Source organism: Mesoplodon mirus (genome assembly GCF_964341445.2).
Source record: "Mesoplodon mirus genome assembly, chromosome: 10".
NCBI lineage: Eukaryota > Metazoa > Chordata > Mammalia > Artiodactyla > Ziphiidae > Mesoplodon > Mesoplodon mirus.
In genome coordinates, this window is record NC_138986.1 from 10,105,884 (window position 1) to 10,682,599 (window position 576,716).

Genomic DNA, 576,716 nt, shown 5'->3' on the forward strand with positions numbered 1-576,716 from the left:
GGGCGGTGGTGACGGTGGTGGCAGTGTAAATGGAGGTGAAGACGGTGCTGCTGACGGAGTTGGAGGTGATGTCGGTGTCCGTGGCAGTGGAGGTGTGGGTGGTGCAGCTTACATACCAGCCTCTCAGATCCTATTACCTGCCTCCCCGACTCCTCACCCCAAAAGTCTGCCCTGCAGGTGCCGTGGCGCGCCCCATGGTGCGTGTGCTTGGACTTGTGTGAGCATGTGTCTGGCCACTTTGGCTTTAGAGCCTCCAAAGTTTACAAAACCCCTAAAGCTTTTAAAATAAAAACGGGGCTTAAACCATTTGGATCCTCCAAATTAGAAAGAATAAAAGAACCACCCAGCTGCAGTCATAGGCAATTACTGTGATTCTGAGAGGGCTTCGGGGCAAGATAATGGAAGAGCTGATTATAGACAAGCCGGGAGTAAGGAGGGAGGTCAGAGCAGTCCCTGAGCTCTGGGGGAACGGCCAGCACTCCGCCCCGTCCCACGCGGGCTGCTTGCAGGCGCAGACCTCCTTCCACCCTGGCCTCCAAACCCGGCTGGGGCCGAGGCGCCCGGCCTATTTGTGCAGCTCCAGCAGCTTCAGAAAGAGAAGGCGGCTGTAAATAAACCCAGAGAAGGGCAAGGAATCGAGGGCGGGAAGGGAGAGAGCAGGAGGGAGGCTCCCCGGGAGGGCAGACCGGAATCAGGACTTCTGACCGGGAAAGACGGAGGGCGGAAGGAAGCAGGGAGCCTGCAAAGCACGTGGCCATCAGGAGGCAGGTCAGTGCCTCTTCCCACTCCACCCTCAGGAATCTCGCGGCCGCATCTGCGGATCCACTGCGGTCCTTAAGCAGGCCCCCGGCTTGCCCATTCGCATTCTAATTTTATCCTTGTCTTTTTTTTTTTTTTTTTGCGGTACGAGGGCCTCTCACCGCTGCGGCCTCTCCCGTTGTGGAGCACAGGCTCCGGATGCGCAGGCTCAGCGGCCATGGCTCACGGGCCCAGCCGCTCCGCGGCATGTGGGATCCTCCCGGACCGGGGCATGAACCTGTGTCCCCTGCATCGGCAGGCGGACTCTCAACCACTGCGCCACCAGGGAAGCCCTTGATTTTTTAAAAATCATTTTTCTGGGTCTTTTAAAGATATATATGAAATTTTTATGTTTGCTTTCTTATACCCTACTGCAATTCTTTTCTAAAAACAAGTCCGAGTGTGAATGAACAGACGAACACACAAGCCTGCAGCACTTTACACCCTGAGCTCCTGTCGCGAGCTGACCAAGTTCACTAGGCAAGCTGGGGTTTGGGTTGACCTAGAACAGTCTTCAACCACAGGTTTTTTTTTTTTTTCCCCCAGAACCTGCAGTTTTGGTTGTGCCCTCTCTGGACACTTGCCCTGTGGCTAAAAGGGCCTTGCACTTTCTGTCGAGCCTATGGGCCTCTGGGCTGTTGAGTCAGAAGCTCTCCAAGGAGCTTTCTGTCCGCACAGTGTCTGCAGTTTCGCAGACATGTGGGGGGTTCACGCTCTTCCTCAGACAGTCTGGCTGCAAGGAGCCCTACCTCCTCCCAGTGCCTGGGGTGGGGGACTTCTGGGCTCCCTAGCAGTACCCCAACCTCTGGAGGACAACTGTTTCCCCTACAAACCTAGTCTTGTCATGCTGGACTTGAGAACGATTCACTGGCCGTCACGGCCTGTATCTGGTGGCCTATGTGGCTGGGTTGGGAGTGAGTCTGTGGGAATTCACGTCACGGCTTGTAAAGTGACAGCTCCATGTGGTGGCGCAGGGCCTGGGACCTGGGTCCTGGCTGCCTGGGGTCAAGTCTGGGCTCCTCCTGCACTAGCTGAGTGGCTGACTTGGCCTCTCTTCCTCAACATCCTCACCTGCGGGACAGTAATAAACCTCCCTCATGGGGTAACTATATTTAGAGATAAAAGACTTCAAGTGGGGCTTCCCTGGTGCCGCAGTGGTTGGGAGTCCGCCTGCCAATGCAGGAGACATGGGTTCGTGCCCCGGTCCGGGAAGATCCCACATGCCGTGGAGCGGCTGGGCCCGTGAGCCATGGCCGCTGAGCCTGCACGTCCGGAGCCTGTGCTCCGCAACGGGAGAGGCCACAACAGTGAGAGGCCCGTGTACCGCAAAAAAAAAAAAAAAAAAAAGACTTCAAGTGCTTGGTTCAGCGCCAGGCACAATGCAAATTACAACAACGATCATTTATTATTATCTCCCCTGGGCAGCAGTTAGGCACTGGCCTAACAGACCATTGCGGAAGTTGCACCACTGGAATAATTAGATCGGGGTTCGAAGTGGGGCTGTTAGAAGCTGAAGTCCGGTTCCAGGGCATCTGTCCTGGATGACCCCACCCCAGACCTCAAGGTCCACAGACTGTCCAGCTGCAGCTATCCCTGGTTTCACACACGCCCCGTAATCTGCACCCACAGCCCGCCACTCTCTCTCCCTGTGGAGCACCACGTTACCACCATCACAAAGACTGATGCCAGACGGGCCTTGGACAGAGAAACCAAGGCCTTGGCTTAGGTGAGGAATTTTTCGAGGCTTCCATTTATTTATTTACTCATTCATTCATTCCTGTGCCAGGGCGCCCTGCTGTGTACAGCTTTCCCATCTGTAACTACCCCTCGTCTTCCAGCTAACCTATGTTGAGGAAAGCCCATGCTGCGAGTCTTGACTGCTCCACACAGAAGTCAGGACTCAGTTCCCAGCGCCCCTTGCAGCTGGGATGCAGGATCCATCAATCACACAGGGCCATGCAAGGCCTCAGTTCAGAGGTGAGTGATGTGCAGAACAGGCTCAGAGGGCGGGGACGGGTTCCGTTTGGCTGGCACTTGGGAGGCAAATGCACCTGGTCTCAGGTGATGTCCGCGGGGTCGGGGGGGGCGACCAGGTCCAACTCCCAGGGCAGGAGGGCCATCAGTGGAGAGAGCGGTGCTCCCCATGTCAGGGCGTGGTGTGATCTGAGGCACTGATCCTGGAAGGTCAGCCTTGCTCTGTTTCTCCAGCCACTCCATGTTTCTGTGTGTTCACACCTAATCCACACCCACAGTTCCCTTTCGGCCTAAACTAGTTGGGTGCATTCTGTCGTTCACAACCAGGACAGCTGAGGGGCAGCCACTGTTCACCGATGCAAGTTTACGGAGCGCCCACCTCATGCCAGGACTGCATTTTCCAGCCTACTTGGCAGTTCACTGTGTCGCCTCACTTAATCCTCGCAGCAGCCTGAGGACGGGCAACGGGCTGAAGAGTAACACTGCCCTGGCTCACTCGCAGGTCAGCTTGCTTGGGGCCAGCAATAGGCCTCCTCAGAGGAGACAGCAATTTTTTGATCTCACATCTACAATCTGCTCCAGACCTTTTCTAGAAGAGACTAGAGCACTGAGATGGGTGGTGCAGCTCACCCAGGATCTCAAGGTGCTTCTCAGGCCACCTGGAGCAAGCGGGGAGTCCTGGGCCATCTGGATCCGGCTTCCTCCCTCTCAGTCCAGAGACTGCGGGTCTGAGGGCAGAGCCTGGGGTCTGGGGAAGAGTGCGCACCATGTCCAGGCCCGCCCACCACTGCCCTGGGAGCCCATCTGAACCTGGGGCTGAGTCCATCTCCCAGCTCCCCAAAAGAGATGGACACTGCCTTAGACTGTGTGTATGTGCATATGTGTGTGTGTGTAGGTGTGTGTATATGCATATGTGTATGTATATGTACACATGGGTGTGTGTATATATATGTGTGTGTGTATGTATATGTATATAGGGCTGTGTATATTTATATATGGGTGTGTGTATGTGTATGGGTGTGTATGTGTATGTGTGTATGTGTAGGTGTGTGTGTGTGTATAGACAGGTATGTGTATGTGTATAGATGTGTGTGTATGGCATGTATGTGTATGGGTGTATGTGTATGTGTGTATATGTAGGTGTGTGTATGTGTACAGGTGTGTGTAGGTGTGTATAGGTGTATGTGTATCTGTGTATGCATGTGTGTATGTAGGTTTGTGTATGTGTATAGGTGTGTGGGGGGCATGTAGGCATGTATATGGGTGTATGTGTATGGGTGTATATGTGTAGGTGTGTGTGTGAATGTGTATATGTATAGGTGTATGTATGGCATGTATGTGTATGGGTGTATATGTGTGTGTATGTGTGTATGGGTAGGTGTGTGTGTCTGTGTATAGACAGGTACGTGTATGTGTATAGGTGTGTGTATGGCATGTATGTGTATGGGTGTATGTGTATGTGTGTATATGTAGGTGTGTATGTGTATAAGTGTGTGTAGGTGTGTATAGGTGTATGAGTACCTGTGTATGCATGTGTATACATGTGTGTATGTGTATAGGTGTGTGGGGGGCATGTATATGGGTGTATGGGTATATATGTGTAGGTGTGTGTGTGAATATATGTTTGTGTATATGTATAGGTGTGTGTGTATGGCATGTATGTGTATGGGTGTGTATGTGTGTATGTAGGTGTGTGTGTGTGTATAGGTGTATGTGTGTGTGTAGATGTGTACAGGTGTCTATATGTATATCTGTGTATGCATGTGTATAGATGTGTGCATGTAGGTGTGTGTATGTGTACAGGTGTGTATAGGTGTGTGTATGTATCTGTGTATGCATATGTGTATACATGTGTGCATGTAGGTGTATGTGTATAGGTGTGTGTGGCATGTATATGGGTGTGTATCTGTGTATGCATGTGTATATGTAGGTGTATGTGTATAGGTGTATGTGTATCTGTATGCATGTGTATACATGTGTGCATGTAGGTGTGTGTATGTGTATAGGTGTGTGTGTGGCACGTATATGGGTGTGTATGTGTATCTGTGTATGCATATGTGTGTATACGTGTATATGTGTAGGTGTGTGTCGGTGTGTGTGTAGATGTGTGTATGGGTAGGTGTATAGATGTGTGTGTGCACACGTGTGTAAGGTGCTCTTCTTCCAGGCATTGTCCTTTACTTCAGTTCCTAATTTTATTAAATCATCACTGAGGGCCTCCCTGGTGGCGCAAGTGGTTGAGAGTCCGCCTGCCGATGCAGGGGATACGGGTTCGTGCCCCGGTCTGGGAGGATCCCATATGCCGCGGAGCGGCTGGGCCCGTGAGCCATGGCCGCTGGGCCTGCGCATCCGGAGCCTGTGCTCCGCAACGGGGGAGGCCACAACAGTGAGAGGCCCGCATACCGCAAAAAGAAAAAAAAAAAAATCATCACTGAATGTTCAGAATATTCAGTCAATCGCATCTCTGCAGAAGGCAGTGCTGGTCCCACCAAAGGGGCGGCTGCACTCCTTCTCTCTCCTTCAGGTGACCCCTGTCCCAAATCAAAGTCACAGAGCAGTTAACTCTGTGAGCAACACTTTTTAACTCCCCCAGTTACTACCTTCAGGCCAGAAACAGAGCCTAAGTTCTGGAACTGACAGCTGCTTTATGTTCTTCACTCACGCAGCACATGTGTATCGAGTACTCGCTCTGTGCTGGGCGCTGTCTGAAGTGTGAGGACCCTGGTGTGACAGGGACAGGGTGAGCCTGGAGTGTAGCGGTGGGTGGATAATGGGCAGGCAGGCGGGAGTGTGGGCGCGAGTCCCCTGTGAGGCCGCCCACTGAAAAGGCAGGGGCCCTGCAAAGAGCCAGGGAAACAGCCAAGGCCCCAGAGGAGGAGAAGCCTGGGTGTTCCAGGGACCAGGAGAGCTGGAGCATGGCCAACGGCAGGAGGATGCGAGGACAGGACATAACCTGCAGGGCCCAGTGCAAAATGAAAACGCGGGCCCTCGTTCACAAATTATTCAGGATTTCCAGACGGCGACAGCAGAGGAAGAAGGAAGCGTGGGACCGGTGGGACGGCAGATGTGGTGCCTGTGAAGCCGGCCCTGTGTGAGGAAGGGGCTGAGAGGTGGACGGGGCCGGATCACGAGGCCTTGGGCCGAGCAAAGAGCTGGATTTTATTCTACAGGTCCTCCTCGACTTATGATGGTGTCACATCTGATAAACCCATTGTAAATTGAAAATACTGTAAAAGTTGAAATGCACGTAATACACCAAACCTACCGGACATCATAGCTTAGCCTCACCCACCCTAAACATGCTCACGACACCTACATTAGCCTACACTGGGGCAAAATCGTCTAGCACAAAGCCTGTCTTACAATAAAGTGTTGCGTATCTCTTGGGATTTTCTGAATACTGCACTGAAAGTGAAAAACAGTGTCCGGGTACAGAGTGGTCGCAGGTGTATTGGCTGTTGACCCTCGTGATCGTGGGGCTGCCTGGGGGCTGCTGGCGCCGCCCAGCATCGCGAGAGAGATGGTCCCGCACATCCCTAACCTGGGAAGAGATCTAAATTCAACGTTCAAAGTATAGTTTCTACCGAGTGTGTACACCATCATAAACTTGAAAAATCTTAAGTCCAACCACCACAAGTAGGGGACGGTCTGTACCTGTGATGGAGGCTACAGGAAGGGCCCAGGCCTGGGGGGATCTGCGTGGGGTCTGTCTTTGAAGCACCACTTGGCGCTGCGTGGGGAACCCAGGAGGCCAGCCTGGCCTGGGGCTGTACAAAAGGAGATGGTGGGAAGACGGTGGGCTTCAGGGAGGGCTGATGGGCCAGCTGTACGCAGCGGGGGAACAGAAGCCCTGGAGTTCTGCCTCATGTTTGCGTTTGGAGAGGCCCATCAGCCAGCCCTGTGGGAACGTGGACGACGGGGCCTCCCCCGGGGCGGCCGCACCTCTCTGAACAGATGCCCTCCTCTCCCTTCACAGAAGTCCGATCCCAGCTCACAGCCGGTGACAGCGCTTGCTCGAGACTCCTCGCAGTCGGAGGCCATGCTGCCAGATGCTAAATCTCCCCACTAAGAAATCCGAAGACAAAATGTGCAGCCACTGTCCAAAACTAATATGTACAAAACAGCACAGAGCCCGTTCGAGCAGCAGGTGTCACAGCAGTAAACACCGGAGCCAAACGTGTTGGCTCTGGCAATGCTCGTGCATGTCTTGTCCTGGAAATGGAGTTTATCGAAATTGGGAACTGGGAATAGACAGCTCAGCAAAGCTGCCCCAACCGGCTGTCATCCAAAGCGTTGCTAGGAAGGGCAAGGGTACCACTGCTTGAGTGCCTGGCACGTGCAGGGGACGGTCAAATGTTCTGGGGCCATTCCCCACACTGTTTGACTCAGTCCCTCCCACAGCCTGTTAAGTCAGTAGGCTTATCCCTAATTTTCAGATATTAAAAATGGGGCTCAGAGAAGCTGAGTGATTTGTTCAGGCTCACACAATTAAATGAAGCCCAAATTTAAAACCGGGGGTGGGGGCAGATCCTATGAGCGAATGCCCCCTTTTCTGTGCTAATGGCACCGGATTTTTATGGAAACTGGCTGGCCCCAAGAGATGCATTCTGATTGGTCTTGGCCGGTCACAAGAATCCTGTCCTCCTTTGCCACCGTTAGTATGGGGTGAGCATGGGACACCTTCTGGCCAACGAGATGGGAGAGAAAGCGGCGGGAACAGAAACTTCTGGCAAAGATTTCCTCCCTGATAGAAAGGAGAGAACATTTCAAGGACAGGCCCCCTTGGCATCCTCTGCCTCTCCTTCCTGCTGGCGGATGTGTTGTGGGAGGGTAAGGGGTCTGCCTGTGGCAGCCTTTTTAGATCCATGAGGCGATAAGGATAATGCCAACCAGCTGAAGATGCAGTGGAAGCTGGGCACGTGCCCAGGGCCCGGAGGACACGGCTGGGCTGTCCAGCCAATCTCAGGACCTCCTACCTCCAGACTCCTGGAGTGAGCAGCAAATGTCCAGATGGTCGAAGCCACTGTCAGTCAGGAACTTATTAGTTATTTTCAGTTAAACACCTCCTAATGTAAACCCTGGGTTGGTCTAACTTCAAAGCCCATGATCTTTTTCCTGTTACCCTCTGATGTTTACACGGGGTCCAGTTGTCACCCAAGGTCCAGTCAAACTACTGCACAATAATTACAGAAATGATCAGACTTAGAAACTGAAGAGAAAGCTGCCAGTTTAAAGAAGGACAGGGGGTCAGTTCAGCAAGGTCAGAAATCTGGCTTCTTGGCTGTTCTTGGCGTGAATCCTAGCATCATGGGACTTCCAAGCTGGAAGAGAACGAAACGATCACCTGGTCCAACCCTGTGCTCCAGAGGACGAAGCTGAGGCTGTGAGAAGCTAAGTGACTCATGCCGAGGCCTGAGGGCAGCATCGGCTCTGGGACGGGAGTCAGCACCCCGCCGGCCCCCGTTCACACGACCTCTCCTCGCTCCCCACACAAACGCTTCATCAACTTTGCCCCAAACTCTCATTGGCCAGTCACCTCAAATCCAGAAAAGACTATCAATTTAATCATATTCTCGTGACAGGATAAACCCTGGTTTCTTTTGCACATATTTCCTTGTTGAGTCAAGTTACCAGCCTGTTCCAACGCGCTCAGCAGCACACCATGCCCAGAAAATGGAAAGAACCCACAGACCCTGGGGGGCAGAGGGGTCAAGTTTTTGGCTTTTCAGATTAAAATCGTTTCTTGAATCCCATCACAGAGATAACTGTCTTGAAAGCAAGTGCTGGGCATTCAGCAGTCAAAAGACTAAGCGCTCAAGGGATCCAGTCAGAAGCGTTGCCATAAACAACGCACTGCGAGTCAGAGGACCACACGCCACGTGAAGACGGCTCAGGCTCAGGGGGAAGGGGCTTGGGTGCAGGGACGCCCTTAGAAGGGGACTGATGTCCAGGGAGAAGGGGCGGGGAGGACAACAGGGACACGAGACAGGCTTGAGGAGACCAGACCCTTCTCAAGGGGAGTGGGGGGCCGGCACCAGGTCACTAAGACAGGATTTTGGAATCCGAGGACAGAGGGCTTGGGCCTCCTAGCTGTCTGGAGCTCTGGGAGGGCCGCCCGGCGCACAGACAGAACCCACGCCACCGAGGACTGGGCCAGGAGAGTCGAGGTGTTTTCCTGGGGCAGCGGAAGAGAGGCTGGTTGATAGTCCTGAGTCTCTCTCAGCCCCAGGGAGGTGGTGGAGGTCGGCAACCCACCCAGTGCCCTGGAAGGCAAGGCCACGGGCATCGCCATGACCAATGCGAGCCTGAGGCCATGTGGAACTGTGGCCACCTTGGTGGACACCGATAACGGACAGTCTGGCCAGGGAATCTCATTAGGAATGGACGTCGATAGTGAAACACGAGAGGAAGACGTCATACCTCCGTGAATGCTAGAGCAAGCAGGGCAGACACTTCCACTAGGTACCACCACCTCATGTGGTCATTCATTTACTACCACTAAAATGCTACATAACAAACCACCACAAGCCTGGGTGGTGTACATCTCAGGAGCCCGTGGGGTACAGCTCACCTGAAACGTGCCTCTCACGTGCCTGCAGCAGCCGTGCCCGACGGATCTAGGATGGCCTAGGTCACACCTGGGGTGAGCCAGCTCTGTTCCAAGAGTCTCATTCTTCTCCTGGGTCAGCAAACTAGGGTAGGCATTCCTAGAATTAATGGCAGAGGAAAAGAGCAACAAAGTCTAATCAATGCAAGTGCTTCTGGAGCCTCTAATTGCTTCTCATTTGCTAAGATCCCATTGGTCAAAGCAAGTCACACATTCAAGGCCAGAGTCAGAGTGGGTGGGCACTCCTGACGGGGTGGGGGAGGAATTGGGCCACTCTTGCAATCTACCAACTGATTTACCTGATCTGAAGCACAAAATGGCTGCTAGATCATGAAACTGTCCACAGTTAACCTGTAATTTATCTAAATTAGGTTTTCTGCCATTAGACAGAAATGGGATTCAGGATAAAAATTAAGTTTAATTGTAGAAAGATAGAGTTACACTTTTTGCTCCTGTGATTTGTGACTGCGATTTTTTCACACTACATTCTTTAAGCCAACGATTCAAAAGCACCAAAACAATCAGTACGTTAGCCTTAAATACTATAGAAGCCAGTTTTCTGAAGACTCCAACCAAACCAGGAAATGATATCCAAAGTTGATGTTACTTCCAAAAAGCAAACAGAGAGGCAAGGGGACTCATTAAAAATTCCAATTTGGGACTTCCCTGGTGGCACAGTGGTTAAGAATCTGCCTGCCAACGCAGGAAACACAGGTTCAAGCCATGGTCCAGGAAGATCCCACATGCCGTGGAGCAACTAAGCCCGTGTGCCACAACTACTGAGCCTGTGCTCTAGATCCCACGAGCCATAACTACTGAGCCTATGTGCCACAACTACTGAGGCCCAAGCGCCTAGAGCCCATGCTCAAGAGAAGTCACTGCAATGAGAAGCCCATGCACTGCAACGAAGAGTGGCCCTTGTTCGCCGCAACTAGAGAAAGCCTGCGTGCAGCAATGAAGACCCAACACAGCCATAAATGAATGAATGAATGAATGAATGAATGAATAAATAAATAAATAAATTTATTTAAAAAATTCCGATTTGGCTTACAACTGTGGATTCTGGAACAAAGTGTCCAGGAGCCTCTGACACTCTTCCTAGAATACCACCTTTCTAATGGCAGCCATCTCTGTAATTACAACGATAATTGCTTCAAATGTAAAATACCGCTTATCAGGCTAGAAGATCTGTCTGGGTCAAGGCAAAAGATTAACACTCAATTGCTTGTTGCCAAATGAATAATGTTTTCAACATTAAACCAGTCCTGGGGTATCATCTCACGTGTTATGGGTGGCTCAATTTAGGACCGACTGGAACACCAAACCCTAAAGACAACGTTCCATGTTGCCCCTCGTACCAGAGGTTCTTTCTCTGAACCTCTTTTTCGCTGAGCTATCCAGAGTAAAGGAAGGGCCATGGCCTCGGCGGGCAGGGAGTAAAACCAGAAGGGACTCAAATGCCACGGGATGAAGGACGGGATTCCATAGGTCTGACCAATTTACCTCAAAACAAGTATTTCACAAGGTTCTGTCTGATAGGAGAGGGGGTCCCCTCCATTTTCATAATAAGCTTGCTGCATTTGTCAGTGTCTCTGCCATGTCCTGTCAGTTTCCTGTGTGTGTTTGCGCATGCACATACTGTTCTGTTCCAGTGCTTCAAAAATGTTTTCAGAAACGTTTGTGTCCTTTAATTCAAAAAGCTTTATTTTTATTTAAGTATCATGTGTGCATTATATTTCTACTTCTTATACCCTTCAGCATACTCAGCACCAGAAATTTAGTTTCCATTCATCACCATCCTCTTTACCCATTTTGCCCTCCCCCCACTTCCCTTCTGGTAACCACCACTCTGTTCTCTGTATCTCTGTTTTTGTTTGTTCATTCATTTTGCTTTTTGTACTCCACATAGAAGAGAAACCATATGGTATCTGTCTTTTTCCATCTGACTTATTTCACTTAGCATAATATTTTCAAGTTCCATCCATGTTGCTGCGAATAGCAACATTTCATCTTTTTTTATGGCTGAATGATAGTCCATGTATATATATATATATATATATACACACACACGATCTTCTTTTTTCTTTCTTTCTGACACAGCAAGAGACTTTATTGGGAAGGGGTGCCCAGGTGGAGAGCAGTAGGGTAAGGGAACCCAAGAAGACTGCCCTGCCACGTGGCTTGCAGTCTCGGGTTTTATGATAATGGGGTTAGTTTCCCGGATGTCTCTGGACAATCGTTCTGACTCAGGGTCCTTCCTGGTGGCGTGGGCACATTGCTCGGCCAAGATGGGTTCTAGCGAGAAGGATTCTGGGAGGTTGGTAGGTCATATGGACTGACATCTCCTCTCTCCTTTTGACCTTTCCTGAATTCTTCCGGTTGGTAGTAGTTTGTTAGTTCCTCCTTCCTTACCAGGACCTCCTGTTGTAAGATAATTCATTCAAGTGGCTACTATCTTGCCTGGTCAGGGCAGACGGTTTCAGTCAGTGGGTCCCCTAACAACTCCCCCGCTGAGACTTCATACTTAAGATACTTCTAGGGAATTGGGGTAGAGATCTCTTTCTTCTGTAACTACTTCCTTATACCAGATCTTCTTTATCCATTCATCTGTTGATGGGCACGTAGATTGCTTCCGTATCTTGGCTCTTGTAAGTAATGCTGCTATGAACATTGGGGTGCCTATGTTTTCATATTCTTTGGATAAATATCCAGAAATGGGTAGCTGGATGATACAGTAGTTCTAGCCTTAATTTTTTGAGGGACCTCCATACTGTTTGCCATAGTGGCTACACCAATCTACTTACCACCAACAGTGTATGTAGGTTCCCTTTTCTCCACATCCTTGCCAACATTTGTTATTTCTACCCTTTTGATGACAGCCATTCTAACCAGAGTGAGGTGATAACTCAGTCGTTTTGATTTGCATTTCCCTGATGATTAGTGATGTTGAGCATCTTTCATGTGCCTGTTGGCCATCTGTATGTCTTCCTAGGAAAAATGTCTATTCAGCTCCTCTGACCATTTTTAAATTGGGTGGTTTATTATGCCCTTTTTATAATCCTGGGATGCAGGGTAGAGGAGAGGGGAGATGACTTGCTTGGTTGTTTTTGTCCTATTTCCTGGTGACTTAAGATCACAGGGATCCTGTGGGCTTCTTGGTCAGGGGCTTCACCACAAAGTCGGATTCTTTGAAGGGCAAGGACTGACCACACCACCCCAACAGAAGAAATGAAGTCAAAAGAGGGTCTGCAATAAATTGCATACGTATGATGGGTGAATTGTATGGTATATGAATCATACCTCAATTTTAAAAAAAATTTAAAGGACCGTCTGGAGTACCCAGGCCTGAGGTCTCTGGGGGCCTTGGACAGTCTTTCATAGTGTCCTGAAAACCCCAGCCTGAGATCCAGGGCCTTTCTTCTGTTAAGAAGACCCCAGGGATCACCCTCATCAAGAGCTGCTGGAAATGGTGTGGAAAGTTCAGAGCAAACACGCTGAGAATGGTGCAGGGAAAAGTCACCTGCACCTGAGCACACCTGCTGACCCCAGCATTTCTGGGGGATTGCACATCCCTACAGGTGACCACGGCGGGTGGCCGGGCAATGGCACACACTGGGGTTGTCCTAGTCGGTTTACAGATGAACAGAACCACCAGGATTTTGGCGTCAGCTGGGCCGCTGGAGCCGTGCGGTCTGGGGTCCGCCCTTCTTGGCCTCCACCTCTGATGCCCAAGCTCTCCATCACCAACCTCCGCACCCCGCCCCACGCCCCGGACAACGCCCATTGGGGACGGAGGGCCGCAGCTCCGGGATCGGGGTATTGGGGCCCTCCGTCTCCCTCCCGACTTCCGACTTCACATCCTGAAAGATACCCCAGGAGCTGGAAACCCAATCGCAAGCATGGCCCCGGGAGCTGTGACTTGAACCCGCGGGGCCGGTGACCGCACGTGCAGAACTTCCCCTCGCCCTCCAGCCTCGGGAAGATGCTGTCAAGGAAACCCAGCTCTCCCGCGGGCCTCCTTTCTAAAGCTGACGTTAGAACCGGTGTGGGGAGGCGCAAAACACCTGAGTTCCCAGCTCCGCCGCGCTTCCAGGGGCACATGCTGGACGCCTCGCGGTACACCTGGCGTGGGAACTCAGGGTCCCAAGACCTCCCTCCACCGAGTCCCGCCCCCAAGCAGGCTATCCGCCGCCTGTACCCCCTCCCCGTGCCCCCCGCCCATCTCACCCGCGCCCGGGGCTGGGCTCCACACGGATCCAGTGAAAGGGAGGCATCTTCAGTTCTGGACCCTTTTGAAGGACTCCTGTTGGGCCTGCAGTCCTTGTGGGCCCGGGGCGCCCCTCTGGCTGCCACCACAAACTACTCCGGACGGACGCCCGCAGCGCTGGGCCGCACCCTGATTGGCCCAAGGCCAAGCTGATCTCCGTGGCAGTGATTGGTTAGGAGTGGGCACGTGATCCAGCCTGGGCCGGTTTCCTGGCTCCCAATGCACAGACCCTGAGCGAGAAGCCCGTCCTCCGGAGACTGTGATTGGACGTGCAGCTGAGGGGGATGCAGAGACACACCTGGTGCCACCCCACCTGCAAACGCCCGGTGTGAAGTAACACGTTGCCTCACCGACTCCGCCCGTTTCCGTCCTGCCCTTCTGTTCCCTCTTCTGGAAGCATCCAGATTCCCTACACAAATGCCGAAAACACCTGGGCGTTTCCAGGAATCGAGTCCTGTTTGGCTTCTGCCTCTTCCCACCTGGGGCATTGCCCTCCTTCCTCACTCGCATGCTCTTTGCTTGACCTTCTGTAGAGACCAGCTCTTTAGGGAGAATCACAGCTGTTTACTCTTCCACCCAAATCCCCCCACCACTGAGGGAGGAGCCAGAAGCATCAAGAGGCTGCCATTTCCTGAGACCCTGCCCTGTGTCAGGCTGCGGGCTAGGGCTTAGACACGCTAACCCTTGTCTTCTTCTCCAGGACTGTTATTATCCTGATTTTACAGACTTGGCACTGAAGCTTGGAGAGGTTAAGTGGCTTGTCCAAGGTCACAAAGCTGGCAGTTGACAGAAATAGAAATTGAGCCCTTAGTAGCCAGGGCTGTTGCACACGGGCTGCTCCACATGGCTGCCTGCCTACCCGCCACTCCCCAAAAGCCGTCACCCTGACCTGGCTTCACAGCAGAGGAGCGGGAGTTCGGGGGCTTCCACCGTGTGGAAGGGAGGGGAAGGCGTGTCAGGTACATTGCCACACTCACTGTGTCACAAACCACCAGGTGTCCTCGATGACGTGACAATGATCGCTGTCTCTTTGGCTCTAGGCTTGCCCATGTGGCTCGCTTCAGCTATAGGCACCTGGGGAGAGTGACATGATGGTTCCTAGGAGACCCTGTCCGTTCCCACTTGATTTCTTGCACTTTTGCCATCACTGTGAGAAAAGGCTTCCCTGGAGCAGCTGCCGCCCCTTGAGCCTGGGCCTGGCGTGCACACCTGGAGTAGGGGCATCCGGCTGACCCCAGGCTCTGGAGGGAGAAGCTGAGGCTCCCAGCCACGCCCGGCCTAGAGCAGCAACTTCCCGTCAGGTGCAGACACCGCCCCAGCTAAATCTTAGCACATGTCACTGAAGTTCTTGGTTGTTGGCTATCTGCGTGGGGGTGAGGGTCCCATGCGCTCTGTTTGCACCTATATTTTCATAACTTGTGCTGGTTTGCCACATCTTCTATGAAGGTGTTTTGGCCTCAGAGTGCTACTTCTAGAAGACCTTGTGGGTAAGGCACCTACTAGCGCAGGGGTCCCCAACCCCTGGGCCATGGATGGTGCCAGTCTGTGGCCTGATGGGAACCGGGCCGCACGACAGGAGGTGAACGACTGGGAAGCAAGCGAAGGACCATCTGTATTCCCAGCCGCTCCCCGTCACTCCCATTACCACCTGAGCCCCGCCTCCTGTCAGATCAGCACCGCATTAGATTCTCACAGGAGCGCGATCCTACTGTGAACCGTGCGTAGGAGGGGCCTAGGCTGCGCTCCTATGAGAATCTCATGGCTGACGATCTGGGGCGGCAATGCTAGCGCTGGGGGCGGCTGCGGATACAGATGATCATTAGCCGAGAGGCCTGACTGCAGAGACCATAATAGATCAGTTACTTTGTATAATTATTTCATTACATATCACAATGTAATAATAATAGAAACAAAGTGCACAATAAATGTAACGCGCGTGAATCATCCCGAAACCGCTCCCCGTGGAAAAACTGTCTTCCACGAAACCAGTCCCTGGTGCCAAAAAGGTTGGGGACCGCTGTACTAGAGGACCTGGTATAGAGCAGACACTTGGTAAATGCAGAGACGACGATGACCGTGTTGGCAGTGACGGCCGTATTGCGGGTGATGGTAATTCTGTGACGCACTGGGTAGAACCCTGGCTGCTCAGGGCCACCCCTGAGCTCCCCACTCCCCTCCACAGAAGGAGAGCGTCTTTCCAGAAAGAACTTGGTGCTACAAGGAGCCTCAGGCTTTCAACCCAAGTAGCACCTCCTTATCCCAGTCCAGTTACACAGCAGCTGGCCCAGGCCTGAGTGGCTCTCTCTAACGGTATTTGCCTGCTCCTGGCATTTGGCTGATAAACACAAAAGACACTTTTTCAAAAAAAAATTCATGAGATTATTATAGAAAATAAATAATCATCAATTAAGGAAACTCAGAGAAACGTGGACTAAAAGGAACTGATATGATGGACTTTTTCATCTTGTTATTTCTGGCAGGCGGCCAGGACCTGACAAATACTGAGGTGACATCAAGGAGAAAGAAAAGCTGTCACCCCTCTGTGACCTCCTAGGCCTTCTGGGGGTGGGCTCAGGCCTCTCCCTTCTGTCCCCACTGGGTTTCCCGGTGAGTTTTAGGCCTGGGTTCCGGGTGCTGCCACTGTCACTAGAAGGGGGTGTGGGCCACCAAGAGGCACAGGTGAGAACCAGATTCACTCACTCACTCACATGAGTGCCAGGCCCCCAGGGGAGAGGGTTCCCCTGTCCTCAGGAAGGTTACATTCAAGTGGGAAAGACAGACCCCAATCAAATAAAGGAAATGATTGCAGGTACTAACGAAAATGGGCACCGTGTTCCTGCGAGGGGGTCAGCCCCCTCCAGTGGTGATGCTGAAAGAGGGTGGGGACCGGGAGGGCGAGGCGTGTGGGGACCAGGGCTGGAGGTGGCCACATGCCTTCGGCTCACATTCTAGAACCCCCATGGCCACACCTACCTGCCAAAGAGGCTGGGAAGTGCAGTCTGGTCGTTCGGCCAGAAGAGACCCGCTCTGTGATCAGCCGGTGGCCTCTGCCACGCTGCGTGACGCGAGGAAGGTCCACGAAACTGAGGACGTTGAGCCTGAGAGGATTTGGGAGGGTCCAAGGTGTGCCTTCAAGCATTGGAAGGGTCTTCGTGTGACAGGGAGGAGGATCGTCTTTGTTCTGCATCACTCTAAAGAGCAGAAGCAGGGCCTGTGGGTGAGCAGACGTTCTAGGGAGGTGGGAAGGGTGAACAGCCATCCCGGACTGCCTGCCGGGGTTCGGCGCTGAAAGCCCCGCCCAGCCCAGCCCCGCCCCAGGAAGCCTGTCGTTGGGCAGACACAGGTGTCCTCTCAGGCAACACTCCCTTCCCCATCCCCCCGCTCTTTCAGATTTGAGTTATTGTACTGTTGACCATGAGCTCAATGTTAATGAGTCAACAATATATATCAAATAAGGTGTCTTTAAACAGAAATACTGCAAAACGAGGTGATGTATTGATTCATTGATGAAAATGTTGTGGCCAGAGGCTCACAGAAACCCAACCCTGTATTTGCCCAGGAACAATGGTGCAGTATTTGTTAGTTCAATGTTCACGGTGACTTTATAGAAAGCAACTACCAAAAATAACAAGAATTGACTGTATAGCCACACACTGGAGTATTTTGGGGCCATAAAAAGAAATGAGTGCTGAAACAGTGTGCATGAACTTTGAAAACATTATGCGAAGTGAAAGAAGCCACTCACAAAAGAGCATGTATTAAACGATTCAATTTTGTGAAACGTCCAGAAGAGGGAAATCTATAGACAGAAAGATTAGTGGTTGCTTGGGACTGGGGGAGGGAGGGGAGATGGTGAGTACAGGAGCGATAACTAAAGGGTACAGGGTTTCCTTTTGGGTGACGAAAATTACCTAAAATGGATTCTGGTGCTGGCTGCACATATCTGTGAATACACTTTGGACTGTACACTTTACATGGGTGAATTGTTATATGAATTATATCTCAATAAAACTGTTTACAAAATAATCCTCAAGAGTAACTCTCAGGCTCTCAGGAGGGAGCAAGGCTGGGGCAGGAGGGCACACCTCAGCGGCTTCCCTCTCAGCGTCTCCTGCAGCCGGCCCCTGGCCTTCACAGCTGGGCTCAGCCCCAGCCCCAGGTCTCCAGGTCACACGCCAGCAAACTGAACGCCCTCCTCACACCAGGAAGACTGTCCAGCGGAAGTGCTCCGCGGCAGCCTGCGGGCTCCAGAAGGAAGCAACTCCTCCTCCTCTGATCATTGAAACAGTTTGGAAGATCAGTTCGTGGAAATGACAGAGCAGGGGTGCAAGCAGCCTAGAGCAGCGATTCTAGACGACACAGCTGTAAGGTCTCTTCCCACCCAGAGAGCCTTGCATCAGTCAGGAATGCTTCTGACCACAAGCAACAAAATGCCTGACAAACAGCAGCTGAGAATAAAGAGAGGTGACCATCTCCCATGGCTGGAAGTCTGGAGGTCGGCAGGTCCGAGATGGGTGTGGGTGCAGGTGCTGGACGGCTTCCTAGGTGCCCCTCCACTATCCTCAGCACCGGGCTGTCCACCCTCGTCCTGCCGCTTACGGTCACAGGATACTGCCAAGCCACAGGCAACACAAGAGCACACGAAAGCATTCTTTGGGGCAGAAAAAAAGAAGGTACAAAAAGACTTTTTCCTTAATTGACGTTGTCTTTTTTACTGGGAAAAAAAAAGTCTTTGCCAGGAGCCCCGTCAGCAGACTTGCCCTGTGCCTCACTGGCCACAACTGGGTGGCATGCCCAGTCCTGCAGCAGTTGTGGAGCTGCGGTGATGCGCTTTGAGCTGCATAGTGTACCTTGTGAGGTTCACGTTACTGGACCCCGATCCCTCTCCTCAACCAAACCCAGCTGCTCCTGGCAGGGAAAAATGGGGAAGGAGAATGGCTGTTGGGTGGGCCATGAAGAGCACGGGGCACGTATAATGGAAGGTGGAAGAAAAACCTACCACGTCCTCTTGCAGGACTACTATTGTGACAAGTGGAGAACCACCAGAAAAGAAAGACTTTGATGCCTGCGATTATGAGCTCTAAACCTCACCAAATTCCACCAGTGGGGCCTGCAGCTGTAGTGCCTGAGTCCCCAGGGCTTAGGACATCGGGCCCTCGCCTGGACGATGGCCAGAAGGACACCGCCTGCCGGAAGAACACCCGTGCAGGCACCTGCCTCCCCACAGGGCATTTCCTCGTCCCGAGAAGTTGAAACTTCATTGTATTGCCTTCTTGCCTCTGTTCGGGTGCTTCTGAAGTGGAAGCATTTTGAAAGTGATCTGCGTGCATGGACACGGTGGGGTGACGGCTCATGCCTGGAGACGGGACGCGTCTGTGACGGGCAGTGCCTTCCACATGTGGGTGTGCGTTCGCAGACACACCCTAAATATGCCCACCATGTCTTGTGAATACAGCAAAACAGCTGCAACCTTCTAAAAAGTAATTGGTTTCTGGATCATTTGCATTTTTTAATAGTTTGCCAACAAAAAATAGCGAGAGGGGAGGGAATGTATTAATGTTTGAAGAAATTCTCCAAAAGGAGAAGAAATGAGCATTCTCAGCGAGACCCGGACATGCTCATCTAAATCTTAGACTGCGTTGCTTTCCGCCTTTCCCGGGCAAGGCCGTGCGAGGGGGAAATTGATACGCAGCTCTAAAAAGAGACAGCTGCTGCGGACGCCCAGGAAGCGCCTGGGGCTTACAGTATCTCATTCGGGGTCTGCAGTACGTGTGGTAACGGCCATTTTCAAGAAACAACCAACTTCAGGGTCTGTTGTCACAACAGGCGCACTAAAGTCAGCATAAATAGATTAAGAAGTTGACAGAATAACGAGGCATAAAGAATTAGAAGGAGCGCACGCGCTCCAGATGACAGCACAGGGCGCTGTGCAGACAGAGGGCGAGGGGAGGGTGACGGCCGAGCTGCTGACTCGGGGCTTTGCACGTCTCCTGACCGCGGGAGAGCTCGGTCCACGGGGCAGCGGCGCTTAATCTCTTTGCACGTTAGTGGCAGCGAAGGCTCTAAACTAAGGGAGGAAGCCACTGTTGTAGCGATTCCATTGTTTCGTAGCTGACGCGCCTCCTAAGAGACAGATTGGAAGTGTTGGAAAAAATGAATTTCTTCGGAAAACTGGCATGACAGGAAAGGAAAAAAACAGATGTGCTAGATAGCAACTTACTTTGCTAATTCAGGGAGGTGGACTTCTGACCTAGGGGCTCCCGAGCAGTCTTAATTAATCACCTGGCTAATCACAAAGCTCTGGTTGGGGCTTCTGCCCGCAACCCCCCGCCCCGTGTGCCTGGAAACCTCATTGTTTCCTTCTACATCCCAAGCTGGAAATGTCAGGAAGCCCGGGAAAACCCCCGATTCCTCATTATTCCACCACTCACTAATTCTAAGAGGTTAGTTGAATAGAACAGAACAACAGACACTGCTTTCGTGGGAATATCTTACGGAATTTTTTGGAACATCACTTCCCAACTGAGTTCCCTGGTGTTAATAGGTATTAGGTTTTAAGAAGAAGGTGTTCTTAGCTTAAGTTTGGGGAAATTGCAGGTGAATTTAGCTCAGCAAGTGAATTTGCTGCATCAGGACTTGCCAGAGTCTTTAATATGATAAAGTGTGTTGTTGAATCTTACAGGAGGGATAAAGTAGACAGGTTTCTCAAATGAATTTTACCATTAAAACTCCCCCCCTTTGGGGGCTTCCCTGGTGGTGCAGTGGTTAAAAATCCACCTGCTAATGCAGGGGACATGGTTCGAGCCCTGGTCCGGGAAGATCCAACATGCAACTAAGCCCGTGCGCCACAACTACACAGCCTGTGCTCTAGAGTCCGCGAGCCACAACTAGTGAGCCCATGTGCCTACAGCCCGTGCTCTGCAACAAGAGAAGCCACCACAAGGAGAAGCCTGCGCACTACAATGAAGAGCAGTCCCTGCTCACCGCAACTACAGAAAGCCCGCAAGCAGCAACGAAGACCCAACGCAGCCAAACAAAATTAAAATGAATAAAATAAATAAATTTATAAAAAAATTTTTAAAAACCTCCCCCCTTTAAAAATATTTTTTTTGTGGAACACCTTGGTAGAACTCTCTGGCCCTGTGTTTTGTCCTAGATACAAACCACATGGTTTTCAGTCAGTTGAATGTCCTAAAGCCAGTAGCACCTCATCCTTAAGATAGAGGTGGAAACGTTGAGGAAGGAACACAGCCCCCTGCATTTCTTCCTAGCCAAGACCAGTTTTATTTGAAAATTGTTAGTTTTCCAGTTCAGTACCAATTAGGTTATCTACAGGGGGTGTGCCTTAAAGAGAGGAGATGATGGCTGTGGGTTCTCCGGCTTGGGGAAGGAGGAGGAAACTACAAGGTCAGGTTAAACCTTGCCTGCTAGCAGACACTTCGCTTGTGCCTTTCCATGCTGTGCTAGTGTTTTGGCAGACATTCATCAGAGGTCAATAAAAGTTAAGTAAATGAAATGGGGCTCCGCCGTGGAGACATTTAATCGTTTCATTAGCATACTATTGTGTCCAGGTGCTTTGCCAAGTGTAGAGCCAGTTCTGGATTCATCTAATTCCTAACTGCTGGGAAAATAAGCGAGAGATTCTTCCAATGTTCCCTTCTCTCTGTGCGGCCCTCCACAGGCAGCTGGAGGAGGAGAAGCAGCCAAGATGGCTGCCGGAGGGGCTAACCTTCCATGTTTTCAAGAAACAGATGGGATCTTCTAATTGATCTTTCTCTTGAAGGTTCTCCAGCCTGACTGGAGTTAAGGGGAGGTGAGAATGGGAGGTGGGGTACTGGGGTGCAGGTGGGGGGGAAGCGAGGGAGCTCTGGGTTCTCCAGCTTGGCCAGGGTTTCAGAGTCTCTTGGGCATCTGGATCTATGGTCCAGAGTTGGGAGTGTGCTTTTGTATAACAGGCTTCTTGGAAAACATGGTTTGGGGACCAGCCACCTCTGGGAGATCTGTGGATTCACCTATAGCCAAGCCCCACTAGGACAAGGCTTAAGGAGCTTCAAGAATGTAGAAAAGGGGCTTCCCTGGTGGCGCAGTGGTTGAGAGTCCGCCTGCCAACGCAGGGGACATGGGTTCGTGCCCCGGTCCGGGAAGATCCCACATGCCACGGAGCGGCTAGGCCCGTGAGCCATGGCCGCTGAGCCTGTGCATCCGGAGCCTGTGCTCCACAGCGGGAGAGGCCACAACAGTGAGAGGCCCGCGTACCGCAAAAAAAAAAAAAAAAAAAAAAAGAATGTAGAAAAGCAGTCCATGCTGGTTGTGCTGGGGACCCAGCCAGCGGTGTCCGTGGGGAGGGAGAGGGGCCTGTCTGGGTATCATGGGGAAGAGTTTCAGGGGCTGAAGGCCGGAAGCAGAGAATTTCAGTACAGGATTATACAATGAAAATCAAGACTCTCTCCAGAATAGATCCATACATAGATGGCCAATTAATTTTCAACAAAGGTGCAAAGGCAATTTAATGGGGAAAGGATAATCTTTTCACTGATGATGCTGGAACAAATAGACATTCATAGTAAAAAAAAATGAACCTCCAATCAAATCTCACACCATATACAAAAATTAATTAAAAATGGATCATGGACCTCAATGTAAAGCCTAAAGCTATAGCACTTCCATAAGACGACGTAGGAAAAATTTTTGTGACCTAGGTTTAGGCAAAGATTTCTTAGCTACAACACCAAACACATGACTTATAAGAGAAAAAAAGTGATAAATTGGACTTTATGAAGATTTTTTTTAGGTCATGGCTGAATTTTATTTATTATTATTTAAATTTTTATTGGAACATAGTTGATTTACAATATAGACTTTATCAAGATTAAAAATTTCACCTCTTCAAAAGATGATGCTAAGAGAATGAAAAGACATGCAATAGACTGGGAGAAAATATTTGCAAAATACCTACTTGATAAAGGCCTTGTACCAAGAAAAAATTTTTGAAAACTCTCAAAAAGAAAATAAACAACACAACTAAAAACTAGATAGAAGATTTGAACAGATAATTTGCCAAATTGTCAGTTAATGCCAAAGAAGACATACAAATGGCAAATCATCACATGAAAGATACTCAAAAACTTCATTACTAGGGAAATGCAAATTAAAACCACTGTGAGATACCACTACACCCCTATTAGAATGGCTAAATTAAAAAGACTGACCATATCACATTCTGGCAAGGATGCAGACAGCAGTGAGATATCAAATCTGAGAAATAATTTGGTTACTTTCTAGAAAAAATTATTTCTGAAGAGTGCAATATTGCAAAATAATGGTTAATTTGATGTCAGGAACCTAAAGCTCAGTGTCCGGGGTCAAGAGTCCCGGGAGGAAGGGACGATTCTTCTAATCTCCATTTAACAGACAAGTGTACTGAGACCTGGAGAACCTGGATCACAAAATGAGTTAGTGTTGCGACTTCCCTGGTGAAGTGTTGCGACTTCAGTGGTGAAGAATCTGCCTTACAACGCAGGGGACGCAGGTTTGATCCCTGGTCAGGGAACTAAGATCCCACATGCTGCGGGGCAACTAAGCCCACACGCCACAACTTCTGAGCTCACAGGCCTCGACAAGAGAGCCCACGTTCCACAAACTACAGAGCCCACACGCCCTGGAGCCTGCACGCCACGACTAGAGAAGAGAAAACCCGCACGCTGCAACTAGAGAGAAGCCCACATGCCGCAGAGAAATATCCCACATGCCTCAACAAAGATCCCGCGTGCCGCAACTAAGACCCGATGTGGCCAAAAATATATAAAATAAATAAATCTTTAAAAAAAAGTGAGTTAATGTGAAAGGTTCCAGGCAGACGGGTCAATTCCCCAGCCCACAGCTTAACGCCTGCATCACCCCAGCTCCCACTCACTTAGCAGCAATGCCATAAAGACCACACAAAAAGAAACGCCACAACAGCAAGAATGGAGAGGAAGACACTCCCCACCTCCACGTACAACCAGCATCTCACTGGGTCACTGTACAGAAATCTGGGTTAAAAAGGAAACCTTGGGAAGTTTGGAAACATAAGAAGTATCTCTAGGAAGAAAAGTGGGATTTGTCAGTGAATCTTTTTCTGTGCATAACTTAACTTCTTTGCTACCCTGAACCAGAAAAGGAAAAAGTTAAATATAGACTCTTGAGACACTTCCAGACATGTGCAAACAGACATTAGGAAGATCGTTGAAAGCTGCAGAAAACTACAAAGTATAATTAAAATTTTGTCCTTCGATGGCTATTTGCCAGGTACTCTTATACAAGTTTCATGTGTGACAATTTTATTCAATCTCTAAAGGAAGGTATTATTCGCCAGATCATAGAGATGAGGGCCTTCCGAGAGATTACGTAACTTGCCTCAAGTCACACAGCTGGAAAGCGGCAGAGCCAGGACTGAAACCCCGCTGTGTCTGGCATCAGTGCCTGTCTATTCCAATCTACTGCTGCTGCTACCAGGGGACTGGCCTCTTGGACAGACATATACACAGGCCTCCTTGGGCAGGTATGGGTCCTGCCTCTATCCTATTTGTCTTTCATGCTTTCTGTTTATGAGATGCTAAGAAGTATGTGTGTACGGTTTGCTCTGTAATTTCAAACGGCTGCCTTGTCTTTCCCCTATGCCCCATCCAGCTGGCAGTTAATAAATACTACTTCCCAGGCAGGAATTACAAGTGCAGAATCATCCTCTCTCCTCCCACCCTCTTCAGCAGGTTGGCCAGTGTCACTAACCCTAGACAGAAACTTAAAACACCGTGACAACTCCAGCTCCAGACGAGGAAAGGCGCCCTGGCCCCAGCCCCCTCAAGGCTCAAGTGTTTATTAATATCACCTCGGGAAACCTCACACCTTCCAGCATTGGGGGGTGTTTCAAAACTCTGATCAGTGGTGGAAATGAGGCCACGTTTAACAAACAGCATTGTTTTCTGCCAGCGGCAAATACGCTTGGCAAGAATGAAGACTTGGAACACGCGGGTGATGATTTTCAACTGGATGGGCCTCGTTGCTGTCACAAAGATCAATGTATTTCTGACGCGGCTGCAGATGCACGGATCCGTCCGGCCTCGCGATGTGCCTGCGCCTGCGGAGAGGCGCCCCGCGGGCTGTGCGGGCCTGGGGAGCAGATTCTGCGTGGGCTCCCCCTACCGGATCAGATGGACTTGGGGGTGGGGTATGGGTGAGTGCAGGTGGGTGCAGGGCGTGGGGACCAAGGGGCTGAGTGGAGCAGCCAGCCCACACTCTCTGCTTGGAGGGTCTGCTGTTTCATGCACAGAACAGACCCTGCCGAGGATCTGCCACTTTAAATCAGGGGTGGCAAGCATCACACACACCCGACAGGGCTGAGCAGGAGGTGATGAGACAAGGAGCCTTTCAATGCTTTTGTTACTGGCTGGAATCACCATTGTGAGATATTAAAACTAAAACAACAAAACCACCTCCTGGGCGTGCGTGAAAAGCGCATCTCTTCTCCCAGCTGGCCAAGGTCTTTGGGAAGACGGCACTGTTCATTGTTTTTCGTTTGTTTTTGTGTTTTTGTTTTTGCTGGGGAGGGTGACTGTCTATGAGCAAAGCAGATGAGACAAGGGTTCTATGGAGCCTTAAACTTTGTTTTTTCATTCAAAATGATGCATTGAGAAAAGAGAAAAGTAATTGAGTACTCATACCATGAGGGGACCCTTGACCTAGTTTGAAGATTTTTCTCAAGAAAGACAATGGCGGACTTCCCTGGTGGCGCAGTGGTTAAGAATCCGCCTGCCAACGCAGGGGACATGGGTTCGAGCCCTGATCCGGGAAGATCTCACGCCGCGGAGCAACTAAGTCCATGCGCCACAACTACTGAGCCTGGGCTCTAGAGCCCGTGAGCCACAACTACTGAAGCCCGTGCACCTAGAGCCCGTGTTCTGCAACAAGAGAAGCCACGGCAATGAGAAGCCCACACACCACAACAAAGAGTAGCCCCTGCTCACTGCAACTAGAGAAAGCCTGCGAGAAGCAACAAAGAACACAGAAAGAAAGAAAGGAAGGAATGAAGACAGACAATGGCATGGCCTCTCTTGGTGTCCGGTTAAGGTAGGCAGAGTGTTCCCTCCTGTGTGTGAGCCTGGAGGGGACCTGAGCCTGGAAAGCAGGTCTGGGAGCCTTGTGAGGCCCACTCTCAGGTGCCTGGCCCCAGAGCTGGGAACAGCAGCGGGCAGATCCTGACCGAGGGCTACAGTCAGAAAAGGCCAGACCTCCGTGCTCACAGCTCCAAGTGCTAGGCACCCAAGAGCCCAGTGAGGGAGTAGCCACCACTACACGAGATGTGTCTTCTGAGGACTTTTGGAAGCTGCTTCTAGATCACAGCACAGCCTTACAGGAAGGAAGAGGAGAAAGTCTCTGTAGCATCTGGGGGGGTCGCTGCAATTCCGTGAATGGCGTCAAGCGGCCATTCCGCTCTTCCTCACTGAAGAAGTCCCCCTTTCACATTTGATAACATCAAAAATAATTCAAAATATTTTATGGCCAGCCCAATTAGTTTCTAATCTTTGTCCCGGGTGGGTGTTTAACACACATACACACACACACACGTCTGAAGAAGAAATCTCAGACTTTGAACACCCCTAAACCCACCTGAGCCAGGTTCCCTGGAAAATACCCTTGACATATACATTACAAGCCCGAAGAAGCTTTGCTTGTAGGCTGGGCTGCATATGCTTCAAAGCCTCTGGTTTTCACAGCCACATATGCTATTCTCTCTTAGGGCATTGCTTTTGTGTAGAAATTTATCATATGTTTTTCATCAGTCCAGAAGTGAATTATTATTTTTTTTAATTGAAGAAAATCCTTTAAGCTGTGACTTATTCAAGCATGTAAAAAGGGTATTTTCCAACCGTAGTTCAGATGCTTAGTACGTTTTCAGATAGCCTGAATCATCTGAATTTAAAACTTTGAATTGGGCCTCTTAGCCCAATAGCTAAGCATCTTTAAAAAGGTGCCATTTATGGAGAAAAATATGGTCATGAAATAAAAGATACGGGGAGTTAGTGACCCTGCTGCTTACAGTAATAGATTGAAACTCATAAACCTTAGTTTCTATTCTTGGCTCCGGAAAGACTCTGTGTTCACTGAATTTGGCACATGGACACAACAGGGAGAGAGACTCAAGAACTTGGATATGAAGGAAATAAAATCTTCCTGTAAAAGTTAAATTATGAAATCCACACATAAGGCCAGAGCAAACATGTGCAAAGCCACCTTCAAGAAACACAACAGTCTACAAGCCGGACACGGGTCAGCCAGGGTTGCACAGGACAGTCACAGAAGCAGCTGTGGCAGCTCATGTTCAAGCAAAGGGAAGACTGGAGGCGGAGGCGTCAGGGTACCTCTGGGCCCAGCCCTGGGGCATTCTGCTAGGTGGGAAGCAGTAGAGCGTGCACGGCGACTGGGGTTTCAAACCCCTTCTCTGCCATTTACTAGCTATGTGATCTTGAGCCAGTTACTTAACCTCTCTGAACCACCATAGCTTCATTTGGGAAAATGTAGATAACTGTACTTACCCCACTGCGTTGAAGAAGGATAAACTAGTAAATGTATCTAAATCCCTCAGCAGAGGGGTGGTGGGTACTGCTGAGGTAATGGTGGACTTGATTACCACGGTGGGGTAATGGTCGGGGTGATGATGGTGACGGGAGAGCAGTGAGCCCGCCTCAATGCGGAGACGCCAGGATGGGCTGGCAGAGCCTGATGCTGTTAGCACCGCCCACTAGCGAAACACACCAGGAACATATGGGCAGTTGAACAAAGTTGGGTTTCTTGGTACTTGTTGCCACAAGGGAGACGGCTCACCATGGAGAACCTCGGAGAATCTGAGTGAGGGGGGCTGGGGGGGGACCTACGTTAGGATTTGGGCTTGTGTTAGATGATGTTCGGGGCGGTCGCTCTGGATTGGAAACCAGAACGTTGAAACTGGGTATGACTGGGCATCACATTTTACATAAGACTGTAATTGGTAGAGAAATGGCCGTCACATGCCAGGTGGGAGGGAGGAACATGCGGTTGGTGGTTTAAACAGTGTGCTTATTTTTTTGTCTGTGTTCAAACATGAATATGGAGTGGCCTTGTTTTCTCTCCATCCTGGTCACAGAGTGACCTTGTTCGATGTTGGTGTTCAGTGAAATTGTGTTTGTTCAACAAAGGAACACCACGGCCGAGCTACGAGGGCCAGGCCAGCTCCCAGCTGACAGCTGCCAGGGCCTGCGTTTTTGCTTCTCACCATCCAGCCCCAGAATCCTTGCTCCAGTTCATCGTTCACCAAGTACCTCTTTGATTATAATTGGGTTTCCCACATATGGGACCTGCAGGGGACAACTGTGGCCACATGGACCTGAGTATTCCAGATCCGTGCAGTAATGTTACTGTTAAACCACATGAAATTGCCACTCTTCTAGGTAGAAAGCATTCAAATATTGGCAATTTCACACAGTTGAGCCTAACTATTTCTCACTGTAGTTTAATAAATTGTCATTCTGGAGCCCTTGTCTCCTGTGAGCCCGTTCTGAGAGGAAGGACTCTGGGTGTGAACGATCTGGGGTCTCTGATTCTTTAAGGCAGCGAGCTTGACCTTAAACCACACTCAGAATTATCAAGGTCATATAAGGCTCTGGAAAGAGGACCAGATTTTCCCCCATGGCACCTGCTTTAATTTATCAGAGGGAATCTGCCTCCATATAAACTTTCGCTGTGTCGGTTGGGCAGCGAACTCACTAACGTGCAGGATGACTGAATCATGACTACACAAGCTTGGGTACTGCCCACTCCTCAGGGGAGGGGGGGTCAGCAGTGGTGGGCGCTTGCGGGAAACAAGTGAGAAACATCAAGACACACTATCTGGGCGGGGAGCCGAGAATCAGCATTGAGCTTGAGATGGCCGTGGACCAGGAAGGGCGACGTAAGCTGCCGGATGGAAACCACACGCCCGTATCATAGGTTCCTGTTACACGTCCCCAAGCCCGAATGTGACCTCAGTGAAATTCCAGTGGCAACTGCTGCTTTAATTGATACTTTTACCCAGCAGGAGTCGTGGAGCGCACGAGCAGGTTAACAAATTGAGGTGTACAAAGCCACCTGCGCTTTGAATGGTTCTATTATAAGGGCACTTGCTGAGGCCAAGAGAAGGAAAGCAGGGATGCTGCGTTCTTCCAGTGTTCCGCCAGGCTGAGCTGTCCCCACCAGTTTGAGCACTTCCGGCCAGAATCAGTTACCTCCAGAATGTAGGAGCAGTTGCTAGAAGGCCCAATGGTGAGCACCTACTTTTCTGAGCCCAAGTTTGGGGAAGAGAAGCATATTGGTCTCTGTGGTTGCTGTTACTAATTACCACAACCCTGGTGGCTTAAGACAACAGAAATGTATTCTCTTCTGGTTTGGAGGCCCGAGTCTGGAGTTAAGGTTGGGGGCCGCCGGTGGGGCGGGAACCCTAGGTGTTGCCTGGCTTGTAGCCACATCACGCCACTCTCTGCCTCTGTGGTCACAGGGCCTCCTCCTGTCCTCTGTGCCCTCCTTCTTCGGTCTCAAATCTCCCTCTGCCTCTCTCTTATGAGGACACTTGTTGGGAATCAGGGCCCACCCAGATAATGCAGAATGATCTCACTTCAAGACCCTTAACTGCATCTGCAAAGACCCCTCTTCCCAAATAAAGTCATATTCACAGGTTCTGGAGATCAGGGCATGGACGTATCTTTTGGGGTCCACCACTCAGCACACTACAGGAGCCTGGGGAGCAGCCTGGGCGAGCTTCCAAGTGCCCTCCTGCCCCAGCCCTTCATTAGTGGCCTGACGGATGTCTCTCAACTGGGCTGGTACTGCATGAACACTGCAGCCTTCTCAATGGCAGGTGTCTTTATCCCCATCCCCCCCTAGTATGTGGAACGCCCTCCACTGCAGAATCCACCCCCGTAAACACTTGCATGACCACCTTTTGAAACCTGGCTGCCTGGCCTCCTTCCCTCCTGCCCTTTTCCTCCAGCTTTTGCCCTGAATGGGCCTGATGCCAGGTGCTGGGGATCCGGAGCAGAGGGACCCAGACCACCGTCAGGACCCAGAGTCTGTAGACAGACCCCCCCCCCACCTCCTCCTTCCACACCCCGGCGGGTCTCGGGTAGCTCAGCTCACAGGTGAGGATGCCCTGCAGCATCCCAGGTGCTCACGCCCATCATCCTGACACAGATGTGCACTAAGGAGGCTCCTCATCCTCTGCAAGGGCCCCGAATTCCTCAGGCAGTGACTAAGCACCTTTCAGTCACTGTTCCGGCCATTAATTTAAGTGCCGGCGCAGCCTGGATGTCCTGTTCTCCTGGAGCACCAAGGCTGTCTGCACAACCATTGATTTAAGAGACAATATCACTTGCTTCCAAGTTTATGAGGCAATAAACAGCCCCCGCATATTGATGACGGCCGAGGTGTTTGCTCAGCACATTTGCCGTGCACGTTTATTACGAGGGCTGCGCTTTAAAGCAAATGAAACTGCAACTATTTTCATTTCCTTTGGCGGGGCCGTGCCCCTCCCCCAAAAGCTGTCTGAATCTATTTGATCCCTGATCCCTCTTCCTGCGGCACAGGGATGCAATGTGACTGGCTGAGACCTGAGCTTGGTCGCTGTAAACTCCCCATCCCCACTCCCTTGGGTCTTGGGGAGGCCTGAAGGGCTCACACTGCTGGCAGGGCCTTGGAACAAGAGGGGTAACGGGGGAGGCTCATTTCTCTGAGGGCCCCACCCATGAGGCCCGCTCTCCGGCCTTGTCTCTCCTCCCCGGAGAAGAGCATGCGCGGTAATAACAGAGCCTAGCAAGCCGCCAGCATCCACTCCCCGCGTAGCACGAACACACCAAATAAAATTCCTTTTCATCTTGAGAAGCTGGGACGCTACAAGGCTGGGCTGCTAGTCCATAAAGATGAATCTTCAGAGCATTTACTAGCTGGAATGCCCCGTGAATCCAAACTGGTTTATGTATAAAATATCAGGAAGGTTCGGAGGAGGTGGCGAGGCCGGGTGGGGAGCAGGCAGGAGAGATTGATTGCAAACTTTGTGCCAACTGAGCAGTTCTGTGCATGCCAGACAGCGAGAACAACGCTTGAAAAATGTATTAGATTATCCAGAACACAACGCTGATTTATGGACGCAGTAATCCCCATCTTGCCATCCATTTTCATAACAGAGAGAGATTAGGACGATGGTCGAGCTTTGCTGGGATTGCTGGCTCGATCCCCACCCCTAGAGCCCCCAAGTCCACAGGGTAAGATCCAGAGTTCGCACTTTTCACGGGACATCCTGATGTGGAGGGTTTTGAGATTTGAAGTATTTCTGAATTTGCAATGAAAACTGACCGCATGAGGAATTCGTTTTTTAAAAATCTGATAATACTGATGGTTTAACATCTAACATCACAAAGGGTTTCCTAGTGAGCGGGGGGAGGCAAGTCCCCCAGGAGCTCTCAGGCTGGGTTTAAAACGTGACGTGCGCGTTGGGAGTGGCCAGGTGACTCACCTCCAGAGGCACCTCATGTAGTAGCTTAGCTGCCAGTGGTCCCAGCTGGACATGACTATGGCCCCGAGCACATGGCATTTAGAGCCATCTGTGTTGGGAAGGACAAGCAAGGATGGTGCCTGCCTGGAGAAGATGACAGGCACCCTCACCTCTGTCAACGCCTGTCTTTCAGTAGACATTAACCAACACCCAGGATGAGCAAAGCATGGTGCTAGATTCATGGGTGATGCGAAATATGGGGGCCCCCTCTGCTGTCTACTAAGGGCTTTGTGAGACATTTGAGGAAGCAAGTCCAGCATCCTGCCCTCCAGAGCCTTACAATCCCAGCTGAACTGGGGCACAGGAACCAGATGAATGAGCAAATATGGAGCAAGTTCCCAAACCAAGTAGGTAAGGAACTAGCATCTTGTCAAGTCAGGGGTGGGTGAGAGAGGGACTGAGAACTCCTGGGGCAGGGGGTGAAGTGTGCTCAACGGGACTTTTCTTTCTGTGCAAAGGGCTCCAGGGAAGCACTGGTCATTGGAAGTTGTCTGGGTGGACCTGGCCCATCCCCAGAGCCTGCTCACCAATATTTTCTGCCTCTGCGGAAGAACCATGACCCCTTAATCTGTCTTCCAAAACCCCTCTCTTCTAGAGAAATCTCATTCCCACGTTTATTGTTCTGAGAAATAGTTTATCTTTTTATCTTTTCTTCCATCTCTTGCTCATGCCCAAGGCCAAGACTGTTCAGGGACTCCTGGGCAGCTCTAGAAACTCTCCAGCAAAGTCCACTGTGCCCAAGCAGGGTGGGAGAGCCTGCCTCTCTGCATATCCACTTCATTAGCAGGTGAATCTCTTAGGCCCCTAGAGGGGATGCTCTTGGGGTTGGGGGGATGGTGTTTATTCCACTACCCTGCAAGACTACCAGCTTCCATAGCTGGCTGGGTGAGGGTTGGCTCCTGCCCATTGGGCTGACCACGAGTGAGGAACAGGATGCCTGCCCTGGGGATGGACCAACAATACAGGATGAGATGACGAGATGAGACGGGCTATGCACCGAAGCTCATGGCACAGACAACAGGCACAGTCACCAGAAGAGTTGGGTGATAACACTGAGACCCAACTGCTAACAGAGAGCTTGGGGGATGTCTGCCGTCACCACCATCAGTACCATCATTATCCCCATATGCTCCATCACTACCATCACTATCACCAACATCACCACTATCACCATTCGTTCTTTTTTTGGGCCGTGCTGTGTGGCTTGTGGGGTTGTAGCTCCCCGACCAGGGAGCAAACCCGCACCCTTGGCAGTGAAAGTGCAGAGTCCTAACTACTGGACCGCCAAGGAATTCCCGCCACTTATTCTTCAAGTTGCCTGTGGGCCAGGCCTTTGCTAAGGGCTTTACATATATCTAGATTAATCCTCACAACAACCCAGTAACTAAGGGACCACTATGATCCCATTTTTATAGATGAGGGCACTGAAGATTAAAGAGATCACCCAAATAATAAGTGTCAGAGCAGCAATTCAAGTCCATGTGGCCTGACTCCAAAGCCTGAGTCACCCCATATCAAACTGTCTCCCTTCCCAGGTTAGAGCATCTGGTTGATGCTGGTATCCTGAAGGTCTGACCTGGGGAAACTGAAAAGATGAATCAGTTTAGGTCGTGGGCAAGCTGCAGGTGTAGCAAGAGTGGAGATGTGATAGCTACATGTGTTCTTTGTATGATTCATTCATTCATTCACCACTGATCTGGGTGGAGAAGGCATGATGAGGTCAAGGCTTTCCCTGGAGGAGCTCACCTGTGGCCCTTCAGGAGCCTCATACGGCCACGTCACTGCCCTTGCCTAGGAGGAACACGAAGGGCCCAGTGGGTGTGTCACGTCTCTGCTCTGAGAGCCACTGGGGGGCCAGGTGGCAGGAACTCTCAGCATCCTTCACCTGATGCCTCCTTTCTCTTCTCTTCCCACCAACAACCTGAATACACACGTTACACACGCTTAAAAAAAGAATATCCACACAAGACAAAACCCCAATCCATCTTGCCATTTCCCCTTAGATTTAAAACCCTGTGTAATTTAAGAGATATGTAATTCATGTGTTTGCATTTAAACCATCAAAATGCTTTTTAAAAAGCTATTTGAAATCTTTGGAGCTTTATGAACCTTTAAAGTTCTTTCTTTGAAACATGGAAATCACACACTGCCAAGGCTAGAGACAGTCAAATACCAAAGGCTAGGGGGTGGGTTCGAAACTCTAAATCTGTGACATTTCACTTTACAAAACCGAATTTCTCATCTTTAACATCCACTTCCAATTAGGACCGCACGCCGCCGACAAGGACCGCTCACACCTTTGCGCGCCCCTCCTCACCGGCCTGCCAAGCGCCCCCGCGGGACCCCGTCGTCTTTACTCCGCCGGCAGCGCGCGGAGGCGGCGCCCAGGGCTCGGCGAACCCCGCATGCGCGGGCGCAGGCCACCCCGGGGTGGGGGTGGGGGTGGGGGTGGGGGGCACGCCTCGCAGGGGGCGCCTTTTCTAACGCCACCAAAGCGCCCGGGAGAGTGCACGAGTGTGCGGAACAGCGGCCGCCGAATTTCACGCCCGAGGCTGGTTTAAAACGCGGTTTCCTGGGTCGCTCGCCCTGAGGCGCCGAAAGGTTGGCCCGGGCGGCCTGGAATCTGCGCGTGGGCAGCGGCGGCCCCCCGCCCTGACTCCGGCACAGGTGGTGCCTGGGCTCCCACCAGGCTCCGTGCCCGCCTTCCGCTGCCGCCCCGACCAGGTCCTTACAGAGCTGACCGCTCGGGAGGAGGAAGGGCGGGCGCGGGGGCGCCCGTTGTTGACCTTGGCGGGAGGTGCCCGCGGTCCGCCCCGCGCTCCGGAGGCGCGGCTGCGGGGAAGCAGGCCCTGCACCGCTGTCTAGGTTTGCGTGATTTAGGGCGGTGGAACCATCCCGCGCTTCAGTCTGGGGGCAGCCGTCTGAGTCGTGGGTGGGCCCCAGGGGAGGCGACCTCGCGGGGCCGAGCCCGTGGGTGTGTTTCTCCCTCCACCGCCGCCTTGCCCGCAGGCGACTCGGAGGCGCGCCCTGGACCGCGGGCCGCTGTCGCGCTGCGGCGATGGACCGGCCCCAGGCCTGCAACGGGGCACTGGGATGGGGCCGCGACGTGCATCTGTCGTCCCAACCCCGCCGACCGCAGGGGCAGGGGAGCTGCGCTCCGAGGATGTGCCCAGCCCCCTCAGGGACCCCCGCCCGCATCCCGCCCCCCTGCCCGCTCCCCTCTGGACCCCGCACGCCGCCGAGGCCACCGCCCCCACCCCATTTCGCCACAGTGGGAGGAGGCACCAGTGCTTCCCAAGGGCCTCCGCGCTCCTGACGCTCCGCCTTCCGCCTCCCCCTCCTCTCTGGCCCTGGGAAGCCCCCATCGCTTCCCAGTGCGTTACTGTACCTCTGCACAGGGCCGTTTTACTTCTCTCCCGCCTTCTGCCCTGCTCAGGACCGGCCTGTAACCCGCCCCCCCACCCCGCCCCAAGGAAGCCAGGACTCCAGGTTAGAGACGATCTGAGGAAGCCGTGCGGCCCGCAGGGTGGACGGGGCCTCAGGCAGAGGAGGGCAGCAGCCCAGGGACACATAACCGTCCTTGGCCTCAGTCCTCGGCAGAATCCTATTTTCTTCCGGCAGCTGAAGGCGGGGGCAGCGCAGCACCTCCCCGAAGCTGCCGGTCCGGCTTGGCTCTGTCCGTCCCAGCTCTGCTGCTGGACTCCACCCCAAACCATCAGCTAGCAAACTCCAAGTGCCCAGGAATGCTTTTTAAAAATTGTTCTATTTGAGCAGCGGCTTAAGACTTTAAATGCTGGGCCTTTGGGTTCCCTTCCAGAGCAGTGAAGAAAGCCAAGGTTGATGTGACCAGGTTAAAACTGCCAGGCGAGAGGGGCCTGATCCCTGCCCACCTGGCCTGCTTTGGCGTCCCACACCCACCCTCAACCTGATTTCCCCATCCTGTGTGTTTCCCCCCTCCGTCCCAGGTCTGGCCACCAGCAACCTGAGTTACTTCCAGGTCACCACACCCAGGCCTGAGTCCTCACAGAGTCCTCTCTCTGGGTGGGTCCAGGTGGTCTTCCATGACCATAACTGTATCACTCACAGGGGAACTTCACCTATCCGAAAGGAAGGAGAGCATCTCTGCCTTCACAGACCCACCCCCCTCCAGTTTCCCCACTACTTCCAATAGCCTCAACCCCCAATTACTCCAGCATCAAATACATGTGACCTAGGTTGACATCTTCCCCTCCCTTGCTCTTTTCAGCACAAATCCAATCTGACCCAAATCCTCCCAATCCTCTCCTTGAAGTGTCACTCAGATCCACATGATGTTCAATGAAGGCGGAGTCTCAAAGGCCACGAGCGAGAGGAAGGGTGTTCCAGACAAGGGAACAGCACATGTGAAGGCGAGCGGCAGCAGGAGCACCCCAGGCTGGGCGCTGGCCAGCGGCTTGGGGTTCCCTGCTGGATGGCTCACCAGGCCGCCTGACCTTTGTCTCCGTGGTCTGGAAGCCAGCACATCCCTTTTAGTCCCCTGCCCTTCCAAAACCTCCTCTCTTCTCGGTTCTTAAGTCTGCCCAAGGGCCCTTGGCGTCCAGTTCCATTTCCTGTCTCCACCACTTCTCAAGGCGCAAAGAGCTTCTCAAGTGCCCTCCCCAGGGGTGAGGACTTCCTGTGCACACACCAGAACGCCCGTGTCCCCTCAGCCTTTGAAGGCTGGGATCAGCCCGCTGCCTCTCACAACAGAAGAGGCCCAACCAACCTTTTCCACCTTGACCTCTCCTCAACATCTCCTCAAACGGGCAGGTTTCCCAACCCCTCCACCACCAACCCCATGTGACCCCCATCTCTGAACCGTGATTCCTTGGAGATTGTGCTCATGGAGCAACAGGGTGTTGCTCACTGTTGCTGAACCAAAGGCGGTATGATCCCGGCAGAGAGGAGAGCTCGCTCGCCTGTTTGTGGAGACCATTCGTGTTAGCGTCACGGCCAGCAGCAGCCCCAGCCGGTACATCAACACTGCCCACCACACACGGCAAGGCCTCTTCCTAGAGCCAGCCTGGGAAAAAGGCCTGGCCGGCACTTTACTCTCACCTAGGCTTGTGTTTGTGGGAAATGACAGTATCTTCCAACGCAATAGGCCACGTATGACAACTTGAGATCTAAGGGTTCCCATGGCCCAGAACTCTTTACCATGTGCCTGTTAATACGCTTCCAGTTATATACAGAGATTTTGGTAGCAGCCACCAGCCTTCTGGTACATCACCCAGAGAGGGAGAGGTTTGACCTGGGGCCTTGGGTCCTCCCATCACCAGGGAGATGCAGTCACCACTGCATGGAAGTAGAGCCTGTTGCTGACCTGGTCCAAGTGTTTGGAGGGGACGGTCCTGATTGGGCTCCCTCTGCCATCAGTGCCCACCCCACCGGGCTCACTTTCTTCTTCCCCAGCCTGTGAAGTTCTGCAAGTTCTGTAGAGCTTTCTGAGGTTCCCCACGGGAGCTCCTCTCCCAGCCCCAGGGTGGAGGGCCAAATGGTTCAAAGGCTGAAACTCAGACCAGAACGTGCATCCCACCCTTTAGAGGCTGTGTGATGCAGGGCAAGTCCAGACCCTCTGAGCCTGTCTCCTCCGAGAAGGGAGGAATAATAACCCAGCACCTTGCCTACATCATCACACGTTTAAAGGAGATAAGGTCTATGAAAGTCATGGGTAAATTATGAAGCGCTATACAAATGTCAGTTCTTAGTGTGGTCCTTCACTTCCTAACGGTCCCCAGGGACTGGAATATGAGCCCGTAACTTACAGAATAACAAGAATAAAGAACAGTCATGAAATACTTACTGCTCTGAGGAACAACGCTTCATGTGAAGTACTGAATTCAATCCTCACACGGATCCTGTGGGGAGAATACTACTGGTGTCTCCACGTACAGGTAAGGAACAGAGGGATTAACCACTTGCCCCTCATGGGAGCTCTAGGTCACCAGTTGGCCAGCACAGACACGGTCACCGTTTGCAGAGTCCATCTTTCCCAGGCTGCATCCTCACACTACACACACACACCCCACCACTTCACTCGCCACTTGGGCCCTGTCACCCCTCGAGGCCTCACTGGGCCGGGAGGTATTTCCCCGCAAGTATAGAGGCCCATCCTGTCCCAGAGGGCCGTGTTAAGAAGTCCGGCTCCACGGCCTGGAAGCAAGGCCCGTTCCCAGATGGCTGAGGGGGACACGTGGACGGATGAGAGGTCTCTCGGTCAGTCAGGCGGCCTGGCCTCTGAGCTATCTTTTGCCACTGACCAAAATCGTCACCAGGGAGTCACTGTCCTCCCCAACCCCCTTTCTCACCCCAGCCTTGGAGTACAGACTCTTGGGGCCCCCGCTGGGTTTCCAGGGCACCCGAGTTCACTGCCGTCAAAGGGTGGAGGTGAGGGTCACGGCAAATGCCGCATCTACTCCCCGCCCTCAATCCAGGGGTGGGACCACAGTGCTCGGCCACACGGCCACCCTCCTCACCCCCGTCTCCCCACCATCCCCTAGCCGCCCTCAGGTTCCTGTACCTGGACGCCAACGTGGGCGGTCCAGGCCCCTCCAGTCAGCGCTCCTCTCCGTTAGAGGGAGCCCGCTGCTTCCCAGCTCCAGCCCCGCCCTCCCAGGCAGAGGCCACGGACCGTAGGCCAAGGGCATTCTCCTCAGAGGACATCCAGTTCTCGGAAGCCTTCCAAGGCGCACAGAAAACTCTCTGACCAAAAGGCAGCCCCGTGAGGCGCGCCGCTGTGTAGGGGGTGATATTTTTAAAGCAAAACTCCCCTGACACCTCATGCAGGTGTTAAATCGGAGACATCTCAGGGAAGAGGATGGGCTGTGTTAGTAACGACCACGCAGTCACAGTGCACTTTTCGATATGAATTAATTTTTTTAGCGGATTCTGGCCGCTGAATGTCTTCGTTTAAAACATACATATACATGTATTCTGTTCAGTGTTTTAATTAGGCCCAAAGGAATATACTTTCAAATTTTGGTACACTTCATTTGTTATATTAATGAAAAGCCACTTTAAATCAAGTTTCATGTTGATGTTTCATTATGTATGCTGTTCTCACACATCTCTAAAGGAGATTCATGTTACAGTAGTGACCACAAATACTGGCAGCGGACATGCTGTTAATTTCACACGTAAAGTTTTCTTTTGAGGTGCAGCAAAAATAAAAGGTTGTGCTCTCCTCCCGTGTGGCTCACTTCCCTATGAAGTGGCTGCACCTCCACTGGCAACCAGCAGCCAGCAGTGCCCCCAGCCCTCACCCCCTCCAGAGGCCCAGCCCATATTCAGGGACCTGATGTTCACACCAAGATACACAGGGCTGAAGACAGAATTCAGTGCAGGGTCAGAGCCCAAACAGAGGGGACGGGCAGCTGATGCTGCCTGCCAGGCGTCAGCAACGGGGAAGGACACGATTTGGGGACCTCTGGGACCTGCCCTGCTGTGGTGTAGCTGAGCTGCACTAGCCTGATTAGGGCTCAGGCCATCTGCACACACGACCACACACTCACGCTCAGCAACGGTGATACTGTGCATGGCGCCTCCCCCAACAACCTGGGTGACCTCAAAGGTGGCGCTGGCTTTGCCCTTGGCTATTGCTGAATGTTTCCAGGTTCCAGGCGCTGTGCCAAGCATGTTAGCCACATGCCACCGCGTTGAACCCACACCACCTCCCTGTGACGTAGATGGCACCGCCCCAGCCCCCAGTGGCAGAGGAGAAAACTGAGCCTCACAGGGCCAATGGGTCATGGAGTTAAGATCTGAGGCCAGGCCTGGGGCCCCTGACCACCGTGTCCCACCGAGAGCAGGTTCTGCCTGAGAAAGACCTCCAGTCCCTACTGTTGGTGGGATTTTGTGACATAAACCTGGCTTAGCAGCTAAAGGCGGCGGCTACTGCTGGGGCCTTCGATCATGGTTGCATGCGAGGAGGGTCAGCACTGTCCACTGACATCGAACCTTCAGAGGTTAAGCTCCATTCTAGACATGTGTCCCTGCACTAAATCTTACCTCAGTGCTCACAAGCAGTTTGTTCAATTATCTCTCCCCACATCAGCAGGCTGAAAGTAACCTGCACAGAAAAATGGAGCAGGAAGATGACTTTTCTGGACTGCTTGGAATCCTTGGGCATGTGATTTAACCCTGACTGCCTCTCCTTCTCTTTTAGGTGAGGGAGGTGATACTTGGGACGACTATGGTATAAACAGCAGTCAGGCCACGCTTCTCTGTGGCCTTCAATGCCTTACAAACTGACTCACATTATTTCCTGGACCCTCACGATGACCCTCTGCGTCAAGGTGTTATCCTTATTCCTGTTTTACAGATGAGCAGTTCTCGGAGAGGTCAAGTGACAAGCCCCAGGTCACACACCAGATGTGGGCTGTCAGGGGAGTACAAAGGGGCCAGCAGAAGCCCCAGGTCTCTGCTGACTGACACCTGTGATTTACAACTTACCTAGTGTCACTGGTGGTGGGGGGGCAGTGTCCTGGTTGACTTTTTAATGTCTTATGATGGAAAAAGGGATTTCAGACAATATTCTGCAGCTTAATGTTTTAAGAGAACTTTTAAAGGTAAGGCAAATATATTATGCCTGGCTGGATGGCATTCAGTACCATATGCACTAAAATGGCCTCTTTATAGAAAGTTAAGTATGGCAGTTAGGTGACTGAAAGAGTATTCCACACAATGTTTGCAATTCATATTTGACTGACTTTAAAAATCGTAATTATTAAAACTCATGATATAATTTGTTGAGTACTTACTCAATGTGGCCCGGCTGATCATGTCATCAAGTTGTACACGCCTGCCTACCAGCCCCTCCATCCAGTCACACTGGCCTGTTGACAGAGGATCATGTCAAACTCTTTCCCACCTCAGGGCCTTTGCATTTGCTATTCCATCTGCCTGGAACGCTCACCCCTGGGCTTTGCAAATAGAAGCTCCTTCCCAGGCTGCCAAACTCCTGGAGCCCATCTCTCACCATCCAGTTGGCCCCTTGGGATGCTCTCACAGAGCACTGGCTTCTTCTTCCCAGTTATGCACCAGAATCCTGGAATTATGTTATTTCTGTATTTACTTATTTGTTTTCTTTCCACCTCACTCAGGGTTGTCAGATGTGCAGTTAAATTTGAACTTCAGATAAACAACAAATATTGAATTTTACACTAAAGAGAAATTCATTATTTTTGTCTGAAACTCAAATTTAACTGGCCATTTTGTATATTTATTGATAAATGTGGTGACCCTATTGCCACCAGCCCAAAGGCTACAAGAAGACAGAGACTATATGATCCAAGAATGTACTCCCAGGACCTGGATCACAGTAGGCGCTTCGGAATTGTTTACTGAACACACCTAACAAGTGGCTGCTTGGAGATTCCAACCCGACTAAGCCGCCACTGCAGCCCACGCCCTTCCTGATGGTGCACAGAGCAGCCTTGCCCTCCAGTCAGGTCATCACACCCGCATCTCCCGCACAGCGTAGCCACACCCCTGGCCATCCTTAATCCCCAATCCCCACTGTCAAGAGACCAGGGTCCAGAGCAGATCAGGAAAGGTTCTAGTAAACCATCTTAGGGATACTTAAGACTGGGCAGAAAACAAGAGAACAGAAGGGAAAGGAATTTTAGGAGATGAAACTAGACCATCGATGTATGTGGGTGATTTGGGGGAAGAGGAGGCTGCCAGTGAGATGGGGGTGTGTGCAGGCAGGGAGGTGACAGCAGGCAGGGGTCTGACCCCACAGGAACTGCACATCCATTGGAGGTGCCCTTCGCCGTGGAGGCCAGACAAATGGGCAGTAGGCCCAGGGAGGCAGGAAAAAAGGGTTGTAGGGACGGATGTTCAAGGCCAGCCAGAGAGCTGCAGATAACTGGCCACACACCCAAAGCAGAGGCGCACGGGGGAAGGAGAGGGCTTGCGAACCAGGAGGCCGGCAGCTGTGAAGCCCAAGAGTAGGCGGAGTTAAGGGAAGGAGGACGAGGAGGAGATCCTTGTCAGGTGGCATCTGAGCGACATCTTCCGGACGGTGGCATCTCCTGGCCCAGCAGCCTGGGGGCCTCCAGCTCCGAAGGGCATGGCGGCAGCACCCGCCTGGTGGTGACGTGGGGCAAACGCAGTACCATGTATCTGCTCTTGCAGTGGCCCTGGATGAAAGAGCAGCTACAGATAAAAACAGCGAACGAGTGAGCATTCCCTGGTGCAGACCTCTGACCCCTTTGCCCTAAGACTTCTGTCTGGATCCCCCAAGGCTTGCAGGTTCCTGAGGGGGATGATGCTCTTCTCAGGCCCATGGCCTCTCCAGCCTCGTTCCTGGCCCCTGGCCAGCTCTTGCCCTGTGGTCTCTGACTGGTGAACTGCTTCCCACACGCTTGGGGCTGCTCCCCACTTGTCCCACGGTGCCCTCTGGGCTTGACTATGTCACCTCCTCAGAGAAGCCCTCTCTGATACACCGACATGGGAACCTCCTGTCTATCCTCTGATGTGTCACCTCAGTATTTTCCCTTTACAGTATGGGCTCCCATGTGTAATTGTTTTTTCACTTACCTCCCTGTTCATTGTCTCCCCCACTTCGCTGAGCAGCCCTGAGGGCAGAGTATTTAAGTTGCTTTGTTCACAATATGAACACAGCTCCTGGTTCACAACAGACATCTTTCATCTGTCTCTCTATCATCTATCGTATTCCAGGCATATATGTATGTAACATGCAATATATAATACATATATCACAAATGCATAAATAATAAATGACTGACTCTCCTTCCCTGGACTCCCAGATCACCTTGCCTGTTAGTCTCTAATTTTGTCATGATTGTCATTATTCGACTAACTGCCCTATTTCTCACTGAACACACTCCCGCTAGACCAGGGGCGGATCTCCACTCTGTCACCGCCCAGGGCTGCCCTGGCAGGTGCTCAGTCCTGCCCTGTCCACCTGACCTCGACACTGGACGCCCCTGGGTTTTCCCTGGTTCTGATTCCCAGGCAACAGGAGGACAGAGTGACTGTTTACTGAGCTCCTGCCATTCCAGGCACTGAGCAAAGCACCCACAAGCATCACCCCATCTAATCTGAGACCCAATGAGAGTTCCATTCACAAACAAGCACACTGGAGGTGAAAGTTTAATTTGCTCAAGGTCTTTCTGACTCCAACACCCGCCCCCCGCAATTTATCCGCGTGGTACTGGAAAACTGGGTTTTCTTAAATTTAAAGATTTTAAAGGGCTTTAAAAAAAAAAAAGGCTTTCTCTGAGCCATCACAAGAATCCCAGGTGTTAACAGTTCTGAACCTTGACAGTGACGTGTTTGTAAAATTACCCGTCACTCTCTTCCCTGGAGGCCCGAGCTCTCCCTGCTCCCCCAGCCCCGGCCTGCAGCTCTCTTCCCACACTCTGAATTTGGGGAGCTGCCTCTTGGTGTCTGGAAGGGGCATTTTGTCTGCTATGACCCTGAGCCTGAGCTGAGGCATCCCACCCCAGGTCCTGCATTCAGGAGGCTTGTCTGGGAACCGAGGCCACAGGGCAGTGGCCACCAGCCAGCGGCGGCCAGCCCTGAGCAGACCTGCACTTGTGAGCCCTGACTCACGTACTTACAAAGGTGCTTGATCCCCACGTCTTCAGCTGAAGGCAGCCTAAAGCTAATGCGTGTTTGCCAGTCCACTCCACTTCTGGGCATGCAGGAGGATGGACAGCATTGCAGGAGTGCCTAGATTTTTTTCTTTCACTAGCAGCGCTCCCTCCTCGACCCAGCTGCAGCCTTGACTTCACCTGTCACAACAAAACAGCTGTTTTAGGTCCTTGGGAAACCAGCCTGGGAGAGCCAGCAAGAGACCCCAGGCCTGAGAGGTTGCGTGAGTCTGCCTAGAAAAGCGTGCATGTGCACACGTGTGTGCGAGGGGGTGGGGAGAGTATGCCAGGCAGGTAAGTGGTACATTCCCGGACCATGTTTTCCTGCTGGCCCAGGAGTGCAGGCTGAAGAGCAGGGCACTGAATTCTGCTCCCATGCCCCCGAGGACCCCCTATTTTAGGGGGCTGTGGCCCCAGGCCCAGAGAGCCACAAAAGGCCAGTGGGAGAACATTCTTCCTGAAGAAACCCCAGTCCATGTACAGGAGTGGGGCCTCTGCGGGCCAGCTTTCCGGGGCCGACAAGGCCTGACAGGACCTGGCAGACAGTGTAATGAGGTTCCACCCAGAGCTGCCTGAAGCTGATGACACACTGGCGCTGGGGACGTGACTTCAGTGGGCAGCTGCCTCAGCGTCCACTTTAGGCAACATGTGAAAGGAAAAGAGAGAGAGAGGAGTGGCCTTGCTCACTGAACGCTATTCACATTTGTGTCGAAAAGTACAAATTAAAAGAACCAAGTAAAAACTGGTAGCCCCGGGGCTTCCCTGGTGGCGCAGTGGTTGGGAGTCCGCCTGCCGATGCAGAGAACACGGGTTCGTGCCCCGGTCCGGGGGGATCCCGCATGCCACGGAGCGGCTGGGCCCGTGGGCCATGGCCGCTGAGCCTGTGCGTCCGGAGTCTGTGCTCCGCAATGGGAGAGGCCACGACAGTGAGAGGCCCGCGTACCACAAAAAAGCAACAAAAAAAACTGGTAGCCCCACCTCCTAGTGATGAAAATTGTTAATATACTGCAGAATATGCTTCCAGATCACGTTCTCTGAGTGTGCACGCGAGCACGTATGAAAGGGCTTTCATTCTTCTGGAATCTTATTTAAAAATAAATTCTTCCATGTCACAAAATTTACATCTACATCTAAGTCCCTTGCATGGATATATCATCATTTCCTCAACCAGTAGGTGGGGGAGGTTGGCCCCCATTAGGCATTTCTGCACAAGTTAGAACTGCCCACACCTGGCTTCCTGGTGTGAAAGGCAGAGACTTCAGCCTGGTCTTTTCCTCAGGGAGGGACTGGCTCCCACTCACACCTGTGGGTCTGATTAGCCACCGGACTCGATTATTCAACTGTGAAACTCAACCCAGGCAGACATTTGAAGTTCAAGTTTTCCTGGAGCTATGCTAACAGGTTGAGAGACCTGGGCAGGCTGCTGACGAGGGGAGGATGACAGCAGAGAGGAAGGTCGGAGCTCTTTGAAATGACCTTGGGGTCAAGAGGTCATTGGGTCCAAGTGATTCTTTTTGCAGATAAGGAGACTGAAGTCAGAAACAATGTTATAAAAGATTAATAATCTTGTGGAGAAACTGACAAAGGATACAAATAGAAATTTTCCAAAGGACAAAATGAGAGTTAAGAACATATTTTAAAATAGTCAATCTTGTTGACAAAGAAATGAAAACAAAACAATAAAAGGTCTTTTTTGTCTATCAAATTTTTGGGGAAAAAAGATAGTTCTGGCTGGGTTCAAGGAACTGGACCCTTTGTACATGTCGATTGGGATTTTCAAAGATGTGAGTTCCCCGGAGTGTACCTTGGTGATGTGTCCAAATAGCTTTAAATAGCATCATCCCACTTGATACACTGTTTTTACAGGAATTTATTCTAGGAATTTATCTTAATGAATTAATTAGAGATAGTCAAAAAGATTTATCTTCTAGGATGTTCACTGCAGTATTTTTTATGGTGGTGAAAATTTGGAAAAAGACATAAATGTCCAACAACAGGGGATTGGTGAAATAAATGGAGCCCTAGGCAGCCACTAAGATTCAAATTTTAGAAAAATTACTGACATGAAAAGGCTCATGATATAATAAATTTTAAAATTTGCTTATAAAATTCAATACTTTATTCAAGTAGATATTTCTGAGTGCCAGAATTAGAGGTAATTTTTTTTTTTTTTTTTTTGCGGTACGCGGGCCTCTCACTGTTGTGGCCTCTCCCGTTGTGTAGCACAGGCTCCGGATGCGCAGGCTCAGCGGCCATGGCGCACGGGCCCAGCCGCTCCGTGGCATGTGGGATCCTACCGGACCGGGGCACGAACCCGTGTGCCCTGCATTGGCAGGCAGATTCTTAACCACTGCGCCACCAGGGAAGCCCTAGAGGTAATTTTTATTTAAAATTTTTATCTGTGCTCCCATACTTTTAAAATTTCTACAATGGACACATTCTTTAACCTCTTATTTTAAGAAAAGGGCACGGAAGGAAGACTGGATTATGGAAGGGAGGCTGCAGAGCGTGACGGAAATCAGTATTTGTGAGGTTATGTGCGAACGCTGCTGCTCCCCGTTACCAGTAGCTGCGGCGTCAGGGGCTCAGTCAAGGCGGTCCTTCATGCCCAGAGCCCCACCATGCCCAGCACCCACACAGTGGCTCTGGGTCCTGCACTCAGGAGTTCGGCCTGTCGGCAGACACTGCAGAATAAGACGACGGTGTTCAAGGCCAAAGGCAGCCTGCAGGCCTCAGTTTGTACCTGGTTCAAGTAATAAACAGACCCTAAATGGATTTTGGTTCATTCGGGTGGTTTCTGGCACCCGGTGCCTCTGCCTTGTTTCCACACCTTCTTGTTCCTGGGACTATCTAGAATTTCACTTTTCCAACATCCCAATTCCCTGCGCCCCAGATTCAGACGAGGGAGAAGCGGGTGGGAAGTACTTTCCACTTGGTTTCCTCCTCCCCCTGCTGGGTAAGACGTGCCCTCCCTTCCTGACACTGAAGGGCCAGCTCCCAGTTCCCAGGGCCTCCCCACCAGTCTAGGTGGAAAATCCGAGCAGGAGCCCTGAGCCGGGAGCAAGGGCGGAGGATGGGCTCGTGGGGCACTGGATGGGGACATGGGGCAAAGGCGGCAGCACAGAGGACCCGGGAGCCCTGCGATGGCGTTACACAGCCCCAGGCGAACCGGGGCCACCCCTCTCCGAGCGGTAGGGCAGGTGGCACCGGTCCGAGGACAGGTGCAGACCAGGCGCGTTTGAGGTAAAGAAGCGGCAGGGGTTGGCGCTTCCACGTGACTCCAAGTGGTGCAGACCCCCGGCAGGTGGAGGAAGACCACACCGAGAAGAGTTAGAGAAGGAACATTCAGGGACCAAATTCTTCCTAAATGTAAACCACGTTAAAAACAGGAGGCGAGAAACCCGTCTGCCCTATTAGAAGCATGTTCCTCAAAGGAACTCCCCCCGGTTAGTCCAGCGGGGACAAAACCTGTACCATCGCCCCCTGGAGCTGCGCGTGTTCCCTGCCAGGCGCCGCCAGGCCCTGAAGTTCACAGTGAGGGGACCGTCCCCACCCTGGCCCCCCTCCGGAGACGGTCACTGACACAAACGCACACCTGGACTAAGTGGCGAAGCCTGAGGGGTGCTGTCAGAGAGAGAGGGCAGCTGGAAGGGGAGGAAAGCCGCCTGGGAGGGAGAGGCAGGCTGTCCGGCCCCCGAGGGGAGCCACCGCCTCCCCTGCTTTTGCCCACGTCTAGCGGCGTCCACGTGAAGCCACCTAAGGGCTCCGTTGCTAACCAAGTTCCAGCAGAGGGCCCTGATTGCCCTCTGGAAGGCTAATTCGTCCCCGGATTGGAGCGTCTGCGGGGCCTGCGGGACAAAGGTGCCGGCAGTGCACACAGGGCGGCCGGCACGGGGCTGCCTGCTGCCGGCTCTTTGAAGGTCGCTCTGCGTTTGATTGACAAGTGCCATATGTCCCAGTGCGCAGGGCCCTGGCCTCCCCTCTGAGCTCTGTCTTTTTCACATCTTTTAAAAACAGGTTCCTCTTTGCTTTGATTTCATACATGAGATTTTATCAGTCCCTGTTCTGCAGTGGGAGGAAGTGCACGAGTCCTAACCCCTCGGCGGTACAAGGGCTGAAGGCCAGCGCCACCTGCCCCCTCACCCACCTAGCCCAGCGCCCACGGAGGCCCCCGCCCTCCAAAGGCGCTGCTCCCCTCAGGCAGCGGGGGTGAGAGGCCTTGCGAACGCTGTAAAGGGGCCTGGAAATCCCAAGGCCTCCCCAGACTCAGCCAGCTGCAGGCCCCGATGGGACGCTGCTTTGGCCTTTTAACTTGAATAGCCAAGCCCCCCGGGCGGCTCCTGAGCAGCGGGCCCCCTCCCGGGACGCCCGTGGGAGGGCCTTTCCCCGCCTCCCCCACCCTTGCGGCTGGGATCGCTGCCCTTGCTTCCTCGTCCCTCACAGCCACCACAGACTGCACCCTCGGCACCTCTGTCCCCATCCTCACCTGGCTGGCCTTCTCTTCTCCAGGCAATTCTGGAAACTTCTAATTGCTCTGATGAGTCTTAGAGGCACGTTGAACATCGTGGCTCTCGTTTCCTCACTTAGTCTGCTGGCTGGGAAGGCTCGGATGGAGGACCAGCTTGCTCCCGAGGGGTAACTGCAGGGGCAGGATGATTAGAAGCCGTCAAAGCTGTCAGGGAACGCAAGTGACGGGCCCGTCACCGCGCTCTAACGACTGCCTGCTTGCTTCACTTTGTCAAAAACATCCTCATCCGCATGACACTCCAACACCTGTCTGTCCGCACGAGTCCTTCAGACCACGTCTTCACCCGCTGTCAGAGTTCTATTCTTTAGGACTCCCTGAGTCTTCCCCAAATAACTTGCTTTCTCCCCCTTATCAGGGGGCCCCATCTGTTCTGTCATCCACGCACTCTGCACCCACCTCGAGTCCTGAGCCCCATCCAGGAGCGCCCGAGAGCCCCCATTACCACCCATGCTGCCCTCCCAGTGAAGCACTCGTGCCCGCAGAAGCCTCGTTAACCCGAGGAGCTGTCTGAAGCGTCGGCAGAGAAAGAATTCCTTCTGGCCACACTTCACCTGGAGCACAGTGTGTCCCTCCCCATCCGCCGAACCGCGTGAGCCCCGTGGGCAGAGAGCCACACGGAGGGGCACACAGCTTTCACAGTCCACTCTGCCACGACGCAGCCCGTCCCCTTGCCCGTGTCCCTCCACTGCCTCGGCACGATTCCGGCAGGAAGGTCTGAGTGGGCACTGGTCCAGGGCATGGCTGGTGTGTTCTCAGCTGCCACCCTACTGTGCTCTCTGCCCTTTTGCTGAGCCTGGTTTTCTTTCTGTTGATTCTGTGAGCCACTTGATATCCTTCTAATAAATCGCATCTCTGCTTGAATTAGCCCATGTCGGTTTCTGCCACTGGCAACCAAGGGCCCTGGCTGGGCCCACAGCTCCCTCCCAGGGCTGCTGGAGGCATCGATGGCCTGGTGGGGGAAGCACGGAACGCTGGCAAGAGTATCCAAGGGTTAGGTGTCCCCTCTCTACCCTCTCCAGTGCTGGGGCAGACTTCCCAGTTCCAGGTTCACAACTGAGGTTTTCCTGCTACTGGTATTATTAACATTTCTGGTTCCTTTGGGTTACTGTGGACTCATGAGTCATGGAATGCTGATGAGACTGTTTACTGCAGAGGTGCACCCCTCACCTCCCTCCACATAGCAGTGAGCGTTATTCACAGGGGGCTCCTTGGGAAGGCTTGGAGCTGTTCATTACCTGTGGCCACTCCAGACCATCCCTCTCAAAAGAAACCTCGTTGCATCATCATTGCCCTCCACGATGTCCTCCCCTGGTGACACGTCTGCATTCCTGCCGTCTCTGAGCAGGGCCTGGCCATAGTGGCCACCACATCCTCGGGCTGGGCCCAGAGACTGGTCCTTCTCGAGAAGACAGATCCTCCTCACTTCCAGGCACTGGAAGGAGGGCTCTTTGTTCTGGGGAAAGCCAGGGAAACCCCAGCTTACCAATGGCCACAGACCACCTTTTAAGAAAGAGGAAATGTTGCTTTTTTCCCTCTGTAACAGTAAACTCAAGAAACGAACAATAAGCTCATGAGAAAACACACAGCTATGAACTGGGGTCTTCCCACTCTCTTAACTATACTCCTTTTGCAGGATTTCCTTGGAGGACCTTCCTGTTTCCTCTGAGAGCTTACCTTTGATCCCCAGGGACCAGGCCTTGTGTGGAATGGCTCTCAGCTCCCGCCCCTGGGACTCAGGTCTGGAGACAGGTGCCAGTATGGTGCTGGGAGGCCGTGGGCACACTCAGGATCCGGCGTCCACTGAGGGGAGGATGAGAAAGTGGGGCCCCGGGGGCTCAGGAGAGAGAGGCCTGGGCGAGCCGGAGGAAAGCCAGGACCCAGGCCACTTAGGTTTCCTATTACTAAACACCTCTAACGGACCGAGGTCATTTGGGAGGGAGGACCATGGGGGGGCCACTGTGAGGGAGTGAGGGCTGGTGCCCTGCGCTGGCTGGGGCTCCAGACACCAAGCCCGGCCCTGGAGTGTGAGCACGTGTGGTGAAGCGAAGGTAAAGAGCTGTGAGGACAGGGGGCTGGGCCGGCTTTCAGGCTCACCATCTAGTGACACAGGAGGCAACCTGGAGTCCGGGGAGGGTTCAGAGGCCCAGCACCCTCAGTCACTGAGGGCGCTGCGGACTGACTAAGGGGGAGGCACCTGGGGGTGAAAGGGATATTTTCATTACCTTTGAATATTTAAAAGTATGGCGTATACACACACATTGTACCAACGTCCAGTTCCTGGTTTTGATACTGAATATGGTTATCTAAGATGTAACCACTGGGCAAACTGGTGAAGGGTACACGGGACCTCTCCGTACTGTCTGTGAAACTTCCTGTAAATCTGTAATTACTTAGAAACAAAAAGCCATTTAAAAAGATATGGGATAACATTTTTCTTAATAAAAACCTGGCCATGTCAGGTCACAGAAGTGAGCTTCCACAAATTCCAAAAGGGAAAAATAAGAGCCGGGACATAATTTTCTACCTGAGGCTGCTGGAGTGGAACCACTAGTTTCCCAGGAACTGGCCAGGGCTGGGCATGGGGGCCGACGGAAAGGCTCTAGGAAACGCTGGTGGAGAGCCCCGAGTTGGCACCCATCCCCAGGGCCGATCTGCAAGGGACACTATGATGAGGAAAACGGGGATATTTGTGTAAGGGCCTCTCACGGAGGCGGCGTCAGCAGTTGGAGACAGGTCGCAGCACTGCGGCCAGTACACACAGACACACGTGCAGACACACCCAGGCACCCAGACACACACTGCCACACTGCCCGGCCACCTCCACGGAGCTCCCGTCCTGTTTCTTGGGACCCCCGTACCCCCCACCCCCTCACCCTAGTGTAGGGTGGCAGGACAAGCCCTGAAGTTACTGGCAAAAGGCCCATGTCCGCCAACGGCCTCCAGAAGCGCCCTGAGTGCCGCCCTCGGAGCACAGCAGACTGTTACGGCTGTGGTCTTTCCAGCATGGCTTCAGCCCTCTCCTTTATGGCGCACGGAGCCTCCAGTGAAACAAAATTCAATTACAGAAAACATAAAGTTTCCTCTTCACTCCTCTGTGTGAGACTGAAATCTTTTAATACAGTTTCTAACAAAATCCACCTCAAATCCAATAAAGTATGGAGAAAAATAGTTGAACTTATAAAAAGATTCAGAAACCTACAATAAGGGGGCTTACGAGAACAAGCATTTTCCTGTGAAACGGATCTTCTCCCAGAAAGAAGAAAACTTTATATTCTCAAAGACACTAGGGAGGGGGCTTCCCTGGTGGCGCAGTGGTTGAGAGTCCGCCTGCCGATGCAGGGGACGCGGGTTCGTGCCCCGGTCCGGGAAGATCCCACATGCCGCGGAGCGGCTGGGCCCGTGAGCCATGGCCGCTGAGCCTGCGCGTCCGGAGCCTGTGCTCTGCAACGGGAGAGGCCACAACAGTGAGAAGCCCGCGTACCGCAAAAAAAAAAAAAAAAAAAAAAAGACATTAGGGAGGAAATTGCATCTATGAAAAGAGAACCATCTGAAATGTTTAAAATACTGTTTCTAGAAGTAAAACATTAATTACTCATTGTTTCTTAGCTCCACAGAAGCAGTGAACAGTGTACTGGATGTTACAGAAAGCCAAACTAATACCTCGAGAAATTCTCTGAGCCCTCAGAAGAAAATATAAAGAGGTGAAAACGACGCATAACAAGGAAGATAAAAAGGAAGATCACAGAGTACCTGTTGGGGAGATCTGCACAACAGGTTTTCCAGAAGGAAATAATGGAGCAAAGAAGAAATAATAGAAGAAAAATGCTCCGATATAGAAATTTACGTAAGCCATAGTCCCTGACAGTAATGCAAGAAAACGAAAGATCACTAGCAAAGAGAAGAACAGGGGGGTAAAAATGAAAGCACTTTCAAACGAAAAGAGAGCTCCCCTCGCCCCAGAGCATCCGCGGGGAGGCAGGAAAAGACACAATCCTCACCACGCAGCCGTCAGGGCTGAAGGAATATTCCCGCGAGAAAATGGGTAACTTGAATGTGCCCTACAAAATCAAACAGAAATGAAGATAACTATTCCAACGAAAAGGTAGGAAAATAACAAAACAACCCAGAGGGACGAAGGGATGAGAAGCTGAGACTCACAGCGGAGCGAGCAGCCCGGGAAGGAGGGCAGGACGGCGCCCACGCGGTAAGGCAGGGGCGGGGGCTGCAGGTCCCGAGGCCAGGCGGGGCAGGAGGCGAGCAGCCCGGGGAACGGGAGGCCCTCGCGGGCTGGGAGGAGACGCGCGGGGAGAGACGCGAAGGGCGGCCCCATCTCCTGCCGTCGCGGGGCTTCCGGCGCGGAAGTGAACGCTCGCGGGGCCGAGCCGGCGGTGCGAGGCTCTCCCGGGGCCCTGACGGGGGACGCCAGGCCGCGCACCGGGCCGGGCCCGCTGAGCAGCGTCCGCAGGCCGTTCTGGAGCGCCCTCCCCAGGTGGCTGCGCCGCACGCGGAGGAAGCGGGGGCTGTAAGCCTAGGCGCTCACCTCAGAATGTTCCGGTGGCTTCGAAAGGCTGGTCCTGAGGCGCTGGTGGCCGGGACTGGGGACTTGGCGAGGACCAGGGCCGGCGGGAGAAGGCGGGCCGTGGGGGGGGGGGAGCGCCGTGTGGCGCCTCCTCGCTTGCGTCAGATCCCAGCCGTCGTCGGGGCCGCCTGAGGGGACTCCCGGACCCCAGGACGCAGGCCACTGTGGATCCAGCTCAAGTGGCCCAGCTTCTAGATCTATCCCCTGACTCAAGACCGATGTGCCAGAGCCTGCAGGGTCCGGTTTCCACCGCCGCTGGGCCGGCGACCGTGCGGAGTGGGCGGTGCTCCGGGGTGCGTGCGTCCCCTCGTGCGTCCCCCACGCAGGCTCCACTGCGCAGGACGCAGACGCCAGAGGCCACCTCCCACGGCGAGAACACTGCTCATTGGCCAGTGGGTCTCCTTGATCTGAGCGTTTTAGCAGAGAGGAGTAGAATTATTTCTGCCTGCCCGCCAAGAGGCCCGACTGCTGGTCAGGCAGGACTTCCCTGGTCGACAGTGACGAGCTGCGGCCTCACCAGTCTTCTGAGGAGCATCTTAAACGGGGGTCCGGGCCCAGCCTTGGGGGGCTGGGGGAGGTCTGAAGGGGTGCAGCACATCCCCCTGCCGGACGGCGAAACACCCTCCCCATGCCCGTGACCTCCCCCTCGCTGGAGCACGTGGACACGGAGCATCTCCTACTGGCGGGTGGTCCGCAGCCGGGACTCTGCCCTTGGCCCTCACACCGCCCTCCCGGTGTCCTCCACCTCGGGATTCTGCTTCTCCCGGGCTTCTCCTCTTCCTCCCCAGTTTCTCCCTTCAACGCTCTCGTTCTGAATCCTGAGCCCAGACCTCACGTCTTCCCAGTCAGTACACTCGCCCCTTCTATGCAGATGATGCCCACACACCTTCACTCCAGCCTCTACTCAAGCGCTGGCTTCCAGACCCCATGTGCAACTGCCCAGTAACTAGCTACCCTAGGATGCTCCATAAGCACCACAAACTCAAGAAGCCCCTGCATTCGTTTCCTGGAGCTGCTCTCACCCAGCCCTCAGCACTCCTTGCTGGAATTCTGCAAAACCCCTCATGGTCTTCACCTGCCGGGCTCACTCCTCACATTCTAAGCTGAGGCTCTCATTACACTGTTCGCGAGTTTTAAGTCTTTCCGCAGCCCAGTAAGGCCAGCTTTACTCCGGGGGATGCAGGGCTCTCGTGGTCCTGTACTCACTTACCTCTCCAGTCTCATCCTCGGCACTCCCACCCCTCCTCTCCCTCAGGTCTCTTCAAAACCTGCAGTTGAACAATTTTGGATTTCTTTTAGGTCCCAGAATGCCCAGGGGTCTTTCATGACTCTTTCCTATATGATGAGCCCTCCGCCTGGAAAAGAACACCTCCTTTTCTTAGCCCTGCTCCAACTCAGGCAGTTTCCTACAGGAAGCCTTCTCAGGTTGCTGGCTCCAAGCCCGGCTGGGTTCCTCCGCTGTATCCTCTGCCCATGACTCTGCAACACACATCACACTGAATGGTTCTTACTTGCTAACTTGTGGCCCCCTTTAGGCACGTGATGCAATGAGAAAGCGCTATGATTTTCAAATGCCTCATACGTGCTAGATGGCAGGCTCCGGCTTTGCCCACTACGTTATGCTGAAGGGCATGGCAGAGGCGTGGAGGTAGGCAAATTCCGACCGGGCTGTGGCAGAACCCAAGGAACCCTGCTCTTTGGGAAGCCCCGCCGGGCGTGAGGCGGCACATGGCTGGCTCTGTCAGCCCCGTGGCAAGTACTGGGCTGGGTTGTGTCCACCCCCGTGCCCTTGCAGGGTGGGAGGGTCAGAAGCCCTCCGTCCTGGAGGTGAAGAGGGATGGAGGGCATGGGGAGCTCGTCAGCAGCCGAGCTGGGAAGGCAGGCCTCTCCCGAGGATGATGGGAGCCCTGTGAAATCCCCTGGCAGGGCTGCACCAAAGCTCGGTTCCCTATATGCTTTTGAGAACAGAGTAAACAGACTTCTCACCTCCACCTCCATAAAGGAAGCCAGGCAGGAGGCTTTGAGAGTGTTCTCCAAAAACGTTAAGTTCAGTTCCCTGGACAAGCACGAGAACTCGACAACGATCTACGGGCACTTAGGAATCTCACTATTTAACGTCGGCCCTTAAAGACAGATTCTGGGTGGGTGGCGGATGCCAGTTTGTATCAAGATTTGATTGCTCAGTACTCGGAGCCCCCAAACGAATATCGAATTTAATTTCCAAAAACAAGGCCCACCAAGATGCAATTCCACTGATTAACAAACCCCTTCTTTTTCCAGATGCATTCTGATCTGTTACCCACCAAAGCAGACATCAAATGTTAAATGTGGGCAGAGGGGATTGCACATCAAGAGTTGGCTGAGAGAGGCCTTCACTCCAAGCTCCCCTTTGGAACTGAAACTCATCTCGATAAATCACCATGGCTCCTTGCCACCAGGAGTCTTCTCCCTTCAGATCTTATGGCCAAGAGAAGTACTGGCCATATGTTCACACCATTTGGTGAAAAATACACTGAACCAACAAAACAAGCATTGCAGTTATGGGTAAATTTTTTATCATGCTAAGAGTGTATTCATCTTAAATGTGCAGAAGATGTCATGTGATTTTTCCTCCCCTTGGGAACAAATAACTGCTTGTATTAGACCAGCATTTTTAAAGCTATGATCCAAACATAAGCAACTGGTGTCCTCCCCATATGTCCCTTGTCACTTTTCATTCCTCAGGTGTCCTCTTTTGAGTCACAACGGGTGACTGAAAAGTCAAACAGGAAAGAAAAATATATTATGAAATTAAAACCCTCAATGTTGTCTGCCAGGGGCACCAAAAAGGTCACTGATTGGTAGAAAACTCCAACAGCCCCCAAGCCAAGCTAAGAAACCACAAAGCTGAATGTTGTGCCAGTTCCTACTGGACAGGCCCATTCCCTGGATGACTGTGGATTTCGATTTAAAGCCACCTGGGGTTTGGTTCATTCTAGTTTCTCATAAAGTATCATCTATGAAAAGCCCATGGGCCCAACAGTACTTTTGAGGAAATTTACATTCCAAGTGTTATGATGTATTTGAAAATCTGACATGTCTTGGGAATATGTCCTTGGCAGAGTATCTTGTGTCCAGTAGGGACGTAATCCTGAGTTTCTCACAGTTCACACAACCCTGGAGGTGAGAAGGGAGGCCCAAGGCAGGCTTGGAGGACTGACACCTGTAACATGGGTAGCTTAACACCAGGGAGTGGATGATAATTATGTTTGTATCTCAACACAAAACATACAGATGAAGCTCTTGAGGACTATCAAGATGACAGCAGAGAGAGACTGTTGGAAGGACCTGTCATACAAGGACAGAGCATTGCCCAGAAGTTGCTGATTTTGGTTTGAATTTAGACTGTGTTCCCTTGAACAGAGGCACAGATGTAAAGTGAGCATACGACATTGTGTCTTGGTCATGACTTTACAAAAGACACCCCCATCCCCCTGCTTCAATCTGTGGCTAACATACTTCATGGCTTCTGTTTTAAAAGTCCGTGTCTCCTCTGGATTTGGCATAAAGCTGAAAACATTTTTGAGGCAAATATACATTCTTGGAACGGTTTTGTTCCAACTACTTTGTGTGTCAGCCTCTGATTCTGTTCTGCGAGAACGGATGTTATAATGTTCTATACTAAGGCTTCTATAAAGAACAACTAATAGCTACGAAATTCTTTCAAGTGCAAAAAACATCCAAATGTGAAGTAATTACCACTTACCAGTAAGCAGTGTTATAAATGCTGCTGGTTCTTGCCTGAAGGAATCGCTTTTGTTTGGACAAGGATATCTTCAAGGAGCTGAATCCAAGTTTAGGTTCCATAAGTCTTTGGAAAAATCTAGTTTGTTGAACATACAGATCCAGGGCCAGCTAAATACCAAATTTATGCAGAAGATCAAAGCCCAGGCTTCATTTATTTACCTGACCTTAAGCTTACACGGAAATGAAGAACATCCTTAATTCTACTTCTATATCCCACAGATATATGGCCCATCTCCAGCTAAGTGTGAAGACTGCAGTCCTTTTTCTCTAGGGAAGCTCTCTGCTGTGCACATCAGATGAAAAGGAATAGCAAAGAAAACACTGTGATCGGCCACCCGTGATATTTGACCCCTGAAATATGTTATGAGCCACTTTTTTTTTTTTAGAAGGACAGGACAGGACAAGTTTACTGCACGACTGCACTGTATTCCAGAGATGTGCTTCTTCCCCCAGGCCTGCAGAATGAAAGGTGAGGTCTCCTACCACCTCTGGATATCTGACAGCCAAAACTGACATTCAGTAGAGAAATTATGCAGAATCACCCTTGGCACTAAACACAGCCAATCAATAGACTAAGCTTTTATGGCTTTTACTAGAAAACCGAAAACAAACAAACAAGTCACACAAACTGTGTGACTATGAAAATGGAAAGATTCTCTCTTAGACCAGATTTTTAAATTACGTGAAATACGCTTTCGGGCACTCACCAAACGGAAAGTGTTTATGTACGTTTGGGATTAATATACAGTAATCGCTTAGGTTACAAGACCTTTATACAATTATCTAATTTAACCCTCACCAATCTTGAGGTAGGTGTTACACCCACATTACAGGTGAGGAAGTGAGTTTCACTCACAAGGTAAGTGACCTTACCTTGCTGAAGGTCACGGAGATAGCAAGAGAAGATCCCGTGACGTCTCCTTCAACGAGGACATCTCAATTTCAGTTTAAGAAATAAGAATACACGGAGGATAAGCAAGGAACATGGATGTTTAGAAGCCAAGCATGATCCTCGGCTAATGCAGTTATTTCCCAAAGCTCTGCAGCACGTTTATATGGATTAAAAAAAAATTTCGAAGGTTGATTAAGTCAGGAAATACTCAGTACTTGGGATAAACAGATTTCTTTTTTGTAGGATTTCTCAGTCTTTAATGTGATACTATGGATTATAGATGCCCAAGAGGGGAACATGTGAGGAGTGGTTTTTTTTTTTTTTTTTTAGATCTCCTCTGTTTCTTAGACCATACTTTAGAAAAAGCTGGAGTAAAACTTGAAAAAGTCCTTGAAATCAGATTCAGGAAGAAAAATGAGTCTCATACTTTGGGACACATTTGATGTTCCTTCCCCACTTTCCCCTCAGGGTTTAATATATTTAAATCCCAAGTGAATTAACTTGACTTTGGCATTTGAGGGGATTGCACGACATGGATCATCATAAAACAAATGTAGGACTGGAAATCAGCAGATAGAAGCATGAAACACAGTGACTGCAGATGGGCATGGGCGCGTGTGGCGGTCTGTGGAATTTAAGAACAAAAAAGCCCTTAAATAAGATAAGGTCTTCTTGTATAGTTTCAGTCAATTCCTGAACTTCCAAGGGCTGATCACGTAAGCTGGGATCACTGGGTGCCAGGCTACTGACTCTGGCTTTTTCCCCTCCACTCGGGAACGTACAAGCACCCTTGCGTGCAGAGAATCAGGAAGGGAACCGGACGCTTTAGAGTCACACTGTAGGGCTGGAAGGGGCCTCAGAGACCGGCTGTCCCACTGCGTTTTCTAGAGCTCACAAGTATGTGGGTCAGGCCCCAGCTGAGAGTTGACTGAGTTCTGATTTTAGTCCAGAACTCTTCTTATACCAGACCCCAATTCCCACAGCTAGATCCTCACTTCACTTCTTAAGTCAACAAAATGTACTCAGTGTTCTCAATGCATAAAAGCTGTATTTGGAAGATGAGTTTATTTCTGTAATTGTCTGACAAGAACGACCTGGACATAACTGCATCAGGGTCTTGGCTCATGAACGCCCCTTCAGCACCTAGAACAGAGCTTGGCACGCAGCATGTGGTCAGTGCATTGCTGCTGAATTAATGAATAACGTGACGTCTTAGCAGGTTATATACTATCACCAAAAATACGTATTGGCATTTTTAAAAGCTCATTGACTCTGAGGTTCTCCAAGGGAGCTGACGGGATGGTGGAGTGCGGGCCTATCAGGCAGCTGCGCTCAGCTCCCCAGATAAAGAAGTGAAACAGAACTCAGCAAGAAGAAAATGGGCTGTTTGAATTGTCACTTTGGCTCATTTATAATACTTTCTTTGCTTCCTTGCAGGTGAACAGATATGGAATCTGTACATGGTGTTTGATAAAAAATGAAATATTTCCAGCAGGTTTTAAATGGATGATTTCAGGGCTAAAGCCATTTTCTTTTCGTAAAAGAGGTAGTTAATAGCTTACATTCTTTATCACCAAACTGCTCATACCCCCTTTAAACAATTGTTCTCCATTATAACTTTAAAAAAACTGCCTAACTAGTTTTTGAATAGGCCACATTCACCAATAAAAACTGATTCTATATCATTCTCAATCTCAAACAAAACATTTGAATAGTTATTTCTGCACACATGCCACCCAGTAATATCTTGTGACATTAAAAAATTCACTCAAATACCAACAGATTCAACTTTATAGCACCATTCCAAAATACTAAACTTTCTTTGCACCTTTATTTTAATCTTTTTTTTTTTTTTTTTTGGTACACACTTAAAGTATGGGCATCCTGTAAATTTCTGAAAAGCCTCATAGGAAAAAAAAAAACAACTCATTTTTAGGACAAAGCAGTAACTCAGTTTGTAGGCAAGATGATCTCAGGCAGGCTGTAAGTTCTTCAAGGGCTTCTGTAGTCTTCATTCTGGGGTGAAAATGTAGAAAGGATGCTAAACTCTTCCTGGGTTATTATAGAGATTATGCTGTGTATCGGATGTAAAATCTTGTTGCTCAGACTCTAGGTATCGATAACAACCATGACAACAGTCTTTTGTAATGATTTTACTCTTTTGATTGACAAACTTCAAAGTTTGTGTAAACCTTTTATTCATACTCTGTAAGAGAGAAATTAGAATAATATTGAATTCCCTCTTACAAATCTCCGTATTTGAAGGTTGGAGCACTAGAATCTGTTCTTAGCAAGCAGATGTATTTAAAGGAGAATTATAAATGGGTTTTAAATTCAACATATATTTGGCTGCCTTGTTGTATAAGACGACTAAGTAATGTGGGAGTTGCCAGATGATGAGAATGCTTGCAGACAAAATGTTTTCTTGTAACACTGGAGTCCTGTTTCACACTCTGATGATAACTGAGTGCTCTCGTCTAACTCTTCCGTGTATTACCATGAGAAATGTGCGCCCGGGTAACAGGTCTGGCGAATGGACTTGGAATTTCTGAGTCTGCTGAGATTGTAAGGTGGTGCAAAGAGGTAGAGTCAGAAGGGTGTCCGCTAACAGCCGGACTCTGCAGCCGTTTCAAAGAAATTGATCGTTACATAACAGCAGTCAACGACCCAGGAAGAAAAACTTTAAATTAGAAGTGACAAGTATTAAAAAGCTGCTGTGCACCGGGTAGGAAGGAATAGGAGGATATTAATATGCCCTGAAATAGAAATAATCACTTTGCACTATGTACACCACATACAATATAACATATTCTTTTTAACATTGCACAATATAAATATTATACACGGTGGAGTAAACTAATGCAAAATAACTTTGAGGCACACGAGAGAAACATGGAATAGATTGAACTCTGATCGAAATTAAGATGGGGATAGAAAAAGGCAGGGTGTTAAAACCTGGCAGGCCAGTGAGCTCCTGGGATCTCACCTCAAGGGCCAGCAGCCACCTCCCATGCACACTGAAAATTCTCATACCTCAATGTTGTTAGAGTTGATTGCTTCAAACAAAGACTAATTAGCTAAATACTTTGAGAAAATCAAACTGCTGCTCCCCACTCTCAAGTAGGTAACCCTTAAAGGTCCCTCCCGACCTCAGGGTTTCTTAACGAGGGGCTATGTTAGTACAGGGCTGTTTTTCCTCTATTTCTTGTTACTTGGTTACTATGAAACCACTTTAAGGAAACTAGAACAGTATTCAAGAACACCCATCACAGTGCTTAACAAGATTTAATGTACATTTATTCTTAACATGTGGAACATATAAAGATTTTATACTGAATAAATGATATTCATTAAGCCAGAGGAAAAGGAGGAATTTACATCAAGTTGTTTTCTTTTTTTTTAAACTACATTATCTTGAAATACAAATGTGGATTCTCTTCACTGAAAAATCTTTGAAGTTGTGTTTCTTCCTTTTAGCTGTATTTTTTTCTTTTTGTCTGTACTGGTAACCATTGTCTAAATCAATCCATATGCAACCATTTCCACACCTTGATTCATGAAGCAAATTGTGATCAGCTGCTCTCCCGAAATAGAGCATGACTTTATACATACAGAAACTTGTACATTACCCTCTTTTTTTTGTTTTTTTTTGTTTGTTTTTGTTTTTTGTATTTTTTCTTTTTTTTGGAGATATGGCCCTAATGAAAAAATATATAAAATAAAAATAAAAAATTATTTAAATCTACCATCACTTCGTAGTTACCACATCATGAAAAAGAAACTAAAAACTCTGTACTAAAAAAAAAAAAAAAAAAGGAAAAAAGAAAAGAAAAAATGAGGGTATGTTTAATGTACAACTTCTATATACATCACAGCCCATAGGCAGTAAAAAAAATATTTAAAAAATGATTAAAGGAATTGTGAAGAACTGTCATGTGGAAGGTCAAACAACAGACAGCAGACATGACGGTAGTGGTGAGGAAGCAATTTCTGTTGATCGTTGTCAGGTATGTGTTTTCAATCTTAACTTAAAGAAACATTGTTTTTGCTCCTAGCCTAATGTAACCATTTTCCTGTGGAGAAACCAGTATCATTTCATACTTTGACAGCTGACTGACACACCTCCGTGAGCCCCTATACCTACATCTCTAGAAGTTTCTATTGCACAGAGCTTTGGGCGATGGGATATAGTTTTTTTCATTATTTGAAGAATAACACAGCTAGGAAATTGATAATTTTTCACCTTTTTGCCTCAGTGTGGTGACATTTTCCCATCTTAGCATCTTTTACCGTAACTTTTTTCTTTAAAGTCAATTCGCTTCCCAAAAAATGCAGTAAGACATGGAAAAAGCACATTAAAAAGAAAACCGGTGAAAAACAAAAAGTGACCTTTGAATGCACTAGACAGCAACTTTGGTTAAAAAAAAACAACAACAAAATAAAAAAAAACCCCAAAAGGATGTACTTATACACACAGATGGCAAATATGAATTTCATAACTGTTTGAATTAATTCTCTCTTTAATTCCCAATTGGTAAATAGTGGCTGGGGCAGAGGAGAAAAGATTTTCTTTCCATCTTCCTACACTGGAGAAACAAGAACAGAAAACAGCCAGTTATACGGGAGCCTCTAGTCTTCACTCACACATGCTGCCTTCTCACTGATGTCATAACTGCCCAATCTGAAACAGTACATCACAGATGACAGACGCAACCAGAGAGTTCAGGACGGCTGATATCGAGATATCCAGCAATCGACCCTCGTGCAGAAGGAACTCTGAGCGGTTCTCGTCCACTCTGGCCATGGCCAGCAGAGCCTTGGCCGCCCTGCACATCATGTCCACGCTAGGGGGCTCTAGAGGCGGGGGCTGCATGTGCATGAGGTTATGCTGGCTCTGCTGATACTGGGCCATCGTGACCCCATCCTCTAGGAAGCTTATCAAGTTCCCGATGCTTCCTTTCTGCACAGCTATTGCCCTTGCAGCCAGCGCGTCCCCTTGGGCAAGGTTCGATAAAAGCGCCATGGACATTTCTCGACAGACTGGGTTTTTGCGATCCCCAACGTACCTAACTAACGTGGCATAGAATTTCTCCTGACGACTAAATGGAGGCGTAGCCAAGATCAGGTCCACATTGTTGTCCTGGATGCTGAGTTTACAGAGCGTCTCCAGCACAAGTCTCTGAGGCGACAGGACAGAGTTGGGTCCCACAGTGGGAAAGGGGTCTTGTGCCTCTGCCGACGGGCACACCATCCAGTGCAGCAAGCCATCCAATATTGGCAAGCAGATGCTTTCCGTGTAAGCAGACAAGTCTAGCTGCCCAGAAATGTTGGCCAAGGTGACCAACGTGTTGTCCCTCAAGACCTCGAGGCAGTCCCACCACCACTCCTCTTTGCTGCAGGCCACCCCTTTGTCCTCGTCTTCCTCCTTCTCGTAGGTCTGCGGCGCTCGTTTTCTCTCGGGATGCTCGTGGTGAAGAAGTATCAGCTTCCCCAGGATCAGCACCAAGCCCGGATGTTTGGACATTTCAGCGTCATTCCCAGGCACAAAAGACAAGCTCCGGACGATATTCGACACGCAGATGCAGCGCTTAGCCAGCGAGTCCTGCCAGTGCGCGACGGTGCACAGCGGAGCCTCGTCCCGGCTCCTCGGCTCGTCCTCCAGCAGCTTGATATTGCGGTGACTTTTGGCTTGATGGATCCCAAAGGGAAACTTACTGCTCTCGGTCTGGGTGCCAGGGTGTGTGTCTTCAGGAAGAGCCCCCGGCCGAGCAGACAGGACATCATCGATGGTTGCAATGATGCTTTTCTCTTGCTGCTCTTCAGAATCCCCTTTGCCTTCTTGCTCTTTCTTTCTACCTGTGGAGCTTAAAGGGGGAGGTGGACGCCTGCGAGGAGGAATTTCCATCTTACTCTCAAAGTGAGTCTGGATGTGCTCGGTGGTGTCCCCACCACCGAGCTGCCAGTGCAGAAGTCCACTGCTGAACTCCTGAACACGACCCAGCTTGTCAGACCGGTCGACGACAAACAGGTTGTTCTTTTTGACTATCTTTATTGGCAGCTTGTCGAACTTACTGGCTTGCCTGGGCTTCTCCTTTGGATCCGCGGTGGCATCGGGGGAGGCCAAAGCCGTGCTGCTCCTGTCCTCAATCTCCGCCTTCCCACCGTCTTCCTCCTCCTCTTCCTCCTCGTCCTCCTCGTCATCAATACATTCGGCATCTTCTTCCTCTTTCCCAGAATCGTCGGCCAAGGACTGGCTGTCATCTCTCTTTACCACATTGTGATCAAGTGCTTTTTGGCTGGGGTCTCCCACTTCATATTCCATAAGAATCCCAAAAATGTCAATCAGGCATTTCCTAAAGTACTCTACTAAAAGTTCGAGAAATCCGGACAACTAGAGAGACGAGAAAGAGAAGAGGTACCATGTCATAACCTCAGGTGCGACTGAGTGGGTGAAAATGCTGATAGCTGGCAATGCATTTGCTATGATTATTTCATGTTTTAATTCCTTTTTGGCTAGGCCAGGAAAGAGAAACCATATGTCACCTAGAACTATCTTCCTGAATTTTTCATTATTGATCAAACCAACATTTACCATCTTTCTTATTTGCTGTTTACTTTCTTACAGTGTCAACGTGAAAACTTGTTATTTTCACATTTCTGATATTATCAGTGAGGGAGAGCTCTGCTGTTCTGTACCTTTGTTTCTGATTTAGACACAATGCAATCATGACTAGAAGAGTGGGAACGTGGATTTTCTAGACTCATTTACCCAAACTGAGTCTGTCCTCTTATTTATCTGAAACTTTGCTTGCCTGGATTTTTATGGTTATTATTCTTAGGATTTTATGGTTATTTTTGTCTCAGGTGCCATAGGCTATTCTAATTTACATTCTCCATATATTTGGGGGAGAAGATAATTTCAGCAATGTAGTAGCTCATAAACACAAATCAATTTAGTCCCTGATAAATGAATGAGAATGTTTCACAGAATGCACTTTTATATTTCAGCTATTCACAACTCCAGGTGAAAGACAAAAGCCACTATGAGAACCATCTCTGTTTCCTTTAAGCAAATGTTTATATCAAGAAAACCAACATACTCCATGGTTAGCAACTGGCCTGATCCCCTCCCTCAACCCCATGCCGCTGCATTTAGGGATGATAAAGGGTAAGTAAGTGAACAAGGATTTCTTAAGGACAGATGTTATGGAAATCAACCATAATTTCATATCCTGCTGTAAGTTTCCTGAAAGTGGGTTTGAAACAATTATTAAGAAGTAAGAGGAAACCCAAGGACCAACCAGGTAGTACTTGCCTTTAGGGGATGAAGGCACAATTTTTCAGGTGGAGGTTTGGATGTCACCCCCCCCTTCCACCCCGCCCCCAACTTAAAGCTTAGTTTCTTCCCAGGGCAAGGGAAGAGGGAAAATTGCTGACACAATTCTGGTTATGAAAAAGTGTCCTCAAGGGCAGTTAGTTCACCTAGCATAAGGACGAGAATTTATTCCTCTAGCAAAGGTAGTATATATTCTTTTAATACTTATTTTCTGTTAAAATGTATTTCATGCAGTGTTTATGACCTTATTAATATACTTGCTATCAACTGAAGAATTGCCTTTCAGGGCTCTAATGAGGACTTAAATGAGAGAAGAAGGAGGAAGTGGAAGATTCTGGTCCTAGTTCAGTAGAAGCAATGCAATTAGACGTTTTGGCTTTTTTCGGCGAAAGCAGAGTTGTTCATACACAGAACGGAAAGTAACCTTTTCTGATTTTTGTTTCTAGATAGTTCTTTAGAAGTCTGTCGTCCAGCTGGCTCTTGGGCCTTTGTCCTAATCCTGTGCTCCCTTGCTGTCTTCTAGCTATTACGCTGGAAGCTACTTGAAGACTAGAACAGAACAAAGGAGGTTTTTTTTTTTTTTTTTTTTTTTTTAAGTAGTAGGCTTGTAAATGACTGCTTCAAAATAGCCTTGAGGGAGGCAGAGACAGAGGGAATAGACCAAGAAACAAGTTTGGCCATGACCTCATTACTACTGCAGCAGAACGATGGGTACAAGGGGGTTTCTTAAACTGTTTTCTCGACTTCTCCGTCATATTGGTTTGGCCAAAAAGTTCGTTCGGGTCTCCATAACAGACCAAACCCGAACGAACTTTCTGGCCAACCCAATACTATACATTTCCTATAATATAAAAATTCTTTTTAAATTTCACATTTCTTTTTAATAAAAGAAAGATGTTAGGTCCCCCTGGAAAATAGGGTAATGTCTCACTGCTATCTACTGCATGGTAATGTCTCATCCAACACTGACTACAGCCATAACTTTACGTTACATTTGGATTAATTCCCATTGGCCTGCCAATATTCATTCTAAACAACAATTTAATTTTACCACTATTGTCTATTCCATATACATACACACATGTACACACAAGGTCACTATTTTCTTATGAGAAATATAGGTATGTGTGTAGTTATACTAAAGACTGAAATAAATTATTATTCCAGACAAAATTCTCAGACAACTATACATTGATTGATGTTGGTTTATAACAGCTGCAATGATTAAAAAAAATGTTAGCTGGTGAGTGCTAATTACCTTAGGCATTAGCTTAATAAGCATTATGCACTACTTCACTTTCTTATTCTAATTTGGTCCTCAGTTGGATTGGTGCTGGCTTACCTGGGAGAGATTGAAAGTAGCGACAGTGCTGTCATCGTATAGAAGAATATTAATCGTGTCCAAAGCCCAAGTACTTTCAGCCAGAAGACCTGACTTAAGGGACATCATCACACGCCAGGCCTCAGGAGTAACTAAAAACGGGGGAAAAAACATGGGTATGATTAATACTAACTCTACGCATGAAAGAATAGAAAATAGCAAAAGAATAAGAAAAAGAAGCAGAGTGTTAAGTTAAATACTGATTTTAAACAAATGTTCTGAGGGACAGTTAAACATGGTCATTTCAGATTCTTAGGTGGAGGTGAGAGCTGCACTAAGAAACTGTGGTTGAAGAGCTTTTTGCTTTGCAGGTTAAACAGAGGTGGGAGTGGGTAAGCATGAATGAGCCTTTCTGTATGTCTTCTTTTGCTCCGTTCACAAATGTCTCAAAGTGGCATCTTCCGAAGGCTGGTGAATACGCAGGATATAAGCAGAATTTAATTCCCAAACAGCACCTTCTCAGATACACAGCCTTCATTCTCCCGTGCTGTCTTCTGTCTGAGCTCCTGCCCACACAACATGCTGCTGACAAGTATTAGCACTTTGACGGTTCAGGTTTTTCAGGAGGTTGGCTTGAGCCAGAGCGATAAGAGGAAAGATCTGTACGATCTGTCAAAAGATGGGGCTGGGAGGAGAGGCCCATCATGTGTCTGAAATTTCAAGCGAAGCCATCTCAGGAACCGGCGGCAGCACGTGGTTCCAGCAGTCGGAACTCCCCACAGCAGCAGCCAGGCCAGACGCCAACAGCAAGCTCCTGTGTGGGGCCGTGGGTTTCCACCTTTATTTTAATTTTATCTAGTTTTCAAATTTTCTAAGATAGGCGCATAATACTTTTGCAGTAGAAAAGGCAAGCTTTCATTTTAAAATAAGGAACATAAGCTTCCCTAGGTTGGTATAACATGGACTAAGAAATTTTTTTTAATTTAAATAAATATATATATATATTTATTTAAACATCTATACACACACACATAAACACACAAATACATGCGTATATTTTTACATATATATTTCCATACGTAACACGGTGCTCAGGGTCTATCTCTCTCTCGCCTCCAGTACCCTCTCTATGTAGAACTCCTTACTCCCCACCCCCCCATATACATCCTTAATGTCCAGTGATTGAAAACATCCTTAATGGCTTTAATTTTCTAATCACTGCAAATGATTTCAAGCCAAGCGATTCTGAGGTTTTTGGAAAAAAATTTTTATACAACTGAACTCTATTATTTCCTTTGCTGTGTTAAAGAGTACTTCAAAAATAATGCAGAAAAACTCCGGCTACTCCCAGATACTCCGAATCTCTCCTTAGCATTCAGAACACTCCGAATAGGATGAATAAGTGACATCAGCATTCAACGGAAAGAGATCCTCGGCCGCTGTCAGCAATGCTGCACGGATTACAACAATTCTGTGTATCGTGTCATATGAAGTTCTGTACTGCACATCATGTATCTACCTACATAGCACAGTCAGTTTTCTGTTTAGCTCCTGGGGAAACTCACTGTCTGTATGTTGTTGCCAAAATTACAGAGTGACCTGCCGTCAACTCTTCTCAGGCCGCCCTAGCGTTCCATCAGCCTGGCAGCTGTTCTATTAGGCACACATGGCAGAGATGAAGTGTTTGGTTAAGATCAAATCTTTAAGCCCAAAACACAGTCCACAGTCACCGAGGAATCCCTGGCCTCTCACCTGGAGCTCTACCCTCTCTCACAAATAACACTCACACGTAAAAATGCCATTTTAACCCTCGCTCTCCTCTGGCACTACTGCTTAATTCACATGAGCGGCTTCCAACTGTTGCTCCTGCACAGAAACACGTCCTGATAGTCTGTAGTCACAGGATGGCATCCCTTTGAGATTAAGCAACTACATCCAACCTAAAGTTAAAATTCTAGACCACGACAGGAATTCACTTCAGGAGCAGAGCCTTGGCAGCGCTTACCAATATCTTTTGAGGTAATCTTCCGCCTTTGCTTCAAGACGGGCTGTGACGCTTCCACAGAGCCAGGAGGAAAGGTAATCTCCCTTCTGACTGGGGGCGGTTGGGGGGCCGGCCCCGTGACCTGGGCCGTGGGGACGGTGGGCATGACCTTCTGTATCTTCATGGAGGGCAGGAACGGGGACTTGCTGGGAGACATGCGGCTCTCCAGGGAGCGCTGGAAGGAGGCGGGGCTGGGCGCCCTGGAGATGTGGTTTGGCAGCGACGGTGGCGTCTGGTAGGATGACTGAGGCGGGCGCGTGATGGGCTGCATGGAGGCTGAAGAGGACATGTAAGGCTGACGCTGGCTGACGTGAGAAGGCCACTGGCTCTCGTGGTTTATCCTTTGATCAGGTACCATCATGTCATCCGTGCGGTTCATGCCTGGGTAAGGAGGTGTCTGTGCAGGGCCGCCAGGGCCTTGCCTGCTCTGGTAGGGATAAGGCATATCGTTGCGTGTCGCCCACATACTCTGCTGAGGCCCTTCGCTGGAGGACGACTGCATTGGGCCGCCCATCATCTGAGGGGGGATCCCGTGCGCCTGTATCTGCCCCGGGCCTTGCATCCTCTCTCTGGTGTAGGGGTACGGGTACTGTCCCTGGATGGGCCTCCTGTCGGGTCCGGAGTAGGAACTTCCGTACTGGTTATACATCTCTTGCTGCTGGTTGCTGTACTGCATGTTGTACATGTCTCCCTCATGGCGTTTGGCTGGAGGCCCATACATGCCATCCATATGGCGCTTGTAATTCTGAAAATTCACACAAAGACAAATCATACTGATGTGCTTTTACAGGTATAATCACACACTTAAATTATGCAAAACAGTTATTACCTGGTGGAATGTTCATTTCAAAATGAATATGGGAAGCTCCCACAACATCTACGGACTAACAATTTACGCACTGTATTCAGTATTACATAAACCATGTCACGTACTCTGAAGGAGCTTCCACGGTTTGTTTTCATGTGCTTCAAATTTTCTGCGGGGAAAAAAAAAAAAGGCTTCTCTCCTGGTATTTTCCGGGGCTGCAATTTGGGGAGGGTATGGTTTTGGTGACCACCACAGAGGCACTGCGGAACAGGGGCTTGGGGATGCACCAGGGTGACTTCCGTAGGTAGAGAGAGACCTCATTGGGAGGGACTGAGCACCTTGAGGGCCAGCCCGAAGGGGTCCTGGGTTCAACAGACTCCTTGGGCCTAACTTTACAGAAAAACTTCCACACAGAACCTGGCTCTTCAGACTGGACCTGTGCCCCCTGACACCTGACATTCCATGGCCCCGTCCCGACTTCCAGCTTGTCTGGGTCACATTCTCCATGAAAGCCTATGAGGACAGGGCTGGTGCAGCCCTGCTCCTAACTCTCCTCCCCAGGGACGCCGGGGGTTCCAGCACTTGATCAGGGTGGGAAGCTCCTGATGAGAGGGAAGGAGGGAGATGCTCCTATGTTAATTAGCGTTCTTTCACTTTACTTGAAAACTGTTTAAGATCAGTTGGTTTGGTAATACAATTCACTGTAGAAACATGCTCCAATAAAATTAAATGTTTAAAATCCCTTCTATTTTACAAGAGGTCTTAGACCTGAAAAGTTGTTTAGAAACAGCAAATTCCTGTGTCTGAAAAGCCACAGCATGTTGTGCAATCCTCTGCATTGGCCGTGATAACTGCAAGGTTACCTCACATACTTCACCATCTCTGAGCTGCAGCGCTGTGTAAACAGCATGAACCTAACACCTATCCTATAAAGTGAAAATATGCGGTCATTAATATCTTACTCTTAAACACAAATTAACTTTCACTATTAGTATGTAATATTAAGTTGTTTTCCCTACATATCCTTTTTAAAACATATCGACAAATTTTTGTGCTAAAATGTCATTTGACACAATAGAACACACATGTCTAAACCATACTTGAACTTGGGCTTATTATGTACAAGGATGAATGTCCTTAACTTCCTACGACATGTTATATTTTCAAGAGCTATTTCTAATTTGCTGATTTCAAAATCCTAGGAATATTTTTTAGCATAAACAAACATAACCTGATTGTTCTATGTCATTTTTGTTATACTTCCTAAAACTGTCCAGAAGTAGTATGAGTTTGAATTTTAAACAGAAAGCACAGAGATGCATGCCGCTCACCAACTCACCGTCTGCTGTGGATACAGGCCCGGCTGGTGTCCTCCATATGCTGGCTGTCCTGAGGGAGGGCCTTGGCCTGGGTACTGCTGCCCGTAAGGTTCATGCCTAGAATGAGGCATTCAAAGAAAACTTCACTTACCATGGACCTCAGGCCAAGAGAGGGAGGAAGAGTCCACTTCTGGAAACCCCACTGCACCCTCCCGACAGGCGCTGTGAGCTGCAGCAGCAATTCAGCTCCCAGCAGAAGGGGTGGCAGTACCCACTCTGGGGCCGCTGCCAATCCCTGGCCGGTGGGTGGGAGGAGCCTCGCTGGACGGCCGACACCCTCCTCCTCTGAAGAGAGGCCCCGCCCATCCACTGAGGGACGGGGCGGGCATGGCACACGCTGATGTGAGGTATTAACGAGGGCAAGAAATAACAGGAGGGGCTTCCCTGGTGACGCAGTGGTTGAGAATCTGCCTGCCAATGCAGGGGACACGGGTTTGAGCCCTGGTCTGGGAAGATCCCACATGCCGCGTAGCAACTGGGCCCGTGAGCCACAGCTGCTGAGCCTGCGCGTCTGGAGCCTGTGCTCCGCAACAAGAGAGGCCGCGATAGTGAGAGGTCCGCGCACCGCGATGAAGAGTGGCCCCTGCTTGCCGCAACTACAGAAAGCCCTCGCACAGAAATGAAGACTCAACACAGCCAAAAATAAATAAATTAATTAAAAATCTAAAAAAAAAAAGAAATAACAGGAGAACCAAAGAATCAAAGCAGTATTTCTAGGAGTACCAGAACATTGGCATATAATGGTGGAAAATGTTTATGTCTTACTTTCTCATCATGAATATAAAATGTGCAAGTTTTTAAAGGGATACTTCAAAATCAATCCAAATGATACTAAGTATAGACAAAACTACTCAAAATTTCAAAGTCCTATGACCCTAAAAGGCTACAAAAAAGAATAACAGGGATGATTTACATACTTCTATTAAATCTTAAAATGGGAATGAACAATACATTTATTTCATATTGAGAAATTATAAATACCATAAAAATAGCATGTTAAAAAGAGCAATGAATTGAAAACTTAAAAACTAAGCTGGTGTAGTTAGTATATTGAATCTTGTAAGAAAGAGAATATACCTGGACTGAATATACTCCTAAACTGGTCAAGGAGTGAGAATAAGAAGGAAAATAAATGAATTTTTAGAATATCACATATAAAACAGATACATGGGAAGTTTTTGCTAATGACATGGATATCTAGAAGGTAGCTTACAGTTAGGAGGAAAAAAATATAATTGACGTGGATAAAATTTCAGCTGAGGGCTTCCCTGGTGGCACAGTGGTTGAGAGTCCGCCTGCCGATGCAGGGGACATGGGTTCGTGCCCTGGTCTGGAAAGATCCCACAGGCCGCGGAGCGGCTGGGCCCGTGAGCCATGGCCACTGAGCCTGTGCATCCGGAGCCTGTGCTCCGCGACGGGAGAGGCCACAACAGTGAGAGGCCCGCGTACCGCAAAAGCAAAAAAAAAAAAAAAAAAATTTCAGCTGAACAAGTAACACTTTTAAGAAGAGAAAACTTAATGAGGTAAATCCTAATGTGGTAGAGCCAAAATGACTATTAAACCTAGGCCATGCACTATTCCAGAAAGCATTCTAGAAGAAACAGAAAAGCATATATATATATATATATATATATATATATTTTTTTTTTTTTTTTTTTTTGCTGTACGCGGGCCTCTCACTGTTGTGGTCTTTCCCGTTGCGGAGCACAGGCTCCGGACGCGCAGGCTCAGCGGCCATGGCTCACGGGCCCAGCCGCTCCGCGGCACGTGGGATCTTCCCGGACCGGGGCACGAACCCGTGTCCCCTGCATTGGCAGGCGGACTCTCAACCACTGTGCCACCAGGGAAGCCCTAGAAAAGCATATTTGCTTCGGTTCCTTTATGAATACGTCCCAGGATGACTGTTCTCCATTTAATCTCATCAGTCTACCCCTCACCCCTACCCTCACCAAAAGCTTTTCCTGGGCCCTCAAAAACAAAACAAACCTTAGTTAAACCCTGATCCAGTACACTAGACATCACACAATGGTAACTGACTGAGGCAGATTTCACAAATAAACCTTCACTAGGAGGTCAGAAGAAGAAGTTGGAATTCCTGAGTCACTATTAGAAAGTACCACATGGCTTTGAGCATGTGAGGCTGTGTAACTCAAGAACCAGGCTCATAGAGAATGCTAGAAAGAAATCTTATTTGGGGCTTCCCTGGTGGCTCAGTGGTTGAGAGTCCGTCTGCCGATGCAGGGGACACAGGTTCGTGCCCTGGTCCGGGAGGATCCCATATGCCACGGAGCGGCTGGGCCCGTGAGCCATGGCCGCTGAGCCTGCGCGTCCGGAGCCTGCGCTCCGCAACAGCAGAGGCCACAGCAGTGAGAGGTCCGCGTACCGCACAAAAAAAAAAAAAAAAAAAAAAAAAAAAAAAAAAGAAACCTTATTTGGTAAAACAGTGATTTTTCAAACCTTTTTTCCTTTGTGTTAAACCAGGGACACCTCACTACCTAACCTACAGCATGTGTACTGAGGAAAGGGGAGCAGTGTGGACGGAGGCCTTGCCACATGGGATCCCAAGGCAATGATGGAAACCACTGCCTGTCCTGAGAGCTGCCTGTGCGGCGACAGTTAGAAAAGGAGCCTTCTAGTGCACCTCCACTGGTTTTCTTTAAAAATGTTCAATTGAAGGCTTTGTTTCTGAGCACTTCTCCGTTAGCGAGGTAACGAACATGCCAACCAAGGGAAGGGGCTTCGTGGTAAGGACCAAGGTCAGGGGCCTTCTTCACAAAAAGAAGTCCACCCTAAGCCACTATTTTAGGAAGCAGCTTCCTCTCAGAGACATTTCAATGACTTTCCTTCTATCTTATTAAAATAATCTGGGCCAGTAGTGCAACCTTACTTGCCATTTTAATATCAAGACGCTGTCCTGAAAAAAAAAAAAAAAGAAAAAAAGCTGCCCTGGCTTTTCTCAGAGATGTTTATTAAGGAACAAAGTATTCCCTCCCTGTGTAAAATGTTCACAGTGGAAACAACTGAAAAAACAACACCTGGAAGACCTTACCAAGAGCCACTACCACTGAGCCTGCTGGCAGCCCAGTGTGGCACCACTGCCCAGACCTCGGCCTCTGGGAGAAAGGCAGGCGCTGAGGCCACAGGAGGAGCCAGGTGTGGAAGCTCGAGGCGGCGGCCTCGGTGTGCTGACAGCCCTGGCTCTTGCATCCTGAGGGAGAAGACTCTTGCCCTGGCCAGCCCAGCCCCAGCATATTTCTAATTTGTGCTTTTGGGCACTCGCTAATAAAAATACAGCTGTACTTGGTAGCCTGGGGACAAGGTCCTTCTCCTCAGTCCTGTTACAGTTGTCGACTGAAGGCAGCCATCTGACGCGCACAATCCTTTGAAACTCCATCGGCTCCCCGGGCTCAGAAACGTGTGTGTGAGGAGGGCACAGTTTCTAGTGAGTCATCTCACCTTCACCTTAGGAAACACTCACCTTCGATCGTAACTGGCTCCATAGGGAAACTGCTGCCGCTGCCCCATGCCTAGACTGGACATCGCTCCAGACGGACTCTGGTTATACATGTCCTGTATGCTGCTGGTGGGCATCTGTCCTTGCGTCATAAACGGCTCACTACTTCCAGGCACTGCAATATTTTCAGTAACAGACAAAAAATTAGGCGCTTTCAAAAGCCAAAGGGCCCAAACATCCCTTTCTAGTCATTGCTGTTATCCTTAATATGACAGACAACAATACCGATGAAAGAGCATAAGGTCTGGAGTCAAGATGGGCCCTGACGTCCCCCTTCCCCACCCCCACACACACCTTGTATGAGCCTCTCCCTCTGAGTGTGGGTAGAACCTACCAATGTGATAGGACGTCACTCCCAGGATTATGCTACATCACAGGGCAAAAGGGATTTCACAGATGTAATTAAAGTCACTCATCAGCTGGCTGAGCTAACCAAAAGGGAGAGCACCTACGTGGGCCCTTTAGATCAGCATCTGGAGGTCAGAGACGAGCAAGTCGGAGACGCTCTCCCGCTGGCCTGAGAGGCCCACGTGTTAGGAATGACGGAGGCCTCTGGGAGCAGAGAAGGCCCCAGATGACGGTCAATAAGAAAACGGGACCTCAGTCCGACCACTGCGAGGAAACAAATTCCACCAACAACCTGAACAAGCTCAGAAGAAATGGAGTCCCGGCTGACAGCTTGATTTCTGCTGTGAGCTGAGAACCCATAGAAACTGCGAAGGCACACGTGTATGTTGTTTTAGGCCACAAGTTTGTGTTATGCAGTAATATGGGAAACAAACACAGGCCCAGATCCATACTTATTTGGGTAAGCTGCTGAACTTCTAAGTTTAATTCCTTGTCTATAAAACGTGGTTGGGAATATCACCTCATGGAATGGTTGTAAGGAAGTGATGAAACAGAGAGAGAGAGAGAGTTACTTCCCTTCCCTTCTAGGGGAAAAAAAAAAAAAGTGAAAACCTTAACATAACCACCCATGCGTGCTGACTCACTCTAAAATCAGGATGAAGAAAATCACTAGGGAGTTAGGAACAGCTCAAGAAGGGATGAGATACAACTATTTCTAACAAGGGGTAGAGTGTCAATTAGGTCAAATATGCAAATTAGCATTAGCTCAGAGCCTGAAGGAAATTGAATTGGGTCAAGCCCAGAAACTAGCCTGTAGGCAAATTAAACATTTTAATGCGAATCTTAATTGATATACCGTATTACTACCACCTGAAGGTTACTTTTATGTTCCATGGGATAAAAGCCGATTAAAAGTTTGTGAGCTGATAAAATTTGTTTGGCTGGTAGAGAGGTGCAAATAATGAAGCCTGACACTGGTAGAAGGTGTTTTGCTTTGTAAGGTGCTTTCACATACTTTATATCGGACAAGATCTTAAATCAACCTGCAGTAGAACCAGTTTTGAGGTTACTTTCCATTTTGCAGATGTAAAAACAGAGACAGACAGAAATAAGGGGGATAACTAAAGTCAAATAACTTAATTCCCTAACATAAAGAGTTCTTAAAAATCAGTAAGAAAAAAGACAATCAAATTAAAAAATGGGTGAACACATCGATGGACATTCACAGGAAAAGACAAATAAATGGCTGCTCAATATATGAAAAGATGTATGATCTCATTTATAATTAAGGAAATCCAAGTTAAAACAACTGTGAGGCTTTCCCTCTCTCCCAATCTGATTGGCAAATACTAAAACCGCTGATAATAATCATTCTTAGTATGGGAGACCCACATGCTCACGTTAAGAGTACTAAATTGGTATAACTTGCGAATACCTGTTATGATAGGCTATATTTTGGTGACCCCCCCGAAGAAGCACACCTCTGGGTGTTCCGTTCATAGCTTGTGAAGTCCCACCCACTAGGAGGCTGGGTACCAGCAAATGTGATGCAGCACAGGGTTGTGAGCAGCTGCAAGTGAGGCTGCACTCTTGGAGTGCTCCTTCTGGAACCCGCCTACCATGTCACGAGGCGCCCAAGAAGCTCCATGGAGAGGCCCCGTGGAAAGGCCCCACAGAGGAGGCCCCCGCCAACAGCTCCAGGAGCTCCCAGCGGAGCCTCCAGGTGACACAGCCATTCAAATGACACCCCAGCTCAGCAGAGCTCTCCGTCAGGCTTCAGCGGACAGCGGCCGCCTCAGAGCCCCAGCTGAGCATGTGTGGAGCCCAGGGCCACCCCGCCCATCACAGGACTGTGAGACAGAATCAAGTGTTGTTGCTAAAGCTACTAAGTTTTGGGATAGTTTGTTACAATAGTAGAAGATACTCAGTAAATGAAAAAAGAATTCTTATCCTTTGATGCAGTTATTCTTCTTCTAGGAATCTATTTCACAGAAACACTCTTACAAGTGTGAAAAAACAGCCATACTTCAATAATCACTGCATCATTATTTATAATAGCAAAATATTATGAAACAAACCATCCACTGCTAGAGCATTAAAAAGAATAAGTAGGATTGTATGTGTAGATGCTAATAAATATTCAACATACGCTGTTTGGGCTTCCCTGGTGGCGCAGTGGCTAAGAATCTGCCTGTCAAGGCAGGGGACACAGGTTCGAGCCCTGGTCCGGGAAGATCCCACATGCCGCAGAGTGACTAAGCCCGTGCGCCACAACTACTGAGCCTGCGCTCCAGAGCCCACGAGCCACAACTACTGAGCCTGCGCTCTAGAGCCCACAAGCCACAACTACTGAGCCCACGAGCCACAACTACTGAAGCCCATGCACCTATAGCCCATGCTCTGCAACAAAAGAAGCCACCACCGTGAGAAGCCCGCGCACCACAACGAGAGCAGCCCCCGCTGGCCTCTCTCCGCAACCAGAGAAAGCCCGCCTGCAGCAATGAAGACCCAACGCAGCCAAAAATAAATAAAAATAGAAACACTGTTAAGTTAAACGATATATAAATATTCACTTATTGTTCACTTACAAGCAGTTAATCAATCAATCCCTCAACCAGTGATGAATTCAGTGAGCAGGTGGGGAAGGCAGGCAGGTGGACAGGCGGGGCCGAGGCTACTCAGGGCTGCTGAGTCTCAGACTGGGCTCTTTCATCTACTCCACCACCACACTACAGGGCAGCAGGAGCGACAATACCAACACAACGACAGGGAGCGTGACAGCCACTGACGTTGGTCATTCAACAAAAGATCAAGAGCGCCGCCACGCTCGCCGCCACGCTCGCCGCCACGCTCGCCGCCACAGTATGGTGAACCGAGGAACGGAAAACTTTAGTATACAGGGGGTAGGGCTGTAAGAAAATATGTTTCCTGTGGGTTTTCTGTTTATCTGCTTTAATTTGATACTAAATATACCAGCACCGTAAGGGAGCAGGTGAGCTGAAACAGACTGGGGAACTGCAAGGCAGAGCTTCCCGCTGAGCCACTGTACCATTCACACAGCTGAGGAGAACACATTGTAGAGCTGCCTAGTGTCTAGCCAGGTAATGCACAGGCACCCCCCACTCCCATGTTGATTTTCGTTATAAAAAAATTAGCGGCACACAGAAACAAAAGGAATAGAAATCTTGCTGTCTAACGTAGCATATGGGTAGGATATTGGAATACTTCACAGTCACTTTTGAAACCAGATTCCAAAACTTAATTATTTTTTCCACGTTAGTGTCATAGTTTCAGAGTCTAAGGATGTTATATATCCACCAACAGCACTAACCACATGTGCCTTCTAGCATCTCACACCACCGGGGAAGGCAGCTAGCGCCAACATTCACAAAGCTTTCCACTTTCTGAGCTTATGGATTTACTGCATGTTCTGCAAAATCTTTACTTGGAATAAGCAGCTCGCAAACTGTTTGAAAGGAAAAATTATACATTATCTTGCTTTGTGTAACAGATATCTGAAATACATATGAAATACAATCTCATTTGTTAATTAAATGGTAATATGCCTAACATTTAAAATTTTGAGATTATTCATTTTTATTTTGCATGGCTCTGTAATACGTGTGAAAGCCAAGGCTTTGGGCTTTATGTTTCTCTCTACTCAAGAGAGTATCAAGAAATTCATGTACCCCAAACATCTAAATACAGCAAAAGTACTATCATTTAAGGGATCCCAGAATAAGTACTTCCATAAAAATATTATCCACCATGTTTCTGTACGCTTTTCAAAAAATATTCATATCATGCCTCAATTTCACAGGACTCAACTGCATCTGGAAGAGTGCCAACAACATTTGGCACGTGGATGCCACTGGAGGAGGTAAAACGGGCTTAGATGGCTACAGTCTCGGGGCTACGGGAGGGCTGGGGGCTGATACCCACGAAGGAGAAACCCACTCTGGGTGTTTGCTAATGTCAGTGAGAACTCTCGGTGACCTCGTCCATCCTACAGTTGTCGATACCACTTCTCTGCTTAGTTCTCCAAGATTATACCTAATTCCAACGCTCTGCTCAGCTCCAGACACACCCTCCACTACTTATTGCCCTGACTTATCCACAAGTCAACTCGGGATTTCCTTCTCTAGCTTGTTCATTTCCCAGATGTCCACACCACAGGTAGTAACAGCCAACCTTATTTCCCTCTCTTTCCCAACTGCCCACACTCAGGTGGTAACATCTTCACCTTCTCAGTCACCATCACTTGGTTCTTCTCCCCACGTTCAGTCCATCGGCACATCCTGTTGTTTCTACCCCCCAACGTATATACTGGGTGGTTCCACTTCCCGCTCCCTGCTGGGGTCTGACTCCGACCCATCACCTCTCCCTGGATTAGGACAGTGGTCTCCCCATCTCCACCCTCACCTCTCTCCAATATGTTCTCCATAAACATCCAGTTATTTACTTACTTATTTTGAACAAAAAACCCAGTCACCGCACTTCCTGCATAAAACCCCAAACTCATCAACATGCCTAGGAAGGCACAAAGGCTCTGCCCCGTCGGCCTCGACGTGCTGAGCTGGCCCCCTGCTCTCTGTGCCCCAGGAGCCTTGCACCTCCTCAGACACACCAGCCCCGCTCCTGCCTCAGCGCCCCCAACTCCTGGCTCCTCCCCGACTCACTCCCGCTCCCCAGGTCTCAGCAGATGACTGACAGCTCCTCTGAGCCCTCCCCTCCCCGCCCCCCTCCTTCCATGACCTGCACCCAGCATCATTGCTCTTTGTGTCCTTTCTTGCCTGTTTGTTTCCTTCCTTCCATCAACCACCATCCTTAATCATATATATGTGGTTTAACTTACTTTTTGTTTCTTGTTTGTAGACCATCAGCTCCACAAGGGACTGTCTGGTTTACCAGCATTCTACCTGGCCCTCAGCCCCATGCCCGGGTCATGCCATGACGACCATGACACCAACTCCATCCAGGCTGCACTGGGAGCACGTTTGCTTACAATACATACCAGTCACTCTTCTAAGGGCTGCGTTTACGTGCATTAACTCAATTAATCCTTGGGGCCCATTATTATCCCCATTTCTAGATGAGGAAACAGACGCACAGAGATGCTAAGTACTGTGCCCAAGGCCAGAAATTTAGTAGGCTGGGGAGCTGGGACTCAAATATGTCTCGAATGGATCAGTGAATCAGTCATGGGATGGCAGACAGTAGAACACCCCCTGGACCAACCCTGCACAGAGGCCCCTCAGCATTTACCTTTTCTCATTCCTCCGAAGGGGTCCTTGTTGGGCTCGTAGGGCATCCTGCCCATCACTTCTGGCATGCTCATGCCCTGCTGGTATGGGGCGCTCGGAGTCATGGAGTTGCGTTTTGGGAACGATGAATCACTTGCGTCTGAGAATGGGTCGTGCACACTGACTGTACTGCTTCTGATAAGATGAGAGACATGAAAGCTTAACGACAGAGCATTAGTCACCTCCAAACACTTACTGAGAAAATAAGCCAACCTTGAAATCTGTACCTGCAAAAACCATCCAAAGTAAATCATATGAATAAAACTAGTGGTAGTTAATATTTAAAAACTCACTAGAGAACACCACTGCCTCTCTCTATAAAAAATTTGCTCCAGAAAAATGAGAAGATAGACAAATCTGATTTTGTATGGCTCACAGAGATGTTTCAACATACCTTCCACCTTGCATTGGGGTCATCTGTCCATGAGGGGTGGAGGCCGGAGTAGGTGGCTTCAGGTCACCTGGAACCTCTGCCATGGAATTACTGCCAGTTGACTGGGGAGTCTGTGGACCTTGCAAGGATCCTGAGTTAGCTGATAGTAGTAGTACCAAGAGAAAATGGGGGGAAATCTAGAGGTTATCAAGTAAGCTCATCCTTGATAGTTATTGAAAAAAAAAAAAAAGAAAATAAGACATCATCTGATGTAGAAATAGTAACAATATCCATTGCTGGTAACAATGTAGTAAAATTAATTGCTCTTACATTGTTTACAGTGAAAATTAGTAAAAGCTTTTTTTTTGGTAAACTATTTGGCAACACACTTCAGATGTGAGCCATAAAATATATTTATACCTTTTGACTGGGTAATTGCTTTATCCCAAGAAAATAACCTAATATAAAGAAGGCTTTCAGCAGAAAAATGTTATTTCAGTGTTGTTTATAATGGAGATAATCTGAATATCTGAGAGTAAGGAAAAATGGGATGAAAATTTTGGTATATCAAGTTGATGGACTATTGTGCTGTTATAGAAACAAATTAGAAAAATTATCTGGGTCTTAGGCAATGAGAAGTGTTTACATTGTAAAGCAATGATACAAATTAATACAGAGCTTTGTATCATTTCAATGCCTTCTCAATGTCTGGATATGTCTATGCTGTCATTAATAGTCATCTTTAGAGTTATGAAATTATATTGTTATTTACAGAACACAAGTCATATTGGTTTGGAGTTCTTTAATGTCAGTACCAGAGTTACAAGACTTGGCTTTAACTATAATTGCATTATAATAACAGAGCTCAGAATTGAGCAGATCTTTTAAAAACTTAAGTGGGATTCTTGCAAACAATTAAGCCCACCTGAAAACATAATATTTTAAGGGCTCTTGCTTTATCATTGATCACAGTCTTTAGCATGTTAGATGTTCAATAGATCCTGGTTTCACTTATTAATTAAACAACTAGTAATTGAATGAATAAAGTGCTTGCTATATTGTAGGCTGTTTTCTACAGCTGGATGCACCAAAGACAGAAAAAGACAAGAATTCCTGCCCCCATACAGTTTACAATGACTACTTTCAGAACGGTAACCCTAACAAACAGAATTAATGGCTGCTTGTAAACAATAATACTACATATATTATTATCCATGGCTCCTCTGCTATGAAGTTCCAAAGGCTCACCACAGCTACCACCACCCACACTTTAGAGGAAATGGAGTTGAACAAATCACTGGAGACTACGGAGTGTGCTACAAAGGCGTAAGAAACAGCAATGAGCCTGTTGCTTCTCCTCAGAAAGCCTCAGCTGAGCCCAGACTTCGCTAGCGAGGCCAGGTCTGCCCGGTCCTGGGTCCTGGCCGTGTCGAGAATGAACACTGACGACTACGCTAGCCAATGGGGAGCTTGTTCCGTAACATCTCCCCTGGGTGCCTAGGGCTGGAGTGACTCAGGGATGTTCTCACAGGTGCCAGGAAGACTAACTTCAAAAGTAGGTATCTTCTTAGATGTAGATACCTTAAAATAAAAACTTACCAACTCATGCTTACAAACCAAATTTTGGTAAAACCCTGGAAATGCATATTTAAAAAGGAGATATAATAAAAGAAAAAAGTAGAGTCTTTGACAAATGTGTAAGGATAACCCTACACATATGACTGCGCCATAGGGCTGGAAGGAGAAATAACTGGTTTCTTAAATCAAGAAGCAGATTGTACAGCCGTCTGTACATCTTCCATGGAGCATGGCTCACAAGGCTGTGATCTCAGAATGACCCTTATTTACAAGTATTCACATTTACAGCTAATAAGAAAAAAAAAAAAAAGGAAAAATTCTCCCCTCTTGCTGGTGTGTTTTCCTTTCCTTTTAGGGGGAAAAAAAAAAAAAAAAAAAGAAGGCAGCCAGGAGGCTGGCTCTCCAGGATATCCCTACCTTGTGCCAGAAGTTACAGATGTATACTCGAAAGTAAACAATGCAAAGGTTACTGAAGGTTAAGTGCATCCACACACTTGAGACTGTACAGCCAGACTCCTAGCTGGGAAGATGATTTACACAGCATGAACCCGGTGCCCCAGTTCTGGCTGGGGTTACGGGAAGCAGGGTGGGGAGAAGAGCGATAGCTGATATGCCCCAGGTCTACAGCGACCAGAGGTCATCCAGAGGGCACCTCTGTTTATAACCCGAGCCCCTTTCTCATTTATCTTCCACTGAGGATTCCCTAGTTGGATCCATGACAACCCATGACAAGCTCCGTGACATCACCCGACGGCTAATAATAGAAAGGCAGTCAGCCACCTGCCAGCAAAGATGGATGGGTTTTTGGTTACAGACTTACCAACTGAAAGTGGAGCTTCCTGCCACCTCCCCGCACTCCTCCCAGGCGGGTCCCCTCCCCTCTCCTCCCCGACTCTAGCTTACAGGCGGGCCCAGGCCACCTGGGGAGGCGATTCCTGTGGCTGTTCATTAGAACTCCACAAACTTTTACAGTCTGTTATAGCAAGAGCCCCGCCGGCACCTCCGAGATGCAACCATACCCCCAGTCCTTGCTCAGGTTTCATTCAGGAGCCTTCCTCTGGCTGACTTGCTCTAGTCCCCGGAAGACACAACCTGGATCTCTGGCATGAGAAACCACACAGCCACTCAACAGTGAAGATCGTGGTACAGCCCCCAGGGCTAAGGGGTGATACCCCTCAGGGGCTGACAGGATTGAATTTCAGATCCGTATCAGCTGCATCAAATCAAAACTGGAATACAGAGGGATGACTTAGAATGCTAAGTCATTAGCACTTAGGATTTAAGTTGGCTCAGAATGACCATTTGAAAAAACCATCTAGAATGTTTCTTCGGAATCTTTTAGTTGGTTGCCTGGATGTACTGGTAAGGAATAAACTACAGTTATGTTCTTATGGGAAAAACCGACTTCAAAGAACACAAACGTTGGCTGAAAATTAGTTTAAAAAATTTTTGTAGTGTATGAGGCCCTGACATGGCGAATACCTGGGAATAATTTGTTTCCCTTCTCTGACAATAAAAATGTTTCAGAGGCATTTTCCTCAATGATAGGTCTGGAATCAAAGAGGCCACAATGCACAGATGCTGGAGGAGATGCCCGGCCTTAGGTTGAGAGTCTGATGTTACTCACTGCCCTACTGCCCAGTCCGTGTGTCCGTCTCTCTTGCTGAGCGGTGCGCAGAACACATGAGCCAAGCAGACTGGCCCCGTGCACCCTGCACGATGCCTTCCAGGCCTCGCACTGGCTGAATGGCTAAACTCAGGAAGGCTTCTTCCCCTGCTTCCTGTTTCACAGGACTTGGGCTCCATTTGGACCACTAAGAAGAATGTATTATCAGAAGCGCATCTGCAATCCAAGCTCTTTTGTGCAGTTAAAGCGATAATGTTGCCATAAAAACGGTAGTTTAAAAAAAAAGGGGGGGAAAGGAAAGAGCTGACTGTTAAGAGAACAGGCCCTGTACTTTCTGAACTATCTATACCTCAGCAGGATTTCTTGTACTGAAGCTGATGCACACTGGGAGAGCTATTCTCCATACAGAAGTGCAGACCATTCAGTGACATGAGTTCTTTCCTGGCAAATAAAATATACTTTTAGATCTTTGCAGACATTGCCACTTTGTTCCCTACACCCCACCGGGTTTTTATTTTGGAAAAATAGTTTCGGAGCTGTTCATAGGCAGCTTGTTAATGTTGTGAGATTTTCGAAATTAGATTTCACAGTTTTTAAAGTACACCATAACTGGCAAAGGCTGTGAATCTTTAAGGGTGGGGTTAGAGAGGAGGACTTCTCTATTTGTATTTAGAACCGACAGATCTATATCTAGGTATGCTCATTACAAGTGCACCTCGGGCCTAAAAAGTATTTATTTGAGATCTCTAAGAGGCCTTAGATATTAGCATCGCCATCCAGATATCAGCTAGAGGGAATAATTAAAGGAGAAACAACTTCTTTCTTTGGCTCACAAGATACCACGTCCTATGTGTAAACAGTTTACCTATTACAATGCTACTTTAAAACACAGGTGTAGTAGGTACATCTAACTCTCTGATGCTAGAGCCAGATGTCTGGGATCAAGGCCCGGTTCTTCCACTCACTAGCAATAATGGGCCAGTCTGCTTAGATTATTTATTTATTTATTTATTGAATTTCTGAATTTTATTTAATTTATTTTTTTATACAGCAAGTTCTTATTAGTTATCTATTTCATACAAACTAGTGTATATCAGTCTGCTTAGATTTTATGTGCCTCAGTTTTCTCAGGGATTTTAGAACAGTATCTATCACAGGGCTAACATGAAGATCAAATGATAAAGCACTTAGAAGAGCGTCTGGCACACTGTAAGTGCTCAAGAAATACTGGCAATGAGCTACGATCATTTGACTGCAGAGCAAGCAAGCCTCTGCTGGGGGAAGTGGCAGGTACCATTAGCCTCATCTTGTACGTAGGACAGTGTGACTAAGCGTGGACCGTCCCAGGGCTTGGACATGGCCAGAAACAGACAACAGAATGATCAAATTTAACTTGAGTGAGGTCCCCACCCAGAACTAAGGATGATGCAAGTTTCCTCCCATGTCTAATATCGTATTTATCAGAATATGATGATTCAGTAATATCAAATCTGAAACACTAACAAGCAGAACAAAAGCTAGCGGGAGAGCTGAAAGAATGGCAGGGTCTCCCACAGTTGAGTGAAGAGACAGGAGAGAAGGCAGGTATCATCCATATGATTTTGCTTGTGAGAATTTAAGTGAATCACCATTATTCCTAAGCAGTATTTTAAGATTCCTGACCTTGGGGTCAAAGTTAACTGGACTACCCTTTCTCGGAAATAGGGCTATATTGACCTTTATCATGAGAGTTTGCTGAATTCCCTACAAGCAAAAACTTGCTTGGCGGGGGACATTAAAAACTAAGTCCAAATTCCATTTTGTTAACGTACAAATCGGAGCATCTCTGACAGAGGCGGAGGTGGTAGAAGCTGGCTGTTAAATCTGCAGGGTGGCGTTTCCAGTATTAGCACAGGTTACTGGGGAGACTTATTTTGACGGTCAGATGGAATATTTTAAAATAATTGTATAAGGAAGAAAGGTATAAAACTCAGAATTCCAAAGTCTACTTTGACTAAAAAAGGTAAAGCAAAAGAACAGTGCCTTCAAAGTGCTGACCGGAAATGACAATACCCCAAACTTTATTCTTTCTTCCCTCAGGCACTGCCAACGGGGTCTACTTAAACAGACAAGACAGAACAGAACACCCCTGGCTCTCTAAGATCCCGGTTTGCTCTGCTTGCTTTACTCTGAGCGGCCTCCTTAGAGCCTGGGAGGGGCTCCATGGGGGCGGGGTCCCCGGCTCGCCCGCCGCTATAGCTGCAGCACCACCACTTACCAGGAGAGGGCGGCTGGAGCTTGGGCTGCTTCTTGGTGTCTCCCGTGCTGAAGACTTCCGGCGGGGGCTCCTCCCCTCGCTCAGTCTTGCACTCAAAGGCAAACAGGTACTGAATATACTGCTTTTTCAGGGAGCTCGCTGCACTGCTTGAAGTGCCAACATTGAGGTTGGTTGCCAGCTCACGCCACTTCTTGTTTTTATTAACCTGGGGGAAACAAAACAGGCAGGATCACTGGTTTGCAGCAAAGTGGCTTGTTTAAAGCCAGGAGACAAAAAAAAAGCACTTAATGTCCTGGTTTACTTTTTTTTCCTTCACTTGCCTCTTTTAACTAATGCTCATTATTCCCACTCAGTAGTGCATAGACAGCGTTTACAGTTATAAAACCATTAAGGAACCTGCTGATAGCTACATAAAAAGCATTGCTCGTGGAGATTCTTCTGCCTGGTGCATCTTCTAACACCTCGCCCTCTCCCAGAGCTGGTGCTGTCCGGGCCCAGCAATTGATCTCTGAGCAAATGTACGCTCTCGCTCACACTCATCCCCATACCACCTCTTATCTTAAAAAAAAAAAAAAAAAAAGGGTGTCTAAAAAACTAACATAAGAAGCAATAACAGAACTATTTTGCAAGTTAAGTGTTTGAGCCTTAATGTGAAAAACAATATCTTCTTCCAACAGCCACAAGCTTCCAGAAAGATAAGCCTATAATTTTGGTCCACGCCCAGCCTCTCACGAGGCTTTCTTGTGGTGTTGGGTGAATCAGGCCCCAACCAAATGACCCCAACTTAAAAGCCCGGCCGAAGCCATCAGCCCTGTCTGAGCTGTGGAGCCACCAGGTCGCTGACATGGCAGCACCTGTGGGCTTGGGAAGGGGTGCACAGGACTACCCAGTGTTCCCACTCACACTTCGGATGGAGGGAACACAACTGCAAAAAGAGAAGAGAAAAAAGGAAGGAAATCCTCAAATGTTATAAAAGGACTTGAATTACTTTAACCTTTTGATTCCCACGTGGGAACAGAGTTACATGACGTTGAAACACGAAGGAAACGTGAAGGCCTGCAAACACCTGGGGAATATTTTGCCTTTAGACATTTCCTGTGTTACGTAGCATAGGTTAAGGGGACAGTGAGTTTTAATGAAATGTTCAATTTTTGGATTCAGACTTTCTCACAAAGCTCTTTATGTCCATTTACTTAGTACTAAATGGTGCACGATAAACCATGGAATACTCTTGGGAATGCTCAATGCCATTTTTGTTACCTAATGCCAGGCTGCAACAAGCAGGCTTGCAATTGCTTCCCAAACAGTAAGCAGAGCGCTGCCTGATATACCCTGAATGAGCTGATCTTTCTGTGGCTGCAGCACCTATTCCAACCACATCTGATGGCCACCAGGTAGAGCGCAAGGCAGGGTGTAAGCAACAAGGCTGCCAAAGACTCACCACCACTGTGAATCACTGCTACGTTCCAGCAGCTTCATTAGCTAAGCCAGCAGAGTCCTGCTCACAGACCCAACATGGGAATACACACTACTGACAGAGTGAGGTGTCTAGACAATCCCTACGCTTCTGCGATGGGTGAAACCCAATTGTTTAGCGTCCTGGGGATTCTAAAAAATCTGTCAGGGGGTCTAGGTGTAAAGAAAGAACGGTCAGGGGAGTCTATGCCTATAGGAGAAATGTCAGGGGTGTCTAGGTGCAGAGAGGAAAGGTTGGGTGGGGTCTATGCTCAGAGGGGAAAGGTCAGGGGTGTCCAGGTACAGAGGGGAAAGGTCAGAGGGTTTAAGTGTAAGAGAGAGGTGTGTATCCTGACCTCTCCCTCCACTGAGCACCACTCACACCTGGTCTGCATCCTGTGATTTACCATCTGATCAGGCAGTCTGGAGTCAAGCTCTGATTGCTTCAGTTGTAGGCCTCAGGTCTCGGGTGGGAGGAGGCACCTCAGGGAGGGCTGAGAACAAAGGCCTCTCCTGCATCCCCAAGAGCTGTGTGGCACCGAGACCAGGGTGGGCCCTCAGTGATACCTGTGGATTACATGACCTGCCTTTGGATAGTGAGGCCCTGCACCACCTGAGGCCCGAGCAGCTACTTTCATTGATCTGGGTGGGAGCCTAGGTATTGACAGGTTTTAAATTCTCCCAGGTGATGCTAATGAACAGCTAGGTCTGAGAACTACAGGCAGATGAAAGGGCTTGCGTTTTGCAATCAGACAGACCTGGCCTCACCACCTAGCCTGAGAATCCCTGGGCCACAACATTGTACAGTCGGCCTTCCGTGTCCCTGGGTGATACATTTGTGAATTCAGCCAACTTCAGATTCAAAGTATCAAAAAAAAAAAAAAAATTCCAGAAAGTTCCAAAAATCAAAACTTGCATTTGTACCAGCAACTATTTAGGTAGCATTACATTTTATTGGATATTATAAGTAATCTAGAGATGATTTAAAGTATACGGGAGGTTGTGTGTAGGTTATATAAATAAGGGACTCGAGCTCTGAGGATTTTGGTATTCGTCGGGGTCCTGGAACCAATCTCCCATGGATCCCAAGGGACAACTGTACTTCATCTTGTTACATCTCTTCTTCAGGGCTGATGACCTTGCATTTCATGGGTATTGAGAAAAAAAGTGACAAGAAAAAGCACAGTGCCCAGAACGCAGAGGGCACTCACCCCTTAGGACACTTTCCCCCATTCTACTTCGGGACATGGATACACAAACCAGACCCAATGCTAAAAACTGGGCTGAGACTGGTGAGGAAAGTGTGGCCTCTAGGGTACAAAACTGAAAGGGGAAGTGCAGGGGAGGCATCTGCACAACCCCCAAACGAGCGCCTCCTGGAATTCTGCGCCCATGCCAGTCCCAGCCCTGTGAGAAAGGGACAGCACTGCTCTTCTTGTCGCCCAGGGAGAGTGGACGTGGTCTTAGAAGTATGGCTTAGTTTTCTTGCTAAATTGCTCTGGGTAGAGGGAAACAGTGAATTTGATTTATATCTAATCTAGATAATTTAGTCATTTGCAAAACATTTTTATTTACTATGAAATTCTGATAGATTCAGTAGAATTCTGGAGCTGTCAGGGACCCGAAAGCAAAATCTAGCCCAAATGTCTTATCTTACAGATGAGGATTTGAGATCCATATAAATGACTGAGGTCACTCTGCGAGTGGGCAGCGGATCCAGGTCCCTGGCCCCAGCACTCTCCCCCTGCAGCACATGAACATGGATCCCCGTAAAAGTGACCTTCCCAGGGGCTTCGCTTTTCCTTTGTGAGAAAAAAATTTGAGCCTGTATATTCAAAGAAAGCTGCTGTAAGAGCTTATCTATAGCATCTCCTCATTCATTCATTCATTCTCACCTGTGCCAAACCTCCAATCTCTTTAACGCAGACATAGAGTCGGAACAGGTCCAAGGGCTTCTTGCCCACCGCAGGCAGACTTGAGACCGGGGAGCCTCTCTCCTCCATGAAGGTGAGGTATCGGTCTACCCACAGCTTCCTCTCTGGCTCATTCCCCAATTCATACACCTTTGTGATCTTTTCCCCAGTGGTGGTGGATGAGCTGGACTTCTAGAGCCCAGAAGGAGCATTTGGAGATGGGGCATGGGTGGGCAGAGGGAAAGGGAAGAAGGTGAGAAAAAATCAATGAGCTCCCAAATACAAGAAGAGAAGAAATTTCAAAACTACTGCTATCACACAACAATTAGGAATGAAGGCTACTAGTTCAGGCACAAAGTACACATTGTCTTAATTAAGAATTTACGTTGACTTTAAATAAAGGGCCCAAACTCCCCCTTTTATATACTTGAAAACCAAAAAAAGGAACAAAAACTTTTTTTTACTTTATCGATATAAGCGTTGAATCCCAGAAGGCAAGATTCCAATGACGCCTCGCGTCATTTTTAAAAACGAAAGGGTGCTATAGCTCATTGAATGATCACAGTGAATTTAAAACTTCACACGTAATGTTATAGAGCCCCCCAAAACTACATGGACTCCTACATTTCCTTGTCAAAATGTGGAGGGCCAATGTGTGTCTTCATTAAAACTAAATCATATGGAGGAAGGGCAAACACGTGGTACTTGCTGAAAAATATAAGGTAGGTCACATGTCACAGGACCCAGTGGTGTGTGGGCTCTACACTGGAGAGCTTTGTAAACTAATGGCCAGCTGAAGCTCCGGCATTTGCTAATAACGACCTGCTTTCCCGACTTAAGATTTCTTGAACTTCTCTGCCAAGGTTAAGGGGCTGTTTAGATATTTTAATACATTTCTTAAGCAACCATGTGTTAATCACAAAGACATGTGCTATTTCATACTCCCAGCATATCTATGGATGAATACACACGTTTACTTTCATGTGCCCATTTGGTTTATACTGATGCTCTAATTCTTGGTCTTTTATTTTTCTAACTATGTATTTGATTCTAAAATGTCAAAAGTTGCTGTTTCATAAAGAGCCCAACTGTATATTTTTCCTTTCTTTTACGTCTCTGTATTTGTAACAATATTTGTGCACTTGTAATATCTGCAACTCCAGGATTATTGTGCAAAACCACTTGTAAAGTCTTGATAAAGATTTCCTTGGAATAATAACATACTTCATTTAGTCATGTTTATTTACTAGGTTGTCATTTGCAGTGTATAGCTCTTATTTTAGATGGAGTTTTTCTTAACTCTTTTTCATTATATTTAGCTCAAGATAATTTTAAACATACTGCTGAAATGGGGGCAGTGGTGGTGGTAGAGCCTGAGAAAGGATGCTTGAGAATGAAACTAATCAAGCTGGTGAGTGGCAGAGGTCCCTCCAATTAACACGTAATTTTCCCAAGCTGTTCTCGCTAAAATGTTAAGCCTTCAGTTTTAGAATTATTGAAGCATAGAATCTTTACATAAAATATATAAAACTGGGTAATACAGTTGATGTAAATAAAAAAAGTAGAGTGGTAGGATAAAAAAATAATGTGATCTTTTAGAATTTTATGCTGAAGCTAAAGAGCAAGTCACTTAAAAGTTATTTTAGATAAGAACTTAAAGTATGTATACATGTTACTATATATGTCTATAAGTTCATGTACATACCAGATTATGGAACATACTCCATATCCAAATAAGCTTTTAAAATTTATTTACCGTATTCTCACACCCAAGGAATATCTGACTCAGAAAAGAAACTGTTCTAACACATTTTACACCGCGTTCTCATACTGGGAACGTTTCAGAAACTTTGCCATCATTAATGAGGCGGTTATGAACAGGAGGTTTCCAAATCATAGTTTTGAAACTTTGTCTTTATTGGGAGGTACGCTGAAAACAATGGACCCAATCTTTTTTTTTTTTTAAATAAAAATTTGAAAGAAGAACCAGAGGAAAAAACGATTATCACCTAAAATCCATGAAAACCACCACCATGAACCTCCCCCTTGCAGTTCATCTGTGAAGAACTGAGAGGAAAAGTCTGAGATTCCATTTAAAAATAAGAGATATAAAATCAGTCGTTTCAGTTTACAGTCACTCTAGGTGCTCCGCCAACATCCCGAGTAACAGATCCAGCTGCTGTTCTGGGCCAGGCCCTCTCTAAACCCACACTGTGGAAGGGCTCCAGGAGAGAGTTAATCGTGACCCAAGCAATGAGACTGTGAAGTGTTTGTTTCTGTCTATGAAAGGAGTGGATTCTCGTAACCTGAAACCGGCCTAAAGTAATGATTTACTTAGTTTGACCCTCCATATTTTAACTTTTCTTACCTTTCTTTGTTAAGTGAACTTAAGTTTAATTAACTTCTACGTATCTCAATTTGTTCTCATAAAACCTTAATGAAGGTAACAGTTTTTAATAGAATTGTTTTACTTTTCATAGTTTTTAGGTCTTCAAAAATGCATTTTATGGTGCCATAATGTAAAAAAATGCATGCATCTGTATGAAAAGAAAGTGGTCAAGCCTCAGTTTTATGTTAGGGCCTAGAAGAGGCCTCCCCTGATGCCGGCTCCCTGGTCTGAATCATCATCGCAAGCTTTATGTGTCCTTGGTGGCACCTGGCCTCACAGTGCGTAGAGGCCTATGTTTTGCGTGGGATTAGTTGTCTGCCCTCCGCTCTCCTGACTAGACTTTAAGTTCCACGAGGCAGGAACTGGGTTGATCTTGAATCACCAACAGTGACGGCACACTGAAGGTACTCAGTACGTTATCTGTTCTGAGTGAATACTCAAATGAACAAGAAAGGTCTGAAAAGTCTAGCACCATCCAAGTAAGAATTAACAGCTGATTAAAATATTCTATAAACAGGTTGTCAGTGAGTGAAGTGCTAAGTGAATGTGGACACAATCTAATAAGACTGAAAGCTGAGAAGGGATTGGTGGGCGAGTAACATCTCCATTCCCAGCTTCCAGGGCTGCACACTAGCCCATTCCCTAAGTTAGTATTTGGGTGCCCAAACAGAGAAAAAGGACATTAAGAGAAACAAAAGCCCTAGGAAATAAAGACTGTACACTTTATCACTGATCAGGCTCAAAACACACTTTTTTTGTTCAGAGGCATTAATTATGATGTGACCTTTGGATAAATGTCATTTATACTCTACCCACTGACAATGGGCAAGAAAACTAGCCCTGAAGAAAGCTGGTTAACTTTTTCAGGCCACTAGCACCACCTCATATTGCTTTGGTATTGTAAAAATTGTATCCTACTGCATGAAACAGTCGTGGAGGCAAGAAAAAGAAATGGAGATAGCTGAAAAATTACAGCAAGACATTATTATGGTGCCACAAATGTTTTCCTTGCATATAACTTAATTAAGTCTATAAGTACACTTTTCCTCAAGTCTTTGAAGCAGATTTACATTTCAGCAGTCTTTACCATATGCCTGGTAATATGTGTATATGCATGTGTATGTGCAAATGTTTATTTTTATTTTAGAATGTTTTGTAACAAAACAGTGCTGGTCCATGGCACACTGTCAAAGCATAGAACATCTTTGTCATTTAGTCCATTTCAGGCCTGCTATTAGATAGGCTTTATTAGAAACATTGTTAGGAGCAATTTTAAGTACAAATTAAAGTTGTATCTCAGAAAGAGAAGTTAAATACTCTTCAATATATATCTGCAGTGATTTGATAGCAGAGATAAGCTTAGGCCCTGCATAACAATCTCCTTTAGTTCCTTTCTTGAATGAGCATCTCATTAGAGGGTGGTGCTGTTTTTTCAACACAGAGCAATCTCTAACACCTCCCACTACCTCAAACCGCATCTTCTGCTGGTCCCTTGTTCTAAGACTGGAGCCAGAAGTTTGCTTGTAAATTCTTTTTTTTTTTTTTGCTTGTAAATTCTTAAACAAAAAATGGTTATGGTACAGGGAGAGATAATGTATGTAGAAATATTAATGAGATCAACAGTTCAGTTTTCTTTTTTCTCATATTTAAGTAGAAAGGAGGGTTTTGATAATAGTTTCCTACAGGGCTTATTGGATAGAGATAATGTGACTAGTAACTTAAAATAAATATCTCAATCATTCTTTATAATTCAGGAATCAGCAAGATGGAAATTTTAAACCTATAATATGGTCTATTAGTAGTCTTTAATAAATTATTATTCTTAATTATTATCTTAAGGTTTTAAAGATATTTTCAACCTCTGAAATCTTCCCCTCTGAGCCAATAAATAAATGTTTTTGAAAAGTTATAGCTGGGGTTCTACCTGTTAACTTGAGAGTATCATTGATTCAGAAACACTTTTTCTATGATTAAAACAAAACAAAACACCAAAGTAGATTATGGGACCGCCCCCCCCGCCCCCCAATGTTGGCTGCCTTCTGAGACTCAAAGCAAATAACACAAAGATATCAGAATTAAGGAGCTGCACTCTCTCTTCCATTAGTTCTGCTTAATCCATATTAGAAGCATTTTTCATTTCATCTCAGTTGTTGAAAAAGCGAAACATATGTCTACAAAGGAGGTAACAGCGAATATTGCCCTTTCTTCTTCTGAAAAGGAAAATGCTGGTTATACTAGAGCTCCACATGAATTTTACAAACATTTACTGGAACTACCAAGTCTTCAAACCTTCAGCTCTATCTGTTTAAACCAGCGAATGGATAATTAATAGCAGCCTCCTTTTGGGGTTTTGACTAGATTGCCAGATTCTGCAGTTAGAGTCTTCTTCCCTCCAACTTGCTTTTCCTGAGCTGTGCTCTTCAATACATTGTCTTGCAAAAATTAGCGCATTAATTAAGCCTGCTTGGCAAGTAATTGCATGTTAAGATTTTTTTTTTAAAGGTCTTTTGATTCCTTATATGAATGTAAAATAAAGGTTACTACAGTGCCATTCTTCTTCTTTTTTAATGGCACAGAATTAATTTCTTTAGTAGGAAAATAAAGGCCTAGCTCTACAGACAGAAGAATATTAAGGCTAAAAAAATTCCCTTATATGCACATTTCCATTTTTGTTTTTTTAAATATCGTATGAAATCAACACTTAATATCAAGATTATGAGCAGGCTTGTGCAGGATATAATTTTTCTATCTCAACTGATTCTAATGTAGGCACACATTAATCTAAGAGTAGCATTCCAAATATTCACGTGCACTAACATTTCTACAACTTTTCTGTTCGTTTCTGACAAGTAGACTGAAACAAAGCCTGGCTGATGATATGCTAACCTGTGCCCAGAGTGTAATATTTATATTTTCAAGATAGGCAGTTTTGAAACAAGATGTTTCAGACACAATAGCTGATGACAGATTTAGGCCAAAGGCCAAACTTATCATATACTCCATGGCTGCTATTGGTTCCTATGCAAATGGACAGTTAACTCATTTTAAAGATCTTCTATAAGCGCACAATGGATTAGACATTTAAACAAAGTCATTGCGTGAAGGAGTTTGGACCCAGTAACACAATCACATGCTTCGTATAGAGACGCTTCTTTATATCAGTGGTTTCATTACCAGCAATCAACTTATGTATGATGCATACAAACTTTACTCATTTTGTTACTACTATAAAGAAAACCCTTTCATGGATAAATTATGAAGAAAAAGTCTTATAAAACAAATAAATAAGCAAGCATTAAAATAGAATTAATTATCAAAAAACCCCGAAAAAACAAAAAAAACAAAAAACCAGAGCCACTTACAGGGCTTGATGGAGTCTTTGGCCAGCCTGGGCTGCTAATGCTATCGCTTTCATCTCCATGAAATGAGGAGATGCTAGCAGAGCTGGGGGACATTGGGGAAGGGACTGGCAGGTTGCCGGGGGTTGGGGGCTGAGAAATACCCTGAGAGCTGTAGCTATCCTGTGGTAGAGGAATAAAAAAAAAAAAAAAAAAAGACAAAGGTAGGGCAAACTTTATTTAAAATAACAAAAAGCACATCCAGTTTAACAGACTAATTTTTATATATAATATATATATATATAAAGACATGTACAAACAAACACACAAAACCACACACATATAAAAGTATTAAAACAACATTCTTAATTAGTATAACTTGGTAAGTTTGCTGGATGCTGGATAAGACCACTGAGCCACCATGCTTACTTCAAGCTTACATGGAATGCTAAGCATGGGTTACCCCTTATGAAAGAAAGAAAGGAAAAAAAAAAAAAAGCTGTTCACCTTATTTATCAAATAAGGTAGGAAAGCAAAATATTAAGTATGTTGTTGTTGCTAAGGCGGCCAAAACAGGAAGCTATAAACTGAAGGCAGAGAAAATGGCTTCAAGTACCAACCAGGCAAGATCCCTTCCTTCTCCCCACCCCCGAAGCATTTCTCTGGGTGGGTCCTGTCCCTCCACCCCTCTCCCCCAGCCACGAGTTAAATGCCATAAGAACTAGTAACTTTCAGATCCACACCATGAGGGGGGCGGGGAAAGAAGACTGCAAACATTTCGCACAAGATGGAGGCATGCGGAAGAGAAGAAACCAAATGAAAAAAAGTGAGGAGAGAGCCCCACGGCAGCTGCAGCGAGCAGACCCCACACCGCGTGCAGAGGAGAGAGGAATACCTTCGACTTGCTCTCCGGCTGTGCAGTGCCTTCTTCTTTACCATCTGCTTTGAGAGGCAGGGGCAGTTTGGATTCACCAGGAGACATCATATCTGCAAGACCCATAGATGCTAATCGAAAACAGGAGAAAGAGTTTGGGATTATACATGATGTGTCAGGCTGTGCTCCCACTAACACAAGCTACTGAGTGATGGGGGACCCGAATTTCCCTCCAAGGAAGGAAAGAAAAAAGGAAAAAGAAATTGTAACTCAGAGAATACTCATTTCTGAAATCTAAGTAGCATGACATTCTGGCAATCCTTTTTTATCTTAGGGGGAAAAAAAGCAATCATTTACTCAAGACCTAAGCCACTGAAAGTCAACTTTTATCCATATTATTTTTTTCAAAATTATTACAGCTTTAATAGAGTAGGTGCAAGTAGAAATATGCCCAATGTCTAAATTGCTCATGGGGGATTCAAATGCTGGATATGTCTATTTTCACTGGTTGACTAGAGGATTTATTGCTTTCTTAACTGCCTAAATTCACATAATCCATAGTTTGTAAAATCATTTACCACTTTATATTGTTTCATTTGAAAATCACATCTATTACATATGGCATAGGCTACAATAACGGAAGATGGTTGTAACAGATGGCTTCAAAAACAATCATCAAAAGTAATTTTTGAAGGAGAGGATTTCTAATTATTTTGCAATGGGGCTGGTTTCCTTTCATTCTGGTGCAGTGCACACATGGATCAGTCCTCAGCCTCAGCTCAAATGCCCAGGTTAGACACCCACACCAGCTCAAGTCAACCCTATGATCCCAGGCAAAACTCATTTTCTAGCTCCTGGCTCAGAAATTCAATCAAGTTCATTTAGGCTTTAGAATGAAAGGTTCACCAAAGAACAGCGGATTTACACGCATTTATTGCAAATACTACTAGATATTTTCAAGTCAAAAATATGGATTTAGATTTCCTTTTAAAGGAAGAACAAGGCTACAGTAGGGAATCAGTGTAGATATCCGGGGAGTAACAGCTGAATTTCTGCGGAACCCCACTGTGCAAACCATCTGCACAGCACTGGGCTGTGAGTGTCACACCACACAGCTGTGTGAGGAGGCAGCGCGAAAGAGAGGTGGAAGGAGAAAAGGGAGAGGGGAGAGAGTCACGAGCCTTGTACGTGAGTGAAACACCGAGAACATTCCCATTTCAAAAGAAAAGAAACCTTGAGGTTTTATGAACAGGACCCATTTTACATTCTGCAAATCAACGTGCTGGCCTAACCACGGCCGTGCACATGCAGCATAATGTGCAAAAAAAAAAAAAAAAAAAAGCTTTAAAAAAAGGCTCCACAGATTGCCCACTACAAAATGATTATTGCACATATTCATGTATTACTATGTTTTAGAAAATAATTAGTTTTAATTACAGCAGTGAGAGAGTGAGCAGGGCTCTGGCGAATTAGCTGGCAAGCTTTGTGGTGCTAATTTGCTAATATCGTTAGCATCACTGCAGGTTGAGACCAGAGGTCCTGCCAAAAAAGCCTACCCAGGCACGTGCCTGTGAGTTTACATCAGCACACCCAATGATGCGCTCTGAAATGCCTGTATTTTCCATGGGCACATTGGCTTGTTTTTCAAAGCCCATTTGCAGCTCAGTCAGCCCTTGAAGTCATCACCACACACACAAATCATAATTGGGATGTTTTTCTTTTTTTTTTTTTTTTTCCAAATTACTTTCAATACTTAGACTTTAAGAACTGGAACAAAAAGCTTTTTCAAGTGATGCAGCTGCAGAGAAAAATCTATTGGGATCAGCTAAAAATGCTGTTATTTTTGTGAACGTGTGAAACCTCAAAAAAGCAGCTGAGAGATATTACACCAACAAGACAGCCTCGTGCAAAGTAGTGGATTGCTTTCGTGCAGTTTTACCTCTTGCGCCTAGAGAGAGAGGAATCAGTAAATCTATACATTAAGAAACCCCCTTTGCAGAAGAGGAGAAGGGGAAAGAAAGCAGGATGAGTATGGAAAGAGGGGCTTCTTTATGAAAGTCCACATGTCCTTGCTAGTTATTCCCAGAGTGGGTTCAAAGGGACGATAGCCACACAATTCCAGAGAAACTGGCAAAGCCATGGACACACGGCTTAAGTCCTGCTCCTCCTAACGTTGTAACAGATAGTTTGGTAGCATTTATAATAAATTATGCCTGAATATTATCTTTGAAAAATAGTAATTTCTTTCTAATTCCTTCTTCATGCATTAAATGTGTTAATATACATAAAAGGCGGTCTTTTTAGCATAAAGAACTAGGCCAATATTGTATTATGATAATTAATGACAATTTACAGTGATTTAAAAATCACACTTAGATGAATATAAGCATGTATATTGGTTTGAAATTCCCCAAACTTCTTCATTTCCTATTATATATTTTAAAATGGGCATTCGGGGTATGCAAACATATTTCAAAAATTACATTGCTGGGACTTCCCTGGTGGCGCACTGGTTAAGAATCCGCCTGCCAAAGCAGGGGACACGGGTTCGAGCCCTGGTCCGGGAAGATCCCACATGCTGCGGAGCAACTAAGCCCGTGCACCACAGCTACTGAGCCTGCGCTCTAGAGCCCGTGCACCACAACTATGAGCCTGTGCACCACAACTACTGAAGCGCACGCGCCTAGAGCCTGTGCTCCGCAACAAGAAGCCCGCACACTGCAACGAAGAGTAGCCCCGCTCGCTGCAACTAGAGAAAGCCCGCACGCAGCAACGAAGACCCAACACAGCCAAAAATAAACAAACAAATAAATCAATAAAATTTAAAAATTACAATGCTATATTATTTTGAGAGATAAATAAGTATAGAATATAAAGTAATAGCTTTACTTACGATGTAAGTTTTATTTTACTAAATGGATCATAAGGTCTTTCCTTACTGTGGCTTTTACTATTTCTTTTGTTAAAATGCTTATTTTTGACTTCTTACCAGAATTCTCAATGAACACTGCAAAGAGCCATATGCTTTCCAGGGCACTGTTACTCCAGGGGCACTATTTTTTTCTTCTTCCCCAGAAGAGAAAGACCACCAATATTATATGGATTTGTTAAATCAAGTCACTGTTCTTCCTCCTCTTGACATCAGTAATCCAGCATGTAAAGTTCAGCCATAGAAAGGGGCAGTAAAGAACCTCTGACTGCAGAAAGTGCTGTGTGAGTACTGCAAATACATTTCAAGTAGTAGCCTCTGGCTTTACCATTGGAATTTAAGAGCTAGAATGACTTCTTGGAGTAAGTGTGGGTCAAGGTCCTAAGGCAGTTATTCCACCTGGATTTAATATATTCAAAAAGAACATATGGTGCAAGTAAAACGGACCTTAAACATCCATTCCTGCTCTCCCAGCTTCCTTTACTTAGTCTCCCTGCAAGGCTGCAAAATCATTCCCAGAAGATGGTAAAATAGGACCGGAAACACACAAACAGATCTTTTCTGTTCATGGTAAATAATATACCATACTCCGTAAAATATTTTATTCCTTGTTTTTGAAAACACAAAGGGTCTATCTATGTGTATACATTTGTAGATAGTCACGACTATTTTTTTTATTTTTATTTTTTTATTTATTTTTTATTTTTTTGCTGTACGCGGGCCTCTCACTGCTGTGGCCTCTCCCGTTGCGGAGCACAGGCTCCGGACACACAGGCTCCGCGGCCATGGCTCGCGGGCCCAGCCGCTCCGCGGCATGTGGGATCTTCCGGGATCGGGGCACGAACCCGTGTCCCCTGCATCGGCAGGCGGACTCTCAACCACTGCGCCACCAGGGAAGCCCACGACTATTTTTATATGTGGCAAATATATAAAGAATACTCTTAACACATACAAAGGGTATGAGAAAAGCTCAGGAGAAACTCTTGTCTCTGGCTGGATCAGCAAGGCCTTGAAAGAATCCCCCGAAATTTCCCTATGCTGACATACTCCCAAGGGGACAGTGCATGGCCACAGTGCCACACGGCTGCTCATTTACTATTTGTAAGTTATTCAGATGGAAATGCCCTATACTTTGTACAGTGACTTCTGGTGAGGCAAACTTAGAGTCACAGACAGTAGATATATTTGCTAGCATTTAGATTTCTTCTTGAAGGCGACAGTTTACATGCAGATAATTATACGACTAATGAATATTATAAAATGAAACATAAATAAGTACAATGTAACAACACAAGTATTATATAAGGGTATATTTAACAAGGTTATACATAATTTAGAATTTTTCCCATAGTAATACATAATTCTAATCTTTTAGTCCAACTACATATTTTTAAAAAGCTTCTTTAGAGGGAAACAATCCCCACTGCTCACCATCCCACTTCTCCCCACATCTGAAGTGAAGAAAGAGGTGCCACCTTCACAGTCACACTGACTCCATTTAAATAATTACTTGCTCACTGAGGCTTGTAACAATTTGTCACTACACAGGAGGACTGTTTTTGGCCCTGCACACTGTCTATAGCACAACCGTCTGAACTCAGCAAAGGGGATGCTGGAATGCCGGCTGCACAAAGCTGCTAACTGAGGTTCATAAAACCCCACTGGCCATCATTTGTATTATCTGCACTTTTTCCAAAAGTGTCCTTTGTTGGAGAAAATGCTTTGCTGTTGTCACTGGTAATTTATCTCCATGGGCCCAAACCAAGTAATCTGAGGTGGTGATGATCCAAGCCATTTCTGGCCCATCTCTAGAAAAGTCAAGTGTATACCTTCAGACCAAAACTCCTATCAGGAGCCACACGGTAACATTCTGGGTTCCTTTGTCATTCCTGTTTCCCTCAGAGATTGTAACGCAGTTATAGCAGATTCACATGTATCTATCAATAGAGACACAGTAAATGCTAAATCATCAATATTCCTTGGAGATGCTGGATGATTACTTTCTATCAGGTAGCGTTTGACTTAATAAAGCTGGAATCAAATCATATAAATGGGTAGAGGAAAATTTGGTAAATGTTTAAATTATTAAAAATTCAATACTTCAAAATGCACAATGCAATGAAAAAATATATATATACTAGTAGTAGCCCATACAAAAGACTGTGAGGATAGACGGGCTTTCACTGAACATTTCCTCTGTATGAAATAACAAATAGCTGAATTATCTGAATAATGAAAATAAAAAGAAACCCTCTCTGTGAATCTCCATTAAATTGGTTATTCCTCAGGAATACATAAATCTTCTTAGGCAGGGCATCTATTTGTTGTTGGTTATTTTTTTGTGGCTCTGGGGTCCAAAGGAAAAACGGGAAAAATGAGTATTGCTAATAGTGGGTGAAAATTTATTGTGTAGTTTCAATGCTCCGAAGTAATTTTATTTCAGCAAGCCAGACAAAACACATAATGTCATAACCCCAATACACCATTACCTCGGACAGTGCTGGGAAGGGAAGGGGAAGCTTCTAGCTAATAGTTCAAGCTTTTTATCTTTCATTTCAGATGTAAAAACATCCACCTCGGGGCTTCCCTGGTGGCGCAATGGTTGGGAGTCCATCTGCCAATGCAGGGGACGTGGGTTCGAGCCCTGGTCTGGGAGGATCCCACGTGCTGCAGAGCAACTAAGCCCATGCGCCCCAGCTGCTGAGCCTGCACTCTAGAGCCCGCGAGCTACAACTGCTGGGCCCGTGTGCCTGGAGCCCGTGCTCCGCAACAGGGTTGGGATGGGGGGGACACTGCAGTGGGAAGCCCGCACACCACAGCTGGGAGTGGCCCCTGCTTGTCGCAGCTGGAGAAGCCCTCCCGCAGCAACGAAGACCCAATGCAGCCAAAAATAAACAAAATAAATAAATTTAAAACAACAAAAACAAAAACATCCACCTGCTGGGATGAATGCCTGTTTAACATCAGGAAGGGCTGTTGGATTTATTTATTTAAAAAGCTTCATTTTCACCAGTAGCATCTATTTTTTCCTCTTCCATAAACTTTTAAAGAGAAGTAATCAGGGAATGGCACTATTAAATTAGACCCTAGAAACCAACAACCCTAGAAGCTCAGATGGGATGCAAGCCCAGCCTCTAGCTGTCTCTCGTTCCTGACAAAGAAACAACAGCTCCTGGGGCGTCTTTCAAAGATGGAGAGGTCAGAAAGGCGGCGAAAGGCAGAGGAAATGAAAAAAGGTAATAAGGAAGCCCAGCCTCTGACTCCACAGCGCTTTTCTAACACATCATAAAGCACTGGCAGACGCACAGCTGGCTATGCAAAGCTCTGTAGTAACTAAAGGAGGGAATCCTACCCAAAACGTCGGCGCCAGGAAAAGTTAACAGGTCAGGTGAAATACGTCATCGTTTTCTCATTTAAAGAGCAGTGCTCATCATCACTAGATAGGGGGTTGTAAAGGGTGGTTCAGGACCTTGGGGGCCTAAGAACGTGGAGCATTTGCACAGTTTTAGACATTTTTGTTATTTCCACAAACTGACAGCATACTCTTACTCCACTGATCAGATGGGATTTGGTAAGAATGCAATTGTTGAGATCATAAAGTGTGCTGAAAAAGTTAAACGTCATGAAAAATGTAAAACAATTCATTTAAAAATGTACAATTTCTCAACAGCGACAGTCTATAAATAGCAGCTATAAAAACAACTATTTCATGTGTACATTTAAAGGTGAGTTTTCCTAAATGAAAAAAAAACTATTGCAAACACCCCCTTGTCCTGGCCTTCAATCATTTCCTCTGAAATATGAATTTTAAATGTTTATCTCTGCCACTATCAAATGGAGGTAGACTTTGTCATGGAATCTTCCAATACTCCTAATAATGCCCAAAGGCAAAAAGAGCTTCGTGTATATACTCTGCAAGCAATCTCCAATGACACGTGAAATATGCCCACATATTACACAAACACAGAGTGAATAAAAATAATTTACATAAAACGTAATGTCATCCTCAAGTCTTAATAGATGGAGCAAGTATCCAAGCAGCAGAGAAGTAGTATTTTCCCCCTTTTCACCAAATGATCCGACTGCTTGATTTGCTTTTATACTCTCAGGGGTACCAGCCTAAGAGGAGAAGAGGGAAGCGGGAGGGCGGCCCTCAGAAGCGCAGAGCTGCCAAGGTTACCTGTTGAGCTGTTCACCATATTGGGCGTCATGCTGTAGGGGGGCGCCTGGGTGTTCATCAGCCCAGAGCTGTTGCTCATGGGCTGGCTGTAGGGAGAGCTGGAAGCCATGAGTCCGCTCTGATTCACGCCGGGAAAGCCGCCTTGCCTATATGAAGAGAAAGCACACGCATACGTATCCTGACCACGCACAGTAGCAGCAGTTTACCGCGGCAGTCATTTCTCATAATGGCAGTCATTTATGCGAGGGGTGGGGCCATTATTGTTCTTGTTCCCTTAAAATAATTTATTTCCTGGACCGAGAGGCTGAACTCTACTGCTAAGTAATTATTTAATATACTATGTAAAAATTCCAAACAATGTAAGTTCCACAGATAATCACGTCTGGTGTTCCAGGTTATAATTTATATCGAGGAATATAAGCAGGAAAAGGGGAACTTGAAATAAGAACAGGAATTACAAAAGCAAGCAAAATTAATGTCTAACATTTAAAAAGATCTGACTCTTTATTAACACTACTTAATATCCTCCCATCGAAAACCAAAAATCGAGAAACAGAAAACGAATGGGCAGCGTGCAGGTGTTGTTTAAAAACATTTTTCTTTGACCTAACTTCTCTGATATAATGAATACTGGAGAAAGCATCTCCAAAGCTCCCTTCGACATTCTGCGATGAGGTACTGTTAAAAACACATCAGTTTCCCTATATTAAAATTACACAGTAAACATCAGACTTCCACTTCTGTTGTAGGACGTCTCCTGTGACAGAAGGGAGCTTTTAGACGGGCTCTACGTGTCCCCGTGGGCTCCCAGGCACCCCTCCCCCACTGCTGTGCAGACTCATTTTTCTGGTGACTTAGTTTTGTTAGTTTTGTGCCTACGCTCTGCTCTGGGAAAGACAAACTTCTCTTCACTCTTGCAAAGAGGAAAAGGGTATTCTTTGATCTGAAGGAGACAACTGTCACATAATGTCATGTCTCTAACGGCTGGAATGAGACAGGGAAAGGTGGGGAGAAGAGGTTTAATTGTCCCAGGAAAACTACAATGCCAAAAGAAAGATGCTGGCAATGTGGCAAAATCCTGAAAAGACTCCACTGTTGTAGTCAAGCTTTTCTTATGTAAATAGTATACATTTAAAAACGTATCACAGTTTTGGCGACTAACGTTTACTCTTAGGAGGAGAGCTGAGAGCAGAGGTAAAAATCCCCAGACACGTTGTTTATCTGTTACAAACTAATTGTAATGACAACCCCTCCACCTCCATTAAACTGTCATTTGGTGGTTCTTAATGAATAGTAAAAAAAAATTTTAAGAGATTCTTTAAGAAATTAACACAAGTCATTAAAAAAATACGATTCTTTTTGTGTAGCTATTTTCAGTGGATTTAACTTTCTGCTTGGTAGAAGAAGTTCAAACATGGTCTATCTGAAAATTCAAAGTACCAAAGAGTTGAGTGGTCTTTTCTTTCTTTTAAATATTTTACCAACCATTCAGAGAAGTTCTGTACAAACTAACACTTATGACGGTTTGGAAAGAATGTTCCAGAAGTCTGAGAGGCTACTGTTGTGAGTGAAGCTCTGGGAGGGAGGGAGTCTTACTTCTGCCCTGAACCACAGCTCACCTACCCCCGCTTCAAATAACTAACACTGGTGGGACTAGACAGCAGTTCACTAGGGTGCGCCCAAGATCACCTAGTGGCTTCCGATGAACCCTTAGGTCATCAAATACTTATAATACGCTGCCCGGCAGCTATGAACATATCCCTATATGGTTAGGGTCTTAAACATCAGCAATGTAGACTGTTGGCATTGACTTCACTATCTTAGGTTCTCTTCTGAGGAGTTTCATTCAAAAAGACGATTTAGCATTCGTGTAACTGTCTCAAAGGAAAACAAGTAGCACCTGTTGGGACTGTCCTCTTAATTTCTTTAGCTGATAAATCACATGAAGAGCATCCTTAACTCATGAACAGGCTGTGTTTTGTGGAGACTACTTCCAAGTCAGTGATTGCTTTGACCTGTCCTTCAAGATCCAGTTTTAGGGGCAGCCTCCTCTATGAAGGCCGCCCTTATTCTCCGACCTGGAAGCTCTGTCTTCTCCAGACTCTGTGCCTATATAGCTTTTTATAGCTTTATAGCTTCTGCATTTTCCTTTGTGTATTAAAATAATTTGTGTTCATGTTTTGGCTCTTATAGGCGTATATGCCTCCGGAGAAGTACGAATGAGCACATCACAGCTACTAAAAAGTCTTTGTTAAATGAATGAATTGATAGAGAACATAATCATTGTGAATAGGCATTTTGAAAGATGGCCCCCTTTTCAAACTTCCACCAAATTGTTTCACATGTGGTGAAACTAACGTGTGTATGAAGCTAACAGTTCCTTAAGCACACTTGTTTATAACTAAGGTGGAAAAAGAGAATCAGAGTATAAAATCCATCAGGCAGATGGTTCAATTAAGTAACCTCAAAGGCCCAACTCTAATCTATTATTTCTCCCCCAAGTCTGAACAGTTCATCTTCAATCACCGCAAGATGATGAAAGTGCACATAACAGAGGTTTTAAAAAATATACTTAAAATAACAAAAAGTTAAAGATTTAAAGGTCCATGTGGTGGATGTCAGTTGCTGTTTACAATGGTCCTCAATTAAACTATGCTTATAGTTTTAAGAGTCTGGTTGAAAAGCCAGGGCTCTTGACTCTGTCACTAGTGACACCTTCCACTGTCACTGGGATCCAGGGGGAAAATCACTTTGGCTCTCTTAGCCTCAGTTTTTACATCTGAACATGGAGGAACTGACAATAACATCAACAACTTATCAAGTACTTACAAATATGCGTGGCATGATTCCTAGGTACTTTATACATTTAATTTTTTAAGTTCCTGGAGGAAGGGAGGTGGCATTATGTTCACACACAGAGAAAGAAAATGAGGATCAGAGAGACTAAATAACTTGCCTGAAGACACACAGTAAGTGGCAGAAACAGAAGTTCCCAAGCCTCCTTTCAGCCCAGTATGCTATATACTTCCTCTCTAAGGGCCCTGTAACAACGCTAACTCTCGATGAGACAGAGCAGCCTGTTGTGCTCCTTCCTTTTGTCTACCATACTCCTCTTCTGGTGTAGAAAGTGACAAATCAGAGCGGTGCTTTCCTCTGGGCCTCCTGGAGGGCTCACTCAGCGAGGTGGACACAGTGAGAGGTAGTGGAAGTGGACAGACCAGCCCCCTGGACACCGGCCTTGAGGAGGGAGTTTATCCTGGGTGCTACGGGCCTCTTGGGTAGTATCCAAGCAAGGAAGGAGCTGAGAGGGAAACGGGCCTTCCCAGGAGAGCAGGGCACGTGCGGCCACGAGCATAGCACTTGGCCACCTGTCTAAACGGGGGAGAGAGCCAGTCTGTCATCATCACAGAAGAAATCCTATTCATTACTGCTTTGGAAATGACTGCCAAGACTATTGGTAATTTTGAACAAGCAGAATGGGCTTGATACTAAAAAAGAGCTTTCAATGCCCTCTGTTGAATTTTGGGAATCGAGACGATTTGTTTTCTGGAAGGACACATCAGATGGCTGCCTCTCTGACGAGGCCGGGCGCTCCAGCTCACTGTGGTGTCGCTGACATAAGCGCACTTCCAGGGCTCATGACAGAACGCTGACTTGGTTGGGCCAACGACCATTATTACCAGGACCACAGCAGCCTCAGAGGACGCTGGCCCCTTTCCAGAGGCAGTGCTCACCGACTACCGGCTCTCTTTCTGACCACAGCAGCATTTGGAATGCTCCAAATGGAATTAGGAGAGAAAAGCAACAAGTCACCAGTTTCTTGTTTTCAAAACGAAACAAGAGCGACAAAACAAAAACAGGCAAAAATACGAACTGACGTGAGGGAAATATTTTCAACGTAAAACCCTACCAAGACGTAAGTTGTACCTGGAAGAGCAAAGTGCCCTACCTTGATCTTTGGGTCTGTGAACAGCTGGGATGTTGTTTCTAGCGGGTCTATGGGCTCAGATGGTTTTTGTTACGAATGACCGCTCTCCTGACGGCACGGATTCCTAACCCGCAATGGCTGTGGCAGTGAATGCCCAATAATGGCTGGGGGTAGGGGTGATAAAAACATTGGAAAATAACGTTTTGTTGCTGTTATGCTGCTGAGGCGGCTACTGGACTGCGCCCTGCGGAACCGACCGTGTTGGGCGGCGCCACAAATCACAAGGCGCTTACTACCATGCGGCCCTGCGCTGGCCGGGGGCCAGGGGGCCGGGGCACAGCCCGGCAGGACTCCCCCGGCTCGGGAGTGTCGAGGTGTGACGTAGGCGGTTGCTATGTAAACGTGCGGACTTGCAGAGTAACCAGAGGCACATGAATTGGTCTTCAGTTGGGACTAGACCTAAGTGTTTAAGATCTGTCATTCCATGACAAAAAGCAGGTGATGACAACGAGAATGATTCAGAAGTGGAGCTGGCAAGCGCACTTCCCTCCAGCACTCCTCGGTCTACACACACACAGGTGGTGTCTCATGGCTCGTCCTTTTATTCACTTTGGAGATTTCTGAAACATTACACGTTAATCTGCCAATAAAGGGCTGGCTTTGGGGGAGAAAACCCAGAAGCAAACACCGATTTTAAAGTGACCATTTCCAATGGTTCACCGTGAAAACAGAAAGGAGAATACAGCTTCCCACCACAGTTTGAATTTTAGCAGGTAAAAATGTCAGTACGAAATCCAATACAGAGTAACCACACATTTCTAAATATCGTGTTTTTAAGTCAACTACAATAAAATTTAAAGTAAAATAAAGTCTGTATATGATTTTCGTGCTTTCAAAGAATCTTTAGGCCATATTGTTTTAGCAATCACTACTTTTTCTCAATAGGGATAGACTGGAGAGTGGGATATGTTTATTTTGACAATGAATGGATTTCTGATACAGCTCTTTGGAGGAGGGGAGGGACAGACAGAAGAAACGCTCTGGAAATAGACACGAGGTGAGTGAAGCCACTTTATATAAAGTCTAGTGGCAAAGACACACGGAGAGAAGCTCCACTCTGAAGAATCCTAGCACTGAAAATATCATTACTGAATTATGCTCAAAAGGAACATAAAGCAGTGCATGCTTCATTGGACAACGGCATGACTGCCAAATATATGTATCTTTCTCCCTACGGACTGTCACTATGGATGTAGTTTAAGTTATGAAGCCAGAAAAGACTGCTTATTGACAAAATAAATGAGACTAACACTAAAACTTGGGGTACTTTCCCACTTAAGCCCAGTAGTTATCAGAACCAGGAACTTGAAACTTTGAAAAGCCCAATTCCAGCAGTTCAACCTCGGAGAGCTCCAATCGTTATCCATAACATTACACAGGATGCCCTATTTTAATAAACACAAATAATCGGTTTTATAAACAAATAATTTGCACGTACGTGTCCAGATCACTGGTGAAACAGACTTTCAACCTAAGTTACACAGCAGCTCTTCCAAAGCAGTACCAAGAGGGACACATTCAGTCAAGATTATTTAAAATCTAATATCTGAAGAATGAAAATCGCTAGCTTTGCCCCCAAAACAACACAATCAAAACAGAAGTGAAAGCTGTCCGAACTGCAGCCCATTTTCGGTGTGGCTAATCCATCAGTACACCTGTGACAGCAAATCCAACTGCAGTTCTAGTGGGGAAATCATAATCTCAACGAGCCAGTTGCTTTGGCTAGAAATCAACCCTGTGAAGGTAAAGTGGCGCTTATATCATTAAACCAAAGACAAAGAACAAATGCAGGTGCCAATGAGTTAAAAATCTGTAGATTCCTAGAAAGATGCACAGCCACACACTACTGTTTAAAAAACTGTCGCACCCCTTTCACTCAGGAAGGCGTGCTATAATAACAAAATTAGTCAGAAATACCTTCTTTGTAGCTGACAGTTACAGACACGTGTGCATGATGGGTGTGGGAGGGGCAAGGGAGGAAGGAGCCCACCGGCAGGCCCAGACAAAAGCAAACACGAGTCAAGTAACCAGAGCAGGGAGTGTCCAACTGCAACCACGCCGTGCGGATAAAGGAGAGGTGCACACGCTGGGGGTGTTTATAATGAGGAGGTCAGAGCACGTTCCCTGAGGAAGGGATGCTGGCCCCTCTGACCCCCCTCCTCAGGTGAGATCTGAGGGATGGAAAGGGACTCAGTCAGGTGAGGAGGGGAGGAGAGGAGAGATTAAGAGATGAGAGGGAGAGGGCGGGGCCAGGTCACGTGGGGCTTACGGTTCCCTGGGGTTTCGCCTGTACCCTAAGAGCAGCCGGCAGAGAGGAGGGGTTTAAGCAGGAGAAATGGCAGAAAAGGATGTGCATTTCAAAGGCATGGTCCTCTGGCTGGGGGACGGCGGGGAGGGGACAGGAGAGGCAGGAAGAACGAACGCAGGGCAACAGGTGTGCGGCTGTCACGCGAGTCCAGATGAGACAAGGTGGCGCGCGGAACCGGGGTGGGAGTGACGGGGAGCTGAGCGCTCCCCCAGAGGTAGACCCGCAGCACTCGGTGATGAGTCAGACATTGTGGGGAGAGAAAAGGTGGCCCGACGTCCCCTGGCTGCCCGGCTGCACAAGGGGCAGGTAAGGGGCCGCTGCTGCGAGGGAAGACCCGCGAGAGACGTGAGCTGCGCTCTGGACACGTGGGGTCTGAGCTGCCAGGAGGCCACGTCGCGGGGGCGGCTGGAGACCCAAGGCTGGGAAGCGGAGGGCGAGTCCTTTCCGTCCGCCTTCCTCCCTAGGCAGGAACGCCCTTTACAAGACTTCTTGGTCTGTTTTCTAAGATCTTCCCTGTGTGAACATCACCTCTTTTCAAGGCAGCCTGTTCCCTTAAGGAGAGCCGAAGTGGGTATGATGACAGCAACAAATCAGCTAGAGCAACAATTATCAGTCACTTCCCAGCTATAAATTAATAACTCCCCAAACCCTTTGGTAATTGATACATTTAAGTTTTCTTTTTTTTTCTTCCTTTAAGCATGGGCAAAGAGGAATGTAATAACATTCAACATCTCTATGAAAAAGACCCTTTCAATAGAGGCGAGTAATGACTTTGTTAGCAAATTCTCCAGAACGGTCTTTGGTGAGTGTATATTTGCAGATAACTCTTCAGAGCCTAACTTGTCCCACGCGTGTCTCTGCCACGGGCCTATATAACGTGGCATTGCCCACAGGGCCTCTCTGTGACTTAAGCACTCCTCCTGGTTCTCTCCACCTTTCTCCAGAGAGCTGTATTTTCACCCCTGCATCTCAGTGAAGCCGTTTCCACCAAGCACGGAGGAATCCTGCATATTCCATGCTGAATGTCCCGAAACCCTGTAACGTCAGAGACCTTGCTTCCCTTTTTGTTAGCTATTCCCTGCGGACTTCTCAAAGGGCTCCAACCTGTTCCCAGCTCCGCTCCTGGCACTCACTCTAAAATGGCACCCGTCGCGCAATTTCAAGATTCAGTACTCCCTTTTCGCTTCAGTGTGCAGGTAACCCGTTTTAGTTGTTCCTAAAGCAGCTGACTGATCTTCACCTTCTCTCTCAAAGCAGCCAGGAGAACAAATAGAGCTCTAGGCTTCTGAAGCGAGAGACTTCCTTGTCGGGGTGTGAAGAAAGTGCAAGAACTATCTGGCTCCTTGAATTTTGGTAATTGATAACTAAGACTGTTCTCTTCATCTCAAAGTTGATTTTGGTTTGTTAAACCCATCGTTCTGTTCTTATGAACTGTTTACTGGCAATCATACAAAAATGAACTAAAAAACTCCCTTCTGAAGATGCTACATTCAGAGGTTTTGACATCAGCACTTCCTTCAAGGGCAGGGCGTTACGAAAGCCACAGGGGCAGCACTGGGCCCCAAACCTGTCTTTTCCCTGCTAGAGGGGAGCCCGGCACTTTGTTGGGTGGGTGCTGGCACCCGTGGCTTCCGACTGGCCTCTAAGACGTCACTGGCACAGTTCCCTTGTCTGCTAAAAATGAGATCTGTTGAACCTTGTGAAAGAAAAACTAGTTGCCTCTAACGTCCCCCTTAGAAAGAAAAAAGTGCCCCTTTCTAACTGCATTATATTAAAGATCTTTAAGAAAGTTTATCTTGACATCATAATACCATTAAGACCTCGAATGATTTACAAAGGCTATTCCTTCTCCGCGATAGGAGTTGCCACCTTTACACCAGGACACTGCCTTCCTGGGTACAAGCTGTAAGGGAGAGCGAACTGACACGGGAGTGGGTCTCCTTGGAGGTTTGGGCACCTGGGACGCAGGCAGCAAATGGGCGTGGCAGCTACTGAGGAGCCAGGAAGCAGGCAGCAACGAGCTGACCCCAGTGCTGCTTTAGGAGGGGACAAGTGAGAGGGCACAGGTCTCACGTGCATTCAGACTTCTTGTACCTTAATGGACCAGGCTGTCGGCTAAAAAAAATAAAATGGAATTTGGGTCCTGAGATCCGCATCTCATACACTTTACCACAGCAACATTCTGTCAAACCCTCTAACAAGGAATGCACTTGTCCAGGGCCGCAGTGCCAGGAAATATATCAATATGGTTATTTCCAACTTACAAAAAAATCCTCCTAAAATTCTTACAGATTTTCTGAGCTACGGGTGGCCTTGGGCCACAAAGTTACTTAATTTATTTCAGCAAAACACCGTTCAAAATTAGGGTAAAAAATGTTGCAAGAAAGGCCTGATAGCTGAGCAGAACTATAGTTCTTTACGTCCACACCAGGTGCTCTGGCCCGAGAAGCTGGAGGGGCAGGACCCAGCAAGTTCGTACTGGTAGGTATTTAACAATCAAAGGCAATCAAGTAAGAGTTAACTTTCAAAGCAAGGGACAAAACCTTATGGTTTGGTTTTGTTTTTTAATCTATGTAATGGAAATAGAGTTCAAAGTAAGAATGAAGGTCAAGATTAGGAGAGCCTCAGGGAGTTGCTCCCACAGGCTTAACGCTACCAGCTAAGAGGCCCTCTGGGCAGTCGGACAATGCAGCCCCCCACCTATGATCTTCACACGGTCACCCATGACACCTCCCCAACCCCAGACTGGGAAAGACCAAGACCCGGATCACAGCCTCTTCATCACTTACAAACTGTTCTTGTTGCCTTCAGCCCCAAACCCTGCTAAGGTTATGAGGTTTCAGACTGAGAACAACTTGACACTTCCTGGTTTCAACCTGAAAGCCTCGCAGGTTGGTGCTGAGGCCACTGGTACTACCTGAGACCAATGTGATCTTGGCACTCCTACCCTTAACAACTCTGAAGAGCTGGGATTGGCTGGGCTGGGTTGCTGAATTTTTCCAGTGACGGGTGGACTGTAATGCCGATTCTAGATGTGATATTCCCAGTTTGTCCGGTGTGAGAATGTGGTATGTGGGGGAAGAGATGTTAGTGGGCCTATGAGGTTAGAAAGGAAAACAAGTGGCCTGGATGAGTGAACCTGGGCACACACTCCACTGATGGAGGACTCGCGTGGTTAATCAGAGCCCCAACCCGATACACACATCACTGAGAGCTCTCTTAGACGTAAGGACAGCACCCAGCTGTGAGAGGTGCAGACTGGGATGTGGAGAGAAGACATTCTGAATAAAGAAGGCAGTTCTAGGAATGGAGGGGAACTTGGAATATCTCAGAGTATCAGGAAGATACTGATATCTGAGAGGATGCTCAGAGGTAGAAAGTGAGACAAAAGATCGCCAAAGCCTGAGTCACGGTATCAGGTCTGTTTAAACGTCAGTTCCTTCTGGTTCTATCCAGTGTCCCCAGCTCTAGTCCAGTCTTTTCTTCAGTCAGCGTCTATCAGGTACAGAGCACGGGCTCTCCGAGCTTGGGCTTCCTTGCCTCCTCCCTCTGTGTTTTTCACTAGTGCTCCTCAGCAGCAGGATTCCCTAATGCAATCCCCAGATTTGTGCTGTTCTTCTACACCAGGATCACCCAGTGGGTTTATAAAAAACACAGGCTCACAAGCCTCACCTGGCGTGAGGCTGGGGTGAGGGTGTGTGTGTATATTTAAAAATCTCTCTAGATAACAACCAGTGGTTTAAGGAACTTCACAGACTCGAGTCCATTAAAGGTTTGCTGTACATTTCATACTTTGATTCCTTGGATCTCATTAAACTTAAAAAAAAATCTCTCTTAGTATTTTAAAAATTAGTGTTTTACTACTTTTTGATTTGAAGACTAATAAACGTACTTTATGGCTGCTATAAAAATTCTGGAACTCTGAAAGATTTGATTGAAATCATAATCTTAAAATACCAACACAGCAATATGCATTCAAATTCTAAATTTTGAAGGCAAAAAAGGAGCTAAAAATTAAACCATAGTGTTTAGATGTTAAAACAAAGGCTAACATTTAATTGTAAAAATTAAAACTCTATTTAAGCCTTTGAAATCTTTTCACTTTGTCTTTCAATAACATGACTTTTCAAATCATAGCTATTATTTTAATACCTAATTGTCCCAAATCCAAAGGGCTAAATTCTTAGTTAACACAGATCACTCACAGCTCTTTAAGCCCGTGGACCCACTATGACTGAGGCTGCACACACATGCGTTTTTGCCCCTTCTCTTTGATGTGTTAATGCACTGTCTCCATTACTGTGTTTCCACATCAGTGCCTCCTAGCCCATCAGCAGACTGAGTCATACTGGCTTCAGAGGAAAAAAACAGAGAAAAAGTGCCTTGCTGGCAAATAGCAACAGGGGAAATGAATTATAAATACACTCCACTGAAGAAGAGGTGCTGGAAGCTGTGTGTGTGTGTGTGGGGGAGGATGGTGCACGTAAGACACAGGTATAAGCGTCTACGCAGGCCCAATCCACCAGGGTCTGTACGTGCAGCTACCTGTTCCCAAGCAGAGGAACCACTGCTCAGACTCTCACAAAACATTCAGCTGCGTCAACATCAATTGTTAGGCTGCTACTGATCGAGCTACCTTATGGTTAAGACTTCATGAAATTTATTCACCCTGTTAAAGAGTGGCTAAGATTGGAAAATAATATTAATTAAAACCCCTCATTTCCTACTTTACTAAAACCAAAAATATTTAAAAGCTAATTTCAGTTATCCTAGCTTTTGGTATGACTTAAGAATTAAGATGTAAGTCTCCAGACTCAGGGTTGTGGTATTCAGTATAAAAATTCCCTCCTCAGCAGGAGAAATGAGACTTTTCAAATGGACTCGTTTTTGCTCTTTCTTTCTTTTTAAAAAAACTAAGAAGTCTGAGAGTCTTCCTCTGTCTGCTATTAAGTGGGTTCAATGGGGAGTCTTTGAAGGGACAGCTATTGCTTGTATCAGCATCACGCAGGTGCACGCATTTATCTGGGTAAAAATGCCAACTTCTGGTTCTGCTCCTGCACGACTCAGAATCCTTATTTTAACAGCTACGCTCCGGTCTCAAGAATGCAACATGTTAAAGCGCCACTGGTGGGCGATCGAAGGGGGAAAAGGACAGAAATTCAAACCCAGCTGTGTGCCATCAAGTAAACTGTCGCTTCACTTCATAAGGCGTGTGGTTCCAGAAACAAACCGCTCCTGATGTGCAGGTAGTCTGCGTGGAAAGCAGCAAAGCGCTCCCTTCCTTTCAGACACAACAAAGGCTGAGCTAAAGAAAAACAATCCAGACTTCGATGCAAGAAATAGCATCTCCAATGAGACACTGATTAATGTTTGCTTTCTACTAGCATCAAGAGATTTGCCTTTAGACATGAGGGAGAAGTAAAATTAAGAGATTTTTTTAAAAAAAGAAACTCTACAGAGACAGCACTAAGCAGAAGGAAGAGCCATAGGCGTAGGAGACAGGGCCCTGGGGTCGACTTCGCCCCGCCTGTAACTAACTAAATAACCCGTGGCAGGTAACTTTGTAGATCTCAGTTTCCTTCATCATAAAATTGGGGGGTACAGACTGGATGCCATCTAAAATATTTCCAGCTCTAAAAATCTATTATTGTACAACTGAAATTCTATATCCTCTTGGAAGCTATCCTGGTGAAAATATTATCCTAAAGGTCTGTGCCAGGACTTTGACACAAACCATCTCAAGTCACCGAAGACTTGATTGAAGTTGAGATATAGGAGGTGCTGGGGATGGCTGACTTCAAGGAATCAAAATCTACCATGGCTTAAAGGTCTAGGGCTTGCCAGGCCTTCTGTAAGTTCACTGAAGTCATGCATCATCCTGGGAGCTCATTTCCAAGAAAAAAAAAATCTGGATAATGCTGAAATATCCAAATCCACAGATCAGCTCTATTAGGCAGAGATGTCAATTGTCAGACAGTACCAGGTGGGTGCCACCTAAAATGAAAGAATGAATGCAAAACACACTAAATGACCATGGGAAATTTATCTTACGTGTGTGTGTGTTAAGCATAGAGGTCAATCATTCAAAAAATATGAAGGATTATGATATAGCCTGGGATTCATGGAAATGCTTCTTTAGAAGCAGTAGGCCAAAGTCTTTCCTAAACTTCTGGCCGACCTTGGCTCGTCTGGGCTTTGACAGTGTCTTAGAGTCCCTCCGACATGATGCTGCAGACAGCCGTCAGAACTGCACTGAAGATGAAGGTCATCCGCCAGCCCTGACTAGGCTTTCAGTAAGACAACTAGTATTTCCCACTCTCTGTTTCTCATTACTTCAAAAGAATAGAACATGATCTAGAAATGCTTTAAAACTGAACACAGAAAGGTATCTTCTGAGTAAAAAAGTATATCAAATGTGTATGGGGGAGGTCCTGGACAGATATTACATATAAATTGCTAATTTCAAATTATTGTATAGTATTACTCAGCTAATCTAGTACCTGAACAGTACGATTCATCACATTCTATTGTAAATTGTCTAAAAATCAAAATGAGGGAGTCCTTTACTCAAAAGGTGACAAAGAAAAAACAATTCATCCATATGTTCCTTAACTTATTCACCACAGCAGCTTTACTCTCACAATGTCACTCTTAAAAAAGGAATTAGTAAAACAGCTTCTAACAAGTTTAATCTGTGTGTTTTTTCCTCTATATTATTTTACATCCAACTAGCTGAAAAAGCCTGAAGCATAATTGCCATAATCCTTCATTTCTGCAGTTAGCTTTCTGTCTCTAATTGCGTGCGCGCACGCACACACACGCACGCACACACACACACACACACACACACACTCCCTCCCTTCATCACTAATTTGTCTTTTTCAGATTCTTTCTTAGGCTCTAGGCCCTTTGGGATTCTGACTTGAGAAAGAAGTCATTATAACCAACTCTGTGAATATTGTATTTCTGAAAGGCTTGGGCCACTTCTTCCTGAGAGACTGCCATTTAGTGGACTGGCTTTTCAAGTTGCCAACCTAACTTTACCCTGACAGACCTATCAATGGGGAAAGAAAACAAGAACAAAAGCAAAAACACAAGTTTGCTTCAATGGGCTGTTAAGTAAAGCAAAAACATGTTGAAAATCAAATTTCCTAACCCATAGCACTGAAACATGTACTATACATGTTTTCTCACATTCAAGCTTCTACTTTAAAAAAAAAAAGGGCACAACAGGTTATGTAAGGAAGGAAGATTTAAAATAGAAATAAAACTTTTTCTTTCTTTTTTAGAAAGAATAGTGTAAACGCAAACGGCAAAATTCAGAGCTAACACAGATGGGGCTGCAAAGATGAGCCTTTGCCAACTGTGCTTCATGTGATTTACAAAGAATCACTCCAACATCTTCCTTTTTCTTATTTTTAATTAAGGAGGAGGTGTTGTATTCTAAGGAAGCTATCTGGATGTTGCTGGCTGAAACGCAGATTTGATCTTCCCGTGCTGGTTAGCTAACATTGATTTTCTGCCCCAGTGGAAGACATTTTACTCTGATGCATGCCATTTAAATTCATTTTACACAGCTGCTTAATGTGGCTTGGCAAGGCACAGCCAAACTAGCTTTGTGGGTCTAAATAGGACTCCTGAGTTGGTAAAGGACAGATCCTATGGATTAGCAGCTGATGATAAACGCTTTTCTCCCCCCACTGTTATCTTCCTACTAACTCATGAAGTGACCTTGAAAGTAGCACAAGAAAGGAAAAAAGAGGAAAGACCATTTCTCCAAAATAAGTATGTTTACCTCATTCTATGCTTATTTCACTTTTAGGATTATGTTTACAGAATTCTTTATTTGTTGGTCCACATTGAGGACCATGTTTACAGGATTTAGAACTCTCAATTGCAAAATTATCATTTGTTGTTGTTGCCTAAATAAATGTATATTGAATATAAAGCTACAAAAAAGCTCTCTGTGTCATGCATTCATAACAAGTAGTGAAAACACAGTTCTGTAAGTTTAGTCTTTAAACAAAGCTAGTTGATTGTTTCCGGTTTTATGTTACAAAATTGTTGTATCTTTCTGCTGAAACTAACTTCTTAACACTATTCAATCTACACGAGATGATATTATTACTACATGCTAAATGATATCGGTCAAAATAATAATATACTTTAAGAGTATTTACTAACCTAAAGACAGCCTGATATTATAGTTTTGTAGTGGGAAAGAAGAGATACTTTTTGTTGCTGTATGTAATTCCTGTGTCGAAATTGATAATAATATGGCAACACTGTGTTTAGAAAAAAAATTCTGTGTTGCATTATTTGGTTGTATTCTCCTGGTGACTTTAATATTCTAAACCTCCCTGGGGGAAGGAAATAATAGAAATCATTGGCGCAGATGTCTGCTCAGTGATGATGGCACGAGGCCCCTCGCAAGTCCTCTTAAGAACCTAAGCCCTGCCTCCTGCAGTGGGGCTCCGTGGGGCCACCGCACTCTCAATTCAGGGCGAGAGTGGAAGCAGGTCCCTGTAGTGGCAGGAATGACAATTAACACAGTCATGAGAACGGTGCTACACAAGTCCTAGACGACACAACGACAACAGTGGGGGACATGACGCTGGAGTAAGTGACTTCATTACTTTTACGTAGATAAAAGTTTTTTGTTTCCCTCTCAGGCACGAAGGAAAGAAGCCATGCCGAAGCCATGCAAAGACGGGATCTGGGGGGCGGCATGCAGGTCTCCACCAAACTACCACAGTACTGCTGGTGAGAATGAAAAACGAAACGGAACAAAACAAACAAAAAACCCCAAACAAACAAAAATAAACAAAAGACAGCCCCCTCTGAGATGGATTTCTTTTTAGGTCTTTCACTCTCTTACTTTGGGTGTTCCTTTCGCAGCCAGATGGCATGTTCATTAACAGTTTAAAAAAATGCCCAGGACCCGCAGCAAGTCAGGGCATGTTGCTACCTACCCGTACTGGTCAGGCTGGTTCATCATGGGAGCCTGAGAGTTGCCATAGTTGGGGTGCTGGGAAGAAAACATGGGGCGTCCGCCAGCCCCAGACTGGCTGGGATAAGCAGGCGACCTAATGTATGGTGGCCTAAAGTAGAACAGAAGAACAACTTCTTTGGATTGGTTCTGTAGACAAGTAGGAATCCCCCTGTCCATTATGTTATTTCCACACATAGGTGTGGAGGTTACAGAATGTGGCATAAAATACTCTGTACCATGCAGCTGCCTGGCAGTGAAGCTGGAGAACAATCCTTCAAAAAAAGGGTGGGGGACAGGGCAAAGGAGAGAGAAAAGTAAGATTCTCAGATCCAATCTCAGTGTTACAGTTCTGAAGCATAGCTTTGACTTTGGTAAAAGCCAAAAAATAAACAGTCTCCATTTAAACTCCTGGAGAGCTCTGATGGGTGGAATGTGAAGGTGAGGCTTTGGAATGGTCTACCGATTAGAAATAGAAAATGAAAATGCATGGATATATACTTATACAGTAACTTATATAAAATTATATATAAACTGATTCAGAAAGGGAGCACAGCAAGGCTTTTTAATCAAACAATTATGCCTTAATCTCTACAGTTATCTTCTTCCCAGATCACTATCCAAGGCTTCATGTCAAATGCAATCAAGTACTTTCTCCTTAAAAAGGAAATAACTTGTGCTTTTTGAGTTGTGACAATGGACAATTCATTTAAACCTAAATTAGAACTTCAACTGGACCAGCCAAACCAGTCCTCACGGACAGGTTTATTAAAACATTCTCTCTACAGCCTGCATAGGTTCAGTTCAGAGGTATAGCGCTGGGGTTCAGAAGATCCTAAGTAATTGTAACGCGGAGGAGGTGGGTGGGGTGGGGGGGGAGGGAGAGAGGGGGAGAGAGAATATGACTGACTTTCATTTTATTATGTGGAGCAAACAGTGAGACTGGAAGGGTCCCTAACATTCCCGAATAGCAACTTCAGAGGAAAAGCAACAAAGGGATACATTTAAACACACACACACACACACACACACACACACACAGAGCTCTTATTTCCCTTTGACAAACTCAGAATCTTCTCTCTTTTCTTCTGAAGATACCATATGTTCATACATATCTGTCAGTGTCCTTTGTTTTAAAACATACCTTGACATATGTTAAACATAATTCAAACATTTTTACATGTGAGTCTTTTAAAACATATTCACTTTGCCTCCTAAATTTTTAATCAGTTATTTTTATACAGGTCAAGTATTTACTTCAAGAATTAATTTTAAAATTCAGGATTAAAAACAAGTAAGTAGTTGAGGCTAGAGCCTGTGCTCTATCAACTTAAAGTTTCGGAAATATAATCCTTGTTTTATTAACCACCTTTTGGTTTGGACAGAGAGAGAGCTATGCCCAGAAAAACAAAATACAACATAAGAACATGAAGTAATAAATCTCACACATATACATTTAGACAAACACACACAATACACATATGTACACATACAAAGTTTCTATTTTAATAAAGATCTTTATGGTGAGGTAAAAAAAAAAAAAAGGGAGTAGTTCTTTTTGAATGTTTTAGATTTTAGCCAGTTTTTAGGCTCTAGAATTGCCTGCCTAAACCTCACTGTGTTAAGTGGAACCACAAAGACACTCGCCGTGCCACTGGCTCTAGGTTGCTTGGTGCAGTGACTATTCACAGCCGTTTCAAATAACCTCCCACAGCTGACTTGCCCACCAATGATTCCTTCTTCCATGTCTCATACAACATGACCTGTTATTTACTTCTCTGACCTTTATGGTACAGAATATATTTAATACAAAAGGAATGGCCAAGCCAAGGGACCCTCTGTTGCTCTCCACCCCCATGTGAGCCGGGAATGACGCAGCTCTGGGCTCCGCATGTGTGCACACATCCACACACAGACCGCCCGCCCGACGGCATACCTGCTTTGTGCTGAGTTCGCAGCGGCCTGCATCACTGCGGCAGCTGCCTCCTGTGCCTTACGGTTCACGGTTGGCATTGGTGGCCCCATTCCTGGCCCTCCCTGCTGAGACATGCCAGGAGAACTAGGGGTCATGCTGCTCATATTTCCAGGAAAGGGTCTGTTCTGCATCCCAGCTGATGGCATTCGTCCCAGGGGCATAGCACCACACGGCTGGCTTGGCCCTTGTCCATGCATCTGGCTGTTGGCATTGATGCCCATGCCGGGCCCTGGGCCGCTGTAGCTTGCACTGGGCACCCCACTATATGTTGGGGGTCTGGAGTAGTTACCTAAACAAAAATCAAACACAAATTAAAGCCTTTTACTTAATATTTGAACTTGTGAAAACATTCACTGGAACCACTTTGTGTCCAACAATGTCATCAACACAGAGTATTAGTCATTATCCTCATTAACCCTTTCCCCTATTGGCGCTGATGAGGCTGGCAGTCTCAAAATACACTCTCTCTGCACATTCCCAAGGCAAAGAGCCACACAGGACCCCTGGAACACGGAGGGAAACCCAGGCTGATCACTGAAACCATCTATGAATGGACACAGGATGCTAGTGCTGAGTGGTGCTTTAGCACATCCAGCACCTCGTACTCTTACCAAAATTTAACTGAAATAAGTATTTCAGCCCCCAGTCCGCAGGTGAACACCAATCCGAGACTGCACCACTACCTCACTACCACACTGGACAGTTATGATACAGGGTTCAGAGGTGTAAGAAAACATGCACGTGTGGTCAAAGTTACCCTTCAAAACCCCACAGGAGGTGTCACGTGGAAATGCGACATTAATCCAGCACAGTCGGCTTTTCTCTGGTGTCTGGAAGACTTCTTTTGTTTGAGCGCCGGATAAAGTGGCTGGTTTGCACTTGATGCCACGTCTTATAAAATAAGTTTCAAGCACTGGCATGGCACTCAGCGCAGCGAGATGGTGGCACTATGGGAAGCAGGCAGGGTCCCAGACTGAGATAAGCGTCCACAGTCCCACCTCCCATCTCTGCTCACATGGGGCACGTGCTCACGGAGTAGAATGGCCTGGACTAGTGCAGTATTCTCGTTTTCTCTCTCCTTCCACACCTTTTCTTTTGATTGAGTGCACATAAACTACATTCAAGTCAATTGAAGGCATACATAATGCCACTTCAATAATAATAACTGCTGAACCGTACTATGTGTGAGACATTGGGCTAAGTGCTGCGCATCAATGAGTTCATCCTTTTCTCCAATAATTATAGGAAGTGTAGATACGACCATGACTCCACTTACAAATGAAGAAAGTCAACAGCTAGTAGGTTAGGATTCAAGCTCAAGCAAAATGATGGTGGAACCCATATAATTAACCAATAAACTATGCTGACTGTTGAAATGAAATATATGCAAGAGGATAAGTGTCTGTAGAATATGGATTAGTGTTTCTCCACCTGTCTTTACTACTTTCTGGAAGAGTCTCCTCATCTCTATAACATAACTGTTCTAGGCACAGGGAATGTAAAGTTAAATACAATGCAATTCCTGTACTCAGGAAGCTCACGACCTAAGTGTGAGAGTGTGTGTGTGTGTGTGTGTGTATAAGGTGGAGTACCAGGGGTAAGATGAGAAAAAATACAAACACAAAGACAAAAAGATAACGCACTGTGAAAAGCGTAAGAGAAAGAAGAATAAGTCTGTGTCGGGGGGGGATGCGGGGGGTTGTCCATGGTCGGGCGTTGAGTGAAAGGTTTTGAAAAACCCCCTTGGGTCGCAACCCAGGCGTCCGTGTGGGGCAGGCTTTGGGATCTGGGAGAACTGGGGCTGAGGGAAGACTCCCTACATAGACCGACCATGTGACCTTAGCTAAGTCGTTTTAATCTTTCTTTGTTTCATTCTCTTCTCTGTAAAACAGAGATAAGCCTCTTCAATACTGTCTACTTGAAGAGTAGCTGTTAGGATTAAATGACATAACGTGTAAAGTATCTCAAACGTGAGTGCAAAAATGGTAGGGGGTTACTGGTGGATGGTGATTAAGGCAGAAGAGGGCAGGGAGCACCTATGGAAGAGGCCGTGGACAACGGCACAGACCGCGAAAGGGCAAACTCAAGAGCAAGTCACTGCTGAGCTTCGTGTGGCCGTGAGAAGGGAACAGAGGGAAGAGGCCCCCGTATACCAGGCTTCCAAGCCCGGGACCTATTCCGAAGGTGAGAAGGAGCTTCTCCAGGTTTTCCAGCAGAAATTGGATTGGATTAGTAACAATAATAAAAGCCAGCCATTGATATTTACTGTGTGCTAAGCTCAGTTTCGAGTTCTTTGCATTACCTCCTTTAATGCTTACATCAAGCCTAAGAGGTCCCTGTCATCATCATCCTCACCTTAGGGAGCCTGAGGTGAGGGATGTTGAGTGGCCTGTCCCAAGGTCACGTGGCTAAAATGCTTCGGAGCCACAGTCTGCACCCAGGCTGTCCACTGGCCACACCCGACTGGCCTCTCAAATACTTCAGGAAAACCACACTTACATCACATTATCATCACAGTCGTGCAAGCAGGTTTTCTCAAGTGCAGACCACCTACAAAGCTGTAAGAAGCCCAGACTCCTCAGCACTGACTGGTATTTGCTCTGTTAGGTGCCTCACGTGAGCTCTCTTACGTGGCTGTCTAGGAAGTGTATTACTCACCGGAGACGGTGTGAAGGTCACTGTTCACACAGACCACGGGCCGGGCACACTTTCTGTAAAGGGCTGGAGACTAAATACTTTAGGCTTTCTGGGCTAGATGGTGTCTGTCAAAACTAAACTGCTGGGGGCTTCCCTGGTGGCGCAGTGGTTGGGAGTCCGCCCGCTGATGCAGGGGACAGGGGTTCGTGCCCCGGTCCAGGAAGATCCCACATGCCGCGGAGCGGCTGGGCCTGTGAGCCATGGCCGCTGAGCCTGCACGGCCGGAGCCTGTGCTCCACAACAGGAGGGGCCACGACAGTGAGAGGCCCGCGTACCGCAAACAAACAAGCAAAAACTAAACTGCCACTGCAGCCCTGACGTGGCTGGAATGCAACACACACACAAACAGGAGCCCCTGCGTTACAAACACAACGGCTGGCCAGAGTGGCCATCATCTGCTGGGCCCCACCACAGCCCGGTCTTGGGACAAGCTTCTTAAGAAAGTGCTCCCTCAACACAGAAAAAGTGACTTGTTACAGCCAGCAGCTACCTTCCCCTGAATATCCCTGGAAGCCAAAGAAAGGCTGGAGAGGAACAACAGAGCGAGGCACTGGCCTTCGAGGAGGTGGAATGGATAGGAAAACAAAAGGGAAGGGAAGGGAAGGACAGGAGAGGCTCAACATAAATCACCTCAGGTGCCTTGGAACTGCATCGGTGGAAGTCACTTTTAGTCTTTTATGAGTCAGTCTTTTATGCCAGCACCTCAAATTTAAACTGCCTTTGCATGAAGATACTTTGCAGATGTAATCAAACTGATACTGTTTTTAAGTAAAAGGTAAACATTCACTGTTTATCAAAGTTCTTTATAAAAAGTTCTGAGGTTGCTCTGAATCTCCCGTCCCAAGGGACCACACAGAAGGTCCCCGTCTGTTTTCCCATCACACTGTCTCCGCGGAAAGGGCCCCTTATGCTCATCCTGGTTGGGAGGGATGCAGAACAACGGGCAGGACGCTGTGTGGGAAGCCTTCTCAGGGCACAGTCCTCGGAACTCTTCTCTGCAGCAGGTTGAAGACTCCCCCCGACCCGCCCCACTGACCTCACAGCCCTTCACTTCCAGATTATCTGATCACATCAGTGAGATCCAGCGGTGCCTTTCTGGCTCTTGCTTTTATTAAAAAGAAACAAACTCATTTACACTTTGAACACAAATGAAATCAATTCACATATTCTTGCTATTGCTCTGCAGCTAGTTTCCACCCCCCTCAACACCTGATAAGCGACTCATCTGGTAAGAAACTGTATTCAGTGAAAACATATGTACCCTTTGCTTTTGAAGGAAATGAGATGACACTTTAATCTTGTTTTACAAAACAAGCATTTACCTGGTTGTTGCAGACTATGCCCACAGTGCAGTTTTATATGAGAGTAAGGTCCCTGATTTTGTGGAATTCTGCTTATAGTTGAAGTAGAAAGCCGTTCATACTTGGAACAGAGAAATACTCTGGGTTCCTGCACCTTGGGTTTAACTGGCAGTCAGGGGCTGTATTTTAATGAACACAAAGAAACAACTGAGATGTTCAGTAACCCTCTACTTGACTTCTAGCTTTTTCATTCATCTTATGTACTAAGAAGACAAGAGCTGGGTTTCAATCACTTTGCTCAATTCAGCAGCTGGTCTTCGTTGCACAGCAGGAAGCATTCTGTAATCGGGGGGAGTATGCGTCAGAGCACAGCCACCATGCACACCCATACACGCACGCGTGCACTTGTCCTTAGAAAGGCCCATTGAGCGCTGGGCTCCCAATCTTATTTTTCCTCAATCAGTTAGGCTGATTTCACGAACTGGCACTCAACAGCACATGTCAAGGGAATATGTTCTAATTATAGAGGCCTCTATTTGGTAGAAGAAATACAAAGTCCCCTTTTCTTCTCCTTGAAACTTTCAAGACTTTCCTCATTAAACTCACATGCCTGGATAAAAATGGTTTCTAAAGGCTTTAAATGGCTTAAGAGGCAGCAACGGATAAAGGCTGCTCTAGAAACTGGGTTTGAATACTGGTCTGACACTGCCTAGGGCGTGACCTTGGACAAGGTACTTAACCTCTCGGAACATCAGTTTTGCCAGGTAAAGTAACAATAGTAACGGGGAATAGGTAGAAAGTGACTAGTTCAGGGCCAAGCATAGAACTACCTAAAAAATGACAGCTATCACCGTGACCATCAACAATAATACCATTATTATCAATAAGCATTAATATGATTTTTTCTCCATCATTTTTTGAAAATGTGTGGAAGGAGTGAAAAATGATTCACACACACCCCACTTTGCCTACTCGATAACATATCTTTCTCCCCAAAATAAACAAAAACCAAATATGTAAGCCAAGCAAAATATGAGAGGAAAAGCCAGGAATGAGAAGTGCAATCTTATTTCCATGTTTCTCTAATAGATTAGTAATTTGTTGGCACTAGCTCTGACAGAAAACAGATGGTTCCAGCATTAAGCACAATGAAGGCTGCAGATGCTGGGCCAGCCCACCTCAGCTGGACGGGTCTTGCAGCCAAGTACGAGAGCCCATAGTTTTCAAGTGGGTTCATCTTGGCACACCAGCTTTGGAAAATTGGTCACCAAATGAATTCAGATTTCAACCCACCAGGAGTTGTATTCAAGCACCAGACAGAGGAAGCAGGAGCTAGACTCTATTCAAGTCACCATCATTATTTTAGAGGATCACAAATAATTCTGTACCTGACTCTAAGTTTTCAAATTTGCTAGTTATAATTAATATTCCAAGCTTACTGCTTTTATTGAATCATTAAATGCTTCCGTTTATTTTACTTCTCAGTTTCAACCATACAACAATTACTCATGAACAACTATTACATGCAAAGTCCTATATTATTCCCCTTTGCTGTGGAGGGTAAAATGGTGCACAAATCATAGAATAGACAGCTGACCCTGAGTGGGAAAAAAACAAATGGATAATTAGTTATATACTATGATAAACATATTCGTGAATTAGGGCTAAATTTGGCCAGTAATCATCACTTCACATAGCCATGTACTACATAATATTAAGTCATGTTTATTGAGGTAGAATTTATATGCATTAGCAACCATATATGCCCTATAACCACCAGCACAGTTAAGACAGGGGGTATTTCTATCATGACAAAAAGTTGCCATTTTGTGGTCAATCTCATCCCCACTCCTGGCAACCACTGATCTGATTTCTCTTCCTACAGTTTTGCCTTCCCCAGGATGTCATACAAATAGAGTCATAGTGTACTGTGTCTGGCTCCTTTCACTCAGCACCATGCTTTTCAAATTCACCCATAATGTCGTGCATATCAGCAGTTTGTTCCCTTTTGCTGCTGAGTAGTATTCTATTCTGTGAACATTTGGGCTGTTTCCAGTTTCTGGCAATCACGAACAAAGCTGTTGACATTTGCACACAGGTGTCTGAGTGGATATATGTTTCATCTCTCTTGGTAAACTCCAGGGATGAGAGTGCTAGGTTGTATGATAAGTGTATTTTTAACTTTGTAAGAAACTCCACTACAATACATGAGAGTTCTAATTGCTCTACTGTACATCCTGGATATTGCCGATTTTTCAAAAATATTAGCCATTCCAGTAGGTGTGTAGTGGATACTGTTGTGGCTTTAATTTTCATTTCTCTAATGACAAATGATTTTGAGAGTATTTTTCATGTATGTAAGATCCTTGCTGTGCAAAAAAAGGTTACATTTAAAAAACCTTCTTCCCACGCTACCTTTCTCTCAGACTGATCTCACAATGCTATACTTTCAGCCACTGCTTTAGGAGAGAAACTGACTGAGTAAAGAAGACCACAAATGCAGATTCAAAATGAAAGTGAACCTACCCCAAGTTGCATTAAATCCTACTATTTGTGGGAATAGCGATAATTTATCTTTTGAACTGATATATGACACCATATTTTTCCTAGGTCAACATGCATTTTAAAAAGTCTCCAAAATGTAAAAATAATAATAATATTACATAAAGCTTGTAAAAGAGGAGAAAAGACCCATTACCTTACAGTATGACTTCAGTAGTTTTGGTAGTTTTCTTCCCACATATGTTACTTTTGGTAGTTTTTCCCCATATATATTACAAATTTTAACTCCTTTAAAAATTTAATTATACAGGGATGCAAGTGCAATACAGAAAATATCAAAGCACAGAGAAAACAGACAACCGTGATCCTTAGTGCTATCTCCCAAAGATAATTCTTAAGCATTGAGCAGTCAACCCAATACCCATCAAGCAACAACGCAGGGTCAAGAAGGCATACCAGTGTCTCTGGAACACTCTCTGTCTTCATCCGTTTAGGAAACAGTTCTCAAGAGCCTCTAATATGCCAGCTCTGTGCTAACAGATGGGGATTCAGCAATGAGCAAAGGCAAAGAGCTTACATTCTGGTGGCAGGAGACAGGCTAATAAACAAATCTAGAGCGTGTCGTGTGGTGTCAAGTGCTCTGAAGGAGAACAAAGCAGGGAGAACTTACACAGAGTGGAGAGGGCAGGTCCCTGAGCCAGTGACAGAGGAAAGCCACGCGGGGAAGGGAGCTGTGTGCGTGCAGGCTGCCTCCGTGTAGAAGAGGATCTTTGGAGAAACCACCACCGCCAAGGCTGACGTCACACACAGGCTTGGGGGACATATGGGTAGGTCCGATGCTAGTATCTAACTTCAGAGCAGTGAGTCTTGAGAGCACAGGCCCTCAAGGAGCAGGGGCATAAATGTCTGCGTGTGTGTGGCCTTCAGAAAGGCCACACACATGCAGACATTTCACACACAATGCTCAGTTTCCTCATCTGCAAAAAGGGCGTGGTACAAGATTCTCTATCTCGTGTGATTGCTGTGAGGAAAAAAATATTAACAGTAACTATTGCTGGACACTGACAATGGTTAGAATCTGTCAAGGAATAGACAGAATCTGTTCCAATATTAATGGAAGATAACTTTTCAATCAGTGAAATTCGTTTTATTATATATTGCATCATATGTCTAATTTTACTTTCAAGATGCACAGATATTAAATTTATTTCTCAAACAAAGTATAAGAAAAAGTAAGTACTAACCTAAAAAATGTAAAATTGTATTATCTTAATTCAAGAGCCAAATTTGGCATAAAACAGTAAAATCCCTACGGTAAGGAACGAAGGATTCTCAGTCACTGTTGTCACAGGTGCCTGAGCACCTGCGTCCTCCCTAGGCTCAGAGCTGCTGTGCCCTGTGCACACCCACAGACTGCATGGGAACGGCGCCCCCTGGAGGGAGAGCTCTGATCTGCTTCACCTGACGGCAGGTGCAGGAAGCCTTCTGAAAGGACCCATGGTACCAACTCTTAAAGATTTGAAAACCGGTCATTTCTTTTCAAACAAACATTTGAAAAAAATGGCAGAGCTGTGAGCCTCAGGAAAAGGCACCTTGCTAAGATGTAAAGCAAAGCTGCACGTCCACATCCTGCATTTCTGCACTGCCATCCACAATTGTCATGATCCAGGTCTGCGGTACAAGCCCACCGGATGACCACGCCCCACGAGGTGCTTAGTCATTCAGTGAGGGGAGGGGATGCTGGCACTCTGTGTGCTGTTGATTTTAATAAGCAACGTAAAGTAATTAGCTTCACACTAGTCAAAATCAATGTTGCTTTATGTTTTTTCTTTTTCTTTCTTAAAGTTGATTTGTACTTTGTTTTCCTTACTTCTTCCCTAATTCCCAGGTTTTGATAAAATCACGATGATTATCAGTCTGCTAAGAAAAATTCATGCTTAAACCTTTTAACTTGAAGGCTAAATTTGAGCACCAAAAGAACATGGCATTAACCACCTTTTGCTGTAAAATGATCTACTACAATCTGTTTTTGCTACTGTGAGCAAGATAAAGATTTAGAATTTTTTAACAAAGTCGTATAGAATATGGAATTAATACTTTTGCCTAGCAATGTCCATTTAACCATAAAATAAAGGTAACAGGAAGCAGTGAACATATCAAGTATATTACAAACTGTTTTAAGAAAAAAAAAATGAGTGAAACCGAAGGGGGAGTGATCTGCACAGAAATGAGCCTTTGGAAAGCCAAAGAACAAGATCTCCAATTTGCAGCACTGTCCACGGGGAGAAAAAATGAATCCATGTGGCAGACACATCTCACTTCTGTAGAAGAGAGGCTGAATTTAGTTTAATTTGAGAGTAAGAGCAGAGACTGAAATCTTGGGTCATGGTGACACCAAGGTTGTCATGGGCCTGTAAGGCACTCTTCAAGTAGCCAGTGGGCTGCCAACTGGTGACATTTATATGTTGTTCCTCCGAACTGAAACAGCTGTAAGATTATTAATGTGCAATTCACTATTTTGGAACTGCATTCATTTCAACTAGGTATTATTGAAGTTTGCCTTTGCTGAATCTGTGAGAAACATTTTAATGAATGAAGAAGGAAGAGTTCCTATGGCATCTTATTTATTTTAGAGAAAAACACGGTAAACCCTTCCGAAAAGCCTCTTTGACCAAGTTATTTAGGAATAAAACGTTCTTCAGACTCACCTACTTAGAAATTCCCTGCTTCCTAAGACACACTATACAAATTAAGGCATAAAACCAAGGCTGAGTCATTGTACAACGTGTGTAGCTGTAAGTGGTGGCCCAGACACTAACATACAAGGCAGTGATAACTGGAGGGGAATCTAGGCTCCGAATCCCTGTTAGTTGCCCAAGGTAATACTCCTAATTCCTTGCAAAACTAAGGCTAGACCCTCACTTTTTGCAATTAGTGACAAACATGCCAAAAACACTTGTGGACAGCCTGTGACAGACACTGTTCTAGAGAACACACAAACAAGACAGTGTCTGTCCTTAGGAATAGAAAGACTGTGAAGATGAAATTGATTTCCGCTCCCTTTTTCCCATACAAATGCACTTATTAATAATTAACATGTCAATTACATAACTGCTTTCTATTTATTAGAGCAAGTCTCTATGGCCCTTTCTACTGCAAACAGTTTGTAAGGGTAGTTATTTGACATGTGCTTGCTTGAAGGTAGAAAAGTACTATTTCATCAAGTATACTGCGATTAAACATTTTTACACATTTAGATTGGCTTCATCCCATTAGGGTATTTTGATATTTGTCCGAAACTGACTGGGTGTTTCCTGTTACCGGCGCTCAAGGTCGCCTTTTGTAGGAGGGGAGGGGGCATGGTGGCCTCGATGATGACCTAGCAGCTGTTGGGAGACCGTCGAGGAGCCAGCGCACTTCGGGGCGAGGAAAGCTGCCCCTCTTCGGCGCATCCTTTCGGGAGGTGCTTTGGGGCCTCGGGGATTCTGTGGGTGCCGAGGGGGCCGGCCGGGTGGCGGAGCCGCGGGTAGAAAACGTAGAAAACGCCGGCGGCGGCGCCTTTGTCACCCCGCCGGGCGGAGGAGCTCAAAATAGCAGCGTCGCCTTTGTCACCCCGCCGGGCGGAGGAGCTCAAAATAGCAGCGTCGAGAAAAAGGGGCGCAGAGAGAAACGCGAGCCAAAGGGGGAAGCCCCGTTATACGTTTAATAATTCAGATTCTACAGTATTCATGTACACTTCTAAAAATTTCTTCTTAATAGTTATGTTTTTCCTTAATCTCTAGTATTTTTGTATTCCCCAAAAGTTCCTCGCTCCTTGAAGGCCAGTGGTTTTTGCCTTTTGCTTCCTTCTCTCTCGCCCACCCACCGAAGGAACGGCAGGGAAGGAGTACATCTCAGGCCTGGGAAGCGACGCCCCGGTGGCTCTGCGAGTGGCCTCTGGAGTCTCCCTCGGTGTGAACCCTGGCTCTGCTCTTACCAGCTGTGGGGCTGTGCGTAAATTACTTAACCTGCTCCTTTGCGAAACGGGATCACGTCACGGGCTTCCTGTTAATTAATAAAAATGGGAAAGTGCGTCTGCATTGGAATCCTGGCGTCCCACTGTGTGCCGGGGGCAGAGGCGTGTATGTGGTGCACGCCTCAGTCTCCTGCTCTGTCAAGTGGAGTAATAACAGTACCTATACCACAGCATGTTGTGAGGATTAAATGAGTTAATATATGAAAAACACCGAGACCAGGACCCAGGAGTGTTTAATAAACGTTGCTGGTTGTTACTAGTAATTTTGAAGAAGCTGCTCCTGACAGCAAAAAGGTTATAGCAAAAAGAGACGGTAAAATATTTTCCCCTGAGATCTCTTAAAAACGAAACCAGCCCAGAAGAAAGCCATCTAGTTAGTAACATAGAAGATGTGACTGATGACCCAGTGGGTCGCTGCACAAGCGATTCCTTCCAGACATCAAAACGTGTAACGCGAAGATGTAAGCTGAATAGTTTACTAATAATTTGAGTAGTTAATTAAGAGAAAGAAAAAAAAATACTTCATTTGGGTCTCTGTTTAAAAGGATCAACCAAGAGAAATGTAAAGGTAAGAACATTTACTGAATTGAGTGATACAGGTTACAAGCGTAATTTCCTGTCATTCAGTGTTTGCCGAGGAGAGGAGAATACAAGGAGGAAAGCAAACAGCTCTGATTTGCACACAGAGCACTGGGAGCCAGTCAAGGAACCCAGGAGGGGACACGCCTCAAAGTGGAATGTGCTAGAGATGCCTCTTGGAAGGAGAACATTGCCGAGAGCACAAATGGGCAGGCACTTTTTTTCAAAGTTAGAAAGTGCTGTGTATGGAAATTATCAGCCTTATTTTAAATTATCTCTAATGTCAACCTAAACTCAGCATTTATGCCTTAAAAAAAAACCCAAAACAAAAACCTTCTTGTCTACATAACCAACATGTTACGCAGTGGATCCAGTGGGCCGCATTAACATAAAAGGCCCTGGAGTTGAAGCAAAATTTAGACTCAGAATATTAGAATTAGAAGCAACTTCCAAGGTAACACAATCTAATTTTCCCATTTTCTATAGGAAAAGTAAATCCTAGAGAGTAAGCAACTTTCCAAGGGCACACAAGTTTGGGTGAGAACCCTCACGGGTGCAGTGCTCCTAAATCAAGAATCTTGGGACTTCCCTGGTGGTCCTCTGGTTAAGAATCCACCTCCCTAAAGCAGGGGCGGTGGGTTCGATCCCTGGTTGGGGAACTAAGATCCCACGTGCCGCAGGGCAACTAAGCCAGCACGCTGCAACTACTGAGCCCGTGCTCTAGAGCTCACACGCCACAACTAGAGAGAAGCCTGCGCGGTGCGACGAAGAGCCCGAGTGTGTCACAACGCAGATCCTATGTGCTGCAACTAAGACCCAATGCAGCCAAATAAATAAATTAAAAAAAAAAAGAATCTTAACATTCAATGATTCCAAAAAACTGAGGGTTTTTTTCAGAAAATAAATCCATTCTATAGAAATTACCTTTTGTGTTATTACCTAACTCCTAAAGCATAAGTGCTTTCACAGCTGTTCACAAAAGACTCATCAGATAGTCCAAGGCTCCACTTTCCCTTATTTGAGAGCAGCAGAGGACGAGAATGCAAGAGTGAATTATTTAAGAGTAGAGAAACCAGTTCTGAAGATTACAGGAAGCCCTAGTGAGTGGTAGTGGTTAGATCCCAGGCCTCCCTAATTCCGAGAATAAGGTCCTGACCTCCAGGATTCTCCAGTTATATTCTGAACAAAAGTCCACATTTTCTGTGCATATCACAACTTATAAACTGCCTTTCCAACTTTCACTAAAGTCTTCTTCCTTTCCTGATAGCCAAAGCCCCCCAGTTTTGAAGTTACCCACTGAGCAGGTGCAGCGGGCAAGTAGGCGCTTTCACAGCGGAGTGACACGTCCTGCCTTAGCTCAGCGACAAACTGCCCCATGTCACAACTACCTGGGGCTGATGGGGAACTGGGCAGACGCTTACTGTCAACTGGGACCTTAAATTCCTAGAGCTTACTGGAATTCACAACACAGAAATCCATTTATGACATGGTGGGAAGGGAATCAAGCAAAACCCACGTCTGTATCCACTCTGACTACACGCACATGGACAGAGGCAGGAAGGGGCCATGGAAAAATGTTGCTTTGGGTGTTTTAATATAGTTTTCCCAACAACAGAAATAGCTGTTAAGTAAAATGACAGAGCAACGTAAGGCAAGGCGATGGTGCTACATTGACAGTACTGAAGGTGCTTAAAATCCTTCTGAAAGAGATCTTCAGAAAACAAGACAATTTTCAAACCGTGAAGTAAGGAAAGCTTTTCTGAGAAACACCAGGTAAAAAGCCGAGAAGGTGCCTGGCCTCCTCAAAGAATCGTCTGGCCTGGCAGGCACTTATTTGATGGCCGGAGAAGCCCAAAGGTCCTCAACACAGCACGTTTTCCAGACAGACAGAAAAGCTCTCAGATATATTAAGGCTTTATTAAGTCAGGGGATCCGACTTTGTTGTGGAGGCAGCGAACATTTTACTACAGTTTCCTACTGGGCATTGTCTTCACTCAGAATATTCTGGTATTTTCAGAAATGAGGAAGCTCTGGGAATTGTGCCAGCTTAGCTCATTCTCTCGAAAGTATCCATTAATGTCTAATTTAAAGAAACAAAATATAAAGAAGGTGCTAATTTCAGATGCCTTAGTGCCAAAAGTGACTTAGAAAAAAATATATATATCAGGTTAAAAACCCTGATAAAAGGATTCTGCATGTGTAAGACAAAACAGATGTCAATGTTCAGGAAGGCAGAATGAAAATGGTGTCTTTGGGGCCAAGTTTCACTTATTTTTCTACTCTTTCCTTTTTGAAAGACATGTCCATTTCAGGCTTTGTCCTGCCTTCTAAGAGTAAAACTGGTAATGACTGTGAAAATCAGAACTATTATTTACCTGAGGGAGCACTTTGGAGACAGATTAGATGAAGAGAGATGAGAGATTTCATCTGGAGACACATGAAATCCTTCTGAGTAGTGAGAATATTGTTACAAACAGAATTACAGAGAGGCAGGGGACAAAGTTAGAATACAACATAATGAAACTAGGTTTTAAATCAGAAACTTTTTGAGGACAAGCATTTAGAGCTACACTGCAGAAACAGGCTTTACTCCTTCATTATTAACAGCACACGTATGAAGGGCACTTACCACAGTGTCTGATGCATGAATGCTTAATGAATAGTTGCTATAATTATTCTTCCCATCACTACGGGCAACTGAAGGACTGTGGGTTTGCATTAACCTCACAAATCTGTCAGGTAACAAATAACTGGATCTTAAAAGATGTTTATAACGTTAAGGTCTTGAAGGACTAACATATAAACAACATTTCTACAACCTACTGCAGTGCATTTTGGAGAAACGTTTTTACCTTGTGGTCCATACTGGCTCATCTGTGGACCGTAAGTCCCACTTGAGTTACTCTGTTGGAAGCTACTGATTCCAGGATGCATCTGGCCTCCAGGAGAAGGATGAGGCGACATGGATGGTCCTGTCTGTTGAGGTCCATATTGAGACATCTGAGGGTTTCTTTGTGTGCCTGCCATAAAACCTAAGTGAGAAATAAATGGAAATATATAAATGCAGGTGACAAAAGTGAACATGGAATTGTGTCAAAGGTAGATGGGAGAAGACTGGTGCTGTGGGATTCCCCTAAAGAACAACTAAAGACATCTCAAACCCAGTGTGGAGGATGTGAGAGGGCCCAGGGGCTACCCGAGTCCTCACTCTGAACTCTCACTAGAGTTCCTGGGAACCCGATGGACTGTGGACATGAACTAGGGAAAAGGAGACGAAGGTGAACAGGCCAATAACCTTAACCTCTCCCAACCTCCATTCTTGCCTGGCTGGACGTGTGCACGCCCCTCAGAGCCTCGGCTCACTTCCTGATCTCTGGGCCACGTGTCCCCGCTCACTCAGACATCCCACCCCCCTCTCAAGCCCAGGTCAGCACCCAGCTCTCCCCGGCACATAACCATTTTTCTCCCCTCGGATCTCCTGGGGCCACAATTGTTCACCGTGACTCCTATAGTCCTGCAGACTTACCACCTGATTCATACTACCCATCGGGGGGGGGGAACTGCACACAAGTGGAGGGTCTGAAGTGTACCCTGCTATTCCAAACAGACCCTGACTTCCTCCCGTAAAGTTCTCCCCATTGCCAAAACAGGACCACCACTCACCCCCGTGTGCCACCCACGATTCCTTCCTCCCGCCCCGATGTCCTATGGTGTGATGGACCCACTGGCACGTCTGTTGCCTCTACTTCCAAGATGTATCTTGGGGTCACGCCTCTTCTCCATTTCCTCATCTACAAAAGCCAAGCCGCCCAGCTACCATCTTCTCTCCCATGACCAGACATGGTCATGGTCTGGCTCACCCCTCTCAGCCCTGCCCCGTTTTTGTGCCTTTTGGTTCACTTTCACAAAGCCGCCAGAATGATTTTTCAGGAATAAAAAAAGGAAATCAGAGCGTATCTTCTCTGTATAACCATCCTGCCACCAGGGTTCTCATTAGACCTGGAACAAAATGCCAGCATCTGACTATGGTCTGTGGGCTCTTTTGTGGTCTGGGGTTGCCTTTCTCACTTTAACCCCACTTCCTATAGTTTTCTCTCCTTCTCACTACCCTGAAGTCCACTGGCCTTCTCATGCTTCCTAGAAGATAACGTCAAGCTCCTTCCCTTGATAGAGCCTACTCTCTCCCGTTCCCTCTTCCGAGAGCGTCCTACTGCCGGTTCCTTCCTGTCCCCCAGGTCCACCTTCCCTGACTGCCCTGGTGGCGCCACCCGTTCTCCTCACGTGCTTTTCATAACATGTGATCATCTTACTTTATTTCTGACTCACTTAAGCTCTCTCTTCCCCACTAAAACATAAGCCCCAAGAAGGCAAGGATCATGGACGTGCCCTCTGCTGCATTCTCAGTGCCCAGCAGGGCGTCTGGCGCGTAGTAGGTATCAAAAACTACGTGCTGAAAGAATGAGTATTAAATTCCTCCTGTACTCAGAGTGCTGAGCACAGCGCAGTAGGTGCTTAGCAGGTAGCTGGACAAATGGATAAAGAAAATACATCTTTCAATTGTGCAGGACTATAAAGTCAAGGTACATTGCCATCATCAGTAGTTCAGCCAAATGTAAGCAAGTACATAGAATGAACTGTGAATACGCATTTAGACAAAGAATACCCCAAATCAAGACATGTAACTAAGAAAAAGATAAATCATCAAACCAGAAAACTAACAAAGGGCAGTTTGAAAAAAACCTCCCAGAACCCAGGAGTTAATAGTTGGTGAGAGTTCACGGGTGTCAGCTGAAGGCTTTCGTACAGGGTGAGTGCAGAGAGGGGGCAGGTTTCCACCTACTCCAGAGGAGAACTGAGAGCAGTAGCTTGAGAAGGAGAGTCTCCTGAGGCAGCCGGAGGGGAAGGTGATGCCTGGATCCAAGGCCAGCTTAAATTTAGGGGGTTAAACAGAGTAGGGCCTTTACAAAGGCCATGGTTTACATTTCAGTAAGAAAAAAAAAGAGATTTTCTAACACTGCTTCTGTCTAAAAAGATAGACATAAAATACAAGTAAGTAGAGCTGTTCCTTATTATCCTATTTCATTTATTTATAAAGATAAAGTCATGTGAAATTGGGCTCAATTGGCGGCTCCCAGATATAAATCATCATAGAAAATGTTTGCTTTTTCAAATCTGAAAACAAACAGAAATCAGAGTGCTAAAATTACTATAAATGATTGCATCTTAAGATGTAACATGAAATATTTATCTAAGCCTGACTATAAAATTCTCAAGAGTTTCATATAGAGTCCTGTTTAATAAAAAAGTGTTTAAATTCCATACAGATTGTATACGTTTTTCTTCCTTTCTCTCTTTCGAGAATGGCTGCTTTCTTCTTCATTAGTTAAGGAAAATAATACATGTCCGTTTTTTAGCATTAAATTTCACTTCAACCAAGAAAGTGTCCATGCTGAAGGATTTAGAACTGCTGGTAACACAGCACATCCTTAAGTTATTGCTGCCTCTTGGACACTTACTATAAGCTTGAGGTTTGTTCAAATGACTTCTAAGAATTCTTATCTGGGCAAGTTATTTATTTCTGACTCTTTATTCAATCCTTAAAAAAAAATATATATATGCCATGATCCACTTGAACTGTCTCACTCATCACTGGAATTTTGCAGAAAATCAAGTTCGTCAAAAGGCTCCAAAAGAGGTAGAATGTTAAAGCTAATCCAAATGGAATGTGTAGCAACATCAAATTCCAACAACAAGGTTCTGTGGAGTATGGAATCCACCTCCTTCCATAGAAATTAAAATTGGAAAGCTATCTTTTTTTTCTCTGTATGCTTTTGCAATGGCACCACTTACAAGACGTTTCTGAAACCTTGTTTTATATTTTTGGTGAGACTCATCCCTTTCATGTATTCCCCAAGACAATGAAAGGAGGTGACATAATTTCACTGACTTTTTTCTGAACTACAAGCATCGAGAGGCAGTCAACTGGGAATAGAAGGCCTACGTTACAGCTTTGTTTGTGTCGCTAGCTCAGAATCCGGTAGAGTAGACAGATACGTAAATAAATATACTGCAGTGTGTGAACTGATCAAAACTGGCTCTGTGACCTTAGGTGAATCGTAATTTATCTGAGGCTCAGTTTCCTCACCTTAAAATGCAGATGAGGTTGCTGCGAGAGCAACTGAGCACCTGAAAATGTTCTGTAATCTGACATGTACACACAAAAGGAAGACAGTGTGATGGTAACTTTCTGGTTTATCAACTGCCACGAGTATCTTTTAACTCCCGAATACCCCATGTATTCAGGTGTAGTTTCCAACTAGCATGAACAAGCTGGTTTTTATTTCTACATTTGTGTTTTTATTTAAATATGTGGGATCCACAGTACTCCAGTACTTGTGTAACTGTCTACAAATTCCAAAAGCTTAAAAAATATATACCCCATCTCCTACCATGGAGTTCCCCTGGTCAAAGACAAATGGTTTTCTAATGTATCCTTTCAGGGATATTTTATAATTGGTTTGTGTTAGATTGTGTATTCCTTTTTTTTTTTTTTGCGGTATGCGGGCCTCTCACTGTTGTGGCCTCTCCCGTTGCGGAGCACAGGCTCTGGACGCGCAGGCTCAGCGGCCATGGCTCACGGGCCCAGCTGCTCCGCGGCATATGGGATCCTCCCGGACCGGGGCACGAACCGGTGTCCCCTGCATCGGCAGGCGGACTCTCAACCACTGTGCCACCAGGGAAGCCCATGTGTATTCCTTTTATCATGAGTAAGGCTGAACATTTTGTTTTACAGCAGTTTTGACTCCTTTTCTACAACTATTTATATCATTTGCCCATTTTTCTGTTGGCCCCTCTATGTCTTGACTAGGGAGCATTTCATCTTGCAGATTCAGCTGTTATTACCAAATAGCTGTACAGTTCACCAAAACTCTTGCACCTGCAATCCTATGCACATCTGGTCCTTCAGTGTGACTGACACTGGCAAAGGCCATACACAGTCTTAGCAGGAAAGCAATATGATCTGACTTGCATTCTCAAAAGCTAATTCTGCCATAATATGCAGCAAGAAGGAAGGACAGAAGGAGAGTAAGGCTAAAAGTTAGGAGACCAGTTAGGAGGTAGGTAAAGTGATACATAGTATATAATCACAATGAAATGCCAGCAATAATCCTACTACAAAGGTTTTCATTATGGATATAACCAAATTTTTAAGAGGTTATTGAATACCATCATAATCTAAACAAACTAATGAAAAATTAGAAGACAGAAGTTAATGAAAAAAGAAGTATTTCTACTTTTCATCCTAAAGATAGAGACCCGCATGTGCATTATTTGTTTCCTCATCTATATAATAGGGACAATTGTATCTACCTCATAGGGTTGCTGCGGGGATTAAATGAGATGATACATGTAAAACATTTATAGTAGTGCCTGGCACACAGTGAACTTTCAATACTCACTAGCTATTACTATCATTATATATTCAAAAAAGGAAAGCAAGAGAGGCAGCATGCTGTGACAGCAAGGGAACTGACTAGGATGTCAGTCGTGGGCCTTCCACACTTGCTGTGCAGAATGCAGCAATTAACCTAGCTCTTGGCCCTCAGTTTCCTCACCTGTTAAATGGTGAGAGGGAAGACATACGATATTTGTAGCGGCACTTCTAGCTCTAGTTCTCTATGATTCTGGCTTAAACTTTTTTTGTGTGAAAAATCTAATTCAGGTCTAAAATTCGCATGTATATTTATTTGGGGGATATTCTTCATTTTGTTTTATTTTAACCTTAATTTTGAATGAAATAAATGCTAAAATGTTTCCAAATATCAAATTTCAAACAATAATTTTCTATTTATGGTGACATATTTGATTGTATTTTGCTTCCTTTAGGAAGTTATTATAAAATGGCAGCTTGTAACACAGTTTATGAACAGAAAAACTGACAGCTCAGAGAATGAAGCTGTTTTTTTTTTTTAAAGTTGTGAAATTTTTCTAGTTATAAACCATCTGAGTTTAGAAAACCTAACTATCTAGTAAGGAAAATTTAGAAGGTATAAAGTGAACTTCCCATATATTATAAAAGTATGTTGAATTTCTAGATGTATTATGGAATTATATGCCCTAGGTAAATAATCTAACATGGAAAATTCAAACTTTGGAAAAAAGTACTAATTTAGATAATTATTATTTACACTATATAAAAGAACTTACTGAAAAAAAATCTTAGAAACTATATGAAAATGATTTGTACACTTCATCCATAAAATAAATGCATAGAAGGCTTACATTAATGGATTTACTATTTTTGAGTCCTTCATTACATGTGTATGCAATCACAAACACTCGTACAACCAAACTCCAGATGAAGAGGCGCAAGCTCTATTCTGAGAGAGAAGGTAATGTAGTAATAGGACACACACACCCCCCCCCCCGCATCTGTTTGGAATCACATGTGGGTTAGAGGCTGCCTCCACCATCCACTGTGTGGACTCACAGATTCTCTTGTATGAAATAGTGAATGCACTTCCTGTCCTGGCTTCCAAGATCATTCTGAGAGTCAAATAAGAAAAACGTATGTGACTGTGCTTTTCTAAACTGAAAAACACCATGAAAATGCTGTGCAAAGGACCATTGCCTTGTTAGTGACGCTACGAGCTCTTCATTCACTGTGTGAGTTCTGATCTAAGCTCTCATACTGGTAACTCAATCCACAATAATGATACACAAATCTTCTATCAGCATGCCCCAATTTTACTCTGGCATTCATGGAACTGTGGTAAGAATAAAAGAGCATTAAAAAAAAAAAAGTAAAAGATGTGATCCTTGTCCTTGAAGAATTACAGTTTAGTTGCATAGAAAATAAAACCTGGGGACTTCCCTGGTAGTCCAGTGGTTAAGACTTCGCCTTCTAATGCAGGGGGTGCAGGTTCGATCCCTGGTTGAGAAGCTAAGATCCCACATGCCTCGTGGCCAAAAAACCAAAATATAAAACAGAAGCAATATTGTAACAAATTCAATAAAGACTTAAAAAATGGTCCTCATCAAAAAGAAAAATCTTAAAAAAAAAGAAAGAAAAGAAAACCTATCAAATAGGGAAAAATGATAAACTAAAGTCACAGAGCAACCGAACGAGATTCCAGGCAGCATCCTAGGTGCTGAGGATGTAAACCATGAGCAAAACAGTGTCTGCCCTCGTGGACCTCACATTCTAGTGGCAGAGACAGCCATCTAATAAACAACTAAAAGTTAAGTATGAGTATAAAAAAACAGAAGTACAGGAACTCTGAGGGTATAAGAGGAGGACCCAATTTAGACTAGGGACAATGAAGTTTCCCCAAAGAAGTCCTATTTAAGCTGAGACCTTAGCTGAAGGTAGGATGCAGGTAAATCAAACTAGATCCGAATAAGACTAAGACTATGTCTGACTGGTGAAGTGGATGTCACAACATATAGTCTTGGAAGCCAAAGTTCCTGCATTCAGCTGAATCCTAGTGGTCACTGGGCACCCTTTTGTTTGGTCAGGTCTTGTGAATGGTTAGTTTAGCATTTACAATCCCTTTCTTGAAGCCTTCCCCTAATTCTGCTGCTAAATGTAAAGAAACCACAGGAAAAGGCAGCATCACCCCTCTACAACGGCCTGCCCTCGCACCTACGGACACTGACATCCATGTCCCATCTTTATGGATTTTCCTACTTTCAGAAGGAAATCTCTTGCTTGCATCCAAGGCAGGGCCTCCAATTTATGCTCTGAATTCTGACCTTTCTCATCTCTCCAGGGATGTTCAACAGTGTTTGTTCAAAAAAACTAGGCAATGACTCTTGATTGCTTAACAGAATGAAGCCAAACTTATCAGCCCAGCAATCAAGTCTCTTCAAAATGTGACCTGACCTATTTCTCCAGCCCCATCATGGCTACATGGTCATCATGGCGACCCCACTCTGATTCGACCACTCCCACTTTTACCTCCCTGCAGGCACCAGGTTGCTTTCGACCTGTAAATCTTCACACACTCACTCACTTAACAATTATTTATTGACTACCTCTCATGTCCCTGCTAATGGGCTATTCACTGATCTAATAACAACAGTTGACATTTAATGAGCAGATATTATGTGCTAATGGCTTTGTTCATTACTTGTCCTTTTAAACTTCAAAACAACTATGAAGACACTGAGGCTCACAGAGGTTAATTTGCTGAAACCACTTTGAAACATTTTTAACCACAATCCATAGTAAAGAAATATATTGTATACCATGATTCAATGTGTGTATGTGAGTATGCACGTGTTTATATATTCACATTCAGTATCCACACACACACTGTACTCTTCACAAAACAATTTCTACCCTGATTATGTGCAATGCTCTCTGATATTTTATATATTTTTTTCAGTGAACAAACGCACGACTGAGCGGCGCAGTTTGGAAACAGCATGCTAGATTGCGTCCTCTACCGAACACTGGTTCACAGTGTGCCCAGAGAGCCGTCTGCCTCCACGACACTGACGTGCTCCTACCCTTCCTGGCCCTGTCTCCTGCTGCTTCCACGGCGTTCCCTGGCCTTCCAGAAAAGCAGATACTTTCATATGCTGTACGTTAGCTGAGACAGAACCGTTGTCACACTGCCATCGTTATTTGCTGGGGTGACTATCTCCCCCCAGATTGTGAGCACTGAGGCTTTAAAAAACACACTCTCTTCGTATCTGTCTCCTCAGGACCATGCAAAGTGACTGGCAGAGAACTGGAACCAAATAGTACAGGTTTTTAATGAATAAGAAAACATCTTCATTCAGAAACCATTTACTGTTACTTTGGGAAAACAGCTTAATAACTGTGATGGTCTGGCTCCTTGTTTCAGAGTGAGTATATTCAAGTAATCATTTCTGGGGAAAGGAGGACCGCTATTCAAAAAAAGAACAACTGAGGGCTTCCCTGGTGGCGCAGTGGTTAAGAATCCGCCTGCCAATGCCGGGGACAGGGGTTCGAGCCCTGGTTCGGGAAGATCCCACATGCCGCGGAGCAACTAAGCCCGTGCGCCACAGCTACTGAGCCTGCGCTCTAGAGCCCGTGAGCCACAGCTACTGAGCCTGCGCTCTAGAGCCCATGAGCCACAGCTACTGAGCCCGCGAGCCACAACTACTGAGCCCGCGAGCCACAACTACTGAAGCCCATGCGCCTAGAGCCCGTGCTCCACAACAAGAGAAGCCACCGCAACGAGAAGCCTGCGCACCACAATGAAGAGCAGCCCCCGCTCGCCGCAACTAGACAAAGCCTGCGCGCAGCAACGAAGACCCAATGCAGACAAAAGTAAATAAATAAAATAAATTAATTTAAAAAGCAAAGAAAAGAAGGAGAGAGATCCCCCCTGCCTCAAAACAAGAACCACTGACAGCTAGTGGCCTAGTGGGCCAGAAGCATCATTTTTTCTATCACCTAAATATCTGCCATGTGCATTCGCTCTGTCCGTCTCCACGGTCACTGCAAATTCAAATTTTAGCTTCACCGCTTACGGTTAGGTGACTTCAGGCACGTTAGTTAACAGTGAGGCCTCCGTTTCCTTCTCTGAGAAAGGTGGATGACGACGGAGCCCACCTCATAAGAGTAAATGAGAAAACGCTGTGTAAAGCGTACAGCTCAGTGCCTGCACACAGAGCAGAGGCGCAGTAAGGGACAGGTATTATTATTCGTATTATTTTTAATACAACCCACCATTTATTTCCCATCTGAATGACTCCAAGCTTTCAAACCAGCCTCGCTTGCCAGGCTCCCGTTCAAACCGTTCACTGCGGCAAAGTCAGGAAGCGCCGCACATCCCTGGACCGTGCTGAATTCACCGAGTGATAAATGCCACACCCTGTGGCCTCCTGGCAAAGGGCTTGGTGCCTTTCCCCAGGTAGCACACAGCTCTGTGTCACTTTGCTGGCCTGCCAGCTCTGCACCTCCTCCACCAGAGCCAGTTATAGCTGATGGGTAGCCTTCCTCACTCAGCGGACTATCCAGAAACCAGGGTCCTTTCCCTGACAGCTAGTTCCAGAAATAACTGGCTGCCCATGTTACTTGGCTCAGAGAACTGAAGCTTGTCAGTTTCAGGCCACTTAACCAACAACTCTAGTACTGCTTAGCTCTGAGCGGCCTAAGACTCAGTGCACATCCTTCCCAATCCTGCAGAGTCCCCGGAGTTTGCCTATTAAGAGAGGGAGAGTGGGACTGGGGAGCAGAAGGAGCGGGGAGAAGGAAGAGAAGAAAGGTAGACAGATACACAGAAATAGATATGAGTCCTATCAAGTGCCTAAACAGACTCAGTATAAAGAGCAAGGATCCTGATTTTTGTTTGTTACTGGATCACGAGCACGTATGACGATCACTAGCTTGATAAACATTTATGCAAGGATGAATCAATCCATTAGGGTTTTTTGTGGGGTTTGAAGGGAGACCAGAGTCTGAAATAAGACTATTCTCTTTCTGGTTATAAAGGAAAACCCCCGAGACCTCGCCCAAGCATCAGGGCATACTGCTCTTCTGCTGGGGGCTTGTCAAGGAGCTCTGGAGCTCATGTGATAAAGGCCCCATCTTGGCCAGGCTCGTTTCCACCACCTAGTAAGAGGCTTACAACTTGTCCTAAAGTTTATTCCAAAGGCACATGGGTTCACTTAAGATATTTAATTACAACTTGATAATTTTTTTTTTTTAACTTTCTGGCTGTGCCACAGCATGTGGGATCCTCATTCCCTGACCAGGGATCAAACCCGCGCTCCCTACGCTGGAAGCACGGAGTCTTAACCACTGGACCACCAGGGAAGTCCCCACGGTTTGATAATTTTCTGAATGTCATTCTCCATGTATCCAATAGCTGAAGGCAGGACCTCATCTGGAGTCATTCAGTCTGCAGGTTGAGAATGGTTTTCATTAGGGTCATTCCCCTACAAATATTTATATTATTAATCAATGGAAAAGTCCTAGACAGACAATCTATTCTAAATATTGCATGGTGGTATAAGTCATGTGAAGTCTAGGGAAGATGCTACTTCAATCTTTATACAGAGGCCAGTATTAAAGACTAATTAAGCCAAAGACGCTTTTCTTTTTCTTAATGTGTTTTTAAGAAAACACATTGCTATCTTGAAATCTTAGCAGACTGGCCTAACAGAGAATTGGCATTTCTAAAATGTCTATCTATATTATTATCAGATAAGTGAGTTTTCAAGACCTTTTAAATATTTTCTTCAACACCATACTATTTGTGGTTTATTAAGTGGGTATTTTTCCCCTTAATAGTTTAAAAAAGGCTATATGACTCTCTTATTTGAAAAAAAGAAAATTCTTAGAGAAAAGAAAAATCCACTGTGACTATCTAAACCTTAGCAGATCAAAAAATTTTTTTCAAGCAACTGATTTATGTAGTCATTATAAACAAATCACATTTTCCACATAAGGGATGAAATGAATACAGAATGCTTTTACGCAGTATGAATGAAGAAAAACTCTTCACTGGAAAGACAGAGATACAGCTTATCTTTAGAAGTACTTTAAAAATGCTCAAAAATAGAATGAAATTATAACTCAGGCCTTAAGGCATATCTGGAGGAGATGCTACATGGAAAAATACAGAGGAAAGCTCCATGAATCCAAATAAGCAATGACAGGTTATCACAACTCCAGAAGAGTCACTGATGGGTTAAAGGACCATCCAATGAAAATGCATCCCTAAGTTGAAGGGTGTTACAAAACTGATTTAGAAAGAAGGTCAAATAAATAATGGAGCAAACACAGGGAATTTCAGAAAATTAAACTGGAAGGCATTTTAACATGGACCTGAGCCTCCAACTGTATATCCTTTCCCTCTTCGTGAAAGACAACCAACTCTGCAACGTAATCACTGGAGACCTTAAATCCTGTTAGAAAAAGCAACGTTAAGCACAAGGCCCACACCATGGTTCATGCCACCCACGAAAGACAGCACAGCAAAGAAAGAGCCAGAGTGCTCAGGCTACCGCAGGACAGCAAGCGAGCGCAGTACCAACTGCATGCAAATGTGATGCCTTCGTCAGAGGTGCCTCTTCGGCTGGCAGAGCTCCAGCGCCGTCAGGACACCCACAAAACACCCAGGGTCCCATAAGCCACCACAAAGCAAGGCGCGTTTTTTCCTTTGGCACGTGGACGATTTATTGTCATGTTGGCATCTGTTAAAAATTCACAGAATAACTGCCTTGTTTCTTCAAGGCAGTTCAATAAACGATGTTTCTCCACATGTGTGAAATAATGGTCACACGCTGTACCGCCTTAGCAGGGAGCCTCCGACTATAAACACAGTGATTTCTCATCGCAAATAGGTGTCAGACTCCCATTTGGAGAGAAAAATAGATTTTAAAGAATATTCTTGTTACATTTTAATATCTTCAGTGTTTATTTGCCTGCCTGCTTCTCTTCACAACATGAACCGCTCTGAGGAAGACAGAAACTAATGACCCATTCAAGGCTGTAACCCGGGCCCCCCAGTGCTCTCCCAGCTGTGCTCTCAGGTTAACTGGCAGAATCGCTCCCTCTTCCTTCCCTGCCACCACAGCGCCCTATATTCGGAGGCACAGACGACAGCATCTAAGTTCTCCCCATCCACGCCCACAAAGCCCTCTCGGCTACTGACATCATCCATCCTCAGGAAAATGAGAGTCAGGGGACGGATCAGACTAATTACCCAGATGGTAGATGGGGGCAAAATATCCGGCCTTTCCTTGTACAATTCTTTGGAGTTTTAGCTGCAAAAGTCCGCTTCAGTGCTGAGGGCAAAGCCAATTGTATGTGTCACTATGTGCTGGAAGAAGCAAAGAAACCACCTTTTAAGGCTTTCAACCCAGGTCTCACCTGAGTCACCTGTGCCTGATGCTTATTACAAATATTTGCACAGTGCTTTGCAATATGTAACTTTTGGATACAAGGTTGCATTTGATCCATATAACATATCTACAGGATGCTCTGATCCCCATTTTACAAATGAGGAAGCAGAGATTTAATTAACTGTCCAAGGTCACAAAACCAGTTAGTGCTAAGTCTGCACCTAAACGCAAATGTTTTGGTTCCAAACTGCCTAAAGATTAAGATGAGGAAAAGAAGGTACTGTAAGAGGCACTGGGCCTATGACACTGAACAGGGCCACATGGTCCTGGTCCTCACAGAGCTCTCGCTGGGAGAGAACTCCACTGGTAACCCCAGCAAGGGGTCCCGAGTACCGCCAGCCTGGGTGGGATGGTGCCCGGCCTGTGGGGCAGCACCAGAGCAAGTCATGCTTCCTTCTTTGTTCTCTCAGTAAACACGGACTGGACTCAGGGACCTAACAGGTGCCAGGCTGTTCGGAGGACATGAAGGGTTAGTAAAGATGGGCAAGGGATGGGGTGGGGTGGGGGCTGAGGAGTGGGTGGGTGGCAAAAGGGTCGGAGAGGAGCTTACGTGAAGATCCCAGAAGGGACTCCGTGTAGCCGGAGACTGTGAGGCAGTGGTGTGATGGGAGCGAGACCAGAAAGGGAGGCTGAGAGGGATGAGAAGGGGCCTAGGAACCAAGTGCATCAGCAAAGCCGTTCTCCGAAGGCAAAGGCAAGCTCTTCAAGGCTTTTATGAAGGGAATGACATGATCTCACCAGCCTTCTGGAAAGACCATTCTGGATGCAGTATGGAAGTGAATGGAAGGGAGCAAAGCTGAGACAGGAAGAGTGGTTGGGAGGTGCTGAGGATGCCTCGGTGGCCTGGGCAGGGGTCGTGACAGTGAAAGTCAAGAAAGGGGGACCTGTGACAAACAACCCAGGGGTGGAGGTCACAGAATGGGATGACTAGGGTAGGGCAGATGGGAGAGAAAAAGACATCAAGGATGCCTTCTAGCTTTCTGGCTTGAGAAACGAGGCAGACAGCAGTCTTTCACTGAGGTAACAGACCCAAAAAGCACAGGAGAAAACACGTTCTTAGAAATAAGTGCACGCAATACACAATGCTGAATTTACCTAAGATCCAGATGTTCTCAAATACTTTCACTGAAGAATAATGAGCCAATTACAAATGAGTGTTAACTATTAAAAGCAAGCTTTAACTGGCAATTAAAAAAAATTACTGCACATACAAAAGTAACAAAACTTTGCTTCTTTTAAAATATTCTGAAATGGAGACTGATGATTCTTCAATGAATATAAATCGACTTTTATTGTACGTGATACTTGTTTTCTGAGCACTTTGGTGAACAGATCTCTGGATAGTAGACTTACTAGGAATTCAACACTAACCCTAATACAATTCCTATACTGTTATTCCCTTCATTACTGACTAGTTTGGCTTGGTCCACAATCCAGCCCAGAGGTAGAGTTCTGGGGCTGAAGAAATTAGAAACAGCTTTGTAGATATTCTCTCTTGTATAGTACCTCCCATTTGAGTTTATTTTCATCTGTCACTGATTATAAAAAAGGATCCTCAATTAAGAGCAGAGGCTAAATTAATTGCATCTGGGGGTGGAGGCAGACTATCATTAATGCCTTCACACATTGATCTCCTATGTTTACGCGACGACGCTCGAGGAAAGACATCTATTTTCTCTTTGACAATACCCTTGTCCTGAAAGGCAGCATCTTTTTGTATTTAGTGTGCTCATAATATAAACGATAAGAACACCTTTACATGCATGAGCAATTAGAAAGGTAGATTAGGAGATCATTTTTGGACAACCAGTATACCTACCCTGTGAAACATCTCAGCATCTGCAGATTGACTGTCATACTTAAACCTGAGAATCTCAAAGAAAGAGCAACAAAATAATTTCTGTAGTTTGCAGAAACAGAAAAAAAAAAAAATCCTACTTCCAAGTCCTTAACAATTATCTCGGTGGCCTCCTTCATTTCTATACTTACTGGCTAATCTGTTCTCAACAATTGAGTTAGGTCAATTAAGATGATGAAAAATAATTTTTAAAATTTCAAAACTGGTTTTTGGTGTAGATATCACTAGGAAATAAGCTAGTAGCATTAACATTTTTTCCAAAGTTTTACTTATTTCCATCGAAATATTCCTCGGTTATAAAGAGCATGGCTGGCCCCTGGACAATTCACTTAGTGCAAAGCTCCAGGTGCGAGCACCCCAGCTCAGACTGACATCGGGTCTGTATGGTTGTAGAAATATGCCTGGGAAGAATGGAAGACGGAAGTGGTAGCTTTAATCTGGTGCAAGAGAGAGAAACACTCTACGCTACGGCAAATGACCTATAATGGGAAAACTGAATGAAGACATATCAATATGGTAAGCTTTCTTAATTTCAGAACAAGAAGTCTTTTGTTCTTTGGTTGTTCTGTGCTCTGAAAAGATCTGACACTTCTGAATGGCTGTGAAGGCTGAATTACTTTCTGCTGTCCAGCTCAATCTTTGCTAAACATCTATTATATGGGAGGTGCTGTTGTAGACACAGGGATGCAGAGCATAAACAAGATTCAGTTCTGGCCCTCAAGAGTTCAGTCTAAGCTACAGTAAGACACTGGATTTATTTTAAGAGATCTCTTTCTTGCCCTTGGCATTAAAAAGTAAGAGAGAGATTTGCCCTCAGCAAAAAGAATGTGCCTAGAAATTTAATAAGGAATTCTATTCAGATGCTGAAAAGAAGCTAACATACCTCATTAAAGAGGGAATAAAATTACGCCAAGGCAGTTAACATTTGGGATTAATAACAGGATAAAAATATATAAGAATAATGAAAACATATTCTATTCAATCAATCTAATAAGTTTGAAACCTTATACTTTTGAAGTACACAGATTCTGATTCACCTTCTCATGGTAGCACACAAAAAGAACATCTAAATGCCTGAGCTCACCCCATCTGCTACACACTTTTTCTGGATAATGGCACTGTTTGTATTTATAAAACTGGAGCTACTGATAAAGATCACTGTGGATATCAGATTCCAAAGATGAGAATTTTGTGATTCACTTGACATACAGCTGTCAAGGACTAAGCCTGGCTGGATTAAATACTTGAGATATGTGAAACTGCAAAATTTTGTTATTTTTTCCTTGTCCTGCAACTATAGAGTAAATACACAACTTGTCTAGCTTGTCTAATTTGGGCACCACCGATACAGTAACAGTTGGTTCTCAATTAGCTACAGGAAGCCTGTATACTTTGACTACAACTCTGTTTAAACAGTTGAGAGGAAGAAAAGGTTGTCATGTGGCTGGACAAGAATAAAGGTTGGGGGTTGGGGAACTCAGTAATTCTGGAAGATTTCACCCAGGATGCCCTCCGTACAGATCTGACGGTCACGGAATGGTGCCAAAGAAGTGCCTCCAGTGATAGAATACATTTTCTAGCACATCACAGTCCGGTAGCAGCATCAGTTCTGCTTGCAATCCACGTCCAAAAGGGAAAGTTCTTAGTGGTTCTGCTTTCAGCGTATCTCAAGGACTAATTAAATCCTCATTACTACCTTCTAATTATTCAAATACTATGGGATTACACTAAGGAAATCCCTGCTGGCACACTAGATGAAAAGGGTTAAATAACCTATGTTGATTTTGAGAATCCAGATCTAGTTCAGACCTTCAGAAAACCACTAGCATTCAAATGAATATTTAACTAGACACCACTGTGAAAATTAAAAGGGAATTCAATTAAAAGCTTTTCAAAAAATTAATTCTGAACCTCTCTACATCTGTCCACATAAATAAGCCTTCTGGAAACATTTTCACCTAATTGCTAATCCAATAAACTAGAAGGGCATTTGCTAGTTTCATGAAGCTTAACATCTTACAGGGGTTAAAAATGTGATCATTGGGCTTCCCTGGTGGCGCAGTGGTTGAGAGTCCGCCTGCCGATGCAGGGGACACGGGTTTGTGCCCCGGTCCGGGAAGATCCCGCATGCCGCGGAGCGGCTGGGCCCGTGAGCCGTGGCCGCTGAGCCTGCGCGTCCGGAGCCTGTGCTCCGCAACGGGAGAGGCCACAACAGTGAGAGGCCCGCGTACCGCAAAAAAACAAAACAGAAAATGTGATCATTTTGATGTTAATAATAATTATGCTTATTTATCTACTCAGACGACTATTCCACACTCCCTCCAAGTCCTCCTGGAAAACAGGACAACCCACTATTAAGCCATTTCCTATTGCTCTTTTCAAATTTTAAGATACATATGCTAAAGAATAAGAAGGATAAAGCTAATCTAAACTTGTTAGCTACAATTTTCTTGTAAAATATATTTCAGTATTTTAGGGTTATCTTAACCGTTCCTCCATTGCCTTAGTTCATATAATTCACAGTACTGTATTTGATTTTCTGCATGAGATGCTTTAATAGCAATTCTGTATGTTGTTATATGAGGTCTACAGAGAAAAGATGTGGTTTAAAATAAAAACCAATGGCAAATGTGTTACAGAATACTAAACTGAAGTTTTGACCTTTTAAAAAAAAGCAAACCCAGGGGCTTCCCTGGTGGTGCAGTGGTTGAGAATCTGCCTGCTAATGCAGGGGACACGGGTTCGAGCCCTGGTCTGGGAGGATCCCACATGCCACGGAGCGGCTGGGCCTAGTAAGCCATGGCCGCTGAGCCTGTGCATCCGGAGCCTGTGCTCCACAACAAGAGAGGCCGCAACAGTGAGAGGCCCGTGCGCTGCGATGAAGAGTGGCCCCCACTTGCCACAACTAGAGAAAGCCCTCACACAGAAATGAAGACCCAACACAGCCAAAAATAAATAAATAAATAAATAAAAAGCAAACCCAAACTTATATCAGTAATGAAGAAGTTAAAACCAAAGAATCTGAACTAATTTTCCTTATTCAGTTAGTAAGAAGCACCACATAATATGCAAACAGGAGAGTACTAAATCAAGTTTTGTATGGGAAAGTACACGAAATGTAGTGACAATACTACAGAAGAATAAAGCGGCCAACAAACATCCCAAGTGTCTCCCTCCTTTTTGTAACTTATGATGGCCATATCCACATATACCTCCATAGATGGAGAACAGAAAACTACAGAAACTCAGTTATTTTCACCTACGTACAATGTGGGGAAATGAATCTGTGACTGACGTCCTTTGACATACTCGACACCAGAACCACCAGGTGAAGAGGGTACTGAACTGAAGACGGGGGTGGGCACTGCAGGGCCTGGGATCTGGACAGGGCACGGACTCTGTGCTCAACCTCGGGAAGACGGTATGGCCTTGCTGTTGCCAGTGCTCTTCAGACCCCAGGACAGCCTCAGATTTGCAAAATTCTCCTAAACAGGGTATGTAGTTTATTAATAAATGTTCTTCCTGAATGGGGATACAAAGACCAAACACGAAGGAACCACAGCAGAGCAAGAGATCAGCTTCCTGAGCCTGCAGGAACCTAGCTCCGGGGCCGTTTGTCAGCACTGCTGTCCCCCACGAGGACTTTGGAGACGACCCAGAAAACTGCACCTCCAAGGAAAGTAGGCTGCATCTCCTATTTTGTGCAGTTGTCTCTGGGCAAGTGTGTTTCTAGATTCTCTACCATTAAAGAAAAGCTATCTCCTGTGGGTACATTAGAGAAAATGTGTATAATTGTGGAATCTTACTCTCTTATAATCTTACTTGTTAAAACAAAGTAAGTGTAAAAGGAAGTGTTTAACTTGGTTATTTTAGCACTCAGCAGTGCAGAAGCTATATTCTTATCTTGTCTATCAAGGTCCATGGTTTCTGAGAAAGAATACATTTTTTAAAATAAGATGCTAACTCACCAATGTATTTTTTTTCCCTCTCTGCTTCTTTCATTACTTCCTTAAATAAGGGGGGGCAGATATACAAACTGTAAAGGTATAAATGAAGTTAATTTACTTTTCAATACATGGGAATCAGCACTGGGGAATTTTCTAGCAACGGTTTTCTTAGATTTATTTTGCACTATATATACTGTTGGTACATACCAAATGATGGTAAAACAAGGAAAAGGTTTTCATTATTGTATCAAATCATTAAAATATTCATGTCACTTGCCATCTGATCAAGTGTTATTAGGTAGGAGCTAACGTTCCTTCCTAGATTTTAACAAATAACAAAGCCGTTTTTTAAAAGAGTACTTGCTACCCAATTTTAGAGGAAATTTAACTCACGCATGGGAAAGCATCATCCAACAGTCATTTTAAAATAAGTTTTCCTTCTCAGGGGTTGTCCAACCAACAAAAGGCACACAAGGAATGCACGTGGCGCGTACAGCACAGTCTCAGGGGAGGTTTGAGGAATACGTTCATAAAAATCAATTCAGATTTAGCAAATCATAAAACTCATTTTTGCTACTTGAAGGAAATGGTCATTATATTAGCCAGATTGTTACGTATCCACTACTAGTTACCAAAACCACACTATACATAAGAGGGGGGAAAAACCCCAAACATATCAACATAGTGGTTTCCATACAGTGACACCAGAGGAACGTCCTCAATTTTGCCTTGCAAATGTATGAAGTTAAAAGTTTGATTTAACTACATTTCCTGTCATCTCGTCCTTCATATTTGGTTTTCTACATTTTAAGATTCCTTAAACATTTGTCAGGAGGAAGGGGTTGGGAAGACACTGGAGGATGTGGAGGGGGCCCTCTTTTTAGTTCTTAGCAGTAAAGGTTAGAACTGTAGGACTTCCAAATAAGGTGCCTCTTATCTTTTGATCCTTGCAAAATTAGCAGAATTCTCGCAGCAGGAATGATGTTTCAGGGATATGGTGAAGATTAAATAACAAAAATCTTCATTTTAGCTCTGGGTCTGGCCTGAGTGGGCTTGCAGTGTAGGATAATTTCTTTTACCCTTTTTTCTTCACTTCCTTGACCGAGCCACACAAGGGAGGTATAACCCACGGCCAAGAAAAGGAGTTTGGGGGGAATTCCCCCTGGCTTGGCTTCAGTGCTCTCCCCATGAATGTCTGTAATGTCTTCCAGACAACCAGAGCCATGTGAGGAGTTAACACAGAACAAGCAATTGATAAGAGAGGATGGGAGATGCAAGACTGATTTATAGGAGGCCACAGTGGAAAGTTTAGAGAAACAAATACACACATCACACAACTATTAAAACATATTATAGCGTTGTTATAAGGCAGGGGTCGCCCAAGTACGGTCCTCAGATCAGCTGCATCAGCAATACCTGGGAACTTGTCAGAAATGCAGATCGTGAGCACTCCACACCTCAAACCTACCGCATCAGAAACCTGGGGGTGTGGCCTAAAAATCTAGCGTGACAAATTCTCCAGATGATTCTTGTGCACCCTGAAGTTTAAAAACCATGAACTATTCCATTATTAAGACATACTGTAGTATTTTGATAAGGGAATTAAAGTATTAATTATACATTAAATTATAATAAAAAAGTTAAATATGTAAAGGTATTAGAAATTAACATTTCATTTTATTCTTACTAAACATTCATTTTAACACGAATGATATACAGATAAGGCTAATTCATCTTTTCACTGGTATTACTTTCTAAATAACACATTGCTGAGTTTTTAATATGTAAAATAACTGAAACTTTATACTTATAATTCTAATTAGAAACAAATCATCATCTTTACAACCCATACAGTAATAATTATAAACATTACGGGTCAGGAGCCTTTAAGTATCAGCTACCAAGCCAGCAATGTCTGTTTTCTGGGTGGGAGTGAAGGAAAGTGACGTCTCCACGGGGTGGGGCAGATGGGCCTTGACCCCCAGGCAGTGGGAAGCCACTTGGCAAAGCACTAGATGGTGCAGCAGGCTTGTAAGGCCCAGTCGACACTAATCTGGATTAAAATCACCACCTCCACCATCAACAAAAGTAGCTCTCCTTCTGAAGGGGAGAGAGAACACAGCAGCAAACAAAGGAAGGTCTAAGGCTTCAATCAAGGCAATAACATACGGGGGTCAACACGCAGAACTGAGTGAGAGGTCAAAGAGTTTGCAGATGTGGGACAACCTGATTGTTCAAGGGCTTCAGGAATAGCTCACATTCCTTTCTCTGGCTCTGGCACTAACGTGCTTCTGAGAATGGGAAGGTCATACAGAACCTCTGCGGTCCTCATATCCTTTATTCATAAATTGAGGTGAACAGACTCTATAATCTTTCAGGTCAGCTCCAGTTCTAAGATCCTATAATCCTACAGTACAAGGTGTTACTATGTGTTTAAAATTTTACTGTTAAATATCATGGGACAAGTAACTGATCAAACCAGCTGAACAGACACACATACTTAACAATACTTTTTTACCTCATTAGGACCAATATCCAAATTGAATCATTAACAGTCATTTTTACACAGCTAGATCAAATATCAGACTATAGTCATGTATAAAGTATACTTCATGGTTCTATGTGGACATATATATTCTTTGGGTCTTGAACTGCACTTTGGTAAAACCACCCAATCTGCAAGAAAGCATCCTTCTTTTCAATATTTATTGTTACATGTAGGTTCTTATTTATTACTTTCATCTGATAAGGAAACATAATATCCTTTAAAAAATTATTTATAAGGAGGTGCATAGGTAAGCAAATTCATATAAGCCTTATATACTCAAAACACAAAGGTATGTAAGATATGAATTGAAGACCAACCTCTTTCCTGTGGCATTGGTGACTGGCTCAAGGCAGGATGAGAACTGGATTCTGACTGGCTCCCAGGTGGCTGAGGAGGCATCTGACTGCCTGTAAAACACAGGAGGGGAAGTGGGGATAGGGAACCCTCTGCATTAACGTTGCAATTGTGCAAAACCAAGACACGGTTAAATTTAATCTTCATGTTCACAAAAGTATGGCTTCACAAAGAAAAATATATAGCTCAAAGAGTGATATTTTTAGACATTTTTTGGTAAAACAATGAGGAAACAGGCATAAACATATTTATCGAATTACCTCCTGAAAAGTTCAGTTTCTTACTGTATGAGTTCCTAAATTCACAGACAAGTCAATCTGTAGCTGAAATCTCCTGACACACACTTCGACAATGCATTTAACAAAATCCAAGACTGATGAATTAAACTCATCCTCCTGAGTTTAGACTAGTCTCTAAGTGGGAAGGCATGAATAGAGGCCAACAATGTTTCATTGGTAATATTTATTCAATATAGTAATATCAAGCGACTTCTAAAAAAGCTTTATAATAAGTCAGAGATTTAACAAAAACTTAGAGGAAAATCTCAATAAAAAAACACACTACTATAAAATATAGTGTACATTATCACTAAAGAAGAAATATTATTCTGTATCTCTTTTGATCTTTATTGCTAATACGGCAATATTTACCATCTATTTGATTTCCATTTATTTAATTTTTGCTGTTTGTCTTTTCAAATTATAACGTAAGCTCCTCGAGCCAGGAATCATGTCTTTTACTCCTTTAATCCCTCCAATAGCATAACAAATATTTAATAAATCTTTGTTATTTAATGGCCCTTAATCTGAGAATATGAATTAAAGCAAAAGATATTTACTATTTTATTAATTAAAGAGAGACAGTGAATCATGTGAAGGCTAGAGACAGGATTTTGAAATTTAAGAATCATCAGAGCCACGTGACAATATCAACTCACTTTCTGCCTCAGAAGTTTAGATACATTTCTGAGACTAAAAGTATTATAGAATAAAAATGATGGTTGAATTTAACATAATCCTCAAAGCACTGTTTAACCATTCATTTACTCTTGGACATCTGTAGTAAATTAGTATTAGTACCAAATAAATAAATATAAAGTAAAAAACACCTACATTCTGGGTGACAACTTGAAGGGTAAACACTGCCATCAACATGGCTACAGATACACAAAGTATATGAGGATCATGCTGTTTTTATCTTCTAACCTCCCCCTTTGCTAAAATAAATTGGGAAGACAGAAATACACACACACACAGACACAGACACACACACATATACATACATATCCATATATACCTGCATATATATATCCCTACATAGCCCTCTGATATGGTAGTCTGTGATCATGCTAGATCAAGTGAACTGCTCTGACACCATAGGACCCACTTCTTGCATAGTTCTGTATATTGCTAAGAGGAATCACAGTTATTGAGTAGAGAGGGAAATTAATGTATTGAAGATTACCACCAATTCACCTCAGCAAAGGTCGTGATGCAGAGCCTGGTGTTTTACACAAAAGACAACCCCTTCCTGTGTTTTTACCTGATGGCGTCTCTATTAGGCCAGGCAGCCTGAGTACAGACCAGGAAGAGAATGGTCTCTGAGGACCACCCCTCATTGCTAACTCTAATAACAGCTGTATCTGTGACAGCCAGAGAAGCAGGAAGATGATTTTCTATCTAGATAATAGGTATAAAGAGTTATTAAAATACAACTATAAAAAATTCTCAAGCTGTTTTTGGGACTTTTAGAAAAGAATGTAAAACTTATGAATGTATTTGAATGCTGCTGGGTACAACTGCCACTGTCATTGTCAGATAAAGTGAAAATCAAGAGCTGAACTTATAGACACTGAAAAATGTGCCGTGAAACCAGTAGGAGTTAGAGCCACAACTAGATGATAAAAGACCTAGACAAACAGAAAAGAATTTGTGTAACCATTCATCATTTACTCTTAGACATCTGTAATAAATCAGTATTAGTACCAAATAATTAAATATAAAGCAAAAAACACTTACATTTTGGGTGAAAACAACTTCAAGGGTAAACACTGCCATCAGCTTGACTACAGATACACAAAAGTTGCTGTGTGTCCACTCAAGGGTCATGTGGTTCCTATGAAATACCCTAAGGCCCCCAAGCTCCAGTCCATTTAGAAACTTAAAGCACTCTGCAGCCAAATACTGACTTTCTAAAATGTCACCGGGGAGTCAGCTGCAGTAAGACAGTAAGCGCTTACATTATAATGATTGTTTCTGCATGACAGACTGGATTCATAGACTCATGACAGTGAAAACAAACAGTAATTCTACGTTAATACTGGACGCCACTACTTACACTATGCAGGCCCCAGGCACTGCTCTTGTACACAGTATTTCAAGTAAAAATAAAAAAGGCTGTAAGAACTCTCATGAATTCATAAAGTACGTCCACATCCAAGCTGCCCTACTGGTTATCTGGTGCAATTCTAAGAGAGATATCTCTACGGCAATGAGCTATCTACTCACTTACTAAATCCACCCTTTACGGAGACACACACGAGCCTTTTCATGGTAAAGCCAGCCTTGCCCAAACTGTTTACCGTTCTCCATTTGCCTTCAACCCCAGCTCTCCGTCAGGAGTTGCACAGTTACTAGGAAATAACTTCAGCCACCGTTAGCACAGGCATAAGCACTGTCACAGCAGATAACGAATCAGAAAACATGTCGAGAAACATAATACAGAAGGCTCACTTCGGTCCACTGTCCATATAAAGAAGAAAATGTAGAGCGCTCGGAACCAACTGAATTGACGGAACACCTCCAAAACCATGGATTTTTATACGACACGTTTGATGTAAGTAAAACCTTTTGGTAATTATTTTAAAAGAGAAGGTTGCCATATACAGTAAATAAACCAAATTCACAAGAAGGCTTTAACATTAAAACTGAGTTTTTAAAGAAAGCCCCGGGCTTCCCTGGTAGCACAGTGGTTGACAGTCCGCCTGCCGATGCAGGGGACACGGGTTCGTGCCCCGGTCCGGGAAGATCCCACGTGCTGCGGAGCGGCTGGGCCCGTGAGCCATGGCCGCTGAGCCTGCGCTCCGCAATGGGAGAGGCCACAGCAGTGAGAGGCCCGCGTACCGCAAAAAATAAACAAATAAATAAAATAAAAAATAAAGAAAGCCCCATTTCCCCCTCAGTCTGTGTCTATAATGATGTAAGCACAATGGGGGGAAAAGAACTGGAAAAAAACTATCCTGTGAGATAGAATAAATTCCACCACTTCACACTGATGTATTCATTCTTCAGTGACTATGTACACAATATTGTCCTAAATTTTGGTGCAACAAACTAAGAAATGAAACATCAATAAGTCACCTGAGTTTCTACTTTTGCTGACATAAAACTGTAAGCACAAGTCTATACTATAATTTTTTTTACAAAAGAGCTCTATGTTTAATGAATTATAGACTCAGAGAAAAGTTATAAAGCTATACAAGGAGCTGTCTTATATTCCTTAATCCACCTCCCCTAGTGTTCATATCTTATAGAACCTTTATATAATTATCAAGAGGAACAAGATGGTATAAGATTATTAATTAAAGATATTTGAATTTCACCAACTTTTCCACTTAACGTCTCTTTTTCCATTCTAGGGTCTCATATCGCATTTAGTTGTTATTTCTCCTTAGTCTCCTTTAGTCTAATCAGTCTTTCCTTATATTTTATGACCTTGATGCTTTTGAAGAGTACTGATCAGTCATTTTGTAGAATGTTCTTCAATTTGGCTTAGTCTGTTATTGTGTCATGATTGAAACGAGGTAACACATTTCGGTACCACAAAAGTGTCATGCCCTTCCCAGCTCATTCTACCCAAGGGGTTCATGACATTGATGTTTCATTGTGGTAACCTTTACCTTGATTACTAGGCAAAGCTGTTGTCCACCAAGCTCCAATAAAAAGTTACTATTCTGCCCTTGGTAATTGATAAGTATCTTAGGAGGTATTTGAGACTATGCAAATCCTGTGTCTCCTCAAACTTGCATCCACTAATTTTAGCATCCATTAAAGAATCTTGTCTGCAACATTTATTACAGTGGTGTTTGCTAACTGGTGATTCTTTATTTCCCTCTTTCCTTCCACATTTGTTAATGGGAATCTATTACAAGGAAGAACTATCTCTCCTTCTCTACTTGTTTATGTATTTATTAGACTGTTTGTATCCATGCAGACTCAATGTGGTAGACACACGACAGAATGACTTCCAGTGAGTCACACTCTTCTGTAATCTCCACCTCTTCACTGAGGGCAGAACCTGTGACTTGGCTTCTAGCCAAAGAATATAACAAAAGCAATGGGCTATCATTCCTAAAATTATTTTATATGGCAAAGTTAAAGGGATTTTACAGATGTAATTAAAGTCCCTAAGCAGTTGACTTTGAAAAAATCAAGAGGGAGATAACCCTGCGTAGGCCTCATGTTAAAAGAGGACTTAGGGCTTCTCTGAGCTGAAGGACGCTCCTGACGGCTTTGAAGAAGTGAGCTTCTATGATGGGAACTGAGCCACATGGCCAGGACAGGCAGCCTCTGGAACCTGAGGGCCTCACTTCTACAACCACTGGACATGAATTCTTCTAACAATCTGAATGAGACTGGAAGCAGACTATTCCCTAGTTGAGTCTCCAGATGAAAACGAGACCATCCAACACTCTGACTACAGCCTTGTGACCCTGATAAGAGGACCCAGTGAGGCTGTGACTGGACTCCTGGCGAGAGAAAATGTGAGATAATAAATGTGTGCTGTTTTAAGCTGCAAAATTTGTGATAAGTTGTCATACAGAACAGAAAACTCACACACTTGTGGATTAAAATCCAACCTTGCCATTATTTTGTTGCTCAGATTGTTCCAAATTCTTATTTTATTTTTTTCAAATCCTTATTTTTGGAATCACAAGATGTTCCAGGCTCATCTCTTTTTTATTGGAGGATGGTGTTCAGAGACTAAGATCTGGGCATTGGGTCTGCGCATTATTCCCGGGGACTTATTGCTTCTAGGCCCTCTCAGTGAACAGAGGTAGGAAATATGTATGTACACTAATGCATACATATATACTCTGTATCTTAGTATTTGTGTGTGTATGTAATCATGAGTTTATGCAAATACCTCTAACTCCAATCCAAAACTAGAGGGTACATTTTTTTGGTTTTTTTATTTTTGCGGTACGCGGGCCTCTCACTGCTGTGGCCTCTCCTGTTGCGGAGCACAGGCTCCGGACGCGCAGGCTCAGCGGCCATGGCTCACGGGCCCAGCCGCTCCGCGGCATGTGGGATCTTCCCGGACCGGGGCATGGACCCGTGTCCCCTGCATCGGCAGGCGGACTCTCAACCACTGCGCCACCAGGGAAGCCCTAGAGGGTACATTTTACCCTTCTCCCTGTCCTTATTTATAAGTTCTTTCTCCAACATTAAGAAAAGCAGTTCTCATTATCTAAATCAATTTATATATTGTTCAATTCTGTTATCTACACAAAGTAATTTCAGAATTACTAGACTATATCCTTATGAAAAACACCGAGTCATTTGTTAGGGCTTGTATTTCATTTTGAGTTCCCTTTGCATACTGATTGGTTTTAGCTGTTTTCAAATTTGGGGGGTATGTGAAATACTTCTACGGTTCTAAGCGTCAGAGCTACACAAAAAGACATATGCCCAGGAGTCACTCCCTCCTCATCCCTGCTACCTTCTTCCCATTTCTCCTTCTTCCTACCCCTTTTCCCATCTGCCCTCTATAAATAACCAATCCCTTTAGTTTTTGGTTTATCTTTATCTTTCACATATTTTTTTGCATAAATGAGAAGACAGCTGTATATCCCCTTATATTATCTTCTTCCTTATGTGAAAAGTTGCACATCCTAGGTTATCTTTCAAGCTTTGCTTTTTCACTTAACAGCATGTCCCGAGAATACTTCCTATCAATTTATAGCATTTTCCTTATTTAAAAAATAGGTATATAGCTCTCCTTTTTGTGAGTGTTCCATAGTTTACTCAACCACTTTCCTATGTATAGGCATTTAGGTTGTTTCCAGTCTTTTGCATATGCATTTCTGTACTGTTGGAGGCCTATCTTTAGAGCAAATTCCTTGTAGAGGGATTGCTGGGTCAAGACGTTATGTATTTTCAAATTTCCCTCCATGACGCTTTAATTGTTTTGCTATTTGTTGGTCTGTGAAATATTTCTATGGTTCGAAGAGTCAGTTATATAGAAAGACATATGTACCTATGTACAAAAAGACTTACATTCTCACCAGCAATGTCTGAAGGGCCTGTCTCTCCATAACTTCGCTAACAGAATATGCTGTCATTTAAAAAATATTTGCCAGTCTTTATGTGAGAAATGGTATCTGAGATTTTTGAATCTGCATTTCTCTAATTCTGAGTTTGACCATTTTTTCAGGTTTGGGCGCTATTTTTATATTTTGTGAATCTGTTGTTCCTGTCTTCCCCCCATTTTTCTACCTGGGTTTTTAGTCCTTTGTCCTGAAATTTTTAATAGTTCTTTATATATCAGGGATGTTAGTGTTAGCCCTTTGTCTGTGGTATAAGTTGTGAATATTGTCTCCGAGTCTGTCAGCTGTCTTTTGTTTATGGTATCTTTTATAAAGCAATTTTTAAAAAGGTAATCAAACTCATCCTTTTTTTAAAAAATAATTTATGTCCTTCCTCTTTTTTTTAAAATTAATTTATTTATCTTTGGCTGCACTGGGTCTTCGTTGCCGCATGTGGGCTTTCTTTAGCTGTGGCGAGCAGGGACTACTCTTTGTTGCGGGGTGCGGGCTTCTCACTGCGGCGGCCTCTCTTGTTGTGGAGCACGGGCTCTAGGCACGCGGGCTCAGCAGTTGTGGCTCACGGGCTTAGTTGCTCCGCGGCATGTGGGATCTTCCTGGACCAGGGCTCGAACCCGTGTCCCCTGCATTGGCAGGAGGATTCTTAACCATTGCGCCACCAGGGAAGTGCCTCATCCATTTTTATTTTTATTGTCTTTGGGTTCTAAGTCATAGTGAGAAAGCTTTTCTCTGCACCAAAGTTAAAGAGGAACTCAGTTTTTTTCACGTACACATGTGTTTTCATCTTAATCTACTGGGAATTTTTTTGTTTGTGTGGTAAGAGATATGGATCTAATTTTATCTTTTGTGATGAGAACCTTTTAAAGTCTACTCTTACAGCATGTTTTAATATCTAGTGAGGCTGGTCCTCCCCCAACTCCCATCCCTGCTTTTCCTTTTTCAATGTTTTTTTAGCATGTTCGTTTTTTCTATCTGAAGTTTAGTATCAACCTATCTAACTATATAAAATAACTTGCTGATATGTTTACTGGGATTACACCAATATTATAAATTAACATAAGGAGAACTGATGACTGCTGGGCTCATTGTATTCAAGAACAGGAGACGGCTTTCATTTGTTTAAGTCTTCTTTAGTTTCTTTCAGGTACACAGAAGTTTTGCAGCACATTTTATGTTAAATTTATTCCTGTGCATTTCACCTTCTTTGTTGCTATTACAAATAGGATTTTTTTTTTCCTACCAGTAGGTCTTCTGTTTATTGCTTGTGTATAGGCTACTGCTTTTTGTATGTTAACTTTATATCCTGCTACTGCACTGAATTCTTTAATAGTTTGAGTTAATTTATCATTGATTCTCTGGGGTTTTCTAGGTTTACTATTGTATCATCTATATAGAAGACAGTTTTACTTCTTCTATGCTCATTCTTATGCTTTTGAGTTCTCTTGTCTAACTGCACTGGCTAATGTCTCTAGAACACTGTTGAATAGCTGTGGAGACAGTGGTCATCGTTGCCTTGTTTCTATCTTAGTGGAAATGTCTGTAATGATTCCCCTCACTACATAAGATATTGGCTTTAAAACTAAGGCATGTGCATTTTACCATGTTGAGAAAATGTCCTTCAATTGCTATTTCCTTGAGTGTTTTTTATCATGATTGGGTATTGAATTTTATTAAAAGAAATAATATTTTTCTTTATATTTGTTTATATGGCATATCATATTAATGGAGTTGTTAATATTGACCCAACCTTGCATTCCTGGAACAAATCTCATTTAGTCATGGGGCATTATTTTCCTAATGTACTACTGTATTTTCTTTGCTAATATTTTTTCCTTAGAATTTTAATACTAGGATAGGTTTTGATTTTTCTAATTAAAAATAGCTTTTAAGAACTGAATCAAGATAATCATCAATTAAACAATTTTATGAACAAAACATTACGATTTTAGTATGTAACAAATTGGGAAAACAGGCTAATATGTATACTTTTGGTAAATTAGCACACATCTAGTAATGTGTAAGTTACAGTGGATGGACTGAGACATGAATATATTACAGCTTCATATACTTCATAGACCAAGATGGTGGGGCAGTCAGTACTCACAAGTGCTAAGTCCTGTTTCTTACAGGCAACACAGTCTTGACAATCCCCATAGTTCTTATTTTACTTCTCTGTATTGTTTGTCTCATCTCACCAGAATGTAAATTCCACGAGTATGGAGAGTTCTATCTTTTCCCTACTATATCCCCTGAACCAGATATATAGTAAGCATTCAATAAATATCTGTTGAATAAATAAATGTGTGGTTGATTACTCCAGAAACCAAGTGCAGACTAACAGTTAATTAGATCTTTATAAGCTATCAGTAATCATGTAGTTTTATCTTATTATTCTAGATCAGGAATAGGCAAACTTTTTCCTGTAGATTGCCAGATAGTATAAATTCTAGGTTTTGCAGGCTGTATGTTCTCTGTCTCAGCTATGCAACTCAGCTGTTGTAGTACAAAAGCAGCCATAGACAACATATAAACAGAGGAGCATAAATAAATCTTTACATACAAAAACAGGTGGCGAGCTGGATTTGGCCCAAAGGTGGTAGTTGCTGACCCCTATTCTAAACAGTAATATCATTAAAAAAACATTCAGGAACACCTGCTCAAAAAGTCAGTAAATATCGAATGGTATTTAGTAACAACAGCAATGACTTAAAAGGCTGGTACACTCTCCATACGTAGTAAAGAGGCCTCTATAAATAAATGTCAGGAACAGAATCTGATTTATGTCCTCTTCAAATTAGATCTAGTATAGGATGCACTGGATTCCCCAGCACTTAATGCAAATGCAGGTCTAAGACTTAAATGGCAAGTGCATTTAGCAGATATATTTTTAGAGAAGTGGTTCCTTGTAGTTTTATTCTTCCAACTTTTTTTGGCCAGACCAAAACAAATAAACAAATCAGAACTATTGATCAGATGTAATCATGTTTAAGTTATACTCCACCACTGTTGTGTTGGGGTAGCAGAGAATAAACATGAGATGAGTAGGATTTCTACATTAATCATTTACTTAGACTAAAATTTCCCTAGGTTAATTCCTTTCTAAATTACTACAGCATACAACTATAGAAACTCAATAAGAACAAACACACTAACTTTGAACTACAACAGCCTCTAGCAAACAAATCATTCACTCTTTTAAAAGTAACACTGTGCTATCTCTAAATAATACTAACAGACAAAAATACCCAGAAATCCCATTTTTCAAAAGTTGTACTGGCCAGAGAAAAAGCATTTCTTCCCTTCACACTGTTGTAGCTAAAACAAACAAACAAACAAACAAAAAAAACAACCCACCTAAGATGGATTTAGTTATCCAAGATGGAATAGTGATATAACTAATCAACATGGCAAATCTGGAGTTTTAATGACAGACACTAGTTGATCTCAAATTTATCCCCAGGAATCCATTCTCCCCCTCCAATTTTACTACATTAGCTGACATTGGGCAAAAGTGGATAAAAGAGCAACATCTGGAATGCATATTTATGTGTCTTATCAAGTTCTTGTATAAATTGGGGATGGTTTTACTTGAATGTAAAAAATGACATAAAAAACCACTCTGTACTTCCCATATACAAGGCAATGTCCTAAATGATATTCCTCCATGAGTAGTTCAAGAGGATTGGCTTCTTAAAATTAACGTGAAACGACACATTGAATCATAGAAACCTGAAGGATTATGTTGGCCAATCCTCCTCAGTAAGGGTCTTTAGGGTATGTGGGGATCGTGAGGTGTTCAGTGACAAAAAGTCTTGGATCCTATTCATAAATATCTTGAAACTAACAAGGGTAAGACAGGCTTGTTAGAACACGTAGGGCAGCTGTGGCCATTGTCGAATATTGAGAAGAAACGAGGACTGTTTCCAGTCACTCTGCGAATAATTCTACTGGGACTAAGCTCTTCCCCTGGAACGCTGCTACAGAAATCAATATATATTACATAGTTTTTAGCAATTAGCAACTGAATTATTCTTCTGCTCTTCAGGAATTCTTGGTGGTGTCACTAACTTTAGTGAGGAGTTTAAAAATAAAAAACAACACATTGTCGAAACTACTGCTACCAAATCACCAACACATCACAGCCCTGCCCACCTTTCATTCTGCACTTCCCTCTATTACTCAGTTCTGCGCATCCCAAACTAAGACACTGGGTTGCTTTTTTCTAATATATCCTCATACTTCATGTTATGGAAGTCAGCTCTCTCTCAAGCAGAAGATGAGACTCTCTCCCACAGTCTGACTTTACAGATTTTCTGTATGATATATTTCTTTTCTTTTTTTTTTTTCTAATTCTTATTTATTTTTATTTTCTGCTGCATTGGGTCTTCGTTGCTGTGCGCGGACTTTCTCTAGTTGCGGTGCGCGGGGGCTACTCTTCGTTGTGGTGCGTGGGCTTCTCATTGCGGTGGCTTCTCCTGTTGCCGAGCATGGGCTCTAGGCATGTGGGCTTCAGTAGTTGTGGCACGTGGGCTCAGTAGTTGTGGTGCACGGGCTCAGTAGTTGTGGCACATGGGCTTAGTTGCTCCGCGGCATGTGGGATCTTCCTGGACCAGGGCTTGAACCCGTGTCCCCTGCGTTGGCAGGCAGATTCTTAACCACTGCGCCACCAGGGAAGCCCTGGATGATATATTTCTTATATTCTGCCAGTCCCTGTTAAGAACACTGTAACTTCTTTCCATAGGAGAAGCTATTCCTTTCATTTCTAAAACACAAAGTACTGGTCAGGATCTTTTCTTCTGCCATGGTAAAAGACAAACATGATTTTGTTAAGACATGGCAATGGTGGCTTGCACAGTGGGCTCCATATCTATGGAAATCACTGAACATCTTATCTATGATAGTATCCAAACCAGAGTGTGATTAGATAGTGCAGCTCTGCAATGCAAGCAGCAAGGATTTCACTGGTCATTTCTTTAGTAAACTTAAATACCTGCATAATGCCTAAGAGCAATGGTGTGAGTGAAAAATGAGTTTTCAATAATCCATAAATTCATCGAATGTCTTAGTCTTAGGCATTTATTTAGATAAGTTAGAAAATCCACAAATTATTTTGAGTATAGCACCGCTCTGTCAGTGTCTTCTATTTCATTTGCTTCAATAAAGGGACAAAAATCTTTCTTACTCAGATTCACAAAGCAAGCTGACTGCCATCAACTCCAGCGTGCTCCAAAGCAGACATTAAAAATATGGAATCTGCTCAGGGTGCAGCTTAGTGCTTAGAGTGAAGAGTTTACTGAAGGGCTTGACTGTGGACTCACAGCACTTACTATTGTTTGGTGTGTTTTAAATAGGATCTCGCTCTTATCAGGAGGTGCTGTATCAGGGTACGGAAGGTGGGAAGGCAGCTGTGAACAGGCTGTCAACACAATTCTTTACTGTGAACCAACTCAATCTCAAATTAGAGCAGTATAAACCAGAAAGTAACGTTTTCACCTACCTGTACCCTCCAAATGGAAGCACAGAACCACAGCAACCTGGTCCCCCAACTTTAAAGAGTTAGCATGAACCTTGGATGACAAACCTTTCTATGTCTTATGGCTCAAAAGTTCATTCAAAATAGGGTTAGATTTTCATCAGTCCTTACCCAAGATACTGCAAACTGTTGATGTGTCACTGGGTCCTAAAAATATAAATTAGTACTGCAAAGGCATACTCAACTTGTATACTTCTAAGGCATTAAGGTAATGAGGAAATTCCCAAGATGCCCCGAACATGACAGAACCCTTACAAGAGCCATGTATCTTCACTCTAAGCAAACAAACACCAGCTGGATTAAGTTTCCAGCTATTTCCCCCACTGTAGTCTGAGGGTTATGAGTCTTCCTGTTAACCTTACTGCTGAAGTCCAACTTAGAGTAGCTGCAAAGGCCTATCACTTGACAAGTGAAAAACAAAGGAAATATGATGCATTCTACGTAAGAATTATGCCTTCACAGGGTTGTACTACAAACTCTTTGGGATTTTTGTTCGTTTGTTTGTTTTTATTTTGTAAACTTGTTATAATTATTATCTCACCTAGCCGACTGGATTCAAACCAGAATTTTCCATTTGCCCTCTGTTATTAAGTACTAAAGTTACCTAATGCTTTTCACATGGAAGCCAGTCAGATAGCCTCATTACCTGACACCTGTCTACCTGGGTAGACACTTTTCTACAGAGAACTTGAGGCAAGAAACAACTCTCTCACAAGGTGCACGACAAGTCAAGTCAGGGAATACAAGGCAAAACAGACTTCTAAACTTTACTCTTTGGATCTCTAAAACATTTGATTCAAGATAAACCAGAGCCCTAAAACACTTACCTACAAGAGGATAATTGCAGCATTAAAATATACCATTCTTAGTTTGGACTGTTCCTAAGAGACCTAGAAGGGGTGGGAGAGGTGTGGTGCCTGGTTTTACTGAGGTGTGACTCTCCTGTCCTACAGCTGGCGAGGGCCCGAGCAATGTGGCTTAATCTGGCTGCCCCCCAGTTTCCAGTGCTGTTCAGTTCAGACTTTCTTTACTCCCCTACCAACTCTGGTGAAGCGAATAAACAACCGTTCCTTTGTGAGAAAAGAAAAAAAGCCACTAAATAAAAGACAAAACCTTAGAGAAAGTTTATCAACTTTAGTTAACTTTCAGTGTGAAGACATGTATAGGAAATAGGTAATATGACCAAAGATGTGACTTGGTTGAAAGCAGGAGCCACTTCCATCTTTGGGAAACTTGAGGATCTCAGGAGGTATCCCTTATGAACATCAGAAATGCACGAAAATATATAAACTCCCATACTGAAAATCTGCTCAGTGTCTGTGTTCAGCATCCTCATAAATATACATCCTCTTCAACAGCTTTAAAGCTAAGGTATACAATCCAAAAGTCTTTGGGTACAGAAAAATCTTTGAGGAAAGAGAGGCAGATTTGTGTTCGGATATAACATAGCTGGTCTGTCCTCCACCAGGAAGTCTAGACCCATAGCACTCTGTCATCTGTAAGAAATAGGTAGGTTATGAACTTTACTCATACAGAACACCAGACATAAAATGCAGGATAGCTACCAACCAAATCTGTTCTAATCCTTGCTTTGACGTAAGGTAAGAGGCAGGGGAGGGGAAACCATAGAGCAGGCAGTTTCTATTTCACGAGGACAAATTAATAAAAACAAAACTTAATTTCCCCCTACTCTTACCCATTCTTATGCCTCCTCAATATTTTTCCTCTTTCTAAGACTCCTTTTCTGTTTGAGAGGCTTAATACTTGGCTGCCTTCTGAAGAAATGGGTATAGTGACAGATGAAAGACTTGTATTCATCGTATAATTCAGAATAAGGGAAAAAATCGACTGCTGTGCATTTAAGATTCTAACAACCTGGCAATTTGGTATAGTCGTTTCCCCCACCCGTTCTTTTGAAGAAATCTGCTTTTATTTCGTTAATAACTAACCACAGTTGCAGCAGCATGGATCCGATTAGCAGTTCTTACGGTACAAAGGGGAGAGGGAAAATAAGCTGTGAACGGGGTTGCCAATCTGTCCACCTGGGCCCCCAGGAGAAAGATGAGATGAGGCGCCTGCCTGCTCCCTTTTCTCCACTTGATCGCTGCTCTACACTGCCTGATAGAGACAGGCCTTTTTAAAGCCAAGGCACTTTCCTTCCTTTAATAACAGTTTCACTCATCTCCATCCCCTCCTGTCACAAATTTCTCATCCTGGGTCTCAACAAGTCAGGGCGACTCTCAAGTGTAAACATAAGTAACTGTAGAAAGTACCACACACGGATGCTCACCCGCGCGGAGTTGTTGTGCAGCTACCATAGAGACCCACAGAGGAGTGTCCTTATGCCCTGCAGGGAGGGGGCCCCGCTCGCATTACCGCCTGAACCACCGCCCCCCAACCCCGTCTGTGGAAGAACTGTCTTCCATGAAACCGGTCCCTGGTACCAAAAAGGTTGGGACCGGTTCTAAGAGGCACAGCCAACACTTTACACCACTTTATTATTTTAGTTTAAAGGCACTAGGGGTAGCCAAGTGGGGGAGGCATCAGTGACGTGCTCAGGGCTACGCCTCTTAGGACCAAAGGATGGCCAGGGCTGCCGGCAAAGCAACGCTCGAGGGGTGGCTGCAAAGGGGCCTTGTGGGCGAGCCTAGGGTCACGCAGAGCCTGATACAGGGGCCATTCTGAGAGGGCAGGATGTCGATCGACTGTGGCAACACAGAGACAAAGGAAGACATCCTGGATCATATCCTTATGTATTTTTTTTTTTTTTTTTTTTGCGGTATGTGGGCCTCTCACTGTTGTGGCCTCTCCCGTTGCGGAGCACAGGCTCCGGACGCGCAGGCTCAGCAGCCATGGCTCACGGGCCCAGCCACTCCGCGGCATGTGGGATCTTCCCGGACCGGGGCTCGAACCCGTGTCCCCTGCATTGGCAGGCGGGTTCTTAACCACTGCGCCACCAGGGAAGCCCTCCTCATGTATTTTTTAATCTCTCTTTTATTTCAGATTCTAAGTAAATGTTCAGATATGCTTTAGAAATGTATCTTTTTCACGAATAGACATTTTCTTACATCTTCTACTTGTCACTTTCAAATATCTGGAGCCTATTATTCATGTGTTGCTGAAGGCCAAATTCTAGTCACTAGCTAATATTTCGAACTCCATGTTTATCCAGCCAACGCTGATAATGGCTACTTGGGAAACGGGAATATTATCTGGGTAATGACAAAACTCTCCCCATAGCCAACCTGTTTCTAATTGGCCATTTTCTTGGAAGATATGGTTAGTTATTAATAATAGATGTTTATTAAAAACAATGAGATAATGAAAAAAACTGGATATCAGACAATCCCAGAATTTTGCTACAATACTTATGTGACACAATTTCTGTGTATGATGGATTAGAATCAGGCAGGGTCTACATATGTAGAGGTCTGGTTTAAACTGACAAATCTTGGGACCACTGATTCACATTCTGTTTTTGAGGGGAAAGAAAGTAGAATAATCTTATCATAGTGGAATCTCTTTCCAGAGGGAGGGAAATAGAATGACCCCATAAACTGTGAAACACAGATGCAGAAAGATGGTTCCCAGCCCATAGGAGGAAAGGTTATATAAGTTATAAATTTTAGTACTTTCTTTTCTTGAATTCCTGTTTATTCCAAGACAACTGTGAGCTCTTTAATTTGGCCAACACTTTTGGAGTGCTTCTTACTTGTCAGGCACTGTTCTTGGCATGGAAGATAATAAGGAAGCAATGATCACTGCCCTCAAGAGGCTCTGGGGCTATTTGGAGGACCCTAGACAGTGGGACGGACAGTAAGACTCTCTTTGGCATGGAGGGATAGGTAAGACTTTGCAAAGGGAAAGACAATGAAGTTGGGTCTTGAAGGATAAGGAGGAGTTTGCCAGCTGGTAAGAGGCAGGATGGATATTCCAGGCAAAAGGAATTCAACTCTAGAAACAAAGATCTGACACAAAATCACTCTTAGTAGAATTGAAACAGGGAATACTAAACTAGTTCCCTCTGTCCACTTCTAGCAATGATGCAACATAAAAAAAGTATGCACTAGGGTTCAGCTCTCTAAAAATAGATGTTTTGCCTTTTTTTCAAGTAGAATTTAAATGACATGATTCTTGGATTTTGTGTGAAACAGGATTAGAGGAACAACTGTGAAAATAAGGGATTCTATTCCTAACTGAATTAGGCCTGAGAATATAACAATTATTTTATCACAATAATTTTTTTCCCATGACATTACAATTTCAACTGCATCAGACCCTAGTTATAGAAGAAAAAACAAAAGCAATACGCAGCCCTCAAAAAATGAGCTATTTATCCCTAAGCTTTTCTATGACCAATACATACATGATCATAACTGGGAATACTAGCTTCCTTTTAAAACATACCTTTGGAACACTTCAAGAGAAGTGTTAGGCTGTAATGGACACAGTTGGTCTCTTCCATAATCCAGAAACGTTTTCTCTGCATTGCTTCTAGAGCACCACACTCTCCCTATTTTCCAGTTCCACCACTGGCTGTTCCTTTTCCTCTTCATGGTCTCTACATTTTGGAGTGCCCTAGGAGTCAGTCCTCAGAATTCTTCTCTCAGTATTTCTCAACCTTGGCTACACGTAATAATCACCTGGAGAGCTTTAAAAAAAGTACATGGAGTATTCCAGTTAGAACAATTAAGTTGGCATCTCTGGGGTCTGGCCTACCACCAGCCTCTCCCAGGATGTCCTGTATAGCTCGAGTTGAGAACCACTGACCTCTCCTCATTCCCCAGGTCAGCAGTTCCCAGACTGCAACTTCAGCTTCAGTGAGGAACTTGCTGGAAACGCAAATTCTCCAGCTCTACCCCAAACCCACTGACTCAGAAACTCGGTGGGGAGTCCGGTAATCTGTGCTTTCGCAAGCCCTCCAGGTGACTGTGATGTAGGCCAGGTCTCCTAGGTGATCTCATCTAGAATTCTAATGACTCACCAACTGTTTTCTCCAGCCTAGATCTCTACTCTGAATCCAGAGTCTTCATATAACCAGCTGCCTATTCAAAATCTGCCTTTGGATGCCTAACAGGCATGTCAAATGTAACATCTTCAAAATCAAACTCTAGATTCCCCCTTTCAAACACTTGTTCCTTCCTTTGTCTTCCACCGTACAGAACCACCATTTACCAATCTCTTGGGCCAAAAGCCTTCTGCCTCCGCTACTGCGACCCACACATCCAGCCATGACCAAGCTTCCCTAGGCTACTGCAGTGGCCTCCTAACGAGTCTTGCTGCTTCTACCCGTCGCCTCTACAGGTCACTCAGCAGCCACAATGATCCTTTTACAGCCTGCAATGGATCACGCCATCCTCTGCCTTCTCTACCATCACGCTTAAATTCCTAAATTCCAATCATAACCTACAAAGCCCTATATAAGCTGGTCCTGGGTCACTCTCTAATCTAACTGCCTACCTTTCTGTGTCCCCTGCCCAGCACACCAAACCCATTACTGACTCAGGGCCTTTGTACTTGCTCTTTGCTCTGCCTGGATACCTCACTCCCAGATATTCACATGGCTTGCTTTTCACCTTCATTCACTGAGCCTCTTGTTCGAATATTAATTTTTTTTAATTTATTTATTTTTGGCTGCGTTGGATCTTGGTCGCTGCCCACAGGCTTTCTATAGTTGCGGGAGCAGGGGCTGCTCTTCACTGCGGTGCGCGGGCTTCTCATTGCGGTGGCTTCTCTTGTTGTGGAGCACAGGCTCTAGGCACAAGGGCTTCAGTAGTTGTGGCTCACAGGCTCTAGAGTGCAGGCTCAGTAGTTGTGGCACACGGGCTTAGTTGCTCCGTGGCATGTGGGATCTTCCCAGATCAGGGCTTGAACCCATGTCCCCTGCATTGGCAGGTGGATTCTTAACCACTGTGCCACCAGGGAGGCCCTCGAATATTAATTTCTTAGAGATACATTCCCTAATTATTGTCATCTAAAGAAGCAATATGATTTTTTCCCCCTAACAATAAGCTATATATTGGATTGGCCAAAAAGTGCCTTCGGTTTTTAAGTAAAAATAAAAGACACATTTTTCATTTTTACCAAGAACTTTATTGAACAAAGTATTCACTGTTTCGTTCCACTACCTTCTGCCATTTTTCAGGCAACTTCATAATTCCATCTTCCCCAAACTTTTTATCTTTTTGAGTAAAGAGCTCTTCCAGATGCCTTTTACAGTCTTCCAGGGTATGGAAATTTTTTCTATTAAGAGAATTTTGTAAAGACCGAAATAAATGGAAATCTTGTAGGTATAATGTCTGGTGAATATGGCGGAGGAATCAGAACTTCCCAGCCAAGCTGTAACAGTTTTTGTCTGGTCATCAGAGAAACATGTGGTCTTGCAATATCCTGATGGAAGATTAGGCGTTTTCTGTTGACTAATTCTGGATGCTTTTCATCACGTGCTGCTTTCAGTTGGTTTAACTGGGAGCAGTACTTGTTGGAATTAAACGTTTGGTTTTCCGGAAGGAGCTCATAATAGAGGACTCCCTTCCAATCCCACCATATACACAACATCAACTTCTTTGGATGGAAGACTGGCCTTCAGTATGGTTGGTGGTGGTTCACGTCACCTGCCCCATGATCTCTTCTGTTCCACATTATTGTACAGTATCCACTTTTCATCGCCTGTCACAATTTGTTTTAAAAACGGAACGTTTTCGTTATGATATCCTTTGCTCTTTGTAAGACACTATGCCAGAGAGAATTATGTCCCAACCTCCAACAAAAAATCCCATGCCTAAATCCCCAGGATGATTGTGAATACACTACCTTACATGACAAAGGGAACTTTGCAGTTCCTAAATTAGGTTAACAATCAACAGATCTTAAAATAGGCAGATTATCCTGAATTTCTACATAGACAAAGTGTAGTCACATGAGCCCTTAAAAGCTGAAGAGCAAGGCAGAGGGAAAATAAGAGAAATTTGAAGAGCGAGAATGATTTAATGTTGCTGGCCAGAAGATGGCGGGGGCCATGTATCAAGGAAACAGGGACCTCAGTGCTACAACCACAAGAAACTGAATTCTGACAACCTTAGTGAACTTAGAAGCAGATTCTTCCCCAGAGCTTCTGGAAAGCTACACAGCCCTGTCAACGCTGATGTTGTAAGACCCTCAGTGGAGAATCAAACCACACAGTGCCAGACTTACAACCTACAGATCTGTGAGATAATAAATGGGTGATGTTTCAAGTCAAAAAAAATAAATAAATAAAACGGAACGATTTCATTACGTTTTAGAGAATCGCATGCGGAAATACAGTCAAGAGGTGTTTTTTTGCTTAACTTACACTTAACCCAAACATCAAAGCAATGAACACGACCAAGCTAGTGCAAATGGTTTCCAATGCTTCATTTGTATATTTTGAGTATGTCGGCTATCTCCTGCATGGTATAGCGTTGACTGTTCTCAATTAATGTCTCAATTTGATTGCTATCAACTTCAACTGGTCTACCCGACAGTGGAGCATCGTCCAGCAAGAAATCTCCAGCATGAAACTTTGCAAACCACTTTTGACATGTTTGATCAGTCACAGCATCTTCTCCATACACTGCACAAATCTTTTTTTGCATTTCAGTTGCATTTTTACCTTTCTTGAAATAATAAAGCATAATATGCCAAAAATGTTTTTTCTTCCATCTTCAATATTAAAATGGCTACACAAAAATTCACCAATTTTGATAAGTCTTTTAAAAATTCATGCTGATATGACAGCTGTCACATACAATGTAACAAAACTGTTTCGAATGAAGTTGAAGACAATTGAGTGCTACTAGAGCCATCTTACAGAAAAAAACGAAGGAACCTTTTGGCCAACCCAATACTATTTGTGTATTTCCTGTCTTTCTCATTAGAACTTAAGTTTCATGAGGACAGGTCCCTTTGTCATTTATATTCAGTGTATTTTTTCCAGTTCTAGAAACATGCCTACAGCATAGGATGCATTCAGCACTTTGCTGAATTAATGAATAAAAGAAGAAAACGAGCAGTTGGGCTAATGGGCTTTCCTCAGGATATCACCTGATTACCCAATAGTGAAAGTGCAACATGCTACTTAAAAAAAAAAAAAAATTCAATGAATTAATCCATTTGGCATCCTCAGCAAGGTCACATTCTTGGCATTCAGCTATATACATTTAATGTAGTTTGGAAGTACAAACTCCTATGTCACTTTCTGTTTGGAAGGGAGAGTATCAACATCAACAATCCCTGGTTATATCACTTATAAACATGCAGATGTGGATTATTAAAGATTAATGCACTTTAGGATTGGTGTCAGCATTCTGTTTGTCTCTTGCCGAAACCAATTCTGTTCTTCATTAGTCAATGCCAACCCATATCACCCTGTTATGGAAGAGAAATCAAAGGTGCAAGTGTGTGAACTGAGAATAAGTGATGAAACTGATTAGTAGAAGACATAACGGCTATAATCAATCAACACATCATAATAATCCTGGCTCCAGGATTATCAGAAAATAGGGAAATAAACATGACACTCCTTGTAAAATGGTTTTGTTCCTTTCACAACTACTATTTCTTCCCTTTAGAAAATAGAGTAACACATCAAAAGTTTGTGGAATCAACTTTAGGAACATCTTCCTGACTGTAAGAACTATTTGCGTTATCACCGTTTTCCAAAATGTAGCTAAATGACTTTTGAAACTTTTACTTCTAGGCTAAAATTAGTCCCTAAAAGCTTTTGTGCCCCTCCCTTTCGATTCCTCATTCCCAGTGAAGACAGAAAATGCAGCAGGTCGATGCCAATAGCGTCCCAACAGTGGCAGCACAATGCTGGTTCAAGAAGCAACCATAGGGCTTCCCTGGTGGCGCAGTGGTTGAGAGTCCGCCTGCCGATGCAGGGGACACGGGTTCGTGCCCCGGTCCGGGAAGATCCCACGTGCTGCGGAGCGGCTGGGCCCGTGAGCCATGGCCGCTGAGCCTGCGCGTCCGGAGCCTGTGCTCCGCAACAGGAGAGGCCGCAACAGTGAGAGGCCCGCGTACCGCAAAAAAAAAAAAAAAAAAAAGAAGCAACCATACTCAAGTTAAGCACAAGTCGAGAACAGTGACAGTCCATTTAGCTCAAGAAATGAAAACAAACAGTGAAGAAGGCGTTTGAAGTGCTTCTTCAGTGAATAATGTAAAAAACTAAATCGTGGAGAAGTGGGAGTGGACTGTTGGATCCAGCACGTCAGCACATTCATTACTGCTGATCTTACAGAGCAGGATGAGGCACAAAATATTACCTTGGTGACACAGGCTTTCCTACATTTTCATATGCAGAAGATCGAAGAAAGGGAATGGAAAGTGAGAGGAGAGTTTAAACTGAACTGCCTGACTTAATTTTAACTAAGACGGGGAGCAAAACCAAGTGGGACTGTGGAGCAAAACCAAGTGGGACTGTGTATTTTTTTTTTTTTTTTTTTTTTGCAGTTCACGGGCCTCTCACTGTTGTGGCCTCTCCTGTTGCGGAGCACGGGCTCCGGACGCGCAGGCTCAGCAGCCATGGCTCACGGGCCCAGCCGCTCCGCGGCATGTGGGATCTTCCCGGACCGGGGCACGAACCCGTGTCCCCTGCATCGGCAGGCGGACTCTCAACCACTGCGCCACCAGGGGAGCCCAGGACTGTGTATTTTGAGAAAATCCCCATGCTCTCATTTCTGACGGTGAGAGGAGGATAAAAGGCTTACTTGGAAATTTGTTGGGATGGAAGAACTGGAACGATTTCTACTTTTGGAGAAGAAGGAGACATACTCATTCCCCAGTTATCAGGATACCTGACTTGGGTCAGGAGGACCTCTAAAGGGCAGGGTAGCTAAGAATCCTGGAGCAGCTGCTGCAAATGCAAGGATCTGGCTGCAGGTCAGCAGTGGGGAACCTGCCCTTTAGAAACAGCAGGAGACCAAGGTACAGCCAGGATCCTGGCTGAATTTTAAATTAGTATCTTAAAGGGGGAGGCTCTAATAACCAGTAACCAAGCCACAGAGAGCTGCAATGGCATCTCTCTGAAAGACAAAATATATTGTTGCTTTTTAAAGTATTGCTAAGCATCATTTGGAAAGGATCTCAAATTACTGCTTTGTATAACACACAAATATTTTACTTTGTAAGGGAAAAAAAATACTGGCTGAAGTTCTCTTTGGTTTGTAGAACTGCTGAATCGATGTTTTCTGGGCTGCCACAGATTAAAAACACGAATATATCAATGGCATTTTGTGTTTAAGAATTTTTTTTTTTTCCTGCACAGCTTGCCAATAAGCAGCATGCATCTTCCTTGCAACAAGCTGTTGCAGGATTTCTACTTCGAGAGAAGCCAAAAAAGAACACTTGATAGATGTTTCAAAATAAGATTACCAGGTAGGGTGACTGTGCAGACTTTCAATAAAAAATTTTAGAGATTCTACTGTTATCATGAAAGGAAACTGGTTTAGAACCCCTTACATATAGAAATTAGCTCATAATTTGACCCTGAGTTTTATTAAGCAAGGATAAATTAAAAAGTGAAAAATTTACTTATTTAGGATGGGCTGGGCTTGAGCCCTAAGAGTTCTGAAAATCCCAGGGGAATGGATTAAAAAAGAGAGAGACACTGATTTACACCCTCCGGTGTTCATTTTTTAGGTACTAATCTTGACAAATTAGACCAGGAACTATCATTTCCTCTCACTAAAATCCTTCCTGTTCACTCCAGCCTATGACTAACTCCTAACTGCAATTCATTTTTCTCTTTCCCATTATAGCATCCTTCCAGAATTTGCTTGTCTGAATGTCAAATTAAGCAAGAAAATTAGCTTTTCTGACCAGAATATCTTCTTGTTTGTATCTGCAGCTATATCAGCTCCTACAGAAATCTACTTAGCTCTCACTTTCAAAGCAGAGGGTAAACCAGGTGAGCACTTATACAGAAGAACTCTAAATATACCACAACGCTGTCCAAAGAGTTATTTTCCATGTTTAATCTAATAGGTGCTACCTTTTTTGGAATTCATTCTTTTAGTGTCTTAAGATTTTTCCTGAGGGGCACAAATTCATTATGGTTAGTTGGTACGCTGGATGCATCGCTCACCATCTGGGAACGGACATGATAAAGCTTCAGAGAATCAGGCTTAACCATAAAGTAACTGGTGCTTTATGAAAGTGGAAGGGCTATCTCCGGCAAAGCCATTTCTGCAGGCTCTTAAAACCTGTGGTCCTTTTCAAAGGACAGCAACTTATCTGCCAGGTATGATAAGTAAAGAGGGACGGAGCAGCTCCACCCGGGGAGGCACATGGGCAGAGATGCTCATGGGGGAGGCTCCAGCTGGCTGGAGAGGGAGGGAAAGGAGAGCTTCTGGGGGCGGGAGGCATGAATAGAAAAAGACTGGAGCAAGGAGGGCGGCTCTTAAACGACTGATGAAGGACCACCCTCCCCTGGCCCTTCTCCTTCCTTTACATCTCGCAGCCCTTAGGACACCCTGACCCACGGCCTCGTGCTCTCCTCTGGCCAGCAGTCAATCTGGGGAGGGGCAAGGTGGGAGGTGAGACACCTCCAACAGCAAAGCACATAAAACTTAAAAGGAGGGAGTTTTACTCTCATATTTGATGAAACTTTATTTTATTTCTGTCTACGACAGCTAGGAAAATGTTGACTTTGATTGGTCTTCTCATAATAAACACCTAATACTATGCCAGAAAAAGAATGGTTGGAAAGAAATGTCTCTTCATCATGACGCTAATGTGAATACCTCATTTTCTATCTTTGGTCCTAGTCTACAATAATCAACAGCCCTTCGGCTGTCAGATGAAAGTGACTTAGCTCCACCTAAAACTGGATTTGGCACAAATGCCAAATGCTAAAAAAAAGAGTGGGGAAAAATCTATTCAGGAATTTACAGGTTCTATCCTTACTTAGATCTTTGCTAATAAGATCGATGAACTAACCTCAACAGTCTGAACATTTAAAGTTTTTATAAACAAAACTGTTTATTAGGCTATGAACAGTTAATATCCGCCTGCCTATCAGCATCCCCCACTGGATGTTCACCCTTCTTAATATTTAAACACTGTTGCTGCTTATAGCACATGGAGGAAAAGGCTGACAAAAGCCTTTGGCCAATAAAATAAAAATAAAAACAGTTCAGCTTATTTACATTTTTGCTTTGTTAGTAAACTGCGGTGGTTGGTTCTGGAGGCAAGACAAGTGAAATTAACATCCACTAAATCTTTTGGCAACAGCAATGCATTCTACCGTTGTGCTGTGTCAGCCTCCACTATGTGTTAGGACGAATCAGGCCCAGTGTAAGACCTACACAATACATTCAAGACCCAATAGTTTATTCTCCTTAAATCAAGATCAGTGACTCTAGGCTGTAACCCAGGAAGCAATGCAATGGGATCACTTATTAGAAGGGAAACAAAATGTTTAATATCATACATTTTGGAATCAACTGCGCCCTACATTAGATTTGCTTTATTTAAATGTGTACATACGTGCACACTAACAATTAGAAAGATGGGGATATTTCATTTCTGTTTCTAAATATAAATATATCAACGTGAAGAGGAGAGAGAAATGAAACATTAAGTAAAAACCCGGAAAATGTACAGTGGCACTGAACGTACAACGTATACATTTCTGTTCTCAAATGCTTGTTTAGATTAAACAACCAGGCTGAATCCTTTCCCTTCTAACCACAGACAGCTGCAATGCTGGAGCCCAGTACTGTGCAAACAAAGGGAGAGAATCCATGTGGCTACTTACCACAAAAAATCTCCATCCTGCTTTTCAAAAGAACGCAGGAAGGAAGAGCCCCACTGAGTTAGGGAGGGATGTGCCAGGGCTGATGTTGTGCCGGTGTACCACAGTAGTTGCTCCCATGACTCACAGTGTTTGCGAGGCAGCATTGACAGGAGGGCAAATTTGCAGTGGGTGGAGAAAAGGTTTCACAGGCAAGAAACAGATTCAGCCGTTCGGGATGCTTTAAGTGGGCTTCTGTTCATCCACCTCTGGGATACTTCTCATTAGCTGTCAATTTTATTTACCAGAGTAGAGATGGAGAAAGACGGTTGCACTTTTTCAAAAAACCCTGGGAAAGCGACACCAGGAAGAGGCCGCGCAACATTTTGGCTTTGCCTCACCCCAGCTGTCGGCTACACAACAGCTGCTCATTTTAGCAGTGCCTTGCTGGAGAGACAATGAGTGGAGAGCCAATCTGTGTGACGCATGGAGAGGCACCAGCAAGATATAACAGGAGTTAATGGGAGAGAAGTAAGGGCAGGAAAAACAAGTTAGTGCTGGGAATGAGAGGAAGGAAGGGGGAGAAAAGAAAGCAAAAGGCTGGACTTCCCTGGTGGCGCAGTGGTTAGAATCTGCCTGCCAATGCAGGGGACACGGGTTCGAGCCCTGGTCTGGGAAGATCCCACATGCCGCGGAGCAACTAAGCCCGTGTGCCACAACTACTGAGCCTGCGCTGTAGAACCTGCGAGCCACAACTACTGAGCCCGTGTGCTGCAACTACTGAAGCCCGCACGCCTAGAGCCTGTGCTCCACAACAAGAGAAGCCACTGCAATGAGAAGCCCGCACACCGCAACAAAGAATAGCCCCCGCTCGCCACAACAAAGACCATGTGCAGCAACAAAGACCCAACACAGCCAAAAATAAATAAATAAATTAAAAAAAAAAAAGAAAGCAAAAGGCTACAGACAGAAAAATAAAGGGAAATTCCAAACAGATGTTCCCCCCAAAAAGCAGTCTGAGTATCATGCCCTGGGTGAGAAACCATGTAATCTTTACCGGACGTTTGTATTTCATTGGTTCAGACTCAGAAGCAAACGTAGGTAGATCGGAAATGATCTCAGACTCTAATGTACAGACCACCGAAATTTAACATAAGGGCTAGAGATGGGAAAAGGAGGAGGTGAGACTACTCAATCAGCCTAAGGGCTCATTTATTCTCTAAGGAAGGGTGTCTGCATTTAGTCAAATAACAACCCCCCAAATAATCAACGTTACGATCGTCTCTAAAGTGTGGTTTTGTTATTTATGACAAAGTTCACAAAAATGTATGTAAAAGAACTTTTTAAAAGAAGGGCATATAGGCTAAACGGAGGGGAAGAGAAGACCAAAAATTTTTTCAATAAAACCTGCATGATTTTTAACAAATCCCCGTAAAATAACACCACATAAAATGTTTGATGAGCGTCTACCAAAAATGTATGTTTGAATGTCCCTGAGCTTAGCTGGGGAACAGAGTAGAGAAACAGGTGGTATCTGTACTCAAGCCACGAGGATGACTACCAAGAGGTCCAGGACAAGGGTGCTGATAGCCTGTGGCTCCGCTGTATGAATTACAAAGGGTGCCCCTTCCCCCAGGAGGGCAGCCAGCAATTTCATTGCCATTTACTCCCCCGGCCTGTGTCCTTGGTCCAGTGAGCAATCTGCTCAAGTGCACGTGGCAGTCCTGGCTGGGAACACGGAGTGGGTGGGACTCATGTTGTCTCAATATGTGCAGAAAGTGTGAGAAATAACCCAGGATTCTGAACTGCATCTATTGGTAAATCTTATGCTACGCTGCCTGCCTATCACCTCACGCAGAAGTCTACCTGCCTACGATCTGAGCGAAGCAGGCGTTTCCACGCTTGTCTTCTGTCCCCCCCTTAACCTTCTCAGACCCAGCCTCCCAGAAGAGCGACCGCTGACCTATCTGTTCTTTCAAGTCAGGAGAAAAATGGTTTCAACTTTGTGAAAATACATCGCGCTTCCATGGCTAGCTCTAGCGGTCCTATCGAATAACCTCAGTAAACACAGCAAATCATCACTGGAAACTTTATATACGTGTCTTCTGAATGGTACAAGAACGCTACTGGATTAAGAATCAGAAGACTTGTAGCCAAAACCACCTGTGCTGTTCTGGACAGTAATGATCATGGACAAGTCTCTACATTTCAGTGTGAATAACAGCAATAACCGTAATCACAAAAATCATTAACACGCACTGAATGCTTACCATGTGCCTGCTTCATATATATGAACACATTTAATCTTTACAGTAACCCTATGAGATGTGGTTATTATCTTTACAGAGGCAGAAACTGAGGCATAAGGAGGCTTAGAGGCTTGTTCAAGGCTACACAGCTGGAAAGTGGCAATAAAACGAGGAGGTGGGATCAGACGATTACGAAAGTCCATCCAGCTCAAATGTTATTTGTCGTTCCACACCTGGGAGAAAGGTGAATAAATGCCAAAACTGCTCACCAGATTTTCTAAGAGTTTATTCCTCTTAGAATAACACTGACATTAAAGAAATGTTCTATTTGCCACGTTTTATATAATTCTATTACTCTACAGCTTTACACTCAGCAAAGATAATTCTGGATTTATCTGAGTAGCGTGTCTCTGAACACAAGTGGAACTTTTACTATGTAATTTTATCCCTGTACTAAATTTCATTGAATAGTTTTATCAAGCATCGTGTAGAGTAATATAGGCTGCAATATGATGAAATGAAACGTAGGCCCTGGCCCTGGGCAGTTAGAATTTCTGACACAAGTTTAAAAAACAAACTTTTAGCCTTAAACATCATTTCCAAGACAGCGGAAAGCTTTCTATTAAAAACTCACTTTCCCAAGAAGTCAGCAGAGAAAAATCACATTCAGGTCCTCCCCTGAAGGTACTGTGAAGGACAGGCCTCATTTGTGACTGGGCTAATAGAGGTCATCAGAATCGTAATTCACTGACCAACCTTACCCTGTGCAAAACACAACTAAGCACCAGACTCTTAGACCAATTACATCTACCTCTAATGTGATTATCACGTACCCAAATTGAGCTCTTTTGTTGGGTTTTGTCTGTTCTATACAGCACCAAAATCCAAACAGTGAAATAAAAGTTTCATAATCCCCATCTGGACTGATAAGTATATGTATGAAAATCATCAGACTGTGAACTAGCCATGCTAGGAATTTTAAATGAAAAACTAAAATATCTTGATGCCTCAGAAAAGTTTTCATTTACGTTACTAAGAAAAGTCCTTTTGATGCAATTCAGAAAAATGGAGTGAGTTCTTCGACAAATTTAGTATTTTACATATAACTTTCCAATGTTTAGGTAGGTGATACCTCAAAAACCATCTCAATACCAAAAACTGCCTAAGGAATTCTGAAATACATAGTAGTCATAGCTTTAAAAATATTAAAAGCAGGTAAATCCAGGTTTTATTACAATCATTATGAGGACAAATATTTTTGAAAGAAAGGTAACATCAAGATGCCGTCAATAAAATGTATCAAAATTATAGGTAATTTAAAATATGGATCCTAGGCACATAACATTTAGGCAAAAAAGCTAAGTGGAGAAGGCCACATATTGTATTACTGGGGTGACCATACTTCATGATTTGCCCAGAATCTTCCTGGTTTATACCTGTTCTACTTCAGTTATTAACAGCAACCCTTATATGCGCAAAAGTGTCTCAGCTTGGTTGATAAATTATATAGTCACTTTAATATGATACATTTCTATAAAGCTCAAAACTAAATAAAACTAACAATACGTACTCTATGAATGTTTGTAATAAAATTCTTTAAAAACTCCAAATAATCCATAAAGAATGATTTAAAATACATTCAGAGAATATCTGAGGCTGGGGAGAGTTATAGGGCTGAAGAAAAGGAAGGAACACACAGGTAGAAACAACACTGGCAATACTCCAATTCTTAAATTGGATCGTGAGTCATGAGTACTCATTTGAGTTATGTTTCATAACTAGCATTTTTCATATGTTCGTACATATGTTTATACACATAAAACATGTATTTAAAATATAAAAAGAGCAAAATAGTAAAAAGGGGTAAAACTGCCACCCATGTTTTTAAGATAATAGAACAAACTATCAGGAAATTTATCAGCAATTAAATATCAATTCTGATAGATTAGTAAAAAGTACTTTTCTGGCAGCCACCTGCATCACGCTAGCAAAATTTACACAGAAAAAAAATTACATCTACTTTGCAGATAAAGGAAAGCTCGTTGCTTGGTGGGTTTGAATGAATGATGTTTGATATAAGAAAGACAGCTGGGAAAGGATGAGGCAACTGACAAATAAATAAACAAATACATAACCCCAAGCACATAATAACGGAAGCAAAAGATACAGAAGTAGTATGACTACTGAAATAGCTGAATGCAAGAGGTTAATTGGAACATGCACTTCTTATATCAAAATCAGAAGGCAAGAATTTGTATAAATAACAAGGCCTTGAACGTGTGCTGGCAAATTAAGAAAATAAGTATAAACACTAAAAATATTTTAGAAAATAACTGCCATGGTATAAATTAAATAGAACCCTAAAAACTAAGGCTAGTACTACCAATAATCTCACTTTAGTGGCACTTATCAACAGAGGAGCTTATTTAACAGAATCATTACAAAACATATGCTAAGAGAATAAATAATTTTCTGGCATAAGCGAAGGTAAATGTGCAAACTGAAAATATCAAAGTAATTGCTGATTTTATTAATTAGGTGTTTACAGTCATTAGTCAAGTATATTTAGGAACTGGGATGCTTGTATACTTTGGTGATAATTCATAGCTATGCTCCTAATACGTGGTCCCATCATTAGGTTTTTAAATAGTAAAAAAAATAATGGTGTGCATGTTGTTATTGATGAACACTAGGTCTGTATTTACTACAGAGTAAAATAATAATCATTAAGAAATGAGTACCTGGAATACTTGCAGGAGAAATTGGGCCAGATCGTGACTGGTTGCTTCCTACAGGAGAGCCGACAGGAGAAGGTGATGGGCCCCCGGGGATGCTGGAGAGATGGGGAGATGCGTGTGGAGAGAAAGGCGACTGAGCTGGGTTGCTCTGATCCCCTTGGCTGCTCGTGGACCCGGATGCACTGACTGCTGAGCTCAAAGTTGCTTCCGTTCCCGTGGGGAGGTCATCAATGGAGCCAGACAGGTCCTAAGAAAGAAAGAAATAGCATGCATTTATAGAATAACACATATTTGGACCAATACCTGTTCAAAATACTATTTGAAAATCATAACAATGCCCCCTTCAAAGTTTTTCTAGATAACGCCCAAAATTCAGAGCATGGCCACTTGTTATTAGAAGACTTTAATGAGGTCTCTTGTAAGTTGAACCCGCAGGATCTGATCTACCGCTAAAAAGTGAGTAAAGTTGTACCTCCCTTTCATTAAACTATCCTATAGCTTTCCTTTAAGCTGACAGCATCTAGTCCAACAAACCTGTCAAAGAGTCACAGGAAAAGCAAGCACTTTATGCGGTGATGTACCTACCATCTGAATGGAACACCTGATTCGTAAATGATTACTTCAGTAAGTTGAAAACTATAGGCTTTGGATCCTCCTATTTAGAAATCAACATTGGAGGACTGTCTGAATTTCAAACTACGATCTTCTAATGTAATAGTCAAAATTGTAACCAAACCTTGTGGTGAGAAATTCTTACATTTTAGGTAATTGCAAAAGTGCTCTTATAGTAAAAGAGTGATGTGTATTTTTATCTCATATTGTGACAATAAATCCCTTTGAAGTTATGTTGGCAGAAATGAGTCCTAATGTTATAACTTACTTTTTATACAGTTTTAAGCTAAACAAACAATCTTTAAGGTCCTGTAATTTTATCATAACAACCTCTAGGCAGTTATTAAAATCCCCATTTGACAGACACAGAAACCAAAGATCAGAGAGTCAAGGTTATTGTTACTAGTTACACCACTGAGGACAGGCGACATCTGCTAAAGATTATGAAGGTAGGTTGAGAGAAGAGGAAGGAGGAAACTGTCTTCCACACCCTCATCAGAGTGAGAGGACAGAGCCTTTACTCTGCCTTCCTCATGGCTGTGGCACTAGGGCATGTGCCATGGCCCCCACCAGCAGGAGTCAGTACATCAGGGCAGGCCTGCCGCAATGGCTGGGCTCCCAGATCACTAAGTCTGCAAACCCAGGTGAGACCCGGAGCTAGGTGCTGAATGAGCCCTAAAGACTGAGAGGCAGGATAAAAGATATTTGTCTTGATAATCTAGGACTGAATACTGCAGAATGGGATCAGAAATACCAGGTTACGCTACTGCCTGCAAAGCATATTCAACACTAATTGACACCTTCCACTCATGCAATTTTATTAATGTTTAATTTTACCTCACTGCTTACTACTGGGACTGCTAAAACTAGGGCTTTGGAAACTGGTGGAGGAAGATGCTTAGGATTTGAAGAATGAATCTAGACCAGGAAGTACAAAGGGGGCCAGGTAAAGCAGAGCTGGTTAGAGCTCTTCAGGGTACCCCAAAATGTCACAAAGCAAACTCAGAATCAGGATCCTAGACTCCTGGAAAGTTTATCTATTAACCATCTGTTATATAATCAACTTCTCTTTTATTAACAGCAAAATTGCCAATGATTAAAAAAACGTTCTAAAGAAGAGCTGATGAAAATCTCACAAAAAAATGAATGTTACAGAAAAACAAAAATTTCTTATGCTAAGAAGAATAACATTTAAGTAAAATAGAGTAATCTTCAACGTCATATAACTGAGCTTATAAGTAAGAAACATTAATAGTAGCAGGTGACTGAAAATATCACCTCCTAGAAAAAGTATCATCTCCAAAATAAAATGGGGCAAACAGAACCACATTTTCAGAATTCAGAGAAAAAATATATAAACATCTCTACTTAGGGCACATGAGATGCATGATTTTGCACATGTTCAGCTGGTAAAACATTGTATTCAACTTGATTACTGGGTTCAACAATAGTTTGATTCAGACTTTCAGAATTTTTTGTGAAGCCAGGTAGAAACAGAGGAAGATTATTAAGCAAGTAATATGCTACATACAATGTAGAAAGTATTCACACTTCAGCAATCAGGCAATTACCTGAGTTCCTGGAAACAAAACTTAAGCTAATAGATGTGTGCACATGCACACATGCAGAGGTGCTGAATGCTGAAAGGGACAACAGGACAGGATTCCACCCATTCCTCCCACCCCAGGCTGAATGCTGAGTTGCCTGACGTCTGCCCCCCACCTCACTGTCTCAGAGCCAGGGAGGGCGGGGGGTCTAGAAGAGTGGCTGGGTCCTGGGTAATTCTTAAAGTACCTGCCCCTAAGGCATTCCCTTCCTAACCTGATATAACCAATTCACAGAAGTGCAAAGGGACACACCTGTGGCCTCCAGGACATGGTAAGCTATGGCCTGAGCGCTAAAGTCAGACCCTACCTATTCCGGCTCCACCTGTAAGCCAAACATTTTTAAATGACTGAAAAAAAATCAAGAGTAATATTTTGTGATATACGAAAAATATTTGAAATTCAAATTTCAGTGTACATAACATCTTACCGGAACACAGTCACAGCCATTCCTTTTAAGTATTGTCTATGGCTGCTTTTGGGCCACAGTGGAGACCTTGACAGAGACATTAGCGCTCAAAGCCTAAAATATTTACTATCTGGCCCTTACAGAAAAAGTGTGCCGACCTGCGGTATCTAGTATAGCCTCTAATGCCTTTGCCTCTTCCTTGGGGGAAACAAAAGGACAGGTCTCAGCTGAAATGCATGGTGACCCGTGTGTCAGGAATTATACAAGCTTCACCAAGAACAGGGACCGACTCCACATCTACACCCGCCTGGAAAACCTGAGTGGGAGCCACATAGAATTTTCCTCTTTAATGGTATCAGCCCCTGGTTAAGAGTGGGTGGTGGGCTCCACGTACAGATATGCTAATACCTAACAAATGTGTATCATGCATAAATAAGCGTCTATCACATAAGAATCAGTTGGGAGGAAATATGCTTTTCATGATTTCTTTAAAGAAAAAAAAATTGGTGGATAACTAGATATAAAATCATTATCTTCTATTATACTACAATACAGAATTCAACAGAAAAGACAACATAGATTCAGTTTTTTAAAAAATCACTATTTGAAGTTAAATAATTTTATGCAAATCTTTCTTCATAAAAAAACAAACTGTCACTTTGAAAATCTTAAAATTCTCTGCACTACCTATAAATTCCTTCCCTGTCCTCCCTTAAAATTCCATGTTGTGGTTGAAAAAAGTGACACGGATGGGTGTTAAGAGAGCTTCATTCAAGCTGCAAAGAAGGCATGAAAAACATTTCTGTTATTCAACAAGCTGATCGAAGAAATATCAAGAGAAAAATATAAAAATGGTGGCTTTCTTAGTGTTCACAAGTCATCAGAATTTCAGTGCTGACTATGCCTCAGTGTAACAGAAGAGTAATAAAAAGATATAATTTCTATATTACTGTTATATACACACGTAACTTTTATATGTAAATTATAGAGAAATATTCCCGCCCTGCAGATACTTAGGGTATCCATATGTATAGCTATCTTAAAACGTTAATAAAAGAAGTTCAACAGTGGTTTAAACATTCAGCCTAGTTAACAAAGAAGCTCTGTAACGAATACCCCTCTAGAGGACAATTTAGTCAGCAGGGCACCAACTCTATTCTTCTTTTATAAGTACTGTCAGATCTATGATGCCTGTGAAGAACAGAGAGACCTTACTGCATCTCATTCTAACCAAGCCACCTTCAAGCTACAGTGCTTCCATTTATCTTGCTGGAAAGCTGGCAGGTAAGGTAATTGCAGGGAGGACTCTTTTAAGGGGCTGGAGTTCCCCTGCCCCACTGCATTCCTTACGTCCTTCCTCTTTATTGACGGAAGGACTGGTAAGGCAATGACTTCACGGGCTCACGCATAGTAAATTCAATATTTTGCCATGACAATTTGATTTGGCAAAATCTTGCAATCAAGTTGGGTTTTCAATATCTGACATCACTCAGAATGCTGAATACTTTCCAGCACACCCAAAATAATACAACCCCTACTATCAGTGGTTAGTTTATATTTAGAAAATCAATGCCGTTTTTTGGAAAAGCTTGTTTTACTTTAAAATTTAATTTAAATGCAAGTTCCCTGCAAAGACTTTCCCCTCTGTAACCATCATCCTTCCACCCTCCGCCCATGTAAAATTTTCATTCTAACCCAAGTGACAAGTACAAGAGATTTCACTGTGCTTAGAACGAAATGCCACCGGGGAGCAATGACAATCCTATCAGACTCCGACAAGAGAAACACTTATGAATTAACATAGAGCACAAATATGTTCCTGATTGACATGATGGGATAGGGTGGGGGAGGGCAGTGACAGAGGAATGTATATAAGAACATGCTAGGAAGGAGCATAGGAGAAATTGTTAGAGATCTGCAAATATATAAAATAGACATACAACATTAAGTATAAATATGTCTGCATACTATATATGATCCTCCCTAAAAATACTTTATGTTCGTATATTATGACTTACTACATATAGAGACATCTTTGGTTTTGATGGTAATCAATTTATCTGATAAGTTAGTTTACTAAAGAATAAATTCAGTCAATGCTGGTGATGTCTTACTGTCTTGAACTGGGAATAAGTTAGAAAATTTTACTCCCTTGTTTAATTAAATAAGTGGGTTTTAAAAAAAGCAAATCAACTCCAAAATACTCTCAGCTATGGTTCTCAATACAATTAGTTGACAGTATTAGATCAGTCACTGGTAGAAAACTGCAAAGCATCACACACACTGGGCATCTCTTGCTCAGAAGTGCCCCAAGAGAGGATGAGGATAAACACTGAATTAGAAACAGAGAAGATATTTCAATCAATGAGACGAGTTCAGGTCTCTTGTTTAAGGATTTTAATACGATACAGTTAATGATTTCTCATTGTGACTTCCCATGGGCTTGAAGCGCAGGTTAAAATGCCAGCTCAATGGTCTTTAAAAAAGTCTCTCAGTGATCTGCAAAAGCAGAAATAGTGTCTCTTCTCCTTTTTAGAATATTGAATATCAAATCCTGGCATGCAGCTTTTCTTTTTCTCTCTCCAACTAGACCCTAACTTTCTTAAGGGCAGTGACTCCTCGTGCCAGGTCTGGTGTTAGAGAGGAGGATTTGACTGGTCACTGGTGAATGTCACTGAATTTATAAGCTCTACAGTAAAATACAGCTGCAAATACTGTACAAAGTAAGCCAGCACGTGCAAACATTTCTGAATATTTACCATAAATGCTCTAGTGGAAACGAATGAGATCGCTATTAAAATTTAACAATGAATTCTCGGCCCTCTGTTTCCAATTAGCATCCTGGAGGCCAAGCATCCAGCCTCATGAGATGCTTAGCTCTCTGGAAACACACTGTAAAATCACTTCATACCCTCCAACCTTATTTTAGAACTATCACTTTAGACATGGGATACAAATACACCTTGAAGTTGGTATTAGAATTGAGCCAATAATTTGACTGACATATATACACAAAAGGAAAAACCTCACAGTGACTGTTTAATTTCCATGATGTTTGTAGGCTTCTTTTCAGCACAAACCCATGTAACAGTGTATTTCAAAGACGCCCACCAAAGTTCCTGCTGCTTTCATTTGTCTAGACAGCAAATGAGTTAAAAGCTTAGACTTCCTGTCTAAATGAATTAAAAAATGCAAAGGCACAGAAAGACAGAATCCACAAAGAAAATCCTTCCAAGCACTAATTTTTGGGCCTGCAAAGCATCTTCTTACAAAGTTATATATACCTCACTTTCTTCTTAAACATGTCCAAATAACAAATATTTATCTCTTCGTTATATGTGACAATATATACAATTCTTAGCCTTCATATGTATACGGTCAACTGGAAAAAAAATATTTGATCTTAATTTAAAAATAGTCACAAGCTCAACAAATGACAGATTCATATCCAAAGCCAGGGATAACACAAGGAAAATTAATGAGTCAGAATTCATTTTAAGGGAGGTAGCCAAGAACCATTTTGGGGGGAAATTACTTTCACCTGATTCATTTGCATTCTTTCTCAAGCAAAGATTCTATTATGGGTAACTCTCATTTTAAAGGGACATATATAAGGATAATCAGCTAAACTGATACTTTACAAAAGCAGGACTCAGAGTTAAGCATACTATCATAAGCAAACATTTTTATAATGGTTATATTTCCTTTGATTTTTAAAAAATTCACACCTAAAATAAAAGCTATCCTCAAAGGTCCTTGGGTTAGAACCCCTGATATGAAATGTGCTGCCATTCTATATTTAGAAGTGGTGAACAATGTAAGTATGAAATATGCATCATGTAAGGGAATTTTTCTCCATTGTACAGGCCTCAGGGGGATCCTAAATTATTCTGTTTTTGAACTCTGCCCAGGGAGAGTCTCTGCTCTTCCACTATTAACAGCAGACATTATGTAGACCAGGAATAACAACACATAGACCCGTAACCACAGTATGGGCAGTCTTAAACTTAAAAATAATTTGGTAAGAAAATGTATTTTACAGTTATCTTTTGGTTGTATGGAATTTGGGATCAACACTGTCCTCTTGGTTACGATCCTAGGCTACCCTTTCAGGTGATAATGATGACGCTCGTGATCATGATGATTTGATGTTTAGCCCTAACAATTGTGACTACCATTCTCCATAGCAGAGATATTATGTACATTTTCTTTCACGAGGAGACTACGGCACCTTGTGAGCTCCAGTCCATTGTTCCTACCAGGCAAAATGTTTTTTAACTGATTTCATTGTCCAAAAGAGCCAGGACCCTTGCCGACCTCAAGTCAAGGCCCAAATCCGTGCTGCAAACACTAAAAAAGACTCACATATGAATAACTGCTGGCCCTTTGTTATTCTAAGGGCAATAGCATCTTAAAGAATATACTAATTAATACAAATGACAGACTACTGGGGGAAAATAAAACTATATAATAAAGTGAGAATACTGAATACTGTGGGGAGAGATATTTGTACTGAGTCTTACCCTTAGGCAGGCATGCCCTCTCTAAGGTTAGCAGATGGAGCTGTGGGGTGGGTAGGTGGGAAGCAGTAGGAGAAAAAAGGTGGAAGACAGTTTTTACATGTGGATGACGTTTTATGTTTAAGTTGGCCTGTATAGGTGATCTTGTACACTTAAATGTCCTCCTTTCATGGAGTCTCAATGAAAAGAGACAAACAGCTAAACAGAAATTCTAAGAAAACGCGAACTAACAAGTTGTGGAATAAAGAATGGTACGTCTTCAGCCAGCACACATCTGCCCTGTCTGACACAGGTCCAGACTAGGAGTGAAGGTGTGCCCTGTGGACAAGTGGAGGGCAGAGAGAACAATGTGTGAAGGCAAAAAGAACTAAGGGAGGCCACGCCCCTTGGGAATGGTGAGGAGATGAGGGAGGCTGGAAAAGCAGAGCGAGAGAGGATGAGGCTGAAGAGGCAGTTGTGAATGACTTCCTATGCCCATGCCAAGGAATGTGGGCTTACAGTTTTAGGAACTAGGGGGCCAACAGAGGTCTAAAAGGCGAGTTTTAATATTATCAAACAAACAGACAAAAAAATACAGTGGGTGCCACATGAGAATTGTTAAACGTTTTAAAGCCAAAAAAACCCCCCCCTTGTTTTCAAATGTTTATGAACAAAGAATGCTTTAAACGTGATTAAAATGACAGGTACCATTCAAAAATAAATTTGTAAAACTTTAAAAAAAATCTATATATTTTTAGGGCTTCCCTGGTGGCGCAGTGGTTGAGAGTCCGCCTGCCGATGCAGGGGACACGGGTTCGTGCCCCGGTCTGGGAGGATCCCACATGCCGCGGAGCGGCTGGGCCCGTGAGCCATGGCCGCTGAGCCTGCGCGTCCGGAGCCTGTGCTCCGCAACGGGAGAGGCCACAACAGTGAGAGGCCCGCGTACCACAAAAAAAAAAAAAAAAAAAAAAAATCGATATATTTCTAGCACTATATACAATTTAACAAGTAAATGAACAAAAACAAAAAGTGCCTAAATAACTATAGTCCAGGTTAAATATTAGTGTGCTTTCTAACTGCAATAGTTTCACGAGTCTACAGTCATCCTATTCCTTTCATTTATATGTAAGAATTAACGGATAAAATGAATTGAAGGGTAATAGCCTTTACCCTTAAAACAGCACAACAGTGTCTAAAAACTAATTATGAGTAACATAATTTAACAGATTATGTTCTTTAACTATATATTCTATTCCAAACCGGTGACTCTGAAGACATTTAGTTACAAAGGAGGAAAATCCGCTCATGACATGCAGGGGCAGGGACGTGGGTTTATGGGTTGGTGCTTTACAAATATCAATGCCAGGTATGAAACTGTAAGTATGAATGACCCACGTGCTTTGAAAGCAAATTGACAAACTAACAAGATCCGTAAATATGTAAGATTTAGAGTTTGTCTACTGATATGAGGTCTTATTGCTAAAAGTACATCATAAATCTTTATGGCAGAAAAGCAATCAACACCAACTTTTTTGCATCTCTCATGGTAAAAAACAAAACAAAAAAACCGACTATTGTTTACCTAGAAGTACAATGCTTAGCACATAGAAATTCTGAAAATAAAACTTAAAAAGGCATGAACCCTCAGGAGACATCTATTCCTTCAGTATATAGCAATGAAATACTTTAAAATAGTAAGACGTATAGGAACTGCAAATAAATTAACAACTTAAAAAAAAACAAAAACAGAAAAAAACACAACTCACAAATTGTACCGCGTCTACATGGAATAAAGGGAAGTTCTGTCATAGAATAATACTAAAACTTCATTTTTTGACATTTTCCGCAGTCACGTTGAGCCCTATGAACACATATACTTGTTCTACACCCTTCACTGGAGTTTTAAAACCTTTTGTTTTGAAGTGACTTTAGACTTACCCAAAAGTGGCAAAGACAGTACTGACTGTTCTTTCACTCAGTCTCCCTTAAAGTTAACATTTTACATAGTAACCATGGCATGTTTATCAAAACTATGAACTTGACATCGGTACAATAGTATTAATGAAACACAGACTTAATTTGCATTTTACCAGCCTTGCCAGTAATGTCTGTCTTTTGTTCCAGGACCCAATCCAGGATACATGTCACATTTATTCACCTTGTCTCCTTAGTCTCCTCCAACCTGTGACAATTTCTCAAATCTTTCCTTGTTTTTCACAACCACGACACATTGGAAGAGCATTCCTGAGGTATTTTGTAGAATGTCCTTCAATTTGCGTCTGTTTAGTGCTTTCTCATGGTTAGGCTGGGTTATAGATTTTGGGGAGGAATACCACAGAAGTGAAACCTCCTTCGCAAAGCAACATATAGGGGTATGACATCAACACAACTTAGTACAGGTGATGTTGACTTGGATCACCTGGTTAAGGTGCTGTGTGCCAGGTTCCTCCACTGTCAAGTAGCTCTTTTGTCCTTTCCACGCTCTGTTCATGAGGAGGGAGTCACTGAACCCAGCCACACCCAAGGGAGGCCAATTAAGTTCCACCTCTTGGAGGAGGCTTATCAAAGAATTAGTGCATATGTGTTAAAACCACACAGTAATTAGTACATATTTGGGGGGATATATTTGCAACTATGCACGTATCTGTTTCACCTTCAAGTTTTGCCTGCTAATTTTAGTATTTATCAGTCGATCTTGCCTGCAGCATTACTCTAGCGTTCTAATAGTGTTGATTTTCTACTTCCTTCGTTCCTTTTACATTTATTACCTGGAATTCTTATGTAGGAGGAGATGTCCTGTCTCCATTCATTTTTACATGGTCAAGACAATTGTCTTATACATTTTTCTGGTGCAACTTAAGTTCCTTTATGATGATTGGGTGATACTCTTCTCGACACTAAATGGTAGTAGTACTTCCAATCGAGATTTCATGATCATAAAATACGGGAGAGAGAAAAGTATGCACTCTTTGCTTCTCCAGACACAGCTAGTGGAATATAACTTAGTATAACCACTTCAGACAACAATTCGTAAGCATCTTGTAAAGCCGAAGATGCACCTATCTTATGACCCAGAATGTCCACTCCTAGGTTTATACACTGGCACATGCACATACATATAAGCATAGTAGCATTGTTTCAGTATTGTAATAGCAAAAAAAAAAAAAAAAAAAAAAGAAGACAATCTGATTTTCTAGCAATATAAAATCAAGAGATATATTCAGAAAATGCGATACTATACAGCAATGAAACTGAATGAGCTAGAACTAAAAATGTTAATAGGAAGCTCACAAACAATACTGATAGAAAACTGACCAAAAATCTCAACGTAGCAACACTGAACTAATACAGAAGAGCTGGAACCAAAGAAAGTAGTGGACTGTTAAGCTGGTAGTGGAAATTCAAAGTCTAGAGCAGCAGCAGTTAAGCTCAGAACAGGTAACAAGAGTGGGAGCAGCACTCTCTACGGATTCGAGGGGAGAACAAAACGAACCTCTGCACTGTCCACTCACTTAAGCCCCACTTCCCTCCAAGAGCCGTCCATTACCATCCTGGTGAAGTCTCCCCCGACCTCTACAGCACCAGAATGAGCTACACAGCTCCTTCCTCTATGATCCCACATCGTATTTATCAACTACAGAACTTCCCGTGTTGAGTTTGAATGAATTGTTAGCATCTGCTACAATGCAAACTCTGGAGTAGGAGCACTTACATTCAAACTTCGGCTTTGACACTGACCCTGACCGTGGGTAACATACTTAAACCTTTCTGTGCCTCACTCTCCTCATCTATAAAATGGGGGAAATACTAGTATCTGTGAAAAAGAGTTGTTTTGAGAATTAAATGAGAAGTTACACGTAAAAGAATTAGCCCAGTAGGATCTCCGTAAGTGCGAGCTATTATTATTATTATTATTTTTGTTTGTTTGTTTGTTTGCGGTACGCGAGCCTCTCACTGTTGTGGCCCCTCCCACTGCGGAGCACAGGCTCCGGACGCGCAGGCTCAGCGGCCATGGCTCACGGGCCCAGCTGCTCCGCGGCATGTGGGATCCTCCCGGACCGGGGCACGAACCTGCCTCTCCTGCATCGGCAGACAGACTCCCAACCACTGCGCCATCAGGGAAGCCCTATTATCATTATTAACCATAAGGGAGAGGCAGGAGGTTAGAGAGCCCGAACCGTGTCACTGGGGATACAGTGCAAGACAGCAGTGTTACCGGAAGGAAGTGGCTGAAGAGTGAAGAGGAAGGGAAATGTGCCCTCCCCATCCTTCCTGATCCCAGGGGGTCCCGGTGAAGGCTCTGTAGGCCCTAGGGGAACCAAGTCGAGCAAGAGTTAGGAATCCGGTTATAAAAACGGAAACCCAGACAGTAGCAACCAAAGAGAAGGGAAATTATGTGTAGAAGAGGTAGGTTTTTTTTGTTTTGTTTTTGTTTTTCAGGTGTCCGCTCCATCATTCATAAGCTCTTTAATGAGTAAGACAAAGACCGCCTGCACTGTTTATGAACACAGGTTTTCAACAATAATCCTATCAATGAAGTTATAACAAATATTTGAGTATTGGAAAGTGGTTAAGAAAAACACCCATCATGACTCACTATTTAAGAATCACAAATGCAAAAGTATTACCACAGAGAGACCATTATGCTGTAGAAGAAAGAGTGCTGGCTGTAAGAGGAGTTTAAGGCTTGAGGCCACCACTGATCAGCTGTGAACAAGACGATCTAAACTTTTATTCAGTTGTAAAATGGGGATTATCATGTTTATTATCTCAATGAGTTAATATAATGAATAAAGCAAATGATATGGAAATTGTGAAGAAGAATATCACTTTTAAAACATAAGATATTATTTCCTGAGGCTAATTTATATATTAGATACAAGATTCAAATCACTCGTTTTAAAGAATAAGTCAGAAATATAATAACAATGAAATAAATACTAAGGCCATATCAATTCAAATCACAATCTCCTTCCTTAAATTCATATCACCCTTTGTATTAATGCCAAAAAATGTTGTTTCATTTCTTCAGTATTAAAAATCTGAAGGAAGTTTTAAATTATCTTGTTAAACATAGAAAGAGTCTAATAGCTTCAATAACAGAAAGTGTTTTTATATTTCCATAGGAATCATTTTTAAGATGCCTGCATTTTTTAGAAAAAAGTAGAGAACCCAGAATTTTTTCTTTACATGATTAGCCTGACTAGATTACAGATGGAAATGCTGTGTAAAGGCTATTTTTATTTTTTTTTATTTTTTTTATTTTTATTTTTTTCTTTTTGCGGTATGCGGGCCTCTCACTGTTGTGGCCTCTCCCGTTGCGGAGCACAGGCTCCGGACGCGCAGGCCCAGCGGCCATGGCTCACGGGCCCAGCCGCTCCGCGGCATATGGGATCCTCCCAGACCGGGGCACGAACCCGTATCCCCTGCATCGGCAGGCGGACTCTCAACCACTGCGCCACCAGGGAGGCCCTGTGTAAAGGCTATTTTTATACCTTAAAGTGAAATTCAATACATGCAACACTCCCCCCAAAGTCACTTAAAAGCGTGCATTTTTCTCATTTTCAGTTATGATTTACAGACTCACTCAGATGAGAGGCTGTTTTCAACTTTGTACAGGGGCAGCTGGTCACTCAACACCTCAAGCACTAGCACTAACGGGCAGTTTTACATAACAAATCTTCCTAAGAGCATATAACCATTTTATAATATATTACTTCAAAACTACTTCTCGAAAGGCGGTGGTTACAAACCTATTCAGGGTTTCAGACAGAAACTTCTAATACCAATAATAATAACGATGATGATGATGACAGGAGCAGTAAAAAAGGGCCTGAGTCAGGTCTTGAAGTCCAGCATGTTTCACACTCAACCACACTACCTCCCAACAGAGCCATCTGTATGCTAGGCAAGGGTATGAGGTACTGTACCTCACACGTACAGGTTAATTATCCTGTTGCTTGGAGCATGTTCCCAGGCCAACAAGAAGAATAGAGTTTTCTCTGATGACCACTTTAAGTGGTCTCAAAGCAGGCATAAACAAATTAAGATACAGGATTCTGAAAGGCAGAAGGGTAAAATTCACATTTCCTTAGCCTTCTAAAACCTTTGAACAAGGGAGACACCCAAATAACCTGACTCGCAAGCCCATCACATTGCTGCATTGCTCTTTATCCCAGTAAATCATAAGTTTTGAAATAAAATTGGACTTACACTCACTCTTCATCAACCTAAAAATCCCTGGAAAGTGCCATGAAGCCTCCTTCTGAATCTCTACATCTTATTCCCCTCCTCTAATGACTTGCTTTTAAAATGCATCTATTAGATGTTAGTTTTCTCTTGAGTATTTGTATTGTATTGGGGGTGGGAGCTTGCAGGGAATCAGGCTCTGGAACCACACAGCTGCCCCCAATGCTAGCTGGTCTCTCACTGACTCGGAGGACTCAGGCAAGCGATGGAGTCCCATCAGCCGCCACCTCTCACCCGCACACAGTACAGGGACAACAGAAGTAATGACCTCACAGTGCTTGGGGTTAAATGAGGTAAATGCTCTGCATAAAGCTCTAAGCATGCTGCCTGGCGCCAGATAAGTGCTCATTAAATATTTACTGTAATGTAGGTATACAGTAATAGCGTAGCAGTTAAAAGCATAAATTCTGGAGTAAGAGCAGTTTGAAATCAAGTCCCGGCTCCATCGTTTCTTCACCTAATCCTGGGTAAGTTACTTAACTTCACTGAGCCTCAGATTCACCATCTAAAATAGGGGGGAAGGGGGCTTCCCTGGTGGCGCAGTGGTTGGGAGTCCGCCTGCCGATGCAGGGGACGCGGGTTCGTGCCCCGGTCCGGGAAGATCCCACATGCCGCGGAGCGGCTGGGACCGTGAGCCATGGCCGCTGAGCCTGCGCGTCCGGAGCCTGTGCTCCGCAACGGGAGAGGCCACAGCAGTAAGAGGGCCCGGGTACCGCAAAAAAAAAAAAAATAAATAAATAAAATAAAATAAAATAGGGGGGAAATATTAATAATGCCATGGTGAGGATTAAATATAATTATGAAAAATAAGTATTAAGCATATAGTAAATGTTCAATAAATAGTTGCTATGTATATAAATGCATATATACACATATAACCAGGCACACATTTCAAATATGTACGTTTTTTAAAAAGCCCTGTTTATAATGTAAAATGCATTTTGAATACAGAATAAAGAATTTACAAATGACTTCTGGAAAAATATCTCACTTATAAGATGGATGAGTAAACAGCAGTGGCATGAAGGTATCCTTCTGTTCTTTAACAAATACTTAACAGATAATAATGTGTGTGTTAGGAAAATAGTATAATATTAATTGTTAACATAACTAAGTAAAACAGCCTTTGGCATTTCTATAAAATGTAGTGTCACCAATTATAAACACCGCACAAGAAAGAGGGCACTGACTGGAAAAGGTAATCAGCCCAGGTTGTGAAGTCTTGGTTCAAATCCGCGCCATCAGTTCTTAGTGGTGTGAATTAGGCAAGTGAATTAATATCCTAAAGCCTCAGTTTCTTCACCTATAAAATGCATCTGACTCAAAGAGGCTGAAAGAACTAAATGAGTTTAATCAAGAATCCATTTAATAAATATTAGCCATCATGAGTTTGATTTTTATCACGTCACACTAGTATTCAGATAAATTTAAAACAATATTTCTTGTTCACATCTAGAAAACTAGATGTTAAAATGGCAAAAAACTAGAAACCACCTAAATATAAATTTACTAGTGGGCTATCTAAAAATACATTATAATTATTAGAAATATATTTTAAATAATGTAATTTTTATTTAAAAGACTGTTGAGTGAAAATCAGTAGTAACAGCAGAAAAACAACTACCAGTATCTAATTTATGTAAAACAGTGGAAAATATTTCACGAACATATACACTTATGTATACATGTAAAATATGTGTGTGCGCATATATATTTTTAACCCTTGATGCTCAATAAAATTTTAACAGTGGTTATTTTTATGTGATTGGATCTGGGAGGATTTTCTCTTTCTTCCTTGTACTACCTGAGCAGTTATTTTAATAAATGCTAAAGTTTCTCATGAAAGAAATAAAACAAAAGGCAAACCTACAGATTTCAACAGTCTTTAACAAAAGTCCATTTAAAAGACGGGAAATAGCTGAATAGTAGCAGCATTTAATCATATTAGTATTTTCAGAATAGATGTTAAAACTTAATGCAAAAGTATATGGTAATGAAATAACAAGACAAAGTTGGACAAATAAAAATTATGCTCATATGCATACTTTTCACATTTTATCAGGCTAAGGTATTTTAATAAAATTTTCCTCATGGTCTTCATTAGCAAGTCTGTTTGTACATACTTGAGTGAGATGGCGGAGGAAAACTTTAAAAATCAAATTTTAGGCAAACGGAACAAAGCAAAAATACAAATACTGATTTTAATAGTATGGTCTTAGGATACAGCAGGCCCCAGCCTGACAACACAACTGCTAAAAGTGATGAACACTCAACATACACAGACACAGGCACTCTTAGTTAAATGGGTTCCACAGGGCTGGTTCCCCACAGAAGCTGGCACCTTGAACCCAAGGAGTCTCAGAAGAAACAGAAGTCACATGTCTATCAATATTTTAGACAGAATCTAATACAATTGTAAGTGTAAGTCTGTCATTGTTGGCAACACTGAAGAAGTAGAACCAGTTAACAGGAAACACTGAACACCACTGCTTCAGGCTTCTGTCTTCTATGGTCTAAATAACTCCATACAGAACACTGCCATCAAGGGTCTCGTTGTAAGAGCTGCATGTTCAAAATTATTGATTTCCTTTTACTTCCAAAGAAAACTACAATTTTAAACACAATTCTCTTTGTGAATCGATGCTTTTAAATCTATTTCATTTGGAAATTGTAAAAGAAAGAAAGCAAGCTAAACACAGTCTTAAAGTATCAAAATGGAGTTTAAGTAATAAGCCAAGTATAAGATTATAACCAGAGGTAAATTTGTTCTACTGAGCTCACTTTAACTTCTAGACTGAGTAACCACATGTGACTGTTTAGGAGTGCCACAATGGTCCACCCGTTTGTAGAACGTGATATGACTTTCTATGATTTGTCCTAGTGTTGAATATACCTGTCTCTTCTTGCCTTTCTGTATGCTATTCTCTTCTGAATTTTCTTCAACACTGCCAAGTAGATAAGACATCGTATTAAGGAAAAGATGGATTTTGGCTCTGAGAATAAAAGCAATATATTTTTAAAGCATGTATATAAAGATTGGTGAAAACTACTTATGAATTAAATAAAAGAGGAGTGAAGGAAAAATGTAAAACTACAATAAGCATAGCAATCTGTTATGAGCTGAATGAGTGCCAGTTTGTGGGCCTCGGGGCTCGGTAGGATTTCTCTGTACAGTGCCAAACTCCAACAATATTGTTATGGTTAGAAAGGAATTTCTCACAAGAGCTAACAAAGGCAGAAGGTCATAAATAAACCCAGCAGGATTGCCTTGTCAGTTCTCATTATTAGCGCTGCAGGCACTTGCTTTTCTGTGGGCTTCTTACAGGTTCATTTAAGTGTAAGAGTTCCTCCTTGAAAATTCAGATACTCATAAATAAAATGGTTCTTAATCCAGCAAAGAAAAATTCTTGAAAAGTAAGTACGAAAATAAGTAAGCAAGCAAATAAATATAGAAAGGACAGAAACACGGCCAATGGCAGAGCTTAGCCTGGCATTTCCGAGAGCCGGAGCACCTTCGCTCCTGGCCTTCGCAGCCCAGCAGTGACCAACAGGATGCTCTGCTTTCTCACCACAATAACAGTCTGCAGAATTCTATCTGGGCAGGAAGTGAAGCTGAGCTCCTAAACTGAGGCTGACATGTGTTATAAACTGAGGGAAGCACAGCTGTGTGATCATTACTGCAATTATGAAGTGACATTTAGCGTTAACTTTACTTTACTGAGGATTTTTCACTAGTAACAAAAGAAGGAGGTACAAATCCACTAATGACAGAGATGCTGGTTTTTAGCAATTAAAAAATAGGAATGTATTATTGGGTCTCTAAAGATAAACACTACCTTTTGCATAAGGCAAATCTACATCTTAAGAGCTCTTATCAATGCCTCTTAATAGAACAGAAGATTTAGTTTTGTAATATTTAAAAAATGAGATGTAAACCTCAATTCTTTCTTAATTTTAAGTCCTTGTATTCTAAGAAGGGCTGAGAACATCAAACTTCCAATTATCCCAATACACATATTAATTCAACAGAGAAAAAAATCTGATAAACTTGATTCCATTTACTCACTCAAAATGAAGACATATTTTTCTTCAGCAACAACAACAAAAATATATTTCATGGTGTCATTTATTTTCTTTAAAAGGAAAAATAAGTATCTTTAAGTAATATTAACAAAGGAGAAATATATCAGAAAACAAAATAGAAAATAAAAATCCTCAGTAGTGCCACTATTTAGAGCTAACCAAATTCTAACCTTTTGCCATATTTCTTTCTAGTCTCTTTTCTTAAGAAGAGCAAAACAGCATATCTTTTTTAAAATTTATTTATTTATTTATTTTTGGCTGCATTGGGTCTCCGTTGCTGCCCACAGGCTTTCTCTAGTTGCGGCGAGTGGGGGCTACTCTTCGTTGCAGTGCGTGGGCTTCTCATTGCGGTGGCTTCCCTTGTTGTGGAGCACGGGCTCTAGGTGTGCGGGCTTCAGTAGTTGCAGCACTTGGGCTCAGTAGCTGTGGTTCACAGGTTCTAGAGAGCAGGCTCAGTAGTTGTGGCGCACGGGCTTAGTTGCTCCGCAGCATGTGGGATCTTCCCGGACCAGGGCTCGAACCTGTGTCCCCTGCATTGGCAGGCGGATTCTTAACCACTGTGCCACCAGGGAAGCCCCCAAACAGCGTATCTCTAAGCACAATGTGTATACAAAAATAAATAAGGCACCAACTGACCTGTCATCCTCTATCAAAAAAAATGAACATTTTTTCCCCAGCTGATTTTCAGTTTTATAATTTGTGAAGTTTTTATGTAATTGTAAATTTTAAAAATTCTCAGTGTCCCACATCACCCCCTTTAAGAGAATAATTAAAGTTTCCAAGAGTAGAAAGTTGTTCTCAGAGGCTAGGATGCTGGAATACCAATTTGTGCAGTTACTTAGTCAGTTATAGAAACTCGGCTATTAAGTGCAGGTGTGTTATAAAGAAAGGTATGTTTGCAGAATTACTTTTCACTGGCTTGCAGCCTCTCATTACCTACCACTCATGATTATTAGTGTCAAGCTGATGTTGAATTCTTCACAGAGAAAATTCTCCATGTTTGCTTTAGATACTGGCAATTGGTCTATGTTCTCAGCATTCACAGCGGATTGCCCTTGACTAGCATAACATCACTGGTACAAGGAACATGAATAAATGCTGAAAAGAGAGTAGTTTAAATGTCCAACAGTGGTAAGAAACCAAAACAGGCCTTACTTTACATTGGTGGGGAAAGGTGGGTTTTTCTAGAGAATATTTCTGAAGCAGCTAAGTTACTACATTAACTGTAGCCTGTATAAGAAATCTGTGGTGTTAAACCTGCAGTGGACTGCAAACATCATATTACATTTTTCGATTAGTAGCTTTATAACCACGTAGCCCATGGTGGACAATGTTAGGCCATAAAGAGTTCTCAGGAACTTACTACTGAATATTCTGTCAACAGTAATAAATAGTAAAAACAAGGGTCCCAAATCTGACACACTTAGGACATGAATAGTATATAAAAAAATAAAAGAACCTATTTTTAGACTTCAACAGCTAACTCATGCTAGTATTAACCAAACGAGACTTCACCAATTCTTAAGAGTTGTTAGGGCTCATATCCAGTATTTCAGGTACAAATGTGTTATAAGATAAATAATAAAACGTGGGGAGAGCGAAGTTTGACTCCCTTGGAAGAGAAACACTTAAGATGGATTGTTATGAGCTGCACAGAATTTTCAGAACTAAACAAAGTCATAGTAAACATAGTAAACATTTACTCCTATCCTGCGTTTTTAAAATGTGAAACTGAGGTCCAGAGAGGCTAAATTATTTATATCAAAACTACGCACAGGCTCTATAGACACAGACTACGTTAGAATGCAGGTTTCTAGGTACCTTCGTTAAAACGTTACTGCTGACGCTGTTAACCTCACTCAAGATTTCAAAGGACAGAGTATGCGCGCGCGCACGCGTCACTGCTCACGAGAGCGCGCATATATCTACTTAAGCGTATTTTCTTTTTTTAAAAAAATTAATTAATTAATTTAATTTATATTTGGCTGTGTTGGGTCTCCGTGTCTGTGCGAGGGCTTTCTCTAGTTGTGGCAAGCGGGGGCCACTCTTTTTTTTTTTTTTTTTTTTTTGCGGTACGCGGGCCTCTCACTGCTGTGGCCTCCCCCGTTGCGGAGCACAGGCTCCGGACGCGCAGGCCCAGCGGCCATGGCTCACGGGCCCAGCCGCTCCGCGGCATATGGGATCCTCCCAGACCGGGGCACGAACCCGTATCCCCTGCATCGGCAGGCGGACTCTCAACCACTGCGCCACCAGGGAGGCCCGGGGGCCACTCTTTATCGCGGTGTGCGGGCCTCTCACTATCGCGGCCTCTCGTTGTGGACCACAGGCTCCAGACGCGCAAGCTCAGTAGTTGTGGCTCACGGGCCCAGGTGCTCCGTGCCATGTGGGATCTTCCCAGACCAGGGCTCGAACCCGTGTCCCCTGCATTGGCAGGCAGATTCTCAACAACTGCACCACCAGGGAAGCCCCTACTTAAGCGTATTTTCTAAGTTATTATTTCACACTATGTATCTAGGTACCTGCCTCTATCTCAAAATCTCTTGTTTCACTTAGTGATAAGGATATGACTTTGTCAGTGATAAAAGGAAGAACAACATGCAAAACCATGTAGCAGAGATGTCCCAGGATGCACAATAGTAGGACAGTTTAATAGATCCTTGGGTGATTCAAAACAAATCTTTCATTTTCTAATTTGTACCCTTTGGTGAGCCTCACAGAATGTTTTCTCTCATTCTCTAATTTCTTGTTCACTCCATCTCCTTGTGGGTGAATCACACCAGCTGACACGCACAGGCCTATAAACCAAGAGGCTATAAAGTGGCACCTCGGAGGGCAAGAGCCTCCCATGGCCACAGAAAGACAGAATATACGCATCCTCTTACCTTGTGACCTGACCTGGGCAGGAGGCCCGCCTCCAACACAGCAGAGGAACTCATGACTACATTCAGAGGGGATCCAAACAGTAAGAAGGTAAATGTATTTTATCACTGAAACTGATAAAGCATCCGATTTTTTCATTCTGTCTGGCGACTACACCCACAGGATTCACAAGAGTGAAACAGAAGAGAAGCAAACTGTGAAGACAGACTGTTTTGTGAAATCATAATCCATGAAGTATGCCATCTGTGATCTAGCACAGTTCTCAACCTGCAGTGGATCCCCAGTGCAATCTGATACGGTAAATATTTTATAGAGTTCTCAGTTCTGAAGTATCTATAATTGTTTTAGGTCTTAAACGTGTGGGGTACAGTGCAAATGGAATTTAAATTCCTGAGAACAGTGGAATTAACTGAACTTTTGGAAAAGCTGGCCACATGTGATACACAATTACATCTAGTAGAACAGAAGGACAGGAAGAAAAGGGAGAGACCAGAAGAAAATGGGAGAAAGTAACAAAGGGCAGGAAAATATAAAGCACAGTATAATATGCAGAGTAAGTGTTTAAGTAGTTCCTGGATGAGTGAATGAATAGAATGATGAGTACATGTGCAAAATAAAGCAAACAAAGCAGAGAAAGCTTTGGGCAGACCCGGCTAATAATAAATACTGTTTAAGATTTTAACCTTAAATTGGTAGGCTAAACAGCAGGGAAAACTCTACATATACATTTGGACACGAAGCACCTTTGTGAGAAGCAAAAAAAAAAAAAAAAAAAAAAAAAAAGTAGCCTTCTGGGCAGATGCAGCCCCACGGAACCATGGTGCCTTAGTGGAAGAAAACCGTAGCCCTTTCTCAGGGCTCGGGGGAGCAGGGAAACTCTGTCTTAGCAAAGTGCATCAGCCCGATTTCAACCCAATTATTTCCCTCCAGAAGTGAGTGCTAAGTGCACTACCATGGCGACCTTGCTGGCACCACAGACGGCCACTACTTATCTGGTAAAAGTGGAGCTGGGAAGAACCAGCAGTTAGGAGCTTGGGCTTTGTGGTCTGACCCTGGTTCACTTCTTATTTCTAATTACTAGTCATTCAGCCTTCAACATATTACTTAGACTCTCAAATTGAGGCCTCAATTTCTTCACTGATAAACTGGTAAAAGTGTTAAATGTATCGTTATAATGATACAAAAGAAAGCACACAGAACAGTGCTTGGCATACAGTGAGAATATGATAAACTACAGCTATTTTTATTATATATTTTTATCCAAACCCTTTTGTCATTTAATCCTGACAGCAGTCAAATTAGGCGGGGACAACCAACTGCATTTTACACACGAGGAAACAGGCTCCGAGGGTGAGGTGCCTGAGCCATGAGTCCAGTCCAGCTCTCCGACTTCAAAGCCCAAGCTATGCCCACGTTTCCATGTTTCTCTCCTCATTCCTCCTCCTGGTTATTCCTATTCTGATGTCAAACAAAGGAAAAGAAAAAAGCCAGAGTAGAAGAAAAAATGTACTCTTATCAGTGTTTCTAGGATGAAAATCCTTTAACAATCCAAGTGCATCTTCTCCCTCTCCCAGCAAAAACCTCTTAGTTTTGCTTTGATGGAAAATGAAAATCTTCTCCGCTGAAATTAGCTCCTGGACCCTCTACTGGACTAAGGGAGTGGCAAACACCACCACCAGTGTTCTAACAAGTGGACTAAATGTGATTCATTTTTTGGAATAAAAGATGACCCTGAATCCAGACATAAGCTACCTGTTAAAGACCATAATAACATCATGCAAACAGGATGGTGTTCTGGCCTAAAAACGTCATTAGAATTAAGACTTCCTTCATTTCGATATTTAATAGAAGCTATTTTAAAGCTAATATGCATTATTTGTCAGGGGACAATTTAAAATTCTGAGATTATCTATAGTCCTCAGAAAATGTATATATACAAGAAAATATATAAGGAAGAATAGTAAAAACAAAACTGAAACGAGTTGAACTATAATTTCCCTTTTCTCTGACATTCTTACAGGGTAAGAATACTCTCTTCCATGACACCCATCACTTTTAAAATTTCCTTTAATAGTCATATGAAAAAGTAAAAACTGATGTTGATATAAACTCCTTGAATAAGGTTTGTGTTTTCTTCACACAAAACTTTTAACATTTTAAAGTGGAGAAATAAGATCATTTTCTGTAGCAAAACTAAGTAAAGAATGGATTACCATTAGCGCCACGGACTCTGAGATATCACCGACTTTCATTCAGACAGGGGTCCGCCTTGGTGGGGGCTGAGGGATGGAAGAGCATTTCCAGGGTTCTGGCGGGTTTTTTTTGCACGGGGTATCGATTGTACACGTGCGTTCACTTAGGAAACACATCAAGCTGCACACTTGTAATTTTGTACTTCCTTGTACTTATACTTCCACGACATTTACATAGAAAAAACTGACTTCTAGACAACAACCACGCAGTCATTTGTCATGACACGGGAGAGAAAAGCAACGAACCCAAACCACCCATCTCTGGAGTCCTGTCTCATCCTGATCGGTCAGCACTGACATGTGCTAAGCTTTTTTTTCAGTACTCTCCCTGAATATATGATCTGCTATCAGGAAAGCAAGAGTCCAATTTAAATGGAAGTTCCAATGGGTAGGTAATGGTTTGACCCCGACCCCATCACCACAATTGTTCCACTTCTCTAGTGACTTCCCTGCAGGGTTCATCTACCAGTCCTGGGTCAAGGACCAACATGCCCACAAGTCAAGAACTGACACAAGCAGCGCTCGAAGTACTTGGAAATAACTGCGCCACGAAGACACGTTTCATCAGTTAAAGACGGCTTTTGAGTTTAAGTGAAAGGAAGTATAACCCAAACCACCACAATTTACACTAACCAATTCACAGGTATACAGGCATGGAAGGGTACATCCCAATTCAGGTACAGGATCAGTAACACCCAAAGCCAAAGCAGTTCTGGCTTAAAAGAACTGTTTTATCTTCATTACCTTTAGTAGTAGTATATTTGAGAGCATTTTCCATTTGTCTGAGATTTTCCTTTAAGTTTTAATTAATTTGAATTTCTTTCTTTCTTTTTTTTTCTTTTTGCGGTACACGGGCCTCTCACTTTTGTGGCCTCTCCCGTTGCGGAGCACAGGTTCCGGATGCGCAGGCTCAGCTGCCACGGCTCACGGGCCCAGCCGCTCCGTGGTACGGTGGTATGTGGGATCCTCCTGGACCGGGGCAGGAACCTGCGTCCCCTGCATCGGCAGGCGGACTCTCACCCACTGCGCCACCAGGGAAGCCCTTGAATTTCTTTTAACTTATACTCCTCATGACTTTAACTAGCATGGTTACAATGGATTACATAGTGACTCAGAGACGTAAATTTCCCCAAATATGACAAAATCCTGCTTTAATAATCTTTCTGCTTAAACACTACTTTATACTTTTCACATATGTAAACAGAACTACTTGCAAATAATAATTTCTTTGTTAGTTTAAACAAACCTCCTCAGTCAGTAGAAAATATGTTAAAGTTGGTGCAAAAGCTGTAGTTGGACTTGATGACAGAGTACTTATTCAGTTCTCAATAAAAAAAAAAAAGATATGTAATTCCTTCTAATGTTTATTTGTACAGAACAGGAAGGAAAGGGAGAAAACACCAAAAAAGGGGGGTTGGTGGGAGAGAGAAGGAGAGTGAGACCTCAAGATAAAAGAGGAAGAAGAGGAGAGGGAAGAAGAGAAAGACAAGGTTCTAAAGAAAGATCGGGGATTGCACTCAAAAGGCAGAGACTTGGGCTTCCCTGGTGGCGCAGTGGTTGAGAGTCCGCCTGCCGATGCAGGGGACACGGGTTCGTGCCCCGGTCCGGGAAGATCCCACGTGCCGCGGAGCGGCTGGGCCCGTGAGCCATGGCTGCTGAGCCTGTGCGTCCGGAGCCTGTGCTCCGCAACGGGAGAGGCCACAACAGTGAGAGGCCCACATACTGCAAAAAAAAAAAAAAGGCAGAGACTTGACCTCAGAGGCTGGATTATGCCAGGGTCATATCTCTCAAGTACGTTTCATTGGGACTAGTCAGGTGAGGATGTGGGGACAGTGGGGCATGACACTCTTCAGGCCAACAGTAGCTAAGGAAGCATCTGGAAGACTCTGCTATGATTCCAGCCAGCATTGAACATTTTCCACTTGACTAACTTTGGATTGGGTTACAAGGACTCACGAATGACATGTCTGGAAGAGCAAAAATTAAAACAAAAGGCTCCACTGTGAACAACAACATATTCAAAAGGCAGAAGAAATGCTACAAAGAACATTTCTACATCATTAGAAAAACAATACAGACTCGAAATGTTTTATTTTGCTCTTTAGTATTACAAATGGACACTGCAAACAAGCTTTCTTAAGAAATGGGCTTTAGATTCTCAGTGTTATAAATACAAGAAGAACAGGTAATACTGTCAAGCATATGTATATATAAAGTTACCTTAAAGAGCCAGGTAAACGTCTAGGCTTAGAGATACCTTCCTTTAATCAGACAAGTTAAACGGATCTAACTCAAAAAACACTTCCCTGATCAAATGAGAGGCTGACAAGCAGTAGAAGCCCAGAAAAAGAAAAATCACAGAGGTTCTACAAGAAAAAGCTGACAATGGGAGAAGGAATCCAGGCCAACAGATAATGAAGATTATTATATAATAATGAAGCATGGAAAACAGCATGGAATGCCTATTGTGGGAATGGATGTATCTGGCTATCCTAGTCTGATACTACAAAACCTTCCAAGTATTTAACCATCCCACATTCTGATGCTATACTCACAAAGTGACATCTTTCTGTGTAGATCTGCCACCAGGTAGACCACTGCCTTGCCAACTAGGGTGGTCAGTGTCTTCTCCAGAGAGACAGTTCAACCATCTCTTGGTATCCTCCTGATAAAACTGCTTTCTGAGCCTTGCAGAATAGAGAATCAGACCTGGACTTAAGCACATTTGCTAAAGTAATGTCACCCTGTGGTGAATCATGAAGAACTACAATTCTCTGGTGAACACCCTGGTCATTTGAAAGTTCTACAAGGAATAGATTGTTAGGCCTACCCACTGGCATTAATTCCATACATAAACAACCATTATAAGTTAGGAAATTTGACGTATTAGAAGTACATTTAATGAAGGTTTTACATTTTTTACACATTTTATTTTAACTCACTAACATCTGATAAGTTAATATATTGTTCTTTCACAGACTCAACTCTCACAGTAGTAATACAGAATTAAATCCAGTTTGTATAGACCAATCACCTAAAAAACCTCTGACAGAGAACAAAATGGCCCTGAAGATAAGCATCTTGGTAGCATGGAAAAAGTACTGGCTTTCTATAACATGTCCGCTGGTATCAGCTACCTAACCTCTGAGCCTATTTCTTCATTTGTAAAAGTGGCATTATACCACCTGCCTCTTAAGGTACTGTATTAAAAGAAGAAGTACATGTAAAGCACTTTTCAAAGTATCTCGTATTTGCTTGCTGCTCAGTAAATGGTAGATATTCTGTCTTGGAGCATTTGAGTGTAATCTGTTAATATTGAAAAAAGGAAGAGCTGCCATACGGAAAATTCTCTATATCCTTCAAACCCTAGAGCAACAATGGTCTGGTTGGTCCCATCCATTCTCCTTCTGAAATGAGACTTATTTCTTTAAAATGTATTTTAAAACATTATCAGATTAACAGATGCTTTGTATAAAACCACAAACATCACAGAAGGAACAGGATGAGAGGGTCCTGACCAGACCACTGTTACCAATTTCCTACGGTACCCTCACTTCACATACTTTTTATGAGAAGTTTTAAAAGCTTTAAAACCAAACGCATGTCTACAGTAATTCACAACAATTAGCAGAAGGGAAAACAGAAATGGAGGTAAGCACAATAGCGACGGAAAGCAAAAGCAACCATCTAAGGCTGTAGTGATGTATTTGGAAAAGGAGATTCAGCTTATCACGACTGCTTTGTCAAACCTTTGGATATCTCCAGAAAATGACAGTAAACAGGGACTATCTTTAGCTCCTTTTATATTTACTGTCTTTCTCTCCCCATTGCAAACTCAGTGTTTATTAGCTGCTGGAAAAATTTACTATGGTGTCTCTCTCATGAAAATATTTTTCCACCTACAACATGATGCTGGCTTGGGAAGACTATAGCATAGACACTTCAATTTAATTGTCCTTAACTGGACGGTGTGAAAACCAAATACAAATTTTATATGTTATGAAAAAGTACAGAAAGGGTTTAGTCAACTATCCTTTAAATTTCTAGACTATAATTTAAGGACTGGCACAGAGTTGACACTCTGTATGGATGAATTAGGATCACCAGATAAGATACAGAAACCCAGTTAAATTTGTATTTCAGATAAACAACAAATAATTTGTATTAAGTATGTACCCTGCAATATTTGGGACATACTTATACTAAAATTTTATCCGTTTAACTGGGTGATCTGCATTTTTTTTTCTAAATCTGGAAACCCTCAATAGATGGATGGAAAAAGTCATAATAACTAGGAGATAAAATACATGAGCCCAGTGCCCAGGTCCACCACCAGCTGTGTGATGTTAAGCAGGTGACTTAACCCCTTAGCGCTGTCCTGTTATTCACTACGAAACGGAGACCTGCCACAGCTCCCTTGCAGGGTTGATGTGAGACTCAAATAATAGCAGCAGCAAACACACAGCGCTTATACGTGCCAGGCAGTACTGCGAGTGCCTTTTGTGACTAATTCACTCAATCTTTTGAGGTATTTACTATTATAATTCCCATTTAACATTTTACTATTATATATTCTTATCATTCAAAGAGCTAACAATGTAAATTCAAATGCAGCCGGGCTCCGGAGTCTATGCTCTTAATTTACTGCTGCAAAAGTAAAAATGATAAAATGTATGCAGAAAGATACAAAATAGGAGATGCTCTTAATATTGTTAAATAATTAGAAGGCAGTAAACTATGGTAAAAATAAATACGATGATCTCAGCTGGGGAATAGCCTGAGTAAAGAGCCATGGGAGGAGAGACGCAGCCCACCCCTCTGCTGTCCAGAGGCTGCCACAGCACAGGGGCAGGGGTGCTCCCCCCTGTAACATTGTTTAAGAAGGCTAAGAATGAAAAAGACCAGCAGCTCCATGGGGAAGAAGCTGTGAAAGATCATTTATGAGTTAACTAACCATAGATGGACAAAATTAACCTTGGTGTGGACAAGGGATTTGTTGAGATGGAAAGGAAGGACATAGCTCAGAGAAGCCGAGAAGAGCAAATTAGCAGGGGGTTAAGGACTGAATCAAAAATGTGTACAATAAGCAGTAAGTAGATATTTATTACCATCTCAAGATTGTGAATCTGTGCTAAGGCAGCATGTTGGGGCTACTGAAAGTGATGAGAAAATGAGAGAAATGGAAGAAATAAATATTTCAGATTTTGCTTTAAAGATAATAAAGGGCTTTTACAATAAATTTAAATCTGTGTTTGTAACCAGGTTGAAACTTTTGTGTGTGCAAATTTGTTTTTAATGGAAAGTATTAAGAAAAATTACTATTGAAGCCACTAAATATTGGAAAATGATTTTTTTCTTCCAATGACCACAGACCTTGGGGTTTTACATTTATTAATCAAAGTATGTAACGCCTGTGTTCTTATAGAAATAGAGTATTCGGTAAATAATTCTTTTCCTCCAGATGCTTACTTACCCAGTCTTAAAAGATATACATACACATGCATACTCTACACTAATGTAAAGCAAAAATGGAATATTCTCTGCTTTAACCTCACATTTGTTTCCGAATCCAAAGCTGAGATGTACTATACATAATTTACTTTAAGAACTGTTTTCATCACTGATGGATTGTCTTTACAGATGTGAACTTATCAGTGTTCTGTTTAGTGTTAGTATCTAGACAAGGAGTTGGCAGCAAAGTTCTTGTTTCACTAATTACATTCTTTTCCAAAAGTTCACCCTGCCTGGGTGTCCAGGTAATTGCAATTAAGTCAGGAATCTGGTAATTAGAAATTCAAGTGCCCTGCCAGGAATAATACACATCCTCTTGACGTGCTGCCCACAAGACCTAATTCACTTGGAAAGGACAGACGCTGATGTGAAGTGGCAGTGTAGATGTTGATTAAGCAACAAGCACTGAAATAAATTTCTCCCCTCACTGTTCTCCCTAAAACCAAATGCATTATATCTCATTTAAACCCCTACAAAGCATTTTGTGAATTTGGAAATATGTAGTCAAATTCAGAATCACTAATACTCGAAAGAGGTTGCTCTCTCTCATAAAATCTTTCCAAGATAGGAAGCAGATTTCAAGGCTACCACTTCCAGCCAGGCAGCAGTTGGGGTGGAAGGAAATCAACGGTCACTTGTATCTTGCTCTTCAGTATACGCCAGGCTTTCCACAGGGCCCGGTCCACTGAAAGCAATTCATAAACGTTGAGTAAATGAGCCTCAGAGCCTGCCAACACTCTAATCGCGTAAAACTTTTTGTAAAATTCAAGAATAAAGATTTCTTTCACTTACCAATTGACTAATTTCCATTACATTAATCAGACTCTATCTTCAACAAATCTCACATTTTATAGTACACGAATGAACATTTGCAAACAAATTCACTATGTAATGAAGGTTTTAGGAAGTAAAGCAAAGAACAAATATGTATCTCAAACTATTTCTTTAGAAAGCAATGACTTAGCTGGGCTGATTATTCTATCCAAACCATTTTCTAGCTAATGGAGTAATTTTACCAGTTTCTTTTATTCCTGACACCACGTAAATGTATTATATAACAAGCTGCTATAAATGATAATGTAAAACTTTCATTTATACAGCAATTTACTATTTTCCAAGCACTTTCATATTTTCTTATTTGATTCTAAACTAAAGATATAAAATTAATCAATACATTGTCTCCAAATCCAGTCTTTCTTATGCCAAGAGATACTGTTGACAAATGAACCTCTGTCTCTCTCTCTCTTTTTTTTAAAAAACCCCCCAGGGCTTCCCTGGTGGCGCAGTGGTTGAGAGTCCGCCTGCCGATGCAGGGGACACGGGTTCGTGCCCAAGTCCAGGAAGATCCCACGTGCAGCGGAGCGGCTGGGCCCGTGAGCCATGGCCGCTGAGCCTGCGCGTCTGGAGCCTGTGCTCCACAACGGGAGAGGCCACAACAGTGAGAGGCCCGCGTACCGCACAAAAAAAAAAAAAAAAAAAAAAGTAAAAAACCCCCCAAACCCCATTTCCAAGCTGTAGCATCTTTGGTTATCTCATCATGCTGAAACATGATGAAACATCTAGGCAAGATACTCAACGCCCTCCAACTTCTCTCCTACAAAAGTCATTAGCCCCAGCCAAATCTGTCTATTCATTCCTGCCTGTCTGTGATGCTTCCCCAGTGGCACCAAGTCAAATGTCCTTCAAGGCCATAGCATCCTCAATCACACTGTACTTTCCCACTCACGGAGCCCTGTTGTGTCAAAACCAGTTAGCACTTGTCATGTGCTTTACCGCCCCATTTCTCCAACTGCTCGGGAGAGTCAATGAAGGCTGGAACCAACTCTCACATCCTGGATGCCCACCAAAGAGGGAATGAGACAAGAATCCATGCGCCACAGCTTCTCCTCTCTGATCACAAGGCCTGCTCCTGTTAAATATCATGCCATCAAAATGGGTGGCCTTCAGAGTGGTGGGAAATGAACAGCCTAGCACAGAATCAGCATAAAGTAGTTCAAGGAACAGTTGTTGACAAAACTTTAGAGAAAAGCTTGGTGTCATTCAGGGAGGCATCAAGTGTATCTTAACTCCCTAGCCCTACTGGAGGGGATGTAAAGGGGCTGGTGTACAGGGATCCCTGGGAATAGATGGAACAATGGTTTTGCCACTTTAGCTTATCTTCACATAGTACCTGTCTTGTCATGCTACGCCATTGCTTTTCTTAAGTGCTGTAGAGCTCATCTTGTGGCCACGCATATTCCCAAAAAGGTATGAATCCATAAAATACTCCACTAAAACTCAAAAAGTTCTGCAAAAGAAGCAAAATTAGTAATTTTTACGCCAACAGTAGTAATTCCTCTGTAATATTAGAAAATCATCCTATTCTAGGTATGGAGTATGTTGTTGGCATCATCAACCCCATCTAAAATTAATCCTTCTAAACTTTTATTTGATTCTAGAATTAAGTGCAGTAAATATTTGTTACTTTTTAAAACTAAAGTATCTGTTACATTTTCAAAGTAACTTTAAAACATCATTAGATTTGCTTCACATCTGCCAGTTTAAATTTTTGGCTCAAGGAGATTCCTCTATCAAAAGGACTCTAGGGCTTCCCTGGTGGCACAGTGGTTGGGAGTCCGCCTGCCTATGCAGGGGACACGGGTTTGTGCCCCAGTCCGGGAAGATCCCACATACCACCATACCACGGAGCGGCTGGGCCCGTGAGCCATGGCCGTTGAGCCTGGGCGTCCGGAGCCTGTGCTCTGCAATGGGAGAGGCCACAACAGTGAGAGGCCCGCGTACCGCAAAAAAAAAAAAAAAAGGACTCTAATCAAATGAAAAGAATTCCTATTTAAAATATACTATTTTTCTCTAAAGTAATTCTGAAAGGAGGCACGTATGGCCAAAGATAAATTCAAAATATCTTTATGTGGGTATAGAATTTTAAGAGGATAAGTAAGATGGAATTTTTTTAAAAAGAAAAAAGGTAGTTTGTATTTTTTATATATTATATCTGGGCCTGATCCACAATTTGTAGGAAAAAATACAATAATTCTTTAAAACTTAAAATAAAACTTGATTTTCATAAGCCAAGTTTCTCCTTATATACTCCAAAAATGATTAGTCAAATTTGAATGTCAAAATGTGTTTTTTAGTTTTAGTTTGTTTTTTTTTTTTGCGGTACGCAGGCGTCTCACTGTTGTGGCCTCTCCCGTTGTGGAGCACAGGCTCCGGACGCGCAGGCTCAGCGGCCATGGCTCAAGGGCCCAGCCGCTCTGCGGCATGTGGGATCTTCCCGGACCGGGTCACCAACCCGCGTCCCCTGCATTGGCAGGCAGACTCAACCACTGCGCCACCAGGGAAGCCCCCAAACTGTTTTTTTTTAATAGTAAGAGAAATTTTTTCTTAGCATTGCAAGTCTATAAAACTAACCACAATCACCAGACTTGGTTTTCTGTAACTGGCACACCTGGGAAGATCCCGAAGATCATAACCAAACATATTCAATGGAAGAAGAAATTGAAATAATCAAAACCTTGCAACAGAAGCACTGGAAACAGCAATGCAGAGCATTCTTCACCTGCCCCAGAAGTACATCAACTGCACAGTAAGAGTCCAGAGTAAGAAATTACTTCTCTGGCTATAGAGCAAAGCCTCAGGAGCTAACAATACGAGAAATAAAACTGCTGTTATGATGGATCACTCTGTTAAAGGTGCTTATCATTTATTTTCAATGTTGTCAGTCAAATATGTTCTATTATATCCCACTTTCATTTCCTCATAACTGCATTTTTTGAAATTCAAGGTAAGGAAACTTTGAGTATATGCAGACAAAACCTTTTCATCCCTAAAATCTGACAGCGTATGTGAGTCAGTACCTGTGGCAGGCAGAATTTTAGGATGGCCCCCAAGATTCCTAGCTCCTAGTGTACGTACTCTGCATAATTTCCTCCCTTGGAGTGCAAGTGAGACTGTGAATGTGAAAAATAACACTCCAGTGACTATGTTACTTTATAGGGCAGAAGGGATTTTGCAAATGTAACTAAGGTCCCTAAGCAGTTGACTCTGAATTACTAAAGAAGATTATCCTCGGTGGGCCTGACTTAATCAGGTGGCCCCTTAAGAGAGGTGGGAGAGATTCGAAACTCCTCTGCCAGTAAAATGTTGCAGAGAGGGCCATGTGATGGGGAAATGGCTCATGACTGATGTCCAGCAAGAAACCGGGGACCTCAGAACTAGAGCAACAAGGAAGTGAATTCTGTCAACAACCAGTGGGCCTGGAGGAGGACCTGTACCTCAGATGAGACCTCAGCCCCAACTATACCTCAACCTCCACCTTGTGAGACCCCGAGCGGAGGACCCCAGAACTGGACTGCTGACCCATGATAACTGTGAGATAGTTAATGGGTGTGGTTGTCTTAAACTGCTAAATCTGTGGTAATTTGTTACTCAGCAGTAGAAAAGGAATACGTTAGCAATTTTCCTTTCCTTTCCAATCTAAACAGAGGGCACATGTAATAATTTTTGAATTTTGCCTTTTTTAAAGGTTAGTTTTCTATCCTCATCAAGAGTAGTATAATAAATCTAAGGAAGACAAAAATTGCAAGGAGATATTACATTGAGCACTAAAGGCTTGAAACTTAAGGTAATTATTCACATTTATATTTTCTTTTTAAAGCAAAAATTTTGAACATTTATTCTCAAGGGTACTTTGCGCAAGTTCTGCAGGTGAATTTACACGACAAAGACAGAAACAAAAAAACACTACCTTACTGGCAAGAAAAAAATCAAAACCATAAAATAAGATAGGTAAACTCACGATTATTCTCTAGTAAATTGATTAATGACCTCTATCTTTTCTAGTGGCACATTATCGAGGACCTGGCTGGATGCAGAAGGAAAAGTAATTACTTGTTACTTCTTAAGGAAATGAACTAGGAGTTGTAAAAAAGACAGCAAAGGGGAAGCAGTGTATGGCCTGCAGGTCCACACAGTGGAAACTTGACATACTCGCTGGGTGCACTAACAAAGCCTTCACTGCCTCCTGGCATCTGCTCCAAGTCAGAGAGGAGGACGCTACTCTCTAGAAGGCCCTCCTGCTTCCCTACTCATGGCAGCTGAGGGGCCTGCTTCCCAGCAGTTACCTGTGCTTCCTCCTATAAGCATACTTATGCTACACGCTCCTCTAGTTGTAAAACTTAATGAAAAATGGAACGAAGTAATGGATGAATGTGAAAAGAAGGGAGGTGGAAAAATCCTACTCTACTAAATAAAGCTGAACAAACTGCTAAAAAATCACTGTAGAATTAGGTATGGCTGAGACAACTGTAAGATGTAAGATGGATGGAGAGGGAGGTACATATAAATACATTTTGTGTTAAAATAAAATGTATAACGTATGTGTCATTTTTCAATGATTTGTTTTAACCAACTTGAGCACCCATACCTGAACTGGTAACGTCTAGTAAGTAGGCTTATTTGGTGGTTCTTTTCCCTTGTACAGCTCAGTGTGTACAACTATTTTCCACATACCTTGCTCATTAGGCAGGAACCAACTCCACAGGTATAAAAGAAAAAGCCCCAGATTAGGAGCAAGGAGATACTAGGTCTAGTGGGTCTGTTGTCCTCGCATGAGCTTCACTTGCTACCTTTATAACATGAGAGAAATGAACTATTTAATAATGTCCCCTGTGGCAATAATTTTATAATCATATTTTAAATTTTATAAAATAATATAACCACATTACTTAAAAAAAAACATTATAACTCATCACCATTAAAAAAAAAACCTTCTATTGGGCAGTAAGTGTATTAAAGGATGCTAAGGAAATTTAAGAAAGTTTTATGTTGTCTCATGTTACAATTCTGTTTCAAGATAGAGCATTTCCAAGGGGAAGAACTTAAATCTAAGGTAAAGAATGGTGACATCACAGTTCCCAAACATCCAATTGTGTAAAAAAGAACAATATCGTGCTATCATCAAATTTACAGTGAGACACTTTACATGAAGTAAAGAGCAACAACAAAAGCCACAAACATGATTTGTTTTTTTCTGACCACATTAAACAAAGCAAAACCTTTCAAACTGAGGACCTTAAAGAAAGAATCATTTTCACATTCAAGTGATGATAATTATAGTCAAGATTCAGGCACAATGTCTCAGGATTGAATAATTGCCTACCAGGAAGGAAAAATACTAAACTGCTAGTAATTTTGTTTAAAAGATGTACAAAATTAAATAGGTTTGTATACTACTTTTTATACTATTGCCAAGAAAAAAAACCAAGACACCACGTCTCCAAAGTACTGCTATCATCCTTCACTAGGGAGTCAGCTAAAGGTGATATTAAGTAAAACATGAAATTTTAAATTAGTGTAACTAAAGCTTGTAAAAACTGTCCTTCCCTGCTGTTGTTTGTTCCTAAGTTGCTGTGTTTGTCCTACCTTTGTCCATTTAATTTTAAGTTCTTTGATGCTAACTGCATCTTTTCCTTTATAACTTCCACTTAGCCTTACAAGATGTTTTATAGAAGCAGCCCTAAATATTATATCTGTCTGAAAGAGTTAGGTAGTTACAAGAGTCTACTTGGGAATTCCAAGAAGCACACTGATTAAAAACATCCATAAGGAAACTTCACTGAGTTTCAGAAGGAATGCGCAAAAGAGGTGTCAATTACACTGGGGGAAAGCGATCAGCTCCAACAAAACTTATTGGAGTAGCAGAGTGTAGCATCTCTCTACAGATGACATCCATTCCAATAGGCATGCTTTGTTCTAGACAGATCCATTACCATTCAATAACCTGGCTGAAAGCTATTCCCTGATAAATTCTGCTCTATTAGCCGAGTCACACAGGCTCTGAGAAGCTGGACGGTCTGGAGATAATTCAACAATATATAAGGGTCATTTTCTTCATTTTACAAAAAACACAACTTCTGCGATTCAACCTGTATTCTCATTGCTTCATCTACAAGACAAATAGGACAGCTGGGGACAACAACACTCTCCTACATCATTATCTGGTACAGTAGAATGTGCCTGAAAGCTGACAGTGTGGGCAAGGCCTCAGCCTTCAGCTTCTAACAGTCTGTTTCCACAAACTGCTAGTCTGACTGCATTCTTAAAATAATTACCTACTTATTAAAGGCACAAAAATAAAATAACGCAAAACACGAAATCGTATAAATAACCATGCAGATTACAATGGAGTACTTTAAAATACTTTTGTGAAACACAGATACAAGATTAGACATGGGTGTGACAAAAGGAAACAATACGAAAGGGAAAATACCACCCTTTCATGAATTTATTTTCCATAAAAATACCAATACCTAAGTGTGCAGCATGTAAAAACTGTACCACTGGCGGCCTTCAATCCTGTCACTTAAGAATTAACTATAACACTCTCTCACCAATTATATCATTACATTTTCCTGATATATATATATAAACATTCTTTTTTTTCTTTCTTTCTTGCCTTCCTCTGCCTGCATTTACTGAAAGATACACAGGCACAAGAAATCTAGATACCTCTAAGCTAACATTCAAAAGACACAAAGCATGCAATTCAGAGTAGTTGCATATTACATTTCAGTATAATCTAACATACAGTATGAATTTAAGAGGTTACAAATCACAAGTACTGTCATCTCAAATAAAAACAATTCCTTTAACAATTTTTTTTGCTAAATATGAGAATCTATTGTATATTCGCCTTCCAGTTATTATTTACTGAACTCTAAACATTTTTCATTAAGCAAGCTGCCTGGACCTAGTTTCGTTGTGCTCATTTCTATCTGCTGCTTTAGTTTAAGGCACATTTTCCTTTATTTCACTTTTCCACAAGCCATAAAAAAACTCATTTCTAATTCATCCGTTCGTTCAGCTTAACCTCTCTTCTCAGCAATTAAAGCACTCTGCGCATCCCTCATCTATCACACAGCCAGCTAAATAATGCATTGCGTCCCCCGCTCATCTTTTATCATCCCAAATGACAGGTATTAGCATATCTCCCCAGTCAATTACAGTGCAGCAGAATAATCACAGCATAATTGGGCGAAAGCCACTCTAATCACCAACCCTGCAAACTCGCAGAATAAAAACTGAGTGGCAGTTCAGACAGGCCTTGCTCTTGTCCATGACTCTAGCCAACAAGCCTGGCAGATCTCCATTTCCTTCCTTTTCAAACTTATCCTTTAGGGAGGTCAACTTCTCCATACATTCTATGTAAAAGAAAAGAATGTACACATACATGTGCACAAGCGGGAACTATTTACAACATGCACCTGCATGTCTTTATAATACTTGTGATTCCAGATGTTTGCACATACTATTAAATAGCACAAAATGAAAAATTCCACTGTCAATCAAAAACACAAAGTCATTTCATGAATGATGTCATTAGTTCTACTTCATGACTCATATAAGGTAAAACAAAATATTAAATTTTTAATAATTTTTTTTACTATCAAAATTGAAGCCCTTCAAATGTCTACATGGTGAAGATATCTTCTTCATCCTAAAAATCAGGATTTCCCAGCTTCTTTCCAAAATACTCATTTGTCACAGGAAATACTTTTTAATTGAATATCTGTTGCTATTCTTATACTGCAATTGTATATAATGACTTTTTTAAAACTATGACAATATTAAATACAGGTTAACACATTACCACGAATAAAGAAACTATGCTTACATCTTGATAAGGGGATTAAAAATTAAATGAGACAAAAATAGGAATATAATGTGAGAAACTTAGAAGAACATGATCACAAATTTAAGACACAATAAATAAACATACATATTTAAAAATTCTGACAAATGTTCAGGAAATTTGTTTGAACACTTTCTATAAGCTTATTGATTTTACCATGATATTTAATGTGTAATATCCAATCTAGGCCTATACCCAATTCTCATTTTATTCTCATTTTATTTTATTTATTTACTTATTGGCTGCGTTGGGTCTTCATTGCTACGAGCGGGCTTTCTCTAGTTGCGGCGATTGGGGGCTACTCTTCATTGCGGTGCATGGGCTTCTCACTGCGGTGGCTTCTCTTGTTGCGGAGCACAGGCTCTAGGTGCACAGGCTCAGTAGTCGTGGCGCACGGGCTTAGTTGCTCCGTGGCATGTGGGATCTTCCCGGACCAGGGCTCGAACCTGTGTCCCCTGCATTGGCAGGCGGATTCTTAACCACTGTGTCACCAGGGAAGTCCTGAATTCTCATTTTAAGTAATATGTATTCATTTGCTACTTCATTCTTCACCTCCTCTCCCCCCACCTTCAGTGAGACACAAAAAAGTCATCCTGAAATGAAAATTTAGTTTGGGAAGAGTGGAAGGAAGTTAAGGGGAATTTTTTATAAAAATGTACGTAGCTTCTTAGGAAGCAGCCAATTGAGCGCCTTAAATTGCAATGTGTAGCTAGAAGTAAATGAAATTTTCTGTAGGATTTAATTTACTCTATCTCGATCACATAGAGCATGAGACCTACTATTCCTTGTACTTTTCCCTTCCTCACCTTCACTCCTTTTCACATTTCCATCTAAGACCAAAGGAAATCCACACCTGAGGTATGCTCTGGCCTGGAGAGAAGGCTTCCCCGCTCCTCTGGAGGCCAGTGCCCACTCGCTGGGCAAAGTGGGCAGCGAATCACAGCAGCAAGTCTCGGTGACCTGGCACACAGGGCCATACAATCACTGCACACTGCACGGATGCTTTGGCTGTGCACAAATGAATAAATTATACATGGCAAAGCCCTCTACTTTGTGATTCAATGGTAGCCACGACACCAGCAGAATTCAGGAAGGTATGAAAATAGGCAATTATTGCAATGAAGCAAACAAGATATACTTATTACTTTTATTATTTAGAATTTGTACGATTTTCAACCACAACTCTGTCAGATAATTCAGTCCTTCAGTACACACAAAGACACTAAGGCAATTATACGATATCAAAAAGCCAACTGTCAAAAGACCAGAGTAAAAGGAGAATTTAGACACAACAAATAGTCTCCCAGACTTTTTGTTTCCTAATCCTGTTGTTTTAAAATTATAATACGAAATGTTTTATTTGCATTATTACTTCAAGAACTCTGCATGTATTTTCGTTGGCATATCTTTGCAAATGTACCCACAGGATAGATTACTTCAGTTGTAAAATGGTAATTTTATTGCTTATTGGGGAATATCTGTTACAAGTATGTATCAGTGATACATCTGGTATGCAAGTATTAATTCAACAGGTTTTTTTTCCAAATCTGATTTTTAAAAATCATATCCTAATATATTCTTTAATTCATATAAATGTTCTACTTGGCTTTAAACATCTTCCAACATATTGGCTCTTTCAACACCAGTCACTTTGACATTCTCAACTGACTTGCAAAAATTGACATGGCTTGGGTAAAAGCCAGATTTAAGGGAGGAGGAGGGTTTTCACCATCTGAAGAAACAAAACTGGCTTTAAAATTTGGCATAGGAGAGAACTTAAAACACATGCAATCAAAATCATCCCCCATCTCCCCTAGAATAATTTCTTTGTTTCTTCCCAACAAAATCTTAAGCAGCTTGATGATTATTAATATGGTCACAGTAACTCTATGCTAAGGAATTTTCTAGGCAAGCCCAGAGACATGTCTCTAATTATTTGTACACATCCCAATGAACAGGTGTTTCAGGGTGGGGATAAGGAGAATATATGCACATTTTTATTATTACTAGAAATTAAGTCCTCAAAAAAGAGTGCCAAAATAATGTCCCAGCAGAAAAACAGTCAATCAAATGCCAGAATATGCAAGTAAATAAGCTTTCATTAAAGCATAACTCCTCCCTCCCTTAAAAAGATCACTTTTGAGATCCACAGCACCTGAGGCCATGCTTAATTCCTACCATCCTTACTTAAAAACCAATGTAAGTCTGACAAAAGCAGGCATGAATTCTGCTAGCCTCCACTCACATTCCTTTATTCACCACCATCAGGGCAAACATTTTTGTACAAATATACTTAGTAGATCTAGCGACCCACGCCATACAGTCAGGAAGTCCATCCAAAGAGTCTGCCCTCTACCATCACCTGACAGAGCATTTGGTCTAGAAGAAATGGAGCTCCTACCACACTAAGACCCCACGTGGTCATGATGAATATTTCTGATTTTTTATATACTGTCAGAGCCTATTCTGGAAACACCACACATTCTTCATAGGGCTATGTGGCTTAGAGTCCTTTCATGCCAATTAAATTCCACAAACATCTGTGATCACCTGATATTTCAACTAGTATGCACATACACACTGCAATTGGGATAAACAGCTTTTAAAGAAAAACAGTGTTTTCACCACTGAATGCAGATCTAAAATGATATAGGAGAGCCCTAATACACTGGATTGAGTCATATGAAATTGCCAACACAATTTAAGCTGTAAAAATGTCAATACTGTAAGATTCAATCTAATCTACAGTTCCAGTACTGGGAAGACTAAAAATAAGCATTGCTGTAATTCTGTATAAAGGGCACTGGCCTGGGAGGCAGAAACTTGAATTTTTTTCCTACTTTGTCACTAAATAGGGCTTAAAATCAGTCATGTTACCTCCCTCAGCCTTAGTCACTGTGAAAGTAAATTGAGATTAATATTTTGGAGTACTTTTCCTCTTTGAGAAAATGATGAACAAATAACTGACCCATGAATCTAAGGCTCTAGAATTAGTCAAGGAGGCTCCAAAGGAAGTTAGGACAGGAGATTAAAGATGGCAGAAAATAAAATTCCTATACTTTGTTTCTCTTTTTAAAATCTTTGCCTGGCTTTATTTCATTGGGAATGTTTGTTGATGGACAAAAAATATTTATATTTCCCCCAACACAATGAGAATAGCTTAAACTAGTAAGCACTTGCAGGGAGAAATCAGAAGAAGAATAAATGAGCACAGAATTGAAGGTTTGACCACAGAAGACCTGTGGCACGTTAGGGCTGAAAAGAACTTTAGTGAGAGCAAGGAATCAATTTTCCAACCTTATACTATGACTTAAAGTAAACTCTAGGTCTGCTCACTTCCACTTAAGTAGTCTTAATTACAAAAGAGCAGGGAAGGGCTGCTGTTCCATATTTCATCCAAATTCAGAAATTAGGGAAGACCCTCCTGCCCGCCCCCCCCAACAACTGTCAAGTAACCCCTTCATGGCACTCAAGACCTCAAGACCTTCATAAGTCTGTCTTTATCTCTTAGTGGGATATGCTTTGGCCTACATAATGTTCTGTCTTTTCTAAATTTTATATTCACATAATCCTCTAAAGACAGAGTTGAAAAAGAAGCTAAAATAGCTTTTAAAAATATAATTAAACATGACAAGTAAAACTACACCAAAGTATTTCAGGTGAGTATAAACAGAACATTTCCCCCAAATCTTTCCTAAAGAAGAAAAAAGCAGATTTATTTAAAAATCAAACGTGTAAGTGTTTGAACCACCAGCAGGTGGCAGACTGAGAGGCTGGGAAATTCTCTAACAAAAGAAGGGGACGACTCAACATGGGTTCCCAAATCCAGACTTGAGAATTGCTATGGATTTTGTTTTTCCTCCTCCAGTCTTTCTTCTACGGAGAAACAGAAAATTCTTTTGTTTTACCTATATATATATATATATATATATATATATATATATATATTCTCATTTTAACTTAGATTCAATGGCTGAAACAGTAAAGAATAAGCTTGGTCCTTTATTCCTCTAAGGATTTCTAGTAGATTTTCATTAAATAAAAAATTGTAAATGCAAAAATAAATCCTTTATATTATGAAAACTAATATGAGTTGATATGATTATGAACTTCAAAAAGAAAATGTTTGCTGGTTTCATTTCAACGACATTGTTACCCTAAATATACTTTTACACCTAACTTATATTCACACGCCTCTTAGAGAGTTATAGCCAAGTAAGTTCACTAGAAAACACACCCTGGTAAGAAGATGGAAAGAGTTTAGAAGAACCGAAGTTAACGCGGCTTCACAAGAAGGAAAAAAAACCACAAACATTAATGTATGCTTTCATGCGGTTACATTAATAAAGAAAGGATATTCGAACAGGTAGAATCTCTTATTACGTGAAGTTAAACATTCTAAATCTGAAATACTATGCTCCTAGCCCCCAGGCATAACCCCAGGTAAATCAATGAATTAATGACGCATTACATCAGTCAGAACCAGAAGGATGCCTAACTTCATGACCCAGTTTAAAACCTTTCTATTCTCAAAATCCAATGGGAAATGCCAACTTTATTATATTTTTTATATATATTTTTTACTGAACAGAACATCCCCTCTGCTTTATGCTACTTTACCAAAACAGCAAATTCCTTCTGTTCTCTACTAATCTGCTCTAATCCTCAGGATTTTTTATCAATTAAAAAAATTTCTATCCTAATTGTGAAATGTATTATGTTACAGTGTCTGTGTCTTATGAATACTTGGAACCTTTATCTTCTAGACCATCTCTGGCCAACAGAACTTTCTTTCAAGTTGGAAATGCACTTCAAGTACAGGCACTATGCCAATATGGTAGCTGCTAACAACATGTAGCTATTGAAATGTAGCAAGCTAGTGCAATTGAAGAAATAAATTTTAAATTTAATTAATTTAAATTTAAATAGCCACACATGATAGTAACTACCATTATTAGACAGTACAGTTCTAGATGACCAGAATATGCAGTGAGAATTGATCAGAAAAGAAAAACAGCCAGTGAGCCTCCTCCCACTTTTCCCCAAGGTCACTTTTTTGGTTATTTAGTAAAGGGAGACCATTCAGAGATGCGCTACCAATTTTGTGTTCTATTTCCCTCTTAGACCTTATGACAAGCAGTTAGATACAGACTGCACATAACTTTTACTTTTATATGAAGGAGGAAAGGAGGAAAATACAGATGATTTTCATAATGGTCAGGTGTCAAAATAAAGGAATAAGTCCAAAGGTAACTGAAGTCACTACCAAATACGATCTGCCACCTAGACAATTTTCCACAATTAAAAGTACCTTATTTTTAAAAAGACAAAATAAATTTCACTTATATTTTGAAATTCTGTTTACAGATGACTAATCCCTTTGTCATTTATAAGTTTTATAAGTCAAACTGGAATTCTATTCCATTTTGTAGAATACAACAAATAGATTCAATTAAAGCAATTATACCATAGAGTAGCAAACAATTACATACAAAAGGAGAATATAAATTTGCATCTCTTCTAGAACTTCTGCCTGGAATAAGATCATTCCAAAAGTTGTGTCAAGAATATAAGGTCTGGGACTTCCCTGGTGGCGCAGTGGTTAAGAATCCGCCTGCTGCCAATGCAGGGGACACGGGTTTGAGCCCTGGTCCGGGAAGATCCCACATGCTGCGGAGCAACTAAGCCCGTGCGCCACAACTACTGAGCCTGTGCTCTAGAGCCCGCGAGACACGACTACTGAGTCCACGTGCTACAACTACTGAACTTGTGCTCTAGAGCCCGCGAGCCACAACTACTGAAGCCTGACAGCGCGTTAGAGCCTGTGCTAGGCAACAAGAGAAGACATTGCAATGAGAAGCCCACACAACTCAACGAAGAGTAGTCCCCACTCGCCGCAACTAGAGAAAGCCTGTGCGCAGCAATGAAGACCCAACGCTGCCAAAAAAAAAACAAATTTTATTAAAGAAAAATAAGGATGTAAGGTCCACAGAAGCAAGGTTTATTATTCTTACCACTGCATTCCCAGCACATAAATAATCATGTATGTTTATTCCACAGGTATTTGTTTAAATGAAATGCATTAGAATGACAGAATGAATTCAATGAGTGTAACTGCAGAATTAAGATTAGCAAAGATATTTAATAGTGAAATAAATCTTGCTTCTTTATAACTGTTGACTTAGCTGTATACAACAAATGAAGGGCAAAAGATTTGTGGTCATGAAATTTTTAAGTGATTTATTTAGATTTTGATAAGATCTCTTAAGAAATTTATGGAAAAGTTATGTTTACATAGTTTTTCTTTTTTAACAACCCAGAGATATTTCATTCATTTCTCTTTTACTTCCCTACTATAAATTTCTTTGTAGAACTCATAAGCAACAAAGTCAGATTTTTAGTCTTTTTCGACGTTTAACAATATAATTATATATATGTTTGCTTAGCTGATTTACCGTCTCATTATCACTACCAGCTTTACCTAGTATATTAATGACACAGAAGGCGTACTTCTCTTGTAAAAAGAACCAACCCATGTTGGCTGCCTCGGAGATTCCTGATTTATTATTCTATAGAATTATAAACTTTTTAATATATTCAAGTCCTGATCACAGCTGAAGTCAAGATCAGCAGTCTATAGTTTGCAGAACTTTCCTTTCCAAATATCTTTGCTCGTTTTTAAATTTTCAAACACCTCTTATATTTACTGAAATTCTTGTTTGTGAGAAGTATAATTTTAAATTAATTTAGCATCTTACTAGACCTGTATAGAAACAACCGCCAAAGTTACAAAACTCAGAACCACTAGAAATCAGTTGAAATGTTCAAATTCTAAGTTACCTTTGACTGAGATAAGCCTAATAAAACAATGAATCAGGATTTGTGCAAAATTAAGATTTGTGGAGAAGAAGAAAGAGCGTAGATACTTCCTTCCTATTAGATTAGCTTTAAAAAATTAATGTTAAAACAGCCACAATAGGTATGACAGTTCTGAATGACTGCAAAATTGTTTTCCTGGGTTACAGTTTCACCACACTCATAAACAGAAATAGGTTGTTTGCACCTCTGGGCCCCAACACAGTTAAGTCATTTTCCACTGAGAGTGACAAATTCATGCTTGTAGATATTAAGTAAATATTAAGTTTGTAGATTTTAGTTCGACTTGGGAGAAAACGAAGCATACAAGAAACGAGTAATTAGATAGTGTCCAAAAGAAAAAGTAAAGAAAGATCAAAGGCACATTAAAGATCACTAAAAGGATCAGAGACGTATATGGGATAGACACATACTCCATATCCACCAAGACGATGCCATTAATGTGTTACCAGTGAGTCAGATTTGAGTTATTTTTCCCAGTGTATATAGAAACAGGAAAAAAGATCAATTCCGAATAAGTGTTCAAAAACCTGACCAATACTGAATACCTAGACCTTTTAAGAAACAAGATAAAAATATATTTGCTGACTTACAGATAATAGTTACATGTATGAACACTTTTGAGTAGATATGCAAAAGTGAAAAGCATCTAATTCTTTAAAAATCATTCAATCATGGGGAAAAAATTTCAAATTGTGTTCCTACAAATTGAATTTAAGGCTACAAAAGCAATCTGCTAGTTTAGCCATAAACCAAATGCAAAGCCTTTACACAGTGGGGCAAGCCATGAGAGCTGCTGGTACAATAATCTTCCACAATCCTGCTGCATACTCAGTATAAGTATGAAGGATTGTGGAGATGAGTTCACAAGAGCTGACCCTACAGGTGTATTAAATATGCAGTGAATATTCTGCATGCATGCTGGGTATTTAATAAACAATGAAACATTCAGAAGACGACCATATGTTAAATACTGCAAATACCAAATCAGCTCTATTTATAATTAGTTTTCTTTTAGTAGTTTTTAGTAGACATAGAGGCAAAAAAAAAAAACAAATTAAGGCTATAAAACTTGAGTTAGTTTACCAAATATTTAAATATTTATAAAGTGTTAATGTCTTTTTACTTTTAATTTGTATTTATTTATAATGTAATACCTTGCTAAGCTTATAACCTTTAAACAGTTTTGATTTTGGTAGTATTACAACGTCATTAGTTGCAGCACAACTAATTTGACTGTACTACCAAATGCCAAGCATCTAGGAGGGCAAGCAGGAGTCAAGTAAGAGCACCCGTACCTTACGCTCTCAGGTTTTCACCAACTACCCTCCAAAACTTGTGATTTTCAAACTAATTGATGGCACCTAGGCTGTCCTTCTATACAGCTCTAGGAGAGTAAAGTCAGGCTCCCCTAGTAAGTACTTCTCACCAGTTTAGTTACGTGGTTTAAGAATTACTAGCAAATACATACAAAAGGCAAGTAAATCTAATAAAAAGAACTACAGGTCTGGAAGACTATGATTCTAAAAATCTGTGACTCCTCCGTCTGTGCTCTATATTTCAGGGCAGCCAATCTATTCCTTGATCTCACCCTCAGCTCCTCTGCCTTCCTTACCCTGCGTATCTGTGATCTTCAGGTCCTGCAGACTTACTTCTTAAGGATCTCTTTCCTCTTCCACTATGCCAGCTCTGGCCCACATCACCTTTCACCTGACCTAGTCAACCCCTTCGCTGGTCTCTGGCAAACCCATCCTCCACAAAGTGGCCCAAATCACCTACCTAGGTTGCAAATCTAACCACTACTTGACTTTAAATCTTGTAATAGCTGCGCATTTTCTGTAGGATAAAATTCAAATCTTTAACCTTTTCAACCCTAGAGCTTGCCACAGAAGCAGAATGTAACCGCGTTTAGTTCCCTCTGAGTTTTTTCATGGTTCTCCTCTGACCTGAAAACAGCTCTCATTTCTCCTGTCCTCTCTTGCCTAAATACAAGCCAAGCCCTCAAGCTCTGCCCAGGGATCAACCTCCGAGAATGCCTTCCCACTCAGCTCCACCACACTCCACATCCTTGGCATAACTCAGCATGGGGACAACCGCACCACAGGATAATTTATCTGTTTAGAGGCCTGTACCTACAAACTGACTGAGCAGCTCAAGGGCAGGAGCTGAGATTTAATCTAGTTGTGATTGGAACATAAGGGTCCAATAAATATTTGAAGCAGGGATAAGAAATAAATGAATGAATGAAGTTAGAATTATGAACTAAACACAGCATTCTGATACCATTCAGTGGTTGAATTTCACAGCCCCCAACCTGGGGGCGTGGGAATTTCAGTAAATTCTATTCCATGGCTAATTCAAATTTAAAAGTCATTTACTACTAAATAAAACTCTTGGTCTCCTATACTATTTCTCATATTCTCCACAACAAAGAAAGAAGGAAAAGAAAATACCACCATAATCTAATCTTAATCCCAATAACAGGGAAATCTGAAACTCTGGAAGACTTTAGGACCTCTCCATTTGATTAAAAAAACACAAGTCCTCTCTGTTGAGCCTTCCAATCCACTTAGGGGAGCTGATGAAACCTATACAACAAGCTACATCAGACTACACACCTTGAGTCCAAAGGCAGTATCCTCCGAGGTCAAGACTTCAACCTGAAATCATAAGGAAAAAAATAATTTAGGCACTATCAAAAACCTTCTTTGAGTCTAACCGCAGACACCAGAGGACAGGCATGGCCCAGAACTAAGAATTTTGAGAAAGCTGGCATTCAATTTATGTCAGGTGTCAAGAAAGAGAGATCTGTGAGTCTCTTCATGAGTGGGTATAAATCCAGGTCGCTGCTCTGGCTTCCAGTTTTATAACAGGGTGAGCACCTATCAAATTAATATATTTGCTATCATGTTGAAGTGGTGGTATAAGTTCCTCAAAATGATCTGGGAAGTTAGGAGAATCATGCTTCTCACTTAAATCACAAGATGCTGTGTATACTTTTTGAACTTTTACTGTCAGTGAGGGGAAAGTTATGCTCCATAAAGCAATTTCATCATGCTTGTAAAGCTGCTAGTAATTTCTTGTCTCTTTCACATCAGAGTGGGTAGTCCTGAATCTCGGGAATGCTGCAGAGCAAGACTTCCTGAAAGCAATACTCAGGAAAAGGCAGGCAAAGTCTAAGCAACAAGTTGTGAAATGATGGCAAAACTTCAAAATTGCCTGTCAGTCTCGTGCATTAGAAGACAGAGCTCATTAACATGAATTTTAAAAGCTGTGTGGAACAAGACGTGTATTGATCATTACTGTTTTTTAAACCTAATTATTCAGTCTGGTGTATAAAGCGTTTAAGTTTGACTACTAAAAAGTACCAGTATATGATGGAAAAGAGCAAGGAAAGAAAGCAATAGAACAAACAAAAATATTTTTTAAGTGTCTGGGGAAGACAGTGGAGGTGGGGCAGTAATATCAGACTACCTGGCTTCACTGCTAGTGGTTTTTTGTTTTTTGTTTTTTTAACGTGGACCATTTTCTAAGTCTCTATTGAATTTGTTACAATATTGCCTCTTCTCCACATCTTGGCTTCTTGGCTTCTAGGCATGTGGGAACCCAGCTCCCTGACCAGGGATCGAACCTGCACCCCCTGCATTGGAAGGCGAAGTCCCAATCACTGGACCACCAGGGAAGTCCCTCACTGTTAGTTTTAAACACCTTAAAATCAGGCATTTGTGGTAGACACTGAAGTAGAAAACATACAGGCTATCCAATGTATCTTGCTATAAGAAAAACATTGGATTTTTCCCTTGCGGGGGAGAAAATACAGAAAGGAAGATCACTGCAATAAGACTGTCATCCAGTCTGAAAGTAAAGGGGTCACAGAGGAAATGAGGAAACAAATTGTACTCTCCAACCGCTCTACTGAAAGTGACGCTCACCCACCACCTGGTACCTGACAGAGGTTGGTGCACAAAGCAAGAGAAACGCATGATCGATATTGAGAAGACGAGCAGCCTAGTTTTGATGAAAACCATATGTTGCTGATACCAAATGTGATTTTAGGCTAAAGACTGAAATGTTGGATAACTACAGCACAAGATCATTGTAAGATTCACTGACAGCATTTCTGTTTACACTTAGATTTCCAAAGCTAATTGTTAGATTTAGAAACAAGATCTTCTTATAGTCTTTAAGAAAAAAAACCCAAAACTCAGTTATTTGCAATTTACATATGTTTGAATTTCCTAAGTCCTGCCTTTCACAACACTAGGTTACTAACCTCAAATATTTTTACATTAAAACTTCTAATCAACATTGGAAACTTTAGTTAAGGAAAAGCACAAGCAACAAATTCACCAAATCTTAGCTACTATAAACACAATATGACATTTACTCTTGAATTATACACATACCTCGTATCTGCATACCTCAGTGTTAGGTACATTCACTCTTGATATGATATTTTAATATGTATAGAATTGTTTTTAGAACATATTATATGTTTAAATCTGCAAAGATCATCTCCAGAGTGAGTTCTGCATTTGCTTAACACAGTACGAAAAGTCAAAGTAGTAAGAAAATTCAATGGCAAATAGAAATCTATTTAAAGATATGGCTTTAATATATTGGACAACTTGAGATGATAGCAAACCAAAACTTTCAAGTGGAATTTAGGAACTCTCCATGTGGTATGTCAGCAGACAGAGACGAAGACAGACCTTGGGGAATGGAGTAAGGAGGTGGATCTCAAAAGGTCAGCCTCATCTTCTACCCTAGACTTTATCTCCAGGAGGGCTCAAAGTGATGTTTTGAAATTCCCAAGTATTAACCAGTTTAATTAAAGCAACTTTTAAAAATTTACGGTTTGTTCAAAAGCACTATGGCTTAAATACATGTGCACTCTAGTTCAGTATCCTTTATAATTTCTATTTCTGTAAGATTTTAATTGCAATACCTACAGAAGGACAGCTGATTTTTAAAACATGAGATTAACTTCAATTTAATAAAAAAGAAAGATCAACGTCACACAGAGGTTTTCATGTTGTATCTAATAGCATTTTTACCTAAGTTGGAAGGAATCCCCCTCTAGTGGGAGTAAGGGAGTATTTCAACTGTCACACATGATTTTCAGGTGGTAGTCATTAAACTTAACTAGCAACAGAAATCAGCTAAGCTTTTTTGTTCTTTTATCATAAATTTGAATCTTTTGAAAACAGAAGGAGGATAAGTATTTTCTATTTCATAAGCCCAACATCTATAATTCCTATAAATAAGCTAGAAGTAGATTTGTGCTTATCTGATGGGATTTTAGTTATTAGACAACCATCAGCAAATTGAGGCTACTAAGATGTAGTCTCAATTTTAAGTTAAAACAAGAATTTACAACTGGAAAAAATTAGTACATTCTAAGTGTAAAGATTTAATAATGTAGTGGGGGGATAAAGCGCTGATAGTCTGCATTTACCTGACTCATTAACAAAGACTTTCTGGATATTTACTACATGTAAGACGTGCTCAGTACTGTAGGAGATAAAAAGTGGTGAGTTTCACTAAATTATTATTAATTGGGTAAAATGTATTTAAACATTCATTTAAAAAATAAATTCAATCCAGAAATGAATAGACGAGATTACTCGTGGTGTCATTTTTCTTTTTAATCTTCAGTTTAGGGAGATTTAAAACTGGCAATATTATAAAATCATCCAGAAAAAAGGTCACAGGTTTATCTAAATTAAAATTAGGACATAATACCCAGTGTTCTCCTTCTCCACACAGATGCTGTAACAAATGCAAAGATGACTCTGAATATACTGATGAGAAGCATACCTGACATCACTGGGAGAGAGAACCTGTCAAGGGGTCCTGAGGTATAAGGTGTGAAGGGATTTGTGTGGGCTAACAAAGCAGAGACTTCCTAAGCAGAGGCTTCCTAAGTCCAGGATAAGTCCAGCCCTTACCATTAAACCATGCTTCTTTCAAATGATGCTACAATCAACACTTCACATGCCTAAAAGGATTCCACTTGTAGAGAATTTCTAAAACCACTGTGGAAATTCAATCTGCCAAGTTCAGAAGCAGCTACACCATTCACAGTTCTTTCATTCTAATCAAGCAAAAAACCTTCAATTGGCTTCTCTCTCTCCCAATTACCCTAACAAGCCCTCCCTCTGCCAAAATTAAAATAAAACACTTTAATTTCCAATCATTCTATTAAGAAAATTGGGAAAATGTGAATTCATGAATTTGGAAGTAACAGTGGTTGTACCTTCCCCTTTCTTGAATCACTTTCAAAGCCCTTTTTACTTTCATCTCTAAAGCAGAAAACACAAATATTCAGCAGCATTTTCATGTACACATGGCTATTTTTAAAACAGATAACCAACAAGGACCTACTATATAGCACAGGGAACTCTGCTCAGTATTCTGTAATAACCTAAATGGGAAAAGAATTTGAAAAGGAATAAAAACATACATGTAAAAAAAAATTGACAAAACTATGTCCCATTTTAATAAAGATTCTAAAATCGGGATCACACTGTCACAAAAAGAAATAAAGTAACAAATAATGATGATTTATAATTACATGCAAAGATTCTTACTCATAATTAAAAGAATGCAAGTCAAAACTACCAACATTATTCTATTTTTCTCACCATGGATTACCAAAGATTAAAAACTTAGATAATTATAATATCGACAAAGATGTGGGAAATCACTCAAATCATGGTCTTGCACTGATAAGAACATATATTGGAATAAAATGCAATATGGAAGTATCCACCAAAATGTATATCATGTGATTAGGTGTTAACCCAACAATTCCACTGATATTCAAGTGCAAAAATAAAGATTTACAAAGTTGTTTACCAGAGTTGTTTGCAACACTAAAAAGCTGAAAACAACCACCAACCAAATGTCCATCAACAAGGGGGTGTTTAATAAGTTCTCATACAGCTAAGCAGTAGAATATTATAATACTGTTAAAAAGGAGGTGTGTCTATCTGTGTAGATAAGGGGAAATTTCTATGATATCACATGAAGTGAAAAGAATCAGAATAGTGTACATAGTAAGCTAACATCTGTGTTAAAAATAAAAGTGGGAGTCGGTTAATATGATTGATACACTTAGACTATTTTGTAAAGATATGCAAGAAATACATCAGTGATTGCCTCAAGGGAGAGGCTTATTTTTCATTGTATTTTGTCTCACAATGTAAGAATTTTTTCACCAACGCATGTGTTTTTCTTGTTCAATTAAAAGTAATTAGTTAATAAAATAAGCCAATGATAACATTATAAATTGTTCAATGTCAATAATAATCATAGAAATGTTAAGTAAAAGTCTTATCTTTCAAGTTGGCAAAGCTTAAAAGTAAAGTAGTCAGCGCTTGTGTGTACAACCAGACCCCTCAACACTTGTGATGGGTATGTAAATAAGAACAGAATGGAAAAACAGTTTTCCATTATACATCAATAGCCTCAAACATATTCAGACCCATTTACCCAGCAACCTATTTGTTAGAGAGATCTTTGTGATCTGATTTGTGATCAAATGTTTACATATTAAGTATGAATACTACATCATTATTTGAAATGATGACAAATTAGAAAAAAGTATAAAAATAGGGAATGGTTAAACAAAGTATGATATATGATTGACCATTGCATAATCATGAAAAACTCAGTTTTCAAGAAATATTGTATAAATTAGGGAAATGCTTTTAACACGTTAAAATTTTAAAGTAGGATTAAAAACAGAAAGTTGACATTATAAATAATCAAATCTATCCATTTGTTCCCTCCATGCCTTCCAGAATATGTGCCACGCTGGAAATTGTCTTGTCCACTCCTGGATTTTATAACATTCATTCATTCATTCATTCATGTTTTCTTTTAATACGTTTCACGTTTAATACGTTTTATTTTTTACATTTAAATATCTGATCCATCTATAATTTATTTTGAAATAACAACGGGAGGAGGACACGCAGTTTTAATTTTCCATTTGAATAACTGTGATGCAAAATGATCCCTTATTTTCTCCAGTGATCATACATACCATATCTTCACCATAATAAAACATTAAAATGATATCATGTTTGCCTCTAATTCCAGGTAGGGATGGGAAAAGCAAAATTATCTGTGAGGTATTCAACCCAAAGGCAGATGGGAGTGAGAGGAGGAGAAGAATCTGATGGAATCTGCAATCACAATATTTGTCCACAAGTAAATTACTAAGAATTCAATGCTTTTAGAAAAAATAATTTTTGCCTAGATTGATGTTCAAGGGATAAAGATACTATTCTACTTACAAAGATTGCTGTGTCTCTTTTTTGGCTGGTCCGAAAAGACCAATACACCAACTAGAATGATTATGCATACTTTTACCTATTATACATTAAGGAGAAGCAGACATTAACAAATAAATTGTTCTCCAAAACCGTGTCACAGGGTTTAGGAAATGGGGACTGTAGGAAGAAAAGCTCTCCGTCCCCCACCTCTCTTCCTCTCCCTCTCCCTCTCACGTAAGCACACTGACAGCTCACCTTGGGTTGCAAAGTTTTAATTTTAGCAAGCAAGGAACTTGTTTCGTCTTTTTAATATTATTATTGTTTATTATTACCACTACTATCATTATTATTTACTTTTTTGTAATCGATTTAAAAAACGGACACTTAAAAAAACCATGTAAAACCCTGACAGCATTCTTCTCTTACTTATTATTCTCCTCATTCTTCTTCTTAGCATGTACGGGCCACATGACAGCTCAAGGACACAGCTTGCAGAAACTGCTAGGTGTTTGGTTGGCTGGTAATAGAACACACAGTGATGCCTTCTACTGTTAAGTGCTCTGAGTAGAACATCCATTCTCTGAATGTATTTAAAATTAACTAAAAACTTGTACCTATATAGGGAATGGATAAATACTAATAAGTATTAATTATTATCTATACACCAAACACCATTTCTGTTATTCTTAATACAGTGTAATACAATTTCAAGACAAACAATGGATATGTTATAATTACGCTTTTCACTGCAAGTGTTGTGCCCACCTTATCTTCTATACTAGAATGTTAGCTGTATCTTCATATCCTAGGCTGTTAAATTTAAAACAAAGGTTGTGAGCACTGTGGTCACACTCCTCTTTCTAATTATGTTCTCTAACTGGGTGAGGATACCTTCACTTAAGATTCACAAAGCAATCCCAAACTCATGATATGGCTCAGAGAAAACAGACCTCGAGTATAGAACAGTATGCAAAAATAGCCACCACTATGCAGGTGGAGTCCGTTTCTCTAATCCTTTAATCTGGGCTGGACATACGATTTGCTTGGATGAACAGAATGCAGCAAGAGGAAGCATAGTGTACCACTTCCAAGTCTAAGACTCAAGAGGCAATGCACCCTTTTAACCATAGTCTTGAAAGTCAACCAGCCACCATGTGAACAAGCCCATACTAGTTTGTTGGAGGATAAGAGACGTATGGTTCTGTGACCACATCATCCCAGCCAAGGGCCAGACAACTTCAAGAAGCGGAGCCATTTAGCAGATCAGTACAGCTAACTGAAGATGGGAGAATGAGCCCGGCAGAAACCAGGAAAAATACCCGGGCCAGACTGTCAAACTGAAGGATCATGAGCTATGTTACGTGTTGGTTGCTCTGAGCACTAAGCTACGGGCTGGTCTGTTGCATAGCAAAAGCTAACGAAGGCTCTAAATAAAAGAACTCTAGGTGCCATACATCTACTGGCAGAGTTCCAGGCAAGAACACTACGGCTAGGAAAGGCAGTTCTGAAAGCACTTATACTATCTACACAGGCAAGTCCCTCCTCCATTTCCACTCCTTGTTTGGAGCTTCCCAAGACCGTAACATGCTATCTCAATGCCTCATGGTGGTCCACAAGAAGCTAAACTGAGTGGCTCCTGCCTGCCTCACTGATCCCCAGTCCCACCACTCTCCCTCCATGCATGATGTTTCAGCTACACTGGCTTCCTTTCTGTTGTTGAAAATGGCCCTCCCTTACCTCACAGCCTTTGCACTTGCTGTCCCGTCCTCCTGGAACACTCTGCTACCAGGTCTTTCTATTTACTGGTCCCTTCAAATCACTCACACCTCAGTTCAAAGGTCCCCTCCTCAAAGAGCCCCTCTGCCTTGCTGGTATTACCACCTGAAATTTGCTTATTTATCCCTTTACTAAAATGTAAACTTCACAAGAGTAGGGACCTTGCAAGTGTCATTCACTGTTGTATGTTTCTTACCTAGAAAAACGCCTGACATGGAGTAGAAGCCCAATAAATAATTGTTGAACAAATAAATAAATAGGTAGGAATGAATGTGTTGAGGACTGTAGCACAATGAAAATATGAATACATGTTTATAAACCACAATCTGACACAGCTCCATGTCACAGCTGTAGACCTAACGAGATTTTAAAACATGCTCCACCTAATGTAAATACATTAGTCTTCAAGTTTTCAAGGCAACTAACTGACAGCACACCACTATTCCAGTCTGCCCAGTCTTCCTCTCTCCAAAATAAGCACGTTGTCTAAAAAATACTGTACAAGAAAAAGAGGAAGCCTTCAGAAATGGGTATTAGTTGTATGAAAAAGCTTTGCAACTGAGTTTATTTTAATGCCTTTTTGAGTTCAAAATTGTTCAATATTAATCTTCTGTAATAAAGGGCCATACAGGCCTTGTCTCTAAAGAATCTCTAGTTGTGAACAATCGAAAAATACTGGTAATTCAGGACATGGGCATTTCGGTACAGAAAAATGTCAGGGAGATAATTACAAACCTTCATCTGCTCACTGAAGAGCTGGATGCCTGGGGACACATGAGGCTCACTCAGCTCAGACTGGAAACAACTAACAGAAACCTGAAAAGGCACCTCTTCGGAACAAAGACTGACCCAAAGGAGAAGGAAGGCACCACACATGTTAGTGACACTCACGTTGCTACTTCATGTCAAGGGGCACACCTTGACAGGAAATAATAGTGTCACTTTCTGAAATAGTGCTGATGGATGATTACAGTGCTCCCCTGAAGAGTAAATTATCAAGGAGGAACCCTCTGGTTCCACCACAGACAGCAGTACCATATGGCAAAAGAAAACATGAGTAATTTGTTTAAAAACATGGGATTCAAACACGAGAACTGATTTTTTAAAGTAATCTACTGTGGCAAGATAATAAAATAAAAGTAGCCTTACCACATGATCCAGAAATCTCAGTTCTATGTATTTACTCAAGAGAAATGAAAACATGTTCACCTGAAAACCTGTATGAGAACGTTTATAGAGGCTTTACTCAAAATTGTCAAAAACTGCAAACAATCCAAATGTCTATCAATTGGTGAACGGATACACAAAACAATGGACTACATCCATACAACGGAAAACCACTCACCAATAAAAAAGGAACTGATTACTGATACAAGCAACAACACAAATGCATCTCAAATGTATTGTGCTAACTAAAAGAAGCTAAAGCCAGACTCAAAAGGCTACCGACTGTATGATTCCATTTCTAAGACATTCCAGAAAAGGCAAAACTGTCAGGAAAGACAACAGATCAGTGGTTGCTAGGAGCTGGGTGTGGAGGGAGGAGCTGACTACCAAGGGGCAAAGGAAACTTCTGGGGTGATGGGAAAGTTCTATTAAAAAGGTTCTAAGGTTCTACTGGAGTACTATTCTTTGCATATCATTGGGTTTTGCATTTCACAAAACAGTAATCCATGGTACTCAGCAAATATTACCATTTCCACATATACAGACAAGAACTAAAGTAAAATAATATTCCAGTTTGTCATCCTCAAAACGCCTTTGATTTTCATTGTAGAGTGTGTCTTTTTTCTTTTTTGATAAAGTGTTCTAGATCATAGGACTGAAATTTTCAGATGATAATTTCTAGAGATTTCTGAATGATTTGGGAATTGCTAGATTTTTCTCCTGGTAGGGGGGATTTGAGGTTTCTGAAATTTTTTGGTAACGTAGAAAACAACTTTAGGGTCTTTTTTGAAACTAAAAAGGGATCGTGTCTAATGAAAATCTTTGATATTTAATACAATTGTGCATAAAATTGAATTTCAACATGAAAACCAGCAAAATCAACTTAAAAATCAAAACTACAGCCAACACTAAAGTTAAAAGTAGTATGTACAAGTTCAGACAAGAAAATACAATACAACCTTCAGATATGAAGTATGACACTTAACCTCTTCATAAGCTATAGCTCAGAAATGTTGAAGTTCAGTTTTTAAAATTCAAATCTTAAAAAAAAACCTGTTAAAGGACCACATATTTACATTTATTTGGTAATCCAGCCGTAATAACTCTAAGAGATGTATGAGAAAATTCAGTTACTAAACTTATACCGTGAAACTATTTTCTACATATAAAGTAGCAAAAAGCTTGAAATACAGTCTCAAGGTTGAAAAACTTGGTTTTTAATGTATGAAATATTTACTCTCAGTAGGCCCTTTCAACACTGTTATATTAAGTAGACTCAGTTTTGTTCATACAAAGTCTTTACGGCTTTTTTTTGGCTACATTGGGTCTTCGTTGCTGCCCGTGGGCTTTCTCTAGTTGCAGCAAGCGGGGGCTACTCTTCGTTGAGGTGAGCGGGCTTCTCATTGCAGTGGCTTCCCTTGTTGCGGAGCATGGGCTCTAGGTGTGCGGCCTCAGTAGCTGTGGCTCGTGGGCTCTAGAGCGCAGGCTCAGTAGTTGTGGCACACGGGCTTAGTTGCTCCGCGGCATGTGGGATCTCCCCAGACCAGAAATCGAACCCGCGTCCCCTGCATTGGCAGGTGGATTCTTAACCATTGCGCCACCAGGGAAGTCCCTCTTTACAGCTTTTTAAGCAAAAATGAGTTTTCCGAAATTAAAAATGTACAACCAAACTTAAAATTAAAAAAAACTAGCTACTTGGCAGTAACATTCATGTCATGTTTCACCAAGAGTTTATAAATAATTTTGGCCAAGGATCTCCAATGGATTTAATTTTTGTCTAGACCAGCGATTCTCAACCAGGAGAAGTTTTGTGCCCCTCCCCCCCGCAATAAGTTAGGGGATATTTGACAATGTCTAGTGACATTTTTAGTCATCACAGTTGGGGGTTAGGCTGGGGTTTGCTCCTGGTATCTTGTGGGTACTACAAAGCACAGAGTAGCCTTTTTACAACAATGACTTATCAGGCCCCAAATTGTCAATGGTACCAAGGATAGAAACTCTGGTCTAGACATGGGAAATCCCAGCTACTGATATTCAAAAGCATAAGCACAGGAAGAAAAGCCTTGATTCAAATCTTGATTTTATTAACAGGAAGAAAAACAGTGTTTGGAATGAAAGCTGCCTCAGGTGCTGAAACAGCTACACTGCATTATCATCATGTTCATCGTGGAAAGCTACAGAACCAAGGTTCCACAAAGCAGTGGTTTAGTACTGCTGAAGTAAAATGCTGTAAGACAAATTTTTCTTCCAGAAAGAAGCTCTCAAGTTCAGTGACAACTCTGCACAGGGAGATAAACCTACTCATACAAAGTGTGAGCTCAATGCCATATTTTATTTTATTTTTTAAAAGGGAGAGTTGTTCCCAATTATAATGAATACAAATTCACTTATTTTACAAAATGGGGGAATGGGTAAAAGCCAAAAGTAAACATAACCTCTGAGATAGCTAAAGCCTATTAACATATATAGATGCAGGTGTATGCATGTTCATATGTGTATATCTTAGCCTTATCTATTACCTAATTGCAAGATCAGTCAAATCAGACATTTGATTGAAATCTCACTTAAATCTATTATTTACTTCAAGACTCCCTCTGAAAAATCTGGGGGAGTGTAGGAATCTCATACTCACTAGGACTATTAGGTAGGCAAAGTATAATTTCACAATTTGCTGTAAACCAGGCAAATGCTTGGAGCAAAACAGAAACGGCTCTTGGAGACAGTGGGCATAATGGCATAAATGACTATTCAAATAGGTATGTCTTTTGTGCTGACACTTATTTGGGTTAGGGTTTCTGAATCCAAGACTTTATGATTAACAAGAGAATAGTGACTCCTAAATAAAGTTTGATGTACCCTACCTATAATTTCAGATGTCTTTTCACCAATGGGATTAGGGGGTATTCATGTAACCATGGAATATGCTGCTGGGAGGATGTGAAAGAAGTGAAATTCTTTTTTATTCAATTTATGTTATACTTTTTTCAAATTCCATCAACTTCTGTGAAAAGTTTGTTCTGTTTTCTTTTGCAATTATATATCATTTCTGAGATACACAGAAAATTAAGCCTTTCCATTAATTCAGTACTCACAAAGCTAGAGAGTTAAAAGGCTTGTCAACCCAAAACTCACTTACCAGAACCAACTTAACCACTATTACACAAGACGGTAGCTCAAAATCTAAAAAGAGCTGCTATCCTGGCCCACTGATGATCACCAATGAAGGCTTATCCTAACACTGCATTTGCTCTTCATACTCACTAAAATGTGAGGAGGTGTACAATACCATAAACTGGTACATGACCCTCCCCTTTTAACAAAACACTCAAATAATATTTGATTTGATTTAATTTAAAAGGGAACTGGCAAGTGTCCTACGCAAGCAACTATGATCAAGGTTAGCAACGTCCCTGCTAGAATCTATTATTTTCTACAAAATCTCTTGTTTGTATACACGTCACAAGTGAAAATATTGTGCATATTCATCTGCCACAATAAACATAATAACATTATAACCCATAAAAGCAAATAGAAGAATGTTAATATTCAGAACTCCTATTCAAGGCCATTTCTCTTATATCCTTCACGACACATTTCCTAGATTCTGCCTCTACATCAGTATTGATAAACTAACTCAAAATGACATTCCCATAATAGATCATCAAATTTCCAGAATTCCAAGATTAAGTTGGCTTGAATATGATAGAAGAAACATACCACATAGTAAGCTATTTATGTAAACAGTATCAACGTAAATAAACTTTAGAAATTACATAGTCCATGGAGTAGAATAAAAAATTTAAAAACCAATTGGCCACAGTTGATTACTACTAGTTGGATTAAATGCATATCTTAATTAATCTACTGTACTATAGTTTTATGTGTCGTTTAGCTTACTTGAAAACGTCAAAGATGTCTAAATTGCAACATTCTACTTAAGACTCCTAGAGAAGGTGACCAATGAGAACACTCAATGATCCCTAAGTCTTCACAACAGAGAAAGGCTAAACAGCAGAAAGGGAATATTCCAAAAAGCCTATGAGCAGGAAAACACAGGCAGGAGATAAAACTTTACAAGCTTAGAGTCTTCTCAGCTTTTTCTTTTCTGTTTTGAATTTGATTTTATTTATTTTTTATACAGCAGGTTTTTATTATCTATTTTATACATGTTAGTATATATATATGTCAAGAGTTTCCTCAGCTTTAAAAAAATTTATTTTATTGACGTATATTTGATTTACAAAGTTGTGTTAATTTCTGCTATACAGCAAAGTGACTCAGTTACACACATATGTACATTCATTTTTATATTCTTTTCCATTATGGTTTATCTCAGGATATTGAATATAGTTCCCTGTGCTCTACAGCAGGACCTTGTTGCTTATCCATTCTATACATAAGTCTGCATCCACTAACCCCAAACTCCCAGTCCATCCCTCCCCTACCCCCTCCCAGCTTTTAAATAAATGCTGAGTTGGTTTTCCCGCCAAAGAAGGTGGACGAGCATGTACTTGGCCCCAAATAGCCGTTATTACACAAATGGAAACCAAGTGCAGTCTAAGCAGCCCCAGCCTGGGTCAGCCCGACTCCGGGCAGCAGCTGAGCAGCCAACGGCGGCGGCCGCCCCGCCCCTCACCCGGCCGGCCCAGCTGAGTTCTCATAGGTCTGGGCTTCAGGCTCCACCCCGCGGCTGTCCTCTGGCACGGGCCCCGCCCAACGTTCGGCAGACTGGGCTCCGAGCTCTGACCCCGCCCCTCGCCTGCCAGCCCCGCCCTGTTTTTGTCAAGTGGGTTTTGAGCACCGGCCCCACCCTGCGATTAGAGGCCTGGGCAGTGCTGGGGCCTTCCTCCTCAAAGCCTTCAGTGCTTTTCCACCATCAAGCACTCGTTTTAATCATGCAGAACGAGCTGCAACTCATCCAGTCCTAGAAGTTGGGTAGTGGTGTTCCTTTTGGGGCGGGGGAGGGAAAAGAGTGAAAAGAGAGACGCGCAAAAGTAGGGGAAAAATTAAAGCACACCGATTTTGGCAAGCCGAACTGGAGGAGGAAGAGGAGGTTAGGGAGCAAAGGAAGCAATTTCGTGTGGAACTGTGGCTAGAACTGGAACAGAAAAAACGCTCTTCTGCCTGCATCAGTCCGGCCGGTGCGTTTCGTTTAAATGTTAAGCTGTGTCAGCAGAAACTTTACAGAACTACGTTGGACAGGGCACTAGGCACCTCCTGCCTAGGTGCCAATTTTCCGGCTTGCAGAAAGCTCCACAGGAGGCGCCACGGGCTCCCCCTCCCAGCGCCCCCCAAGAAAGGACCCGGGGCCGTGCAGTCCCGGGCAACATGGCCACAGAGGCAGGGGCCCTGGCTAGTCAAGCTGGAAGACACCCCCCACCCCTCCCCCTCCCAACACACAGGCTCACAGGCTACGTGCGGGGGAGGGGTGGCGGGGAGGGCGGGGCGAAGGCTGCCTGCCGGGAAACCTGGAGTGGTGGGCGGGGCGCGGTGCCTGCTGGGAGCTCGCCTCCGAGAGCTTTGTTGCACAACCTCGCCCCAGCCGCCCTGCCCGCTCCCTCACCGGCTCCTCCGCAGAGCCTCGCCGCAGCGCCTCGGAGCGGAGACTCGGGGTTCCTGGGGCTCCAGGCACCAAGGGAATTTCTGAACTGGCTTAAATCACTCATCTCCCCCGCCCCCTCCTCGCCACCGTTTCGGGTTCCTTTTTACTTTCTTCCTAAACGTCTGTTTTTTTTTTTGTTTTTTTCCCCCTAATTGAGGGCCGAAGCAAACCTCTGGATGTGTCAACTGTTCAACGTATCTTGGTTATGAAAGCGAAAGAAACAAACGCAGAGTTGTTAAATTTTAATGCATAGAAAAATGCAAACAGTAATACTGGGGCTAGTGGCTAGAAAGGGGTTCTCGCTGCTTCAAGTATCTGATACTCTCCAAAGCCGGTCTCTGGCCATGAATAAAAAGAGGTAGATTATTAGAGTGGTGAATGATGAACTCTGAAGCCGACAGGCAAGGCAGGAGGAGCAGCAGGCGGAGGCACACTAGGGCCGGAGCCGGGAGCGCCGCGGTGGGAGCGGGCTCGGGGAAGGGCCGCGCAGGAAGCGGCTCCCGCAGGAAGCGGCTCCGGCTCAGCGGTTGCCAGTGGTCGCCGCGTCTGAAACATCAGCCGTAACACCCATGCCTTTGAGGGCCAATGTTTAAAGTTTTAGTTTTCCGAATGTATATGTGATTTAATTATCAAATTCTGCAAGTACGCAGCATTCTGTCACTCATTAAGGTTATGTATAATTTATAGCCACAAATGCCATATTATTTCTTTTTGGAAAAAAATAAAGGAATCACGTAGATCATTAAAGGAAAATTATACAGCATAAACTCATATACCATTAGTGGGAAGAAAATTCTTGAGCTATAAACGAGTTATGTGGCGGGAGGTAACCAATGGTTTGAGGAAAAAAGAAAACAAAATTAGAGGAACAAGATTAATTTTGAGGAAACTGTTTAAATAGAGTTTTAAATCCCTACTGTGTAGGATTATGAATTTCAATTTGAGTAAGAGAAATGGCTAAAATTAGATTTCATTGTTGTTTATATGAAACCATTTCTCATTTCTACCTAGAAACAGTAACAGAAAAACATGCATGGTGGCACATAGCTAAGACTTAAAGCACTTATAAGCCCTTATTCAAATTTTAAATTTTGGGGTAATAAAAAAAGATGATGCTCATTAAATTTATTTTGGATTCCAAATTTTTTAGGTCTCGATTTACAATTACATGGTTATAACAACATTTTACCAATAAAAGATGTGCCCATGAATGTTTTATTTTTTAACTTTAAATTATATCCCTTATGAAGTGCTGAACTTTTAGCAGGGTGCAAAAGAGTAACATATAAAACACTGCTATCTACAAGGATAAAAGACAAGAATACAGAGAACTATTCAAACCCATTTTAGGTAAATTTCTCATCAGAGAGGGAATGTTCAAAACATTTATATTCATTCCATTTATTTTCTGAATATTATTCATTTTCCTAAAACATACTTTGCTAAATGGTTTTCAATTTTATTTCAAAGTTTTTTAAAACCATATATAGTTGACATTTCCTTAGTTATACATGCACTATTCCCTTCTTCCTGAAATTACTGTCTCTCTCCTCCTGTCCCCCTTTCACAGCTACTTTTTGGTCTTTGGCTGCTTTTTAGTTTTCCAAGTTATGTCAGTTGGTTGGTAGGTAGGAAGGTATTTATGTATATACGTATTTCTGCTTGCCTGCACGCACATCAGAAGAAAAAGGCAGGGAAAAAAAATGCTTAAAGGGACATAATGAGATTTTCAGAGAGTTCTAATGAGATATGATGGTTATGTGTGACGGTAGTCAAGATGACACCCCAGTTTTCAACTTGCTGGGCTGAATGATAGCAGGGCTATGTCATTAACTAGCAACTAATGAGTCTGGTTTGGCGCTGTTTATTTTCACATGCTTGTGGTACACCCCGGGAGGAGACAGCCAGCCAGCCGGCAGCAGGAAGTACAGGTCAGGGTACCTGCACTGAAGACGAAAGAACTTGAAGTCATGGGCAATCAGATGACAGCTGAGTTCACGGAGCAGATGACTGAGCTTATTATATACAGAAAAGCAAAAGCAGAATAAGATGAGAACAGAGCAGCCTAACCAGAACCTTCACGGGCATCGACATGTAAAAGACAAGTTCCTCCCTCCGCTGATGGAAGTATAACAGCCATAGGCTACAAATGTTAGGACTTCAGAGTTGCTTTTTCCTCCACAACCAGGGAGAAATAGAAATGAAAGAGTTTGGGCTCAGGCAAGACTACCCGGGACTGATTTTAATTCCTCCAAGCACTGGCTTTGTATCCTTAGGCATGTTTCTCAGCGTCTCTGTGCCTCAGCTTCCTCCTGTGTAAAGTGAGTATAATAATGACAGCAGATAGTTGTTATGAGAATTAAGTAGCACCTGACTAAAAGTTCGCTTTGATCATCATCCAATCACTCCACACATCCGGATTTTCAAATCCATCCTAGCCTCTATTCCTGTTACCACTGCCTTAGTTGAGTGCCTCGTCTCTCCCTTTAAAACCTAGAATACTGTGAAACTGGTTTCCTTGACACCAGGCTCTTTCCCACCCATCGTCTTTCACAGTGCCCCAGTGGTGTCTTCAGCAAACATAGATTTGAATTATGTCACTCTGCTCAAAACCCTTCAGAATATCAAGAGAATTGGGTCTAGACTCCTTACCTTGGGATAAGGGCCCTGGGTAATCTGTTTCTTATCTGCCATTCAGTTTCATCTCCCTGTACTCGTTCCTTTAATTACCTTTGGTAACTTGCGTGCTGAACCTACCATATTTTTTTTTCCAGGCCTGTATTCATACTGAGCCCTTTACCTTCCCTATAATTTTGCCCTTTTGAAATCGCCATGCTTTCTTCCAATAAGACCTTATTGATCCCCTTCATGAGAATTACTGCACTTTGTACAGTACTGGATTGGAGTGATATAATTTTATATGTAATCATACAAGTCTATTTTTCTCTAGATCTCTGAAGGCAAGGTCCATCCACTGTGCACCTATGTATGTTCTACTACCCATAAAACCCCTAGAAAGTGTGCTACCCATAAAACTCCTAGGAAGTGTGCTACACACATTTAGGTAACTAAATTAAGCAAAAATTTAAAAAGAGAGATAAAAGCTAGAAATCAGACATTCTCATACTCTAGCTATACAAATCCTCAGATTAGTAAACAGGAGTAAGGTTGAGACCTGAAGGTTCTCTTCCTCATATGCAGACAGGCAATGATTAAATAACTGTATTGGGGCAAGTATGTCCAGGAAGTAGACAGTTTTCTTTACCATCATAAAAAGGGGTCATTTTAAAAATTTACAGCTTATTTTTGAACATTTTTTCCCCTACTAAAAAAAGTAAGTTTCCATTTTACAAGTTTAGGCTATAGACATTTGCACCACACAGAAGGAGCTGGGGCTATGTTTACTTTCAGTTTACTTCGGTTCCAAAGCATAATCTGAGAAGGTGAGGCATTCCTAAATGTGAGGTGCTCTTTACCTACGGATTGTCCTCTGTCAGATTGATAGAGCTTTGTTTCCAGATGAATGAGGTCTGGTTTCAGGAGAGAGACCAAAAAAGGAGTAAGAAGCAATCACCTAGAGGAAATTTTTATTTTACTGGAGTTTCGGCTAGCATGAGAAATTCCTGAAATAAATACCATCTTTCTACTGATGGATTCCTAAAATGGTGCTAACCAATTACTTACTTTATAAAGTTGACTAAATCAATTTTAGTCAATTTTGGAACAAAAAAGAAAGTAAAAACATACTTTATAAAATCCAATAGTTATAGAAATTACAGCCCAAACAAACAAAAAACAACTTCCTGTGGTCCCCAATAGACGACTTTTCTGGTTGCAAGTATTATTTTTCAGTAGCTCAATAAATGTACATTATTTCCCCAATTTGCCCTTTGCAAAATTCTCTGTAATCAACAAACGTGGTTTTAAAAATCAACCAGAATTGTTGCTAGATTACCACAGGCTTCCACACTGGGCAGTGACATTAGAAACAAGAGCAATCAATCACTAACAAATCCACAAGCTGGAGCAACTCCTTTGGGGCATGCGCGGGGGTGGGGTGGGGTGGAGGTTGTATTTGGTGTAGATTAGTCTAGAGTCACACTGTCCAGTAGAAATATAATGCAACCACATATGTAATTTAAAATTTTTGAGGAGCCACATTAAGAAGAGAAAAATGGTGAAAGTAATTTAATAATATATTTTGTCTGACTCAAAAAATCCAAAATATTATCATTTCAACATGTACTCAATATAAAAATAAGTGAGATATTTTACCTTTTTAATGTTGTCTTCAAAATTTGATGCATAATTTACTGTTGCAGCACATATCATTTTGGACTAGCCACAGTTCAAGTGCTCAACAGCCATACTGGATAGGTCTAGTTATCTTGGAAAAATAACAACAACGGAACTATTTGGGATTAGATGATGTAGTTTAAATTTATACTGAGGTGGATTTTTTTTTAAACTAAAGACATCACTGCATAAAGCGTATCAGTGATTCCTTTGCTGATGTGGAAATACAGTACAAAACATTAAAAGAGGATCTATAAAGATTAACATTGAAATGTTTCTAATAATGTAAGAACAGCAGCCAAGTGCTCAAGTATATAAATTAGTCAAATGTCTTCTGAGAGACAGAAATGAAGAAACCATTTCTAGTGACCCTTCCCTATACCAAACTGGAAAAATGGTTCCATCTGTGAGAAGTCTCCAGTGAATGTCTCTTACAGCTCTATCAAGAGGCTTGGATTAATCTGAGATCATTTTTGCTGTGTTAAGGGCAATGAAGATGCAGGAATCCTGTCGTAATCTGCCTTTCTTTCTGAGGGGTGGGATGTATGTAGTGGTAGGACGGGGGTAATGCTGTGACTGGCACAGTAAGGACAGTAGAGCATTTCCTACAATTTTACCAACATGCCAGGGATGAAAGTAGGGAAGGGAAGACAGAATGACAGCAAATGCAATGTTAGATAGTCAGCACCTGCTAAATTCTAAATCCAGAGAACCAAATGCTTCCATTAGAAAGAGGCTGTTGAGGCGCTTGGTTCTATCAAGGGTGGGTCCCTTTTAAAATAAATCTAATCAGCTCCAGAAATGTCAGTCTGAAAATACTCTCTTCCTCATACATCTATCACATTCTTATCACCTTCCCTGAGCAATCTCACTCACTCCCATGGCTTCCAATATCAAACATTTTGATGAATCCTAAATCTTTATCTTCATTTTTTCTACTTGAGCTCCAGGACTGACCAGACCTCTCCAACTGCACACTGAACAGTCTCGTGAGGATGTCACTCAAAAACCTTGAATTTAGCCAGTCAAAAGCTAAACTAATTTTCTCTTATCATACCACTGATCTCAAACCAACTTCTGTATTTTCTTTGTTCAGTTAATGACAAACTACCAGTTTGCCTGAGCTCAAAACTTTGGAATTTATCCGTGTCTCCTGAGACTGTTCCAATCGGAAATCATACTGTCATCTTTCTCTTTAATTCAGGCTCTCACCAGCTCTTTATTCTTCAGGGCACAGTTCAAACTTAATTCAACAAACATTTTCTAAGTGCCTCCCATGTGTGTAGCAAGCACTGTGTGAAATATGCTGGATATATAAGAGGTACTTGATATCAAATGTCACCTCTTCTTTCCCAGTCCTATCTATATCTCAGTCAGGTTAGCCAACTCCTTCTCAAAATACTGAATTACAATGATCTGATTGTTTGTTTTCTACAAATTATTTGTTTGTACCTGATTATTTGTTTTCTACGCAGGCTAAAGCCTGTGAAAGTCCCTAGAAGATACAGAAGAATAACATACTTTGCTATTCATCTTTTTATTCCTGGAACAATACAGAGACAGCACAGTATTTAGTATACAGAAGGTAACTGATAAATTCTAATGAATAAAAATAAATGAAATAAACATTTGGTTTATCACCCTTTAGTTTACAAAGGAGACTTAATTGTTGCACTTGTGATACCACCTAGAGGTTCATATTTAACTAAAAGCTAGATGATCGGGCCTCCCTGGTGGCGCAGTGGTTGAGAGTCCGCCTGCCGATGCAGGGGACACGGGTTCGTGCCCCGGTCTGGGAGGATCCCACATGCCGCGGAGCGGCTGGGCCCGTGAGCCATGGCCGCTGAGCCTGTGCGTCCGGAGCCTGTGCTCCGCAACGGGAGAGGCCACGGCAGTGAGAGGCCCGCGTACCGCAAAAAAATAAAAAATAAAAAAAAAAAAATAAAAGCTAGATGATCACCCTTCTATCAAAAAGCTGTTTAATTCAATGGAGTTGATAACATCATCCCACACTGTATTGTTAGAAATCTAGAAGCTCTCATATGAAGTTTTACATCTATGAAGCCCAGTAGCTGTAACTGGTAAGACAAAAAAAAAGCTTATATTCCGTAACAATGCCATTACAAGTAAATTTTAATCCATGTAAGTATAGAAAGACCACCTCTTATCACTTAATCTAGCAGGACCCAAGTTACCAGTGATTCATAGCATACCTCCCCTTAGTTTAAAACTTATATGGTAGCTAGTTTACTAACTATACTAATCAAAGTTCTTAAAAAGAAATGAAACTGAGTTTATCTAATTTATCCCAGGAGGGAATTTCACGAAATAATGTTAGGATAGTTAACAGAATTGATTGTGGAGGACCAGGATTGGAAAAGAGGTAAGAAACGAGGGAGATAGGTCAACAGAAATTACTTTCCCAGAACGTCACCACCAGCATTTACAATAATGGACACACAATGCTTCCAATATTGCTGGACTCTCAACTTCTGTGTGGTTTAATCAAGCAAGCGCTTATGACTGGCCAAGGCTTAGTCACACGTTCTCTCAACAGCTTGTAAGATCTGGTCTCCTTTGGATTCAGTAGTGAAAAAAACAAAGTTGTTTTTTTACCAAGCCTCACCCTTGGGGGAATGACCCCAAAAGAAAGTAGCCTTCAAAAACAAACCAAAACATCCAGCAAATATTCAAATATTCAATATCATCAAAAATATCATGACGCCCATAGGTTTTTTGTACGTGTATTAGCAATGCACGAAGTCAAAGCACTGATCTCAAGCAAGGTGTTGAGTATGAGATTCCTACAGTGCTGGCCATATATACCCATGTGGCTGGCTCCTTTAACTGATTTTCGCTTGTCACTTCTACTCTGTCCAGGTATGCCTCTGAGTTGCCTGTGTGCTGACATCTAATTTTGCTATGGTGCAGTCGGTTCCCAGTAAGCACAGAAGAAAATAAGTTCATGAGATTGTATGCAAGTGCCCCTCAACCTTCGACTCAGTCTCACCCAGAAACTTCACATGGTATTGAATGTGAGTGTTGGACACCAGACTCACTTTGAGCAAAACACACACTGCCATTCTTAGCTCCTGACGGATCCTGTCTTCCGGGTTAGTCACATAATCCGGTAATACCTTCTGTCCAACCAAATGAAGCCGATATAAAGCAGTGACAGTACTCCCAGCATTTATTCCCTGTCATCGGGCTCACCTGAGGCCTCAGCTCAGGGTGCAGCAGTTCTGATATGAATTCGTTTTCTGCCATCATTCCTACGAAGCGGATAATGCTGAGTCAACATACTGCAGAAAGTATGGAATCGAAACATCAGGGACTAGAGTCGCTAGTTCCTGGGATCATCGCAGAAGACAAGTAACTTAAGCTGAGATCAAGCTTTGGAGGCACTGACTACCTCTACAAGGTACAGCATGCTGTAGGCAACGTCAGACCCATGAGATGACTAGCTCCAAAATTTCATGCCCTATTTGAAAACACAATCTTTCTACCGTACATATTACCTGAGCACATTCATTGCGTTCGATGGTATTTTGCAGGAATATTCACAGATCTGAAAGAAATACTAGATACTAAGCGAGTATTTCTTATTTGATAGATGAGGCAAAGTGGAAGCCTGACAGGTTACATGACTTGTCTAAGGCCACAAACATAGTCGTTTGAGAAAATCAGGCTAAAACCCAGGTCTCTTGACCCTGTCAGTGCTCTCTGTACTATACTATACTATGCCATTCCAATAATGCCTCAATATTTGGTGAGAGCCGGCTACAAACTGAAGAATCTTTAGGTTAGAGTCAACCAATGACCCACCAAGGCCAGTTGTGTGTCAGCAGCTTGTCCATACAGGTTGCCCTTAGCCTCCCAAATACCTTTCTATCTACCAAAATGTAGGTGGCATGCCTATCATGTATTCTCTACGTAAGTGACTTTGTTCCCGGTTTCTATTCCACTTGTCTGCTGAAAGTGGAGCCCTCCTAACCTGCTTTACTATGCCACTCCAGTATTCCCATAACTGCCTGTCTACAGTTTTTCAACCTGGACCAACTCCCTCTGGGAATCAAGAATGACCGTGAGCTGCTGACAAGGAAAACCTCTGTCAGGTGGTGCTGGTACACACCACTACCCAACATGGAATGCCCCACATTCTTGAAAGCCTACTTCTTGAAAAGTTTACTTCTGGACGCATTTTTTTGGAGGCCAACTCTAAACTAAATTAACTAGCCTCTTTCCAGCCCATCTCAGCTTACTACCCTTTCCCCTAGAACCTGCTTTCTACAGAATAACTTGAAACCCTGCATCTCTCACAGCTTTCACTTCTTAGAATTAAATACTTTGTCTCTTTCAAATATATCAATGTATCGTTTCTTATGCCACAGAATACACAAACAAGAAGAAATAAAGATAAATTGTAACACAATGAGCATAAGTTAAATATGAGAAAAACAGCAAGGGTTGTTCAATCAATGAATTTAACTAAAAGTGTTAAAAATTGGATTTTTAGGAGCCATGGATTTATAGGAGCCTTTAAAAGTTATACGATATACTTTACTGATGTCTGGATCTCATTTCCAGAGATTCCACTGTTAACTGACTGGAGGGTGACCTGGGTTTGATGAGTTTTTAAAGCTTCCAGGTCATTTTAATTTTCAACTAAGGTTTGAGAATCACTGCCAAAGATAAAGATATTTAGATGGACAATGTTGCAGACCTGCACTATCCAAAAGAAATATGAATAGTCACAAATATGATCCACATAGATAATTTTATATTTTCTAATAGCCATAATACGTTTTTTTAAAAGTTGTAATCCATATCAACAATATGTTTTGGGTTTTTTTTTTGTGGTACGCGGGCCTCTCACTGTTGTGGCCTCTCCCGTTGAGGAGCACAGGCTCCGGACGCGCAGGCTCAGTGGTCATGGATCACAGGCCCAGCCGCTCCGTGGCATGTAGGATCCTCCCGGACTGGGGCACGAACCCGCGTCCCCTGCATCAGCAGGCGGACTCTCAACCACTGCGCCACCAGGGAAGCCCATGTATTTATGAGATATCTTGTATTCTTGTTTTCATACCAATGTGGTATCACCAGACCTATGATTACTGGGAGCTTTTACAAAATTAAACCTTTGCACTTGTACGCAAAGCAGTGAAGAGGAACAAGTGGGCACAGAAAGCAGTTCCTTCTGAGTGTGAGGCTGTGGCTCCAAGGGCAACCACAGGTCTAATAACCACACGCCACCAGGGAAGCCCTGATTACACACTTCTTGTTGATATCTTTCCAATGTTAAAAAAACAAACAAACAAACAAAAAAAACTTGGGGGCTTCCCTGGTGGCGCAGTGGTTGAGAGTCTGCCTGCCGATGCAGGGGATGCGGGTTCGTGCCCCGGTCCAGGAGGATCCCACATGCCGCGGAGCGGCTGGGCCCGTGGGCCATGGCCTCTGGGCCTGCGCGTCCGGAGCCTGTGCTCCGCAACGGGAGAGGCCACGACGGTGAGAGGCCCGTGTACTGCAAAAAAAACCCCCAAAAAACGTGAAGACATTTCTTAACAATTAATAACTGAAATAAATAAAAACTGTGTATCTGTTGGTAACGAGCTTAGTTTCTAAGAATGCTCTCCTAGTCACATCCAAAGGACTGCTTAATCAGAACTGTAACTGATACTCCTTTCCAATGACATACTACCTCTATACTACAGTAGTATTTTTATAAAATAACATAAATTTGACCTTATGCTACAATTCCTTAAATATATTTTTTCTGTTCAGAATGACAACTTTAATGCCAGGGGGTGGAGGTGGGGTGTGGGTGGAGAAGAGACTATTAGACAATATTCCCCATCAGCCACATTACATGGAGCTACTCTCCCCACCAGCATTTGTTTTAATAAAATGGCTTGCAATACACTGAGTTTCTGACATAACATTAATGAAGTGATGGTGTAAAACTGCATATCAATGGTAGAGCGCAGAGATGGTTCCAAATGGTCTTCAAATCAAGTCTCTGAGGTAAGAACCTTTTTTGAGCTAATATGTGCTATGAATTTCTATAATAGTAACACAATGTATCTGTGAACTTTCTATAGAATACCAAGGGCAAAGGACTCTCTTTTGTTTGGATCTTTTGGGGTGGGGCAGGGGTGGTGGGGGAGGGCACAAGGGGGAAGGGAGAATAGAAGGAAAAGGAAGGGGAGACAGGAGGACCAGAGAGGGGAAAACCTCAGTAAGTAATAAGCCTCTTAAAGTAGCAGTGTAGCTATAACACTTAGATCCATGGCATAAGAAACAAAGTTAAAGCTAGTGATGCCAAAACAAGCCCAGAGCTCAATTCTGGGAGTTAGGAAGTAGCAGAGGAGAGAGAATTTGGGAGAAGGTTGAAATGCTGGTCACACTTTTAAAAAGCAATTTAAAAGGTGTGAAATTATTTTGTTAGTCTATGAACTCAAAATACATTATGTTAAAGTCATCTGCTCATAAAACGTAGGGTGTTGGGATTTCATCTTTATGGCTAAATTAACTAATTATTGATTCTTCTTGGAAGCTGGTAAAGTGGACTTCCTTGAGAATCAAGACTTTTCAAATGCCATTTTTGGTGAAAATGAATCTTGTGTCAAAAATGACCCTGAATTTTAAAAATATACCAGAAAAATAGGTAAGGAGAAATGTTACTGTTCTAAAGATATTTCTCTCCTATTCTGAGAAACAATTAGATTCTTTTTAGTATCCACTGATGAAGATTAACAAAATTAGTACGCAATATAGTACAAAAGCGTGTGCCTTCTCAAAGACTGCTCCTAACTCAACCACACAGAATTGTTCTAGCATTAATACAAAGGTGCTTAGTGCACAAAGCCAAATTCATCTTTACAACTATTCTGAATACATTTCTAAATTTAAGGTAACTCTCATCTGTGGGTTTATAAAAGAAACAATTTTTAACTTTTAAATTACAACTTATGTTTTAAAATTACAAAATCCTTACTTGGTCTCAGTGTTCCTTTGAGCCTTTATGTCAAGAAATTACACTTCATAAAGTCAAGCAAAATTACAGTACTTTATCACTTAGATCTCTGTTTCTAATATTTGCTCACAAGAGAAACAAAATGGCTTCACTTAACATTCTAGGAACTGTAAAATGATCACACCTAATAAACTTAGCAAACATATAGTTTACAGAACAATATAGCACTTTAAGCTCTTTTTGGAGGGGTGGTATATATTTAATTTTCCAAGCGTGAGACATTTCAATGAAAACCATCATGGGATGTGCCCTAATGCTGATCAACAGCCCTTAGATGAATTTGGACTATAAAAGGCAGAGCCAAAGAAGCTGCAAGGTTACTTAACGAAGCGGCCCTTATCCCTTTACTGCAGGATAGTCAATTCCTTTGTGAAAAGGGGTAGAAACAATAAATGGATGTGCTCCTTCCCTTATCCACTCAGATAAGCCAAGTCTGAAAACTAGGTATCTTCCTAACTTGTCCCCCTCCTTCGCCTTTACAGCCAATCCATTCTAAGACCTGTGGCTCTTCTTCCTCAAGAGCCCCTAATTCTGTTTTTCTTCAACTCCAAGGTCACTGCCTAAACCCAGACCACCATAGTCTCAATTCCGAACGTCTACAACTTCTCCAGAGCTGTTGCGTAACATCACCTGGGTTGTGCGCTAAAAACAGAGGATGGGACTGCAACATTACGTTCCCTAAAATTCAATGCTGTGTAACCTGCAAGGCCATGGTGGCCATACACAGACAGTCCCTCTAATCCATGCTCTACACTGCGGTCAGAAATTCTAGTGCACTAGGTTATGTCCCAGATTAAGATAAAATCCCTTGTCAATAGTTTCCCATTGCTCTCTGGATCAAGGCTAAACTAACGTGCATTTAAAAGCCCCCGTGGGGTTGTCCTAGTTTATCTGCCCAGCCTTGACATTTAGTACCAGCCTTCCACTTCCTAGCTTCTTTCCCCAGTGGACACTGTACTACTTGGGATTCCCAGATCATCCCAGACTCCCACGTACCTGGCCTCAGCTGCCCTCTTGCTAGAGTCCCCTTCTCATTCTGGTGCTTGGCTACTCGTCCTTCAGTTCTTCGTTTACATACATGCCTTCCCTGATTTAATAAAAGATGAACACCCTGTTTCTAGGTAATCCCATGTTTCTTCCTAATGCAACGTTTTATCAATTTGCATTTTACCTGCAAATTGTTCTGCCCCACTAAATTATACAGTAACAGACTTGTTTCCTGTTCATTACTGTTTTCTCTACTTGTAGCAGGTGGACTAGATGAATGATCAAATGAACATTTTCACGCAGACCAAATTAAAATACTCCAACAACTATTTCACAGTTCTAACAAATGAGTTTAATCCAAAAGACAAATTTAACACAACCATAAAAAGTATCAAGGACTTCCCTGGTGGCGCAGTGGTTGACAGTCCGCCTGCCAATGCAGGGGACATGGGTTCGTGCCCCGGTCTGGGAGGATCCCACATGCTGTGGAGCGGCTGGGCCCGTGAGCCATGGCCACTGAGCCTGTGTGTCCGGAGCCTGTGCTCCACAACGGGAGAGGCCACAACAGTGAGAGGCCCGCATACCGCAAAAAAAAAAAAAAAAAAAAAAAAAAAAAAAAAAAGGATCAAGAATGAGGAGACCTCAGGAGCTGGCAAATGCTTCTGGTTAGACAGCAATATGGTGGATTAATAGAGGACATCTGTATCCTTCTTATAAATGCAAAGATTTGTTCATTACAAGTGCCAACGTTGTATAATAAACTTAACGTATGGAATTTTTTAGCCCTCCTAGAGATTAGGAGGTTTCAGAATCTAAGGTTAAAGGAGAAGCCTCTGAACAATTTTTTTTTAAGTAGAAGGAATAAAGAATGTAAAGATGCCTTTGGCTGAAGTTTCCTTCAAAAATAGAAGTACAGAGATCTTCAAAAGGAACATAAAATACTAAAATTTCAAAAAGTTACACATCTAACTTTTCAAAGTTAAACATTTGCCCCAAGGTATTAAGTGTATCACAATTATGAAATCTATTTCTCATTTTGACTTGGCAGTCAAGAAACTAAAATGGAGCTTTTCTAACTTCTAGCTATAAATAAAAGCTAACATTTCTGCTGTACCATCACAGCTGATATACAGCAGAGCAGGAATTCTATGGACACAGTTTCATTCATGTGAACACCCCGTAAATACTTAGAGACACCCTTCCCATCCTCAGACACTCCAGGAGACAGGTCTCTGTTGGTAAGGTGTACTGCTACCTGGCGCCAAAGCCCCTCTCCCTTCAGGAGGAATTCAAGAGGGACCCCGGGAGCCAGTGTCATCTCACCCAATTGTCACTACCTCTTGCAGGATCCACCTTCTTAGAATAGAGGTGCTAACGTAATGATGAGTCAACTGGCCAAGGACAGTAGCAGTGTCCTGTTCACAGCTAGCATTTAGGTGCTCATAAACCCAGAAATACAAATACTTCCACCTTCCCTGTTTGTTTGTCAATCTAATTAAAAATCCAAATATACTTTAGATGTAGTACTGCATAAAATATCAAACAAGGCTTCCTGGCTTTGTTTAAAACTCAAGATTATTAAATTGTTAAATACTCAAGAATACAAATTTCAATAACCTTCAAAAACTTAAAACAGGGATCATAAGGTAGCTGATTCTCATGGTCAGTCTCTTAGGCTACTCGACACCAGAAAGAAGACCTGTTCTTTCTAGAGAAGCATAAGCAACCTCAGATAAAATGTGCAAAATAAAAAAAAAATTTTTTTTTACCATCTTTATTGGAGTATAAGTGCTTTACAAAAAAAAAATTTTTTTTATTGTGCAAAATAATCCAGAACCTCACAGCCATCTGCAGCTGGTTAAAACATGGTTCACATGAAAGCTGGAGCACCTATCATTTATCCATATAGACTGGGAGGGACCCTGAACTCTGATTTCAAATCCTGGCTCTGCTACTATGAGATGTATGAACAGGGCCCTAAGCCTCTGAGCAGCAGTTTCTTCACCTGAAAAAGGAGACAATTTCAACCTGCTTTGCTAGGCTGCTGCAATGAGATCTTTTTAAAATAACCTAGAATATAGTAGGTGCTCAGCCAAGTTTTTAACCCCTACACTCTGTTTCCTTATTCTATGGCATTAAGAAAATACCCTTAGAAATTAAATGTGTACTAAGTTCTGAAGGACTATAAACAGAGCTATAAAAACGTGTTCTTGCTAATTTAAAATGCCATGGAATGGTGCCATAACACTCATCCCTAGCCTGGGCATGCCTTATTAAAAATAGGTGTTTGGAAAGAGTGCAAATCCAACATAATTACTGGAGAAATCACCCTTCTCCCCAATATGTTCACAATGGTGGGAAAACTTAAGACCATCATTCCATATCTATATAGAGTGCTAAATACCAAGAAAATAATCATACACAAAAGCAAAATTAGGACAAAAATTCTAAAATTATTTTACTACTCTAAAGTATGACGTTGCACTATACTTTCAATGTGTATTTGGTTCACAGTACATAGGACATTTTTCATGCACTTTAATATACTCATATCCCCACCACAAATAGACACAAAACATATCTCCATTTGATAACTAAGAAAAGTTTTCAGGGGCAAAGCAGCCGAACATTCTGGTTCACAGTGATTTTTCTGGAGTCCTATTCAGCAACATACTATAGAAAATCTCAAACTCCGACTCTGTAAGAACTAGTTAAAGCACATGGTTCTGGCCCTGCCTCTGTCTCCATTCCCCTCTGACCTGTCTCCAGTTATGTCCCACCCATTCCAGTGCCACAGCCTTTTCCTTAGCTACTTACTCCCTCTTCCTGGAACGCTGTCACTTCAGATCTTTGCACGGCTAGCTCCCTGTCCTTCGGATTTTTAGCTTAAAGGCTTATTTCCTCTGAGAGGTCTTCCCTGACCATACAACATAAATTAGCCACCTGCTCACTCACTTTCACATGGTCACATCTAATTCTATGCACAGCAGTCATCACTCTCTGCCATTTTCTGTACATCTATTTGTTTACTGATCACCATCTTCCACTAAAACAGGCTCCCTGAGAGCAGCAACTGTGCTGGTCTTTGCATGACTCTGTTCCTAGCACCACACTGAAAAGCAGGTCTTAAACGTTTACTGAAAAGACAGGCCTCTGATGTGGCTCAGGGGCACCTGTACACTCACAACCTCAGACAACACAGCACCCAACACACAGACATCACCACCAGGTGTCCTGGTGCCTGTGTGCTCCTCCGGCGTTTTGCTTTCCAGCATCAGCATGTGAAACCAGTGGCAGAGACAAAAGACAGAGTAACAGCGTTCTGAACCTCCACAAGGGAGCAACTCTCTGTAGTATTTGTGACTGAGCCAAGAAGGATGGTGATGACAGTGATGAGAATCACAGTGCAACAAAAATAACTGGGTTCTTGGTGGCCAGGCTCAGACATGGGCTCCTCTGATACAAAAGCACATTAGACAGGTATGGTTACATTTACTTTATAGATGAGGAAATTATAACTTAGAGAAATCAAGAGTCCTCTCCAATGTCACACAACTAGTTGGTTGCATGGTTGGGCTTTACCTGATTACATGTCCCAAGGGTAAATGGATAAAATGAAGCTCCTGATGGCAACCCTAATGCACTGATGAAGACAGCAGCTTCCTATGTTCAAACAGCACACGGTACATGTAAACAGAGTTCACTATGCATTTGGTCTCCACACAACTGCATACTTTGGGGCCTCTGTGCTGCCTCTGGGGCCTCCTGGGTTGGAAGTTACTGGTCCAGGAACATTGTGGATGTGCCACACGAGGTTGAGGGCATCACCGAACACCGGACATATAAACATTTTTCCTTCTCCCACCCCAGATTTCTTCCAACAGCTCTGCTGAATAACTTAGAACATATTCTCACAACACTCAAGCCTGCTGAAAGCGCACAGAAATCTTTGAAGAGCCACAGACAATCATAGTTGAAGGAAAAGAATGTCTTTTTTCTCTTTTCCAAGCAGACTAAATATGGCTTGGAGTTAACCATTTTATCACAGAACCAGAGAAAACGCAGGGGTTGCTTTTTTACCTTACTGTTACACAGACCAGATTTTCACATGCAGTGCTGCTTCTACCATGTTTCCTGACTCAACAACTGAGAACGGGAAAGCAACCCACTATGCTCAGGACGAGGGGAAACTGGGTATAAGTACTGACTCCGGGGTTGGACAGCTCTGCACCCCTATCATTCCAAACTCCCTCAACCTCTCTGAACTGTTCCTACCTTCTTTCAAAAGAGAAAAAAATAGGGAGAGGGAGTCAAAAGAGAAAAGCTACGTCCAGTAAACTACATGCTCACATCACAAGCACATTCAGAGCTGCTTTCTGTCCACAGCGAGGAGCAGAGTTGTAACAATTACACTACAATGGACCTATAATCCACACTCCCTCTGTTTTGAGACCAACAGGATTACCAAAGTAACAATTCCAAGATGACATGGCTGCTTTAAGCATTAGACTAAAAAAGTAGGAATATACCCCCAAATGTTTTCCCATATATGAATTTATTCACACCCATTATACTAAAATTGTGGTGACTTTACTAGTATTCATTTTCAGATAAATGATTTCCTGGGATAATGATGTTTTTAGGCTTACAGTTTATTTTGTATAATTTCAGTCTTCTAAATCTTTCAGAAATAAGACATTGAGAATCAAATAACTTCATATCAATTTTCAGTAAGAGAATCTTTAGATATTAAAATGCATTGCTTTATGCTAATGTAAACTTAAATGCAAATTTCTAGAAATGATGGGGGAGAGGTTCTTGTGGGAGTAGTTGGTACATTGAAAAGAACAGTAAAAAAAGAAGTTAAAATACATGTGTTTAAATCTCAGCTCTTCCAACTACCACCTGAACTTTGTAATAAAATATTTTCTACATCTGTTACCTCTTACATAGAATAAGGATAAAAATGCTTGCCATATTTACCTCTTGGTAATTGTGAATATTTGATCAGATAACAAGGCAAAACTTCTAAATGCTATACAAATGTAAGAGTTAGTGACAATGACAACAATAAAGAACTGTATCTTCACAATGAAGTAAAAGGCATGCCAAATGTGTCATTACAATCCCCAGACGTATATAGAACAGGAAATAGATTAAAGTGCTGTAAGACAGATTGTAGGATTCTTAACACAGAACATTAGAGGAAGCTGTAATACAAACATAAACCTCTACGATTTTGAGGTGTATGTCAAATTCAATCCCTAAATTTTGTCAAAAAGGGAAAAAATCATGTTTATATAAATGACTGGTGTAATATACATAGTAAATCACATCTCTTAAGAACATCAATTTTACACCTATTTTTCGTGTTTCCCACAGCACACAACAATTCACATGTGCTTGTGAAAACAACAGATTCAAAAATAATTCCCAGGGGGCTTCCCTGGTGGCACAGTGGTTTAGAGTCCTCCTGCCAATGGAGGGGACAGGGGTTCAAGCCCTGGTCCGGGAAGATCCCACATGCCACGGAGCAATTAAGCCTGTGCACCACAACTACTGAGCCTGCGCTCTAGAGCCCGTGAGCCACAACTACTGAGCCCGCATACCACAACTACTGAAGCCTGCATGCCTAGAGCCCGTGCTCCACAAGAGAAGCCACCGCAATGAGAAGCCCACACACCACAACAAAGAGTAGCCCCCGCTCACCGCAACTAGAGAAAGCCTGTGTGCAGCAACGAAGACCCAACTCAGCCATAAATTAATTAATTAATTAAAAAAAATTCCCTGGAGACTGAGATTATTGAAAATTTATCTCCCTTAAGTAATGCTAACGACCACGTCTGCTGGGCCAACGTCACCATGTTGCACGCTCTCTATTAATGACACGTTGCTTTCTGCCCCCAGCATCACATGCCATCATATTTTCCCTGTGATTTTTAAGTCATTATAATAAATTATCAGGGTTATATACTAACATGGCCACTTCAAGTAAAAGTGTGGATTAAAACACACACACACACACACACACACACACACACACATCAGGAAGCCATTGTGAAACCACAATTCCAATTCACAAAATTTATTGACAATTATGCAGGAAAAAAACTAATTCAATATGAAGCACTGCTAAGGCTTAAAATTCACAGTTGCTAAAAAACTCATAGCCTTAATACCCTCTATCTGTAAAATACACTACAATTTATAAAACACTTTCAATACCTTATTTTGATTTATCATTTACTTTGACTCCCCAAACAATCCTTGGAGGGCAGATACTACCCCGTTTTATAGTGAACAAACTGAGGGCCAGAGAAATAAAAAATTAAGTCCAGCTCTGACAGTGAAGGCTTGGGCGTTGGCTCCTAAAGCTCAGCACTCTTTCATTTTATCATCCTGTCTCTAACCAGGTACCATGAAGGCGGTGGGTTGTTGGTGATGGGTTTGTAAGATCACCTTTCTGAGGCTCTGGGGAATTCTTAGAACACTCAGCCCCTTCTGTTTGTCCCAGAATCTCATCAGGACACTTCTCACCGCAGGAAAAGGAAATGTGTACCTGGGTTACGGCTCGACTGTGGAGATGCTCCTCATGGGTTTTGTACCACTAGCAGAGAACAGTAATGGCATCCAGATTCTGGTTAGACTACTCATCATCAACCAAGCGTCTGGACAAAATTAATGGAAATTAAGATTTTTGTGGATAGAAGGTATGCCTATTATTCACACAGTACTTGAGTTTGATGCAGGGTTAAAGGATTTAGTCCTGACTTTTGAAAAGCTTAAAGATGCAGGGGAGCTAGAAATGAAGAATTCCAACTGATGTGTGGTCCAGAGGTTTTCAGCAGCTGAACTCATGGAGAGGCCTCTTCTCCTTGCCAGAGTGAATCCTTCTTCCATACGGGATTGCCAGACTTAATAGTATGTTCTGTGTAATGTGTCCCACGCAATATATAGTACCTACTTATACGCTAAAAAATTATTCATTGCTTATCTGAAATTCAAATTTGTCCTGTGTTTTATCTGGCAATTCTACTTACACATCCATGACACGGTAACACATTACTAGATTGCAAGTAGGTTGTCCAGCTAATCTGGTGACAGCTTAATAGTAGCCAGTGCAGCATTAACTATAATTTCATCCTCCAGCACTCTGTCACCGAGCACATTTTCACAAGAACTATGCACTAGCCACAAAAGTGAAAACTGAGGCTCAGAAAGGTTATAAAGGGGACTCCCAAGTTGTTCAGTTCCTGTACAGTGCCCTAGGCTCAGCACAAGGCAGACGCACCACACTACAGGACCATATATTACTTAGCAACAAATACTTAACCCTTGTAATGCAGCCTGTGTGAAGAGTTACCAAAACTCTGCTACTTAATTTAAGACAATCTCTTTCCGTAAAGCACCTCGTCAACTGGTTCCTAAATCCATCGGTAGAATAGGGTTTAGGTTAGCTATTTACAATCTCTTCCTTTTTCTCGGCCCTTTTTGTACCTTAGGTGCACCCAGAGTTCTTTGTGGTTAAGAAAAAATTAAAGGAGAAAGGAAAATGAAATTAATTTTTCAGGAACTTGTTTGTAAAACATCTCAGCCCATCCTGGGAGGCACTGGCTTCCTACCACCTCAGGAGACAACGGGTGCACTTAGAAGCCCCAAGCCCAGGAGAACAGGGTACAGCCACCTCCTCTGGTACTTCCTGGGCTCTCTCTGGAGAGCGACTCAACTGAGAAGTTCAGGGACCTCCTGTTCACAATCCTGCACAGCAGAGGGGTGCCTCAGGGAGCACTCACTGAAAAGTCCGTGTGCCCTGACTTCTCTGCCGCTTGGCTCACCCACACATGGCTGGCCAGGTGGGGGCTGGGTGCTCAGGGTAAAGAACCCCTCCAAGGAGACACAGAGACAGAGACAGGGAGAGAGAAATCCAGGGCACAGAGAGGAGAGGGTAGCAATGTCTTGTAACAAGAGGAAACGGTGGAGGACAAATCCTGGAAGCAATTTTCTGTCTCTCAACAGCTGTATGTTCTTGGTCAGGTCACTAAACTTCACTGAAGTGAGAGGGACTGGTCTGAGGATTAGAGATAGAGCACGTAAGGTGACCCCAAACAGCTAACAATGACAGTAGTTGTGAGAAATAACAGGCATGTAGCTATCGTTACTTAATGACTTTAAAAAATTTTAAAGGAAAACAACAACAACAGAAGCTGTTTCTGATTATCCAAGTATGAGTGTGAGTTTTTACTTGGGAAAAGCATTTTATTAATATATTTTTGTTTGCTTGTGTGTTTGTTTAAATATCATTTCCTCCTTTGGAGGGAGTAAATCAATAAACGTACCTCGCAATTAAATGGCATTCTCTGGAGTCAAACTGCTATTATCACATGTTTAAAAGCCATTGGAGCACTCTGCATTAAGCCCACCTATCACCTATGTGTAAGTCAGATCTGTTATTAAAAGGGAACGTAGTTAAGGATCCACCTGCCAACGCAGGGTACACGGGGTCGAGCCCTGGTCCAGGAAGATCCCACATGCCGCAGAGCAACTAAAATCGTGTGCCACAACTACTGAGCCTGCGCTCTAGAGCCCACGAGCCACAACTACTGAGCCCGTGTGCCACAACTACTGAAGCCCGCGCACCTAGAGCTCATGCTCTGCAACAAGAGAAGCCACTGCAATGAGAAGCCCGCTCGCCGCAACTAGAGAAAGCCCGCGCGCAGCAACGAAGACCCAGCGCGGCCAAAAAATAAATACATACATATATACATACATACATACATACATACATACATAAATAACTAGCTAGCTATAAAAGAGAACATGGACCAACATACATGATGAGCGGAGTGCCGGTATTGGCGTTACTTTAAACACACGAGCCGTTCAATCCCTTAAGTCGAATGACTCATAAAGGAAAAAAATAATTAAAATAAGTCACTACTTCCACTGTCACTGTGTCAAATATTATCAAATAATACTTCTGGAAAAAGCAAACACAGAAATCCATGAACAAAAATTTCCCCAAAGTTGAAATGTGTATCTCTTTTTCTACACAACAAACTTCACGTTCCTTCGTTATCTTTGTTATCATGGTACAGTGGCCTTTTGTCAGCCTGGGACATTCAATAAATATTGATTTTATAATTTGAATTAGTGTCATTCAATAATAACATTAGCTATTCAGTAACGATTTGGTACAGGAAATATTTAACAAAGAGATAACTTTCAAAATTTGCATTTGATTTTTATAAATTTTAGAAGGTATTGTCCATATGTTTATCAACAGAAATTCAAAAGTTAATCATCACAAGTCACTAGACTGTTTCAAAAAAAAAATAACACTTTTTGTTTCTACCCTTTATGAAACAGCAATGGTTCCAATCAGTGCTTGTCAACAGAACAAGTATTATTTCTACCGCACTCAGAAAATTTTGAAAGTTAAGACAGTTGTACAAAAGCAGCCTTGGTATTGTCATTAGATATACAACTTCATGATGGCCACTTGGCAGAAAAAATATTTTAGAGAATTTTAAAAAATATAATATTAAGACCTTAAAGGTCTAAAATATTTTATACCCAAGCAACATGCCTATCTACAAACTAATATAAAATGGAGTAACACAAACATCTCACAAAATAGGAAATGTCTGTGTGCTAGAGTCACTACACTGTGTGTCTAACAGAATACTTCTGCTAAAAATCTGATAAAAAGAAATTTCCCTTATCCCTTGTAACAGTTAGAATACCCACCACTGAGTAAATCTCAGTCCTCTACAGGAGGCATTTGAATTGTAGACCTATTAATAAGGTGTGTCTTTTAGTTCACTGAATACTGTTTTCTTAATCATGGTTAGTTTTCTTTTTAAATCCAAAACATAAACTTGGCCCCCAGAAGAAAGACACTGCGTCGCTGCTCCCACAATCCTTTCTGTAGCTGGTGGCTCACTCAAGTCCCATACCAGCTTGCCAACCATCGTGCCACTGCATCACTGTGGTGCCTAGAAGCCTAATGGGACTTCTTTACAGCTGAGCCGACTCTCCAAGGTCCAGTGGCCTGTGAGCAGAACAGGACACGTCTGGGGAGCCAGGACAGCTCCTGCAAGCTTTATCAGTGAACAGGCCCAACAGATGGGAGCCCACGCTGAAAACCTCCCGCTCCAGAAGGCAAGGCCCTGGTGCTGGCGTTCTGTCCTTCTGTTCACTGGGCTCGTTTTCTGATACGGAAAACAAACAGAGGAAGCACAAAGAGGCACACCGAAATGGAAAACATATTTAGAACAAAGCTGGAGAATCGCTGAAAACAAACTAACCGTATTCTATAGTCTATGGCTGTGAAAATGAAACAAAAGTAATTGGATTTTCATTTTTCATAATTATGATTATGATCTTTGAATGATTTTGAACAAGTTGGAAGGAGCATTTAAAACATGATGAGATGTTAATATATAATAACGTTTTTGTTTAGTCAGATTTTTTTCCCTTGAACCTGCAAACTTAGAAAGGGGCAACAGGAACTGCCACTGTACCAAATGGTCCCAAATGAAGTCCTGCACAAACACACACAAGCACACTTGTGTCTATATCTGTAACTATTTACCTCTGAAAATCATAAACCCAAAGCTAAAATGTAAGCTTAGTGCAATTAACATTTATATGTTATCTTGTATAGTTATTATTATATGTTAAAATATTACATACCATACTAAACACCACAAATGAAATATTTCTGTTGTGAAAAAAATTAAAATTAAGCAACTATGTTTTGGTTATTGTTCAGAACAAGAGATGTATCTCTGTAACTTTGTTGACTCTTCTTAAGATATTGTATTGTTAGGATTACAATTTTGTTACACGTGTTTGGACAATTTTCAATATTAAGAATTTAAAAACCTATACTTGAACAAACATATACATGAGGAGCAAATTAAGGTAAAAATAAAGAGCAATTTTTACAAGTTTTTGCATCCAATTGAAATTGGATGCAAATTAGTTTGCATCCAATTGAACTTTTTACCAAAAAAATTCAATTACTGCATCCAATTTCAAAAGAGGTTTTGAAGTACCAAAAATGTTTATGGGAGTGGGAATCAGGACATTTAGAGTAATTACTTTTTATGTTTAGGAACACATTAAGTTCCAATTATTCTTAATTAAAGTAAATTGAAACTCAATATCCTGACACTATATTCATGAAAATGTCCTTTAAATTTCTGAAATTCAAGATGGATACAAGAAATATAGATTTCTAATTCTAAATTGGTGCAATATTGTCAGCAATCCTCGATTAATATATAGATGGACCCCCATTTTCTAATGAATATCACTACAGGCCAGCACAGTAGGGTCTGTGGGGCCTCACCGCCAGGGTTCCAATTCTAACCCTCCATTTATGTCAGCTGTGCAATCATGGCCAAGTTACTGCTCCTCAGAGCATGAAGATAAAATAGAACTAGTAAGAGTCCTCGTAGGAGTGTTGTGAAAATTAAATTAGTTAATACTTGTAAAAGGCTTGCAAAAGTGCCTGGCTCACAAGTTAACCCTCAATCAATGTTACTTATTGTTACCACTACACTTGTAATTATTAATCATCTTGACTATGAAATATTATTAGCCATGAAAAGCCATTTATGACACCTAATTATGGTTAGTTAAGTGCAATAGAGCAAAAACATAAAATAAAACAAAAAGTTATGGAAATCCTCCTTGGCTCTCTATCCAGTTCACTGACTGTATGATTCACCAGACTCTTAAGTTCCTGAAGGACCAAAGCCACATCCTGTTCACGTTTGCACTCCCAGGACGGTAAGCCCAGTGCCTGGCAAGACAGCACATGTTCCTTAAGTGCTCACTGAATCAAAGTCAAGTAAATGCTATTTGTGTAAGAAATTTTACATTACTCACTGTAAAGTTAAAAACCAAATTAATTGGCAAGAACTACACTAAAGGGATAAACTACAAGCTTAGATGTCTCTGATTAAATATTAGATCACTATTTCTTATCACCACCCCACTGGCAGCAGCAGAGAAGGTTCTCAACGTATGCGAAATAACAAGAAATACTATTACGTCTGCAGCTATGACCACCACCTCCCTGACTGAGCGTCTCATCTGTGTGCACACTAATAAGTGAATGGCAAACATGATCTCACCGACTCCTCAGAGCAGCCCTGTGAATGGGTCACCATCTCCAGTTTACAGACAAGGAAACGTAGGTTTAGAGATGTTTAGAGATAGATGTTAAGTAAATTGGCCATAGTCACACAGCCATCAAGTGGGCCAACTGGGATTAAAACCCAAATGTGTGTGACCCAAGAGTCCTTACGAAATGACAATCCACTAGCAGCAAAAATTTAGAATTTCTTCAATTTATGCACTGGCTTTGTGTAGTACAACTATGATAGCTTCCAACAACTTGTAGTCACTGAAGATTAACATTCAGGAAATAGATAAAAACATTAGCTGTAATTAACTCTCTCTCTGGAATGGAAGAAAGCCAAGTATCCACTACCCCTTTTATATTTTCTAGTGTTTTATAAATTACTTATAACGAGTAGACAGTTTGTGGGGTTTTATTTTGTTTTGCTTTATATTTTGTTTTTTGGGGGGTATTTTTGGCTGTACCATGCTGCTTGTGGGATCTTTGTACCCTGACCAGGGATCGAACCCGGGCCCTCAGCGGTGAAAGGGAGGAGTCTTGTGTTTTAATCTTGGTTAATCACTTTTACTATTGTTTTGCTAAGAGTTGTTTCCTTAAAAAATGGTAGCACTAGCTTTAAAAAAAAAAAAAGTTGACTGTAGTCTGTGTAAAAGGATCTATGGGTCTTTAATAATAATAGTAATAGCAACAGCTAGTTAATTACTGAGTAATTGCTATGTGCCAGGCAATGTTCTAATTGCATTACATGTTAATCTTAGGCTAAGATGAACGTATTATTGTCCCATTTGACAGGCAAGGAAACTAAAGCATAAAGACATCAGACAATTTGCACAAGTGAGTGGCAGAACCAAATTCAAACCTAAGGGTCTAACCGTCAGCCCTGGCTAATTCGTCTGTAATGTTTAGTCGGCAGAAGGTTTATACTTTGAATAATGCTTAGAAATCGTTAGTCAACCAAAGTTGGAAACTTAAAATCTTTTTATTAAACAGAAATTAGAATTGAAACAAAATTCTCTCTTTAATAAACATTAGTCATGAACTTGTTTGAGAGGTGCTGCTCACGTAACTAGTTAAGGGGATGAGAGGAAGGTGAGGGTGGGTAACAAAAAAAAAATGCACCCTGAAATCATGACACCTGAGGGTAGATGAGTAATTCAAACAGAAATTAAGTAACTCTGAAATGAAGGGCTGAGAGCCTCCCTGCTCCCCTCCCTCACTAGTGTGAATCTTGACAGATCAAAGACAAAAGCCTTCCGGGCTTCCCTGGTGGCACAGTGGTTGGGAGTCCACCTGCCAATGCAGGGAACACAGGTTCGAGCCCTGGTCCGGGAAGATCCCATACAACATGGAGCAGCTAAGGCCGTGTGCCACAACTACTGAGCCTGCGCTCTAGAGCCTGCGAGCCACAACTACTGGAGCCCGTGTTCCGCAACAAGAGAAGCCACCGCCACGAGAAGCCCGTGCATCGCAACGAAGAGTTGCCCCCGCTCGCTTCAACTAGAGAAAGCCCGCGTGCAGCAATGAAGACCTAATGAAGCCAAAAATACGTTAATTAATTAATTTTTTAAAAAACAAAAGCCTTCCAAGCAAAGGAAATTTGGTAGAAATTGATAAAAATTGACAGAAAAATAGCAGGAGCTAAGAATATTAGTGAAAATTACCTCGTACAATGGAACATCTCCTCTCAAAATGAAAGTTGTAAAGTTTCTATTTTGGCTTTGCTTCAGTGAGCATATCAATTCCTGTAGGCTGATCCAAGGTGAAAGGCAGGGCACAATCAACTTTCTAAAGATGATCTGGACAGTATCATGACACTTCGGTGTGAATTTTCTTGCAGAATTAAGTTTTGCAACAATGTGCAGATGTTTAAGCTTTATTATCAATATGGTTCTCGGACTATATAAAAAGCGTATGCAATTAAACCCAATACCTGTATAAAAGTTTTAATAAAAAGAGAAAGATTCAAGACACAGTAAGTAGTTTTTTATACTTATAAAAAGAAAAACTTTGTCTATAGGAAGCTGAATACTAAGGTAAATTAACAAAAAATAAACAGCCAATGTAATATAAAAACAGGAGTTACCTGAGGTCGTTAATGCTCGTTAAATAGCAAATGATCCATTGCAACCCATGTTTAAACATGGGTCAATTAAATATGAGCAGACAGCCTTACAATTCAAATTTAAAGATTTCCTTCTTCCAGATTCAGGTACTGTCTTTTGAACATGAACATTTACTCTGAATTAAAAACCTTTCTTTACGCTCCATACACAAACACTAAATAAGACTTTGCCAGCTAAGTTTCTCAAAGCTGGGGATATTATTACATTGATTTTAGAAAGGGACAATCCAAAAACCACTATCGATTTTAAATCATTTTAGTAATTTTTACAGAACATAATATTCTCACTATTCTTTACTCTTTTTTCTTTCAAAGTCTGCTATCAATAAAATATGTCATGGGCTGCTCTTAAGAGCCACAGCCTGACAGCATCTCAAAATGTTTAAAATACACTGAAGCTTTCTTTCCATAAGAACTTTTAAAAAAATAAAGCAGTGTTTAATAATAATCTACCGTGTTTATCTGGAAATGAAAGTCTTTACTCGCAAAAACAGTTTCTGAACACTCTGTTTAGCTGAGCGAAATCTTCTGATTTCTTTCCAGATCTGTGCTGGAGATTCAGCCACAGCCGCTTCCACCTCGCACCTGCACCACCCACGGCCTCCCTCCCTGGAACCTTCTCCAAAGCATTCAGAGAGAGCTAATTTTCCTCACTTTACTTTCCAGTAACATCACATCATTATGACACACCCCTCGGAAATTCCTAAAATGCCAGCAGACACCAAACAGGTCCAAGGAGATCCAGATTCCAATTTGGAAAATAACTGCTTTGGCGCATTTCTCATGTATCCAGAATGTCCTTTTCTTCCACAGTCATGTTCAGGTTCCTTTAAAACAGCAGAATAAGAGCCCCGTGGGACAAAAATAAGGATCTGAAAATTGTATTTTGAGAAAAGATTTAAGTAGAAATTTGAAAAGACCCAAGGGAAAGCCGAAAAGAGAATTGGTTCCAGTGATTATTAAGCTAGTGGGTCCATCTCCCCTGGCTTACTCCTATTTCTGGAGCTAGGCCGCACTCCCGCTGCAGCACAACCGTGCCACACTGTTTTCTGCCTCTAAGCTTGTGCTCTGACACATCATGAAGAGATGACCAGCCAATTGCCAGCTGCTCTGTGCCCTCCTCCCAACTCCAGCCAATGTCTTGTCGGCAACCATGTGAGAGATGGCTGGCCCAAACCTCACCTTTCCTGAATTCCTGACCCAAAGAAACAGGGAGAGATACTAAAATGATTGCTTTAATAAAATGAGGTTTTGAGGTTATCTGTTAACCGAAACAATATTACTAACAATATATGCAGATGTAAAAGGAAATGGAAGGATGAGAAACAACTCAGAGAGAAGGAAGGCCAATCCTGAATGTCTGAGGGGCACAAGACATAGGATATCAATAAGGAACAAACCAAGATAGCCTGCATAACCTGGAAAGCTCAAGAGCTGGCGATCTCCAGACTAAAATCAAGGGAATTAAATGAAAGTCTGTAAATCCAAAGCATCAGACCACTACCATCCCTATTAGATAAGGGGGATTCTCTGTAGACATGGAACCAGAAATGTTCAGGGCTCCCAGGGAGGAAACAGCCCAGGAGATGGCAACAGGCTGTAATGAGGTAAGTACGAAGCACTGAGACCTGAAACCCTCTTCCCTAATCCAGCTCCAGAATGTCAGCAACCAAGCGTAAACATCACTCACCACCTCTCCAAGCAGAAGACTACAGGTACCTCCTCTGGAAAAAAAATAAACGATGAACTCCAGAGAAAAAGATTTTCAGACATCAACCTGACGAAGTCCCCAGTGAGAAAGCTGGCTGATAACATGATGGCCCTAAAGAAACGCCTGCCAGTCCACAAGTCCAGCTCACATGGAGAGCTTCCCGACAGTAGTTCAGTGCTTCACACTCGTATAAGAACACGCTTGAGCAAAGCCTCTGGCATGAGAGAGATTATAAAAAGTAAAAAGAATAACTCAGAAGAAACAGAGACGATGCAAGGAATAGAAGAAACATTTTTTAAAAATAACATTCTGTTTCAAAGAGGAAAAAAAGATATTGCATTTATTACATGAAACAAATAAAGGATGCTATAAAAAGCAACAGAGTATAAACACTTGGAAATAAAAAATATAAAAATAAAATAATAATCAGGTTGTAAGATAAAGTCAACATTATCACTTAGAAAATAATAAAGGAATGGAAAAATTAGTAGAGGAGAGAAAAGGTCAATCCAGTTTCCAAATCCAACCAACAGGAGTTTCAGAATTAGAGTAGATAAAGGGAGAGAAAGAAATTATCAAATAAATCTCGTAATTGCCCAGAAATGAAGACTAGTATAAACTTAGTGCCCAGCACACAATTCAATAACTGTGTTGCTGAAGAACAACAACAACAACAAAAATCCAAAGAAACCCACTTCATTATTTTAGAACATGGGTGAAAAATCCTAATAGCTCCTAGAAGGGATGGGGGAGTAGGTCACATACTAAGAAAGGACCACTCAGCAAAACGGCATCTAATTTCTCAACAGCGACACGAGATGTCTGAAGGCAAGAATGTCAGAAGTTAGAACGTTTTATTTTTTTAATTCTTAGAGAAAATTATTTCCATCATAGATTATTCTGTCTAGCCTAGCCAAGGTATTTAAATGTGAGGGTATACTGAAGGTATCTTAAAAATACAAGGTCAAAAAATTTACCTCCCAAGCACACTTTCTCATGAAGCTACTGAAGATTGTGCACAATCAAATAAGTGATTTAGGAAACAGAAGATCCATAAATAAGAGGCTAAGAGTCAGAAAAATAATGAAGGGACACCCCAGGATACAGCTGTATACATCTGAAAAGAACAACCACTCCACATTGGGACAGGAGACTCTGGAAATTCAGAAAGTATGTCTCTTAAGAGGAAAAAAATAGCGTTGAAAACAAGTATCTGATAGGTACAACAGTATGAAAAACTGTCTTATTGCTGAGCTGGTGAAGGGTGTAGGAAGAGCTAGTTGGATGTTCAAAGGAAACCAACCATGAGAAAAAAATGAGGCAAATTTTAACTCCAGGCAAAAGTAAAAGTTACCCAAGAAAGGAAGTGTAATTATAGTACTGTGTACTACTTACATTAATATGAACAATACTTTAAATGATACAATAACGAAAATAGTAATATAGGCTTAACCAAAAGTTGAGATGTAATTACATTGGGAGGATGGTGAAGAGTGGGAAAGAGAGGGTGGAAAGCAAGCTATAATCCTCATCTACTCAAAGGTCATCAAAAAATACCAAATTGAAGAATTTAAAAAATAACATATTAATGATTGTATGAATGTGCATTTAAGGATATATAGACATATCAATATTTTATATAAAAGACAGTTTCGTTTCATTTTTTAGTATCACCGATGAATTACACTTTTCTAAATTTTATCTAGTTTTGAAAACTGAAAAAGGGACAGATGTGCCTTTAACCCATTTTTGTTTTCCCATGTTTGATTCTATACACTAGACATGAAGAAAGGCAGGCATTCTCCATTTCCCAATTTCAGTTACATAGGCCATTAATTACCTCCCATTTCCTGCTTTACAACCACCTCTCAATAAAACCAAACCAAACCTCATCTGCCCTGTGCATCCACGGCTAATGTGAGCGTGTGGGCAGTCTTAGAGAAAGAGACTCGCGGTGCCTTCTGACAGTCGGGACAGCTCCGGCATCACACACAGAAGTAGACAAGGGAGGATGCTTGCTAGAAGTATCAAGAAATTAGACACCTTTTGTTTTTCTCGCCAAGTCATGAATTAAACAAGAACAGTGGGGCTTCCCTGGTGGTGCAGTGGTTAAGAATCCGCCTGCCAATGCAGGGTTCATGGGTTCGAGCCCTGGTCTGGGAAGATCCCACATGCCGCGGAGCAACTAAGCCTGTGCGCCACAACTACTGAAGCTCGCGCACCTAGAGCCCATGAGCCACAACTACTGAAGCCCGCGCGCCTAGAGCCTGTGCTCCGCAACAAGAGAAGCCATCGCAATGAGAAGCCCGCGCACTGCAACTAGAGAAAGCCCACACGCAGCGACGAAGACCCAGTGCAGCCAAAAATAAAAACAAATAAATAAATAAATGTATTAAAAAAAAAAAAGAACAGTGGTTTCACATAACTGCCAGGATGACAGAGATCTATACCAAAATGTAAGTATCAAAATAAATACTGAGTAGATTTACCATGAAATTGTTTCTTGCAGTGAATGAAAATGATTGAAAGGGGTTATCTCCAAAAACATCCACCAAGATCTATGCACTACTTTGTATGTCGAAGGCTCTTCGATGCTTCAAGCTAAAATCTCAGCTCCTGGCACATGGAAAACGACTGCCCCCTCTGCAATGTACAGTCTCCACACTGCTGCACAGGACAGACCCTCTCCACAGTCTGAAAGGTCTTCCCTCAGCTGCAGAGTAACCCTCACTGGGTCTCCTACAGGGCCTCAGCTGACAACACAGAGTTCATTCCATGGCACCGCTTCATGGAGTGCCTCTGCCACTCGACCAGACACCCCCCTCAGGGGAAGGCACCATGAATTTCAACTCTGTATCCCCAATAGTCAGCACACTGTCTGGCACATAGAAAGGAGCTCAATTCTTTTCCAGATATACTACTAATCAAATTATAACACTATAATTATGGATCTAAGCCTTATTAGAAATTTTGATAAATGTTTAATGAGAAATACTAAACTTTTAAAGATACTTTCTTTAGAGTCTTTTAAATTGGGTGATTTAAAAAGAAAGAAAGAAAGAAAGAAAAGCCACATTGCATTCAGCATTTAAAAGGAAGAACGAACTGACTAAAAATAATTCATGTGTGTATTTCATGCAAATCTCTAATGTTCCTGGACCATTACCAAGTGCAAATTCAGGTAGAGCAAGTAGTAATTTCTAATACCCTCAGCAGCAAAGAAAATGAGCAGAGCGTCCTGTCCTCCCAGCCTCCCATACCTGTCACTGGGGTGGGTAATTTCTCCCCATGGCAGGATATGGAGAGTTTACAGCTGAGTCAGTTTGCCTCATTCTGTATAAGGGAAACACGGGAACTTGACCCAGAAAGGATAAAAGTTTCCAACTAGGCATTTCAGCAGTTACTTTAGATAGGTATTTTATTATAACATGATATACCATATATTTATATTTGCAAAGGTGGGATCTCTGTAAATTGAGAATTTTCAATGATACTGTAAGCAGAAAAATATGCAAACTAATGACAGAAAGTAAAATTCTTCAATCACAATCAGGTAGCATTATCAACTCCACTAGTACTTTCAGGATTATTCATTTTACAAACTGAGACATAAGCACCAAAGACATTTAACTCTTCTTTCATTCATTAAGCAATTCAACAGCAAAAAACAAAACAAAACCAAAAAACACCAAAAAAAACAAAACAAAACAAACAAAAAACCAGGTTTATTACTTTTAACTCAGAAATGTAAATGTACTATCATGTACACTTGAGTCAGCTGCCATCTGGATAAAAAATGGAAAGAGATTTGGAACAAACAGAATAACAGTTTGATTCTGCTATAATAAGGAAGCCTGGAAAAAAATATGTAGCTGGAAAAAGTAATATACCACATTTAAATATATCCTACTGCAAGGTAGAACTTATGATTCTCCAAAGGAAATAGTTCTTTTTTAAACTAACAAAACTCTCAAATTAAATTCTTTTTTGGATTATATTAATGAAGATACTCCTACCATGGAACTAAATAGGTTTTTAAGTAAAGATCCATCTAATAAAGTAGCACAGTGAAAATAACTTACATAATGACACACGACAGTCTTTAATAATTTGTATCGCAGAAGAACGAAGATTTTTCATGGTGAAGAAATGGATTCTGTACCATATACTGGGACTGCCATGTTTCTTTCAAAACAACACTAAAATGATGTCTAGCACATGTTTACACAGTAAAACTCAAAGGCAATAACAAAATTTATGGAACAAATAATATTCTCTCAATATCAGTTTTGAAGAAAAGAATGGCTGAAAAATTTCCAAATTTGATGATCTGTAAATACACAGATCCAAAACAGTCAATGAACTCCAAGGAAAAGACAAAGAAAACTACAGCCACACAGCTATACATATGACTACAGGCATATAATGATCAAATTGCCTAAAACCAGAGATAATTTTAAGGGGGGTGGGTGCACATAACACATTACGCAAAGAACAAGAAGACAGACTTCTTGTCAGAAACAGAATACCAGAAGACAACGGAGCAATATCTTTAAAGTACTGAAAGAAAAATACTGTCAAACTAAAATTCTATATTCAGTGAAAATATCTTTCAAAAATGAAGCAATCATACACTTCACACAAAAATCAGATGTGGTTTTAGAAATGCTAAACTGAACTTCAGTAAAATTAAAGCCTTTGGGGGAGCGAGGCTTCAAAAGATACCTTTAAGAAAGTGAAAAGATAAGCCACAGACTGTGAGAAAATATCTGCCAATTATATCTGATAAAGAACTTGTAGCCAGGATATATAAAGAACCCGTAAAAACTCAATAAGAAGAAGAGAAAATAATTCAATTTAAAAATGGACAAAAGATTTAAATAGACATTTCCCCTAAAGAAGGTATACAAATGGTGAATGCCACATGAAGAGATGTTCAATATCATTAGTTATTAGGGAAATGAAAATTAAAACCCCAGTCACGGGCTTCCCTGGTGGCGCAGTGGTTGACAGTCCGCCTGCCGATGCAGGGGACATGGGTTCGTGCCCTGGTCCGGGAGGATCCCACATGCCGCGGAGCGGCTGGGCCCGTGAACCATGACCGTTGAGCCTGCGCGTCCGGAGACTGTGCTCCACAATGGGAGAGGCCGCAGCAGTGAGAGGCCCGCGAAGAGCAAAAAAACAAAAAAACAAAAACCCAGTCACATCCACAAGAATGGCTAACAAAGAAGAGAAAGAAGATAAATATTGGTGAGGATGTGGAGAGGAACATTGCTGGCAGGAATGTAAAATGGTACAGCCACTTTGGAAAGCAGCTTAGCACTTTCTTAAACTGTTAAACAGAAATTTACCACATGTCCTAGCAAAATTCCACTAGTAGGTAACTACTCAAGAGAAATGAAAACATTATGTCTACAGAAAGACTCACACATGACTGTTCCTGGCAGAAAGAAGTATTCATAATAACCAAAAAGTGAAACAACCCAAATATCCATCAAATGGTGGGTAAATAGAGCTTCCCTGGTGGCGCAGTGGTTGGGAGTCCGCCTGCCGATGCAGGGGACACAGGTTCGAGTCCCGGTCCGGGAGGATCCCACATGCTGCGGAGCGGCTAGGCCCGTGAGCCATGGCCGCTGAGGCTGCGCGTCCGGAGCCTGTGCTCTGCAACGGGAGAGGCCGCAACAGCGAGAGGCCCGTGTACCGCAAAAAAAAAAAAAAAAAAAAAAAAGGTGGGTAAATAAAATGTATAAGTGGTTATAAACCTGCGATAATAATAGCAAAAAGGCCCAAGGGGAGAAAACAGTACATTGCTGTAAGGTTCTTACACTACCTGTGAAGTGGTATAATAAACGTTGAAGACAGGCTGTGATAAGTAAAAATGTATATTTGAAACCCTGACGCTACAGCTAAAACAACACAACACAACACAGCCAATACATTCTACGTTCCAGGTGATGCTACAAACCTGCCAATATCTAACAAAAGGTAAACTAAAAGGTAGGAGATTTTTATACCTGCTTTCACTTGGCTTGTTAGTTATCTGCATTTCACTGACATAATATGTCTTGTGTGAAGAAGATGGCAGAGAACAGTACTGAGGGTTGTTCTCTGTTCTGTGTTTTTACGTTTTCAAGGAACAATTTAACCTTTACCCTCTCCAATCTTAGGCAAAATTGCAACACTTTGCTCTCTATCTCCACACAATTAGGCTTTCATGTACGTTTACCAAACAAGAGTATTTACTATAACACTATTTGATAACCATAATTCAATGTGTTTTAAAATGAGGTATGCTCTGCAGAAAGAAGAGTCAATAATGCTTCCCTTGTGGGAAACTAAGAAGTATGAATAATGATTGCAGGACTCATATGACTTTGTTATTACAAGGTTTATAAAACTAAAGCTCCCCAAAGAGTTTACATGCTTTAAAACCCTGACCTGTAGTCAATCTGAACTTGTTTAGATTGCACATCTTTATCCAGAGTATTAAAAGTAAAATGTACATAGATAGCTTTGAAATATACCTACAGTGAAAACTCAAAATTCAAAACTACAGTTTTTACTTCACTCCTCCCCACACTCTCTGGGGTTTTTTTGTTCTCCTAAAATATGGGCATTGTCAATCCCTGAATGAATAAAATAATTTTTTCAAGTTACGTGCCCTTTGGGAAATCACATCTAAATTAATCGAGCAAAATGTTGTAGAAAAATGTTCCATAAGGAAAACTTTTGAGATACACAGAAAACCTCTGTTTAAGCCATGTAAAAACTAACCAGAATAGCCAAGAAGTTTGGGAGTTGGAAATAAAACAAAAAGACACAGACCACAACACATGTTTTCATTATAACCACAAATACACATCTCAATATTTTCCTGTTTTCTATTCATAATCAGAGTAAAGAATTGTCACTAAATGGTTATGAAGGAATTTTAAAATAAATCTGATGTTATAGCTATTGAGATAAGTTAATAAATCAAACTGAACCAAAAATAAATGTGTTCATGGGGGCAGGGGGCAGGCTCATTCAACGAATGGTTTTGGAGAGTTAAAAATATAAACTAAATGGAATGTTCTTTATGAATTTCATGTGCCTCTAGCTTCTTTATTTAATAGTGGGAATTCTGTGATGCTTAAAAAAACTAAGTTCCTTTTAAAACAACATAAAAATTGGTTTCACTGCATAAAAGTAAAAATATATATGCAGGAAGATGAGCAACTTAGACACTCACTAATAAAATAAACCTACATATCCTAATAAAATGCATTTTAAGGTAATTTATAGGAAACAATAAAGCACAGAATTTGAGAACCAGAATGGATATTAAAACTCATTTAGCTGGCTCTTTATTACATGAACTTATAAACTACATTCACTGACACCAGCACTGCTCAAATGAACTTGCTATGACAAGAGAAACGTTCTATATTCTGTGACAACCACTAACCACATGCATCTATTTAACTTTAAATTCATTAAAATTAAATAAAATTCCAAATTCAGCTCCTCAATTGTACTAGCCGCACTTCAAGTGCTCAACAGCCACGTGTATCCAAAGGCTACTGTGCTGCACAGCACACCTTAGACTGGCACTTCTCACTTGTATAATATAATGTGAGACAACGATGCCATATGAAGAGATGCCAATCACATAAACGGTGACTTATTTCCATGGTTTTTCTATTTATTCCCTTCAAAAGGCTCAAAATACCAAAAAACTCCTGTAAGTTTGAAGTGTCTTTTTTTGTTTTTTTCGGTACACGGGCCTCTCACTGCTGTGGCCTCTCCCGCCGTGGAGCACAGGCTCCGGACGCACAGGCTCAGCGGCCATGGCTCACGGGCCCAGCCGCTTCGTGGCATGTGGGATCTTCCCGGACCGGGGCACAAATCCATGTCCCCTGCATCGACAGGTGGACTCTCAACCACTGTGCCACCAGGGAAGCCCTAGAAGACTGTTTTAAAGAGAAGTATCTCTGAACCACAGCCAATTCCATGTCTGATGTCTTCAGGTTCCTCTGGCTAGATCCAGTTGCACATGAAGAGACTGCTGTAATTCAGTTGCTCACCTGAATCCTAAAGGATTACTATGGAGAGAGCAAGGGTCTACCTGAAAAGATGTGGCAGAGACAGCCTCCTATTTTAACAAACAGTGGGTAAGCCTCTCAGCTTAGGGGACTGATTTCAAACTACAGTACTCAAGCTTAGGTTTACCTGCTTACTAAATGTTCATCTTCCACTGGTTACTAAGGAAAAATTCTTAATAATGTAGATTTGTATAATTTTATACTCAGAGAGACAAAGGTGAGACACCAGGTGAAATGGGCAGCTCACTGCCAGCCCTCACTCACTGGTGCTGTGACACTGAGCAAACCACTGGGCTCCCCTGGACCATTAACTTCTTATTTTTGGTGGTCAGTCCCTCAGAGACTGTTAAGTGCTCAATAAAATTTGAGACCTGCTATTGTTGACTTCATAGATATGAGCTAAAACTTCTTCTAGAATTTCAATTTTGTAATTTTTACTTAGAAGTTCTGGAGGCACTCTCCTGTCAAGTGAATTTTAAAAAATTATCTTGGGCTTTTGAAATGTTACTATTTAAAACATTTTTAAAGTTCAGAGCTCTACAAACTAAGGAATGTAAATCTTTCCCAATCCATTCCCACTCTGTGGTAGGCAGAATTCTCAGATGGCTCCCAACATGCCTGGCCCCTGATGTACATACCCTGTATAATCCTCTCCCCATGAGCACTGCAAGGGCCTGGGAATATGTTGGGATGTTAAACCCATGATTAAGTTACATTATATGACAAAGGTCAGAGATTTTGCAGATGAAATTAAGGTCACTAATTGATTGACTTTGAGTTAATCAAAAGGGAGATTATCTTGGGTGGGCCTGACCTAATCAGGAGAGCCCTTTTAATAGAGTTAGCAACTCCCTCCAGCTGGCCTTGAAGAAGCAAGCTGCCCTAAGTTCTACAGCTGCAGGAAATAAATTCTGCCAACAATCACATGAGCTTGGAAGAGAACCCCACACCTCAGATGATACCCTGGCCCCAAATGACACCCTGAGCAGAGGACTTGGCTACACCGTGCCCAGATTGCTGACCCACGGAGACCATGACATAATAAAAGGCATTGTTTTAAGCCTCTAAATTAGTGGTAATTTATTAAATGGTAATAGGAAACTAACACATTCCCAAGCTCTTCCACTATTTACTGATTGATATATCTCATCCAGAAATTTTCTCTGAATACACACCCCCTTTTCTCAATTAACTCTGTGTTAAATTATGCTACATGTTATTATCCCCGTTTTAAAGATAAGGAGCTTCCAACAAACACATGAAAGAATGCTCAACATCATTAATCATTAGAGAAATGCAAATCAAAACTACAATGAGATACCATCTCACACTGGTCAGAATGGCCATCATCAAAAAATCTACAAACAGGGCTTCCCTGGTGGCGCAGTGGTTGGGAGTCCGCCTGCCGATGCAGGGGACACGGGTTCGTGCCCCGATCCCGGAGGATCCCACATGCCGCGGAGCGGCTGGGCCCGCGGGCCATGGCCGCGGAGCCTGTGTGTCCGGAGCCTGTGCTCCGCGACGGGGGAGGCCACAGCGGTGAGAGGCCCGCGTACAGCAAAAAAAAAAAAAAAAAAAAAAAAAAAAAAAAAAAAAATCTACAAACAACAAATGCTGGAGAGGGTGTGGAGAAAAGGGAACCCTCTTGCACTGTTGGTGGGAATGTAAATTGATACAGCCACTATGGAGGACAGTATGGAGGTTCCTTAAAAAACTACAAATAGAACTACTATATGACCCAGCAATCCCACTACTGGGCATATACCCTGAGAAAACCATAATTCAAAAAGAGTCATGTACCAAAATGTTCACTGCAGCTCTATTTACAATAGCCCGGAGATGGAAGCAACCTAAGTGTCCACTGACAGATGAATGGATAAAGAAGGTGTGGCACATATATACAATGGAATATTACTCAGCCATAAAAAGGAACGAAATTGAGTTATTTGTAGTGAGGTGGATGGACCTAGAGTCTGTCATACAGAGTGAAGTAAGTCAGAAAGAGAAAAACAAATACCGTATGCTAACACACATATATATGGAATCTAAGAGGAAAAAAAAAAAGGTCATGAAGCACCTAGGGGTAAGACGGGAATAAAGACACAGACCTACTAGAGAGTGGACTTGAGGATATGGGGAGGGGGAAGGGTAAGCTGTGACAAAGTGAGAGACTGGCATGGACATATATACACTACCAGACGTAAAACAGATAGCTAGTGGGAAGCAGCCGCATAGCACAGGGAGATCAGCTCGGTGCTTTTTGACCACCTAGAGGGGTGGGATAGGGAGGGTGGGAGGGAGGGAGATGCAAGAGGGAAGAGATATGGGAACAGATGTATATGTATAACGGATTCACTTTGTTATAAAGCAGAAACTAACACACCATTGTAAAGCAATTATACTCCAATAAAGATGTTAAAATTTTTTTTAATTAAAAAATTAAAAAAAATAAAGATAAGGAGCTTGAGGCTAAATGACATGGGAATAAACTAAGTCCGACTGTATGTAGGAAGGAATTTGTTAGCTCTTTACATCAGGTAGCTCATGTAATCTACCATCAATAAGGATAGGAGGCTCATTTTACCGAAGACATTGCAATTTCAAGATCACAGGCAAGTAGAAGCAAAAACAGGAATGTCTGAATTCAAACTATTTGAATCCTAAGCCCAAAAATCCCCCCCAAAATTTCTGTTTTTACTCTGTGATAATAATTTTTAATTAGAAATACATTTCTACAAATGTCATCCACAGTGAATCTGAGGATACATGAGGATGAATGAGGACACAGCAGTCTGTCGTTTATATGTATGACTAGCATCATAGCTTCCCCAGCAGCAGAGAGAAAAGTCAGCACCCAGAGAAAATCAGCCATCTACACTTCCACACAAGACACACAGTGGGGCAAAATTATCTTTCTCTGCTAGAGATCCAGGAATAGGTAGGATGGTCAACACAAGGCTGAGAGAGAACCAGGTCCAACATATGACAGGCAGGCAGCTTGAGCACGACATAAACAGTACAAATCTAACCACCACCCACCCTTGGGCTGGAACGGGATACAGTTTTAGCCTAGACCAACAAACTTATTTTGAATAAAGATTTACATTCATATTGAATATTTTCTTGATAATTTTGTTGACACACACACACACAAACACAAATAAAATCAACTGAGATATTAATAGCAGGGTATGTTTTTACTTGGTGACCGTTATTGAAATAATTTACAAATAAGTTACACTAAAGTTCATCTCTAAGTCAAGTTGTTTGGAACCTGGAATGCATTCCAGAAGCACACTAAACTGAAGTTAAGTTTTTCAGCCCAAGAAAAATTTCAACTCACAAACAGAACCAGTGTTACCAGAAGCTAACCATTCTTTACAACAGTGCTTCCCTCTGGAGCAAAAGTCAGCTGGCTGCAGGCTGAGAGCCCTGCTCTATGTGTCCGGGTTCTACTCACAAGTTGTAAGAGATCTGTTCCCATTCCTTCACTCCAAGCAGGCAGCAAAGAACCTCAAGCCAGAATTAACCATTAACAACAAAAATGAGCTACCACTTACTGAGGTGCTGTACTTACATGATCTTAAGTAATCCTGACAATAACCTTGTGAAAAAGAACTTTTATTCCCATTTTCAGCAAAACAAACAGGTTAAGTCAAAGAAATTGCTCAGATCACAGGGCCAGAAGCGGTGGTAGTGAGATTCAAATGCAGATCCAACTAACCGCAGCAGACTCTATTCTTATAACCACTGGAGGTGACAAGAATTCTGAGATTAGAGGTAATCCTACACTCACACAGGAGATTTCTAAAAACATGTACAAAACCCAAGAGCAAAGGTAATCCCAGTGGGGCTTCCACACCAGACAGAGTTATGGTGATGAAGATGAGGATGAGCATGAAAACGACGTGGGAGAAGAGAAGAAATGATTAATTTATACTTTTCCTTCTAAAACATAATCTCCAAGGAGGATTTACTTTTTTGCTAAGGGGCAACGAATAATCAGTTAGGACAAAATATTCTCTACATTTATCCTCTGCAAATGTTTCACATCTTTGTATTATATTTTTGAGACACATTTCTCACCACTAACATTATCATTCTCAATTTCCCATTTTACCCTCATTTTTGTAAAATGTTTGTACTGTAAGGGCAAAATGAGCAAAATATTCAAATATTTGTTTCAACTTATAATACTCAGTAACTAAAATTAAAATACTGGCTACCAAGCAGCATTACCAATAACAACAGTTTAACAGAATCATTTCCAGGTTGTGGACAACATCCAGATACGGTGTTTAAGGGCATCTAGCTAACAACACGGGAAAGACGGGCTCTGTGGCACACGGGCAGCCCTGCGCTCTGACCCAGCGGGCAAAGAGCGTGAACAGACAGGGACTGGGAAAGGTCACCGGTGACCTAAGGTGAAAGAAAGGACAATCCTTTCCTAGGACATAATGAAGAGGAAACAAATTCAGTGTGCAAAAATCTACACGCATCTGAATTCTGCATATATCTCCTGCAAAGATTTACTTAACTGACAAATAAATTTTGTAACTGAGCTCCCTGTTGAATGAATCAAAGTTCTTTGTGAATCTTACCTCCATCATTCTCAAAATAACTGCAAGTCCCCCAAAACAAGGTTCATACAATATGTACGTTTCAGATACAATTGTAAGTTGATGTTATAAGAAAAGATCATGTCAACTCACTGATCAATTCAAATATTAAATACATTCAGAAAAGTCTAAAATTTAGATTTTCACTATGATAATAATAAATACAACATATGCTTTAACCCCTAATGGCAGATTAGAAATTGTTGTTTCAAATGAAATACATAAGGTAAATTAATATTACTATATTTTAAAGCATTAAAATAAATCTTATGCACCAGTTGCACAAATATACACATCCTTTCCCTCCTCCTCCTTCTTCTTCTTACTCGTCACTCAGAGGGCAGTGAAAACCAATCAAAAGAGGGAAGCATCAAGAGGAAGAAAAAAAAATCCCATTTCCAAATTAATCATTAACCACTGATGACAGCTGATTTATCTTCATGACTTTTCCATACCTATTTAATGATATTTCCTATGGTGATTCTTGTCTTAATACTGGGACTATGCTTATCTAAAAAGTGTATGTGTATATACATGTACATATGTATGTACGAAACTAATTTGTATTCAGTAATGCTTATCTTCAAATGTTCAAATGTAAGGTATATTTTGAAAAACAGCAAGAATACTATGACCCTGGGCTTCCCTGGTGGCGCAGTGGTTAAGAATCCACCTGCCAATGCAGGGGACACGGGTTCGAGCCCTGGTCCGGGAAGACCCCACATGCCACAGAGCAACAAAGCCCATGCACCACAACTACTGAGCCTGTGGCTCTAGAGCCTGCGAGCCACAACTACTAAGCCCACGTGTCACAATTACTGAAGCCTGCGCGCCTAGAGCCCGTGCACCTCAACGAAGAGCAGCCCCCGCTCGCCGCAACTAGAGAAAGACCGCACACAGCAACGAAGACCTAATGCAGCCAAAAATAAATAAATGAATCAAAAAAAAAAGAATACTATGACCCTTTCAAAGTCCCGCAAAAAAATAGGTTTATATATCTCTAATGATGGTTGAGATAAAATCTCTAATCCAGGCAATTTAAAAGTAGGACAACATCATCACCATTAACAAAGGGCAAATACAGAGAAAAAGGAAATGGACCAAGTTATTAAAAGAGCTAGAAAAAGAGGCTATTAAAAGTTACCTATTGGGCTTCCCTGGTGGCGCAGTGGGTGAGAGTCCGCCTGCCGATGCAGGGGACACGGGTTCGTTCTCCGGTCTGGGAGGATCCCATATGCCGCGGAGCGGCTGGGTCCGTGCGCCATGGCCGCTGGGCCTGCGCGTCCGGAGCCTGTGCTCCGCAACGGGGGAGGCCACAGCGGTGAGAAGCCCGCGTACCGCCAAAAAAAAAAAAAAGTTACCTATGTTTGTGCTCTAATAACTTTTTCCACAAGTTGAAACTACTCCTTCTAAGCATTTACACTATCAAAAGAAGAAGACTAACAAGATTTTAAAGTCTTGGTGTACTGTGGACAGCAACATACCAATAAATAACAAAGTATTATTTGCCCACTCTAAAGTCTTAACATGAATTTCCAGTTAAGCAAGAAATGGTTAACTACAGTTCGTTTGGCTGTAGGTCTGCCTTGTTGAATATTAACAGTGTATACAAATGGAGACTCATTCCATTTACTGGACAGAAAATGGGCAGCGTACCCTAAATATCTCAGATACTACGAGAAGCTGTGGTCTCTCTGCTGAGGCCAATCAGAGGTACCATCTGGTTCTGCTAGTACTGCATCAGCAAGCAGTAAATACAATAAAAGCAAAGCATGTAAATATACCAAGAATACATCTCAGTCATTAAAACACAAAAGCTATAGGGCCTCCCTGGTGGCGCAGTGGTTGAGAGTCCGCCTGCCGATGCAGGGGATACGGGTTCGTGCCCCGGTCTGGGAGGATCCCATATGCCGCGGAGCGGCTGGGCCCATGAGCCATGGCCGCTGGGCCTGCGCATCCGGGGCCTGTGCTCCGCAACGGGAGAGGCCACAACAGTGAGAGGCCCGCATACCGCAAAAAGAAAAAAAAAAAAAAAAAAAAAAGCTATAGACCACCTACATCTTAAAGACGAAATTAAATAAGTCTAATCTGAAAATTCTCATACCTTAGTAAAGATTACTGAATTTTTGCATAATCTGCAATAAACCCCAAATGTACATTTAAATATGACTTCTGGATAATCAAGCTAACAACAAAAAAATTTTTTACTGTTCACAAATTCCCCCCAAAGATAATTAGCAAGCTATAAAGTTATCCATATGTATATAACAAAGCTTTTTGCCTACATTGAAACCACTAAGTTTTTAAACTTAATGTAAGTATTCTAAGCTTTCTACAACTATTAATATATATTCATGAATAGAAGTGCAAATTTAGTTTATTCCTAGAAAAACAGACAGGGGATAATCAACAGTAATTTTTCTTAAATGACAAACACTTTCCACACGGCTAAGGTAAAGTAGAAGGGAGACTGAGCAAGAAAGATGGCCCCATCGAGATGAACAGGAGTGCCTGTGTGAAGGTGGAAAACACCGGTGGGTGTCATATTCTTAACAGGGACAAGCTTAGATAAAATTTAGAAAATAAACCATGCAGTCACATTCAACATGTGAAAGCACTGCTGAATTTTATTACTTTGAACCATAATTTTTTTTTTTTAAATAAGAAACTCAATCACAGCTGCTCCATGCAAAAAAAAAAAGGCGGAGGTGGTGGATAACTGAATTTCAAACTCCTGCTAACCAATGTCTACCACATGGGGAATAGAATACGTATGTAGATGTATATTCAATGAAAAAATAACTGTAATAAAATATTCATTTGAAAAGTAATTAAGTATTGCAATTTAAAAGCTAACCTTTCACAACACAAAAGTCATCACGCAGCTTTGAGATTAATACATTCTTATGTCCTCTGGTGCTTATTACTATTTAGCACCTCATCCATGTTAATATTTTGATTGTTCGTATATTTTTCAATTCCTACAAGCTAAAATAAAAAAGAACTAAAGAATGATTCTCTCCAAATATCTGAAACAAAACATTTACAGACCACATAAACCTTAGTAAGTTTTCCTAAAATATGAAAAATAAACATTTTCAAATAAGAGAATCATACTTCAATTCAGGTTAAGCTGTTTAAAAACATATCTTCTTTCTTACAAAATCATTAACTCCGAATTTACAGTTTTTACAAGCACAGAAACACACAAACACATACACACAACCTTCTATGACCTGAGTATACACATATGATTACGCTATCAAAAAGAATTTAAAACCATAAATCACACAAATAATCCTAATTTTCCCTACACAAAGTATCAAATGAGCCAGTCTACAGTCTCAGCATAAAAGCATGAAGAGATTTTTTTTGTCAGGGGAAGAAATTAGTAGGATTTTAAGCTTCAATGGTCAAAACAGACTATTAGCTTCCATTTGGCTATTAGTCAAATAAGCAGAGTGGTCTTTAAAGTGTCCCCAACAGATAGCAATAAATTCTCAAAATGAGACTTAGCGCCTGCTTTTCTCATTGGGAAGGGACCAAAAAAAAAAAAAAAAAACAAAACAAACAGCCGATTCAGCATATGCAGTACATCCGTGCAAGTCGCATACTACTGATGTCACAGGGAGCCTTGACAGCTCCTAGCCCTGAGGGGTCAAAGGGTACAAGATGCGGTAACAAGGCACACAGCTGGGCCCAAGGCAAGGCCAGGCGTGGAGGGAGACAATGGGACACAGGGCTCCCACAACAGTAAGCCAGAATGCAGAATCGCTATGACTTCTCCCCAAGACAGAAGAGATTCTGAAATGGCAACAAAAGCATGGTGCGCAAGAAGTTCTCATTCAAGTGTTATCAATGAGAGATTCTTTCCCCACTTGGCAAGCACGGGTTTATTCTGAAGACAGAGTGAACAGAAAACTGCCTCAGAACCCAGACTTACATCATGCGTAGTTCATGCTATAGATTATCTGTCATTCCTCTCAGACTGCTACCCTCATAAGCACATTAAATTTCTCTCTTTTCAAAATAAACATATAAACAAGGAGAATCTCAAATAAATATATCGAAAGGAAAAGTCTGTTTCGAGGAATTCTGTTTGTTTATACAACAAACTTTTCCATGGTTTTGATTTAATTTAAAGTAGCATCTGATCATTCTTAGTAAATACCGCTCAGAATTTTTAAAAAATTCTAAGTATCATTTTAAACACTAAAGAGCAATATAACAAGGAAGACAACTCAAATATGCAATGCTTAATTATACAGTATATTTAGGCTTCATATTTTCTTTTTTTTTTGAAACATCTTTATTGGAGTATAATTGCTTTAGAATAGTGTATTAGTTCCTGCTTTATAACAAAGTGGATCAGTTATACATATACATATGTCCCCATGTCTCTTCCCTCTTGCATCTCTCTCCCTCCCACCCTCCCTATCCCACCCCTCTAGGTGGTCACAAAGCACCGAGCTGATCTCACTGTGCTGTGCGGCTGCTTCCCACTAGCTATCTATTTTACGTTTGGTAGTGTATATATGTCCATGCCACTCTCTCGCTTTGTCCCAGCTTACCCTTCCCCATCCCCATATCCTCAAGTCCATTCTCTAGTAGGTCTGTGTCTTTATTCCCATCTTGCTCCTAGGTTCTTCATGGTTTTTTTTTTTTTTGATTCCATATATATGTGTTAGCATATGGTATTTGTTTTTCTCTTTCTGACTTACTTCACTCTGTATGACAGACTCCAGGTCCATCCACCTCACTACAAATAACTCAATTTCATTTCTTTCTATGGCTGAGTAATATTCCATTGTATATATGTGCCACATCCTCTTTACCCATTCATCTGTCGATGGGCATTTAGGTTGCTTCCATGTCCTGGCTATTGTAAATAGATCGCAATGAACATTTTGGTACATGACTCTTTTTGAATTATGGTTTTCTCAGGGTATATGCCCAGTAGTGGGATTGCTGGGTCATATGGTAGTTCTATTTGTAGTTTTTTAAGGAACTTCCATACTGTTCTCCATAGTGGCTGTATCAATTTACATTCCCACCAACAGTGCAAGAGGGTTCCCTTTTCTCCACACCCTCTCCAGCATTTCTTGTTTGTAGATTTTTTGATGATGGCCATTCTGACTGGTGTGAGATGATACCTCATTGTAGTTTGGATTTGCATTTCTCTTATGATTAATGATGTTGAGCATTCTTTCATGTGTTTGTTGGCAGTCTGTATATCTTCTTTGGAGGAATGTCTATTTAGGTCTTCTGCCCATTTTTGGATTGGGTTGTTTGTTTTTTTGATATTGAGCTGCTTGTATATTTTGGAGATTAATCCTTTGTCAGTTGCTTCATTTGCAAATATTTTCTCCCATTCTGAGGGTTGTCTTTTGGTCTTGTTTATGGTTTCCTTTGCTGTGCAAAAGCTTTTGAGTTTCATTAGGTTCCATTTGTTTATTTTTGTTTTTATTTCCAATTCTCTAGGAGGTGGGTCAAAAAGGATCTTGCTGTGATTTATGTCATAGAGTGTTCTGCCTATGTTTTCCTCTAAGAGTTTGATAGTGTCTGGCCTTACATTTAGGTCTTTAATCCATTTTGAATTTATTTTTGTGTATGGTGTTTGGGAGTGTTCTAATTTCATTCTTTTACATATAGCTGTCCAGTTTTCCCAGCACCACTTATTGAAGAGGCTGTCTTTTCTCCACTGTATATTCTTGCCTCCTTTATCAAAGATAAGGTGACCATATGTGCATGGGTTTATCTTTGGGCTTTCTATCCTGTTCCACTGATCTATATTTCTGTTTCTGTGCCAGTACCATACTGTCTTGATGACTGTAGCTTTGTAGTATAGTCTGAAATTCAGGATCCTGATTCCTCCAGCTCCGTTTTTCTTTCTCAAGGTTGCTTTGGCTATTTGGGGTCTTTTGTGTTTCCATGCAAATTGTGAAATTTTCTGTGAAAAATTCCAGTGGTAGTTTGATAGGGATTGCACTGAATCTGTAGATTGCTTTGGGTAGTAGAGTCATTTTCACAATGTTGATTCTTCCAATCCAAGAACATGGCATATCTCTCCATCTATTTGTATCATCTTTAATTTCTTTCATCAGTATCTTATAATTTTCTGCATACATGTCTTTTGTCTCCTTAGGTAGGTTTATTCCTAGATATTTTATTATTTTTGTTGCAATGGTAAATGGGAGTGTTTTCTTAATTTCACTTTCAGATTTTTCATCATTAGTGTATAGGAATTAGGCTTCATATTTTCTTAAATGTGCTCATTCATCATTCCATATGGATGCTATGCAATCATTTAAAATGATGGTACACAACTATATTTGACATGAAATTATGTTAAGTTTTCTAAGCAGGTTATAAAACAGTACATAGATGATAGGACCCTGTTTTTCTAAAAGAAATTACCACGAATGTACACAGAGAAAAAAAATCTAAGATATAGAAAATAGTAATCTCAACTTTATAATGAATATATATATTACCTACATCATTAAAATAACCAGTAAAGCTATTTTTCAACAAAGAAAACTTTCATCACTTAGCTGTAGGCTTCTATCTTATTTTCTAATCTAACTCTACATTCCTTTTTTCATGCAAGAATTCAACACAGTTAAAACTGTAAGTAAAACAAAGAGTGATTTTTAAACACACTAAGACAAACAGAACCTATCAAAATAAGTTATGCCAACTATAAAGAAACTGACACAGGCACAGATTTCTGAAACACTACCTTCTAAAACTAAAAAATAAAAATAAAATTAAGAAACACTGAGGTGCATTTTACCCTGCTTTTATTTTGAAATTTTAGAAAGAACTGCTTAAGTGGGGGAAAGGAAATTTGGATTTACTGCTGAATTGTCATTTACCCTTTTGTAGTATTTTGAAAAGAGTATATGTATGTGTATGTGTGTGTGTGTGTGTGTGTGTGTGTGTGTATAAAATTACTCCAGGAAATAAATCAGTATATCCATTCCTTTTAGTAAAAACAGTGACTTATTTTTTATAAGGAAAAAGCCTGGCAGGCTGCTCCCCCCACATGCTGTTTCTTACTTTATTTTGGAATATATAGAAATAAAATAAATTTTCTTTTCAAAAATGTATTCCTCAGTAAACAAAACCTCAGCCATATAAGATCAGACAGGGAGCTGTTCTTCAGCCTCGTGTGCCCATTTCTTTCTAGTTAGACAGACAGCCAGTGAACATTACCTGTGTATGGATTTCACACTCAACAGGAGATAAGAGCTATGCATACAGTGACCTTGCCCTTCAAGCCTAATTTCAAGTATTCCCAGTAACACTGCTGATCACCAGGCTTCTCTCAAGAGGCCGCTCAAATGGTGACCCTGAGACAGGGAGCAGCAGCAGGCGAAGGGCCCGGCACATGTGCTCCTGGAACGGCTCCAAGCCCGTTACCCCAGATGAGGACACAGGCTCGGAGGTGCAGTACTTGCCACCTGGCAACAGCCAGCAAGCAGCTGAAGGGCTGGGCCTGATGCTGTGCAAAGAAGTCACCTCAGCTCCACACAGAAGAGCCAAAGTCACAATTTTCTAAGTCAGCGTTCACCACCTCCCAAAGGTCCTTACTGGTCACTTCTTTCAATTCACTCTCCAAAATACACACCTCAGTTGTATGGAATAGCATCACATTTTCAAAATGTGGTTTGGCTTGAAATCTGACAGTGAAAGAAAGTTGACTGAACGTAAAAAGTTCTTGGTTTCGATGAAGCTGCCCCAAGGCAGGGGGTGCCCAGCCACGGAGCGTGCACAGGTCCACACGCCTCCTGCACTGGGCTCTGTTCTCTCTTAGAGACCAAGACATCTCTGCAAGAGCTGAGGGGCTTGGGGCTTCTTTCTGTGACTTCTAGGAGGGTGATTTCTTACCTTTCCTGTGAGAACACAGAAAACTTCAAATTTAGAAATCAATGTTCCATTTTACGACTCTTTGTTCCTCTTTAACAAAGTAAAAAGGTGGCCCATTTTGCAATGGTTTTTCAGAGTGGCACCCCATACTATATACAAGAAAACACAGTGAGGTCTGCTCTCTAGACTTCCTGGTGCTCTTTTTCATAAAATGCTCAGGGAATAATTCCGCTTTTTCACTGAACAGAATCACCTCTCTAAATTCCAGCCTTAAAAAATACAGGAAAGTGTTGTGTGCCTATAATTCTAAAACTCTGTAACTTTGCTAGATCCAAATGCTATCCTAGTTTACCAGGCTTTTTTTTCCCCTCCAAGAGTAATTTGGGGTTCTCTGCCCTGGAAGTACATAAAAATAAATGCAAAGACTAGAAGTGAAATTGTTGCTCTAATTTTTAAGCCATTAGTCAATAGCTGTCCTATGGACACCGACTCAAAGGAATGTACACCAAACCCACACAAACTAAACACAATTGCTCATAAACAAAAACAGTACTTTTAAGGGCAACATTTTATCAATAAAACAAGGTTTATGCATATTATTTCTTGCTGACTGAATATAATTACCAAATGAAAATGTCTGTTTACTATAAATTAGGATAAATTATTTTAAGAACAATAATTCCATTGTATCAATGCACAAGAGAACTTACAGCGAGTCTATAACGGACCTCTGTCATACAAACAGATGCCATATCACACATGTAGAAGGCCCAACTCCTCATCAGAAAACAAAAATTACTGTTTTATTTTTAAGCAAAGAAATTTAGGAATTGTAAAGTTAAATGAAACACTGCTTTTAAAAAAATCTCAACAGTAGTTTAAGACGAACATAATGTTCTCGGTTAAATCAAGAAGTGGATGATCTTCAAAGACAATTCTGAATGAAAATTTAACCGGGAAACATGGGCAGCCACAGAGCAAACCAGAGAAAGAGGCGTGGTGTGCATGGTGTGCCAGTAACAGATTAAAGAAGGGCCCGGGTGGAGGCAAAGAAGTCAATGCAATTCCAACTCATTCAAAAGGTAGACTGTTTCCATCCTGATATGAGAAAACAAAATTCTCTTCTAACAGCTAGAGTGACCTAGCTCTCTTTAATGCCCTTTAGTTCAACAAAGAGCTATCACAAGCAGCAAGCATTATTCACACTCTCCCCACCCCCATTCTAAACTCATACCTTGGTGCTTTCTCAGCAGAAACAAAACCTTAATAGCCAAATGCCTCATATATATCCGTTGAATCACTTCTCATTTTGAGCAGTGCTCTTACAGATTTCACCCAACTAAACTATATACAAAGAAAACTACAGCAGGAGAAATCTAAAGCTTTAAATATTATTTATTTACTGGGGGAATGTGAGGAAGGATCCATATTTTTAAAACTGATGATATATTTAAAAGGAGTGACTCAGACAACGTAGTCAACAACTCTACAACTGTTACAGTTTCTTTTGAAAGACTTCTTGTAAAATTTCAGTAAATTGCTAAAATTTTATTGAAAATGTCTTGATAATAAGACAATATACATCCACCCTTCGAAGAGGTTTTAAGAATGAAACCCTACACACTGTAACAACAAACAACTCAAATTAGGTAAGACCTTTCCAGCAGAGTGAAGTAATGGTCATTTTCTTGCTTTCACCCTTCACAGACTAGACTAAAAAAGCAGAATATTACACTCAACCATTGAAAAAAGAACACAAGCCGGGCTTCCCTGGTGGCGCAGTGGTTGAGAGTCCGCCTGCCGATGCAGGGGACACAGGTTCGTGCCCCGGTCCAGGAGGGTCCCACGTGCCGCGGAGAGGCTAGGCCTGTGAGCCATGGCCGCTGAGCCTGCGCTCCGCAACGGGAGAGGCCACAACAGTGAGAGGCCCGCGTACCGCAAAAAAAAAAAAACAAAAAAAAAACACAAGCCAAGAATTCTTATTAATAGAAGAAAGAATTCCATTTTTGCAGAGCATCTTTCCTATGCAAGTCTCACAGACTTGTTTAATAACCTTCCCATAATCTTATTAACAAAAATTTGATAATTAAACTGTGTTTGGGGTTTTGTGTTTAGTTTGAGGCACATATAAGTAGTTTATGATTTTATCTAAGTAAAAATTCCAGATAACAACCAGGCTGGAAGAAAGGCAAGGGGGCGTCTTTATATTTCCTTACCCTTCAAAGTACTTTGCTTCATTAGTGAACTAACTCCCTATCGCTCCTGTCCTCATCTTCTTTCGTGCTTTGCTTCATTAACTGGACTGCAATCACTCCTTGGTTTTAATAGAGCTTCCTTAATAGAAATCACCCAGATTACTGACTTTTCCAAAAGGCGGGGGGCGGGGGGAGAGAGAACTATTATTTGTCAAAACAGGAAAGAGAAATCCAAACTGTAATAAAAAATACTGATTATTCAAAAGAAATACTGAAGACATCTGGAGAACATTTAAATACCCCACAACAAGATGGGTAAACGCACGTATATCGCAACAAAACATGCTTGCCGAAAGGTGCTTCATAATCTCAGGGACTGTGTATTTCTTCATTTTTCTTCAAAACAGGAATGTATCCATCATAATGGCATACTACAAAGACTCAAGAATTGCTTAGTAAAATGAATTCATAAATTCCCCTTCTCCCATCATAAATAAAACAAATTAGGTTTATAGGCTGAATGAGGAAGAACAACTAGCCATAATAATTCATCCATCGACTTTCGATGCTGGAGTGTACAGTACGCCACAGAATCAAGCAAATATTGAGAAATTATTATTATTCATTCCTAGTGTTTTCCTCCTCTTGGGGGAGGGTGGGGGGAGGTAAACACTTTAAAAATAAAAAGATGCTCCCAGGTGTCAGATAACAACGATGAAAGAAAAAAAGTCGATATTTAACCCTTTGATATCAGGAAAAAGACACACCACACTGACAGTGCCACGACTGTTAAAATGCAGTGTTCAGGGCCTCCCTGGTGGCGCAGTGGTTGAGAGTCCACCTGCCGATGCAGGGGACGCGGGTTCGTGCCCCGGTCCGGGAAGATCCCACATGCCGCGGAGCGGCTGGGCCCGTGAGCCATGGCCGCTGAGCCTGCGCGTCCGGAGCCTGTGCTCCGCAACGGGAGAGGCTGCAGCAGTGAGAGGCCCGCGTACCGCAAAAAGAAAAAAAAAAAAAAAAAATGCAGTGTTTAGTGAAATGAATGCAGACAACAAGCAAAAGTTGAATTCTGAAGGCGGTGGCAAGTGAATTGGAAATCCTGGAACATATTATTCAAACTACTCAACTACATTATTTTGAATGTGAAATATAGTTCTTATGAAAGTTCTAAACATGCAGAACACTTAAAAAGTGAAGGAAGTAGCTGCTTTTAAATCTAAGGCGAGGGCACTGTTACATACAAATTCTCTAACAGAATACAAAAATCCAGTTGTTTGGGGGACTTGGAAGTGGCTGTGTTATGGGCTCAACATCCAGGTTTCACTGGCATCATCATCTCCATCATCACCTGGCAAATGAGGAAATCAGATGTAAAAAGTCAAGAGTCTGAAAATTTCCTATCCTGCCCTGAAGTTGTCACCTACTCTCATGCTCTCAATATAAAATTATCCGAGACTCATGGAAGAAAACACCTCACTGCCCTTTACAATTAAACAGAAGGTAAACAATCCTAAGTATCAGTAGACACTATCTGTACACATTCAAGGGAAATTATTTACAACACCGCAGGCTCAACCCTAACCTATTTGTCACACATGACATCCAAGTTATGAGAAAGATGCCAAGTGGATAGGCCTTAAGATATTTTACACTCCACACCCCAGCTCAGACCTGCACAACGGTGCACGCGGGCAACCAGAAGCCTGGAACGCCACGTGATAGGCTCTGTTCCCCGTGGGTCACACCACTGCTCGACCTACAGTGTGTGTCCAGGGGCCCGGACTCCTCCCAGCCGAAGCTAACCTTCATACTGGTGTGTATCTGGGAGGGAGGAGGGAGTACCCAGAAAACATCCTTAATATAACCACCTCTGTAATAACTATTTCCAGTAAATATAGATCATTGAAAACTCAGAGAAACAGGCAAGTCGAAAGACATGTAGGCACTTCAGCTTTCTAATTTCTAAAACAGTACTCAGGTGCACAGCATTCATTCACTAATGTACAACTGTCCTTACTCCTGAAATCTTGATTTTCAACCTATATGCCCAAACCATGCAACAGATAAACTCTATATCTAAAATATATTTGTACCTGGGATCTATACACATGTACGAATGAGTTCAGTTTACATGCTAGTTTGGAATGCACCGCACACATCAATGATTTATATGCCAAGAACCTGAAAGGCTTAATGTAAATAAGCACATTGTTATTTTCATCAAAATCCACTTTGTAGTAAAAACATAACTACACAGCATCCATAATCTAAAACTGCCCTGCCTAATATGGTAGCTATTAGCCACGTGTGGTTATTTAAATTTAATTAAAATTTAAAATTCAATCACTCACACTAGCCGTATTTCAAGTGCTGCATAGCAACATATGCCTAGGGGCTAACCTACTGGACAGGACAGATACGGAATATTTCCAACACTGCAGAAAGTTCTACTGGACAGTGCTGATCTGGAATACCTAAAAGTTCTTATAACTTTCTGCTACAAATGCTGTAAACAGGGCAATGTTCAGACCCAAAACTCACTCATACTTTTCCTTTTGGGGCAGATTCATTTAATGAAAATCTCATCAAGAGGTTCAGTGGAGTGAGAATCTGCCCAACCCTCACCCCAAATTCAAGCCCAAACTGCTGGTCAATTAGAGAAGCTTAAATGGTCACCAGTCATACAGTGCTTACTGAACGATGAAGGGGAGAATGCTGTCCCTAGAGATCACCTCTAGAGGATCACTTCCCACCAGTGAACCAGCAGTGGTCTGGAGCAACTTCTGTTTTCCAGCCTCTGAAACTTATTGTCAGACTTTTCATTTGGAAGCATTCTGCCTCCCAGGTGCCTATCTCTAGAATTTGAGCACTGGCTTCGGCAGAGACAGAAGGTGTGGGTGTGAGTTGGGGAGGGAGCAGATTGCTTATTACAAGTCTACGCAGAAACTGTGTACCTAGCCTGCACGAATACACGAAAGGGCCTGGGACACATGCAAAAAAGAACGTCTTTTCTGTTAATCACCCACTAGGCTCACCCTTCCCTCTCCCCGGGCAGTGGTGAGCAAGGAGGCAAAGCCCCCTGTACTACAGAACTGGGTGCCCTGGTCTCTTCCCCAATACCAGGCTCTCAGTGCATGTCTTCCCCAAGGTTTGGATGCTTGGAAAAGACTACACCAGTTTTAACTTCCCTAGTGCCCAGAACCTCCTCGGTCCTGGACAGCTGTTGGTGAAAAGTAAAGCACGAGGCATGTGTCAGATACACAGTTGAATATGAAGAAATATGGAAGAAGGAGAGGAGGCCCTTGCATCCGCTACCTGCTCTCTCCAGTAACCATCCTGACGGGATAGGCCATGGCTTCTGTGTCTCATCACCTGAAATCTTAGGCCCCTCAAATGGGACGGCTTCATTTCTAAGATCCCAAGACCGGGGGGACTATCTTCTGCCTTGGACACATGACATTCAGGGCTCTATTTCTAGGCCCTTCTGGGGATGAACACAGGTTGTTCTACCTTTTCTTCATGCTTACCTTGAATATTCCTCCTGGATATAGAGAAGAAGCCAATGCATATAATCGGATGCAGCAATATTAACTGGTTTACAAAGTATTGATAGATTTTCTTCTCTCATACAGAAAACTTAGGTTTGATGCAAATAAAATTATCTCAATAGCAAATTATGTATAACTTTCAATATTATGAAGCTTTTATATGTATTATTTCATTGTAAAAGTCATGTATAATCCACAATAATTTTGAAAAATAGTACTAGAGCATACATACTAGGAGGAGAGTCCTAACTGTTCCGGGTACCCACCTAGCCACTGACCAAGTCTCTTAGGATGGTATTGTGGTTAACATGTAGGGTATGACCTAGAACATACAGCAGCTCCAGATTTATTATACTTGGATGAATGGCAAAACCAGAATGTCAGCAAGTTCTGCATTTGGTCTATTTAACTTTTTATATTAAGAGCTGTCATGAGATAAAATTTACAGGTGACAAAAAAAAGTAGGAATTACACTAAATACAATGGATGATAACAGGATCCAAACACACATTAGCAGGCTTGAACAATGGACTCAAACAAGACCAAATTCAGAAAGGGTAAATGTGAAAACTGTACTTGGGTTCAGGTACAGGATAGATGAGACATATGCCTTAGAGGTCGTTCATATCAGAGTGCCAGAATGGGAGGCAGCTGTTATAAAACCTGGCCCCCTAGGATCATGACAGTCCAGAATAAAGCAGGTGGCAGGCTGGGTCTACACTGGCCATAACTTTGGAGTATTCAGTTTAGTTGTGGATTTGTATTTGAAGGTGCTTACACAAAAATGAAGTTTATCAAAGAGTTAAGAACATGGTAGTAGAGGGACTTGAAACCACATAATTGGTGAAATACTTAAAGCAACTAGTTAGTCTTGTGAAAACTCAGGTAAAGTAAAAACTATCTTCAAATATTTGAATAGCCATGATATAGAAGACAGATTTAGATTTAAGAACGCAGAAGTAGAATACAAATCCAAGAAAACATTTCAAGTTAATATAAGGAAGAATTTCCTAACAATTTAAATTACCAGAAGTAAAATACTTTATGAAGTGGTAAGTTCCACTGCAAAAGGCATTCAAAATTATATTTTAGAAGCAATTCATATATCAGATAGGGAGGGACATATATATATATATATATATATATATATATATATATATATATATATATATATATATAATGTGAACTTTTAAGATTCACCATTATTCTAAAGACAAAATAATCAAGAAATGTAACTCTAAGTAGCTGGTTTCAGACCAAACACATTTAATAAGTGAGAGAATATTACTTATTAAAACTTCAAAAGTTACATTCACTAAAACCTTTACAAAATGTCCTACAGTTCCCCACAACTGTGAAGAGTCTCTCCTTTAATATGTGAGGGTATAGTATAAGAGAGGGACTAAACAGAAACCTGAAACAAAAGAAACATTTAAAAATAAAGTTACTGCTGCAATTCACAGGAAAAGACTGACCAATTATCACTGTCATATTCAGAGTTTAAAAAACCATGTCATTCATTTTTAATATTTTAAAAGCTTAGTTCCTTCTTAGAACTTTGTCTCCTCTGAAATTTTGCAAGGTCAGTCCCACAATGGGTTAAGTCCAAAAAATAAAGAAACAACAGAGCAAATCTGACTGCATGTTTGAAAAAGCCTATAAAATGTTACAAGCAAAACAGGAAAGCCTGTGTTAATAATGCATAAACCAAAAGAGAAAAAAAGCTACCCATTTAATGGAATAATGCTTTTATCCTTGCAGTTAAAATGAAATAAACCATGACTATTAATCTAGTAAGACCATGTAAAAATGTAATTTTTAAACATTTACTAAAAGGGGATAGTTCAGTAACCACTCTAAAAATCAAGGCCTTGTGTACAGCAGCATTTAAACGCTAAATACCAATCTCCTGTCTGTGGACGCCATTACCCACCCTGTCGCCATAGCAACGCTAACAGTATGCCTGACTTCAAAGACAAAGATGTAATTTCAGACTTCCAGCAGCCAGAGGGAGTGGTAAGAATATTCTACCCTGGCGGTGTCAGCTGATGATAAATTATAAAAATATCCAGGAAGGTTATGAGGCGGACTGTACCATATATTCTCATATTCCCGGGGGAAGACTTACATTAGTCAAACACACTGGGAGATAGCAAGAGTAAAACAAAAATTAAACAAGAAAGAATCTCAATGGAATTTGGGTTTTTTCTTTTTTAAAATTACATGGTACAGACTTCTGCCTTCCTTTTCTCTTGCTCCCATGAGAAAATAAAAATAGCTTCTACCATCCTCTTTCTCATTCAAATTAAGAGTGACTGAAGATGTGCATGGCTGTTCCAAGGGACTTGCAAAACCACCTCCATAACTGCTACTCCTACGTTTGTGAAACTCCAGCATTTGTCAAAAATTGTTTTAAGCACAAGCAGCCAGCTAAGGGAGCAAAACTGATTTGTGCACTTCAGCTACTGGAGAACAGCTACCCTAACTCTTGGAGCTTTTTTCCAGCCACCCAATCTAATCCCAGCATACTCAAGATATTTTTTTAAGCCCTCTGAAGGGAAAATCCTGAAAAGCAATTTGCCAATTTACAGGTTTTTGTGTCGTAAGAAGAAAAATACCATAAATAAAGCTGACATACAGTGTTGTTTCATGATTTTGCAGCCAAACAGTTTTTAAAAGCACAAGTCCTTACAGTTGAGAGAGCCACAAAATCCTGAGCGAGTAATTTTCCTACAGGTAATGAAATACCAAACGCTGGAGTTAAAAGTCTGTTTGAAGATTCTCTACAAGGAGGAACTACCAAACTACTAGGACTTGCTTTTACTTGAAGGAGGTTGTAAATGACTAGTCTGGCCAACAGATGAACAGGGGTAGTTATATTATAATGCTATTGTTGTTTTATAAGAATAAATATATGTTAAATTTTCTTTTTGTTAAATTCTGTTGTATGGTTTAGGGCTCAGAAAAGTCCCATTCCCTAACAACAACAGGAGCACAACACAGCTGCCCCTTTTCAACAGATCTGAAGGACACACCCTGTCCCCCTTCCCTGAAAAGGTTGATGAATGGCCAAAAGGGAAAGATAACTGTGGACTCAAATCAGGGCTGGTGTCAAGATCCTTACCCCCTATTGGGTCACTGGCCCACACCCACTCTCTCTAAAGCATAAGGTACAACCACCAAAATATAGCTTAAGTCTAAGTTTTTTCCATGGCTAGTCCTGAGAGCTCGGGGTGGGATATATAGATACATCACGCCAGCTTTAGCGTTCTTCCCCACTAACACTCTGAAGGAACTAGACAGATTATGGATTTATCCTTTTTCTCCTGAAAAACACATCTCCAATTTTATAATGTACTCAAGCCAAGAGGTACAAGAAAAACAAATCGTGTAAGTTTTGCCACAAGAGATAAATTGGAGTGGCTATAATTATTAAGTCATTTAGTGTAATGTTTGCATTGTAAAATTTAGGCCACCATCAATCTCACCAATTAACCTTAAGTCCAAATCTTATAACCCAAAGATTAGCAATCTTGTCCCATAAAAACAAACAACAGGAAAATGCCAAATTACAAAACAAAATGTCATTTCTTCCTCAAAACAAAAAAAAATAATAAATTGATAAAATATACTCTCTTTACAACTGAACTACTTGCTTACTAAATGACTTTCATCCTACGATATGTAATAGGCTTACAAAATAATTATTTTTAAAAATTACTGTGAAATGAAAATGGTTCAATAAGCTATTCATTTGGACAAAATTGCTTAATTTATAATTGTGACATTTGAGCAAGTTATAGAAAAAAATAGCCAATCATTCATTTGTGTAACAGGATGCCTAATTTAGGCCCTGGATAATCATCCCAAGTAACATGAAAAATCTTCTTTAACATTATAAAAACCTAGAAAACTCATATTTTGGCATCATTATTCATTATTTTCTCAGGAGTATATGTTCCTTTATAGAATATTTCCTTTTACAAAATAATAAGGGAAAAGGGATATTCCTTCTTTAATAAATGTTTTTTGCATTATTTAATAATTACATAACCTCATTTCTCCCTCCTATCTTGATAGTAAGGAATGCAGCCTTAAATTTAATCGTTATTTCTGGTACTGCATTATCATGGTTTGCTTGTGTTTACCTTTCAAAAACAGTTTTTAAAAATTTCTATTCTGCTTTGAGTAGTCTCAGTTTATACAAATGTTTTACTGTAGGTCAGCTCAAACCCTTTTTAGAAGCAGCCAGGTTATAAATTCTATATAAAAATATCATAGGAAATGAAAACCTTCTGTCACAACAGGACTCTTTGAGTTAAAAGTGGCCATTGGTATATTTAAAAGTAAACAAATTTATTTATAATTCATAGGGACACATGTTGAAAGACATCCAAGTTCTTTTTTTAAACACTTTTGTAGAAGAAAAAAATCCATATTCTTAAATTTGGCCATTAAGTTATAGAGTATCTGGGTCATATTTTATATTGGAATGCCACAGTATAAAAAAATTCAGTCCAAGGCCAAAAAATATATTAATTACATTAAACTTTATATATTTTAATAAGAAACTATGTTTGTAATGTTTATAGGTAAATGCAGAAGTAAAACAGGTGATGGTCATTAGTATAATACACAAAGGATATGACAAGATAGTAAATAAAATGTTGGAAAAAAGAAAATATCTAATCTATTTACAACTGTAAAGTCATATTCATTTCCTCTATGATTTGTCCAGGTACCTTTTCACTAGCTTCCATTGCTGGCTAAATATAGTTGACTCATGAATTAACCATTTGCAGAAGTGCCCTATTTAGGATATATACTTTAAACATCAATTAATACAACTGTCTAAAAGACCAACACTAAAAAACCAGGTGTTTCTCCCCTACAAAATACCACCTTACTCACAACAACATATATTTATTTAACATCGCTGAAATCAGTTGAGATGAAAAAATGCAGAATTCAAAAAGGTATTATTTCCTACATCAATATAATTATTTAGGCATGTCTAGATAGACAGATAGATAGATAGATAGATAGGGTGTGTGTATACAACATATATTTATTTAACATCACTGAAATCAGTTGAGATGAAAAAATGCAGAATTCAAAAAGGTATTATTTCCTATATCAATATAATTATTTAGGCATGTCTAAGATAGATAGATAGATAGATAGATAGGGTGTGTGTATGTATTTGACTTAAAAGGATATCTCGTTATTTTACCTGCAGTCATGCACTAAAGATATGTCATCAGTCACACCTGGTTTTTCCTGGATGACTACTAGGGTTCATACAGTTATCTCTCAGAAATCTGAAAATCCTTTGTGAAATCTAAGGAGTTCTAAAAAGCAGACTTCACTCCTAGCAAAGTAGATTTCTACCCATGCCTTTGCTTATGCCTTCTTTTTCTTTTCTCTCTCTTCTTTTAGGTGATTTTATTTCTCACTGATAGTACCACAAGCTGGAGGGAGCAAGGAAAAAGTAAACTCCAATCACTGCAGCTGTTTAGTTAACTATATTGTTATAGTTAACTAAAAAAACCCATATAAAACCAGTGACCACCATTCCATTTTTGAATTATCAATACATTTCAATTGTCTAAACTATTCATCTGTAATTTTTCCTTCGTAATTGGCCATGAGATGAACCCTAGGGGATTTTGCCTCTTCAACCCCATCCTAGCCCTCCCCCAATAATTCAGTCTGCAGTACTTAAACCAAAAATTACCTGCAGTCACGCACTAAAGATGTGCTAAATGCAATTTCAAAGCAGAAGGAGGGCAAATGAAGGCTTAGAAATTGACATTTATTGAGCACCTACATAGGTCACAAGTACTACACAAGAGGTTTTATATGTGTGCTATCTCTGGTGATTCAAAGGGGTCAAAGGAAGTACCAGGCGGTCACACTGAATTGATAGCAAGTGTGAACGTGCTGTGTCAACCATAACATGCATAATTAGGTACACTTTTCAAAATCTGGTATCTCAAAACAGGGCCAAAGTCTAGTCAAAGATGACTAGAACTTTATTATTTTGTCTTCATCCCTATAAAAATAGAAAGTGCAAATCAAGTCAGGAAAAAAGTAGTAAAAATAATAAAATTCCTCATGAAGCCACTCAAGAAAGCCAGCGTGATCGTTACTCTATCAAGTCAAGTGATCACAAAAGTGCTGGCAAACAGTGTTCTCCTTTTTCTAAAACCACTAGCACTGATAATATGTGATTAAAAGCCACTTGAATGTCTTGTATAAAAGGTGAATATAATTTTGATATAGCCATCCCTGCTCTTATACTTTCAAATATTTAAGACTTCCAGAAAATGACAAATCATTTCCTTGAAATAACACATGCTGAAAGTATGAATTCTGCAGATTCTACAGATGGTTCTCTGAAGGTAAAATGAGATAATACGTTAAAGTATTTTAAATAACAGGCATCCTGAACACAGACGTGTTTTCTTGTTGATCTCTTATTGCTGAATTGTTATAGGAAAGAACAAACACTAATAAGCTAGTGAAATAATTAAAATTTTATTTTTATTTTATTACAGCTAATATAAAATTTTAAACAAAGGAAGTAATCAATAAATGATTGTTAAATGTAATTGAAATTTTCTGTATAAAGTGAAATCTTGTGCCTTTATAGAGGATACCAATATTTAGGCATGCTAGCTCAGAAAAGCCTAAATGTAGTAACTATGAAAAGTAAGAACACTTGGGGAAATCTGAACACATTCATATTTATTCAAGGACACTCATGATTTTAATCAAAATTGGTAGAACGGTTTTATTTTTTAAAAAAGAAGGACTTTAGGTTTAACAACCAAAGTTTACAAGGACACTGAGGTGTATGCAGGAACAGGTATAAGCAAGCAGCTGCTATAATGGAATGAGCTACAGACTCACTGTAACTCCACTGCTGTTGAACTTTGAGGCAAGTTTCCTGCCATTTTTGAGTCTCTATTTTCACATCTGGGAAACAGAATTTTTAAAAATCTGAATCAAATTAAATACGTAAAAATACACACATTTTAAGAACTCATTTATATTAAACTTTTGCTCTGCACGTAGGAAGTGAAATGACTATGCTTTAAAAATGGAAGAAAAAAGTGGGGAGGGGCTTGATTTACAAACAAACAAACAAACAAGAGAGTATTCCTTCAGAGTGTACGGTAATCTCCCTGAGGTCCCATTTCCTCTGCTGGGATTCAAATGTATCACAGAAATTCAAGGTGCTTAAAGGGGTAAACCATTTCTAAAATAGAACATCTTTCAAAAACAGCATGTTAAAACTAGGTTCCCTGCCCCCTCCCACAGTCACCCTAAAAGAAGGAAACCCCCCCCACACACACACACAAGACAAAAATTTGTATACTAGGCTCACAAACCCATATACTCAAAATAAGTTTCAGAAAAGAAGAAATTATGAGATAACTAAGGAATGTTCCTCCAAAACGAATTGGTACAACAAGAACAAAGTCTAAATCATTCAAAAGTAAACCAAACAACACAATATAAAGTAACCTGTCCCTACCAAAGGAAAGGAACATTTTAGGATATAAACTTACTGCACTACCTTAAAAGCAAAGATGATGAGACCAGCCACAAATGCCCATTGAAAAAAAAAATAGTAAAGTTTCTTCTATTTCTTGAGACTGTATTCTTGCCTTATTCCAATTAGAGTTAGAACTCTCTGGAATGATCTGCTGAGTTGTTTATACAAACTCTGCTATGATATTCTTCAAATCATCTCCAAGAATTTAAATGAAATGTAAAGTTATAGCCAATGCAATCATTCTTTTAACATCAATTCCTATTTATGACAATATTTTAACCCATGTAAAGAACTATATAAAAAATAAGGCTTTGGTAGCAAAGATGAATTGCTTCCTTTTAGGAGTTTTAGAATTCCAGCACAGTTATTCAGGACTTGCCTTTTAATCTCATAAAATCTCTGGGTATTCTTTCCTCCGCAAACCAGCTCCCCACCACCATTTCCCTGTGTTTGTCACCAACACCACCATACCTCCTGGTCATTTAGTTTAAAAACTTAAAGGCATCTACCATTCATCCCTCCCTTTATTTCCACAGCTTTCTCCCTCTGCGTTCTCACTTTATATCACTTTTTAATAATCTGACTCAACCTCCTTATTGAGATAATACAATAGCTCTACACTTGTCTCCCTGTCTCTAGCAGTAATAAAGGCATTTTGAAAAATGAACGCTTTTCATAACTAAAAGGCATGGTACAATTCACTTGTCTTGGTAACCTAAAAGTCCCAGACGTTCAAAAATAGAAGAATGGGGTGGGATGTGGCTTTGAGCAGGCAAAACAGATGTCAGGAAGTCCTGTCTTTAAAGTTCATGTGCTTTACCTAGGATATTCACTAAAAATCGTACTCTGGGCATATTTATTCTTCTTTTACTAGCAGTTTCTAGTATCAACTGAAAATTTTATTTATATAAAACATGACATGTTATAATGGTACCAAATAAATTATTATATATTTAATAAATATATTATTATTTTGAAGCCAAATTTTCTCCAGATACAGATACTTACAAAAGACCAACCACATATTTTTAGTGTCAGAAGGTACAAAGTGGCTCACTGCACTCAACCACCCAAACCCAGAGGAAAAATAAAGACTAATGAAGATCCCTACTTACATTAGAAAATTTTGAAAAAGAAGAAAGAGTATCGGTATCAGGGCAGGTTTCAGATGGGGACAGGATAATGCTGTACTGTCCTGTCACTCAGTGGCCTCCAGGTTCACTCATTCTGGCTTACTTTGAGAGAAGACATTTACCTGTGGGTCAGGTATAGTCTGTGCCACTGCCTCAATGAACACCATTTTGTGCTTTGATAGAAAGAGAAGTAGGGACTTCCCTGGCGGTCCAGTGGTTGAGACTCCCCACTCCCAACGCAGGGGGCCTGGGTTCGATCCCTGGTCAGGGAGCTGGATTGCACATGCCGCAACTAAGGATCCCGCACACCACAATGAAGATCCCAAGTGCCGAAACTAAGATCCAGTGCAGCCAAATAAATATTAAAAAAAAAAAAAGAAAATAAAGAGAAGTAAAATAACAAGTAAAAGTAAGACTTGTCACATAGCATTCTACCCAAATCAAGACAGCGAGCTCCAAAGACTTAAAACAAAAGGCACACAGAAACAAACTACAGAAATGCAGGGGGAATTAAAACTGGTTTGGGTTCATTAAAAAGAAATGGTGGTTTTTAACCCACCAGACCTAACAAATGAAGAGGTAATAGGCAGTCTACCTGAAAAAGAATTCAGAATAATGATGGTAAAGATGATCCAAGATTCTATTTCCCAGATCCAAAATCTTGGAAATAGAATAGACAAAATGCAAGAAACAGTTAACAAGGACCTAGAAGAACTAAAGATGAATCAAGCATCGATTAAAAACACAATAAATGGGCCTCCCTGGTGGCGCAGTGGTTGGGAGTCCGCCTGCCGATGCAGGGGATGCAGGTTCGTGCCCCGGTCTGGGAGGATCCCATATGCCGCGGAGCGGCTGGGCCCATGAGCCATGGCCGCTGGGCCTGCGCGTCCGGAGCCTGTGCTCCGCAACGGGAGAGGCCACAACAGTGAGAGGCCCGCATACCGCAAAAAGAAAAAAAAAAAAAAAACACAATAAATGAAATAAAAAATACTCTAGATGGGATCAATAGCAGAATAACTGAGGCAGAAGAACGGATAAGTGAGGTGGAAGATAAAATAGTAGAAATAACTGCTGCAGAGCAAAATAAAGAAAAAAGAATGAAAAGAACAGAGGACAGTCTCAGAGACCTCTGGGACAACATTAAACGCACCAACATTCGAATTATAGGGGTTCCAGAAGAAGAAGAGAAAAAGAAAGGGACTGAGAAAATATTTGAAGAGATTATAGTTGAAAACTTCCCTAATATGGGAAAGGAAACAGTTAATCAAGTCCAGGAGGCACAGAGAGTCCCATACAAAATAAATCCAAGGAGAAATACGCCAAGACACATATTAATCAAACTGTCAAAAATTAAACACAAAGAAATCATATTAAAAGCAGCAAGGCAAAAACAACAAATAACACACAAGGGAATCCCCATCAGGATAACAGCTGATCTCTCAGCAGAAACTCTACAAGCCAGAAGGGAGTGGCAGGACATAATTAAAGTGATGAAGGAGAAAAACCTGCAACCAAGATTACTCTACCCAGCAAGGATCTCATTCAGATTTGATGGAGAAATTAAAACATTTACAGACAAGCAAAAGCTGAGAGAGTTCAGCACCACCAAACCAGCTTTACAACAAATGCTAAAGGAACTTCTCTAGGCAAGAAACACAACAGAAGGAAAAGACCTACAATAACGAACCCAAAGCAATTAAGGAAATGGGAATAGGAACATACATATCGATAATTACCTTAAATGTAAATGGACTAAATGCTCCCACCAAAAGACACAGATTGGCTGAATGGATACAAAAACAAGACCCAGATATATGCTGTCTACAAGAGACCCACTTCAGACCTAGAGACACATACAGACTGAAAGTAAGGGGATGGAAAAAGATATTCCATGCAAATGGAAACCAAAAGAAAGCTGGAGTAGCAATTCTCATATCAGACAAAATAGACTTTAAAATAAAGACTACTAGAAGAGACAAAGAAGGACACTACATAATGATCAAGGGATCGATCCAAGAAGAAGATATAACAATTGTAAATATTTATGCACCCAACATAGGAGCACCTCAATACATAAGGCAAATACTAACAGCCATAAAAGGAGAAATCGACAGTAACACAATCATAGTAGGGGACTTTAACACCCCACTTTCACCAATGGACAGATCATCCAAAATGAAAATAAATAAGGAAACATAAGCTTTAAATGATACATTAAACAAGATGGACTTAATTGATATTTATAGGACATTCCATCCAAAAACAACAGAATACACATTTTTCTCAAGTGCTCATGGAACATTCTCCAGGATAGATCATATCTTGGGTCACAAATCAAGCCTTGGTAAATTTAAGAAAATTGAAATTGTATCAAGTATCTTTTCCGACCACAATGCTATGAGACTAGATATCAATTACAGGAAAAGAGCTGTAAAAAATACAAACACATGGAGGCTAAACAATACACTACTTAATAACAAAGTGATCACTGAAGAAATCAAAGGGGAAATTAAAAAATACCTAGAAACAAATGACAATGGAGACACGATGACCCAAAACCTATGGGATGCAGCAAAAGCAGTTTTAAGAGGGAAGTTTATAGCAATACAATCCCACCTTAAGAAACAGGAAACATCTCGAATAAACAACCTAACCTTGCAACTAAAGCAATTAGAGAAAGAAGAACAAAAACATCCCAAAGTTAGCAGAAGGAAAGAAATCATAAAAATCAGATCAGAAATAAATGAAAAAGAAATGAAGGAAATGATAGCAAAGATCAATGAAACTAAAAGCTGGTTCTTTGAGAAGATAAACAAAATTGATAAACCATTAGCCAGACTTATCAAGAAAAAAAGGGAGAAGACTCAAATCAATAGAATTAGAAATGAAAAAGGAGAAGTAACAACTGACACTGCAGAAATACAAAAGATCATGAGAGATTACTACAAGCAACTCTATGCCAATAAAATGGACAACCTGGAAGAAATGGACAAATTCTTAGAAATGCACAACCTGCCAAGACTGAATCAGGAAGAAATAGAAAATATGAACAGACCAATCACAAGCACTGAAATTGAAACTGTGATAAAAAATCTTCCAACAAACAAAAGCCCAGGACCAGATGGCTTCACAGGTGAGTTCTATCAAGCATTTAGAGAAGAGCTAACACCTATCCTTCTCAAACTCTTCCAAAATATAGCAGAGGGAGGAACACTCCCAAACTCATTCTACGAGGCCACCATCACCTTGATACCAAAACCAGACAAGGATGTCACAAAGAAAGAAAACTACAGGCCAATATCACTGATGAACATAGATGCAAAAATCCTCAACAAAATACTAGCAAACAGAATCCAACAGCACATTCAAAGGATCATACACCATGATCAAGTGGGGTTTATTCCAGGAATGCAAGGATTCTTCAATATACGCAAATCAATCAACGTGATACACCATATTAACAAATTGAAGGAGAAAAACCATATGATCATCTCAATAGATGCAGAGAAAGCTTTCGACAAAATTCAACACCCATTTATGATAAAAACCCTGCAGAAAGTAGGCATAGAGGGAACTTTCCTCAACATAATAAAGGCCATATATGACAAACCCACAGCCAGCATCGTCCTCAATGGTGAAAAACTGAAACCATTTCCACTAAGATCAGGAACAAGACAAGGTTGCCCACTCTCACCACTCTTATTCAACATAGTTTTGGAAGTTTTAGCCACAGCAATCAGAGAAGAAAAGGAAATAAAAGGAATCCAAATCGGAAAAGAAGAAGTAAAGCTGTCACTGTTTGCAGATGACATGATACTATACATAGAGAATCTTAAAGATGCTACCAGAAAACTACTAGAGCTAATCAATGAATTTGGTAAAGTTGCAGGATACAAAATTAATGCACAGAAATCTCTGGCATTCCTATATACTAATGATGAAAAATCTGAAAGTGAAATCAAGGAAACACTCCCATTTACCATTGCAACAAAAAGAATAAAATATCTAGGAATAAACCTACCTAAGGAGACAAAAGACCTGTATGCAGAAAATTATAAGACACTGATGAAAGAAATTAAAGATGATACAAATAGATGGAGAGATGTACCATGTTCTTGGATTGGAAGAATCAACATTGTGAAAATGACTCTACTACCCAAAGCAATCTACAGATTCAATGCAATCCCTATCAAACTACCCCTGGCATTTTTTACAGAACTAGAGCAAAAAATTTCGCAATTTGTATGGAAACACAAAAGACCCCGAAAAGCCAAAGCAATCTTGAGAACGAAAAATGGAGCTGGAGGAATCAGGCTTCCTGACTTCAGACTATATTACAAAGCTACAGTAATCAAGACAGTATGGTACTGGCACAAAAACAGAAAGATAGATCAATGGAACAGGATAGAAAGCCCAGAGATAAACCCACGGACATATGGTCACCTTATCTTTGATAAAGGAGGCAGGAATGTACAGTGGAGAAAGGACAGTCTCTTCAATAAGTGGTGCTGGGAAAACTGGATGGGGACATGTAAAAGTATGAGATTAGATCACTCCCTAACACCATACACAAAAATAAGCTCAAAATGGATTAAAGACCTAAATGTAAGGCCAGACACTATCAAACTCTTAGAGGAAAACATAGGCAGAACACTCTATGACATAAATCACAGCAAGACCCTTTTTGACCCACCTCCTAGAGAAATGGAAATAAAGACAAAAATAAACACATGGGACCTAATGAAACTTAAAAGCTTTTGCACAGCAAAGGAAACCATAAACAAGACCAAAAGACAACCCTCAGAATGGGAGAAAATATTTGCAAATGAATCAACTGACAAAGGATTAATCTCCAAAATTTATAAGCAGCTCATGCAGCTCAATAACAAAAAAACAAACAACCCAATCCAAAAATGGGCAGAAGACCTAAATAGACATTTCTCCACAGAAGATATACAGACTGCCAACAAACACATGAAAGGATGCTCAACATCTTTACTCATTAGAGAAATGCAAATCAAAACTACAATGAGATATCATCTCACACCAGTCAGAATGGCCATCATCAAAAAATCTACAAACAATAAGTGCTGGAGAGGGTGTGGAAAAAAGGGAACACTCTTGCACTGCTGGTGGGAATGTGAATTGGTACAGCCACTATGGAGAACGGTATGGAGGTTCCTTAAAAAACTACAAATAGAACTACCATATGACCCAGCAATCCCACTACTGGGCATATACCCTGAGAAAACCATAATTCAAAAAGAGACATGTACCAAAATGTTCATAGCAGCCCTATTTACAATAGCCCGGAGATGGAAACAACCTAAGTGTCCATCATCGGATGAATGGGTAAAGAAGATGTGGCACATATATACAATGGAATATTACTCAGCCATAAAAAGAAACGAAACTGAGCTATTTGTAATGAGGTGGATGGACCTAGAGCCTGTCATACAGAGTGAAGTAAGTCAGAAAGAGAAAGACAAATACTCTATGCTGACACATGTATATGGAATTTAAGAAAAAAAAATGTCATGAAGAACATAGGGGTAAGACAGGAATACAGACACAGACCTACTAGAGAATGGACTTGAGGATATGGGGAGGGGGAAGGGTAAGCTGTGACAAAGTGAAAGAGCGGCATGGACATATATACACTACCAAACGTAAGGTAGATAGCTAGTGGGAAGCAGCCGCATAGCACAGGGAGATCAGCTCGGTGCTTTGTGACCACCTGGAGGGGTGGGATAGGGAGGGTGGGAGGGAGACGCAAAAGGGAGGGGATATGGGAACATATGTATATGTATAACTGATTAAATTTGTTATAAAGCAAAAAATAAAAATAAAAAAAATTAAAAAAATTAAAAAAAGAAATGGTGGTTTTTATGTCCCTGGGTTGCTAATATTTCCACTGGTGGTAAATTTCAGTTTAAAAAGCAAAGAGTTATTACGCAATTACTTTACAATATACAAATGTAAACCTGGAGTGTCAGAAGTAAATAGAGACCTCAGGTACAGACCATCAGGACCTTCCTTCCACCAGCATGAAATTAAAATCCACTCACACCTGATCATCCTGGTTCAGAAAACTGTCCCTGCTGGGTTCCCACTGGTCCAGTAGGAAAAGGCATTAGACTGTGCATTACAAAGACAAGATTTCATTGTCCTGCAGCTTCCTTATTTGTCTCTTCTATCCCCCACTTTAGCAGGAGGCCATAAAGTTACCTGGAATATGTACTTTTCAACTTCTCACAGGGACTTTTCTTCTCCCCAGGCTTCCCTGACTCATATACATCAGACTCCCAAACTGATCCCACGGGGTGAGAGGGGAACCTCTGCAATCCCTGAGATGTTGGAGACGGAGTCCACAAGAAGGCCCACGGCTCCCGCATGACCTAAAGAATAAGGCTAGGGCTTCCCTGGTGGCGCAGTGGTTGAGAGTCCGCCTGCTGATACAGGGGACACGGGTTCGTACCCTGGTCCGGGAAGATCCCACATGCCGCAGAGCGGCTGGGCCCGTGAGCCATGGCCGCTGAGCCTGCGTGTCCGGAGCCTGTGCTCCGCAACGGGAGAGGCCACCGCAGTGAGAGGCCCACGTACCGCAAAAAAATAATAAATAAAAAATAAATTTAAAAATGAATGAATGAATGAATGAATGAATACTAAAAACTATGGGTTTCATTTTAGAATTAATGTTCTCACACACGCTGAATGTGGACAACATGCACAGAGGCACACGGCACGCAGATCCCACTGCAAACTACTCTGAACATGTTAAAAAGTCAATGCCAGCCCGGTAATGAAATAAAGGGAAAAAACGCACACACCACAATCTAACATTGGATAAAATGCAGGTCGTATGGGAAGAGACAACAATAGTACTGGAAACTTTTTTTTTTTTAATAGAATGCATTATGAAGAAAAGTGGTTGAGAAAGCTTAGCCACTTTTTTGTGGCTTAAAGCTTTTTTCCCCTCTTTTATTCCAGGCTTAAACAAAGTTCAGTGGGGCATCAAACTGCCTGTTTTAAATTACAGTCTGTATTTTAAAATAGAATGCATGCACGGCATGCTCCTGAAGCTAGGGGGTGGGAGTGTTATTCACGGAAAATTGAAGGCTTGTTGAGTCAATAATCTTCTTTCACACAGTAACAATTTTCAGCTAAAATTTCTTGACCCAAACAAAGGAAAACAAGACCATTCAGTTATTTTACAATTTAGCAAAGGCAAAGAAAAAAGATGAGAAAGAGAGAGACACCTCTAAACCTTTACATTGTGAAGGAAAAATAGAAATTTTCGCTCTCAGGTAAGAACCTTCTCTACATATATTTATTTCCTCTCCTAAACTGACAGCTAATATTCAAAATAGTTCCTTCCAGTTCAAAAGAAAAATAAAAGCAATTAACCAGTCCACAAATGCTACTCTGAGCTCCTGCTGGTTATGTATCTCTTGTTACATACTACAGATATGTGCCTTCAGTTACATACAAAGTGGAAATCTGCAAACTAAAATTTACTTCCCAGCTAACTTGGATAATGTAAAGTAAACTTCATTCAGCTCAACGTCTTACAATGGCCATGCCTGTATAATCTGGAGGAAGCCCGCTCCCCCTTCTCGATACCAGTGAATGGGAGAAGCACCAGGAAGAAAAGGAGGCGGCTTTCTGGTTCAGCATGCCAAGAACTGCCTTGTGGAAACAGAAACGGCAGGTTAAAATATGAAAAGGTACCTCTTGGACATCACTCGTTTTTTCGTTCTAGCATAAAAAATTAAAATTAAAATTCGAAGGAGCTATGCTGCTGCTAACTGTCCTACTGGAGCCCCCGTGCCCACATGTGAGAATCCCTCACACACACGGATCTTTGTGGTTTGTACTAAAGCCCAACACTGCTGCTCACCCCCTTGTGCTCAGAGACGGCCCCTCTGGGAAAAGAGGCTTATGTCCAGGTATGGTTCTGCGGCTATTTGCATTCAGACCTGAGAGTTATGTGCACCCCAGCCTGCGAGGCCACAGAGGAGGCTCCATGGCCTCACACAGGTCATCTGAAGAGCCGAAAGGCTGGTCAAAACCTTCCAGTCTCCCATTTGTTTCAGCAAAATTTGTATGCTGACTTTCCTATTAGCCAGGAATATCTGCATTTCTCATCGCTTACTTAATGAGCCTCATTTATCAACTATAGATCATAGTTATTCTTCTATTATCAAAACCAATATCCTGAAAATCAGTTATGTTTCAGCCTCTCTTCATCTCCAATTTTGTCTAGTGTCTATTTTTTGCAGTACTCCTTCATTATTTTTTTTTGGAATTGACAGTCCCATAAAATGGGTTAAAATTCATTTCCCCCATATTTTAAATGGAAAGCTTCAGAATATTATGTAAAAAGGTCTACAGGAGGTATGCTTAGTTAAAATGTGTTTTTAAAAATTAAATGAATTTCTGAAAATAATGCATCACCACTAAGCAAATATCTCAGCTATAATGAATTTAGAATTATCCATTTATTTCAAAAGGACTGAAAGATCTCAAATTAGAAACACTTTGCACACAAACATTCGAGTTATTTAAAAACAAACTATAGTTCTTTTAAAATATTAATTTATTCAAGCTTTCCATATATTTAGCGTGCTGTAACCTGGAAGAAATCCAAACTGGTAAGGTTTTATTGAACATTCATTTACAGAACAAATATTTAAGTGGAAGATTGTTTTGAAAGAGAGAGAAACATACCTTCCCACTTCCTATGACTTCTTACCTTGCTCAAGGTTCAAGTATTTCCCCTATTTTCAAAATATCACAAAAATACTCTGGGGGATAAAATTACAGAATATCACATCTTAAAGAAATAATCCATGTTGGAAAATAAACATCTGTCAGAGTCACTATCATTTTTCCTAAATTCGGACTTTCAAGTAAGGTCTTTTCATATTTCTCTCAAACTGAATCCAAAAAGAACTGTCGTCTCCATATAGAGTAGACCAGAGACTAAAATTACATTTGCAAATTACGGTAAATCCTAGGTAAGAAACGGAATGTTGTACGCTCCATTTAACACTTCTCCAAGATATCAAAGTGTGTCTGTGCCTTCAGTTTCAAAGTTATGCAAATGGTTACCTGTGTCTGCAGATGCTCTCGCTGACAAGACACTCCCTTCAGAGAACCTCCTGCTCCATTCACCAGGTGCCCACTTTTTAAGACTTCCATGACTTCAAGACCCAACATACCCTAATAACATTTAGGAAACACTGATAACAGACAGCTGGTGTCTTCAGCTGCACACAGGGATTATCACTGCTTGAACACTGAGAGAAGGGGACAACAGATTCAATTTCTCTTTTATTAACTTAGAATTTTTTAAATGTTCAGGATGATTTGAGAATGATCCATCAACAGAAGACAGTTACACTCTTAACCTTTTAATGACAACCACTTAATTCAAGCTCAAGATACAAATAAAAAAAAGTTTGGAAAAAGTTCATTCAGCAGCTAAACATCTAATTCTTACCTGGTAGATTTTAACTTTTGCAAAAACCCGACAACTAACAGGTTAAGATCATCTTAACAATTTGTATTCTTAGATGGATTGAGAACTTGGTAAATGCAAAACCCAGTTAAAAACTGCTCCACCTAGCTTTTCCAATAGTTTCTAATTGTTCATAGGAACTGTATTATCAAATCCACACACTTAAAATGTCCCTATTAACATATCATTTTTCATACATGCTTCCAAAGTACATGACCATTTACCCCTAACCCAACATGTGTCATTAAAGATTAATAAAACAAACACACACACAGAAATATTCTTTTTCAGTAAAGGGAAATCACTGCATGCTCTGTTGCTAATACCTAACCCCCAAAGAATATTCTTGGTAATAACAGTTTTTCAACCATTCTCTTTCAGGCTTCCAATATCCTGTTTAACACCCTCTATTTCAAAGAACAACCAGCATATACTACCTCCTTCCTTTCACAAAGGGGAAAAAGAATATGTTTTATCTAAACCTCAACATTTCCTTCTAATTGCAAGCTCAACAAAAGTGCCATAAGCACTATTCCACGGGACATTTAGGGTTTTTACTAAACTTGGACAGATCAAACCCTTTTCATGTCAACCTCATGTTTCCTATTTAAGAAAGAAAGGATCAGAAAGAGATTTTTAATGACGTGATGGGCCTTCGCAAAGGCCTTTAGAATATGACTGATCATACTCTGTATCTTAGGTAAACAGAATAATGGACCTGCTATCTGAAATACAAACCGGTGGTAGGTCTCTCTGAAGAAAAAAACAAATAAGTTATTTCTAAACTGAGGAGTATCAGCAACTCTTCAGATTCCTGGAGGAGAAAGCACTATTTGCTTAGAGCAAGGAATATAAAAACTCAAAACTTTTTTTTTGTTGACTTTTTTATACATGTTTATAATATGTATAAACATGTATTTACTGTATTCACTGAAATCATGATTACTGTTTGTCAATTTATTCACTTTTACAATTAAAAATACATATTATGGTGGTCCAGTGCATAAGACTCTGTGCTCCCAATACAGGGGGCCCAGGTTCGACCCCTGGTTGTGAAACTAGATCCCGCACGCATGCCACAACTATGAGCACGCATGCCGCAACTAAAAGATCCCGCATGCCACGGTGAAGATCCTGCGTGCCACAACCAAGACCCAGCGCAGCCTAAATAAATAAATAAATAACTATTTTTCTTAAAAAATATACATTACTAAGAAAAGAATGTTTCACACTACTTTTAGATTAATTATACAAAAGTGCCCACTTTTTCTTCTCTTGAAGGTTAAGTTTACCAAAGTAAAACTCAAATGTCATTTTATAATAAAAGAAAATAGTTTTAAGAATAAAACCACCCTGCCAATACAGATACCACACTCATATAATCCTTTAGTATCAGTAGCATATGGAGAACATAGGCTCTTCTGATGTCAATTCAATACCTTGGAAAAGATCCTGTAAGCAATTAAAAGAAAATTCTGCAACTAGGGGAAGAATGTATTTAAAAATTCTTATATAAATTCTATTAGGAAAATACTTACTGAATAAAACATAATAAATACTGTGAAAAGATCCTAGTCTGTTGAGGGTGAGAGGGAGAGGCAAGACAACTATAAAAGTAACTGCAATAGGGCTTCCCTGGTGGCGCAGTGGTTGAGAGTCTGCCTGCTGATGCAGCGGACACGGGTTCGTGCCCCGGTCCGGGAAGATCCCACATGCCGCGGAGCGGCTGGGCCTGTGAGCCATGGCCGCTGAGCCTGCGCGTCCGGAGCCTGTGCTCCGCAACGGGAGAGGCCACAACAGTGAGAGGCCCGCGTACCGCAAAAAAAAAAAAAAAAAAAGTAACTGCAATAAAAGGATGACTAGTAAATGCCATAAGAGATGAAAAAGTTAAAAAAGACTCAACAAAAAATGTACCAAATAATATTTGGGGGGTCAGAGTGTAAATTGAGATATACTCAACGTTTATAAAATAAAGGAGTTGATAAGCTACAGCATTTGTTTAGACCTTCCACTGTATATTTTACTTAATGATGGCTTCACTTCATATCAATATTAGAGGTAGAAAAAAACTATAGAATGTGCTCAAATTTTAAGTGATAATATTCCAAGGAGATAGAGTCAGTTCTTCAAGCTAATTTTTATATCACATGCTATATGTTAAAATTTGTTAGTAATGGTAACACCAAGGATATGTAAGCTAATGAACCTCAACAGGGAGAAGGCTATATGATTAAGAGGTATAGAGAGCAGTAGACATTATTAAGGAAGATTTGTTCTGAGCTTAGGTCTGAGTGCATTAAGTGAAAAGTAAATATTACTGGTCATGGCACCAAGACAACAAGATGACAAATATTAAGTTATCAGTCATTGGCTTTATGTGGATGACCTGAAGAACTCGGTCAGATGGAAAACACAACTGCATTAACTACTGAGGATCACCAAGAACTTAATGAAATGCAAATATAGACAAATACCAATTTAAACAATGGTGAGAGGACAACTTGCTGAGAGAATCAAATTCTAGATCTAGCATAAGAAAATGCCTTGATTTCTTGTAATGGAAAGTTAACTGTATAACAAAAATACACTACAGAAAATACCCCACATGCAGAAAAACATTACAAACTCTATCAATCTAACTCAACTTAAGGAAAAAATTAAGAAACAACTACTTAAGAAGCTTCCTTCTTATAGTCACATACGTAATGGATAAAGACTTGATTATACATTAGAATCATTTTTACCACATATTTTTAAACATACAGATAAGACCCACAATTTCCTTGGTTCAAAATTACAAAATGAGACGGGCTTCCCTGGTGGCGCAGTGGTTGAGAGTCTGCCTGCTGATGCAGGGGACACGGGTTCGAGCCCTGGTCTGGGAGGATCCCACATGCCGCGGAGCAACTAGGCCCGTGAGCCACAGTTACTGAGCCTGCGCGTCTGGAGCCTGTGCTCGGCAACAAGAGAGGCCGCGACAGTGAGAGGCCCGCGCACCGCGATGAAGAGTGGCCACCACTTGCCACAACTGGAGAAAGTCCTTGCACAGAAATGAAGACCCAACACAGCAAAAATAAATAAATTAATTAAAATCAGTTGATGATAATCTAGTGAGCTTTCCAAAAAAAAAAAAAAAAAAATCCTAAAGACTGACTAGCTTGTAAAAAAAAAAAAAAAAATTACAAAATGAGGGATTACAAATATGATGGATGGCCTTTAACCTTAAGTAAAAAGACAAAATTTGTATCACTAACACTTGAAAAGGAAAAAACACAGCAGAAATCTACAAAACACCTAATAAATTCAGATGTGATAAATACAGTTTCATGGTACTTATAGAATCAATTTATCCAAGTTAGAGTAAAAATACATATTAGAGCCATACAGAATACCAACAGATCTCTCCCCAAAACTGTAATTACCTTTGTTTTATATAACATATTGATGCAGTGTCTATATCAATAAAAATATATTTGTAAACTCTATATAGAAAAACTTTCTACACAAACAAAACCTGTTGAAAGAAAAGTGGAGCACTAAAATTCATTTAAATAAAGCCAATTTTCATCTTAACAGATTGGGGGCAGGAGGTTTAGGTAGGTACAACCAACCAATCTACAATTTGTCCTTTATTCAGTAACTGATGCTTCTATGCACTCAGCATAAAACCTGGAAACTTTCCTCTCTAAAAAAAGATTATTGAAATGTTATTGAGTATATGGGTATGGTATGCGCCAAATGTCATGTATAACATTCTTTACAAATGCCGGTTCTCAAATGTTTAGAAGTAACATAATAAATCTTAGTTAATGTAAGCATGTTTGAAATTCAAATTAAAATCAAAATTAAAATCAGCATGCTATTTATCTGTGAGTTACAAAAACAAAAAGAAACCACCAATTAGGGCGTTTCATTTTTTAATAGCTTCGCAAGAAAATTTATATTATGAGCAACCTTAAATCCCCTAGGGAAGGAAGTAAGATAAACATTAAAGAATAAAGTTAGCCATTATATGTATACAAAAAGAACAATCCAAAAGACTTAAACTGTTGAAGAATATATTGGTTCACTTCTTAACATACTCTGAGCTCCTTTTCCAGTAATCAACTTTGCACCATCCCAAAGCAGAACTCTTCAGTTTTCTGGGACTACCACACTTCATTCCCCCCCAGTTATGCTGTACAGTTAGCTGAAAGTCAACCATTGATTCCAAAGCAGAGCAGTGAAAAGAAGCATAGCCTAGTAGGTGACACAGAAGTTCAAATGGATATGAAGAAAGCAGTACGCTGCAAAGTATTCTTATAGCTAGGTAGAAAATCGGTATCAATCTTTAACAAATTCTCCAACCCGTAAAACAGTACACATCAACAGCCAATGACAAACCTAAAAAGTTGGGCTTATCTAAAACACTAAAAATCCTGTGGTAAAAAAGTAGAATTCACTGTCAACCACTGCCCACCTTCCCATGAGTCAATTTAAATTTCCTAAAACCACAAACCAATTTCCAAATGTTCAGCAAATGTTGCATTTATCAACAGCATTCACGTGCATTTGCGGATGCAGGTGCCCGTGCACGCACGCACGAACACGCGCGCGCGCACACACACACACACACCATGCTCACCAAGCTGTGAATTATCTGCTGAAGAAAAAAGCTTACAGCTTAGAACACAGAGTCCATTACCTTTTTCATTCCTTCAAAAACCAAATAACTAGATAATAAATATTCCAATGTGACTAAAAAATGACCACAGTAAATTTTACCCACTTCCCACCATAGAAATAAAAGCTGTAAAAATTAGGGTTTCAAATACATGTGCATCAGATTCAAAGATATTACACATCCTGTAGCCATCACTTACCTTCTACTCTACGGCTACATATAACTTAAAAATGGGTATGGTATGTGCCAAATGTCATGTATAACGTTCTTTACAAATGCTGGTTCTCAAATGTTTAGAAGTAACATAATAAATCTTACTTAATGTAAACATGTTTAAGATTCAAATTAAAATCATGGCTAGTCTGAGTTCCTGTCTTAAATACGACTTCTTAATAGAGATTGAGCAATAACAATGTCTTCACATCAAAATATTTTAACAAGAAAATATATATAAAAACTTGTTTGCACAAATATATTCTTTGAAGTTATAAGGAATATCTCATTTAAATGAGGTTGCCCATGGGGGGATTAAAAAAAAGAAAATTAAGCACAGGTGAACTATCTAAGGGCATTAACATGTAACCTATAATTTAGCTACTACTCTAGTCAATATATACCCAATAATTTGCTAATAGAAATACTTATAAGTTGTATTTTCCAATTTTAAACTAAAATACTTTCTTTTGGGTGAAAAGAGATTGGGTGACTTCTCGTTACATGAAGTCCCAGAAGGAACTCAAACTACCACTGGATGCTTTATCTCATTCTTTGCCAAATGGGAATTTCCTTTCCATGTAACTCCTATATAGATACCTCTGCTCTGAATCACTACCAGAAAGCAACAGGCTATGCAAAGCACAACTGTACAACAGAAACACCTTTCTGCCACAAAACCTATCAGCCAAATAAAAGCTTCCAATTGGACTTAGAGATACCTACAACACTGGACTCGGAGACACCTACAAATGAAATAGACTTATTCAGGACTACACAGCTCCTTTGAGAAGGAAACTGTAAAATAAAAATTAATAAATCACAAATATACCTGAAATCCATAAGCTTCTCCCCCAAGTCTCAATATAAAGTAGAATAAACAAAAACAAATGCTCTTTTTAGAAATCTGTAACTCATTGAATTTCCAAATCAGTACATTAATAGTCTTACTGGTAAACTTGATGGTCTTTCTTGTTGTATTAAGTTCAAGTCTTCATGGTTGGGTTTTCCAGGAGCCAGAGAAGGTTGAGACCTAGTTCCATAGCCTTCCTGAGACATATCCTAAACAAACACAAATATAAAGAAATATCTCAATGAGTTATAAGCTTCTTTGGTAATCAAGATGAAGCAAAGGCTTATCACAAAGTATCAACTCATCTTACATTTAAGCAAACATCTATGTTATAATTTTCATTTCTGTAACACTTTCTCAAAGCAAAAATAAAATACAAAAAGGCAGTGAATCATCAAGAGCAAAAATACATATAATTAACAATTAAATTTATTATGCAACCATACAACCTAAAGACCATATTTGAGTTCTGCAGGAAGGTGACAGTTAGTCATAGAAGGGAAAGAAAGCCAGCTGGAACCAAACTCTCTTAAACCAGAGCAAACCAAAAGCTCATGTTATTGTTTAATTCTGATTTTGGTTGAACTGTCTTTAATATTACCTTGAAAATGTTAAAATAATTAATGAAAACTTTATTATCAACTCACTTTTAATATGCCCTCTCAGCAACCCACAAAACAACACAGTTATTAAGCCGACAGTATCCTGGGGTTTCTACAAAACCAATAAACACTCACGTATAGAATTTCATGTTCACGTGGCACAGTTACCAAAGGACCACAATAAAGGATAAAACAGCAGTGGGGAACAAAACACACTAAAAAAACCTACTGAAGTAGAGAAACTTATCAGTGACACGGCCTTTCTGGCATCCTGTTGAACACTTTTCCAGGAGGAATTCTGCATGGTTTCAGTATTATGCTGAAATATAAACCAAATACCACACCAAACTTACTGTATGTCAGATCTCTAGCATTTAACTATGCATGCTCAGTTACTAAACAGTCTACCCCCATTTACACCCGAAGTCAAACAGCAGCACAGAGTGTAAAATGCTGATTATAGCATGTCTTAATTGGCACTGAAAGTTGAAGAACCAGTTTCTGATTGGGAAGAAAAAAAAAGAATGGAAAATATCACTTAAAAATAAAATTCTCTCCTTCTTCCCTGTCAGTTTAAATATGTGTTAGAATGAAAGAAACATAATATACAAGTTCTACTTCCCCTGTTACAGTCTCAAAATATTACTTTAAAAATTAATGTTAATGAGTTGAAACCCTATAAAAAGCTTCTGCTGCCCCACCCCTTTCTCATACAGTATACACTTAAAATGACACAGCTTCTTAAGCCAAGAAACTTTGGACCAATAGCTGGTACTGAAAGTACACAAGCTGTACAAACTAGACTTAACTAGCCAAGTGTTGGTGCAACCTGCCTTTAAACAGGCTCTGAAGCAAAGAGCATGCCAACAATCCAGCATTTCCCAAGCAACTCTTCTTCCTTTTACATAAACCCCCCAAACAACCAATCAAGATATCTAACCTCTAACAGCAGTGCAGAATGCCCAGTCAGTACTATACTTTAGTAAGAGAATTACACTCAGTTGTCCAGGTTTTTATCTGATAACATTTAGGGGAGGTCTCCGAGCACAGGCAGCCCAAGGATATTTAAAAGGGTAGCTCTTCAGTCTGGCTGCTGGCAGAGGGTAACAATTAGACTGGGGGGAGGGCAAAACCCCTCTCTCTCTCTCACACACACACACACCCCCCCCACACACACCCACACTACTTGCTCTGGATCCCAGACTTTCACTTGTCACGTGGACTTCCAGCTGCATGTCCTGCAGGTTCCTTTAGATTAACAGCGAGGACTTCAAAATCAAGCCGGGAACAAGGCCTCCATTCAGGGACCTTCACCCTGTTACAAAAAACCCCCCACGAAGGAGCAGAACAGCCTCGCAATGGGCAAACAAACTAGCAGACCCCCACCTGTGCCTCAAACACACACATGTGCACACAAGGTTTACGGGCAGTGCTTAGACACTTGTTTTAGTAAACTGTTAAGAAACAGGAACAGGCTCACATGCCCTATGCTTATAAGCCTTTTACATTTCCTTTTGTTTTCTCTTTGTGGCTAAATGAACTGATTTTTTAAATGAGCTGAAAAAGACCGTTACAAGTACAGTAAATACACATTTTAATGTGGATACGGTCCCCTCTAAAATAAGCAACACTGAACTAACAGACTATGAAAGCCATCAGGAAATTTTACTATGATTCTACATCTCATCTTTTAAGGCTTAAAATTTTTAAATAATTAGATTCCACCAAAATCTCAAACACTATTCTTAACCACAAGAGGCTTTCAGTTATTAAATACAGCTGGAAATAAAACCAAAACAAAATTTAGTGAGAATCACTGAAAATGGAACTTGTTCTGCTTCAATTTACGTTTGAACATAAGGATTAATTTAACTGAGAGAACATCCAGAAAAGGTACCAAGTTTTAACCTAAAACAACCATCATCTATATATAACTTACACTGGGACTATAAAGTCTACATTTGGCAGCTTTAATAAAGATATAAAAGTTATATATCACAACAAACCTGAGCTTTTTCCCCTTCAGAGCTATATTTATTTTCTGGTAGGTACTTATTTTCATCTCAGGAAAAGTAAGTAGGAATAAGTAATTTAACAGACAACAAGAGGCCAATGTCTGTATTAGAAAATAAGAAATACATTCAGCACCATATTTTATAAACAACAACTAAGCGCAGCCTTCATGTTCAACACATCACTGCAGTCTCTGATATTCAAAAGTTTAAACCAGTGCACACCAGCTTGCACACTAGTTCACACACACACACACATTGTCACTGTGACAAATACACAGCTGTGACTGTTTAAGAGAGTGTCACACTGTGATAATGCTACAACGCAAAGGAGCCACACAAGGGAAGTGTGGTTTATCCTTTCAGAGTCCTTTATCAGTATTATTTTTCTTCATCTCACTCACAAGCTTTTCACCACTGACTGATTCTGGTTTTAACCATCTTTATGTTATAGATCAAAGGTAAAACAGAGACTGACTCACAAAACAAAAAAAGTGTGAAAAGAGCTTGAGATAGGGGCATGTACACATTTGTTTCAGAAGTTTTCACTTAGCTGTTACTTTTAACAAATGTCTAGGGACTACCCTGGTGGCACAGTGGTTAAGAATCCGCCTGCCAATGCAGGCCACGCGGGTTTAATCCCTAGCCCGGGAAGATCGCACATACCGCGGAGCAACTAAGCCCACGCGCCACAACTACTGAGTCCGTGAGCCACATCTACTGAGCCTGTGCTCTAGAGCCTGCAAGTCACAACTACTGAGCCCACGAGCCACAACTACTGAGCCCATGTGCCACAACTACTGAAGCCCGCGTGCCTAGAGCCCGTGCTCCGCAACAAGAGAAGCCACCGCAATGAGAAGCCCGCGCACCACAACAAAGAGTAGCCCCCGCTCGCGGCAACTAGAGAAAGCCCGCGCGCAGCAACGAAGACCCAACGCAGCCAAAAATAAATATAAATAAATAAATTTATTTTTAAAAATGTCTAAACATTTATTGAATACCTTGTATGGAACAGTCCCTTCACTGGGTGCTTAACATCTTACACTGTGAAGGATGAGCAGGAAGGAAACACTAGTTATACTGTGCTATTGTGAGGAAGGATAAGGTCAAAACTATGTCCTGGCTCTAGTGTAAAGGCCAAGAGCAGGAGTACTTCTGTTTTCTTTTATAATGAAATGAATTAAGTACTAATGGCAACATGGGACTATGAAGAAAATGTAGAATAAAATGTCAAGGACAGGGCTTCCCTGGTGGCACAGTGGTTAAGACTCCGCCTGCCAATGCAGGGGACACGGGTTGGAGCCCTGGTCCGGGAAGATGCCACATGTGGTGGAACAACTAAGTCCGTGCGCCACAACTACTGAGCCTGCGCTCTAGAGCCTGTGCTCCGCAACAAGAGAAGCCACCGCAGTGAGAAGCCCGCGCACTGCAACAAAGAGTAGCCCCCGCTCACCTCAACTAGAGAAAGTTCACACGCAGCAACAAAGACCCAACGCAGCCAAAATAAGTAAGTAAGTAAGTAAGTAAGTAAGTAAGTAAGTAACGTCAAGGACACTTATAAAAAATTTGAGGGGCTTCCCTGGTGGCACAGTGGTTGAGAGTCCGCCTGCCGATGCAGGGGACACGGGATCGTGCCCCAGTCCGGGAAGATCCCACATGCTGCGGAGCGGCTGGGCCCGTGAGCCATGGCCGCTGAGCCTGCGCGTCTGGAGCCTGTGCTCCGCAACGGGAGAGGCCACAATAGTGAGAGGCCTGCGTACCGCAAAAAAAAAAAAAAAAAAAAAAAAAATTGAAAAGGAAAAATATTCCCATGGTATGAGTTCAAAAGATACAAAGAGATAAACAATGAAAAGAAAGACTGTCTCCTACTTCCCAGGATCCCCTCCACAAAGCTTACTGCTAATAGGTTATCTTTCCACAATCATTCAATGCACAACCAAGAATAAATGTGAATTTAAATCCTTTTTCCTTTAAAAACAACTGGAGTGTATTTGCTGTACACAGTCTATTTTGTGGTCCCTTAACAATACGTTATATATCTCTTTCTATATCTACATCTAAACATCTACCTTATTCTCTTTTTTTTGCTATGCAGTATTGTATTAGTCAGTTCTGTGACTTATTTAACCAGTCCCCTATTGATGGACATTTAGGTTGTTCCCAGTCTTTCCCTACTTCATACAGCACTATAATAAACATCCTTGTGCATACATCTTCAGCTGAAATATTTCTGTAGCGTTACTCTCCACAAGGGGAACTTCTGCCAAAGGGTTGGTACGTTTAAAATTTTGATGGAGGCTGGCAAAGTGCTCTCAGCAAAAGAAGTGTCAATGAACACTCACCGTCCATCACCCGGCTAAAGATGTTGACCTTAGCATCAGGGTATGCCCAACCACAGTACAAAAGGCAGCAAACTCAGACCAGGGGAGAGGTGGGAGGACTGGTAGACAGTAACAGAAGAAAACAATTTAGACAAACAAACAGCTGTGGTGCTAAGAGGTTGGGGAGGATAAGCCAAGAAGCTAGCAAACACTGGCTGTCTTTGGAGTCCTGCAGAGAGAGCTTCAGATCTGAAACAAAGGCAACAGGGAGCCACTATGGCTTCTAGATCTAGAATGTGATGATTCTCATGTTATTTAAGAAAGGTTTTTCCAGCAATCACATGAAGTACAGATGTACTAGAAAGAGAAGGATGATGGTACTTAGTACTACTGCAGTCATCTAAAGTGAGGTGATGAGGATTTGAGTGGCCTCGTAACATCTCACAGTATCTAGGTCAGAATGATTTCTCGCTCCTTTTCTCTTCCCGCTTTGGAAACTCCTATCATCAATCCCGAATACTAACGGGAAACAGATCGGGTCCTGGCACGTAAGGCACTGTAGTGGAGAGGAGAGTGCAATCAACTCCACAGAGAAGATGCCTGCTGGCCACACGGGGCTGCCAGTCACATGGGCTCATCACTCTGCCCAAGAAACTTCCCGTGCTACTGACCTAATTTAGTTTGCAGATACATAAATTTAAGATATCCTTTCCAAAAAGAAAACAATATAAACCTATAAAGTATCCACGTCGAGAATGGACCCATCATCCCACCGCGTCCTCAGGAACGCCCTAATGGGAAGAGCACTGACTAGGACAGCGGACACTGCAGGCAGGGCTCCGCGACAGGTGCCGTGCACGCTCCACCTTTACAACAACCCCAGGAGATGGTCCCTATTATCTATCAGCTTGTTTTTTACCAGGAGGAAACAAAACCTTAAGCAATGTGCACGTAGCAACTCAACGGGACGGACAACTCTTCATTTCCACCCCAGCTGTACTCTACAGACACCTGTAAGCTTCAAGCATTATCGTAAGGGTTTGATGTACTTTTAACTTTTTAAGGTATTATCCTAGCTTCCACCTATTCTCCTAAATTCCCTTCTCAAAAACTATGAATCTTAAGTATTTTGTGTGTGGGATACTTCCAAAACATTCAATTATAATATTATGAATTGAAAAGTATCAAAACTTCAAACTCCCACAAATCTGAATACAAGGCCACTCTACCTACTACTCATTATCATCAAATGGTCGTTTAAGGTCCACAGGCTGATGGGAAACAAGATAAAGAGACCCATCTTGCCTCCTCAGATTACGTTCGCTGAAGGATCCTCTGCTGGTTCCTCTCTTTCCCTCCAAAGACTCCACGCAGACTCCTGGATGGTGATGATTCCCGAATCTCTCTACTTCAAGTCCCATATATTTTAACTGCATTATGAAGGAGTCCCTTGTACTCAAGGAGTCCCTTGTATGTCAAGAAATGACTCTCTTAACTGTCCTCCTCAAATTTGATCCCCTTCCTTCAAGGGCCACCTGGTCAAGGGCATCACCATCCACATGGACTTCTCAGAGCCATTCCACACCCCTTACCTCTCTCACCATCCATACAGATCTGACACATGACCAGACCTAAAATCACTGTCAAGTCCATCCCCTTCATCTTCCCTCCAGCTGTCAGCTCCTTTACACTACAGCCTCTTGCCCGCCACGCCACCAGAGCAGACTTGCTAAAATACAAATGGCCATGCTGCGCTACTGCCTGGAAAGGCCTCCTCCGTGGTGCCTACAGAATGAGGTCCACAGTCCTTGCTCTGGCACAGAAAAGCTCATCAAACAACCTCCAGCTGCCACCCCAGCTTCATCTTGGCCTTCCCCCGGGCCCACCGCAAGTCCTCAGCTTCATGCACTTGACTGCTCACAGGCTTCCACAGGGCCACCTGTCTGCACGTGCAACTCTCTCAGTCCAGGTGGGTGCCCTTCCTTCTGTGTCTGTGAAGCATCGCTGTCTTCAAGATCCTGCTAGAAATTAACTCCTCCATTCCCCCAAACAACTACCTCACATCAACTTCAGATGTATTCTTAAAATACAGCATTATAAATTCTTAAACTATTTGTTTGTGTATCTCCTGAACTGGACTCTTACTTCCTCTTGGGTTCCCAGCGCTGAGCACCGACAGGTACTCAAAAGCCTGGTGAATTACTGACTGAACGCCTTCCAAGAGCTTACAGTTAGAATTAGACACAGCAATACAAAATAAATGTATGAGGACAAACATAAAACTGAACAAAACTTGGGCTCATGTCCAAGAATATTTATCATGTTAACAGCTACACTGCCTGGTAGCAATATGCTACAAAACACATTTTGCTGTTTGTTACTGGCAGTCTTACGGCAAAAAGATGACTATAAAAGAATGTAGTAAAAAAAACAAACAAAAAAACCTGGAAATTAAGAGGGAGGGAAAAGATTATCGTGAGCATTGGTGGTGTCATCAAAAATGAGAAAAATCAAGACATCCTTTACCTCCTAATGATCAGAACAGCAATGAGATATTCCTGCAGGAAAAAAAAATCTGATAATGAGTTTGATAAAGCCTGTATATCTAACTACCAATTTATAGGAAATTTAAAAGGGCTGAGGAATACATTAAACCATAGCAAATCAGTCAGCAAATCTCAAACTGTGGGAACCTCTACTAGAAAAATGACCTAGTTTCAACAAATAAGTTGTAACAGCAAAAAGGAAAGGAGAGAGGAAGAGAGGAAAAGAGGGAGAGATGAAGAGATGAAGGAAGAGGAAAACCATAGAGATGAAAAGGTATCATCCAATTATGAGAGTGGATTTTGTTTGGACCTTGACTCAAACTACCCCACAATGTAAATTAAACAGAAACATTTAATCCATTTATGAAACTACTGGAAATTTCAACATTGGATAATTGGTATGAAAAAATATTCTTTAAATGTGATAACTGTATAATGTTTGTGTTTCTTTTTTTAAGCCCTTTATATTTTAGAGCTATATACTGAAATACTGACAGATTAAATGATACAATAGCTGGGATTTACTTCAAAATGATATTGAGGGCGGGGATTGGGGGGGTGAAGGAAGAGCAAGTGTACACACAACAGTGGCCATATAATCGTTGAAGGCTGAGTGATGGGTGTGTGGGGCTCGCTATATGTTTGTCTACTTCTGTTCATTGTTTGAAAATGTCCATTTAAAGTAAAATGGAGTTAATGGTATGAAAGACGAATTCAGGAATCCAGAACTGGGACTGAGGCTGTGGTACTGACTCTGGCTTACACCTGCAAGACCACAAAACTTCTGAATTGGTCCCTTGCCTTCAATCCTCAATCTCCCAAGAAAGCCCACTATGCATTGACCATTTACTCTTTCACAGCTTCTTAACCTCGCCCCATTTTATCTTTAACATGTTTGCTGTACTATTTAATCCTAACACTTAACTGTCTTTGAAAAACAAAAAATCGGACTTCACTGGTGGCACCAAATGCAGGAGACACGGGTTCGAGCCCTGGTCTGGGAAGATCCCACATGCTGCGCAGCAACTAAGCTCGTGCTCCACAACTACCGAGCCTGTGCTCTGGAGCCCACGAGCCACAACTATTGAGCCCGTGTACCACAACTCCGGAAGCCCGCGCGCCTAGAGCCCGTGCTCCGCAACAAGAGAAGCCACCACAATGAGAAGACCATCCACCGCAATGAAGAGGAGCCCCTGCTCGCCACAACTAGAGAAAGCCCATGTGCAGCAACAAAGACCCAACGCAGTCAAAAATAAATAAAACAAAATTTTTTAAATTAATAAATAAATAAAAATAAATCCTTAAGAGCATTAAAAAAAATCCCTCCATAATCTTCACCAAGTTAACCTTCCCAGTTTCATTTTCCCCTAGATCCCCAGGTAAAACCTCCTTGTATTTACTCTGACCCTTTCGGGGCCTCATCTCCTGATCAAGATGCCCTCCTTGCCTAGATCTGACACTCTTACACTTACTTTGGCTCAGCCTCTTAAAGGCCCAGTGTCCAATTTCACTGACTCCAAGATGCCTTTTCCAGCCACAGATCTCGCCCGAGACCACAAACACTTGAGTCAAACCAACCCAAGCTCAAATTCCAACTTCTGGACTATTCACTACCTCTGCAACCCTGAACAAATTTTCCTGAGTTGTTTCCTGCTCTGGAAACTATATCAGATCGAGCGGCGCTGAGAAGGCTCAGGGTACAGTGCCTCCTTCCCTCCCAGTGCCTCTGCAGCTTAGGCACATGGCACTTCAAGAGCAGGGGCTGAATGGGGCTTCTCATATATCACGACTGCTATCTTTTAGGATAATGGTAAGTCACTTTAATTCTAAGTCCATATCAATACTTTCCCCTGCATCTTCCTTCGCCCTTGCTCCAAAAATCTTTTATATTAGATTAAAAAAATCACAGGACCAAATCTCATATGGTTTTTTTTACTGCTACTGATTCCATAGGCAGACTCTATGCCTCTATTAAAGCCTTATTATCTGTAATACACTAGATATACTGATGAGTCCAAAGGCTAGATTCAGAATATTGTTAATTTTCTATTAACTGAAAGGAATAATTATTTCCATTAAAAAAAAAACATTCTAGAAAAAGAACAGGCTTATCCAAACTACTCTGTTATTTTCTTTCTGATGAGTCTCATTAATTTTTTTTTTTTTTTTTTTTTTTCGGTACGCGGGCCTCTCACTGTTGTGGCCTCTCCCGCTGCGGAGCACAGGCTCCGGACGCGCAGGCTCAGCGGCCATGGCTCACGGGCCCAGCCGCTCCGCGGCATGTGGGATCTTCCCGGACCGGGGCATGAACCCGTGTCCCCTGCATCGGCAGGCGGACTCTCAACCACTGCGCCACCAGGGAAGCCCAGAGTCTCATTAATATTGATAATAGATCCCTCGCTATCACTGTAGCCTGCCATCAACAAGAATGTCACCATGACACAGGACTTACCAGTATACCTGAGGCTGCAGCTGCCCCTACGCCTGCAGTAAAGAGAAACCACGAGAGGACTGGAGATTAGAGAGAGGACCACCAGCAAGAGCAGCTGCCTCTCCTACGTTAGTCAAGTTAGGACCCTGGAGACCACTACTCTGGCATTGAAGACTTAAGAAAATCCTTTATTTTATTTTGTTTTTTGCAAGAACTTCTTCCTAAACTAACAAGGGGTCCAGAGTGAGAAGGGAAGCTACATGGTTACCTAAATTTCACTTCTCCTAAAATACTAAAGAAAAATATGAAGATACTCAAGAGCTAAGGACTAAAGTAATTAAGATTTTTAATAGATTAATTTTATTAAACTCACAAAGCAAATGAGCCACAGTAAATGTTCAGCTGTACTTTTTATAGGGAAAAATAGTGTTATGTAATTAATAATAATAATAATAATACACAGAGCAAAAAGAAAACCCAGCTCTGTAACTTATCACTTAAAGAATTTCCTCATCCATAAAAGCAAGATAACAGGAACTTATCTCCAAAAGTTATATTAATGATTAAAGGAGGGACTAAGCAACGAGCACTGTGCTTGACACATTTAAATGTTCAATAAGTGTCAGCTATTGTGATTTACATGATCTAAAACCACATTTAAGAATAAGAATCAAAATTTTCACTGAACCACTGGGACTTCATCCTGTGACCACGATGCTGCCGACGGCAGCAGCTAACAATTATGTAACATTTACTCTTCACCAGGCACTCCTGAGAGTACTTTACTCACTGAATAAACACTTATGGTCTCGACATCAACTCCACGAAATAAGTACTATTTTCAGATGAAGAAACTGAGGCACAGAGGTTGAGAAACTCGCCCAAAGTCCAAACTACAGAGTCAGAAACTCTGGGTGTACAGTTCAACAATGTGTGTTTTAACAGGCCTTCCAGGAGATTCTAGTGCTCACTGAAATTGGAAAAACCCTGGGTTAACAATTGCAAAGGCCCGCATCAGTGGCCTTAAGGCCTGAATATCAGCCTATCTCTGAAACAAAATGCATCTCTACTGTAAACAACAATAAAGAAGACAGTAAACCCTAGGGAACTATATTCAACATCCTGTGATAAGCCATAATGGAAAAGAATATGAAAAAAAATGTATATATTTGTATAACTGAGTCACTTTGCTGTACAGCAGTAATTAACACACTGTAATTCAACTATACTTCAATAAAAAATAAATAAAATGGAATAAAACAGAGTTGGGATCAAAACCAAGCCCCACCACATTCAGGCATAACTTGCTGTATGACCTCTGAGGGTCACTATTAACATAATATATGAGGTGACATCCATCCGCCATGCTAGAGTACAAGATTGGAAAGCTCTGGTTAGTATTTCTGCTCTCCATGGCTCTCAAACTTTGGAAGGCATCAGAATTGCCTGCTGGAGTTAAATGCAGATCCCCAGGTACTCCCCACCCCCCCAAACAGTTTTGGAGTAAGAGAACTTACTTGAGCAAACACTCCAGGTGATTCTGATGCAGACAATCCCTTTTTTTTCTTTTTAGGAAACCACAGCTGTATACTTATCCAGTGGCTTTGCCCTACCCTACTTTGATCTCTACCTTTCCTTCACCTCCCAAGGCTAATGCAAAGAGACATGCATCCACTCCTCTCCCCAAAGTCTAGCACTCTAAGGAAAATCAGTCAGTGAACTGGAGCTGGTTCTGCTATCCTTCCAGGAAAAAAGGTGGTCACTGCCCACACTAGCAATGCAATTCTAAAAGTAACCCTATGTTTCAAACATCTGCAGATAATCATCTTCTGGAATACGTATACATAGAGCTTGTTACTCTAAGAATTTTTAAAAATCAAAGAAATTGATGAAGGAAGAATTTTAATGGTATATATGTAAGTTATGTTTTACTTTATTTTCTACACTTCAACAAATTGAAATGAGCATTTAAAGACAAATGAAGACAGCTCAGAGTAGGAAAAAACAATCCAGGAAAAATAAAAATTCCTCAATCTCCCTAGTGTCAGAATTTAAATATCAAAGAAAGAGAATTGTATGAATAAATATAATAAGCCTCGATGATGCTTCTAACTGCATAACCTATTCTATCCTCAACTTCATCCCTCAATCCCAATGGGGCGTCAGAGAAGAGAGCAAGTTGAAGGGGTATGAAGAGAACCACATCAGGTGTGAGTGCCAGTTCCTCACGATATCCCCAGCTACAGAGGAGGGGCTTCCTCCTCCACCTGCTCCCCGAGTCTGGGCAACTAGGATAAAGAGCTAGAGAACAAGTCCTGAGTGCACCCAAGTGTCCGGGCATCCAGTTCAATCCCATGGCTCCATGTCTATTGGAGACGGAGATGGAGATGGGGGAGAGGGGAAAGAAAAAAGTGAGGAAAAGAACTTAAAAAAAGCTCACCCAGTACTACAGCTACGTTAGAAACAGGGAATGGTGTGGAGCTTAAATGATTTTTAGACCAAATCCTGCTCTCGTGTTTGAGATTTTTCTTCAGCTTTTCATAAAACGTATCTTAAACAATGTAAGGTTTTCCTCTTCTATCACCACAGCAGACAGTCACAGCCAGCTGATGTGATCTTCTGCACATTTCTAAGAAAGCCTGATGCTCTGACGAGGACAGGTCGGAGCACAGCCTAACCTGGGGCCAGGCTGCACACACACCCCAGGCCTGTCTGGGGCTTTCCTCTTCTCAGGAGGAAGCTTCCATCACCTTTCCAAAAGTAAATTAAGTACTGAAAGTATTGTTATTGCTATATAATTCCTCACTTCCTGGCTTTGTTTTCCTTTAATTCTGGGACTTGAAAGGAAGAAAATTATTTTAAAAATATTCTAAACATGAATGTGAATAGCATTATCAAATTATAATCCAAGGCAGTTAAGAGTCCCAGTTACAATCCAAAACATAAAAAGAATAACTATTGAAAGTTTTCCATCAGAGGGCCAAAAATGCTTTATTACTGGAAACAATCTGTGCAAGATGTGAGAATTTTCTCTTCCTTTTCTCCACTTTTAATAAAATAAAAGCAAAGACCCAGGCAGGCATAGTTGTATAGGACCACCCTGATTTTTATAGCAATTAAAAAAAAATTCATATAAAATTTTAACATTATCAAAAAGTTTTTCTTCATTCTCCAGTAGTTTTTTCTATTTGCTTATTTAAGAAGCTTTCAGGAATAACAAGAACCAAAACAAAACACACACACTAATATACACACAGAACTGACCATTCTACATAAACTGAAATTTTTACGGCAGCAAGTTACATCTATAGTATATTCAAAGTTAGTGCTAGGGCTTCCCTGGTGGCGCAGTGGTTGAGAGTCCGCCTGCCGATGCAGGGGACGCGGGTTCGTGCCCCGGTTCGGGAGGATCCCACGTGCCGCGGAGCGGCTGGGCCCGTGGGCCATGGCCGCTGAGCCTGCGCGTCCGGAGCCTGTGCTCCGCAACGGGAGAGGCCACAGCAGTGAGAGGCCCGCGTACCGCAAAAAAAAAAAAAAATTAGTGCTACATTTTTAGTATACTACTCTGTCTCCCAAGGGACAAAAAAGTAGGAGAGGAAAAGTTGCCACTTTCTCATTCCTGTCCTCCTAACCTCTGACCCCTACCCTCCCCCGCAGCCAAGAGCCTTGCCAAGCAGGCCCTGGGCACCATGTGAGCTCCCAGGAGCGTCTCCAACCCAAGTGTAGAAGCAGTTATGTGGTTGGTTACCCAAGCGAACAAGCAGAAATCAGTCTAGGAGTGGGCCTTGCTCCGACCTGAAAGCAACTCAAAAGTTTTCTCGTCAGATGCTCACAAGCTCTTTAAACATAAAAGGAAATCCCCAGCCCTGGTTCAAAGCCTAAGACAACTGCAAGCCTGGTCAGCAAGAAGGAAAGAGAGTCAAATGCAAAGGAAACCCCAGGCTTCACTAGCAATCTCCTTTAAAACAAATAATACCTTTATCAACTGACATTCCCAAAGTTTTTATTATCAAGTTAATTAACAGACTCCTGTGTTAATATCTAAATGCTGGGCAATTAATGGCAGCAAACTATAAATGTCCTTGTGTTTGCTCTGACAACAAAATCTTATAAAGCAAATGATATGAGCACTTCAGTAATGTAACACAGGCCTTCTACGCCTAATTTCCTCCAAAAGCTGCAGAATACGAGTGGTTTATAAATTAACATTCTGTTATATAAATAATAAGAAACAAAGAATTAGAATAAATAATTAACAATAACAATAAAGAAATGTCTGCCACAATGCATCACCGTCAATACACATAATATAACACCTGAACTCCTTCAGAGACTTCAATGGCAAGTTATTAATTCTGAAGTATTTTACCCTCATTTCCAATGCTATCTATCACCTTCTTTTCAAAATGATGCCCATTTTCCAAATACTTTGTTTACTGCATCTCCTTCTGAAAAATTCTGTCCACAAAGATGTCCAAATAAACTGGTATTTTAGAAAATATAATTTAAACACTTGTTTCTACCGACGCACATGTAAACAGACTTAGACTTCCAGTTGGCTTAACTATTGAGCGATCTGCTGTTACAAGTGAACTGCTGAGCTACAACTATTTTCTGCTTTAAAAAATTATTGAAAAATAACCTTTTACTTCATTCTTAATCATTGAGGAAAAGCAATGAAATTCACCAGTTCCAAGCATAATTAATATGTTCCTTCTAAATGACCTTGACTGCTGAACCAAACTTAGAGTCTAGTTCAGTATCATTCAGGGTAGGGCATTACCTCTGTGCTCACTAACAGAGTTAGTCCTACCCCAAGATCATGTTTTCTCTCACCAGCAAACTCTTACTCACTCTTCAAGACCTCCTCCGGACACTTTTACTAGTATCTACTCATAGCTCGAAAACACACCTCTCCTACTGTACTGTCTGTCATCTGCCCATGTTGACCCTTCTATTCAACTGGGAATTCCTTCACTTCAGACACAATGTCTTATTAATCACTGGATTCCCAGCATACAGAACATTCCCAAGCACAAAGGGATTCAATAAACAGTTTATGTTTTGCTTTTCCTGTCTTCTGCAACTTTTCCAATAAGCCTGAGGTTAAAAAAATATATTAAAAAGATAAAAGTTGTACCTTGAGAAGTATACATTCATAATACCCAATATTTCTCTCTAGAATCTGAGGTAATTCTATCGGCTGGGAAAAAACTATACCTAAAAAGGCAAAAGTTTGAAATTCTCTCACTGCTTTAAACTAGAGTTTTGTTGTTGCTGTTGCTGTTTTAAGATCCTGATATATCCTCTTTAAACTGAGACTTACTTGAATGGAGTTACCTCCTACAAATTTTCTCTAAGGAAAGGAAGATTTTTTTCTAGCTGTGGAAACAACAGTGTAGTTTAAAGCCATGAAAACAGTGTTGTGCAAGGCTGCCAACTGTCACAGTCCTGGAAAGGAAGCTGAATCAGCACAAGACCAATGTCAAAGGAAAGGGTATTGACAGACAGTCTGGTTTCCATACCAGGCAACTCCCTTCAGGTTACTCGATTCTTGGAACACTGCCCTTGACACCTAGCAGCTGCTTCCGTTAGGAACAGTGGGTAGAAGGTCTGGGAGAAACGTGTGCCACAAGAGAAACACGATCTCTTCTCCAGCATCTCACGAGAGTGGAACTGAAGTAGGACAGGAGTTGAGAGGCAAAAGGAAAAAGACAACGAGTCTATTAGGTGCAAGGAGGAGAGAGGCAGGTAATGAGAGTTTGGTCTCATTACAGTGAACCAGGAAACAAACCTACATGTGATAATCCTTTATGACCCAAGAATGACAAAATGGAAACTTTAAACCAAAAAATAAAACAATGAAAACTTATGGCTTTAAGGGAGGTTTTCTCTACTGTACCGAATTATTAAATCTCAGGTGAAGGAGTTTGAGCAAGTAAGCTAGGATACAAAAATGCTTCCAAATGGAAGCAACCTCTTCAAATAGCTTTTTTTTTTCAAGAATTAATTTTAAAAGAATTTTAAAATTAACACCTTTTAAAAGAAGGAAATGTCAGCATGTTGAGTAAATAAAATGTTTGGTGACCGGACAGTTCATTTCCCTGTTGTATTAGTTAATCTCTTGGTCTACAACAGGAAGAATAAACCAGGCCTACTGTTACTTACTGATTTTTACTGTGTGTTTGTGTGTGTGTGCGTGTGCGTACACTTTATTTGCAAACTTAGAATATCTCCACACTTTGGGGTACCTTACTTTTTCTGTTAAACAATTCTGTGAGCGTGTTATTTAAAATGTTCAATATTTTCATTGTATATAATTGCTATTATATGGTAATAAATCGCATGGATTCAAACCCTGTTCACAATTTTGAGCTGTTCATACAATATAACTCTATCACTCTCATTTGTACCAGTGGAGTTCATTGTTATTACACACAGAGATGCAAGCCTCTGACTATTTCACAAGTCTTCTAATGTAGACACATCTGAGCAATATTTTATTATAAACTTTGTCCTTTCCATTACATTTATGGCATTATACTGATGTTTGAAACTTTGTATATAGGTAACTCATTATGTATGAATTTTATTTCAGAAAAAAATAAGGAAGCCTAAGTTATTCATATTGATAAGATTTCAAGGGGGCGGTTAGTTGTCACAAGGATAAGGAAATGCAATGAAATTTAAGGGTGTAAGGTAGGAATGCTAGATTGTCCTATAATGTATAAGAGATTGATCCAACAGATCATCATACCACATCACACATTCATTTCACAAGTCCCAGCACTCATCTAGATTTAAAAACAAACAAAAAGCTAACTATTTGTCTAAGCCTAGAACCCAACTCCATTCTGCATATAAGAACAAAGTATTGTTAAAACAACTTTATTAATATACTGAATTTTCTAGGAATAAAACTACCATGTATACTGAGGGAAGATTATATTTTGTTTTGGTCGGACTCTGACCAAGAGCTGCTCATCATCTTAAAAGATGACATCTCCACTGACAACCCTGCCTAAGACATCTGAGAGGCTGATACCACACTCCTGCATCAGCCTCATGGTGTAGCTGTCAGGCCCACACCGATCCCACATATACACGTGAGCATTCATTTCAAAAACCTTCAATGTAGTCATGCTCGAGCATCTATTTAGTTAAGTACACAATATTTTATTATATACCACTTTCTTTTCACTTTTCCATGTACAGTTAGTGCATTATTAAGAATTGTTTAAAATTTTGTGTAGTAACATACAGTATCTATAAATTTTGTGTTGGTAACATATTATCTATGAATTTATTGCAAAAGAATAAAGGAGGCAGTAGAGAAGTTTCATTATAGGGACTTCCCTGGTGGTGCAGTGGTTAAGAATCCACCTGCCAATGCAGGAGACACAGGTTCGAGTCCTGGTCCGGGAAGAGCCCACATGCCGTGGAGCAACTAAGCCCATGCGCCACAACGACTGAGCCTGTGTTATAGAGACCATGAGCCACAACTACTGAGCCCGCGTGCCACAGCTACTGAGGCCTGCGTGCCTAGAGCCCGTGCTCCACAATAAAGAGAAGCCACTGCAATGAGAAGCCCACACACTGCAACCAAGAGTATCCCCCTCTCGCTGCAATTAGAGAAAGCCCGCACGCAGCAATGAAGACCCAACACAGCCAAAAATATAAACAAATGAATTTATTTAAAAAAAGTTTCATTATAAAATAGGAATGTACTGTCTGTATGTTCTAAATTATCTATTATATGACATGTTTATATAGTTTTAAACTGTATAAAAGATATCAAATAAACAACTAGAAAATAGAAGACGGTACCAGTTCCAGGAGTATGGCAGATTGGATACTCTAAGTGCCTATAATTGAAATATCTAAAATACTTGATAACATGCCTTTTTAAATGGATCACAAACTTGGCATGAATGTGACTGAAACGAAGAACACAGAAAGCAAACCAAGAACATGGAAAGTAAGAGAGCAATAGAAACTGACTTCTGTTATGGATTTTAACTTTCCATTTGATGACTATACAGGGAACAGGGGAAAGGAGGAATCTAGGGCCTACCAAAAGGGAGTAAAATATGAGACAATACCTCTCAAATAAATTAGGGACTAAGATGGGCTATATCCATCATTTAAGAGCATGAAAACTCACTAAAGAGAAAGGAAAAATACCTGTCTTGAACTTGATACTGAGAGGTAGGAGGAATTAAGAAATGACTCCTTTGAGAATTAGCAACCACAGGCTAACGATCACCAGAGTTTCTGGTCAAAATTAACACTTAATGGTGTGCTCTGTAAAACCTCAAGAAGAGAAGTCCATTTAAAATGGTCCCAGAGGCCATATGACCTGAACCCACTGATCAATCTTAATACCACTTGTTGTAGGACAACGAAATATTAGGATGTTAACATCCTGAGGTAACACCCTCACTTCATCACCTATGAAGTATACAGACCATGTCAGTCAGTAATGATGTGTAACAAGCCACCCCAAACTTAGTGGCCTAAAGCCACCAGCATGTATTATGCTCACAGATTCTGTGGGTGAGGAATTCGGACAGAGTACAAAAGAGAAAGCCTATCTTCATCACAATCTCTACAGCCTCAGCTGGAAGACAGTTGATAGTCACCAGACAGCCTGGGGCTGGAACCACTTGGAGGCTTCTTCACTCAAAGGGAGGGTCACAGACCCCTCCACTAAACAGAAGCAGTGACCTAAATGTTGGGGACATGATTTACAAACAATCACAAACAAAAATGTTTAACTTCAAGCCTTTGGATCTAACTTGAAATTTACAGGAAATAGAGGGGCTAGATGAACAAATTAAGCCACATCAAGGGAAAACAATCAGACAAAGCCATTTCATAGGACAACTGACTCAGTTTTTTCAACATGCCAAAGGCATGAACGGGGGTGGGGTAAAAGAGAACTGTTCCAGATAAAAAGACTTAAGGACCAGGGCTTCCCTGGTGGCGCAGTGGTTGGGAGTCCGCCTGCCGATGCAGGGGACGCGGGTTCGTGCCCCAGTCCGGGAGGGTCCTGCATGCCGCGGAGCGGCTGGGCCAATGAGCCATGGCCGCTGAGCCTGCGCGTCCGGAGCCTGTGCTCCGCAACGGGAGAGGCCACAACGGTGAGAGGCCCACGTACCACAAAAAAAAAAAAAAAAAAAAAAAAAAAAAAAAAAAGACTTAAGGACCAAATCAATGTAGTAACCTTGTTTGAATTCTGCTTGAAACAAATGAACTATAAATAAGGCATTCTGATGACAACTGGGGATATCCGAAAATGGCTAGGTTAGTAAATGAAAAGAACTTATGGTGGCATGTGAATGCTCATTCTATCATCCTGTTTGTCAGCCTATTAAGAACTTTCTAAATAATAAAACTTTACAAACTAAAATATGAAATATGATTCCTGATGACTAGTGCCCACAAGCAACTGGCAAAAGCATACACCAGTCCTTCTGAGGGAACAGGACACAAACCCAAGCCTCAATAAAACTCTTTAAAAAAATGAATGAAGGGAAGTAAGAAAATTCTTAGAACTAAAAGAGAACAAAAATAATGCACGTCAAAATTTGAGAGATTTAGCCAAAGTAGTACTTAGGAGGAAATTTTTTAGTCATATTTATTTGGCTTTATCAGACAAAAAGCAAGATATAATCAAAGTAAGAACAGAATTTAATTAAACTTATAAAAAAGAACATGTAATAACGAGGACAGTGACCAAACTTGTTTCGGAAAGACAAACCACTGGCAAGATTAATCAAGATTAATAAAAGAAGGAATAACATTATTAATTAAAATGCTTAACTCTGGATGTTATAAAAATTAAAGAAATAAAGACTATTATGAACTTCAGGTTAATAAACTTGAAAACCTTGATGAAATGGATACGTATATAGGAATATATATATATAAGTAAAAAGCTGACTCAAGAAGAATTCGATAACTTGATATGCCTATATTCACAAAAGAAATAAGATCAAAAATCAGGAATGGGACAAAAGCTATAACATCAAGGGCTACACAACCCTTTATGACTTTACAGATGCTTCTACCAAACACTCCAAAAGCAGGTCATTCCAGACTTTAAAGTCTTCCAGTAAGTTTAGAAAGGGACTATTATGGGAGTTCCCTGGTGGCCTAGTGGTTAGGATTCTGGGCTTTCACTGCCGTGGCCTGGGTTCAATCCCTGGTAGGGGAACTGAGATCCCGCAAGTCACAAAGCAGTGTGGCCAAAAATAAAAAAAAGTGTGGGTGGGGGGGTGGGACTAGTGTCTTAACGCATTCTGCAAAACTTCATAATACAGATATCAAACCTCATGAGGATAATTACAGTCCAATCCCTTTTATGAACAGTGATTCAAGAAACCTAAATAAAAGTCAGCAGACTGAATCCAGTGATGTGCAAAAAGAGAATATGTCACGAGGCTAGGTTTATTCTAGAATGCATGTTTGGCATAATACTTAAAAAAAATGTAATATACCCCAATAACAGATTATAAGAGGAAAAACAAAGTGATCATCCCAAAAGACACACAAAAAAACACATAAGATAAAATTCAGCATCCATTCATGATAAATTCTTAGCAACCTAGAAAAAGAAGGGAACTTCCTTATCCAACAATGGGCAGCTACAAAGAAAAGAAAAGAAAAAAAGAGTAAACATTATATCTAATGATGAAATGCTGAAAGCCTTCTTTTAAATCAGAGATAATACAAAAGCAGACAGTCCTTTCAAATAATGCATTGAAGGAGCTGTCTGAGGAAGGACAAAAGAAGGGGAGATGGGAGTGGGTTTTTTTAAGCAATTAAAAAATAAAATTTGGAAAACCTAAGAGAATCTATAAATGATTAGAGTTAGTAGAATTCACGAGAACTTAAAAGGGTCAATGTACAATAAAATTTAATATACCAAGTTCATTATATTTGTATATACCTGAAACAATGAGAAAATGTAATATAATAAAAATATAAAATCTATGTTTACAATACCAACAAAAATATAAGGTATATAGGAATAATTCTAACCAAACAGTACAGCAGTTCTTTTTGAAGAAGATTATAAAAGAAATTTACAACTATCTAAACAAATGAAGAAATGGAGAGAGGAGTCATTCAGGAAGAGGAGGGACACTGGGGTAGGAATGTGAGAAGAAAAGGAAAATCAGCCCTGAGCACAAGCAGACCAGAGCATCACCCGTAGCAGACAAGCAGTGCTGACAGCGGATTTGGACAAGGCCGCTTTCTGACAACAAAAATGACTGAACATGTGCCTCTTCTCACGAACACTGTCTTTCTCTAAGTGACTATTGCTTCTTCACCAATGACAAAGCCCGGACACACTGAAGTTCGGCCTCACGGCTCAAAATTAAGACACCTAATCATCAAATGCTCACAGCTTTTTTGAAGCAGCCAGTCCAGACGGACCCTCACTCCCCTAATACCTCTTAGAACCTTCCAACACACACCCCAACACTATAAACCTCCCAACTCCACACCTTCCATGAGGCTCCGCAGGGGCGTGTTCTCCCTGGCCCGTAGTAACCCAAGCCAAGTAAACCCAGCTCGCTTTATTACAAGTGTGTTGCTAATTGTTCAAATGAGGTCCTTTTTTTTTTTTTTTTTTTTTTTTTTTTTGCGGTATGCGGGCCTCTCACTGTTGTGGCCTCCCCCGTTGCGGAGCACAGGCTCCGGACGCGCAGGCCCAGCGGCCATGGCTCACGGGCCCAGCCGCTCCGCGGCATATGGGATCCTCCCAGACCGGGGCACGAACCCGTATCCCCTGCATCGGCAGGCGGACTCTCAACCACTGCGCCACCAGGGAGGCCCGGTCCTTTTGTTTTTTAAACTCTTATTATTTTATAAGTATCACCTATTTCACATAAAACAAAAAAGGTACAATGAAAAAAAAATCCTGTTATAATAACAACAAAGACAAAATTCTTAGGAAAAAGCATGGTAAGAAATGAAAAGTTTATATGAAAAATAAGCAAACACAAATTGCCAAGAGAGCTCTGAAAAGAGTAATGAAGATGTATTAACCCTACCAGATATTAAAAAATGATAAAAACAGTACAGTACTGGCACACTAAAAGAAGGACCAATGGAAAAGAATAAAAGTCCCAGAATAACCTCAAACACTGTACCTAAAGGAAAATTTTAAAAGTTTAAAAGGAAAGATAACAGTAATGGTTAATTTTATGTGTCGGGGGGAGAGTATTTGGGGATGAAATTAACATTTAAATCAGTGACCTTGAGTAAAGTAGATTACCCTCCATAATGTGGGTGGGCCTCATCCAATCAGTTGAAGGCCTAAATAGAACAAAAAGACCAGCCCCCTAAGCAAGAGGGAGTTCTCCAGCAGACTGCCTTCAGGCTTCATCTTCACCATCAGCTCTCCTGGGTCTCAGCCTGCTGGTCCACACCAGATTTTGGACTTTCCAGCTTCCATAACTGTCTGAGCCAATTCCTTAAAATAAAATATCTTTATCCTAACCAACAGGCTAGTTCTCTGGCGAGACCTAGTACAAGAAAAGTTACTTAACCAAGTGGTCATCTAGAGAAAAAAAAATTATGTTGGATCATACCTCTCTCCTTAGATTAGGATAAGTGAAACGTAGAAATTACTCTATGAAAATACTACAAGGTAACAGGGGACAGTTCCTTTGTAACTTCAGAGTATGGAAGGTTCATAAACTCACTAAAAATAAAATCCAGATATCATAAAAGAAAAGACTGCTAATTCTGACTACATAGACTTTTTTTTTTTAATTCAAAAAGCCCTTCTGAATGATAAAAAAAAGGTACCACAATTAATGTCAAAAGACAAATGGGGAAGTGAGTAATTCATATCATGGACAGAGGCTTAGTCTCCCTAATATACCTAGTTTTTATTATATAAATCAATTTTTAAGAGACAAACTGAATAGAAAAATTCAAGATAAAACGATATGAACTGACAGTCCAGGAAAAAAGGAAATGTAAACATTTTTAAATATATAAGATGTTCAAAATCACTCATAACAAGAAAAATGTAAATTAAAACTACATTATCAGATTGGTAAAAATCCAGAAGCTTCTTAAAACCATGCTACTGGCACATGGTAGGTACTCTCACACATCGATGGTGGGAGTATAAACTGGCACAACCCCTAAGAGGAACAATCCAGCGATATTTACCAGAATTACAACTGCACATGCCCACTGACACAGCCAGGAATTTACCCTACAGATACACTTGGACATTTATGAAATGACATATATACAGAGCATCACGGCAGTATTGTTTGAATTTCAAATAACTAAAAATAATCTAAATGCCCATCAAAAGAGAACTGGTTAAATACATTATGATATGTCCATAAAATGGAATGAAGCTATAAAAAAGCATGGAGCCTTGCTTTATGTACTCCTTTGGAAAGAACCACAGAAAATATATTTAAGTGGGTAGGGAAGGGGGAATGACAAAGAACACAAGACTGTTTACAGTATTTTACAGTGTACCAACATTTGTGTAAAAATAGAGCTAACAATTAAAGTATGGTATTTTGCTTCTTTATATAAAGAAACATACAATAAACTAATGAAGTGGTTATATAGCAAAGGGTGAGGAGGGTGGTGAGCTAGGCAAGAGGAACTATGGCGGAGACTGGAATCCGTATCCTTTCCTTGTACTTGTTAATTTTTGAACCACATGAATGTATTGATTATCCAAAACATTACACATTAAAAAATGTTAAAGACACAAAGTGAGGTATTTTAATAGAAACCTAAAATTACCTTTTGTATCAACCACATTAACAAAAGACACAAAGTCATACTTGCTGATTATCTCCTAATACAAAAATCAACAGACTGTGTATGCTATATCTGGGAACGAAAGGAAAATCTACAGGAAGGAATGTTCTGTCTGTTACGAAACACTGGCTTCTTCTATTAAATACAGTTGAGCTCCTTTGTTTTTTAAATGTATGTGAATTCAGTATTATAAATGCTTATTAAAATTTGGTTTGATTTTGAAAATATTCTAGTGGTTATTTTTACTTTGTTTTGGGACAGATTTGGGGGGATTATTCTGGTTTTGGAGGTGCTAACTATATCTAAAATGCTAGATCTCATTTCCTAGATAAACTTTCCAAATCTATCTGAACATCAAATTCCCTAAAAAGTAAAACTGTTCCTGTCAAACCAGACCCTTTGATTAGGCTACCTAAATGTCTTAGGCTACCTAAATGTCTCTGATTTCCACTTCTTTGACCCAGAAGAGTTTACTGAAACTTAAACTTAAAAGATATTTAAACATTCTATAGTTAGGGAGCATGAAAACAAGAAAAAATTTCCAATATACTTTGAGAAATATTTGTTTTCCCTCAGAATATACAAAAAAAATGACAGTATTTACATTAAGGAATCATTTTTATATAGTATTTCCTGACATATAACTTACTGTATTCAAGTCAATAAAATAATAGCAGTATCGTTCAAAGCATAAAATAGACCTAAACTAAGCACATTAAAATAGTATTCATTAAAATAAGATTTTACCTGTAGTATGCTTTAAATATTTAAATATGAAGGATATTAAATAACTAATTGCCATGTGGAAGAAGTCATCAGTGAATGCTTCATAAAGGAAGTAAATTTTGAACTTGGTCTTGAAGGAAATGACAGGCACTCAGAATCCTTAATCAAATTGGTTTTACAATCAGAGATTCATTTTAGCTCACTGAAGGAAAATGAGTAATATAATCTCTCTACTGAGTCCTTCTTAAACTCTGATGACATGACAAAACATTCTGTCTACAGAGAAGTTCAATAAGGCTCTGAAAGCCCATGAAAAAGCCTGTAACTTTATATATCATAAACCCAGATACCAGTCTCTCTCACTTAAAAAGAAACGGTATTGAAAGGTTATTTAATTTTCCCACATTTTAATAAAAGACCAGACTAAATAACTGAAACAATGTACATTCCTACCTCTATAAATTGCTTTATATGATACCAAAATTTTGAAAACATATATGCAAAAATCAAGATTCTGGGCCTCCCTGGTGGCGCAGTGGTTGAGAGTCTGCCTGCCGATGCAGGGGATACGGGTTCGTGCCCCGGTCTGGGAGGATCCCATATGCCGCGGAGCGGCTGGGCCCGTGAGCCATGGCCGCTGGGCCTGCGCATCCGGAGCCTGTGCTCCGCAACGGGAGAGGCCACAACAGTGAGAGGCCCGCATACCGCAAAAAAAAAAAAAAAAAAAATCAAGATTCTACAGATCTTCAATCTCAGCTGTTGTTTTAACATGTTTTCTTTGAAGTCATAAACTCTTTTTGGAACTCAAATAAAAGTCACATGGGAAAAGACTCCAAAGAACCCAAGAAAATACTTAAGAAATCAGCTGAATCTATTAAAATTAAGCTTCATATATTTATATATTTTGCTTAGCATCAACAATCTCTCCAAGCTGTATAAGTAGCACTTTAAAAACTGAATAGTCAATGTCACCGTCTTCCCCTCTCTTCACCACCCCCAACCCACAAAAACGAAAGAAGAGAGGAAAATATAAAATGCAAAGTTACATTTTGATGCTTATGACTGAAAGTGCTATGAAAGCTCTATGTGAATTCAGAGTACAGGTCCTGAGCTCATGATACCTTTTAATATCACTCAGCGACAATCTCTTAAACAAGATGAAACTGAATCACTGTACCAAATGCATATGTACTATTTTTCTACAAATCATGTAAGCTGAAATACATAGCCCAATAACCTAAAAGAGTATTTAATGAGGCTAATTTAAACTAGAAAGTGTTTAACATACTTAAAAAAGTACATGATTCCCTTTAGTATTTTAATATATTGTAATTGAAGTGATTATCTGTCTATAAGCTAGTTTAGGAAGAATAACACTGCCAAAGGCAACAATGTTTTGACCCAGCAGCACTCACCGTTAAAACAAAAACAAATCAAAAGACGGCTTAATACAAAAACACCATGTACGTGCCAACTAGAAAGATTAAATGATCGACAAAACCATTTTCCTGAATAAGCCTCAACGGAGTGACAGAGTACTTTCTGGAAAGATCCAGAACACAAATGACAAAGAACGTGAAATGACTGACATTTTCTGCTGTCACTAACCAGTAATGGAAGAAGCTATTAAACCAGTCATTCTTCCCACCCTTCAATCTCAAACATCCATTCGTAAACAAACAGTTTAGGTTATAGTTCGGCATTTTCTCAAAACTTCAATTTTTCCCGCTGAGAACAGAAATGTTTTCAATGGGCCAGGAAGACATCTCAGAACAGAGGCCTGGGGACCAGGACTGTGCTCACCTGCTGCGGCTGGTACCTCTGCTGGGGCTGGGACGGCAGATACTGCGCCTGCGGCTGCTGGCTGTAGTAAGGCTGCTGGCCCTGCTGGCAGTAACCGCTCACACCTGGCTGGCCATACTGAGGCGGCACCTGTCACGAAGTCAAGCAGGGCAAGTGAGAAAGTCAAGACGTGCCATTCAGCGAAATCAAATATGGTTTCAATTCAGCAACAGGAAGTGGGTTCTTTGCTAAGCAATTGAATTTGGTATTTTTAATATTCCCTCCATTAGATAAATGGGCATACTGCCTTCTATTCACATACTATCAATGAAGACAAAACACAAAGTATTTTTTGAAGCAGAGTTAAATCATCAGACATCAAAAATTGATAATTTCACAAAAATCCAGTGGTGGGGTCAGGGGGAGTTCCTGATACGGACGTCAAAAAATTGTTTCTGCTAGAAAGTCAAAGCAGCGTTATGCTAATCCATTCTCATGCAACACTCAGATGAAAATGAACTGCAGTCCAAGCTCACTAATACTGTGTAGGATGCTTGTGGTTTGGGGACATGTTTGTTTCAACTAAGGTCAGAATGCCTCAATTACATTTTAGCAGATACCAGTTACAGCAGCAATTCCATTACCTGATACTATTTTGGCTAAAAAGAAACAACACTGTTTTATAATAAAATGAAACCCATTTAGAAAACAATACTATATATATCAAACAATATAACTATCAATATGAGTTCTTGATGGAAAGATATTCATAGCTATACAAGGACAGTATTTTCCTAGTTGATAAAATGGTTACTGATATAAAGCAAAGTGTACTGTGCTGCAAATACCCGAGTTACAGACAAAATGACCTAAAATCAGCCTTCTCCATTTCTAATTTACACGAGCCTAAAAAATTTTGAAATCATTGTTCAAACAAAAGTCCTTCCTCATTCAGTAAATACACCACTGATGATATTTTCTGACGTTCTTTCAAATAAGAAATCTATTGACATTTTTTTTTTTCCCTAATTGAGAGAAAGAACGGGAGAGGAAAAGAAAAACAAGATATCAGGATGGCAAAAAGCACTCCTGGAATGAGAATGGTGAAGTCACTGTTAATACCACAATATGGTCCATTTGAGAACTCCAAGAACATGATCCCCATAAGCACACATACTTAAGAAAGAATTCAGTCATCAGTCCCAGATATACACTTAAAAAACAAATTGACTACAGAATACTGAATGAGGAAAAGAAGAGAGGGAGGAGGAAAATATTAAACACTCTGCCTCTAAGACCAATTAGCACAGTAATTGGCAACATATTCAATGAAGTAAAAGGGAAAACATGCAGAAAGCTAAAGTTCACACCCCTTTTGACCCGATCTAGATTATTTTCAAGCTGCTAGGAATGCTGACAAAACATTTGGCCACAATGGCTTACAAATGCCTCTCATTTCGCAGACCCCAAGTTAGTAGAACAGACAAGTTTGTATTGAAAACCATTCAACAGCACAGTTGAATTCTTTGCTTTTATTTATTTTACAGCTTGATATCTCATAATGAATGTATGTCCCTGACATAAGCCAAGCCAAAGAATTTCCATAAAATACAACTCCACATGCTAGAATACCATATACTACCACAACACATACCCTTCCGTTCAACACCCATATGTTTGATTTGATATCTAATACTGCATTTCACACAAGCATCTTTGCAGTTTGATTTGAAGCAGTTAGGATAACACTTTGCCAGTGTTAAAATGACTGTAAAGCTCAGTCAACACAGCCAGCAACTCCCCTGTGAATTGCACTTTAATATGTTGACTTTCTGGTTTACAGAAACCCTTACACACAATATGGAAGTGTGTGTGGGGGGGTTCTATTTTCTAAGCAAGACAACAAGAGGACATATTGCAGGAGTCTCCTAACACTAGAGAAGCCATGAACTTACTAGATTCTTTTACTATCTATTCCAACTCCGAAAAGTGGGGAAGCAAGCCGGATGCAGGGGAGGCAGGTAGGATGGGTGGGAGTGTAAGCAAATCTTCAATGGATCCATAGCAACAATCTGCAACCAGAGCAAACGTCAGAAGGGGAACCATCAAAAACATCTGCTTGGGAGATTTCATCACTGTCTTCCACAATTAAAAACCTACTTGCTACCCTTTTAAATACATGGTCTAATTATTTGGTACTAACTAACTGGCTAACTAACCTTCTGAGACCCTGGGATAACTGATAGGGCCCAGAGCCAATCCACTGCATTTGGTCTATTGTCCTTACGTGGGCGCCATGACAAAACAGAGGTTACTAAGTTCTAGTCTACCTAAAGAATCTCTGTACTAGAAATGTATGAAACCTAAATCCAAGCCCTCCTCTACCTCCGTTGTGTGAATATGATCAATCACATAATGATATGCCTTACATCTCCATCTGAAAAATGGGGCTACCTGCTCTATTAATTCCTATTAATATTATAACCAGCAATATTATAATCCTATCAGGAATTCGACACAATAATTCTTACTTATTAAACTAAGTTGTAGTGCTACTTCTAAAATATTAATTATTAACTAAGTGTTATCTTTAAGAAGCAATTTCTAAATATAATACACCTCAGCTGTCAGGAACTAATGTCAGTTCTTTAATGGTCAATAATGTTTTTGCTTTAATCAATTTAGATGTAGGGCTTTCAAAGTTCTATTATATGATTTTCTGACATCTTAAACCAAACAATCATTATTAAGAAACATAAATGGAAGGGTGGAGCCATAATACATGGAATGCCCCAGAGCCTACTGCGGGAAGTTGTCTGCACAAACCCCAGAGAAACTGTGGTCTCGCGCTGCCGGCTTCTCACCTGCCATCAAGGCCTTCAGCCACCACTCCTCACTCGGACCTCCATCTTTAACAGCATCTGCTGAGGACTGAGAAACCCACTACACTGTTATGAAGACCCAAAGGACTAAGCCATGAGGGAAGCATATGAGCTTTTATCGTCTCAAGTTTTGTGAAATCAATTTTGGCTACTAAGGGTCTTTTTGTTTATCTCTTAGTTCTTAACCATATTCAGCCATATTCAGGGTAAATAAGATTACCAAACTGTTGAATTCAACTGTTCAACAGTTCAACAGTTACCAAACTGATGAAATTTAACCAAGAGTTACTGAGTTTCAGGAACCAAGTGCTGAGAGTTGAGGATACAAAGCACTTCTGTCTCAGATACCACCCCTTCCCTAACCGGCCTAAGCCACCATCATTCTCGTGCCATTTCTGATTTGATTTTACCACAGGGGAGATTCTTAGATTTAGTCAGTTAACCCTTTAATGATGTGTTCACGTGTTTACTGTTTGTCCTCATCACTAGACTACATGCTCCTACACCCATGGCATGCCTCCTGGAAGAGGGCCTGCCACTGAAATGTCTGTTGGATGAATAATGAAGGTTGTTCAATGGATTATTAAATCGTTATTATTATATAAAAGTTTAATGATGGAACACATTATAAAACTGAAATGACTTATACCATCCAAGTCTTTGATTCAGCTTCATCCAATAGCCAAAAACCCCAAACCTCACATTGACAGCAGCAGAGTACCCTTGGCTATTACCGGCTAACCCTCGAGGTCATTACTGCCCAGCAAATGCGCTGGACATTCATCACTAAACTAAACCAAATGGAAACCTCCAGAAAGTGCCTAAGATCAGGGATTTTCTATTTGTTATTTAAAAATAAGAAAAACAAAATTTTCTCTCATTTCTAAATAAAGAGGATCTTCAAGTGGAACATGAGCACACACAGTAACAAAATGTTTTATTCCAATTTTCAAAGAAATGTGAATGCTTTCAAACATTATTGGAGAGGGAAAGTATAGCTAAAAATGATTCATTTACTTCAAGTATTTATTTTACGAAACTACTCTGATAAAGGACATGAGTATTAACTTTCAAATCTCTGTGTCATGTTAAATGTGCAGAATTCCAGGCTCCATTTTTCATTTTACTTTACCTTGAACTCTTTGCTCATACTTCAAAACTGAAGAAATGGTCAGGTTTATATTCTCATCCTTTTCCTACCTAAAGAAGTTTGAGAAAGCAGTTTCTCCACTAAGTTTCAAGGTGCACTGCCCTATGACCCAGCAATTCCCCTTGTAAATACATACCCATGAAACACTCACATGTGTCCCAGGAAGGATATTCCATCCAATACTATTTACAAGAGCCAGCAAGAGGAAGCAATCTAATTCCAACACAGTAAGTAAATGGGAAAAATAGATTTTGCTATAGTCATATGTGGAATTCTAACCATAAAGTGTACAGTTTAGTGGCATTAAGCAGATTCACATTGTTGTGCGACCATCACAACTATCCATCTTCAGAACCTCACCATCCCAAAATGAAATTCTATTTCCATTAAATAGTAACTCCCTTTTCCTATCCCCCACCACAGCTCCTGGGAACGACTATTCTGCTTTCTGTCTCCATGAATTTGGTTATTCCTTTTGGGTCGGGCTTATTTCACTTAGCCTAATGCCTTCAAGGTTCATCCATGTTACAGCATGAATCAGAATTTCATTCCTTTCTAAGGCTAAAAATATTTCCATTTTAAGTATATACAGTATTTTGTCCCATCGTGGGCAATGGGTGGGTTGTTTCTACCTTTTGGTTATTGTGAATAATACTGCTACGAAAATAGGCATACAAATATCTGTTCAAGCCGTTTCTTTCACTTCTTTTGGAAATATACCCAGCCCATAAGTGGAACTGTTGGAGCATAAGGTGGTTCTATGTTTAATTTTTTGAGAAACCGCCATACTGTTTTTCACAGCAGCAATACCATTGTTTAATTCCTGCCAGCTGTGCACAAGGGTTCCAATTTCTCCACATCCTTGACAACACCTGCTATTTTCTGTTTGTTTTTGTAATAGCCATCCTAATGGGTGTGAAGCGGTATCACACTCATTATGGGTTTGATTTTCATTTCCCTAATGATTAGTGATGTTGAGCATCTTTTGCATGCTTATTTGTTTATCTTACTTGGAAAAATGTATTAAAGTCTTTTGCCTATTTTTTGATTGGGTTGTTAGGTTTTTGTTGTTGAGTTGTAGGAATGCTTTATATATTCTGTGTATTAATCCCTTATATGATATATGATTTGCAAGTATTTTCTCCTCTTTTGTGGGTGGCCTTTGTTCTCATGATAGTGTCCTTTGATGCACAAAAGTTTTAAATTTTGATATACTCCAATTTATCTATCTTTTCTTTTGTTGTCTGCACATTTGGTTTCCATGTCCAATAAATCACTGCCGAACTTAATGTCATGAAGCTTTCCCCTAGGTTTTCTTCTAAGAGCTTTACAGCTTTAGCTCTTAGGTTTTTAGGTCTGACCCATTTTTAGTTAATTTTTGCACATAGTGTAAGGTAAGGGTCCAACTTCCTTCTTTTGAAAGACCTGTTGTTCTTACTCTAGCATATAATTTTCGTATCAGCTTCAGATCCTTTTGTTCTAAGAAGAACAGTTTGGTTTGGTATCTACACTTCCCTCTAGAACTATATTAAATGAATACAACACACATTCAACACACTGTATAATCTGTTTATATGAAGTTCAAAAACAGGCAAAACTAACTTATAGTGATAGTAATCAAAATAGTGCTTGTGGGATATGGGAGCTGGCGAGAAAGAGGGGTGAGGAAACTTCTGGGGTGATGAAAATATTCTGTGTCTTAACTGGGAAGGATGGTTGGTTCATAGGTGTACCTTATTTGTCAAAACTCATCGAACTGTACACTTAAGGTCTGAGCATTTCATTCTATGTATATTATAACTTTAAAAGGATGTATATACACTTAATAACGAAGAAGGTATCTAAACTTCTGACCTCACATTTTTTTCTAATGTATTTATGTCAAACCATTCTGGCCTTATTTAAACCTAGATGTAAGTTTCCTATTTGATAATAAAATAGTAACTGTTTCTGGGAGCTTAACAGGGAGTTTTCATACTTTCAATTTACATAATTCCAGAATATTACACAGCAATTAATACTGAAACAATCATAATGAGTATGTAAATTCAAATATTTAACGCAAGTCACAATATGTATAGGAACAATATCCCTTCAACCCAGAATTCTGCTTTTGGGAATTTACATTAAGGTAAAATATAAAACAAGTGTGCAAAGATATGTGTAGCAAGGAGGTCACTGCATGCCCCTGATACCACCCCCACTCAAAAACAGGGAAGCAGCCTAAATGGTTAAATGTGCCTCCATAAAGACTGGTTTAAAAGGGGAGGGTAATGATATTTTATTCAATAAAATATCACAGAGTCATTAAAATGAATGATTCTAATTAATTGTAGATAATATGTATTGAATAGCAAGAAAGTCTGTCCCTGGATTTTTGAGGTGGGACTTAAGGGGTAGCAGGTTACAAAACCATATATACGTTTTTTAATATGAAAATCTGTGTATGTGTGATGAGTAAAGAATTAATAGCCCAGAAGAATATACATCAAATGTTATGTATCATTTCTTAAACGAACTCTGAGTTTTTCATGAATCTAAAATTAAATGCAATTTATTTTGGATTAATTATTGCTGTCTTTCTAAGAATTATCAAAAAGTATATTATAACAATTTATAGTTAACAGCAGAAAGCTTCTTAATTTTTATTTGTTTGTTTTTCATCATAAATTTGAGTCCTTCCAGATAAATTCTACAAAAAAAGGAAGGTAAAAAGCATAGGAAAAATGAGTTCACAACAGCTACATTTTAGTCATTACTGTGGCATATTCTGCTGGCTTCTGATTTTACAGAAAGAGTAAATGCTATTTTTCACGCGTAAGAGACAGACTGAAAATTCCCCACAGCAAGGAATTCAGATGCTAAGTCGATGTGTGGCTGAACCAATTGCAGGAGGAAATTTTATTATGTCAACATGTCCAGTCAAAAATAGTGTGTTAGAAGGTAATAAATAAAGTTTACAAGGTCAAAATCCTACAAATGCTCCACAATCTATAGTCCCTTAAGCTAAGTTCCCAGCTGAGACTTTTAAACAATTTAGGTGCTTTTTAAATTCACTTTCTTATTTTAAAAAGAAAAATAAATCTTGTCCTTAAGCTTGTCTAAGGGGGGAAAAAATACTCCGTACCTTCCTGAAATTACTCCTTCATGCTTGAAAACTGAGAAACAATCAACGAATGTATACTGAGTGCTTATTGTATGCACTGTATAGTAAAGCCATAAGTTCCTTCAAATTCTGTCCAGCCTCCCTTGAGTAACAGAAAAAAGACAACGTGGGCTTGGAGGAGTCAGCAAAGAAGTCAAGGGTCAAGACAGTGTCTAAACTCCAGAACAAGCTTGATGACCAACCACACAAACAAGCTAGTTACTCAGCTCTTGTTGCTATGGAGCCCACTTCCATTTTTGTCTATGCCCTTGTACCTAACAGATAACTTCCGGGCCATAAACACTGCTGTTGTTCAACAGACTGAAAAATAACCAACATATCTGGGCTACTTTAGACCACTCCCTTAGCTTAAAAAAATTTTTTTAATTCATATCAGAAAATAGCTTTACTTTTTGATGTGTGAAACTAAACTGAAAAGTTCTCATTTGTCATCAGCAATAAATTTTTTCTCATGACAAATTTTGCTTTCTAAAACTTCCTTATCAGGTACACACTTTACGTTTATAAGATCATAAACAGTGAAAATAATATATATATAATCTCTCTTGGATTTCTTTATAATTATTAATTGCTTACAAAATTTCACTGCTTATTCTAAGTCCAACTGCTCTATATTTAGCAAATCACAGCTTAAGCGAATACTATGTCAGACCAATGTTCTGCAGAGTGAATACTCTACATGGCTGTGGGAACTAAATGGTAGTGCCTTTCATGACCTCAATTTACAAAGTCGGCGATATGTCCTGAACAGCCTTTATTTCCTCTTCATAATCACTGTCATTCTATTACCCACAAATTTATTTATACCCTTCTTAAATTAATTTATATTTCTAGTCTCTTGAGGGTAACAAGTTCTGGAACATTACTATCCATTTTGTAAAGTGGTGCATCCTTTAGTTTCCATAAAATTAACTCCAAACTTCAAGGAGTGCCCTCTAATGCTAGTACATGGAACTTGATTAACAAATGCGTGGTCAATCAATGCCAGCCAGAGCCTTTATTGTACCAGATCAGAGATTCCTTGTCAACTGCTTTCTGTCCCCCTCAGTCACTTGACTATTTTCACTGCCTTATCTAAACTGCTTTCACTGTTAGTCTTTATTGTGGAATAGCAGCTAAAATAGCATAAATGATTCCAAAGGCACAGCAACCATGGCTGTACACAAAAGTAAAGTCACTTTTCTACTTACTTTTAAAAAGAAACCTCTAGTACACATTTTGTATTCTCCTCTACCTCTTAACTACAGATGTTTTCACCTTTTTTTTTCCAGGTCAGCCAATTAGAGAAGATTTTGTTTAAGTATTCATAAAATGCAGGCATTCACTGGCAGTAAAATGCTTCCTCTCATTTACAACCAGTGTTGAACTAAAGTCTTACTGTACACAAAATTAACACACAAGTGTATAATTGTAGTTTTATGCTCAAGTGCCCTAATTATGCACTTTAAAACACTTTCTTCCCAAGGATCCATCGAAGGCATTTGATATCACAGATCTATGAGGTCTACAGTGCACTTCTTTGACAAAACAGAAGCATAACAAGAAAAAACCCTGCAGCTTCAGAAAGAAAGTATGCATGCAATGTACATGATGCTAAATCTCATTCTAAAAATTTTAGCTAGAAAAAGAGCATATTTCCAATGTATATGAATGGGTGAGGGGTCTACCTAAGAGTAAAAGATGAATTCTTACTACCTGTTCTTGAAGCAACCAGAACCAGCATACCAAAGCAAGTGGTCTAAAATCTTTCAAGAATCATCATGGGGAGAAAAATTCACCTATGAGTCTGCAAGCCTTACTAATATAATAATACAAGCAGGAAAAAAACTTAATAGTAAAAGGAGCCTTGTTCATTTCTAACGCAGAAGCTTTGACATCCAGGTTACTAGTATTTACATTTAAAACAAAAATGAAAAATAAGTATTTTCCATACCAAACACACGCAGTCATTTTTAAATTAGAGAATCATAACCATGGAAATGCATCAACGTGGTTTGCATGAAGCCCTACTTCTGTGGAGCTCACGGTATGTACACAAAGAAAAGAAGGACTCTGAAGGCCATCTATAGAAATAAATAGGTCAACTCTGCTAACAGAAGCAACATTTTCTTAGAAAAAGCGAGTTAAAAATAAAAAAAAATTTTTTTAAAGGAAGGAAGGAAAGAGAGAGGGAGGGAGGGAGGGAGGAAGAAAAGGCCTGAGCCGCCTCACGGGGACTCAGTTGTCTCCATTCAAGAAAGCACTTTACCAAGAAGACAGGCACGTGATGTTGTATGTAATGAATACATCTCACTGAAAAGCAACTTGGAGTTTCCATCTTTCATGTTATATTACTGGCCAAACTGCAACCGGTAGTTCTAACTGGTGAATATAACCTTTGAGTTGTTTCCATTTTTCAAAAAATATATAAAAAGACTACAAACTCCAAAGTCACAACAGTACAACAGGACCTCACACACGTATTAGAACAGCAGTTTTCTAATAGGACTTTAAAATACGTGTGAGGCTACAGTATGTTCATGGTTTTAAAACCACCCACTTGGTCTACACACACACGGTAAGAACACTATTGTTTACTGCAGATAAAACATGAAAAATACTCAGCAGAGCAACTGATGGGAACTTCTTGCCTAGCTGCCCTCCTGGCCGGATTTCATAAAGCACAGAAAGAGGGGCCAAGAGCTTTGCCCCTCTCCCACATAAACCCAGCTGCCAGAATGGATGTGCCAAAAGGGCGTTTCAGGGAATTTTAAAGAGATAACCTTTGCTGAGGGTGTGGGGTCCGCTTTGTAACCGCATGACTGGGACATGTGCAGTGAATGCTAGACTGAAAAGACTGTTCCACTGCAGAGAACTATGGAGTGGGGGAAAACAGAGAAGACAGGGATGTACCAGACTCAGACTAGACTCTTAAAACAGCCAACGGAGAGACAAGCAACTGGTATCTTCTATGGAGGGGAACTTGATGGTGGGGGCACATGAGGAGAGAGACCATTCGCAGCAGGATCTTTCTACCTTGGGGATTTTATACCATGCATTTCAATTCTGTGTGTGTGCGCACGCGCGCGGGTGTGTGTGTGAGATTTGTTAATGCAGTTTTGAAGTTGTTTCTTTTTTCTTTTTTTAATTAAAGAGTCAAAGCGGGGAACTATGTGATTACACTTTTCCAAGAGTGTAAAGTTCATCCATTGAGGGTAAGGGGGCTAGTTGCTTCTATATCCTCTCTCTCCTGCTCACAAAAAAAAGAGAGGGAGGGAGGGAATGATTTTAGTAACTGAGTTTATAAAAATGTGAGTAAAAAAACCACCAAGCCCCTCAAAAATGGATATTTCAAAAACTATACTGTGTTAAAATGTGATCCTTTAAAAATACACAGTCTAGGGCCTCCCTGGTGGCGCAGTGGTTGAGAGTCCGCCTGCCGATGCAGGGGATACGGGTTCGTGCCCCGGTCTGGGAGGATCCCATATGCCGCGGAGCGGCTGGGCCCGTGAGCCATGGCCGCTGGGCCTGCGCATCCGGAGCCTGTGCTCCGCAACGGGAGAGGCCACAACAGTGAGAGGCCCGCATACTGCAAAAAGAAAAAAAAAAAAAAAAAAAAAAAATACACAGTCTAAGTGTTCTGTAAGACACCTTTTAAAGGAGAAACTTGTACGCATTTATCTATCCACCCCTAAACGTAAATAACGTATATGGTGAAAACTGTAGGAATGAAGAAAAATAATAGCGATGGTAATGCAAAAGGGTCAGACTTCTCCATGTAACACGGCCAAAACCCAAACCTGGCTTCCTCTGAGACTTTGAGAATTCAGTAGACTGAAGAATCTAAGAATAGACAGTCCCAGGGGATGAACCAGTATGGGGACCTTTACCGGCATCCCCCCTGAGTAGAGGCACTGACACTGGCTCGGAGGGTGGGGAGACAGCTGCAGGCTTTGTCCTGTGCTGCCCAGGGACACAACAGCCTTCAAGTTACCACAATTAGCTGGTCATTTTATTTTTTGCCCTTTCAGAATGAACTCATAACAAATAATGAGGAGTGAAAATAAAGGAGCCCTTTTGCACTGGGAGGTGTTCCTACCACTAACCCACCCTCTCTCACAAATCAGTGATATCTCTCCTGAACCCCACCTGCAAAGGTAAGACTAGAGGAAATATATATGCACATTAGTGGATGAAAAACTGACTCCTTGCATTTTATTCCCTGGATCGTAGTCTGAGTTGGGGAGCCGGGTGGAAATGCTCAAAAATACATGCAACAAACACACACAATCACATATTTGGATCAATAAGCTACTGTTTTAAACTGAAAATACACACTCATTCCCCCATCCTCAGAAGGCTAAGCCTAATTACACTTTATTGTAAATTATTTTATCATGCGCTATTAGAATTGGTAGAGATTTCAGAGATCACTGGTTCAACCCTGTCCTCCTTATGAAGATCAAGAAGGTAGGGTCAAGGGTTAGGAAACCTGCACAATTTCACCCAGCTGGAGTCTCAATCGCAATTCAACTCTCTGCTCACACCCCCTCCCCACCCAGGGCTCATTCCACTCTCCCAGGGTGCTCAGTCATTGAAGGGAAGGGCTGGGGAGTAGCATGTAAGCTAAGCATGGAAGACGCTCAGGCTGGGACAGGAAGAGCAAAGGACACTCTGGACACCCTGCTCTGTCCTAGCAGAGAGCAGCTGAAGAACAGACAAGAGTACTGGGGAGCCCGAAGAGCCTAAGGGAAGCAGCTGGAGTGGGAAGGGGTTGAAAAAAGGGAGCCAGGTGAGTAAAAACACAATGGCTACGAATGAGAAATGTACACACATTTTTTAAGTTTTAAACACTGAAATTAGAAAGGATTAGGATATAAAATTTCTACCAACACAGATATCATATACTCAAGGCAAAAGAGAGGAGGGGGGGAGGCCCTTCATTTTTAGTCATTTGGCACATAAATTTAACCTATAGGATAAACTTGTGACACTGGGTAATAGTTTACAGAGAAGTTTCATTTTGAGGTCGAGACAGTATGAGGAAATGATGCTTTAGATAAAAATATCAAAGCCCCTGAAATATAAATATATTTCAAAGCAAATGTTTATATAAGAAGAGAAAATCATTTAATTATTTCCCTTGAGATCTGCAATTTTTTTTTATTTCATCAGATGGAACACACGTGCCAAACAGTCCCAAAAGACTGGTCAGGAAAAAATATAGGATGTTGATATTTTAAAATCGTTAACAGAAAGACACTTGGGGGTGGACAAAGGAAGCTTTACCTAATGTAGAATTATCAACAAATTAAATGTTTCACTTCTTTCTCTACCGTCTCTTCTATTTATATTTAAAAATTTATTTTAAATCGTTAAAATTAGACATTCTATAACCCATTCATTTTGAAACACAACAAATAATCAAAATTATAATTATCCCTCACAAAACTATACTTGAACACAGATGTGTTCTCGGACTGTCCATTCTAAGCACCTCTGCAAGGAAGTCAGTAGATTTGGGGATAATACAAAAGTCATTTAACTATTTTGCTAAAACATGAAGCGGTACAAAATAATTGTCCTAGGATACAGTCCTCCAATCCAATGGCAAATAAAGATAACTGGGTCAAAATGTTTCTCATTAGACCATATTCTAATCCTACTTTAACTACAAAAAACCAATTTCTTCATTACCTTTAGAAGGAAAAAGCCAGACTTCAAACAGTATACCAAAATAATTTTCATTTTAATAAATCCTTTAAACTTAAAAGATGCATTATACATATTATTGGGGGAGGGGGACGATTTCCAACTATTCATTTGACATATTTAGTTTCCTTTCAAGAACATTGCTTACGAGACCAGTGGAAGTCCATCAGAGTAGCAAGGCAACACTGAGGTCAGGAAGTCTCCCCAAATCAAGACCAGGTATGAGGAAGTAGTGAAGAATGGTCATTTTCTAACCAGAGACATTACATTCAATAATCATCACAATCACTTAAAACCTATAGCTATTTCTTACTGCCAGAGAAAAGAAGTAACAACATTAGTATCTAGCCATTTGGTGTTTCCTAAAATCTCTTTCCAATATCCTCCACTCCCCAGACTGGTGGGAGCCTAATAAACCTAGAAAACCCTGCCACCCACTTAGCAGTCTATGATTACCCAATACGTCCCAGACAGGTCAATTGTTAGGGTCTGGGCGTGCCACCCTGAACAGGTTCTAATCCTCCTGAATGAAACTCTCCACCTGCAGGAGAGCCTCCAGGCGGTGCGCCTTCACTGCAGGCTTCTTCAGGGGGCTTCTGCTGGGACACAGGCTGCTTAGCTGGCCACGCCCTGACGTGGAGCTGATGTGGAGGGTAAGTGACCTGCCCTGCAACTGGTAAATCAAGTAACTGTGCTTTCAATTTTCCATCAAGTTGTCCTGCAAATAGGCCATATTCTAATTCTACTTTATCTCAACTACAAAAAAAAAAAAAAATCTTAAATGTCCATTGGAAAGAAAAGGGCTGAGGAATCAAAGGAGCTAAAAATACTGAAGGTTAATCAGAGCAATGGCTTTCAAATGTTTTGATTCCAAATCAAAAGAAGAATTACGTTTTCTATCACAACCTTGAACACACATGACATCCTTACTACACGTGATGCATGCATATTTTGTTGATATTCAAATTCCCTTTTTAAAAATTTCTGGTTGCAGCTTAATACACTGCTTTCATGCTCCTACTAACAGATTACAATGAATAGTTTAAAAAACACTGCATTCAAGGATGATTTCTTTCAGAGCATCTCAGGGAGAGCTGTTCCAAGTGATATTGTATCAGAATCAATCAGGGTCCATGGATATGGGTTCCTAAAGTTCCTTTCCCCTGACCTGCAGCTGCCATCGATACTCAATGCCACTGCCAGAGAACAAAACCACTGCTGATTTGATTTGAGCAGGTTGAACAGCTGGAGCAGTTCAACAGGAGACGACCAGCAAAGAGAGAGAAGGCAAACTGCAACAGAGCAGGGTAACAAGCCACCAACAGCGCCTACTGCTCAGACAGGAGGAGATAGCAGCTCCTGGAAGGAATCAGGAGTCACAGCAAGAACGGGTGGAGGAGAGACAGGAGGCTGAGCAGAGAATCGGGAGAATGAGGGCGCGCGATGCCGAACAACAGGCCAGTGTCAGAGATGGTACATATCAAACCTATTACCGCTGGAGGAAAGAAATGAGATTAAAGGCATGGAATGGATTGAATTCCAGAGGAGGTGAAGCAAGGAAAATGAGTAAATTTTTAAATATAATGAGTAAAGAGAAAGGGCTATGACTTCTTTTGATTTTCCACATAGATCCCAAAAGAAGAAAAGTAAAACCTCATAGGGACAAGGCAATATATTTGTCTAGGGGTGGGGAGAGCAGGGAGGACCTTAACTGTGGAAACACTGACCACTACGTCCCTGGGCAATTGAGGCTCCCTAGCAGTAAGTGTTTTGTCAGGTTTATATGAATATTCAGGCAAATAATCTCTCTGGGAGAAATACCTGGAAAAAAATTGTAACCATGGGACTTCCCTGGTGGCGCAGTGGTTAAGAATCCGCCTGCCAGCGCAGGGGACACAGGTTCGAGTCCTGGTCTGGGAAGATCCCACATGCCATGGAGCAACTAAGCCCGACAGCCACAACTACTGAGCCTGCGCTCTACAGCCCACGAGCCACAACTACTGAGCCTGCACTCTAGAGCCCGAGTGCCACAACTACTGAGCCCACGAGCCACAACTACTGAAGCCCACACGCCTAGAGCCCCTGCTCCGCAACAAGAGAAGCCACCGCAATGAGAAGCCCGTGCACTGCAACGAAGAGTAGCCCCTGCTCGCCGCAACTAGAGAAAGCCTGCGCACAGCAATGAAGACCCAACACAGACAAAAATTAATTAATTAAAAGTAAAATAAATTAAAAAAAATTATGACTATGACTACCTGAAATTTGCAGTAATGCTCCTAAGAAGAATAAGGAAAGTTAACATATAATCGAAAAAGTGAATGCTCACAAGAAAGACTATTATAGGTAGAGAGGCACTGGGTAAGACGCTACAAGAACAGGGAGTCTGAAGGTGTTTCACAAATGTTCCCTGAACAACCAACACTGGAAAACAAAAGAAACTGAAGGCAGTTGTATCCATTGAGCTTGCACCTTTAGAAAATACAGAAATTAAGCTATGTAACTCTTCCTCTTGTCACCTTTCCCTTGTACTCTTTTATCATAACTACTTTGTTCTCTACCCCAAGACCTCAATATGAAATCCCCTATACCACAAATTAGAGTATAAGACTAATCAGCTCTGATTCTCTTCTCCAAAACAATTTACTACAGTAACTACCAGAAAGATGTCATCATAAAAATTGTTCATTGTTGGGCTTCCCTGGTGGCGCAGTGGTTGAGAGTCCGCCTGCCGATGCAGGGGACACGGGTTCGTGCCCCAGTCCGGGAAGATCCCACATGCCACGGAGCGGCTGGGCCTGTGAGCCATGGCCGCTGAGCCTGCGCGTCCGGAGCCTGTGCTCCGCAACGGGAGAGGCCACGGCAGTGAGAGGCCCGCGTAGCGCAAAAAAAAAAAAAAAAAAGAAAATTGTTAATTGTTATCAGCTAACCACCCCCCCAATTCATGACAATATCAATACTTCATATGTACAAAGCGCTTTTAAACTTCTTTCACACAGGTGATCTCATTTAACTCTGTGATAATTCTATGAAAAAGGGTAGAGTTAGTCTCCTTTCACAGAGAACCTTCTCTGTGAAGGTTCTAAGAGTATGTGGCCAATTGGTGACAGAATCAGTGATAGATGGCTGGTCTCCTGATTCAAACAGACTGCAGTATTGAAAGAGACAGATATGGCAAGGCTCCCTTAAAGTCGGTATCTGTATCTGTGCTTTGTTTTCACAAATGGATTTTGAACTTCTCTATACATTCCATTGTATCACATGTACTGATTCAACATTTTATTAAGTAATAAAGTACCAAAAGAATCATCCTAGTCTCTATAGAAGACAGAAATATGAATAAGACAAAATCCCTGCACACAGCAGCTTACAAGCAGAAAAGAGAGATAATACATGTTTACAGTTCAGAATAAACAGGAAGATTTTGAGCAGTAACAGAAGGACAGGAGAGAAGGAAGCAGGTAAATTCCATTTGAAGGGTTGTGGAAACGAGTCCTAGAGCGTTAGGAAATGCTGCTCAGACCAGAAGTACTGGCCCTAGGCCTGGAGGGAAGACTTGACTCTCAACTGACAGAGAAGAGAAAAAAGAGGAATCCCTGTTGAGTAACAGAAACCCAGGTGGGGAAGACAGGGACACATTAAGGGTATGAGGAATAAACAGTTCAGTGCAGTGTGAGGTAATGATAGAGAAGAATTTTGATTAATGCCCAGGCCACATTATGTACACAGCAGATGCTTAAACAAAGAAACAAACAAACAAAAGAAAACAAACAAACAAACAAAAAACCCAACACTGGCTTATGAATGGTTGACTTTGTAATAAATTATTACATTTCATTTCAAAACATAAACTTATGAGTTACCACCCAAGATAATGAGTTACAGTTAACTCTTAAATGTCAATTGCGAATTGTCCTTGGAAAAATTTTAAGCCCATTAAGGCTTTCCCCCTTGTCACACACACCTTCAGGATGCCTCCTTACATTACTGGCCAAGAACACATCTTTTTCATGGTAACCCAAATAAGCCATTGGTGAGGAGGCAAACTTTCTGCTCTCTGAAATCAAATATTGCATTCCAAAACCATGCAATAATTTTTAAAGAATACCTACCATTTGGAAATTATTGCTGTAATTGTTCCCCTTTAATCAACATGAACAAACACTGAACATGCCCCAATGGGTACTACTTAGACTAAAATTCCAATAATGGGTGATGAAAGTAGTCAAATACTGAGGTCCACAAACCCATGCAATCCTCAGACTCCCTGAAAAGTGAGTGATACAGGGCTGAAGACAATGTATCACATGTGCACACAGTAAGAGAAAGCACCTGAACACAGTATAGGTGACACTACCTATATACATATGTATTTGTTTATATGAAAATTACAACTACTAAAAATTATCTAATTTCTTCCAATTTATTTTGGCATATCATGAATTTCAAATCTAATACATCCAAAATTTCAAATACCATATATCAGACCTCAATCTGGGTCCAGGTAAACAACTCTAGGGTTACCCTGGTACTAAATAACTGAAACCAGCCTGCTGCGGTCACAGGAGGGCCCACAGAGAGGCTGTTCCAGAGCTCACAGCCAAGGTGAGGGTTGGGAGGGAGGCGAGAGGGGAGCAGCTGGGGGTTAGGGGTGGCTCACTTGGGCCCAGTTACAAGTTAGTCACCTGGTAGAGCTGTGGAAAGTCCGGCAGGCCCAGGCAACACACTGCAACAGTGCAGCTGCACAGACACATGGGCTCCTGCGTTTTAAATCCCTTCTAACCTCTACCAGCCAACAAGACCTCCTCTATCTATCAAGCTTCCAAATTCTTCTCTTTGGCCTTTTCCTCTACATTAGAAATATGAGAAAACAACTACACAAACTGTTGTCAAAGTAAAATATGTTTCCTAAACAAAATTAACAAGTATTTTCTAAAATAATCAAAGCTTCGTAACCACCATCCACCAAAAGCCATCAGTATTTTTTCTTATGCAAATTTTACACAAGATATTTATTAAATAATTACAAAATTTTCTTATTCTATATAAAGCATTATGTTTGGCAACTTAAACACTACACCAACTTATCAACTCCCCTGCAAAGGCTCTGGAGTAAGCTTCTAACACAATCATATGACATTCTCCCTGGTTTTCTCCCTTTACCCTTCATCACCAGCAGTCCAGTTTCTCCCCCCTCCCTTCTCTCTCCAATCACATCCCTCTTTCCCTCTGACTCTCCTGATTAATAACAGCGTTATTCTTCACTTTATGATGTCCCCCTCCCCAGAAGATATACTTCTTCTAATTCCCAGACTTGCCCTCTCAGCCTCCTCTCCCCTTGGCGACAATAACCTGCACTCTCTTACCACCTGGCCCCCACCTCACGCCTCAAGTACACCAAGGGGGACCTTCCAGTGTTGGAAGGGTTCTTCCACTCTGGTGATACTTTGCCATCTAGTGATACAGAGAGGGTTTGAGATTTTTGTTGCTGTTTTTGCTTTGTTTTCCTCCCATCACTGTGAAAGAGTTGACTCAGCTTTTCCTACAAGATATGAGAGATTCCCTAGTCTAAAACACAGGAACGTTAAGCTTAACATAGATACCCTCCACCTCGCATGCGTGTACATGCATGTATCAAGTTAATACCTTTTTTTTTTTTTTTTCTTTGCGGTACGTGGGCCTCTCACTGTTGTGGCCTCTCCCGCTGTGGAGCATAGGCTCCGGACGCGCAGGCTCAGCGGCCATGGCTCACGGGCCCAGCCGCTCCATGGCATGTGGGATCTTCCCGGACCGGGGCACGAACCCGCATCCCCTGCATCGGCAGGCGGACTCTCAACCACTACGCCACCAGGGAAGCCCCTCAAGTTAATATCTTAACTCACAGCAAGAACTGATGTCCTACTTTATAAGAAACAGTAAGATACAAACCCTCTGTCCCTATAACAGAAAAATTACCTAATATTCTTCAAATTCTTAAGAATTTAAGAAGTGTTTAATACGATATAAGCAGAAGTATTTAATATGATATGAAAAAAAATCAACTTGAACACTTCTCATACTACTTGTTTTGAGGTAGTCATTCCCCAAATATATTTGCCAATGTTATAATCCTTGAAAGTGCTCATCTACCTGGCTTCTACAACAATCCACAAAAGGGAAGCAAATACACGATTCACAGAGAGGAAAGAGTGTGAAGGCTTAACCTGCTGTACTATCATTTGCCAGAGGGTACAGGTGTGGGGCACAGCCACAGAAGTGCCTGTAAATTCCACTGGCTTAATGAACAGATACAGTTTTCATAATTTTTATTGCTGTACTCCACAGCCAAGGGTTTGCCAGGCCAATGCCAAAGTCCAGGTTCCATTTGAATGACATATGGCTTCAGTCAACCAGAGGGATGTGACAACACTGAACGACACAAGTGGGCAGAACGAGGACACAAAATGCTAAATCGGCCCTCGCAGAACCAGATTTGCTAGTGCGCGTCGCTGCCCTTGGAAGAGGCTCAGTGAGCGTGCATGCTGTGAACACACCTTCCTGAGCCCCGCTCGGCACTGCACCAGGGCACTGTGTCCTGCAGGCTGGTGCAGTGGGAACAGGCTGCGCGGACTGTGAAGCGCAAGGTCAAGCTCCAGTCCTGCCCTGAACAGCTACATGTCCTTTGTCAGACTGCATTACTTCTTTGCCCACCAGGTTCCTTGTGTAACAGTACTACAATACTCCCCCACCTCACTGAAGGAGATGCTGACGTGAAAACTTCCTAAATGGTCAACCACTTTGTAAACAGGCACAAGATAATCACACATACCTCACCAATAAAAACTCCCTGAGTACATCTAGTCCGAGGGGAAAACAGCAGTGTGGTAAACATCTGTCCGTCCATTTGGCTGCCCAGGCTATGAACACTTCTGGTATTTGGATAATTCCTCACTGAGTGTGATAGGAGGCTGTGATATGGTGATTTAGAGTGAGAAATACATATTTGGTCTTTGTCCCCATTTCTGGCACTGAGCTCCAAAAACCCTTGGAATTTCCTAAATGTTGAGAGCCTAAAAGGTGTCTTTTGTTATGTTAATGACACTTTAAAAACTCGCCTAAGGATGGGGGCTGGTTGCCAGGAGGACCAACCAAGTGATTAGAGGGTCGAACCTTTCAGTCCTAGCCCTTGACTTCTGGGGAGGGGACAGTGTTTGGAGGTTGAATCAATCGCCATCGAGCAATGATTTAATCAATCGTGCTTATGTAATGAGGCCTCCCTAACACTCAAAAGGACAGGTGCAGAGAGCTTCCAGGGGGCTGAGCATGTGGAAGTGCTGGGAGAGGGGAGCACTGGGAGGGCAGGGAAGCCCCCGCCCTCGCCCTGCTCAGCTCTTCCATCTGGCTATTCCTGAGTTACATCTCTTTATAACAAACAGTAATCTGGTACGTGAAATGCTTCTCTGAGTTCTGTGAGCTGCGCTAGCCAATTAATGGAACCCGAGGCAAGGGCTGGTGGAACTTCTGGATCTACAGCCAGTCAATTAAAGCACAGATGACAACCTGGATTTGTGACTGCCATCTGAAGTGGGGATTGGGGGCTGTATTGTAGGACTGAGCCCTTAATCTGTGGGATCTAATGCTGTTTCCAGGTAGACAGTGTCAGAATTGAGTTAAACTGTACGACACCCAACTGGTATCTGAGAATTGCTTAGTGGTGTGGGAAAAAAAACAGATGCTGTTAATTAGTCAGGATTGTAGAGATAGACTGCCTCCTAATAGAGGCTGAAAACGCCAGACACTTGCTTTACCAAACTCACTGGCAACTAGGGTACCAGCATGTGACCCAGGATCAGCCACTCAGATGCACATGCTCTGCTCTTTGACTCAATAGCTAGTAACAAACGAAGAAGGATGGCAACACTCAATTTCAGGTGTGTGTCACAGGTGCATGTTTCCAAGATACCAGTGGGGGTGACGGTGGAGGACACGCTGTGGTGCCGTCTACTAGGTGACTGTGGATGCCTTCTCTGTCCTCGTGACCTGGCCTTGGCACTGTCCTCACAGTGTGGTGGCCCATGTGCCTTCTCTTGTTGCTGGCCCAGTTATTCATCCTTCCTGGCAATTCTGCAGCTTCCCACTAGCCTGTCAATATTTCCTTTTCTGCGTGGATAAGCCAAACTTGGTTTTCACTGCTAACAACCAAGAATTCTGGCTGATAGAAGCAAGTTCTGAAATGGTAGAAAAGATAGGGAGAGAAGGTAAAGGAGAACTACAAAATGTGTAGCACAGCAGAGCAAAAAGAGAAGACACAACATGGTACACAGCTGTCATGATACACATGATGAAGGACAGTCGCTTAAGTCAAGAACAAGAGAAGAACCAAGTCCTTCATAAGATCTTAGCTAACTAATCAAAAGTCAAAAATAAATATGGTTGGGCTTCCCTGGTGGCGCAGTGGTTGAGAATCTGCCTGCTAATGCAGGGGACACGGGTTTGAGCCCTGGTCTGGGAAGATCCCATATGCCACAGAGCAACTAAGCCCGTGAGCCACAACTACTGAGCCTGCGCATCTGGAGCCTGTGCTCCGCAACAGGAGAGGCTGCGACAGTGAGAGGCCCGCGCACCGCGATGAAGAGTGGCCCTCGCTTGCCGCAACTAGAGAAAGCCCTCGCATAGAAACAAAGACCCAACACAGCCATAAACAAACAAACAAATAAATTTTATAAATAAATAAATATGGTTATGTGAGAAGGTTCACAAGTCACATGTAATGAGATTTCAGAGGCAGGAAGTTCTAATGAACTACGTGAAGATCACAAGTTCACTAGTGGACATGTTCAATATAAACCAATAATTTTAATATACAGAAAGAAGTTTTAATTGAAACAGAAGTTGCCTAAATGTAGTTGGGGGCCAGCGAGCAAGGAAGACTTCACTCACAGAGAAAGTGACACCTAAAGCAAACAGGGAAGAGGGAAGGTGGAATGGGTAATCTCGGACATAAGGAACAGTGGGAAACAAAGCATGGTATATACTCAAACTGCAAATACTTCAGTAGACTGATGCACAGACACAGGAGGGAGGGCTGGTAGAAGATAAGGAGGGAAAGTTCAGAAGGGCCATGCCATTAGGCTAACAAGTTTGAATTTTACATAAAACAGGATTTCACTAAAGAACTGTAAGCAGGAGAGCCACTTATCAGATTTACATTTTATTTTAGCGAGATTACTGTGAAGATGCCACATGAAGAAATAACTACACAAAACTTGTTCTTAACCATTCCGGATTCATAGATCCTTTGAGAATATAATGACCAGAAACTGCACCTACACACATACACAGAAATCTTAATATTGAATTTCAAAGAACCCACAGCCTTCTGAAGTCCATCTGTGAACACTGAGGGGTCCCAGGACCTCAAAGTGAGAATGACCTAGAAGCAGGAGAGAGACAACTGGCAAAGATACTGGGTGACAGGCAAGAGCAACTGCCCACACCAGTGATGGCAAAGAACTCAACTTCACAGATGACTGTGAAGAAGGCCACGAACAGAGAGAACAGAAAAGGTCTGACGTAATTTGCAGGAATTAGTGATCAGCTGGATGTGGGTAGTGAAGGAGGAATACCAAGCATGACTTCTAGAGGGATGACTTAAATGAATGAGCTGTACCATGATTTTATGGGACAAATGGACTCAGGAAAAGACAAGCCAATGGGATACTCAGAACGGAGTTTCCAGGGATACATCCAGGTGGAGATGCCCACCTAGCAATCAGAAATCAGAGCCTCAAACTGAGCAGCCCATGGTCCAGGGTAGAGTCATTGGACCAACATGGAACAGCAGAAGCTACATGAAACAGCTAGATGCGGCAGGGTTTGGAGGATACAAGGCAGGCCAGAGGCCACAAAGGGAAGGCAGGACTCAGCATGAAGTCCACAGAAGGGTGAGGCTAGGAGGGCCTCGGTTCAGAGTCAGACTGCCACCACAATGTCATTTTATAAACAGGAACTAGTTTATACTAGTTTGTGCATGTGATTTGTCTGCATGGTCACATCAGTGCTATCTACTCCAAAAAATTATAAAGCTTTTAAATAACTCCATTCAGTGGCCAGTAGGTACGATGAGAAAATCAACATTATTATCCAGAGATACAATTCTCAATTTTTTCAGAGCCCTGACTTCAAAAAGGATAGTGTGTGCAAATAAAAATTTTAAGGATGCTTTTTAAATATCCATATAATTCGGAATAGTCACTGATACACTTCAGTAACACTAAAAATCTAAAAAGGAATGTGCAACCTCCTTTTAGAAAAGCAATTTTTTCAACAGAAGTATTTAGCATGTTATATAAACATGTTATTCGGAGAAACGTACAAAATAGGGGATTTTCATCACATTTACTCTATTTGTTAGCCAAAATGTAGCACTCTTGTAATCACCAACAGAGCTGCAGTAAAACCTCTATAATATTAAACAACAACAAAACGTGGCGGTAAGCCATCCTTCTACTAAGAAAAAGAAAACATTCTCAATAAGTACAGCTTTCTTTGTGATTTTTTTCCCCCTAAGGAAATCATTTTAAACAATAGCTTCCTGGCAAAAGCATGATACTGTTAAATTTTGGGCAAAGTCTGGTATCTCTACTTTGTGAGGAGAAGTTGGCAGGAGAAAAACTGTAATAATTTTAAAGGTTCCATTACTCTCACACTAAAATGCAGGGTATGAAATAGAAATAACAAAAACATTAATCCAGAATATAGTTCTGAATGGTCATATATCTCTTTATCACTTCGCTCAGCTTTTATCATTGAGAATTATAAACACAATTTTTGAAGAAATGGCAAATGGTTCTATACTTTCCTAGGGAATAAAGTATAGATGTCACTAACTAGACTGAAAGATGGACACAGATATGAAGAAAGTTTATGGCACTCAATTAACAATTTCTAAAGTTCTGAAATCTGATCATGCAGTACATACATACTCACAATCATTTCCTAAAAGACTAAAGAATTCTTTCCTTCTACATAATGCGTTTTCTGCTACATGACATACTGAAGTGCAACGGTACTTAATGTCAATGCAATGATGGAATGAGGGAACAATAACAATGAATAAATGCTTATCAGTCTCAAATATTAACTAGATACCACTCGATCTATACACTCAAATAGGTAATTAAAAGATGGTCTTTCAAAGTACATGGTCAATTTTAGCAGGTAAAATAAAATATTATATGTCAATTAAATTCAAATAGTTAATTGACCAGTTACTACACGCAGGCTATTATACATTATGCCACAGCAATTAAGTCAAGATGTGGCTCCTGCTCTTAAGGAACCAAAGGAGAAAGGACCAGTACTCAAAGTACTGTACGTCAAGATTCAGTATCTACGACCATGATGAAGCACACTATGGCATATTCCGGAAACAAAGACATGCTCCACAAAAGAGAATGGAACTGAACTTTGAGGAATGGCCCAAGGTTTGTCAGACAGAGATAAAGAGGTAAAGAAATCAGGACTTCCAAATCAAAAATAATGGCACAGGGCTTCCCTGGTGGCGCAGTGGTTGAGAGTCCGCCTGCCGATGCAGGGGACATGGGTTTGTGCCCCAGTCCGGAAAGATCCCACATGCCGTGGAGCGGCTGGGCCCGTGAGCCATGGCCGCTGAGCCTGCGCGTCCGGAGCCTGTGCTCTGCAACGGGAGAGACCACAAGGGTGAGAGGCCTGCGTACCGCAAAAAATAAATAACTAAATAAATAAAATAAAAAATAATGGCACAGACAACGAAAACATGACGATCGAAAACCTATGAGATGCAGCAAACGCAGTTCTAAGAGGGAAGTTTATAGTAATTCAATCCTACCTCAAGAAGCAAGAAAAATCTCAAATAATCAATCTAACCTTACATGTAAAGGAACTAGAGAAAGAAGAACAAACAAAACCCAAAGTTAGTAGAAGGAAAGAAATAATAAAGATCAGAGCAGAAGTAAATGAAATAGAAACAAAGGAAACAATAGCAAAGATCAATAAAACTAAAAGCTGGCTCTTTGAGAACATAAACAAAATTGATAAACCTTTAGCCAGACTCATCAAGAAAAAGAGGGAGAGGACTCAAATCAATAAAATTAGAAAAGAAAAAGGAGAAGTTACAACAGACACTGCAGAAATACAAAGCATCCTAAGAGACTACTACAAGCAACTAAGTGCCAATAAAATGGACAACCTGGAAGAAATGGACAAATTCTTAGAAAGGTATAACTTTCTAAGACTGTACCGGGAAGAAATTGAAAATATGAACAGACCACTCACAAGTAATGAAATTGAAACTCTGATTAAAAATCTTCCAACAAGCAAAAGTCCAGGACAGATGGCTTCACAGGTGAATTCTATCAAACATTTAGAGAAGAGCTAACACCCGTCCTTCTCAAACTCCTCCAAAAAACTGCAGAGGAAAGAACACTCCCAAACTCATTCTATGAGGCCACCATCACCCTGATACCAAAACCAGACAAACGTACTACAAAAAAAGAAAATTACAGACCAATATCACTGATGAATATAGATGCAATAATCCTCAACAAAATACTAGCAAACAAAATCCAACAACACATTAAAAGGATCATACACCATGATCAAGTAGGATTTATCCCACGGATGCAAGGATTCTTCAATATACGCAAATCAATCAATGTGATACACCATATTAACAAATTGAAGAATAAAAACCATATGATCATCTCAATAGATGCAGAAAAGCTTTTGACAAAATTCAACACCCATTTATGATAAAAACTCTCCAGAAAGTGAGCACAGAGGGAACCTACCTCAACATAATAAAGGCCATATACAACAAACCCACAGCAAACATCATTCTCAATGGAGAAAAACTGAAAGCATCTCCTCTAAGATCAAGAACAAGTCAAGGATGTCCATTCTTACCACTATTATTCAACACAGTTTTGGAAGTCCTAGCCATGGCCAACAGAGAAGAAAAAGAAATAAGAGGAATACAAATTGGAAAAGAAGAAGTAAAACTGTCACTGTTTGCAGATAGCATGATACTATACAGAGAGTCCTAAAGATGCCACCAGAAAACTACTAGAGTTAATCAATGAATCTGGTTAAGTTGCAGGATACAAAATTAATGCACAGAAATCTCTTGCATTCCTATACACTGACAACAAAAGATCAGAAAGAGAAATTAAGGAAACAATCCCATTCACCAATGTAACACAAAGAATAAAATACCTAGGAATAAACCTACCTAAGGTGGTAAAAGACCTGTACTCAGAAAACTATAAGACACTGATGAAAGAAATCAAAGATGACACAAACAGATGGAGGGATATACCATGTTCTTGGATTGGAAGAAACAATATTGTGAAAATGACCATACTACCCAAAGCAATCTACAGATTCAATGAAATCCCTATCAAATTACCAATGGCATTTTTTATAGAATTAGAACCAAAAAAATTTTAAATGTGTATGGAGACACAAAAGACCCTGAATAGCTAAAGCAATCTTGAGAAAGAAAAACGGAGTTGGAGAAATCAGGCTCCCTGACTTCAGACTATACTACAAAGCTACAGTAATCAAGACAATATGATACTGGCACAAAAACAGAAATATAGAAAAATGGAACAGGATAGAAAGCCCAGAGATAAACTCATGCACCTATGGTCAACTAATCTATGACAAAAGAGGCAAGGATATACAATGGAGAAAAGACAGCCTCTTCAATAAGTGGTGCTGGGAAAACTGGACAGCTACCTGTAAAAGAATGAAATTAGAACACTCCCTTACACCATACACAAAAATAAACTCCAAATGGATTCAAGACCTAAATGTAAGGCCAGACACTATAAAACTCTTAGAGGAAAACATAGGAAGAATACTCTGACATAAATCACAGCAAGATCTTTTTTGACCCACCTCCTAGAGTAATGGAAAGAAAAACAAAAATAAACAAATGGGACTTAATGAAACTCAAAAGCTTTTGCACAGCAAAGGAAACTATAAACAAGACAAAAAGACAACCTTCAGAATGGGAGAAAATATATGCAAACGAATCAACAGACAAAGGATTAATCTCCAAAATATATAAACAGCTCATGCAGCTCAATATTAAAGAAACAAACAACCCAATCCAAAAACGGGCAGAAGATCTAAATAGACATTTCTCCAAAGAAGACATACAAATGGCCAAGGGGCACATGAAAAGCTGCTCCAAATCACTAATTATTAAAGAAATGCACATCAAAACTACAATGAGGTACCACCTCACACCGGTTAAAATGAGCTTCATCAGAAAATCTACAAACAACAAATGCTGGAGAGGGTGTGGAAAAAAGGAAACCCTCTTGCACTGCTGGTAGGAATGTAAACTGATACAGCCACTGTGGAGAACAGTATGGAGGTTCCTTAAAAAACTAAAAATAGAACTACCACAGGACCCAACAATCCCACTACTGGGCATATACCCTGAGAAAACCATAATTCAGAAAGACACATGCACCCCAGTGTTCACTGCAGCTCTATTTACAACAGCCAGGTCATGGAAGCAACCTAAATGCCCATCAACAGACGAATGGATAAAAAAGATGTGGTACACATACACAATGGAATATTACTCAGCCATAAAAAGGAACGAAATTGGGTCATTTGTAGAGATCTGGATGGATCTAGAGACTGTCATACAGAGTGAAGTAAGTCAGAAAGAGGAAAACAAATATCGTATATTAACGCATATATGTGGAATCTAGAAAAATGGTACAGATGAACCGGTCTGCAAGGCAGAAATGGAGACACAGATGTACAGAACAAACATATGGACACCAAGGGGGGAAAACGGGCTGGGTGGGGAGTGGGATGAACTGGGAGATTGGGTTTGACATGTATACACTAATAAGAACCTGCTGTGTAAAAAATAAATAAAGAAATTAAAAAATAATAATAATGGCACAATAAAAGGTACAGGGCAGGGACTTCCCTGTTGGTCCAGTGGTTAAGGCTCCCAACGCAGGGGGCCGAGGTTCAATCCCTGGTCAGGAAACTAGATCCTGCATGCTGCAACTAAACATCCCACGGGCCACAACTAAGACCCAGTGCAGCCAAATAAATAAATAATAAATAAATAAAGTGCGGGGCATATTTAAGAAGGCAGGGTGTGTGTAAGAAGGGGAATGAGAGACAAGGATGGAAGAAGATGAGGGGATGGGCTAGCACAGAGAGTTCCTGTGCACGGAATAACTCTCAAAGAATTAGCTAACAAGTGACAGGAGTGGGCGAAGGAATTCCAATCTGAAGGTGTACTATATGCTGGTCACTGGACCTATATGCTAGGCCCTGGGCCATGTCACTTCACTCTCTCAACAACCTGATGAGGTAGAGGGCATCATCCTCACTTTATAGATAAGGAGACCACGGTTACCTAGCAGAGTGATTTGAACATCACACACTTAATAAATAAATAAGCCAGACTAGAAATCTAGAATACCTGGGGCCAGGTAATACATTAATGTAATTAATACATTAAAATGAACTCAACTTGAGAAGTTAACCAATATAGGAATCCAGGGCAAAATGAAATATGACTCTTTGGTATTGCCCCCATGGGACTGAGAATACCATGGTTTTGTTAGAGAAAGAGATAAACAGGTGGAGGAATAGCTGTTTCTGAGAAGACTTGGGCAACTTCTTAGCAGGCAGTTGAAAAGGCAAGCCTGGAGATGGGAGTAGGTGAGAGCTAGGAGTCATGGCCTCAGGGGGATAGCTGAAGCTAACTGAGGCCTAAGACTATCAACAAAGGGGCTGTACAGAGACAAGAGGATGGAAAACCAGGCTTATCCTTCAGGATACAATCAGGCAAACACATCTAAATTAAGAAAAATCCTCGGGCTTCCCTGGTGGCGCAGTGGTTAAGAATCCGTCTGCCAATGCAGGGGACTCGGGTTCAAGCCCTGGGCCGGGAAGATCCCACATGCCAGGGAGCATCTAAGCCCGTGCGCCAGAACTACTAAGCTTGGGCTCCAGAGCCCACGAGCCACAACTACTGAAGCCCACGCACCTAGGGCCCGTGTTCCACAACAAGAGAAGCCACCGCAATGAGAAGCCCACGCACCGCAACAAAGAGTAGCCCCCGCTCACCGCAACTAGAGAAAGCCCGTGCAACAACAAAGACCCAACAGAGCCAAAATAAATTAAATAAATAAATTTATTTATTTATCTTTTAAAAAAGAAAAATCCTCAAAGTGCTTTAAGTATTACAGTAAAAGCACTGTACAAGATTCCACTTCATCTGTTAAATAATTTGCATTGAATATTATAGCTCTAATCCACAAACCAACTGTAAAGACACAGACTCTACCAAAGCAGATGGTTTATAGATTTCAAATAAATGGCTCTGGATCTTCAATGACATATATTCATATTTTCACCCACCCTGGGAAATACTGTTTCTCCCTTTCAAAAATCAGTCTCTACATTTTACACCAAAGTTCACAAAAATATACATGTCTAAATTTACATTTAAAGCAGTAAAAATAGACTAGTATTAGTTACCTTCCCCTCAAAGTATAATTTCTTCACAAGAAGGATGTTTTCTAAGAGAAAAGAAACTACTTACCTTGAACTTATATATCAGTATCGTGAGTTGAACCATTATACAATTATAGTGATAGAAAATTTTATACGAGTGGCCTAACCCAGAATTTTCTAATCATTAATCTACAAGTTAATTTTACATGAATACCAAAATTTGTGCCCTGGCCCCATTTATTCAACACACTTTCCCTGAAGCCCTCCTATTTGTAAGGAATTGTGTGAGGTGTCAGGAACAAAAACAAGAAAAGCCATGCACCCTGGCTTCTGATGCAGTTAGACGGAAACAAAATCTCAATGGCATTTTCCACAGAAATAGAAAAAAATACCCTAAACTTTGTATGCAACCACAAAACACCTCAAACAGCCAAAGCCATCTTTAGAAAGAAAAACGAAGCTGGAAGCATCATACTTCCTGATTTCAAACTATGCTGCAAAGCTGTAGTAATCAAAACAGCATGGTATTGCCATAAAAACAGGCACATAGACCAGTGGAATAGAATATAGAGCCCAGAAATAAACCCATGCATATACAGTCAATTAATTTTTGACAAGAATGTCAAGAACACACAATGGGTAAAGGGATAGTTTCTTCAGTAAATGGTGTTGGAAAACTGGATATCCATGTGCAAAAGATGAAAGTGGACCCGTACCTTATAACAAACACAAAAATTAACTCAACATGGATTAAAGACTTAAATGTAAGACCTGATACCATGAAACTCCTAGAAGAAAACAAAGGGGGAAAAGCTCCTTGACACTGGTTTTGACAATGATTTCTTGGCTAAGACACCAAAAGCAAAGGCAACAAAGTCAAAAACAAATAAGTGAGACTCCATCGAACTAAAGGGCTTCTGCAGAACAAAAAAACAAAACAATAAATTGGAAAGGCAACCTACAAAATGAGAGAAAACATTTCCAAACCATATATATGATAAGGTGTTAATATCCAAAATATGTAAAGGCCTCACTCAACTCAACAGCAAAAAGGCAAATAATCCAATTTTTAAAAGGTGCAAAGGACCTGAACAGACATTTTCCCAAAGAAGACATACAAATGGCCAATAAGTAGGTGAAAAGGTGCTCAACATCACCAATCATCAGGGAAATGCAAATCAAAACCACAATATTACCTCACAATTGTTAGGATGGCTATTATTTGAAGAAAAAAAAAGATATCAAATGTTGGCAAGGATACTGAGAAAAGTGAACCCTGGTAACTGCTGGCAGGAATGTATTAGTACAGCCATTATGGAAAACAGTATGGAGTTTTCCTCAAAAAGTTAAAAATAGAACTACCATATAATCCAGCAATTCCTCTGCTGGGTACACATCTGAAGAAAATGAAATCAGGATCTTGAAGAGGATCTGCACCCCCATGTCCACTGAAGCTTTATTCACAATAGCCGAGATATGGAAACAGCCTAAATGTCCTTTGATGAATGAATGGATAAAGAAAATCACACACACACAGGGTAATATTACTCGCCCATTAAAAAGAAGGAAATCCTGCCATTTGTGACAACATGGATGAACCTGGAAGACAAAGACAAATACTGTATGATATCACTTATGTGGAACCTTAAAAAAACGAAAAAACAAAAAAAGCCAACTTCACAGAAACAGAATAGAATGGTGATTGCCAGGGGTTAGGGTAGGGAGAAGTGAGGAAATATACAAAGTGTACACACTTTCAGTTATAAGAAAGAATTCTGAGGAGCTAATGTTCAGCATGGTGACTACAGTTAATAATATGGTTTTGTAGAGTTGAAAGCTGCTGAGAATAGATCTTAAATGTCCTCACGAAAAAAAAAAGTTAACTATGTGAGGATGATGAATGTGTTAATTATTTTGATCTTGGTAATTATTCCACAATGTATATGTATACCAAACCATCATACTGAACACTTTAGATAAATACAATTCTATCTGTCAATTATTCCTCAATAAAGTTGGGGGTGGGGAATAAAGTACCACAGAGGGAGGAGGAAAAAAAAGAAACACTAACTGCCAGGTGTGAACATGGCCACACTGGAGCTCAGGCTGCAGTCATGGAAAGAGTGGCAGAAGAAGGGAAGGTAAAGGCTTCACTGAGCAGAGAAGTCTTGGAGCAGGAGGAACCACCCATCACACAGTATAACTGGGTAGACGGGTGGGAGCTCCAGGCAAGACGCAGCATGTAGGGCTTCCCTGGTGGCGCAGTGGCTGAGAGTCTGCCTGTCGATGCAGGGGACACGGGTTCGTGCCCCGGTCCGGGAAGATCCCACATGCCGTGGAGCGGCTGGGCCCGTGAGCCATGGCCGCTGAGCCTGCGGGTCCAGAGCCTGTGCTCCGCAACGGGAGAGGCCACAACAGTGAGAGGCCCGCGTACTGCAAAAATAAATAAATACATACATACATACATACATACATACATACAGAAAAAATTAAGCCTTCAAGAATACATAAACCATTCAAACACCAAGAAGCCATCAGAAAAAAAGCACACAGTGATTCCTCAAGAGTGGAAAAAAGAAGTGACTGCTCCTGTAACTCCTGCTGAGCCCAGTCAGTCTCAAGTGGCCCTGGAAGGTACTGGCATCATCATACATGGGACACTACACCTCCATGGTGAGGCTCCCATAACCTCACGCCACAGAGGGGAGACTGCAGACACGCTGGCTCTCCCTACAGAGAGAGCATGTAAGAAGAAATAAGAAGAAAAAGATACTCTCAAACCAGAATACGTCCTTCCACACAGCACTTACAAATTCACAAAATTAGGATAAAGTAGTCACTGACAACGGTGTGGCTGGAGTCAGTCAGAGCAGGACTCTAATGGTGGCTCTGTCCCGTAATTAGGTGACCTTGAGCAACTTACCCGCTCTAAGAAAATCTTAGTTCCCCATCTCTATCAGGCCTTCTCCACTACACCCTATACAGTGTTCAAGAGGATTATGCAAGAAATTTGATTTCTAGTCTATCGAGGACCATTTTTGTTTTGTTTTTGTTTTTGTTTTGTTTTGCAGTACGCAGGGCTCTCACTGTTGTGGCCTCTCCCGTTGCGGAGCACAGGCTCCAGACGCGCAGGCTCAGCGGCCATGGCTCACGGGCCCAGCCGCTCCGCGGCATGTGGGATCTTCCCGGACCGAGGCACGAACCCGTGTCCCCTGCGTCGGCAGGCGGACTCTCAACCGCTGCGCTGCCAGGGAAGCCCGAGGACCATTTTTTATACTGTCCATTACATAAGTAAGCAAGACCATTCAGTGGGGTTCCCTCGACATTCTGTTACAGCTTCACTTAACAAACATTTATCATCTCCTACATGTCGGGGACTACACCAGCTAGGTGCTGATAAACACAGGAGATGACTACGCCCTGCTCTCCAGAAGTTTCACTTTTCTACACCACAGACTATAGTTTATATGGGTATTTATAAGAAACAAAGACTGCACAATACAGAAGAAACTATGAAACTTAGTTTCATATCTGCTTATACATCTTCATCAATGGGTGTCTTTCTTTTTTCCAGATTAATGACAAGTGAAAAAAAAACACTTAAATTACAGTTACAAAACTTAATGAGATAAGCACTAAAGCCCTTTCAGATATAATGCTAGGAAACCCAAAGGTCCTAGGTATCACAAAACAAGAATGAAAATCACAAATATAAAACAGGTTCAGACTTATTACGGTTGTTTGTGAGATGTTATTAGGGAATTTTTGAATAGAAAATCATCACTAAATATTGTCACAAGAAAGTGATGTTTAGTAAAATATTCTAATTCTGGGTCTAGAGTCCAATGTGACACAATTTTTAAAAATATTTAAACATATGTAAAATGTTCAAATATAATATACTTAGCAGCTCTTTTCCCAGTTTATGAAGATATACACTACCATTTTAAGTACTGCTTGAAAAGTATTTCTATTTTTCCCGGCAAAACACAGAATCCACACTTTTCCCATCATAACTTCTAAGTTACCACACAGTCTTTACAGGATTTAGTTCAAAGCAAGCTCTTCAATACATAGCCACTAAAGCACAAGAAACCTTTTAAACTACAGATATATAAAAGACAATGAATGAAATTTAACCTAGATAATTTGTTTAATGGCAAATATATTTACTCCATGTTATCCTAAGCCCTGAAGTTAGGACATTTCCAGGTGTCCTTGGCCTCTGGCACCAGGCTGGATGCACTGTGTTCAGGGTCAGGCAGGGTCTAGCTATAAACAACCATCAGAATGCCAGCTGGAACTCCCTGCCAGAGTCCTGTCTCTTAACGCAAGCCAGGAGTGGGGCTCAGAACGGGGACTTGCTATCATATGATAAATGCATGTAGTTGGGAGAAAGAAAGGAGATTTACTGAAATTCCCAGTGAAACCGGGAGCCCTCTCCAGCCTCTCCCATTATCACCCAACAGAATGCAGGATGGTCATCTCCCTTTACAAGGCAAGGCCAGGAGTAGGCATTTCAGCCACTGGCTTTTCAACTTCTTCAGACACTGTAATCCAGGATGTTACAGAGCTAGGACTGTCTGGAATGAAGAAAGCAAGTAGGAGTGACAGGAGAAGCAGAGTCCTGACCCAACCAGACCAGCAAGATGACTGGAAAAAGCAGACAACAACCTGACTGGCTGCCCTCCCCTGCTGTCCCACTCCCATTGGTCCCTGCTGTGTAGGGAACATTCACCAGGGAAATCAGTAATATCTATAATTATCAACTGCTCTATCTTGTACAATGAATATTGGAAAAGATATTTAAATATGCATTTTTAACAGATGTCTGAAGTTCTTAAGTATGAGTTTACTACTAGTTCTCAGAACCAATTTTCCCCCATAGGAATGCATCACTTTTTTTTTTTAAAAAGAATCTCAGTGGGCACATAAAATTTAATACAAAGAAATTCACTTTATAGTTCACTCTAGACAAATCCATCTCTTCACATATTATCTGACTCTTGGCATGCCTGCAAGCCTACTAAATTAATGCAAGGAAATATAGCATAAAATTAGATCTTTATATGCCCCAACCCCTTGGAGTAGTTAATATACATCACTTTCCTTCTTTAATTTTCTATTTTCAGATAAATCAAATTCGTGCAGAGTAACAGCTTAAAAATTAATTTGAGTATAAAATTTCATTAATATTTATAGGACAGCTGTGCTCCTCAATGTTTATCTTCTAATAATAGAGATTTTTCATCCAAAAATGTAGGTACAAATTTCAAATAAATACTATTATTCACTTTTTACAGCCAGATGCTGAAGCAATGTAAAATGAATGAATTATACCAAAGAAAGAAGATGACCTATAAGAAAAACGCAGATTTTTTTTTAGTCTCTTGTCTTTGTAAGAATTATTATTCAGAAAAAAAGCTAAAATTATTAAATCTGAGAATTTGGCCACTCTGAAACAAATTTGAATATGGATTTCCAAATCTTCAAATTCTTCTTGAAAAAAATACATACACAGTATATACAAAGTACATCAATTAAAATGAAACTAAAAATCTCAATTGATAACATAGATAATTTAATGCATTCAAGGAGAAAAGGCTAAATTTATTGTTTAAATCAGAAAAGTTTTATAAACCATCATATGTCTCTCCCTCAACCAGTTTAAATTAGATACCCTGAGTAAAATTTGATATTCCAATAATCACTAGTCTTCACTAGTCTGTCATCTCTTTTGTAATGATTTTGCTGAATTCCTCTTCAAAAACCTTTCAATTTCACACTGATAAAACAGAAAATACCATAGTTAAAAAGTGAAATTAAAAGTTGTCTCTAGATTCTATTTCTAAAGAGACATCATTTACAGTCCTGAATGGTTTGGTGTGTGAATATTTAATTTATTATTCTGCTTTGTTTTGTCTTAAAGCTTTGCAGCATTTCTGTTTTCTAAAGTCATTTCTTCATCATATTATGTTTAGACCCTAAATATTTATCCTAATGTTACAATGATACAATGGTAGCACCCAGGTACATCAGAAACAAATATCATTATAGCAAGTGAGCACTGTGCCAGGCCACACTGAATGGGCTATTCATGTACAGGGGAAGACCATGGTCACAAGTCATTTTCAGATGTCTGTACAGAAAATAAAATGCACGAAACCACATTTAAATGAAGTGACTTCCATGATGCTTGCAAAATCAACTGCATTTAACTTGCAAATAGTATAAACCACTCACAAGAGATCACAGAGTGTAGACAGTTCTTGTAGCTGTTAATTACATTTTAATGTCTATGACAATTCTGTTTATGTATTGGACAGACTGTAACCCACAGTTATGTACATATTCACATAAATTACAAAGATATTTATAAAGTAGCACACTTGGGTCAGACCTACAAATTAAATGTACATATTTATAACCTACAGAGAGATTCTGGATAAACATGGCAGATTCAATGCTAACATCTAGTGCCATCCTCTCCTAAAAACAAAATCAACAGTACAGTTTGCTTTTCATTTGTTTTTTTGTTCATTTGTTTCTATAAAACAAACTCACAAGAATAGGAACAGCAACAAAATTGTGAATGCAAAAACAGATGGACAAGTAGTAACTAACTTAGCCAACACAGTTGACAAGGCAGAATCTTCACAAGGCTCAGAAACTGGTGGTACCAGATATCTCTGAGAGCAAAGGGGTGGTGTGCTGGGGGGGACGGGGGCAGGGCAAGAGGGGGAGTGAGCCGGTGCCTAAAACAAGGAGGAATAGTTAAAAGTTGACTAAGAAGCAGCACCTCTCCCAATAAGCAAAGCACTTCCCTCAACCTAACAGAAGCCCAGAGTACTCCAAGAAGAGGACAAAGAGTGGTTCCAGAACCACTGTTGGAGCAGTACTACAGCAATATCTACTGAATGTTGAGATACCCTCATACAACCCTGCCAAACAGTACCCTTCCCTTGGTAAATTTGAGGCCAGACCAATAGGAAAGATCTAACTATGTACTGGGGTAGGAGAAGGGGTGTCCCAAATTCCCCTCAACAGCCCACCCAGGTACCCCACAGTAGAACTTACGGTCAGCAAGCCCTGTCAAGGCATTCAGACAACCAAGGATTACTGATAGCTGAGGAAAACCTTCAACATGAACTAGAGACCAGAACAAGCAAAAAAAAAAAAAAAAAAAAAAGAAAAAGATGAACTAGAAGACAATGAAATGCTGCGAAACAGAGTACAATCATTAATATCTCAAAGAGATAAAAGAAAACACCATGAAACAAGAACAGGATTCTATTAAAACAAAACAAAAAAGAATTAGGAGATGAAAAGGAAGAAATAGGAAACAGGAGGAAAAAGGGAGGGAGGAAGGGAGGGACTCTGAGAGGACTAGAAAGAGGCTTGGAAATTAAAAATATAAAGGAATTGAGAACTCTTCCGGAAATGGTAACAAAAAGAAAATGATATAGAAAATAGTAGGAAAGATAAGAAAGTAAGAAGTCCAGTAAGTCCAGTATCAGATGAAAAAAGTTCTACAAAGGGAGAAGAGTGAAAAGGAGGGGAAGGGAGATCAAAGAAGTAATTCAATTTTCCATGACTGAAAGAATGCACAGGGCAGTGGATAAAAAGGCACCCAGATGAAACTTAAGGACACTGGGGAGAAAGAAGGCCCCACAGACATTAGGGAGTGGAGAGAGTATCTACAGAGGATGAGGAAGCAAGAAGAATGGCTTCAGACTTCAGAACCACAGCACTGGGAGCTAAATGACAGGCGAGCAACTGTTTCAAAATTCTGAAGGAAAATGATTTCCAGAATTCTATTCTCAGTCAGTCTTTAAGTCATGTATGAGGGTAAAATGAAGACGTTTTCAGAATGCAAGATCTTAACATTTTACTTCCCTGGAACATCTCGAGAAAGCTGCTGGAGGATGGGCTTCACCAAAACGAGAAAGATACAGAATCTAGGAAGCCAAAGATCCAAAGAGGTGGAGGGAAACTCCATGATGACAGTAAAGGGAGACCCTGGATAACAAGTATGCATTAGACATAGAGGGTACCCTGAGAGATTGGTATAAGGTAGAGGTTCTAGCAGAGATATCTCTAGAAGATAAAATTGATAATATACCTGTTGGACGTGAACATCTTACAACAAAAATGGACAACTGTAACTGATAAAAACTTTTAAATGGAGTGATAAGTACATGTAGAAGATTAAAGAAAAATCAATTATTAACTCTAAGAAAAACAAAGAACTGTGTAGAAAAGGAAAACAGTAGTTTACTACACAGCTCATTTCTGAACAGTTTCCCCAGTCTCAATAACGTAAATAGAACAGTGATCAAATCAAAATCATAACACATCCATATTGGCAGGATGAGCTGATATGAAGGATTCATGCTTGTGATGAGGACATGGTAAGAAAAGGGAATTAAATGGTCATCTTGCAGGAGAAATCAACAGATAAATCTTAAAACTGAAAGTAGCAATTCAAGTACATTATTCAAAAATATGGAGGCATCCTGGAAGAATCAGCTAGCAGAGTTCAAAGTAGCTGCCTCTGGGGAAGGAGGGCAGCTACTACTGTTTTTGATGGCAAATACTGTAGAACCACTGACTTTGTAAACCATTTACATCTATAACCTTGATACAAATAAAAACTTTTTAAAAACTAGGCTAAAAGATTAAAGACACCAGTGGAAAAGATGTACAGTATCATACGCCAAACAAATTTAAAAGCCATCCTTTCTATATTACCATTACTTAGAATTAAGCTAAAAGCCCAGGGGAGGCGTTGAGGTTATACTCACTGCTCAGAGCACACTTCTGAAAGACAAGATAACAATTTGTCAGAGAGCGTCCTCTCCTTATCTCCCTCAGAGGGCTGCAAGATTATTAATCTTCAGAACACAAAGAAGTGGAAAACTACAATTCCCAGTATACCCTGCAGCCCTTTCAATTACTTTAAGTACATGAGGCTTTGCTATGAGGGAAAAGATTAATTTTAAGAAAATATAGAACTAGTTCTCACAAGACATTTCTAGACTACTGTGTTCTACAGACATAATTTTTCCACTCTCTACTTGAAGAAAAAGAGGATAGAAAATAATCATCTGTTGGGGTGCAACACTATTTTTTTAGTTACTTCAAAGAAATATTCAAGATGATGGCACTGAAAGTCTAGAAACACAGAATGTCTGAGCTTGAAAGGAACTAAGGTCACAGAATCTCTTCTCCCCTCTCCATGCCCCATGCATCCAGTTCTGCAGATGAAGAGCCCAGGGCTCAGAGAGATTCAGTGACCAACCAAAACGCTCAGGGGCTGTGTGCAGAATCATGAGGTCAAAATGATTCACTTATCCATTAACAATTTAAAACACATTTTTGGTAATTACTATATGTAATTATATCACAAAACTGGGGTATTCATAAACCTAGGTTCCACTTCCTGTTTTATACTTTTGGTAAGTCACTTAATATTTTAATTGCTTCAACTTTCCCATCTGTAAAATATATTTCAGAGGAAAGTTTATGAAAGTGGAATGAATATATTTAAGATTCTTAAAGGAAAAAAGAAATCCAAAATACTCTCTCTACTATCCTCACTATCTACAATGAATACAATCACCCCAAACTCAATATATCCAAAATCAGACTCATCCTCCTCCTCCTCAAAACTTGACTCTCCTTCTGTATTCAGGCTCTGGGTTAATGGCCCCAAAATCTTCTCTTCCACTCAAACCAGGGAATCTGGATCATTTAACACTCTTCCTCTCCCATCCTGCACCTTTGTACCTCAATATAATCAATCTCCATGCCCTACCTAGTTTACCTTCCATATAGATTTTGTCTTAACCTCTTCAAGCTATAACAGAAATACCATAAACCAGGTGGCTTATAAACAACAGTAAGTTATTTCTCACAGTCAAGCCAAAGCACCGGTAGATTTGATATCTGGTGAGAGCCCACTTCCTGGTTCATAGACAGCCACCTTTTTGCTGTGTCCTCTCATGGTAAAAAGGACAAAAGAGCTCTCTGGGGTCTTTTTTTTTTTTTTTAATAGATCTTTATTGGAGTATAATTGCTTCACAATACTGTGTTCGTTTCTGTTGTACAACAAAGTGAATCAGCCATATGCATACACATGTCCCCATATCCCCTCCCTCTTGAGCCTCCCTCCCACCCTCCCTATCCTACCCCTCTAGGTGGTCACAAAGCACCGAGCTGATCTCCCTGTGCTATGCTGCTGCTTCCCACTAGCTATCTGTTTTACGTTTGGTAGCGTATATATGTCCATGCCACTCTCTCATCTTGTCCCAGCTTACCCTTCCCCATCCCCGTGTCCTCAACTCCATTCTCTATGTCTGCATCTTTATTCCTGTCCTGCCCCTAGGTTTTTCAGAACCTTTTTTTTTTTATTCCATGTGTATGCATTGCCATACGGTATTTGTTTTTCTCTTTCTGACTTACTTCACTCTGTATGACAGACTCTAGGTCCATCCACCTCACTACAAATAACTCAATTTCGCTGCTTTTTATGGCTGAGTAATATTCCATTGTATATATGTGCCACACCTTCTTTATCCATTCATCTGTCAATGGACATTTAGTTTGCTTCCATGTCTTGTCTATTGCAAATAGTGCTGCAATGAACATTTTGGTACATGTCTCTTTTTGAACTATGGTTTTCTCAGGGTATATGCCCAGTAGTGGGATTGCTGGGTCATATGGTAGTTCTATTTTTAGTTTTTTAAGGAACCTCCATACTGCTCTCCATAGTGGCTGTATCACTTTACATTCCCACCAACAGTGCTGGAGGCTTCCCTTTTCACCACACCCTTGCCAGCATTTATTGTTTCTAGATTTTTTGATAATGGCCATTCTGACCAACATGAGGTGATACCTCATTTAGTTTTGATTTGCGTTTCTCTAATAATTAGTGATGTTGAGCAGCTTCTCATGTGCCTCTTGGCCATCTGTATGTCTTCCCTGGTGAAATGTCTATTTCGGTCTTCTGCCCATTTTTTAACTGGATTGGTTTTTTTTTTTTGATATTGAGCTACATAAGCTATTTGTATATTTTGGAGATTAATCCTTTGTCTTGTTTCATTTGCAAATATTTTCTCCCATTCTGAGGGTTGTCTTTTTGTCTGGTTTATGGTTTCCTTTGCTGGTCCCATCTGTTTATTTTGGTTTTTATTTCCGTTACTCTAGGAGGTGGTTCAAAAAAGATCTTGCTGTAGTTTATGTCAAAGAGTGTTTTTCCTATGTTTTCCTCTAAGAGTTTTATAGTGTCTGGTCTTACATTTAGGTCTTTAATCCACTTGGAGTTTATTTTTGTGTATGGTGTTAGGGAGTGTTCTAATTTCATTCTTTTAAATGCAGCTGTCCAGTTTTCCCAGCACCACTTATTGAAGACACTGTCATTTCTCCACTGTATGCTCTTGTCTCCTTTGTGGTAAATTAGGTGACCATATGTGTGTGAGTTTATCTCTGGGCTTTCTATCCTGTTCCACTGATCTATATTTCTGTTTTTGTGCCAGTACTATACTGTCCCGACTACTGTAGCTTTGTGGTATAGTTTGAAGTCGGGTAGCCTGATTTCTCCAGCTCCATTTTTCTTTCTCAAGATTGCTTAGGCTATTCAGGGTCTTTTGCATTTTCATACAAATTGTAAAATTTTTGTTCTAATGCTGTAAAGAATGCCATTGGTAGTTTGATAGGGATTGCATTGAATCTGTAAATTGCTTTGGGTAGTATAGTCATTTTCACAATATTGATTCTTCCAATCCAAAAACATGGTATATTTCTCCATCTGTTTATGTCATCTTTGATTTCTTTCATCAGTGTTTTATAGTTTTCTGAGTACAAGTCTTTCACCTCCTTAGGCAGGTTTATTCCTAGGTATTTTTATTCTTTTTTTGCAATGGTAAATGGGACTCTTTCCTTAATTTCTCTTTCAGATTTTTCATCATTAGTGTATAGGAATGCAAGAGATTTCTGTGCATTAATTTTGTATCCTGCAACCTTACCAAATTTATTAATTAGCTCTAGTAGTTTTCTGGTGGCACATTAGGATTTTCTATGTATAGTATCATGTCATCTGCAAACAGTGACAGTTTTACTTCTTCTCCAACTTGTACTACTTTTATTTCTTTTTCTTCTCTGATTGCCATGGCTAGGACCTCCAAAACTATGTTGAATAAGAGTGGTGAAAGTGGACATCCTTGTCTTGTTCCTGATCTTAGTGGAAATGCTTTCAGTTTTTCACCACTGAGTATGATGCTTGCTGTGGGTTTGTCATATATGGCATTTATTATGTTGAGGTAGGTTCTCTCTATGCCCCTTATCTGGAGTGTTTTTGTGATAAATGGGTGTTGAATTTTGTCAAAAGCTTTTTCTGCATCTACTGAGATGATCATATGGTTTTTATTCCTTCATTTGTTAATGTGGTGTATCACATTGATTGATTTGTATATACTGAAGAATCCTTACATCCCTGGGATAAATACCACTTGATCATGGTGTATGATCCTTTTAATGTGCTTTTGGATTCTGTTTGCTAGTATTTTGTTCAGGATTTTTGCATCTATGTTCATCAGTGATATAGGTCCATAATTTTCTTTTTTTGTGATATCTTTTTCTGGTTTTGGTATCAGGGTGACAGTGGCTTCGTAGAATGAATTTGGGAGTGTTTCTCTCTCTGAAATTTTTTGGAAGAGTTTGAGAAGGATCGGTGTTAGCTCTCCTCTAAATGTTTGACAGAATTCACCTGTGAAGCCATCTGGTCCTGGACTTTTGTTTGTTGGAAGATTTTTAATTACGGTTTCAATTTCATTACTTGTGATAGGTCTGTTTATATTTTCTAATTCTTCCTGGTTCAGCCTTGGAAAATTGTACTCTTCCAAGAATTTGTCCATTTCTTCCAGGTTGTCCATTTTATTGGCATATAGTTGTTTGTAGTACTCTCTTATAATCCTTTGTATTTCTGCAATGTCAGTTGTGATTTCTCCTTTTTCATTTCTAATTTTATTGATTTGTGACCTCTCCCTTTTTTTCTTGATGAGTCTGGTTAAGGGTTTATCTATTTTGTTTATCTTCTCAAAGAACCAGCTTTTAGTTTTATTGGCTTTTGCTATTGTTTTCTTTGTTTCTATTTCATTTATTTCTGCTCTGATCTTTATGATTTCTTTCCTTCTACTGACTTTGGGTTTTCTTTGTTCTTCTTTCTCTAGTTGTTTTAAGTGTAGTGTTAGATTGTTTATTTGAGATTTTTCTTGTTTCTTGAGGTGAGACTGAATTGCTATAAACTTCCCTCTTAGAACTGCTTTTGCTGCATCCCATAGGTTTTCGGTCTTTGTGTTTTCACTTCAGTTGTTTCTATGTATTTTTTTATTTCTACTTTTATTTCTTCAGTGAGCTCTTGGTTATTCAGTAGTGCACTGTTTAGCCTCCATGTACTTGTGTTTTTTACATTTTTTTCCTGTAATTGATTTCCAATCTCATAGTGCCGTGGTCAGAAAAGAAGCTTGATATGATTTCAACTTTCTTAAATTTACTGAGGCTTGATCTGTGACTCAAGATGTGATCTTCCTGGAGGATGTTCCATGTGCAGTTGAGAAGTATATTCTGCCACTTTTGGGTGGAATGTCCTATAAATATCAATTAAGTCCATCTTGTTTAATGTATCATTTAAAGCTTGTGTTTCCTTATTTATTTTCATTTTGGATGATCTGCCCATTGGTGTAAGTGGGGTATTAAAGTCCCCTACTATTATTGTGTTACTGTTGATTTCTCCTTTCGTGGTTGTTAGTATTTGCCTTATGTATTAAGGTGCTCCTATGTTGGGTTCATAAACATTTACAATTGTTATATCTTCTTCTTGGATTGATCCTTTGATCATTATGTAGTGTCCCTCCTTATCTCTTGTAACAGTCTTTATTTTAAAGTCTATTTTATCTGATATGAGTATTGCTACTCCAGCTTTCTTTTGATCTCCTTTTGCATGGAATGTCTTTTTCCATCCCCTCACTTTCAGTCTGTATGTGTCCCTAGGTCTGACGTGGGTCTCTTGTAGACAGCATATATATGGGTCTTGTTTTTGTATCCATTCAGCCAGTCTGTGTCTTTTGGTTGGGGCATTTAATCCATTTACATTCAAGGTTATTATCAATATGTATGTTCCTATTACCATTTTCTTAATGGTTTGGGGCTTGTTTTTGTGGGTCTTTTTCTTTTGTTGTGCTTCCCGCCTAGAGAAGTTTCTTTAGTATTTGTTGTAAAGCTGGTTTGGTGGTACTGAATTGTCTTAGGTTTTGCTTGTCTGAAAAGCTTTTGATTTCTCCATCAAATCTGAAGGAGATCCTTGCTGGGAAGAGTAATCTTCGTTGTAGGTTTTTCTCTTTCATCATTTAAGTATATCCTGCCACTCCCTTCTGGCCTGCAGAGTTTCTGTTGAAAAATCAGCTGATAACCTAATGGGGATTTCCTTGTATGTTATTTTTTGTTTTTCCCTTGCTGCTTTTAATATTTTTTCTTTGAATTTCTTTTTTGTTAATTTGATTAATATGTGTCTTGGTGTGTTTTTCCTAGGGTTTATCCTGTATGCGACTCTCTGCTTCCTTGACTTGGGTGACTATTTCCTTTCCCATCTAAGGGAAGTTTTTGGTTATAATCTCTTCAAATATTTTCTCAGACCCCTTCTTTTTCTCTTTTCCTTCTGGGAGCCCTATAATTCGAATGTTGGTGCGTTTAGTGTTGTCCCAGAGGTCTCTGAGATTGCCTTCAATTGTTTTCATTCTTTTTTCTTTATTCTCCTCCTCAGCAGTTATTTCTACCATTTTGTCTTCCGGCTCACTTATTCATTCTTCTGCCTCAGTTATTTTGTTATTGATTCCTTCTAGTGTATTTTTCATTTCAGTTATTTTGTTGTTCATCTCTGTTTGTTTGTTCTTTAGTTCTTCTAGATCTTTGTTAAACGTTTCTTGTATTTGCTCACTCCGTGTCTCCATTCTATTTCCAAGATTCTGGATCATCTTTACTATCATTACTCCGAATTCTTTTTCAGGTAGATTGCGTATTTCCTCTTCATTTATTTGGTCTTGTAGGTTTTTACCTTTCTCCTTCATCTGTGACGTAATTTTTTGCTGTCTCAAATTTTTTTTTCTTTTTATGAGTGGGACTGTGTTCCTGTCTTACTGGTTGTTTGGCCTGAGGCTTCCAACACTGGAGTTTGTAGGCTGTTGGGTAGAGATGAGGACCTCTGTGAGACCTCACTCCAATGAATATTCCCTGGTGTCTGAGGTTTTCTCTTAGTCCAGTGGTTCAGACTTGGAGCTCCCACCACAGGCGCTTCGGCCCAACCCCCAGCTCGTGAACCAAGATCCCACAAGCTGCGTGGGGTGGCGGTTCACTTGGGGGTTCCTCCCGTCTCCTTGGGCGTCAGTGTCCCCTACCAGTGGCTGGCAGGTACCCTAGTTGTGGGGAGACGCTAACTCGGTGTCTTCCCACATGGCCATCTTGACTCTGCCCTTCTGGGGTCTTTTTTTATAAGGGCACTAACCCCATTCATGAGGGCTCTGCCCTCATGACCTAATCACCTCCCAAAGGTCCCACCTCCTGATAACATCACAGTGGTTTCAACATATGAATTATGGGGAGACAAAAACACTCAGTCCCACCCCTTTCCTTTTTATCCTTACCACCACTATACTAATCCACTGGGACCCTACTTTATTTTGGTCTTTGGGTGGCAAAACTCAGAACAGATCATTCCCTGGTTCCAGGTTTTTTTCCTTTAAATCCTTGTTCCCCACCAAGCAGCAGGCAGAATATGGCCTACCTAAAACGCTAACTTCAAAGGGCCACCCCCTCCTCCTCCTTGGAACTAGAAAGTCTCCATATTGCTTTACAGGATCAAGTCAAGCTTCCCAACGTGGCATTAAGAGTTCTCCATGACCCAGCACCCCTCCAGTATCATCCCAAGCAAGCTACCCACAAGCAACTAAGCAAAGGTCCCTATAGCAAGCAAGACTGGCTGGCACCACACACCAATTCCCACCCACGTATGCTATTCTTTCTGCCTGAGACACAAGTCCTACTTTTCTTTTTTTTTAATGACTCTTATTCATCTTATGAAACTTGGCTGATGATCTGATTAAAATCATCACCTTACAAGACTACAAGCTCATCAAGGTTGGGAAGTAATTTAGTCACAACTTCACCCTGCCAGGGTCCAGCACCCAGGTAGACACAGAGTGGGCCTGCAATAATGCAGAAGCACTCATGGATCTTACAAAACAAAACATGCCAACTCAAAGAACAGTCTACATTCCCTGCCCCTTTCTTCATGCACTCCTCAAACCACCGCAATTTAGCTTTTACTATATATATCACAGGAAAAACTCCCTAGCCACTTCATAATCCTTGTTTCTTCTTGACCCTTCTGCAGCATGTGGTATTGCTGGACACTCTGTACCACTCTGTAACAGATGCCCATCTCTTTCATAACACCGATACTCCTCTCACCACTTTGTCTTCTGTACTGCACCTTCGGTCTCCTCTTTTGCCATTCACCTCTTACGTGCTTGTTTTCCCCTTGGTTTGTCCTCAGTCCCCTTCCTTCTTCTATTCCTTTGGCAATGCACCTCCTTTCCTATGGTTTCTACAATGGACCTACCATTGCAATTCTCAACCTAGGTTACACAGGGTCTAGGACCCACTCCAGATCAAGTAAAATAAACTCTCTGGGGAAGTATTCACCATGGACTCTTGTTAAAATTCCCCACTTGATTCTAAAGGAATTCCAGGGCTCAGAAGCACTGAGCCACACATTAACTTTAGAATGGAACCTCAAATTGCTTCAACATCCACAACCCCCTGACCCGTATTTCCAAATGCCCACTGAACACTTCTGTTTCCTGCACACTCCTTCCATAAAACCAAAGTTGGTATCTTCCCTCAGATCTGCTCCTCCTCCTGGATTCCTTTATCTCTAAACTGACACCTACATGGGCGCCCAAGCTACACACTGGAGAACCTTCCCCTTGCCTTACCTGATACTCAGTTACTAAGACCCATGTGTTCAACCTATTAAATACATCTTAGGCAGCCCCTACCCCTCAAGCCCTTCTTCCAGGCTCCCTGTTCAGTCTGCCCTCCACACCACCAGCAATCACCTTTCTAGACACAGGTTTATAGTTACTCCCCAGGTAAAACTTCCTACAAAAAGAGAAAGCTCTCCTACTTAGACATGGTAAAGTTCAAATTCCTTGGAATGGTGTACAATACCACTCATATTCACAGCCTTTCTCTAATCTACTTTCCCAATCCAAACTTCTGTCACATTCTCCAACATCTTTAGCCCTGTGAGAATCAGATTACTCTTCATCAACATACCAATCAAGTTTAGGATTATAAAACATTTCCACTGTCAAGAATATGAAACACATACACACACACACTCCTGTTATTCTCACTAAACCTGCTTCAAATGTTACCTTCCTTTCTTGTAAAGCCTTCCCACTCTAGCTTTCATAGAATCAATATCTCCCTCACCTCTGATTCCCATAGCTCTTTTTATAAACCTCTATGATACTAATTACCACACTATATGAGGTTGTTGACATACCTGCCTTATGGCTCTTCAAGTGTTCTCTAAGGGCCTAGAATGTATATCTTTTTCAAAACCAAGTTTTTGTTACATTAGAGAAATTATAAAATGTTCATTGCACAAAAGGCAAATACCTTGGCACAAAGCGGGTGCCTTTAATAGACCAGGGGCTTTTTTCTAAAGAGACTCAGACTGTCACAGTCTAGAAACAAAATAGCAGGGGAAAAAAAGAGGATTTCTATTTTAAGTTCTCTATTCTAATTAGGAGAAATACAGAATGCTGTTCCTCAAAAATCAGTTATTGACATCTTAACTAAATATGTTTTGTGGGAGTGACTGAAGACTCCATTAAATGGAAGTTAAAACTATCATTTTGCCAACTGAAGACTGAAATTCTTTTTTTCCTTACAATAATTCCCAAGAAAATGAAAGGGTAAAACTATTGTCTTCATCTTGGTATAGATGTTAGATAATTAACTTGCAGGAAGAGCAAAATTTACAGCTCTGGACTACAGTAATACTATCATTTTATCTTACTACCTTTTTATTGGCATCAATCCCATTTTTTTAATGGTCTTCTTGTTCCTGACTATTAGAAATTATTGGCAGTTTACACTAACAGGCTTCCGTCATGTTTCACTTCCAAATCCTATTGTGGCTGTTCATCCCAATCAAAACCAAAATCGATCAATTTTTAAGATTAAGAAAAGGGACATTAAAAAATAAATTACACAAGCAATCTAAAATCCTTCCAATATTATCTATAATAAACTCTGAGCATTAAATAAGATTATAAAGAACTATTAAGTCATTAAATCTATGCTATACCAACTTTAGAAAATGAAATTTGAGAATATAGCATTAAAAATTGGTAAGAAAGCAAGTTCTGCATAAGAAAATGTATCCATAAGTATAAGTGTTTTTATTCACATTCATCTCACTTATGCAATGCACTTAGCCACTAACTCACTGAGCAGAGAGGTTAAATTCTCAATCCTTTTACGGTTTATCAGATTCTCAAATCTGCATCAGTACTGTGTTAAAAAACAGTCTTTCCCCGTGCGCCCCCCCACCCTTTAAAAAGTAGAATAGCACCAAACGGTTGAAACAACAACTCCTGCTGCATGCAATTATACAACTAGACAAGAAGGGTGCGAAAGTTTGAATGAAAATATTAGAAGTGACAGCTTTCCACCTTAGTCTTTCTGTGCCCTCTCCAAACTGCAGGGAGCAGATGGTAATTTTCAAGTACACTTAGACCAGGCTTGGAAGGACGACTCAGTGATAAAGAAATAACTGCACATGGAAAAAACCACATGTTTTGCAACCTACAGTTTTTAATCTAGAAGAGCTTTGGTCCCAGTTAACACAAACAGAAAAGCTGCCATACGCATGGCTCCATATAAAATGCTGGTGTATAAATTATAAAATACATTTTCAACAGTTTCCTTTTCACATTTGCACTACAACATGCCAGTTAAACACTGGAATGTTTAAGAAAAAACAACCGAAAAACTAAAATCTAAATATTATTTAAGTCACCAAAGAGTACTAACTCTTAAGGGAAGGAGAGCGCTTCCCTGCTCTGAATCCCATTACGGCCAAACTAAATCAGGCAATGGGTGGCAATGCCAATGGCATCAACAGCAGTGCTGATCTCCGGCACATCATCACATCAGGTTTAAGGCCAAAAGTTTAAAGGATAACTGAGAAGGAATAAAGGAGACATTGCTGGCTCAGTCCTATTTCAAACGCAAAACTGACTACAGTAAGGATTAAGGATTAGAAAGCTATTTGCCTCTTTTTCTCTTCAAGCCAAACTAAAAAAGAAAAATGAAAATGAAAGCAGTTCCAGAACAGGTGACCAGCACCTTGGTCATGGCTCTTTAGCCCCTCTCTCCTCTCCAGCTCCACCTTTAATTTCCAGTTAAATTTCAGAAAAAAGCCCTCCCTGACCTGAGCCCAGGGACGCAAGCAAGTAACAGTGCTCGCAAGCAGGAGAGCCTGGCGGAGCCCCACACCAGAAACCTGGACCCAGGCCATGGCCACACCAGGGCCTCTCCTTCTATCCACTGGGCCACCTGTCCTTTAATTTCAAGTGGCTTATGCCTGGTATTTAAGCTTCAGAGGGCCTACAAACTGCCTCTACATGGGGAGGACAGGGTTCTGACATTCTCCAAAATGTGGGTGGCAGGAAAACAACGTATTTCTGTCTTCAGAAAACCTAGGTTCACCTTTTGAGACTTCAAAACTGTATAACCTTGGGAATGTTACTTAACCTAAACCTCCATTTCCTCATCTGGAGAACAGTAATACTCCAGGTACTACTTAACAAGGCTATTATGAGCTTCAAGTGAGATTACTGGTTTAAAAGCACTTAACAAGCTGTACAAGCCTTACTAAGTTCATGTTCTAGCTGTTGTAATACTTTTCCATAGTGGGAAATATAAGTTTCCCTCCATCACAGCTGTCACCACAGGACACCCGTAAATTCAACCATAGGCCTTTCTGGGTCATTACAACCTTGGAATGAATTAGTGAAGTCAGAGACGCCATCCTAACCTTACATCACCAGTACTTCAGTCTCTCAACTGCTCAGTTTAGATACGGCATCAATCATTTCTCTAGCTTTTCCCCCAAGTGTCTTCCCTTTACATTTTATGCCATAGTTTCCACAAAATGATTGATACATTTTACATTTAAGCAAAACAGTGTATTTTTAAGCAATGGGGTTTACTAGACCTAAGCATTTTGAAGAGCTGACATTTATTTTCGTGTGTGAGAATACACACACACACATAGAAACACACACATGTATATATAGAACACAACAAATGAGCTATGATATAGATATGTGTGTATGCATATATATGTACATATGGGCTATGATATATATGTGTGTATGTAAACACACACACACCTATGGCTATAAGAGAGTGAGCCAAATATAAGAATCCAATCTACACACAAAACCCAGTGTGTGATGCTGAGGAGGCAGCATGGCCTAGTGGTTAAGAGTCTACAGTAGCGCTGACCGGAATGAATTCCAGCTTCTTCACTACAAGTACGGGGAAAGTTACTTATTAATCTCTCCGTGCCTTAGTTTCGTCATCTGTAAAATGAGATAGTATACACCTCATAGAACTGCTGTGAAGTTTAATGAGTTATGTATTGATAAAATGATAGAAACAGCATATGGCATGTACTGGGGGATGTTAAGTGTTTATATTAACATCATTCAATGTGTCCTGAAAAGCGTAGGTTATAAAGATCATCATATACACATGTATATATGGTTCTATGCATTCAGATACAGGTGACCTTTGAGCAACACGAGGGCTGGCGCATCAAAACTCCATGTGTAACTTACAGTCAGCCCTCTGAATCCACAGCTCTGCATCCAAGGGTTCAACCAACCATGAAGCACGCAGTACCACAGTACCTATTTAGTGAAAAAAATCTGCATGTACATGGACCTGGGATTTCAAATCCGTGTTGTTCAAGGGTCAACTGAATTTGAATGGATTTGTTTAAGCATACACATACACATCTTTCCATATGGTATCTACAGTAAGTTCATTTGGGTTAACATTAGGTTAACACATACTGAGTGTTTACCCTATGCCGAGCACTGTTCTAAGAACTGAATAATATATGAACATGTTTAATCCTCATAACAACCCTACAAGGAAACTGAGGTGCAGAATGACTCCTGAACCCACTATCTTGTCCACTACTGGCCACCAGTTTACATGAACACAGTTATAATCACAGTACATGAAAACAGTAGGTTACATAACCAAAATTTTTCCTTATGAATTTGAGAACAAACCACTATAGTCTTTACTTTCATACTGGTATTTTCAACAACTCTTTTTCATAAGAGTACTACAGCACCTCTATGGATCCCATGAATAAGAGAGCAGTCAGCTACTTCCTATATTATAGAGTCAATTTTAATTTCTCTGATATAAATCAGTGGATTACATACTCCCATCTCTAACTGTGGTATTTTAAACTACACACACACACACACACACACCCCCCCCAGATTTAGGGCTCCATTCAAAACAATGAACTGTTTTGATGAACTTAAAGCTTCATTGTTTTCATCAGTTTTCATATAGCTAACTTATTGCTTGGCTTGATTATTAATATTTCATCTTAATATAATTATAAAAGATTATTTTACAACTTTTATCAGAAACACTGCCTAAAATATGTGATATTTGTCAAAACAGAGAAACTAAAAATAAAAGTAAACTTGTAGTTCGATCAAATGATTATTCATTTGTGAAATAAATACCAGTTAAACCAGGACAAATGAAACACACAGAAGTGAAGATATAGGTCTGCTGTACTTTGCACGCTACAATCTCATGCTCCTATTTTAACGTACACTTCCACAAAAGAAGTAGCCTATATTCTACAGAAAGTAAACTTGGATGCACTTGTATACATTAATGGTTTTTTTTTTGCGGTACGCGGGCCTCTCACTGCTGTGGCCCCTCCCGTTGCGGAGCACAGGCTCCGGACGCGCAGGCTCAGCGGCCATGGCTCACGGGCCCAGCCGCTCCGCGGCATGTGGGATCTTCCCGGACCGGGGCACGAACCCGCGTCCCCTGCATCGGCAGGCGGACTCTCAGCCACTGCGCCACCAGGGAAGCCCTACATTAATGTTTTTGTAGCTAAAGTTCACTCTCAGTGTAAATTCTGTTGAATCCCCAGCTTTTGAAAATGAAAGAGCAATTTCCTCATTAACTTGCTTTTAAAGTATCACGCACTCCACTTGAAAAGTTACTGCTAATTCTTCATGTAACAGATAATATTATAAACTCGCTCTTCCAAAATTGAACATTATTCCCCGTCTCTCTGGCTTATATTCATTCATCCCTTCGTGTTAAATTAAACTGACACTGGTAGTGTTATCACAGCATGGATTTTTTAAAATAAATTTATTTATTTATTATTATTTGTGGCTGCACTGGGTCTTTGTTGCTGCGCGCAGCTCTCTCTCGTTGCGGCGAGCGGGGGCTACTCTTCGCTGCAGTGCGTGGGCTTCTCATTGCGGTGGCTTCTCTTGTTGTGGAGCACGGGCTCTAGGCACACGGGCTTCAGCAGTTGTGGCTCGTGGGCTCAGCAGTTATGGCCTGCAGGCTCTAGAGCGCAGACTTACTAGTTGTGGCACACAGGCTTAGCTGCTCCGCGGCACGTGGGATCTTCCAGGACCAGGGCTCGAACCTGTGTCCCCTGCACTGGCGGGCAGACTCCTAACCACTGCGCCACCAGGGAAGCCCCTACAGCATGGATTTCAGCTTTAACACACACTTCCATTCAACGTGAGGAGCATCCACCCAACCCCCTCCCGCCCTGAACTACTACTTGATCACAGAAGCCGTATCACAGGGGCCCAAACGTACACAAACTGCCCAGCGGTTAACCGGAAGTTAACAGGACAAAGCAATGACAGAAACAGAAGCCCATGGCACCACCTAACACGCTTTGTTCATGTATTCTAGTGATCCTGTTTTTGTTTGAATTATTTATGGTGATTATAGCAGTTAATGTGTTGTAACGTTTTCACAAAAGAAATGAACTCTCAATCCAATAAAACCTTCCCAAATCTTTCAATATTTCATCCATGCCCAACACACTCAACACAACAACCAGACTGCACTGCATTAGCTGATTTCCAGAGTCTGAAAGCACTCCACATTAACCAGATCGGGGGGAGTGGGGGGGGTGACTCCTCAGTCATTTACATCAGTAACATCTAAAGCACGGGGAATAGCATAGCCTAGAGTTTCTCAATCCTGAGACAATATGGTCAATTCTGACATCTCTCCCAACACCTGCCTTGGGTCTGAAGCGGCTATTTAATAAGCCTGGACAAATGAACCAGACACTCAAATCTTCAGTGCACTCTGCTGCTCCATCACCCCTGACCCCTGCCTCCTACCCTCTCAAAGGGTCCTTAAACTGCCTCAGGTATGGGTGGTAAGGATTCTTAATTTTCTGAATTCCATGGAAAATCCCCAAATAAAAATCAATAATTACTCAAACCCAAAGAAAACAGCCGTTTCAAGTTCATTTTAGCTCATTATGGCAATCGTGTTCAATCCTTAGCCGAAAAAAAAAAAAAAAGAAAGAAAAGAAGAAAGAGGGAGAATAGGGTACTAGTTATAAGCTGGCTTTGGTTCATAAAAGAAAATTGTTAATGTCACAATTCAAAACTCACTGAAGAACCATATGTTTTGTGAAAACATTCATAACGACGTTTTTCACCAAAAAAAAAACCAACATGTTTTTCAGTGAGCTCTACTGGTAAATTCCTTACAAGTATCACCTCATTTAACCATAAAAACCTATGGAGGCAGATTAATATTATTAGACCCATTTTACAAATGCAGAAACCATCTCCCAGAGGTTAAGGGTGAGCTTGAGAGCTCAAAAGCAAACAGGAAGGAGTCCATGTGTCACAAAAGTGACACAATATAAAACAAGAACAACTGTGCTGGCAAATCAGAAGAAACAAGAAGTCAGCCATTCCTTCCACCACAAAATGCCCGAGTGGAAGAAGAAAGAAGCAGGCTTCCAACAGGCTCCAGCTGTGCCTTACCTCAACCCACAGGGTGACTGGAGGTAAACCAAGGCCTCCCTGGAAAGGAAGCATGGGCCCCGAATTGACCAACTTAGGGATCTACCATCAGGGCCCATTATTATGCCCAGGGCAGAAATAAAGGTCATCCTTACACACTCTCAGGACTCTGAATTTTAAAATGACAAGACTGTCTTAAAGAATATATCAAAGTATTTCAAATCACTTTCACATAGACTTTCATCTAGTCTCACAACACACTACAACACAGGCTGATTTAAGGACTATAATTCCAGTGGGTTAATTAGGACTTAAAGCACAGAGCTAAGCCTGGAATTCTGAAGTTCTAATTCCTAATCCAGTCCTTAAACTCTATAAGATTATAAAGTACCACTCTATACCATGGTCCTGGTAATTCCACCTGTCAAACAGATTGCCTACGTGCAAATGATGTGCATGGTACATTCCTCAAGGTAACACTAAGTTTCTGGACACTTTCCCTCCTATCAGCATTGTAACAGGATCCCCTGCATTTTACAGCAAGCTCACAAAGGCATAAGGAGGCTGGGGTTTTCAAGCCTAAATCTGTTTGGTAAACTTCTCTTCCTCCGCTCCCCAATTAACTGGGGAGGAAGAAACATTAAGGATAAAAACTGAATCATAAATGAAAAGGAAGAATCTTATCTCTGGGAAGTCTTGTCTCCGGGTACACTAATGATTATACCTGAAAGCTCTATAACACAGTAAAGCATAGCTCACAGGCACAGGAAAATATAGTAAGTCATTAGCTATTAATAGAGCCAGAGAGTCAATTGTTGTAATTAAATCATAGTGTAACCTTCTGTATAATCCTGAGTTAGTCTTGACAAGTTTCCTTGTGGTCAGTTTTGGAAAAACATCTGCTAATGGTAAAATTTTTGGGTCTGAGAGGGAAAAATTACATCCTTCTGGGTGGAAAAGCGTCAGTCTTAGGAGACTAATTTTTATGAAAACATTATATTAACGAAGTCCAATTACTGGCTCTCAATTTTTTTTTAAGTTAAAAGAGACAAACACAGAAACAAATTTATGAAAGCAACTACAGATTGTACAAAATATTCTGATTCAAAGTCCTTATATGCTTATTCCAGAGATAAAGAGCAGAAATACAACTTTCCCCAATTAGAAAGGAAATACGTAAATAACGAGTATCTGTACAACTGAAAATGTCCCTTTTCTAGACCGACCTAATACTAAAAGATAACACTATTTCTGTAATACCCTTAAAGATAAGCAGATCCCAGACCACAGGGATCCATTTACTGACAATTTTGCTAAAGATCATTTAGATAGCTATATTCAAGCCAAGACATTTTTAAACAAGCCAAACCAGCTCTGAACATGTGCTGGGGTTATTTTCATTATTTTAGTATTCTACATGAAGCACTCAATCAATAAATATTCAAATAAATTAACTGTGTAAGAAATTTACTGTACTTGGTCATTTGAATGCTGAAAGAGTAATTTTTAGCAATCTTTGCAAAACTTCACGTTACACTGTGCAGGCCCAATTCAAACCCACTCCTGACACCTTACAGCTATAAATTATCTCTGGAGCTGAAAGTGAGAGACGGGCCAGGTCTGAAACAGCGTAACAGTTGGACAGTTCCAGCTTGGAGAAGGCAAACCCTGCAATAACCTAGATCCAGAGCCTCAGAAGGAGTCTAATTCACTGTCTAAAGAAGAAAAATCCCTTCCAAAATACATTCTTCTTTAAAAAATAGACTCTTTATTGTTATTTCTTATATATACTATTGAAATATGGGAGTGCCAAAAGCAAACAGGAAAACAGAAGCTGCAAAATAACAAAGAACAAGCTGAACCCTTAATAACAAAGAGGGGATAACTCCTCCTCTTCAGAGGCAAAAGTTCTGTATCCCCATTGCAGGTTCTGAAGACCTGGGAACAGCCCCTACTGCTGGGCTCTGGCAAACACAGAGCCCAAAGTAACTGACTCTTTCCGTGTGTTACAGGAGCACTCAAACACCAGGGCCTGTCCATTCCAACTCCAACATGGTAATAAACTATATGACCACACAGAATGTGTACAAAATAGTGCCCAGTGTTGTTAATAAATATTTGTTAAACAAATATGCAAAGCTGTAGAGATTCATACAACGCCTTCTTAACCCGTTATCTGTGGGTGGAATGATTACTGCAGAATTGTTATGTCTTCATATTTTTCACATTACCTGGACATTTTACAGAAGACACCTATCATTTCTCTTGTCAGAAAAAAAAATAAATAACCATTTTCCTTTTTTAATTTTTAATTCAGTGTGGCTTCAAAGAAGGGATGATAAGCAAGTTTAACATCTTCAACCAGGTCAGTGGCTTTCAAACATGTCTATTGAGCCCCAGATCACTTAAAAAAAAAAAAAAAAGAAAGAACAGTTGCAACGACAAGCAAAACTACTTATCTGTCATGTGCCTTAAGGGGTAATTGAACTACACAATTCTTTCTACACAGAAGAATTGTGAAATACTAGGTCTAACTTTAATTTTCAGAGAGAAAAAAAATCACTTAAACTTCTTGTACGTTAAGTATTTATCTGTGGAATTATACTAATTACAATGCGGAGCCACTATGTGATTATTAAAAATGCTATACGTTTAGACTAAGGGTTTATTATAGTGTTTCCACCTAGCCTATTCTACCTCACATTACTTTTCATCCTTTTAGGCTTTTATGTCTTGTAACTCCAATCAAATCCCCACCTGCCTGAGGACAGAAACTTTCTCACACTTTGTGGAACACTTTGCACAGAACAGTGTTCAATAAATTACTGACCAATAAACATTATCCACTTTCTAGACTTCAGCTATCAATTTGAATAAAAAAAAAAAAAAACTCAAAGGCAATGAATACGCTCAAAGAAGTTTCCTAACATTACAGTATTTGCTGCAGATCATAAAACAGGAGGAAACAATGTTCACACCAAACAGACTAAACGTATCATTTTACGAATCATCTGTTATAAAATGCAAGCAAAATTTAAATATTCTAAAACTCATTTCCTGTAAAGAAAGGCTGTTGAATTGCAGATCAAAGACTATCTGAGGGCTTCCCTGGTGGCGCAGTGGTTGAGAGTCCGCCTGCCGATGCAGGGGACACGGGTTCGTGCCCCGGTCCGGGAGGATCCCACATGCCGCGGAGCGGTTGGGCCCGTGAGCCATGGCCGCTGAGCCTGCGCGTCCGGAGGCTGTGCTCCGCAACGGGAGGGGCCACAGCAGTGAGAGGCCCGTGTACCAAAAAAAAAAAAAAAAAGACTATGAGAAAGTTAAATAACAAAAATTCCATTTCCAAACAAAAATTAATCCTGAGAGATTTTCCCCTTCAAAATGCAGTTTACCTAGAGTCCTAATTTTTGATGATATAGTAAAAGAATACTTTTTTAAAAAGCAGACGACCAGCCAAAGTTGAATTCTTGGGTTTTGACTGTTATCCTCCTATTACAAGAAAAGTAACCCTGACTCTCTGACCCTCCAGTTTTACTTCTAGAAATTTATCTTAAAGAAATAATCTCACAAGCATACAACTGTAAGATAGCATTCTTTGCAACATCATTTGTCATAGCTAAATATCGGAATCAACGCAAATATTCTTCAATCAGAAATTTGGTTAAATAAATAAAGATATATCTATTCTAAGGAATATTGTGCAGCATTATCTAAATATGGATAATGGAAACAGGTAGAAAATGTCTAAGATATGTTAAGCAAGGCAAGCAGGTGGTAGAAGAATATGTATAATATTCTACCATTTTAAAACTTTATTTAGAAGTACATATACCAGGGACTTTCCTGGTGGCGCAGTGGTTAAGGATCCGCCTGCCAATGCAGGGGACACGGGTTCGAGCCCTGGTCCGGGAACATCCCACGTGCCGCGGAGCAACTAAGCCCATGTGCCAGAACGACTGAGCCTGCGCTCTAGAGCCCGCGAGCCACGGCTACTCAGCCGGCGCGCCTAGAGCCCGCGCTCCGCAACGAGAGGAGCCACCGCAGTGAGAAGCCCGCGCACCTCAACGAAGAGTAGCCCCTGCTCGCCGCAACTAGAGAAAGCCCGTGCGCAGCAACGAAGACTCAACGCAGCCAAAAATAAATAAATTAAGAACTTAAAAAAAAAAAAAATAGAAGTACATATACCATACTGATTTCCAAGAAGTGAGATTTCAGAGGATTTTTAGCCATTTATTTTCTGCAGTAAGCATTTCGAAAAATGTTTTAATCTTCTACAAAAGTAATTTGCAGTCAGGAAATTAAAACTAGTGCCCCATTCACCCCAAATTTGAAGTTCGTCGTTTCCCCAGAAATAAAACATATCCATTTGTAGTTATATGTACCTCATTTACTGAAAACTAATACCATATGCAGTAACAAGACTGGAAATGGTCTTAATTCATTCAGCCTACTAAACCTCTTGAAATTATGAATATAAAGGACATTAAAAATAGGATTGCTTTTATGGATTTCCCATCCTACAAAATTAAGAATTCACGATATGAATTTACAAAAGCCACTTGTACTTTAGAAACAGTTCCTCCAAAAGAAAAATATTTATGTGGTGAAAATTCAGTCCTGAATAAGACTGTTGGAGTTCAAAATCACCAAAACTGTCACAATCAAAATACCTAAGTTCATATTGACCAGCAAAAACAAGCCTCTCCAATCTAATCATAAATTGTTCCAGCATTCTGAAGGTTTTCCACCACTGTGTCCCATTTTTTTCTATTTTGAAAAAAAGAAATGATTCGAAATGGGAACGTGGCATTTATGTATACAGTGCAGTATGTAAACTGGCAGAGTTCTCTGCCCCTCAAGTCAGAGACATGCAAGCAAGATATTCTCTCCCAGTGACAGGCAGCCCTGTGTCAAGGAACTAGGTAGGTGCTAAAACCTGTTCAGTGCTACCTGTTCAAAAACAGCTCTGCAAGGATACTTCAAGTTCTGTCAGACGCCACTTCGTACAAAAACATCCACAGGAGTATTACAAAAAAGACAGCAGTGGACTTCCCTGGTGGTGCAGTGGTTGAGAGTCAGCCTGCCGATGCAGGGGACACGGGTTCGTGCCCCGGTCCGGGAAGATCCCACATGCCGCAGAGCGGCTGGGCCCGTGAGCCATGGCCGCTGAGCCTGCGTGTCCGGAGCCTGTGCTCCGCAACGGGAGAGGCCACAACACTGAGAGGCCCGCGTACCGCAAAAAAAAAAAAAAAAAAAAAAAAGACAACAGTGATGTTTTAGCAAACTCAGCGTCAAAAAGTACTCTAATGCATTTTTAATCCGCAAGAGAAAGTGAACAACTGTCCTTCAATCATCAGCGTCAGGGCCAATGACACGGTTTCCCTTCCTCGGGGTCCACACAAACTGTTACAATTGGCTTACCAATCACGCTCCTTAAGAGCTTTAAAAAAAAAACAAGACAAAAAACCTCGTCCCTCCTCACACCCACACAAATATCTGTCTTCTTTTCCCCCTTCCATCAAGTGGTAAGAGAGGAGGGAGAGAATTAACGTGACTGTCCGCTCTTCAGGACAGAAGAGCATACAAAGAAAGTAAGAGTTTACGCAAGAGGGAAGGGATGTGGGAACAGATGTATATGTATGACTGATCCACTCTGTTATAAAGCAGAAACTAATAATAAAAAAATAAATAAATAAAGAGAGAAAGCATGAGTGGAAAAAGTGAAAAAAAAAAGAGTTTACGCAAAGAGGAGTTTAAATTTGACTCTTCCAAACTATGTAAATGCAGAAGGTTCTATGAATTAAAAATATTAAATAGCAGAATGTTAACTGAAGTCTTAGCAGTGGGTCACAGGTAATGACTGCCTGAAGTGCATGGCTTGAAAATTATTTCTAATGAAAATTCTGTATCATCATACCTCACTTCACCAAATTTAGTAACAAGACAAAAGTGTGAATGGCATTTTTTTTACTTTAATCCTATGGTTTTAGTGTATGAAACGGGACCCAGGAAAGACAGTAGGGGGAAAAGAAGATAAAAATAATTTTCTAGGTATTGTTGGGAGGAAGCGGAAGAACCACGGAAACAAATGCAAACTTCAGAAAAAAACAAAGCAACAATTTAGAATAAAAAGCAGCATGCATAATCCCAAGGAAATTGTGGATATGATTCAGGAAAAATGCTTCTGGACACAGAAGACCAAAAATGAAGACGAAATGTCCCCAAGTTGTTGACATTTAATAAACATGTTTCTCTAGGAACCTGGTGCTCAATTAATTAGTACAAGTATATGTACTTAGGCAGCAAAGTTTCTCCCTAGCAGATGGTACAACAGGCTTCAAACATAATGGGAAAGTTTACTTCAAGGGGTCTCCTTGGTTAGTTTCACAAACATCTTACCAAAAGATACGGGGGAGTGGGGGTTGGCATCAGATCCCTCTCGTATTTTATTTAGGTTGACAGAGTGAAGGACAGGGTGGCAGCAAGGCCCGCCAGCCAGAGAGGACCCTAACCACAGGGCCACTCCTGCACCTCCCCTTAGTGCTAAGTTCCATTCCCAGGCCAGACAAGGCTATAAAAAGCCTGGCCTCTGGCCAGCTGGCAAGACCACACACCAGGTATTTTTAACGTAAGGGGGCCTGAGGATGAGGCCAACACCAGTGCACCAAAACGTTCAGGGAAGAATAACAACCACCTCCAGCCAGGATGGTGGTCGATGGTCGATACAGCAGATTTTTTTCCTGAAGTATTCTGATTACCGATCGGTGTTTTAATTGTGATGGAGACATAAAAAGATAACATTTGTGAAAGCTGATAAAAGTGGGCAGATACTTCATGGTGAAAAAGCACAATCACTTTGAAAGACCATATGTACAGTTACATGAACGGCAATGTGAACATCAAACACTGGCCAAATAAACTGGACTCTTATTTTTTATTCCTGACACGTAAGGCTACAATCTTGACTTCTGTTGTAATTACTCCAACAGTTTGCTGTTGCTGTTCTTAGTTTCCCACTGGTCTTGGCACTGGGCCACACATACAGATACCACGAAGCTGCTCCCTCAGACAGAACTCCAATGCAGCAAGATCACACACAGCTGAATGCTCAAGTGCTCAAGGATTATGGACTATGGTTAATGTAATTTTCTGGATAAATAAGTATTAATCAGAACTTTCTTTTAGTTTCAGCCTTTACTGTCAAAAATTCCATGTAAACATCAACGTTAGTAAAATGTTCTGCCGTAAATGAGTATCATTTCATCTTTCTTGGACAACTGAAGGTTTTCAGACGTCTCTGTCATGATTCTTACTCTCCACCTTGAAAGCAGAGGCGTGCGGTGACAGGACGAGGCGGAGGCAGGTAAGTGTGGCCGGAAGCACAGCCGCTGCCCTCTGACTGCTGGATGGACTGGGTCCTCCGGAGGCTCCCAGGGTGCGTGCAGGTGGGGGACGGCAGGCCCAGAGCTATAGCCAGGAACTCCTTTCTATTTAAATGTAAGCTTACAAAAGTTTATGTAACTTGCCCTTTTTTTTTTCCTCTTAAAAGCAAAAGGCAACCAGAAAAATGTTATCTACTTGTAGATTTGCATTAAATAATTTTATCACAGAATGTAGCCACATTCAGTGTATCCTTAAATCTGAAAACACTAGGATCATCTTCGACCTAAATGGCATTGAAATGTCTGCTCTCATATGCCATTATCCTCCAACTTTTTTTTCCCCCGTTGTATCACCTCTCTCAACTAGACTCTCCCTCCCGGTTCCCCTTCAGTGGGGAACTTTTATCCTGACGGGGCACTGATCTCTCCTCTGGCTGGTAAGCGAGCCTCATTGGCCTTCCTACTTCCGACCTCCCCTTGGCTCCATCCTAAACACAGCTGGGGAGGTCATTTTCCCCTGAGCAGCACTTCCTGAATTCCAGGAGGCTTTTCCTGGCTACTCTAAACAAAGGCCACCCCCGCCTCACACAGCCTCCTCAGGCCAGGCGCCCTGCCAACCAGAGGACACTCCAGTTGTGCTGTTCAGTTCATTTATTCATAGGCTGACTCTTGGTCTTCAAATTCCTTGAGCCACTGGAAAGTCTAGGGTATTACCAGGTAGCACACTGTGAAAACCTCTTAAGTTCCCAACAGATTGGTAAGAAAAAAAAAACTGCTTTGTTAAAGATGTCTCTGTAGAGATTTCCAGTAAACATGTCCGATTAAATAATCATGTTTATCTCTACTCCCTCATAGAACCCCATTAAAATAAAAGTAAAGGAACTGTTTTAAACTATAAACCCACAAGGACAAAGAAAACCGAAGATGAGATGATAGCAGATAAGAGAGGTCAAAAATTTTTGGAAGGAGTAAAGCAGATAGACAAGTGATAATTAAAGTTTTAATTTGTTCTAGGTGAGAGGATAAGAAGCAAACTAATTAAAGCTCAGAACCCCAAAGACTCAGGAATCAGAGGGTGGCAGGGGGCTGGGTGAAATGTGTTAGTAGTTATTCAGAGCCCCCCTTCCTAATCCCCACCCCAATCCTGTCAGAAGTCAAGAGGATTCCCATCTGGAGGGGTTGGCAGTAGAGAGGGGCTGGAAAAGAGAGCATTAAATGGAAACACACACACACGCGCGCGCACACATATGCACATACACGTACACACACATATTCAGCTTCCAGATGCCCTGACTTCCTCTCTGGATGAGTAACTGTGGGGAAGGGAGAACACAGATACCATGTGAGGGGTCTCCAACAAAATGGTCTGATCCCCTCCCCATCATCCAGGCCCAGCAGTGGGCATGCCTGTCGCAGTACACAGAGCTTTCCAGCCGTTTTTAGCTTTCTGTCCATGTGCACCAAACTGTTACAACAGACATTTCAAGAAAGCCTCCAACATGAGACAGTAAAGGGTGAGGACCGTAAGGACTCAAAGGGAACAGGAGGAGAACACTGTGGAGCAAATCTCCAGAAACAAAGATCCTAAAATGATCATCAGCGAGATAAACTACCGTATCCATCGGAAAAAGAATAAGATAGTATTTTGTAAAAAGGCAATTTAGACAAAAACAAGTTCATGGAAAGTGAAACTATGAAAGCAGAAACCAAAAACTCACCAGAAGAGCTGGAAAACAAACTAAGACTATCTACCAGGAAACAGAATAAAAAAGACAAAGGGATGAAAAAAGGATAGAACAAAAGGTTTAAAAAATAAAGAATTAAATAATAAACAAACAAACAAGTCCAGAATTTCTAACATCTGACTAATAATAGTTCCAGGTAGTAAGAGAGGAGAAAAATCAAGATGAGGAAATTATCAAAGAAATGACAGCCCTCCCTTCCCAAAAATTCCCTGAATTGAGTTTCACACTGGATTGGCCCAGCAAAATGAACAGAAAAATACCACCTGCAAGGTTCATCAATATTTTAGAATCAGAGAAATAAAAAGCTTCTAAAGTCACCAGAGAGGAAAAAATAGGTGGCATAAAAAAGATGAGGCACTGGATTTCTCAACAGAAGCTTAGAGACCAATCGAACAGCAACTTCTGAAGGAAAATTATTTCCAATCTAGAATTCTATACTCAACCAACTAATCAAGTGTAATGGTAGAAATGACATCTTTCTGACATGCAGGGAAACTTTCCTCTCCTGCACCCTTCTTAAGGAGCTACTGGAGGATATACCCCACTAAAATGAGGGAATACATGAAGATATGGATTCAGAAAATTGAGTTTGAAGCCAATGTAATTCTAAGAATGACAGCTAAGGGAAATTTTATTTACTACACATATGCAGCAAGATATGAGAGTAATGGAGTTCAGAATGCAGAAAAAGAGGAAGAGGGATTCCAGTTCTGACTGGGACTCAACCACTGCTTGCTGAAAGCCACAGAAATTTGGAAACATGCACATGCTTCATTCCAGATCAAAATCTGCCGTGGTCCGTCTAACTGAAAGAATTTAAGTCATCTGAATGCATCCTAGCTGCAAGGGAGCCTATGAATTTGAGTTCTGGACTGCAGAGGCAGAACTCTTAAACGTGAGCATTTCCCCAAACATAAAACAGGTATTCATTCAACAGAGGGTGGGCATCCAAGAACATGAAACACATTGAATAGAGCTGATTAATTGATGGGTTCCACCTTATTGAGAGGACCTGTACAGGTCTATCAGAGGATAAAGATAAATCGGTGATACTTACATCTTTCAAAAGTAAAACAGTGAGGCAATTATCAACACCAAGATAACAAAAAGTTGTATATTAAAGAAATATATTCATAGTTCATGTCTCAGCTAAAGAGAGTTACTTTATACAGCCCTATTAATGTAAACACTGAATGTTGATTTAGCCTTAATGGGACGAGAAAGGGAAAAGGAACTGTAAGGCAGGACAGTGTAAAAAGAGTTAACTTATACATAGTAGAATGAATAGATAAAGTCTAAATTTGAAGAAAAAAAAAAGCAACATAATCATGTCATTTAGAAATGGATTTAAGTACCAGAATAAATTATTATGAGTTGAAAATGGATGCCTCCAGGAAATGGAACTCATGGGCAAGGAAAGATGGAGTAGGAATTGGTATTTTTCTCAAGAAGCCTTGTAATACTATTATTTAAACTGCGTACACATACTGAGGAAACTCTTTTTTAACTTTTCAATGTACATCTCTCCTCCACTAGACTGTGAGCCTCTCAATGGCAAGTCCTTTCTACTAAGTGAGGGGCATACCGCAGACCCTCTTTAACACTGGTCATCTGTAGCCAGAGGTCCAACCAACATTAAATACCTGTGATATTTTTTAAGGTACGCTCTCTTTTTTAAACACAAATAGGAAAGATCCCTCAGAATGAATATGATAATTCATTAAGAAGAGACTGTTGGACTCAGCTGCATTGCCCAGCCAATTAGACTGACCCTGTGGTCCATGCGCCAGAACCAAACTAAGCAAGGTATAACAGTAATGGCAACATGGGAAAATTTGCGAATACTGACACTGACACTGGTGTCCTTTTTAATCTAATCTTTATAATTAACTTGCTGGATATTGCAACCATATGTTATCTGTAGGAATGATTAAAGTGTGCATATTCGGCAAAGTTCAAATTCAGGTTTCCAAACGGCAGGTGAGTAACGAAGGATTTGCGACCTTCCTTACTCATATTAGAATTATAAGAATAAGGTAATCAACTTAAAACAAGATAAGTCATCCCTTACATCTTTACCTTGAAAAGAACTCATTTGACTTAATTCATGTGTGGCTCTGGATTTCCATGTAACTGATTTTTAATAATCATATAATGCCAGGCTTACATCTTGTCATTAATATTAAAAACAATGTAATGAATACTAATAAAAAAAAAACAAGAAAAGATGCCCTAAAATATGTTATCAGGGGCAATAATAACAGATAAAACTGGCAATAATCAGAGAAAGTGATGAGAGGTGCAGTTTTTGACATTCCTATTTATAAAAGCAGAGATCAGAGACGAACATAAAAGTCAACTAGTAAGTTCATTTAAGGCGGAAATGAACAATGTTTACATTTTTATTCAAAACTTAGCTTCTTTATATATTTCCATATCACAATAGCTAAAAAGTGGAAAGGACCCAACGTCCATCAACAGATGAATGGATAAATAAAATGTGGTATTATCCACATAATGGAATAATGTTCAAACAAAGAAAGGAATAAAGCACTGATATATGCTACCACAGGGCTGAACCCTGAAAACATCCAGACACAAAAGGTCCCATATTATATGATTCCATTTATATGAAATATCCAGAATAGGTAAATCTATAGAGACAGAAAGCAGATTAGTGGTTGCCAGGGGGAGGGGACCTAGGGGGAGGAGGAACTAGGAAGTGAGTGCTTAATGGGTACAGGGGTCTCATTTGGGGGTGACAAAAAAATTTTGGAACTAGACAGAGGTGATAGTTATGCAATACTGTGAATGTACTAAATGTCACTGAACCATACACTTTAAAGTGGTTAATTTTACATTATGTGAATTTCACCTCAATAAAAAAAAACTCTAAGTGTGATAGACATGGTAACATTCAGTTTTCAACTTGGTAAAAGTCACAAAGGACTTTCCATGAAACTAATATGCAATGTCAAAATGAGGCTACCGTAATTATAATCAGTCTTATTATTTAAGAACCCAAATGAATCCTAGTCTCCGTGATGAGAAGCGTTCCAGTTTTACCAGCATCGTAAAGCGCAGTGCTAGCACGGGCCCAGAGCTAAAGCGCCAAGAATCTGAGGTCCTTGCTCTGCCGCTGAGTAAGCGTGTAAATCTGAACAACCTGATCAACCCCTCTCGCCTCACTTTCCTCATGTGTAAACCGAGGATCCTAACACCTACCTCAGAGGGCCATCGTGAGGACTGAGTTAATCCACGTAAAGCAAGAAAAACAGTGCCTGACAGAGAATAAGCCCTAACACACGCTAGCTATTATTAATAATAATAATTTAAAATGGAGATAAATAGCGTGGCAAGAACTAAATGAGTGTAATGTACAAGTACTTAGTATAATACCTGGCACCACGGCTGTACCTTGTCATCTAGTGACCGCCTCTCGAGAGCACTAGGAAAACGGGCCCAGGAGGAAGACCAGGACACTGTTGGGGGAGGAGGGGGCCGGTAATTCCCGTCCTTCCTGGAAACTGAGAGTTACTCACCTACCATACATCCTCAACGGGAATAAACCACACGGCAGTAATTTTTAAAGATTCAGGCTAAATCACCTTTCTCTACTCCTAGGTGCAGCCGCAACCTCCACTTCCGGAAACAAGCTACAGCGCAGTGTGGGTGTAAAGGCTACAGCTCCAAGTCTCTGTCCGCAATATACCCTTTCTAAAAGCTAAGCTTCTGCGAAGTGTTCTGGCCCCATAAAGCATGTCTACTCAGAAGAGTGAGCTCAGCTTATCAATTCCACTTACGGAGAACTAAAATGTCACACTTCACGGTTTTCTCCATAAATAAGCACTGACTTTTACACAATTCCAGTACGAGCATGGATGTAAAATGTTCCCCCATCATGTCACAGCCCCCATACCTCCACCACACAGGGCAGGCCTCTGCCTCCACTGGGGAGGAACTCTCTTCCCTCCGGCAGTAAATCCCTACCGGAAAGCCGTCTTTCTATAAACGGCCTCCTAACTCTTTGGGGCCGGAGGGCAGGGGTGGTCCACGGCCAGCAACGTCAGATGGCCGGCGTTCGGACGAAGAGCTGAGCCCGCAGAGCAACTGGCACCGAGTCTGAGTCAGCTCTGAGCTAGAGTCTTAGATCCTCTCCCTCCTGAGAGCGCTCCACTAGACACGGGCAAACGCAGAGGACCACCGCCGGCCAGGCAGGCACGGAGCAGCTGTCTCCGGCCCAGTCAGTGGGGTGAGTCCCAGCCAGAAGGAATACAGGGCCCTGCACTGCACACAGTGAAATAAGCGACGACAGAAAACCAGCTGCTATAACCACCTCGGGCACCAGAAACTCCTCAGGGGTCTAAGAACAGGGTTAAAAGTACAGCTCAGAGACGTCAGCAGGCTTCCTACAGGTCAGCAAAGGAGCTGGGCACTGAGTTCAACTGGAATCCAAGGAGGCAACGGGGAAAGAGCCTGCCCCCAGCCGAGCACAGGTGCCAGACGCGCCGCTGCCACGCTCAGACGTCTCTGCACTGGGGTCCACGGATCTCACTGGCCAGAGGCTACAATTCTGCAAATTCTTTCCTTCGCTTGTTTGAAAATGTTCGTGAAGTGTCGCGTACTGCTCTAGATGATGGGCCACAGCGGGGCCAGACCAAGCGCCTGCTGCCCGGAGCTCTTGCCCGAACAGGAGCAGCACACGCAGGCCGTAAGCGCGGCGGAGGAAGGGACGAGTGCCCGGGCGGGAGGGGTGCGTGCTTCTACTCGACAAGTCGGAGACGGCGCCTCAAGTGAACATTCCTTTGGACAGAAAGCTAGAAGCAGTAAGAGAGCAAGACTCACAAAGACCTGGCCAAAGCCTCAGAGGCACAGGAAGGACAAACACGAAGGCACAGAGGAGGAAGGACGGTATTCTGAGGGGTGAGGGTTAGGGGTGGAGCCTCGGGGACCCTGAGTGAAGGGGGGACTCCCAGAGGCAAGGCCAGGGCCTGACGCACGCCCTCTAAAAGGACCATTCTGGAGTCCGCTGTGATAATCCACGTGGGAGATGGGGGCTTGGCCACAGGGTGGTAGCTGTCAAGGCGGTGAGAAGTACTCAGTTTCGGGATCTATTTTGAAAAAATGGGGCAATGGGATTATTTAACAGATTGAAAAGCTGAGAAAGGATGACTGTGAGGTCTGGGCCTGGGCAAGCAAAGCAGAAGCACGAAGCTGCCATTTATGGAGTGAGGAAAACTGTAGGAGGAAACGGAGCAGGTGTTTTTTACACAGGAGAAACTTGGGAACCGTCAAGTGTTCTCTACAAAGATTTAGTAACCAAAAGCATCCCGCCCCGCCCCCCGCCAGTTATGAATTCAGAACTCCAATTCGTAGCCTCCCTTGCAGCTAGGATGCACTCAGATGACTTAAATTCTTCCAGTTAGACTGACCATAGCCGAATTTGACTTGGAACTACACACGCTGCACGTTGCTCGTTGCCCCATTTCTGCAGCTTTTAGCAGCAGTGGTCAGAACTGGAATCCCCCCGGATCCCTCTGCTTCATTGTTCATTCTGTACTTTATTACTATTGCGACCTGCTGCATGTGTGTAGTAAAATGTCCTTTAACTGTCATTCTGGGACGTTCTCTACATGTGCTGTGATACACCTGATGTCGTGAAGACAAGGCCAGTGATGTCATACGTCACCACTCCTTCCACCCTTTATTTTTTAAGCCAACGAGAAAGAAGAGTGGGGGAGAACTCAGCTGCAGACAACAGTGGACAAGGAAGAGAGCTCTCTCTCCGGCAGCCCAGTGCACTTGGAAGGGAATTCTGGTCTCTCCTCTTCTCTCCAACTATGAGAATTTGGCCAACTACTGGGGAATAAGATCCTCTCATCTCTGAGACCCTGACAAGTGGCAGGGGACATACAGGTAGGAAGTAGAGAAGGAAAGTCGTATTTCTATATGAAGCCCAAAACACTGAGGAGACCCTCCAAAGATGTAAAACGCCTAGATACCTAGGCGTAGATACTTAGATATCTAGATAATCTAGATACCTAGATTATTGGGCTATTTCAAAATCTTATTGGAAGTTTCAAGATAACATAGTAATTAAAGGAAAGGGAAGTCTCCTTTCTGGCTGACTGTTTTAAGGAAATATTCTGAAGCCCACAGACCAACAATTATTCTGACCCCTACCTCTTCCGCAGTTCTCTCTGGCAGCAATGATGATGATGATATTGATTAAAAAGGAACTTTTTACTTTTAGTGTTGGGAAACCGTCCCTGCTTGGCTGTCTTTTCTGTGGAAACATCTCAAATTGGTGTTCCCTTCCCAGCAGACATCTCCCCAGCCCTCCTTGGGACCAGCTCCTACAACCATCCAGGTAGAACTAGATTTTTTCAGTCTCAGGACCATTAAGTAAAACTTAATTACCTCAGCAATGATAGATTTTTTTGCATTTTTATTCCAGTACTTTCTGGGTTTGTTTGTTTTTTGGGTTTTTTTTTTTTTGCTATTGATATTCATCTTACTTTTTGTTTCTGAATGGTTGATGCTGTCTAGAACAAAGGCAGTGCCTTTGACTAACCCTGAAGAGCCAATTCCATTGGTCTGTTTGGTAGTTATTTAAAAAAAAAAAGTATACTCTTAATGATTTAATACCAATAAAGGGAGACCAATTTGCTTAAATCTTTGGAACAATCTGTTTTCTAGATTAAACACACTTTTTTGTAGGAAATGGGAATCTGCGTAATTCCTGCTGCTGTAGACAGTTACTAATCTTGGGTTTCGGACTTTGTTAGTAGGCAAGGGATGTTCATGTTATACACACACACTAACCACACTCAAGTCTCAGCTCCAGAATTTCCAGGAACTTTCTAACACCTGGCTCCACTAAGGAGTTCCTCTTGAGGTCAGAGAAACCTGGACTGAGCAAGGTCCCCAGTGCTAATGAGGCGTCCACACAGCCCCACTGAGAAAAGCAAGGCTGCTGCGGCTTCCTGCTTTTTCTCCTTGTAATCCCCTCTTCCCTTCATGCTTCCACCCACCTTCTTTCTCTTCTCCCTCTCTACTAAAGTGTTTTTCTAATTCCATTCACAACTACAGTTTTAACTTTTATAGCTATTTTCAAAACTATAAGGGCAAATGGCCTTAATAGATTTGTTGCATATAAAAATAATCAAACTGCCATAAATAACTTTTTACCAGAAAGAATTTAACTTTCTTCCACTAACATAAAAGAAGAGACTTCCTTTACCCTTAGGAAAAAACCTGTTTTAAAATACAAAAACAAAGCCATCCAACTCTTCTTTGTGGAGGTGAAAGAGGAGTTGAAGTAATGGCACAGGAAAAATCTTTTAAAACTTATTATTTCCATTAAGAATTTACTGTACACAGTTTATCCCAATGTTGTACAGTATATACTATTTTCAGAACTACTTAGAAAGTAATAGTGTGTAAAATGTGTAAGTAATTACTGGCTCTCTTTGATTCTTTTTGTGACTCCAAGTAAAGTTAGCACCTCAGACTTAAGATTTTCTACATATTAAAAAAAATAATAACATTCTATATATCTAACATATACCAGGTATTCAGAAGAAAGAGGTTCTCTGAGAAAATTTTCACTTTAAAAATAATAAGTTAGGGGACTTCCCTGGTGTCCCAGTGGTTAAGAATCCGCCTGCCAAGGCAGGGGACACAGGTTCGAGCTCTGGTCCGGGAAGATCCCACATGCCGCAGAGCAACTAAGCCCGTGAGCCACAACTACTGAGCCCACATGCCACAACTACTGAGCCCGCGCACCTAGAGCCCGTGCTCCACAACAAGAGAAGCCACCGCAATGAGAAGCCCGCACACCACCACGAAGAGTAGCCCCCACTCGCCGCGACTAGAGAAAACCTGCGCTCAGCAACGAAGACCCAACACAGCCCAAAATGAATAAAGTTATTGAAAAAAAAGTGAGAAGATAATTTATTGTACTGATTACAACAATCTGCTAATCTTTGAGCTAATCTCTTTCCCCTTTAGACAGAATTTTAAAGAATTTGGGTTAGTAGCTGTACTAATACAACTTGTCAAGCGTTAACCCTTAAATTTCACCAGACTGTATTTGAAATGACAAGACTCTAAACTCTAAAACTAAAATAAAAAGACATTAACTTACTATTATCTTAAAGGGAAAATCCAAGCTGGGAGATCTCACAGTCAAACTCATTTAGCAGATGAGCAGAGTGAGATACAGATTTTTCCAGTATTGCACATAGATTAAGCATTAACCGACAAGGACTGAACTGTCCCAACTCCTGGTTCCGGCCACATTTCTTCCCTTCGAGCAGTGGCGAGTTTCTGACTCACTGGAGGAGGGCTGGAAAGCAAGCACCCAGGGCGTACGGCTGCACGTCAGGAAGCTGCTTCTGTGTCTATCTCTGACACCTGGTTGTTAACCCTAGCTGCACAGGAGAGTCATCTGTGGAGCTTCGAAAGAGGGAAGCTTTTACATTCAGATGCCATCGATATGGGCATCCATCTGGGAGGTATCCAAGCACTGTAGGAGAGTCTAACCTTCGGCGAAGTTTGAGAACCACTGGCCTAAGCTACGCCACTTAGTTTAACTTTCAATTTATCTTCTGGTATTTTTGTTTTTACTGTTTGTTTTTCAGGGAGCTGTGAAGCAATGTGGTTGGTTGATTTTACTGTTATCAACTGTTAGCTTTAACTGAATTGTTTAAATTTTAACATAAATATCACACTAAATGTTTCTTTGATGAAAGCAAATAAACCAAATTTATTTAAAATATATCCAAGTGATTATAATGCTACCTAAAACATATACTTGAGTTTTACATTTCAAAAATAAAAATATAATAGAAAAGCTTAACGGATATTTTAGGTTGAATGTCTATACATGTAAAATACATAGAACTCATATGTAAATGACAAAACAGAATAAGCTACCAGCAGAGAATAGGCACTGTACACTGTATGTAACCTTTAGAATTTCTAGGGCAATGTAAATGTCCAGGTTAAAAAATAATAGTAATAATAAATACACACACACACACACACACACATACATACATCAGTATAAACTTCCTAATATAAAAGTAGCTTTCCAGGACTTCCCTGGTGACGCGGTGGTTAAGAATCCGCCTGCCAATGTAGGGGACGCAGGTTCGAGCCCTGGTCTGGGAAGATCCCACATGCCGCGGATCAACTAAGTCCCTGTGCCACAATTACTGAGCCTGCGCTCTAGAGCCCACGTGCCACAACTACTGAAGCCCGCACACCTAGAGCCCATGCTCCACAACAAGAGAAGCCACTGCAGTGAGAAGCCCGCGCACCACAACGAAGAGTAGCCCCCGCTCTCCACTAGAGAAAGCCCGCACTCAGCAACGAAGACCCAACGCAGCCAAAAATAAAATAAATAAATAAAAAAATTTTTAAAAGGTAGCTTTCCAAACTACGAGAGAAATCATTTCACATTTTCTCATTAAACTTGCAAGTATAAAACCCAGTCTTACCTCATTTTTAAGAAAAAAGGCTAAAGATTTAAAACTTTATATTTAACCTAAAGTGTGATCTCTTCTAACACACCTCTGTTAAGAATGTCACACTGAATGCTTCAAAATATGTTGAAATTCAACTACAATATAAGAAGTAAATAAAACCAGCTAAATAGTCCAGAAATTTAAATTTTAAAGCACAACTAAAAATTACCATATCTACAGATCTTTTCAAAAATATTTTCTTGGTACAAAACTCCATCTACAGGGAACTTTGGCATCAAAGACAGTAGCATCTGCTATCTACTTGGAAGCAGAAATGTGAGGTGTAAAGCTTATATACCTTCATATTCACTGATGAAGAACAAGTGAAGAAATCAAGACAAAATGTGGCCAACAAAAGGCCATTATTTATACAATCTGCAACCCGCTTAAAAAACTCCAAACGTTTCAGGTATACAAGCAAAGCAGCTTGGCTCCAACTCTCTTAGAACAGAACATGAGTATATAAAAATGCTGTGAATAACACAGCAAAAGAAATCTCAAAGCATTCACTATTTTATTGGCCAAAAAGTTTACCTTCATCTTATTGATTTGTTTGTCCATATGTGTATATATCTATATACATGTAAAATACATGTTTAATATATTATTTAGTACAGGTAGGTGTCTCTGAGTGAATATAAACTATCAAAAACTTAAGACTCTGAATGTAAAACAGACACTAGGCACCCATTCCTCTCCATTATGTTAAGCCTTCCTTTATTTCACTAAGTCAAGCCTTCCTTTCTCATCCTATCACACCCTATTATGCTCCTTAAATAGGAAGTCTCAGCTCTGTTTTAGAGAAAACTAAAATTAAGCCCTGACTATTGAATTCACACTTAGGATTCAGAGAGTAAGTCTAAACAAACATTTCATGTCAAAAAACTCTTTTAACCAGTCCTTCTCACTCCATTCTTCCTTACTTTTCAGAAACATTGTTAAAACTATATCGAAACATAATTTAACTGTATTTTAAAAAGCAATTTTTTTTCCAGAATAGACTAACAATATAAAGTAACACAGGTGGGAATCCTAGAATTCACTTAGCTCCTTAATAACCCCAAAGAAAACATTTATTTTAGCCAAACAATTGTAATGTTTGTCTCCTTTTAGAAACATCTGCTGCCAAAATAAATATGTGCATTGGAAGAAGTGTTTTGGCTGTTAAGATGGTACCAACTAAAATGCTTATGTTCTGAAATAAATATTTTACTCAAAAAGCACACAGCAAAACAGACACATCCAAAGGGTTTGGAAGATAAAGGCACAAATTAAAACACCTATTCATTTTTAAAGTCTTTTTCAAAACAACCTCAGTGTTTATAATTCAGTTGTTATTTAGATCAAAAGTGATAAGTTCAGATGGGTCACCTTAACAAAAATAACAAGTTCTATTTAATTTTGCCATGATATCTTTCAAAGCAATAATTATATTCCAAATTCTTGTTGTTGTAAAGGTCTTTGCAATACAGATTTTTTGTTTGTTTGTTTTTTGTTTTTGCGGTATGCGGGCCTCTCACTGCTGTGGCCCCTCCCGTTGCGGAGCACAGGCTCCGGACGCGCAGGCCCAGCGGCCATGGCTCACGGGCCCAGCCACTCCGCGGCATGTGGGATCCTCCCAGACCGGGGCACGAACCCGTGTCCCCTGCATCGGCAGGCGGACTCTCAACCACTGCACCACCAGGGAAGCCCAATACAGATGTTTTTAAAAACTAAAAAGTCATGTTTTCCCATTGCAAAAGCGCTCGTGAACTTATACATCTCTCACTTTGCCCTCTTTCTCCTTCCCTGGTTTTATAATTCCAACAGGTATCAGGTTATATAAACATCTGCAACAAGATACGGGAGTTAAAATATCAGTCCAATAACCCTTGATAACTCGAGAAAAATCTCAGACCACATAATTGAAATCAGCTTGACACAAATAAATATAACTTCGCTTCTGTAACCTATTTCTTCTCGGTGTTATTTCTTTTATATGACAAATCTTTTTTAAAGCAAGTCAGCATAGGCCTATGTATACATTTATGATCACAAAGGACAAGAAAAATGAAATAAAACATTTGCTCACCCACATCCCTGATCAAGCAAAGGATACACTGGTGTCTAAGTTTAAAAGAACAAAATCTAAAAAACTCAGTCAGATTCTAGTAACCTTAAAGATTATACATCCTCTGTGTAGCTCTGTATTAGATGAAATCAACCAGTGTACTTCTGTTAACCATCCCCAGGTTTGAATTCCAGGAGCCTAGAGGCAGAACATTCTCCACAGAGGCACAGAAAATTCATTTCCCCTCTCAGCTCAATAAAAACCCAAGTAGACTAGTTTTTAGGACACCGTGCAACACTAATCTGTTTACCATGTATTTGCCTGATGATGTGAGAGAATCAGCAAGTGAAAGACCACAAGTCTAGTTCCAGTTAATAAATACCAAAAGGATGTACTATTATCACATCATGCTTCAAAGACCCAGTCATGAGTATATTTCAAAAATAAAATTATCACCATACAAATCAAGAATCCCCAGGTTAATACTAAAATCCAACACTCAGTGGCCAGTTCCCCCTAACTCTCCAAGACAAAAAGTAAGCAGTGATACTATGCATGTTAAATTTCATATAAGCACTGTGGTTCTTTCTAACAGAATACTCATTTAAAATTCCTGTCACAGGAGTAGAACGCCAGCCAGGAATCAAACTGTGACCCCGGAGCCAAAGACAACTTACCACTCAGCTAGTAAGTGGGCAACTCAATATACAAACTTGAATTCCTACATTTTAATCCTTTGCAGAAATATGAGCAATATTAAATGAACTGGATTCAGCTCATTAGAGGTTCACGAACCAAGCACAGAAAGCTTTGGAGGCCGTCCAAAGTAAAGTCATGCCTAGGTGGTGATGTCCACTCAATAAAAACTCAATGTCATCATTATCTTCCAATTTTTTCCCTGAAGAACATTACCAGCCATGACCACAACCATGCTTAGCCAATTACATCAGCACTAAGAGAAGATGGATAGGACTGGCAGCCAATCACTGTGCCAGGACCTTGTTTGTGGACCAAATTTATAATTATCCAAAATTCGCAAATAAAGCAACTCACCGAAAATTCCTCACCAAAGGACACAGACTAAAGCTAACAAAATAAATGTGTTCTAATAACCTTTACCAAAACCCACATTATTTTTTTTCCTTCCCAAAGCTGTGAATTAGCCTACACCTAACTGATCACATGAACTTGGTACTATGCTGTGTGTCCCCTTTAAAATGTTACATACATTCAAAAATGCATTAGCAGTTCTTTTTAGCCTTTTAGGCTTCAAAACAAAAAAACAATACTTCAAGGTCGTATTATAACTAAATGAAAAAGTAAAAAAGCAATAAAGATTATTTAGAACATTTGATTATGATTAACTCAATATGGAAGTCTGACAGCCAGGGCATTCAATTTCTTACCAGATACCTTACTTTTCTTTCATTATCAGAAAGATCTGTGCTTAATCAGAATTAGGCATTTTGGGGGGTTAGCAGTAAAATACCTCATCTAAAATCTTAATTAAAAATTTGCTAAAATACTTGGTGGGTAACCTTTATCAATTTGTCCCTTCAAATAAATCCGAGAGTTACTGGATTTTGAAAGTATGTAAAATCCACCAGGATTAAATAAAACAAAAAAGCTAAGAAAACTAAGGTGATTCTGTGTAACTGTGTATGTCCTCTACTTTTAGCCTTACGTACGTGGGAAGAAAACAATGAAAAAAATATTCCTAGGTAATCATTCTTCACACGTCTCCACTTGTTAGATTCCCACTTTGGGATTGCAAAATAAACCAACGTCTTAAACTTCGAAGAAGACTTTAACTCATTCAGAGAAAAAGGTAAAGATTCATCCAGTAGCTTGCCATGAACAGCTCCTTTTGAAATGACTCTCAAATGTCCCTTCAGGGAAACATGGTGGAAAGGAAGGTGCAGGAACAGGGAGTGGCGGTGTCTGCGTCCCTCCACCCGTCCTGCTATTTCTCACTGCCCTCCTGTCTCTACTCTCTTCCTGTGGCCAGAGTATCACACAGAACTGTCAGAGCCCGAAAGAAATCAGCTGTAGAGTAGAATCAGGACCTGATTCAGCTGGCTGCCTGGGCCTTCTGCCCCTCAGCTAAGGGAAAATTAGCTTTAAAACCTAAAAATAAATAAAATAAAATAAAATAAAATAAAAGGAAGGGAGAAAAAAAAATCACAGCTCTCATCTTACTTTTCAATCATTTACAAATTATCTCCCTCTCATAATTAGCAGGCTCAACTAAAGAATTTTACTCTAGGCAGCAAAGTATTACTGGAAGAAAGGAGTCATGTTGAATAAAATTACAATACAATTAAGTATGCAACTGACTGCTAAAATTCTGAGTGGCCAATCTTTAATAAACAAGCGGTGAGAACTTCTGTCAATAACGAAGGCCATTTAAAGAACCAACAGCTGGGATTCAAAGGCTGAGCTGCTTCTATCTTTCCTTACAACTGCCTTAACATAAAAATATCGCCAAAGGACAAACTAAGATAAAGAGGAAAGACAATATTCAGGCTCTAAAAAGACAGGGCTCAAGTGCCATTTATCTGTGAACTTTTAGGACACAGCTATGGAGCATATAAAGTATAATATATCATTCTCCACATTCACTTTAGAGAGAACAAAAGTTCTATCCAATCTTTTTTCCACAGTGATTTTTGGTCAAACATGGGGAAGAATTTCCTGAGAGGAAGTACTGTGAAACTCTGGAACGGGTTGCTTGGCAACACTGTGGAATAAACCTATCTGGAGGCAGGAAAACAACGAGGGCATCAGCCCGATGCACCACCAGGTTAAAGGCATGGTGTGGGAATTTATAAACCAGCCTTTCTGGTGCTCCTAGAAACTAAATACCCTAAAACAAGTCTGAATCTCCTCATGGCAACATTACAACGATATACTCTACAGTATCCAAGAGACTGTAGGCTTACTACGGCCAGAAGGTAGATGGTCATTTAAGGTAACTCCAACTATTTGATTCTAGAGAAAAAGGAGAAGAATATTTTTTTTAAAGCAGAAAAACTCTTTTCGGTTTATGTAAAAACACAAAACCCATCAAACCTACAAAAACTGATACACATCAAATTCTCTTATAAGAAATACAGAAATCTTTTTTCAAAAGATACAGAAGAAATATGTCAAGAAATAAAAGCAAAATAACTTTTGGGGGAGACTAAAAAAATTTTAAGCTGATGCCTTCTTTATGAGAAAGACCTTTAAATAACTTAAAACTTCACCCTAAGAAGTTTATTCACAGCTCAAAATTTGACACTGTCTGACATCAGAAATATTAGAAAGCCAAGTTCACTTTGGGGCTTAGATCTATATAATTTGCTGCAAAATGATGACACAGTCACTCTTTCAAATATAGTTGGTAACACAGGCTTTCTACCAAACAGGAATTCTGTCCACTTTGCTCTAAGGTCACTTTTCTTTCTTTAAAAGAGAGGGGGGAAACATTGTACCTGTGATTATTTCAAATAACTATGAAAATTTTTAAAAAGTAGAGAAAAATCAGTGAAATGCCCCCCAATACCCTCAAAACTAATCTTCGGTAGACAGTAAAAGACAAAGACAAAACTAGGACCAATTGTGCGGGGAAGTGGAGTAAAAACTAGCACAAACCTGCTGCTGTGGGTACTGCATTCCTCCCATGGCTCCTGGGGTCCGACCTTGAATGCCAATTGGATACCGCTGTGGGCCTGGGGGGCCGTAGGAACCTGCCGGGTAAGGGCTGCTCTGCTGTGGCTGAGAATGAGGGTTACTGCCCATCCCATACAGCTGAGGTCTCTTCATCACCATGGGATCCATTGGGCTGCCCTGTGAAGAAATACACGAAGAAGTAGGCTTATTAAGTCATTATTACAAAGGCAGAACGTTTGCTATGCTAACATATACATTATAAACGCAACTATCCTTTCTTTTGAAAATATTAAAAATGATGACCGGACAAATAAAACCCAGAAAAACATTAAGAAAAAAACCTAGGTGGATATAAGACATTTAATTTTTTTTTACTTTTAGCAAGGCTTTAGTAATTAAGAGGGATCTGGAGCAAACAATATAAGGAAAGATTTTGCATTCATCTAAAATTCTACTATGCACACAGGAAACGGGCATGAGTTAACCTCACCCAGCTCCTTTTAGCTTACTAGTAACAAAGGCAAAGCACAGCGAGTGGTTAGGAACCCTTTCTGACTTCAAAGTATTCTTAGAACAATTACTTTATTTTAGACCTGAGTCTGCAAGTCCTGATCAAACATTAATGCATCTGAGTGCTCATTAGAAAGTGAAAGGATAGATTTTAGATAACACAGAATGTCTAGGGTAAAAATTTTCAAAGATCACTAGTGCACATGAATAAGCACCCAGACTATGAGTCACAAGCCACCTTCTCTATGCAAGTAAGCGTCTTACCAAACATAACCAGTTCAAAACTAGACTTTGAGTTTTATTTTTGGCTTGGTGAGTCAGCCCATGGGCCTCAGGGCCAAGGCCATTCAGGAGAGCCGAACTGGAGCCTCAGTCTGCGCTTTCATGCCCTGGGTGCTTCAAAGGAGCAAAGCGGTGGTGGCGGAAGTCCCTCACCGCGGTGCTACAAAGGCCTACAGATCCCTCCTTCCTTCCTTCCAAAACCATACACTGATGCCTACTGTGTGCCAGACTGTGTTCACACTGAGTACACGGGGACTCTCAGGAAGGCCTGAAGATGAGCAGGGTAAATGGAAGAAGCCACATTCAAGGTGGGGAGGGCCAGGGCACAGGGCGCCACAGAGCAGAAGAAACAGCACAAAGCACAGGCTCAAGGGAGCTGAGCTGCCTGGCATGTGTGAGGAAACATAAGCAGTTTAGATCCAAACGAAGAAAAGCAGCAGCTGGACCAGGCAGAAGCCAGTAGATGGGTGAGCCTTACATGCCATTTTAAAGGCTTCAGATTGTACCTTGGGGATAAACCACCGGGTGCTTTTAACAGAGAACTATAGAGTCAGATCCGCCTTCCGGAAGGACCACTCTCTTGGCAGCTGCCTGGAGCCAGGGTGGGCTGCCACAGAGGCAGGTGAGCTGAGGTCCTGGGCTGGTAGCAGTGCTGGGCAAAAGCAAGCCCAGATTCAAGTAAGAGAATGGAAACACAGCACGACTTGTGAGTGATGGAAGACAGGTGTCAAGGGTGGCTAAACGGATGATAAGACACCAGGTGAGACCGCATGCAGCAGCAGCAGCAGATCAACCCTCCCCAGGGGGCGGGAGCCTTCACTATGCTGCATATTAAAATTGAGGTTCCTATAAGGAAATCCAGGTGAAAGTATCCAGAAGGAAGAGCCACCGTGAGTTTCCAGCTTGGGGAGTAAGGTCTGACCCAGAATCATAAATAGGGAAGCCAGCACACAGAGAATACATGCTCCTGGAGGGCAGCGATTTCTGTTTTACTCACTCACATTATATCTCCAGGACACAAGTCAAACAGTGCACCTGGCACACAGTAAATCCTCAATAAATACTGGATGAATTAATTAATATGAAGCACATAAAACTCAAGGACTCTACCCAGGAAGAACATATGAAAAGAGAACAATAGGTAGAAGGGAAAAGGAGGCCACAACAAGGCCAAAAGAATGGGTAGAAAATGTAGTTCGAGGTTGTAGAGAGCATGGTGCTATGGAGCAGAAGGGAACAGGTGTCGCAGCATGCCAACTGCGGCCCAGGAGTCCGACAGGTGAGGGCTGAAGCTCCGGCTACGCCTCGTGACTGGGAGGTAACTGCTGAGCTGGGCGAGGGCAGTCTCGTTGCAGAGGTGAGGGCAGCTCCTGGAAGACCGGGAGCTGGGCATGAATAGGAGGTGAGGGGGAGCCAGGAGTGTAGACCCCAAACCCAAGGTGGGAAAGCTACAAGAAGCCCCAGTCAAGCAATTATACTCCAATAAAGATGTAAAAAAGAAGCCCCAGTCCTCTGTCCTCCTACACATCCCCCAAGGCTGCCCGCAGCCTCTGCCCTCCCTCCTTCTTAGGGGCACCCTGGTGCTCATTTCAATGACTTGAGTAATCCACTCATCACACATTTACTAAGCATCTACCGTGTGCACTATGCAGCGCACTGGAAGCAAAAAGTGGACAAGTGTCGGTGGCTGTCCTGGAGAGGTGAACAGGCTGAACAAAGATGACAGTGCAACCCAGCAGACATCCTGAAGGGGCCGTGAGGAGAGAGCATGCCAGCGGGTCTGGGTTTTCACAAAGCCCAGCTAGAGAAACACCTGAGCTTAGTCCTGAGGGGTTCATAGGAATTTGCCAGGAACTGATCTCACCTGAATGAAGATATGTGTAGGCCAAACAGTTCTGCTCAAAATTCACAATTTCAAGGAATTTTCACTGTGCCACTTTCACCAGTCAAGAAAAACGTTTACTTACTGTGACAGAAATTGCTCAAACAATATACTGATGTTACACAATTCAGCACACAAACATACGTGGTGACCTCATGTAATGAAACTAAAACTGAAAACTAAGAATTAGGTTTTCTCAGAATGATTTAAATTAGAATTTATGCCTAAGAAAAGCAAAATGTAATGATTTTCCACACTTTCTTTCAAAAGATAAAATAAAACTTTCTATGAAAGTGTGAAAATCAAGGCTGAGCTGGTGATGCTAGAATCCGCAGACTGAATGAATGGCCCACAGAGGGTAAATCAGATTTCAGGCTAAATTTCCAATACGGGGCCCGAGGCAGCCCTATCTTCACATTCAATCTGAATTAGCCAGGGCACAAGAAAGGGCTGCTTACTTGACTTTAAATAGTGTACCACCCAAACTGGCTTAATTAAAGCAGAAATTTAAAATGGGAGAATGATTGGAATGTCTATATTTTAATGCTATAGATAACAGTGCAGCAAATTCATCTTATCAGTGACTGAAACTGTTTTGTAATATCTTTCTCATCACTGCCATAAACTCTCACAGCCCTACTTAAAATTCAGTTAATTTGCACCCATGTCAAAATGTTAGCTTAACCCTGAGATTTCTGAAAATCGAAAGCATGAAATACACAGATTATCTCTACCTCTCAAAATGCATCAAATGCCTTTCACTGAGATTCAGATATGAAAACAAGATACTTACACAGTGCAAATTATTTAATTTTAACCTTCTCTCCTTATGGCCTATTATTAAATATTCAACCACAATCCAAATTCATCTCACTGTGTGCTCTTGCTATTTTTAACACTAAATATGTACCACTGTAGGATCTCAATCCCTGCTTTTTACTACTCTCTCCTTAAAGAAAACAAAACCCAGATCAAATCTAAGACTTTTCCAAAAAACAATTCACTTCTCATAGTCACATCTAACCCAAAACAACTTTGTATTTTTATCATCTACCCTTCTACTGATTCTACAGTATCACCATTTTCAATTCTCACATATAATTTGTTATATCAGAGACCACCACATTAAGAATAGTCCTCAAATATTTCTCTAAATATGTCATTCCAAGCACATTTTCCCTTTTTAGTTACCATTCCACAACTGCTGCAATTTGGACTTCAATTCCTTAAAATAAGACAAGTGCTTTTAGAGTCACAATGTGTCTAGCCCATTTTCAAAGAGGTCTTAACATAACTAGTCTATGTTTAGTTACTCAGCTTCTAATGAATTTTATTACTTGATAAGACTTTCTTGTAACTCTTCCTTATTCCAGTAAGTTTTTAGATATGTATGTATTTAAATATGTAGTTATGTATGTATGAGTTATAACTCTCTCTCCCTCCCCCTCCCCCTCCCCCCCCCACACACACCCTTTCCTGGATCTCCTTCTGGCAAGCTGCCACTGCTGCCTACAACCTCCAAGGTCTCAGAAGGTTTCCCATCCCTGGGACTACTAAATAAGAAGGAGTACGAAGTATATTTTTAAAATATATATTTGAATATAGATTCTAGACACATTAGGTAGCACAGTTAGGCTGTATTATAGGTTAAATAGGTTTTCAGAGGCTGGCCTGGAAATCCACCTACCCTTTAAAGATTATCCAAGTTAAAGAACAAGTCCCTACATATTTTTAGCATCCTTTAGATATACTTGATGCTTTTTATACTTAGATATTCCCTCATTATCACTCTTTCAGAGTATGCGTACACAAGTATTGATAATAAAGATATCTACGTAACTGTATTCACTCCTAAATATCAAGTTAAGGGGATATCTTATTAGTAGTTTCTTTATGAATATAATATTTCACAATTTTTTCAGCCAAATTCCTTAAACCACAGATTGAAGAAAGGCATTGAAAAACCCACAGAAAGAAGAACTATCACATCTTCTTGATCTATAATCATATCTATATATCTGGATTAAACAAGAGCCCAAGGAAAGAAAAACTCTCCCCCTTTTGAATCATTATTTGGGAAAATGTTCTGTCTTACCAGCAACCAAAGAAAACTTTTGAAGTAATATTCCATTACGTATGAAATGACAAAAATAATAAAACCCAATGTGAGTAAATGAGTATTTGAACTAGTATGTATAAAGCAGTGGTAAACTCTTCCTGAAGGACAATATGACAAGAAGCTTTTTTTAAAATTATTTTTATTTTATTAATTTATTTTTTGGCCCTGTTGGGTCTTCATTGCTGCATGCGGGCTTTCTGTAGTTGTGGGAAGCAGGGGCTACTCTTTGTTGTGGTGCACAGGCTTCTCATTGCGGTGGCTTCTCTTGATGCGGAGCATGGGCTCTAGGTGCATGGGCTTCAGCAGTTGTGGCACGCGGGCTCAGTAGTTGTGGCACGTGGGCTCAGTAGTTGTGGCTCACAGGCTCCAGAGCACAGGCTCAGTAGTTGTGGCGCACGGGCTTAGTTGCTCCGTGGCATGTGGGATCTTCCCAGACTAGGGATTGAACCCGTGTCCCCTGCATTGGCAGGCGGATTCTTAAACACTGCGCCGCCAGGGAAGCCCATTATGACAAGAAGCTTTAAACAAAAGCTTCAAAAATTATCTTGTTCCAACTATAATACCCTCTCAAATGGGGCAGGGGTGCCATTTATCCAAATTTGTCTGCAGCTACATGATTTCTAATACTGAAGCGAGAAAGCATGGTCTGTCCTGTGGGGAAAGCATGGACTTTGGACTCAGAGAGGGTCCACAACCCTTATCCCAACACTTAATACCACTGTGTGACTCTGAATATTGGTGCTCATTTCTTAGTTTTCTCACTCACTAAATGCGAGAAATACCTGCCTCACAATTATAATGAAAATTGAATTAGTGAGAACCAAAAGGATCTCAGAGCGACTAGTTGTTCAAAGAAGAAAACTGAAACAACCCACTATTCAACGATTATAGAATATGAGAATGAGCCATAATATATCAGCATAGTGGAATGGACAGGGACATGGAAAAGTACATATAAACCAATGTCAAATGTTTACGAGTGATGTGCATGAATTACAGCTGTGTGAAAACTCAGTTGATAACGATCAGGGCCAGCCAGAGTGACCTGTAAGTAGTGGCTGTCATATCGCGAAGCAATCTATGTTGACTTTGCTGTGATGATGTCTAAATATAACTATAAAATGCCTGTTTTTTCCCAGGCATCCTGCAAACACTACCATGGCTTGCTGGGGGATGGGGGTGGACGGGACACAGCTGCCCCCCACTTGGCCACCTCCGTCCCGCACCTACACTCTCACTTACAGCACACACAAGCAGGAGGATGCTGCTGCTCTGCTCTTTGCCTGTCTAAACGCAAGCTCACTCAAGCCCCGGACCAAGGACCCGAGAGCTTTCCCCTTCACCACACCCCAGTAACACTATCTGTGGGACCTGCTAGAATCTCTCCTATGCAGGCTGTAACCGACTTCTGGGTTGCCTTATATTGATATTTAACTCATGTACCGTTTTCTTCATTTTTATGTGTTACTTCTTAACTCCCAAGGAGACTAAAATGGCAGTGTCCATGCTTTGTACTTTTTTATGTCTCACTCAGCATACAGCACAAATGACTCAGGATGATCACGGTGCCTGGGAATGAGGACTGATCACATAAAGTGTTCTCGAAAATAAGAAGTGAAACTCACTAACCAATTTCTGTACACACATGCAGAAGATGCATGTAAAGTGAACGATAATACACAATGCAACCTCAGTAGTCAAGTTCTTCTCCTAATGGCACTGAAATCAGTTTAAGTCAAAAACAGGCACGGGGCACTGAATGTTCTCCCTCACTTCATTCATATCCCCTTCAAGCCAGAAAATACCAAGACTCTCAGTTACCACTGTCACTACTACCACGGAATCCAACTACCAGAGGTGGCGCAATGGAGGCCTGGGACTGCGGGCACTGGCCCAGGGCTGCGGTGCTGGTGCAGGTCTCCTGGCTCAGGCCCGCATTTCCTCCTGCTGTGCCACGCCCCTGTGCATGATCATGAGAGTCAGGTAGAAACAAAATGCAACCCAGCATCTAAAACCACTTCTTTTTTTTTTTTTTTTTTACTTCTATTAATGGCAAAATAGTGCCTGTTTATTAAGACTCGAACTAAAACACTGAAACTTCAACTTTGGTTATCAATACACTGTAGGTTCTCCTCTGGTCAGTCAGGGACATTTGCCACATTCTACAACGGTACAGGAAGGATCAAGAACTGGAATTCTAAGACATCAGACAAGGCACGAAAGGCTGTTTTGTTCTTGGCTGTAAGAACCATCAAATTACTGATGCCCTCTAACCATGATGCCATTCACAACGTGAGAGGAGGGGCAGGGAGGAACCGAAATACTCACATACTGACTTGGAAAGAAGACCATTGTCAATATTTTTGTTTTTCGTTTGGTTTCCTTAAGGCAAGTTACAGGGAACATACATATTTGTGGAGCCACAAAATGAAATCTGAAGGAAGGGGGCAAGGGGATGATAAAAATTTTTTGTGTAAAGGTGGGATTATAGACAACTTTTATTTGAGCAGTTTTTATCCGAAATAAACATGTTTCGATTTACAGTTTTAAATAAAGAAGTTTGTTTTTCACATATATATCATTAAACAAAACAGGAGTAGAAGGCACAATATTTTTTCCTAACCACATTTTAAATGTTATCCCTAATCTAAAAATCTAAAATATCACTGGATTTTTACTTTTCAGAATTATTAAGATTAGAAATAAAATATTAATAGGTTGTTACCTATGTATATAAACTAACTTCCATGAACTATCCATAAAAAGTAACAATCAGAAGCTGTGATTCTTAACTCTTAAGAACACTCTTTTAAAAAAAAAAAACATCCAGGATGTATATAGATCTCAAATTTAGCATACAGTGTCAGAGGTTCGTGTAATATCCTCTAGAAACCCATCTAAAGACCCTCCTGACCTGCATAATCATATAATGACCAACACCTACCATGCATTTCCAAAGCACTTTAATACATTATCATTTGATCACACAATTCTTAAGGCACCCTGATAAAGGATTTATCAGTGAAACACAGAATCTGAGAACTGAAAAGAACCTCATTGGTCCATACATGATGTATGTATGAATCCCCTAAAAGTGTCTGCAACCATGAATGTTATGAATTTCTTCCTTCTGTATAACAAAAATCGTTCCTTGTAATTTACACCCATTGGTTTTGTTACTTTGATCCTTTCGCAGAATATTTGAAGATAGCTGTATCTATTTCCCTTTTCTGAGCAAAACACGCCAGTTCTTAGTCCTCTTGACACAAAACATATCATGGGGAGGACTTTGCTCCTTCTCCTACATTGGTACAAATCTGGCCTCAGACCTGTATTATCTGACAGACCCATCACGCCCTCCACCTGCCCCATCAGCTGTGACGGAACCCTACCTCCCCCATCTCCTATTATACAGCTGGTGAGCTGATTCAAGTGGCAAAAAATTTTATCTCTGCTTATTTTCATTTTGCTTGTTTCTGGTCACTATTCTGGCCTGACATCGAACGTATTATCTGCATTTCCTATCTTGACGTCAACCACCAATTAAATCAGCATGCCGTTTCATTCATGCCTCCCTCCACGGCACTGATAAAAATACTGAAGAGGTCAAGGGAGAGGACAGGGCCTTGGCTAACTACTAGTGCCATTCATGAGGCCTGACATAAATCCAGGCATCAGAGTTCTTGGAAGAAGGTCTTCATTAGAAACCTTACGAAAATCCTTTCCACTCCACTCATCCACAGCACTCTTCCGATTCACTCATTACGCTCGTGGTGCACGCCCAAGTCCGTACCTGCCTCTGGGTGACAACCTCCTGCCCACTTCAAATTCCTCCATCTTTCCTAATATATAAACTAGATAGTCCAAAGTTTAGAAAAACACTTAGGATTTGAGACAAAAAGGTACAGCGGAAAGGGAGGTGGCTTAGACTCAGACAACCTGGGTGTGAATCCTGCCCACACTACTCATTAGCTATGTAAAATTAGGCTCACATTTAATACAGCACAGTTGTGTTCACCTCTGGTGTTGCTGGGGGACTGATTAAATGAGGTACCACAGGATTTATCACACAGTGGGAGGTTCCTAAATCTTTTTTCTTTTCCTCTCAACAAATTAGCAAGTTGAAGTCAGAGCAAACAATCACTCAATAATTTAATCCATTTATTTTCTTGTCTCACCCGCATACTGTTAATTAAAGGTGGAAATTCTGCCTTATTCATCTTTGCATACCTAGCACTCAGTAGAATGTCTGGCATGATTAACATCTGCTGAACAGAAAGAGCAATGACTTCCTCAACGCCGCATCGCTGGTTAAACAGCAGGGCTCTATCAGACTGCAGGCCTCTGATGGCCATGGGGTACAAGAGGCAAAGAATCATGCACCACTGCAGACAAAGCTTCGCTTTTCCCAAGTTCACATAAACCACAGCTTCCATTACCTCCTCATGTCTGTGCCCCCGAAAGGTGCCACCCTTGGCTGGTTTCTCTCCGCTTCAGAATTCTATTTCCAACTGCCACCCAACATCCCTGCCTGGATACCTAGGATCCTCCCCTTCTGTTGGTGATCTCGGTGAAAGACACCCCCATCCAGATGTACAAAACAGGGTCCCGGGACGCTCCTGACTCCCCTCTCTCCTCTCCACCACAGCCAACCACTCACCAAGTCTGGTCAGCTGGACACGTCATTGAGGCCAACAGGATATCTCCCCCTCCAACCGTACTGGCCTCTGTGGGCCTCTAGAAAATCCACATACTTTCCCACCACTGGCCCTTCAACTCTACTGTTCCCTCCACGAAGAAGGAGGTCTGCTCTCCTGCAGAACTCAGCGCCACAGCCCTGTCCTCAGAGAAACCCTCCCTGAGCTCCAGACTGAGGCAGGATCCTCTCCAAAACCACTGTGCTTTTCCTTCATAGCACTCACCAAAGTCTGTAAGAATATGTCTGACTACTTGATAAATATCCCCAACTAGATTGTCCCATAGGAAAAGGAACAGGAAGTGAAGAAGACAAATATTAAACCCATTTGTAGCTAGCGTCTAGGTACAACAAAATATAAGGCTGTTTTGGTTTCCTGGTTTTTACCTGATTTTTATAAATTGGCAAAACCTATTATTTGCCTAATCCCCCAAGCTCAGCAACTTGTAAGTCAATTCAGTGAGTAAATTACTGTCTGATTAAACTACACTTTTCTCTTTTTCCTTTGGGCTTGTTGGGTCTTCGTTGCTGCGCGCAGGCTTTCTCTAGTTGCGGCGAGCGAGGGCTTCGTTGAGGTGCGCGGGCTTCTCATTTGCGGTGGCTTCTCTTGTCGCGGAGCATGGGCTCTAGGCGCATGGGCTTCAGTAGTTGTGGCTCACAGGCTCAGTAGTTGTGGCTCGCGGGCTCTAGCGTGCAGGCTCAGTAGTTGTGGCGCACAGACTTAGTTGCTCCACGGCATGTGGAATCTTCCCGGACCAGGGCTCGAACCCGAGTCCCCTGCACTGGCAGGCAACTCCCAACCACTGCGCCACCAGGGAAGCCCTAAACTATACTTTTAAATGTAATTTAGCAAACATAGTAATTTTATGAACAAATCAAAGTGTATACGTATTTTTTTGTCTCAAGAGTAAATTAGATCTAAAAGGAATATCAAAATAGTAATTGAATATATTTCTGTTTTCCTCAGATTTGTTATTCTCACCATCCAAAACAACTGTAAAACTATTATCATGGTGTTGACAATTTCTAAAATTTACATCTCTAAGTACACAATATTGTTCATACCCATGTATCAGGCTCTTATTTAAGAAATGAAAATAATATGGTATATTTCCCATATAAATACAGATTTAAATCAACAAAGGAAGCTTTTGTGAGAATAAGTCAAATTTCAACCCCACCACTTTTATTTTTTTTTATTTTTTTTTTTTGTGGTACACAGGCCTCTCACTGTTGTGGCCTCTCCCGTTGCGGAGCACAGGCTCCCGACGTGCAGGCTCAGCAGCCATGGCTCACGGGCCTAGCCGCTCCGTGGCATATGGGATCTTCCCGGACCGGGGCACGAACCCGTGACCCCTGCATCGGCAGGCGGACTCTGAACCACTGCGCCACCAGGGAAGCCCTCAACCCCACCACTTTTAAAGCTGTGTGATGCTAAAAAAATTCACCTCTTAACTTCTCTGCATCTCAGTTAACTCAGCTACATACCAAGAATACTACCACTATCACTATAGAGTTGTTAGAGGATTAGAGGTAATAGTCAAGTTTCGACAGGACAGCCTTTTAATAGGGACAGATTTTATCATCATCATTATTACATGGAGGTGTAACTCCAGAATAATCACTCTGAGGCATGGATACCCTCTACTCCTCCACTAATGTGCAGAAGACAGGCATTGCTTCCCAACCCTAGCATTCATTTTCCCAAAGTCCAGTAAGCCTCAGAATCTTTCACCCTGTGGAGTGGCATGCAGCCACTGCGAATTATCAGATTTTGCAAACAGAATCCAATTTGCTCTCTGTAGTACAATGGAAATACATAAAGTCTGACATTGGGTAGACCTGAATTCATATCCCTCTCCTGCTTCTGACTGGCCATGAAATATGCTGGGTGAATTAGCCAGTGCCCCAAGCCTTCGTTTTCCCATCTTTCAAGTGAAGACAATACTGCCCTGAAAAAGACAATCATTCTAAAGATATCTGATGTGTGGTTTGCATGGGTAAACAATTCCACAGACATGTCAGAGCCGAATCTAAAGACAGACAGACAAGGTACTGATTTCTCCAGCAATCTCCATGGTTGCCATCGTGCCTCTTTCAAAGTATTTTATTAATTTTTGTAAAGTAACAACTTTAAACTGGCATTAAAGAAAATGCATTAAAATATGATGAATGTTAGCAATTGACTTACCTACCGCTGGACAAAGAATGCCTGCTGTGCAGATACACAGGCTACAGCCCCCTGGTGTAAATGTGCTTTTCAGAGACGTGGCCCTATTTAAGATCTACTTTATCAGAACCATAAAGAAGTGAAAGCATATACTGAGTCTTACTGTAATGTGATTATTCAAAGAAAAAAAGTTAACATGACTCATATATAGTCAAATCTTATATACTGAAAAAGACAAGGCAGCTAAACACAACATATAAGGCCTAGACAGGGTACTATAACAAAGGAAAGAAGATTACTATACAGATGCTATCAGGAGAGTAGACAAAATTAAAATATGGACTGTAGGTTAAAGCACTGCTTCAAAGTTAAGCATCTGGACAGTGATGATTGCACTGGGGTATATAAAAGAAAAACCTTGTTCCTAGGAAATACACAGGGCTCAGAGACACTAAGGAGTAAAGGGGTACTATGTATGCAACCTACTCTCAAATGATTCTGGGAAAATACACTGCAGACAGATAGGGAGGTGGGTAGATGAACAGATATAAATAGCAAAATGTTGAAATTTGATGTATAAGAGTAAAAGGTATATGGGATTTCTCTGTACTATTCTTGTAACTTTCCTATAAATTTGAAATTGCTTCCAAATAAAAGCTATATCAGGAGAAGGGGGCAAAAAGGAAAGGATAACTGAAAACCACACAAAATAATCACTACCCCTCACAAGGGGTCTGCGAGGAGGTCTGCAGCTGCTCAGAACCAAGAGACACCAATGACTGCGCAATGTCAGGGGTCCCTGGCAGGCTGAGGGGCGGGCGGTGTGGGGAGGACTACAGGGCAAAGGAAACGTCAAAAAACTAGGAGAGAGAGCACGACAGATGGAAGAAAGAAGTGGGCGTGATAAGGTGGAGCTGGAAAGGGGTAGAGGCTGCTGCACTATTCCTAAAGGTGCTCAAGTTGGCAAAACACATAACAAATGCAAACGTTGAAATACTGTTTTCTAAAAATTCTTAGGAAGCTTCCATTCCACAAAAAAACTTAACCTAAAGAGAAAAAAAAAGGATCCCCCAGGTTAAAACCCTGCTCTGGCAGAGACCCTTTCTCACAAATCGCCTTTGCAGGTCGTCAGCCTCAATCCTCAAGATGTAATGAGGCTACTGCCCCCTCAGGTTTCTTACAAGGCTTTTTAAAAGATCTCAACCCAACCCTGAAGGATGCGAGACGGGCCATCTTTTAACCCAGAACCCTTCCTTGTTTGTTTTTATAAGTTTCAAAAAGTGCTTTTATAACCACCACTTTTCACATGTCACCCTGCTCCTGTCTCTTCTCTACAAAGGGTATAAGCAGACCAGCTCCCCTAGCAGTGCCTCCATCAAGTTCTCAGATTTAAAATAAGGAAAGCAACTACCCAAATGAAAACATATCTGGGATTTTTAAACCTTAGTATAAATAAAAAAGAGAAATATCCCAAAACTGTGGTTGACAAAGGCTTCAGTTGCAGGAAACAGGGTTCAGAGACTGCCAACTAATTAACAGTTTAAGTGCTGGCTCTGCAGAGGGAGCCTAACTCTCTAACTATCCAGCCTTAGGACCTTAAGAAGCTTTGGTACAGTGGAGCGAGGTCAAGTACGCAGACTCTGGAGTTAAGGCCGCCTGGCTCACCACTTACTGTGTGATCTTAGGCAGATCTCATAAATTCTCTGAACTTCAGCTTCCTCCTCTGAAAAGTTAGGATAATAACAGTACCCACCTCAGAGCATGGTTGTTAAGTCTTAAATAACATAGTAGATACAAAACACACAGAACAGTGGCTGGCACATAGTAAGTGCTCAATTATAATGTCAGAGATGATTACTACTGGATAATTTCACTCCTCTGAGCCTCATGACTCCTCACATGTAAAGTGAGGGACTGAGAAATGAACTCTTACAGTAAGTCTCTTCCCGTACTAGCATGCTACAATTCTAGAATCATCCACCAGAACTTCCAATGTCATGGTAAAATGTCAAAAGGAATGTGAACCGTTAGGGATATTTCTCCTTTCTGTCTCATTCTTTGACCAGAAATCTCATCAATAAACTGCCCTGAAGGTCAAAGGGTAGAGAGAGGGCTGTGAAGGGGTCTAAAGAATTCAAACCCGAGAAGTTCAACATCCAAACAATCAACACTCGCCTTAAGGTGACACACCTGCCACCTGTCAAGTCTTCACCACACAAACCCTGGACAGCCCTCTTGCACACCTCCAGGCCCGTGCACTAAGGAACATCCCCATGTGGAAAGCCCTTGCGCCGCACGTGCCGTGGCCACCTGTGAACTAGAGAGACTCTTCCGACTCCACCAAGTGCCATAAGATAAAGTATTCTGCCTTCTCAGGGCTCCCGCCATCTATTGAGACTCTCCTACTTAATAGACGGTCAGCATTTATTACAACCAACGGCAACTCTTTGCTTATGTCAGTGTCCCTCCTCAACAAACTCCTTAAGGGCAGAAATGGTGTCTTCCTCATCCTAATTCTCCTCATAGACCCAATTTATACACGGTGAACAATTACTGTTGCTGTTATTTTATTAATAAAAAACCAAAATAAAAGAATTCAAGTGCACCTTAACCCTTACCTCTCTGCGCTATCCTCTCCTAAATAATACTGTGCTGCCTTCCTAGATGTGTCAATGACAAGTAATAAAAACTATGAAACCCGATCCCGAGTCTGGCTTGTAACAGGCACTTAATAAATGTTTGGTATATGAATCTGAGAAAGACATCCAACTGTATCTCCTATTCCAAGTGCGATTTCTCCTGGATTCAGGTTATAATGCTCCAAACAGGCATTTTTATTTCCAGGCTACACTGTCTTAACATCCTTAGAACATCACTTCCCAAACTATGTTTATAGCTGTTACTGTAATTAAGAGTGAAAGATGTCTATAAAGTACATACCACTCTTTAAGATACATAATGTATGTCAGCATAAGAAAAGTCTAAAACATCCTACACAGAAAAAAAAAACAACCTATTTAACTTGGTCATACCCAAAGCTGTCTGGGCAAGTTTTGTTTTCTGTTTTGTTTTGTTTCGTTTTGTTAAGTAGAACACAGGAAAACATAAACTAGCATGATATAAAAAATGTAATAATGCATTCCATTTTCGTTGTTAGCTGGGTCTATTAGGTAGACAACCAAAGAGCGTGAGTGTGTGTGTGCATGCAAGCCTTCCATCGTAGGAAGTGTGCTTAGCTTACCTGTAGATATTTATATACAGTCGGGCAGTCAGAGCAACTACAAGATATTTTTATATATAGCTGGATAGTAAGGGTAACAACAAGGTATGCTGGTCATATATCCTCAGCATTTACGGCAAATTATTCATCAAGCCCCACCTGAAACAATTTGTTAAATTGATTTTAATCACTGGGCCTCTCATGTGAAGCTTTGTATAATCAGCATTTCATTTACAAAATTAATTGCCTGATTGATTCTCAGGAGGCAGTTGCTGTCATAACTTCTGAGTAGGGTGTCACAACACGAAATTCTGACAGTATGAAAAGCACTGCTATTTTAAAAATGGGTGAGGGGAGAAAGGGATAAAAGAGGAAAGCCAAAGGAGTTACATTACCCCCTTCAGCCTGAAAGAAAGTTGAAAGTGTTTCATGCTAATTACACTATATCAATACCCTTCTGCTAAATTAATTAACATACAAATCTAGGGTTCAGGGCATGAAGGATTTTTACTATCTTAAAATAATAACTAGAATGTAAAAGCACAGATTCACCACTAGAGTTAAATTTTAACCTATGTTATAAAATATGTATCTTGATATAGATAGACGGATAAAGAGCAGCACTAAATTAGTCTGGCAGACTACTTGTCTACCGCTAACCATTTCAATTTCCCATACTCTGCCTTTCTCACACTTTCTAATAAAAAAGGCATGACCAGAAATTTTAGGAGTTTATGACTAATACCAAAATATATTTTAAGCACATGCAAAACGCACAAAAGCAAACATTCATCGGTTTTTCAAAAACAGTATCTAGTATTGTTACACACTTTTTATATTTAATTTATTGCTCACTATTTAATATTTAGTAGTCTATTGGTAACTGATGGGTCTTCACCTAAAAACCTGTCATCACAATTAATTAATAAAAATTAGGCTAAAAAATACTTTCCCTGTCAAAGAAAAGGAAAAGACAAGTACAAAACAAGGGAGGAAAGAGGGAATTTTTAAGTTACTGAGTATTATTAAAAGTGAGACCACATTACCTTTGTCATATTTTCAAACAGACCCATGTGAGCATGAAACCTGCCAAAGATGCTATTTTTCTTTACCATTAGCTTTCCTTTTCAGAAAGAATGCCCAATTCTGCAAAAGCACCCTAAATCGTGCACCCTCCAAGCTCACAGGTACATCTCCCACATCCTCAACATTCCATAAAAGCAAGGTGGACCACGTGGCACCAAGCTGTTTTCAAAGGCATAAAATAATTTCCATAGTATAGATGGGGACTCATGTAAAACAATCCCCATTCAATGCAATCCAATTCCAAAAAGGCCTCTTTAAAAGGGTCACTTTGAATTTAAAAGAGGCCTCCTCAGGAGACCAGAGGTAATTTACTTTCCTTTCAGTACAGTGAATTTTGATTCCTATGTACAGCCACAGATTTCCTTTCAAAAGGAAGATCACCTCATAAATTTGCTCTATTATCTTGTGACCGACGTGTTTTATTTGCTGGCTTGGTAAAGAGAGCTAATTGGCACGCTGTACCCACTCCCCCATTGCTGGCTGAAAGCACAAATTCATGGTTGCAGAACGTAAAGGCAAAGACTTTCCAGCACACACACCAGGGGAGGGGCAGGGGGCCTTAGAAGGGCAGGCCCCTCCTTGACCTCTCGGCCACATTTTACTCCCCAGCAGAATAAGAGCAACGGTCTCTAATTTTTACTTAGTTCTTAGGGATGCCCTAAGTGTTGCCAAGGTCATGTCTACAATGTGCTTTAATTCTGGAAAGAAAGGCATTATGAAAGCATAATGGATGCCTAGGATCACTCCTTAAGCTGCACACAATGTAACTGTTTTGGAAAATACGATTCACAAATTCAAATACATATCAGTTTAACACCCTTCATTACAAAAGAACTGAAATGGGGTGGGAGGTGGGGGACGACACAGAGAATCTCTTAAGCCTGTGCAAAGAGGGTGGAGACTTCACCTAAACATTCAATGCTAGCATCACTAATACCTAGGACAGGATTCTACAGTATGTCAGACATGGTTTAGCGCAGTAACTCACAGAAGTGAGAATGGATGAATGCTACATAAACAAGAATGAAGCTGACGGGAAGGCGCGGTTGAAAATGTATGTTCAGGATTATAAGGTTCCATTTGGAAAGGGAGGGAAGTATTACCTATATAACATACTATGTAAAGGTAAAGTTGGATAAAAAGAATATTAATTGTTGGGGCTTCCCTGGTGGCGCAGTGGTTGAGAATCTGCCTGCCAATGCAGGGGACACGGGTTCGAGCCCTCGTCTGGGAAGATCCCACATGCTGCGGAGCAACTGGGCCCGTGTGCCACAACTACTAAGCCTGCGCGTCTGGAGCCCGTGCTCCGCAACAAGAGAGGCCGCGACAGTGAGAGGCCCGCGCACCACAATGAAGAGTGGCCCCCGCTCGCCACAACTAGAGAAAGCCCTCGCACAGAAACGAAGACCCAACACAGCCAAAAATAAATAAATAAATTAATTAATTAAAAAAAAATTAATCGTTGAAGATTTGCAGGAAAAATCTAGCTGTCTTTCCAAGGGAGGTAGGGAGTAGGGACTTGGTCTTTTCAGAGGAGATATCTGAATGCTGGAACAGGTGTCAGGAAATTTATGCTTATCAAAAGGAGGCATGAGTTAGAAACGGTTAAGAAACAAAGGTTTAGATAAAAGAGGCAAGAAGTTAGTCAGACACCATATCCACTCATTCATTTAACATTATTTAAACTGAACAAACATTAATGTGTAAGGCACCATAAAAGATAAGTAGCTGTGTAAAACAGTCCTTGACTTTAAGAAACAGACATCATAACAGAGATAAGAGATGTATATAAATAATACAAGGTATAAATACACTTGTAAATGCCACAAGACAGAAAAAGAAAGTCCTATGAGAGTTCAGCTGAGGGTAGTAACCTCCAGTTGCAAGAAATGGAAGGATTCATGGGAAATTTGTCATTTAAGGTAGATAATAAAAGATGAAGAAGATATACAGAAATATCAAGGCACAAATATGATAATAACAGCCACCATTTAATGAGTGCTTACTATGAGCCGAGCACTGTGCTAGGTGCTTTACAAACGACATGACCAATCCTAACGAAAAATCTGCAAAGTAGTTAATACTACAAACCAATTTTAGTTGAAGGAAACCAACTCCTAGATTAGGTAACTTGCCCAAGATCACCCTACAATAATGATGGAGCCAGGATTTCCCCAGGTCTGACTGGTGCTCTTTGGGGAAGAAGCCTAGAACAACCATTAGATTCCCCTCCAAGCTACTCCAATTAATATTTCTTGATATGAAAGAACTGTGAATAGAAAACTCTTTTAACCTGAATTGCGTCCCCCCAAATTATGCTGAAGCTCTAACCCCCTAGTGTAACTATCTGGAGATGGGGCCTATAAGCAGGTAACAAAGGTTAAATGAGGCCATAAGGGTAGGTCCCAATCTCACAGAATTGATGTCCTCATAACAAGATGAAAGCCCAGGGCATTCTGTCTCTGTCCCCAGGCACACACAAAGAGGTCGTGAAAGCACACAGCAAGGTGTACAAGCAAAGAGAAGACACCTCAGAATGGAACCTATCTTGCTGGCACTTTGATCTTAGACATCAGAACTCCAGAACCGTGAGAAATAAATTTCTGTTGTTTAAGCCACTCACTCTACAGTAGTTTAGTACCGCAGACTAAGACACACCACTGCTACTTTTATTGATTTTTACCGTACAACCTGGATTCTGAGAGGGCTCCCTGGGATTCCTGCCCACCCCCCAATATCCATACTGCTGTGCAATCCCCTCCTCTGGAGCATGGGCAAGACCTGTGACCTGCATCTAGGCCAGAGATTATAGCAAAGGTGAAGGGATTTTGCAGAGGTAATTAAAATCCCTAATCAGCTGACTTTGAGTTAATCAAAACTGAGAATATCCCCATGGGCCTGACATGATGATCATATGGGCCCTTTAATAGAAGGTCCAGGCTTCCCCAGAAGTGAGAGACTCCCAGGAGCAGAGACTCTCTCGGTGGTGGCACTGGGAAGCAAGCTGCTCTGAATTCCACAGCCATGAGGAAATGAATTCTGCCAAGAGTCTGAAGGAGCCTTCCCCAGCCAAGCCTCCAGATGAGAATGCAGCCCAGCTGACTACCTGAGACCCTGAAGGGAGGACACAGCTAAGTCATGCCTGGACTCCCTACCCACAGAAACTCTGAGATAATAAGTGTGTTGTTTTAAGCCATTCAATTTGTTATACAGCAAAAGAAAACTAATCCACAGCTTAGTGAAAAGAATGTTTTCCACATAGCTCCTCCTCACTTCCATGTTCAAGCAGACTGCTGCTCCTAACCTACTCCCAGGCAGGACCTGCTACTGCTCAAAATATTTGTGTTGGTGCCCTATGACTTCACTGACAGGAAGCCCTAAAACATACAGTCCCAGAAGGTATTGGGGGCTCTTTACTTTCCCGATTTTTGGGCAAACTCCTACTCATGCTTCAAACCTGGATTCAAGGATCAACTTCCCCGTCAAGTTTGTTTTGAAATCATCAGAAAGAATAAAAAGTCTCTTCTTCTTTTTTTTTTTTTTAATAATTCTAAAGCATTTCTATTGATTGATTGATCGGCTGTGTTGGGTCTTCGTTTCTGTGCGAGGGCTTTCTCTAGTTGTGGTGAGCGGGGGCCACTCTTCATCGCGGTGCGCGGGCCTCTCACTATTGCGGCCTCTCTTGTTGCGGAGCACAAGCTCCAGACGCGCAGGCTCAGCAGGTGTGACTCACGGGCCCAGTTGCTCCGCGGTATGTGGGATCTTCCCAGACCAGGGCTCGAACCCGTGTCCCCTGCACCGGCAGACAGACTCTCAACCACTGTGCCACCAGGGAAGCCCTAGTCTCTTCTGTAGTCTAAGAGAACTTTGAGTTTACAAAGATAAAAGAAACCTCTCCTCACACTGTCATCTAGACAGAACTGGAACAGGAATCCAATTCTTGTTCACCAGAGAGAGGACCTGAAATGAGGCAAGTCACTCAATTTCTCTAGGCCTCAATTTCCTCATCTATAAAACAGAATAGTTTGCAAGTAGGTACTAAATTTTTATGCCCAGAGCCCAGCACAATCATGCCTGTAGACTGAATAAGACAATTAAAATATGATTGAAAGATCAACGTAAAGTCTAACCCAAAAAACAAGTATTAGCAGTGATACCAATGTACGAAAACGTGTACAAAATTGTGAATTAAAAATAAGTGGTTAAAACTAATGGCAACTATTAGTAGTATATACATATATGCTGACAAGGGATGTAAATGATTTAAAATGGGAGTTGTTTACTCCTCATTGCCTATACCTCATATGTAAGGGTAGCCAGGCTCTCTGGGTTAGAGCCTGTGGCACCTGCCAGTCTTCACCTCACTCCTAAATCTGATTCCTTGGCTTTGAGCCATACAGGTTTCCCAGCTGATTGCTTAAATCCTCAGGTTTAGGATTGTATCTCTTTATCTTTTTCATGTTACCTTACCACATAATACACCCTGCCCAACTCCAAACGGCAAGCCTTGGCCAGCATGCTGAACTTCATTTGAGAGACCGTGTCACAGCTGTAGCCAGATGTATTGTCTGGTTGGCCTCAGCCCAAGTGATCTGAGATGGTTATTTGTGAACCATTTTTGAATGAACCAATAAATTGAGGGGAAAGAGGAGTTCTCCTCCTCCCTCTTTTTTTAAGTGAGAGGCAAATTTTTAAATGCTCTTGACAACGGTGGTACAGAAGCCTCAGATTTGCCCACACTTATCTAAAAGCTGCATCTAACCTAGTAATTCTGTATAATGCAATTGATTCGCTAGTATCATTTTACAATTCTGATTAGGTTTCTCTAAAATCCTGTTTATTAAATTGCTTCCTTTAAGCATGCATAGTTACTAATTTGTTTCCAACTAAATCAGGTATCATATGAAAAGATTATACTGCAACAGTGAAAGAGCACTCCAGGGATTATGTTTCATCTCGATTTCAAAATTAAAATAGGGCTAAAATTTTACAACTGTAAAATTTCTTTTTAAAAAGAAAGGCAGCTGAATTTAAACACAGGTTTCTGGGTCAACAGAATGTCAATACCCCATTATAACATCTTGCGTACAAAACGACCACATCTTTCACAAAGCATATGAAGCAAAGACCAAAAGACTCACTGTGGGTCTCGTGCTGATTTCTCTACAGTCAGGAGGTCAGTCATGACATGACGCTATTCAGCCGTCCAGAGCCAAAACACACTGAGCCTTTATGCACCAGCTTGGTGCACAAAATAAACAACGTAAAGGAGCCCAAAAATAAGATGGCCAATGCTTTCTTACATTAGGTTACTGGTGTTTTACTTTTAACAGAATAACAGCAAATCAACTGAGTAAATCAGATACAATGAATAAAAATCTCCAAAAAGTAATAGTTCAGAGATCTGCTCAGCCATGTGACTTTGATTAACTTTAATTAGAGTCACACAGATAAAACAAACTTCTGTGTACAAACTTTAAAATAGTCTCCCCAAAGTCCATGGAAATTAAAATCATTCACACTTTTTTTAATCAGAGATTTTAGTAGCTCTAATTTTTTTCAAGTTTCTTTTATCAAGCAAAAACAAGAGGGATATTCATTTATATTTTAAAACCAGATCAACAAATAAAGAATTGGCACAACTAATGAATAAATCCTTATTAATAAACAACACAGATGTTTTTATTTTCAACTTTCATTAACTACGGAGATTCAGCGTACTTCAGTGTATTTTTAAATTTCAGCTAAACTGAAAAAAAATCAAGTATGAAAGAGAATGAAAGGGGAAAAGGTATGACTCCACGGCAATCTGTGGTACGGGGACTACAGAGAATTACAAGTATTTACTTCAGCACCAGGGCTGCTCTGGGTCACAGTCAATTTTGGCCGGAGCCCACACTCACAAGAACACCACGTGATAGCCTGCCAAGAACACAATGAAGCCTGCCTTTTTTTTCTAGAGATTTTAATTACAAAGTTATGACCTACATCTGAGTAGGATATCTATTTAGTATTGTACCTGAAAAGGCATGAGAACTTCGAGGTATTCCAAGATCCACGGTACACACCACTCCACGTTCTGCTTTCTGTTCTCCCCACTCTTATTTCTGAAGCTAACCAGATACAATGAAAATAACTTAAGGAAAAAAATCCAGCTGATGCCTTCCAAATAGGAAATGCTCTCATCTTCTCTCAATTACTTTTGAAATTTCAATGACTAAATTCTATTACTTTGAAATGTCTCCCTCTGCCTCAGCTTTGGAATACAATAGAGTTAAAGCATCAAGGGTTAACACAGCGATGAAGAGGTTGCATTTTTATAACACACTCTTTGTACGAACTTTTGTTATGGACAGCACACAGTGACACAGGAGGCTTAGGACAGCATCTGAGGGTGTCAGAAGAGAAAGTGACGCAGGGCTGCTGCCTAAAGATCCTTCGTAGTCCTTCCAGGCAAATCCTCCTGGCCAGCTCCCTCAGCAGACAGCGACAGTCCAAAACGGCTCAGTGGCCCACAGTAGAAACGATATTGTGTTTTTTTCAGTGACTGCTTAGACAATAATAAGAGAACCTCTACACACACACACACACAATTACCCAGACACGCTGTGATGTGTCTGAAAGAGGCTTCAATGGGGCAAAAGGCCAGTCCAAGAATATGTATAGTATGATTTACACATGGATGTTTATGTTTATATAATTGTATATGTTCGTACGCAGTATTTTTAAAGAAAAATAGATTAGAAAAAATACATTGAACTTACGAGTGTACACTTTTGGGAAGTAGAAGCAGTAAAAGGAAATTTAAATATTCAATGTACATGTTGCCAGTGTCTGAATCTTCTACATAAGAATGTATTCATGCACTACACTTCAGTAATTGAAAAAAAAAAACAAAACTTCAGACTAAAACTCAAAATGTTGGGGGGAAAATTAAGGAATTGACAGACTGCCTAGAACATGAAGAAACACAATTAAATCACAGCCAGTAGAAAATAAAACAAAATAAACCACTGCATGGAGAATCAAGAACCCTGGTGTAACATGCGCAGGCTCCACTGCTAATGGGATTTCCAGCCCTGGGTGATCCCTTTACTCCCTCTGGACCTCAGTCTCATCTGAAAGACAGAAAATCTTCCCACCTCCATGCCAGCTAAGCGCTGCTGCTTGAGCCAAAATCCCAGGGAATAGAGAGTTGTGTAAATAAAGACGGCTAACTGGGGGGAAGGTGACAGATCTGGATGGAATCTGAAATGGAAAAGTGTATCCTGTCCTTATCATGATCTAAACCGGAGGTTGGCAAACTACAGCCCATGGGCCAAATCTGGTCCACCACCTGTTTTTGTAGGACCAGTGTGCTAAGAGTGCTTTTTACATTTTTAAACAGTTGGAAAAAAATCAAAAGAAGTATATTTTACAACATGTAAAATTACGTGAAATTCAAATGTCTGTGTCCATACTGTTATGGACACACAACCTCCCCCTTCATTCACAGACTGTGCCTACTTTAGAGGGACCTCAGCAGAAAGTCAAAGACCATGCCCATAAAGCCAAAAATAGTTACTACCTGGCGCTTTATAGGAAAAGTTTGCCCACCCCTGCTCTAAACGCTCAGTGTGTCCATAAGTCGAATGGATACCATACACACCACAGAGATGGTGTAAAGTGCCAAAGCTAGATTTGGGGCACAAAATCTAGCTGAGATCCAAGTGCATCCTTAACCAAGTCACTGTGCTTCAGCTTCTGCATATATAAAACAGGGATATTAACCAAACCTCACAAGACTACTGTGAGAACTAGGTTAAGAAAAGCACTTTGGAAATTAAGTGATCCTCAAAGTTGTTATTACTAAGTAAAATCAAGCAATCCACATTTAAACTTTGGTTGAAAATGTGATGCAGAAAAACTTGTGAAATATATTTTTATGGGAAATGTGTTTTTAGAACAAAGGACAAATGGAGAGCAGGAACACCTCTAAGCCAGCTCTGGTGAAATCATGAAAGCCATAGACAGGACCCGTTCATCAGCTGAGTGGCATACTAAGGCACAGTGCCTCAACTTCAGAAACTACAAGCACTTTTTTTTTTTTTTTTTTTTTTCGGTACGCGGGCCTCTCACTGTTGTGGCCTCTCCCGCTGCGGAGCACAGGCTCCGGACGCGCAGGCTCAGCGGCCATGGCTCACGGGCCCAGCCGCTCGGCGGCATGTGGGATCTTCCCGGACCGGGACACGAACCCGTGTCCCCTGCATCGGCAGGCGGACTCTCAACCACTGTGCCACCAGAGAAGCCCTAAAGGTTTATTTAGATACACTGTACATGCGTTTATCATTTACCGAGGACCTCACAGCAGTTCACATCATCCCCATTTTACTGATAAGGACACCGAAGGTTTATGGTCAAGATTTTGGGGTGCAGCATCAAACCTAATTTAGTGAATGTGATAGAGGTGAAGTAGCCATTATATAAATTAGGAATGAGCTTTCCAACTGGAAAACAATCGCATCACAAGGTTTCAAAGTCGCAAAATGTATGTAACTCTTTTTCCTACTTTATTCTTCCATCCAGGCGTGGAAAAGAAAGAAAATAAAACCAAAGGTGGCCTGTGGATAGAAAAAAACCTTTTCTATGCAAAGGTGTCCACTGGATAGATAAAAAGTTTACTGGTAAGAGCTCTAAGAGCAGAGAGTATTCCTACAGGCAAATCAACGCCCGATCTTCGATTAAGTGTAGACCTGCTTGCTCCATAATGGCAACGGTAATAAGGAACAGCCACCACTTAAAGACACTTTCTATACGCTTTATGTATACTACCTCATTTAACCACCCAGCACTTAGGTACTTTATCACCTAATAAGCGGCACAGCTCAAACCGAATCCCTTACTTGCTGGACTATTCTATCCACTCCCTTCCTCGCTAAGCAGACTGCCCAGCAAGAGACAGGAGAGAGTCAAGTGTTCATGCTAAATCTGCCTTCAGATTCCAATCCAAGGAGCCAACACCACACCCCAGAAAGAGCATCTAAGACGTAGCCAGACTCAGGGTAAGTTGAGGGATGTTGGTTCCAAAAGCAAACAAATACAGTTATAATATGCAATTATTGGTTAAACAGTCAAAAGGTCAGCGAGTACAGAACTTTAGCAAGATGTCTGCATTTGTTAAACTCTTGTTCTAATTGCATGCCTCTTTATAAATATTGGCAATTTGTAATATTGCCTAACCTTAAATTTACAGTTTTAGGAGGAAAAAACCCAGGGACATTAAGAAATAAAAAGGGCCAGATCTTTAATACACATTGGCAAAAAGTAACAACAGACACAGGAGAAATTTTACATGAATGCTCACTCAGGGCAGGATATGGAATTTGAAGCTTATGAGAGGAGATGAGAAGGGACAGGAAGAACTGGATCAAGAAAAGGAAAAGGAAAAAAAAGAAAAAGACAAAATGAAAGCAAGAAAGAGCACGCTGTGAAAGCAAGCGGAGAATTCACTTGATGTGGGAGGTGGACAGGTCATAAAGAAATGCAAAAACGAAAGCAAAGGTACGTCTAGGTAAATACGAGACAGATATGACACAGAGGGATGAAGATGATGACAGATGACAGTATATATAGATAAACAGGTAGACAGACAGACAGACAGACGGCTAGTTAGCTCAAAGATGAAAGTCAATCAAAGGGAAGGCAAAATATTTTGGTTCCCTCTTCAAAAGGTAAGTTGCATCCACTACAATCTTTGAAGACCTACTACTCCTCTATATGTGAAAACCCACAGGAAATATACATGCATTTCTATTACATAAATTTATAAAGGTGGACTACATTCCATAAATAAAATGCTGGCCTTTACATCTTCACTGAAAGACTTTTAATAAATGGACAAAATCACACGCAGAAAAACTCAATCATCTCTGCATATTGGAATTAGCCTGATAAAAAGGAAACACCATGGCTTGGAAGCTGCGTAATCAATTGATAATACCCCTTACATATATGTACTACTATGGCAGTAAGTCAAATAGAGGGTGAAAACGGTGGTCGTACTCAGATACATACCCATCGAAGTAACAGGCAGAGGGAGAGATGCCAAAGCACTATCAGCTATGCCAGTGTGACAGAATTATACTTTTCACTGTCGTCCATATTTGTAGTGATACTGGGTTGGCCAAAAACTTCATCCGGTTTCAAGTAAAAAATAAGAGACCTTTTTCATTTTCACCAAGAACTGTATTGAACAACGTATTCCTTAACCGAACGAACGTTTTGGCCAACCCAATATCAAATACATACACACATACATAAATATACGTAAGACACATACTCATGAACATATATGTATACCTATATTCATATACCCCTTTGCTTATAAGATGCTAAAAATACTTAAAAATATAAAAATAACTTACACTTAGCCACAGAAGAACAAGGCCAATACATGATCTTTCTGTTAATTTAATACTTCTCCCCTCACGCTGTGTATGAAACATCTATTGTAGCCATTCTATGATCTGTGTTCAAAATTAAAAGCCCCAGTAGGCTAGGAGAGCTGTAACCTTCTATTTGCTATCTCTTAATAAATTCTAAGAACCTAAAGAGGAGCTTCAAAATGAAGGATGGAGTAGCCAAAAATATAAAGTGCCCCCTAGTAAACTAAACCTCTAGCCATTCCTTAAACTAACATTTGATATTCTAAAAGTAAAAAGTCCATGATTTAAACACTTCATTATCTTTCCGTTCAAGCATTATTATTCAAACAACTAAATCCTAAAATCCTAAATCCTAAAAAGGGTGTTATTCTGAGTACAGCAATGCACAACAAATGAATAGCGAAGTATATGGGCATAGAGAACCACTGACATACTTTACATATAATCCAGCTTTCAGAGACACTAAAAACTTATTTTTGCTTCATCTAATGATGATGTGAAGTAAAATGTTTGCAAACAGGAAGTGTATTTCTTCTAATCCATAGCCTATAGTACTTCTTAATTATTCCTCCTAGCAACACTAATCTAACACTCCCAGAAGGGCTGTGATTTTTCTGACACAGATTTAGGTCCTTTAGTGAAGACAAGCTGCGAGAAATCGGGTAGGAGAAAAAGAGAAAGGTGCCGTTTACACATTTATCTGCCCAGCTCACACCTCCAGTGGAGCATCACCAGCCAGTTAAACACTCGGTACTGTGATAATTTTGTCTCCATCCTTTTGACAATTTGTTTCACGCCTCATTTGCTATGAAGAGTTAAAACATTTCAGTCAACCTTGAGAAAGCAATTTGATTTTTTTCCACAGCGAAATGCAAAACCTATTCCAACTACCAGGCCACTGGTTAAAGTTGAAACTGCGACACAGACAGAAATCAAGTACTTCCCTTCAAATGTTGCAGAAGAAAAAAACACTAACTAGTCTTACATTTATTTGTAGTGGATATAAAACAAAATCAAGTTAAAAAGCCTCCCGCATGCTTGGGTACAAACAGCAGCAACATCTGCTCTCCTATTAAAAACAGTGGATGGGGCTTCCCTGGTGGCGCAGTGGTTGGGAGTCCGCCTGCCGATGCAGGGGACACGGGTCCGTGCCCCGGTCCGGGAAGATCCCACGTGCCGTGGAGCGGCTGGGCCCGTGAGCCATGGCCGCTGAGCCTGCGCGTCCGGAGCCTGTGCTCCGCAGCGGGAGAGGCCACAACAGTGAGAGGCCCGCGTACCGCAAAAAAAAAACAAAACAGTGGATGACACAGCCACCCTCCCTGTGCCTATGGCCCTCAGAAAACCTGGTAGAAGCCTGGGCAGAACCCTCCAAAACAGAGAAAGAAATTCTTTCTTATAATATTGTTTCATCGGATTTTTCATTATTCCTTCTAATTTTGGATCATCACAATACATCTGTACTGTTGATGACAAAGAGTTTCAAAAATGATTATGCAGACCCTTTCCTATTTATGGCCATCCAAAATTCAAATAGCTCACGTTTTGTACTTACTAAGAGCAGTGCACAGTGATCATATGTTTACATTGTTTTAAAAATTACAAGATGCAACCAGTCTCTAGAGCAGCAGTGGCCAATAAAACTTTCTGCAATGTTCTATTCTGTGCTGTATTTGCTTTTAAGCACTTAACTTGTGACTAGTCCAACTGCAGAACTAAATTTAAAATTTTATTTAATTTTAACTAATTTTAATAGCGACATGTGGTTACTGGCTACCAAACTGGACAGAGCAGTTCTAGAGTGTACTTTTAATGCTAAAAAGGCTGTCTGCTGGAAAAAAGATCCTCCAGTCATGATATGTATCCTGATGCTGAGTTTCCTCTTTCGGAAGGGGGAATGGTAATGAAAGCTAAACCAAGTACAAAGATCCCCTACACCTTCTCATCAAAAAAGAAATACACTTGAGTTCAAATCTGCTTCCTTACTGGTGGGGCAGAAGGGACATGGATAAGAAAAATGTCGCCACAGGGAAAGGAGGGAGTCCCGGTCTCAGACACCAAGGACACAACTCCTCCTGTCTTACCGGGTGGCTGGGACTCCTACCACTTACTGTGCGGCTTCTTGGAAGACTCTTATTTTCTCTCTCTCTCTAACAAAATAATATCCGATCTATGGAAAGGAGGTATCTTCCTTCATCAACTTTTTCAATACCCTCATAGAATATCAAATGATGTGAATGCAAAAAGCAAGAAAAAAATTGCTACTATAATGACAGCTTCCAAAATATAAATTCAGGCCACTCACCTAAATCTACGCGTGCCGGTAACTGCTGAACGCAAATACAGACAGCACAGTATCTGAGAAGGCAATGGAGACAGATGTACGGGTTCGCGCTCAGCCTCTGCCACTTCCTAGATACGTGCCTTAAGCTTATCTAGGTTGTGCCTTCATTTACGTATTTGTAAAATGTATACAATAATACTACCAAATTCATAGATAATGCATATATGGTTCTTAGCACAGTGCTTGACACCTAGTAACTGTTCAACAAAGCATATGTTACTAATTATTCAATACTTAATATTTCAGTACAATGGAAAAACAAATGAGGTTCCCTTTGAGGCTTTAGGCGCCAGGCGGGGACTCTGACCTATCGTCTGTAATACTCAAAAGGGGATGTGTATGTGAGTTGTAACTTAAAGAACGGTGTCACAAGTGTGTGGAAGAAAACATATACCTGTCTTACAGTAACAATTTTAGCATCAGAGAATAACTTACACACACAGAGCAAACTGTCTCAGAATTTTTAGTGGCCAATCCTGAATGCCAGCTCTCAAACATAAGTCTTCAGAGGGAATAACGAGAAAACGTTGAACAACTTATACTCCTTCTGACCGCTGCCTTAGCCTAAGATGATTGCCAAAGCCACAGCTAATTTCCCAAATGCAATCACCTCTGTTTTAAGAGGTCTCTCCACACATCAAAGATGTCTCCATCATACCAGCTGACTCACTACTTCATGTTCACAGTCCAGCTTACCAAAGGTAGCAAAAGCACCCAAAATACACTGGCAGTTCAATATATCACAAAACTTATTTTCTGAAAATGTCTGTAAATAATCTTTATAAAAACTTGGCTCCTTCCCCTCAGCCTACAACTCTAATGAAATACCCTCCACACGTAACAAACACCAGGGCAGCATGGGCTTCGCGTGAACTTGACTCAGGTTCAACTCCTGGGCCAACACTTGATGCCCTTGGTCAAAGTACTCGTGCCACTCTGATCCTACGTTTCCTTAGAATCTATAAAATGAGGATGGCAAAACCTGTCACGTAGTCATGCTGCAAGGATTAAATCCGAGGCCTTGTGCAACATGTGTGGCCCTCAATAAGCAAACATTGAGTCTCGCCAGTGGGGATGCATCGGGCACTGGGGATACAAGGAAGAGGATGGCCCTCCTGTCCCCAGCAGAGCAGTGCCCGGTCCACTGGGAGAGGAGAAAGGTCAACTGACATTTCGGGAGAACCCAGCACAGCTCCTGGGCACAAGGAAGGCAGCACAGCAGATGAGACTTCTCTACCTCTCTTCCAGTTACTTTTTTTCCCAATTTTTAAACAAACAAAACAACCCCAGCCGTCTCCCAACCATCTCGAAGCCTCTTTCTCATTTCCCATTCACCCCTCAGCCTCCTGCTTGCCCCCTTCCTCACTGCTCTTCCAAAGGCCACCAACGACCAAATGACCCAGACGCCAGCTCCCACTCTTACCTAACCATTCCTCAGTGCTGACCACAGCTGTGCAGGTCTTTCTTCCAGAAACCTCTGTCCTCCGTGGCTTCTGTGGAGCTCGCCCCGCATTTTCCACCTCCTTTTACAACTCTTTGGCTGGCTCCTTTTCACTCCTTCAATGCTAATGCCCCTAAAAGTCCTTGCACCCCTCTCTTCACACACGTGCTCTCAAGGGCAATCTCATGAACCCCACTCTCAACTGACACCCCATGCTGAGAACCCACATTTATATTCCAGGCCCAGATCACCCTCCTCTACACCGGGCCCAGATCACCCTCCTCTACACCAGATCCCTATTTTCTATCTCCCTACAAGCATCTCCATTTAGCTGTTTGGAACACATCTCAAACCCAACATGTCCAAAACCACAGCCTGTTACTAAATATACAGGATGATTCAAAAGCAACTGAACACCTTCAAAAAGTTACCATCCCATGTGATTTCCCCCTGTGGAGTCACATCCAGAACTCTGGGTTTGCACCACCTCTTCCTCCCAGCTTGGAGGGAATGAAGACAGCACGGGGGCTGCCCTGGGCCATTTCAACCACTGACAGTGAAAATGCTGCGTTTGATCACTGCCCTGTGACACAAGGGGTGCGTGCCAAGCATTTGTAAGAGACTACAGAAGTAACCACGATGGCTCCTTTACAAACTGATTTTTATATATATTCTTATATAGCCTCATTCCTATGAAAATGTCCGATTCTTCTGCACTCCCCTGCGCTGCTGGTCTTCCTACCATAAAAGCTACCACCGCCCTGTAGACGCGTGGTTCCGCTATCTCTAGGATTAAATTTCACTGGAAGGTCGACCCTGTGAAAGCAGGGCCTGGGTTTTATTCATTGTTTTATCCCTAGCACCTAACACTATTGTCACACAGGAGGTGCTAAATAGATATCAGTACCTAGACAGACAGCAATAGCTATTGGCCGAATGAGTCAGGTATGCACATAAGGTGGCACAGTAGCTGGCGATCAGCAGGTCTTCCACCTGCTCCAACGCTGGCTTCCCACTCTTCTTTCGCAGGGTCAATGTCCCCATATCACTGACTCGCTGTCTCTCCTGCAGACTGGTGTCCGAGGCTCTCAAAGACGCAAGGCATGTAAGGCTTGACCTGCTTCTCCCCCGATTCCCTCAGAAGGTCACAAGGGACCAGCCAGCACAGCTGGTTTCCTCCCTGTGCTTTGGCAGAACTTGTGGCATCTCACCTGTCTGCTTCCACGGGTGCCTCACTTCGAACCTGCTCCCCAGAGCTGCTCGACTAACTTCTCCACTTTGTACTTATAATATGGCCAAAAGGAAAGTTACCACGGGGAGCAAAGTAACTATCATCTAAGCCTGAAAAAGGAGGCAACGGCTTTATTCTTCTCTGACAGAGTTAAGTTCATGAGCATTTTGACAGGTATTTTCTTAGGGCTTTCTCAGCTGTTTCAGAACGTTAAGGCTGCACGGTTGAAAACCATAGCACTAGGTGAATGATACATTCCTGCAGAAATTCTCTGAAAGGACTGGCACAGGTAGACAGGTGTTAGCTTTCTAGGCAGGACATACCTTATATCATAACAAACAAGATTAAAATGTGGCTGCACCCATCCCTTCAGAAGTCTGAAGAACCAAACAAAATTAAAGGTCGGGTCTTAGAAAAAAGGATGTGCCTGTAACACATGGCAACAGGCCTAAACAACAGGCTACCAGTTTTCCTTTTTTTTTTTCCTTCTGTGGGTTCCTACAAATAGGCTGTTAATTCATTTGCTTGAGATGGATTAGGTACAGTCAGCATTAACTTCAAAAACTGTAAATCCATGATTATTCTAGTAGTGATATACTATTATAAAGAATAAAACGAAATCAAATATCATTAGAAAATAGGAAACAAGAGACAGGAAAGCCTTCATTTAATTCTGAGCTAAAAACAGCATTGTGGAGGTAGGTCATTTGTAAATATTCTCAGCCTCAAATTTAGGATCGAGCAGGAGGTGAGGAAAACACAAGCTCAAAACCCAGGAAATAGACATGAACAGAGCCAGTACTGTGAACTTTCCTAATGCTCAAACACTTCTGCGGCATTGGTTAAGTGGAATTTAACTTGCATCACTTGTCTAAAACAAGGTTATGAGCCAAACTGATTTCTTTTTCAAAGCTGTGAGATTTGGTTTGATTGACAAATTTTAAAAGAGAAAAATAGGTGGGGACATAAAAGGGAAATTTCCCAGTACTGTACCTTACCACTAGACATTATTAGCAAGAGAAAAGACTAAAAGGGTCTCAGGACCCATCCCAACATCCTTTGGCCTGGCCAGCCTAGAAGTTCCTCAGCTAAGTAGGAAGCAAATTAAACTGAGGAAACTGACTGTTCCAGAGATGGAGTGCCCTTCATATCTTCCCAACACCACTGCCAACTCCAGAAGTGCCATGTGGCAACAGCAAAAAAGGACATAATCGTGACTATAATGCCATGAAATGACCTCACCAAAGAATTAAGGGGATTTTTCTGCCTTACATTTGTTCTTTTAACTGTACGTGAACACCCTGATTAAGATATGCTAATTTGGGGGTTTGTCTTACAATTTTTACCACCACAGGAGTTCACTCTGGGCACATAATGACATTCACTTTTATTTTGCTGATTTTTCACTCTGAAATTCTCTCTTCCAGTTGCCCGTATCCTCCCTTCTCTCCAATCTTCTGGTCCCTGATTGTCACTTGTCCTCTCCTCTACATTCCTGGACTTACAGATTTCCGGACTCCTAACACCAAGTGACCTTGAGATGCTGTCCAGTACATTCATCTATTCTCTCATCCAAAAATATTTATGAAGCACATATTAGTAGACACTGTTCTACATGCTGGTCCATCGCCTCCCCATCCCAGAAACTTCAGTTACAGCCACATGCAGATAATAACCCCAAACAGAAGAGAACCTGTGCTCCTCCTGAAACATCAACAGACTGCTTCACAGCCTCCCCTGACAACTCAAATCAGTGACCCAGATGATGGGACAGTTTCCCCCAACAGGCGGATGTAAATTAATGTTCAGTGACACTACCAGAAAAATCCAATAGCCAACTTCATGCCCTTAGAGCAGATTCTTTCCTCTCCTTTGTCTGGTATGACTATGGGGCTAAAATACACCAAAAGCTCAATTACAAGAACGTAATTCTACATGTCTTAATGGTTACACGAAGTCTATTTATTTAAACTTTACCTCTAGCTTGTCAACGACCTCTGTGGGTGGCAGAAAGGTGGGCATACAGGCCATTCCACAGCCTGAGCATCTGAATCCTGGGGGAGGGGCCTGGGGACCCTGCCCACCTCCCTGGGTGAATCTGACAGGCAACCAGGTTTGAGAACCACTCCTTTAGCGGAGAGGATGTAGGCTTGAGCATCAGACAGACCTGGGTATTGAAGAACTTTCTTAATTCTACCAGTTTACTTGTCTAGGAAATAGGGACATTTGTCTGGCAAGACTGCTGCGAGGACTGCAATTACTCCGTGCAGAGTGCCTGGCACACAGAGTCCGTGTTCAGTAAAAAGAGTGATCTTAGTAGCTCACTATTATTTAGGACTCTTCTAAAAATTTTTCTCTGAATCTGCATTCCTCTATTTGGGAGGCGGAGAATGGAAAGCAGTTTATTTGTAAGAGCTTCATGTGTCGCCACGCTACAGTCTTACACAGGTCACCCTTTAAAAAAAGGGAAAAATCGGGCTTCCCTGGTGGCGCAGTGGTTGAGAGTCCGCCTGCCGATGCGGGCGACACGGGTTCGTGCCCCGGTCCGGGAAGATCCCACATGCCGCGGAGCGGCTGGGCCCGTGAGCCATGGCCGCTGAGCCTGCGCGTCCGGAGCCTGTGCTCCGCAACGGGAGAGGCCACAACGGTGAGGCCCGCGTGCCGCAAAAAAAAGGAAAAACCACTCAAGATTTGGTTGCTGACTCACTACCACCTTGCCATTTTCCTGCCTCGTCTGCACCCAGCTGGCCGCTCCCCAGGAAGGCCACTCGCACTTCTCCGCTCTGACCTCAGTCACGTGCCTGCCCTGCTCCTCCTCCAATGGCAGAATTACTCTGTCTTCGGGGGGCGGGCCATTCCTCCTCACCTCCACACTTGAATTACCGTAATTTTGCGGGTGCACCTGCTGCTCCATCTTCCCAACTTCACGTAAAGATGTCGGTCAGACATCAGTCCTGCCACCTATGGACCATCACTCCTAACGTCTGCTACGTTACCAGAAATCCAGGAAAGGCCCCATGTTCTGCATGATCATGACCAGGTACTTTTTCCAATTTTTCTGTTAATCCTCATATGGTAAAGAAACAAGTCTTCCTCAAGTTAAGGATAATTTTCCTTTTTCCTTCCCTCTTAGTCTACTGTATCCATTAAGCATGTTCCCCACACAGACGTCCTCTTCTGCACCCCGCAGAGAGAGCTGGGCACCAACAAGGCCTCCCACAGAGCCCGTAACGGATGCTCTGACCCATAATATTTCACAAGCCCTAATGTACACAGGAAAGGCTGGGCTCTGAAAGCCACACAAAAGCGCTCATAAATTTCAGACTGCCCTCATCATCCCCTCCTTCTAAGAAACTGGCTGGAGTGCCACTTCCGTTGCAGGATTCTTATAAGAGCTTCCCTTCTCAACACTCTATCACAGCAACCTAATCAAGTGTCACAACTATTATTTAGACTGAACTTTACTTTAATTTCAAGTATGTTGACTAACAGAGCAAAGGTAAACATTCTTTAAGTCTAGTTTTGTCTCATAAAAATCCCCAAATTCACTGTTCATTACTTTTATTAATCATTACAAAACTGAGTAAGGACTCTCACATGAGTAAAGCTATGTCCATGACTATCAATTCATTTCAAGATTCTGTAACGCAAAGACAAACACGCTGATTCCTCCAGACACGGGTGATACATTCATCTCCCCAACCCTTCAGTGACTTCTACTTTTGAAAGGCTCGTCTAAATTAAATGTATTTAAGCCCATGCTCGCCCACAATATTAAAATTATTTAATTCTCGAGTAGTATTAAGGAATAAACAAAAATTCAAAAAAGATTTCAAAAATTTAGGTTAGGAGAGAAAGAGTGGAGTCAAAACTAATTAGAAATGCCCATAATGACGCTTTCCTTTTTTAAAAGGACATTGTTCCGGAACTCCTACACTGATTTCTCTCTCCCTACCCCGTCGCCCCCGCCCCGTGTACCTATTGCTTCTCACATCCTTCACATCAACACATTATCCACACCACAGACAGTTTCATCCCCGACAAGGAGGTAAGCTTGCCTGCCTCTCTGCGTTATCTGTCCACGTTCCATTTGAATCCAATTTCCTTGCATTACCTCTGCCCAGGTCAGGGATGAATGGCTGTCAAATTCCCAGTGGAATAAAAAGAAAAACCCTTTCTTCCTGAGGCAGCAAGTTTCAATTCACAGAGCACATGGCTAATCTACACATGTGAAGGTCACGGCACTTCAAAGAAGTTAAGAATGGAACAGCTCACGTAAGGGGTTGTCTTAAACATCTTGGCATGATGCCCAACAAGTAAGATTGTTGAAAAGCAATAGATAGCTTCTGGCAGCAGCAAGGGGAAAAATATTTTGATCATGTGATGCCATACACACTACCTAGTTTATTTCATGTGCGAAACTTTGAGAGTCCCTAAAAAATACCACAATATGCAAATCAAATTCAGATTTCAGCTCTATCAGTTTAGCCAGGCTAGCACATCTCCCTCTTCACAAAATGCGTTTATATGAAATTTCTAGATCCACCGAGAATAAAACTTCAACGTATTGACAACCAGTTGGCTCAAATATCTTAATAGCTGATTACAACTTTTCTGCATTAGTTTTTCAAAGAACCGTGAAACACCAAGAAAAGGTATTTACACTAAAAAAGCACATTCCTTCAAGTTATCTGAGTATAATTGTCTTAAATAAAATTCATCTTCTCCCTCCATTCTCCTCTCTCTCTTCACTAATAATATAGCAATATGGAAAATTACAGGAACTTAATGCACGGTAAAAGACAAAACACAAAATTGCTTTTCACATCCTATTTTCACTAATGAATGGTTGAATAAAAGTAAAGCACTCCTGCTTTAAAGTGCTCATACTTCTGACAGACATCTCAGTGGAGGAGAAAGGATAGTCTTGCCACACATAATGGATACCAGGGGAGAAACCAAGCCGTTCATGAAGCACGCCTCTGCCTGCTGGTGGCATGGCATTTCCTGAGTTGTCTTTATCCAGACAAATGAAGTGAAAGGGAGTTGGCACCAAGAGTGGGGGAAAAGGATGGGTTTCAAACCCAGCAACATCGTTAACAAACATTACTACAATTTTAAAAACTTTCAGCAGTTAACAATAATAAACTGCTTGTTTAGTATACGGCAAAAATTAATTGGAAGCAAAAGATCCATTTCATCAACTTGCAAACTGTCTGCCTACCACCAATTTCCTTCAACTCAAATTTTAGATTGCTTATGAGGTCAGAGTTATTCAATCCATATTTCTAATTAAATGGAACAGTAAGTAAAATAAAAATATCCCACAAACTGCCTATATTTATTTTAATTGCCAATATTCACTTAGCAATCTAAGAATATTCCTCTACACTAAACAATGAACACCACGATGTTTAACAATTTTCCAATATTCTCTGGATATCTTTTTATCTAATACCATGTCCCTGTAGGTCACTACACCAAGGTCACTACACACCAAGGTCACTAAATGTTTGTTGATGGTGGTGAAATTAAATGTTCTAATTATCGATCTTCTGAATTTATTTTTCCTTACCAGTTAAAAAACATGACTGTTAAAAAAAGATTGGAAAACACAGGAGACATTTTAGAAATGTGATAAATTGCTCCGTAACTTTTCCTAAACACCTGGCAAGATAAAGACATACCAGGCAATAAAAACTGACACTGTCTGGATTCGAAATAAGCTTTGACTATTAACCTATTTGTTCTGAGAGGAAAGACTAATAGGCTGTTAAATTAACTTGTTAAATTAAACTAATACAGAATCACACCTAACTCATCTCAATTCCTTATCACACATCCCTTTCCTTGCCAGGTAGTATACCAGTACTTTATCAAATCTACTTCTCACAAGAATTCCATGAGTTAGGTATTCTTTCCCAGCCCTTTGAAATGAGGAAGCTACAAACCTCAGAGTGGGGAAGCGACTTGCCCAGGGTCACACAGGTAGTAAATGCCCAGCCTTCAGGTTCTCTAACCTGCACACCTTCAGCTCTTGCCTCTGCCCTTGCTTTAATCCCCAAGCCTCTTCACGTGGTCAACTTCTGCTCCTCAGCCAGGTCTTAGCTTATTCGACCTGCTGAACTACACAGTCTTCCTACTCCTACCCCACCCCGGTCTCTGTGAGGTGTCCCTCCTACATCTAAACTTGTCCCACCTAAACTGTTTACACTGTATCGTGCAGCATGCCTACCTGTCCTTAGTCTCTGCACCGTCAATTAGTCAAAGGGCAGGACTTCTCATCAAGGGATCCATCATCCAACAAATGGCCAAGCACACAGTAGGCTCTCCACAAACATCTGCCTGATGCTCCAGGTCTCGCTACACTGACATAAATCTATAGCCCCAAAGCCCTGACATTTCGAAGGCTGTTCAATACAGTGAAGGTAAATGAACTGAATTTTAAATCCTTCATGATACTGATATTATAAAGTCATTTTTTAGGAGAAAAATCACTGTATGATACCCAAAATAAAATCCAAATTAAGATCACTTTCTCATCAATGTCACAGCACCTAAGAACAACCTTCAAGTACACTGACCTTCCACATAAATTAGTGAAATGTATAATAACACTCATCCGGAAATTTTCAGTTTAGATACATTATCATCTACTCTTCAGATTGTTAGATGATGCACTTTGATGGATACAATCTTTCTGCAGAGAACTGCAGAAGAAATAATGTAGCCATTCATTTTAGTTTCCACTTTGTAAAAACACCAGGAGTCTATGATAATTCAACAGGGAAAACTGCGGATCATATGTTATATTTACTCTTTGTATCTTAGCACCAAGTGGCGCTCAGTAAGTATTTGTTCATAAAAGAATTAAATTTTGTCCCTGATACTTTTAAAATCTTAGCATAAAAAAGAAAAACTGTTCTTCTCTACATATTTGAGACAAGCCCTTGGCATTCTCAGGTTTTACATTCCCTGTTTTGCCAGTTTGAGAGCAGACCTAAACTTCCATGATATATAGAGTAAATTATAATCTTGCTAAGGACCAAATCTGAACCATATATTCAGTGAAGTTGAAGCAGATACAGAAGCAAGTTACTTAACTAATGAGAGACCAAAGTCTACCACCCAGAAGCTCAAAGAAGCCTATTTTTTAAAGTTTTTAAACTTTGTTCCTTTGCAAAAAGTACTTCCCCTAAAAAGCCAGTCGTTTTTGCAGATCATGAAAGTGGAAAGGTCTAAGAGGCCGAAGAAAGGAATGACTCTTGGCCCGAGAACAGAACTTACTAATATATAGGATGGAATACTGAATGGGCCAGTGTCTTAGTTCCTATGGCATCAGTCCCCCATAGGCTCTATTGGTAAACCAAAACCAATTCATGTAACTGTTTTATAAGAGTCCCAATCAGTACATAACTACATTTCTGAGGGAAATTACAGTGGAATTCACAAAATCTATACATCTGCACAGGTCTCAGTTGATATTCTCTGAACATGTCTGGGATCTAGTGTAGTTTAATAAGATATTCAGTGGTGCATAACTGATTAGGCAGTATATTTTCTTTTAAATTCAAAGCTGCACAGAATTCTGCAGCTGGGAGGGACCAGGGGTCACTATCCGATGGAGGCAGGGACTTGTCCTCAACCACACCCTGAAGCGCAGCAGGGCCAGGCTGAGAACAAGAACCCAGGCCCACTTCACTACACCAGTGGATAGACAGGTGGGGAAAGAAGAGGTGCCACGTAAGGATGCTACAGGATTTACAGAGATGACCTCAGTGACAACCCCGCCCAGCAGGCCACAGTACAGATAAGAAAGCTGAGCCCATGCCAGGTCTCAGAGAAAATGAGCACTGAAGCTTACAAATCAATCAAAAGGTCTGCCCAACTCCAAGCCCACAATCTTTCCCTTACATCAGGAAACCTGGCAATATATTCATATTCTCTCATAAATCCTCATAATCACAGAAATAAACTAATAAACAACAAGCATGTCAGCTCCCTTAGGAATTTGTCTGCTTCTTCAGAAAGATACTTACTCAGCAGTAGCAGTGTTTTACATTTCCATTTCCAAGGTCAGTTATAATTCACTGGGTAAAGTAAACTTATTATTAAAAATACAAACAGGAAACAGATACGTTAAAGGATAGTAAAATGGGTTTATAGCTTGTATATATAAAGACATGGTCACTGAATCTTAAAATTGGCTTCTTACAATTTCAGAAATTATATGCCAAATTCTAGACAAATTCTAGAATTACCAAGCATTTCAAAATTAGACTATGAAGTATGGTGAGTGGTTTCATTTCGCAGATACTCATCACAAAAAGAAACAGGAGATACTAAGAATTCTGGAACATCCTCCACTAATCACCAATGCCTTGCTTTCTGAAAGGTTTATTTCAGGACCCAGAGCAGTAGCTGAATTTACTCCTCAGCCAGCATACATTATTTAAACAGTTACCAAAAATACCCTAGCAATCTAAGTATCTTCCTAAATCTGAGCAGACTGTTTTAACTTTTTTCCCAAGAGCCTGTATAATGTAGAAAACTGAGAAAAAGAAAAAGAACCACTCTACATAAATTTCCAAGAGATCATATTTTCCTTCTTGTAGTTATCCTTTTCTGTAGTAGATCTCTATTCTGCTCTGGCACCAAGCCAGCAATTGATTGGTAGCAATAGAAGGGTCGCTAGCTCACCTCAACTATATCACAACAATCTACAATTATTTGTTTTGCCAAAATCTACTCCCCTACCCAAGAAGACTGCTGACCCACACGGTTGCTGTTTGCACTTTGTTTAAATGAGCCAGTTCTAAGTCAACGACCATGCCAAAAATACCAAGCCCAGGCACCGGGAGAGCAGGCTTTGGCAGGATGTCTCTGGCCTGAACTGCACACAGGAGCAGCAATGATCCCCACACCCTGGCTATCATCTGGGTCTGGCACACGGCTGATTAAGAAAATGGGTGCTCAATAAATATTTGCCAGTTGATAGTCTGGAGTAGATATTTACCTAACATACACCTCACAGCATACACAAATGCTAAATGTTTACGCCTTAAGAAGTAATTGTTGCTTCCCGGCACAAGCTCTTAAATCACAGTTCATTTTCTCTGTGCCCTCTATGGACTCTGGCGTTAAATACATAACTGGTCATATAACGATGTGACTGCATATCAGCATCAATAGTAACTAAAATACGATCCCAGTATTTTACACACGAAAAGCCTGTTCACGAGAAGGACTAACCAGATTCCAAGAAGTATCCCTTTGCAGCTGCCTCGAAAATTTAATTAAGAGACCAATCATCTTAATTGAGGAATTTTTCCACCTGCAAAGAACTTTTGCAGTTTTGCAGAGGACTACAAATTAAAAACATGAGGGGGGAAGCATACATTTGGGGCACAGAACGCTATGAAAAAGGACAGAGCGTCACGTGGATTGGTTGTTTGCTCTGGGTTGGGAGGGTGAGATGCCCCAAAACTTAAAATACACTTCTTAAAAAAATTATCATTACAATTGATTTCCACTAATAGTAGAAAGAAAAAACCAATAATTTTTAAAAGAGGCTAAAAATGCAAAAGATGAGAAATAAGGGGAAAATGATCATGCTAACAGTTCATTTCCATATCCTATTATTTAACAAAGTCCCAGACTTCTCTCAACAAAGTACCTCAAACCTTTAAACAGAAAGCCTTCAAAAAGCTGCTTTTCAGCTGTTAATGACATAACTGACAATGAAACAACTAACCTACACAATGTACATTTCCAAATTGACAAAACCTGGGAAGACGAACCTAAAGTTAGAATTGGAAGTAACGAACTAAAAACAAAACAAACCAAAAACACCATTAGTGTTCCTCTGAGGAAGGATTTACTCATAAACTATGAAGTGGCAAGATTAATGGTTATAAAAATAAGCTTATTTTACTTACACGTTAATAACTAACGATTTTAAATTCTGACATGAAGAAAGGGAAGAAAAACATTTTTTTTTTTAAATTTCAACTTGGGGGGATGAAAATGTCCTGGAAATGGATGGGGTGCGCAACAATACGAATGTACTTAACGCCACTGAGCTTTACACCTAAACTGGTAAATTTTATGTTATGTATATTTTGCCACAATCAAAAAAATACACATATATATAACTTTTTTAGCATCCCATAGAGAAGGAAAAAAAAAAACATGGCCTAGAATTTTCTCCTGGATTTCATCAAATATGGCTTCTCTTCCAGAGTCACCTAATAAGGAATGACTTCTCGTCTGATTCTCAAGTTTCATCTTTCATCAAGGCCCAAGGAGACACTGAGAAGTGCATCCTACAGAACGTAGTTAAAGAGGCCAAATCTAGTTCAATTCAAAAGCACTGTCTTGCTGTGACAGATGTACCCCAGATTCTGCTGCCATCTACCAAAAATAAGAGAGTCTATGGGTAAATCAGATATGCTTAAGATTTTAAGGTTTTCGTCTCTTTCCTAGCAATAAATATCATTCAAGAAACAAATCAATTTCATCATTAGTTCACCTGTCAAACTCAGTAGCCTTCTAATATCCTTGGCATTGACCCATTCAGAAGTGGTTTTAAAAAAAACGGCTACTGGATCCTTCCTATTCAATTAACTACATCTAAGGAAACAGTTTTCTTAGAATTACTCCAAGTTAAAGACTTTGAAAATAGAACATATTTATTGAAAATTTACTGTGGAAACACATATTTTACTTTGATAAATTCACTCAGTCATTCAATTAACGTGAATTGTTAAAACTATTGTATACACACATCAACAATTCCATTCATTCCAATAGCATAAAGCAAAATAAGTGGACAATAAATGATACTTAGGTAATTAATTATACCTAAGTCATTTTCTTTTCATCAGATTTCTAAGAGAAAAAGTCACTAACATATACCAAGATTTTAGATCAAAATTAATTCACTCAACCACTCAATTAAACCAAAAAGGGCCACTTAAGTCTTACATAAACAGCCTCCAAACTGGAAAAAGCAATACTGTGTAATAGTTCTACATCTACATAAATATACCCTTGGTGGATGAGCAGTTTTGCCTGGTAGTTTCCCCAAACACTACAGGGAACTAGGACCTGGGATTCCTCTGCCTCAAGCATGCATACACAGCAACTGTGCGACTCTCCTTTACATAGCCACGGAGAATCTGCACCGATATCCTGATAAAGAAAGGACACCTCTGAAAAGGCAGATGATCAAAATCTACCCAATTCCAACAAGGCCTAGGACGTGGATGTGATCCTTAAGTATAAAGAAGATTGTAAAATGTCATAAATTTTTGTAATATCCATTTTGAAAATCTAAATATTGCAAAAATATTCATGGAACTTGAGTTTTATTAATACTCATTTTGAGCCTCCATAAATCTGTTGTTTTAAGTAACACACAAGAGTTCTTTCAAACACAAATATAAGACTCAAATTTATACATCTACACACAGCCCAAAATGAAAGTGACACAAGTGAAATTCTAGTTCCTTTTCCTCAAATATGGATCAAAGCACACAGATCCATTAACTGAGCAGTGTCAGTCTCCTGTAGAGTAGGCAGAAAAACCTCTCAATTTAGGACACTAGGCAAAAAGCTAATATATTTTCCTATGCCAATACATCCAAAATTTACATTTCCAAGTCAGTTTCCAACATAAGTAGCAAAATTTCATAGAACCCCCAAAAACTTTAAACGAAACTACTTTCTTCCTAGGAGAGGATGGGGTTAAATAAATGAAATGATCATCTTTTTGATTTGCCTGTCACACTGGTATTTATCCTAGGGAAATAAGTAAGTTCCTATTACATCAGAAGTCACTGTTTTAGATAAACCCTCCTCCAAATTATAAAGTAATAAAGTCCATTAATAAGAAATAGAACTGAAAATTCAACCACATTCTGTTACACCTGTTTTCTTTAAAATGTGTCTATGTCTAATAAAACTACCAAGTGAGTTTTATATTAAGAGACTTCCTCTACATTGTCTTACATTTTTTAAATCGGTTCTCAAGCCAGAGTTAATACTATTTTTATACCAGAGTGAAGATGTTACTCTCTTAGTTCTAATGAAAGAAAACGATATTTAGAGGCTTGTTCATTACTACAAGTGTCTAAGTGTGATTTGGAATATTTCCATATCCACAACACAATTCTAATACTTCTGATACAACATGGCATGGGAAAAATGGAACAAGTATAAAAAGCTTTGCCAAAAATTCATTCCTAAATATAGATAAAAAACAAAACCATAGAAAAAAGAGGGAATAGGGTTTCTCATCATAGATGCAAGGTAAGAATATGTTGCTCCCTGGAATATACTTATCGATTTTGTGTTAATATAAATGTAAATTTAAGTGATAGCTGTCTTACAGAGTAGTTGCCATTAAAAAACAACAACAAATTGCCAAAAGTAAGTACACAGAAATCAAGATCGCCAATGAAAACAACTTTAAGCTATGCATAATTTCATTCCAAATAATACAGAAAATCAGACAACTATAGACATTTTTGTTATATTTTCTTTGTTTTTTAAATGGTAAACCTTTTCTATGAAACACAGTTGTCAATTCCACTTCTGACAATGGAGCAGCTGGCCAGCCATACCTAGGCAAAATATATCAATTTAGGCCACAAATATTTGTTTACAAGATTTAACATATCACATAGGGTAAGACTGCACTGAGCGGGGAAAGTGGGGAGTGCTGCAATGTACCTTATACAAATTTTAAGGTAATCAGGAACCAGCCTGTAACTTCCTGCTTTGTAAGTCAGCTAATCACTTTTCTTTTAATGGTAGATAAAGCTTTTTTTAAAATTACATTGTATTACATTATATAAAACTAAAGTTAAAATAGCATTAGTGAAATTCAGCACAAATGTGGACATCATAAAATCTTAGTTACCTGAGCAGACCTCAGTATTTCTTTTGAGATTGCTTTATCTGAATACTTTATCTCACAGAAACCCACTAACAAACTGTATCGTAAAATGCCTTATTTCACTTTTTAAAAAGACCCTCCCGTTACAATATACGCACGTTTTATTCTCAATTACAAAAACATTTGCCACCCAATGTAAACCATTCCTAGAATCAAAAATGAAACTAAATGTGTTAAAAGCCACAAGAAAATTTAATAGTATTTCATGACCTATAGTTATGTAGTAATTTAATATTCTGGACAAACGACTGTTCCTTAGGATAACTGTCACAACAAATATTAAATAATACCAGCCTTCCAAAAATAAAAAATATAAAAAAGAGACACATTCCACATGTTAAACGGTAAGGTACCTAAAAGAAATCTGTGAATCTAGGTCACATGCCCATCATTTTTCTTCCCCCTCAAAAATAAAAAAGCTATTCCCAAGGGTCATACTGAGGATACAATGGATTCACTCTCATTCCAAGAAAACAAAATACTTAAAATAATTGGTTCCATTACGAAAAAATACCATAAAGCAACACCGACCTACATCTGCCTCTATCATCCTGGTTTCTAGTTTACAGAGATGTGAATCCTAAACTGTCCCTTTAAAAGGAAGTTGACAAAGCAAATCTTTTTAAAATTACATGGGTTTATTTACACAAGGTTTTTCTATGTTTTTACCTGTACAAATCAAAAAATAAAAATTGAAATTCCAAGTTTTCTATGAAGAATAGGAAAACATATTATTATTGAAAGTAAAATTCCACTAACTAAAGATTAGAAAGGAGTGGACACCAACGTCCTCAGCCTGGGATTCACATGATTATCTGTTAAATTCAGTACTGCATTCACTCTGACAGGTCTCGCATCTAAGATATGGTTATTATTAAAATACACCTTCCTAAAATAAATGAGCTGAGTAAAAATATATATTACAGCCGCCATTATTCCTTTCTAACATATTTTAATGCTATGCAAGTTTAAAAAATTGTAATGTCTATGAAAGAAAAATTATTTGGAAGAAACATGCCCAGCACAACTTGCATGTAATATAGTTTCCCTAAAACACCGTGTGAGCAGTTCAGATAAGGTTCACATTACCCAACCGAGCAAAATAATCAAGGGGGAAAAAAAAGATTCCTGGGGCACTTGCTTCCAAAGCAGAAGCAAATGTAAAATGGTTTTTCAAATTTCGCAAGAACATCCATTTCTTCCCTTTTAACTAACTGTTGTCTGCAAAAATTATTATATAGTTTCCTCGCTTCATGTTTTCTTAAACATAATGTCAATTCTAACTAAAACTCCTCATCCACCAACAGCTTAAAACAATCAGAATTGTTAAAACACAACTTACTAGAAATGTAGATTTAATCCTGTTATAAAGCTAATTAAATGCTACTAAAAGATTGTTGGATATCAGAATCTTGACATTTTTAATGCTATAAATTTTAATTTTACATTAAACCACATGTGATGACATAATTCAAATTTTTTCCATGGTTTAATCCATAAAGGATACTTTTATAAAAGCTTTACAAATCCAAAAATTAGTAAAATTCTTGGTTTAATTATTTTTCAATTGCCATATCCTCACCCTACAATTGAAGTGAATGGCCATGCTGAGACTGTCAAGGAGCTGAATTTTGTAAATGCCCAATCCCGGACACCAGCATAATACTTTCATGTATTTAATCCTCTTATTAATAACTGCGATGTATAATAATTTAAGCTTTAAATAATATTCAGCCTTACATCTGCCTGTAATAGAGCTCAGTTATTATTTGTGGCAAGAATTTTTGTGACTGTGCTGCTCAGCACTTCTATTTACATCAGCAATGCTAAATGCCCAATGGTGAGAGGGGAGCCAATCAGATGGCAGATTAGATGTCAACTCAGAGGCAGCTGTCTGGAGACTGTTACAGCCAGTTTACCTCCACAATTCAAATTCCAAACCTTGCAGAGGAGATCAAGTCAAGTCTTTAGGCTCAGCCTACGAGCAAGAAACAGCAAGAGTGCAGGACACTTCCTAACGACGCTGCAAGACTTGGGTGACAGGAAATTAAAAATCCAAATAAATTCGATCCAAAAAGATCAATTTGCACTGGCCTGCTACTTCCCTGGGTTCGCTGAATAAAATGTACGCCTAATCCACGATCAAAATAAGTTCAATTCAACCGGAATGTGTTCCTTTAACACAGCCTATCTGTTGAAGGTGATTCCTTTCAAGGAGCCTGCAAGCCAAATAATGGATTTCCCGGCTATTCTTAGGAATGGATCGATATATTTTTGGATTTTTTGAGCTCCACATCGTTGTAAATGTGGGTACTACTGCAGCTACTAAACGCTCAAACTCAAAGCCCGCATCGAATATCCCCGAATGGCTAGGCACAACTACGAAACACACACCAGGCTGCCACAAAGCTAACCTATTTTTTCTTCCTTCACCTTGTGAGCTAAGAGGCAACGCAGTGTGGCCGGAGGGAGGACAAAGTTCCTCATTCTTTTCCCAGTTCTCGCTCATTGTTGGCGCTAACCGAGACGAGGGGGTCAATATTCCTCCCCAGACCCTACTGGCCGGGAGCGCCTATTTTGTTGAAAGAGCTGCCAGAACGGTCCCCAGCGCCCACACGGCTTCCCCGCGGCGCGGGCCCCGACTCCCGCACGCGCGGCTCGGCGCCCGGGGCGGGGTGGCGAGGCGGGTGCCCGGCGACCGGCAATCGCGGCGCGCGTCCCGGGCCTCTGAGAGAGCCCCCTCCCCAGGCCCCGGCCCCCGCGCCGCGCAGTCCGACCCTGTGCGCCGCCCGGCCTCGGAGGGAGGCAGCCGCGAGTTAAAATGGCTTTGGGAGCCTCGCCCCCGCCTCCCCCGGCAGAAGACGCAGAAAAAGTACGCGGAAAGAAAGAAACTAGGGCTCGCGGCGCGCGGCGAGGCCGCCGCGGCGGAAGCAGGCCCGGCCGGCGCGGGGGTTACCTGGGATCTGCCCATGGTCGGGCCGGGGGTGCCGGGGCTCATCGCCGGGTGGCTCCTTTGTTGCGCGGCCGCCCAGGCCGGGCTGGCAGCGGCGTACTGGGCGCCCATGTCCTTGCCCAAGCCCATGCCCGCGGCCGCCTGCTGGCCGCCCGCCGCCGCCCCCGCCGCCGCCGCCGCCTGGGACTGGGGCTGCGACGGCGGCGGCGGCGGCGGCGCGCTGGGGCTGCTGTAGTCCGGGTAGCTGCCGCCGTAGCTCCTCATCATGGGGCTGGGCGAGGTGAGCAGCTGGTTGAGGGTCGGGGTGGCCCCCGACGGGTGCTGGTTCTGCCCGGCGAAGCGCTGGAAGCCCCCCGCCGCCGCGCCGGCGGCCGCCTTGCTGAGGCTCGCGGCCCCGCCGCCCCCGGGGCCCATCATCATGCCGCCGCCCTGCTGCCGGGGGGAGCTCAGCACCCCGTACCCCGAGGACGAGCCCCCATAGCCGCCGCCGCCGCCGCCGCCTCCTGCTGCTGCTGCCGCCGCCGCCGCGGCCGCCGCCGCCACAGCTCCCGCTCCTGCTCCTCCTCCTCCTCCTCCTCCTCCTCCGCTGCCTCCTCCTCCTCCTCCTCCTCCGCCGCCGCCGCCGCCGCCCGCGCTGGGCCGGCTGTAGCCCGGATAATGGTTGTACTGGCTGTTGGGGTACCCTTCGTGGGAGTTCTGCAGGGGGTCCATGCTGTTGGGGGCTCCGGCGGCAGCTGAGGCGGAGTGCATCATCCCCATCCCGGGGCTTTGTTGTCCGCCATGTTGATCAAAGCAAGGCCCAGCGCGGCCGCCGGGGCCGCCGCTAGCTGGGGCAGCGCTGCCATAGTAATTATTAAACTCCGAGACGGCCGCCGGGCCGCCGCCGCCACCGCCGCCGACGCCGCCGCCGACGCCGCCGACGCCCCCGGGCACGGCGACCGGCTGCTGCTGCTGCGCGCCCAGGGCGCCCAGGCCCGGCTGCTCGTAGCGGCCGCCCGCCGGCTCCCCCATCTTGGGCGGCGCGTCGTCCTCGTCGCCCGGCTTGCTCAGCAGAGGCTGGCCCGGGGGGTCGGCCTGGCTGCCCCCGGCACTGTCCTTGGCCCCTCCATGTTGCGGCTGCTCCATGTCGGGACCGGGCTGAGCCGTGCCACTGCCCGCGCCGCTGAGACTGTTGTTGGAAATGGGATGCTGCTGCCGCTGCTGCTGCTGCTGCTGGAACTGGCTTAGCTGCTGTTGTAGTGCGTGGTGGTGGCGGTGGAGGTGGTGGGCATGGTGGTGCAGGTGGTGGGCATGGTGGTGGTGGTGGTGCTGCTGGTGGGGCGGCGCGGCGGGGGCTTCGCCAACGGTTTTCAGTTTGTGGTTGGGGAGCAGCCCCGTCTCCATGGCCGAGCCCGGGCCCGCCGAGGAGGAAGAGGAGGACGCCGCCGCGGAGGAGGAGGAGGAGGAGGACAGCGCGGCGGCGCTTCCACCCTCCTTGAGAGCCGCCTCGGAGCCGCCGCTCTTGGCGCTGTTAGCGCTGGCGGCGGCGGCGGTGGCCGCCGCGCTCGCGTTATGGGCCATGTTCAGTTCGTGACGGGGGTGCGGGGGGTGGTGGTGCACGTTATTCAGGCCGCTGCCGTCGCCGCCGCCCCCCGGCATGGGTCCCGGTGCCGCCACCGCCGCCGCCGCGCCGCGCGCCCCCGCCTCCAGGTCCCGGGCCCCGGGCGCCGGCCGCGGCCCGGGGGGCGCCCGCCGCTCGCCGCTGCCAGCCCGCGCCCGCGCCGCCGCCGCCGCCGCTGCTGCCCGCGCGGCCATGATCGCCGCGGCGTGGCGAGGCCGGGCGGGGGGCGGGGGGGGAGACAATAAAACCCACTTTTTAGTCAGCAGCCCCTCCTGTGCGCATCCACACGCCCCGACGGGAATCGAGCGAGCCCCCTCCCCCTCCACAGGCCCCGCCGGAGCCGAACCGGGAGTCACGCCTTACGGTCTGGGCCTGTTCTCGCTGTGTGATTTCATGGTGAAAGTTTTTAGTTCAGGTTTAAATGAAACTTTTCTCTTTTCCTCTCTAACCCGGATATGGGTAAATACACGACTGACTGAGCCTATCGGGCCCAGCATGGCATGAGAGGGAGCCGAGCGAGCCCGAGCAACTATTATCCACTTCTCTCTGATTACTCGCGCGCACTCGCAAAACGCGGACTGGACTCAGCCCGGGCCGCGGCGGCCGCTGCTGCCGCCGCCCGCCCGCCGGGCCCTGCGCCCGCCCGGGCGCACCCTCGCGGGCACCGGCGGCCCCGGGCCGGGGGCTTGGGCGGCGCCGCAGGCGCCCGGAGCGCGGCGGCGGCGTGGGGCAACTGGAGCCTGCACTTTCCCCTCGTGCCTCCGTCTCCTTGCCAACCGGGCGTTCGCGTGTTTGTTTTCACGCCTAAAAGGCCCGATACAAAGGTGGAAAACGAGTCTGACGAGCAGACAAAAGAGGGAGAAGGGCTGAGGAACAAAGTTGTCCGCTGGCCCCAAAGGTTACGAGGAGCCGGCGGAGAAAGAAAATATTTGGGCAATCTGTGCAAAAGTACTGCCTCTCCCAAGAGTTATGTAATTTTTCAGAATGTTAGCCTCTCTCCCTTGATTTCGGGCCGTCAGCGTATTTCCCACAACTTCTTCAAACTGCAAAATTAGGAAAGAGTTTAAGTGAAGGTTAGCACATTCCAGGAGCGCTGTGCCCTGTAGACAGCAGGTACTCAATATATGCTTATTGTTGACTGCACCTGCCCAAAGATAACGTTGATATAACTTTTTTTAAGGCATCTTATGTGTGTACGTAGGCTTATCAATGAAAACACGAAGTAGTCTCAAAGGAGCATTTTTCCTGCAATGCACTTGTCTGTCTTCTCTCTGAAGGGAACGTCCTCAAATATGTAGAGTGGTGCCTTATGCTCCCAACAGCTTGCACGTGGAAATTTAACTATTGGCGGCATAATAGCTAAGGTTTATCTCTTGTCTTCATAACTCTACATGACGCCTTTCCCCCTATTTCAGAGGATATGTGCACAATTAACTCTCTTGATATGGGTTCATTTCTGAGTGATGTGAAACAAAACTAAAAGAAATACATGTTATATTTAATAAGCATAAGATCAATAATGATATAAATCCGTCAAATCTAATCCTAGAGCAAAAACGTTTCACGCTTTGTTTTTTTTAAAAAAAAATACTATCCATTCTATCACTTTTTGATGCTTTAAATGTTTTTATTATTGTGAATTTGTCACCTGGTAACATCTTGAATATCTTCAAAAGCAGGACTTCTTAACCTGAACAATAGCTCAGTTGTACTAGTGTACTAGTGTGGACTCAGTTTTCATGGAGAGAAAGCACTTGAAACCAGAGCTTTCAAGAAATCCTGCTAGCTGAAATGATATATATGATTTTGGTAGAATGTAGCTTTCTAAAATCATCTCATTCTTTAGCTTTCCATAAAGGCTATTTTAGTTTATTTCAACTGCAGTGGTTATTTTTGTTTGCTTGACGGAGTGTAAATATGTTACATGACTAAATAGAAAATGATAGATGTGAAAAACTGGTGACTGATTGGGGGAAGGGGAATCAGGTGCACACCCAAGGGTCATTATAGAGTGTAGAAACCACAAATTTGCATTCAACAAATGCAAACAACTGGAAAACAGGAGTTATATCATCATGTGTAAGAGAGAATAACAGATCCGTAAGGTAAATTCATGCCAAATCACTCATCAGTTTTTGCCAAGAGAATACTACATCTTTGTTAGTGTGCCTCTTTGACACTTTGTCCTGCATCTTCTCTCTATATATATTCAAATACATACTAATTATATGATTATACCACATAAGTTGAATTTTTAAAGTTTTTCATATGCAAATATAAATATGTCTGTTTTGTGTATATGTGTTTATACATATATTCTAAAATCCATTACATATGTATGCTTTTAAACATTTATAGTCAAACTAAATATATACATATAATCATAAAAATGCATTTTTTCAAACTGATAAAATACATCAAAGTCAGTTTGTACAAGTGTAGCAGTATTTTGTGGCTTATTTTCACAACTAATCCTAAAAAGGGAAAATGAGTCACCAAGTTCACCTCTGGCCCTTTAAAAAAATTTTTTTTTCATATAGAAAAATCATGAAACTTAAAAAAAAATTAGGTATGTAGGTCGAAATCTCTTTTAGTTCCTTTTGCTTCAGCAAGTCAACTAGAAGATTGGAGCCAAGAAGCTATGAAATAGAGGCCCCCAGCACAATGAAATCAGTCTGCTATAAAAGGCGACACATGCCAGTTTCTCCTCCCCAATGGCAGATGCCACACCCTAAAGCAGACAGAAGGCACTGCAGTCTGTAAGAGAAGCACAACACACAAAGCCAGCAGGACTTGGTTTTGTCTCTTAAACCACAGAGAATGCTAAAATACCTTTTTAAAAGCGTCTTGCTGAAGATAAGTAGTGGGCTCCTATTTATTCAACTTAGGCTTCTCAAACACACCTTCTCGGGAAAACAAAATAAAAGCCTCTTAACAGTTTCATTTAAAAATCCAGGACTTAAATGAAATCACAGTTGTCAGGGGTCTGTTAGAAAGTGATGAAATAGGTTCACAATTTCACAAAAGCGCGACTTGAACTATAAATTATGGTTTCTACTGTGTCAGTTGCCTCAATTATCCTATATGGTAATTCTACAGTATATTTTAAAATGTAAAATAAAATACTAGAAATCACCGCGTACTCTCTTCCTAACGAATTTTTTATTCTTACACCTCTTGCCTAAATTTCAAACCATGGTGACAACTTTAATAAGTTACTGTAGCCACGAAGGAGCCCAGGAAGTGAAGGCCCAAAAGCTGCAGAGTGGCCTCCACGCCTGCAGCCAAGGTTGCCCCACGCCTTCATGTTTAGCCAGAGGGTCACCCATTACTTTGTTAAACATTACTTTTTGGCTACAAAAATGGGGTTGGGTTTGGTGAGTTTTTTTTAACTATATGAAAAATTAATATTCAAATACAATTCCCTTTGAATAAGTTTTAGGGCAGTGAGTAAAAGGCTCTTCAAACTTGCCCACTTAAAGAGGATTGAGCCAGATGGTAGTTTAAGAAGCCACGGTTCTGTTCTTTTTGCCTCATCGTAGCCCATCATCCTGTTTGCTTTAAGATTAGTCCCCTTTTACTGTTCTGGTTATTTATTCGATAACTGAAGCTATCACGATTCACTACCCATCATATTTCTCAGTATTCTTTACATCATTTGGAAGCAATTTAGAATAAAGCCCTGTCAAGGTTTTACAAGTAAGAACTATTAAAGAGTAAGGCTTTGGATACTTGCTTTCCTTTTAGATTTATGAGAAATGCAATGAATGGAGCTAATGGGATTTCCCTACTAATCTTGGTCAGCGACTTTAAAGAGCACTAAACAATTGTCCTTTTCACGTCTCTGATTTAGACGTTGGCAGTGAATAACTAAGTAAACGCAAGATACGGGATGTAGCATTTGGCTTGAAACAACTATGCAAATTTAATAGTGGCCCATAAGTTTAGGATGCAAAACAATTAGGATTTGAAAAAAATCTAGGCAAGAAAAAATTTAAATAAATCTGGGGACTCTGACTAACAATAGCGCTACTATATTTACTAAGAATATTATAGTGGGGATAATAAACCTCGATGGGGATAGGGATAAACTACACTTTTTTTTTTCCAACAAACTTATCTAGAATCTACTTTATGACATTCCCTGAGAATAAAAAGATAAATATTACCTTCGTCCTGTCCTCAACAGGGGAGATAAACTATTACCTAAAACATACTTAGGGCTGCCCTGAAACATCATGGAGGATCTGGCCAGGAAAGAAGTAAGTTCAGGCTTCCCCACCTGACAACATTCCCTGCAGGTCTGCCCTGTTGGCTGCCATCAGCCGGGCACCTCACCCTAATACTCAGTCTGGCACGGCTTTGACATGATGCTGGGAACCCACCAATGTTGGAGCTAGGCTTCCAGAACCCTAAGTCAGGTTTACCATTAGGCTACTACAATTTCTCTCCGAATTCCCTAGAAACATAGTAACAGCAGTGAAATAAACTACATTTATTTCATTAATACATTTTGGAACATTGTACTATGTATCATACTGGACTGTCCACATTTTGAACGATGTGTAATAAAATTTTTTTTATTACAGCCTAGTTTAGAAATGTTCTATAACTTTTAGACAAATGTGTGTTCAATGGCATTTCTTTCACTTGATTCTCAAGATTGTCTTCATTTTGCCATCGTCAGAATCACTTATTGAGCACCTATGATTACATCGTGACGTATACTCATCTCTATGGCTTCTGTCACTGATAACCTGCTGCTTGAATAAAGGCACTTTATTGATAACACCACTCTAGTTCCTCATAAATAAATACTTGGGAAGTAAACATATTTGAGGTCATTTTGTAATAATCAAGAATATAGGGGCTTCCCTGGTGGCGCAGTGGTTGAGAGTCCGCCTGCCAATGCAGGGGACACGGGTTCGTGCCCCGGTCTGGGAAGATCCCACATGCCGCGGAGTGGCTGGGCCCGTGAGCCATGGCCGCTGGGCCTGCGCGTCCGGAGCCTGTGCTCCGCAACGGGAGAGGCCACAACAGTGAGAGGCCCGCGTATCACAAAAAAAAAAAAAAAAAAAAAGAATATAAGGGAAATCATTTGGAGAGTTAATACCTCAATTTTATGGAAAGATTTTAGCGACCTATCTGAAGGCCTTCTGAGTCTTTGTCATATGTGATTAATTGCTTCATAGTACATATAACCTTCTAAACTAAAACTACTTATCAAGCACAATAAATTCCAAACAATACCTCATGTGCATTAATGTAGGGCATTCGTGATATTTATTTCACCCTCTTTATCTTCGATTGCTTTGTCCTTAATTCATTAAGGGAATCAGTAGGCATCTTTAAGGTCAAATTACTGACAGTCATCTGATTGTTCTAAGGGCCAAAGGGCTTGGTGATATGCTGCTGTTATAACAAATGATATAATTTCATTGGGGAATTTGCTTATCAATGTATTCCTCTAGAAATGCACAAGTGGTTAAGCATAAATATTTTTTTCTCTCCCTTACTTAAAGGAAATTTCCACATTGTAGTATGTTACTATAGGACTTAAAATTCAGGGGCCTATACTTGGCCCCTTCTCTGACCCTCAGACGTCTCCTCTCAAGCTGTACACATCTCTGTGGTGCTGTGACCTGCTTTCTTAGGGACCATGTGGGATATAGGTTTCCCTCCCAAAGCATAACCCACAAGGAGCTGCTGAGAAGGTAGCTTCTTGGCTCAACCCCATTCATTCATTCATCCATCCATCCATCCATCCATCCATCCATCCATCCATCCATCCAGCAAATCATTGCCGAGCCCTGCCTAACTCTGCACCGGCCCTGTGCTGGGCTCTGCGGCCACTACACTGAGGGGGGCGGAGGGGGAGGGGTAAGGAACTTCCTGCACCGTCTACCAGCTCGACATTAATCAAATGATCCCACTAATAAATGTCAAATTGCACAGAGATAACGTGCTCGGAAGGAAAGATGCCAGGGTTCTATGCGGGAAATAAACGAAGAAGCTGACGTAGACTGGGGACCGAGGGAAGGCTTCCCGGAGGAAACGTGGCTGGGACTGACAACCGAAAAGTGAGGAGAAATGAACCCGAGAAGGAAGGGAAAGAGCGTAGCAGACAGCAGGAGGCCAGCGGGGCTGGGGGCGGAGAGGGGCAGGAGCGCCGCCGCGGCCGCGGAGGAGGGGCCCCCGCGCTGGGCTCGCGCTCCGAGAGCCGCGCGAGGTAGCTGCAGCCTCCGAGCCGGGGGCCGAGCCGGGGCCCTGGGTGGTCACGGGACCCACGGGCTGCTGGGAAGAGAGGCGGGGCCAGGGCGGGTGGGCGTGAGCGTGGGGCAGGTCCCGGGAGTCCAGGCTCCCGCGGCTCAGCCCCGGCCGGGCGCGCTCGTGCGGGGAGCCTCCCGGTACTCTGCGATACTAAGGGATAATAAAAGAGCATCGTAAGATGAGTCTATTTTAATGTTCACGGGTTTCTTTAAAACATACTCGGCCTCAAAAATAGAAGGTGATACAAGTGTGTTTTTCACAGAATAACTCTAAGATTCATTTATGTTTGATTAATTTACAGTGCTGTGCCCCACAGGCTGGGTGGTCTGTTAAATCCATCACAAGTCTAAAAACAAGTAATAGGATGAACACATTTTCGTCTAGTCCTAGTATGAATAACCTTACTTGGCAACCATACCAAGCCTGAATTTGACACCCTTTGTACACCCTCTCCCAGTTACCTGTCACGACGGAGCATCGTCCACGTGAGAGATGAGAGATGATGGAGCCGGAAGGAGGCAGGAGGGACCATGGGGATGGAGGTAAGTGAACTGAGTCCACCACGTAAGAGTCCACCACTTGAGTCCAATCTGCGGATTCTTCACTGAGCAAGGGCTTCCAACCAAGGACGTGAATGGAGGTTGCAGTTCAGCCAGAGCCTTACTTGCTGCCCATTGAGTCCTGGCACAGCACTGAGTCTACTGGAGGATGGGGTGTCTTTTTCTAATTTGCACAAAGCATCGTGCATGCTTGCAGTGGCCCCTCCATGGAAGGGAGGGCAAGGAAATAACATAGAACTTGGTAATAGATTAGATATGGGGGTGAGCAAATGGAAGGGTCAAGTTCCTACCTCTCACTTCTTTTTCCATACCCCCCTTCCTGGTCCAAACCAATGATGAAACAGCTGGAAACTCCAGCTTTTATCCCTACCATCCTGTCCACTTCACCCTCTCCATCTATCCTCCCCAGTTTTCTCTGTACCACACCCCAACCGTTATGATAAGCCAACTCTGTCCGTCATAGAATCTTAAACCTAAAAACAACTTAGAAGTTTTAAGAAGCTGAGGGAAACTCCTCAGATCCACACGGTGCGAATATTTTGCATGTGAGAGCCTTCTCTCTTACCTAGGAATTTGTGAGATTGAGATGATCCATGGAAAACTCTTTGAAACAAATAAACCAAATGAGTTGACACTCAACCCTTAAGTTACAATTTGCCCCCTTCCCAGAGCCTCCTGTCTGCACAGCACCAAAGAGTGCCATGCTTGTTGTCACTGATCTAAAGGACATCTCTGTCCAGTGTGGCTGCTTATCCCCTGGAGTTAATGCAGTGTGACTGCCCTGCTCCATTTGCGAGAGGCCAGAGCTGTCATTTGCAGTCCCTGAAAGTGGGCATGGGAAGCAAGCAGGAGCCCAGGTTGGGAAGTGCCCAGGCCTGGGCATTGTCCTTATTTTGTGTCATGACCTGGCTTTCTGCCACCTCTCCACAGGTGCAGACGTTGGGGCAAACCATCTCTAGTGTCTGGAGGAGGAAATGGAGAGGCCAGGCCTGGGAGTCGGTGCTCCCGGGAGGCAGCGTTTGGAGCACCCAGCACGTACCCCCTTCCTCTCACTCACGTGCCCATTTAGGGATAGGGCAGGAGTCTGGAAAAGGGAAAACCTCGGGCAGACATAGTTGTACTTAATCAATAAACCAAGCCACTTCCGGGATGCTTTGAGTTTTATAATTATTATCACTTAACCTTTGTTGTGTCTGTCCTGTGCCCAGAACTCTGCAAACATGTGGCAGAGATGCAAGTTGCCTAACCTAATATCTGTTCTCCTCACCTGTAGCAAGAGAAGCCCCAATTTTTAACAGGGCACATGACCACTTGTAAGAAAAAAACGTCTGCACATTTCCCAGATGCCTTGGAGGTAGGTGTGTCCCTGTGTTGAAGGAGAGCTGTGGTGCTGGCTTAGTTACTATCTACCTCCGGGACTTGGTTTATGAGAGAGAAAAACAAACCTCTGTTTAAGCTACTGATTTTTTTTTTTTTTTTTTTGCTTTGTTTTGTTTGGGGTTTTTTTTCTTTTTTCTTTTTTTTCAGTAGGAAACAAAATCTACACCGAACTGATATAGCGCATTATGGTTTCTCATATAATTCTCACAACTCTTTGAGAGTTCAGTTAACCTCTTAAGCCTTGATTTCCTCCTGTGTAAAATAATAGTACCTACTTCTCTGGGCTTCTGAGGATTAGATGAAATAATCCCTGCAGATCTCTGAGCACAGTGCCTGGCACAAGGGAAGTGTTTGATACTATTCTTTATTTTATTAAGGACCTAACGTCTCTGTAGCTGGATCATCAATTCCTGGAGGATAAAGTCCCTATCTTCAGTATCTCTTCCATCTTCCACAATGCTCAGAGCAATCCTGGGCCCACGGCAGGCTCTGCACTTCATTGCTGAGAGAACTTTGTGGCTGAACACAAGTGTGCCAATAAAATTATTTACATGCGTTTTCAAATTACTTGTTTCTTTCAGTGCTGAGAACTGATGTAGCTTAAGCAACAATGACTTTTTATGTAGTTACACTTTTAGAATAAAGACAGGATTCCTAAATTCATTTTTTATTTGCCTCAAGGTGTAGAAAGTTTTCCTTAAAAGGTCAGGTCTACCTGTTTGTCCGATGTCCCATCTTCTTCTCTAGGTAAGACTTCATTATTCTTGTTGGCTAGAGAAGCATTGTGTTGGCATGAGATTTATAACTGGAGAGACAGTTAGTGTTGCTCTGAGCGTGTTTACTGCTGGAGCACATCACAGTATTCTTGGTCTGTACTAGTTTAGCGTGGCACTTGTTTATAAACAACATGATTATTAGTGCCAATTCTATGAGACTGGTTTTCCACTGACCCCAATAGAAACAATGCAAATATTCACCCTTTTCTAAAGCATAGTAAAACTCCTGTGGTTTTTGAAACCAGACCAAGAACCCATGTAGAAAAGCCCGTGGATTATTTTAAGTGAAGCTATTTTTTTTTTTAATCACATGAACTTTTCACCATATGCTGTTTATTTTTTATATCCTGCACAGGCTGAAAAATGAAAATAGAACAGGCCACTGTGTTTTATTCGGGGCACATCATTACGAGGATGACATACACAAAGTCTGGGGAGTTCAGAGAAAAACAAAGATGATTAAGGGTGCTTTTTAAGATGACTTATTGGAAAAGATTTTTAAAGCTCTATATGTTCGTTAACTCAGCAACCCCCAGGAGGCAAGCAGGAAGACTGCTTCCCACCACATGAAAAGAGTGTTACCTCGAGGGGCTTCCTGATCTGTAGAAAGAAGCTGGATTCACATCCCAGTTCCTCATTTATGGGCTGTGCATGTTTGGCAATTTACTTAACCTTGTTGTGCAGCAGAATGTATGTGAAACACTAAATGTCTACTTTGCAGGATTTGGGGTGTAAGAATTAAATGAGAGAGTATTTGTAAAGCATTTAACATATTACCTGGAATTAAACAGGTAAGTAGGGTATGCGTGTGTGTATGTATTTTAATTTCTAAATAGAATAGTTGTCTGGCATGTGATTTCAGGAAAACCAGGTAAACTCCACTCAACCCCAAACATTCTTCCTGTTGCCTAATTAAAACTTCTCCATTAAATCTTTATGGATTTGTTCTTTGCTCTAAAGGCTTTGAGTCCTGTCAAAATACAAATATGCTTATAACAAGGAATACCTTAAGCTTCTATCAGTCATTTACACCTTATGGTGAATATACTCCGGATCTATGCCTGAAGGCCTGCTTTGATGTGGAAGAGGGGATGAGAAGCAGGATGTGGGTACAAGAGAGAAGGTGAGAGGAAGAGGAGTGACTGCGGTGAATGGGAGGCTGAGATGGCAGGGACAAATTCTGTTTACTGGAGAATTCTGTTACCCTCAGAAACACTGTAACATATTAATGGGCTGACAGTATGAAAAGGAAAGCATATCTAAATACTGAAGAAGTTTTGCTTTGCATCCTAAGAGCTCAGGCTTGCGGATCCTCAAGCATTTCCTAAGGCTGGAATCCCAGGATTTGTCATTGCTGTGTTACGGTTGACCTTTGGCAGATCAAGGTGGGCACCGATGGGGAGAGGGAGAATGAGGGGGAGGCAGAATGGGGCGGGGGGTGTTTCCAGGCCAAAGATCATTCCATGATTCTGTGGCTAGAGAGGACAGTGATGATGTGGAACACTTTTACTTTGGAGGAGATAATGAAGCACAGTGAACCGGCTCCACTACAGAAGAACACTGGTATCAAAGCCAGAGGGAAGGGAGAAGCTCAGGGAACGGTGACCCGGGGACAGCCCTGCCCTGGCCAAGATGGCACCCTCTCTGCCCTGATACACTTTTGCTGATTCCTCTCTCTGTGCACTTAATTCCTCTGAATGTCCAGCCACTTCCTCCAGAGTCTGGCTCACTGCTCACCTGCTCTGAGATGTTGTCCCTGATGGATTACATTTCTAATCACTTGCCCCACCAGACTCTCTCACACCTCCCTGCCTTTACATTTGCTACTTTCTATTCTCTTTCCCACTGCTTGGTCAAGAGCTTTGGTCTTCCAAATTTCAGCCCAAATGTCACTCCCGTTGTGAAGTCTTCCTGATCACAGTTCCCACACACCTAGCGGAACAGTCACCTGTGAGCTATGAAACCAACTGTGGACATCACTGTTTTAGCCCTTATTATATTATACTGTAAATTTTTGCGAATTTTTACATCTCCACCCCTAGACTGAGTGCTCCAGGAAGACACCCCACATTTTTAAAAAATATCCAGGGCCTAATGTAGGACCTGGTCTTCCATTAGTGTTTGTTGAATGAATGAATGACCTCTGCAACCTGTCAGTGTGATAAGAGGGCAACATCACCTCCCCCCACAGCATGGTACCAGTGTGACTGATACACCTGAGCTCCTCTGACACTTCCTGAACAGTCACAAAGTTCCTACGCATGAGAATGTATCCTTAGGAATCAATTCATTATTCTAAGGAAATTAAGCAGAATCCTTCCCATGTCAGGATATGGGCAGCGATTTCAGAAGATCACCCAGTAGAACCATATTATGGCAAGACAAGTGCCAGCCACTCTGCTCATCCAGATACACTTCATGGTGGTTGGTGCAGGAAAGAGAAAGTGAGACAACCTCCCTCCTGCAACAAGACAGAGCATCAGCATTCTCTCCTGGAGCTGGAGAACTTCCCAGAGCATGACCTCCTCAGGGTCCCTACTTAACAAATGGGGGGTTTTGCCTTGGGACAATATGAAGGAAAAATTCCCCACTCCATGTAACAAGAGTCAAAGACTGAGGAACAGCTATCATGGATGTTTCAATAATTTTCAGTCGGCAGTATCGGAGGAGGTATCTGGAAGAACATGGGGGAAGAAAGATTTTCGTGGAGAGGACCATACATATAACTTCTAACTAGCATGAAAAAAGACTTTTTGGCCACCTATAGACTTAGCATTTTTTTAAAGGTGCTATAACTAAAATATACTGTTGAAAAATCTTTGTCAGTATAATTCCAAAGAGCTCAAGATTATTACAATTATTAGATACAGATACTAGATATTTCTTTGTACTACAAAAAATAAAATTATTAACATGATTAATCTAAAACTAGGCTAATCATAGCTGAGTGGAGATGTTTTTTCCAGATACTTTGGTTTAACTTCTAATTTTTTTCGTCCCAGTATAAGATGCTAGCTATGATATGATGTGCAATCTTGGCCTTGTATTATTCTGGCAGAATCTGATTTTATTTCTTTGTTTTGAATAGTTTTACATTCCAGAGTTTGGGGGGAAATATATTTATCTATTTCACAGTCTCAGAGGAGTGTTAATTTGGCTTCTGGCAGCCTCCGTATGAAAATTCCCCAGTGAAGGTGGCCCCGCATTTGGCAGCAGGGGCCTTGCAGAAGTGGGAGCATCTCCTCCAGGACAGAGAGGCAGGCGTGCCAGCACACCCAGGACTCTCTGTTGGCATCTGTTCTTCCAGCCCTGGGCACCAAGGGTGTCCCCTTTGTCAATAAAAACCCTTAGGCCTGCTCCAGAAGTTTACTCAAAGCCATTTTTAATGCTTAGAGTCCAAATTAGAAAGATACAAGGTAGAAAAAGATGTATCTTTCTGGACCCACACTCACTGAAAATAAAACGTATTGGAGATCACATGTGCTCCTCCACAAACCTGTCACCCTGGCTGAGGCCTCTGCGTCACAACTCTCAAGGTTATTCTTGTTCTTAGTCTGCTAATTGTACTGCATGCCAGGCTTCCAGAATTTTCCCCACTGCCTCCTAAGTGCCACAGGTACTAGTATGTGTGAGGCGGTAACCAGAGGGCTGCAGGCTGTGAGAGAATGCACGCAGAGATGCCGCTCAGCCAAGGCTGGGAGGTCAGCCCAGTGTTGGGGGGACCTAGCTGGTACTGGTGTGCAGGGGCGGGAGGGTGGCCAGGAGCTAGGATGACCCAAGGGGAGGGAGAAGTTCATATGCTGTTCAGGACCCAGACATCAGTCAGGAGTTTTGTTTTGTTTTGTTTTTCCGTGCTGTGCAGCTTTCAGGATCTTAGTTCCCTGACCAGGTATTGAACCCACACCCTCAGCAGTGAAAGCACGGAGTCCCAACCACTGGACCGCCAGGGAATTCCCCAGTGAGGATTCTAAATTCTTCATCTTTCTCACCTACGCCAGCCAGTCTAATTCATCATAGACAGAACACTTCAGGTTTTGGAATACATAACTAAGCCCACATAATTAAACACAAAATATTTGGGTCCATGGCATTTAAAGGAAAAAGGAAAAGAAGGAAGGAAGAAGGACCACTCCAAGTAATAAAACATTACTTAGTGTGGCTTTTATGAAAGTACAATTCACCTTTCATTAGACTCCAAAATTACAATCTTCCCACCAGCTTGGCAACAGTCTAAAAGTTTGACAACATAATGTGTTGATGAGGCTGTGGTGGAACAGGAATTCTCATATATTGCTAGTATTAGTGAAAAATGGAACCGTTCTTTTGGAAAGATTTGGTAATAATGAGCAAAATTATCAATGAACTTACCTTTGAGCAGCCACTGCACTTCTAAGCATCTATCCTATTGATACCTTGTAAAAGTACAAAATAACATATAGTCAGGATCATGCCTTGTGACATTGTTTCTAACAGCAAAAGATTAGAAACCCAAGTACTCAGCAATGATAGAGAATTTGTTCAAAATAACTATGGCGCATCCACACAGTGGAGTACTATGCAGCCATAAAACAGAACAAAGTTTTCCATCTTCCAGTGTGGAGAAGTCTACAAGGTATTTTGTTAAGTAAAAAAACCCAAGGTTATACAGTGTGCTACCTTTTGTATAACAGGCAAGGGGAGTAAGAATATGTACACATATTTGTTTATATTTATAAAAAGAAACACTGAAAGGATAACTATCTGTAGGGGTTGGTTATGTGTAGGGGGTGGTTATCTGTCGGGGTGGAAGAGAATGGAATGGAGAAGACAGTGGAAGTGAGACTTCCTGTGTGTACCTTTCTCTACAGTTTTGACTTCCAAGTCATAAATATATGTTCACAAATAAGTAAAACTAAAGCTGAAAAAATGCTATGTGGTGACCTAAATGGGAAAGAAATCCAAAAAAGAGGGGATTATGTGTATATGTATAGCTGATTCACTTTGCTGTACAGTAGAGACACAACATTGTAAAGCAGCTATACTCCAATAAAAACAAATAAACAAAAGCAAGCCAATAAAAAATAATTAATTAATACAGCTGAAAAAATTCCATTAATCTTCTCCAGCAGGTATAGCCCCCTCTGGCTCAAGGGCCAGTCATTAGCTATTTGGGGTGGGGTGAGGGGTATGGCAGGTTTCAAAAGCTATGGCCAGAAGTTTTAGACTGGACATCCATTCCCCTTTGCTCCTGGTCCTCCAGGGCTATGCTGTGGTTTGTAGCTGAGATCAGTCTTCATTTTGTCCATCCGTTTTGCTAACCACATCCTTGTCTTGTTTCCTGGGATTGGGCCCAGCCGTTGAATCCTGCCTGTTATTCTATCCTGAGCTGGGAGCTCTGCTTTGCTCCTACCAGTTTTATCCTTCCATCCTCCCTTGGCACTGAAGTCTGATCCCTTCACTCTTGGCTCATGGCTGCGGGCTTGGTATCCATCGACAACTGTATCTGATGCTGTCTGACTGCCTGGATTGCCAAGTATCAGCTTCGTCCTTACTGAACACTCCCTGACACCTACTGCTTACCAGAAGTACTAGAGTCACTGTACAAACAGTGACAATGAGTGCTTGCTGTGTGACAGGGCATGGTGCAAAGGGCTCCACAGGCATCATCTCATTTGATCTCCATGAAGATCCTAGGAAGTAGGTACATGGATAAGGATCCTGGAAAAAAAGATGAAGTAAAATAACTTGCTTAAACTCATGAAACCAGTAAAGGGAGATTCTGGGATTGGACACAGGTATGTCTGACTCTAAACTGGAGGAGTCTTCAGCTAGTTTAGCTAGTTAGGGAAGTCCTATGGTCAGTGGCCATGCTCTCCGGACCTAGGGGAAGCCTGAACTGCTGCACCTCTCCCAGTTTCCTGGGCTGAATTTGGTTCTGTAGTTTCTATCCAACTTGACAGACGGGTCACAATAGACACTGCCTAGCTGTTCTAGTCTCCCGTAGTTAGCCCTTCCATGCACACCTAACCCGCAACATAGGAACCATTTTCCTTACTTCTTCTAGCTCAGGACCACCAATAATTTGGAATGGAAAATGCTACATTTATAAACAAATATATTTATATTTGGTAAAACTTTATTAGGTTTTTATCATTCTCTTCCTCCCCCCCTCTCATTCCTTCCTTGCTTCCTCTCTTCCTTCTTTCTTTTTTCTTTCCTTCTCTAAGAAAACCTTTAAAAATTTTCCAAGGTCTTAGGAAAGCTATAACATCTAGAGGTTTATATTCCATTGAAAATCTGTTGTGAGAAACTGTCTAACACATTTTGTTATATGGCAATCTTTTGTTCTATACAGAATTTGTTTTAATAAAATTCTTTGTAAAGGCTTTCTGAAGGAAGCAGGGGCCGTGAACAAAATGTTCAGATATTATACTGTGTGACGTTTTGATATGCCATTTGTGGAGGATATTTTATATTTTCCACTCCTTTAGGATTTAGATTTTTAAAAACCCTTAAATTAAGACAATTTCTGTACATACATATTGGAAAATAATTTAGAGAAAAACATTATTTAAGCCTCAATAATTTAGAATTAGAGATCATTTGAATAGGGACAAGGTTAAAAGTAAGTGTATTCATTGAAAGAGTAAGGGAAATTAAAAATCATCAGGCACAGACACCCCCAACAGTCTCCCTCAAACATACGTACATGCCCTCACACCCTGGGACACATCCCACATCCCCAGATATACCCAGAAAAAACCTACAAAAATATCATTAGGAAATTGAAACTATAGGCATTTAAAAAGTTATCAGTCCAACAACCTCAAGGATATATGACTTTAATGGAAACTAGTAAATACAAGGATTGAGGAGTAGAGATGGGAGTGGGAAATATTTTTCTACCTAAAAGCATAAAACAACTAATATTTGTTTGTTATAAAACATAGAAGCTTTCCTAATAACACCATTTCTTGTTCCATTTATTGCATTTACTTGAAGAAATTTAAAAAGCATTAAAAATATTCAGGCTTTAGACTAACTTAGAATCATTTTTCTCATTTAGCCTGAAATAGTGATGTTTCATTTGTAATGTATTCTGAAGTCAAACATAAGATAATTTTAGAATTTTGTGTGACTTCTCTCCCTGCTTCACATAGATAAAGAGCAAAATAATTTCTGAACTATACAGTAATATGATACCCTAATCTAGCTTTCATTAAACTTTCTTTTCAAAATTGAAATCGTTTAATAATATTTTCAACTAATAAAAGTATTGCATAGTCATTGTATAAAGTCTAGGCAATAAAAGTAAGACTTTAATAGAAGATCAAAATCACCTGTAATCCCATTCAACAGAGACTATTTATTTAAATATGATGTAAATTTGGGTGTAAATCAAGCCTTTTTTTCTACTTCTGGTTCAGCAAACTGAGGGACTGATGCAGACACACTCCTGTAATAAACACATAGATATTTGGGGTAAAATATAATCAATACAATAAATTACTGATAAACAAATAAATTGTGTTTCTAAAAGTAGATAATTGGGCCAGGAAGGAAGAAAGGAAAATCCTCTAGTAGCTTAAGCTGTAAGGTTGGACTGATAGAACCAGCACCTAGAGAATGGAGTTGGACTATAAACCTCACATGGAGATAAGAGACATGGGCTTGGGTCCACTTAAGATGAATATCTGGAATTAAAAGGCTGAATTAAGGACAGTCTCTTGCAAAGTTGCTTAGTCCATAAAAATGGCACTAAAAAGAACCCCAGCAATGAAAAAGAGCAAGGAATCTTGTACTATTCAAGTGTGAGTATGAATGAAAAAGAAACATCTAAGAAATTTAAACCCCAAGCCTGAGTGTAGGATCTAATTTTATTCTGGTCTTACAGCATGAGAATTCTCAGCTGATTAATGAAAAAGTTGGGAAAAAAACCACAAATTTGGTCCATGAAAACTCCAGGAACCAAATGTAAATCCTCATTACAGGGGGCAAATCCATAATTTGGGGTATGTAGGACTCACACAGAAGAACCATCACTGCTTAAGATGAGCTCACAATATAAAATTACAAACCATATGAGGAAATGAGGATCAATCAAAAGTCTCAATAATTAACAAAATTAGTACCCAAAGAACCACAGAAAATTGAACACTCTGAAAGGGACTGTAAACATTGCTATGTTTAAAATGATTAAACAAGTAAAAGAAGGAATTGAAATAATGAAACAAAGGAACAATATGAGCAGAGAATAAGCAGATTTGAAACAGAACAAAATTGGACTCCTGGAAAAAAGATTAATTCATTCAAATTAAAAACTCAGTGAATCATCATGTAAAATAGTCAACTGAAAAACAGATCTGAATATATCACCCATGATGCAACACAGAGGTAACAAGATGGGACTATAAAGAGAGGTTATGAGACATGGAAGATAGAATGAGAAGTTTCAATATACTTCTAAGAGGCATTCCAGAGAAAAAGTTGTAGAGACATTCAAAGAGATAGTGGGAGAAGAAAAATACTGTTACAATTTACATGTTGTATGATTGTTTTATGTAAAAAACCCAGAATTATCCACATAGAAATTATTAAAATTACTAAGAGAGTTTAGCAAGATAGATGCAAAATTAATATACATTTTTTTCTGGAAATTTGCATATTTTCTTCTAAATTTTCAATTTTATTAGCATAAAGTTAATTAAAAGCATTTCCTTATCTTTTAAATTTGTTACATCTGAATTTATGATGTTATCAATTTAATGATTTTTAATGCAGTTCATTTATAATATTATATTATTTTCAGGTGCATAATATAGAGATTCAATATTTTTATAGATTATATTCCATTTAAAATAATTACAAAATAATGGCTATATTTCTCTGTGCTGTATGATATATCCTTGTTGCTTATCTATTTTCTGCATAATAGTTTGTACTTCTTGATGTCATACCCCTAACTTGCCTCTCCTCCCATCCCTCTCCCCACTGGTAACCACTAGCTTGTTCTCTATATCCATGAGTCTGTTTCTGTTGTTATACACATTCATTTTATTTTTTAGATTTCACATGTAAGTGATAACATACAGTATTTGTCTTTCTCTGACTTATTTCACTAAGCATAATACTCTCTAGGTCCATCCACACTGTTGCAAATGGAAGAATTTTATTCTCTTTTATGACTGAGTAGTCCATTGTATATATACAGATAGTGTCTTCTTTATCCATTCATCTATTCATGGACACTTAGGTTGCTTCCAAACTCTTTACTATTTTAAATAATGCTGCTATGAATACTGGGGTGCATGTATCTTTTCAAATTAGTGTTTTCTTTTTCTTTGGATATGTACCCAGGAGTGGAATTGCTGGATCATACGGTAGTTCTTAGTTTTTTTGAGGAACCTCCATACTGTTTTCCATAGTGGCTACACACATTTTCATTCCCACCAACAGTGCATTAGGATTCCCTTTTCTCCACAACCTCACCGATATTTGTTATTTGTGATCTTTTTGATGATAACCATTCTGACAGGCATAAGGTGAGGTGATATCTCATTGTAGAATCTAATGACATTTATCTGTGCCTTTTCTTTTTTTCTTGAGTAGTCACACCAGAGTTTATTTTGTTAGTCTTTTCAAAAAACAATATTTTGGCTTTGTTGTGCATCTCTGTTACTTAATATGATTTCTGTTTAATTGATATTGTTTATATGATAGTTATTTGTTTCTGCTCTTTAAAGTGTTTTTTATTCCACTTCCTTTGTGTTTTTTTCTGTTATACTTTCCTTGACTTTCAAATTTGGAAACACAGATACCTAATTTTTAAACTTTAAGTATTAAGGCTATGAATTTCTCTCAGAATAACATTTTCCTGCATCCCACAACATATCTTCTGCATAACAAATGACATGAGAGATAATAACATATACATATAAAAACAAACACTGATAAGATACATAAGATAATTAGGATTTACATCCCTTTATCACATCATATTAAAAAAATCAGCTCCAGGTGAATTAATGAGCTACATGTAAAACATAAAACTATAAAAATTTTAGAATTCAATACAGGAGAATACTTTTATGATCTAATTTTCTTAAGCAAGTAATAAAAATGAAAACCACAGAGGAAAAATTGACAAATTAGCTACATTAAAAATAATAATATCAGTTTATCAAAAGATACCATAATGAGAATGAAGTGACCAGCCACAGACTGGGAGGAAATAGTTGCTAAATATATACTTGTCAAGGTATTAGTATCCTGAATATATAAAGAGTTATTAAAAATCAATAAGAAAAAGGCAAACCAACTTTTAAAGGTTCTAAAGAACTAAACAAGCCTTTTTTGGAAAAGAAAACATAAATGGCCAATAAACATATAAACTGTAACTCAGTTTCATCACCAGTCAGGAAAACACAAGTTAATTCTACCATGAAGTACCATTACATATTCACAAAATTGGCAAATATGGAAGTCTGAAACTATCATGCATTGGCAGGGATGTGGAACAAGGCAATCTCTTATATAGCACTGATGGGAGTGTAAATTAGTACAATCACTTTGGAAAGCAATTTTGCTTTATGAAGATGCCCATACTTTATGACCTAGCAATTCCTCTCCTAGGTGTAAACTCTAGAGAAACTATCCTTTTCCAGGAGGCATTTATGAAATGCTTAAAGTAGCATTATGCCTGCTAGTAAAAAACTAGAAACAAGCCAATATCCATTAACAGTAGAATGGATAGAACATGGGAGATATACAGTAATGACTAGGAATAAACTACAGTTATACTCAACGACATAGTAGAATCTCAGGAACACAATTTTGAGTGGAAAAAACCAATTGAAAAACATATATAGCATCAGTCCCTTGATGTAATGTTTAAAAACATGCATCACGGGCCTCCCTGGTGGCGCAGTGGTTGAGAGTCCGCCTGCCGATGCAGGGGATACGGGTTCGTGCCCCGGTCTGGGAGGATCCCATATGCCGCGGAGCGGCTGGGCCCGTGAGCCATGGCCGCTGGGCCTGCGCATCCGGAGCCTGTGCTCCGCAACGGGAGAGGCCACAACAGTGAGAGGCCCGCATACAGCAAAAAGAAAAAAAAAAAAAAAAAAAAAAAAAAAAAAAAAAAAACATGCATCACAATATATTTTCATTGTGGAACTACAAAGAAAAGAAAGAAATGATAAATATTAAGTTTAGGATAATAGCAGCCTCTGAACGGAGAGGGGAATGGTGGTGTGGCAGGGGGAGGGAGCACAGGGGAACTGAAGAATAATGGTGATGCTCTTTTTGTTCTTTTCGCACATTGGATGGTGTGCACCTAAGTGTTGTACTATTATTCTTTTAAAATTTTTTTTCCATATTCTTTATACTTTACACATATCTTAAGATATTGTTTTGGATCTGCTCAGTATTTGTTAAAAACAATTTAAAAGATAGAATGCTAAAGAGTCATACTTTTCCAGGATTGAAAAAGGACATCAGTACTCCCCAGCCCTTGCAAGTTAAATAAAAACAAATTCAAACCTAGATGGATGAGAGTGACACTGAAGAGCACAAAAGACAGAAAGAAAACACAAGGAGAAAAGACAGATTGCCTTTTCTCAAAGGAAAAAGTACATTTCTCTGCAACAATGACAAACTCCAGAAATGAAATAACAACTAGTACTCAAAGGGGAAAAAAATCTTGAATAGAATTCCTAACCCAGCTAAGTTTAATTCAAGACTGAGGGCTAAATAATGACTTTATCAAAAAGTTTGGCCATAACAGACCTTTACTAGAAGAACTACTAAAAGATGTACTTGATTAAGAAGGAAAATTACCCAGAAAAAAAGATGTGGGAAACAAGGAGAAAAAAAATTGTCAAACATTTTTGTAAAATTGAAAAAAAACAGGGGTGGATCCATGTTTCCTGGGACCTAAAGCTTTCATAATTCAAGGAACACTTTTTAAGAAAAGAATACCAAAGTATTAATAGAGGGCTTCCCTGGTAGCGCAGTGGTTGAGAGTCCGCCTGCCAATGCAGGGGACACGGGTTTGTGCCCCAGTCCAGGAGGATCCCACATGCCGCAGAGCGGATAGGCCCGTGAGCCATGACCGCTGGGCCTGCGCATCCAGAGCCTGTGCTCCGCAACAGGAGGGGCCGCAACAGTGAGAGGCCCGCGTACTGCAAAAAAAAAAAAAAAAAATTATTAATAGAAAATTAGGTACAAAAGTTTATATTTCCTTGGAATAAAAATATAAATCACAAAGAATAAAAATTTAAATTGTAGCTAAATGTTGCAAAACCTCAAAAAATCCAGGAATGTAATATAATCTTTAATTATTTTTATTATAATTTCATTTCCTCTATGGAAGTGAAATTTGGTTTCTGTTTTTTGGCTGCATACTCCTTGCTCACCTCTTAATGTGATAATTACCTTTAAATATCACCTATACAAAGAAGTAGAAAGATAAACCAGTCTTCTAACACAGTTGGTCAAAATTTGTTCTTTAAAAAAAAAAATCAGTCATAGTTTAGAAAAGTTCATTTTAGCTTCACATTCATTAGTAGTGGTCGGAGAGTCGTCAGATAAGTCTAGTCCTTTGATCCCACTGTCACAGCAGGCTGATCAAGGTCGGCTGGGTTTCACCACGCCCAGCAACACTCCCACCCCCTACAGTGCCAGGGCAGTTCTCAGCAGTGGCTTGTGCCAAGGTGACCACACAGCCAGGTTACATGGACCTCAAGCTGAGAGAGGAACAGTGTCCAGTCAGATTCTTCTCCTTGGGGAAGATGCTGATGCTCCATGGGGTCCATAGAGTGTAGGTTGTCACTGGGAATGGTGCCCAATGCCCGTCCCCTCTCCTGCAGCTCCAAGACCACCACCAGGGCAAGTAGAATGACCTCCAGGCTAGCAGGACTTTCTTCAACTTTCTTGGAGCTGCTGCTTCCTCCTGGGATCAGGGCCTCGGGAGCATCTATCAAGTTAAGGGCCCTGAAGCGGAACCATTAGCTTCAAGGGAAATCAGCCTTAAGCAGGGACCATAGAAAACACTGTTGACAAGAACAATTACTTCCCACTCATACATCCATAGAAGAGAAATTCTGCTCCAATCTTCATAAGGAGTAAAATAAGAACACTCTCAACTTCTCTCTGCTTCCTTAACCATTCCTCCCCAAAAGCAGGAGGTTTGGAGAGTTTAGGAGGAAGACCCAAGCAAGATGCTTGGCTCAGCCCCTGCTGTTCTCTCTCCTTCAGAACTGCCTCCCCACTGAAGGAAAGCTGCCTGTGTCCAGGTGGTGAAAGACCAGCCTTATTAGGGAAACCTGCTGGTGCTTCACTGTGCCATCGGGGCCTCAGTCCATCTAATTCAGGAATAAAGTACAGTATCAGCAAGCCCATCTGGCCACAGATCTTAAATAACTTTCTCCAATCAGCTTTATCTGAAATACAGCTAATATTGTATTTTGATTTTCCATCTCTTATTCCTGCCTCTCTCCTTCCTTCTTTCTCCATATTGGTTCTGAATTCCAGAGAAGAGAAGTGCTATGTGTGGGATACCCTATGGCCCTAATAATAAATACTAATTTGGAGAGACTTTTAAAAACAGGTGAAACTAATAAACTAGACAACAATAACAGAGAAGAGAGATCAGAGCTATTGATGAACTTCAGTCTTTCTTAAGTCAAGTGCAACATATTCAAAATTCAAGGGTAATAACCTCTGAAAGAAATAGAATATATATCTTCCAAAACACTGGAGGGGGAAAAAGGGAGCAAACTCAATCAGTACAATAGGAAGAAAAAACCCCAAAATAGTTAAGAAAGATATGGTAAATAGAAAACACAAAATGAGATGTATAAATAAATCCAACTATCAGCAATCCTAATAAATGTAAATATTAAATTCACCTGTTAAAAAGCAGAAATCATCTGAATTGAAATACAAATACTATATGTATGCCCTTTGCAAGCATAAAAGACAATGAACCTCAAAATCTGAAGTAAAATTATGGGAAAAATAGTCCACGTAAATACTAAAATAAAAGTAGAAAAGCAATATTAATTAGATGAAACAGAATTTAAGGCAATAACATTAGCTAAAAAAGGACCGTTATTTAATGACAAAAAAACAATTACCAAGAAAATATAATAATCCTGAACTTGCATGCATCCAAAACCTTAGCCTCAAAGTATGTAAAGACAAATAGTGATATATACTAAAATAATTGTTAAATTCCCCAGGCATGGTGGGTTGTTTTTTTTTTTCCGTACTCGGGCCTTTCACTGTTGTGGCCTCTCCTGTTGCGGAGCACAGGCTCCGGACACGCAGGCTCAGCGGCCATGGTTCACGGGCCCAGCCACTCCACAGCATGTGGAATCTTCCCAGACCCGGGCACGAACCCGCTTCCCCTGCATCGGCAGGTGGACTCTCAACCACTGTGCCACCAGGGAAGCCCCATGGTGGGTATTTTTAACACACATCTCTCAGAAACTGATATAGAAAGCCCACAAATAATTACGAAGTATAAAATGCCTTGAACAACACAATAAGCTTGTTATAATGGACATATACAGAATCCTGCTCCCAATAATTAAAGAAAACAGATAATTACCAGAGAGTGACCACAATCCAGTCACACAAATACCAAAGTATTCATTTCATACAGAGCACATTACATATCACAATGCAATACAGTTAGAAGTTAAAAAACGAACAAGACAATTTAAAGATTCTATTATTTTAGAAACTAAAAAGCACTTCAACATAGATAGAAAACATATATGAAAGGGCAACTAGATAGATCAATAAGAGATAAGTAGATAAATAATTCATTGTCTCAGTGTACCATACTTTATTTGCTGTTGGACCATTTATGAGTCAACATTTTGGTTATGTGTTAGAGACTGCAGGTTATCTCCTAATATCCCTTCTTCCCTTCTTCCTTAGTAACAAGACTCCTAGTTTTTAGCTGGAAGGTGTTGTTTGGAATAAAAACTTATTTCCCAGTTTCCTTTTCAGTTTGTTGTGCCCATGTGACCAAATGGAAGTGTCATGTTCCACTTCCAGGAAGTATCCTTAAAGGGAAGAACTGTGTCTATTCTGCCCTCATTTCTTCCTCGTGTATTTTCATATATGACTTCTGATGTGTATGGATGAGATGCTTGGAGATCAAATAACTATCTTGGACTACAAGGTAGAACCCTCAGATAGAGAAAAGATTGTAGACACAAGATAGAAGGAACCTGGGTCACTGTTGTTTGCAGATTGCTTATCTTAGGACTTTATTTACATGGCAGGAAAACAAATTTCTACCTTCTTTAAACTATTATTATTTGGGATTTTCCTGAATAACGCATGTTTTCCCAAGTATTTTGCTGTAGTGATAGGCTGCAGTAAGCATTCCTTTATGCATATATTTCCCCACTTCTAATGGAATGTATAAGTCATGTGATACATCCTTTTAAAGGCTTTTGAGATGTATTGCCAGATTTCACTCCATAAGATTGTACAACTTTACTCTTCCACCAGCAGTGAATAAAAGTGCTCCATTATTCCATACCCATTCCAACAGCAGGTATCATTCTTGCCAATCTTTGCCAATCAGATAGGCTAAGAATATGATTGCATTTTTTGATTACAAGGATGGTTAAACATTTTTAAAAATTTGTTTGCTATTTGTGTTTTTTTTAATTGAAGTATAGTTGATTTAAAATGTTGTATTAATTTCTGCTGTACAGCATAGTGATTCAGTTGTGTATATATATATATATATAATTCTTTTTTATAATATATATATAATTCTTTTTTATATTCTTTCCCATTATGGTTTATCTCAGGCTATTGAGTATAGTTTCCTGTGCTATACAGTAGGAAGTGTTTATTCTTTTATATGTTGCTTTTTGGTGTTCCTTGATCATTTTTCTATTAAGGCATTCTTTTTCATATTGATTTTAAAAGACTCTTTATATATTGAGTATTTAACCCTTTGTCTTACATAGCATTAATTTTTTTTCAGACAGTTCATTGCTGTTAAACATTGTTTATGGTATTTTTATGCAGGATTTTAAAACTTTATCAGGATTTCTCTTTTTATTTTCTCTTTGGTATCATTTTTCAGAAAGTTCTCTCTTCTTACATATTATAGAAATATTTGCCTACAATATCCACTAATACTTTTATGTGTTTTTTTTGTTTTTATTAAACTTACTTTGAAACTGTTAATCCATCTGGTACTTGTTTTGCTATATGATAGAAATCTAAGTTTTTACTTTTCCAAGAGGATAACCAAATATTTCAACAGTTGTTGAATAAGTCATTCTTTATTCCCTGATACAAAATATTATCTCCAGGGAAAACTAAATTCCCTTTAGTTTGTACATGGATCATTTTGATCCCTCAGTTATGTTCTATTGATCTATATATCTATTTCTCTACCAGTGCCATAGATTTAATCATTCTAGCTTTTAAATATTTGCAAATAACTGATGTAGTATATTTTCCGTAATAAATTTTAAAAAATTTCTCACGATGAATTTTAGAATGCTTTAAAAAATATATTCCAACAAAACAAAAAACCCATAGATCTACCACAGCTGGGACTTTATTTGGAATTTCATTATAGTTTTAGATTGATTTGCAAATATTTGACACTTTTTTTTTTACTACTGACTCATCAATATATTTTTTTTTATTTTCAAATGAAGTCACTATGACCTTTTTCTGAGATGTTATCAGATCCTTGACATTAGGCTATAAAGCCTCTCGTATATGTTAGACATTTTGATAAGAGTAAGAAAGTCATGAAAGCGGATCTTGCCTCCAGTGTGCTCATATTCCACTAAAGATAAATAAGACTGCATTGAGTTGACACGAAGCCGTATAAAACAGAAATAAAATGCTCCATAACTTTATTATTGTAAATACACTGCTCTGTACTTATACCCTGCAAATCTGGCTGCGATGACAAATGGCAATAAGAGCAGAATAGAATTGATCTGGAATGGTAAAGGAGAGGCTGAAAGGCATCGCAGATGGCAAAAGTAGCATTTGTGCTGGAGAAAGCAAATTATGAGGCAGATTCATGTGTGTTCTAGGCTAGCAAAGATAACATATACAATAATTTTTAAAAAGGGAAATTAGGGAGAAGGTAACTAATTGTTAGAAAACATTTCAACATGGGTCAACAAAATGGATTTTATGAGAGCAAAAATTTGGACCTATTATAGTTTCTGAAAATGAGTCTGAAAAATCAAAATGGTGCTTAAGGAAGATACTTCTTGCTGCAATGAGCACACAAATTTGGAGTAAGAAAGTAACTAATAGTTTGTTTAGAAAATTGGTGCAATATTTATTTTACAATTTTATTTATTAATTCAATAATTTTTATAGAATATTACTCATTATGTGCCTATAATTGTGTTAGCATTGAAACGACTTTGTTTGCATCCCAAAATCTATTTTCACAAGGCCTTCATGACAGATGTCTAATGATACCATTTACAAAGAGGGAGACATTCCCCAGGTACTTCTGTACTTTGTTCAACAGAAATTTAACTGCCCAAGCGGATGCTTGATTGATGTTATTCAATGATTAATGCAGCAAACTCCCTACTTTACCCTCTGCAGCAGAAATCTCCATTTAACCCCTTGGGATATGTAAGTGCCTCATTTCTTGAGAAAATACAGTGAGATTAGGGAGAAGGGAAGGCTTCACAAAGCAATTAGGAAGAGGACAGATTCATCCATCCTCCTCCTTTGAAAAGCAGCTTCAACCAAGGTACTGCCTACTAAAATAAACTTTTACCTGCAAAGGAGTTTGCAAGAAAATTTGAGAAAATAAGAGAAATAAATAAAACAGCTATTAGGACTGCCTATTTCTCTCCTTCCATTTTTCCCCCCAGTGCATTGAGTCCAATGGCAGAAAATCTCACTGAAATAAGCATTTGTAAGTGTATCACAGTTGCTTTTCAGTCTGCAAAAGTCGCTCTCCTGTAGCACGAAAATTTTATTTTTTTTCTCCACACATAACTGATGTCTACATGATGTGAAGCAATCCTGGTTCTTGTTGGTGCTGCTATTTAGAATCGGAAGAGTTATTTGGAATTGGATCTCTAATATGAAAGAGAGCTTCAAAATATTTGCTTCATTTCGTGCCTTTAATTCCTCTCCACTTTCCCTTACTTGTAATTAATAGCTGCTAAGTGAGACAGTATGAGAGGAGGTGAAGAAGGGCCACACATACAAGTATAGGTTCTTTACAAAAGCACATTTAACTCTTGTTTTTAAAGCCCACTTTCCCCTTCGACCTGGTGTGCACATTTCCCTAAGCATCTTCTGGCCTCAGAGGCACCTTTTTCTCTGTAGTCAACAATTAAAGAAGAGTCTCTCCACCAGGGATGCTATGAGGGAGACAAGAGGAAAAGGGGCTGATAACATTCTAATCTTGTTCCTGTTCTTGGAAAAAATCCAGATACTGTGGCTCCCAGCTGATTTAGGGACATTAAACAAAATATCTAATATAGGTAAAAATGACTTTCACCATTAGCTATACATTTTTATAAAAATAATACATGTTCATGGCAACAAACAAGGAAACAAATAAACAAGAAAACAAAAAAGAAAGAAAATAAAAGACATGGTACAGTACAGAATAATGTACAAAGAAAAAGTACTTTTCACACTCCTACTTCCCAGTGTTTTTTTCCAGAGCATGTACATAGAATATTTACTTCAGACAAATGGGATTACAATATATGTTCTCCAACTTGCCTTTTTTTTCTACATGAAACAATTTATCTTGGACTTCTTTCTAGTAGCATATATAGCTCTATTTCCTTCCTTTAAACATCTGCATGCAAGCACAGATGTGCCATAACTTGTAAGAGAACTAGACCCTTATTGATGGATCTTCAGCTTTTTGTTTTTTTGGGGTTTTTTTTTTGGCTATTTACAAATAACATGACAATGATTATTGTTGTTCATCTGTGTAAAAAACCATAGCATATATTTCTAAACGGAACTGTAAGATCAAAGGATATGTTATTTAAATTTAAAAGTAAAACTCGTGTTAAAATTTAACACATCCTGCCAAATTGCTCTCTAAAAAGTTTGTATCAATTTACACTCCTACTGATGGATCTGAGACTGCAGTTTCCCATACCCACAACAAATATTTTCATCCCTGGCAATATGAAAAAAGAAAATTCATTTTTCAGTTTTAGAAATTTTCATTTCTTCAACTATAACTGAACTTGAACTTTGTATATGCTTATCAATCATTTTTTTTCCCTGCAAACAAACTGTTTATCTATTGTTTTAAAGTTAACTTGTTTACTTTTTATTAATATGTAAGAATATTTGGATATTAAGGAAATTAACACAGTCATATGTATTAAAAATGTTTTTCCAAGAATGTGTAATAAACATTCTGCTTTAAAAGGATATTCCTAATTTTACCAGTAGATGCCTTATCCAGAGTGAATTTGATTTAAAATCATTTCTATTTATATCTCTCACTAGGGAGCCTTGATTTAATCAATTTTCCAAAGAAAATGCATTCTTCTATTTGATTTAATCTTAAGATAGTTGTTTGATGTAACTTTAATACATAATCATTACCTCAAAGATAGATTTATGTTTCAGAAAGAAGGAAAACATTAGGAAAGAACAATGAAAAGCCAAAGAATAATGATGACCATCTTCATTTTCATAAAATCTTTAGAATAAAATAAATTAAGAATACAAAGCATAGAACATTCCTGAGGACTTCAAGCCTGGCTCAGAACTTTCTCTTTAATTACTTTGCCAAATTTTTTCTTTATCATTTCTATTGCAATTCCCTCTTTGGGGAACATATTTCAAACTCCCTCTTTTTATCCATACTCTCTTTCCCAAATTATCTCACATATCTTCTGAAATTTTATATATTTTGAGGGAAATAGGATTGATTTAAAAGTTAATCACTGTTAGATTCCATACACAATTTTATAGAAAGATCACTGTCTAAAGCTCAGATCACTGGGCTTATGGTTTATCAGTAGCAGTGTTTTAAACTGCTTGATTTAACTAATGCTCATCAAAGTGTTATCGCTGGAAAATTAGAACATCGATGCTAGATGAAGTAACCTAAATGCTAAAGGCAGGTTTATGTAAATGAAATTCTTTAATATTTCTAAATCTCTGAGAATCATATTATTCTACAGTTTAACCTCTAAAATTCTATGAACTCACGATTCTAGGATTTTATGTGGAAGTAAATATTTGCCTATGTTTACAAACCATTGTTTCAGGCTCCAGATTGTTTCTGATGCTCAATGGTTTTTTTTTTAATCGATTGACTAATGTTAAGAAATGAATTATCCCTTGTACTAAAGAGCCTATAAAATTGCAGGCATTGTAATGAAATGACTAAATTAAAATCTGATATAATTAAAATGTTGGTAGGTAAGCATTTTTAGTTACTTTTAAATATGAATGAAGGAAGGGTTATTTAAAAATTATTTTATTTACTATCTTAAGAATATTTGTTAAACATTTAATTAATTTATTTTATTCTAATTTATTAATATTTATTTTTCCTTTTTTTGTTTCTTTTTTGGTTTGGGCAAGGAGACTAGTGTATTTTGTTTTTGTTTTTGACTAAGTAAGGGAAAAAAGAGAAGACATATCAGGGGTTGTGTCTGGGGTTCTGAATGCTACTGGGCCTGTGCAACGTTTCTCAAGACTCAGTGCCCTGCCCCTCTGGAATAGGCAGACTTTTGACCCAAGGAATCTGGAAGTTGTAGTATTTACAGTCCCTTCCATTCATTAAACCGATATTTACTGAGCACCTGTTGAGATTAATTTGGATGAGAAATGAATTAAAAGCATTTGAAGTCTGAGTCATGGGCTATCTAGACTTTGTAAAAGCCTTTGTAAAAGCCAAGTCCATGTGGTTTTAATCCAGAAGTGTCTGTCTACCCCAAAATAAACTCAAATTTTAGTTATGGTATATTAGTAATAATGTGGAAATATAACCAACCTGTTGTTAGATGATTGCATTTCTTTAAAAATTACTTTATATTGCATTTTAATTTATTCATAAGACAAACGTGCTTTGGGGAAAAAAATGTCAGTACCGCTAGTTTAATAAAGCATTTACGTTTATACGTAACGGAATTCTTGTTGGTTGTATCCCTCATTTCTCTCTGAGGATAATTTCTTGTAGCTGTCAGTTTACTAGGTTCTGGATAAGCTAGGGGACTTGGGCTTGATGACTGAATTACCCTGCTTACTAGGCAGTGGGGGTAGGGTGGGGTGGGGTGGGCAGGTGGCAAAGGAGTTTACATTGAGAAAATCCTGGAGGAAAGAGCGAGGGTCCAGTGCAGGCTGTGCTGGAGAGTGTGTGAGGAAACGGGACTTCTGATGGCTGGGGACCCAGGGTCAGGGATGGGGTAAGACATGGTCATGGGGTTGTGGGGTGAAGGTGAGCACAGTGTGGGATGTAACTCCTCACTAAGCCACCACAAATCTTCAGTAAATCTTTTAGACTATTGGACTGATTGGATTTCATGTGGAAGCCAGTGAATAGAAAGAGTTCATGTCAAAGTGAATGGTCAGCACAACACAACTGAAAAGGAGAGCAGACATCTTAGTAACATATACCAAAAATAAATAAATAAGCACTGAGAGAATTTTATGTCAGATGCTTTGCCATTTGGTTGTGTCTGGGGTTCTGAATGCTACTGGGCCTGTGCAACGTTTCTCAAGACTCAGTGCCCTGCCCCTCTGGAATAGCAATCAAAATTCACTAGCAACACATTCAGAGACAAAAACCTCCCAAAGCAGGCCTCTATGGGTGATTTATTAAAGAAACTACATGAACATAATCTTCAATAGAATTTTAGGTCTTAAGGGAGCCTAAAGTCAAAGCGGTCATGTTTTAAAAGTCAGTCAAAAATTTTTTTCCAAAAATGATCTATTTAATTTTCATAGTCAGGTTTTAAATGAAAAATAAGTTTTTCTATTTACACTGTCTCTGCTTAATTATAAAATATTTTAAGGCTATTTGGAATTAGATCAATTAAACAACAAATCTATTATAACTTGTATCTAATATTTACTATTGGTGGGAGAGTACTGTCTTCAAGCTCCTCAGTCCTTAATGTCAGTAATTTTTCTCTGTAAAGCTCTACTCACTGGGCATACTTCATGAGGTTTCTATGTGCTGTGAAAGGAAGTAAAATCACTTGGCAAGAAGTTTCTGACTGCAGTAGTATTTGTTCATTTGCATACTGGTAAGTGATTTGCATGCTAGTTAAGAATGTTGCAAATACATCTCTGACTTGTATCACCAAGGAGAGATTAGATGCTGATAGGATGTATGTGAAAGTACTTTGTAAAGTTCCAACAAAATATAGTCCTCTAATATCAGGGTCAAACAGAGGCTAACAAAATAGTCTCAGGAATACCCATGAGGCAAAGGAAAATTACTTGCTCATGAAACCAGAATTGTAAATAATCAGGCACAAGTATATACCAAATACCTTAAAAACTTGTTTTCTTCTATGTATTGAGGTAATGAAATTGTTTAAAAGATTCATGTTTTAATATAGTTTGTGTTATCCAGACCCTTTTTATTGATACTATGGTCATTTTCATTTTCCTAGCAGTTATTATTTTGTTACTAATTTCTAATTTTACTGCATTATGATCAGAGAATATGTTCTATATGAAACCAATTTTTTGTTATTTATTGAGATTTCCTTCATGGGAAACTTTAGAATTGTTGGATTTTTCTCCAACTAGATATATACTTGCTTTTGTTTTTCCTCCTTGGGAATCAGTGTACTTCCATTTTTAGACCCTTGCATTCCATTATAGAAAATTTTATTTTCTTCCTTTCTGAATGTTACCTGTCTCCCATTTCTTACTCTCTCCCTATGTCTCATGAGACATTTTCATTGGACCTTCTCATTTTATCTTCCACATCTCTGAACCATTCATCTCTTTCTCTCTGTACTTCATTCTAAGTGGTTTCCTCAAATATATCTTCCAGTTGGTTAATTTTCTCTTTGGATGTGTCTAATATGCTGTTTAACTTATCTGGTGAGATTTTAATGACTATAGTTTCCATTTCTAGACAGTCTATTTGTTTCATTTCAAATTTGCCTATTCTTTATTTTCATGGTGTCCTATTGTTTCATGATGTTTTCAATTCTTTTTTTAAAATTTCTTTGCTCTTTTATTTTAGATTGTCTTTGATTTCATTCTGCCATCTACAGTTGTTTTGGTGCTTCTTCTCTTGATTTTTGCCTCTGATGGCTCTCCTTTAGAGTAGTATTCCTTGTGTACTTTATAACGTTTTGTTGTTGTTGTGAATTCATCTTCAGTGGGTTGTTTTTCAGAGAGGCTTCTGTTATAAACTGAATCCTGTACCCACCCTTAAATTCATACGTTATAGCCCTAACCCCCAGTGGGACTATATTTGGACATAGGGCCTTTAAAGAGCTAATTAACATTAAATAAGGTCATAAGGATGGGGTCCTAATCCAATATGACTAGTTTCCTTAAAGGAATTGGAAGAGACACCAAGGATGTCATACACAGAGTAAAGGCCATGTGAAGATGCAGCAAGAAGGCAGCTGTCTGCAAGCCAAGGTGAAAGGCCTCAGGAAAAACCAAACCTGCCAACACCTTGATCTTGGACTTCCAGCCTCCGGAACTGTGAGAAAAAAAAAATATATATATTCTGTCATTTAAACCACCCAATCTGTGGTATTTTGTTACGGCAGCCTGAACAGACTAAGACACCTTCTGAACCCTAGGTTGTGAATGTAACCTCACAGAGTGCTTTTGCACTTGCTTCTATCAGATTCCTAGGTATTCAAGGCTCTGGCCCTATTTTTATGTTAATTTATTGGCTTAGAGAGTCCATTCCAAGATAATGGACTTAGGGCTAGCAGTCTAAGCAAACAGTATAAATTCAGACCTCTCAATATGTGACCCAGGCTGGTGTTAGTTTCTTTCAAAAGATGTCCCTTCCTTGACCTGTGCTCACTCTAGGGATCAATAACAGCAAATTTCCTTGCTCCTTCTACAGGCCAAGTGGTGTGTTTTGCTAGCTCTCTTTCTGAGGCTCTAGACTTTCTGCAGGGAATTGGCTTCAGCCTCCCAACCCAGTAAATCTAAGGCCTTATTTCCTGTCCTATCCTCATCTCTAAGAGTCTTTATCCAGGACTAAAACCCCATAGGTCCCTGTAGCATCAGCTTGTACTTATTGCTTTGGCTTTTGTTTCTTGTTTATTTCTGACGTCTGGGGAGTTTTGTTGCTTCATTCTATCCATCACTTCCATGAATCTGTACTAGGAAGGGAGTCTTTCCATGTCCCATTTGTCCACTATGCTCACTTTCTAACTGCATATACTAGAAAGTGTAAGATATTTTTTCTAACACGCTAGAAGTATATTTGCCCTCATAGAGTTGGATCAAATTTGTCCTTGTAGGGTAGGATTATGTGAGTTAGTAGTCAGTAAATTTGTCACAACTATATTTTTTAAAAGGTTCTATGCGGGTAGGAGAATAAATTAATTTTAGAACAAATAAGCTTCAATACTTTGATGAAACTATCATCAGGAACCTTATTTCCAGACTTGATATCAGTATGATATACATATAAACTTAAGGTTTTTGAGACAATTGTAAAGAATATATATATAAGTTGAAAAGCAAGAATAAAAGTCTTCATCTTTGTGCTTGTATTATAATTGCAAAGTGACTATCTTCATTGGCCTTTAATGCACTGCTGTGGAACAAACTTATATGTTGAAGCTCTATTCTAATGTGACGGTATTTGGAGATGAGGCATTCCGGAGATAATTGAGATTAGATGAAGTCATGAGGGTGGGGAACTCATGATGGGATTAGTAGCTGTCTGCACACTAGGATCTGAGTTGGTAGCACCTTGATCTTAGACTAATGTCTGTTGTTTATGATATATTTTTTATAACAGCCTGAGCAGACTAATACATGCACACACTGTTCAGATAGCTGTAATCTGCTTTCCTACCATCTGTTTTTTAGATTTGTGCTGTCCCTACATACTTACTAGATAAGTAATAAATGAAAGTTTGTGATCACCCAAAATTAAGTGTATTTAGCAGGCAGTCAAGTTTCTGAAACTCATTTTCCCCATTTAAAGCTCTCCTGACTCAAATGCACTCTTAGTTATTCAAAGTAATTCTGTGTTCTCCCTCTTATTCAGCTATTTGAGGTTTGATTAAGATTAATGCATTCAAGAGCCTACAACACTAGACTTCGAGCTGGGGGGTGTCAGATGATCTTACCAGAACGTAACCAGCAAGTAAACTGCATATCCTCGGCACAGACTGCAGGGGTGAAATGTGCATGCTGTGAGACCCTCGTGGTGTTCTCTTAACACCTTGGTTTGCAGGAGGATGAAAGGAAGAAATGCATAATGCTCTCTCTTAGTAAGGCATCACGAATTCAAGCAGTGACGTCTATACTTTAGCGGGAATACTTCTGCATTTCCTGTAGCCGTCTAATGACTATGACCATGGGAAAGGAGGGATTGAAGGAGGCAACTAATGAAGCTCCAGTAGGAACCAGGAGACGTTGTGCCTTTCCAGACTGTTCCATTATAGCTTCAACTTTACCAGTAATTCAGATTGTCCTTAAAAGAGTCCTTGATGCTTTGCATTGGCCCTTTCTCTCCATTTCCATTTACAAAGCAAGTGGTTTGGGGCTTGTTATCTCAATGCCTTCAATTTCCTGAAATGATGACAAAGCAAGTTAAACTGTACTTCTTTTTAAAATAGTTGTCTGGAGCCTGACTTCTGCAAGAGTGGTCCTGATTCCGCTCCATGGGAGTCTCCTGGGAGCTTCTCCAATGTAGCATCTTGGAAACGGAGCTGCTGAATTAGAATCTGCACTTTATCAAGATCCCAGATGATGCAAATGCACATTCGTGTCTGGGAAGCAATGGTTTAGAGTACTGCGCTCTCCACCTAAGAGTTACCTCTTCTAACTCATTAGTAACTAAGGAACAAGGTGAAGGTTTTCCCATAAACCTAATGTGGCATTTTGATCTTCTATTAACAATTCAGAATCACAGTAGGGTCTCTTTTTCCACATATAAGGAAACCTAGCATTTAAGTCTATGAATGCATCAGAAAAATTGTTTCCATTTTGACTTAGTATGAATGTGGTCTTGTTCACACTGCTAAACTGGAAGCAAAGAACTGTTTCCTTTCAGGTTAATGGGTTTCCCCTCATCAAGCTGTCCTTCTTTCATGTAATCTAGACTTGCCTCCACTTATTTATTTTTTTATAACTGTTCTTCTTTTTAATAGGATTATTCATCCTTCCAATATTAACAGCAATTAGACTCACCTCATGGTGCGTCATGCTGACTCAATCTGCGGCTGTCAGAGTAGGATGATCTTAGTCTTGTCTCAGTAACAAATTTTGACAACCAAAACAAAGCAGCAGGCAAAATACATGAAGAGAATTAACAATAAAGGATCACAGATGACAAGAACTTCTTGAACATGATGGTTGCCTCTGTCTTGTGGAAACAATCATGTTCACCCTGCTTGGACTGACGACACTGTGACATAGTCTTAACTTGTATTTTTCAGGAAAGTTTTAAAAGAATACTTTTAAAGGCTTAGAAACATTAACATTTGCTTTCCAAATCTAATCTATTTAATTTTATTGGAAAACATTTACAGAGCTCATCAGCAGACTCTCTAGTATTGAGTAATATTTAGCATGCTGTAATCATGGGAAGGAGAGATTTAGATTAAATGCTGCTTTTTATTACTATTTAATCATTGTAAGTTGATCCACTTTTTATCTTTTTAGTCAACAGATATCAAAGGTGGGAAAATATCTTCGTTTGCAGACATACCTGTATTTATCTCCTATTATATTTTTCATTAGTGTCTACATGAGATTTATTCCCGGTGATTCCCAACAAAGTAAATGTGAATCTCCTAAAACCAGATGCTAATAATAAAGACAAATGAACCTGATCTCTCAGACATGTTATGAGAATAAATTAGATAATATTTACAGGGGGATTTGACCTCACTAGAGATAGTATATAAATGAAATGTGAAAAAAAACTTTAAAGATAAAAAATTCCATTCATTTGTAGCTAGATTGACTTGACAGTACCAAATTATGTTCTCAGTAAAGAAACAGGCCTACTAACAGTGGTTCCGCTGGTTGTGGATAAATGCCAAGTACTGACAATGAATTCCAGGTCTGGGCTGAAACCTCAGGCATCAGTTTGAATATGCACAAAATGAGCTCTTAGTCTTTTTCTATGTGTCTACATTTATTCTACTTGGAATAGTGGTAAAGCCTTGCATACGTTGGGTTAAATTATCAAAGTTATTTTAAACCCCTTTCCACATTTAATAACATATAAAGATTGTTAATAAAGCCATGATGTGAACAAATTTTAAGGATATATGTAACACATATACCTCTAGAGAAACTGTTTTTAATTTTTATTATCTAGAACCAAAAAGGAGCTTTCACCAGGACAATGGGCAAAGAGGGAATCATAGTTATTGTAGACTGAAAGGCAAAGTTGTCCTTACGGGTATGGGGAAGCTGTCAGTTATATTCTTAATATTATTTTTGGGACACAGGAAAGTCCCCCAATCCCACGTATTTTTCAAACATCCTGGCACACTGCTCCAGATTCTACCATTTAAAATTCTTCTGAGTTAAGGGAAGTGGTTGCATATTCATGGAAAAGGGTGAGATTAAAAACTGTAGGATGATAAAGACATTCACCAATATAATAAATGAACACTTACTTCATACTTACTACATGCCAGGCACTATTTTAAGTGCTTTACCAGAACTATCTTCAACCCCATGAAATAGATACTATTATTAACCCAGTGACACAGATGTGGAAACAGGCAAAGAGAGGTTCAGAAGCCTGCCCAAGATCACACAGGCTACAAATGGCGTACCTGGATGCCCACCCTAGCAGTCTGGCTCTAGAATCCATACTCTGAACCAACATGTTTTCCTACAAGTGTAGGAGTTAGCATCATACAATATATTACTTTTAAAACATGAAACAATACTTTGCAATCTTTGATACAAAGAAAAATGTGAAAGCTGAACATTTTTGTATTGCTTAAGCAATGTTGCTTTTTTCTAGAAAAGCCAAGATTTTAATACTAGAGCAGCCTCCGCCTTTCCATTTTGAACAGAAGACTCATGGACAGTGAGCGTTCATGGTACAATCTTACCATGTTGAAACTGTTCACCAAGAATGGAGCACTAGATAACCTGCCAAAAGGAGAGCTGTCTTGTGGACCCAACAGCAGGTATTCAGGTAGAAATGAGAAATGCCACATGGAGATGAATTTAGAGATGGAAACATCAGAGGAGATTAGATAATATACTGTGAGCAATTGCCATGTATAACATTATTTATTACTAACTTCTGTAGCAAGAGGCTACTATGGACCTTAGGATGCAGAATAACTTCTTGATACACACAACGTAAAGAAAGCCTTTAAAATTGTTCTCTAATGTCAGAAGTATGTGCTGTGCACGTTTTTGTTTTGTTTTGTTTTATCCCATAAAACATAAGGTTTTTAAAAAGAGATGAACTGATATCCTGGTTTCCCTGCTCCTAACAGAACACTGTAATGTGATTAAGTACAAACCTTTCCAAAGCAACAGACATTGTGTATCAGGCATGAACCCTATGTATCTCCCTTGAAGAAAGCTTTAAGGTTATAACAGACAAATTCAAAATAAAGCCTATGATCCCGCCACCGTGAAGCCTGCTTCCCCAATGAGCTCAAGAAAGGATACATTGACAAACAACTCACCATGGCTTCCTTTAGCTCATTTCTTTGCCTTTCTTTTTCTTTAAATGGCACTTTAGCCTTAATAGTTACAAAGGTTTCAAGAGAGAGGACTAGAGCCACCTGAAAAAGAGAGGCCAAAAATCCAGTACAATCATGGTTTGCAGAAGTTCAGCATTGGACTTACTGAATAGCCTTGGGGAGTAATGGTTTCTCTACTTTGAGACCAAAGGCATTCATTCGTGTCACCCTTTGCTGTGTTATTTAGTGTTTTCCACTCCATGACCACTATGTGAACCCTGGTGACCTCTTAACTGTAATTCCAAAACAGGTATTCTATATAGGGGAAAAGGTAGCTTTGGGGGCATCTTGAAATGTTTTCATAAATACATATAAAAAAACATGTTATTAGGCAATCGGAAGTAGTGGCTAAAACAGGGGCAAAACTGATACGCCCCTTATGCATATAGTTGCATACGCAAACTGTAATTAGGTTCCCCAAACACTTGCCTGTGCAGAGTGGATGCCTCCCTACTCACTATAGTCTTGGTGTGGGGAGAAGTGAACCTCTGCGTAGCTAACACTGTACTTTGCTTTTAACGTGCAGAACTAGGCTTGCAGACGCTATTGATTATACTTAGGAGAGAGGAGGTTAATGACATGTTGCGAGTGTACGCACGATATTTCATCCCTATTCAGGTTTTAAACAGCATCCTCCTCCAAATATTCTACTCTAAAGGTTGCATGCTAAAAAGTGAAACAGATAGTCCAGTTTTATACTTCTTTTCCTTTAGAATTTCTTATGCAGCTCAAGGACTTCCATCTTCTGGGATCTCAAATTATATTTCAGCCCATTATATGTATTCAGTTTTGATACTAAGATGGTATGTAAGAATTATTCAAAATCCACATGGCTGCAGCCTTTTCTGCTTCTTAGTGTGCCATGTGCTGTTCATTTTAATTGAAAATATTCTAAAAGCAAGATTGATGTGTTTTCTATCCCCCTAAAATAGAAACAGGTTCTGGGCTCATAATTGAGCACTCATAAGCCCCCTTTCCTTATTAACATGCCCTCTCTAATTTGTGCCTCTGTTTGCACAATATAAATGGCCTTTAACAGCCCTTCATTCATACAATGGTCTCACTAACCCAAAGAAAATTAGTAGCAGGCAAAAGCCTATTTTTACTGACACAGAGACAAAAATGCTAATTACCTTAAAATATTCTCAAGTGTATATCTTTGGCATCCTTCCAGGCAAGGCTCAAAAGTTTTTTTTTTTTTTCCCCTGTTATTTACCAGTTATAGGGGAAGTTGTTTTTGTTTTACATTCAGGCTAATACATAAGTAAGTTTATATTTATAACTTGAAATCTTTTATTTTGGGTCCACAGTACTGGCAATAGTTGAGATACTTGGTTGCTTTCTACTTACTTGTGGGTACACTTGAGAGCATTGACTATTTGTGATTAATTATGTTTTTGCTACTTTTGTTAAGGTACTTAGGGACATTTGCAGAAAAAAATACCTAAAATTTTGGGTTTATTTTATTTAAACATATTAATTACTGTAAAATGTTAATGTTTCCTCAGAATCCCTTTTAATTTTTCTCTGATAATTAAATGTTTGTCTAAGTTTATACTCTGAAGCACTCCTTCCTTTCAAAAATGGTTTTAAAACTGAAACCTCTGATGTGCAAAACAAGTAATAAAGAAACAAAATTCAATTCGACTTACTACTAAATTATGATACCAGGTATGCTGATGCTATTTCTATAAAGATGATGAGCTTTTTATCATATATGTGAGAAATACTTATTGAGGATATATTATTTTCAGAGTATTTTGCTAGGCCTGGTTTGTGGAAAAAAAAAAGTACAGAAGGTGAAAGTGCTCATCTTCTTGAGAAAGTTTAAAAATCAAGTTTGGGGCTTCCCTGGTGGCGCGGTGGTTGGGAGTCCGCCTGCCGATGCAGGGGACACGGGTTCGTGCCCCGGTCCGGGAAGATCCCACATGCCGCGGAGCGGCTGTGCTTGTGAGCCATGGCTGCTGAGCCTGCGCGTCCGGAGCCTGTGCTCCGCAACGGAAGAGGCCACAACAGTGAGAGGTACCGCAAAAAAAAAAAAAAGTAAAAATCAAGTTTGGAGAAACTGTCCATTGATGGATGAATAGATAAAGAAAGTGTGTATGTATACATACAATGGAATATTATTTAGCCATATAAAGGAAATCTTGCCATTTGTGACAACATGGATGGACCTTGAGGGCATTATGCTAAGTGAAATAAGTCAGAGAAAGACAAATACCATATGATCTCACTTACATGTGGAATCTAAAAAAAAAAAACCTCATTCATATGAACAACAGGTTGGTGGTTGCCAGAGGCTGGGGGTGGGAGGTGGTAAAATGAAGGAGGTCAAAAAATACAAATTTTCACTTATAAGTAAGTCCTGGGGAGGTAATGTACAGTATGGTGGCTATAGTTAATAATACTGTAGTGCATATTTGAAAGTTGCTAAAAGAGTAAATCTTAAAAGCTCTCATCACAAGAAAAAAGATTTTTCTAACTATGTATGGCAACAGGTGTTAACTAGACTTACTGTGGTGACCATTTTGCAATATATACAAATATCGAATCATTATGTTGTACATCTGAAACTAAAATGATGTTACATGTCAATTACACCTCAATTTAAAAATTGAAAAATAAACAAGTTTGGAGAAAAAAATGCATTCACATGAAAAGTTAAATAGCAGTATAGAAGTTTAGTAACAGTGGAAGACAGCAGAATACAAGAGCCACAAGTGAGTGTAAGATGAAGTGGTAATTAATGGTAAAAAAACAAGTGGTATCCAACTCAATAGTAAGCCAATCAACCTAGTATTTAAAAATGGGCAAAAGATTTGAATAGACATTTCAACAAGGAAGATGTACTAATGTCTAATAAGCACACAGAAAGATGCTCAACATCATTAGTAATTAGGGAAATGCAAATCCAAACTGCAATGAGATATCACTACACACCCACTAGGATGACTATAATAAAAAAGAAGACCAGGGCCTCCCTGGTGGCGCAGTGGTTGAGAGTCCGCCTGCCGATGCAGGGGATACGGGTTCGTGCCCCGGTCTGGGAGGATCCCATATGCCGCGGAGCGGCTGGGCCCGTGAGCCATGGCCGCTGGGCCTGCGCGTCCGGAGCCTGTGCTCCGCAACGGGGGAGGCCACAGCAGTGAGAGGCCCGCATACCGCAAAAAGAAAAAAAAAAAAAAAAAAAAAAAAAAAAAAAAAAAAAAAAAAGAAGACCATATAAAGTGCTGACAAGGGTGGAGAACCTGAAACCCCCATACATTGCTGATGGAAAAATAAAATGATCTAGCCACTTTGGATAATAGATTGGCATTTTCCTAACAAGTTAAATACAAACTTACCAGGAAATACAACAATTCACTTGTATAAATCCACTCAGGAGAAATGAAAACATATGTCCAAAGGTATATATGTGAATGTTCATAGTGGTATTTTCCATAATAGCCCCAAACTTGAAACAACCCAAATGTCTGTCAGTTGATGAATGGATAAATAAAATGTGGTATACCCATACAATGGAATTCTACTCAGCAATAAAAAGGACCCAAGTACTGATACATGTTACAACATGGATGAATCTCAAAAACGTATGCTAAATGAAAGAAGCCAGTTGGAAAAGACTACATTTGTATGACTCCATTTATATAAAATATCCAGAAAAGGCAAATTTACAGAGACAGTAAGCACACCAGTGATTTCTTGGGGCTGGGAGTTAGAAAAAGGATTAACTGCTAATGGGCAGGAGGGAACTTTTTGGGGTCATGGAAATGTTCTAAAACTGGGTTCTAGTGATGGCTGCACAACTGCATCCATTTACTAAAATTCAGTAAGCTGTATACTTACAGTGAGTGGATTCTACGGTATGTAAATTATACTTCAATAAAGGTGTCAAAGGAAAACCCAGTAAGTGTCATATGTTTTTATAGGAGTGGGTCGAAGTGGTCATCTGAACTTTTTATCTTTACTTCGGTGCTGAGATGTAATTCAAATATGTATCTATATCAACAGATGTGAATAATTCTTCACAGTTTGCAACGTCCCTTGCAGTTTTCAAATTTATTTGCTTTTCACACTAATCCTGTGAGAGAGGGTGCATAAGTATTGGATCATAGACAATAAGCACTTTTCTTTTTCCTTTTAGCTTTGCTCTGAGGAAACTTTACTGAATAGAGCATATGATTTAAAAATCAAGGCCAACCTGGATAATGTAATCTGAATAAACTAGATAACAAACATTATCATTGCCTCAAGTACTCCAGATGCTTTTGAAAAGACAAGAATCTCCCATTTACCAAACTATTCTAAACAACAGGTAAGCCCCCAGCTGGAGACTCATTATAGATTGCCTTCGACAGACTTGGCTGAACAACCTCACCTACAGACCCGCCCCCTTGTCCGGCTGCCCCACTGAAGCCTATGGTAGTTGTTCACTCTAAAGCATTTGCATTTATAAATACTGAAATGCATGTAATATAATTGTATATACAATTAGGCACACAATAGCTAACATTACAGGAGCTAATATTCACTGGAAGAAACAAAGCTGCCAAAAAACAAGAATGGAACCTAGTGTATTTATGTGGTTCATAGCAAATCTGTTTCTACTATTTCTCTTGAAAGCTCAAAAGGAACTTAAACAATTCCAACTTAGCCTGAAGCAGAGAATGGCATGTTTAAAGAAATGTGACTTCTAAATAAAGTGTCCAATTGTGTAATTTGAAAATGTATGTGGCATATGAACAAATACCCCTAGACTAGTTAAAAACCACACGAACCTCACTTATTTTGATAGTACATACACAAAACAGGCCAAAAATCACAGACTTTCTCATCTAGCCCCAAATTTCATGCTCTGGGTTTGAGAAGGTCAGCCTCTGGATCAATCTCTCCCCACTTCCTGCTCAAGGAGTTCGGTGTGAAAGGAGCTCTCAATGGTGGAAAAGGACCAGACTCTTCCAAACCAAAGTTTCAGCCTTCCAACCTCAGCCTCAGATTTGCTAATCTGTCTCCGTAAAATGCTTATGCAACCTCTGCTTTCCAAGGAAGGCATGAATGCTTTGTGTATGTTAGTATGCTTTGTCTCCCTGTACGACCTCCTGAAATCCTTTTGCAGGAGACATGTGTTGCTTAAGGATATTTCCATGATCTTCGATCTAACACAAGCTGTGTTTCTTGACTGTGACTGAACGTGAACCAGACTGGATTAGTCTAAACAAATGTAGAAATATTCAACTGATTTCAGTCAACAGTTAATTCTGGTATTTTCAAATTGTAAAAGTTGCATATTAAATTTATATAATGCAGCTCAAAGAGTAGTTGAAAAGCCATGTGACTCAAGGGCAAGAAAATCATGTCTGGATCTGGAATTTACCCCTGTAACCATGCTGAGGTCTCTCAACTTCCAGGACCTCAGTCCTCTCAACTGAAAAAAGAAAAAAATCAGAATCTTGGGGTGAAATAGTCTCTAAAGTCCTAATCATAATTTGACAATCATTTCTTGAGATGTTACTGTTATTCTATAAAATAGAAATATTTATCTAAATAATTTCATGGAGGTCACATATATTTTGCCCTAACATATCCTCTGACCTTTTCTGTACTGCTAGGATTAAAAAAAAAAAAAAAAGTAAGAATTTGAAACTCATAGACACAGAATCCAATTGCACTATCATAAAATGTCACAAAAGTTGCAGCCTGAGAGCAAGAATGTTAAATACAGGAGCCAGATATTAATTGAGTGAGATTTCACAAACACACACACAGACACAGACACACATACATACAGCTGCAAGGAAGAGGTATGTCATCTCCAACAGTGCCCTTTTTTTCTTTTTTATAAGTCTACTTATACTACACTGGCTTTCACACTTCCCTAGAGCTCCAGTGTTCCTTGAAGGTACTTCTATGGCCCTTGAAAGGGTTAAAAGTATTAAAACCTGTTTCTCCACTGCCTGCCCCCCAACACTCTGTTTTTATCTGTTTTATTTATTTGGCTTCTATTTAATATATACATATACATACATATTTTTTTTTTCAAAGAGTGCTTGGGTAAATGAAGTCTGAAAAACCACTGCATTAGGTAATGTAAAAGATTTTGCTTAAATGCTGTACTTTTAAAAAGTGTTTCATTATTATATGGGCTTCCCTGGTGGCGCAGTGGTTGAGAGTCTGCCTGCCGATGCAAGGGACACGGGTTCGTGCCCCGGTCTGGGAAGATCCCACATGCCACGGAGCGGCTGGGCCCGTGAGCCATGGCCACTGAGCCTGCGCGTCTGGAGCCTGTGCTCCGCAACGGGAGAGGCCACAACAGTGAGAGGCTCGCGTACCGCAAAAAAAAAAAAAAAAAAGTGTTTCATTATTATATATACTACTTAAAGTATAAATCATCCTACAAGTTGTTCCAGCAAAGCCCAAAGGTTAGAAAATAATTTCCTAAGGAAAGACTATAAATGACATACTATATTTAATTTGAGGGTCCCTGTACAAGTCATCAAATACTTTAATAACTATACAAATATTAATATTTGATGAGGGACCTCCCAAGTTACAGCATAATCATAACTCTGGATTGATAGGGAGCGAAATGGGAAAAGCCTGTTTAGACAGCTGTAAGAGAAGGCAGAGTGTTTAATGAAACAAGTTTGATAGTCTTATCATCAAAAAACTGATTGATATTTGGTATAATTTAACTTTTTTTTTTTTTTTTTTTCGGTACGCGAGCCTCTCACTGTTGTGGCCTCTCCCATTGCGGAGCACAGGCTCCGGATGCGCAGGCTCAGCGGCCATGGCTCACGGGCCCAGCCGCTCCGCAGCATGTGGGATCTTCCCGGACCGGGGCACGAACCCGTGTCCCCTGCATCGGCAGGCGGACTCTCAACCACTGCGCCACCAGGGAAGGCCTGGTATAATTTAATCTTTGCCAAAAAGAATTTTGAGAAAAGGAAGAATCAGTAATTTAGGTTAATCCCCCATACTTCCCCTTCGGCCTTATTCATCTACCTTTTACTCTATAAATGGTCCCTTGGTCTGCTGGTTATAACAAACTCTTTTTTGCACCATGATTTAAATGATTAGTAGTTGGTTTTTAATTTTATTTAAGGACATGTGTCAATGTTGATTTGTAAAGGTGTAAGTAAAAGACTACCCCACTTTGAAAATCATTAACTTTCTAAATTGACTCAAAGAACATAACAAAAGAGTAAAAACAAAAAAATAATCTTTGGGTCATTTTCTCTCTGACTTTGAATCTATTTACTGCTTAGATAGGTTCTATGTTACTGAGAGCCTGTGTGAAGTAAAGGAAAAGTTATTCTAGCCAAAGGGTTTTCTCATTTCAGTTCCTTAAAAGTCTGTATTTTCCCCATAATAATAGATTTAAATTCCTCTGTAAAATGCTTTGGGGACCACGGAGATAAAGGGCTATAAAAATGACCACTACATTGGAATAAAGTAGAAAGGGGACCTTTTTCTCCATGCAGAACACCCTCTAGTAAATAACCAGAGGTAGAGAAGCAGCTGGTATCACCATGAAGATCACTGGCGAATGTCCTGGAGGACGCTGAGGAATGCAATCACTTCTCAGCTTTTTTCAAACCCCATGGAGCTGACAGCGTGATATTCTTGCCAATTTGGGGTTGTAGCTCTTTTGGGTCTGACTTCCAGTAGGTTTAGATCACAGTACAAAGCAGAGTGAAAAAGATTTCCTTTATCTTTGATAAGGAATTCACTTTCTCTTTTTGTTTTCTTCCTGCAAGAGAGCCTCTGTTTTTCTAAGTTCCACTCTATTTGAAAGCAAGGCATTTGTAAGATCAGCAAGCTCATTCCACGGGGGGCTGATCCTTCCACAGTTCCCACTCCCACCTACTTTTGTCAGCTGTTTTTGTTGGGAACCGGATTTGAGCGGGGCAGATCTTCCAGAACAGGATTTCGGCGTGACTGAGGGGGCATCCTAGGGGCTTGGAATGAAGCCACCTTATGCCACATTCCTTCTGCTGCTCTAAGTTCCCGTCCTGTCTCAACATACATACATGTCGCAGGGTCTCTGAGTTTTCCCTGAGGAAACAGCATAACCTGGAAAATTATAGCAAATGGCATCTCTGCAGGCTTGGATTCAAAAAGCACGTTCGTCGCTACAGCAGGAGACTGGCAGGTACACATGCTCAGAGAAGAAACAGGAGTTGCTGACTACCCCGACACTATACTTTTTAAAAGAGCCTTAGGAAGAATCAACTGTTTTGCTGGAAATGTAAAAACATTAGACAGCGAGGACAAATATGATTCCACATAAAGAAAAGGGAAACAGAGAACAGGGAGAATTCATTGCTTCCTTTAGGATCAACTTAGATTTGTACAGAATGTTCATTTTGACTGTATTATATCACTTTAACCCTCAGAACTCGAGTCAAGTGGGTGGCAGAACTCTGAGGCATTACTTCTCTTTGAATATTAGCAAGCTAGGCTTTTAAGACGATGCGGGAGAAGGTAAGGGGGTGGAGGGCGTGAAGAGGGGTACTGAGCCTGCAGCCCAGAATTCAGTGACCCCTTTCCTCTCTCTTGTGTCCGCCACGCCTGCACCACGTAGCGATGGCGGCCAGATCGCAGGATTGCTCCAGAAAGACTCTGGCATATGCCACAGAAGAGGAGAAAGTTCCACAAACAACCCCCAGATCCCTCCGCCCAGGTCTCGTTACACCTGGTTTCTCAAAAGCGTATTGCTTAGCCAACCTTAATAATCCCAGAGGAACGCCAAGGCAGGAGGGTGGATTCCAAAGTACCTTTGCCCTAATTTATGGAGGGCTTTAAAAGGAGAAAATAAAACTTTGAACTCAACTCATCTGAAGCTTTATGATTCAGGTGTGCTACTTGCCTTCAGGGGCACCAAAGATCACTGAAGTTGAAGTGACAAAAAAAATTCTGTGAGCTGCAGAACAGAAAAGCGTGTCCAGACCCGACCCAGCTGGTTCTTGTACCATATTCATCTGGCAGCAGGAGCAGAAGTCCCCGGCTCTGCCCTCATCCTTTTCTAAGGGATAGGACTTCCTCTGCTTACAGCCCTTTAATCCTCCTCCTCTCCAGCCATCCAGAGTCTAGAAAAAAGTGACCATGGTGGGGACGGGAGAAGAAAGACAAGGACGAGAAAAGGAGGAAAGGAGGAAATAAAGACGGCTCGTGAGAGACGGTTGTAGAGAAAAATAATAGGTCAAGGATGAAGTCACTTCTAAGTTACGTAGTATTGAAACTTGGAGTTTAAAAAGCTAGGCCTGCAAGTCTGAACTAGTCTGTATGACTTGATACAAATAGCACGACCTACTAAACCCTTTTTCCTTACGTTACTAGGCAGATATTAATAGCAACCCCATACCCTTGCAGAAGGACAAGGTGAGTTGACTTCCGTGCAGGTGCCTAGCGTGGTGCCATGTCATGACAGGGGATGAATTTAACTCTGAACCTAAGATCCCACTATTCCACAAAAAAAAGAAAGCAATTGAGTGATAGTTCACGTTAGATGTAGCCCTTTTAGTTACAGGAGAAGCCAGGCCCAAAAAGGAAGGAACGATTTTTGGCCAGCTAAAGGTGAAGTGGACTTTCCTCCCTCGCCCTGGGAAGTCGAAGCTTCCAGGGTTTTCTAGAGGCGACTTCTCTCACTTCTTTAGGGAGGGCCTGGAGCAAGGGCTGCCTTGGGAGGATTCCTTCCCGCTGAATTCGGCTACGAAGCACCTTCCATAGAAAGAAGGGGCCCCTATTGGCAATACCTACCTGCGCAGTGGGTGCGTGTGCGTGCGCTTGCGCAGGTGAGTGCGTGGGTGTGAGTGTGCGCGCACGTGTGGGTGTGAGTGTGCACGCACGTGTGTGTGTGTGTGTGTCCGCGTGCCCGAGCCGGGCTTTGGGTCGGAGATTGCCTCTGTTCTCAGAGGCCCTCATCAGCAGTGCAGAAAGAGTCGGTGCGCTGGGAGGGAGGCCCTGGGACGTGCCAGGCAGATGCCCGGTGTTTTCACAGACTCGTCCCGAGCACCGCCCGGCCCTCCTCTGCCAGATCCTGGGTAGGCTGGCGCGGGAACCGGTTTCCCTCCTCCCCAGCGAGTGGGGACCGGGTGGGGAGAGCCCCGCCTCGCCCCGCGCAGGCCGCTCCTTTCCAGAGGAAGCATCTAGAACAGAACGCAGGCACCGGCTTGCGAACGCTGGACGACGACTCCCCGGGGCCGTGTGGTGTGTAAACAGAACTGTTGTCAATCAAGTCGCGTCTGTGCGTTACAGGCACCGCGCGGTGGATTCTTTGGTACAAGGAAAGCCTCTTTGCTGGGAGCATGCTCCCTCCTCCCCCCGTTTATATCGCTGTTAATTTTTGGTGGTCGGCCCCTTTTCCAGCATGGCTCTGCTTCTTCCGTCCTCTCTTTTGATGATCCTTTCCGCCCTTGTAACCCTCCATTTCCCACCTGCTGGAACTGCTGAGAGCGTGTCGTCAGGAGGTAGAATTTACCAGCTTTAAACACATGAGCTTTTAACCCAAAGACTGTGGTGGATGCGGAACAGAAAAAATGAGAACTTCCCCGAGGCTCTCCAGCCTTCCAGGCAGGCAACGCGTCCCTTCAAGTCACCTGCCTTTGATTCTCTTTGAGCTGGGCTCCTCCCCCGCCCCCCCCCCCACCCCGGGTGTAGCCACTTGGGACCGGTCGCCCCGGAGTTCTCTTGCAGGAGACAGCTATATTTCACAAGGGATGGAGTGATTTATGTGCAAAGTTTAAATAGCTTTTGGGGGCTCTGAGGAATGCAAAATGCAGCATGACTGGAAGGTACAGTATACTTAAGGGAGAACGTGGAATGCGCCGAATGTTTTCTTTTCCTTCTTTTAAAGCTAGTTTAAATCTGTTTCGCTGACGAAACTGTGTAACCATGTGCAAATGTGTAATTCTGCCTCCTGACAAAATTGGCCAGGATTGGGATCACCAGCCATGCCAAGGCTGGAAGCACGGCTTAGACACCGAGGGGCTGCTCTGAGCATAGAGTTCCCCCTAAATTTAGAATATGCGGAAAGAATCGAAGGACTGCTACTTTTTTCAGATTCAATGCCTTTCTCTAAACCCCCTCTTTTAAATATGTATTTTTAAGGGAGTCGTATGTTTTAATTTTTACCCCAGTGAAGATAGTTTGCGTTTTGAACAAAATTGGGTAATGATTATAATCAAATATGCTCATTAAAAGCCATTTCTATTTTAGCAGGAAAATAAATATTCTCGTTTGGAAAAGTCGGTTTTGCCAAAAATAAAGATGTAAAAATATTTTAAGAAATTAGTGCAAAAGTCCATGATTGCACCTTCCAGAAATGAAATTAATTTCATTTCTAGAGATACACTCGACTTTAAATTTTTACTTCATTATACGAGTTGTTTTATTGTGAAACATTTCAGGCATACAACAAACCCAAAGAGAATTATATAACAAACATCTGTATTCTACTACTCAGCCCAAGAGATAAAGCATTTCAGGTGTAACTGAAGCCCCCTCAGACCACGTGTCCCCCTTCTTAATCTCAGTACCCTTACATTTCTCAGATAAACTGATATTTATCATGACCATGCATTAAAAATCTTTTTTGCTACATAGGTATATACACATAAATAAGACATTATATAGTGTGATTTTGCATGTTCTTAATCTTTATATAAACGGTAACATACTGCACCTACATTTCTGCAATTTGCAGATAAGGCACTCCACACTGTATTTTTGTGATATACCCACCTTGAGTACAGTAGCTCTGCTTCCTTCTTTTTTTTTTTGCGGTACACGGGCCTCCCACTGTTGTGGCCTCTCCCGTTGCGGAGCACAGGCTTCGGACGCGCAGGCTCAGCGGCCATGGCTCACGGGCCTAGCCACTCCGCGGCATGTGGGATCTTCCCGGACCGGGGCACGAACCCGTGTTCTCTGCATCGGCAGGCGGACTCTCGACCACTGCACCACCAGGGAAGCCCTGCATCCTTCCTTTTAACTGCTGCCTATATATCCGCGTCTAGATACCTGTGCTTCTGTTGATAGATATCCGTTGTTTCTACTTTTTCTCTGTCGTAAACAATGTTGCTATGGACCTTCTTATATATGTCTCCTTGTGCACATGTGAAGAATTTCACCCAGGAGGTGAAACGTTTCAGGATTCTAGGAACCAAGTCCATGACTTTATTAGATGCTGCCTAATTACTCTCTTGAGTCACCACTTTTACATTGTCACTGTAGAAATAAAAGAAAATCAAGATTACAGATGAGAACAAAAAGGAAAAACCATTCCCATCTCTCCATCCAAAGAAACCCACTTTTAACTTAAAAAACTTCGTTTTGCTGCATAAACTTCCAGGTTTATTCTTCTGTGAGATACATGTATTTTTATATGTCATATGTGAATATATATAAATATATGGTATACGTATACATTATTATATACATATGCATACAAATACATATGGATATATATTTGACCCTTGAATAATATGAGTTTGAACTGCATGTGTCCACTTAAATGCAGATTTTTCTCAATAAATACTACAGTGCTAGGCGATCTGTAGTTGGCTGAATCCATGGATGTGGAACTGAGGATATAGAGGGCCAACTATAAAGTTATATGGATTCTCGACTGCAGGGGGTTGATGGTCAGGTCGTCTCCCTAACCCCAGAGTTGTTCAAGGGTCAACTGTATATTTATATTTAAGTTTTGGGGATTCTACACATATATATATATATATATATATATATATATATATATTTAAGACCCACGTGAAACGTAACTTTCTTTTTTTGAATTTTATTTCATTTTATTTTTATACAGCAGGTTCTTATTAGTTATCCATTTTATACATATTAGTGTATATGTGTCAATCCCAATCTCCCAGTTCATCACACCACCCCTATCCCCCCCACCCCACCACTTTCCCGCTTGGTGTCCATATGTTTGTTCGCCACATCTGTGCCTCAATTTCTGCCCTGCGAACCGGTTATCTGTACCATTTTTTTGGGTTCCACATATATGCCTTAATATTTTTGTTTTTCTCTTTCTGACTTACTTCACTCTGTATGACAGTCTCTAGATCCATCCACGTCTCTACAAATGACCCAATTTCGTTCTTTTTTATGGCTGAGTAATATTCCGTTGTATATATGTACCACTTCTTCTTTATCCATTCGGCTGTCGATGGGCATTTAGGTTGCTTCCATGACCTGGCTATTTTAAATAGTGCTTCAATGAACATGGGGGTGCATATGTCTTTTTTTTTTTTTTTTTTTGTGGTACGCGGGCCTCTCACTGCTGTGGCCTCTCCCACTGCGGAGCACAGGCTCCGGACCCGCAGGCTCAGCGGCCATGGCTCACGGGCCCAGCTGCTCCGTGGCATGCGGGGTCCTCCTGGACCAGGACACGAACCCATGTCCCCTGCATCGGCAGGCAGACTCTCAACCGCTGCATCGCCAAGGAAGTCCCGCATGTGTCTTTTTGAATTATGGTTTTCTCTGGGTATATGCCCAGTAGTGGGATTGCTGGGTCATATGGTAATTCTATTTTTAGTTTTTTAAGGAACCTCCACGCTGTTCTCCATAGTGCCTGTAACAATTTACATTCCCACCAACAGTGCAAGAGGGTTCCCTTTTCTCCACACCCTCTCCAGCATTTGTTGTTTGTAGATTTTTTGATGATGGCCATTCTGACCAGTGTGAGATGGTATCTCATTGTAGTTTTGATTTGCATTTCTCTAATAGTTAGTGATGTTGGGGAGCTTTTCATGTGCTTCTTGGCCATCTGTATATCTTCTTTGGAGAAATGTCTATTTAGGTCTTCTGCCCATTTCCTGATTGGGTTGTTTGTTTTTTTAATATTGAGGTGCATGAGCTGTTTATATATTTTGGAGATTAATCCTTTGTCTGTTGACTCACTTGCAAATATTTTATCCCATTCTGAGGGTTGTCTTTTTGTCTTGTTTGTAGTTTCCTTTGCTTTGCAAAAGGTTTTAAGTTTCATTAGGTCCTATTTGTTTATTTTTGTTTTTATTTCCATTGCTCTAGGAGGTGTCAAAAAAGATCTTGCTGTGATTTATGTCAAAGAATTTTCTTCCTATGTTTTCCTCTAAGAGTTTTATAGTGTCTGGCCTTACGTTTAGGTCTCTAATCCATTTTGAGTTTATTTTTGTGTATGGTGTTAGGGAGTGTTCTAATTTCATTCTTTTACATGTAGCTGTCCAGTTTTCCCACCACCACTTATGGAAGAGACTGTCTTTTCTCCATTGTATATCCTTGCCTCCTTTGTCATAGATTAGTTGACCATAGGTGCGTGGGTTTATCTCTGGGCTTTCTAACTTATCCCATTGATCTATATTTCTGTTTTTGTGCCAGTAGCACATTGTCTTGATTACTGTAGCTTGTAGTATAGTCTGAAGTCAGGGAGTCTGATTCCTCCAACTCTGTTTTTTTCCCTCAAGACTGCTCTGACTATTTGGGGTCTTTTTTGTCTCCATACAAACTTTAAGGGTTTTTTTGTTCTAGTTCTGTAAAAAATGCCATTGGTAATTTGATAGGGATTGCATTGAATCTGTAGATTGCTTTGGGTAGTAGAGTCATTTTCACAATATTGATTCTTCTAATCCAAGAACATGGTATATCTCTCCATCTGTTTGTATCATCTTTAATTTCTTTCATCAGTGTCTTATAGTTTTCTGCATACAGGTCTTTTGTCTCCCTAGGTAGGTTTATTCCTAGGTATTTTATTCTTTTTGTTGCAGTGGTAAATGGGAGTGTTTCCTTAATTTCTCTTTCAGATTTTTCATCATTAGTATATAGGAATGCAAGAGATTTCTGTGCATTAATTTTGTATCCTGCAACTTTATCAAATTCATTGATTAGCTCTAGTAGTTTTCTGGTGGCATCTTTAGGATTCTCTATGTATAGTATCATGTCATCTGCAAACAGTGACAGTTTTACTTCTTCTCCAATTCGTATTCCTTTTCTTTTTCTTCTCTGATTGCCATGGCTAGGACTTCCAAAACTATGTTGAATAACAGTGGTGAGAGTGGACATCCTTGTCTTGTTCCTGATCTTAGAGGAAATTCTTTCAGTTTTTCACCATTGAGAATGATGTTGCTCTGGGTTTGTCATATATGGCCTTTATTATGTTGAGGTAGGTTGCCTCTGTGCCCACTTTCTGGAGAGTATTTATCATAAATTCGTGTTGAATTTTGTCAAAAGCTTTTTCTGCATCTATTGAGATGATCATATGGTTTTTATTCCTCAATTTGTGAATATGGTGTATCACATTGATCGATTTGCACATATTAAAGAATCCTTGCATCCCTGAGATAAATCCCACTTGATAATGGTGTACAATCCTTTTAATGTGTTGTTGGATTCTGTTTGCTATTATTTGGCTGAGGATTTTTGCATCTATATTCGTCAGTGATACTGGTCTGTAATTTCCTTTTTTTGTAGTATCTTTGTCTGGTTTTGGTATCAGGGTGATGGTGGCCTCATAGAATGAGATTGGGAGTGTTCCTTCCTCTGCAATTTTTTGGAAGAGTTTGAGAAGGATGGGTGTTAGTACTTCTCTAAATGTTTGACAGAATTCACCTGTGAAGCCATCTGGTCCTGGACTTTTGTTTGTTGGAAGATTTTAAATCACAGTTTCAATTTCATTACCTGTGATTGGTCTGTTTATATTTTCTATTTCCTCCTGGTTCAGTCTTGGAAGGTTATATCTTTCTAAGAATTTGTCCATTTCTTCCAGGTTGTCCATTTTATTGGCATAGAGTTGCTTGTAGTAGTCTCTTAGGATGCTTTGTATTTCTGTGGTGTCTGTTGTAACATCTCCTTTTTCATTTCTAATTTTATTGAGTTGAGTCCTCTCCCTCTTTTTCTTGATGAATCTGGCTAATGGTTTATCAATTTTATTTATCGTGTCAAAGAACCAGCTTTTAGTTTCATTGATCTTTGCTATTGTTTTCTTTGTTTCTATTTCATTTATTTCTGCTCTGATCTTTATGATTTCTTTCCTTCTGCTAACTTTGGGTTTTCTTTCTTCTTCTTTCTCTAGTTACTTTAGGTGTAAGGTTAGATTGTTGGAGATTTTTCTTGTTTCTTGAGGTAGACTTGTATTGCTATAAACTTCCCTCTTAGAACTGCTTTTGCTGCATCCCATAGGTTTTGGATCATCCTGTTTTCATTGTCATTTGTCTCTAGGTGTTTTTTTATTTCCTCTTTGATTTCTTCAGTGATCTCTTGGTTATTTAGTACTGTATTGTTTAGCCTTTATGTGTTTGTGTTTTTTACGTTTTTTCCCCTTTATTTCTAATCCCATAGTGTTGTGGTCAGAAAAGATGCTTGATATGATTTCAGTTTTCTTAAATTTACTGAGGCTTGATTTGTGACCCAAGATGTGATCTATCCTGGAGAATGTTTCATGTGCACTTGAGAAGAAAGTGTAATCTGCTGTTTTCGGATGGAATGTCCTATAAATATCAATTAAATCTATCTGGTCTGTTGTGTCATTTAAAGCTTGTTTCCTTATTAATTTTGTTTGGATGATCAGTCCATTGGTGTAAGTGAGGTGTTAAAGTCCCCCACTATTATTGTGTTACTGTCGATTTCCTCTTTTATAGCTGTTAGCAGGTGCCTTATGCATTGAGGTGCTCCTATGTTGGGTGCATATAGTATTTATAATTGTTATATCTTCTTCTTGGATTGATCCCTTGATCATTATGTAATGTCCTTCCTTGTCTCTTGTAACATTCTTTATTTTAAAGTCCATTTTATCTGATATGAGTATTGCTACTCCAGCTTTCTTTTTATTTCTATTTGCATGGAATATCTTTTTCCATCCCCTCACTTTCAGTCTGTATGTGTCCCTAGGTCTGAAGTGGGTCTCTTGTAGACAGCATATAGATGGGTCTTGTTTTTGTATCCATTCAGCAAACCTGTGTCTTTTGGTTGGAGCATTTAATCCATTCATGTTTAAGGTAATTATCAACATGTATGTTCCTATGACCATTTTCTTAATTGTTTTGGGTTTGTTTTTGTAGGTCCTTTTCTTCCTTGTGTTTCCCACTTAGAGAAGTTCCTTTAGCATTTGCTGTAGAGCTGGTTTGGTGGTGCTGAATTCTCTTAGCTTTTGCTTGTCTGTAAAGCTTTTGATTTCTCCATTGAATCTGAATGAGATTCTTGCCAGGTAGAGTAATCTTGGTTGTAGGTTCTTCCCTTTCATCACTTTAAATATATCGTGCCAGGCCTCCCTGGTGGCGCAGCGGTTGGGAGTCTGCCTGCTGATGCAGGGGACACGGGTTCGTGTCCTGGTCCGGGAAGATCCCACATGCCATGGAGCGGCTGGGCCCGTGAGCCATGGCCACTAAGCCTGTGCATCCGGAGCCTGTGCTCTGCAACGGGAGAGGCCACAACAGTGAGAGGCCCGCGTACTGCCAAAAAAAAAAAAAAAAAATCGTGCCACTCCCTTCTGGCTGGTAGAGTTTCTGCTGAGAAATCAGCCATTAACCTTCTGGGGGTTCCCTTGTATGTTATTTGTTGTTTTTCCCTTGTTGCTTTCATTAATTTTTGTCTTTAATTTTTGTCAATTTGATTACTATGTGTCTCAGCATGTTTCTCCTTGGGTTTATACTGCCTGGGACTCTCTGTGCTTCCTGGACTTGGGTGGCTATTATGTTTCCCGTGTTAGGGAAGTTTTCGACTATAATTTCTTCAAATATTTCCTCAGGTCCTTTCTCTCTCTTTTCTCCTTCTGGGACCCCTATAATGCGAATGTTGTTGCGTTTAATGTTGTCCCAGAGGTCTCTTAGGCTGTCTTCATTTCTTTTCATTATTTTTTCTTTATTCAGTCCCACGGCAGTGAATTCCACCATTCTGTCTTCCAGGTCACTTATCCGTTTTTCTGCCTCAATTATTCTGCTATTGATTCCTTCTAGTGTATTTTTCATTTCAGTTATTGTATTGTTCATCTCTGTTTGTTCTTTAATTCTTCTAGGTGTTTGTTCTTTAATTCTTCTAGGTCTTTGTTAAACATTTCTTGTATCTTCTCAATCTTTGCTTCCATTCTTTTTCTGAGGTCCTGGATCATCTTCACTATCATTCTTCTGAATTCTTTTTCTGGAAAGTTTTCTATCTCCACTTTATTTAGTTGTTTTTCTGGGGTTTTATCTTGTTCCTTCATCTGGTACGTAGCCCTCTGCCTTTTCATCTTGTCTATCTTTCTGTGATTGTGGTTTTTGTTCCACAGGCTGCAGGATTGTAGTTCTTCTTGCTTCTGCTGTCTGCCCTTTGCAATTCTATATTTTTTAATTCAACATTATATAGTGAGCATTCTATCACATCAGTAAATATTCATTTAAAGACACAACTTTAATGGCTGCAAATTAGTTCACTGTAGGAGTAATTCTTTGGTTATATAACTACTCACCTGTTAAACATTTAGATAACAATTTCTTGCTCTTACAGAAAATGCTGTGATGAAATACAAAGTGTTTCTAAACCAAAGCATTTTTTGATTTATCTTTTTCATGGTAGTTTTTTGTTTGTTTGTTTGTTTGTTTTTTTTGTGGTACATGGGCCTCTCACTGTTGTGGCCTCTCCCGTTGCAGAGCACAGGCTCCCGACGTGCAGGCTCAGTGGCCATGGCTCACGGGCCTAGCCACTCCGCGGCATGTGGGATCTTCCCAAATCGGGGCAGAAACCTGTGTCCCCTGCATCGGCAGGTGGACTCTCAAACACTGCACCACCAGGGAAGACCTTCATGGTAGTTTTAGTGGGTTAATCAGTCCTTTTGTTGCTGGAGCAGCTAAAATCTTTAAGGATAAAATAAAAGCTTTTAACTTATTTCAGTTTTTTGATACTCTTCATGTTAAATTGTCTTATTCCTGTCCCTGGCTGTATAGGGTTCTAGTAGGGAAATGTAACACAATTTCACAATCCATTCTACAGTAGATGGGCACTTGGGTTGTCTCAAATTTTTGCTCTTGTAAACAGGTCTGCTGTGTGTGTGTTGCTGTTTACTAGTAGGAGAGCTTCCTGACAGCTCCAGCTCTTTTAGCTCCAACGACCAGTAGCTAGTTATGTGACTGAACAAGTTATATCACCTTTCTGAGTCTCAACTTACATCAACTACAAAATGGAGCCAACAGAGGTAATAACATTTATTGAAGGCTTATGACAAAGCAGCAACTGTTCTAAGTACATTACATGAATTACCTCATTTAATGCTCACAACATCTCTATTGAATATATACCACCATTACTCCCATTTCACAGATAATTAAGCTGAGGTAGAGAGATTAATTACCCAAACTACAATCAATAAGTGGCCAAGCCACAATTCAGACTTACAGACTCTGCCCCAGAGCCTGCCCCCTACTTTTAAAAAGACATTTGATCATACTTGCTTTCTCTCTGCTCATCCTTTATGCTGAACCATTTTGCAGTTGTAGACATCTTGACATTTCACTCCCAAATACTTCAGAATTACCATACCTAAGAAAACTAACACTAATTTAATATCACCTAACATACAGTCACATGACATACAGTCACATAACATCCACATAATATAAATATAATGTGCTTAGGCTCACCAATTTGTACGAGAGTTTCTGTAGTTTTACATCCTCATCAGCACTTGGTATTTTTGCTGATCTGAAGGGGTGCTGAAATGGTGTCTCACTGTGGTTTTAATTTGCATTTTCCTGATTATTTACGAGGTTGAACTTATGAGACCATTCGTTTTCCCCTCTCTTATGTGAAATGCCTGTTCATTTCTTTTACCCATTTTTAAAAAATTGGTTTGTTTGTCTGAAAAGCTTTTCTTTTTATGATGGAAACTGGCATCACAAATTCTTACTGTAACTTCAAGTTACTCAGTCGCTCGGCATCACAAATAAATGGCCCATGGAGAATGAAGCTGGAAAAAGAGGAATGCTTTCCTAAAAGTGATTATTTGGAAATTTGGATTTCAAAGGTAGAAATGAGGCATACAGCTTCATGCTGAATAGCAAAATATAACAATACTTATAAAATTTCCCAAGATAAGTAACAGAAATAGCAGCAGTGCTATATTTAAGTAAGAGAGATGAGTTGAATTCTGTGTCCTATTTCCCACCTGTCCTATTTCCAGGCGTTGAAATCTAAGTTATGAGGATGCTTGCAGGAATGAGCTCCAGCCTTTGTGATTGTCCTTCAGACGATGAGTGGACTTCAGTCATTAGTGGTCCAAGTCACTCCATTTTCACCAGGACTGAGGCACGGAAAATCAATAGTAGGATCATTTAATAATGCTTCAAAGACTTGAAAATAGTCTGTGAAGAGAGGTTTAAACCCAAATAAAGAAACTCCAGAGTAAGGTGTTCCTGTACTTGTTCTTATTTTCCTTTGACTTAAAGAGAACCATTTGTAGCTCTGTATCCCCATTTCTAGCATGGAATTCAGCCTAGACTGTTAATCCAGATTGTTCCAGATAGGAAATAAGATAAGGTATATCAGCTTATTCATGTGGCAGTATAAGAAAATATGAAAAGAATATAAAGTATGATTAATCATTTTTCAGCATATGAATGTTAAGATTTGTATTTTAAAGTACAAATCACTTTACAGTGATTTATAGCATTTTCTGTTTCTTATCTAAATGACTATGGAAAATCGAACTATTCTTATAGATGGGGTAAAATGTACTATTTACTACACTGTATGTCATTATCTTCAAGTCTTGGGTACTATTTCTAAAATTGCAAATGTAAGATTTGGAAATAGAGGCTATTGTGTTTCATTGCTATTGGCTTCATCCAGAAAATAATTTTCTGTTAAAAGTGATTTTATGCTGTACCTTGATTGGGATGGGAGCGTAATTTTATCAAAGTTAATAGAATTAATTTAAAATATGTGCATTTCATAATATATAAATTATACCTCAACGAAAAAAAGAGAATTGTTGGGGAAATGACATTTCAGAGTCATCCTTCTGGCTGGGGTGGCAGAGATTATATCACCTGGTAGTCCTCAAAGTATTCATGGGACCCTCCAAGAAGCAGTGAAGGGTCTGCAGGACTGACCCAGGATGTCATGTCTGGTGGTCTTGGTGTCTGGGTGAAAATATTTGCCATCATTGTGAGAAAAGACAAAAGGGCAGGGCCTATATTTTTAGCTGCCATAAACTTAACAATAAAACCCATGAACAAATGTTCCCACTGATACTGTCCCCATGGCCAGCTTGAATTGGAAGAGATGTAATTAGACCCCACTTTCTCTCCACTCTGGCTGAGGTAAGGGAGGCCAGCTGTCTGGAAAATTGTAGGAAGAGGAAATGTAGAAAGTGATCACATTTGGAGTTTATTCCAGTTCTCTTTGCATCCAACCCTTTGCCTGAGTGAGAAACAGGGAACAAGTAGGTAAAAGTAGGTGAGTCGTTTATGCAGTTTTACCTCTGATCTCCCCACCTCCTCCTCCCCTTCCGCTTCCCTTTCCCTGTCCTTCTCTTCTTCTCCTCTTCACAATTGTGGCAAACAGCAGTGGGTGCAGGAACTTCCTTAGTTTGAGACTTTATGAATTGGAAGCATCCCAAGGAGGGCTTTTACCATTTGCAGTTCTTTTACCCAGGTATTTGCACGCCAACACGTTGGAGAACAGTGATCTAGTGTACCATTTTGCCTTCAGAAAGAGATTTTTATAAGTCAAATCATGTTTACTTGTAAATATTTTAAGGAAACAAGACTCTTCTAAAATGGATATAGTAACATCTGTTAAAGGTTGAAACAGTCTTAGAGTCACATAATCCTTCCTTCAGTCTAATATCAATCTTTTCTTTTGCAAATTAAATTCATTTTCTCTCCTAGAAACCTCTGCAGATAGAACACTAATGCCAATACCAGTAACTGAAGACAAGCTGTTATCAAATCAACCTCCATAGGTTTTATTTCCTATTTATTCACGCTATATCTGTTCTCTCTACTTTTTAATTTGTTAAGGGGTCAGTTTTCATGTGTTGCCTATTTGTGTAGAATTACCCTTGGATTGAATGGCTCATCATTTTTCCTACCCCCTCCCTCCCTCCCTCCTTCCTTCCTTCCTTTACAGTATAGGGAAAAAATGTGAACATACATTTAAGCCTTTGTACCCATTTTCAGTCCCAGTTTCCTCCCTTCCCCTCCAAAGTTAGCCACTATTCTGAAATCGGTGACTGTCTTTCCTAGCCTTGTTTTTTTTTTTTTTTTGTGGTACTTGGGCCTCTCACTGTTGTGGCCTCTCCCATTGCGGAGCACAGGCCCAGTGGCCATGGCTCACAGGCCCAGCTGCTCCGCGGCATGTGGGATCTTCCCGGACCGGGGCACGAGCCCGTGTCCCCTGCATCGGCAGGCAGACTCTCAACCACTGCGCCACCAGGGAAGCCCTCTTAGCCTTGTTTTTATATTTTTTCTTCATGTATCTGTCCGTTAGCAATATTTTATATTGATTCATGTTTAAAAATATACATTTATATTCATATAATGTATGTATCACTCAGCATTATGTTTTTAGATTTTCTATTTAGAATTCATTTAGATTTTGTATTTCTGGTTTTTCCCCCATCCCCTTCATTTCTTGCCTTTTATTGGATTGTCAATATCTCAAGTTCTCTTTTTCTTTTAATTTCCTTCTTTGTTCTCTTTGGTTTAAAAGTTGTATTTCTATTTCTTTACTGTTTATTCTTAGAAATTCTTGACTGAATGTAAAGTTAATCAATATGTCTGTTCTTCTTCAAATGCATACAGGGCTTTATGACCATTTAACTCAGATCTTCCTTTACAATGTCTTGTGTAATTGTTGACTGGTATCTTAGTATTACCTTATTTTTAAAGTCCTCTCACATTAGCCCTCAGTTTTATTATTTACAGTAAATCATTACTTAATTTTGACAATGTGTTTACCAAATTCTTTACTCATCCTTATGTTTTACTCTCCACTTCTTCCTTCTGGATTCAGCTGTTTATCTTACTGAAGTAAACCCCATAGTAGATCTTTTAGGAAGAGTCACTGAGTGGTAAACTCCCAATATTTGTTGGTTTGAAATGTCTGTTTCACTCTCAGTCTGAAATAAAAATTTAGCTGGGTATAGAATTCTAGGATGAGGATTATTTCTCTTAGCAGCATAAAGATGCCATTTATTTCCCATAGACATCTATGATGACTGATGACAACTTTGATGATGGTCTAATTGGACATTTTTTTGCTTTTTGTTTTTAGGATATCTGCTTTGGTTGCTTTTAAGATTTTTCTCCTCATCATTGACATTCTGAAGTTTCACCATAGTATTGTATATCAAATTGTGAATTTTAAAAATTATACTGCTGGGGGCTTCCCTGGTGGCACAGTGGTTGAGAGTCCACCTGCAGATGCAGGGGACATGGGTTCATGCCCCAGTCCGGGAAGATCCCACATGCCTCGGAGCGGCTGGGCCCGTGAGCCATGGCCGCTGAGCCTGCGTGTCCGGAGCCTGTGCTCCGCAATGGGAGAGGCCACAACAGTGAGAGGCCTGCGTACCGCAAAAAAAAAAAAAAAAAAAAAGTGGAGAGAAAAATTATACTGCTGGGATGTTTGCATGCTTCTGAAATCTGAAGACTCATTTATGTTTTAGTTTATTTCTAGAAAATTCTCAGGTGTTATTTTCTTGAATAGTCTCTCTTCCCCCTTTCTGTATTCTTTGTTCTGTCTGGAATGTCTACTTGATATATATTGAAACTTCTTGATCTATTTTTCACGGCTCTTAGCCACAATTTCATAGTTTTTCTGTCCCATATTCTGAGAAATTTCCTCAAATCTATCTTCTGGTTTATGGATTGTTTCTTCATTTTTGTCTCAACTATTCATTACCCTTTTCATTGAGTTTTTTTTTTTTTTTTTTTTTTTTTTTTTTGCTGTACGCGGGCCTCTCACTGCTGTGGCCTCTCCCGTTGCGGAGCACAGGCTCCGGACACACAGGCTCCGCGGCCATGGCTCGCGGGCCCAGCCGCTGCGCGGCATGTGGGATCTTCCGGGATAGGGGCACGAACCCGTGTCCCCTGCATCGGCAGGCGGACTCTCAACCACTGCGCCACCAGGGAAGCCCTTCATTGAGTTTTTAATTTTAGTGACTATGTTTTTCATTTACAGAGAGTCAATTTGGTTCTTTTTCAGAGTTGTTTATTCTGTTTTCATGTTGTCTTCTTTTTCTCATTATGGTTCCTGTGCCTTTGTTTACATCTTTGGTCACGTTGTAGGCATTTCAGAGTCTCTTTCAGAGTGTTCTTTTAGATGCAGTTCTCTGAATGCTGATTCTTCCCTTTGCTATATTTGTTGACTCACCCATGGTAGTTTATTCTTTCATAGACCTTGTAATTTTTGACTATGAACTTATCTTTAATTTTTTTTCCTTCCCAGGAGATGTGAAAGTGTTCCCATGGAGTGAATGTACATTTTTACTGCTAGGGCTCTAGAGGTTTCAGATGTCCTGGCTTCATTTTTAAATTTAATTTCTCAGTTTGAGTCAAGCAAGTAGTATAAATTCAGCTCCCAAGCACACACATAGCTCAGGCCTGGAGTTTCCATGTCTCAAAGGTGTTTTTCTCCCATCCAAGATCCCAGACATACAAGACACCATTTAGGGATGCAACCAAACTTTACTATAGTGGTGTAACTCAGAAGGGTTTTATTTTTCTAACATAATAAGAAGGTTGGAAATAGGCAGAGCAGGGAAGCAATACTGTCATCCATGTCCTTTTCCTCAAGCTCCTTGTATCTTCCTGCCCCTCCATCCTTAAAGAGTAGCTTTTATCCTTCTGCTTGTTTTATGGTGGCAAGCTGGCTATTCCACTGCTGGCCTCACGACCACAGTTCAGGTAGGAAAACGGAGAAGAAAGCAACACGGAGGAAGGAATGGTTCCCAGATCAGGAAAACCAAACTTTCCCTGAAATCCCTAGCCCACTTCTGCTTACGTCTTGTTGGCTGGATCTGTATCACATGGTCACCCCCAGCTGCAAGGGAGGTGGGCCGCACAGCTTGTACTTAATGCCTTGCCTTTGATGTTTCTCTTCATTTGTGCCACTTGAAGATTTCCTTCCCCCTCCTCTACAGCTTGGCCATTAAAACATATTTTTATTTATTATAACCAGTTTTTCCCCCTGAGTCTTGTCGAAGGTCAGAGACCTCAGAGACTCTGCTCTTATTTCTTCAGCCTCAAATATCCACATTGCGGAGTGGCGGGGCGGGGAGGGGGGGTAGGTCCTTCCCAGAGAAACGTTGTACTTGGTTTTAAAAGCAATTCTGAGACCTGTAGCTGGGGACACAATGCTCACAATATGTACAAGAGGCAGTGGACAGACTGACTCAGGTATTCCTTAGCCTTTAAATGATTTGCCCTGATTATTTGCTCCACTGTCTACTTAAGCTATCCATAACTGCTGAGCTTAGAGTCCTCTTGGGAAGAATGGTTCCAATCTCCATAGCAGCCTCACTGGTGCTGGTTTCAATTTGTGGTTTCCTTTGGCTTATCCATCAATAGGAATCCATCTGCTTTCTTGTCTTTCATAAATTTGTCAAATTTTCTAATTGACTATTGGCACCTTTTCTTGTTTAAGCACTATTATGGAAGTATTCGTTTTTGTGTATCATCATTTCAATGGGATTTTGGGAAGTGGGACGAGTAAATGTTTATATGCAATTTGCAGCCTTGAACCAGAAGCTCCAAATTTGTGGTCATGCATCCTATTTGCTCAGCACCAAGCTTGGCACTAAGCAAAACAAGAGAATACAGTACGATATCTAATCCTTAGTACCAGTGCTATGCTGTAGCCAGCTTTCACCAATTTGCAGGAGCCAATTGTTAAACTTTCAAGAATTTTATGAATTGGTTCACTTCACTTTGGCATCTTTAAGTTGACCATTGTAGCAGTACTTATACCACTGAAAGCAAATAGTATGAATCAGCCCCTTCCCCTCCTTGAGAGCTGATTGGTAGACGTCTGTCCGCACACCACTAGTCTTTACTCTAGTAAACAGAAGACACATCTTTATGTCTTGAGATAAGACATATACTGGAGAAAAAGTAAAAGTCCAAGTACGATAGCCGTCAAGTGCAAACCAGCCTAGTACAGATACTCCAACTGCTAGGGAATTCAGGCAGCAGAAATCACTGTTGACTGTAACAGTTGAAGAAGGTTGGCAAGGTAGCAGCAGTGCAGAGTATTGCTGCTCTTGTCAAAGTAAGAGTGGGCTGTGAAGCCAGAGTCTGAGTTCTAGCTCTTTCACTTACTGCTGTGTGACCTGGAAGAATTACTAAATCTCTCCAGTAAGCAGAATGACAGTCAGCATTTACCGAATCCTTATCATGGGGAGACACTGTGCTAAGTGCTTTTCCACGGATGAACTTAATCCCTACTTTCATCATATGCAAAATGTTGTCTATCTCAAGGGGCTATTCTGAGTATTCCATGACATAATTCATGTAAAGAGCATAGTAAGATCTCCATAAAATTCATTTTTTACTACCAAATTTCTTGTAGAAGGTAAGCAATTTCTACGTGCAGATTTTTCCTACAGGACCTCGAAAGATGGGTCAGATCTGGTTATGTGAAGGGACTAGCAGAGGGCATTTCAGCCAAAGGGGAGGTCGGTCCCAAAGTACAGAGAAAAGGCAAATAGGAGTGTGAGCCCTGGTTCTGATGAGCCTTAACGGAGCAGAATTTGTACCTGGGGTGGGGGGGGTAGTCAGATGAGGACAGATTGTGTTCTAAGTGGAGAACTTGACATTTCACATGATGTAAAGCTTCAGAGACTTTACATTTCTCTGATGGCAGAGAAATGATTAAAATGGGATTTTAAGAATAGGATTCTGGCAGGTAGGCACGTATGCAAAATGAATGGGGCGGGGGGCAAAGACAGAAGCAAGAAGTGGCAGAAGTGGGTGAGAAAAGAAAAGGCCGGGCCTGAGGGACAGTTCAAAAGACAAAAAAAATAAGATTATTTTATAAATGAATAAGCTAGAAGTATGTAGTCACAATATTTGTAGGAGCAATCTGGACCAGAAATTAAGAAAAATAAGAAATGGTTACCAAAGGGGAAGAGGGTTGGGGGGAAGGATAAATTAGGAGTTTGGGATTAACAGATACACACTACTATATATATATATATATATATATATATATATATAAAATAGATAATCAACAAGGTCCTACTGATTAGCATAGGGAACTGTATGTAATACCTTGTAATAACCTATAATGGAAAAGAATCTGACAAAGAATAGATATATATGTATAACTGAATCGCTTTGCTGCATACCTGAAACTAACACAACATTGTAAATTAACTATACTTCAATAAAAAATAAATTAAAAAAAAAAGAAGGGAAAATTCTTTCTTTATCCCCACCTCCTACACCCTCCCCCTGCCAAAAAGGAAAAACTACTCTAATTCAAAAGAACATATGTATTTTTTAATCAGCAGAAAGTTTTTTGTTTTAACACTGCATGTGGGTTTTGGTATTTTCTTTTAATTACATTAAATTAATGTGAATAAACTTTTTAAGAGTATGTTTAATTTTGTAACTGAATATCATGGCGTGTGTAGTTAATCCTGTTTTCCAAAATACCCACAAAATGATGTTAAATAATGGTTGTATCATGGTTTGGAGCCATACTTTTTTCCTTAACCTCTGCAGAGGGTGGAGAAAGGGGGCAGGACACACTACTGGGTAGCACAGGGAGCGTGTTAGTGAATGTTCGTGAGACCCTGTCAGCAGGACTGATACATAGAGATTGACCCTCCTGTAGGGATGCTGGCCTCACTCATGTCCTTGTGCGACAGCCAGCAGGGACACTGTGTGGCACCTCACCATTTTGGTAACAACTGGCTGTGGCAAAGGCCCCCAGTGACCTTCATGCTGCTCAACCCAGTGGAGATTTCTTGGTCTCATCTTTCTTGAGTTCTGAGCAGCCTTGACACTGAATCACTCCCTCCTTTTCGAAAAACACTCTTTCTTTTTGGCTTCTGAGGCACCATATCCTCCTGATTCTCTTTCCTCCTCTCTGGTTAATCCTTCTAAATAAGCGTAAGTTTGTCACCCAGATGTTAAGTTTTGGAGCTTCTCAACATTTAGTCCTAAAATCTTTTTCTCTTTTGCTCTCTTCCTCTTATGGTTTTTACTATTTACTCTCTACCTAGCAAGCTCACTGCTACCCATGGTTACCATCTATATACCAGTGATTCCTAAATTTCTCTCTCTAACCTGACCTTTCCTTTGGGTCCCAGACCTATAGCCAACTGCCCACTCAACATCCTTTGGCTGTCTCAAAGGCGCTTCAGATTCAGCATGTTCTAAACTTCGTGACCTGTTCTCTCAAGTATTGTCCTCTTTTAGTTTTATCCATTTCATCTTAAGTCACCAGTGTTCATCTGAAGCCTACAGCCAGACACTTAGGCATCCTCCCCCAAACCCCCATTTCTTCATTCCCCTCTTCCACCAAGGATCAAAATCTATCCCAAAACCCTGAAAATTTTACCTCCTAAATAGCTTTTCGCTATATCTACATCTTTGTATCTCTGTGTTCACCATTGTGCAATTACTTGGATTAATGTAATAACTGCCTAATTTGTTTTCCAGAACCTACTTTGGTTTCTTTTCAGTAATCTACTTTCTGAATAGTAGTTGCTCATCTTTTCCAAACACAAATTTGGTCATGTTCCCTCAGGACTCATCAAATCCTTTGTATCTATCAGAATAAGTTAGGTAATACCTGTAGTAACAAACAACCCCAGAAATCTCTTTAGTTTTCAACAACAGCAGCTTACTGCTCATTCATAGCATGTCTGTGGCTTTGCTCGATGGAAATTCCACTTTGGGATTCAAGCTGATGGAGCAGCCTCTATGTGGAACATTGCCAGCCATGGTAGCAGTGACCATGACCAAAGAGAAAGTGTGATCCGCATGCTGGCTCTTAAAGCTTCTGCCTGGAAGGGACGCCTGTCATTGCTGCCCACACTTCATTGGCCAAAGCAGGTCACAAAGTCTCTTCTGAGTTCAATATGGAGGGATGCATAATCTTCTCACAGGGAGAAACACTGGAGGAAGTGAAGCCGGAATATTTGGTGATCAAGAATGCAATTTACCACACTCTTCAGTGACGCCCTATTGTTTTGAGGAGAAAACTTATCAGGCCTCCAAGGCTTCTGGTGGTGTTTGAACTCTCCAACTTTACCTCTTACTTCCCTACCCCTCATTGCCTGTACTTTAACCACATTATTCTTTCATTCTTTGAACCTTCTCCAAAAGAGACACATTTACAAAACAGATATAGAGTCACAGACATAGAAAACAAACTTATGGTTACCAAAGGGGATAGTGGGGCAGGTTTGGGTGAGAGATAAATCAGGAGTTTGGGATTAACATATACACACTACTATATATAAAATAAATAAACAACAAGGACCCACTATATAGCATAGGGAGCTATAGTCAATATTTTATAATAACTTATAATGGAAAAGACTCTGAATCACTTTGCTGTACATCTGAAACTAGCACAACATTGTAAATCAACTATACTTCAATAAAAAAAGGAAGTGAGAGGCGACAAATCAGATTTCAGTTCACTGTAAGAATAACCTTTCTGATAAAGTGAGTATCAGTATTAGAAATGGTATGTTCATTGTATTCGTTCAAGTAAACACCAGATGACCAGGTGTAGAAAATGTCAATAGACAATCTAGATAGCAGCGGTAATGGAAGAGAGGCAGATATTTGATCCCCAAACTCCAAAGTTGCATAGTTCTATTAGAAAACATAGAGTTAGTAAACAAGGAGGCAAGAAAATAAAATACAAGGCATCAATTATAAGCTAATATAACTGTGCCTCTAGAGTGGCACAGGCAATAGGTGCAGTACTAATGTTCCTATCTTGGCTTGAGATTTCTAAGACTTGTCGCAGAGGATCTTTAGGTAGGTCCTCCCCAATCTATGCCTTCATCTATAATTGCTTAAATAAATTGATTATAAATATGTCTCTTTTGGAGGGCCAAGGGAGTAGGCAAAGTAGTTTATAAACAGGAACAGCCTTAGAAAACTAAAAATTCCAACACTATCTAGCATGCCATGCTTGAATAGTGCTTAAAAAATGGTTAACATTTATACATAACATGAAAGCTATGTGTTAATTGCCTTTTCTAATGATATTATATATATAACATAGATGTAGCATACTTTATTTTTAAAAATTGTTTATTTTTGGCTGTGTTGGGTCTTTGTTGCTGCGCGAGAGCTTTCTCTGGTTGCGGCGAGTGGGGGCTACTCTTCCTTGCAGTGCGCGGGCTTCTCATTGCGGTGGCTTCTTTTGCTGCGGAGCACGGGCTCTAGCTACGTGGTCTTCAGTAGTTGTGGCACACGGGCTCAGTAGTTGTGGCTTGCGGGCTCTAGAGCGCAGGCTCAGTAGTTGTGGTGCATGGGCTTAGTTGCTCTGTGGCATGTGAGATCTTCCCAGACCAGGGCTTGAGCCCATGTCCCCTGCGTTGGCAGGCGGATTCTTAACCACTGTGCCACCAGGGAAGCCCACATGTAGCATACTTTATTTATTTATTTATTTTTTATTTTTTATTTTTTGCATTACGTGGGCTTCTCACTGCTGTGGCCTCTCCCGTTGCGGACCACAGGCTCTGGACGCACAGGCCCAGCAGCCATGGCTCATGGGCCTAGCCGCTCTGCGGCATGTGGGATCTTCCCGGACCGGGGCACAAACCCATGTCCCCTGCATTGGCAGGCGGACTCTCAACCACTGCGCCACCAGGGAAGCCCCTGTAGCATACTTAAAAAAAAAAACTCCCCTCTTTTACATTTTTATCAGAATAACAGATGCATGGCTTATATTACATGTTTTAAAAAAGTACGGATGAGGTTATACTGTTGTAATATATTCTATAGATGTAAATCACCATTGTAATAAATATAAGGCAACATTTTACAAACTATTAATTCAGAAGGAGTCACATTACATTAGAATAGTTAAAAAAAAGGTTTTTTGAATGAGGAGCACTTAAATGAGTCCCTAATAAATGGGGTAGATTTTTATAGATGGATGAACTGGAAGAAATGCAGTGGATATGACCATCTCATGGTCTAGATCTTCTGAGACAGTTTTTATTTCAAACCTGACCATGGTCCTGCAAGTATGGTCATAATTGCTAGAGCTGGTGCCCCACTTTGGGGTTTGGAATACGGTCAGTGTGGGCATGAACAAGTGCATGGAAATGAAATAGGGGAATGCCTAAGCGATGAGTCAAGTGAATCAGTGCCTGATCAGAGCACGGAATGGGGGTGGGTGGAACAGCAAGTATGCGTCATCTTCCATCATCCAATTGACAGCTATCTCTTCATGCTCTGAGGTCCTCCCCTATGCCCCACCCCCCTAGTAAACCAATATGACATCCTGACAGTCCCAGGGTAAGAAACATTTGCAACTGTTGGAAATGTGATAGAACAAGAAACATACAATCAGTACGTGCAATTGGCTGCACATATTGTGAAAGAATAGTCATGGTTTTATTTGTTCTGTGACAGTATAAAAATTTCAAATCTTTTATAAGATAGAAACTCTAGCCTAAGAGAGACCTTGAGCACCATTTCCCAGCAGTGTGCTGCCAGGTCACATTTTGCCATTCTCCCCTCCCCGGCTCCACCTCCCCAGCCCCATTTTCCAGCTGGTGTCTGCCCCTGGGGCACAGGACACAGGTTTTGGAGGGCAGAGCAGTTTGGTGAGGTTTTGCTCAAACACTGTAGGCTTTTTGTTTTCCTTCACTATTATAATGACAAAGCACTAGAAATAAGGTAGAAAAATGGAGGGTGGGACTCAGAGTAGGTAGAACTAAAAGCAAATTGGATTGTCAGGGTTTTGTTGTTGTTGCTTTTTGTTTTTTGTCTTTCCAGGCTATGAATAAAATGTTTATGAACAAAGAGAAAGGTGCCTATGAAATACATGAAATATAAAAACATGAATCCATTCAGAGGAAGCATCTCCTTAGAATGAGAAGAACATTTTATCGTTTTTAACTTTTCTTCAGTCTTGGGTCCAAAATGCATCCTAATAGTTGAAAATTGCTGTACTTTTTATACAAGTGGAGTGTTTATGAGGAGCTACATAAAAATATGAACAGTAAGGCAAGGTTCATTGTTTTAGTGTCATTTCTCTTTTGTTGATTCTTACTAGAATCTCTTCATTTTACTGTTTTCACTTAACAAGAGTCTCGCTTTAATTAAGAAAATCCAGTGTCTGGCGACTACATGGTGAAATCACAAGGCCAAAGAGATGGAACCGTAGGCATAACAGAAGGATACTGATTCCTGTTATCCTCATTACACTAGAAAACACTATGCACTTAACTTTATTCATAAATATGAAGTTTTCTTCTTGATAGTGTGTGTAATCTCACTTACACCTCCTTTTAAAATTGTCTAGGTTCCTATAGGCCTCCTAAGTCGGAAATATTATCACTATATTCATACCAAATAAAGATCTGTAAAAGATAAAAGTAGCTTCTTTTCTTGTCTCCTGTCACTGCTGTTCCTTTCAGTTGACTCAGCTGTCAACTGTGGGCCAGAGCAGCTCTGAACACATGGTCACATAATTCATTAGCGTTTAGACAGGGCCTGCATCTCAGCCATTAACACATTCAAACATGTTTCTGAAAAACGGTTAAAAACCACCTTGTAGGGTTTGTGCTCACAGAAAGATCAACCTGTGGGGCACTAATAAACATAGCTTATATCTTACTAGGTAAATATGCTTATTAAGTGTATTTAGTTTTATTTTGAATTTGGTACCCCCCCCCCCACAAACAAGTTGTCTTTAAGTTGGTGAGAAAGTCAGCTTAACCAAAGCAGAAGGGAGATGAGAAGCATTTAGGTTTAGGAGAATGATTTTACATTCTGGGTTTGGATGAATTGTAGAAGTCAGTGATTCTCCCAGTGATCTCTCCAAAATGACCGTGAAGCCAAATGATATGGAGAAAATGTTATGGCAATTGTGCTAGTTAAAATGATAGACGATGTAAATATAACTGGTGAAGACAATATTTTAGTATAAATTCACGTAGCAACATTTGGCCTAAACAAAAATGTCCATTGCTCCTTTTTAGATTCATCAAAGACGGCAATCTAGGCAATATATTTTGATTCATTACTAACTTTCTTCACAACTTTTAAAACATTTGGTTAAATGAGTCACTGATTCAAAAACCTCTATTGAGTGCTGTTATTGTGCCAGCCCGTATTTACTGTGTTACTCCATCTTCTCGTTTTATAACTCTTCCTTTCCTCATTCTCCTCTTTCTTCTCCTCCTCCTTTTCCTTCTATCTCTGAGACCTCTTAAATTTTCCTGCTTAGATTTGTTTTGAATGTTTTTTTTAGTTTTTCTTCACCATATGGATGTGATATTTTCCCACAAAACTTGTTTTTTCCCCTGTTTCAACCCTCTTGGAAACGAATGTCCTTTGACTGAAAAAGTGGAAAAGATCCACGAATTTTAAACATAACTATAAATTATGCAAATATATAATGATGTTGTTTCTTTAGCTGTTATGGAATGATGAACTTGGTCATTGATATATTTATCTGGTATGTGTCCTTGCTTTTCAGGGAACTTCTGTCCACGTTGAGAACCACCTTACATTCCTTACTCAATGGACTAACAAAGACAAAGCAGCCCAACTAAGAGTGAAATAATTTAAGCAACTGTGAAAATTTGCAAGAAAGCGTGACCAACAGAAAGCCTTCATCCTCTGTATTTACATCGGTACCAATCTTAGCATCATGCTGTTAACTCAACATAAAGCTATGCTTTTTAAAACAATTCAAGGGCATCCAATTTATAACCAATCATGTTCCAGACCTATAAAATATTTCAGTAACAATCCAAACTGCCATATAAGTTAAAGCTCACTCTGGGCAGCTTAAATTTACACGATCAGCCTGGGACTGGCTCATCCCATCGCATAGGATTGCACGACCTCACAGTCAAGTGCAATTCACATCTCACGGTTCTAGGAATCGATGGACATGGATACACAGTTATATTATTATTAAATCCAATTGCTTTGCAATTAACCTGATATGACACCTATACAAATGATTCAAATAAAGAGCCTCATGTTTCACAGGAGACAATCAATAAAGTGAAATCACAGCTACTGACAATGCCAGCAATTTGGCTTGTTACTATAGTATTATATTTTTCTCAGATAGAGGTTGCTGTTCCCCTGTTGAATCACAGCTACCATAACTTTCAAATACTGGCAATGCCCATGCCTCACAAAGGCATAACATTCAAATATGTTTGGACATTCCTAACCCATCTTTGCTGAGTCATGAAAAGTTACAATCAATCTGCGATGTACTAAATCATACATTTTCTTTCTTTGCTCCCAGAATGGAATTAGAGCTTCTTTCCCCAGGAAAGGCTCCTTAATGGTGAAAAAGAAAATAGTTGCCTTTGTTGATAGATAGAATACGTTCTTAGGGGAAAAAAAAAAAAACCTTACTCTTCCTCTTGCACAAATGTTTTGCAATTAATTGTCTGAAAGCAAAACCAAATCATAATAGCATCTTTCCCAGTTATTATTATTGTTATTATTCTGTAGCTTAATAATCTCTATTTTAATTAAGTAAAAGCACTTCATAGCTATAACCCTGATCTAAATCAACCTTTTGCAGAAATATTACAACCCTCTTATTATCACCCTCTTTTGGCAGATTTTGTCAGTGTGTGTGTCTGCCAGACAACTGGGTGTAGAGAATCAGCCTCTTGAGGGCAGAGACTGTGTATGTCCTTCTGAGATCTAACAGACTCATGCACAGACATTCCATAGGTGTTTGTTGACAGCCTATTTGAGTAGTGCCTTGTTAAGACCTCATAACTCCTTATTTTAAGTAGACTGAACTTGACCTTATGGAATATTTAGGACAGGCACTGACCAAAAAATGTATTTTTTTCCCCATGTCTCTCTTTATATACTTGTTTTTAAACAGAGACCAGTCAGGTCAGGGTGTGTGTCCATGAGGTCATTTTCATCTCCTGAAATGGGGAGAATAGAACAGTAAGTAAGGGAGATGTGTCTCTCTTTAAACCACCACCGTGGATGATTGAAAACAATGACTTATTTAATTCTCTAAGCAGAGTCTGTTCTCCATGAATCATACTGTATACATAATGGTGATGAAAATGTTCAGTTTGAAATTTCTCCCTGGCCAGGGAGGAAACCATGGGGGTGAAGCATGGTTTTAGTGATGACTGTCCTGAGGAAGCTAAATTGGGAAGCCACAGGTTAAAAAAGGAGTGGGGAGGGAATCCTTAACAGGAATGCAATGGTCATCAACTCCGAGAAGGCAACTGACACCCCCTTCCGCTGCTTACACCCAGGCAAGAATCTTCAGAAGAAGAGTTCCTGGAGAAAAACTCTGAAAGCAGAGGAAGCCAAACACACTGTACATGTAGAGTCACCCATGGACTAGGAAAAGACACAGGACTTCTCCTTGAGGGAAGGGAGATAAATGGCTGCCTGTGTGAGGAACACAACTGCATGCATTCACTCCTGTGAAAGAAATTCATTTAAGAGCATTTGGATTAGAAATGGAGATTTAGGGCTTCCCTGGTGGCGCAGTGGTTAAGAATCCGCCTGCCAGTGCAGGGCATACAGGTTCCAGCCCTGGTCCGGGAAGATCCCACATGCCGCGGAGCGCCTAAGCCCGTGCGCCATAACTACTGAGCCTGCGCTCTAGAGCCCGCGAACCACAACTACTGAGCCCGTGTGCCACAACTACTGAAGACCACGTACCTAGAGCCCGTGCTCCGCAACAAGAGAAGCCACAGCAATGAGAAGCCTGTGCACCTCAACGAAGAGTAGCCCCTGCTCGCCGCAACTAGAGAAAGCCCGTGCACAGCAACAAAGACCCAACGAAGCCAAAAATAAATAAAAATAAAAATAAATAAATTTAAAAAAAGAAATGGAGATTTACACAGATGGGTTTAAAGAACAGGAGCGTGTAAGAGACAGTCAAGATGTACATCAGTCATCTGCTGCAAAATTGTGAACAGTATTGGCAAATTAGGATACAATGTGAAGTGGAAAAATGGGCCACTAACTTGTAATTTAACTATGATTGCACTTATGTTAAATATGTGTATTATGGACAAAGACTGATCAGGAATCCAGAGAAATTAACATAGTTATTGTGTTAATGTAGTGACATTGTTTTTCATTGTTTAAATTGTGTGGGTGTGAATGTGATGGACAGCCTGTGTATTGAGTCTGATAGTAAGACAGTAACACAAAGAATCAGTAAGGGGGTGTTTAAGTTTCACGTGCCATGCCAGCTGTGAACTTAACCTCTCCGAGCCTCAGTGCCTTTATATAGAAAGTGGGAATAATAGCACCTGCCCTGCACTAATAGGGTAGTGAAAACACTCTCCAAATGGAAAGTATCGTGGGAGATTGTGAGGCATTCAGAAGATCAGAGTACTGTATAGACCAGAGACTTAAAAAGTCCAGAACTCAAAAAGTTATCCCGAATCTTTTGTCCCAGCAGTCATGCGGGAGCTGGACAACATGTTATATCATAATTGCACAATGTACAAATTACAGTCACTTATTGGGCACCTACTAATTGTTTTGCTAACCAGGTTTCCCAATACCATTTGTAGAATAATCCATTTTTCTTCCATTTGAAATGACTTGAAATGTTCCCTTTATCATATACCTAAGTTTATTTCTGAACTCTACTGTTTCTCTGCTTACTATTCTGTTTTAACTTTATAACTGTTGTAGCTTTGTAATATTTTTAATTCGGTTGGGCAACTTTTTATAGTTTTTTAAAAATAGTATCCAGGGTAGAGTGGGAGCTATTAAGGAGGATAACCAAGCTTGGGCCCAAAGAAGTAAGTAAACAGCCCAAGGATGCACGGCGGTATAGCACAGTCTTCGAAGAGACTTTGGAATCAGAGAAAGCTTAGTTCAAATCCTGGTTTATTACCTAACATCTGGGTGACCTAATATACATTACTTAATCTCTCTAACCTCTTTCTTCATCTGTAAATGGAGGATAACACCACCTACCTTGGAGTGTTGCGCTGGGGATTAAATTACGAATGAATTGAATTTCCCGAATACCGTGCCTGGCAGGCAGCCCTCCTTTACATGCACTCCTGGTGGTGAGGAATGGCTTCCCTTTCTTAGATTTTTTTGCATCTGCAAAAAGAAGAGCCAAGAATTATCACCACCTTCTACACAGCATTCTGAAGGCTGGTTTCACTGTACAGAGATACATGATAACTGTATAGTAAGGAAACAGGGCACTTAAACTGTATGTATTTGCTGCTCCCTGAATATGGCAAAGCAGGAGACACTGTGTGCCATATAATCCATAAAATGCACTCTCATTATGCGGCCAAGAACATGAGATGTCAGACAGGTAGGAATGCCAGGCAGTACGTTCCTGTCAGACTTCGAGGTGAGTGGAGCGCAGGGGGGAGGGGACATCGCTGAGACTGGATAGGGAACAGGGGAAAAATAACAGGGCCTCTCTCTTCTGCTCTAAGTTTAGATTTTAAGTGATCTGGGGGCAGAGATCATATCTATTACCTCCCTTTTTTTGTAGTTTCTAGAAGATTATTGGATATTTATGACATTTGATGATTAGAGTGAAGAGATGTCACATAGGGCCTCATAGTAACCCTCTGCCTCCGAGAGTGGCCAGGACGACTTTTGTGGGAAGCTGCTTTCTTCTCTCCCTTGGAAGAGACGGATAGAGTCTGATTATAATTAATTTTAATAAAGACCTGACATGATGTGCTAGAATCTTGGCCATTCAAATCAAGTAGAGCCACCCAGCCAGCTTGGACAAAAATAATCTCAGCTCCCCCTCACTATTGGCTTTAGAACAAGTCAAGTCCAGTTAAAAAGATTTATTTATTGAGTGATTTTGTGCCTAGCACTATAAAAAGGTGTACAAAAGGACCCCATCTGACATTCACTGTCTGAGTTGGACAGACAAGAAATATAATAAAATAATAGGCACCATCTGTTGAGCCCCTGACTTGCGCTATGCCAAGTGATACGTTCAGTGTACATTATCTCTAATCCATGAATGCTTTCCACAAAGTGCCTGTTATGTGCCAGGCATTCTGGTTGCTGGGAACACCTCAGGCCTGAAGGAGGAGGAGGGCCCTGCCTTTGGGGAACCTACTTTCTAGTGCTTATAAGCAAGTGAGTATATAATACCATTTCACATTACGGTAAATGCTATGAAGAACAGCAAAGCAGGGTAAAGTGATAGAGAGGGATTCGGGTGTATGCAGGGGATATTGTAGGGCAGAGATATCCTCTGAGATATCCTCAGAGATATCCTCTCTGAGGATATCACCTGGAGGGGCGGACTGAGCTATGCCAGCCGGGAGGACAGGTGTCCCAGGCAGAGAGAACAGCAAGTGTACAGGCGCCTGGGAGAGATGAGCGTGGCATGTACACTTGAGGCCCAGCGTGGCTGGGATGGGCTGAGAGAGAAGCAGCAGGAGAGACAGGCAAATGATGCACATTTCAGGTTTCATTCTGAGGACATGGGAAGCTCTCAGGAAATTCTGGGCAGAGGAGTGCTACCTGGAAACACACTCTGAGATGGAGCTCTGCAGGCAGACTTATTGTCCCACGACTGTAAGAAGGTGAGAGAAGCAGGACTGGGTAGAGGCAGAATGTGTGTTCACTCAGCAGAAACCTCACTGGATCCTCCTGGAAGCTGTGGGGTTGGGATGACCCTCCAGAGTGTTCCCGGATTGAGGTGAAGGGCTAGACCTTGTAAGCGGGCATCAGTTGCTGTCTCCCGAGAAGGGTTACAAACTTTGGTGAGGCAGCTCCCCTTGGGGGTGATGCTTGAAGAGGTTTGCATCTGTGGGCCACAGCAGTCACCACCCCAGCATCTGGGGCAATGACACCTCAGTCCTGAAGAGGGGATCTCGGTGGCACACCTCAGGGTCAGTACAAATCTGTTTATGTTTTAATTCTCATAACAATCCTCCAACTTAGGCATTTTTATATCCTTTCTGAGACTCAGGGAGTTTAAGAAACCTGTTCAAGGTCACACACCTAGAAGATACTGGATTTGAACTTAGGGTCCTCTGAGTCTAAAGAACGTAATTTAAAAAAATGTGGTAAAATATACATGACATAAAACTGATCATTTTAGCCATTTTTAAGTGTACAGTTCAGTGGCATTAAGTACATTAATATTATATAACCATCACCACCATCCATCTCTTCTTTCCATTTTGCAAAACCGAACCTCTGTACCCATTAAACAATAACATACTATAAAAATACTAATATTAAACAATTACTCCCCATTTTTCTCTCTCTCCAGCCCCTGGAAACCATCCTTCTACTTTCTGTCTCTGTGAATTTGACTATTCTAAGTACTTCATATAAGTGGAATCACACAATATTTGTCATTTTGTGACTGGCTTATTTTACATAGCGTCATGACTTCAAAGTTCATCCATGTTGTAATGTGTCAGAATTTCCTTATTTTTCTTTCAGTCTGAAAACATTCCTTTCTATGTATCTACTACATTTTGTCTGTCTATTCTGTTGATAGGCATATGTGTTGCTTTCACTGCCTGGCTATTGTGAAGAATGCTAGGAACATTGGTATACAAATATCTGTTTCATATCTGCTTTCAATTCTTTTGGGTATATATCCAGAGGTGGAATTGCCAGATCATACGGTAGTCCTATTTTTAATTTTCTGAGGAATTGCCATACTGTTTTCCACAGCGATTGCACCATTTTACGCTCCCAACAGCCCTGCACGAGACTTCGAATTTCTCCACATCCTCGTCAACACTTTCCTTTCGTTTTTTTCTTTCCTTTCTTTCCCTTTCCTTTTCCTCCCTCCCTCCCTCTCTTTCTTTCTCTCTGATAATAGCCATCCTAATGGGTGTAAAGTGGTATCTCATTGTGGTTGAAGACCACGCACTTTTCATGCCGTCATGCTGTCTCTCAGAAAGGAATCCAAGATTGCCAGCATGCATCCAATTCCACCATTCCATCTGTGGGTGGAAATGGTGGCAACACTAGGTTAAGACCCAAACTCAGTTAATTTCCCTGGATTAACAGTGAGCTACAGCAGACCACATTCTGAGCATCCCCTAAGACACCTAAAGAACGATACAAAATTTGGCACTGTGTAAGAGTTAATCTTTAAAGGTTTTGCTCAAGGATCCTAAAATAGTTTAGAAAACTATGCTCTTCTTTACATATTTAAAAATTGATATTTATAATTTTATCATAAATTCAAACAGGTGCAAAGAATATAATTTGTAGCATATCATAAATATTGACATTTTAGAATAAAATGGTTACATCATTGTTTTAAATGTATCCAAATGGAATCTAAATCCTGTAATAGTTTGTTATCCACCATCATCCATTTAAGAAATACACAAGTAAGCTCGTCTTTAGCAAGCAAAAATTAAATATAACTCCCTGCCTTGCCTCCACTTCTGCCATGCCTTCTATGTTTGAAATTTTATTTCCATTCTACTTCCCCTGCAAAATTTTATGCTAATGTAATATGTTTATGATTGAACATCTTTTACTGAGTATCCTATCATACTTTTATCTATCAAACATTTGTATAAAAGTTAAAATTTATGCACTTTAAAATTCCTGTAGGGCTTCCCTGGTGGCGCAGTGGTTGAGAGTCCGCCTGCCGATGCAGGGGACACGGGTTCGTGCCCCGGTCCGGGAGGATCCCACATGCCGCGGAGCGGCTGAGCCCGTGAGCCATGGCCGCTGAGCCTGCGCGTCCAGAGCCTGTGCTCCGCAGAGGCCTGTGTACTGCAAAAAAAAAAAAGAAAAAAAAATTCCTGTAACCATAGGGTCTAAGTGATTTCTGGATTGAGTTATCATTATAATTACTAGTATTACACAATTGATCAAAACAACCTAAATGAATAGAACATTCTGATAAATGCTAACATGAAAAGTAAAGTTTTACTGGAAGTTTGCACTTCTTAATAAGATAGGTGATGCTGTACTTTTTTCAAACATTATATGTACTATGGATAAATTTTACTTATTGTTAGAATAACAAAGTGTTTAGCAACCATTCTATTTTTCATTTTTTAGAGATGAAGAATCCTTGTTCTTTTTTTTTTATTTTGATGCAGTACGCGGGCCTCTCACTGCTGTGGCCTCTCCCGTTGTGGAGCATAAGCTCCGGATGGGCAGGCTCAGTGGCCATGGCTCACAGGTCCAGCCGCTCCGCGGCATGTGGGATATTCCCAGACCGGGGCACGAACCCGTGTCCCCTGCATTGGCAGGTGGACTCTCAACCACTGCGCCACCAGGGAAGCCCACGTTCTTAAAAATAAAGAGATGGGAATGGAGTTTTGTTATAAAAATGTCCTTCAATTTTTGAAACTCCTGACTTATTTGCCCCAAATCACATGGTAATCCATTATCAAATGATAGTTCTAATGACCTGATGACTTCACTATTTTTTCCCTCAGTTTTGAAAGCAAAACTGACTGACTTGCAAGGGATTTGTTATCCAGTCTCTCATGGGTCGAGCTGTGTATCCACCAAAGTTCATATGAAATCCTAACCACGGGTACCTCCAAATGTGATCGTGTTTGGAAATAATGTTGTTGCAGATATAATTAATTAAGAAGAGGTCATTAGAGTGGACCCTAATCCACTATGACTGGTGTCCTTATAAAAAGGGGAAATTTGGACACAGAGACACTCACAGAGGGAGGAGGACGTAAAGGCACTGGGAGAAGCCGGCCATCCACCAGCCAAGTAGAGAGATCTGGAACACAACCTTCCCTCACAGCCCTCAGAAGGAAGGAACCCTGCCCACACCTAGATTTTGGACTTCTAGTGTCCAGAACTGTGAGGCAATACATTTCTACGGTTCATGCCACCGGTTTGTGGTAGTTTGTTACAGCAATGCTAACAAACTGGTACACAGTTCCTAGAGCCATTCACCTCCCCCACACTTACACTAACACCAATATTTTCATTTTTTCCTTTATTTGGGGCCAGGGCAGGGGGTGGGCTGTGTTAAACTCCAGAGCAATGAACCCTAGAAAGATTGGGAAGAGAGGGGCACCTTTCTTTTGTAAAGTAAGGGGAGGGCCATTGCAAAAGGGGGGCGGGGATATTTAATAAAGAACGGATACTGAATTCAAGATCTGTATGTTGCTTTCCTTCAAAATATTCTTGTCCGCATGCTCCTTCGGAAAGCCTTACTCAGCCCCAGAGGAGTAAGTGTACCTACTTTGAAGATGACTGTGCTCAACTGTAGAAAGCTTACTGAAATTCAGGGATGTGGAAAAACTTTTGTCAGCCGGAGGTGCTGATGACATTTTCATGGAGGTTATGACATCTGCTGGCCTTGTGTGTAGGATTTTGATTTGTGGCAAGGAGAAGGGAAGGCATACTAGCCAGAGTGGAAGCAACTTGGGAATGGACTTCTGACTAAACTAACGACTCAGTAGGGTGGGCCTACAGAGGACCTGCACTTATGGGTCTAGGAGCTTGTACTTAGGCACTGGAGACTTTTGCGTGAGCGAGTGACATGATGAAAGTGATGCTTAGGAAGATTAGTTGGGCGTCAATACGGAGGATGGGAGGATGTCTGCAGAACTAGGAGGCAGGAAGCAATCCAAGGGTGTGGTCAATAATGAGTGGATCAGTGTAACGGCTTTGGAAATGGAGAGGCGGCTGTTTGCTGGTTGTGATGGACATAGAAATCACAGGCCTGTATTATAGTTAAACCTTGTGCCATCTGCTCGATGATCTTTTCAGGTAGGCCGCCCAGTCCCAGAACTAACTCCCTGCCTTGGCTCCACTTCTGCCATGCCTTCTATGTTGGTGGAATACTTAAAGTCCAGAAAGACACCGTGCTTTTCAAGTTGGTCAAGTAGAGGTACAATAGGGGCAACATTGCCCTCTTGTTTGGCTGATCCTTTCATTGTAAGGATGGAATGAGTACATGTATGGGGAACCACTTGGTTGAATATAAAGCACCCTGCAAACGGAAAGACGGGACTCTTCATTACTCATTACTCTACGGTGGCACACGACTCCTTCTTAGAGCAAGTGAAGAGGTTTTCTGAGTGGCTCATTCAACGTTAGCCTTGAGTAACTGAAATCCAGGTAATAAAAGCTCCATTGTATGTTGCCTGAGAATTTCACTGGGCTTACATCCCTTTCCAAACTGGGAAGGTGCTACAAGACCCCCTGCTGAGCTCCCCCAGGGAGAAGAGCCACTCTTCACATTCCTTCTGGATCCTCTGAGGTGTCTGGCCTCATGCCCCAAAACCCTCAGAGGACTGTTCATTTTCTGTCAGAATCGTGAGGCTTCCTGATTGTGTAGCAACGGAAACAAAGCTTTTCTATGCTCTGAAAAGCAAGTATTTTTTACGGCCACATGCTCTCCTCACTCCCTGGTCTAAGCTGGGAAGGCACGCAGAGCATCAGAACAATCCAGACACACAACTTTCTTTTTTTCTCTCTTGCATTAGAGACCATTGTGTTTTTAAGACTCTGAGAGGATAAGAAACTGGGGGGATGGGGGTGGGGGGGTCGTCACTATCTTTATAGTCATTTCTCTAAATCACATTCACATGAGTGACTATCTGTGACCCAGAGTCATTGGAAACTTTCGATGTTCTTAACCCCCAGAGGACTCTCTTGGCTATCATGGGAGAGACATGACTTAGTGGCCATGTGGCTGCCGACTCTACTAGGACTTACCATTTGGCATTTCTTCCAAGGATGGAAAGGAGATTATCAATAATATTTGAGTGAATTTTCTTACCTACATCGGCTCTATCTCTTATTTATGCGTATCTTTATTTGAATGGCTTCAGTAAGAGCATATCCAATGGTAGAAAGACAACGTGCAAGCGTCAACTGATCCCCTCGGCATAGACGCCTGCTCCCATTTCACAGATGGGGATGATAAGCCCTCCTGGTGAGATTACAATAGTCCCTGTCATTTCATGTGTACTTCCCAGGTGCCAGGTGCAGGTGCCAAGTGCTTTACACATGAACTCGTTCTCTCCATCAACCTATGGAGTGGGAATATTAACATCCACATTTTACAGAGGAAGAAATGGAAACCTAGAGAGGTTAACTAACTTTCCCAAGGTCACAAAACAAGTCAGTGGCTGTGTCAGTCAGCATGAGTTAAACTAGGCTTTGTGACAAACAGCCCCCAAATCTTAGTGGCTGACGAAAACAAAGGTTTATCCTCACTCATGCTCCATGTCTATGGAGGGGTGGGAGGCTCTGCTTCTCCTCACTCTGGAATCGGGGCAGACAGAGAAGGCCCTCCTTGGGAGTTGCTAGTTATCATGGCAGACAGAAGAAGAGAATATGGCAAAGTGCTCACTGGTGACACATGTTCCTTCTGTTCACTTTGTTGGCCAGAGTCTGTCACATGGCCACTCCTAACTGCAAATAGACGAGGAAGTACAGTCTTACCATCTGGGAGGGAAAGGAGGAATATTTGTAGGCAGAGGGAGCATCTGAGAAGAAAAATATTTTCTTAAGCCTGTGCCCTTTACCCTTTCATGAACACTTCCACTCACTGAGCACCTCCTGGGGGCCAGGCATTACAGATATTATTTTCAGTCCTCACCACAACACTATTAGGGAGGTATTATCTTCACTTCATAGTTCAAGGCCCAAAAAAGTCTTGAAATAGCTTGAGTCAGATGGCACAGGGAAGAAAAGGTGCCTTGCGCAGCATTCAGGTCAGCCTGACTCCAAAGACATCCGTGAGGATTCCCAATGCCATGGATGTCACTTTAGTTTCACAAAAGCCATATACATTTTTTAAAAGATTAAAACTTTAGTTAATCATGTGTTTATTTTCTAATTAAAAAGGTAATAATTGCTCATTGTTAAGATTCAGACAATGCTTACAGTTTTGAAGAAAGTGAAAAATAACTAATAATCAAACATCTAGAGGGAACCCTGCTAACATTTTAGATATGCCCTTCCAGAGGTGCTGACTTATTATTTGCTTCTTCACATGACAATGTATTGTGAACATCTTTCCAATAAATATACTTCATTTTTAATGGCTGCATAATATTCTATTGACTGTGCTACAATTTAGTTAGAATTCCCGAATGATTTACAGTACAGATGATAAACAACATTTATCTTGTTTTCAGTGTATCTGATCTCGTTTTGAGTTCCATTTCTTTCTGAATAGTGATGTCTAATAGCTTTTCCTTTTTTTCTTAACCAATTCATGCCTTCACCGATGAGAAACACTGTAATGGTCAAAGATCATTAATCAAAACCTTTCTCTCCCTCTTCCATAGGGACTCCCCTCAAATGCTATTTTTTAAAAAAATGGTTTTTTTTTCCCCTAGAGTCTCAAGCCAGGAGTTTTCCTTGGCATGTTTTTGTTTTCATATAATTTTTCTGAAATGCCCACATAAACTGCTTTCCTTATCTTCCTCCCTCCCTCCCCCTTCCTTCCTTCTCTCTTTTTCTCCCTCTCTCCCTCCCTCCTTCCTTCCTGTATATCTATACTCCTTATTTTATTTTACGTTTGCATGTCCCTAGTCTAGACCCTTAAATAAAATGTCTGTGCCCGCTGTTCCCTTTACAGTGAGGCATTCCGCGCTTTCCAGCTCTAGCCGTGGTGCTCCCTTTTCTATGCCTCCAAGTTTCCCCGTTCAGATCCACCACATCCCCACCCACTGCACGGCCCTCCTGTGCTGGTGGAGCTCTCTCGTCCTGGAATGGTCTCTACTGTCATCTGTGGTTGGTCTTCAGAGTCCAGCTCAAACGCCTCTCTTTCAGGAAGCCTTCCCTGGCCCCTGTCCTTAGGCAAAATTAGTTGTTCTTTCCTCTGTGCGACGCAGCGCTTTACCGTTACCTCCACTATGCACTCATTCAGGAAAACATTTACTCAGAGCCGGTGGTATGCTCTGGAGTGCTGGGGCAGATACACAGAACTAGCCTTGGCATCCACTCTAGGAGTCTTCCGCCCCCGGGGAGGTGGATGGGTAAACACATCGTCTCAGCCCCTTGCGGTGAATGCAAAAGTGGGGGTAGGTGCGAGGCGCCACGGGAATAACGGCCCGGCCGGCACTGGTGGACTTTTATTTGCTGCATGTTCTGCCTTAATAAGTCAAGATCCTGAGGTAAGGGACCCATTTTCAAATTCGCCTTTGGTCCGGCCAAATTTGTTGATAGTAAGAGCCTGAGAGGTGCGTGACCTTAATGAACCAGTGTCACAGGTGTGCTCAGGCGAAGGGACCAGTGTAGGTGGTCACCGGGCGCAGGTCCAAGCCGTACTCCCCGGAATCAGTGTACTTTTCACATCTTTCTTTCTCCCTGAAATGGACGCACATTCCCCTCCGGATTTAGAATAGAAGTAATGACTCTTCCACGAAAGCCTGGAAAATATGATTTTTCCAGAAATGGTTTGGGTCGGTTATAGATCTTTGGCTCCTGGCAACTGTAGGACGGGCTGCGCCCTCGCTGGGTGTGTTTGCTCTGAGACCCGACAGGGAATTTCTCTGGGACCCCGCTCGCCCTGCAGGCCACGTGCGCGATCCCGGAGAAGAGCCTCCTCGCGCCGCGCGCCTGGGAGCCGGCGCCTCTTCTCCGGCTCTTCCTGCCGCCCCGCGCCGCCCCCACCTCAGCAGCGGCCGCGCCGCCCGATCCCGTCCGCGCTGGCTCCAGCCCGGGTCTTGCCGGCCGCCCGCCGCCGCCGCCGCGCTAGCCGAGCGGGGAGCTGGCGCCGCCGAGGCCGCGGCGGCCCGGGCGTGGGGGCAGCGCTGCGCACGCGCGCCCGCGGGGGTGACGGGTCCCTGCGCCCTGGCTCCGCAAGCCCGGGGCCCTCGGGCCGCCGCCCCACCCGCCGCCGCCCGATAACCGTAGCCCGCGTGGCCGCGCCGGCGGGGACGCAGTTCCCCGCACGAGTCCTCCCGCGGCCGGGAGGGAACATTCCTGCTCTCCCCGCCCGGCCCGCGCCCGTTCCCGCTCCTCCCCCGCCGCGTGTTTTCCGCCCCAGTAAAGATCGTGCCACACAAATAAGCCTCGAATGCCCTTTGCCGAGCGGGCGGGAGGGCATCGAGCGCTGGGCCCGAGCGGGCCATTTTCAGGGCGCGTCTCCAGAGCCGCTGAAAGTCTTGTTTTCTCCCCAAAGTGGAAGGTGTGGGGGGCAGGGGCGGGCAAGGGGCCGCTTCCAACTGCTACACACGCTCGAATAGTTGTCAGTAAAATCGAACTGACGTCAGCCCCGAGGAAAAAGATAGGTCTCTTTTGTTCTCATGTTCTCCCCCCAATCCCCTGCGATCAAAGTCAAAAAACATTTTTTGGAGGTGGGGGGAGAGACAAAAAGGAGAAAAAATTGCAAGGCAAAGAGATAGCTTCCATTAGAGCTCCAGCCCGGGCGAAGGGAATGTTTAATGAATGCATCAAGCCTTTTGATCACCCTCGCTCGGTTGAGTTCAGTAGTGCCGGAAGGTTAGTTGCATATCCTGTGGCTGATCTGAAATTCGATCAGCAGAGGGGGCACAGAAAAGAAAAGCATTTTAATGGGAATCAATAGAGGATCATAGGTCCTGGAAGGAAATACGTGTTGATTAAAAATGCCACAAGATTAAAAAATGTTCACGACTGGTTTAAAAAAAGAGAGAAAGAGGAAGAGAGAGAGAGAGGAGAGGGGGAGGAGGGGAAAAACCCTTAGCAATCTATTTTCTGTGTGTGCTGCTGCCAGAGAGGCAGTCAGCGGACCAACAGTTTGTGTAATGCTTCAAGCTGCAGCAGGCAAATTTAAAGCTGTATGCGCAGAACAACATAATAAATGCTTACTGAAAATGCATTTCTATTTCTAAGCGGGGTTCACTCATGCATTATACAAAACACCTAGGGCTGCAGTAGCGAGACACAAGAGGACAAATAAGGTGTGCTGTGACTCAAGTTCTTAAAACTAAACTCTTGGGCTTTTAACAGTTGAGAGCTAGAGCATATACACTTGCTTTTTTTTTTTTTCTTTCTTTCTTCAGCTGAAACTAAATAGCTTTGGAAGTTACCACAGACTTAAACTGTCTGAAACTTAAAAAAAAGTTGTAGTATAAAAAATATCTGATATCTGTGAATGTGAAGAGAAGGGTAGAGTGGGGAGTGAACAGTGGTAGATAGCATATTGATTGGGTTGCGGAGTGGAAAATTATTGCCCTGTAGGTAGAGAAAGTGATCAACAATGTGATAAAAACGGTTGAGGGTTATATGGCTATTTACCTACTATAGTGGGAAAGGGAGAAAGGCCTTTTAAACCCACTCTTTAACACAAAAAACACAAGTATACACCCTGTCTGCATGGCGTCTTGGAGAGGAATCAATAGCGTTTAAATGTTGATACATTTAACAAGCAAAGTTCCTTCATTATTGTGAGGGAATTTAGCTGGCAAGGGTGGTGGGCCCTTCCTTTCCATGGTCTCTTGAAGGCTCCTCAACCGGCTGGGCATTCCAGTCTTTGCCCCTTTCCCCTGTCTTCCTTGTTCTCACCTTTTCTTTTAGTCTCTCTAAAGCACATAAAAAGGAGCAAGGAGGGTTTTCAGGGCAATTTCCCTCGGGTATTCCCAATATTTAATTGCAGTAGTTTGGATAGAGCAGAATCTGTCAAAATTGAGATTTCTTTGTTCAGCAACAGCTCCTCTTACCTCAATGATTTCTAGCTCCACGAGATGATAAAATCCTCTGAGGAAGAGGGTTTATCTCCTTTCTCATTCATACTCCCAACAGTGTTCCTGAGAACAAAACCTCACACCTAGGAACCAGTAGAGAGAGCTGAGTGAGACTTAATAGTAGCAGATCACACACTGATCACGCTCAGAAATCCATTCAGAAAGGAAGATTATTGCTGGGTTAAGTCCAGACAAGTCACTTAGCTTCTCTGAGCTTCCAGTTCCTCATCTGTAAGATGAGGGATGCTTGTATCTACCCATCAGGGCTTTTGTGAATGAAATAATATATGTAAAGCACGCTGTGAGATATTTATATACATATTTATATAAATGCTTTCCTTCTCCAAAGATGTCCCCACCCAGGAGCCATGCCTCCTTTATTCACACTCTTGTGTAGTCTCTGAGCTGAAGTGACACTCTATGACTTCCAAGATTAGATCATAAGAATCTTGCTGCTTCTATACCTGGGTCTCTTGGAATGCTCCTTCCTGGGACACTCTCTCTTAGAACCCAGCTGTATTCTTCAAGAAGCATGTGGAGGCCAGGTCACCTGTAGTGAGTGCTCAGCTTGATAACATGGAATTGCTCCCAGCAATGAGTTCCCAGACAACAGATAACATCAACTGCCCGCCAAGTGAATTAGCCATCTTGGAAGTCCAGTCCTGTTGAACCTTCTGACGACTTCAGCCCCAGCTGCTTTCTCACTGTAATTGCATGAAAGACCTGAAGCAAAGAGTACCCAGCTGAGCCCAGTCAACCCACAGAACCATGAGAGATAATAAATAATAAATAAGTGTATAAAATGAGCAAATGATAGCTTTTATTAATATCTTAATGTTATAGTAGGTACTAAATCTGCCTGTTGTTATAATAAACACAAATGAAAGAAGCTAGCAGCTTGACAGTCTCTTCCTTGCCCCCTTCCTTCTGTCCCTGGGTTATTTTTCACCACCCACAATATCACGTTAGCTCTTATTCCTGAAGGCTATTAAGCTGGGTACTGGCAACATAAAGACACAGAATTTTGTAAGTCCTTTCCTCTGGGGGCTTAGAGTCCAACTGGGAAGAGAAGATGCTGTTTCCAAGAAGGAGAAGCCACTTATGCAGTGCTAGGTCCTGGCATAGCAATGAGTGTTGAACCATCTGTTGTTAAATGAAAATATTGTTTATTTTCTATAACATGCACTTAGGAGGGGGGAAGCTATCTAGGGTTTGAGCTGAGCTGGCCTTTGCTCGTAGGGGTTTTTTTTTTTTTTTCCTTCAGCTTCCTTCTGGTGCAGTTCTACCTTTCCTGGGATTTTCAAAATGTTAAGAGTTCAGGAGGACAAATATTTTCCAATTTAGGAGGCACCAAAATGAGCAGATCTGGGGTCCTATTTTATTTTAGTATTTATAATACTGAATGTTCACTTGGGAATATACACCCTCCCATGTGTGATATAGTCAGTGCCCTTGGCTGTTGGTTGAGTAAGCAATGGCCTTTGTGTGGAAGGAATAGAGCTTGGGCATGGCCCCCTTTTCTCTGAAACTTGCCGCACCTACCATGGGCTTCATTTCCCAGGGCTGCAGTGGTCACCAGATGCTTCTCTTCCATCTCGGTTAATTCCACCCAAGAAGGGTATGAGGGAAGGAGAGGTGTGGGCAGGAAGTCAATTCAGGCTCACAAATCAGTAAAGTACAACTTAATTTGTACTTATAATGTTTCTGTGTTTTTTCTTAACTTACTATAAAATGTTTAAATAGATTAAAAATTTAAAAAAATTTTTTGATCTGGTTGATATACGTATGTATACATACACATAATGAGTCTGGTGAAAAACATTTTTCAGGAGCAAACAGGTCAGCCACTACTCTTCACAGCTCTTCACAGTTCCTTCAGATGTTTTATTCTGAATGCAAGAGTTAACAACCACCTGCTGGAATGGAAACCGCTTTCTGAAATGCAAAGTTGGATAGTGTAATATCATCTCATAAGGTGCTGGCGAAAGTTGCATCCCACCCCTTGCTGCTATCTCTGGCTTGGTTTGCATCATCTCCATGGTAGCTTTTCATGCTTCATTCTCATCAGATGGTTGGGTCCCAAGATCAGTGTTCTTGGGGTTGAGGCTGGTTCTTGAAATGGGGCCCTTTTCATAAGCTTGAAAAGGGTGTACCATCCATTTAATTCTTCCTTCAATCCTTCCTTTCTTCTTCAATTCTTCCTTCCTCATTTATTCATTCAATAAACAAGTATTATCTGTCTACTGTGGGCCACACACTGTTTAGGGCCTGGAGGTACAGAGATGAGCCTTCCGACAGCTTCCAGGTTTGTTGGAAAGACCTGCAGGTAATCAGATAAATGTTGATGGGGAGACTGGAGTGATTATGAAAACTCCAAGGACAGTAGTCAGGGAATGGAGAAGGAAGGGGGAAGCCTCAGAGAGTCTGACCTGGAAAAATGTCTGGGGATCAGTCAGATGAAGGCCAGGGCATGTGAAAATGTAGTAAGAAGGGAGACTGGACACTTTGCTGTACAGCAGAAATGAACATAACATTGTAAATCAACTATACTTCAATAAAATGAATTTAAAAAAACGAAGGGAGATTGGAATTGTAAGTCTTTGAAATGTTGGGTGGAGGTTACTAATTTTGCGCTGAGCTCTGTAAAGACACCTAGACACAGAAATGTTTAAGCTAGTCCTGACATTAAAAAAAATTTTAAATAGTGATAAATGTAAAACGTTATCACGTACTCACCTTTCAAGCTATGAGAGCTGTTTTTCAGACTAAGTGAACTCACTTTTCCTTACATCTTTCAGCAAAGACTTCTCTTGAATGTGACTGACCCTTTTAAAGAGTTTCATCTGAAATAGTGGTAGTAGCTGCCATTTTTGAAAAGTGATTTTTTTCTTTTACTTTTATGATTACTTTACCTTAATATCTTGTTGATGTTGATTATATTCTGTAACTCTAGTTGCTTACTTTTGTACCTACAGATTTTCTGAGGTGTTTGTACTTATTTTGTAGTTATAGTAACTTCATTTTACATTTTCTTTTTATTATGGTGAAATATCTATATAACATAAAATTTACCATTTTAACTTTTTTTAAGTGTACAGTTCAGTGGCATTAAGTACATTCACATGACTGGGCAATGATCACACCACCCGTCTCCAGTAACTCCCCTTTCTCCCCTTCCTCCCTCCTCTGGAAACTATTTCGTCTCTGTGAATTTGACTACTCTAGGTACCCCATATAATCATTTTACATGTTAAGCTTTTCGGCAGAATGGCTGTCAGACTTGAAATGATGATGGAGAAAGATTTTACAAGATGAATTACTGAAATTTTTAATACATTTAAGTGTTCTGCACACGGATTTTTAATTTTCCGTGTATGTGTAATTTATTCTGAAACTGACTATATCATTGTGTCTCATGTCATCATCCATGGGGTCAAATCTTTTAGCCTGATAAAGACTACTGAACAATTAGAATAGTACTATAAATTAAGTCATGAGATCGTATCTCATCTAATTTGATTGGATCTTGCTTCTGTATGTAAAATTAAGTGTCCTCCAGCTAAAACAATCTTATTCACGATTCCTCAGAACAACTTTTTTATTAACTCCCTTAATATATGAAAGAAGATGATTGATAGTATGATGTATTTTTATAATCACTTATTTTACACATTTCTGAATAGAGTAAAAATAACATTTTATTTCACTCACAAATATCTAAGAAATAACACTTTATATTCTAATGTATAAAAATGTCAATTTAAATAGTAAAACTGGGGGCTTCCCTGGTGGCGCAGTGGTTGAGAATCTGCCTGCTAATGCAGGGGACACGGGTTCGAGCCCTGGTCTGAGAGGATCCCACATGCCACGGAGCAACTAGGCCCGTGAGCCACAACTACTGAGCCTGCGCGTCTGGAGCCTGTGCTCTGTAACGAGAGGCCCGCGCACCGTGATGAAGAGTGGTCCCCACTTGCCACAACTAGAGAAAGCCCTTGCACAGAAACGAAGACCCAACACAGCAAAAATAAATAATTAATTAAAAAACCCTCCTACCCCCAACAACAACAACAAACAAACAAATAAATAAATAGTAAAACTGACTCTGAGAAATAAAGATAGGAAACTATAGCTTACATCAACTCAAACCTTTGTAAAAAATATATTACACAGTAAGATTAGAGATATACTCTTAGATTATAAATAATTTTATTGCCAAGTTATCCATATGAAAATTTAATGGATAAAAATTATACATTGCAATAAAAATAATCTCTATAATAGCAAAGTTTAAGCATTTACAGCTTTTTGCTTTCAATATGATGTCATCTTGGCCAGGATGATTTAAAAAAGGCCTTCACTCTTAGAACTAATTTCTTTATAGGAATTCCAGTTCTTAAGCTGCAGTAAAGACAGAGGAACCTCATTAATTCTCACTTTGGTAATCCATAAACCCTATAATTTCCACAAAAATTCCTCAGCAATATCATTTTACTTCACAGGAAACATTTTATAGCCGGGAGCTCTAGGCAAATCTCAAATCACTAAGAATTCATTACTTTTGCCAAATATACTACCGGCCATTCACTAGCTGACTATCATAAAGTATTATGATTCAACTACATTTATATACATAAACTAGTAATGCAGATATCATGATTTCAAATTCAAACGTAAAAAAATCATTTTGTGCATATATTCACATATTTCCATATATAAAAATATATATTATGTGGTAGACTGTTATAATAATAGCCCCTACTGAACTACACTTCCCTGTATTTGTGTCCTTTTGCTACTCCTTCAATCAAGACGTGGAGTACATGACTCCATCCTTCGACTATGGGCTTGCCTTATGACTTGATTTGACCAATAGAATAAGGCAGAATTTACACTGAGTGGCTTCTGAGCCTAGGCTTCTAGAGGCTTTGTAGCCTCCACTTTTGCTCTCTTGTAATCCTGAGACTACCATGCTATGGATAAGCCCAGCATAAATGACTATGAGAGAGGCGCAGCTATCTCAGCCATCTTGGCTGAGCACAGCTGGTCCATCAACTAATATGGTTGTATGAGTTGGCATAAAGGAGAGCAGGAGAAGATCTGCCTGGCCAACCAGTGTTTTGAACCACTAGGCTTTGGGTTGGTTTGTTGGATAGCAGTATATAACTGATAAATTAGAATTTAGTACTGATTGGTGTGACTAAAGGATTTCCTTAAAGATTTTTCCTTGTAGTAGTAGTATACTCCTCACTGTGTGTCTTGGGTGACAGTAAAATTCCCATGGCTGTTTAAAGGTAAAACTGGGAAAACTTAAAAAGAAAGGGCCAAAGAAATACGGAGCGTTACAGGGCCCAATTCAGCTGCTTGGGAACTGCTACTTTAATCTTAGAGACCTGTTACATCGCCAAATTAAGCAAAGCTTTTACAGTTAAATTTACTTGAGATCAAATTCTAGCTCCAGCACTTATTAATTTTTTTTTTTTTTTGCAGTAGGGGGGCCTCTCACTGTTGTGGCCTCTCCCGTTGCGGAGCACAGGCTCTGGACGCGCAGGCCCAGCGGCCATGGCTCACGGGCCCAGCCGCTCCATGGCACGTGGGATCCTCCCAGACTGGGGCACGAACCCGTGTCCCCTGCATCGGCAGGCGGACTCCCAACCACTGCGCCACCAGGGAAGCCCCCAATTTTTTAAATTAATAAACTTTTTCACAAAACTAGAACAAAAAATTGCACAATTTGTATGGAAACACAAAAGACCCCGAATAGCCAAAGCGATCTTGAGAAAGAAAAACAAAGCTGGAGGAATCAGGCTCCCTGACTTCGGACTATACTACAAAGCTACAATCATCAAGACAGTATGGTACTGGAACAAAAACAGAAATATAGATCAATGGAACAGGACAGAAAACCCAGAGATAAACCCATGCACATATGGTCACCTTATTTTTGATAAAGGAGGCAAGAATATAAAATGGAGAAAAGACAGCCTCTTCAAGAAGTGGTGCTGGGAAAACTGGACAGCTACGTGTAAAACAATGAATTAGAACACTCCTTAACACCATACATAAAAATAAATTCAAAATGGATTAAAGACCTAAATGTAAGGCCAGACACTATAAAACTCTTAGAGGAAAACATAGGCAGAACACTCTATGACATAAATCACAGCAAGATCCTTTTGGACCCACCTCCTAGAGAAATGGAAATAAAAACAAAAATTAAAAAATGGGACCTAATGAAACTTAAAAGCTTTTGCACAGCAAAGGAAACCATAAACAAGACAAAAAGACAACCCTCAAAATGGGAGAAAATATTTGCAAATGAAGCAACTGACAAAGGATTAACCTCCAAAATTTACAAGCAGCTCATGCAGCTCAATAGCAAAAAACCAAACAACCCAATCCAAAAATGCGCAGAAGACCTAAATAGACATTTCTCCAAAGAAGATAAACAGATTGCCAACAAACACATGAAAGAATGCTCAACATCGCTGATCATTAGAGAAGTGCAAATCAAAACTACAATGAGGTATCACTTCACACCAGTCAGAATGGCCACCATCAAAAAATCTACAAACAATAAATGCTGGAGAGGGTGTGACGAAGAGGGAACCCTCTTGCACTGCTGGTGGGAATGTGAATTGGTACAGCCACTATGGAGAACAGTATGGAGGTTCCTTAAAAAACTAAAAATAGAACTACCATACGACCTAGCAGTCCCACCACTGGGCATATACCCTGAGAAAACCATAATTCAAAAGGAGTCATGTACCACAATGTTCATTGCAGCTCTATTTGCAATAGCCAGGACATGGAAACAATCTAAGTGTCCATCAACAGATGAATGGATAAAGAAGATGTGGCACATATATACAATGGAATATTTCTCAGCCATAAAAAGAAACAAAATTATTTGTAGTGAGGTGGATGGACCTAGAGTCTGTCATACAGAGTGAAGTAAGTCAGAAAGAGAAAAACGAATACTGTATGCTAACACATATATATGGAATGTTAAAAAAAAAAAAGGTTATGAAGAACCTAGGGGCAGGACACGAATAAAGACGCAGATGTAGAGAATGGACTTGAGGACATGGGGAGGGGGAAGGGTAAGCTGGGACGAAGTGAGAGAGTGGCATGGACTAATATATACTACCAAATGTAAAATAGATAGCTAGTGGGAAGCAGCCACATAGCACAGGGAGATCAGCTAGGTGCTTTGTGACCACCTAGAGGGGTGGGATAGGGAGGGTGGGAGGGAGACATAAGAGGGAGGAGATATGGCGATATATGTATAGCTAATTCACTTTGTTACAAGCAGAAACTAACGTACCATTGTAAAGCAATTATACTCCAATAAAGATGTTTTTTAAAAAAATAAATTAATAAACTTTATTTTAGGTTTTCAAGACAACTGAGTGGAAAGTACAGAGATTTCCCATATATCCTTGTCCCCACTATCCACAGCTTCCCCTACTATCCACACTTCACACCACAGTGGTACATTTGACCCAATCAATGAACCTATATTGACACACCATTATCACTCAAAGTCCATAGTTTACGTTAGAGTTCACTCTTGGTATTTTACATTCTATGAGTTTTGACAAATGAATAATGATATATATCCACCAGTACGATATAGTTTCGCTGCCCTAAAAATCTTTTGTGTTCCATACCACCTGTTTAACCTTTCCTCCCCAATACCACTCCTCTGGCAACCACTAATCTTTTTACTCTCTCCACAGTTTTGCTTTTCCAGAATGTTATATAGTTGGAATCACACAGTTATATAACTTCTTCAGATTGTTTCTTAATGTGCATTTCTTTTCATGGCTAGATGGCTTATTTCTTTTTAGTGCTGAATAATATTCTATTGTCAGATGTACCACAGTTTATCAATTCACTTACTAAAGGACATCTTGGTTACTTCCAAGTTTTGGCAATTATGTATAAAGCTGCTATAAATATCCATATGTAGGTTTTTGTGAGAATATAAGTGTTCAGTTCATTTGGGTAAACAGCAAGGAGCATGATTATTAGATTATTATTAGAAGACAGGGTAAGAGTATGTTAAGTTTTGTTAGAAACTGACAAACTGTCTTCCAAAGTGACTGTACCATCTTGCATTCCCACCAACATGGGCTCTACATTCTTGCCAGAATTTGGTGTTGTCAGTGTTTTGGATTTTAGCCATTCTAATAGGTGTGTAGCGGTATCTCATTTTTTTTTAAATTTACATTTCCCTGATGACACATGATGCGGAACATCTTTCATATCTTTCCTTGGCATCTGTATATCTTCTTTGGTGAGGTATCTGTTCAGGTCTTTTGCCCATTTTTAAATTGGGTTGTTCATTTTCTTCTTGTTGAATTTCAAGAGTTCTTTACTTTGAATTAGTCCTGCTATCAGATGTGTCTTTTGCAAACATTTTCTCCCAGACTTTGGCCTGTCTTTTCATTCTCTTGACATTGTCTGTTACAGAGTGGAAATTTTTAATTTAATGAAGTTCAGCTTATCAATTATTTCTTTCCTGGATCCTGCCTTCGGTGTTACATCCAAAAAGTTATCGCCATGCCCAAGGTCATCTCTTCTATGTTGGCTTCTAATAGTTTTATAATTTTTCATTTTACATTTAGATCTGTGCTCCATTTTGAGTTAATTTTTGTGAAGGGTGTAAAGTCTGTGTCTAGATTCTTTTTTTTTTTTTTTTTTTTGCATGTGGATACCCAGTTTTTCCAGCACCATTTGTTGAAATAACTATCTTTGCTCCGTTGCATTGTCTTTGCTTTTTTGTCAAAGATTAGTTGACTATATTTATGTGGGTTAATTTCTGCACTCTCCCTTCTGTTCCATCAATCTATTTGTCTCTTCTTTGGCCAATATCACAGTCTTGATTACTGTAAGTCTTGAAGTCAGATAGTGTCAGTCCTTTAACTCTGTTCTTCTCTTTCAATATTGTGTTGGCTATTTTGGATCTTTTACCTCTATATATAAATTTTAGAATGAATTTGTCACAAGATAAACTGCCAGATTCTAAATTGCCTTGAAACCATAGATCAAGTTGGGAAGAACTGCCTTGACAATATGGTCTTCCTCATGAACATGAATATCTCTCCATTTATTTAGCTCCTCTTTAATTCATCAGAGTTTTTGCAGTTTTCCTCATATAGATATTATACATATTTTGTTAAACTTATACCTAAGTATTGCATTTTTGAGGGGTGCTAATATAAGTGATCTTATGTTTTTAATTTTAAATTTCACTTGTTCATTATTGGTATATAGGAAAGTGATTGGTTTTTGTGTATTGACCTTATATTTTGCAACACTGCTATAATCGCTTATTAGTCCAAGGAATTTTTTTGTTTTTTAGGATTTTCTACATAGATGATCATGTCATCTATGAACAAGGTGGGCTTTAATTCTTCATTCTCTGTTTGTATACCTTTTATTTCTTTCCTTGCCTCATTGCATTAGCTAGTATTTCCAGTATGATGTTGATAAGCAGTGGTGAGAGGGGACATCCTAACCTTATTTTGGTATTTGTTGGAAATCTTTTACTTTCTCACCATTAAGTATGATGTTAGCTGTATATATATTTTTTGGTAGGTATTCTTTATCAAGGTGAGGAAGCTCCCCTCTATTCTTGGCTTACCGAGAGTTTTTATCATAAACAGGTGTTGGATTTTGTCAAGTGCTTTTCCTGCATTTATTAATATGATCATGTGGTTTTTCTTTTTTAGCCAGTTGATGTGAATTATATTAATTGATTTTCAATTGATTGTATACTCAGGATTAATTCCACTTGGTTGTGTTCTTTTTTTTTTGGCGGTACACGGGCCTCTCACTGTTGTGGCCTCTCCCGCTGCAGAGCACAGGCTCCGGACGCGCAGGCTCAGTGGCCATGGCTCACGGGCCCAGCCGCTCCGCAGCATGTGGGATCTTCCCGGACCGGGGCATGAACCCGTGTCCCCTGCATTGGCAGGCGGACTCTCAACCACTGCGCCACCAGGGAAGCCCAGTTGTGCTTTTTATACAGTTAGATTAGATTTGCTAATACTCTGTTCATGATTTTTGCATCTATGTTTATGAAAGATATTGGTCTGTAGTTTTCTTGTAATGTCCTTGCCTGGTTTTGGTATTAGGGTAATGCTGGATTCATAGAATGAATTAGGAAGTATTATCTATGCTTTGAGACTTTGAGAATTGGTATATTCAATGTTTGGTAGAATTCACTGGTGAACCCATTCCAGCCTGGTGCTTTCTGTTTTGGAAAGTTCTTAATTATTGATTTAATTTAATAGATATAGGTCTGTACAGGTTGTTTATTTCTTATGTGAATTTTGGCAGATTGTGTCTTTCAAGGAGTTGGTCATTTCATCTAGGTTATCAAATTTGTGGGCACAGAGTTGTTCATAATAATCCTCCATTATCCTTTTAATGTCCATGGAATCTGTAGTGATGTTCCCTTTCATTTAGTAATTTGTGTCTTCTCTTTCTCTTTTTTTCTTAGTTAGCCTGGCTAGAAGATTATCAATTTTTTGATCTTTTCCAAGAACCACCTTTGCTTTGTTGATTTTTTCTATTGATTTCCTGTTTTCAGTTTCATTGATTTCTGCTCTAATTCTTTTTTTTCCTCCTGTTTACTTCGGATTTAGTGTTTTTTTTTCCTAGTTTACTAAGGGTGAAACTTGGATTATTGATTTTAATTAATTTTTGGCTGCATTGGGTCTTCATTGCCGTGCACAGGCTTGCTCTAGTTGTGGCGAGTGGGGGCTACTCTTCGTTGTGGTGCGCAGGCTTCTCACTGCGGTGGCTTCTCTTGTGGAGCACGGGCTCTAGGCATGTGGGCTTCGGTAGTTGTGGCATGTGGGCTCAGCAGTTGTGGCTCACGGGCTCTAGAGTGCAGGCTCAGTAGTTGTGGCGCATGGACATAGGTGCTCTGCAGCACGTGGGATCTTCCCGGACCGGGGCTCAAACCCGTGTCCCCTGCATTGGCAGGCGGATTCTTAACCACTGCACCACCAGAGAAGTCTCGGGTTGTTGATTTTAGATCTTAGTTTCTAATGAGTTCAATCAGTGCTATAAATTTCCCTCTAAGCTCTGCTTTCACTGCATCCCACACATTTTGATGTTATATTTTCATTTTCACTTAGTTCAGAATATTTTAAAATTTCTCGACATTTCTTTTTTGATGCATGTGTTATTTCGTCATGTTGTTTAATCTTCATGCATTTTGGATTCTTCCACCTATCTTTAAAAAAATTAACTTCTAGTTTAATTGCATGTGGTCTGAGAGAATACACTGTATGGTTTTTCTTCTTCTAAATTTGCTAGGGTGTGTTTTATGGCCCAGTATGTGGTCTGTCTGGTAAATGTTACATGTAAGCTTGAGCAGAACATGCAATCTGCTGTTGAATGATTAAGTAGTCTATAGTGTCAATTATACCCAGTTGATTGAAGGTGCTGTGGAGTTCAACTATGTCCTTATTGATTTTCTGCCTGCTGGATCAGTGTATTTCTGATAAAGAGGTGGTAATGTCTCCAAATATAATAGTGAATTCATCTATTTCTCTTTGCAATTCTATCAGTTTTTGCCTCACATATTTTTTTTAAAGTTATTTTTATTTTTTATTTATTTTTGGCTGCGTTGGGTCTTTGTTGCTGTGCGTGGGCTTTTTCTAGTTGCAGTGAGCGGGGGCTACTCTTAGTTATGGCGTGTGGGCTTCTCATTGTGGTGGCTTCTCTTGCTGCGGAGCATGGGCTCTAGGCACACAGGCTTCAGTAGTGTGGCACGCGGGCTCAGTATTTGTGGCTCGTGGGCTCTAGAGCACAGGCTCAGTAGTTGTGGCGCATGGGCTTAGTTGCTCCGTAGCATGCGGGATCTTCCTGGACCAGGGCTGGAACCTGTGTCCCCTGTATTGGCAGGCAGATTCTTAACCACTGCACCACCAAGGAAGTCCTGCCTCATGTATTTTGATGCTCTGTTGTTAGATACATACACATTAAGGGTTTTTATGTCTTCTTGGAAAATTGACTCCTTTATCATCATGTAATGCTCTTCTTTTTATTTATTTAACTATAGTTGATTTATAATATTGTGTTTCATGTGTACATCTTCAGATTCCTTTCCATTGTAGGTTATTACAAGATTTTGAATATAGTTCCATGTGCTCTACAGTAAATCCTATGTTATATATAGTGGTGTGTATCTATTACTCCCATACTTCTAATTTATCCCTCCTTCTCCCCGTTCCCCTTGGTAACTATAAGTTGGTTTTCTACATCTGAGTGTCTGTTTCTGTTTTGAAAATACATTGACTTTTTTTTTTTAGATTCCGCATGTAAGTGATATAATATTTGTCTTTCTTTGCCTGACTTACTTCACTTAGTATGATCATCTCTAGGTTCATCCATGTTGTTGCAAGTGTCAATGTTTCATTCTTTTTTATGGCCGAGTAATATTCCATTGTATATATATACACCACATCTTTATCTGTTCATCTGTTGATGGACATTTTGGCCGTTTCTATGTCTTGGCTATTGTAAATATTGTTGCTATAAAGTTTGGGGTGCATGTTTCTTTTCGAATTAGAGTTCTCTCTGGATATATCCCCAGGAGTGGGATTGCTGGATCATATGGCAACTCTATTTTTAGTGTTTTAAGGACCCTCCATACTGTTTTCCATATTGGCTGCACCAATTTACATTCCCACCAACAGTGTAGGAGGGTTCCCTTTTCTCCACACCCTCTCCAGCATTATTTGTAGACTTTTTTGATGATGGCCATTCTGACTGGTGTGAGGTGATACCTCATTGTAGTTTTTTTTTTTTTTTTTTTTTTTTGCGGTACTTGGGCCTCTCACTGCTGTGGCCTCTCCCGTTGCGGAGCACAGGCTCCGGACGCGCAGGCTCAGCGGCCATGGCTTACGGGCCCAGCTGCTCCACGGCATGTGGGATCTTCCTGGACTGGGGCACGAACCCGTGTCCCCTGCATCGGCAGGCGGACTCTCAACCACTGCGCCACCAGGGAAGCCCCCCTCATTGTAGTTTTGATTTGCATGTGATGCTCTTCTTTATCCCTGATAACTTTCCTTGCTCTGAAGTCTGCTCTGTTTGAAATTAATATAGCTGCTTCTATTTTCTTTTTATTGGTGTTGGCATGGTATACCTTTCCCCATTTATTTACTTTTATACTACGTGTGTCTTTATATTTAAAGTGGGTTTTTTGTACACAAGATATATTTGGGTCTTGTTTTTTGATCCATTCTGACAATCTCTTTTAATTGGTATACATACCATTGACATTTAAAGTGATTATTGATATAGTTGGTTTTTTATCTACGATATTTGTTACTATCATCTCTTTTTTCCCCTTGTTCTTTTGTTTCTTTATTTGACTTCCACACTCTTTGTCTTCTGTGGTTTTAATTGAGCATTCTATATGGTCCCATTTTTGCTTCTTTCTAAGAATAGCAATTATACTTCTTTTATAAAACCTGTTTTTAGTGGCTTCTCTAAAGCTTGTTACATACAGTTACCACTAATCCAAGTCACTTTCAAAGAACACTGTACTGTTTCATGAGTGCAAGCACCTCATAATAACAAAACATTCCTAAGTCCTCCCTCCCATCTCTTATATCATTGCTGTCACTCATGTATTCATAAGCACACGTAATCTAGCACACCGTTTCTGTTATTTTGAACAAACTGTTATTTGTCAGATTAATTACGAATAATAAAAAGTTTTTGTGTTACCTTTACTCATTCATTCTCCAGTGCTCTTCCTTTCTTTATATAGATCTGAATTTCTGACCTACATCATTTTCCTTCTCTTTGACACACTTTTAAAAACATTTCTTGTAAGGTGGGTCTACTGACAACAAATTTCCTCAATTTTTATTTGAGAAAGTATTTCTCCTTCACTTTTCTTTGTTTTTTTTCCTGTGGTACATGGGCCTCTCACCGTTGTGGCCTCTCCCACTGCGGAGCGCAGGCTCAGCGGCCATGGCTCACGGGCCCAGCCGCTCCGCAGCATGTGGGATCTTCCCAGACCGGGGCACGAACCCGTGTCCCCTGCATCGGCAGGCGGACTCTCAACCACTGTGCCACCAGGGAAGCCCCTCCTTCACTTTTAAAGGAAACATTCACGGATAATAGAATCTAGGTGGTAGGATTTTTTTCTTAACACTTTAAATATTTCACTTCACCTCCTTCTTGCTTGCCTCGTTTCTGAGAAGTCAGATGTAATTCTTATTTTTACTCCTCTGGTGTTTTCTTCCTTGGGCTTCATTCAAAGTTTTTCTTTTTCTTTGATTTTTCCCAACTTTGAATATGATATACCTAGGTGTACGTTTTTTGTTTTGGGGTGTGTGTGTGTGTGTGTGTGTGTTTCCATTTATTCTGCTAGGTGTCGTTGAGATTCTTGGATCTGTGTTTTGGTGTCTGACATTACTTTGGGGAAATTTTCAGTCATTATTGCTTCAAATATTGCTTCTGTTTCTTTCTCTTTCTCCTTCTGATGTTCCCATTATGCATATATTATACCTTTTGTAGCTGTCCCATGGTTTTTGGATATTGTTCTGTTTTTATTCATTTCTTTCTCTTTGCTTTTCACTTTCTCTTGTCATACCCTCAAGCTCAGAGATTTTTTTCCTCAGCTGTGT

General features: G+C 41.5%; 1 protein-coding gene and 1 long non-coding RNA gene across 8 annotated transcripts; both read right to left on the reverse strand.

Annotated features, from left to right (window-relative positions):
• Positions 1-16,712: 16,712 nt before the first annotated feature.
• On the reverse strand, positions 16,713-34,676 carry LOC309810943. The gene is made up of 3 exons (XR_014295077.1): positions 34,628-34,676; positions 32,986-33,160; positions 16,713-16,837 (listed from the first exon to the last, which is right to left on the reverse strand). It is a non-coding gene; the product is annotated as an uncharacterized lncRNA (long non-coding RNA).
• A 23,797-nt stretch (positions 34,677-58,473) lies between these two features.
• ARID1B (AT-rich interaction domain 1B) lies at positions 58,474-475,423 on the reverse strand. 7 transcript variants are annotated; one of them, XM_082633300.1, is made up of 22 exons: positions 473,780-475,423; positions 426,443-426,637; positions 348,505-348,633; positions 322,347-322,457; positions 229,467-229,508; positions 183,185-183,428; positions 153,543-153,632; positions 132,836-133,015; positions 118,851-119,178; positions 116,898-117,026; positions 101,630-101,775; positions 94,542-94,651; positions 93,671-93,829; positions 87,902-88,111; positions 84,552-84,756; positions 79,111-79,249; positions 78,679-78,851; positions 73,030-73,180; positions 69,512-69,608; positions 67,326-68,109; positions 65,342-65,472; positions 58,474-63,054 (listed from the first exon to the last, which is right to left on the reverse strand). In XM_082633300.1, the coding sequence occupies exons 1-22, from the start codon at positions 475,412-475,414 to the stop codon at positions 61,330-61,332; spliced, it is 7,113 nt and encodes a 2,370-aa protein (XP_082489426.1). In that variant the 5' UTR covers positions 475,415-475,423; the 3' UTR covers positions 58,474-61,329. The 7 variants fall into 7 exon arrangements, with proteins under 7 accessions (XP_082489426.1, XP_082489429.1, XP_082489431.1 ...); XM_082633303.1 differs by having other exon boundaries at positions 94,542-94,633; positions 473,780-475,421; XM_082633305.1 differs by lacking the exon at positions 93,671-93,829 and having other exon boundaries at positions 473,780-475,421.
• Between the last annotated feature and the right edge of the window lie 101,293 nt (positions 475,424-576,716).

Coding starts and splice junctions, on each gene's coding strand:
- ARID1B (XM_082633300.1), bottom strand. CDS start 475,414: ATGCCGGGGGGCGGCGGCGACGGCAGCGGCCTGAATAACGTGCACCAC. Junction 94,652..101,629: donor TATGGTGAACAGCTCAACAG/GTAACCTTGGCA, acceptor GTTTTCGATTAG/CATCTATGGGTCTTGCAGAT. Junction 93,830..94,541: donor AGCCGGAGAGCAAGTCGAAG/GTATTCCTCTCT, acceptor CCTCTACCACAG/GATAGCTACAGCTCTCAGGG.